At 28.3% G+C, this 491,382-nt stretch overlaps 38 protein-coding genes and 5 long non-coding RNA genes across 61 annotated transcripts; 19 read left to right on the forward strand and 24 right to left on the reverse strand.

Annotated features, from left to right (window-relative positions):
- The first annotated feature begins 23,893 nt into the window (after positions 1-23,893).
- Positions 23,894-28,554, forward strand: LOC123265554. The gene is made up of 4 exons (XR_006509592.1): positions 23,894-24,187; positions 24,755-24,953; positions 25,029-25,082; positions 26,079-28,554. It is a non-coding gene; the product is annotated as an uncharacterized LOC123265554 (long non-coding RNA).
- A 2,081-nt stretch (positions 28,555-30,635) lies between these two features.
- LOC123265547 lies at positions 30,636-40,590 on the forward strand. Its single transcript, XR_006509586.1, has 5 exons — positions 30,636-31,030; positions 34,567-34,706; positions 34,795-34,885; positions 34,991-35,236; positions 39,564-40,590. It is a non-coding gene; the product is annotated as an uncharacterized LOC123265547 (long non-coding RNA).
- Positions 40,591-44,161: 3,571 nt separating this feature from the next.
- LOC123261455 lies at positions 44,162-44,980 on the reverse strand. Its single transcript, XM_044723051.1, has 2 exons — positions 44,770-44,980; positions 44,162-44,682 (listed from the first exon to the last, which is right to left on the reverse strand). The coding sequence occupies exons 1-2, from the start codon at positions 44,966-44,968 to the stop codon at positions 44,228-44,230; spliced, it is 654 nt and encodes a 217-aa protein (XP_044578986.1). The 5' UTR covers positions 44,969-44,980; the 3' UTR covers positions 44,162-44,227.
- Positions 44,981-47,537: 2,557 nt separating this feature from the next.
- On the reverse strand, positions 47,538-51,605 carry LOC123275051. The gene is made up of 3 exons (XM_044742955.1): positions 51,524-51,605; positions 48,144-48,471; positions 47,538-48,009 (listed from the first exon to the last, which is right to left on the reverse strand). The coding sequence occupies exons 1-3, from the start codon at positions 51,603-51,605 to the stop codon at positions 47,538-47,540; spliced, it is 882 nt and encodes a 293-aa protein (XP_044598890.1).
- Positions 51,606-65,157: 13,552 nt separating this feature from the next.
- LOC123270630 lies at positions 65,158-67,929 on the forward strand. The gene is made up of 2 exons (XR_006510656.1): positions 65,158-65,980; positions 67,383-67,929. It is a non-coding gene; the product is annotated as an uncharacterized LOC123270630 (long non-coding RNA).
- A 9,666-nt stretch (positions 67,930-77,595) lies between these two features.
- Positions 77,596-79,246, reverse strand: LOC123269773. The gene is made up of 3 exons (XM_044735611.1): positions 78,796-79,246; positions 78,537-78,710; positions 77,596-78,459 (listed from the first exon to the last, which is right to left on the reverse strand). Exons 1-3 carry the CDS (start codon positions 78,957-78,959, stop codon positions 77,667-77,669), a joined length of 1,131 nt encoding a protein of 376 aa, XP_044591546.1. The 5' UTR covers positions 78,960-79,246; the 3' UTR covers positions 77,596-77,666.
- A 608-nt stretch (positions 79,247-79,854) lies between these two features.
- Positions 79,855-81,783, forward strand: LOC123263178 (3'-5' ssDNA/RNA exonuclease TatD). The gene is made up of 2 exons (XM_044725734.1): positions 79,855-79,996; positions 80,187-81,783. Exon 2 carries the CDS (start codon positions 80,210-80,212, stop codon positions 81,146-81,148), a length of 939 nt encoding a protein of 312 aa, XP_044581669.1. The 5' UTR covers positions 79,855-79,996; positions 80,187-80,209; the 3' UTR covers positions 81,149-81,783.
- A 77-nt stretch (positions 81,784-81,860) lies between these two features.
- Positions 81,861-84,736, reverse strand: LOC123263171. Its single transcript, XM_044725719.1, has 5 exons — positions 84,352-84,736; positions 83,462-84,272; positions 82,732-83,375; positions 82,540-82,648; positions 81,861-82,159 (listed from the first exon to the last, which is right to left on the reverse strand). Exons 1-5 carry the CDS (start codon positions 84,476-84,478, stop codon positions 81,934-81,936), a joined length of 1,917 nt encoding a protein of 638 aa, XP_044581654.1. The 5' UTR covers positions 84,479-84,736; the 3' UTR covers positions 81,861-81,933.
- Positions 84,737-85,259: 523 nt separating this feature from the next.
- LOC123268997 (ataxin-7-like protein 3) lies at positions 85,260-86,796 on the forward strand. Its single transcript, XM_044734480.1, has 2 exons — positions 85,260-85,668; positions 85,757-86,796. The coding sequence occupies exons 1-2, from the start codon at positions 85,452-85,454 to the stop codon at positions 86,527-86,529; spliced, it is 990 nt and encodes a 329-aa protein (XP_044590415.1). The 5' UTR covers positions 85,260-85,451; the 3' UTR covers positions 86,530-86,796.
- A 456-nt stretch (positions 86,797-87,252) lies between these two features.
- Positions 87,253-88,749, forward strand: LOC123265846 (replication stress response regulator SDE2). The gene is made up of 2 exons (XM_044729787.1): positions 87,253-87,445; positions 87,960-88,749. The coding sequence occupies exons 1-2, from the start codon at positions 87,344-87,346 to the stop codon at positions 88,716-88,718; spliced, it is 861 nt and encodes a 286-aa protein (XP_044585722.1). The 5' UTR covers positions 87,253-87,343; the 3' UTR covers positions 88,719-88,749.
- A 194-nt stretch (positions 88,750-88,943) lies between these two features.
- On the forward strand, positions 88,944-91,494 carry LOC123265854 (CLIP domain-containing serine protease 2-like). Its single transcript, XM_044729800.1, has 5 exons — positions 88,944-89,443; positions 89,653-89,890; positions 90,112-90,302; positions 90,504-90,602; positions 90,979-91,494. Exons 1-5 carry the CDS (start codon positions 89,380-89,382, stop codon positions 91,296-91,298), a joined length of 912 nt encoding a protein of 303 aa, XP_044585735.1. The 5' UTR covers positions 88,944-89,379; the 3' UTR covers positions 91,299-91,494.
- Positions 91,495-95,088: 3,594 nt separating this feature from the next.
- Positions 95,089-95,475, forward strand: LOC123275114 (nucleolin-like). Its single transcript, XM_044743037.1, has one exon. The coding sequence runs from the start codon at positions 95,089-95,091 to the stop codon at positions 95,473-95,475; it is 387 nt and encodes a 128-aa protein (XP_044598972.1).
- Positions 95,476-116,753: 21,278 nt separating this feature from the next.
- LOC123261019 (homeobox protein SIX1-like) lies at positions 116,754-140,412 on the forward strand. 2 transcript variants are annotated; one of them, XM_044722486.1, is made up of 5 exons: positions 116,754-118,348; positions 120,850-121,111; positions 121,201-121,435; positions 137,342-137,813; positions 137,972-140,412. In XM_044722486.1, exons 1-5 carry the CDS (start codon positions 118,052-118,054, stop codon positions 138,251-138,253), a joined length of 1,548 nt encoding a protein of 515 aa, XP_044578421.1. In that variant the 5' UTR covers positions 116,754-118,051; the 3' UTR covers positions 138,254-140,412. The 2 variants fall into 2 exon arrangements, with proteins under 2 accessions (XP_044578421.1, XP_044578411.1); XM_044722476.1 differs by having other exon boundaries at positions 116,755-118,348; positions 120,829-121,111.
- A 19,069-nt stretch (positions 140,413-159,481) lies between these two features.
- On the forward strand, positions 159,482-162,310 carry LOC123267773 (protein FAM50 homolog). The gene is made up of 5 exons (XM_044732618.1): positions 159,482-159,632; positions 159,797-160,496; positions 160,723-160,877; positions 160,960-161,072; positions 161,151-162,310. The coding sequence occupies exons 2-5, from the start codon at positions 159,821-159,823 to the stop codon at positions 161,269-161,271; spliced, it is 1,065 nt and encodes a 354-aa protein (XP_044588553.1). The 5' UTR covers positions 159,482-159,632; positions 159,797-159,820; the 3' UTR covers positions 161,272-162,310.
- Positions 162,311-162,617: 307 nt separating this feature from the next.
- LOC123259658 (organic cation transporter protein-like) lies at positions 162,618-170,694 on the reverse strand. 2 transcript variants are annotated; one of them, XM_044720298.1, is made up of 6 exons: positions 170,456-170,694; positions 170,140-170,379; positions 163,935-164,193; positions 163,671-163,839; positions 163,282-163,574; positions 162,618-163,204 (listed from the first exon to the last, which is right to left on the reverse strand). In XM_044720298.1, the coding sequence occupies exons 1-6, from the start codon at positions 170,618-170,620 to the stop codon at positions 162,708-162,710; spliced, it is 1,623 nt and encodes a 540-aa protein (XP_044576233.1). In that variant the 5' UTR covers positions 170,621-170,694; the 3' UTR covers positions 162,618-162,707. The 2 variants fall into 2 exon arrangements, with proteins under 2 accessions (XP_044576233.1, XP_044576238.1); XM_044720303.1 differs by lacking the exons at positions 170,140-170,379; positions 170,456-170,694 and adding exons at positions 164,275-164,514; positions 164,576-165,032 and having other exon boundaries at positions 162,622-163,204.
- LOC123259677 (organic cation transporter protein-like) lies at positions 165,670-168,069 on the reverse strand. Its single transcript, XM_044720313.1, has 6 exons — positions 167,725-168,069; positions 167,420-167,656; positions 167,095-167,353; positions 166,837-167,005; positions 166,423-166,700; positions 165,670-166,343 (listed from the first exon to the last, which is right to left on the reverse strand). The coding sequence occupies exons 1-6, from the start codon at positions 167,884-167,886 to the stop codon at positions 165,832-165,834; spliced, it is 1,617 nt and encodes a 538-aa protein (XP_044576248.1). The 5' UTR covers positions 167,887-168,069; the 3' UTR covers positions 165,670-165,831.
- A 156-nt stretch (positions 170,695-170,850) lies between the features above and the next one.
- On the reverse strand, positions 170,851-184,731 carry LOC123275123. Its single transcript, XM_044743044.1, has 19 exons — positions 184,191-184,731; positions 183,826-184,065; positions 183,383-183,641; positions 183,152-183,320; positions 182,580-182,875; positions 181,967-182,510; positions 181,560-181,620; positions 180,937-181,176; positions 180,593-180,851; positions 180,191-180,359; positions 178,372-178,551; positions 177,686-178,011; positions 176,798-176,961; positions 176,497-176,736; positions 176,163-176,421; positions 175,912-176,080; positions 175,523-175,793; positions 171,918-171,945; positions 170,851-171,841 (listed from the first exon to the last, which is right to left on the reverse strand). The coding sequence occupies exons 1-19, from the start codon at positions 184,350-184,352 to the stop codon at positions 171,330-171,332; spliced, it is 4,548 nt and encodes a 1,515-aa protein (XP_044598979.1). The 5' UTR covers positions 184,353-184,731; the 3' UTR covers positions 170,851-171,329.
- Positions 177,599-181,447, reverse strand: LOC123259650 (organic cation transporter protein-like). Its single transcript, XM_044720286.1, has 6 exons — positions 181,256-181,447; positions 180,937-181,176; positions 180,593-180,851; positions 180,191-180,359; positions 178,253-178,551; positions 177,599-178,162 (listed from the first exon to the last, which is right to left on the reverse strand). Exons 1-6 carry the CDS (start codon positions 181,418-181,420, stop codon positions 177,633-177,635), a joined length of 1,662 nt encoding a protein of 553 aa, XP_044576221.1. The 5' UTR covers positions 181,421-181,447; the 3' UTR covers positions 177,599-177,632.
- A 137-nt stretch (positions 184,732-184,868) lies between the features above and the next one.
- LOC123259686 (CDAN1-interacting nuclease 1) lies at positions 184,869-186,843 on the reverse strand. Its single transcript, XM_044720324.1, has 6 exons — positions 186,641-186,843; positions 186,465-186,569; positions 185,912-186,042; positions 185,746-185,825; positions 185,610-185,659; positions 184,869-185,526 (listed from the first exon to the last, which is right to left on the reverse strand). The coding sequence occupies exons 1-6, from the start codon at positions 186,736-186,738 to the stop codon at positions 185,151-185,153; spliced, it is 840 nt and encodes a 279-aa protein (XP_044576259.1). The 5' UTR covers positions 186,739-186,843; the 3' UTR covers positions 184,869-185,150.
- Positions 186,844-187,113: 270 nt separating this feature from the next.
- Positions 187,114-190,186, forward strand: LOC123259692 (probable serine/threonine-protein kinase DDB_G0282963). Of its 2 annotated transcripts, XM_044720345.1 has the most exons (3): positions 187,114-187,278; positions 187,770-189,394; positions 189,505-189,692. In XM_044720345.1, the coding sequence occupies exons 1-3, from the start codon at positions 187,215-187,217 to the stop codon at positions 189,532-189,534; spliced, it is 1,719 nt and encodes a 572-aa protein (XP_044576280.1). In that variant the 5' UTR covers positions 187,114-187,214; the 3' UTR covers positions 189,535-189,692. The 2 variants fall into 2 exon arrangements, with proteins under 2 accessions (XP_044576280.1, XP_044576272.1); XM_044720337.1 differs by having other exon boundaries at positions 187,770-190,186.
- Positions 190,187-190,762: 576 nt separating this feature from the next.
- LOC123263611 (organic cation transporter protein-like) lies at positions 190,763-193,425 on the reverse strand. The gene is made up of 6 exons (XM_044726517.1): positions 192,744-193,425; positions 192,277-192,516; positions 191,949-192,207; positions 191,701-191,869; positions 191,350-191,630; positions 190,763-191,264 (listed from the first exon to the last, which is right to left on the reverse strand). The coding sequence occupies exons 1-6, from the start codon at positions 192,900-192,902 to the stop codon at positions 190,810-190,812; spliced, it is 1,563 nt and encodes a 520-aa protein (XP_044582452.1). The 5' UTR covers positions 192,903-193,425; the 3' UTR covers positions 190,763-190,809.
- A 980-nt stretch (positions 193,426-194,405) lies between these two features.
- Positions 194,406-196,612, reverse strand: LOC123269621 (organic cation transporter protein-like). The gene is made up of 6 exons (XM_044735457.1): positions 196,345-196,612; positions 196,027-196,266; positions 195,683-195,941; positions 195,417-195,585; positions 195,040-195,332; positions 194,406-194,968 (listed from the first exon to the last, which is right to left on the reverse strand). The coding sequence occupies exons 1-6, from the start codon at positions 196,504-196,506 to the stop codon at positions 194,514-194,516; spliced, it is 1,578 nt and encodes a 525-aa protein (XP_044591392.1). The 5' UTR covers positions 196,507-196,612; the 3' UTR covers positions 194,406-194,513.
- Positions 196,613-197,121: 509 nt separating this feature from the next.
- LOC123269629 (organic cation transporter protein-like) lies at positions 197,122-199,577 on the reverse strand. The gene is made up of 6 exons (XM_044735464.1): positions 199,201-199,577; positions 198,892-199,131; positions 198,558-198,816; positions 198,031-198,199; positions 197,662-197,954; positions 197,122-197,589 (listed from the first exon to the last, which is right to left on the reverse strand). Exons 1-6 carry the CDS (start codon positions 199,360-199,362, stop codon positions 197,135-197,137), a joined length of 1,578 nt encoding a protein of 525 aa, XP_044591399.1. The 5' UTR covers positions 199,363-199,577; the 3' UTR covers positions 197,122-197,134.
- A 637-nt stretch (positions 199,578-200,214) lies between these two features.
- Positions 200,215-202,579, reverse strand: LOC123269635 (organic cation transporter protein-like). The gene is made up of 6 exons (XM_044735471.1): positions 202,383-202,579; positions 202,074-202,313; positions 201,740-201,998; positions 201,497-201,665; positions 200,810-201,105; positions 200,215-200,733 (listed from the first exon to the last, which is right to left on the reverse strand). Exons 1-6 carry the CDS (start codon positions 202,539-202,541, stop codon positions 200,279-200,281), a joined length of 1,578 nt encoding a protein of 525 aa, XP_044591406.1. The 5' UTR covers positions 202,542-202,579; the 3' UTR covers positions 200,215-200,278.
- Positions 202,580-203,354: 775 nt separating this feature from the next.
- On the reverse strand, positions 203,355-206,558 carry LOC123269614 (organic cation transporter protein-like). The gene is made up of 6 exons (XM_044735450.1): positions 206,348-206,558; positions 206,037-206,276; positions 205,706-205,964; positions 205,469-205,637; positions 203,938-204,233; positions 203,355-203,862 (listed from the first exon to the last, which is right to left on the reverse strand). Exons 1-6 carry the CDS (start codon positions 206,507-206,509, stop codon positions 203,408-203,410), a joined length of 1,581 nt encoding a protein of 526 aa, XP_044591385.1. The 5' UTR covers positions 206,510-206,558; the 3' UTR covers positions 203,355-203,407.
- Positions 206,559-207,090: 532 nt separating this feature from the next.
- LOC123264212 (beta-alanine transporter-like) lies at positions 207,091-209,710 on the reverse strand. The gene is made up of 6 exons (XM_044727392.1): positions 209,204-209,710; positions 208,899-209,138; positions 208,566-208,824; positions 208,041-208,209; positions 207,676-207,968; positions 207,091-207,595 (listed from the first exon to the last, which is right to left on the reverse strand). Coding segments are annotated over exons 1-5 (702 nt in total). The 5' UTR covers positions 209,237-209,710; the 3' UTR covers positions 207,091-207,595; positions 207,676-207,967.
- Positions 209,711-209,932: 222 nt separating this feature from the next.
- Positions 209,933-216,601, reverse strand: LOC123264179 (organic cation transporter protein-like). 4 transcript variants are annotated; one of them, XM_044727359.1, is made up of 8 exons: positions 215,070-215,182; positions 214,789-214,987; positions 214,632-214,710; positions 214,329-214,489; positions 214,004-214,262; positions 213,755-213,923; positions 213,389-213,684; positions 209,956-210,464 (listed from the first exon to the last, which is right to left on the reverse strand). In XM_044727359.1, the coding sequence occupies exons 2-8, from the start codon at positions 214,948-214,950 to the stop codon at positions 210,010-210,012; spliced, it is 1,581 nt and encodes a 526-aa protein (XP_044583294.1). In that variant the 5' UTR covers positions 214,951-214,987; positions 215,070-215,182; the 3' UTR covers positions 209,956-210,009. The 4 variants fall into 4 exon arrangements, with proteins under 4 accessions (XP_044583302.1, XP_044583294.1, XP_044583286.1 ...); XM_044727351.1 differs by lacking the exons at positions 209,956-210,464; positions 215,070-215,182 and adding exons at positions 212,759-213,306; positions 216,526-216,601; XM_044727342.1 differs by lacking the exon at positions 209,956-210,464 and adding an exon at positions 212,759-213,306 and having other exon boundaries at positions 215,070-215,178.
- Positions 216,160-218,497, reverse strand: LOC123264171 (organic cation transporter protein-like). The gene is made up of 6 exons (XM_044727328.1): positions 218,156-218,497; positions 217,748-217,987; positions 217,412-217,670; positions 217,181-217,349; positions 216,824-217,116; positions 216,160-216,744 (listed from the first exon to the last, which is right to left on the reverse strand). Exons 1-6 carry the CDS (start codon positions 218,315-218,317, stop codon positions 216,284-216,286), a joined length of 1,584 nt encoding a protein of 527 aa, XP_044583263.1. The 5' UTR covers positions 218,318-218,497; the 3' UTR covers positions 216,160-216,283.
- A 146-nt stretch (positions 218,498-218,643) lies between these two features.
- Positions 218,644-219,378, forward strand: LOC123264219. The gene is made up of 3 exons (XR_006509287.1): positions 218,644-218,753; positions 218,852-219,053; positions 219,122-219,378. It is a non-coding gene; the product is annotated as an uncharacterized LOC123264219 (long non-coding RNA).
- LOC123264204 (solute carrier family 22 member 4-like) lies at positions 218,701-220,847 on the reverse strand. The gene is made up of 5 exons (XM_044727379.1): positions 220,313-220,847; positions 219,984-220,242; positions 219,747-219,915; positions 219,372-219,661; positions 218,701-219,298 (listed from the first exon to the last, which is right to left on the reverse strand). Exons 1-5 carry the CDS (start codon positions 220,712-220,714, stop codon positions 218,838-218,840), a joined length of 1,581 nt encoding a protein of 526 aa, XP_044583314.1. The 5' UTR covers positions 220,715-220,847; the 3' UTR covers positions 218,701-218,837.
- Positions 220,848-221,981: 1,134 nt separating this feature from the next.
- On the forward strand, positions 221,982-254,217 carry LOC123261031 (unc-112-related protein-like). Its single transcript, XM_044722507.1, has 8 exons — positions 221,982-222,491; positions 248,829-249,062; positions 249,537-249,805; positions 249,953-250,372; positions 252,385-252,813; positions 253,088-253,300; positions 253,651-253,887; positions 253,995-254,217. The coding sequence occupies exons 1-8, from the start codon at positions 222,353-222,355 to the stop codon at positions 254,193-254,195; spliced, it is 2,142 nt and encodes a 713-aa protein (XP_044578442.1). The 5' UTR covers positions 221,982-222,352; the 3' UTR covers positions 254,196-254,217.
- Positions 254,218-255,260: 1,043 nt separating this feature from the next.
- Positions 255,261-257,837, reverse strand: LOC123262663 (testis-specific serine/threonine-protein kinase 3). Of its 2 annotated transcripts, XM_044724993.1 has the most exons (4): positions 257,387-257,837; positions 257,142-257,315; positions 256,387-257,046; positions 255,261-255,526 (listed from the first exon to the last, which is right to left on the reverse strand). In XM_044724993.1, exons 1-4 carry the CDS (start codon positions 257,468-257,470, stop codon positions 255,368-255,370), a joined length of 1,077 nt encoding a protein of 358 aa, XP_044580928.1. In that variant the 5' UTR covers positions 257,471-257,837; the 3' UTR covers positions 255,261-255,367. The 2 variants fall into 2 exon arrangements, with proteins under 2 accessions (XP_044580928.1, XP_044580937.1); XM_044725002.1 differs by lacking the exon at positions 257,142-257,315 and having other exon boundaries at positions 255,262-255,526; positions 257,387-257,836.
- A 93-nt stretch (positions 257,838-257,930) lies between these two features.
- LOC123262676 (40S ribosomal protein S25) lies at positions 257,931-259,309 on the reverse strand. The gene is made up of 3 exons (XM_044725014.1): positions 259,170-259,309; positions 258,589-258,684; positions 257,931-258,256 (listed from the first exon to the last, which is right to left on the reverse strand). Exons 1-3 carry the CDS (start codon positions 259,170-259,172, stop codon positions 257,993-257,995), a joined length of 363 nt encoding a protein of 120 aa, XP_044580949.1. The 5' UTR covers positions 259,173-259,309; the 3' UTR covers positions 257,931-257,992.
- A 635-nt stretch (positions 259,310-259,944) lies between these two features.
- Positions 259,945-262,821, forward strand: LOC123262684 (zinc transporter 7). 2 transcript variants are annotated; one of them, XM_044725024.1, is made up of 2 exons: positions 259,945-260,131; positions 260,705-262,821. In XM_044725024.1, the coding sequence occupies exon 2, from the start codon at positions 260,729-260,731 to the stop codon at positions 261,872-261,874; it is 1,146 nt and encodes a 381-aa protein (XP_044580959.1). In that variant the 5' UTR covers positions 259,945-260,131; positions 260,705-260,728; the 3' UTR covers positions 261,875-262,821. The 2 variants fall into 2 exon arrangements, with proteins under 2 accessions (XP_044580959.1, XP_044580967.1); XM_044725032.1 differs by lacking the exon at positions 259,945-260,131 and adding an exon at positions 260,210-260,351.
- A 5,067-nt stretch (positions 262,822-267,888) lies between these two features.
- Positions 267,889-440,110, reverse strand: LOC123265979. 3 transcript variants are annotated; one of them, XM_044730011.1, is made up of 11 exons: positions 439,688-440,110; positions 398,940-399,019; positions 304,538-307,401; positions 285,101-285,282; positions 283,375-283,564; positions 280,885-282,407; positions 278,868-279,157; positions 277,409-277,760; positions 275,118-275,430; positions 269,896-270,105; positions 267,889-268,657 (listed from the first exon to the last, which is right to left on the reverse strand). In XM_044730011.1, exons 3-11 carry the CDS (start codon positions 307,274-307,276, stop codon positions 268,013-268,015), a joined length of 6,444 nt encoding a protein of 2,147 aa, XP_044585946.1. In that variant the 5' UTR covers positions 307,277-307,401; positions 398,940-399,019; positions 439,688-440,110; the 3' UTR covers positions 267,889-268,012. The 3 variants fall into 3 exon arrangements, with proteins under 3 accessions (XP_044585946.1, XP_044585938.1, XP_044585930.1); XM_044730003.1 differs by lacking the exons at positions 398,940-399,019; positions 439,688-440,110 and adding an exon at positions 351,055-351,181; XM_044729995.1 differs by lacking the exons at positions 398,940-399,019; positions 439,688-440,110 and adding an exon at positions 313,315-313,516.
- Positions 331,139-358,581, forward strand: LOC123266032 (neuroendocrine convertase 2). The gene is made up of 12 exons (XM_044730062.1): positions 331,139-331,878; positions 338,256-338,360; positions 340,208-340,475; positions 341,600-341,637; positions 349,129-349,205; positions 349,460-349,724; positions 350,071-350,283; positions 352,506-352,606; positions 352,840-353,073; positions 355,750-355,914; positions 357,272-357,389; positions 357,886-358,581. Exons 1-12 carry the CDS (start codon positions 331,459-331,461, stop codon positions 358,048-358,050), a joined length of 2,169 nt encoding a protein of 722 aa, XP_044585997.1. The 5' UTR covers positions 331,139-331,458; the 3' UTR covers positions 358,051-358,581.
- LOC123266008 (endothelin-converting enzyme 1-like) lies at positions 364,270-411,204 on the forward strand. Of its 3 annotated transcripts, none has more exons than XM_044730045.1 (17): positions 364,270-364,425; positions 364,637-365,496; positions 369,718-369,937; positions 377,423-377,530; positions 389,903-390,117; positions 393,909-394,007; positions 400,475-400,606; positions 400,968-401,066; positions 401,163-401,320; positions 403,983-404,169; positions 404,257-404,433; positions 404,525-404,622; positions 406,967-407,022; positions 407,119-407,402; positions 407,481-407,639; positions 407,873-407,949; positions 408,920-411,204. In XM_044730045.1, the coding sequence occupies exons 2-17, from the start codon at positions 365,293-365,295 to the stop codon at positions 409,017-409,019; spliced, it is 2,373 nt and encodes a 790-aa protein (XP_044585980.1). In that variant the 5' UTR covers positions 364,270-364,425; positions 364,637-365,292; the 3' UTR covers positions 409,020-411,204. The 3 variants fall into 3 exon arrangements, with proteins under 3 accessions (XP_044585980.1, XP_044585974.1, XP_044585987.1); XM_044730039.1 differs by having other exon boundaries at positions 364,270-364,392; XM_044730052.1 differs by lacking the exons at positions 364,270-364,425; positions 364,637-365,496 and adding an exon at positions 368,827-368,865.
- Positions 414,647-416,576, forward strand: LOC123266079 (odorant receptor 13a-like). The gene is made up of 6 exons (XM_044730116.1): positions 414,647-415,232; positions 415,405-415,688; positions 415,759-415,858; positions 415,919-416,023; positions 416,122-416,271; positions 416,360-416,576. Exons 1-6 carry the CDS (start codon positions 414,780-414,782, stop codon positions 416,414-416,416), a joined length of 1,149 nt encoding a protein of 382 aa, XP_044586051.1. The 5' UTR covers positions 414,647-414,779; the 3' UTR covers positions 416,417-416,576.
- LOC123265994 lies at positions 417,212-433,004 on the forward strand. 2 transcript variants are annotated; one of them, XM_044730030.1, is made up of 8 exons: positions 417,212-417,564; positions 418,860-419,160; positions 419,918-420,012; positions 425,814-425,920; positions 426,602-426,891; positions 427,054-427,231; positions 428,236-428,405; positions 428,526-433,004. In XM_044730030.1, the coding sequence occupies exons 1-8, from the start codon at positions 417,518-417,520 to the stop codon at positions 432,771-432,773; spliced, it is 5,436 nt and encodes a 1,811-aa protein (XP_044585965.1). In that variant the 5' UTR covers positions 417,212-417,517; the 3' UTR covers positions 432,774-433,004. The 2 variants fall into 2 exon arrangements, with proteins under 2 accessions (XP_044585965.1, XP_044585959.1); XM_044730024.1 differs by having other exon boundaries at positions 417,214-417,564; positions 427,048-427,231; positions 428,526-433,002.
- On the reverse strand, positions 435,969-436,671 carry LOC123266089. Its single transcript, XM_044730124.1, has 2 exons — positions 436,514-436,671; positions 435,969-436,352 (listed from the first exon to the last, which is right to left on the reverse strand). The coding sequence occupies exons 1-2, from the start codon at positions 436,562-436,564 to the stop codon at positions 436,080-436,082; spliced, it is 324 nt and encodes a 107-aa protein (XP_044586059.1). The 5' UTR covers positions 436,565-436,671; the 3' UTR covers positions 435,969-436,079.
- Positions 440,111-443,703: 3,593 nt separating the features above from the next.
- On the reverse strand, positions 443,704-445,730 carry LOC123266070. The gene is made up of 4 exons (XM_044730106.1): positions 444,664-445,730; positions 444,524-444,595; positions 443,988-444,077; positions 443,704-443,912 (listed from the first exon to the last, which is right to left on the reverse strand). Exons 1-4 carry the CDS (start codon positions 445,666-445,668, stop codon positions 443,844-443,846), a joined length of 1,236 nt encoding a protein of 411 aa, XP_044586041.1. The 5' UTR covers positions 445,669-445,730; the 3' UTR covers positions 443,704-443,843.
- A 415-nt stretch (positions 445,731-446,145) lies between these two features.
- LOC123266097 lies at positions 446,146-446,653 on the reverse strand. Its single transcript, XR_006509710.1, has 3 exons — positions 446,620-446,653; positions 446,459-446,548; positions 446,146-446,379 (listed from the first exon to the last, which is right to left on the reverse strand). It is a non-coding gene; the product is annotated as an uncharacterized LOC123266097 (long non-coding RNA).
- A 21,124-nt stretch (positions 446,654-467,777) lies between these two features.
- On the forward strand, positions 467,778-491,382 carry LOC123266039. 6 transcript variants are annotated; one of them, XM_044730082.1, is made up of 8 exons: positions 467,778-468,447; positions 480,521-480,620; positions 483,823-484,000; positions 485,142-485,254; positions 485,409-485,670; positions 488,647-488,764; positions 488,889-489,230; positions 489,336-491,382. In XM_044730082.1, the coding sequence occupies exons 3-8, from the start codon at positions 483,839-483,841 to the stop codon at positions 489,968-489,970; spliced, it is 1,632 nt and encodes a 543-aa protein (XP_044586017.1). In that variant the 5' UTR covers positions 467,778-468,447; positions 480,521-480,620; positions 483,823-483,838; the 3' UTR covers positions 489,971-491,382. The 6 variants fall into 6 exon arrangements, with proteins under 6 accessions (XP_044586017.1, XP_044586027.1, XP_044586020.1 ...); XM_044730092.1 differs by having other exon boundaries at positions 467,778-468,430; XM_044730085.1 differs by lacking the exon at positions 480,521-480,620.

A 491,382-nucleotide genomic window follows, 5' to 3' on the forward strand; every position in this document is an offset into this window, starting at 1 on the left:
AGAGGATCATCTTAATGTGGAGTTTATAGAATATGCGAGAAAAATTGATTAGATAGCTCGGACTGGGATTCGAACCCAGAACCTTCCAAAGACATGTCGGCTACTCTACCATTTGAGCTATGTCCCAGAACAGGATATATCAATAGTAAATATTATAAGTGAATAGTAAAATCACGATTTTACTGTTTGAAATGATAATTTTTAGCAGTTGATCATTACTTATTATAAATCGACTGTTATTTATTACAGTTTACTTTTTTCCGTGTATACACTTATGTTAGCAAAAAAAAGAGGAGCAAAAATAAATTAGAAATAGAGATTCAGCAATGAAAATAATTTTTAAGCTTCCCGCTTATTATGATCTCAAATCTTGTATGTTTGTTAGCTATTAGAACTCAAAAATATGATGCTTATATGTTTTAAAACCATATGAATACACAAACACAAATATACTCATATATATACACTCGTACATAATGATACTATTTCCAAAATACTCAGGATAGGTTATTAGGTTTTAAAAACGTTATTTTTAAATTATTAATTTATAAATATAATTTTTAAATTATTAATTCTATTGGTAGGAAATTTAAAATGGTACTATCTAATGAAGTATTTTATTCTTGCTATACTTTTAACTTTGTGGTACTACTTTCAGATTAGTCTAGTAACTCCCAATTCTTTTAGTGGGAAGTTGAGAATATATTTTAATATTTATTACGTTGTAGAAAATATAACGTAGTTTGTTTCACCCAAAACGTATATGAAATTCAATTACGATGGTACCTCCTGATCGCCACATGAACATCCTTTAGATCCAATCTTCGCTGATGCGTACTACAATAGGTGGTTCATTTCCGCAAAATTTTTTATTTTTCTTCACTTGGTGCTCATGCAAAATATTAATCTACGTATAGAAAAAAAATTCTTACCAAGTTTGAGCTTCCTTAATAATGATTTTTAAAGTACTTCACAATAAAATTTAAAGTTTTACTCATTTAAAATACATGTATTAAAAAATTTTTTTTTTTTTTTCAAATTTTTAATGCTTACCCGGCATTTACAATATTGCAAATCGTGGTATTAAATTTGGACCTTGTGGGGAATTTTCACGCTCTTTTAAAATAGCTTTCGAGTTTTTTTGTGTAACTCACACTGTTTCACCAGTAGGAGTCGTCAAAGTACAGTTTTTGAAAAAAATATATTTTTTTTTTAATTTTTCGAGCAAACCGCCAAAAGTAGGAAGAAAAAAGGACTCGACTCATAAAAAAAAGTTATTCAACCAATATTTAATGAATTTACAGCTATTTTTATACCGAAAACGTAAGAAATTTGTAACAGGGAAAAATCGAACTTCCCGGGTCATTATCGGTCTCGATAATTGACGCACGGTAGGTAAGTGGTTTTCCTTACTTTTCGATTTTTTGACAAGAGTTTCGACTTGTCACCGGGCGTGCTAATCAAGATTCCCCAACTACTGTTCCCGGAAAATGAAGCGGGGCGTAACAATAGGAAAGTTCGAGAGCCTGAGCTGGAGGGTTATAAAAAGAGCGAGCACTGAAAACATCGAGGCTTTTTTTCCCTTCTGGAAGCCAGTGGCCTTTGCCTTTTGTGAATCAGTGACCTTGTTGAGATTAGATAAGTCAAGAGAAGTGCAGTTTTGAACTGCCGTGACGATAGAAAAGCAACTACTGAGGAGTTGGTTATTACGGTATTTGGAATTGGACAAGATCCCTGACCGGAAGCTAACATAGTGGTTTGAGACGACAAGACGCTCAAGCTTTGGCGTGAGCCAAGCCAAGTTGGACCGGGGTATCAGTCTGTCGTTGATAAAACAATACTGAGTCTCTAGGTATTTTCGGATTAATTTAGCCAAAATTGATTATTAATTTAATTAAGAGGCTGAAATAATTTAAATTAATTTCTCGAGCGGTCATTTTTATATTAGCAAGTTTTGTAATTTAGAGATTCATGCGCCAAGTGTCATTTAGCTAGTTTTGTTATTGGATATTTATTTTAAAAAGATCGTGAGATTAATAGTTTATTTGTGAATTTACTGTAGATAATTTAATCAGTAATTGGTATTATAGGCCTGCTGGCTATAATGAAATTAATTTAGTTAATAATTTTCGGGATATAAAGAAAAAGTAAATTTGAATAAGAAAATGATAATGCGTAATTAAAGTCAGTGAAGAAGGTCATTCTAGAATGTAATGTAGTTAAGAGTTGTATTAGAGATCAGCTTAGGATTCGGAATAGTTGATGCTTTAGAATTTTGTCAGTAGGAAGATTAAATTTAGTAAAATCCTGTAATGAAAGTTCAGTAAGAATTTATTAATTGAAAATATTAGTAGAAAATTTAGTAAAGTGAACTAGTACAGAAATTTGAGTGATTATGTGTAATAATGTAGTAAGATTTATTTGCAGTAGAACAAGTGTTGACGTAAAATTTAGTAGATTACGATAGTATTGTAGAAGTTTTGGAAAATTAAATTTCAGGCCGGTGGATAAATGTAATTGAATTGTTTAAAGATTAGAAAGTTAACTTTAAATCAATTATTAAATAATTGAGTTGAATTAAGGATAATTTATTCAGATAGAATTCGATAAAGAAAAATTTGGTGAATTTGGTAAAATTTAGTTAATCTGGAGATTTAAAATTTATTTTAAAGGAAAATTGGATTTAAAATTCTTTATTTAAGAAAATTTGAAATGAAGTTAACGCGTTCAGGTGGATGATTTTATATGGAATTGAATAAGATTATATAGTGGTATTCCAGGCTCAGGTGGGCGAGGTTGTTTATGGCCAGAAAAATTAGTTCAGATAATTGAATAATTAAGAAGTTTTTATTGGGTAAAACATGTTGTTTGTTATTCCGTGGGTGGACGAGGGTTTAAGAAATTAAGAATCTAGTGCGTAATGGTCTCTGGTTAGAGATTTACAAGTTGGGAATCTGGGTAGCAAATAATGCTCTATAGATTGAATTAGGAAATTGGGATAGATGCGTAATGGATGCTATGTGTGAGAGTTAAGAAATTAAGAAGAATAGATAAGCCAATGATGATCTATAGTTGAAAGAATTTAAGGATGATATTTAGTTATAAAGTTTTGGCAGAAAGAGTGCCTGCGTGTGAGAGGTCCTCACAATTAAGTAATTGATAAGGTTAATTTTTAAAGGAGTAATATTATTAAGGAATTTTGTTAAAATAAAATTGTTTATATTGAATAAATAATTAAATTGTTAATAATTGTTGTTTTCCTCAGTATTAATTTTTCAGCCTTTCTCAGCTTCTATAGATGACCCGATCTTTTCACTTCTCATGCTCCCCGGTTTCTGGGACACCGAGTATAAAACATCCCAGTGGCGCCCTTTTCAAAGAGGAAAGGGGTGACCAATTGGACAGAGACTATGCCCGTTACAAATTGAGTGACCACTAACTCTTAATGTTATTTAGATTCATTTTTTATTTTCATTACCATTATATTTCCCTACACTAAGAATTTTTTAAAATCATTATGATTTCTCACTCATAATAACTATTAAAACACACATATAAATTAATAAAAACTACAAGAATAAAATTGTAACATAGATCTTGCAATTTTTCATCATTTCTGTCGTTTACCAAAAAAATAAAAATGAAGATTATTTAATTTTTTGTAACAAAATTGTCAACTTTTGTCAACTTTATTCACGCCAACTTTGTATAAATAGAAATCATTCTTTGAAAAATTGCACCAAGCAGTCCCGAGATGGCATATTCTAACATTGCTCTAGTTAATTAGCATGATATTACCGTCTCTATTGTCTTTGTTGACAAATTTCATCCTTTATGACATACCTAACCTCAAAATAATTTTCTCATTGTTTGTTGTATTAAGTGATTAATCTGAGAATCAATTGACGCTGATACTAAGACAGAATAAGCCAATTTTTTAATAAACTATACTCAAATTACTATTTTAATATCAATTTTTTGCTGTCACTTGTGTTTAATGGTATATATCGTATTCAAATTAGTTCTTGATAGTCTTCAGTATTTATTTGATTACATTTCATTAACTTTTTAACCTAACTATTGTTCATTATGACTGAAGTAATTGGTAATAGGACATATAACTATTTAGTTGGCTTTCAAATTAAAGAATTTAATTGTTATAAATTACCTACTTATCGTGACGTTATTAATTTATTTATGTATAAACATTTGACGTCAAAATTGACTATACGTATCAGTACTACCGAAGCTATCGATGAATTAGAGGCTATGTGGGATAAAATTGGAATTCCCACGACACTGAAATGAAATAGTATTCGGAAATTTGAAAAGTTTCATGACGATTACAAAGACATTAAGAATCTCTCAGACAATCAAAGCACAAAGTGGAAAATTTCTGTAAATCAATTGAACAAATTGTCTGATAATGCTGACATTATTTCGATAGAATATCTGGGTGATTTTTTACAATTATTTTTAGAAGAATGTCGACAAAATGATGGCAATAAATGTTTACCATTAATATCTAAGTTAAACGAAAATGCAATAGTATTTTCTGATCAATCAGTTTTGCAAGATATACAGGATGAAATACAAGATGAAAATAACAACATTGAATTTAGTAAGTATAGAATTCTATTCACACTGATGATTGAATTGTCATTTCTGCATTCATAATAATGAATTTATCCTATTGTCATATTAAATTTCACACTTTTTGGCATTCATTTTTGCGATTTTTAGTACATTCTGTCGTCATATCCTTAGAATATTGAAAAAGTGTAGAATTTTATTTTTGTTAAATAGACAAGTTAAAATATGACATCGGTACTGAAGATGTTATAATTAAAGATATCTTAGACGAAAAAAAAAATACTCTACTACCCTTCATCGAAGATCATCTACAGGTAAAAATATTGTACAGTTTTTTACTAATGGAAAAAATTATTGCTATTTTGTGCTTTGTTTCTCTCACTGAGTAAACAATTTTTATATTTTAATATTAACGACATTTCATTTTTTACAGAATCGAACTTCAAGAGATGACTATCATGAACTTTTGACGTTGAGCTACATTTTTTTAGGAGGTGTACCAAACAAAGGTATAAAATTTAGAGCTCCTGGTGCTATGCATCATGCTCGTTGGCTATCGAAAGCTATCTATAGTTTAAAAATATATATGTTCAGAGAACAATTTCACGTCAACCATTCAGAATGGTTAGCTTTACGAGAAGTTTGCTTATTTATTGTTTTTTTTTTTTTATGTTGAAGCATGGTTTGTAGCAACAAGTGCTATTGAAGCTCCGTATCATGACTTAAAACTATTTCAAAATTTATTAGAGTATAAAAAAGATCACCAAAAAGTTGCATAAGCTGCTTTAGAGAAACTTTCCAAGCATTTGTGGTACTTAAACGAGAATCTTACAGGCTTGGCGCTTTTTGATCAAAAACTATCCCGAGAAGAAAAATTAAAAATACTTGATTCTATTAAAAACAAAAAATCGAGCAATAGTAAATATCCTTGATTTACTTTAGACAGGAAAAAGCTTGAAATAATGTCGTCTAAAAGTATAAGTGATTTTGTGACTCAAGAATCTCTCACTATTTTTGATAAGTTTAATTTGACGTGTGAATTTTTAGACATCGACCCTGATTTGTGGGAAACAGATCAAGAATACATTACTTGCTGCGAAACTTTCAAAAAACTACGTGTTGTTAATGATACTGCCGAACGATTTGTTAGACTCATTGAAAAATTTAACGGGTTTGGTACATATGATGAAGATCAGAAACAATATTTATTATTAATGGTTCAACAATGTAGAAAAGACTTTCCAACATGCGCCAAAAAACTATATTCAGCTTTAAATTCTTGATGTGTTTTCAATAACATTAGTAATTATTTGAAATTTATTAACTTGTTTTTTATAACTATTTAGATGTTTATCACATTTCAAGCATTTTACTAAATAACGTAACCTTCTGTATATTTTGATTAAATTTTTGTTGCTTTTTTATGAATTCATGTGTTGTTTTTGTATTCATTATGAGTAAAAAATCATACTAATTTTAAAAACGTTCTTAGTGTAGGGAAATCTAATGGTAACGGTGAACCAGTGCGAGTTACACAAAAAAACTCTAAGGCTATTTTGAAGAGCGTGAAATTCCCCACAAGGTCCATCAAAGCGATTTGCAATATTGTAAAAGCCGGGTAAGCATTAGAAATTTGAGAAAAAAAAATTTTTTTTACAGGCATTTTAAATGGTAAAACTTTAAATTTTTATTGTAAGTACTTAAAATTATTATTAAGAGCTCAAACTTAGTAAGAATTTTTTTTTCTATATGTAGATTAATATTTTGCATGAGCACCAAAAAAAAAAAAATTTGCGGAAATGAACCACCCTAATACACACTCACACACACACACACCCACACCCATACATACATACAGACATACAGACACCACCGCGGGAATAGTCAGGGAAGCTTCCTAGGACCTCAAAACGTTGAGATCTGATGAAAACTCGATTTTCGAGAAACGGGGTAAAAACAATAACTTCCCGATTTTTGAAAATTTTCAATTTTCTTAGCGGGAAGTTAAAAAACTTATAAAAATGAATTGTTTTTATGTTGTGATTCACGTGATCATCAAGTCAAATGTAAGGAGCAATTTTTAATTTTTGCTACTCCCAAGAATTTAAATAAATTGAGCTCATGTGATCGTTGGTATACTGATGGGACTTTCTGAGCTGTACCTACAATATTTTATCAAATTTACTCAATACACGGACTGATAAGGAGTAAAATAGTTCCTTTGGTATATGTGCTCATCACCGGTAAATCAAAGTTAGCATATATCAGCATTCTTCGTAAGTTATGTGAACTTGAGCCCCGTTTAAAACCCCAAATCATTATGGCGGACTTTGAATTAGCTTTTATGGCAGCTGTTAAGAAAGTTTTCCCAGATTATGATGTTAACCTTGTGGAAATATTTCTCTGAAAAAACTCTGAAAAGTCTCTAGAAGTCTGAATTAGACTTTTTGAAAGTCTTTCTTTCTCTGAAAAGACAGAAAAGTCTTACTATATCTGAATAACTCTGGCTAAGTCTGACAAGCTCTGAAGAAGTCAAATATTCTCTGAAATTTCGGACTTTCAAGAAGAGTTATAAAGACTTAGAAAGACTTTTTCAGATTTATTTTATCAATAATTAACACATAACAGAAAGACTTTTTCAGAGTTTTGAAGTGTGAAAAAGACTTCTTACCTAAAACTTGTTTAGTTAACTAAAATTATTCTAGTAAAAAATAGCTTTGCTATAATGTAGTAAATTAAAAACAATTATATTTTTTTAATCGCAAGTTTTATTGAATTAAAAAATATTATTTAATAATAATTTTTTTTTAGTGACATAATATTATAATACTTTTTACTATAAAGATGTTCTTTAAATACTAAACTTAGTAACACATATATTTGAATTCTCAAAACTACATAATAATAAATTATTATTTATAAACTATTCTAAAAATTTAAGCTTAAAAATATTTCTATATGATCCTACAGAAAATTACAAAAATAATATTACGATGAAAAATAAAAATTTTCACGGAAACTTTCGCTATACCGATTCTCAAAGCAGTTGACACTCGACCAAAATCAATACACTTCACTCAGCACTGATAGACGGATTTCTTAACATTTAAGAAGATTTCTTTGTCTTTAAGAAATCATTTCTTAAACATCATTTCTTAGTATTTAAAAAATATTTCTTTGTATTTAAGAAATATTTTTTAGTATTTAAGAAATATACATATTTCTTTGTATTTAAGAAATATTTCTTAAATACAAATAAATATTTTTTAAATACTAACAAATGATGTTTAAGAAATGATTTCTTAAATACAAAGAAATCTTAAATGTTAAGAAATCCTTCTATCAGTGTGGTGAAATAAAAGTAATTTTATTAATTCATCTTTATCTAACTTAAAAATAAAATAAAAGAGCAGAGTAAGCATCTTTTAGCAAGTTTTCTTCCTAATTAAAAGCAGACGCAGAAAAAAAAAGTAAGTCGTTCTAAAAGGGAAATGGTATTATAATTATTGATAGATTACACAGTTAGAAAATGTATGGTTGAAATTCTACATTTCGGCAATAGTTAAATATCTAGACAAACTTTTAATATATTCTTAAAGAAAATTAAATACTTAAAAACATAAATTTTCAAAAATTCATTCCTGCACGGAAAAAATGAAACACGACTGGTTCTCGGCACGAGACTCAGTCGTGCAGAAAATGGAAGAAAATGAGTTTACACCAGACTGAGTCGTGTGCCCACCCGAATGAGTCTAGGCAGCACATAACTGAGTCCTGTGTTGCACTAGACTCATTCGGTGCGCACACGACTCAGTCTGGTGTAAACTCATTTTTCTTCCATTTTTTCTGCACATGATTGAGTCTCGTGCCGAAAACGAACCAGTCGTGTTTCATTTTTCCGTGTGTTTGAAAGTTATTTAAGATTAAAATTGAAATCGTGATGCGGTATATTAATTTAAAAAAAAATATCTCAATCAGTTCAATCTTGAAAAATAACAGCTTTTTGAAAACGAATAGAAAAATCTTTTCATAAGTTAAAAATTTGGTTTGTGGGGTATAAAAATTTCTGGAAATTTTAGAAAATACTATCGATAGGGTACATAACAGATGAATAAGTTACAGCTAAATTCAGTACGGTTGGGTTAAGGTTGTAAACGTCGAACTGTTTTTTAGAACTTTGAATGGCTCTGTCTAGATATGTGTTCATCGCCTTTATATGGAAATTGATAACTTCTTTGGAAAAATTACGCTCTTTTAAAAAATGCCGATAATGTATAGATAGTAGTTCTACTTTTCTAGCATCTAATTTTTCACGGTCACTTGTATTCTTTTGTTTCCGAACGACTAGTTTTGAAATTGCATTTAGTCCCCATATTGCATGCGACATAATCTTTATAAACTTAGAAGGCTCAGTTCCATCAAATGCATTCCGGGATTCTGAGCTCGGTATATAAATATCGTCTCCAACATGAAACATATTATTTTCAAGATAATTGTAGGGATTATAACGGTCATGTTGTTGTTGTTGTTGTTGTTGTTGTTGTTGTTGTTGTTGTTGTTGTTGTTGTTGTTGTTGTTGTGGTTGTTGTTGTTGTTGTTGTTGTTGTTGTTGTTGTTGTTGTTGTTGTTGTCGTTGTTGTTGTTGTTGTTGTTGTTGTTGTTGTTGTTTTTGTTGTTGTTGTTGTTGTTGCTTTCGATAATGAGCTATTTTCAATCTTAATTCTTGATTTTGGCGTTTTAAATTTGCAATTTCCTCGTCCTTCTTTCGATTGTCCTCTAATAGTCCCGGCACCAATGGATTTGAGTCAACATTCTGAAAATGACATACATTGATTGAGTGATGTTACGAAATTTATCGCTTAATAATCGAAGTAATAAGTATAAACAAAATATTATATGAGAATCGATATTAAACTTACCGCAATATTTGCTAAAATGGGTCGGCTGTGATTTTTATCTTTATCTTTTGATATTGTTGGTGGATTCTGCGAAAATAACATTGTCATTAAAAAAAAAAAATATAGTAGATTTCACCCCTAGGGAGGGAAAGTAAAAATGTCTCAGATCGCATGTTATAGTCAACCGAGGCGAAGCCGAGACGTTTCTGATCTGAGACGTTTCTAACTTTCCCATCTTAGGGCTGAATATTATTTTGTTGTCCTTTGGGCGAAAAGCGACAACTTAGTTTAGCGCAGCGGGAGAAAAGTTGTCACTTTTCGCCCGGAGTGCAACAAAACAATATTAACGTTTTTTCTCACTCATTATAATTTCCCATTATATGAATAAGAGTTTAGTGTTTATGTTATTTTTTATTTTTACGAATGTACATTTTAAAGATAAATTGATCATTATTTTTGTCCGTTTTAGAAGCAAAGTTTACAATTGAACAAATTTACTGAAAATGTGTTTACTCAAAAGCATACAAAAGCTATTTATTTCAGCTTGAGAGCTCAAAATAATACACAAATTGTATTTATGAGCTCGAAAACGTCATAAGTGCAATTTCAAGCGTTGAGGTATAGAATTGGCAGGAAGTTGCAGAGATGACCTTCAGGGTCAACCATTTTCCTAATTTTTATTTTTGTTTTCAATTTATTTAATTCAAAGATAATGAGAACTTTATCACATTTTTAATAATAATATTGAACTATATTTCTCAATATTTATTTTATTCTATAAATCATCACCCAGACGTATGCCATCTAAGACAAATTGTTGATATATATAAACAGGTAAAAAGTTAACTTGACTCAAGAAAAAATTTTGAACTAAAAATATCACTTTTAATAGTTTGATCAACAAAGCAAGTAAAATTGATTTGAATTAGCAAAAATTTCTCGGATCAAGAATTTTTAACTTGACTCAAGATGATTGAACTCTTCAAAATGATATTCTTGCTTCATTAATTTTTTTTGAATCAAGTTATTTTTTATCAGTGCATGATTATAAAGAAAATTGCAATTTAGATATGCGGAGAAAATAATCATTAGAATAATTATGTAGATTTACATTAACTTTAATCTACATTGCTCTCTGGTCATCTTATAATCGGAGAAAATTTTGAATTTGTTCGTAAACTATAATATATCTTTTCATGGTTGCGAAAATTGCAGACTAATTTAATATGCAATTTGATATTTTATATTTTAACTAGCAGTTCACCCCGGCTTTGCACGGGTATTTAAAAAAAATTTCAACATTAATTATGATGTCATATAGCCTATGTTACTGGGGATAGTGTAGCTTCTCAACAGTGAAAGAAATTCGTTTCGGAGCCTATTCGATGCAAACAAACAAACAAACAAACAAACAAACAAACAAACAAACAAACAAACAAGCAATCAAATCTTTCCTCTTTATAATATTATTGTATTATATATATATTATATTATATTATATTATATATATTATATTATATATATTTTTTATTATATTATATTATATATTAAGGTGTGCCAAAATGTAACTTCCTCGATGGACCTCTTAAAATTGGAATTTTGAGTTCCGCTTTTAACATGAGTTGTGTTTGGGCATTTCCTGACATATTTTTGGCGTAGAAGGATTTGTTTGATTTTTATAGAATTTTTATTAGGAGTTTCGTTAAGCCATTTATTCTAGAATTTAAAAATTTCAAAATTTAGCCGAACTAAACTCCTGTTTAAAAATTCTACAAAAATCAAATAAATCCTTTACGCTCAAAATATGTCAGGAAATGCCCAAACACAACTCCTGTTAAAAGCGGAACTCAAAATTTAAATTTTAAGAGGTCCATCAAGGAAGTTACATTTTGGCACACCCTATTATATATATTATATTATATATATTATTTTATATTATAAGTATAGAAGTATAGATATATTTATAAATATTACATAGATGCATGTATGAAAAATATATCAAAAAGCATGTGGGTACTCAAATGAAAGCTCTTGATAAGTGTTAAATCGGAATAAGCTTATATCTTAAAAAATGTCACTCATTCAAATATTACATTGTATTTTGTGAATTATTGATATTCTTAAAGATATTAGCTTATTCTGATGGTACACCCATCGAAACTATTGACATTTTTGAAGATATAAGCCTACCTCGACATTGCATTGAGACCTTACATTTGAGTACCCACATTAATTCTTCATATATTTTATAAACTTATATATATTTATATATGAAAATGCATGTGGGTAGTAAAATGAAAGCTCTTGATGAGTGTAAAATTGGGATGAACTTATATCTTTAGAAATGTCAATAATTAAGAAATTATAGTGTATTTTGTGAACTATTGACATTTTTAAAGATATAAGCTCATCCCGATGTTACGGTCATCGAGACCTTTTATTTGAGTACTCACATCAATTTTTCATATATTTTACTTGCAGTCCATCCTGGCTTTGCACGGCTATTTAACAAAAATTTCAACATTAATTATGATGTTATATAGCCTATGTCACCCGGAGATAGTGTAGCTTCCCAACAGTGAAAGAATTTTTCAAATCGGTTCAGTAGTTTCGAAGCCTATTCGATGCAAACAAACAAACAAACAAACAAACAAACAAACAATCAAATCTTTCCTCTTTATAATATTAGTATAAAAGTATAGATTTAATATCAAATGTGTAGAAAAAGTGCGTTTTTTTTTTTTCAATTAATATAATTCATACATGGTGATTCAGAATTACTTTTACAACTAAAAAATTTAGAAAATGGGGACGATTCTAAGCATAAAGTTCCTCAGTTAATTTTAAAAATTTTAAGTTGTTTTTGAGTTATTCACCAATTGTATGTTAGAACTGGAATTTAAGAAAATATAAAAAAATGAATATTACAATTTGGCAACTTCGCAATAGTGAACTTCAAGTCATACATAAATTTTTGATTTATTTAAAAGTCTGAATTCTATAAAAATTCATAAGGATAAAACAAAACACGTTATCAATCTCGAAAATAATTTTTAGCATATTGTCTTTGCTACCTTTTTACTATTTCATTAATTAACTATAATTACAGGCATTTTTATATTCATGATAATAAATATAATATATATGGATTGCGGCAGGTTTGACGACCATTTTCGTTCGTGTACGGTATGTTTGACGACATTTGTCATGTTTGACGACTGTCGTCAAAACAAAAGCATACGATGGTAGTTTTCGCGACACCTCAAAACTGCCGTTTACTTCTAACGGCAGTTTTGACGACTGTGTATATGGATATACATATAAAGTATATACGTATATTTCTTTTATACGGTCGTTTCCGCGACATTACTTATAACTTTTGGCAGTTTCAATGACATTTCATAGTTAAATATCGAATATTAATCATGGTGTGGCATATTCAAATACAATATTTGGATATAAATGGTAGATTCAACGACGTTTTGAATTTTAAATGGCATATTTGACGACATAAGAGTGATGAATATATTAGCTATGAAGATTCTTATATGAACTGTAGATTTACCGGAATTTCAGAGTATTAAATATCAGTTTTCAGAATATATAATTTACTATGAAATGGAAAATTATATTTAATAACTAATTTAGCATTATTACTCAAAATTATTTAGGTTCCTTCCTGATTGTGTTATTAACCGACGGAACACGAGAAATAATTAATTGTAAAACATATTTGATGAGTTTGTAAAACTTAAAAAATTCTATCTATAAATCCGTCTATGAATGATTCTTAGAATTAAATATGAGTTATAGAATTTAACCTAATATTAACATATTTCTATTATTGTCAGTTATCAGACCATTATTACATGTCTATAAGCAGTCCATAATTTTGCTTTCCAGACTTCTTAGGAGTCCTGAAAGGAAAATGCAGATAGTGGCAAATTTCGTGACATGGCCAGAACAAACATTTCAGTTATCCTCTGCTTAGTTAACGGTGGTTATAAATGCTCACAATAATCAAAATAATGGCTAAATATCTCCAAGAATCAAATTAATTTTCTATCATTATTTCAATCAGAATGATGAATAGAATTTTAATTAAATTCTGCATTCAGTTAGTAAAATTGAATTATTCACAATCAAATTACAGTTTATACAAATGCATAGCAACAACATCGAAAAAGTTAAAAGATTCAACTACAATGAACGTTTATGCCATCAGTAATTTCATTGATTGCTTTAAGAATCTATACAATACTTTTTATCGTTGACGAGTGTCACTACAGGAGAATTTTCATGTCAAGAATGTAAATTAGTAAAGAAAAATCTGTCTATGGAATTTTAGGAAAAAGATAATATTTCATCGAGTTTCATGGAGTTATAAATAAGCTGTTGAAAAATTTGATCAAATCAATGAATACACTTTAAAAACTGTCTTTGAAGTATCGTTTAATTAAATAATGATAATTCAAGGACTGTCCTCAAAGTATCATTCACATACATAACGGTACTGTGAATACTGTCGTCAAAGTATTGTCCCATAAGATAATGATTACAGTTAAGATTTTTGCATATAATTTTAAATATTTATAGTTCAACGAGGAAAGTTTTGACTACATGAAAAATGTTTCGAAATTATCAATAGAATTATTCAATTTTCAATAACCATTATTTTCTGTGATTTTTCCAAAAATTTATGATTGCTAATATTGAAAATCGTAATTTTAAAATAGCGGCTTTCAAAATGATTTAAAGAAAAATTCATGAGAAACATTTTTTCAAAAGGTTCAATTTTTAACCGGTTTCTTTTCAAAAATATCTTGATACAATGAATACTTTTTCCGTAATATTAAAAACAAAACCATCCATCTTGAATAAGATTTTGAAAAATCTTATTAAATCAACAATAATACTTTGAAAACTGTCTTTGAAGTATCTTTTACTCAAATAATAATACTCTGAAGACTGCCATACAAGTATCATTGACTCAAATAATGATACTTTGAAAACTGTTTTTGAAGGATCGGTTACTCAAATCATGATACATCGAGAACTCTCCTCGAAGTATCATTCACATGAATAACAATACTTTGCATACTGTCGTCAAAGTATCGGCGGATAAAATAATGATTAAAGTAGAGATTTTTCAATGTAATTTTTAAAATTTGTGGTTCAACGAGAAAAATATTGATTACATGATAAATGTCTTGAAATTATCGATAGATTATTCAATTATCAGTTAAAATTATCTTCTCTCATTGGTCTAGAAATTCAAATCATTGCTAATTTTGAAAATCGTTATTTTGACATTACGGCTTTGCGAATGATTCTGAAAAAATCATAAAATAAATTTTTTTAAAAGATTCAATTTTAAACCACTTTTTCAGAAAAATTTCTTCAAATAATTAATTCTTTTTCCCTAATATTGAAGACAACACCATCGATATTGAATGAGATTTCGAAAAATTTTATCAAATCGATAATAATACTTTGAAAACTGTCTTGAAGTACCGTTTATTCAAATAATGATACTTTAAAAACTGTCTTAAAGTATTGTTTACTCGAATAATGATACTTCGAAGACTGTCTTTGAAATACTGTTTATTTAAATAATGATACTCCGAGGACCGTAGCATTACATTTATTAGTATATTGACAGTTGTGTTAAATAATTAACTTATTTCAAGAAGCCTGAGGAAGTTACGATACGTAACGAAACGTTGCTGAATTGGATAAAATAAATTAACACAAGAATAAATAATAGATCTGTATTAACCTGAACCTTTACTAATATAATTTTCTGCGATCTGATTATTTGGATAATACTTTTTGACTGAATTTTGTCAAGTGTCACCAAAGCTGCAACTATCGATAATAGTCTTACTGCTACAAAAACTGCCATTGCCATCATAATTGCCGTCGGTGGTGAAAAAAGCTGTCCAATCTGCCAAATTGAGCAAATTATGACATGTAAACTATCGTATACTTACATTGTGTCGTCAAAGCAACAACATCGGAAATGTCGTCGAAACGACCACATGTCGTGAAATATGCCAAATTGAGAAAATTACCACACGTAAACTATCGTATACTAACATAGTGTCGTCAAAGGAACAACATCGGAAATGTCGTCGAAACGACCAAATGTCGCGAAATATGCCGTTTTGGTTTTGTCGTTATATATGCCGTATATTACAAAACCTTTGATATCTTGTAAAAAATTATTAAAAAAACCGATGTATATGGAACAATAGAGGTATGAGAGAGCGATATAAAGTAAGAAAAAAATGTCGTCAAACCTGCCGCAATCCATATATATATCAGCATACAGAAATTACTCGATTTTACTTCTGCTTAATCAAATAAATACAGCACGTAAAAATTTCAGTTTTGGGAATTCTTATACCTAACCGGTTGAAATTGAAAGGAGAGAAAAACTTAATGACTAAAGGTTAAATAAATTTTAAACAAAATTAAAGTCAAATTAAAACAAAATTCAAGACAAAAATAAGACTAAAAGACAGAAAGTCTTGATTTTAGTCTTATTTTTGTCTTGAATTTTGTTTTAATTTTTACTTTAATTTTGTCTTACTTTTTATCTTTAATTTTGTCCTAAATTTTTTTAACTTTTTGTCTTTAAGTTTGTTTCTCCTTTTAATTTAAACCGGTTAGGTGTTAAAATTTCCAAAAATGAAATTTTCACATGTTATATTTATTTGATTTAACAGAAGTAAAATCAAGTAATTGCTGTATAATGATATTATATTTATTATCATGAATATAAAAATGCCTGTAATTATTGTTAATTATCGAAGTAATAAAAAGGGAAGCAAAGACAATTTGCTTAAAATTATGTTGGAGATTGATAACTTGTTTTGTTTTATACTTATGAATTTTTATAGAATTCGGACTTTTTAAATAAATAAAAATCAATGTATTATTTGAAGTTAACTATTGCGACGTTGCTAAATTGTAATATTCATCCTTTTTAATTTTTTAAATTCCAGTTTCCAATTCTCACATATAATTTCAATTTTTTAATAAAACTCTTGATTATTGAAATTTGTATATCATGAGAATTTTATTAAAAAATAAAATTTTTATCAACAGTAAAAGAACCAAATATTGACCAGGCAGCGTGAAAACTTAATTTAAAAAATCTAGTATTTTAATTTAATATTCAGGGCATAATTATTAATTTTTCATTATACTTGAAATAAATATTTGTGCAGGCACAAAAAAAATATACCAAATTTTTAGAATAAAAATAAAAGATATTTGTGTACAAACATTAGGAAGTTGTGAAAACTGGTAATTATTACTTAACCTTGCTATGATTGGTCATGAATGATCTATTTATTTATTTATTGGATTTATATGCTAGGGCTTAGCCAAATAGCAAATTGTACAATGTCTATAATATTTAATGAGTCATAACTAAGATTTACGTTTCAATTTATTTAAAATAAATTAGTTCAAAATCATTAACTAAAGATTTGTCCAAACAATTCAATATCAAATATTCATAACAACAATTGGCGTTATAAATTATCCATAGTACTTAATCTTGGTTTAATTTCGGCCATTTACTTTCTTTTTATTTTTTTTCTTTTATTTCGAATAACTATTTGGTTAATCAGTTCGAGATACTATTTCATAAAAGATTCATTTAATGGCTACAAAACTTATGTAAATTTAATAATTATATGGAAAAAGACTATTTTTGATTAGATAATTATTAATTTAAAAATTATAACTATAAAAAATCATAATACTTGCTTCAGCTCATAAGTTCTTCTTATAAATTTACAATTAATTTATTTAAATTGGTCAATATTTGGAAACTTTTCCCTATACTTATTTAAAAATTTTTTTCTCGAATTTCGCGTTCGTGGGATGAACGATTACAAGACTAAAAGATGGCATTTTTATTAGTAACACTTTATTTACATTCAGCAAATTGTCTTTAGAATTATTTGATTAATTCCATGGTTGACTTTTCCTTTATACACTTACAGCTACATTTCCAACACACAATCATTTTTGTTTTAAAAGTTTCAGATCAATTTGATAAATATTTTGCTATTCTATTATCTTTAAAATTTGTATGTCTGAGTAATCAATAAAATTGGAAAATCATCAGTTTCTTCTTCGAATAAAATCAATAATTAAAATTAAGTCAATCTTGATAGATATTCAAAATAATCATTTAAAAAATTGCTCATTTCTTAACTCATAATTAATTTATAAGAAATACTTAGTTATACCTTATTATTATCCTCATTTGTATCTTGGTCAGCAAAATTATTTTTATTGATAATAACAATTGGTTCAATGTATTGCTCTGATGGATCACCGAACATGTCATTTTCAGAGTCGGTCTCGCTAATGATACGACGATCCCTTCTCATTACTCTTCCATTTTCTTTATTATTTTCAGGATCAGACAAGTTTTCTTCAATTTCATCTTTTTCTGACAATGAGTCGTCACCTGAATGGGTGTCAGTAGTGATCTTAAACGAGATAAGTAATATTAATATACAATAAATTATTAAAACAACTAGTAACCTTAAGTATAGAAATCTTAACACTAGCTTATTTTTCTGATTATTTTACATACTTTTTCAGATTTTTCTTTTTGGATTTTTGATGAGCCTGAATTATTTCTTTTGTTCTTTGCATTTTAGTCTTCGATTCATTTTGTTTCTTGATCTGTAAGTACAAATTAACAAAAATTATTATTATATTAATAATTCTGCTGTGGAATATACAGCTATTAAGTTAATAAATTTTGTTTATACCTTTCTCGCTTGTTTAGCCTTAGTGACCGCCGATTTCTTGTCTTCATCATCATCTTCGGTAGACGTGTCCAGAGCTGAGGGGTTATTTATCTTCTGATCTCGGATACGCAGATTTTCATCCGACAGATCCTTTCTTGAATCTGAAATTTATCATAATGGTGTAAAAATAATTGTTTAAGGCAATATCCTTGATCATAGAATTGACGGTCAGAATTTTATAAAACTTGGCATACTAGTACATTATAATAAGATAATGAACCAGTTACATTTTTAGAGTGCTGCGGGGATCCATGAGAAAAATGTTGAGCTTTTAAAGTAATAGCGTTAAACATTAACTTTTGTGAGAAACTATATTCTTTTATTTTATTTTACAAAAAGTTACGTTCAGATTTCTATGAAAAATTTATTTAATGCAAAGAAATATCATATTAAACACTTGGCGTAATTAGAAGTTAATAGTCAGAGCATGTGACAGTAATAATTTATAAAAAACTTTCAAAAATTATCTCTTTCTTTCTTTCTTTAATGTGACTTTTTGTAGGAAAATCAACTGCGTAAATCGAATAAGGCTTTTTATAGAACATTTGACATTTTTAGTATCATGGGTGGTAACTTAAATAGCTAGTAAGTCTATAAAAATTTTTATCACTGATTAAGCAACGATCAGACGATTACATTCATTTTTACAAAAATAAAGGTATCGGATTATATTTTACTGACGGTATAAAATAATAAAGAAAAACAATAGTATATTACACTACAAGGGCAGAAAGTTTGAGATTCCTGCACTGCGCGCCATGATGCCCGAGGCGAAGCCGAGGGCATCATGGCGCGCAGTGCAGGAATCTCAAACTTTCTGCGCATGTAGTGTATACTATTTTTCTTACTATGCTGGTCGAAAGTACGAGGTTCCAGCTACGATTTCGCGGCAGAAAGCCTCACATTCACGCCGTGGTCGAGTCGCGCATGCGCTCTACGGCGGGGAGCCGAAAAGATGTATTCATGCACTGACAACGAGATACGAGGCGGCAGAAAGTCCGAAAGTCGGTAGTCGCGTTAGTCGCGCTCACTCTATTACTTGTGTATACAAGCCTAACCTTACTTGTGATTGTTATAAATGTACATTTATCTGTCTTGTTATGTGTCAATGATTTTAGGTTGAAACTAAGTTAATTACAGAAAATGAATATTTATTTTAATGAAATGAGACTTGTTAAATATTTAAATTACAAAAAAACGAGAAATATTTTTATTCTGATAGATATTCTCAAATAAATAAATTCATTATTGAACAAGTAATTATTTGAAAAAATACACAAACAGATTTTTCGGAATTTTTTATGTATTTTACGATTATGATTTCATTTTCTGTTTTTTTTTGTTTTTTTTATTCTTAAAATCAGAGTTAATTACTAATATATTTAAAACTTTAAATTTATTTAATTAATTTTAAATTTTTTCTCAAAATAAAGTAGTAATATGATAGATTATATATTAATATCTTTATTGACAGGTGTATTTGATGCCTGCCCCCGACCAGCAGCACTCGCTTCGCTCGTGCCGCAAATGTCGGGGGCAGGCATCAATTTTTTCGGCTTCGCCTCAGGCACATGGCGCGCAGTGCAGGAATCTCAACTTTCTGCCCTTGTAGTGTAATATACTATTTCTTGCTATGCGGTCGAAAGTACGTTAAAAATTGCGTTGAAAATTGATGCCTGCCCCCGACATTTGCGGCACGAGCGAAGCGAGTGCTGCTGGTCGGGGGCAGGCATCAAATACACCTGTCAATAAAGATATTAATATATAATCTATCATATTACTACTTTCTTTTGAGAAAAATTTAAATTTAATTAAATAAATTTAAAGTTTTAAATATATTAGTAATTAACTCTGATTTTAAGAATAAAAAAAAAAACAAAAACAGAAAATGAAATCATAATCGTAAAATACATAGAAAAAAAATTCCGAAAAATCTGTTTGTGTATTTTTTCAAATAATTACTTGTTCAATAATGAATTTATTTATTTGAGAATATCTATCAGAATAAAAAATATTTCTCGTTTTTTTTTTTTGTAATTTAAATATTTAACAAGTCTCATTTTATTAAAATAAATATTCATTTTCTGTAATTAACTTAGTTTCAACCTAAAATCATTGACACATAACAAGACAGATATGTACATTCATAACAATAACAAGTAAGGTTAGGCTTGTATACATAAGTAATAGAGTGAGCGCGACAAACGCGACTACCGACTTTCGGACTTTCTGCCGCCTCGTATCTCGTTGTCAGTGCATGAATACATTTTTCCGGCTCCTCGTCGTAGAGCACATGCGCGACTCGACCACGGCATAAATGTGAGGCTTTCTGCAGTGAAATCGCAGCGGGAACCTCGTACTTTCGACCAGCGTAGTAAGAAAAAACTTTAAATGCTTAAGTGATTTTTAAGATACTCTATTGATGTAAATAACAATTGTTTCTAGCCTATGAGAAGCATTTTTAATCTTTCAGGTTATTGTTTCTGGTTCTTGCAGTCAAAAACTTTAATAAGCTACGGTTATTGTGCGATTTGAAATAATAATGTAGAAATTTAATTTTGACAATTTTGTTAAATTTTTTTTCTTCGCAAGCTTGAAAGCATTTTCTTTCATTTAAAGCAATGCATGTATTAAATAACCTATTGTTTTAGCTTCAATTAGCTTTTTCGTTGGCCTTTTATATTAATTTCATGCTAAAATATCGGACAGAGAGTTAAAAGGCAATAATAGAGACTAAAAATATCTACGATCAGACTCTTTCATAAATGTAAAACAAAAGAATTTTATTTACTCTTTGTATAAATTTGGAAAAAAAAAAAAATTGTTTGTCTGTAAAGTCGGTTTACGGATGATAGTTTTACGTGATAACGTCTTAAAGAAACATTGATGAAAAATTGAGTACTTTTATAAATTAAATTGAATTATTATCACTGAATTATCATGTTTTGTATTTGAAAATTTAAAAATTTTAAATATTTAAAATTATTTTAATAAAGAATAAGTATTTTAATACTATTAATACATTGATAATTAAAAATTGATATAATTATTATTGATATAATAAATTAAATTAAATTGATATAATAATAATAATAATAATAATAATAATAATAATAATAATAATAATAATAATAATTTGATAATTGATATAATTATTATTATTTATAATTAATATTAATTATTTTATTAATTTATCGTCTATAGTTATTATTAATTTATTTATCCATAATTAATATTAATTATTAATTTATCAATAATAATAATAATAATTTGATATAATTTGACATAAATATTTTTAAAACTGGTTAAAAACATAAATTGTTAATTTTCAAATATTATTTACAGTTTTTGCAAATTTAATTTAAGTAATTTGTTTAAATATTAACGAAAAATTAGTTATAGAACAATATTTGAACTATTAGCTCTGACGTCACGCGAGACGAGAGATATATGTGTTACAAGCCAACGCTTAGGCCTCTCTATCGTTTGTTTTATCGTGTCTCTCTATTGTTTGTTGCGCGCTCTCGCTTGCACGCACAGGCTCAAAGCTTCTAGTAAAAGCTTCTAAAAATTCCCACAATTACAATTTTTTTTAATTATTCACATAAAATTTTTTACTAAATGTCTTTTACAACAATTTAATTGCTATAAAATTCTAAAAAATTTTTAATGGTTATCAACTTCAGCGTCTTAAAATTTTTTATTTTTAGTTAAGCATGAAACATTTATTTATGCCTCAAACAATTAAAAATTCTATTTAACTTATATGACATTAAAGATTGCAGTTACTTGACCATTTTTTAATTTAATTTAACAATTTGATTTGTTCTGAAAAATTATTTTGAAAAAATTGTATTTTTAATTATTTCAAATTTCTGCATGTCAGTTTTTGCGGTAATTTATTTCTTAAAAAATTTAAAAACTATCAAATATCTGCTATTTTAATTTTCATTTTAATGATGGCTTACCTGATAAACGTAAAATGACACATTTGAATCCTTCGTTGTCTTTGTTGTATCTATACACATTGTTTTTAGTTAAAACATTGTATTCACTGAAATTAAGAATGTAGCAGGTTTCGACAATAACTTTTTATTGTTGTCACGAGGAACTTTACCAATGCAAACTTCATTTTATATGAAAATAAGTATTTATTTAATGAAACCGAAATATACTGCACGGCACACGGCACAGCAATACACGTTAAAGAATACACCCGATAAAGCGATCCCAAGAAAGTACAAATGAATCGTAAAAGCGCGTCTGTCCGTCACCGAGCACTGCAGTTTAATGTGCGTCTGCTGTGTGTCACTCAGAAGTAGTCAACCAAACTAACGATATCCCTCCCACCCCTTCTCCCCCTTCGTTAGCCGCGTCTCCGATGAGTTATTGTAAAAGTCTTTGTAACTGCGGAAGTAAAGAAAATGCTACCACCGGATTATTGTTACACTTTCTGTTGTTACACTTGTTTGTAACATATACATACGTATTTTTATATTTATAGTTTTTAGTGATTTAGCTAACATGAGATATTAAACAAGCTTAACATAGAAAAAAATTTTGTAGTGTCTTTATGATAATTACTGATATTTATTTATTTAGTTAACTACTACCAATCTTTTAAATTAATGAATGGATTCTTGATTTTATATTTAAAAAATTAAAACTTTTGAATCTTTAAATTTATATTAAATATAATATATATTACACTACGTAATTATATGTATTATTATATGGTATTTTTACAACTGTGCTATATTCTAAATAATATAGATTATCATGAAAATTTTTTAAAATTAAAGAGAAATTTAACGCAACAACAAATCGTACGATTTCCCCGTGCATGTATAAGGGAAAAACTGATTTTTAATTAATATAAGTTTTTAAAAATTATTTTTCGTTTGTAAGTAAATAATGGATTTAACTAAAGATAACATTATTAAGTTGTAGAAAAATTTTTTAATTTTAATTCTTAAAAAGTAAAAATCACGTTTTGTAGATTTAAAAATAAAAATAATAAATTGGACAATTTGTTTCAATCATCTTCCTGGTTCATCATAAATCAATGGAAAAAATTTTTTTTTTTTTTTTAAACAAAGTATTTTCGGTTGGTTAATACCAATTTTCATCGATTTTTAACGTGATAGTGCCTTATAAATCGATGAACACCGACTGCACGCATGAAAAAGTATCACGTTCCGCCTGAGCCTGAGCCTGCAAGCGAGCGCGTGACACACTCATCTCTCTTCTCCCGCGACGCCAGAGCATAAAATGGGCAAAAATTGTAAATAATGTTTGAAAATTAAAATTTGATGTTTTTAACCAGTTTTAAAAACATTTATGTCAAATTATTTTTATTAATAATATTAATTATAAATAAATAAATTAATTACAATTATAAACGAAAAATTAAAAATAATTAATAATAATATTAAAAATTGGTTGTCTGTAAAGTCGGTTTACTAATTTTGTGAAATGCGAAACCCCTCAAATTGTAAATAATTAAAAACAAGATTCTAAAATTGTTTATTATGAACAATAAATTAATGTGAACTTTTAGAATTACTAGACATAACACGCTCGCTTCGCTCGCCTTCATTCTTTCAAAATTCCCGCCATTATCTCAGTCGACCAATCAACAACCGAATAAAATAGTCACAGAAGTGACGTAAAACGACACAACATCCGGCCATCAACTTTTTAGAAGAGGATTAATGTTAGTTTTGTGTGGTGAGTGACAAGTGCAATTTAAAAATGAAGCGAGGTCCATATAAATTATACTTGAGTTCGGACGGTAACGGCATTATGCCTCGGTCAACATTTTATGATAAATTGAAAAAATATCGTCTTGATGTAAGTAAAAGTAATTTTTATAGCAAAAATTTCTATGAATATTTATGTTTACAAACATTTGACAATTTAAAGAACTTTTCTTTACCAACAGACATTTGGAAATGTATGAATACAATTTTTGTAAATAATTTTTTAATAGTGTTTTCTTTGTTTAAATACCGAAAAAGTTGCCAAATGTGTACTAATTTCAGTATTATAAAAATTTTTCATTATCAAAATAAGTATCAGATGAATAATGAACGAAAAAATGTTTTTAAGCATCAGATATATTTAAGTTTTTAGGATTTAAACTATTCACTTTTTCATCATTAACCAAATTGATTTATACATATGAATATATGTTTCTTTAGTTTCTTACAGTGGAAGGTTTTTGATTATTTCCAATTTATGTATAACAAAGGACCTCCCCAATAAGTTAATATATAAGAACATAAATTGATCTTCTATATTTTTTTTCTGTTTTAATGTAATATTATGTTCGTTTTAGAATTTATATAACATGAATATCGTCATCAAACTTATTATTTTATCTTGATGAAAACTTAAATTTTTTAATTAATGATGTAGGCTGTAAATGAAAACGAACATAATCTGGAATCTCAAAAGTTTCGGATGATGACAGTCAATTACTTATGGAAGCTGAGAATGACAATTTAATATCTCCAGCCTATCAGAGAAGTCAAAACCTGATGAATATGGAACAAAATATATTTTTTCTGACAGTGAAGACGACGAAGATATTGAAGAACGAGAGCAATGGTTTGACGTAAGAGAAACAAATTTCTTAAATATAATAAATTAAATATAAATGGCAGTTACTAACCAAAAAAATTTTTATTAGGCTGAAGATTTACCTCAAGTAGGAAATGGATGTTCAGATGAGAAAGACAGTGATGTAAGTTTAAATTTATAATGAACTACCTCTCTCAACTATAATATACTTTTTCTGCTTTTGTATTCTGAAACGTTATAGAGATGATTAAAATGATTAATTTCTATTATTGATTTATTTTTCTGTTATGCTTATAAACAAAATTTCATATTCCATAAATTTATAAACTTGTAATTAAACTCTATACAAATATTTATTTGATTGAACTACAGGAAAGCAATTAAAATTTATATAAAAATTTTTCAGTCAATTTAGTGCTAAAAATTTTTTCTTTTGACTAACAAAATAAATTTTTTTTTTCTTCAATCGAAATAAATTCTCAAAAGGGTAGAAATTACCCGAGTTTTATTTTACAAGATTTATAAAATTTGAAAATTTATTAAAACTTGAAAAAATCATATTACTTGTCCTGGTTTTCATTGAAATTTTTAAGACATAAATGTGTGGAGTATCATACAATGTTTCTTTCTGTAAAAGCATGGAAAACTGACCAAACTTAAGAAATATCGTTAAAACATTTTTCATGAATATCGGAAAATTTTGCTACTTTCGTGGTTACTTTAAATTAACAACTTAAGAGTGATATGACAATTGTTTTACATTTTAATTTTTTAACAAATTTCATATTAAAAATATAATAATAGAAAAAAATTTCGATACGTGAATTTTTAGAATTTTTTAATTTTCATAGAGGTATAGTATTTAATAGATTAGCGGTTAAAAATATTGTTAAAAATCTGCACGCTAACAAAAATTTTTTAATTTGATACCGCGAAAAACATTGATATAGAAATTTGTCAGTTCTTTATAAATGGTTTATAAATCCGATACAAAACTGAATAAATAAAAAATTTTTTTTCCGTTACTTGATTGTTTGATTATTTATAGCCGAAAAGCAATAGATCCCAAATCATAATAATTTTGTTTTTCAAAAACTCTATTGATAAGATAGTAATGACAGATTATAGTGTGTAATAATAATAATATTGTTTTTTCTAGACTTTTTCCAACCGTCATGAAACTGATGATTGTTATAATCAACCACTCTGTCAATGTACATCAGTTACTCGTGGAGAAGCATTGATGATGACACTCTCGCTTGGTGCTCAGGAGTCCTTAACGTGGAAAACTATAACTAGTATTTTATCAATGATTAATACATTATTTGGAGGTAATGTGGTTCCAGCATCCAAATATAAATTATTTAAAACCTTAGAATTGAAGAACAGTAGCTTCTCACGACACATGTATTGTAATGAGTGTTTCTTCTACTTTGGAGTTCAGTCTACTTCTAGCGCTGACGATTTTGTTTGTCCGAATTGCGATAAAAATTTCAATCCATCAAATGTACCTTTTTTCTAACGCTGGATTTTGCTAATCAATTAAAACATATTTTTGAAAATTCAGAAATTCAAGAAGCGTTATTAAAACGCATCGAATGTGAAGATAATGAAGAAGGAAATGAGTTGAAAGATATAAACGATGGAAAAGTTTATAAGAAATTATTGAGTTCTGAATCGGAAAATCTTCTGTGTAATAAATTTAATTTTTCTTACACTTTCAACACGGACGGCTGCCAATTAGCAAAGTCGAGTAAGCTTTCAATTTGGCCAATTTATATAACTATCAATGAATTGCCGCCAAAATTAAGATCAAAAATCTCATTATGACTGGTATTTGGGTAGATAAAGTAGAGCCAGACATGAATCTATTTTTGAAACCGTTTGTTGACGAAGCAAATGATCTATCTAAGACTGGTTTGCAGTGGAAATTGGGAGAGCAAACTATTACAAGTAAATTTATCCCATTGTGTGCATGTTTTGATTCAGTTGCGCGGTGTAAAGTATTGAATATGAAACAATACAATGGCAAATATGGATGCACGTTTTGTGAGCATCCTACAGAAAGCGTCAATGGCTATCGGAAATTCCCAATATCAGTGGATGTACCAGTAGATAGAACTGATGAGTCTATAAAAATCAAATGGTATTAGCAAGTACAAATAAATATGAAGAAGATGTTAAAGGTGTGTGGGGTCCATCGCAATTAATGAACCTGAATTACTTCGACTTAGTTGACGGAATGTCTCCTGATTATTTACATTCAATTTTACTTGGAACGATTAAGCAACATACAGAATTATTGTTTTCTTCGTTCGGGAAAGAATATTACATAGGAAATCCTAATCATGTGGAAATAATTAATGAAATACTATTGAAATTTAAACATCCGTCATCAATAACACGTTCGCCTCGAGACATCAATGAGAGAAATATGTGGAAAGCTACTGAGTGGCGTTCGTGGTTGCTTTTCTATTCATTACCATGTTTAAATCAAATACTTCCACAGAAGTACTTAGATCACTTAGCGTTACTAGTAGAGGCTGTGACAATCCTGTTAGAGGAAAAATAACAAGTGAAATGCTGGAAATTGCAAATGAACTTCTCATCCGATATGTTTGTTACTATCAAGAGTATTTTGGAAAAGAACATATGACATACAACATACATTTACTTTTACACATGGTAAAAAGTGTTATGAACTTAGGTCCTTTATCGGCACACAATACTTTTTGTTTTGAAAATGAAAATCACTTCGTTCTGAAAATGAAAAAGTCCGACTCATGTAGGTCTGCAAATTACGAGAAAGTATTTCTTCCACAAGTCACTTCCTCTTCTGAAGCAACGTTTTAAACTTAGTGAGGCATTTGAAAAATTTTGCGAGAGAAATCTATCAGGTCGACTAAAAAATACATTGACAGTTGGTGATTGCGTTTTAGTTGGAAAGGGTAGTAAATACAATTTAAGTGTGGTAGAAAAGCAAGCAATTGATTTTACTTCAGATGAATGTATTTCTTACAACAGATTAATTTATAATAGAAACCGTTATACCTCAGAGAGCTATCGAATATGTCAAAAAATTAACGATACAATAATTATGTTGAAAAATGGTAATAACGGAGTGATTACAAATATTTGTTGCTTTAATAACGTGAACGGAAAAGAAGAAATAATTATATTTTATCGAGAAATCAAACACACCGGAAAGTTTTTTTCACTCTACTCAAAACGTAACTGTCCATAACATTTATGAGTGCCATATAACTGATATTATACGTGTATGCAAACCAAATTCAATAATACGACCAGCAATATTACAGAAGATTGGGGAATCAAATTATTTAATAAATATACCGAAAGGGTGTGATGGTGATTAAATAATGTATCTAATATCTAAAACTTTTTCAGTAGTAAAAAGAATTGCTGCAATGAAAAAATACTGTAAAAAGAAAAGTACTAATGAGAATACTCAAATATTATGAGTATCCATGAAAAAACGGACTAATTAATTAATAAAAGTGTGAAATTACAGATAAGAATATACGTTTCAATTACAAAAATATCAAGAAATTATATTCTCTGATAAAAATTATACTTCAACTCAATTCGAAAACTTTCTGTTGTAAAAGGTTTAATATTACTTATCATTATAATTTTTATAAAATATGTTTAAGTTACTAAAAAGTCATAAAGTTTTACAAATTAAACGTTGGAAATATCATTTTTCAATCAGACAAATAAATTTTTGTTTATTGTCATTAGTCAGAATAAGGTTGTATAGTAATTCTTACTTAATTAATATTAATGAACGATTTTTATATTCATATAAATAACGCTCTGAAGTATTGGATATAGATAACACTGTATTTTATGAATAGAATATCGCATTAGTAATACTAAAGGGCGTACATCAAAACAAAATATATTTATTTTCAATTAAAAATGAATTAATAATCAAGAGAAATAACGAAATTTAAAATTTTCTTCAATGCTTCTAAATACTTTGAATATGTTTTAAATTTCTTCTCTTACGAAGAATGAAAAACTCAAAAATAAACTTTTGGGATCTGAAAACGTTGAGATAACATTAAAGTTGTGGTTTTAAAATGTAATTAGCATCGATCATTTCTGGATTGATCGATTTTTATAGAAAAAACTTCAAAAGTTCATTTTATGAAGCAAAAGTTAAAAGATGAAAAATAAATTTTTTCTTTAAATAATATATTTTTTCTTTAAATAATATATTTTTTCTTAAAGCTAATAAATGGTCGTATCGAAAAAAAATTGACTTCTCATGATTTTTGCAAACTTTTACTAACTTTTAAGTTACGAAAAAAATTTCTTCGAAAGTATAAGAATTCTTAAGAATTAAAAATGTTAGAAAAAATTAAAATATTGTTATTCCTAATACGTTTTGATTTGTTGTTTCAATTTAGCTTTGGAATAAGCAAGGCCATGTTAGTTACTTACATTAACATCATTAATAATAGTAGAAAATAAAATAACGGTAACAAAAATATTGAGTACACTGATACTATATTTTTTACTATAATATAATTATAGTATAAAATATATTTTAATTTTCATAAACAACAACTATATTCTAATTAATTTTAATTTGGCTGGTGAGTTGTATAAAAAGAAATAAATAAAAATAATTAAAGTTAAGAATCATTATGTATATTCATACACTGATAAAAAAAAAATTAACTTGATTCAAGAGCCAAATCTTAAACTAAAAATACCATTTTGAAGAAAATTATTTTCTTGAGTCAAAAGATTAAATTTCCGAGTTGAGAAATTATTCTTGGTCTAAGAAAATTTTTTGTTTAAAAATTTATTCTCTTGACTCAAGAAAATCATTTTTATCAAATGGTATTCTTGGTTCAAGTTTTTAACTCTTAAGTCAACTTAATTTTTTATAAGTGTAGTGACTTTAGCAACAAAATTATAACGTTGCCTGAAATTCATTATATGTTTATCAAATTTAAAAATATTAGAACCTATCGATATGATGGTGACAGTGATTGAAATATAGCACGAATTGTTGTATTTTTTATACTTAAATTAATATCAAGCATAAGTTATGACATCTACAAATTCTATACTTAAAGTCGCGAGATTAAAAAATAGAGACGAAAAATTCCCACCTTATATTTATTTATTTATTTATTTATTTCTTTACATAAAGACCCAACAGCATATGCCAATAACAGGGTCACTAGAGTATAACTTTATAGAATATAACGTCCTTTTACAATATTTTATTTTTTTTTTTCATTACAATATTTTTTTTTTTTTTTTTTTTATATATTAGTAAAATACAAAGCGGAAATAGAATATAAAGAAAATAAAGAAAAAAGAAAAGAAATATGAATATATAAATATGATTTTTCCGAAAAATGTCTTTTCTACTGCTGATTTATTCAATAAGTCTTTTTAATTCTTAGAAACTCTTCTTTTTGCTTGGTTTTTAAATAAATATCAGTAATTATCATAAAGACACTACAAAATTTTTTTCTATGTTAAGGTTGTTAAATATCTCATGTTAGCTATATCACTAAAAACTATACATATAAAAATACATATGTATATGTTACAAACAAGTGTAACAACAGAAAGTGTAAAAATAATCCGTTGGTAGCATTTTCTTTATTTCCGCAGTTACAAAGACTTTTACAATAACACATCCGAGACGCGACTAACGAAGGGGAGGGAGGGAGAGATATCGTTAGTTTGGTTGACTACTTCTGAGTGACACACAGCAGACGCACATTAAACTGTAGTGCTCGGAGACGGACAGACAGGCTTGGACAGGCTTTTACTATTCATTTGTATTTTCTTGGGATTAGATCTTTATCGGGTGTGATCGGTAACGTGTATTGCTGTGCCGTGTGCCGTGCAGTAAATGTCGGTTTCATTAAATAAAAACTTATTTTCATATAAAATGAAGTTTGCATTGGTAAAGTTCCTCGTGACAACAATAAAAAATTATTGTCGAAACCTTTTACATTCTTAATTTCAGTAAATACAATGTCTTAACTAAAAACAATGTGTATAAATACAACAATGGCAAGGAACAATTCAAATGTGTCATTTTACGTTTATCAGGTAAGCCATAAGTAAAATGAAAATTAAAATAGCAGATATTTGATAGTTTTTAAATTTTTTAAGAAATAAATTGCCGCAAAAATGACATGCAGAAATTTTAAATAATTAAAAATACAATTTTTTCAAAATAATTTTTCAGAACAAATCAAATTGTTAAATTAAATAAAAAATGGTCAAGTAACTGCTACCTTTAATGTCATATAAGTTATATAGAATTTTTAATTGTTTGAGGCGTAAATAAATGTTTCATGCTTAACTAAAAATAAAAAATTTTAAGACACTGAAGTTGATAAACATTAAAAATATTTTTAGAATTTTATAGCAATATAATTGTTGTAAAAGACATTTAATAAAAAAATTTTTTGTGAATAATTAATAAAAAATTTTAATTGTGGGAATTTTTAGAAGCATTTTTTTTTATTGTAATAAATTTATAATAAAATTAAAAGTGTGAGAATTCGTCCGATGAGGCACGGGCACGGGCCCATACATATACACTATACCCGTGCGGATATTTCAGGCACAGTTGTTAGTTGACTGTTAACAAATGACAGTCATCAGCTAACTGCAATATCAAAAATTTTTACAATTGAGCTCAATTAATTTTTTTTTCTCAAGTAACTTTTATAGGTATCACCTTGTAAGTTAGCCTGAATCTTACTATTCTAATAATAATATTAATATGAAATAGATGAACACAAAAACATAGGTAAATGATATGAATGGGAACGATTGAATTTATCAAGATTTATAAAGATAAATTTTGAAAATTTTTAGATTCTTCTTATGAGCCACGGATTTAAAAACTATTTTTATCAGTTTTGTTAATGTACAGACATTTTATGTTTATCCAATATAAATTTTGTTTTAGATTTTTTTTTCTACGTCAATTTCTTTCTAAAATATCCGAACTTTAATTAAGACGGATACCACTTGTCTGTAGCTATTAGTAAAACAACTATTACTGACCGTATAAAAAGTTAAAGGGCAGTGTGAAAAATTGGAATTTATTTAGTGTGATTCTGACGTTTATTATGCGAAAAAAATTTTTAGAATTTTTAAATTGACTAATAGAGAAATTTACAACAAATAAACATTAGAAATGAAAATGTTTTTTTTTTTTTTTAATATTTATAAAAAAAGTGTGTGCGTGTAACCTTTACGCGCGATTGAAGTAAAACTTCTTTGGCGTTGACGGCATATATCACTGAAATATTATTTCCGCCAATTATATTCGGCTCCCCGCCTTTATTAATTCTGCCAAAATTTCTCAGCAAAAATTTCTCACAATTTTTTACAATTAAGTACAATTATTTTTTAAAAAAAAAAAACATTAACATGGACCTTTTATCATGGTTCTTGTGTGAAAAAATATTGTACAAGAAATTATTGCTGACAATTTTTGTCGCGAGAAATTTTTGCAAGAGAAAAAGAGACAATCACCGATATTTAGCATAATATTGTCAAGATAATTTAATGGAGATTAATTTGACACTTTTCAAAAATTGATTTAGTTTACTAGAAAAGGAAAAAACCTTAAAATAGTTAAAAAATTTTCCTGTCCGTCATGTATGAAACTCTGAAAACACTAGATCTTGCGAAAAAATGCATCAATTGAGTTAAAATTTTTTTTTTAATTCTTTAGGATAATTGTAGGCCACCGAATGCGAATGGCTAGGTAATTCAGTGTCATTCATGTACAATTAATAAAATAAAAAGCCAGAAGACTGTATATGTACAGTAAAATTAACATGGATGGAGATATATCTATACAAATTATGTTCATTTATTTCACCAGGGGCGCCTGTGTGTTACCTTGCTAGTACAGCTGTATCTTAGGCAACTAATTTTGAACGACTTATGTTTGTTTTTTTTTTTTTTTTTTAATATTTCATAATTAAATGAGCATTATGAGTCGTACACATTTAGATTTTCCAAATTGAATTTTATAGAATGTCGCAATCGTCAGAAAATGTATTAATAATTTATTTATTTCCAAAAGTAATAAATAAACAAGTATATTTAGAAATTTTCAAAAAACTTTGCAATTAAAAATAATTTTTTAAAACTGTTGAATTTTTATTCACTTTGCTATTCACAATTGATCTGTTTTAAAATATTGGAAATAAAGAATCCTAATTAATTATGATATTTGCCACTAGCTGGCGCATAAGTCAAGAAGCGTGGAGTATATGACATTTACTTACGACCAATCCAAATTATTATTTTTAAATGGCGGAAACTACACAGACTATAGTAAGCGTTACTTCCATCAGAAAAAAATCTAAGTTACTCCATAGTTGCGCCTAAAGAAGTTTTACTTCAAAAATTTTTTTTCAATTCATTCAAGATACTAAAAACATTTTTTCATAATTTTGAAATTCGAAAAATAATATTTAATCTAAGGAAGAAAATGTATTATTGACTTATGGCAAATACTAAGATTTTTAAATTCAAAATTTATTTCAGTCAGTATTTGTAAATATGCGGTATATTTATTGAAAAGACAAAAAAATCAATATTTCTTTTTTCTTTTCTTTTTTCTAATTTATACAAAGAGTAAATAGAAGTCTTTTGTTTTACATTAATAAAAGAGTCTGATCGTAGATAATTTTTAGTCTCTATTATTGCCCTTTAACTCTCTGTGATTGATTGACAGAATAAAAATGGTCAAAGACTAATAATTATTATTTAAGTGAGAAGTCAGATATTTTAGAAAGAAATTAATATAAAAAGGCCAACGAAAAAGCAAATTGAAGCTAAAACAATGGGTTATCTAATACATGCATTGCTCTGAATAGAAGAAAATGGTTTCAAGCTTGCGAACCAAAAAATTTAACAAAATTGTCAAAATTAATGTTTTACATTATTATTTCAAATTGCACAAGAACCGTAGTTTATTTAAGTTTTGGACTGCAAGATCAAGAAACAAGAACCTGAAAGATTAATAAAAATGCTTCTCTTAGGCTAGAAACAATTTTTATTTACATCAATTGAGTATCTTAAAAATCACTTAAGCATTTAAAGTTTTTGTTTCCCTTTATTATTTTATACCGTCAGTAAAATATAATATGATACCTTTATTTTTGTAAAATGAATGTAATCGTCTGATCGTTGCTTAATCAGTGATAAAAATTTTTATAGACTTACTAGCTATTTAAGTTACCACCCATGATACTAAAATGTCAAATGTTCTATAAAACTCTCACATGCTCTGACTATTTACTTCTAATTACGCCAATTGTTTAATATGTTATTTCTTTGCATTAACTAAATTTTTATAGAAATCTGAACGTCACTTTTTGTAAAATAAAATAAAAAATATAGTTTCTCATAAAAGTTTATGTTTAACGCTATTACTTTAAAAGCTCAACATTTTTCTCATGGATCTCCGCAGTACTCTAAAAATGTAACTGGTTTATTATCTTATTATAATGTACTAGTATGCCAAGTTTTATAAAATTCAGACCGTCAAATTCTATGATCAAGGATATTGCCTTAAACAATAATTTTTACACCATTATGATAAATTTCAGATTCAAGAAAGGAACTGTCGGATGAAAATGTTCACGTCCGAAATCCGAAGATAAATAACTCTTCAGCTCTAGATACGTCTACAGATGATGATGATGGAGACAAGAAATCGGGGGCCACTAAGGCCAAACTAGTGAGAAAGGTATAAAAAAAATTAATTAACTGAATAATTGTATATTCCATAGCAGAATTATTAATGTAATAATAATTTTGTTAATTTGTGCTTACAGATCAAGAATCAAAATGAATTGAAGGTTAAAAAGCAAAGAACAGAAGAAATAATTCAGGCTTTTCAAAAATCCAAAAGGAAATTCTGAAGAAGTATGTAAAAATCAGAAAAATAAGCTAGTGTTAAGATTTTTATACTTAAGCTTACTAGTTGTTTTAATAATTTATTGTATATTAATATTACTTATCTCGTTTAAGATCACTACTGACACCCATTCAGGTGACGACTCATTGTCACAAAAAGATGAAATTGAACAAAATTCGTCTAATCCTGAAAATAATAAAGAAAATGGAAGAGTGATCAGAAAGAAACGAATCATTAGCGAGACCGACTCTGAAAGTCATATGCTCGATGATCCACCAGAGCAATACATTGAACCAATTGTTATTATCAATGAAAATAATTTTGCTAACCAAGAAGAGAAGGATGGGAATAATAGTAAGGTATGACTAAGTATTTCTTATAAATTAATTATGAGTTAAGAAATGAGCAATTTTTAAATGATTATTTTGAATATCTATCAAGATTGATTTAATTTTAATGTTATCACTAACAATAGCGTCATGCATTGATTTTTATTTCCCAAAATTTCTGGCTATTTTTATAAATATTGGTATAGTACTTTTGTTGAAATTAAAAGTTAAAGTGAGCAGAAACTTTTAGATAATTCATTTTACTTATAAAAGTGTCAACAAATTTTAATATACTTTTATATGCATTTTACAATAATTATTGATTTTATTCAAAGAAAGAAACTCATGATTTTCCAATGTTATTGATTACTCAGACATACAAATTTTAAAGATAATAGAATAGCAAAATATTTATCAAATTGATCTGAAACTTTTAAAACAAAAAATGATTGTGTGTTGGAAATGTAGCTATAAGTGTATAAAAGAAAAGATTCAAAAGATTAATTCTTAGATCAAAAATATTATTTTGAAAAGTTTAATCATCTTAAATTGAGTAAAAACTGACGATAATTATTCAAAATATTGAAAATTTATTAACATTTTCAAATTTTACAAATAATCAGAAAATATTTCAATTTTGAAGTTAGTATATTTATTCATTAATTAATCAAATAATTCTAAAGACAATTTGCTGAATGTAAATAAAGTGTTACTAATAAAAATGCCATCTTTTAGTTTTGTAGTCGTTCATCCCAGGAACGCGAAATTCGAAAAAAATTTTTAAATAAGTATAGGGAATAGCTACCAAATAATAACCAATTTAAATAAATTTATTGTAAATTTATGGGAAGAACTTATGAGCTGAAGCAAGTATCATGATTTTTATAATTAAAACTCTTAAATAAATAATTGTCTAATCAAAAATAGTCTTTTTCCATATAATTATTAAATTTACATAAGTTTTGTAGCCATTAAATGAATCTTTTATGAAATAGTATCTCGAACTGATTAACCAAATAGTTATTCGAAATAAAAGAAAAAAAATAAAAGAAAGTAAATGGCCGAAATTAAACCAAGATTAAGTACTATGGATAATTTATAACGCCAATTGTTGCTATGAATATTTGATATTGAATTGTTTGGACAAATCCTTAGTTAATGATTTTGAACTAATTTATTTTATATAAATTGAAACATAAATCTTAGTTATGAATCATTAAATATAATAGACATTGTATAATTTGCCATTCGGCTAAGCCCTGGCATATAAATCAAAAAATAAATAAATAGATCATTCATGACCAATCATAGCAAGGTTAAGTAATAATTACCAGTTTTCACAACTTTCAAATGTTGGTACACAAATATCTTTTATTTTTATTATAAAAATTTGGTATATTTTTTTTTGTGCCTGCACAAATATTTATTTTAAGTATAATGAAAAATTAATGATTATGCCCTGAATATTAAATGAAAATATAAGATTTTTTAAATTAAGTTTTCATGCTGCTTGGTCAATATTTGGTTCTTTAACTCTTGATAAAAATTTTATTTTTTAATAAAATTCTCATGATACACTACTTTCAATAATTAAAGAGTTTTATTAAATAATTGAAATTATATTTATACTTCTGTTTCAAAATAACATATTTCGATCAATTTTTAACCTATTTTTTCATGAAAGTAAGAAACTAAAGAAATATTTTTTTTTTCTAATTTTTTTACTCAAAGAAATTTCGTGTTCATAAATATTTGTGTATTAAAATTTTGATAAACAAATAAAAACAAGAAATTTGCTTCATTTTATGAAAACCAATGAATATCGTAAATATATGCTTATATACAAGGTGATTCAGAATTACTTTTACAGCGAGAAAATTTAGGTCGAGGGGATTATTTAAAGCATAAAATTCCTCAGTCATTATTAAAAATTGTTCGTAGTTAAGAGTTATTCATGGTTTTAATTCACCAATCATATGTGAGAATTGGAAACCGGAATTTGAAAAAAAATAAAAGGATGAATATTACAATTTAGCAACGTCGCAATAGTTTACTTCAAGGCATACATTAATTTTTATTTATTTAAAAGTCCGAATTCTATAAAAATTCATAAGGATAAAACAAAATACGTTATCAATCTCGAAAATAATTTTAAGCAAATGTCTTTGCTTCCCTTTTTATTACTTCAATAATTAACAATAATTACAGGCATTTTTATATTCATGATAATGAATATAATATCATTATACAGAAATTACTTGATTTTACTTCTATTAAATCAAATAAATACAGCATGTAAAAATTTCATTTTGGAAATTTTAACACCTAACCGGTGAAAATTAAAAGGAGAAACAAACTTAAAGACAAAAAGTTAAAAAATTTAGGACAAAATTCAAGATAAAAATAAGACTAAAATCGAGACAAAAATGAGACAGAAAGTAACACAAAAATTAAGACTTTCTGTCTTGGTTTTAGTCTTATTTTTTGTCTTGAATTTTGTTTTAATTTTTGACTTGAATTTTGTTTTAAATTGTTTTAACCTTTAGTCATTAAGTTTTCTCTTTGAATTTCAACATGTTAGGTATAAGAATTCCCAAAACTGAAATTTTTACATGCTGTATTTATTTGATTAGGCAGAAGTAAAATCGAGTAATTTCTGTATGCTGATATTATATTTGTTATCATGAGTATAAAAATGCCTGTAATTATAATTAATTAATGAAATAGTAAAAACGGAAAGCAAAGACAATTTGCTTAAAATTATTTTCGAGATTAATAACGTGTTTTGTTTTATCCTTATGAATTTTTATAGAATTCGTACTTTTAAATAAATAAAAATTAATGTATGACTTGAAGTTAACAATTGCGATGTTGCCAAATTGAATTATTCCTTCTTTTTATATTTTTTAAATTCCAGTTCTCACATACAATTGGTGAATAAATCAAAAACTACTTAAAATTTTTAAAAATAACTGAGGAACTTTATGCTTAGAATCGTCCCCATTTTCTAAATTTTTAGCCGTAAAAGTTATTCTGAATTACCCTGTATAAATTTTAATAATAAAAAAATCGCACACATTTTCACACATTTTATATTTAATTTAAATATAAAATATTTAATTGCTTATTAAATTGGTCTGCAATTTTCGCAACCATGAAAAGATATATTATGGTTTACGAACAAATTCAAAATTTTCTCTGATTATAAGATGACCAGAGAGCAATGTAGATTAAAGTAAATGTAAATCTACATAACTATTCTTATGATTATTTTCTCCTTATATCTAAATCGCAAGTTTTTTATAATCATGCACTGATAAAAAAAAACTTGATTCAAAAGAAAACTTATTGAAGCAAGAATATCATATTCTTTATTAACTTCATATTCAGAATATCATATCATTTTGGAGACTTCAATCATCTTCAGTCAAGTTAAAAATTCTTGATCCGAGAAATTTTTGCTAATTCAAATCAATTTTACTTGCTTTGTTGATCAAACTATTAAAAGTGATATTTTTGGTTCAAGAATTTTTTCTAGAGTCAAGTTAACTTTTTTACCAGTTTATATGTTTCAACAATTTGTCTCAGATAGCATACGTCTGAGTGATGATTTATAGAATAAAATAAATATTGAGAAATATAGTTCAATATTATTATCCAAAATGTGATAAAGTTCTCAATATCTTTGAATTAAATAAATTGAAAAAAAAAAAAAAAAAGTTACTTTAATTTAAATTTCAAAACATTTATTTTCTTGTAAGAGAAATAATTTTTATGAACTTTAATTGTATAAAAATTAAATCAATAAACTTTGTGACCAAAGTTTGCAGAGAGTAAAATATTGAATAAATTATACATACAAATTCGAATATCAATTGAATTGTCTTTTATTTTCAATTCTTTTAATTCAACTGTTTACGTTAGAGGTTTTGGAAAATAATTAAAGTATTAATAGTACACATTTTCAGTAAATTTTTTCAATTGTAAACTTCGCTTCTAAAACAGACAGTAATAATAAACAATTAATCTAAAAATGTACATTCGTAAAAATAAAAAAAAATAAATACCATAAACACAAAACTCTTATACATATAATGGGAAATTATAATTGTATTGGGAAAAATATATTGAGTCTCACTTATAAGTAATAACGGTATAAAATAATATAATTACCTTTCCACAAAATCCACCTTCAATATCAACAAAAAAGATAAAAATCTCACCCGACCTATTTTAGCAAGTATTTCGGTAAGTTTAATTTTATCGATTCTCATATAATATTTTGTTTATACTTATTACTTCGATTATTAAGCGATAAATTTCGTAACATCACTCAATCAATGTATTTCATTTTCAGAAAGTTGACTCAAATCCGTTGGTGCCGCGACTATTAGAAGACAATCAAATGAAGGAAGAGGAAATAGTAAAATTAAAACGGCAAAATCAAGAATTTAGATTACAAATAGCTTTTTATCAATAGCAACAACAACAACAACAACGATGTTTCATGTTGGAGACGATATTTATATGGCTGTGTTACAGGTCTACTCATAAAATGTACTCACAGCCATCAACGACATTTGCACTCAGTAACATTTTTATTCAAAATCATCTTCATTCAGTCACAACTTTATTCATTTAAATTTTACTCTGATTCAACTTTATTCAATATTATTTGCCTTCAGTTACAACTTTACTCAAATTCAACAGTAGTCAATTACAACTTTGCTCAGTTTCAATTGTATTCATTTTCAAGTATATTCACTGAATTTTTAACTCAGTTACATCTCTATTCACAACGAATCTATTCACTTACATTTGTAATCATTTACAACTGTACTCACGAATTTTTGCATTATCAATTAACCTTAAACTTGTGAGTAGAGATGAACGTGAGTACAGTTGTAAATGATTACAAATGGAAGTGAATAGATTCTTTGTGAGTAGAGATGTAACTGAGTTAAAAATTCAGCGAATAGACTTGAAAATGAATACAATTGAAACTGAGTAAAAGTTGTTATTGACTACTGTTGAATTAAAGTAAGGTTGTAACTGATTAAAGTTTTACCTGAAGGCAAATAATATTGAATAAAAGTTGAATGAGAGTAAAAATTTTAATGAATAAAGTTGTGACTGAATGAAGATGATTTTGAATAAAAATGTAATTGAGTGCAGATGTCGTTGATGGCTGTGAGTAGAGATTTTATGAGTAGACCTGTAACACAGCCACTGGATTTAGCTGTAACTTACTCATCTGTTATGTACCCTATCGAAAGTATTTTCTAAAATTTCCAGAAATTTATATACCTCACAAACCAAATTTTTAATTTAGAAAAGATTTTTTATTAGTTTTCAAAAGCTGTTATTTTTTCAAGGTTGAACTGATTGAGATTTATTTTTTTTTTTAATTAATATACCTCATCACGATTTCAATTTTAATCTTAAATAACTTTCCAAGCAGGAGTGAATTTTTGAAAATTTATGTTTTTTTTTTCAAGTATTTAATTTTCATTAAAAATATGATAAAAGTTTGTCTAGATAGTAAACTATTGCCAAAATGTAGAATTTCAACCATGCATTTTCTTACTGTGTAATTTATCAATAATTATAATACCATTTCCTTTTGGAACGACTTACTTTTTTTTCTGCAAGTCTGCTTTTAATTAGGAAGAAAACAAGCTAAAAGATGCTTACTCTGATCTTTTATTTTATTATTAAGTTAGATAAAGATAAATTAATAAAATTACTTTTATTTCACCCGAGTGAAGTGTAATTGATTTTGGTCGAGGGTCAACTACTTTGAGAATCAGTATAGCGAAAGTTTCCGTGAAAATTTTTATTTTTCATCGTAATATTATTTTTGTAATTTTCTGTAGGATCATATAGAAATATTTTTTAAGCTTAAATTTTTAGAATAGTTTATAAATAATAATTTATTATTATGTAGTTTTGAGAATTCAAATATATGTGTTACTAAGTTTAGTATTTAAAGAACATCTTTATAGTAAAAAGTATTATAATATTATGTCACTAAAAAATTATTATTAAATAATATTTTTTAATTCAATAAAACTTGCGATTAAAAAAAAAAAATATAATTGTTTTTAATTTACTACATTATAGCAAAGCTATTTTTTACTAGAATAATTTTAGTTAACTAAACAAGTTTTAGGTAAGAAGTCTTTTTCACACTTCAAAACTCTGAAAAAGTCTTTCTGTTATGTGTTAATTATTGATAAAATAAATCTGAAAAAGTCTTTCTAAGTCTTTATAACTCTTCTTGAAAGTCCGAAATTTCAGAGAATATTTGACTTCTTCAGAGCTTGTCAGACTTAGCCAGAGTTATTCAGATATAGTAAGACTTTTTCTGTCTTTTTCAGAGAAAGAAAGACTTTCAAAAGTCTAATTCAGACTTCTAGAGACTTTTTCAGAGTTTTTCAGAGAAATATTTCCACAAGGGTTGTAATTTTATTCTAATTAAAAAAAATAAAATGTTCTCAAAAAACCAATTATCTTAAAATTTATAATTCGAAAATTATATTTATTAATTTATTAGAATCGATTTGTTTTATTTAATTAAAATCAAACTGCAAGTGTCAATAATTAGTTCAGTGTCAATAACCGGGTCATTTATCTTACAATAAAAATGTATACAAGAAATTAACAAATCACATTACATATACGGGGTAACAATATTTTTATACTACTGTAAAACCAGTTTACTTGCTTTTAATTAATTCATTTATATTTTTTTTCTGTCCAGCCAGAAAGCGCCAATTTCCGGGCTGCTGTGCTAAACAAAGTTGGCTCTTTCTGCCTCTCTCGAGCAGAATAATGTACATCTTAGGTATTAAATAAAAAAGCCTCAGATCACATGAATATATAATATACTATCAGTAGATTTCTTAAAAATCTAAATATTGCATTGGCCCCCATGACGCAACTATTAAAAAATTCTATTATATTCCGACTTAACTCGCCGAGCTATGTTAGAAAATACATATGGTTCAAAAGTTTATGTATTTTTATATTGATATATATATAATTATATATTTATATAAGTACATAAATATTTGTATATACAGCTTCGCTTCGACTGACAATTACAAGTGCTTTGAGACATTTTTCACTTTACTGGCCTAGGTACATCATATATTATTACTGTGTCTCAATTTTTAAACTACTTAAACTTACAGTCGACGCTCTCTGTATTGGACCTCTCTGTATTTGACCGCTCTCTGTATTTGACCACATTCTTCCTCTGTATTTGACGATTTTACACAGATCTTATGGACAAGGACGAGTCAAGTACAGAGAATGGTCCTGTACGGGCGAGTCAAATACAGAGAGCGTTGACTGTATTCGAGATTAATTTACTTATTCCCAGGGCTAAATGCTGCCGAGTATCGTAAAGATCGGGCTCATTCTCACTTGATGAGAGTTGAGAGGACTACGAGGAAGATTATTAGGAGTGGGGATATTCCGACACCGACCTTTATACTTACTGTTGAATCTTAAGTTGGCGATTTTGTTAAGCTAAAACTTACCTTGTACTTCCCTTCCCTGCTTCTTGGTGTATCTCTGTCTTCCATCCTCTCAGTGCTTAGATCTAGTAATAGATCGGGATATAAAAGTATCCTAAGTAAATTCTCCGAATCTTTCTTTTTTCTTTTAACTCGTCAAGTATGATCAATTTTTTCTTATCGAGGTTTATAGTATAAAATAAGTTGGATAAATTGAAAGAAATAAGCATACAATTTTTTTTTAATATATGGTCAGATGTTTATTTGAATTTCATAATTTTTTACTCTATACAATTTTACTTATAAATATGTAGGAGAGAAGGGGGACAAATGAAACACGGGGGAATTGAACCACTCTCCTTAAACAATCGAAAAAATTGAAAAAACGCTTCATGCTCTTAGAATTAGATTCTAATATGTTAAACTTGGATATGATCAAAATTTGAAATCATTGCGATCGATAAATTTTGAAAAATTGAGATTTTCTTATTTTTAGGCATGCAAACTTTCTTTTCGGCTGGTGACAAATTGTTTAATAATATTTAAATTTTTGAATTAATTGATAAAATTTGAATTATAGTAGTTGTATATACTTATATTTTATAATCCTCAACTTTGTTTATAGTGATAGAATGGTTTATTTATTTATTATTTACTATTAATTGTTTTAAAATTATACGGGGTCAATTGAACCAGCAGTCCCAGGGACGGTTGAACCATACGGAGAAGCATGGGACATGCGCGCGCATCTTGACTCGACGTGAAAAATACTCAGGGAAATAACCTAACAATTTGATAAACTCAATTTGTAATTAAAATTATTTTTAAATCGATTTTTAATTTATTAAATATAATATATGTGTATTAAAAATGTGCAACAGTAATATTAGAAAGTAACAATTAATATGTTATTTATTAAAAGTTCGGGTTTGAGTTATAAATGTCATTGGTTCAATTGACCCCGAGCAGTGGTTCAATTGCCCCCGAGCAGGGGTCAATTGAACCATTCGACGCGTTTGGATAAATTAATAATTTTTAAAAATTCACGTTGTTTATTAACTAATTTATGTATTGATAATGATAGTAGACTTAATAAACTATCATTCCAAGAAAAAAAAAGTTATTATTTAGTTTTAATTCGAATGGAAAAAAATTACTAAACTTTTTTTTGGTTCAATTGACCCCTTCTCCCCTATACAATTTCGGTAAAAATATTGGAAAAAATAATTTGATAAAAATATTAAAATAAATGTAACATGATTATATAAACAATAACATTAAAAGTTTAAGATCGGTATATTGAATCAAGTAAATATATAAATTACAATGAAACTTTTTAATTTGCTTGATTATTATTTTTATGAGAAATCTTTTTGAAATGAATTTTATAAAAATACAAAAATGATTAATAAACATAGTATAAAAACTGTAGAGGAATATTAATTTTAAAAAAGTAAAAAAACTGATAAATTCTCCCAAATTTTTTTAATTTAGTAGCTTAACCCATGAAAATAATTCTACCGTTTGTAAAATCTACTATTAGTCCGTAATGAGCAAAAAAGTCAGCACCTAGAATTGGTTGATCAACGTCAGCGATTGTGAGGTTCCATTCAAAATTTCGCCCTAATCCAAAGTCTAATTTCATGGAAGTGGTCCCATAAGTTGAAATATGAGTGTTATTTGCAGCTCGAAAATTTCGACTTGGATCTGCAACGGGTTTGACACGTTGAGGGATAAAAGATCGAGGAAATACATTGCGATCAGCTCCTATGTCAATTAAAAACCTTATTTGTGAACGTCTTTGTATAAAGAATAAACGATTTCCTACGCGAACTGGATAATATATTCCGTTCAATTCTTGATTATATTCTCCAACACTTTCATTCCGTACGACCTCGTAGCTTTGTGAACTTGAATAAGATGATAAACCACTGTTGCGGCTTTGGATGACAACTGTAAATGTTTATCACACATAAATATACATTTAATAGCATATATAATGTTTCAGGTTTGAATTAGTTATACATGTTAATCTCATACCTTCTCCAACCGGTTGATGACCTGATGATGATGATGAAGATGATGACTGTAATGGAGATCTCATTCTGGATATACATTGCACAACAATAATGAAAAAATATCTCAAGACATTTATTGATAACTGAAGTAGCCATTCAATTGATTCTGCACAAATTAATTTAATTAATTGTTGAAGGAGTATTAAATCAAAATTAAACATTTTTAATTAATCAATAAATATCTATTTAATTATTTAATTATTAATGACACTTCAATTGAATTTTGTTAATGATATCTACACTTTAACTGTCAAGAGTATTATATTATGCTGACGCAATTATGTGGGTTACCGAACGACGACTGAGCTAATCTGATGGCACGCGTCTGATCCCTTTTATATTACACTGATAGAAGGATTTGTTTATAGTTAAAAATATTTGTTAATATTTAACAAATCATTTATTAGAGACCACTTTTTAGTCTTTAACAAATATTTCTTAGTATTTAAAAAGATTTATTAATATTTAATAAATGAATATCTGATTTATTAAATACAAACAAATCATTTTAAATACTAAGAAATATTTGTTTGATACTAAAAAATGGTCTCTAATAAATGATTTGTTAACTATTAACAAATATTTTTTTAATACAAATAAATCCTTCTATCAGTGTATTACCGTGGTCAACCGCTCCCCACTCCCATGGTAAATGCCTAACTGATTCTTTGTTGAGAATATTTTTTCTTATTGTGATAAGTGAGATGAAAATTTAATAAAAATAAAATAGTTTAATGGAGGAAATTCTTTATGGTCCAGCCGATGATTTTTATAAATTTGTAACTAAATTAAAAATTAATTATTAAATAATGTGTTAAAAATTGTGAAAAATAAAAATCATGTTATTAGATTAACTTTTGTCTGATCTAATTTTTACTAAACCACCACCCTTTTAATCAAGTTGACTAGTATACGTTGTGCGCGCAAGCACATGTGTAAACTTGTTATGATATATTTTCGTGTCATTTGCATTTATTACACGTAATTTCAACCAATCATGTTACGAGTAGTTTGCTTATATGATATATTTTCATATTTTTCATCTAAATTATAAGAGTGGATTCCTCATTGTATATTTTAGGATTTTTTTAATTATATAGAAAAAAAATTGGTTGTCTGTAAAGTCGGTTTACGGACGATACACGGAGAAAATAAAACAGGAATGATTACTGTTTCGTACAAATATTAGAAAAATGTTCATATTCAGTAGTGAGTGCTGTACGAAACACGACTGGTTAGTGCCAGAACACGACTCAGTAATGTGCAGACAATAGTCAGTAATTTTTATGTAGCGTTCTCTACTGTCCCAAACATTCTAACCTCATTTTCTACCAAAGCAGTACTGAGTACTGCACAAAATAGTAATCAATGTTGTTTTTTTTTCTCCGTGTAGTTTTACGTGATAACGTCATAAAGAGACATTGATGAAAAATTGCATACTTTTATAAATTGAATTGAATTGAATTATTATCAATGAATCATCATTTTTTTGTATTTGAAAATTTAAAAATTTTAAATATTTAAAAATTATTTTAACAAAGAATAAGTACTTTAATACTATTAGTACATTGATAATTAAAGATTGATATAATAATTTGATAATTGATATAATCAATATTAATTATTTTTTATTATTAGTTTATTAATTTATCGTTTATAGTTATTATTAATTTATTTATTCATAATTAATATTAATTATTAATAATTATTAATATCATCAATAATAATAATTTGATATTATTTGCCATAAATATTTTTAAAACTGGTTAAAAATATTAATTTTTAATTTTCAAATATTATTTACAGTTTTTGCAAATTTAATTTAATTAATTTGTTTAAATATTCACGAACAATTATAGAATAATATTCGAACTGCTAGAGCTCTGACGTCACGCGAGAAGAGAGATATATGTCACAAAACAGAGTAAAGATATGGTTTTTTTTTTCTATTTTTCTATAAAATCAAAAAATTCTTATCTCACGAACGAGTGGAACTATAGCCTCGGCTGCACCAAAAACAATTATGTCAGAACCAGATTAATATAAAAAAAAAAAAACAGTGACTCAAAACTTGTGCGTACCGTAAACTGCGGTCTTTTCTTGTTTAAATGATTTTTTTTATTTTCATTACTCAAAAATTGTATGGCTTTTTTAAATTCTGTTTGTTTAGCCAATCACTCATGTATTAATAATGTAAGAAGTATTATTTTTTTGAATAAACAAACATTTAAACAAAAAAAAAAAAATATATGTCCCAAGCCAACGCTTCGGCTCTGGCCTCACTGCTTCGGCCGATGGTGCGTCTCTATTGCTTGTTGCGCGCTCTCGCTTGCACGCACAGGCTCAGGCAGAACGCGACATTTTTTCATGCACTGATAGAAGGATTTATTTGTATTAAAAATATTTGTTAATAGTGAACAAATCATTTATTAGAAACCACTTTTTAGTGATTCACTTTTAAAGTGATTTGTTTGTATTTATTTTTTATTATATAGTGTTTTATTTACATAACTTTACAGTTTTATACAATTTTCTTTTTTTATGTTATATATATAAAAAGGTAATAATTATTACTATAAATAAATATGAAATATTTCAAGGCTTTTTTAACTACTTTAAACATTTAAAAATTTAAAAATATTATTAGTTAATAACACTTAATTTATCCTTTGGTATCCCCTTTTCTCATTTTATTGCCAAACTTTTCTTCTCTTGCCCCTTCTGCATTCTTCACTCTGTTCTCTGTTCCTCCTCCGCACTCTCATCTCCACCTTTATCGGCTTCTGTCTTTCTTTTTATTAATTTTTCTATTTTCCTAAATATTTCACATAGGTTCGTATCTATTTCACCTTTTAGAATTGAACATATTTTCCTTTCAATCTCTTCTTCATCTACCAATTTATCCCACTTTTCCAAATACTTTCTTTCTTCCTCATTCACTCCTTTCTTTACCTCTTTGCACTTTGTTAGGTGTGCTAGTGTTTCCAGACTTTCTTTACATAATCTACACTCGAACTCTGTATATCCTTTCTTATAAGCTCTTCCAATGTTTCCGCATCTTATTCTTGCCCATTGTTCTTTGTCTTCACCTCTTTTCTTGTCTTCCTTCCAATAATTGTATTCATCCTCTTCGATCATTATTCTTTTATATATTTTATTATAAGTTGACCTCTCAATAGCTTTTTTATCCTCTTCCTTTTTTCTTTATATCTTTCTATCCCTGCATCAATTTTTTCTTCAATTTTTTCATTTTCTTCTTTATTGTATATCATTCCTGCTATTTCCTCACATCCCATTTCTTTTAACGCTGAAAGCATGTTTTTGCCCCATTTTTACGGATTTCTGTTTATTATTCCTCTCATTTCTTCCCGTAGTGCTATTTTTGGCCACCTGTCGTCCTCCATCGCCAGCACATCCTTCACATATCTAGCAGCTCTCTTCCTCATCGTTACCTTTATGTTCTGCACTCCTGTTTCCGCTCTCCAAATATATCCTGGGGTATTCCTATTGACCCCTAGTGCCATTTTACAAAATATTCCCTGTATCTTCTCGATCTCTTTTGCTTCCCCCCAACCCCAAACTTCCACTCCATATAGTGCTGCTGCTCCTGCAACTGTGTTCATTAGATAAATTCTATCCCTCGATTTGTTTGTATTTAATGAATCTGATATTCATTTATTAAATATTAATAAATCTTTTTAAATACTAAAAATATTTGTTAAGGACTAATAAGTGGTCTCTAATAAATGATTTGTTAAATATTAATAAATATTTTAGCTATAAACAAATCCTTCTATCAGTGTGTGTGTGTTGCTGGTGTTCATCAATTTATAAGACGTTATCACGTCAAAAGTATTTATAACTAATGTTCCAAATCATAAATTAATTATTATTTTACAAAGATCCACAGATTCGGTAGAATCTGGCGCCAAGTTCCGTTCAAATCCGTTGTAAACGGAGCGCCAGACTACCGACTGTATTTACTGTAAGCAGAACGGTATTTTGAGGTTAAAAATTTTATTTAATTCTACGGTACTTCTTGTTCCTAAATTTTATATTATAACAGTAATTCATGCTTTATTTTATTAATATTAGTTAATTTTATTCAATTATAATAATTAATCTACTTGAAATTATTAAATTTTATCAACACAAACTATAGCAAGCTCAAAAATTTCGATCCTGACTTTTTTTCTATGTAAAAAGTGACATGCCATAGACTAAATAATTCGAGAATGCATGGTAATCTTCCAATAGATAGAAACTACAGTTAAAAAATACATTTCACAGCTTGCATCGACATTCGCCAGGGCGCGCTGGAATTGTTTTTACATAAACTGTAGCTTCAAAAGGATAGTTTGCTATAAAAAATGCAGCCAACGCGAGATTTAAGTTGGTAACGATTGTAAATTTTTATTATAATTACAAAAATACTAAAATCGAACAAAAACAGTTTCACTGTAAAAAATCGCGCCAAGTCCACGTTCATAAGACTATTAAGAAAAAAAAATTTCTTATTTCTTTACAAAAAGATATAAAATAAAAAAATTAAAAAATCCAAATAACCGATATGATTGTATTTGATTTTCGGAAATTAAAAAAAATTTTATTGTAAATTTAAAAATTAAAAAAAAAATTTTGGAACGTACTTGGTGTGCGTCATTGTGTATTTCAATTTTTTTAAAGTCCTAGTAAATAGATTTTACGAATTTCATTAAAAGTAAAATATTTTGCAACCACGCACACTAAATATGTTCCAAAATTTTTTTTTAATTTTCAAATTTACAATAAAATTTTTTTTAATTTCCGAAAATCAAATACAATCATATCGGTTATTTGGATTTTTTAATTTTTTTATTTTATATCTTTTTGTAAAGAAATAAGAAATTTTTTTCTTAATAGTCTTATGAACGTGGACTTGGCGCGATTTTTTACAGTGAAACTGTTTTTGTTCAGATCAAAATAACATAAAAAGAATGAGAGTATATCAGTAGTAACTCGAAAATTTTAATTTTTAGTTATGTACAGGAGTTCGACATTGTGTATGATATAAAAAAAATTTACATCAGATTGTGCTCCAACATGAATAAAAAATATGAACCATCTTAAGCTGTGATCACAGCTACGATTACCTCTCTGTCAAACTATCACTTATTCGCTCTCTCATGATAAGAGTGTATAGGCTACGAAAGAGAAGACAGTAGCAAGTGAGAAGAAAATAATAGCTGAGTAAAGTGACCCACCACGAAGTATTCCAAGGCTCATCATTGGCTAAATTTTATATCGCGCTGTGTATGCTTTAAAATATTGTATCGTGATGATCACAATTCACATGGATTCGGACATTGCATGTCTGTATCGCGATGTTATTTCTATATTACATGTCCCATTTGTCCAAATCTTACGACAAATTGAAGATAGTATTAAATAAAATAAGATATTCGAAGCATCAACGAGAATTACGTTTTATGCTTAAAGTGAGAGAGTTATAGTCTGTTTTCTAGAGAGAGGATCGGAAAAATAGTAGAACGGGGTGCTTGCCTACACTACCACAACTAAACTTTCGTTCATACAGCCTTACAACACTTTGATTGGTTCCTTCCCTTACGACTCTTACACGGTGAGAAATTTCCATTATTTTTATTCTGCATGGATTTTAGATATTACAATGGTGCATATTACTAGTGAACCTTATTGACTCAGAATAAAATTTTACAATGGCCCATAGTAATTTCCGAAACAAATGAAATCAGACATAGTAAATGGTAGAAATTGAAATGTACCATAGTAAAATGAAATATGCAATAATTTAAATTTCCGAATGTACTATAGCAAAAAATAAGAAAACGTTTGTAAAAAATAAAAAATTTTAGAGTAAAAATGTTTTAGCAATCAAAAAATATCAAACCAAACAAGATTTTTTTTGTTTGCAATACTTTTAAAAATATTTTTTAAAATATAGTTTTATTTTTTTTCATTTTTAACAATGAACGTAGGATTTATTTTGGCAGTTAATTTTATTATGAATAATTATAAACACAATATATAACTTTTAAATTATTTTTATTATTATTAGAAGTGTCGGTTGCAGATTAACCATCAAATGTTTGTTTTCATTTTAATTTTTCACGGTAAATTATTAAATATTTTATTATTTATGAATCTTACAAATTTTCATTAACTATTCATGTGTTGATGGATTTATAAACTAATATTTATTTAAAACTTAATGATTATTGCAATTTTCATAACACCGTTAACCACTACTGATAGCGTCTGTAGACTTATGTTGACAAAACAAAGCAGCACGAAAAAAATGAAAGAGCGCGCGTCGCGACTGACGCGCACGTTTACTATGGGACATTTGAAAATTTCATAGTCACAATTTTAAATTTAAACCGAGTACACGTGACTAAATGTGAAACTTTTATAAATTTTTTATTGTCGACTGAGCAACAGAAATTTTACTATGGAACTATAATGAAAGTTTTAAGCACACCAACAGTTTTTGTTCTGTCAGTTTACGAAAATTTTTATATATGTTTATGTAACAGTTTGCATGGTCAAATTTACTATGGTCCCTAGTAAATATTGATTGGTACAATATGATATTCTTAAATTTTTATGGTAATATTTTTAATTGAGTCATTAAGGTTCAGTCTTATTATGTATGCATAAATTTCTACAGAAATTTCTCACCGTGTACCTGGACTCACCTATACTCCGAGCCGGGAAGAGTTTAATACTTACAGCTTTTATATTATCTGCATTTATATGAGTTATACAGTCGAATCGCATTATGAGCTCTTAGTGTTTCTCTCATCTTAACGTGAGTTTGGTTAAAAAAAGAGAACAAGCTGGGCTCATAACGCTAATCGACTGTAAACAGATCATGTAAAAGATAAAAATGTGAAAAAAACTCTTTGCCCGTAAATTTTTTACAGTCGTACTTTACAATCTTTTTATTATATTTAATGGAAGAATTCAAAACATATTTAACAATCTCGCATACATATACATATGGAATTATTGGTCCTCTCAAATTCTTCTAATATTATAAAGAAGAAAAAACGATTGAGAAAGATATTTCTTAGTTAGTATAGAGTAATAGGACGTAGTTGACTAAACAAAGTACTGGGTGGGTTAATCTAGACGCTCAAGTCATAAAATTGTGTCACAATAATAAGTATTTTCGTAAAATTTTGCATTTTAGGCGAAAATTGAAAATGTCTGTCGAGTAGATAATGAAGTCAGAAATTAATGTCACAGATAGAAAATGTTGTCTGGAAAATGGCTGACAAACAAAATAGATAGTCATTTTTCAGATTTTCTGCTGTTGTATAAAACAGGTAGTGTTATGGTGCAGTTTTTCTTAGAGCAGAATAGCACAATCATAGTATTTTTTGGGCGATAAATTAAACGTGCTAATTAAAAAGCATCTCTTTAGAAGGCTGGTAAGTTCGTACAGTAGACTTATGCCGAGTAACGCAGATATGACGAAACCGATAAAGTGAGTGGTATACGTTTTACTTCTTGTGTATTATACTCTGCTGATACTTTGCATAGACAATTTAGCGCTTAGCAGGGTGTAAAACAATTATAAAATATTTTTTTTTTACATAGAAATCTATCTAAATGGAAGTATTCGTAATATAAATAAAAAAAAATAGAAAATTAAACATGTACAACGTCGCAACACAACAATTTTTTGGTCAGATTGTTAAAGTTGAATATTATGTTTATTTAACATTAAATGTATAGTAACCACAAGTATTTAATTTATAAATAAAGTTATATTTGTGTGATGAAATTATAACATTGATAAAATTGCACAGTGTTACAATTGTATAATAATACAGTTGCACATTGATACAAATGATACAATTCACAAAACAGTGATATCGGTCCTTTTATAAACATATTAGATATACGGATTTTGTGTGATTAAGTGGTGCAAATTTTAAATCAATTCGGTTGACACTAGCCGAGCCGTTTAAAGCTAAAATTATTTCGAAATACTTATGAATTATCAAAAAACGCGGACTTTTGGAAGAAAAAATAATAAAAAAATGTGGCTTAAAAAATCAAAGATATTCGAATTTCACCTCCAATAATAGCTTAAAAAATGTATTTTGTAGTCGAGTATAACATATACTAAAAAAAAAAAAAGAGAAAAATAAGAAATTTCGCTCTCTAAAAAAACTCGAAATTTGATTTAAAATGGAAGAAATATAGAAAATTTAATCTTCCAATTAAATGAAAAAGTATTAATTGTAGTATACTTTATACTACAATTAATATTTATTGTACAAGTAGTATTTATTGTAGTATACTACTAGCTATTGTGGGTATGTAACTAAAATGTGAGTTATTACTGTTGCTATGCGACTAAATCCAGAGTAGCAAAGATCACGATGAGGATCCAAGTCGTAGCGATCGGTCTTCGCGGTGACCAGCTTTTGTGGATCCAATATATAAGCGCGGACTGCAATTTCTACTTCATTCTAGTAACCCTCGAGGAACCAATAACATAAAATAATATATTTTTACGGTTTTGCTCAAGTGACGATTTTTTTCCACATAACTCCAAGAGTGTTGCGTTAAGATATAATACAAACTACAAAATATAACTTAATTTATAAATTGAATATTTGTGTTTACTACATTTAACATATCATAAAAATGTTTCGTTTTTCATCATTATTGCGGGAAGCATTAATTAAATTTATTCAAAATGACTTGATTACATTAATACTCCAATTATTAGTGCAATATATATTTTCTTTTGGTCTGAACTTTATAAAAAAAAAAATATTCACTAAGGAAGGAAGCCCTCCTGAATTAAGAATATTACCGTTCGTATATGATGTAAATATTGGAAGAATTCTAGTTGATAGAGATGCTAACTACAGTCTTTACCCTTTATCTTGGGTACCAGATCAGATTAGTAAAATGCAAGATCATGGTCGTAATATTCGAGCTGCAGACAACAGCCCTATTGTCACATATGGAACCACTGCTATTACTTTAAATTTTGGAACCGGACAAAATTATTATTGGGACATCATAATAGCTGATGTAAGTGAACCAGTCCTTGGCAGAGATTTTTTCGATCATTATGCTCTGGGAGCTGTTGATTCGAGATATAATAGAATATAATTGTCAAAGAAATTGTTTTAAAAGTTTGTGATTTTAAATTTATTGCATTTTAACTTATTATACTTAATCAATATATTTTGTTGTAGAATAAACTAACGTTTGAGTCAATAAATAAATATGTAAATAAAAACTTATTTCTTGTTTTATATATTTTTAAGTCTCCTAAAAAAGTTTATTTTATAAGGAATGAAAACTTTAATTAAATCCGAAAATTTAATTTTAATAATGTGACGAAAATGTTATTACAGTGCAACGTTATACATGTTTAATTAAAAAATTTTTTAATTCATTATGAATACTTTAAGTTAAATAGATTTCTAATTAAGAAAAATATACATATTACAAGGGTTTAACACCCTGCCAAGCGCTAAATTGTCCATATTAAGTATCAGAAGAGTATAATACATAATATAAGAGGTAAAACGTATATCACTATCTTTATCGCTTCGTCATTTTATGCCGTGCCCCTTCATAAGTATCAGCGACTAAGTTGTACGGTTTGAGAGCTACATAATACCTAACTTTTATCTTTGTTTGTACTCATTTTCTGTGTCTTGTTTGGCGTTAGACTGCACTGGAAAAAATTAACTTGAATCAAGCCGAAAAATTCTTGAATCATGTAAAATTTACTTAAACCATGAAAAATTTCTCAATTTAAGAATTTTTCTACTCAAATCCAGAAAATGAAATTCATCAAAATTATTCACTTGATTCAAGTTAATTTTTTTTATGTGTGAATAAAATCATACGCCACTTATCATGAATAACATAACATAACATAACATAACATAACATTTAATTCGTTTTTTAGGTAAAAATTGAAACATAATATGTTTTATTTCGGTTCTTAACTGGTTAAAATTCTACACTAAAACAATATTGTGCAAGAAAAAAGATCTCAGTTTATAGTTGTCATCGGAATATTATATTATATTCGATATATAACAAATTAATATTCTTTCAGCAGCTAAGAAAGATTGAAATTAAGAAAAGTATATTCTCTTAAAGTTTTTATTTCGAATTATGCCGACTAGTAGCCCTGTGATTCACCTACTAAACATTGTTTCCAGCTATGACAACTGGTGAATGTGTGAACGAGACTCGACGCCAGATTCTACCGAGTCTGTGGATAAGTTGTTGTTTGAGACTGAGTGTGCTGTACATCTTTACTTGGTTCTTGCTGTATATCGTGGAAGTAGGTTTGAGTTTATCCAATACAAACGTATCCCCTGATTTTAGAATTTAAGGATAGACATCGAGAGTAAATGATAGCGGTATTCCGCTTATCCACTGGGATGGTGAGATCGTATAGTAGACTTATGCCGAGTAACGAAGATATGACAAAACCGTACTCTTCATGTCTTTGTGACTGTGCACGGTTAGAAAGACATGAACCGGCGATGAAGTGAGTGGTATACGTTTGATTTTTTATGTATATTATACTCTGCTGATACTTTGCATAAACGATGTAGCGCTTAGCAGGGTGTAAAACCCTTATAAAATATTTGTTTTTTTAAATAGAAATCTTACATAGAAAATTTAATTTATTTAACACCCAATGTATAGTAACCACAAGTATTTCATTTATAAATTAAGTTACATTTGTGTGATAAAATTGCACAGTATTACATTTGTATAATACAATTTGACATTGAAACAATTCACAAAACAGTGATACCGTTCATTTTATAAAAGATTTTGCGTGATTAAGTGATGCAAATTTTAAATCAATTCGGTTGACACTAGCCGAGCTGTTTTAAGCTAAAATTTTTTCGATATATTTATAAATTATCAAATAACGCGGACTTTTGGACGAAAGAAAAATAAGAAAATATGGCTAAAAAAATCAAAGATATTTGAATTCAATCTTCAATAATAATAGCTCAAAAAATTTGTTTTACAGTCTAATGATACATATATTTAAAAAAAAAAAAACTTTCGCTCTTAAAAAAAACTCAAAATTTATTTCGAAGTGGAAGAAAGATTGAAAATTTAATCTTTCAATTCAATGAAAAAGTATTAATTGTATTATACTTTATATCACTACTAACTATTGTGGGTATGTAACTAAAATACGAGCTACTACTGTTGCTATGCTACTCCAGAGTTAGTAATGATCATGATGAGGATCCGAATTTTCGTAGCGATCAGTCTTCGCGGTGATCAGCTTTTGTGGATCCAATATATAAGCGCGAACTGAAATTTTTACTTCATTCTAGTAACTCGCGAGGAACCAATAACATAAAATAATATATTTTTACGGTTTTGCTCAAGTGACGATTTTTTTCCACATAACTCCAAGAGTGTTGCGTTAAGATATAATACAAACTACAAAATATAACTTAATTTATAAATTGAATATTTGTGTTTACTACATTTAACATATCATAAAAATGTTTCGTTTTTCATCATTATTGCGGGAAGCATTAGTTAAATTTATTCAAAATGACTTGATTACATTAATACTCAAATTATTAGTGCAATATATATTTTCTTTTGGTCTGAACTTTATAAAAAAAAAAATATTCACTAAGGAAGGAAGCCCTCCTGAATTAAGAATATTACCGTTCGTATATGATGTAAATATTGGAAGAATTCTAGTTGATAGAGATGCTAACTACAGTCTTTACCCTTTATCTTGGGTACCAGATCAGATTAGTAAAATGCAAGATCATGGTCGTAATATTCGAGCTGCAGACAACAGCCCTATTGTCACATATGGAATCACTGCTATTACTTTAAATTTTGGAACTGGACAAAATTATTATTGGAACATCATAATAGCTGATGTAAGTGAACCAGTCCTTGGCAGAGATTTTTTCGATCATTATGCTCTGGGACCTGTTGATTCGAGATATAATAGAATATAATTGACAAAGAAATTGTTTTAAAAGTTTGTGATTTTAAATTTATTGCATTTTAACTTATTATACTTGATCAATATATTTTGTTGTAGAATAAACTAACGTTTGAGTCAATAAATAAATATGTAAATAAAAACTTTTTTCTTGTTTTATATATTTTTAAGTCTCCTAAAAAAGTTTATTTTATAAGGAATGAAAACTTTAATTAAATCCGAAAATTTAATTTTAATAATGTGACGAAAATGTTATTACAGTGCAACGTTACACATGTTTAATTCAAAAATTTTTTAATTTATTACGAATATTATAATTTAAATAGATTTCTATTTAAGAAAAATACATATTACAAGGGTTTTACACCCTGCCAAGCGCTAACTCGTTCATATAAAGTATCAGCAGAGTATAATACATAATATAAGAGGTAAAACGTATGTCACTCACTTGCTCGCTTCGTCATTTTATGCCGTGCCCCTCCATAAGTATCAGCGACTAAGTTGTACGGTTTGAGAGCTACATAATACCTAACTTTTATCTCTGTTTGTACTCATTTTCTGTATCTTGTTTGGCGTTAGACTGCACTGAAAAAAATTAACTTGAATCAAGCCGAAAAATTCTTGAATCATGTAAAATTTACTTAAACCAAGAAAAATTTCTCAATTCAAGAAATTTTCTACTCAAATCCAGAAAATAAAATTCATCAAAATTATTCATTTAATTCAAGTTAATTTTTTTTCTGTATAAATAAAATCATACGGCACTCATCATGGATAACATAATATTCAATTCGTCTTTTAGGTAAAAATTAAAACATAATTTGTTTTATTTCGGTTCTTAACTGGTTAAAATTCTACACTGAAACCATATTGTGCGGGAAAAAAACCTCAATTCATAGTTGTCATCGGAATATTATATTATGTTCGATATTTAACAAATTAATATGTTTTCAGCAGCTAAGAAAGATTGAAATTAAAAAAAAATATCTCCTCTTAAAGTTTTTATTTCGAATTATGCCAACTAGTAGCCTTGTGATTTACCTACTAAACATTGTTTCCAGCTATGACAACTGGTGAATGTGTGAACGAGACTCGACGCCAGATTCTACCGAGTCTGTGGATAAGTTGTTGTTTGAGACTGAGTGTGCTGTACATCTTTACTTGGTTCTTGCTGTATATCGTGGAAGTATGTTTGTGTTTATGCAATACAAACGTATCCCCTGACTAGAATTTAAGGATAGACATCGAGAGTAAATGATAGTGGTATCCCGCTTATCCACGCTATGCTCTTCATCGTGGCAACTGAAAGTTGGGATTAATATTTTTTATTCATGTTGAAGCACAACCTGATGTAGATTTTTTTTCGTATCATACACCATGTCGAACTCCTGTAGATAGCTACAAATAAAAATTTTCGAGTCACTACAGATATATTCTTATACTTTTATACAGTCGAGTTGCGTTATGAGCCTGGATTTTTTTCTTTTCTTTTAAGCAGACTCGTGTTAATATGAGAGATACACTAAGAGGGCTCATAACGTGATATTTTATACTACAAATGGTACTTCGACATTCGTCTTTGGTTTGTCGGCTGAACTGCTCATTATTTCCTCTTGCTTTAAGTACAATCGACTTGCGTTAACTTTAAAAGGATGGTGATTTAGCAAAAATTAGATAAGAGAAAAGTTAGTTTAATTTAATAACATGTTTTTTATTTTTTACAATTTTTAACACATTATTTAATAATTTATTTTTAATTCAGTTACAAAGTTATCATATTGCGTTTATTTTTATTGATAAATTTTGATAAAACAACTAAGAAATGACTAAAATATAGTTCTCAGTTTGTCGTCAATACAATTTAATTAAAAGTTTTTACTCAATCTATCATTTTGTGGTTATTAAAAGTGTAATTTTTATTCATACAATTATTTTAACTAATATGTTTTGCAATAAATAAAATAGTGTTTCTGAAATCGACAACGATGAAATTCATTGAGGTACACATTCATTACAATGTATTTATTATATACTTTCAAGAATTATATTTTTTAAATAAGCTGAATTTTAAAAGCGATCAGTAATTTTAAAAAATATTTGTTACTTAAATTTTTTTTTTTTATCACATAGTCTTTAAAAATGTATAAAAAAGTATATCTAATATAAAATATATCGATGTTCCTTAGGTCTCCTCAGGATAGTTCGGAATAAAACCATGTCTCGTTTTGCAACAATTTTTTTCTCTCGCACTGGGCTTATGTTCCAAAACTTGGATATTATTGTTGTATGGCAACTACCTTAAATAAAAAAAAAATTTGTATAACTTAAATTAATAATAATAATTCAACATTCAAACAAGTAAATAAAGAATCATCGTTAATTTGTAGGTATACCTTAGCTTACTCCGACTTTTGCTGTCAAAACAGGCGTCTTCTGAGGCAGCGAATCGAACTATAAAGGATTACAGCTAAAACGGGTCTGATATTTCGACTCGGGTAGTAAAATATCTTGATTTAACAATTTTTTATTTTTACAATCCACAACAAATTCGTAATAATTTAAAAAGTCAATGCCAAGAATTGATAATTCGTCCATATCATCGATTATCTTGAAAGTCCATGAAAAATTTTGCTGCATTTTGAAATCAAATTCTACGGTAATAGTTCCATAAGATTTAATTTCAGTATTATTTATATTTGTTACACTTTCGCTCCACATTATATCTCCACTCAATTGGTTGAATTTTGGTACATCAGAATAATTGACAACACTACAAGTAGCCGCCGTGTCTACTAAAAACCGTATTTGTGCACACTTATCAGTGACGTATACTCTAGAATCGGATTGAGAAGACGTATTGTCTTGTTCACGAGTGTATACTTTTCTAAGATTATGTGAAACAGAAGAATAAACTTTGAGGGATTTACAGTCTACTAGAAGTCCATGTTGAGCTAAAAAATCTGATCCGAGAATTGATTTTCCGACAGCCGAATTTATGTCAGCTATTATGAATTCTCCTCGAAAAATTTTTTTTGTTCCAAAGTTGAGATCTGTAGTTAAGGTTCCACATGTCTGAATCTTGGGATGGTTTAAAGGAAATTGTAGAAATTTATTGTAGAATTTCCGATTTCGAAAAATTGCGTTGAATTTCGATTCGCTACATTTACAAATCACACTGTCAGTGGATCCTGTGTCTACTAAAAATAATTCTTTTGATATTGTATCAGATATATATACGCGGCGTTTAGATTTATATGGTTGATATTTTTCTAATGACATATTTGACATATTTATAAATATTAGTTTCAATATATTTTATAAAATACCCCACAATTTGAGAACAATAATTTATACTTTATTTTTATCAATCAAATTTATTAATTAGTATTTCAGCACCAGTTTACGTGTACAACTATAAATAATAACTGAGATGCTCCGCTGGAACCACGTTTATATATATGAAAAAACTCGCCTCAGTACTTTATTGAAATGCTGTGTTGCTCTTATAGAATAGTGGAAATTGGTAGTGCTAGGATTTTTTATTTCGTGCTGGTAGTACGGACATACAGTACCGGTAGTAAAGCCGGCAACTGGTGGCTAAGCCTGGTAGGTAAGCCTGGCAGGCGGGCGATCCGTTTGCAAGTCGGGCAAGTCCGTCATGCTTTAGCATCGGCGCGACCGTCCGACAAAAGTCGTGCGGAACCCTATTTTCAACATTAAATAAAAATTATTTTTTTTGAAGTTAGAGTTTCGGGAGTCGAAACGTTTTTTTAGAAATTTCCTCCTCTTTAAAGATCTTTTTTCTGATTTTCGATGTCACCTATAGTTATTAAGTTATTCACGAAAAACTGAGATTTTTTATTTCGTTGATGTTTTTTGCTAACAACAAATTGAAATTTTTATTAAAAAAATGAAAAAACATTATTTTCAGAATTTAATTCCGTAATGAATGAGTGGTTTATATTTTTATCACAATTTATAAGATTTTTATCAGCAAATTTACGCAAGATTCTCACAAAAATTTCCGTTACTATGTAACATAATAATGGTTACCACTCTAACATAGGAATAAGATCTATTTTTTTCTCTCTGTGTAATTAATAAGTTATTAACGATTTTTTTCAGGTTGATGAAGATTTTTTTTAAAAAACAGTATATATATGATGGACGAAAGAGTGAGAGAAACATACACTATAGTATATGTCATTAACACGCTCTGCATTAAGCTTTTATACCACTTATTCGCATTCATGCACGATATGCGGTTCATTATAAGCTTTCTTTGATTATTTCATAGAGTATCTTCCAGTTCTCCCAGATCGTGGGATTTTTAACGTGCGTTTGGTGCTTGGGCAGTAGTAAAAAATCCCACAATCTGGGAACACTGGTACCTTCTAGTATGAAGTAAGAAACTGATAAATAATTTAAGGAAGTGAGAATTCGTCCGATGGGGCATGGGGCACGGGTCTATGCATACACTACACCCGTGCAGATATTTCATACGCATGGAAAACAGGTACGAGCACGGATACAGTGTATGATAGACACGCTCATAATTTGATAAATTTCAAATGAGAATTAAAGCTTATGTTTCGACGGTACTTTGATAAAACCTCTTATCTCTCATTTACAATACATAAAAGATATGTGGTTTTACCAAAGTACTGTCGGTTTTGAATAGTGATGAACAAAGCAAGACCAAGACCAAGACCTAGAAGCTTCTGTCTTTAATATCATTCTTTCTTTATCGACCAAAACCAAGACAGCAAGAACTAGACAAATTTTCCTCATCACTAATTCTGAAGATCTAAACAGCTATTTTATTCAATAAATAAATTTATTTATAACAAAAATTATCTTTTTCATTGACAACAAATGATATCATTTCTTTGAAATAATGAATACTCTATCATATATACATATCTTGAATTAAAAAATAGAGTATAAAACAGCATTAGTTTTTAGACAAAAATAGTGTATCATGCAGCGCTTCGCACCAAGTCTTACGACACGTAATAACATGCTGAAACGACAAAAAAAAAATTAACGGTGGCACGCTTCGCATTCCTTTCACCGCAAAAAGACGCTTCCTATCTACGAAACGATAAGTGGCAGCATTTAATACATCACACACATAGTTTTTCAATCATGTATGTGATATACTTGAGAAGAAGATCAAATACTGAGGGATGCGAGTGTATTCGTAGGAAACTCTAATACTCCTTTAAGGAATCGGTGTCACTTACATATAGGTTTTTAATATCTAGCTGAACGGATTTGACGATCTGAAGGTCAGGGTTTGATCAGAACGATAGTATACTTTTACTTATTAGTCAGGAGGTGGTGTGATGCTACTGATATTACTACCTGAGGTAAAAAAATAAGCCTACTCCCATTATGTTAATAATAAAACAATAAATTTAATCTCGTGCAGGGTGATTTTTTTACTTAGATATTAATACTGTTTTTTATTTTTTATAGCAATTTTATATAAGTTCAACTTATTTTCAAAATTTAATAAGTTTTAATAAATATTTGTCAACTATATAATAGCTTTTATTTACAATAAAAACGTATACAAGAAATTAACAAATCACATTACATATACGGAATATCAATATTTTTATACTTCTATAAAACCTGTTTACTTGCTCTTAATTGATTCATTTATATTTTTTTTAATTAAAAAAAAAAAAAAAAAAAATTTAGAGGTTTTCCGGATTTTTGGTGTTGGATCTGGATGTAATATATTATGAGAAAAACATAATAACTAAAATAAAAAGTTATTAGATAAAAGTACTTCTTAAATTTTATGAGCCTTTGTTGAGGTGTTATACACAATAATGACTTCACATGAAGTCATATTTGTCTTGGCATTGAAATGAATTTTTTTTTAAATATCTGTCAATATTTTAAATCTAGGCATAATAAAAATGTTATTAACATTCTGTGATTCATAGAACAATTAATAATTTCTTTTCTAAAGATCACGTAATTCTGAAACAATCACCATTAAGTCTTTGTAATCTAATCTACTCGTTGAGTATTATGTCAAACACCTGTTGCTATTTTCCGCACGCTTGGCTTTACGCCAACTACTACATTATGTATTCAATAGCATGCGCCGGCTTCATATATTTTTCTGCCCTTCGGCTGGAAAGTGGCAACTTTCTGGCCGCTGCGCTAAACAAAGCTGCCACATTCCGGCTACGTCGAGCAGAAAAATAGTATACACACCTTGGCCAGTAAATAAGAAAGCCTCAGATCACATGTTTGTCAACCTCGGCTTCGCCTCGGCTAACAATTACATGTGATCTAAGACTTTTCTTATTTTACTGGCCTAGGTATGTAATATACTATGTATACATGAATAGATATATTATATATCTCTACAGTACAAGTGTGCTTTGAGAAAGTACTGTTAATGGTATTATACCTGATATTAGTCTACAGGAGTTAATATGACAACACAAAATCATGATATACACAATAAATTAATTCCGTGGACCATCAGGTTTTAATATTCTTTGATTTGAGATTAAATAAAGAAGATATTGCTTGACAATACATTATAAAAACGTGGATAAATTAAAAAAAATAAACTTCATAAGTTAATATTTAGAATTTTTTTAATCATGAGTGTGTGAATTATGGATATTGTTGAAATTATAATAAGTTAATGTAATTAAAGTAACTTTACATTAATACAATCAAAATATGTATCTCATATTTAAAATAACATTCAGTCTTGAAACATTGTGTTCTATCATTGACGAATGTGAAATTCTGTTCGAAAAGTAAAATTTTTTATGTATACGATTCTACGTTATGACAAATTATATTACTTAATGTGTAATTCCATTTTGTTTCTAATAACGATCAGCTCTCTTTTACTCAGTTAAAAAAATACATAAGTACTTGCAGTCATATATCTGTTCTTCCTTACCAGTTCTATAAATACATTCTCCAAGAATCAAGGTCAAATTTATATTTGTATAAAAGTACGTACATATTAAGAGATTTTACTGACCGTTCTAAAAAATTCAGCTATTATAATACTTTATAAAATTAAAGATGCAATTTTATAAAAATAGGCAAGAAAAAAAATTAATCTAATATTAGATTTTTTTTACAATTTTTATTTCAATATTTAATTCAGTGTTGAATAAATATCTTTGAAATTATTGTTTATCAGCTGACATAGGTGCTCTAGAAGACGGATGTCATCGTGTTCACTAGACACACATAAATACATGAACTACATACAATATATACATGTATGAAGTAAAAGTGTTATGTTGAGAGTTTAAACCAATACAAGAGCAAGGAGCTCTGACTTATCTGACAAATGTGCTATGTATTTGTATTGGCTCGTTGGTTTTCTCATTTTTTAGATTATCAAAAATGAATGAAAAAAAAGCCTTCTATCTTTCTCTTGTTTTTAATTTTGAATTTATAGGAGTTCTACTGTATGTCTAGTATTAAATTTTTGGGTTATAGCTAAAAACTTTTAAACTCAATCTCATATCTATTTAGATACATGCAAGTTTATTTCATATGGAAAAAAAAAATTGATGTTCATAAAATATTTCATGTACAAGATTTATAATATATAACCATATAACTTAATAATATTTCTTATGTGATAATTATGTCAATTGAGTGGTACTGTAACAAATAAAATAAAAATGTATATTTAAACGAGTTTAAAATAATAATATACTTGACTCAGGCATGATAAAATTCTGATTCAGAACTTACTTGATGAGATTAAGTCCCCACCGAGTTTATTTTACTTGCCAAGTAGGTAGAGACTGGAGAACTTAGTTCATATACTGAGGTTTATTCTGTTTCGTGGACGAACTTGGAGCCAGGAATGGCTTATTTAAATAATACTGTTACTAAGTGAAATAAATCAGTTAATAATACGCATGTAATAATTTTTGGTTTATATTAATAGTGAAAAACAAGAGTATTGTTAAATTTTACTTAATTCTAAATTAACGTTAAAAGTAATAAAAAAATCAAGTTTGTCGCAAACGGCCACGCCTAATTCGTATCTGTCTGCCGTTTAGTCCGTTTTATAACGCTAAGTTCAACTACTACAAAATATACTTACGTTGACAGAATGTGACTTTATTCATCAATAAGATTAATATTATATGAACATCACAACATGGTTTGATATTTTTACAGAAGTGTAGTATAGTGTATAATGTGTTTTTCCTTTTTCTTGCATCAGCGAATAGAAGCCTTTTATTTAATAAAAATATCAAAGTGCACACTTATTTTAAAATTAAAATAAAATATTTTTTAGTGGGATATAATGTTTTCTTATAAACTAAAATATCATCAAATGTAATTAATTAACTTTAAACATTTTGTATGAAATTTTTTTTTTATCGGCATGGAATTGAGAATTATACAAAAAGTACAATTTTAGCTGGAGTTCTACGTGATGATTAGAAAAAAATCTTTAAATTGTAGCACAAAAGTGATCAGCTGTGTGATAATTACAGTATCACATATTATTATTATTCAATGTGACTTGTCCTTGAAATATTCTTTATTAATATTTTAATTTTTCGTCGAGTATGTATTACATAGTTTTTGTTTTTTGTATCAATTGTAACAATTCTTATTAAATTACACTTATATGTTTTTAATATTTTATTTTTGTTTGAAATTTGAAAAAGCCTTATTAGATTTATATTAAATGAGATGTCTGTATTATTATAATTTTATTAAGGATTACTCGAACTTTTTAAGCCAAATATATTTACTCATTCTCTTCAGAAAAGAATTCTTCTGTTACGAATGTCAACTAGAATGTCGTAGTACTCCAAAAAATCTGCACCGATGATTAGTTCGTCAGTGTCAGCAATCGTAAAGTTCCAATAAAAAACTCTACCTAATCCAAAATCCAATTTCATTTTAGTGGTTCCGTATGTTCCAATTACACTTCTATTTGCTGCTTGTAAATTATTGTTACGATTACGCTTTGGTATTATACGTCGAGGAATGAGATAACGAGGATAAATACTACGACAAGCACCAGTATCAATTAAAAATTCCATGCCCGAAGCTCTTACAAACAGACAAGCGTTTCGATTAACATTAAGTATAGGATTTAATTGTAACATATCTACTGAAAACGGTAATTAAAATGGATTCACTGGATTCATTTCAAAGCATTCGTTAATATATTCTAAATATTCCGTTAACAAATTATTCATTCTGTAAAACTCCAATAATTCTTTACTTAGTAGAAATTCATAGACCATTCTCCAATCGTCAGACATTTTTCAATCTACATAACAAAATTATAAAAGTGATTTTATTAATTAATACATGTTACGTATAAGCGTTTAATAATAGTTACGTAAATAATTTAACTCTTTATAAATATAAATACCTGAGTTTGTTAACACTATCTGATTATGACACTGTAAGTGATATGTTTACCGAGCGGAAGAAGAAGCAATTATGACAGTTTCATTGAGTACTCAGGGGCTCGTGCCAGTACCGCCTTCCTGTCGCCTTACTAACAACCCCCACTCTTTCACCTTCTCTCGTGCTCTACAGTTGTGACATTGAATGTTTTCTATATGAGCCTCTAAAGACTCTGATTATTTAACTCACATGGATATGATTGAATGAAAGTGTTCTAACAAATAAGAAATTAAGGTAGTTGTTCTGCTGGGGGAATAGTGTCAGATAATTATAAATTTTTGTCTTACTCTTGAAGGGTATTAAGATACAATAATCACTCAAATTTGAAGCCGATTGACCGTCTCAAATTCGAACTATTTATGATAAAGCTCGGATTTTAACCCTTCAGCACTCTCGCAAAACGATTTACTATCATTACTCGCGCGATGAGAAAAACTCTCACGCCTTTTGTGGAAGCACACGCATGCTTATAGCCCCTTTAATTTAAAAAATCTCAAACAAGATAAATTTTTTAAAACAAAAAAAAATTGAATTATTTAAAAATAATATTTAATAATAATACATCCAAACACAAATGCACTCTTACGGGAACTTCCGAACTGTACCGATCAGACCCGATTTTTTAAATTCTGACCCCTCTACTTTACTATTGCGATGAGAAAATATCTCACAGAGTTAATAAAATTTATTTTATTTTTTTATAGTATAGAACAATTTAAATAATAATATTGCAATCTGAAATAATATTAATTTTTTGGCAGATAGAAAAAAAATCACATAGTCATTCCATTTGAAATTTGAAAGAAAATTTGAGTTATTGATGAGCGTGAGAGAAAATGTCATAGCGAGAGTGCTGAAGGGTTAATCTTTTCTCGTGTACAGTATTAGTTAAAAATAATGCCTAATTTTTACTACAAATTAAACCACTCTTACCGCGTATGTCATCCATAACTTTTTAACAATATTGTAGTAGAACAACTACTTTAAAATCAAAGCTTTCTTTTTAAATTTAGAAAAATTTTTACTACGAAAAATAATAATTTATATTTTTTAGCTATATTTTGCATCAGTTCGAATGTTAATAATTAATTTTTTATATTTTACAGCGATTTCAAAAAGAGCAATTCGGAATTTTCATTTTGAACTTTTTTACTACAATACAATGCGCAAGCATTGTATTTTCTCATAACATAATTTTTCATTTATGTGGAAAAAATGCTATATAGTACCTGTTACTATGTGGGGTACCTATATTAGTTAAGCGTGATGGAAGTAACCGTGGCGAACTCTATTGGATATTAAAGTAATTATGGTTGGGTAAGACAGAAATCAACCATTCTCACTAGATAACACGCAAGTATGCAATCTACATTAATTAATACGTTTGAATATATTGTAGAATTCATACTAAACAATTGAGATTGCTTGTTACAATTAATTATTATTAATGAATAATTTATATTTTTATGTTTTAGGACATCGTAATGAATGATTTCATAATGAATCCTAATCAATAACGTAAGATAAGTTCACCACTTACTCTTGCTAATATTGAAGATATTCCTGTAAGTATTAAAAAAAAGTCATCAGGCAGCGGAAATGGAAGTAGATTTCTTCCCCGTATACAAAACAGTAATGAAAATTCTAAAAATCAATTAACTTACACTTGATTTCTTTCTATTTAATCTTAAAATATGTTGTTATAAAGAATATAACATAAATGATTTAAATTCAATTATTCCTCCATGCGCCAGCTCAATTTTTAAGATATCAAGCTAAAATTTTAGAAGATTTTTTTTTCTGTCAAAGAAAGTTTTTAGATGCATTTACTCAGAAAAAAGAATAAATTTTTTTTTCTGACACAGTTTACTATATATCTATAGATATATAAACTTTTGAACCATAAGTTTTTTCTAAACCAGCTCGACGAACTGAGTCAGGAAATAGCAAAATTTTTCAAAAGTTCCACCATGAGGACAAATGCAATGGTTAAATTTCTATAAAATCTAGTAAAAATTTTAGATATAAAAAATCTATATCTATATCTATATCTATATCTATATCTATATCTATATCTATATCTATATAGATAGATATATATATATATATATATATATATATATATATATATATATATATATATATATATATAGATATACAATCGCGTTCATTAATTCGAGTCAGTTTCTATGTTTAGGGATTTATGGAAATCCCTAAATTTGGAGGTTTCTAAAATCTTAAATTGGAAAATTTTAAAATTAGCTTTTAGTAAAATAAGTTAAACGTAAAAAATGATAATATTAAAAAAATAAAAATTTAAATTATGTCAAAAGTAAATTAAGCTTGTAGAAAAACATGCAAGTACATTTATAATTTTTACGAGATAATCAAAAAGTATTGTCAGACTTTGGAGCTCGAACAGCTCAAAAATAGACCACAGGACAATTTTCTAGCTTTTCAAGCTCGAAAAAATTATAAATGTCGAGAGTTGGCCGTTAGGTCACCTCTAAAAAATTAAATTTTTATATTCTTAAAATAAAAAAAATATCAACATGAAAAATATATTATTTTTATTAAAAGATTTACGAATCACCACGAATAACAGATTTATTTTTTAATTATTTCGTCAATAACTAAATTTTTTAATTTTAATAGCCTCAAATACGTAAAATCTAGGCTTAAAATTAACTATTATTATGAATCGCCGAGTTTAGAATCGGCTGATTTTACGATTTACCGATTTTAGAAACGGCCAATTTTAATAATTACCGAGTTTAGAATCGGCCGATTTCACGAACTAGCGATTTTAGAAACGGCCAATTTTAACGATTACAGAATTTAGTATTGGCTAAGTTCAAGAGGTAAAGTTTTAAAGTTTCCATATTTAGTAATTTCCAATTTTTAAAGATCGTATTTTTAAATAACCTCTTTTTTAAGATTTCCTTATTTTAGATGTTCAAATTTTTCGTTTATTTATTTTTTAATTCATTCAATTTATAATTATTCTTTTTTTTTTTATTCGGTAATCTAAAGACTTTTAAATTTTTATGAATTCTTTTTTTTTTAATTTCTGATTTTAAGAATATATTTATTTAGAGATTTCCATTTTTTAAGTTGGCTGTTTTTTCTCCTTGCATGTTTTTCTACAAGCTTAATTTACTTTTGACATAATTTAAATTTTTATTTTTTTAATATTATCATTTTTTACGTTTAACTTATTTTACTAAAAGCTAATTTTAAAATTTTCCAATTTAAGATTTTAGAAACCTCCAAATTTAGGGATTTCCATAAATCCCTAAACATAGAAACTGACTCGAATTAATGAACGCGATTGTATATATATATAGGAGACTTTCTATAGATATAGATAGTCACTCATCACGATATCTCTGGAACTATAAGACCTAGAGACTTGAAATTTGGCAGGAATATTCCTTTTGCCAAGTAGAGGTCAGCTAAGAACGGATTTCACGAAATTCCACCCACAAGGGGGGTTGCGAAAAAAAATTCATATTTTTCAATTATGGCTTTTAATAGTTCAAAACTTGGTCAGAATGTTTCAAATTACATTTAGAAATTTTTTAAAAACGAATTCTGTGACATTCCACCCCCCTGGCGTGCCCGTGTGTGGGCGTCAAATTAAGAAAAAATTCGTAAATTTCAATCTATAGCTATTAATACTTTGAAACATGGCCAGAATGCTTTTTTGGCGTTTTGAGCTGTTAAGAATAAATTTCATTAAATTCTACCCCACATGTCCGTGCGTGGGCGTAAAATTAAAAGAAATTGTACCTTTTAATCTATAGCAGCTAAAGGATTGAAACTTGGCCAGATTGATTTTTTTGGAGTTTTTGAGCTGTAAAGAATGAATTTTATGAAATGCCACGCTCACAAATCCTTGCGTGGGCGTTAATTAAAAAATTATAAAATTCAATTCCTAGAGGATAATAAGAAGGCATTAAATATAAAAAAATTAAAAATTTTTATATAAGGTAAAAGCCTAATAGATGATCATGTACCATTATATGATCACTCTATGTATTTGTATATATATTGTGAAGACTTATAGATATACAAATACACGGTGATCATATACTGGTACGTGATCATCTATCGGAGCTTTTACCTTAATAGCTTAGAACATATTTTGTTGTTACATTTATAAAAAATACAGATCCCAATATTCTTTGTTTTTTGATCAAGATTATTATTTTTAAAAAAAAAATTCAAATCTTTATAGAATTACACAATTAAATTGAATTGATATCTATCTATATAGAGGAGATCCCATTTATGAACTCACTCATCACGAAATCTCAGAAACTATTAGGTCGATTGACTTGAAATTTGGTAAGAATATTCCTTTTGCCGAGTAGAGGTCAGCTAAAAACGGATTTTACGAAATTCCACCCACAAGGGGTCTTGCGGGGGAGTTAACAATAGAAAATTCCCATTTTTTTTATTAATTTATGTGTGTAGTCATTTGTTTTTTGTTTCCGTCAATAAAACAAAAGACGATCGTTTTTTTCGTCATTCTTTTTTTTTTCTAGCTTATAAAGAAGTCGGAAAAATGTATAACATCAACTCTACGCTTTCAATGCTTCTCCATCCACACCATCCCACGCATCCACCCCCCCACATCCACCCACGCATCCATCCATGCACTCCTACGCATCCACCCACGCACTCTCACGCATCCATCTATGCACTCCTACGCATCCACCCACGGACTCTCACGCATCCATCCATGCACTCACCCACATCTATCTATATATATAAGATTTCCACGTATATAGTCACTCATCACGATATCTCTGGAACCATAAGACCTAGAGACTTGAAATTTGGTAGGAATATTCTTTTTACCGAGTAGAAGGCAGCTAAGAACGGATTTAACGAAATTCCATCCACAAAGGGAGTTGCGGGGGCGTTAACAATCAAAAATTCCCATTTTTAAATTATAGCTCCTATCGACTCCAAATTTAGTAAGAATCTTCTGTAAGAGATCTAGAAATAATCTATGAACGAACTTTATGATATTACACCCCACAGAGGGTTGCGGGGGTGGGTATTAACAATGAAAATTTTTAATTTTCAAGCTATAGCTCCTACAGGCTCCGAATTTGGTAGGAATTTTTTATAAGTAATGTAAAAATAATTTATGAACGAATTTTATGATATCCCATCCCACAGAGGGTTGCGGGGGTGGGTGTTAACAATGAAAATTTGTAATTTTCAAGCTATAGCTCCTACAGATTCCAAATTTTATAGGAAATTTCTGTACGTGATGTAAAAATAATTTATGAACGAATTTTACGATATCCTACCCCAAAGAGGATTGCAGGGGCGTTAACAATAAAAAATTCCTGTTTTCAAACTATAGCTCCAATAGACTCCAAACTGGGTAGGAATTTTCTGTAAGAGATGTAGAAATAATATAGGAACGAATTTTACGATAGCTCACCCCACAGGGGTTTGCGGGGGTGGGTATTTACAATTAAAATTTTTAATTTCAAAGCTATAGCTCCTATAGACTTCAAATTTGATAGGAGTCTTCTATATGTGATATAGAAATGATCTAAGAACGGATTTTACAACGAATCACCTCCAATAAGGATCGCGGGAGTGGGTGTTGACAATAAAAAATGTTCATTTCCAAAATATAGCTTCTGAAAACTCTAAATTTGCAGAAATCTTTTATTTCTCCTGTAGAGATCATCTCAAAATGGATTTCAATAAAGTTTACTTCCGATAGGAATTGCGGGGGTGGGTGTTAAGATCTAAAATTTCAATTTCCAAACTATAACTTCGATAGACTTCAAATTTGGTGGGAGTCTTCATGTATCATGTCAAGTTCAGCTAAGAATAAATTTTATCAAATTCCAACCCCAAAGGGACTGCGGAGGCGTTAACAATGAAAATCTTTCTTTTCAAAACAATAATTTCTATGGACTCGAAGTTTTGTTGGAATATTTTATTTTTAATGTAAAAATCATCTCGAATAGGATCTTACGAAATTTCTCTCTCACATAAGAGTGCGGGAGTGATAGTTGTCAAAAAATTCATATTCTTCAAATATATTTCTTAGAGATATTAAATTTGATAGAATCTTAAGACAAACAGGTAATTATAGGGATGGCCTCCAAGGTCAACGGATTACAACATTTTCCTTTTTTAATAATTATATTTTCTTACCACAATCGTCTCTTTGGCAGCGGCGAAAAAGTCATTGTAAGGTTTCTAAAATTTAACTTTACATGTAGCTATATAGTCAACGGACTAAGTGTTTTGCATACATTTTATTTTTGCTGATCACATAAGCAATGAATTGTTCTTATTACGGGATCGCGGGAATGTAACAGATTAAAATGAAAACATTTTCTAAACACTTGAGATGTGGAAAAGAAATTTGGCTATTCATTTTAAGAGATTTCGTAAAATCGAAAATGAAAATCGTAAATCCAAAAATGATTATTCATTTTTGGAGAAAGCCACGGGAATGTTATAGTGATTGCACATTGAAAGTTACAATGGATATTCGCTAGAATTATGACATGGATAAAAGGTACAGGCCAATCCGATAGAATTTTGAATCTGTGCAAGTCAGAACAATACTCCAATTGAATTTCAAGTCTCGATCTCAAAATACAATTCTATAAACTGCCCAGCGGAGCGGGCGGGTAACAACTAGTAATGAATATTATTAATACACATATTAAGATAAAAAAATTTTATTTTTTGACTATTCGATTACATGATTATTAATTAAAATTAAATAGAAAAAAACATTCAAATATAAAAATTTATAAATGCATAATTTGTCCGTAGCTCGTAAATAGCAATATATTTTTTTATAAGTAATTATTAAATATTATACTGATTTTTCTTTTGTTTCAGTTCAAAAACTTGAGTACAGTTTATCAGAGAGAAAATTACGGACAACAATTATTCTTTGATGATTATAATCAAATTGTTAATTTGATTTTACTTTCAATAAAATAATGAATATTTTTATCCTAATGAACCTAACATATTATATAAAATGTATAAAAAAATAACTGAGATTATATTATAATTCAAGTTAAGAACTTCGTTTCTTTAAAATTTTAAAACTCGTATATGTGTAAGTATATTCTTAACATTTTAACAGAGCAAATTTCCCGACATGAATTACTAATTTACTTTTATGAATTACATGATAAAATTACATATCATTAAGTAGTATTTAACACACTTAGTGACCTTAATAAAAAATTAATTCTCCTAACATGATTCCAATAATAGACATATAATATAATTCATAATTTTTATCACGTGTACCAATAAACTAACTCTTTACTGGTATACACAAATGATAAATTTATCATATTCTTTTGTATTTCGTTACAAACATTTATAAAAGTTACTATACCTATATGCTTCACATTTAATTAGTTCCTGTGGAAATAATCATTCAAAATAATAAATTAGTTTTATCACGTTTATTATTTAATGAGCAACGTTTCAATATGCTAATTTTTACGTACAATTAATAAATTTATCATTTTTGTTCGAAAATTTTGTGTTGAATTATAACTAACTTTAGTTTTTGAACTGCTCTTTCTCAGCATAAATTAATATTATAATCATTTAGCAGCCAGTCCCGTTTTTTTCTTGCGTCGCACTCATTGCGGGAAATGGTACTATCTTTCTTGCACTCATGATTATAAAGCTGTTGCAGTTTTATGTTTTTCTTTTAAACTAATGAGAATTTCCTCATGAGAAATAGACAATTAAAAAATCTTCATTATATAGGAGAGAAATAGTAAGCTGCTATCGTAGGGGCCGGGTTTTTTTTTCATAATTCATTCACGATATTGTTCTATTTCAATATTAAAATTGGCTGCTAATTAAATGCTCTTCATTAACTAGTAAGCTAGAATTTTGTTGGAAACCATGTTATCTGGATACCCGTAAAATCAGATTGAGCAATAATTGCATATTAATTGCGAAGTTCACCAACAATTGAATAAATGTCGCTAACTAAAATTATTACCCTGAGAAAAAAAAATTTTTTTGTCCAGAAAAAAATTTCTTGGCTCAAGAATCGTTTAAAATAAATTTTGGTTTTTTGACAAAAGAGTATCAATATCTATCATGATAATAAAATATTGGCATTAATTTTGATAGAATAACAAACGAATAGGTTCACTTGAATTAAACAAAAAATAATTCGATTAATTCGATAAATTCTTGAGACAAGAAAATATCTTCTTGAAAATAGTGTCTACACAGAAAAAAAAATTAACTTGGTTCAAGAGAAAAATTCTTGAACCAAGAATATAATTTTGAAGAGGGTAATTGTCTTGAATTAAGACGAAAAATTCTTGAATTAAGTAAAATTTCCTTAAATCAAGAAAAATGTTCTTAAATCAAGAATTTTTCTACTCAAACCAAGAATATTAAGCTCTTCAAAAATATATACTTGATTCAAGAACTTTTTTTTTTTTGTGTAAAAATTACAAAAATTACTAAAAGATAAATAATTAAACAAACTACAATAACAGTAAATTCAAATAAACAATCCGATTGTTTGTAATATTTTTTCAAGTAATAAATCCAGTTAGATGAAGTATGAGTTGATTCTAGTAGTCTGCCAGTATTGAAGTCCACAACTAATCTATAGTGTGTTAGAAAATCGGCGCCAATTATTGGTCGTTTAACATCGGCGATTATGAAGTCCCAGTGGTAATTATGACTTGATCCAAAGTTTAAGGTCATAGAAGTGGTTCCATAAGTTGCGACTTCAGTGTTGTTTGCAGCTTGAAAATTGTAGTTTGTATTACGTTGAGGTGTGAATCGTTTTGGTAAATGAGATCGAGGAAATAAACTGCCTTCAGCACCAGAATCGATTAGAAATTGAGTTCCTGACTTCCGATCGATTACGAAGAAAAGATTTTGTTCAGTTAAGCAATGATTTTTTATAGTGCATAATTCTTCATTGTTGTTTTCATAATTTTGTTGATTTTGATCAATAGATTTATCACGGCTATCTTGAATTGATTCTAAATTTTCTGGATTACTTGTATTGATCAATGTACTATGAGTTGATTCTAGTAGTCTGCCAGTATTGAAGTCCACAACGAATCTATAGTGTGTTAGAAAATCGGCGCCAATTATTGGTTGTTCAACATCGGTGATTGTGAAGGTCCAGTCGTAATTATGACTTGATCCAAAGTTTAAGGTCATAGAAGTGGTTCCATAAGTTGCGAATTTAGTGTTGTTTACAGCTTGAAAATTGTCGTTTGTATTACGTTGAGGTATGAATCGTTTTGGTAAATGAGATCGAGGAAATAAACTGCGTCTAGCACCAGAATCGATTAGAAATTGAGTTCCTGACTTCCAATCGATTACGAAGAAACGATTTCGTTCAGTTAAGCAAGGAATTTTTATAGTGCATAATTCTTCATTGTTGTTTTCATAATTTTGTTGATTTTGATCAATAGATTTATCACGGCTATCTTGAATTGATTCTAAATTTTCTAGATTACTTGTATTGATCAATGTCAACTCGGATGTAATATTTTCTGATAAGTTATTTTTAACACCAATAAGCGAATATTTTAAATTGGCAATCAATGAATCGAACATATTAGCGTCGTAAAAATACAGTATAGTTATACAGATACAATGTTTTCAGATCCAAACTGTAGATCACTGATACCCTGGTATGATAGCCACCTTACCTATAACTTACTGTCAATCTACGTCCGTAATTTGAAGCAAACTTGACGGAAAGAGTTGGCAAAGCGAGCGATTACCTATTAGTTACCTATAACTTACTCTGCAAATAGACGTCAAAACTTGCTGTACAAGTATTTCCGTCAAATTGTAGTAAAGTTGAAAGGAAATTTAACTACAAGTTTGATTGTTAACTTGTATTCAAGTTGCGGCCGTAGATTTCCGTCAATTTGCTTACAACTGTTGTTGAGTGAAGAATTACCGCCAACTTGATGTATAAATTAACCGTAACTGCTGTAAGTCAACACTTACTGAGAAAGCACTGGCTATCAGGGTACTTAATATAGCACTTTATGGAATAGTTTGAGTAAAATTTTGTCGGTATGGTTGCGATCTCGATCAATAGTCACGTGACAATTATCCACCAATGGAGAAAGTACCAATGGACCAGTACCTTATTGTATCTGTATTTGTAATGAAATTATTTGCTATGATAAATTTTTGATTTACGCAGATTAACTTTGTAATTTTTCAAAATTTAATAATCAGAAGTCAAATCATACTTCTTGATATGAAAGAAAAAGACGATGATAATATAGAGTGCAGGCACTTATAGGGGACAGAAATATTTCGTTATAGAGACACAACCTACACACTACCGACTCGCTTGACGATCCGTGAGATAATGTCATAATGATGGCGTTTACCGTAGGAATGGTAAAATCGATTCCGATTCTAGCCGAGAATCGATTCTGTGGTCAAAAAACTCGATTATTTAGACTCGATTCCCAGTTATCAGAATCGATCTAGAATCGATTCTTAGTGATCGAGTCTATAATTTATTTTAATGCCGGAGTAATAACACTATAGCATCAATATATTAAATAAGAAATGGCCCAAAGTAATTTTATATTTCATTATGAAAATATTTTAAATTTAGCGCTCTCTGTGCGTTCGCATTCAATCGGTTTTCGTTCAATTCAAATATTTGAGAAAATTTTTATTTTCATTTGTATATGATTTTAATATGGTATTGAAATCTTTTCTGTTTAGGTGAAATTTTGAAAAAAGAAATTAAGTCATCGAAAACTCTTGTGATTACCTGCGAAAATAATCTTACAGATCATCAACCATCTTCAGGTAGTAATGATCTGTGGGATTTTTTAGACGACGCTGTGCAACACAACATTCAAGTCGCTGACAGTGATGAAGCAGGCGGTAGCCACTCAGTTGGTAGCCATATTAAAGCAAATTTTTTAAGGGAGTTGGGAAAGAACGGATAGGGGAAAGGGGGGGACCTACTCAGTGGGAATTTTTCCGTAATTGAAAAAATAATCAGACAGCCCAGACTGGGAATCGAACCCAGATCTCTCGGTTACGCGCCAAGGGCTCTACCAGTTAAGCTATCCGAGACAAGTACTGACTACTTTATTCAGTCACGTATATAAGACCCACCGAGCAAACAACGCCACCGTCCATCTTACGGTAAAGAGCCATATTAAAGCAAATTTTTTAAGGGAGTTGGGAAAGAACGGATAGGGGAAAGGGTTATTACTGTGAAAAAAATATGACAAAATAAAAATTTAAAAAATTCCCCAATAGGAGTTTATATCATAAAATACTGATCATTTATTACTATTAATTATAACAAAGACTTAATACATCATAACTTAAATATGAGAATGGCCAGGCTTATGCTTGGCGTACACAGCTTTCAATAATTCAGGAAATACTGCTCTAAAATCAGTTATCAACATTGCATTTTCTTCTTTACGCCATGTCACATAATCTTTAAAATTTTTCATCAAAGCTTGCGAAATAGATTGATAAGTTCTCGAAATACTGGTTCGATGAACTTTAAAAAGGACACTTAGTGCAGAGAAAGATAGTCCGGTTTTAATTCTCATAAAGAAGATTAGTAATCTGTTGTCTAGTGATATTTTCTGGCCATAACCTTTTTCAGCTTCTTTGAGAACATTAAGGATAATGTTAAATGCGTCTAACCTCAAACCAGCAAGGTCTAATAGTTCTTGATCGCATACTACAGAAGACATTCCGAGAAAACCGTCAGGAGGCTTGGAAATAACCGGACTATTTAACTTTTCAAAGTCAGGCCCTAGTTCTCTAGTACCACATCCTTTTTCAACTAATTTTAATTTTGGTTGTTTAGCTATATAAAACTTTTTTATTAAAGGAATATAAGCTTGTGTTGAAGCATCAGATCTAGAATCATTAAAATAATTATTACAAATGAATGTAAGTGGAGCAGGGTCTGGAGGTTCTAAAAAATCAACTTGTGTTTCTTTGTCTGAATAAACATCTACGGGCTCATCTTTAATGTCTAATTCACTTTTGATAATTATCAAATTGTAATTTTCTTGAGGTTCAATGTTCTTTTTTTTATTATTGTTATCTAAAGTTTCCATCTTTCTTTCCATTTGTCGCTTCATAGTCCGCTGAAATCTGTAACAAAATTTAAATGTATTACCAAATTATGCTTAAAATCAAGTTTTTATGAAAAAATGTAATTGCTTCATTACCGATTAAGAAGAAGTTTTTGAGTCGCTTCATTCATCTGTTTTCCATAATATACTTCTGGAAAAATTGAAGGTACAAAACTGGGACTAAGCGGATGTTCTGATTTCTTGTTGCCAATAAAATGTTGGCTACAAATCCTAGACCCTTTGTTCGGCCGCCAAGGTGTTCCATCCTCACTAAAAAAAAAAAAAATAATCAATTTAAATAAACAAAAATATTAAAGATAATTTTAAATTATAGATAATAATAATAATTACATACTCTACTCTTCTTATTGCTTTAATCCATTTTTCGGTTTGAGGTTTTTTGTGACTAACGTTAGAAAATGAATAAAAATGCACACCTCTTTTTTTCCCATAATTTCTGCAACCAGGTACGCAACAGCCTGATTCACTTAATTTTTTTGATGATATATATTCCTCCATTGTTTATTGTAAATAAAATTGTTTGATATTGCTGTTAAAATTTTACAACGTGGTTGGTTGGTATGTATCAGATGATTTTCCAATAGGTAATACACAAAGTCGCCACAGCTAGCGCTGACTACCAGATAGGTTATTATTTGCCGTTCGCAAGTGGAGCTGCTTTCTGTATAAAATGACAGTAGTTGTATCTTTATTCTTCTCATTGATTGTCGACGAGCGTGACAGAGATACGAGTATTCAACTTTTGACAGAGTGTGCAAGAAAACATAATACAGATAATAAATAATTAAGAAGTTTTTATTTATTCATACTGATGATTGTTAATTATTGAGTAAAAAAATAAATAAATACAATAAGTTCCGATTTAAAATTATTTGTAGCATAAAATAAAAATTAAATTTAGTAATTTTCTCCTTTTTTTTGTTTTTATTATTTTTTTACGTATTTAGTTTTTTATTTCAGAAAAGTAAAAGCATTGAATATAATTTTTTTTAAAGGAAATACTTGAGTAATATTTTATTTAATCAAATAAATAAAATTTCATAAAATAAAAAGTAATTATTTAATTTATTACTATCGTGAAACTTAACGTATATACTTTTAAAAACAGAAAAAATATACTTATAACGTTTATGTAAATAAATAATAATTTATTATTTTAGAATAATACGTATCTATATTTTGAACTCTTTAAATTGAATTTTTCGAAGATCCAGCAACAAAAAAATTATATTTAGTATCGAATAAAATAGTTGAGTTTTAGAAACAACTTAAAGAGGTCGATAGGTGCTTGAAAATCTTATAAGGTTAGTAAGAATACATAAATAAGTGATTTATATATATTTTTAAATTTAATTATTGACGTGTCAATTTAAATATTTCGCGCCGTTTAAATATGCAGTAGTATGAGAAAAAGGAAACTCCCCTTAAATGCGTGCGCATAAGTACAGTAGCCATAATATCCGACGTTTTATCATCAGCTCCTAGATTTTGTAAACCTTTTTTATTTCACATTATTAATTAATTTTAAATGATAGGTAAGTCTTTCATCAAATTATTTAAATAAAAAAAATTTTGCTTATTAATTAAAAGTTAAATCAAGTTATGAAAAAAATGACGTTATTAATTAGCGATAAGTATTTGTAGGTTATAAATTTATGATATTTGACATAATCATATGTGAATAAATATCAGTATGTATATAATAAATGTTGATAAAATTTTCAGATAATTTATGAAAGTAAATAAAAATGGCAGAAAATAAAAGCAGCTCAAGCGGGGAGGAGAAACCAGTAGACAAGTCACCTATGAGTCAATGTTACGAAAATTATATCCTCGTTGACGTGGGCGCAAATATGACCAACAAAAAGTACAGTCGTGATCTAGACAGTGTCATCCAACGAGCTAAGGACGCTGGAGTACAGAAAATAATGGTAATCGGAGCAAGTGTACGTTCTAGTAAGGAAGCGCTGCGCTTGACAAGAATATACCCAGGTGTACTCTATTCAACAGCTGGAGTTCATCCTCACGATGCGAAGTCTTGGGAAGATTCAGACACACTGAATGAACTCGAGAGCATCGCCAGTAATCCGGAGTGTGTCGCTATCGGGGAATGCGGTCTTGATTACAATCGAGACTTCTCAGATCCAGAAACACAGCGCGCTGTTTTTCACAAACAAATAGAATTAGCTTGCAGACTAAACAAACCGCTGATTGTTCATGAGCGTGGAGCACAAGCAGACGTGTTAGAGGTACTGAGTCACTACAAAAATCGTTTGCCGCCGGTAATGATTCATTCGTTCGTCGGGATGGCTGATGAAGCACAATTATATATCGATCAAGGTTTTTACATTGGTATCACTGGTTATTTGTGTAAAGATAAATCGGACAGCGGTGTTCGACAAATTCTTGAGACTGGCAATGTCCCATTGGATAAAATATTAGTTGAGACTGATGCACCATTTATGTATCCTAATACTAGAGCTAGTAAACTTCCAAGTCATGTAAAAGAAGCATTAACCGAAAGGTCAATGACTTTTCTTCATCGTTATTGCACTTTTCAACGTAATGAACCTTGTGCCTTGCCGGCAATTGTCGAAATGATAGCTGCTTTTATGAATAAATCACCAGAAGAAGTAGCTTTAGCCACTGCTTTTAACGCTCTTAAGCTATTCGGCTTAACTCAATAATTTCATTAACAATTGAAATTATATTAAATCTTATATCTTTTTATTTTAATAATTGAGATATGATTGTAAAAGTCTTATTAGGGGTGCTCGTCGGTGCTAATATAAATAAATTTTTTAGGCAGCTTATCAATTTAATGCTGGTGATATAAAAGAAAAAAAATTGATCGAACAACATTAAATTAAATATTTGTCATTGGTATTATTTCAATAAATTTGTTGATTTTTATGTTAATTGAATACGTTTGGAACTAACCAATGTATTGTATTGTATTTTTAAATTTTAAAACGCAACATGTTTTATATTTTTTAATATTTGGAGTATATAATAATTCGCCAATAACTATGTGAATTTTAAGTTTTTTTTTTTTTAAATCAAATTATACAAACATTTGAAAGCGTGGTAATTGTGTATAACTAACTTGTTTTTTAATATAATATGTATTTTGTATGTGAAATTTATTATTTTTTTGTTAATTAAATACTCAGTAGTTAGTTCCGTCATCAATATCAATCGATTGTTAATTATAAAAATTTACTGTCAACTTAGTTTGAATGAATTTTACAAATAGTCAATATATTTTATTGTTAAAAAATATTAACAACTATTTTCATATAATAAAATCATCTAAATATAATCTCGCAATTAATTTAAAATATTTATTTTAATTCCAAATTGATTGTTGTCATATGAAAGATTAAAAACATAAGAAGATAAATAGGAAACAATTTATATTTTCATATACAACAGATTGCAAAAAATTAATAAGTATAAAACCATGATTCATTTAAGAGTTGATACTCGCTGATAATTTATCACTTTTAAGCTTGATTGCTTGCGAAATGTATCGTGATTTTTCCAAGTTAGTAAAATTATCCCACATAGATGATATAACTGGAATAACTGTATAATTTAGCTTGGATTTTAACAGCTTAATCCTAAGCAGTCCAATTCCTGTCAAACGTAAAGTGTTGCGAGCGTAAAGACTTGGTGAAACATACATGAAAAGAAGTCTGCAACATAAAATTAGTTTCCTTTTATATTAAGTTTTTTTTTTTTTTTTAATACAATTTTACACTCATTAATGGGATAAATTTTTTTCTATTTTTCAATTCAAAAGAACGTTCAATTGTCAGTACCGTCTATGAATGTAGAACATAAGTTTTCTACATTTTAAAATATAAAAATAAATTTAGTAGACATCTGACAATTTTTATGATTTTTCTTACTAAAAATTCTAAAAATTTCACTTGTAGAAAATTTAAAAAACTTAAAGTGCAACTTTTTTAGTTTTATCTAATTAAAAAAAACTAAAAAATTGTTAATTGTCTGCTGATTAGAAGATTCTTTTTATGATATAATTATCCATTTAAATTTAAAAATCAATACTTACACTTGACTATCTGGAATCAATTGGAGGTCGGAAAGATTTAGAGGAGATTTTTCATCGTCGGGATTGATAGCAATTGGAAAACCACCCTTCCTCATAATAACAACGTGATCTATTAATTTAACAAAATTATTTATTTTTTTTCAATAAAATTTAATAAGAGCTTAGAACAATGAAAAATCTATTTCAACTTACCGATACAAAGTTTGAATTCAGTCTCAACATGAGTTTTAATATACTGCGGACCACCAAGAGATAATTCGAGCGCTGATTTCAATTGATAATTATTGCGTGGAGGTGTTGGAGTATTTCTAAATATTTCGAGAATATCATCAGATAATAATTTTCCCGTATAATCGGGACTAAAATTTGATACTGCGTAATGTAAGAGCAAAAGGTTTCCTCCAGTTTCAAAGAAAGCCTCCGTTGCTATGTTTTTACTACGACAATTTTCATCTTCAAATATTCGATTTATTAATTCTGGCCAATAACAATCCAATGAGGCTAAAAATAACGCTGTTTTAACCATCACAGAATATTTAAACTGAAGAAGTTTTTCGTTTAACAACAAATCTTTCAGTGAGTCCCAAAATATGGGTTTATAGTCAGCTAATGACATCGCACATAACATATCTAGTATTTGAAATTGATTTAATTCATTAATTATAGAATTATCTTCATAACATTTAGCGGCAACGTAATCTAATAATGATGTTGACGCAAATCTTATTTTATTCAAATTCCCCAAAATGTTTAACGCTAAATCAACTTTCACATTTTTTGATATTACCGTTTGGATAATTGATTCTATTAATCCTTCATTATAAACATCGTGATCTCTAAAAATAAATAAGCATATATTTTAGTAATTTTATAACAAATAAAATTTATATTGATAATTGATAATAAAAAAAAAAATACTCACGAATATTTAATTTTTAGTGCCATTTTACGTATAATAAATTCTAATCTTGAAAGATCAATATCGTCTACGTTTTGAATAATTATTTGTTGGAGTTTTTCACTAAACTCAGAATATTTTTTGCTATCCTTTATATTATATAGAGTTATTAAGATATCTACAGCATGGTCAGGATGCTTAAGTTTGAAATCACTACGCTCTTTGAGAATATTCATAACAAAATTTATTGCTTCGTTATTATTATTACCACTCAATAAATATAGAAACTTTAGAGCATTTACCATTGAGTCAATATTTTCAGTGTCAAGTTTTGTTTTTATTTGAGCCTCAAATACAATTGGTAGTGCCAGTTTTAAAGTTTCAACTAGTGGGGTTTTAACTTTTACTCTTGTCAATAAATAGTGTAAAAAACTCATCTGCTCTAACGTCAGGCTATTCAATGACTGACGTATCATTTGAAGCAATGATTCTACGATAATAGATGTTACTGGTACATCAAAATGTAATAGTACCTTAAGAGCATCAATGACATTTCCTTTTGATAATCCCCGCAAATCTTTCTTAATTACTTCGCACAATGCTATGAATTCTTTTTTCTTTTTAATTGATTCGATACATCCTTTGTTTTCTTTATCAATCTTACATAACGCTTTTAGAGCATTAACGGCTTCGAGTCCAGAGATACTCTTGCTATTATTTATCATTTCAAAAACTTGTGAACTAGACACGCACCATTTAAATTGGTTTCTTTGCTTCATTATGTCTGACGTTTCTTTGAACTCCAATGGCTGTGGTTGCAATATATTACTAGTGCCTGTATTTAATAAAAATTATTACAAAATTTACATTTTAAATAAATATAACATAGTTATATTATTAATTGATCGTCTTACCTTTTTCTGATATAAAATTGTTGTGAGAATTTTGTAATAATCTCACAGAAGTGGTAAAACGTGATGACCCCAGAAGATTTCTAATTGTCATTGTCATATTAAATATCCTATTTATACTCAGTGCCATTTTTTTTATTTATATTTACAATTTTGTTTTATATTTTATATTTATAATTGTAATCAAGCCGGATAGCCAGTAATAACCTCAAAAGTGCTTGTGATTTTATGATAAGAAGATTTTGTGGATGATTGTTGATATTAAAAAACTTAACAAAATTTTAAATCTATTTTGTTTATTGTCGTAAATTTCATATTCTTGTTATGTTTTATTAAACTTTATTAATACATATATTTAAATAATAAACGAGTATTCACATGTGTATAAATAAAAAATTTTACCGAAACTTGTAGCCTGTATAACCGATCAAACTGAAAAAAATTCCGATCAGATTTAAGAAAAAAATAATAAAATATCAAAATATTTTTTTACATCGACATTAAACGTACCTTTAAATTTATAAAAATTATATTAAAATATATTTTTTTATAGAATTTTTAAACACAACTTTTTTGTTCTTCACTAAAATATCACTAAAGTATTTTCTTCAATTATGTAAATAAAATTGCACGACTCATGATTTTTTAATTTTAAATTTAATTTATATAATGAATAATAAATAAGCAAATTAATTATTTAAAAAATTTATTTTTAACTCCTTCCTGAAACAATATAAATATTGTAAATTGTAACATGAGTTGTTTATTTGCCGCACAATTATTAAAATTAAATTTTTATAATAAATTTTCACCGAAAAAACAAGTTGCTAGTGACATCTATGGAAAACTGATGGAACTCGAAGACGATTATTTCGAGGTAACGGTCACCTGGCGACTAGGCCAGATTACACCTAGACACACACCCATTTAGTTGTTTATAAACTGTCATATTAGAGAGGTTAAAAAATTATTGGAAACAACGAGTCACGTGAATCAGCTGATAAATTTTCCTATCATTAGTTAATTATTTAAAAATAATAAATATAAACAACCAAGATTCTAGATAATAACAGTGTTAAGTATTTAAAAATAATAAATTGAAAATGTCTGTGACGGAAGAAAAAGTTCAAGAGCTTGATAGGAGTTTTTTAGAATTTATGAGTAAGACTGATAATGTTGATCTTGCAACTAAAGAAATATATGACGATCTTTTGGACGAAGTATTAATGGGTTTTGTCTTTGATGTGCATCGTACCATAAAAACAGGTAGTTCGGATGTTGAAGAAGGTATCCCAGATGATGAGTCGTATGCTATAGTTGGTATGTTTTGATATTTGTTATATTTACTCATTATCTAAGTAAAATTTAATTTTATGAGTAATAAATTATTTATAATTTAATTATTTAGATTCACCGGGGTTGGATGTGTTTGGTCAGCATCCAATTAAAAAAACCCAAGAGTGCAACTGTCCGAATTGTGACCGAGGAGTCGCGGCATGCAGATTTGCAACTCACCTAGAAAAATGCATGGGAATGGGCCGGAACAGTTCGAGAATAGCGTCAAGAAGGATAGCCAATAGTTCGAAAGATATGAGTAATTTTAGCGGCATTGTCAGTGACGACGACGATGATGCTGATTGGAGTGTCGCCAATGACAAAAGAAAGCGCAGAAAAGATCGCAATGGGATTAAAAAATCAAAGCAGCCAAGAAACTCCCAAAAAAATGGTGACGCACAGTCTGGCGAGCTTCAGATGAGTAACGAAAATTCTCCGTCCAATTACGACAATATGTCATTAGAGGATAAACGAGCATTGCTGGGTCAAATATGCGGAGTTATTTCGGAGCATACAAAAAAACTCTGTACACGTTCTGTTCGCTGTCCTCAGCATTCTGACGATCAACGGAAAGAAATGAGAGCGAATTTGGAGCTCAGTGAAAGCACACGAATTAATCAAGATAATTTTCAGATAGACGTCGACATGTTTGATGAAAATGATGGACAGCAATTGCGAGAAACTCTTTCGAGATGGGAGTGCGAGGGCTCTAATCAGTCTAGTCCAGCTGATTCTGCGTCGACTACTTCTAATTCCTCGTTCACGAGAAAACGCGAGGGGAAATCTAAGGGCAAAGGCAAAGGCGGAAAACGAGACCGAGTGTCCCCTATTTCTCAAGGCGACTAATTCATTGATTATTTATATTCATATCATAGTTGTTAAGTTATTGTTTTATTGGTATGACTCTAAATAGCCTAGTTTGATAATTTATAAATAAAATTGATTGTAAATAATTATTTATTGGTCGGCGATAAAATAGTGTCAGGTTTTCATTTCATATGAAAATAATAATTATTGATTTTTATCAATACTAAGTATTGGAAGTAATTATGTGTTATATTAATAAACATTTGTAGATTAATCACTACCGCTAGTGTTATAGTTATATTAAACGTCATTTATAATGAATATTAATTTATGTATTTTGGTGAAAAGGGTTTCAATCATGAAAATTTTAGTTACATTCATTAAAATTAATTTTTTTTTTCTTCTATTTATACTGTAATTTATTTATACTTATTCTGCTGGATAAAATTAATTGATTACTTAACATTTTTTTTTTATTATCAAGATATTTAAGACGATCATAAAGTTGTATTCAAAGTTTATTTTTATATCTTACTGCTAATAAAAAGTTAAATCATTTGAAAAATTGAAAATTTTTTATTTTTAAAATAATTTTTCTTATTTTAAAATGTTTTTGTTTAAAAGTAAAATTTTAAATGGCAAAAAATTAATAAAAATTTTTAAACATTTTTTAATTTAGCGGGCTTTTTATTTATTGGTACAAGATGTTGAATATGGTATATTCCGCATTTGCTATAAGCTCTGTAAAATATGTAAGTATAGATATTTATTTACATTCACAAGCAATAAAATCATAATAAACAGTAAAAAGAGAATTTATTTGAAAGTTTCTATAAATAAAAATTAACTAAAAATGTTGGAAGTACAATTAGAAAGTGGAAATTGTTTATTAACAATTATAAACTATGATCAAGATATTTCTATAAGCAAAATATGGAGTGATATTGAAGATAAAGTAAGTATTTTGAAAATAACCTCAATTTCAAATCGTTTACAGAACGTATGTGACAATTAAATTAATTTTATTTATATATAATTAAATTTAGCTGTCACTTAACGATTTTTTAATTTTCTTTAACAAACAAATTTGTTCCAAAAATTTATTTCTAAAAAATTACATTTTTAATTTATTAAAATTTCTACATGTCAATTTTTTTTATAATTGTTTTTTTTTTTGCCGTAATTTATTTGTTAAAAAAATTCTTAAAATTATCAAATAATTGCTAAATAATACTAAAGTTAGCCGACGTTTTTAATTTTTTGATTTTTCTTCATTAATTAAATTAGAACAAAAAAATATTTTTTTAAAATTGCACTTATAGTTTTTCAAGTTTTTTACAAGTGACATTTTTTAAAAATTTTTTTTGAGCCAATTTTTTTAATAAAAAAAAATTTTTTAATTTTCAGATGTCGGTTAACTTAATTTTCATAATTGCTAAATTAATTTTCATTTTATTTATTTATTTTAGGGTATATCACAGAAAGATTTTTATATTTTGAGCAATGGACGTATTATCTATGACGACAACGTAATTATATCTGGAAACGTAAAAATAATTCCACGACTTCTTGGTGGTAAGGGAGGATTTGGTTCTATGCTGAGAGCAATTGGTGCTCAAATTGAGAAAACAACAAATCGCGAAGCATGCAGAGACTTGAGTGGTCGTAGACTGCGAGATATAAATGAAGAAAAGCGTCTAAAAACATGGATTGAAAAACAGGCATTGAGGGAAGAAGAAGCTGCTGAACGCAAGAAAAAGAAACTGCAACGACTCTGTGCTGAGCCTAAGCACGAGTTCAAGGACAAACATTATGAACACGAAAGGTCAGTGCTCGGCGAAAAAATTGATGACGCTGTCGAACAAGGTTTCAAAATCGCTGTTGTAAACAATTTGGAGTTAGAAGTGAAAAAAGTCAAGGTTGCTAAAGGGGTCAAGAGGAAAACTATTCTTGATGACGATGATAGTGATGATTCCGACGGGTCGGACAGTTTTGATAACGATGCTGATGTCAATCCGAAGAAAAAGTTGGCGTGTGAAAGTAATGATTCTTCTGCGGATAATAAACAGTCTAGTTCTTCAGATGAATCTAATGATAACAGTGATGAAAAATCAACAGAAGAAAGCAACGATTCATCCACAGTCGATAAATCTTCAGACGCTGATCAAGAAATTATAAATTCTGCCGTAGATTCATCGAAGGAATTAAAAGAAATATCTACGCAATAAATTGAATATTTTATTAAGCTAGAATTCTTATTTATTGTTTTTTTTTCTATTTCTACAATAACAATTGATTATAATTGAAAATGTATAATAGTTAAAAAAATTTCAAAGAACTAAAATGAAAATAAAGTAATTGTAAAACTGAAATATCTAAATGTAAATTAAAAAACAATCTAGTTGAAAATGACAATGTGCTAATATTTAAATTAAAAAAATTTTTTTTGATAAATTTTAATTTATAAGTATCAAAATAGCTTATTTAATTTTTGTATTTTTCTGTCACTGTCATATTAAGTCAAAGTTAAATAATTTTTGAATGCATTTTTAGAGAATTTTTGTTGAAAACGTTTTTTTATAGCATTATTTGTTGAATAAGAAAATGAATATAATATTTTTTAATAACAGACTAGCTCAGTTTTAAATTAACGAGGTTGTTATCTTGACATTTTAGTAGCAACAGAGCCAATTATTGATAGAATGCACTTTTATATTACTCTTTCGTAGTTGTATTGTTCTTAAGAAATGAGATAAGCTGACCTTGGTGCTAATGCGTTGAGATTTGAGCTACAGATTGAATGTAGTGTTCACTCAGTTATAAGCGTATTTGTACCATCAATTTTAAAAAATAATAATAAAATTATTTATTGTTTTACTTAGAAATAAAATGTACTGTCAAATTTATTTTTTTATCCATTGTATTATTCAGTTTGTGCTGTCTTGTAATACTGGTAAGCTGATTTATTGATTTACTTCCATAATTAAATTTAAAAAGTGAGTCATTTTATTTTTGGCTGAATCATTTGAATAAGTTTTTTATTTTTCAAGTAAAAATTAAAAACAATTTTCAATATAGTTTCGATAACAATATTTCATAATTAAAAGATATGTAATAGTGTTTTATTTTATTCTATTGGAACACAATTTGATCGAAACCAAGCTGATATCACGAAACACCCCAGTTGGATGCTTTTGGACCATGAAAAATGTGGAATATCGAATACCGATCGGATAATTGGTGGAAAAAATGCTTCATTGGGAATGTACCCATGGATTGCAAGAATTGGATACAGTAGTGATTTAACTGGGTCTGAAATTTCATATCGATGCGGTGGTACTTTAATTAATAAACTCTATGTTGTAACTGCGGCACATTGTGTCTCTAATTTACCTGGCAGGTATTGTTTATTTAATGTATCACAGTTTTTATTTTTAATTTATAATTTTTTAAAGACACTAAATTAATTGAAGACATGAATTATTGAAAGTGTTACTGTGAATTTCATTGTATTTAAATATTTTATTTTGTTAAATTGCATTTTTTCAAATATCAAATGTCTTCAATTATGAATACCATGCCTAAATTTTATCTATTGATTAAAAATTATTACTGAATTAGCTTCAGAGTAACGGGAATAAGATTAGGTGAACATAATTCGGAGACTAATCCAGATTGTGAAAATGGTTACTGTTCGGAACCTGTTCAAGACTTTAAACCTATTCAAATGCTAGTTCATAAGCGATACAACATACCGCATTTTAAAAATGATATTGCTTTAATCAGATTAGACCGACCTGTAGATTATAATGGTTTGTATTATTATTATTTTTTTTATTGATTGCGTAATTATCAGACTTTTAATCCGTACAAATTTTTAATTTTTTTTTTTTTTTTAAACAAAAAATCAACTTTGTCTCTTTTATTTTCATTTGCACAAAATATTTATTTCATAAAAAAAAAAAATATTTGTTTTACTCATATTACTTTTATTAAATTACTTGTCGATGCAGGATTTGTGATGCCTATATGTATGCCCGTTGGAGAATTATTAGATAAAAATCTGACAGGAGGAATAGCTGAAACTGCGGGATGGGGAATTTTCGACATCGGTAATTACTCAAAATATTTTTACTTTGATTTACAACTTTTGTGTAATAAAATTTTTTTATAACAAATAATAGAGTAGATATACATTTTCTGTATGCTTCAATTAAATTATTGAGTTTGTTAAAATAATTACTCGATACATAAAACTCTATCCACGAAACAAATTTTTGATGCAGAATGAATGAATATCTGTTTCAATCAAAAATTAAACCAATTTTATTAAACAACAGTTCCTTAAAAAAAATATCCTATTCATTTATTAATGTGAAAAAATAAATATTTTTGTTTTAGTATATATTTGCAAATATTCAATTTGTTTTAATTATAAAAACTGAAAAAATAGATATCGATAACTAAAAAATATTTTATAATTGACAGACCATCCAAAATCGAGTGTGATTCTACAGACAATAAAATTACCGATTTTGGAGACGTACATGTGTGTAAATGCTTTCAAAAATCAAGCTCAAGTTGACGAATTGCAATTGTGTGTTGGTGGTAAAGTTGGCCAGGACTCCTGTACTGGTGATAGCGGCGGTCCACTAATGAAAGTCGAAGCTCTAAATGATATTCCTAAATATTATTTAATTGGTATTGTGTCCTTTGGAGCTAAACATTGTGGACAATCTCCGATGCCTGCTGTGTACACTAGACTTACACGCTACCTGATTTGGATTTTAGAAAATATCTCACCTTAATAAAAGTTATTAAATTTATACTTAGATAAAAATTTATTCGATTTATAATTTTTTTAGTTTATAAATAAATTTAAAATAATTTGCAGTCTACTCAGAAATACAATTTGATAAAGTTATAGGGTGTTATTTTCAAGGTATTACAAAAAATACAAAAAAAAAATTTAGTATTTTAGTTTACAGAGTAAAGTAAATCCTACTAGATATATATATTTAAATAAAAATTGTTATTTAGTGTTGTGATGAGATTGATTTTATTTGCAACTAAGATACACTTAATACATATAAAAAAAAAAAACATTTTTTAAAGTTATTGAAAATAAATTTGCTATTGGAAATTTAATAAAACGAGATAGAAAAAATTATGATGGCAACGCTACTAATTTTGTAGAAAAGGAAAACACTACTAATTTTCTTGAAAAAGAAAATCTCTAAGGATTTTAAAAATGAATCAAGACATGGATTTTAACGAGAAAATTTTTTTAAAAATAAATTTAGATTTTTTTTTCGTAGAATAAGGATAATAATTATAAGTGATGTCATAATTTTAAAATAAAAATAAATATAGATAAGATGATTAAAAAATGGTAGAGTAGCCGACATGTCTTCGGAAGGTTCTGGGTTCGAATCCCAGTCTGAGCTATCTAATAATTTTTTCTCGCATATTCTATAAACTCACATTAAGATGATCCTCTCCACATACCTTTCTCAATCCTTTCCTACCAATATCCTGTTACGTGAATGTGGAACGCTTCACGTAATAATTACCGTAACTCCTATTCTTTCCCGCTTCACAGCATTATTTATATTTGTAAAAATGTACTACTCGGCTTCGCCTCGGCCAACAATTATATGTGATCTGAGACATTTCTTACTTTACTTCCCTAGGTGTGTAATATACTATTCAGTAACGTTACCCGAGATGACGGATCCAAAAAATTTTACTTTATTTTAAAATTAGTATATTACATACTCGGCTTTGCCTCGGCCAACAATTACATGTGATCACTTATTAATGTAAAATTTTAAATCAAAATCAATAACATGAAAAACGATAAATTAATATTAAAATCGAGAAAAATTGTAAGAATAAATTTAAAAAAATAATTGTTTTTCATAATAAAGTATATATTGAAGAATATTATCTGTCGGCAATAGTTAAAAATAAAAGGGAGTAATCAAATTCCGGCTGCTTGAGGCATATCGCCCACGATCGATACATCAATTAATTTGCAAAAGGGGCACCTGGCCTGATACGTTGGTAGCCCTCATCTGATTCACCCTAGTTTGGCCTTAGCTACTTTAATATATCAACGATCCGGCCTGTAACTTTTAATTATCGGAACTATGCATAAAAAACTCCTATATCCCCCACTCGCCAACAATTAAGTGTTGTTAGGCGAAGCCTCTGTTTTTATTGCTTCGTTGAGCGAGCGTTAGTTATTTTGTGGCTTCTACTCACTCTATACAATTATATCGCTTGTCATGTTTTATTAATTTCATTGACAGGTATGCTCAAATTTCCAGCCGAATTTTTCATTGCTGCAATATGCAATCGGCTTTTTAAAAAATTCATTTATAGTAATAGTCTAGTCAACAAGTTCAAAAACGTGAAAAATAGAGATAAAGGTCCTAAAAATATGAGCGATGGCTCATTCGATTCGGAATCACCTCTAGAAAAATGTTTTTGAAGGATTTTGGTGCAGGTAAAAAATTGCAATTGTTATTAACAAAATAAGATGGAAAAAAAACGATATTTCGTTTTTTGTTAATAACTCGAAAAATATTAATATTTAAGCAATTTTGAAAAAGCCCGTTAAAGAGGAGAAAATTTCAAGAAAAAGTCCGTACTCCCGGAACTCTATCTCCATTATTTATAATTTTAATTTGACGTTGAAAATAGGGCTCCGCGCGGCTGTTACGGCATGCGCGCGCCGCCGCTAAAGAGAGCTCAGCAATAAAAATAATTTTTTTATAACATAAAATGTGATTTTAAAAATTTGAAAAAATTCTAGTATCTTCTTAACACTTGAAAGAATCGAGCCGCGAAGAAAAAAAAGTTTAATCACTATTTTTGAAAAAGTTATCTAATTGTTAACTAACAAATTTTTTCCCAATCTCCGTTGGCATAAACAATGGGATAAAAGGTATAAATAATTGGCCTATAAATTTTAAACTTCGTGGAGCCCTTTTGATATATATACTTTATAAGATCCTGCGATAAATTTTCATTAAAGTTTATTAATTTGTTAATTATGATTTTTATAACTATTGAAAAATTAAAATCTAAAAAAGTTGATAAAAATTTTTTTCAACTAATATTTAGCTATGCCTGTTTTCACATTAAGCAATGGCAGTAATTAATATAGGTTATGAATTTTTACGTAATTTGTTTATAAAATTGTTTTAAACAAATAGAAATTCAATATTTTTGAAAAATTTTTTTTGCTATTTGGTTGTCCACAAAAATTATGATTTTTAAAAAAAAAATTTTTTCTTAATTTTAATTTTTAATTATTTAAAAACGATTTTTTCGTATTTCGATTGTTTAAACAATTAGTTAAGAAAAAATTTTGCTTTTAAAAATCATAATTTACACTTTTAAATAGTTTGGCAAAAAAAAAATTTTTTTTATTAATTATTTAATTGTTTATTAGTTTAACAATTTGTTATAAACAAATATTGACCAACGTTATATTTTTTTCTGAAGCAGAAAAAATTATAAAAACAACCATATATAAAAAGTTCCAAAAATTTTCTTTTATTTATTATAATTAATTTTAATATCATACGGTACGGTAATTATCGCCACTACTTGATTTGTCAATTAAAAAATTGATATATCTTTTAAACTATCAGAGATACGATAAAGGACATTCAGGTCTTTTTTATAGAGAATGAATTTTTCTTTACGAAATAAAATTTCTCCAGAGGTAAAGTTTACTGAAGATATGCCAATTCCGCGAAATAAAGACTTCTTCCTTTCAAATCTAAAAAATAAGTCGAGATTTGTTGAGTATCTAATTAATTATTTACAACAAAAAGATAGCTTCACTGTTTCCCAAGCAATTGAAGATGCGGATGTATTGATAGTACATACAGCAATAGAACTAACACAGAAGTTCGATAAAAAAGTTATCGTGGTAGGCACAGATGTGGATTTGGCTGCAATGATTATCGATTTAGCACCTAGTGACAAATATATAGCTATGTGGAAGCCAAAGATTTTAAAAACACCAGATGTAATTTACGAAGCTGATAAAAACGCTAAATTTAAGAATTTGTTACTATTTAGCCATGCTTTCACCGGGTGTGATACAGTAAGTTCCATCTTTAGAAAAGGTAAACACAGCTTACTGGAATGCATCCAGAAAGACCCAATTTTGAAACAGGAAGTAGAAAAGTTTTATAACTCTCAATCGTCAGTCAGCGAGATAAAAGAAGCTGGAGAGCGAGTTATGCTGAAAGTATTTGCAGCTAAAGAAGATACGATTAACCAGTGCAGAATCGAACGCTTCTCAACTGGTGTCACAAACTCTACCGCAGTAAATTTGGCAACTTTACCACCAACAGCTTCTGCTACACATCAACATTCTTTAAGAGCTTATTATCAAGTGCAGACATGGCTTGGTAATTTAAAAAATCCTGAAGATTGGGGATGGCAGAAAACAGAAACTCTCTTTCTACCGATTAGAACCACAGAACCTTTGGCACCAATAGATTTACTGAAACTGGTACACTGCAGCTGCTCGACTTCAAATTGCAGCAAAAATTGTAGTTGCAAAAAGCTGGGATGAAGTGTACTAGAGCATGTAAAGAATGTAAAGGGGAGAGCTGTTCAAATGCTACTGACCTGGTTCAACTTACTGAAAACGCCAACGAAGATGAAGAAGATGATGATGATGATTTTGATTATATTTCGGAAAAAGAGTTAAAAAAGCGAAATACAAAACGATTAGCTTACGAGAAATTCAAACGATCGATCTATGGATTAGATGATACTGATTCAGAAGAAGAAGAAGAAGAAGAAGAAGAAGAAGAAGGAGAAAAGGAAGAAGAAGATCAAATAGAAGAGGATAATGCAGTTGAAGAAACGGTGGAAGTCTCTCGGACTTCTAACGTTGATGAGCCAAGTACTTCACGAATTTCTCCTTTGAAAAAAAGAAAACGTCAAATATAAAATAAAAACCGTAAAAACTATTTGCAATACTGTAAAGGATAAAAATAAAGATAATAAATGTAATCGAACAAATTTTATTATTATTCAACCACCTTAATTCATTATTATAAAAAATCTTATATACTTTAACCGAAAAAAAGTTATTTTTTAAATAGATTAATAAAATAGTATAAAATAAAAACAAGAAATTTGGGATGAAAATTACAATAAATAAGTAGAATCTCGATGAAAAGTCTATTAAACTGTTTAGGAAATCACGGGAACAATTTTAAATAATATACACAAAAAGAATTTTGATTTTTGAAATAATAAAATAGAATACATTTATGTTCAACGGAGCTCCAGTCAAATGAACACCAAACACAGTAAGTATATTGTTTAAACAATTAGCAATAAAAGTATGATTAACAATTAATATGTTAGAAAATTAATCCCTTAACAAAATTGTTTGAAGGTTTTTGCTGTATCTGCATAATTTAACAAGTTAAAGATCACAAAAGATACGAAAAAGTCAAAAAAAATACAGAATTTTTATAAACAAATGCATGTAATAGCTAATAAACAATAGATACGAACTTGATCTTAGATCCATCTGAAAGAAAAATTCATTCTCTATAAAAGACCTGAATGTCCTTTATCGTATCTCTGATAGTTTAAAAGATATATCAATTTTTAATTGACAAATCAAGTAGTGGCGATAATTACCGTACCGTATGATATTAAAATTAATTATAATAAATAAAAAGAAAATTTTTTGGAACTTTTTATATATGGCTGTTTTATAATTTTTCTGCTTCAGAAAAAAAATATAACGTTGGTCAATATTTGTTTATAACAAATTGTTAAACTAATAAACAATTAAATAACTAATAAAAAAAATTTTTTTTTTGCCAAACTATTTAAAAGTGTAAATTATGATTTTTAAAAGCAAAATTTTTCTTAACTAATTGTTTAAACAATCGAAATATGAAACAACCGCTTTTAAACCATCAAAAATTAAAATTAAGAAAAATTTTTTTTTTAAAAATCATAATTTTTGTGGACAACCAAATAGCAAAAAAAATTTTTCAAAAATATTGAATTTCTCTATTTGTTTAAAACAATTTTATAAACAAATTACGTAAAAATTCATAACCTATATTAATTACTGCCATTGCTTAATGTGAAAACAGGCATAGCTAAATATTAGTTGAAAAAAATTTTTATCAACTTTTTTAGATTTTTAATTTTTCAATAGTTATAAAAATCATAATTAACAAATTAATAAACTTTAATGAAAATTTATCGCAGGATCTTATAAAGTATATATATCAAAAGGGCTCCACGAAGTTTAAAATTTATAGGCCAATTATTTATACCTTTTATCCCATTGTTTATGCCAACGGAGATTGGGAAAAAATTTGTTAGTTAACAATTAGATAACTTTTCAAAAATGGTGATTAAACTTTTTTCTTCGCGGCTCGATTCTTTCAAGTGTTAAGAAGATACTAGAATTTTTCAAATTTTTAAAATCACATTTTATGTTATAAAAATTATTTTTATTGCTGAGCTCTCTTTAGCGGCGGCGCGCGCATGCCATGGCACAACCGCGCGGAGCCTATTTTCAACGTCAAATTAAAATTATAAATAATGGAGATAGAGTTCCGGGAGTACGGACTTTTTTCTTGGAAATTTTCTCCTCTTTAACGGGCTTTTTTCAAAATTGCTTAAATATTAATATTTTTCGAGTTATTAACAAAAAACGAAATATCGTTTTTTTTCCATCTTATTTTGTTAATAACAATTGCAATTTTTTACCTGCACCAAAATCCTTCAAAAACATTTTTCTAGAGGTGATTCCGAATCGAATGAGCCATCGCTCATATTTTTAGGACCTTTATCTCTATTTTTCACGTTTTTGAACTTGTTGACTAGACTATAAGATAAGTTATCTGTAAAAGATTGAACCGTAGGTATGTGAAAAAATCAAACAGCGGTTATATACATATAAATAACTTGTAGCTTTAACAGCAATCTTATCTTTGGAGTTTCATGAATCAGGAGTTAACTGCGTGCGTTAACTGGAGAATTTCCAGTGCAAATTACAACATTACATTAGTGAACAATGTATGATGAGGGATCTCTTACAAGAGGTAAAGTTAGGGTCATAAGGGCTCCTTGATATAAGCTCGAGTCGGCTGGATGAGATCGTTATTATGACGCTCGTTCGTAATAACCGTCTTTAGGTGTTGGCTTGCCTGTTTTAAGAATATACCACGGAGAATGAATCGTGGTGCTGGCACATTACTGAACTATTATTGTAACGAGGTCCTTTTTAGTCACGTTCCATGTTTTACCGACTCATAACACTTTGAAAGAACAGTTTTGGTCATCAGACACGTGCTTCTTCTTCAGTCTTTATATACAAAGATCATCATTTTATACATTATTTTCTTATTTATTTATAAATAAAAATCCTCTTCAATATTACCAGTAAATTATTATTAACCTTTTTGAAATATTTTATATAAAATTAATCTAACGCAAAAGGAGAAAATAAAACTTTTACTTGAAGATTTGAATCAAAAAGTTGTTGAAGAAAGCTGAAATTATTTTCAATAAAAAAATGCATTTTTTTTTACTAAGAAAATATTTTACAAATATGTCAAGATTTGAAACTTTTATCAATTGGTATTCGACGGATTTAGTTAAAGACTTGCTTTCCTGTTTTTGACTAAGTGTGTGTTGATCATTATTAGGTATAATTATTTTGTTCAATCTTTCAAAATGCTCATTAATATTAAAGAGAACGCTTGTGTTTTTTCAAATATTTATATACCGATAACTAAATTGAAATATTACCATTAAAGCAACGTAACTATCGTTAATTCACCAATTAGTGTAATCGTAAAACACGCAATTTATCAACTGAAATAACCAGACTCTTAAATAAACGACCGGATTATTTGATTTTTAATACCGCAATAATAATTTTAAGTATATAATGTATATACAATACCCGAACCGAAGATAATGGCATCAGGGTGCAATACATATAAATTTGAAGTAACAGCAAAGCAGTTAGTGTTGGCGTATATTAACTCGCGCAAGCGCGTTAAGTTATTAGAGAATCAATTACTTGTTCCTATTGTTTATGATGACCCCGAGGCTCTTCTTGGCACTTTTGCTCTCTCCTCACATCGATATCTACTGTCGTTTAAAGACTAACGTTTTAACGATCTCTACTTTTTCTGCTTTGCTTTTTTTCCCATTAACATTTTGTTAAATAATATTTTCATGATGATGTATTGTAGTTTGTTTTATTTCTTCCTTGCTCTGCTCTTCACCTTTCATTCGAAGTCTCCTCGAGTTTATTTTATTATAGTTTTTTTTTTACATTAAAAATGTGTAGTACTTTCGCGGTGTAAGTTATTTTGATTTTACGATCTTTTCAAAATTTTTACCATTAAATTATAAATAGGTTTAAAATTTTCGATATAATCTATAACACAGAGATAGTATTCTACTTGGGACCTTAAAAAAAAATTATATATTTTTTTCACTGCTTGCCAACTCTCTAAAATAAAATTAGTGAAATTTCACAAAATCACAGTGAAACTTCACTAATTCTTGCAGTTGAATTCGAGCAACTTATAATTAGTGAAAATTCACTAAATGATTCAGTGAAAAAAGAAAACACTAATTGATCAGCGAAAATAAAATACACTAATCAACAAATGAAAATATATTTCACTAATTTATAAATGAAAACAAAAGTCACTAATTCATTTGTAAAAGTAATGTTCACTAATTTAATAGTGACATTACTGGTCACTAATTCATTAGTTGTTTCAAACTATTGACAGAAATAGTGAAAATCATTATTTACATTAATAGAATTTACTATTTTATTCATTATTACGGTTTAGCAGAATTTACCAATTTACCAGTCAAAAGTTATATTCAAATAAAAATATTTTTTTTGTTTTAAAAAAAAAAAAGAAAAAAAAAATTAATTTCATCAAATTTTATTAACTTGTCTCATCATCTATTACATAATTACAAGTTGCAGCATTATTTTCAGTTACTACGGAATTACATATCGATACTGCCATTCTAATACGTCGTATCCCACATTTATAAAATTTTACAGCAGACGGTAAAAACAGTTAATTTTTAACATTGATTAAATGGGATTCAACGGATGAAAATATTTATTTAAAAATAGTTATTAAACTATTAGACCTTTAAATTTTTAATATGATTTGCATAATATTGTTGTGATTCTATTTTTTAAAAAAATTGAATATGTCAAATTTTGTGGGATACGACGTATTAGAATGGCAGTATCGATATGTCATTGTTAAGATTATTGTGGAAACTATTCTCACTTTCATTTGATTTTAATGAATTACATATAGTTGCGTGAATAGCTGATATAACATTTTTAGGTTCTACTCCCATTTTAAAAATATAAGAATCGATTAAATTACAAAAATTAATCAATTCTTTAGGATACTCCAAATTGAACACATAATAACATTTATAGAGTAAATTAAATGCAAATATTGGTTCCATTTTTCTATCCACTTCGATGAACCATTCATTGCCTTGTATAAATGAACTAGTTCCAAATTGTCCCGATTCCATTATTATATACGGTTGAATACTATCTTTAGTGCTCGCCCTTATACTTCTTCGGAAAAATTTTTTAAATTTGTCCCTTCCTAGAAATATTAGAAATAATTATAGGGTTAAATAATATACGATTATAAAATTGAAAAAAATTTTTATGCATCTTACCGGCATAATTCTAATTAGAGATTGATTGGGAAACTTGCTCAAGAATACTTTCAAAATTCTATTATCAATAGGGCCAGGAAGTTGGCGTTTTTTATTTATTCAAATTTCAGGTTAAACATATGAATACTCATTTAAACAACTGCGAAAGTCCTGGCCCTAATTATCAATATTGTTTATAGGTCGTATCATAAATTACAGATGAAATTGCTAATAAAAATTATATAATTTTAACTCACTTCTAAAAACTGCGATAGTCTCTTCGGTCACAACTGATTCTAATTTTGAACACAATTCTTCAACAGTTAATTTAGCGTACTCTTGCATATCAATTATTTGAATCAATATTTTTTCCTTAAATATTTAAACTTGAACTTGAACTTTAAATTTCTAAACTCAAATTTTAACCGTCTTACTTGTAAGAAAGATCAGTTAAAACTGTTGAAGTAACGAAAGAATCGTATAAGGAAAGAAAATTGAAGGAGTTTTTACTATTTTACTATTGTAATTTTTACTAAATAAAATAGTAACGGTGGACTATACTTCTCATTTAGTAATTTTTACGATCTACTATTGTAAATTTTATCCAACAAATAAGACTAGTAATATCGTATTTTTTCATGAATAAATAGTATTTTTTCTTCTAAAATATTTCACAATTAATAGTAATAAAAGTATAGTCCAGCTTTACGATAGTTGTATCGTAAATTTTCCCAGAAATTTTTTCCCGTGTAGATCATACGACTACAATATTCTGATACTACACTGTTTATGTCTCTGTTTATACAAAAGCATACTCAAACTAAAAAGGAAAACTTATTCGGCACGAGACTGTTTAACAGAATATTTTATCCAAAAGTGTTTATTTAAGTGTCGAATTTCTTGAACTGAAGAACGCCAAACAGCATGCCTGCTACATAATCTTATGATTTATAATATAGCAACCTTGAAGTAAATGGTGCTATATGTAGTTAAGAGTGGTTACGATTTTTTTTACTTATTTTTTGAGTTAAAAATTGACAAATGAGTCGACTATATAATTAACAGATACCAATGTTTTATAATATATAAGTGATATGTGATATCACTAAAATCAGTGAAAACTTGACTAAATTTGAATTTGAAATGTAAAATATAAAAATATATTAGCATACAATGAAATTTACGACTAAATTGGGAAAAATAAAATTACAGGTAATTTTAGTGAGAAATTCATTGACTGCATCGTAGTTTTCAACTTTTAATTAGCGATATAAAATAATACTCGAAAATTAGTGGATTCCACTAATAATTTAAGTGGAAGCGCTATTAAATCAGTGAAAAAAGGAATCACAAATAATATCAGTGTATTATTTCTTAACAATTTCTGAAGTCACTATTAAATTAGTGAACATTGAAGTCATTAATACAATCAGTGACAAAATCACTGACAACCGAGTAGAAACAACTGCGTAATTAGTGAATTCTAAAACCACTAGTAGAATTAGTGACAAAGTAACTGCTAATTGATCAAAAATACTTTTGAATTAGTGAAATTTAAAATCACTAATTGAGGTAGTGAAAAGTCCACTGATTAATCTAGTAAAATCACTAATTTTACAGTGAAAAAATTTTCACTACCTGAATTAGTGAAAATTTCACTAATTTTATTTTAGAGAGAACGAAAAAATAGTAAAATTCAAATTTTTTTTTTAAACCTCAGTTCAGTTGAGCGCTATAGGTGTACAGAAGATGTGATAGTAGTGGTAGAACATTATGAGCATAAAAAAGTAATTTTGACATAAACGAATTGATATAAAATTAAAAAAAAAAATTTTTTTTCACTATATTTACTTTCGAATAATAAAAGTGAAGAATTTTAAAAAATATCGATTTATAAGTAGCTTTAAAGTGTAGCACTACTCTATATTATAAATTGAATTAAAGAAAAGGAAAAATTAGAAAACGGAGAAGAAAAAATAAGCTTTAGAACCATGTGTATTTTCTGACTCAACTTGACAAGTTAGAAAATAGAAAAACTTTTCAAAAGTTGTGTCCTGAAGATAAATGAAATAGTAATATTTCTATGAAATTTACTGATAATAACAATTTATTGCAAATTAACTTAGCTATTTAAAATCTCATTATAAAATTGTTTTACAATATTTTTAATGGGTAGATAATCAATTAATGATAATAATTTGAATATAATAATAATAATAATAATAATAATATTACGAATAGTATATAAATTGTATGAGAATAAACAAATAAAAATAAACATTGGTAAGAACATATACCTCAGGCATATAAAAAAATCGATAGAAGAGAGATAGGTGTTAAAACACGGCAATTAACAACAAGAATGACTGCAGAGAAGGACGAGAACGACGGGGACCACCTTCTCAGGCACTCGCTCGCGGTTAGGTGGTAAGATTTACTGCTGAACCTACGCGTATTTATGAACTACGCCTTTTACCTCCCTTGCCAAGCACGCACTTACTGTCTTTTCTTATACATATTGCCTTTACTCAACTCCGAATAACCAAGAAAGATTATTATTTTATACTTATGTTTATGTATGACGCTGAAAGTGTAAAAGAAGAAGCATCGGTGATCACAATTTGGTATCAAGAACAACTTTCATTACAATTGTTTTATGTTAAAAACAAGATATGTTAAACACATTATAAAATATATGCATAATATATAAATATATATTTATGGAGTTTATTCTCGCCACTAATTTATTTGATTAAATATTTTTTGAGCTAAGTAATAAAACTGTCTACTTTATTAAGTCGGGATAGAATAAAATCTTTTGATTAAAAATTTTTTAGTTTTGTGCAACGTTTTTTGATAATGCGCTTATGTTAGTGGTTGTGTATACGAATTAGGAAGTGTATAAAGAATCTGTACTGCAAGCGATAATTTGATTGGACAGGATAATGAGATAGTCGTTACAGTAATACGTATGAGGGGAGTGCACGTGTCGTAGTATACGGTAATGCTCTCACGCGTCATCATCCCCCCGGTGCCTTGTATACTGGCTCCATTACACATTGTTAATGTAACCACGCGAGAAAACAAAATATCTAAATGTCTAATGCGAAACAACGGCACGTGCGATCTCACGTTTCTACAAAAAGTGTCATAGAGCTGGATTTTAAATTTCCTATTATGTGAGCTGATGTTGATGATACTTTATAATTAGGTTTGGGTATCCGATAAATGGGAAATTATTCCTACATTTTTGTTATTTATTAAATTATTTATCCAAGAAAATTTTAGAATTAAACATTTATGAACAGACTAAGGAATTTGTCAATAAAATTGTAATTTTTCCTTAAATTACTCAAGTATGATTTAAGAAATTTTTCCTTAAATTAATTATAAAAAATATTGAGAATAATTATTTTCTACATAAAATAAAATATGTAAGCAATATAGAGCAGATTTGTCGTACATGTTTCTTCTTTGAAAATTTTTTTATCCTTAAGAAATTACTTCTATGTTTGATACTTTCTTTGTCAAAAAACTGACAGTTATCTTTTTAGAATATTTATAATTAAAAAAAAAAGATCTTTTTTCTTCAATACATTAAATTATATTTAAATTAAGATTTCGATAAAGTATATTTTTATCTTTCAATTCATTCCTTCCACACATTTGTCTCATCACCTGGACATTTTCATTTCAGTAGTAGGCTTGTCTCCTTTTTATTTATCACTCAGCTTGTTTTATTTTTCGTTCGTCCATCGTCTGCATTCATGAAGGAGCCTTTAGAGATTTCACAGCCTCATCTGTAGCCCAAGATATTTGGATGGGCTACATCACAGACAGGAGTATGGTACATATATCTATATATCCACCTATATAATATATACATATATATTTATACATACAACGAGAATGAGGGAGCTCGATCATAAGTATATACAGAGAAGGAAAACAAAAAGTGAGAGAAAGAAAAAGTGCATGGTGGTGGCCTGGCGAGTGGTAAGGGCTCACGTTACCTTTGGTGTGGCCAGGTGTCCGGTTACCCCGACCTCATCTTCCTCTCGGTGCCTCCGCGAGTTTGCCACCACCGCGCAATGTCCACGCGATATATATACGTAGTACTCTTATTCCTTCTTTCCTTCGTAACAGCTTGGGCATCTTTTTCCTGAAGAGCCTTTAGTCCTTCGACGAATCGTCTAGAATTGGCTGCTAATTTTTTTTCGACATTTTTTCTATTCCTTAAAGTATCCATTAACTCGCTTTATTCACTTTTGCGCTTTTTTGCCACCCACGAATTTTAAAAACAAATTTATCTTTCTTCTGCTTCAATTTTCTTACACTCAAGTTGGTCAATATTTTTTGCTAAATCCATACTAAGATTTATTTTGCACGCCTCAAAAAATATGGAACAATAGTCGAAATTAAAATATATTAAATCTTATAGTTTTTGAACTACAACCTTTTAAAGAGATGCTCTTATCTTTAAATATATTTTTTACAAAATTATACTGTTATAAAATTTGCTGCAGTTCTCATTCGATTACAAATCATCCTATCGATTTGATTTTCTTTAATTTTTTTCAGTACTCAATTCTCCGGACAATAACCTTTAACATGTTTAGAATGTACACGGAGAGAAATTTTCTATAAACATTACCGTTAAATTCACTGTAATCGTTTGACATAATGCGGCCCTTTTATTTATTACTTTTTTAAAAATAAAAATTACGAAAAAATTCATTTATTTTGTGGTAGACTTCGTAAAATTTACAGTTGACTATTCAAATTTGTTGAAAAAAAAGTTAAAAATTATCTTACTTACCGAAAAATGATTAAGTTGTGCCATTCTTCCCACGTTTCCTGTAAATTTAACGGTCATTTTTACAGAAAATTTCTTTCAGTGAACGTTTAGATTTTCCAATTCTTAAAAAAAGAGCATTCAAGGCGTGCTTTTTTAGATTTTCCATAGTTTTAAAGATTTATTAAGCAATATAGTGAGTGTATCGTATGTATGCATGTGTTGATTATAATCACGAGAGAAAGAGAGTTGGCATATTATATATTCGCAATGGTATACAGGTAATTCAATCCTTATGTCGAGTGGGTATGCGTCCAATCGTCACATCCACGCGCCACATCGACGCATATACAATGTACAATACAATTATACAACACATCTACATAAGTATGTAGTATTCTGCAGGTAAATGGAATAAGTACATGGATAAAATGCAGAGTAAAAAGCACCGAGTCGTAGACGTTGTAGAATAGAAGTTTGACTTGTATACCCATCTCTCTTATTCTCTCTCGTCCGCCCTCTAGTCTTCCGTGTGTTCTGTAACTTCAGGGTGGCGTCATGCTCGAGACGCTTCCGGTGTTGTATTACGTCGAGTATTTTCTCCCTCCGAAATTTGCTCTTTACTTGTCCTGTCTTCTAGCGGTGGACGTAGCGGTGGTTATAACGTCGACGACGACGTGATATGGAAAGGACTCGGTGCATGGATGAAAAAAGAATAAAAATTTGGACATCGTACGTATATGCATGACGGTAATCCAAGGAAGATGATCAGAGAAAAGAGTTTGTGTTTTATATTATTTTTAAAATGTTCAAGTGACATTATAAAAAATCATACTTCGGATTAGAAAAATTTGATTAAAAAAATTACAAATTTCCTGGAGCGGGACTTTTTCAAAATTTTTAAACTTCAAAGTCTTTTTCTGCGTGTCGAATCAATGTCAAGTTTATTGGTAGCGCGCGACTAAAAAATTAGTTAGCGTGTAAACAAAAGACCGTTTGATAGTTTTGTTTGGTAATGGAAGAAAAATGAGTCGAAGGGACTAACGAGCCAGCTCTCACTCTGTAAGTTATGAACGATAAATTTGCAGCAGCACGCGGGGTCTTTATCGTGTCTGGAGAATCGGGAGGTTCGTCGATGTGGGCGGGCGATGAACACCAAGGCCACATAAACTCAACGTGGTGCCCGATGTCCAACGCATGTACTACCTAAACTAAACCTGCTGCTATATGCCCCGTCATTTGTTCCTCTTGTTTATATTTATTTTTATTTGGTGTTATGTTTACCATTTTAAATTATTTCTTCCCATTTCCGTCCTCTTATCGTTCTAATGATAACTCTTTCTTTCTTTTTCTTCTTTTTTAAACTAAAAATTACACCTGTGTGAAAATATAAATTCTTAAGAAGTATGGAATTAAGGATAAAACTCTTAAGAATTAAGTAATAAAATTATTAGCTCAGTTTAATAGTTTGAAACTAAGGAATCGTTCAAAGATAAAGAATTGTGGACTTCAAAATTTTTCGAAAAGAAATTATTAAAAAAATAATTTTTCAATTGTTTTTCTTGCAATACAGTATAAAAAGTTGATTTTTGTTCTAAAACTTAAGATCTCAGTCAGACTTAACTCTCTTGTAATGAGAAAATGCAGCGATCATGCGCTTTCTGTCGGAGACTTTTGGTACTACTTTCGGTCGAAAAATTATATAAGAGCTTATATAAGCCTTGGTCGTATATTTCCTTATTAAAAATTTTTTTTGCCGGTCTTATGTAATGACAATATCATCCAATTATTGTTTGATCCCTGTTAAATTATATTTATTTTTTTTGTTAAGCTAGTAATTACAATACAAAAAGTAATGGCTAAAATTGGGGGGTTTAAATTCACGTAAATAATAGACATGTTTACAAATTAGATACTAATGTCAATGTAATTTTATGTCCAAATGTAAATGCGTGGGTAGGAGTAATAAAATTAAAGGATGCATATCCTGATCGTTTATGAACTAAATTTGATTTTTGAAACATGGTTAACGCTGCGGTTAAACACGCGTGTCTCACGCACCCATTATAAGTCAGGAATAAAAATAATAAGTTAAAAAAAGAAGAAAAGCAAGTAATAATAAAAATTAAAAATAAAAAGAGAAGATCGAGCGTGTTTTTCCCGGTTTGAGAGTGTGGGAGTCACGAGATGGCCACCTGTCCAAGTGTGGTATGCACCGATAGCATCGAAGCAGAGCCAACAGAACGAACGCCCAACACTAAGCAACGACAAGGGCGGTAACTCACCCCGACAAATTATAGACCGGTCTGACACGACGACTCGAGTCTCTCGACCCCTCACACTAGATACTTTGTATCTCTTTCTCTCTTCTTCTTTCTTTAGTTAAAGTCCACGAGGTCGTAACTTTCAGGCTCCCTTCTCACTCACACTCGCGATTTTATCTTTCTGTTTTGCTTTGACTTTTACACTTGGGAATGTACGTAATATCCATCGAAATGAATTTTATAGCAAGCCTTTCGTTTTCTTACCTTTTTTACCAATATTTATTTATGAAGAAGTAATTTCAATTATTTTTTTTTTTATAGTATAAAAGGAATGTATTTCATTATCAGATTATAGAGTGAGAGCTGGACAAATGTTTGCTGATATCAGTGATAAACATCTTAAATATATTTGATTATTAAATAAGTTTTGCTGATTCTGATAATTTTATTATTTTTATTTTTTTATATGAATAAATATTGTCGAGTTAATTTAAATAAAAATGGGTATCATTGATATTTTTTGTCTTACAAATTGTATTCAATTAGGATATATAACTATTTAAAGGAATTAATGACGGATGTTTTTATTTTATGACTGTACCATCAACTAATGCAAAAATGACATCATTTTAATGAATATAATTCGAAACAATTTAGGAGTAAATGCTGTTTTTAAATGATTTTAACTAAGTAACAACATAATTAATTTAAAGAAAACAAATTATGGCTATTAAAAATGGATTAAGCTGGTAGCAGCTTAAATAAGTTATTTAACTTTAACTGATTTTTGGAAAATTTCGAAGTTTTTTTCACATACGAGCAGATTTATCCAACATCGTTGCAAATTTCATCAGCTATCATAAACGTTTTTTGGCGAAAATAGATGTATGTTTGTCTGTATGCTTTCATACATATATGTTTCCTTAAAAAATTCCATTGTTCATAATTTTCAAGAATAAAAAACAAAACATATCGGTTATCAATAGGAAATAATTGATTGGAATGATTAATTTAATTTTCTATAAAAATTTTGAATTAATTTTTTTATTTGGAGATGGAACATATTTCTTATCAATTTTAATCTGATTTTTCAATATCAACATTTCTTTTAGGTTTTTATTACTCTTGAAAATAATTTATAAAAATTAAGTCATCATCAGCAACATAAAGTTTGTATTCAGTGTTTAGATTTGATAACTATTTATTCAGTTCTCAAAATTCTATCACGTATAATTCTATAACATAGATAAAAATAATGAATTACTTGCATGCATTTATTGCACAAGTATACTAAGAACTCTTGAGAGTAGTTCTTCAAACAACTCCTATCCTTCATCATACCAGTTTATCTTCAAAAGTTAACGTCATCTTTTAATAACGCGCGAAATTCGATCTCTGATTAGAATTGCAATAGAATAAACAAGCTGACGTATGTTATATTTTTTAATCATTATCTTTGTTCCACGGTCAATAATTCTGCAAAATCGCATGCTACTGTGAATTGGAATACTGTTTAAGAGACACAGATATTCAGAAAACAAAGGTTAGTTTTTTATATTCATATTTTCCAGGTACAAAAATAAAACAATATAAATACGGGAAACTACATGTTGAAAAAATTCATAAACGTGACTGTCGAGTGGTCGAATATCGAAAAAAATGTCTCAAATACGATCATACTATCTTCGTGTGCGACAGAATCGATGATGTCGGTAATTTGATACATCAAGAGCGTTAGTATTCATGTCCCGCAGACGGCTTCCATACAGACATCCCAAAGGGAAAATAGAGAACGCAACTTCGATCATACACAATACTCATATACAGCTATTTTATCATATTATAATCATAATATATACACACGTATAAGCATGGTAATGCAAAATGCATTAAAAAACATATTATTACTGTATTATTATTGATCATTAATTCAGTATTTATATTTATTAAATATGATTTATTGACTTTGAAAGTTTGCATCACTTTAGTCGAAACTTTAGCAAAAAACAGCTGTTAAATTGAAATAAACTTGATAACAAAGTTTTTTTTGTTGTCTAAAAAGTTCGAGTTTTAAAAATCTTAGGTAAACTACTTTCTAATTTTCCAATCTAAATTATTGTAAAAAAAATTTTTATTATTAGAATAATTAAATCTTATGAATTTTAATAAGATAATCATCATCAATACTAATATAATGAATTCACTTTGGAATTAATTACGTGAATTCATATCGAATGAAAAAATGTTTCACTGAAAAGTTTGAAAAAGAAAGTTGAAGATTTTTTTTAAGTTTTAAGAAATTCTACATATATGTTAGAATTGCCAATAGAGCTCCAAATTTGGTTACATAAAAAATAGTTGCCGTGAAATTAATTATTCTGAAATAAAAATCATCATTTTAAATTTAAGTAGTGCAGATTTTTATCATGGCTGTACGAGAGTAATAAAAAAAAAATAAATTGACAGCTTGTTTAATCTAATTTAATGTCGAGGTGACAAAGAATTACTTATCCTAAATAGAGTAACAAGACACAAAGAACAAAACAATCGCGATAGAAATTCCCCTGTGGCTAGGTGGTGCAGAAAACTCGGAAGTGACTTACTTCTTGAGGTTTCGGTTTTCAACGAATGGTGTATCTGCACTCATGGGGATCGAGATGATCTCATTACAAAAGGGTGTGCGACAATAAATGGATATAACTTTCCCATCATATACATACAAAGTTATACAGCAGGATAATAACTGAATTCTCCAGTACCATTCAATGTGGGTGAAAAATCGTTAAACTTGCAAAATAAAGACAAAAAAATAATGGCAAGTTCGTTTCGCATTGGTCCCTGGTTTCCATGGATGCCTCTACCACGGAGTGAAAATCGATCTGCTCGTCGCACGGCTTCTGTCAGCGTTACGGAGCATGCGAAATGCGGGCACTGTTTTGCTCTGACTTCCATTTTGTTTTTAGATATATATTTATAATTGTAGAAACGTATCATAGTTCTAACGGTGGAAAACATAATTAATCACTAAAAAAAAAAAATCACCCCATTTTTGATTTTTTGACATTGACGTATTAAATTTTTTCGTTTACTCTCTATTAAATGATGTTTATTTTTATTATCAAATCGCAGAAAAAAAAACAATCAAAAAGAATGTTAATCACTATTCAAAACTAATTTTTTTGAGCCAAAGTAAAGTTACACATATTTGTGTTATATGGTATAATTTTTTTTTAAAACTAAATGTTATTTTTCTCATCACTAAATGTGAATCAAAAAGAACTTTTAATTTGTTTAAGAAATCTTATTTAAGTTTTGATCCATTATAAAATTATTTTCCTTTACTCAAAATTTATTTCAATTAAAATTTACAAAAATAACTTTTTATGTGAATAATTTTTAGCTCACGTTTCAATTGCAGAAGCTATTACTTATTGAATAATACTACCATGTAGCATGTCAAGATCGAATAGTATAACCGTAATGTTTATTTATTTTTCTTTCTTCCTAACTATCTACAATATTTTTCAACTATAACGCTATATTTAGAAACAAACTGCATATAGTTAAAATTTATTTCTATCAAAAACAATTTTTAGTAATTTCTTTTATAAAAGGTAACGCTATATCATCACTTTATCACTAATCGGCAAATAGCAGAACCCGAGTAAAAATGAAATTATTATTTTTTACGGAAAAATAATAAATTTCATTCGACCGCCGCACCACCGCTGCACGACCGCCGTTTGGCGGACTATTACGCCGCACGCTAGAAATTTACTCCCCCTAGCATCGCCGCACCACCGCTGCACCACCGCAGCACCAATGCTAAGTCATACCTACAATTTCACAAAAAATGGTATCATAATTAATTTATCACGCAATAATATTAATAAATAATGCGACTAGAAATATTAATGTAAGACCTATTGATCAACCTCCTTTTAATCAAATGCCTAATATTTAAAAAAAAAATGTTTTTAAATCAGGCCAAAGCACCGCGAAATTATTGATTTTTTTAGTCGTATTGTTGATGTAGATTTTTAATTTCGTCCTCGGGTTGCACAGAAGCGGTACGCCTATCGAAATACTCTGAAAGAATTTTAAAAATTGAACTGCGATGGGATTCGAACCTAGATCGTCTGCATGGAAGTCTCGAACATTGCCAACTGCGCTGCAAGCCATAGTTAACTAAAAAATTTTAGTTAAGCTATTTGAATGATCAACAAATATTTTATTTCAATGTATATACCATCAAACAGCGGTATGGTGCGGCGGTGGTGCAGCGGTGGTGCGGCGGTCGAACGAAATTTATTATTTTTTCGTAAAAATTAATAATTTTATTTTTACCCGAGCGCGTCACAGCTGTGGTGCGGCGGAGGTGCAGCGGTGGTGCGGCGAATAGAAATTTATTTACTTGTCACGGCGCTGGTGCGGCGAATAGATAAATTCTTTACTTGTCACGGCGGTGATGCGGCACTTGTAAAATAATCAAAATTGTCACGGCTGTAGTGCAGCGGTGGTGCGGCGCTTAAAAAGCCGTGCAGCGGTGTTGCGGCGGAATTCTGTTTTTACTCGGGAAAGCACATGTAAATCTCCTTCAGAGAAAATTGTCACATAAGAATTATGAAGTAGGTATACTGTTATATTTTTAACATGTGAAATAGCAAACTGACTTGAAGATGCAGCCTGCATTAGTGCAGCCAGATTGCGGGATTTTTTACTACTACCCAAGCACTAAACGCACGCTAAAAATCCCGCGATCTGGCACCAGTGGCCTGCATGTCAGAAGACAGAAGTCATATGGTGAAATTTTGACAACAACAAGCTGTGCTTTAAAAAAATAATTGAATTCTTTAAAAAATGTTGATAGTTATAATTCCAAAATCGAATTATCCAAACCAATTTGTCATGACGTCATTAGAAAACGATGTAGTGAATAATTATGAGAGAATGTGTCAGAATGTAGGCTCTTCGATCATAATTTCGCGATGATATGGGTTTTTTGTAATTATTTTGAGATTGAATCTTTGACAGGCACCAACAATGTAGTTAACCTCAACACTTTTGAGATAAACACAATAAGAATCGTTGGTTGTTCATCGGTTATTTCATAGCGGGATATACACCGCATACGTAAATGCTAGGATTGCTTTATATTATATATTTAAGCTAGTCGAAAATGCAATGACGTGAATAGGTCCCAGGACGTGGCGCAATTACGTGGGTATTCAGACTCGCCATGAGGCCCCTTCAAAACCGGACCGTATACCTGGCGCCTCTGTAAAGCTTTTGTAGACAAACGATAGCAGTTGACAAGCGAAATAACATGTACTGCTTCTGTAGTGATGAGTTTCTCCCCAAAGTATTTCCTCGTAGCAGATCTACGCTCTTATTTCTTACATGGGAAACCAATATATGTGTATATACGTATGTAAACATATTGTACTTTTTACTTTTACTTTATTAGATGCTCTCTTTTACGGTTTTTCTATCTGCTGTTCACTCATTTTTGCTTCATTCTTTTATATCCTCTGTCTTTTTTTTAAAAAGGGATACTGTTCCCTAGTTGGCATTGTTGTGCAATAATATCGAATGGATTTTTCTTCCGTTGGTCATCAGAACAACATGGGAATTAATGTACATATGTTCATCATTTATTGCTTCTATTATACTTAATGTATTATGTATTCGTGAATTTATTATCTTTCGTTATTATTTATTGTTTTTTCACCAAGTAAACTCGAGTCAAAATTTTGAACATATTTTGATCCTCATGATTTTTTTCTAAATCAAAAAGCGCAATTTTGGATACAATTTTTACATTCAAAATATAAATTCATAATCACCAATACATTCACACGTTTGATGGTACAAATATTTAAATTGACACCATCTAAATTTAATACAGTGTTTTATGTAATTTTCACATCATGCGAATCAAAAATTTTCACAAGTAATTTATACCAAACAGTCTAAAAAATTTTTTACAATGTATAAGTTTTGAAAATTAAATTTGAATTTGTCAGGCACATAGCATTAAAATAAAAATTAATTGTTGAAATTCATTACATCAGTTCTAAAACTTGAAAGCATTTAATAAATTTACACGTAAAAATTACTAGTCCGATTAAGAAAACGTGAAATCGAATTTCCCAAGAAAAGTAAATAAGTTTCAACCGGAATTTTAAACCGTTTTCAATTCGGTGTTTCAACAAATTAACACTCGAAAATTTTTGTATTGTAGAGAATTAGTATAATGAACTAATTTTATGATAATTTAATTTTTAAATCCAATCTTATTTTATCATCAGCTGACATATGCTCCTCTGCCCAACACTCAAGGGTCAGAGTAGTTTGGATTTAAATTTTGAAAGATTATGATATATGTGAGTTATATAGTTATTATGTATACATATATAAAGAATATAAAAGAAAGCGAAAGAGATTTCAGAAGCACTCTGTCTGACGGCTCTGTTGAAAGAGGTCACAGCAGGATATCCTAATGCAGTGGTCTTGGTTTTTCGAACACAAATTGGATATAAAATATGTCAGTTATTCAGGTGTGATTTGTGGAAAAAAATAAATAAACATATGCTACTGCTTTTACCTCATACTTTTTCGAACCGCCTATAAGTTTTTCGAATAAGCTTTTTATATATTCACTGTAATTAAATGTTATATTTATATATGGGGCATTCCACTCCAAATTGGCCTTTTTTGAATCCAAGCTCTTTTCATTTCACTGAAAATTTTTCTTTTTTTTTATCTCATTAAAGGCGTTTCTCAGAATTTTTACAAATTTTTTACCCAACTAAAAAAAAGTTACGAATTTTTCAGAAGCCTTTTCTATTTTTATACATCTATAGATTTGTTAAAAATTGACTTATCTGGACTTTTTTTTCAAAATGTTGGCTGGGGTTCAAAAGTGTTCGATTCAGCCTGGAATGCCCCATTAATTGATATAATAGTCATGCATTCAAAATTAAGCTGTAAATAAAAACTTCTAAAGATGAATTCTTGAAATGAAATAAAGAAAAAAACCGATGAAGAGGCTGAATCTTTAACACGTGGAAGAAGTTCCATCAGTGACACCAGACATCCACGTCGTCCCGTGTCAATCAAACTGGCTCAATGCGAGGAAGAAGGTTTAGTTGTATGCGTAAAACAAACGGCTCGACTGTTCTTCTGTCAGGGCCTGATGTTTTCCCTTCTTTCTCCTTTTCTCTTGTGCCGGCGGAAAGGATTCCAGTCCCTGAAATCTGGTTTTTAACCCATCAACTGGGTACCCAAAAACTTAGATAAGCTTTTATTTTGAAAACTTCCGACATGACACATATTTTCTTTTTTAATTTTTCTTTTTAATCTGAAAAAACATTCTGTGTTTGTGGAGCAGAAAAGTTGCGAGCTGAGTACACATATCATTCGGGAACTTGCTTTTCCTTTACTAGATTCTATATTTTTTTTGGAACAGTTGCCCGTAGTGTTAAAAGTATGACGTTAAATATTTAATTATCTTGGTTTGGTTAGTTATTTTTTAGTTTTCATTCAACGTACATAAAGCCTTTTATTCATTTGAAGCGCATTTTATTTTACATTAATGAGCTCATTGTGATGTTTTCAAATAATTTGACTGTCTATAGTGATAGATATAACTAGATATAACTATCTATCACTGTTAGTAATAATTTCTTGATTCTGACTGAAAACATTAATATCGTTATATTTATGTAAATTTGACTGGTTTCCAATTAATTTCATCAAATATTCAAGTATTTTTTGTGCCAAGTAGATTTCATTTTCTAGAGAAAGATTTTTGCAGAGAATTCAATTTTTGAGTAGAGAAAAAAATTTTCTTAAATCAAAAATAATATTTATGAAAGCAAAAAATTATTTTTAGGCAATAACATTTTTTTGAGCAAAGAAAATTTTCTCGCTACAAGTACATTTTTAACTTCCCGCTAAGAAAATCGAAGATTTTAAAAATTCGGGAAGTTATTGGTTTCACCCCGTTTTGCGAAAATTGAGTTTTCATCAGATCTCGACGTTTTAAGATCACAGGAAGCTTTCTTGACTATTCCCGCGATGGTGTCCGTGCGGCTGTATGTGTGTGTGTGTGTGTGTGTGTGTGTGTGTGTGTGTGTGTGTGTGTGTGTGTGTGTGTGTGTATGTATGTATGTATGTAAACTTCTTATAACTTTTGAACGGCTTGACCGATCGGATCGAAATAGGTGGCGATCCAAAGAGTATCATTGCCATTAAATTTCGTGAAAATTTGAATCAATTCGGTTCGCTAGATTTTGAGAAATCTCAAAAATAAAATTTTCAAAAAATCGTTTTTTTGGAATAACTTCTAAACGGTTGCACCGATAAATTCCAAAAACTATTCCGCTCTTGAGTTTGAAAAACCACGTCGATTGCCACTAGTCCCGTCAAAATCGGTTGATTCGTTCGAGAGTTATCAAAAACAAAAAATTTCAAAAAAAGTGTTTTTTTGGAATTACTTCGAAATTTCTCGTTCGATCGATTTAAACTTAAAAATCCGTTATGAGGTTTTAAAAACTGCGTCGAATGCTCTCAACCGTGTAGAAATCGGTTCATTCATTCAAAAGTTATTGAGGTTTGAAAATTCAAAAAATAGTGTTTTATCAAACTTTTATCAGACTTTTAAACTCGAAGAGCTCAAATGCATAAAGAAGCTATCTCTTTGAGCCCGGAGAACTCAAAATAATACAGAAATTGTACTTTTGAGCTCGAAGAGCTCAAAAACAAAATAAGTGAAATGTTAAGCGTTTAGGTATGGAGTTAGCGAGAAGTTGCAGGGATAGCCTTTAGGGTCAACCATTTTCCTAATTTTTTTTCTGTGTGAAGCTTCATGAATTTCATTTTAAATTTTTACAATTGATAAAGTTACTGACAATTATCAATAGTATTTCTCAAACCTTTAAAATATCAAGCATTATTTTGACAAATAAATTTTATATTAGACTTTTTACCTTTCTTATACTGGAATTACTATCAAAAACTCCAATAATACATTGAAAAATTGAAATTTCACCTTTTTTTATAAATATAAGTATTGTCTTGACAAACACAAAAATGTTAGTTAACAAAATTGGTCCATAAATATATTGTACAAAAATATCTACAATAACAACAAAACATCCTGGTGCAAATGAATAAAAGGCAGAGGCTGGAGTCACATAGAAAAGTTCTGAGTCACATGCTCATACCCTTAACTTTTTATCAGGATTCGCTTTTGCGAAAGGGTAAAATAGTGGGTTTAACAACAAGTTTGTTACTTGGTAACCTTTGTCAGCAGCCAATAGTACAGAGGCGTTCCAAAGCGAACCACGCCTGCTAACCAATGGAAATTTTTATTCCTGGGCCCTGAACATGCTGAAATGCGCCGCCTCCACCAATGTGTGATCTGGTGGAGGCACGCGGATGCTGAAGCGGAGCAGTTAAGATGTTGTGCGCGAACCAGTCGTCTCACATGCGTGCGTTAGCGAACGTCATCACAGTGGTGACTCTGTGTGTTGTAACGCTCAGTAAAGTGCTGTTTTTATCATCGCCTAAAGTGGACTAGCCAGGGATGATTATTGTAATAATTAATAATTACAATCGTGATGACGACACCTAATATTTATCATCAATAATCACCAAAAGTCACTATTTTGAACATATAATGTTAATAGATTAGTGCTCTATTTTGTGATTTTATTTGGTGTGTTTAAAATATTGTGTCGCATATGAAATCATCTTTAAAATAAATATCGAAGAACGTTATGAAAAGTGTTACATGTGGATCTAAAAGAGCTTTTCGTAAAGAAAACAAAATGTTTAATTCGATATTCGAGTTGGGATATCACATTCTCGCTAGTGGCTGAACTAATAATAGAGTGCTGGTTCGCTTGAGAAAAATATATTTAGGAAGTAGAGAGACGAGAATATGAGTCTATAAATACGGTATATTCACATCTCAAGCTACTGCGGTCATATACATATGTATATATCTTCTTATTACAACCTGTAAAATAACCTATTACTCCTGTTAGGAAAAAAAAGGTATAAATCCTAGATTGTCGCTAGACACTAAATCCGGTGGGATTAATCAGCTAGAAATACACTAGTAATACAAGACAATTAAATCGTACATGAGTGAAGTAATATTTTTAATAAGAAGCAAAGGAGGCCAACGGATTAGACAATAATTGTAGTTGACCTCGCTGTAGTTTGGTAATTCGAGAAATATCCCTGGTATTAGAATACGCGATAGTAGGCAGATACAGAGTAAGAGCCAGCAGCACCAACAGCAGCACCAGTGCCTCGACTAAAAATATCCACCTTTTAAAAGTTCGTGTATACTTATATTAACTCTATATAAAGTTAAACTGTATTTTTTATTTCATTTCTCGAATGTCGCTAAATTTTTTCAAGAATATATTGTAAAAATTTGAAAAATCATTTGTTTATATGTGAGGATGCAGATATATGTCGTGAACAATGCTGAAATTTTGGGTGTACACTGATGGAAAATAAGGACTTTGGGTAGTGAATTTTTAAAGGGTTGAGAGAATACAAGGCAGAAGGAAAATAGTTTGAGATTTTCGGGAATTTCGTAAAAAGAGAGCACAAAAGATTGATAAAGTAAAGAAACAACAAAGTGTTGGTGAGAGTGTGTGGAGAAGGTGTCAAGTTCACAGTGGAGGGTGGAGGTAACGGTGTACCTGGGGGCGTCGTTGGCCCCAATGAGGTGATGATGGGCTACGGTGGTGCCGTGGGGACCAGTGGCGCTATGGGACCCTCTTCGGGAGCTGATGTGCTCGGTTCAACTGGTGATTACAGTCCCCAGGGTACCCCCAACTCCCTGGGTGGTCACCCTACGGGGTCCGTCGATCCTGCTGGCACCTACAATATACCCGGGAGTGCCGGGGCCCTTACCACTTACAGCCCCCAAGACAGTCCTGCCAGCTCTGCTGGAGCCAGTGCCAATAATAATGAAAAGCTGCCCACCTTCGGGTTTACTCAGGAGCAAGTTGCCTGCGTTTGTGAGGTTAGTCCTTGTTCTTTTGGCTTGTTTGTTTTGTTCTTCATATATGCTCAGGAAAATTCGGTCGCCGTCTGACTCATGTAGGCTCCGTAAATATATACATATGTATGTAAATAGTTTTGGGACTTGACTGGGAAAACTATTTCGAGGGTTACACTCATATTTAATAAATTCTTTTCGGGTCTATAGATAGATTTTTGTTAGTAATTTTATTGCACACCTCAAACACTTTCTGTTTTGTGATCCGTTATAATTTTGTTGATGATTTTTTTTAGTTTAATCTTGGCAAAATTTTTATTTGTATGACGATGTTTTCTAAAAAATGTATCAATTTAAACTTTGAAGAAAAATATATTTATTTGGTGTAAAAATAAAAAAAAAAAATAAAAAAAAAAGACAATTAGGAGAAAAAATAATAGTTCTGATCTGACGATTATTTTGTCACATGAGCGCGCCGACGCTAGATAACGATAGCAGCCGCTCGGTACCGGAGACTCTTAATTTTGTTTATGTTTTTTTGTGTGAGGATTCTCATACAAATCTTCATTACCATGTAACATAGTAATATAGTAATAGTTATTATTCTACATAGGGATCAAAATTATTTTTTTCTTTTCATGATATAAATCTGACAGCTCTTTGATTCTTTTATTTGAGAAAATTATTTTTTTTTTAATAATTTTAATTAGACAGTCGAGTCTCGTTATGAGTCCTATTAGTGTCTCTCTTATATTAACGAGAGTTTAATAAAAAAAAAAAAAAAAGAAAGCAAATAGGACTCATAACGAAACTCGACTGTACAAAATTCTATTAATTTTCTACTTTTTGTTGAAATTTATTCTATGTTATTATCCAAAACTTTTTAATTAATAATGACTAATAGAAAAAAATTTTAGAACTGGCGATTTTTTTATAAACATAAAACATTAAGCGTTTGGAGTAAGCAATTAAAATTTTTTTAATCTCTAGTTTGTTTTTATGATTTCAAAAATAGAACACAGTACCATTCCAATTTTTCTATGCAAATAACTATTAAATAAAAAGAATTATTTAAATATGTGCACAAACTTATTTTAATATTTTTCATCACTTCATGCATTTAAAATTAAATAAATGGTCGGATGCATTTTTTTGCTCAAAATTATCTTATGAATATTGAATTACCAAATGATATAAGAATCCATTGTTGTTTATTTCTTTTGTTAGATTATCAACGTTGATTTTATGAAAATAAACACTGAAAATATTTATGTAATACGAAATAAGGATTGTTTTATTTTAAAATTTTAAATGTAAGTTTATGGGTTCGTCAATACTTCTCGGTCCAATAACAAACGAAAAATAAAATAAATGTTTTTATTATATCATTTAGATCTCCATAAGACTATTTTTGAGCCGCTAAGTTTGTCAGCGAGTGATCCGACGTTAGCGGATGAATACGTGCATTCAAAAGATGTTTATTTCTTCATTGGAAAAATATAATATTTACAACGTATCAGTCAATAACTTCATATAAACATTTCTTTATTATTAAATAAAATCATTATTTTAAATTTGAATTCCTTTCATAGATATTTTTATTTTTTAAGTGAATGAAAGTATCTCATAATTTTATAAAAGAAAATTAATTTACTTTTTGAAATAAATAAAATCTAGCCCCATTTGAATAAAGTCATTTCGAAAAAGTTCATAATGATTCGTCATTATCAAGTTGAAAATTTTACAAGGTTTAGAACTTTAATTAAACTTTTCACTTTAACATTTTTTAAATCTTTATTAAAAGAACTTTTAAAAGATAATTGAAAAAAGCAAGCATTTACAAAATAATCAAGAACAAATTATTTCCAATTTTAACGAAACTTATTAATAGTTTCTAGTTCAAATTTTTTAACAAAAAGTTCCCTGAATTTTCCCCTAATTTTGAGCTCACCATCACAAACATTTTCCTGACGAAATATTAAAATGAGGAAATAAACTAATATTAAAAATAATTTCTTAGGCCCGTTAGATTAAATAAGAGTCAAAAATAAATAAATAATTAGCGCTTATAACGGCTACGTGTTAGCTCCTTGCTCTCGTCACACGGAGCACTTAATTATTCAAATTAGCAACAATGCTATATGATAAACCATGGACTCAATGTAAATATTAAAAGCAATGAAACAATTGTTTTGTTAATGATCCGTGTGACGTGGGCGCTAGTTGTCTTGTATTGCGATAAAATAATGAAAGGTTAATCCTTTTTAGATGGTAAAGAATAGAGGTTGTTAATAAATTCAAAGTGAGTAAGATGTAGTATAGTAGTATAATAATGATAAAATAACAGGAGGTTAATTAAGAGGTTGTAGAGGATCTATAAACTATCAGTAATCGATAGAGATAGTGGCAGTTATGATAATATATACAAGATATACTAGAGTTAGAGGAGATCGGGATAAGTTCTGCCGACTAACAGTGTGCCCCTCCTGTCTATCGTCTTCAAGGCGATGGTGTCATCTGTCCAGGTACTCCAGCAAGCCGGTTCCATAGAGCGTCTTGGCAGGTTTCTCTGGTCATTACCGCAGTGTGCACGACTTCAGCGGCATGAAAGTGTGCTAAAAGCCAAGGCGATTGTCGCCTTTCATCGGTGTAATTTCAAGCAGCTTTACCAAATTCTCGAAAGCAACTCCTTCAGCCCCCACAATCATCCAAAGCTCCAGGCCCTGTGGCTAAAAGCTCATTACATCGAAGCTGAAAGACTTCGTGGCAGAGCACTTGGAGCTGTTGGTAAGTTTTATTTTATTTTTCATATTTGTGTGCTTATGTAAATATAAATTTTGAATTTGATATTTAATGATCAAATTGGCTTTTTATAGGAAAATATCGAGTGAGACGGAAGTTCCCGTTACCAAGGACGATTTGGGACGGAGAAGAAACGTCTTATTGTTTCAAAGAAAAGTCAAGAAGTGTTTTGAGAGAGTGGTACGCATCAAATCCGTATCCGTCACCAAGAGAGAAACGCGAACTGGCTGAAAGCACTGGGTTGACTACTACACAAGTCAGCAACTGGTTCAAAAATAGAAGACAACGTGATAGAGCTGCTGAGCAAAGGTTTGTCATAGTTTTTGTTTTTAAATTTAATATACTATTTTTTCTACGCTTTAATAATATTTCAAGTCATTTTTATTGTTATTTATTTTTGTATAAAAATGAATTGGTGGGTGTATCCAGATTTTTAGTCTTCTTAATACAACCTATGGTTTAATATTGACGTCAATGATAAAAAGTGATACGATAAAAACTAATACAACTTATTATATTACTTACATTAGTATACTACTTAAAAAATTTATTTGATTAGAGTGAAAAGAGTTTGAATCAAGAATATCATTTTAGAGATATTGATTACTTTTAATCAAGCAGTTAATTCTTGAACTAAGTATTTGTTCTTGGCTTAAGTTAACTTTACTTGATTTAAGAATTTTTCTGCTTAAATCAAGATGATCAAACTTTTGAAAATTTTTTGCCTTAAATCAAGCCAATTCTTTATCAGTGTGTGTAATATAATAAAAAATAGATAATAAATTAATAGTCGACGGAAAAACATCGAAATTATAAGTATCGAAAGACTAAATGAATTATTTTTGTTGAAATAACGAATACTAGGTTCGGTAATCAGTTTGATTTTGTTCATTTTGAAAATAATAACGTGATTGAATCAAAGAATATGTAGAATTTGTCAAAGCTTTTGAACTTTCATTTAGATTTGGATTTTCCATACTTTTTGGAAGCTTAAAGCAATAAATATAAAACATAAACCGTTGAAGTGTGGTTATAGTTTTTTATATTTTTAATCTTCGAATACAGTGTATACCTAGCGCTGTTGAAATAACACGTTTTCTTTCGAGCCAATGAATACGGCGATCACGGACCGCAGGCTTTGAATTAGCATACGTTTTTTAAAAATAATAAAACAAAATAAAAATACATATATTTTAATAAATAGTCTCAGTATGGAAGTTCAATCAGATGGATAACTTTTTATAAAATATCCAACACATATAGATTAACCTCGGTTTTTTCAGCGAAATATTGTTTATTCTTTAGCTTTTTTTAAAAACGTTTTTCTGATAGATATCTTTATTGTTTTATCAATCAATCAACGTTCAAAAATTATTGACTATTCGGGCGAATTTTACGACAATACATCAAACAGTTTATTGTTGCATTAAAATTTTTATTTGGTAGTAGAATCATTGATAAAAAAATTTTACAAGTATTTACGATAAATTATTACATTTTTAATTTTTAATACTAATTTGACGAGTGCCTGTGTCGAAGGATCATAATAACATCGGGTAAAGATGTTATCTTGTACTCGTTTCAGTAAATTAACAGATCAAATTAAAAAAAGCGCTAAAATGACAGTAAAATTTATTTTATTTTATTTTCGTTAAATTGAGGAATATATTAAATATTTAATGGAATAATTTTGAAATATTTTTTCACTATCTTGATCTGTAAATGTCGGTTATTTTATTACAACAAATAAATTTAGTGAATGTAATTATTTTAGATAGTTAGTATATAAAATTTAAACGCTTTTGTAATATAAGTTGATTAAGTAAAGAAATTTTTGTTTTTATTTATTTTTGGTGTAAAATTTATGAGTTTTGAATGTTGCTGGTCAGAAACATGATGTTACTTCAAAGAGCTGATGACTATTATATATTTTTAAACATTATTATTATACATTCGCAATAATATATCATTCAGCACTTGACCGTTGATGAAATTAGTGACTCGGAAGTACTATCACATATCCCGGGTGCTCAAGTGTCGGAATTGAAAACACACGACTTAACTCGTGGTCCGTGTTGTCCCGAAGGTCGTTGCTCCACATCCGATTTTAGACCTGAGTCGAGCCCAACGTAATGCATTACCATCTCCCCCACAGCGTTTGCTTGTGAGACACAGGAAAAGCACTAAGAATATATATAGGCGTATACTGGGTGAGATTCTTGAGTAATATACTGCTGTTCCATTTTTATAGGAAAGTTATGCAGGAATTTCAGATGTTTTAGTCTTTCGAAATGGTAAACTGAGGTTAAATATAATGACTCAATTTTGAAATTTAATACCAACTTACCTTTAGTTTTACTTAAAATTTCATTATTGTTCAATCATAGTTGATAGAGAATTTATGAACAATTTAATCATTAACTAATCTAGTAAATGCAAATGCAGAACCAACACTTACTATGGGTGGCGTAAAATATAAATGTAACACGAAATTTTTGTACACTGCGAAGAAAAAATACTTCTATTAATAAAATTTTTTGAACACAAGAACATATAATTGATAATTATCGAAAAATTGATAGAATTAATCAAAATTATTTTACTTAATTCACGTTAAGCTATTTATATGTTTATCTGTTATAAATTATAACAAAGGCAATAAATTTAAATAGTTCATTTAAACAAATGTTTTTAGTCAGTAAATCCTAGCTAGAAAAATTATTTTTCACTTTCTCAGTGAAAAAGTAAAATTTATATTGATATTATATTTCAATGAATAAAAACTTGTCATATTAAGTTGTAATACTAAAAGAATTCAATGATTGATTCTTATCAGTGTCTTCAATGTGAATATACGCCTAAAACTTTTATTCTATTTATCATTGTTATGACTAAAGGAATTTTTAAACAAGTAACAATCCGTTTCTCAGAAGTTAAGCTTAATCAGCAATCAATGTTATGAAACAAATTTCAAAGGGGTAAATGAACGCAACTTTTATCAAATTTAATTCGCGGAACAATATTATTTAAACATCAAAGAGTGTTAGCTTCAAACTATAAACAAGACCTAACTATTTACTTTTTTAATAACTCTACTTCGTTTTTAATTGAAGAAGGATCAGTTGAAAGTTTTAATTCAAAAGTTTAAAGGAGTCTAGAAACTTCTCAAAATTTCATTTTTTTTGTTTAAATTCTCAAGTCAAGTTTCTTTTAATTTAAAGAGGAAATTGCAAGATTGAACTTTTCATTCACACAGTATAATTGCATTAAAATAAACTTAGAATTATTCCATTTTTCTTGAATCAGAGGTTATTGATCAATTTCTTGTTCTTTATTCCATAAAAAATGGAAGTAATTTCACTAATAATTAGTTGAGAATTCCCAAAGTTGATTAATTTTATTACAAATTAATTGTTGAGCCATAAAACTTGGCATCTATATTTGTCTGTAGACAAAATGCAATCATCGATGTCAAAAATTTTAGGTTAGCTTGATTGAAGGATATATTTAAAGATGATTATTAGGAAAGGTTTCGGGTTTCCTGCCAAAAGTTATTCGCAGCCAACTACAATGTAATAAAATCTGATGCTCGTGTTTTAACAAATGGTAATTTTGGTACATTTCCAAAAAAATAGATAAGTATTTTGACCTCGGGTTACAGCTTATAGACTACTTTAAAATAAGATTTATCTGTAAGTTTCCATAGTTTATTGCGCTGATGGACAGTAAAATAAATTTCATTAGGATAAAAAAGAAAAAGTGGTATTTTGACAGTAGAGGGTGGTATGGGAAAATAAATTTAACCACACAGCCAGAGAGCGTATGACACTCGATCGTAACTTCCGAGACGCGATCATGCCTAGTGCGAATCTGCCACAGTACAGCAGTTTAAAGATATAAAAGTTGTCATGAGACTTCGCATCCTTACACTTAGACATGGTATGTATGTTTACTAGATTGGTTTGTATTCATACTATAATGAAGAGAGAGGAAGTGGGAAGCACCACCACTGCGGAACGGCCGCGAAGTCGACGGGAATGGTATCGAATTTCTTATGGCTTCTGTGTATTCCCATGGCAGCGTGTGGCCGGCGTCCTCACTCCTCTTTACATTTCCATATATATATTAAACCACAAATTTCATGTGCTATACTAATATATGTATTTCCAGAGATAGGTATATTAATTACAGGAAATCCTACAGAATATTTCTGTTTGAAATCGATTTTTGGACTTTACATCTTTATTATATTAAGCCATTTATTTTGACAGAATTGAATTTCAAAGAACGAACTAAATATCAACTTTAATGAGGATATTGCTCATTTGAAAAAAAATATTTACGTTCAATGGATAAATATGTAACATTTTTACAAAAGTTACATAGAAAAAATTCCTTTTACATTTTCATCTATATAATTAAGAGTAAGGATAATTTTCTCTCTAGTGTATTTTTATAATAAAATAGGGTTTTTAAAATTAAATTTGGTACTATTAGAAAGCTCTTGACGTAATACGTGCTTTTTTACCTAATATATATTTTTTGGTGATGGACAATCGTATATGTTGTTTTTGAAGGAGTTTTGAATAGATTTTATACTATTTTATCCGATTTTAAACATTTTATATTATTTTAACGTGTAATTATACATATTGAATGAAAAAAAAATGATTCAATATTATTTGATCTTTCCATTCGACATGTTAATCAATGGAAATATTAATGAAAATTTACTTCTATCGAGATATTTAATTTTTTGGAGCAAGAGAGAAATGTTCTCAAGACAAGAAAATTTACTTCTATTAAAAACTAAATTTTTTGGAGCAAGAAGCTGAATTTTCTCAAAACAAGAAGATTTTTTTGACTTAAATAAATTTTCTTGAATCAAGATACGTATTTCTTAAAACAAGAGAATTAATTTTGTTGGAATAAGTAAAATTTCTTGTGAAAAAAATTTTTTTTTTCGCTCAAGAAAATAATTAGGAAGAAAAATATTTTCTTGGCTCAAGTGAACCTTTTTTTACTGTGTAAGTACTCAAACTATGTACATTGTTGTTTTAAATATCGAAAAATCATTTAGCCAAAGTTCTTTTGTCACATGAGTTTGTAAAAAATCCGTGTTTACATAAAAGACATTAGGATGGGACGTGATTTGTGACTTGATTACATAACATATGCTTAGATTTGACTGTGTGTATTTTATTTACTGGATGGTAAAAGGTAAAAGTAGATTTCAATGACTGAAAACACTTACCAGACATGCGATACATAATATAATTTCGAGATAAACGGTTGTAGGATGTTACAGGGGGCGGCTGCCAAATGCTCTCTTGGGATAAAGAGGACGGGGGAATGAATGTCTCGTGGGCGTTTGTCCCCATGAGAAATAAAACAAGCATAGATATGTACCCTTTTATATAACACCTTGTTAGCCCCATGAGACGATTTGTATACAACGCGAGTTAACTTTTTACAAATATAATACAAAGTTCGCGCAGTATGTCTGTCACGGTTTCACGAGAAACTCTATTGAATATACCTCAGCACTTTTTTATCAAGTTAACAAGACCTTCAGTAGCTGAGTATTACATCAGTATCAGTTATATGATATCTTTACTGAGAAATTCCACATTTATTACATGTAAACTACTATTAATTGTGTTATGCTTATCGTTTTTCCAATATAGATAAGAAAGTAACTGCTGACAAATCTATGTGTCGCTGTATGTAGTGATAAATTTTATTGTCAATCAAATCATTATGTTTATCGATTATATTGGACAAAAAAATTGAATTGATTCAGGAAAAAAAATCTAGGATCAAGAAAATAATTTTGAAAGTTTTGATGGATCTTAAACCAACCAAAAAAGTTGTTGAACCAAGAAATTTCTCTTGATTCAATATAATTTTCGCTGGTTCAAAAACATTCCTTCTAGATTCAAGACAATCACATTTTTAAAAATTATTTCTTATTCAAAAACAATTTGAACCTTCTGAAAAATGTTAATGGTTCAAATAATTTTTTTTTTGCGTGGTTCAAAATTTGATTTTTTTCATGATTAAATTAAGATTATTATTAGTTCGGGACTTTCTTGAAAGATTCCTTTATTGTTTGTTTTCAATTTGTATCATAATAATTTTTGACACTATGATTATTATTTTTGTTTGCACCTTAAGCAGAAATATTTGCGAACTTTCAAAAACATTTTATAGAATATTAAAGTATATTAAAGTATAGGGGAACCTGGGGCACGACGGCCCCCCTCAAAAATTAGGTAAAAATTTTTTTTTTAATTTCCCTCAAGTTACGACCTCTGTAATAATAATGTTTTTATGATATTTTGGGCCAATATGTGATATGTGAGGCATAATGGACCACTCGAAAAAAAAATTGTAACGAAAAAAAATTTTTGTTATTTTTAAATTGTGATAAATTTGTGGTAAAATGATTCAGAAAAAATTTAATTGAACTGAAAAATTTTACAAAAAATTGAGTCATACAGGAGAGAATGGTACAGGACAGTCCTTGGCATAACGGCCCCTCTCATAAATTAGGTAAAAATTTTTTTTTCCATTTTCCGTCAAGTTATGACCTTTATGATGATTTTATGATATTTTGGGCCAGTCTGTGATACGTGGGGCAAAATGGATCACTCGAAAAAAATGACAAATTTAAAGAATTCATTATTTTAGGCTTTTTCAGGTCAATGAATCAGAATGAATTTAATTAAACTGAAAAATTTAATGAAAAATTGAATTATATAGCTTATAAAAAATTGAAAACACAAATTTTTGAAATTAAAATAGTAATAATTATATTATTAATTATTGATCACGGTATCCTCTGCACCAGACAGAAAGCTAATCTCAAAAATTTATTTGAATTCCTCCAAGGATGTCTTTTACTTTACGCAATTCATATTTCTAATTTTGACTTGATAAAAATATAAAAAAAACGGTCTGGTTCAAGATATTACGTATTTTAAAAGCTCAACCTAAAAACTCAACCTGTGATTTCAATCAATGTAAACTAATGTAACCAATTCATTGTTAAATAACATATATATTTTTTCTTGTACGTGGATTTAAAACCTCTGAGTGCAATAAAAGAAATTAATTATATTTTTAACTATTATCTATTTAAAACAAATTAACAGCTTAAATGAAATTTATAATAATTTTTTAAGACATTAATTAATTAACAAAAATTAAACTTTGAATAAAACATGAAATATAAATGTTCGATGATTAGGAAATCACATAGAGATATTTTAATGAATATACGATTATTCGTAATGATCACAGACATATTCGTCAGAATAATTTTCGCCAATACCTGCGCGAACAAAAATCATAAGACCATTTATTACAATTTTTACATTGAATCCAAGACTCTGAGGACTCTGAGGAAAGTCCATAGCAATAAAGACTATGGCAATCATTATTTTTATATTTTAAATGTGTTTTTTTTCAAATTTTTTTATTTTGATTTTGTTTTATTTTTTTTTTTTTTTTGTTTAATTGTTGATTTTTTTTTCTGCGAGTTCTCGGCGATACTCAAGACTCGTAAGAATCGTGGTTTTCCCTCGACGCCGTTTTCTGGGAGGAGAATCTCTAGATTTTGATGGTAATACTTTTAGTAAAAAAAAATTTTTTTTATATGATTTTTTGGGGAGGGGACCGTCGTGCCCCAGAAAAAAAAATTTTTTTTTCGATTTTTTGCGAAATTTCGACTGATTCGTTCATAATAGATGGAAAATAAATAAATTTGATGGTTAAAAGCCACAAAAAAAAAAATCGGATTAAGGGGGCCGTCGTGTCCCAGGCTCCCCTACTCTAAAATTGCAGTAATATCTCCATTAACTCAATAATTATACATCTTTACCAAAACTTCACAATAGTTTTAGTAAATAACTCCAATTAAGTAGTTCAAATCTATAAATAATTAGACAAACAAGTAGTAATCATCATTATTCAAAATATACATCTACTGATTCCATTCCGCAGCTATTGGATTAGTAGAGCCGTACAAATAGTTTTAAAAAGTTATATACTGACTTCGAACAAGATCACACTCTCTACAATTGATTAAATCATTTGCGTAAGACTATAAAAAACGATGATTTGAATTAATAATTTTGTTATTATAATCATTTATAGTTTGCTGTTAATATTTTTTGAACGAAAAAACTAAAACAACTTTTAACTTCTGAGTAGTATTGATGTGAGTTGATAAAGATAAAACCTCAATATTACTTCACTTCCTCTGAATATGATAACAAAAGAGGGTGAATGCGGTGGCAGTAATGGCCTCTTCGTAGCGTAGTATGTCAACAAAACATTACTGATGGCGTACATACCAACCCCAAAGACCACCATATTCTCTGCGCGTGGGCGTGCACTAATTTTACGGACACGTGTGAGTATACGAAAACGTATTTGTTTTCCCGTCATCCTGTCACTGTGTATGTGCACATTATACGTACAGGCCCCTCTTTATCTGGGCACTACTGACTCCCCTTTTCAATGTAAAGAGCACTGTAAAGCATCGTCAAATACGGATAAAACGAATGTCGAGGCTAAAGATGAGGGCTCAAAGAGGAGGATATGACCCTTTTATATATGACCGGCTCTAAAGATTTGATCTCTCTTTTTTTACACCGAACAATACATACTTTTTTCTTATAAACATTCCTTCGGATATAATTGCTCTTACTCTGGATGTTTCGTATGAATTATTCTTGCAACATAAAACATACCTGGCTCTCATTCGAATTTAATTCAATAATATAACCATAACAAAATTACAAATTTATACTGACCAAAAAATGACGGTTACTTATTTCATTAAAAAAAATGTTTAATTTTGATGAAAAGTAAGGGGAAGCTTGTTGTATCTGCAGTATATAAATACACATATAATGTACCTCAAAAAAAAAAAAAAAAAAAAAAAAAAAAGGACCACTTTCGACATTTTCTTGAAGCTCTTACGACCTTCCTGGAGAGTAAATATTGGCGCAGCCACCCCTTGTAGAAATCTCCCTTGGCTTTTAGCGACTAACTACCATCCGGCTCCATCCCTCGTTACGACGCCCTCGCTTACGGTTGCTTATCTCCAGTATGCTCGGTATCAACACTAGAGACCACCATTTTGAAATAATACCGATGGTGAATTTAATCCAAATATTCCATTTAATAAATTTTTTTTTTATCTCAGGAATGTGGACAAGATAGGATCATAATAACAAATTACATTATTATTCCATTTAATTATTACGATGAAGAGTTATTTATTTCGCAAAGATAAAAACATACATTTTGACTTAGGACTTTGCTAAGTATTAACTTAATAATTATACTAAAATATTCCGCATAAATAGAATTTTTTATCTCATGTTATTTTAATCACATTTTATTGATTCTAGTGAAATGGGTTTTAATCTAATTACTTTGTTAAAAAATTACAGACTGAGAAATAATTGAAGAAATTATTCTCAAAAATATTAAATTTTTATTTACTTAAAACGTGTTAACTTAAAGAATTTCTTAGTTCAAGAATTTGTCTGCTTTTTTTAAAATTCAATCAAATTTCATTAGTAATGAAACATGAACAGTAAATACTTTTGCCATCTTGCAGTATATTAGTATCTGCATACAAAAATGCCGTAACTGTTTATTTAAAAAAAAAACAAAAGAGATTAATGTAACTGAAACCAGAGAGCTATTACACCAGTTGTTGGATATTACATAAAAACTCGTAAAATGTGAATGGACCTTTAGGACGAGGAAAGTTATATTTAGAGAAAAAAGCAGTTTTGCTGTTATGTTCCCTTAGTTTCAGAGTAATTCGCGTTGTAACAACTTTACGCGGGCGTACAAGTTGAGTTGGATGTACTGCAATCTTTCGGCAATCCGAGAAGTTTCAGTACTGTTTTAACATTTTATTTAAATAAAATGTTAAAACATTTATTTAAGTTGATCTTGACCTTTAATACCGTAAAAAAATTTTAAACCTCGTCTTTTATATTTATTTTTACAAAGTCTAACCGGGAAAATTATAAAAACGATTCAACTAAATTTAAATATTTCATTTTTCTACAATTTTATATTTAAAAAGGTTTATCTTGAATCTTAATAAAAAAAAACAGCAAACATCTGAGCAATGAGACTGCTTACTAATAAATCAATTAAAGTTCATAAATATACATAATTGATATTAATAAATTTAAAAATTAAATCTCTTTCTGTATTCGTAAATTTTTTACAAAAATGAAAAAACGATGTTTTTTATTCACTTATGGCAGCTACATGTAAACGGGGACAGAGGGGGCATTCATTCATGCACGCGTTCTCAGTAACATCTCTCTTTTTTTACGATGTGTCATGTCAGTCAGAATGTATAATATGAGCATGTGTGATGTACATGTGTGTTAAAACATCGTAAAATAAAAAAGCGTTTCAATATAAAGAAACCGGGTGAACGAGAGAGCTACACCCTCCACGTGCAGACGCATCCAATTTGCGATTACGGCCATTGGCAAGGATAATGATCCTATTATTTCGTTTAACGAAGTCTGAGTTTTATGTTACGTTTCACGGATCCAAGTTACATGCATATACTGTAAGCTATATATGCCGATGATGCATGTGTTATATGTTGAGTGTGGTTATAAACACACATATATACATATAGTGTCGTTTATGGGATTGCTAAATATTTTTGAGATGCATACATAAAGAATACAACAATATTATGTATATTTTATTACAATTTACCGATTATTGCACTTAAATTAAAAGTTCATTTGGTTATTAATCATCGTCCGCTTAAATGATTATTATGTTACAGATTAATTATTTGATAAAAATCATAAGTATATTGCTGGAACATAATGACAGTTGAGTGAATTTGAAGTGCAGGAGTAGTAGCAAGTGTAAAGAAAGATGTTTTGCAAGTTACATGTTGATTTAGTGATATATTAATTTATGCTTATACACGTTATAATGTTATATGTACATTAAAGATATAATTGTTAATATACAGTGTCTAGTCTCTAGGCGTTATGTAATGAGGTAGATTGCATGGCTCATAGCCGACGATTAAGACTCTTACGAGGTTGTCTCGTCTGGCTCATCTAATAACTTGACTAACAATTTGTCTCACGGTCACGTTTTATATTTGTGTTACTTTTGTACCCATGCTATTTTATGTCTTAGTGTTAATCTTTATACAAAGCTAAATAAGCTGCTCTATTGATAATCGAGAGAATATAATTTTGATCCTTGAGACGTGTGACTAATTATACGCGGATTTAAATTTTTGAACTTGAATTATTTGCAATTTGTTGTTGTTCCGTCTTCTCACGCTTTCTGTGAATATAATTTATTGCAAGCAGTTGTGAATATTTTTAAATACATTTTTGAAGCTATTTTTGAACATTTATAATGCTCAAAGATTCGGTCAACACTATAAATACAATTGATTTGGAAACATTAACGGAAATAAAAATTCTTAGAATTTTTGAGCATTTAAATTCATTGATTTTATGATAAAAGATTTAGTTTGTGACTCGATTGGTACTAAAATAACGATTTAGAAAACTAAATTATTTGATTTTATCAAATTGTTTTCAGAAGAAAATTACTAAAATTATTGTTCTATTATAACTGATTTCAAACATTTTAACATGAAGAAAATATTTTGAGATTAGGTAAGAAAATTACTATCATAAAAATGCTTGTAGGAAAACTAAATTTTTGAGGATAATTTATTTACTGATTTACTGATAGAAAAATTTAATTTGAAAAAAAAAAAGATGAATTCTTGAAACAAGAGGAAATTTATTGACTGTTATTCAGATAAATATAACTAAAACAAAATATATAAATTTTAGTGAAGCTAAAAAATTATTAATTACTCCTATCAGTGATTTCAATAATACATCTGACTGTAAATATATGTATAATATAGAGTTCGTCAAGTCACAGTGGGTGTTCCCTAATCTTGGATCAGCAACAAGTACGATAATCAGTGGTTCTACACCTACACATAAACACATAACGTTTATATACACTCGTAAAAATTTTTTTTTATCGCTCTATCATTGTCAGACGACTTTTATTTAACATTTTATTTTTATAGTTTTGTAATGTATATCTTTTTGGGTGAGCTAAAAAGATAGAAGGATATGGACTATTGAGTACATTGGCAGGTTCACCGTAATCCGGATTAAATAAAATTTTGTAACACCAAAAGTGTTTTAGTATGATCCGGCGCATCTTTACGCTTAAGTTCATTTTTTTACTTTTTAATAGTAGCTCAAAAATAATCTATCTAACAGTAAAATGATTTTTACGTAAATAAAAAAATTTTATTTCCTAGAACAGCATATTTTCTTTGGACCTATTTCAACCTATTGAGATCGATAAACAAACACAATTTTTTTTTATTTACCTGACCAAACAAATCTGGATATTGTTTAAAGTCAAATAATAATGTTTCCATTACCGAACCATCTACTTATAGAACCAGCTGCTGAGCCCGATGAGATTGCCTTTTGGTATCTTTGCTCACCGTTTAGCTTAAAAGCCGACGCGATACAAGTAGAAGTGTTGAAGGCTCACCTGCTGTTTTACCCACAGTAACTTCAAGAGTTTTTTAATATATTAATAAAGTAACAGAAGAAAGTTATGTAAAATTATAAGTACACTTTAAAAAATTTTTTTTAGGGTCACTGTAAGAATTATTTGAAATTTTTCTAACAAAAAATAAAGAATTTAGGCATCTATTTGTAATTTTGACCTAAAATTTCAAATTTTGTTAGTAAATAATTTCAGCCTCTCTTCGTTAAAAATGAATGAAATGTTTTGATATGATCAAATCAAATAAAAAACTTTTTCTATAATGTTCGTGTTCATAGATGTGATATCGTATTTCGGTTTCTTCATCGTCATGCACTGCTATTAGTTTCACACCACTCTATGACCAACTTTTGAAGTGCAATCAAATATCGTACTGGATTTCTCATATTAATTCAGTAGCATACAAAAGTATTATGCGTATAGAAGTCCGATTAGAAATTTTTATTTAGCTTTCGCTTATATTTTTTTATAGAATTAAATTATTATATCGAATTTTTGGTCTAAGTATACGATCAGGGATGTAGTTAATTATTTATACAAATTGTACGGTTAATAAAAAATTATGATAAAACTATAGCTTAAATATTCAATTTGGGTTCATTAATTATTCATGCTGGTTATGCAGTTATGTTTACTTGTAGTTTAAAATAATTTTGCCAATAATCGGCATTTTAATATACCGATCATATATAAGTTTAGAAAAAGTACTAAGTAGTTTAAATTTACATACGATTATATTAATCGCATTTTTATACAGAATAATTTTTATAAAATTTTTGAATTGTTATTAATTAAAGGGATTGTTACAATCTACATCAAGTCATCATGAAGTATTTGTAAAATGATTTAATTTTCAGTAATGATTGAATGAGTTGATAATTTTTTTAAAATTTTATCACAATTTTATTTCTATATTCATCAACTCACAGTTTATAAATGATTTAATTTTGAATAAGTTTTACACGTTAAAAAAATAATAAAAATTTATACTAAAACAAATAACACTAATAAAAAATTATTTAAAATATATAGTTTGAAAATGTGCTACAATAAACTTAATATTTTACTATAAGCATTGTAAATATTTGATTGCCGTTAGTTGCTTTAAATATTATGGTACAAGCGTTGTAAATTTTAATGCAAAACTATTTCCGAATATGCCATTCATGGTAAACAAATTTATTAACGCAGTTAAAACTCTAATATGAGTTCTATAAAATCGTTATAACTTCAACAATATATCTGTTAATTTTAATACGCGAATTCAATAATTTTACAGCGATTATCTTGGATTAACTAAAAAATTTTTATCGGTATTAGATGAATATATTTTTTATAATCCGATAGACATCTACTTTCACATTATAATGCCCAAAACAGTCGTATTAGCAATGGGAAAAAAATGGTGAAACAATGTATAGTAATGAAATTTTTCACATCTATTATTTGTCTTATACATCTCACGCGTGTCCATGTATAAGCAGGCGAAGAAGAGTCACAGGAACTTATCGTTCAGTGAATCGAAGTGTCCAACGACCGACTGCTGGCCCAAGAATTTCGTATAGGTCCGGGTGGTTAATTTATGTGCCAAGCGATTAATAAAATCCACAACACTGACCCGATCGAAATCTCAGCTTCAATGGTCGCACGCGCATATGCATATAAAGATGGTGGTCCATCTACCCTGAGCCATCAAGAATCAAGAGCCTTGTCCAAAAAGAGATAAAATAATAAATAAATAAAATAAAATTAATTAATTACAATAAATACAAACAGTTTAGATATAATAAAAAATAATAGTAAATGGTTGAGTTGACGAAAAAAAAGTGGCACGGTACATGAATAGCGATAAACATATCTCGATGGTACGTGTCAAGAATTCTAATCAAAACGGTAGAAACACGGGATACAGGAGACGAAGACCAAGACCAAAACGCAGAAGAAGAATAAGAATAAAAATATAAATATAAATAAAAATAAGACTAAGACTGAGGAGAAGAGAGGGAAAAGTCTCGTGTCGCGGTTCTTGGGATGTCCCGTCGCGGAGGAGCCTGGACAAATTTACTACTAAGATGTTTGGATAAGACATACCTGGTGGACACCTCATTCGGGTTATATAGGCCCCCCGGATGCAACGGGTGGCACCAAAATACCTCTTTCATGTACTGTTTTTCTGCTTTTAAGTCATTCTCTTTTCTCAATAAGGCACCAGGAATATAACAGACCAGGACCGGAATAAAGAAAAAAAAAATAAGAAGACTCTGTATCTTGATCGCGTCTCACGAAAATAATTCTTATATTCCATCGTGTCTATAACGGGAGTCATTTCTTTAGATATCTGTCTAGTGACATTATCGATCTCACTTCTGATTCCCACGTGATTTTCGACACGGCCTTTTATGTTCATATCATCACCATACATATATTTATAAAAATCAGATAAGTATAATTTAACAGGAATTTGGTCAAAAAAAAAAAAAAAATTTATAAAACTAGTAATTCGTCAAAGGTATTTGCGATAGTGTGTATTTTGTAAATAGTTTATCGGTTATAGTTATATTAAATTAAAGCTCAGTAAAGTACGTGTTGGTTCGTGCAAATTCATCGTAAAAAACATACCCTGTACACGTATTAAATTCGCGGGGTGTCAGAGCCCCGTGGGTCAGAACGACTTGTAAAACAAGCGGTTAACGATAGCCCGTTGTCAGGCTGGAAATAGCTGCGCGTGCAGCACCGCAGGTCCTCTCCGGAGGTCTGCTCTGCTAAATTGAGTTTACGAGACGTCACCACGAGAGGGAGTTGTGGCATGCTCTTGCTTTAGCTCACTTTTATTCAACTTTGTTTGTCTTTTATTATTATTTTTATTCCATTCTATTTATTTCAGTATTCCGCAACCAGCACGTAATTCTCACGCCCATACTGTATATCCTTGTTATAAATCACCGTATATACATTAAAGTTATTCAAGACTGGGGCTTCTTCGTCCGTCCCTCCACAACGAAATATATGGATGATATAACTTTATCAATAAACTTTGATTAATCCAACACTACGTTATAAATTTAATTATACAACTTTCCACTGATTTTTTTTTAACCATTACACTGAAAAAAACTATTTAGTAATTTATTTGATTCAAAAATTTTTGTCTTGAGAATCATTTTCTTGGTTTAAAAAATTCAAAAACTTTGATCAAGAGTAAATTATCTTCGTGAGATAAAATCAAATGTTTTATTGAAAAATATAATTCTCTTAAGTTAACTATAATTTCGTTCTTCTTTAAGAATTTTATCTTCTTGGTTTAAGAAAAAGTTTCATCTAAGAGTTTTATATTTTTGATTCAAGAATCAATTTTTTGAATTAATTTGAACTGAATATCTTGAAACAAGGATCAAATTTTGAAGAGAATATTTTTCTTGAATCAAGTAGTTTTTTTCAGTGCATGATACAATATTCAAGTCGAAAATTTGTTAAAAATAATACCAATTAATCAATGGTACGATTTTGTTACCAGAATTTTTTAACTATTTTCAAATAAACAGAAATTTGATGACTTATTTTGATCTGTTTCAGTGGTCAACGAGAGGACAAAGGTCACGGTGGAGGCCTAGTAGACTCTAGTAGCGAAAGTGGAGATGATACTAAACGGCAATCTGTAAATTCGTCGCAACAGCCTCAACAGCCCTCCCCATGTGTAGTACAACAGCAACAACAACAACCGCGGATGGTTGATCATCAACAATCGTCGAGCATGTACCAACTTCCTGCGCCTGTTTCTGTCCCTAGCCCCTTGTCATATCATCAAAACCATGGGAGCTCGAGTTTGAGTCACTCTCATACGCCCACTCATCATATGCACCATGATACCAGCAGTGATAGCGGTGATGATAAGAGGAATATTCATCATCAACTGCAACATCATTTACAACCTGGTCACAATTCCAGTCACAGTTTAGTTCACCCTACAGCAACTTTACCACCACCTCCGCCCAGTTGTGCACAGCAGAAAAGCCAACTGGATTATATGCAATACTACAGTCCTCAGGTAATTAATTGATGCTTTGTTTAGGTAAAAATTGAACATCAATTTTCATTTTATCTAGGTGTCCCTTTCTCCTTTTTTTATTTATAATCTAGAATTGTCGACGGTTATATAATTATTGTAGATTGTAAGTAAATTAATTGAAAACATTTTGTCCATAGGATTACCTAATTGGCACACCCACATCAGCAGACATCCAAAAATCATTGCCTCACACAGCAACGTCGATGCAGATGGGAGCAATAGCGCCGTCAATGGGCAGCTTGAGTCCCATGGGCCCGTCATCAATGATACCAAATTCAATGCAGAGCGTTAATGGAATGAACGCAATGTCGATGAACATGGGGATGGGAGCTTATCAAGGGATGAGCTCAATGGGCATGGCCTCGTCGCATGCTGGGTATCACAGTGGACTTGTACTGGGTGATTACCACTCGTTGTGACCCTGGGTTCCAGGTAATCAAGGCAAGCACAATCAAGAAAAGACTTAGGTCATTTATAAATAATTGGCTTTTTTTTTAATGTGTACTACTATAAGCATTTGCGTTTTAAATTATCGCGGCATTTAGTTTAGTAGAACAAACATACCAAAAAATAAAAAAAAAATAAATAAAATAAAAAATCTTACAAACAGAATAAAAATATAATATTTAATTTGTTATATTATATCGAACAAGCGATCGATCGTTCAGTTTTTAGAACATTATTATCATTTTTTTAAACTGATAAATTGAAAACAACAAATAGACAACAGTTATAGCAAAAGACAAAATAGCATTTTCGTTTTGGATTATTATATTAATATACAGGTCAAATAAAAGCTTATTACAAGTACATTCATATTCAGTTGTGTATATACATGATTGTTACATAATTGTTTACACAGCTAACGCACTCTATTCCTCAAAGTAATCAGTACATATACTAACGTCCATTTTTTTGATAATACAACCATGTTCAAATCGTTCCTTTATATTGCGCGAATGTAATATAAATTTATTGAAGTTATAATACCATAAAAATTATGATTTATAACAAATGATAATTTATAATTAAATATTCTTCGTTAAGACATTGTCTAAATTTTTGAGCTTTCGAGTCATTCTGTATATATGTAGATATTAGGTTTTATAGTCTCTGGATTAGACGCGTCAATTTATTATTACATGGTCATTATTATATTTTTTTTCGTTCTACTTAGATCTCCCCGTAATTAGTGCATAAGTAACTAACAAATATAAATTTATGTAGTAAGTAATACTCTATAAAAAGTTATCTGAAGTGTAAATAATCAAACATTCAAATAAATTCGTTAAATAGAGAAGTTCGGAGCTAGATAAAACAATTATAGGTATTAATAAATATTTATTAGGCTCAAAAAAATTTTCTTTTTATTATTAAAGTTAATCAATTTTTTAATGTAAGAGAGAATGTGATACTTTTAGAAAAATTTATTTATTTAATGTTTTCAAGTGTACGTAATTTAAATATTTTTTAAAAATATTTATGTTAGTTTTCAAAAAAAAAAAAAAAAAAAAATGTATAATGTTTATTTATAGGATTACTTGGTTTTTTAGCTAAAAAATAGTTCCTTTTTGACCGTATTTTTTCACTTCATTAGAAATTAAATTTATAGAAAAGCAATAGTTAACTATTAATTTTTGAATTTTTATTACATGTGTTTTTATTCAGAATTAACATAAATTCTCCAATTTTTTTTTGTGGAAAACCAATTCCTTGTAAAAAAAATATCTAAAATATGATTTTTTTTGTAGTTAGTAATTAAAAATCCTAATAAATGATTTATGATTTCGATTAATATAAAATGAAAGATTGATCATGTCTCGGACTTTTCTATACGAATTAACGAATTAGAAGATCGGAACAAGGATAGTAGTCCATGGGACAAAACAGGGTAGAAAGCCAGAGTTTTATGATTATAAATATATATAGATATATATATAAATAAATATATTATCTTATAGGGGGACACGCATATTGCGATTAAAAAAATAAAAAAAGTAATAACATTTTAAAAATGTTGTAATAATATGATAAAACGTAAACCTTTAAGTTTGTTTCAATCATTTATTTATTGAAAATTAATTTTTAATTTTATGAAATTAACGCGCAACAATTTTTTACACGGCCCTGTTTGGCACAATTTATGAAAACTACACGCAACATTCCGAAGAATGAATATTTTTTAGCGAAATTAATAAATCTACGGCATGAAACGCATGTCTATCATTTTTTGTACAACAATATATATTTATTCACTACAATGAATAGTAAATATATGTATTAACGATCCCTTGTAATGTGGTTAAATACTTTTTTCGCACAAAGGGATAAATAGTTGCCAAATAATAAATAAATGTTTAACAAATAATTTATAAAGACAGCATTAAAATTATCATTATATATATACGCTAATGTATATGTATAATTTTGATATTTTCTGTTCTTACGTTTTTGTCAATTATAAATATAACTGTTGTATACTATAACAGAAACAAAAAATAAATAAATAAATAAGAAGCGTGTTCTTTATAGACTACAGACATCCCATAAAGCACACATTAATAAAAATATATTAAAATAAAATAAATAAATGAAAACAATACTTGTGTATTGTCGAGAATAAAAGTATTAAAATGTAATGATTAATCTATCAAATAAAGTTGATGTTATTTAAAATCATATAAATTTGTTTCTTTATTTTACATTTTTACAAATCTTTATCATTTTTAGTCTTTAATTAACACAATTTTGCTGTTAATTAAACTTCAATCCAAAAAACAGTTATACTAATTTTCAAGTTAATTATTAATCTAATTGAGTTTTTTTTTTTAATTATTAACTTATATTCGACCAAAATTTGATTATTGTAAATATTCATTTTCCGATGAATTCCAACAGATCAAAAAATATTAAGCTAGATAAAATTTTTCTATTGTACCAATGATGCCTAATAATTGAATCGAAATCTGGATTTTATTCACCGAAATAGAGCAATAACTAGATAAAATCAAAAGATTCTTTGAAAATTACCAGGTGAAGAGTACCTACCTGTCATCTATTACTGATCTTTAATGATAACAGTATGTATACATCTATATATCTTTATCTCAGAAAGATTGCTCTTTACTAGATTTTAAACAGAATTCTCTTCGATTGAATGGGCGCCGAAAAGCGCATCTGGCTCGTTTTCACTCTACAGGGCAGACGGTTCTTTTGTATCTATTCCAATTCGTATCTTATCCACGCGGAGATCGTCCGGGTTTCAGCACACCAAATACATATAATATCTTTTATAGATCCAGCCGTGCCAGTAAAAGAACATCAACATTAAAAAATGGAGACTTTATCTCATCGGCTGTTAATTTACAATTAAAATATAATTTACAAAGTATCTATAGAGTATACCTTTAGTCAAAATAATCTTTACGATCAACAAGTTGTTATTAAATTATTTACTTTTCTTCGAAACTAAGACGTATCAATACACAGTCTTGAACAAAATTTTAACGCACCTCTGAGTCCAAAATTCTTTTTCCTGTCAACGAAGCGGAATAAGAGCAGTCGACGCATGCTCATCGGCGTGTTATAATTTCGTTTCCATTTGGTCGGGTGGGCCTTTTTTTACATAATATAATACATACCCTGTATATATGTATGTATGTATGTATAATCGGCCGGGATTTCGAGAGATCGTAAAGTTAAGCCGCCCCGGACCCCACAGACTCCTTTCATTTCACGAGATCCTGCGTTGTGTGACAGAGTCGAATGGAAAAAGATATAGGATAATGTGAGGAAGAGAATAAAGAGACGAGTGAAGTAAAATCAGAGATGAAGAAGACCTTTCCTAGTCCTTTTTTTACAACTTTTTTTTTTCTCTTAAGGAGAATAGACCACGTCAAGTATACCGTTCTTGACACGAAGCACTCACAAAGGCTACTTGTTGGCGCACTGCGCCAAAACTCGGTGAACACTTATTCAGCCCAAGCCCTTATTTCGATGGAAAATAAGGCTGTGTAATAGAAGAATGAGTATAATAAAAGTGCATATAAGAGGATATAAAAAAGGTAATAATAAATGAGCAAATACTCTTTACATGGACGCGAAAGGCCAGAAAAATTTCTTAAGGATTATCATCAGCTGGATTACTTTTAAAGAAGCTTCCAAGAGCTCTAATAACACTCAACCGATTATATTCTTCAGCATTGTATAATACGTCAAGGGATTACAATTATTATTTTATAATCGTTTCAATTTTATTTTAATACTAATCGAGTAGTCATTTATTTTTAATATTTATCAGGTTTCTTACATTGCTTGAAGTCGAAAGCGAATTTTCTGATCAATGAAATCATTTGAATCCGAATTTACACTAATTTAGGATGAGAAATATTCAAACATATTTAACCGATGCAATTTATCATTATCATAAGTTAGAAAAACTATTTTTTTCACGATTAAAAATGCGAATCTAACATCGAATAAATCTAGATAATTTATCGTTTATTGTGATTGACTACTGAAACCTATACTTCGTTCTGACTCTGGTTTATAACTCAACTAAATGCTAAGTGAATAAAAATTCGTCTCCTTCACATTTAATTAATCTTATAATTTAAAATATAGTAAATATCGGTACTTAAATATAATTTATCACCACACTATTTTAATAGTTTTATTTCTATAGATTAGAAATGAAAAATGCATGTATGAAATATTGCTAACAGTTATCTAGCTTATCTGAGATATAGTATGTATTATTCGAGATTGTTATCGATGTATTTTACTACTGAATGTAAGAATGATAAAAATAAAATAATATGTATAAGCACAGTGTGGCCATCACGTATATTATACAGTAGAGTAATGAGTGTGCACTGAGGCATGATGTCCAAGTAATAGCCTCGTGCCGTTCCGCATATAAGTGGGTATACCTATGGATTGCATCTGTCCCTTGCTCTTCATCATCATCATCTTCTTCTTCTCCTCGGCTTAGCTGTACTACACTCTGTACCATAACACATAACAGCGTAGATCGAATATCAACAACAATAGTATCCCGTACAGAGTGGAATAGAAGTTACTATACGAGAGACTAACGCCCTTCTCAGCCTGTCCAAAATAATTACGGTATCTACAAACCTCCCTTCAACACGATCATAATAATAAGCTTACTTTCATTGCATTAGATCACACCAATAAAAAAATATCCCTAACTTACAGTTTTTTTTTTTAATTATTACATAAGGGGCAAGGGATCAAAATAGACCCCTTGAATTCAAAGAAAAAATTTATAGAGGAAATTTTTAAGTCTTGAATTGAAATTTATAACAAAAAATTAGGAAAACGGTTGACCCTGAAGGCCATCCCTGCAACTTCCCGCCAATTCTATACCTAAACGCTTGAAATTGCACTTATGACGTTTTTGAGCTCTTCGAGCTCATAAATACAATTTGTGTATTATTTTGAGCTCTCAGAGCTCAAAAAAATAGCTTTTGAGCTCTTCGAGCTCAAAAGTTTGATAGAAGTTTGATAAAACACTATTTTTTGAATTTTCAAATCGCAATGACTTTTGAATAAATGATCCAATTTTCACGCGGTTGGTGGCATTCGACGCAGTTTTTTAAGCTTCATGAAAAATCTTCAAGTTTAAATTGATAGAACGAAAAATTTCGGAGTAATTCCGAAAAAACACTTTTTTCGGTTTTCTTTCATCAACGATAACTCACGAACGAATCAACCGATTTTGACCGGACTGGCGGCGATCGACGTAGTTTTTTTATGTTAAGAGCTGATTAGTTTTTGAAATTGATTGGTAAAACCGTTTAAAAGTTATTCCAAAAAAAACCCCATTGGAAAAAATTTTTTTTTGTAGTTTTTTTACGATTTCTCAAAATTTACCGCATCGAATTGTTCCAAAGTATATTGAAAATCTAAGTTCAGTCGAGCCCTTTCGAATGGCACCAACCGAGATCAAATCGTTCAAGCCGTTCAAAAGTTATAAGAGGTTTACATACATCCACACACACACACACACACACGCACACACATACAGACACCATCGCGATGAAAACTCGATTTTCGTAAAACGGGGTGAAAACAATAACTTCCCGATTTTTGAAAATCTTCGATTTTCTTAGCGGGAATTTAAAAATGAATATTTATTTTGTAAAGCAAAAGAAAGCGTTAAATATATAGAAGTAAAACTTTATAAAAAATTCTCCTTCAAAAGAAACTATTATCGAGAATTTTATGAATTTAAATGTGACAAATAGCAGCCGGTTTGATTCCCATCAGCGGTATCTCGATCAAATAGCTTGTTATCGATGTATCGCGGCTGGGGATCTCGATGAGCAAGCGTTAATCTTGACGTCTCGTATTGTTTACTGGGTTGTCGACGTAAGTTACGAGGATAGAGTTTGGATTCAAAAAGAATTATTGAGAGGGAGCTGCATACAAGGTAGGAAGAAATAAAAAGGTGATAGTGTAGGGGGAAAAAAAGAAAGTCTTAAGTGTGATCACATCATGTAGTTAGTATATGTAGTACTGGTAGTAGTAGTGTTGGTCATATATACGACCTCCCCGAGTGATTTCGAGAAGGAATATTTATGGACCTAACCATCTGAAATTCATTTATACCGGTGCATAGGCTGCCAAGTAATTTATTTATGATACGAATAATCACTCATTTTATTCTTGTGATTTTATATTTCATTTTTTTGTCACAAATTTTTATTTTTTTAGTGAAATTCAGTGTTGGTAATCCTGATGTGTGAATAATTGTGAGGTAGTAATGTAAGGTTACAATGTTAGTCTACGGAGTATATATTTTTAATAATATAATTACTTAATAAAGTCTGAGATAAATTAGAGAGTTTTTCACAAAAAGTACAAAATTTCAATCTTGTAATTGATTACTAATAAATTTTGATTAAGATATATTTAAATTATTGAGAAATCTCATATTGATCAAATTCATACTTTGCAAATTCACCAAATTAGTTTCAATGTAAAAATAATTTATTATAAAAAAAAAAATTTTACTTGAACAAAGAAAATTGTTAAGGAAGATCAAAATTTTTTGGAGGAAGTAAAAATTTTTTTGAGTAAAAATTATTCAGCAGTCAAAAATAATTTTTTTTCTTAAATTATCATAACAAGAACTGTTTTTTGAAAAACTTTATTCCCAACTTGAGGACAGTTGTAGAAAAATAATATAACTTCTGGAAAATAAAAATTAGGAAAACGGTTGACCCTAAAGGCCATCCCTGCAACTTCCCGCTAATTCCGTTAATATCTGGCCGCTTTTTTAGAGCTCTCCGAGCTCAAAAAGATACTTTTTCTATGCTTTTGAGCTCTTTGAGCTTAAAAGTCTGATAGAAGTTTCATAGAACACTGTTTTTTGAATTTTTAAACCGCAATAACTTTTGAATGAATGAACCGATTTTTACGCGGTTGGCGGCATTCTACGCAGTTTTTTAAGCCTTATAAAGAATTTCTAAGTTTCAATTGGTCAAACGAGAAATTTCCGAGTAACTCCGAAAAAACACTTTTTTCGGTTTTCTTTCGTTCACGATAACTCTTGAACGAATCAACTGATTTTGACCGGACTGGCGGCGATCGACGTAGTTTTTTATTGTCTAGAGCTGAATAGTTTTTGGAATCGATCGGTAGAGCCGTTTAAAAGTTATCCAAAAAAAACCACAAATGAAAAAATTTTTTTTCTTAGTTTTTTCAAGATTTCTCAAAATCTACTGATCCGAATCGGTCCAAATTATACTCAAAATCTAAGTTTGGCGAAGCCCTTTCGAATGGCATCAACCGCGATGAAATTGGTTCAACCGTTCAAAAGTTATGAGAGATTTACATATACACACATACACACACACACACACACACACACACACACACACACACACACACACACACATACATACATACATACATACATACATACATACATACATACCTACAGACAGACATAGTGACACCCTCGCGGGAATAGTCAGGAAAGCTTCCTAGGACCTCAAAACGTCGAGATCTAATGAGAACTCGATTTCCGAAAAACGGGGTAAAACCAATAACTTCCCGATTTTTGAAAATTTTCAATTTTCTTAGCGGGAAGTTAAAAATTATGAAATGAATAATGGGATGAGTATTACATAAATGTTAAAGAAAATGTAACGAAGACATGATTTACGAGGACATTTATATTTTATGAAAGAGAAAAAAATGTAATGTATACTTTTGTTGGTTTACAAAGTAAAAGATGAGTTAAAAAATAAAAATGAAAAAAAAAAACAAAAAAAAAGTAAACAGCTTCTATGGTATTGTAGTTGTGGGCACAAATAAAGACGCGTTTTTCCACGTAATCAGTACGTCTAGAGCTCACGCGGACGTTATAATAACGTGGAGACAATTTGTCGGGCTGGATGATAGTGAAGGAGAGAGAATGGAAGAGGATCTCAAGATGATCTTTGTCTCGCATCTGAGATCCTGACGTAGCTTGCGGGAGCGTTATGATTTGTGAGGGTTTAGATCCTGGATCCTGTCTGCGTGGAGCGGGCACCTACGCTTTCCAGGAACTTCCCGATGGTCGTTCGTTCGTTCATTCGTTTTCTTGCTGCTCATGCCCTCGTATGGATGATAACTGGAATAGGCTGAGGATGAGAGGTAAAAGTGAGTGCCGGCCGCCGGGCAGATCAGACAACGCGATTGTACACTCAAAAGGAGAAGGGGTGTAATGGAAGGACTAATTTGTGAAATTTAAATTCCGACCTCGACGTTTTAACCACGTATTATTCTACCTTATTTTTTCTCTCTCCCTCACTTTTTAACGTCTCCTTATTCTATTTAATTTGCTTTTATTAATTAGTTTTTTTTATTAATTTCTATTGTTTGCATTTCGTCGAAAAATATCCAGCCATTCAGTGGCAATTTTTTTTCGTACCAACCATTTATTTATGACCATGTTTGTTCATGTTTACTAATTCATTTTTTATCAATGTATGTATATACTAGATATTATTTTTAGATAAAATATAATTATGTTTATTTAAATACTTGTACATGTGAATATTTCGTGTACCTTACCAATTAATTTTAAATTATGATAAATTATTTATTTTCTTATTTATTTAAATTATTTACCAACCATTTATATTAATATGTTTATTTAAAAACGGATAATTGATTTCATATGAAAATAATTCATAAAATAACCGAAAAATGGGTTATCATTAACAAGTTTCAATGCTATGTTTTTAAAAATTAATTACTCTGATAAAATTGGAAATATTATCGAAAAAAATTTGTCGATTTTTACGAATTTATTTATTTATTAATGTATTGATATTTAAATACGTCTCTAAAATTAAAAAAAAATATTTTAATATAAATTTGACGTATCTTTAGAAAAGTATTGAAATTCTTGATAATTAGATCCTCAAAAAATTTGTTTTTATTGCATAAAGGTATTTTTATTCCTTATGTATTTAGCAATATACGCTGATCGAAAGATTTTTTGATATTAAATGTGCTTTATTAAATATTAATAAATTATTTTTTAACGTTAAAGTATTTAATAAAATTTTTATTAATGTTTTATCGTAAAAGGTGATGATATTATTTTTTATTAACAAAACACATTCACTCCAAAAAAATTTATTTACTTTTAATAATTTTTTGTTAGCTGTTTATAAATATTTATAAGCTGTTAATAAACATACTCAAAAATTTAAAAACAATTATTTACATTTTATAAATGAAAAATGAATAAATTGTTTCTAAATAAATTAATTTATGAACATTTAATAAACTTTCCAATCAGTGTATGGAACTCGACTTTTTCAATAAATCCATGAGTATATTGAGTCTCTAAAGAGATTACGCGGATTAAGTATAATCGTAGAATAAAATGGTGATTATGACAATACTTGATCATAGACTCGGTTGAACTTGGGAATAAAGTTTAGCTGGAGAATATATATGTGGTATAGCGAGCAAGATGTTTATAAACTGGCGGACTAGAGCCGGCTTTTCACTGGTAAGCCTATTGTTACCAGCATAATACGGTTATGATTTAGTTTAGGTCGCGAGGATACGAGTAGTGAGTAGTGAGTAGACCGAATACGACGGGAGAAATGTGAATAGGGGGCATCCTGACATATAGTCGTGGTAGATGGAAGACGGGAGGTACTACCCGACAAGGACTCTGGTGTCGAGTTACATACTAAGGCCCCTCAGGCCCATCCACACGCTCTGTACGCCCTCGTCCCTCCCCTAGTTTTATTCGTTTGTCTCGTTGTGAGTGAATCGCTTCGCGTTTACATCAAAATCATTCAAGAGCATATCAACTCGTTATAAAAAAATCCAAAACTTTATTTCTATGTATTTGTTAAAAACATTTCGCCGAATGCCCGACCGAAATTTATTTATTGTACTTTTTTTTTACCCATTTATTATTTACACATATTTGAAAAGCATAATTGACGATAATTGCAGTTTAATGTTTGCTACAGTGATAATAAATTATACTTATCTTCAGAATGAATATTCATGATAAAATTTCACAGAGAATATTCGTAAGTATATATAGCACGATGTATTATTACTTTTTGAAATAAAAACTTGGTCCTCATTTTTCAATTTCAATTTTAAATCACGGTCGATAATTTAGTTGATCTTGATCTTGATCAAAATTTAATTCCGATTCGAAATTATGAACTTACATTAAATTTTCTAACTTATTTTGCAGGGTTTAAATTTGAGTTACTGTAATTAAATAAAATATATACAAGATAAATTTTAATAAATTTATGTTTTCGATTAGTTTCTTTATGCAATTTTTAATTTTTTTTAGTCATTTTCTGTATCATTAATTAATAAAGAATAAAACTTGTATATTTGCTATAAAATTACTTAAAAAAATGATTGTATAATATAGAATATAAACTATTTTTTTAATATCAAAGTAAGACATCGTATCTCTGATCATAAATATACAGAAAAAAGGGTATAAAATGAATAAAGAAAATTAATAATAATTTCTTTATAAATCTAAATAATCCGACACTATCAAAACGATGATTCTTATTATTTTGGAGCGTAAATCCGTCATCATAAAGTACCATTTGCGCTTGCTTCAGTTTACAATCTAGATGTTTTATCATTCAACCATAGAAACAGGAAGGGGAAACAATAAATTGATGGGGTAATGAGGTGGTCTCTCCCCATACGTCGCTCCGAGCCAGAGTAGGGGATTTTGAAGAGCCGGCTCACCGGTTCGGTTGTGCCCGATAGCAATCGAACGGGCACGCGGTAGAGGCGCTAAGTAACTACCGATTGCATCCAAGATATCAAGAATGCTAAACAATATACAGTACACATATATGCACTTGGTATAATATATACTAACACTTTTATTTTATTTTTCATTTCATTCTATATACACATATATATTTTATAAGATATATCTTTTTTCAAGCCCCAAAAAGAAATCTTTAAATCTCAGAAAATCGCTTCTGGCTTTTCTTATAACTGGTAAAATTTGTTAAATATGTCATCAAAAAGTTAAAAATTAGTAAATGAGGAATGTTTTTTATTAATTATTATTATTATTATGTTTCTCTCCGTTTGATTTGCAATATAAATACAATTACAGGCATGTGTAATTTAATGACCGTGTCTACTGTAAATTTTATCAATCAATAAAATGAAATGATAACAATTTAAAAAATTGTTTGTAATTTGTAATCAACAGAAAGAATCATTTAACTCATGTATTTTTCTAAGTCTGTTTGAGTTTATTCATGGGTATAAGTATTGAACAAAAATATAATATGTGTAAATGTTTGTATATGTGTACGCACTGGATAAAAATGAAACAAAGATAGTAAAGAGGGAACAGCGAGTGAGCAAATAAAAGGGAAGCGAGTGCACAGAGAAGAAGTATATACAAAATGTGAAGCAGGAAAGAGAGAGAATATTATAAAAAACCCACCTCTTTTTCCTTTTTCACCTGGCTTACTCGCGTGGAGACAGACTCCACGACACACGATTGGCTGGAATACAACCCAATCCGAGTTAAAGTTACCTCCTCGTTATAACAACATACTGCAATTGGAATCCTCGTGTACAGAGGGATTTATATTATTTTATTTTATTTTATTTATTTAGATTTTTTGAATTACTGAAAAATTTACGGACTAGACTCCAGACAAATGATTGCTATTTCTGAGGAGAGGTAGAAAAGACTGAATAAAAGCTATCATATATATACGATACTATTACCTATTATCTATTACCATTACAGACGTTTCACATCAAGAATAGACTATCAATAATGGATTTTGTAATACGATTTATAATCCAATTTGAAAGACAATCTTTGTTTTAAATATTACATGTTTCAAATTTAATAATGGCTTTCTAAAACAATTTACAATTTTCTCAGGCTTTTTTTAACTTCTATAATTTACTATATTTTTCTATATCGTATTGAATTATTTTAATTTCAATATTTAGTATGTGTCTTAGTCATATTTTATATCAACAGTGATACATTTTATTTTTAAAAACTCAAATTTTATAAAAATTAATTTTTTATATAAAATTTAGATCTTACACTTTTGTAAAATGGATTGTTTTTATAAGAAAATTTACTTTGTAATTCGACTTGAAAAAAAAAATTTTTTTTTCAATGAAATGTTACTTTGAAACTTTTTGTTATGGAGCTGCTATGCAGTATTTAAAAAACCTAACATTTATCCACAGTATATTTGACACTTGAAATATAAATAGGATGTATGTTTGTCTTCTTTAACTCAGTTGGGCAGAAAAATAAGAGTCAAAGGTATAAGGCACGACCTATCTCACTGAGAATCGTGTTTCAATGCAGAAACCGAAAACCATATCATTATGACGAAACAAACTCCGGTTTGACACTTCTCCATCTGATCGCTTTAATTCTTTTTATTTCAGCCCCAGTACAAGTACCCAGTTGCTCATTTCAAATTGATTATTGTTATTATTTTCTTAATCACCATGTATGTTACATACTACAATGCGCGTTTGAATATCTCAACGAACAATAACATTTACTCAAAATAAAAAATGCGTAATACTATGTCAAGACTGAAGTGCACTAATGTTTTTTTATTTAGATTTAGTTTTAAGTAAAATACTAAAAGTCTTTAATTAAATTATTGCGCAACTGATGAATCGAAAAGACTGCAGTCCCTATAGCTCCAATTTGCATGATTAAAACGACGGACGTCGATGATGGAGGTTTACATTGATGCAAAGCGATAAACATTGTATGAATGATGATGACGACTATTACGATTATGATTATGATTATGATGTTCACACACGTCGAATATTATTGCGAGAATGACTGATATGGAATTCTCACGGTACCACGCCAATTGGAGTCAACTCATCTAAATACTTTATCCTGACGAGCTTCACTACCCAGTCGTCATATTTGTCCGACGGCCCGCTGATGCTCCACTCTTTACTCGGTTATGTCGCGATTATGCAGCTGCAATTAAACTCATCTTGATACTTAATTTATCTTTATAATTTACTATTATATTACTCAATACTTTATTTTTATATTTCAAAAATTAATAATTAATAATTATTAATTACTTGTTGTATTACGTAATACCATTAATTAACATAATTAATTATTATTCAAATTAGTAATTTGAATAATTTATCATTTAATCCCTGAGAATTTTATAAATAATTTAAATCTTTGAGTCATAAGTCTTTTACTCCATAATTATTTCAAGAAAATTGTTCTTAATTAATCAATTAAAAGATGAAACAATTTTTTATGTTCTAAATTACTTAAAAATCTTTTTTAACCAACATCCGAACTTTTTTATAAAAGCAAAAGATTGATTTAATAATTCAGGTTAAATATTTTTGAAGATAATTGCTTGTAAATAAATCATAAAATTTTAGTATATATGTAAATATTAGAGTAATTTAGATTGATATAATTAAAATCTGATAGTAAATATTAACATGAGTGTCCTAAAGCAAGAACATATTTGAGGTAAAAGAAAGACGTCGACCGACTGCTTATGTGACAAATGCGCGTCAAGCTTCGCGCGGACGTCAATTATGATTAATTAGAGCATAGACTGACAGCGGACGGAACGGCTACTTAATACTTAAACTTGCTTCAATCCCTCCCTTGGGCGACATTCACTTCCTCCGTCGAGTGTATACAAGTTGAGATTAAATTCTGTTTTATACACATATACATATCTTCATTATTCTGGGTCTCTGAGCATCAAAGTCATTGGTCAGTATAATTATACGGTAAAAGTTGCAATTATTGACACTATTTCTAGGTAAAATGAGGTAGACTATAAATTTATTTGATGTAACTTGCATTTTTTGTGGTGATTCTGCCGATTGCTAGACTGTACAGAACATGAATTCTATAAAAACAATGTACGTAATGTAAATAATATAAATAACTTTCGAAAAGAGTTCTCGTTAATTAAAAAAAGTAAAGTTTCGACAATTTATGCTCTGTGAGTAGTTGTAGCTTTTAACTTTTAAACTGAAAAATTGTTTATTACTTAATATTTTTGATTTTATTAGTTTTTACGAAATTTAATTCCATTATTCATTTATTTTTTTGAAACCATAAGAATTATTATATTTTTTTTTCAAGAAATATCACCTTGTATGCAAACTGAGAAATTAATTAAAAATATTAATTTTTAAGTGGAAAAAATATTTTATAATAGAATTTTTTTTCAGTATACCTAATATAAGAATTTTGAGAAAATAGTTTTCCTTAAATTTAAGAAAATTCTGACTTTTTATTGAATCAAGTCGAAAAATGATTGAACTCAGAGATTGATCTTGGTTAAAAAATTTTTTCTCTTGAATCAAGTAAATATTTTTCATTAGTCTATGTTAAACAGATGACGTTAAATTATTGTACGTTAATTTTATTGAAACCTAAATTTACAAATCTAATATTTGTAAAATTTTAAAAACATCAAATTAAATCTCAAATCAAAATGACCTTCTATTAAGTACAAAATCTCATTAGCATTAGACATGGACTATTTGTTTAAACTGGAACATTTTTATAAAAATACATCTATGAATCGGTTAATATTTCACATACTAGATTATTTGATGCCAATATTGCCGTTGAACTAACCTTTTTCATCAGTTAACTGTAAATTTCGAGTTCAAAGTGAATGAGGTTAAAAATAAAAAAATAAAAATAAAAGAAGTGAAGGACGGTCTAGTGACTTTATAATTTCATTACGGGTGCTTGAAAAACCGTAATGGCTTGGGTTCCCTGTTCTCGCGTATATTCCGTAGACCATCTGGCACCATCTCCGGCGATCTGAGCAATCGATCGGAACCGATCGAGATCGATCCCTCAACATAATAAAAGTATAACGAATACCAAGTGCTCTTCACTCTTCAAACATGTAATTTGCTTAATTTTCATTATAATTTTATACATTATAAATTCTCTCTTATAGAGACCTCCCCAACGTTTCTATTCTTAGTAACTTTGCTTATTATTATCTAGCCGAAATCGTAAATTAACTCCAAATTAAAGGATACGCCGCATTATATAAATATGCCACATAAATATATATATATATTATATATCAAACAACCTCTGGATGTCACCCATATTCATCAATTTTAATAGTTCCTATTTTTTAAAATCTATAATTTTTAAGTAATAGTAATTTTTAAGCTCAATTTTATACATTATACATATTAAAATTTCTTCTCAAATTAAAAAACAAGGCACTTTTATGTCAGCATTTTAGTGAGGACCAATTAAAAGAGCAAATATTATATGTAATTTTAAAATCAAAAACCGTATAAAACATTTTTCTAATAGAATGAAATCCATATTTGATCAATATAGGTTTCTTGATAGATCATGCAAACTAAAAGGGAAGCTTATGACTTCTCAAGTAGTCTTTTCCCCTAATAAAAGATAAAACCCGAAAAGAAAGAAAGAATCTCTACCCGGTGAATATTTTTGATAATGAAGCCTTAATATCACTTACAATTCAAACATTCGATTTACTTAAAACAAATATGTCTTCGCTTATTTATTTATATATTTACTCGCAAGTCGATGAATGTATAAATAAAAGGCGAAGATAATCAATATCGCTTTTGTTTAATTCACATGGTATATCCGGTGTTAAATCTGAAGTGAACTCTTGCTGAGAAACGTTGCGTCATAGTTTATTTAACGGCGGATTTTTGTTGTGGCTTGTGGGACGCTGGTCACAAAGCGAAGACGCAAAAAAAAACTAATCAAAAAGTATAATAACAAAGCTAGACCGTATAAAGTGATAATAATAATAATAATAATAATAATAATAATAATAATAATAATAATAATAATAATAATAATAATAATAATAATAATAATAATGAGGTATGAAAACCTCATCATTGACGTAGATGTTTTATTTATTATTTGTGTATTTTATGTAGTAATAACAAGGACTTCATATATAATTCCCTTTTATTTAATTTGTTGAAAGTCAAATGAAATTTCTCAATGCCTGAGTTATGTTATACTTAAAGTGAGTGTTAAATAAAAAAAGGCCATTCGGCAGACGAAATGGAAGTAGATTTCATGATGAATAATAAAAATACTACTAGGGTTGCATACGAAAAAAAAAAATAAATTTCTGTTTGATTAAACAACAATGACGTCAAAACGAATGCAAAAGTAAAATTTCATTAAATCTGTCTGAGAAAGCAGGTGATTTTTGGCCTAGACATAGTGAGATACACAAATTAAAGCTGTAAATTGTAATTGCACGTAAATACGGTAAAAGAGAAAATTTTTGCGATTTTTGAAAATTTTTGAATTGCTATTATTCCTAAACTATTTAATTTGGAGAAATAAATAAGTACACAAATTGAAGCTTATTAAATAAGCTTTCAAATGCAATTTACAGAAATCTGATAGGATGTCGCGTTCCATTGTTATTGCACGGAAATAAGGTAAAAGTGAAAATTTTTTGCGATTTTTGAAAATTTTTGAATTGCTCTCATTTTTAAACTAATCGAAAGATTTGGCTCATCTTAGAACTTAACCTCGGAAATTGTCCTAAGAATAAGTATGTTACGTTTTATTGAGATCCGTATAGAATTACAGAAGTTAGAGAAGAGACAATGCCGATTATATCGTATATATATAAATACATACATATATAAACTTTTGAACCATATGCATTTTCTGGATCCGCTTGACGAGCTGAGTCGAAATATGGCAAAATTTTTCAAAAGTTCCGTCATAAGGCCCAATGCAATAGTTAGATTTCTATGAAATCTACTAAAAAGTATAAGCAGTAAATTAAGGGTTAAGTACTGAGTTAATTTACGACTGGCCAGAAAATTAAATCAATAATATACTAAATAAAGTTGGAAATTTAAAATCAGGAGTCAGAAGGTGGGAATGGGAATTTAGTGCGGCGGTTATTGAAGTTTAAGTTGGCGAATCTCATCATTGGAAAATGATTGGATCTAACAACACTTTAGCATAAAGATAATGGAGATAGTGATGGCCAGAAAGATAGAAAAAAGGACATAAAACTGCGATGGTGCACAGTACAGCGGTTTCGGGAGCGTATTCAATGACTCTGCCAAATTAACCAAGATTTATGGGCACGCCCGAGGGACCTATACTCCATTCTATTAACGTCGTATTATACGCGCCCGTCAAATTACCTGCCACAGCAACTAAACGATCCGATCCGGCTTTTACTGAGTGTAGAGTACAAGAGAAATAGAGTGAGAGAGATAAAGATAGGTGTAGAGAAAGCCATATTATATAGATATATGTGCATGTACTAATATAATCCTCTCGCGTGATGCTTTCTAACTCAACTTGGGTATGATCGCATCCTATCCGTCTAAGGAATCATTTCAATCAACTATCTCTATTTCACTTTAACATTACTATTTAATGGTTTTAATTTTAAACGTTTAACTTAACTACGCATAGCATGTATATAACCAGATCGATTATCCTTCGTAGTAATTTATTTAAGTAGGAAGCAGTAAAACGTCTAAGGATTGATGTTATAGATAAAATTATAAATAAGTGTCCTAAGATTTTCATACGAAAAAAAACTAGAATTGAATATGAGGATATTTCATAAAATATCCTAATAGTTTTTACTTTTTTCAGAGATTTTTTAATTAAATTATGTATTTGTAAATCTCAGTAATATTAAAAATAATTAAATAAAAATATAAAAACTCACCAGTTACCGCGAAAGTGGAGAATTTTTCTCGGCTTCAACAAACCTGGTGTCTAAGAGATTCTGTTTTTTTTTCTTCTATTATTCAATGAAACTAAAAAAGAAAATATAAGTTTACAAATTAATCGATAAAATTACTGCACGGCTTACACTCTTAAAATTTTTAGCGAAATTTTAATTTCTATCTTTTTACCAAACTAAGGACAGTAATATTTTATTAAGCATGAATTATTTTCACTAATTACTATGATTATTAGGTACTTTTGACCACTATTTTTATCTGTAAATATGAATCGTTACTTATCGCACAAAATATACAAAAAATAAAATTATAATACAAGCGATATGTCTATAAAATAAGTGCCCGATCATCTGTTAATAAGGAAGCTGAACTCCGATGGCCAAGATAAGCGATCGTATTCGTCTCCCTGATGGTAAATCTACATACTTTATACCTGGTGGTCCTCGGGGTATACCGAAACATCAGGTCCACTGTCCACTTCTCCCTTTTTGTCTTACATATACACGTATCTTCTTCACTCGCGAAGGCCCTACGTATAATAATCTATACGGGGACGTCGAATCTGTCCTCACGAATTTGTTCATTTGCCCAATGAGCTAAAAACTTTACCCCACATTACTTTCTCTTCTCCAGATTCTCCGAAGAAGCAGCCCAATTTTTTAATACTTTTATTTTATTTTGTTAATAATACTTGACCGATTTCTTTAAAATTGTAAATATTCCGTTGGGCTTCAACCATCACTCTTGACTGTTTCAACAGTTTAAGTTTAAATTAGATAGCTTTGTCCCAACAATCTCTGATTAATTTCTAATTTTTGATATTCATTAAGCTTATTTATTGCACTTTTAAAGACTGCATTGTTTACTAAACGAAAAATAATTTTAATTAGAAGACCAGCCATTTAATTTAAGAATAAAATAAAAAGGGCATGTGTGTTTAAGTGATGGAGGGGTAGAGAGTACGCAGATCATGTTTCCACCCGAACAGACAACAATATCTGCAGACAAATGAGCATCCCACCTCTATTGTTGGTTCCATCGCCACGGCAAGAGCTTACTCCAGATCAGATGCTTGCTTTCCTTCCATCCCTTTGAACAATCTATCTACTTCTACTGTTTGGTATATTATACATACATATAGCAGCAGCCCTGTTGTATTACACTCTGGATCCTGGCCCTTGTGGTTCTTCAGCATATTGTAAACGTTCTGTTTGGTCTTCCTATTCTGATATACTGACAGTAGGTCCTATCATCGATGTGGGGGTTCTCCAATCAACCTGATGCGGGCCATTCGATTTCAATGCTTCATTGTAGTTATTATTTTAAACTTAGACATAAGTACTTCTATTGTCCTTCAGTAAATTTTTTCACTGAATTTTTCTTCTTTGTTTGTAAAGCAAAGTTGCTATTTATTTTTTTCCTATTTATTTTATTATATATGTAATTCAAAAATACGAGTTTTTAGTTACGTGTGCAAATAAAAAGCGGTATTACGAGTTTGAGTAATAAAAATATTTTTGTTTATCACGGATGTCATAGACACATGATATACTTAGGTAATACACGTGTTAACCCTAACCTCGTTATAAATGATAGACCGCAATCACGGAATTATTTTTTTTTTATAAATTAAGTACGTACGCCCTCATGATATCACGATTCACGAGTGAAACCACTTGGCGAACCACCGATCTATTGCATAATCAATGAAGTGGTCGATTTGTGGCATAACTTATATAGACCTACGTCTAAATGTCTTTAATTTTTTCTTTTCTATTCAACTGAGGGTCGTATATAATTTTCAAAAATCTTCCAGAAAAGCTCAATTAGTGATTGATTTCTTCTGATAATTTTTATCTTCTGAGAGGATTGAAATTTATCGGGCGGATCTAAAACTGCATTGTTTTCATAAGTAGTAGAAGCTATTAATTTAACATGATTTTAATTGTGAAATTTAATATCGGATAGATTACCTAGTTAAGTTTTAATGAAGAGAATTTGAACTATCAGTCAAGATTTCATCCGTTTTTTTTTCTTTTCACTGTTAATTGTTCCTAAATAATCTACGATCTTAAGATGTTCTTCATTAGATACTTAATCTATTTTAAGAATAAATTTTAATAAAAGTCTTTTCAATAAAAATGATCAAATAAGTTAACTTTTTGTTGAATGAGAATAAAGTTCAGATTGAGAGTTTATAAATTCTATAATTTCTTTGATTTTAGCAACTTTACTAGCTCTAGATCTTGAAAATAGTATTAAGATGTGATGATGAATATTTCCTTGTTTTATTTCCGTCAACATGAATTTATAAATAAATAAATTATTAAGCGTTGTAAATCAATAATATTGGATTATTTTTGTTGGATAATGATTAGTATAAATTAATATTTCTACACTAATAAATGTTTTGCGACAAATTTCATAGATGAAAGCACCATCTGTGGTAGGGTTATACTACCAATGAATTCTAAAAGAAGAAGCTGTCGATAAGAACGTCCATAATCTTGCTATTTTCTAAAATAAAAGTTGTTTTGACATTTTTCGACATTGAGAAAAAATAATTTCCTTTATTTCAATACAATCGTGTTGTGGAAATTAAATAATAAAATAATATATTCGTCTCTTGCTATCAATGCCATAAAATAAAAGACCAATGTATACAGCCACTAAGACTAGATAAAAAGTTTACATCATTTATAAACATTTCAACTTACAATGTGATGAGAGAATTTCACAATATCAATCTGTCAATTCATTTGATGAACATTCCGGTAATTGAAAACAGCATCATACTGCTGATGATGAAGATGACGATGTAATCAGTCGAAGTAAATATTCCTTTATGTTGTAATGACAATGTTCTTGAATCATTAGCAGTTGAGCCAACACTCAAGTGATCATTTGAAAAATACGAATCTTTACTGATTATTATTAAACACTAATTCTGTTTCAATTTATTAATATTTATTTCAGTTTGGTGGTAGGGCACAACGCTTTTATTATGGAGTCCGACGTATTCCCGCTTTCTCAGAAAATCTCCACTCAGAAATGAATGCAAGTGACGCCATCTTAGCTGTTATAATACCGACGCGGCAAATTAAAATTTTTTTTAAATTACATTAATGTATAAGTCGTAACAATTAAAATTATTAATAGATTAATATTTATAATAATAAAAATCCATTAGGAAAATAATTATAAATAAATTTATAATTCGTATGTACAATCGGTAATATAAATTAATTTACCATGTGATGAAAAATACTCTCACAATATTATCAATGCATTTGCTTTCGTTCCGTGTGACAACTTTAACAACTTTATCTCCAGTGTCAACAACGTAAAGAAAGGTTAGAAAAATTGTTGACATTTTAACAATTCTATTTATTTATTAATAATTAAAAAAAAATAGACAAATTGTTAAAACTACAATTGTATTACAGTAATCGACTTTGAAAAGTTTTTTATTCGTAACATGTAAGTAATTTATTATTTTTTTGTTTTATAATTTATATTGATATTTTGGATAAACAGTAAAATATTGTAGGCAATTAAATAAAGCAATTTTCCTTGTTATTTCAATAGTTAATTGAATATGTTTTCTTGATATAATTCTAATGAAGATCATATTTTTATTAAAGTGTTGGAATATAATTAAAAAAACAATGGCGCATTACAAAGGAGCAGCCAGTGAAGCTGGTAGAGCAATGCAGTTGATGAAAAAACGTGAAATAGCTCAACAAGAAATTGAATTGCGTAAAAAAAAAATAGAGGATGATCTCAAAATTCACAATATTGAAAATAAATTCGCTACGCACTACAATGCAGTCGAACAACAACTTAAAACATCGACCATCGGTCTGGTTACTCTCAATGAGATGAAAGCGAAGCAGGAGAATATTGTGCGAGAACGGGAAAGGAAACTGGCTCAGAAAGAACGTGAGAAAGAGCAGGAAAAAGAAAGAGCATTGGCTGCCAAGCAGGCTGAAAAGAATAAACAGAAACGACAGATACAGGCACTGTCCTTTAATTTGGATGAGGATGAAGACGAAGCTGAGTCTGATGGTGATGAAGGTGATAAAGCTGAAGTTGAAGCGGTTCAAAAATCAGATGATGATTCACAAGATTCTTGCCAGCCAATTAAAAAGATCAAAAAGAATCCAGATGTTGATACGAGTTTTTTGCCCGACAGAGAAAGAGAAGAAGAGGAAAACCGTCTGCGAGAGGAGTTAAGGCAAGAATGGGCTATGAAGCAAAATGCTTTGAAAGAGGAAGAAATTGAGATTACTTTCAGTTATTGGGATGGATCTGGACACAGGAGAAGTGTTTTTATGAAAAAAGGTAATTAATTACTCCAATTTAATTCATTTGTTCATTTTTTTTTTATTTAATATGTAGTATGCTCTTAAATTTTGTTGTTAATTATTAAATTATTTTTTGTTAGTATTTATTTTTTTAATGAACTTAATTAAAACATTTCGAAAAATATAAATGAAAAAAATTAATAGTTGAAAAAATAAAAGTTAATCTCATGTTTTAACTGGTATTAGTTTTGCATTTTATACAGGGAATTCAATTTATCAACTATTACAACGTTGTTTGGAAGTACTGAGACGTGAATTCAGTGAATTGAAGACTGTAATGGCTGATCAACTAATGTATGTTAAAGAAGATTTGATTCTTCCTCACCATTATACATTTTATGACTTTATCGTGACAAAGGTAAAGTACACACAACTTACTAACTTACTACTTATGTATTTAAAGAAAGCAAGTTATTAAATATATCATTTTCTATGTTGAGGCGAGAGGAAAAAGTGGACCATTATTCACATTTGATGTACACGATGACATTCGTATGTTGCACGACGCGTCTGTAGAGACAGAAGAATCGCATGCTGGAAAAGTTTTGCTAAGGTATGTTAGTAGTGTCTTTTTTTCAATTTTAATTTATATAAATTTATAAAAAAATACTAAATATTTTTTTTTTTACAGATCTTGGTACGAAAGAAATAAACACATCTTCCCAGCAAGCAGATGGGAGCCATTCGACCCGACAAAGAGTTATGATAAGTACACAATTTCTGACAAGAATAAGAAAAAAGATAAATCATAGTTTTTTTTTAATATATATTAATAATTTGAGATACAAGATTCAATTTTGTACATAAAAAATTAAAGTAATTAATCATTTTTTCTAATTCAAGCAATAAATTTACATCTTCATTACTCTTTATTCTTATTCTGATTTTCTGAGAGCTAAAACAGGATAGGCAAAAACAAAATTACAAAGATTTGAGTTGAAATAAAAGTAAGTTAATTATTTAAATCGTTAGGATTATTTATCGGAAGATCATCATTTAGATGATCAAGCTTATATATCTCTAGTTTTCTATTTATATCTTCAAGTGACTTTATTGATTTTTCATCCAACTTATACGGGTTTGGTTGATTATCATAATTGTGTTCCAATATTGCTTCAATAGACTTATTAGTTGCTGAATTATCATGTAGCAATGATTCCAATTGTAATTTTTCTTCGTCAGTTATTGAAAGTACTTGTGTATCAAAAATAGAACTCTGGTAGTAAAAATACCATAAAATATTAATTTTAAATTATCAACAGTAATGATTTTAGGATTATTTACGTTTTTTATGATGCATGATATATCTTGAGAAGGTTTTTCTGATGAAATATTTGCACTTTCAGATGTATTTTCTTGTGACAGATCAATTGAATATGAATTTAAATATTTATTAGTATTTTCAGCCAAGGGTCCAATTTTGAAATTCGACGCCATTGATTCTTTTAAAATCTGGTGATTCTTAAATTGTAAATTAGACAATTCATTTGTTACTTCCTGAAATTAAATTTGTATGAAATAACTGTTAGACATATAAATTAAGTTTTATTATTAAATATTTTTTGCCTTTAATTTTAAATCCAAATCGTTTATTTGGATTATAGACTCATCAAGTTTTTCAATACATTGGATTTGTTTTTCAATATCATCTTCACAGTCTTTGTCAGTTTTACATAGACTTGACATTTTTTTTTATTAAGTTACGTAAAATTTAGCTTTGGTCAATCTTATAAATTAACAATGGACAACTACACTACTTACATGTATTCTATTTATTATATGTTATAACGTTACTATGGCAATCAAGTCAATAAAGACTTAAAAATATTTAAATAAGAAAAAGTATAAGTATTATTTAAAAATAATTTACGACAATAAAAATAACAAACTATTTATTCGGTATAGTCAAATTTACCAACTTTATTTACAATAAAAAAATAAAAAATAATACTTACAACTAAATAAAAATTATAAAAATTCATGACAATGATAACTTATATTTTTTTAAACTAAATTCGCTTTTTTGAGTTTTACATTTGAAATAAAAAATTAAATCTTCGAATTGTTAAATTGATTTAAAAATTAACTAACCGAATTCATTTACGTATCAAGTTTATTATAAAAAATATAATTAAAAAAAATTTTGATATTACATTCAATTTTATTTAAAATTTTAATCAGGTGCTTGTTATACTTCTTTGTCTACGTTCAATTCACTTTCATCATCGAGTACTGTTTGAGGTATGAAACATAATAATCCAGCTATCAAAGCCAAAATACTTCCAATCGTAGTAGGCACCCACAATGCAATCTTTCCTAGTAAATCAACAATAAAAGGTGCTGTCATTGACCCAACTTGACCCATAACTATGCACAGTCCCAAAGCTGTACTTTTTATATTTGAGGGGAATGACTCTGAATTCCATACCAAGTTGGCAGTGAAACTTGCTGAATTACAAAACTTGGCTGCTAACGCTAATCCAATAATAATGTTTTTATTTTCGGTAGGAATCGCCGTGATTGTAATCATGAAGAAAAATGCGAGTATATAAACTATGATAAGCGATTCTTTAGTGTTTAAAACAATCATGACCACTAAAATGGTCATGTTTGCTAAAATTTCATTGATTGCTGCTATGGATATATAAATGTACTGGTCTGAGTTGAAATTGTCAGCACTAAAAACTGGAATGTCAAAAAAGTTGTGGATTAGATAATTTGCATCCACATGAAAAAAATTAAAAAATAAATTAAATTCTTACTGAGTATATAATCAACAATCATTGTAACGTAGAATGTAAAGAACATAACTAAAATTTTTCTTCTCAAATCTGAAGTAGTAAACAAAATTATCAGACTTTCAAAATTTCTATAGAAAAAACCTTTATTTTTCTTTATTGTTTCAAGAGATTTTGGTGCTGAAAAGTTGAATGTCGGATTCTCTATACTGTAAGTCGGTGGTTCGACAAACGATTTATCATATCGTTCAATTATTTTTTGAGCTTCGTCGTACCGATTCTGCGATATTAACCATCTTGGTGACTCTGGTATAAGCCTAGTAAAAAAAAATTTATATTACTCTTATAAGTATACTTTGTTGTGATAAATTGACATTTCAGTGTAATTCACTGGTCTTATGTTGTGTTCTTACCAAACAAGACTTAAAACAGGGATCAAGAAGCATGATATTCCCAACTGCAATTCGCGCCAATTTGGTAAAATATAGGCCATACATATTACAAAAAAAGTTCCAATTGATAACATCGAATCAAGACCAGCTACCAATACTTTTCTTTTATCTTTTTTTACAATTTCTGACACTGAAATTTTTAGTATTCTTATTAAAGAGACAAAAATTAATTTTTTGTTGCTTTTGCTACAAAGGTTTAAGAGAAATTTGTCAAATTTTTCTTACAAATTGTGTATGCTGTTGTAAACATCGCACCCGTACTCACTCCTGCCAGGTATCTAGACAGCAAAAAAGTCCAAAACCAAGGTACTAATGCACTTGCAGGTCCAGAAGCGATTTGCAATATTATACCGATCATCAATAATGTTTTACGGCCATATTTATCTGCACATATACCTACAATAGCTGCGCCAAAAACGATGCCCAATGAGTACACCAAGAACGTGTATGTTCGATGTACTTTTTGATCACAAACTAATTCCCACTAATGAAAAAATAAATGTAGTTAATCAACTACTTATAAATCATAAATTATAATTTATAATATTAAAATTTAAGTGCGTACCTCATCAATAATTGTTGAGCGTTCACAGTTATTGAAAGTGAATGACGTACAAGAAACTGTATTCGGTAAAAATTCTGATTCTTTTACGAATTTCAATGCTTTATTATAACCCAATTTTACTAAATGTGTATAATTATGATCGTATTTTCTGCACGGATCATCAGGTGAAATTTTATTAATTTGATCTATTGTCCAATTTGCTGTTACTAGTTCATGGATCGAGCATTGGAAGTCAGTTTCCTGTTTTAAATGAATAAACAGATTTATTATCATAAATTTATAAAATAAGATTTTTACAAACCTCGGCAATGAAGATATATGATATGGAATTAAGTCCAAACAATAATAATGTAAAAAGATTAATAGCGACGATTATCCGCATGAGTTTGGATCCTTGGCCTAATTTATCCACTGCTTGCAAAAGACATTTTTTTCTTGCTAAATTCTTTTCGTTATTTTCCATTGATTATGCAATTTTTTCAGTTTATCGCAAATTCATTAAAACTCTTGCATCACAATTTTATAAACTATTAGGTATTTTAAAAAAATTTTACGAAAACTCACAAAACATTTAGATGAAAAGTTAATACTGATTCAACAGCTTAAATGACCACCATTATTATAATGTCTTTATGTTCCTGATATTGTTTATCAGAAAATACGACTTCAGTTTCATGACCAACAGGTGCAAATCCCTACCTTTTGTATTGTTCTGATGTATATTTATTGATACGAGTATACATAAATACATTTTAAAAATAACATTTTTAGTATAAATAATGTATATTGAAGATAATAAAAAATGACATCAATCATTATGCGTAATATTATTTAGCTCAATGAATTTTAGAAAAACTTTATATGATTAAATGTATTTTATTGGCTGCGTTCAGGTTTACTAAGTTCTGAGCAGGGCTGACTTTATCTAACAAAAAAATTAATTTTAGACACACTTAAATAAATATACCTTGCATTGTTTTATTATAGATTACAAAAAAAAATAATATAGTTATTTTAAGTTGTTGCTACAAGATATGCTCAGATCTGCTAAGAACTTAGTAAACTTGAACGCAGCCATTGTCTTTTAATTAAAATACATGAGTAGCTTATAATTTCTCATTTTTATCAGCTGTATAATATTTTCTGTCATTAAAATTTTTTATATTCACGTATGTTTATATAATTATAACCATATGTTTAGGTATTTCATTATTCGATGTTTTTATTTTAAAAATATGGTATTCTTTTTATAATTAAATAAAACAATAAATAATATTCGAAGCGTTTGCGCAAAAATATTTGTGGTTTACATATTGTTTAAGATATCTACTACATATATTTATTGATTAATTTATTTTATACATAATTTATTAAAAATCTATTATTATTTTTGTTGTCACAATATTTAAGATGAAACTATGCAACCATTCTTTTAATAAGATCCATCATCCATTATGCTAGTAATCATAGTTTTTCTTCTTATTTCATCTTTATTATCTATATTAATATGATAATTTTTTGTCATTTTGTTCAATACTAGTTATGTTTTTCCGAATTTCAATCCGCTGCCGAATCTTTTTTGTTACTTTTAGATTTATTTTCATCACTCAGGTTTGTTGGGGGTATAATGCAGCAAAATAATCCAGCTAAAAGAGATAAAATACAGCAAAGAAGTGTCGGAGCCCACCAAACAATGTCTCCAAGTAAGTCAACAATATACGGAGCAGTTAAAGAGCCCATTTGTTCCATTACCACGCAAGTTCCGAGAGCAGTGTTTCGGATGTTGCTAGGAAACAATTCTGAATTTAATGCTATAGAAGACGTAAAAGTCGTTTCTACAAAGAATTTAGTAGCTAATACTAAACCCATGGTTACTTTTTTATTTTCTACAGGAACAACCAGAATTAACATTAGCAAAACAGACCCACTGAGATAAGCTAAAGCCAGTGATTTCCGGCTACTTAAAAATATAAAAACTACTAAAATTGTCAAATGCGCTATTATTTCTTCAACTGCTACTACTATCATAAAGAGATGGCGGTCTGTACTGAAATTGTCAACGTTGAAAACTGAAAATTATAAAATGAATATTTGAAAAGGCAATTTTACATGGTTTAAATTTTATAGAAAATTTTTCGAAATTCTTACTGAGTGAATAACAGACTGCTGCTGTCACGTAGCAAATAAAATACATAATTAAAATTTTTTTTCTAAAATCTGTAAACAGAATTCTGAGACTTTCAAAATTACGGTTAAAAAAATCTTTTTTTTTCTTATTTAATGAAGATGATTTGAAATTAACTGTTGAATTTTCCACAGTTGACATTGGTGGTATCTCAAGTGATCCGCAATACTTTTCAATTATCTTCTGAGCTTCGTCATGATGGTTTTGTGATACCAACCATCGAGGTGATTCAGGTATCCACCTAAAAAAAGTATATTTTATTAATTAATAACTATCCTCAGAAAAAAATTTTTTTAAAAATTGAAAAAACGAAAAAGACAAAATTTTTTAGTGATTTTTAATAAAAGACAAAATGAAAGTATAATTATGATATTTACCAAATTAGAATAGTCATCGGTATAATAAAACATGATATCCCCAATTGCAATTGTCTCCATGTCGGTAATACATAAGCCATACCTATCAGAAAAAAAGTTCCGATTGAGAAGGCAGCATCGAGAAGACTGATATATACTTCTCTTCTTCTACCTTTTGCAATTTCTGACACTACAATTTTATATGAATATTCTTATCAAACAATCGCAATCTTTTTATTAAATTAGTGAGCCAAAAGCAGAATATAAATTTTTCCATACAAATGGTATATGCTGACGAAAACATTCCACCGAGACTCATTCCAGTAAAGAATCTGCAAGTCATATAGACCCAAAACCACGGTACTAATGCACTGACAGGTCCAGAAATAATTTGTAGTATTATACTGATGATCAAAGAATTTTTTCGCCCATATGTATCTGCAAATGTTCCAAAAAATGCTGAACCAACAATGATACCCGCTGCGTACACGGAAAATGTATTTGCCCGGTGTAATTTTTTGTCGCACACTAATTGCCACTATAAGATTAAAAAATTGTAATTAAATTACGATATAAATATCTATAAATAAATGAAAAAGCTTACCTCATCAACAACCGTTGAGCGAACACTGTCATCAAATATAAACGATTCACAAGACGTTGTACTCGGAATTTTTAATTCTTTTATATACTTTGCAGTTTTATTGTAGCCCAAATTTGCTAAATGTGTGTAATTGTAATCATATTTTTGGCATGAATCAACTGTTGAGATTTCATTAATTTGCTCTTTCGTCCAATTTGCATTTGTCAATTCGGGGATAGAACATTGAAACTCTGGTATCTTTTAAACATGCAGACTATTAGAGATTTATTAAAAATAAAGTAGCTTCTTTAAATTTGTTAACATACCTCAGCAATGTAGACATATGACATGGAATTCAAGCCATACAAAATCAACGTAAAAATATTTGTGAAAAAAATAATCCAAACTATTTTCGATCCTTCTCCTAATTTATCCACCGCTTGCAACAGGCACTTTTCTTGCACCAATGCCCATTCGTTTTTCTCCATTATTTATTCAATTTTATTTTTTCACCACTAATTTCATCGATATCAAGCGTTTTATAAGCAGCAAAAATTTTGCCCAATTTTTTTTTAACAGAATAATAATCGGCTTAATTCCTTCAATAATCTCAGTTAAATTAAGCGTCATAAGACGATAAAAAATCAGCGTCAAGCGCGACAAGTGTTTATCCCCACTTTAAATTGCTTGAAATAATTTCTTCCATCATGAATGTATAATTCATTAAGTCAATATTATTAATTTAAGTAATATACATACCAATGAAAGTAAAAAATATCATTAATCATCACTAAAAAAATGAAGGAAATAAATATATGTACCTTGAAATTTACATTTTTTTTTTATTTAATATATACAGAAATATCTGTGAGTATATACATCTTGAACTTCATTATAACAAAAAAATGATTGAATTAAATTGTTTTTATTAAATACTAAGTTGTAAAATGTAAATTTGACGATTTTTCAACTATTATCTACTCTCATCATTGATTCTTGTTCTTGGTATAGTAAGACAAAGAAGGCCCGCCATTAGCGACAAAGTACTACAAAGGGTTGTTGGAGCCCACCATGCAATACTTCCAAGTACGTCAACAATATATGGCGACGTCATTGACCCAACTTGCCCCATTACAACACACGTTCCTAATGCAGTGTTTTTAACATTGGTTGGAAACAATTCTGAGAGAAGAACCAAGTTAGCAGTAAAACTTGTAGCAGCACAAAATTTAGCCGCTAATGCGAGTCCCATGATGATATTTTTATTATCTTCGGGAATTGCAAGAATCGTAATCATTAAAAGGGATGCAGTTGAATGTGTCATAATGAGTGCTTTTTGACCACTTAGATAAATTAAGATTGCTAAAATCGACAAGTGTGCTATTATATCATTGAAAGCTAATATTGCTACGTACACATAGCGGTCTGATTTGAAGTTATCAATACTGAAAACTAAAAAAAAAAAAAATAATAAAAGGTTAAATTAGTTTTAGTAGTTACAAATTAAAATAAAAAATTATTAATTTAATTTCTTACTAAGTGCATAACTTGTTGCCGCAGTTACGTAGTATGAAAAGTACATAATCAAAATTTTCTTCCTCAAATCTGACTGCATTAATAAAGTTCGCAAACTTTCAACGTTACGATGAAAGAATCCGTCATTTTCTTGTTTTATATTCGGCAATTTTGATAGGGAAAATTTATCGTCAGTTTTTGAATCTTCTAAACTATTATTTGGCGTCATTACAAATGATTTGTGGTATTTTTCAATTATTTTTTGAGCTTCATCGAAACGATTCTGTGAAATCAACCACCTTGGAGATTCAGGTAAAAACCTAGCAAAAGTCATTATGCATAATTATTATTAATTATATAATATAGAATTGAATGATTTTAATTAATTGCCTTACCAAATAAGTAAAATTATTGGGATCATTGAACAAGATATTGCTAGCTGCAATTGTCGCCAAGTTTGTAAATAATATGCCATTCCAATAACGAAAAACGTTCCAATCGAAAAGGACGCGTCTAGAACACCTGCACACGCTTTTCTTATGTTGCCCGTCGCAACTTCTGATACTATAAAGCAAAACATCGTAATTTAATTATAGTTTAATTGCGCTTATAATCATGACTATTTTTCAATTTGATTTTAAATTATTTATCTTACAAATAGTAAAAGATGATGAATACATGGCGCCAGTACTCATTCCAATAAAAAATTTACAAATAATAAACATCCAAAACCATGGTACTAATGCACTTGCAGGACTAGCAATTACTTGCAATACTATACTGATAATTAATGAATTTTTTCGGCCGTATTTATCTGCAATTGTGCCCAATATTCCTGAGCCTACCATTACGCCTAATGAGTAGGCTAAAAATGTGTTTGCTCGATACAATTTTTTTTCGCAAACCAATTCCCACTATTAAACAAAAAAACATTATTATAAATAAATCAAACTACAAGGGTAAAAGACCCCATTAGTGGCGGGGACCCCATTACTGACACTTTCTTTGATTTTGGTACTTATTCAATTAATGAAATCATTAATTTCAATAATGAATATATTATTTCTAATCTTTAAGACCTTTAGATCAAAAAAATTTTTAATTTTTATTCCAAGTAGAACATTTTTTCATTGAAAGAAAAAGTGCCACTAATAGGGGTTAAAGGTGCCTTTAATGGGGTCTTTTACCTTAGTTGTAAACTATAATTTGATATCTTAAATAAATACCTCATCGACAATTGTTGAATGTACACTTTCATTGAATGTAAAAGAAGTGCAAGACACTACACTCGGTAAAAATTCAGATTCTTTTATAAATTCTAATGCGTTGTCATATCCCAAATTCGCGAGATGTGTATAGTTTAATTTATACTGCGTACATGGATCAACAATTGCGATTTCATTGATTTGATTAGTCGTCCAATTTGCATTTTTCAATTCAGGTATAGAGCAATGAAATTCAGGTACCTTTTTGGACATACATCATATAAGAAATATCATTTTAGTTTCAAATTTAGAAATTTTTCCGAAAATTGAGACTTACCTCAGAGATGAAAACATAAGACATGGAATTGTTACCATACAGTTGTAACGTGAAGAAATTAACGATAAAAATAACCCAAAGAAGTTTAGAAGATCTTCCGCCCATATCATCAATTGCTTGCAAAAGGCATTCTTTTTGTATTTTATTTCTTTCTTTATTCTCCATTATTCTGTATACTTTCTTAAATTATCGTATCACAAATGATTTTTTTAATTAAATTATAAATTAACACTTACAAATTATCTAGAATAAGTTTTTAAATTTTAGTTTAATACATCCAATTATTCTTATTTTAATACATTTTTTATTTAATTAAAACACTTTAATAATAAATGAGTTCAAGATGATAAAAAATTATACTGCTAATTGTGCTTTCTGTTGTATTTAAAAAATATTAGAGAGTATGATCATGGATGTTTTTCAGTCAAATACAAGAGTCATTTTTTCAATGATAATTAGTGGCCCAAACCACTTTTGTTTATTTTGTTGTTAAAGATATCAAAGTATTTTTTTTAATCTTACATTACATAAACCGTCAAGTGTTATCGCAATTTAGAATCATTTTTGTGGAATATTTTTGAATTTTAAAAGATTTTTTATCTCTTATGTACAGAAAAAAATTAATGATGTAATAAATAATTTAGTCCACTTAATCACCAAAAATAGGTTTTATTATCCAAACAATTGAGCCGCTTATTTTTTAAATCATTTATATAATTGAGAAGTTATTTTGTAAAAATACTTTAAATTTATTAATTTAACTTTCTAAATATTGTACGGAAAAATTTTATAAATTTTTTTTTTTTTTTCAAAAATTTTTATTGAGTTTTATAATTCATTATTTTTAATGTAAATAAATTGCACTAAAATTTCGCTAAGATTTAGTTACATCTTCTTTCACACCCAGTGGATTTTCTTCTTCTTCAAGTTCCGGCCGAGGTAAAATAAGGCCGAAAAGACTAGCCAAGAGGAATAAAATACTGCAAAGAGTTGTTGGCACCCAAAATGCAATGCTTCCTAGTATGTCAACAATATATGGAGCCGTCAACGATCCAAGTTGACCCGTTACAACACAGGTTCCTAAGGCAGTATTTCTGACGTTACTGGAAAATAATTCTGTAGTAAGTACTAAATTAATCGTAAAACTAGCTGATGTGCAAAATCTAGCAGCCAATGCTAGTCCCATAATCATAGTTTTATTTTCCTCTGAAGCCGCCAAAATGGAAATTGTCAAAACGGCCCCAATCATGTATACGATAACCAGTAGTTTTCGAGGACTCACAAACATGAGGACTACTAAAATCCCCACATGTGCAATTATTTCATTAAGCGCTACTACTGACATGTAAATATAGCGATCTGCTTTGAAGTTATCGATACTGAAAACTGAAAATAATAAATAATATTTATTTAATTATTACATTTAAATTTTTTGAGAAATTCGTAAAGTGTGAATTCTCACCTAGTGATAAGCTTACTACCGTGGTAACATAATATGAAAAGTACATGAACAAAATTTTTCTTCTTAGATCGGAAGTTGTTAACAAAATTCCTAAGCTTCCAAAATTACGCCTGAAAAAACTCCCTTCTTTTTTCGGGGGGGCAGAAATATTTTTAATCACAGGAATATTTGCAATCGATGATAATTGGGATTCTTTTTTTTTATTCTCTTCAGAGGAGCTCAGTGTCATTGCAAATGATTTATGATATTTTTCAATTATTTTTTGAGCTTCATCATAACGATTCTGTGCGATTAACCATCTTGGCGACTCTGGAATGAACCTGAAAATAATAATCAGTTATGGTTATTAAGTAACCAATTTATCGAAAACAATGTTAACACTAATGCTTGAAAAATAAATAAATACATTTTACTAAGTATTTAAGCACTTAAAACTCACCAAATAAGAACAATTATCGGAATTAAGAAACATGATATTCCCAATTGTATCTGCCGCCAGTTAGTTAAAAAATGAGCTATACCGATGAGGAAAAAAATTCCAATTGAAAATGTTGAATCGATAGAAGCTGCGAAAACTTTTCTTCTTTTATCTTTTGCAATTTCTGACACTGAAACATTTGAGTAAATTTTTATTTCACTGTTTCCATTATTTCATCAAAGCGTATTACAGTCAAGCTATAATTTTCTTACGGATAGTGAATGCAGAAGAATACATCCCTCCAGTACTCATTCCAGTAATAAACCTACAAAGAGAATATGCCCAGAACCAAGGGGCTAGTGCACTTGCTGGTCCAGCTATAACTTGTAATACTATACTGATGACCAATGATTTCTTTCGTCCATATGCGTCTGAATAAATGCCCAAAATTCCAGAACCACAAGTGATTCCTAATGCGTAAAGTAAAAATGTGGTTGCTCGATACAATTTTTTTTCGCATACCAGTTCCCACTATCAAACAAAAAGAACAAAAAATTTATAATCACACTGAAAAAAAAAATTAACTCGATTCAAGAGAAAAATTCTTGAACCAAGAATATAATTTTGAAGAGAGTAATTGTCTTGAATCAAGACGAAAAATTCTTGAATCAAGTAAAATTTTCTCAAATCAAGAAAAATTTCCTTAAATCAAGAATGTTTCTGCTCAAATCAAGAACATTAAGTTCTTCAAAATTATTTACTTGATTCAAGAACATTTTTTTTTCTGTGCAGTCAAAATATGCTAAACAAGTTACATGTAATATTTTGTATTGACTACCTACTTCATCAACAATTGTTGATCTTTCATTATCAAAAGTAAATGAAGAACAGGAAATTATGTTTGGCAAAAATTCTAATTCTTCGACAAATTGTACAGCTCTGTCATAGCCCAAATTTGCTAGATGAGTATGGTTATGATCATAGTGCTGGCAAGTATCAAAAATAGAAATCTCATTGATTTGATCCGTCGTCCAATTTGCATCCGATAGTTCAGGAATAAAGCAGCGAAACTCGGGTATCTATTCAGATAAACAACATGAAGTATTTAGTAATAATTTAAAATCCTTTCAAATATAGATTAAAAAAAATTGTACAAACCTCTGCAATAAAAACATAGGCCATAGAGTTTAATCCAAACAATTGTAATGTAAAAAGATTAATGATAAAAACAATCCAAACTAATGACGAGCCTTGGCCTAGTTCATCTACAGCTTGGAGAAGACACTTTTCTCGTGCTAAATTTTTTTCATTATTCTTCATTGTTTATTTAACTGTTATGTAACTTTTATTACTTTATATAATATATTAACTTGATTTATTTAACTATAATAACTTTATATTTGTTTAAGCGTAATTGAGGTTTACGTACTTAATTATTAGATAAAAAAAATCACTTTTGAAATTAATTTTATTATATGAACAAATCGTCAACTTTATATATAATAAGATGTTATTTATCTACAACCATAATATTTTTTTACATCGAAGCTCTACAAGTCGCTCGTTTTCACTTTAGCACGATCACAAATAATTACTGTAAGATTTTTTCTCCCACTAAATGTTCTAAGATCAATTAACCTCCGGGTTAACTACTATGAATTTTAACCGACACAAAAAAAAATCCGACGAACCTTTTCTAATAAAATTATTAGCAAAATACTTTTATATAACTTTTTTAATTTCACTAAGACAATAATTCAATTAAAGATGGTACACATATTAGAGCATTTATTTTTTTATAGTTTTGATCAGTTGATGAAAATTTCCATTAAATAAAACAGTTTAGTAATAATATAAACATAAAAAAATATTATGAAAAACACGTATTGAATGTAACATTAAAATGATTATTATTGATGCTTGTTCTATTTTCAATACGTTCCTAATTTCTTTTCAGAAGAGAATATAAGAATACTCCATTCATGAATTTAGTTGATTTCATCTAATATAAAGTGTAAATTTTGTTTACTTTATTTATCCAAGAATAGCATGATACTTTTTTTATTATATAAGACGATATGAAATGTTGTTGCTTATCACAATGTCATATGATTCTCTTGGGATTTGATTGCAATGAAATCCATTTTATGGCATTTTAAGTCCAAAAATAATAAGTTAATGATTTGTAATTTATAATTTAGACAGCTTCGTCATAAGTAATGAATTCAATTTTTATCAATTTTATAAATAGCACTGTCTAGTCGTTATAACGTATTTATTATAAGACTCAAACAAATATTTAGTTATGTTTTTGTAAATCATATACTAAATTACTACTTTTAAACCTTAATGATTTATAAAGTAAAATTTCCATTATATTTTATCCTACTACCGTCATTACGTACTATATTACTTCAGCATCTACTGACGTTTTGTCGTAGACATAAAATGATTTTTCTATTTATAAAAAAAAATTTGTCAAATTAATAATATTTATTTTTATAAAAAATCAGCGACATTACATTATCAAATTTTAAATTTACTACAGTAAGCTTTGATTTTTTATATTTTTTTTTTTAATTTTAATTATTTTTTTATTTTATTACACTCGTTTTCTTCATCTATTTTTGTTAGAGGGGTAATAATACACAAAAATGCTGCAAAAAGTGCTAGTACACTACAAAATGTGGTAGGGAGCCACCAGGTAACACTACCAAGTATATCGACAACGAAAGGTGCGCTCATGGAACCTAGTTGTGACAGAACTAAACATGTTCCAAAGGCTGTATTTCTGACAATAGTCGGAAACAATTCTGAATTTAGCACTAAATTAGCAGTAAAACTCACTGAAAAACAAAACTTAGATACTAAAGCCAACGCTACTATTATAATTTTCCTTTCCACTGGAACAGCTAGGATAGTTATCATAACAATGAATCCAATTACATACATCATAATAAGCGATTTTCGACAACTCAAAAATATCAAAATTATCGAAGTTGTCAGGTGGGCTATTATATCAATTATTGATATTATTGATAGATAGATATAACGATCTGATTTAAAATTGTCTACATTAAAAGCTGAAATGAAAAAACAATATTAAATATAATGGTATTGTATTGTTAAAAACTCAAGAAGATAAGTCAAATTTCTTACCAAGCGAATAACTAATAACTGAAGTTACGTAATATGAAAAGTACATGAACAAAATTTTTTTCCTTAAATCTGATTGCGTGAACAGGATTCGCAAGCTTTCGGAATTTCGCATAAAGAACCCTTTTTTTTCTTCCAACGTTGGAGAACATTCTGAAGATGATAGAGTAGAATCATTCGTTTGGTTTTCTGCAGCAGGAGTTTGGGTCATGACGAACGATTTACAATACTTTTCAATTATCTTCTGAGCTTCGTCGTAACGGTTCTGAGAGATTAACCATTTAGGCGACTCGGGGATCCACCTGAAGAAAAATATTTTTATGTAAAAGATTACTTCAAATTAATACAGATTTTTTTTACGCATATACTCATGAGTATAATTGCAATTATAATTTATAAAATTCTAAATAAATTACTTACCAAATTAGAATTATCATTGGAAGAATGAAACATGATATTGCTAATTGTAAATGTCTCCAATTTGGTAAGACATAAGCCATACCTATAACGAAATAAGTACCAATCGAATATGTAGCATCCAAAATAGCTGCAAACACCTTTATTCTTTTACTTCTAGCAACTTCTGTTACTGCAAGAAAAAATATTATAGTTTTTATTACAATATTGAATAATAAGTTTAAAATTAAAAATTTTTTTAAGAAACAATTTACATATAGTGTATGCAGAAGAATACATCGCGCCTATGCTTACTCCAGTGAGAAATTTAAAAATGATAAATGCCCAAAACCAGGGAACCAATGCACTTGCAGGACCAACAATTGTTTGCAATATTATACTAATAATTAATGAAGTTTTCCGTCCATGTTTGTCTGCATATATACCTAATATACCTGAACCAAACGTCATCCCGAATGCGAACATTGAATATGTAAGTGGTCGACATAAACTTCTATCACAGACTAGATCCCACTATCAAAAATACTATGAACTTTAGTCAATTTTTAACATACGTGAATCATAATAATATTTAAATTTAATATGTACCTCATTTATAATTGTTGATCTTCCACTTTCTTCGAATGTAAGCGATGGGCAGAAAATTATATGAGGATTTGATTCACTGTTCGCAATGTATTTTAGGGCTTCATCGTATCCTAACTCCGCAAATTGTGTATAATTATAATCATATTTTTGACATTTATTAGTAATAGAAACGTTTTTGATTTGTTCTATGGTCCACTTTTTTCTTGTAAGCTCTGGGATAGAACAAAAAAATTCGGGTATCTGAAAGAACATGCAATGAAGATTAATTTAGTATTACGCAAAAATAGTCACTAATACAAACCTCAGTGATAAAAATATAAGACGTAGCATTCAATCCAAATAATATCATTGTCAGAAAATTGGTGACAAAAATAATCCAAAGAAATGCAGACCTTTCTCCTAAGTCGTCTATAGCTTTTAAAAGGGCTTTTTTTTTCGCTAATTTTTCTTCCTTATTTTCCATTATTGATTAAATTTTGTTTGGCTTGTAGCTTCAATAATTTTTTATTTGTAAAAACATCGATGAACTATGACTTTATAAACTTTTGCAATTGTTCCACATTCCTAAGAATTATTTATATTCAAACTAACTTTATTTATCTTCTAATCACTATTATGACACAATAAATTAGGCTCATTAAGATTTTAAACGTTTTGAAATTTAGTTATCCAAAATGATTCTCAATGATGACCTATAGCTGCTCAGTTCACTTATGAAGCTCTCTAAAGAAAATTTTTTTTAATCTTGTGTCAATACATGATACTGTCTAAAGAATCTTTAATCAAAAAAACTTGCAAAAATACAAATGAAATAACATAACATGTCATTTATCAGTGTGTCAATATAAATCGTGCTAAATCACAAGTACCGATAAACTTTAATAATTCTTAATTACCTAAAAATGATCAATATGCTTAATTTATGGTTGAATTAACTTTTTTCAAAAATAATTTGCGATTTTATTTTATTTTTTTCAACAACAAAAAAGTGAAGAAAAACATATAAGAAAAATCAATATTTTTTTTATCAATTGAAGCGATGAAAATCTTAAAATTTATTTAAAAAAAAATAATTTAAAAGAAAAATTTACACAATATTTTGTAAAAACTTTATGATATTAATACTGTTGCATATATTATCCTCCTCTGTGAATTTCTATCGTATTAAATCGATTTTTAACGACAGTACAATCATTTTCATCATCTATTTTTGTCAGTGGCGTCAAAAGTCCCAGCAGTCCAACTTTGAGAGACAATAGTCCGCAAAATGTGGTCGGAGCATACCAAATCAGACTACCAAGTAAGTCAATAACATACGGCGCGGTTAAAGAACCTAATTGTCCCATTACTATGCAGGTACCAAATGCCGTATTCCGGACGTTCGTGGGGAATAACTCTGAATTGAGAACCAAGTTAGTAGTAAAACCTGCTGATGTACAAAATTTTGCTGTTAATGCTAATCCAACGATTATATTTCTATTGTCTTCGGGAACTGCAATAATTGCCATCATTAAACTGCTTCCGATAAAGTAATTTATAATAAGTGTCTTTCGACAGCTTATGAACATCAAGACTACTGAAGTTGCTAAATTGGCTATCACTTCATTAATTGAAAGTATTGATAAATAAATATAACGATTTGATTTAAAATTATCAACATTAAAAGCTGAAAAGAAAAAAAAACAACAATATTTTATCATCTTTTGATAAACAAAAAAAATTAAAATTTGAAAATATTAATAGCTTTAATACCCACCGAGTGTCAAGCTTACGACTGCTGTTACGTAATATGAAAAATGCATGAACAAAATTTTTTTTCTTAAATCTGATTGCGTGAACAGGATTCGCAAGCTTTCGGAATTTCGCTTAAAGAACCCTTTTTTTTCTTCCAACGTTGGAGAACATTCTGAAGATGATAAAGTAGAATCATTCGTTTGGTTTTCTGCAGCAGAAGTTTGGGTCATGACAAACGATTTACAATACTTTTCAATTATCTTCTGAGCTTCGTCGTAACGGTTCTGAGAGATTAACCACCTAGGCGACTCGGGAATCCACCTGAAAAAAAATATTTTTATGCAAAAGATTAATTTAAACTAGCAACCTTGCAGTCACTATGTGACTGCCGTGACTTGTGAACTATAAATAAATAAAATTTTGCTTTATTAAATAATTACTTTTGTTAAATTGGACTGTACTTTCTTAAATATTGACGTTTTTAAAAATATAAGCTCATCCCGATGTTACACTCATCAAGATCTTTCATTTGAGTACCCACATGCATTTTGATATATTTTTCATATATACATGTATATTAGGGTGCTTTTTTTTTCAACTATTTTTTTTTTTCAGTCCCATCGCGAAATTTTGTTGCAAGTACCAAAAAAAAAAATACCCTGAAAGTTTGGGCCCTTAATATTAATATTAAGACCTCGAACCAGACGTTTAAAGATTTTCCCTTAAAAAAATATAGAAATTTTGATTTTTTTATGTTTAAATTTCTATAGTTCAGTGGTATATATTTCACAGCATTGCTTCGACCGTGAACGGGTTATTTTCGGAATTGAATGCTCTACAAAAGTGTCCATTGCGGCCAAGCCGTAACTCGAACCGGCGAGGTCGTACAGGCCTCTAAACTTGATTTTTCCATGAAATTGGCGTTTTTTCGCATTTATCTCGTGAATGACAAGAGCTACAGAAAAAATGTGAATGACAAACTTGTAGAGCATTTAATTTCCTACAAAAAAGGTCTTAATTAGCACCAAGTCGCTAAAATCAGTATTTTCGGAGATATTTAATGATATTTTTAAAAGATATTTTTTATAATTTGACGCCATTTTCGATAAACATTTGAAATTACTAAAAATTCATCATTAAATATCTCTGAAAATTTTTATTTTAACGACTTGGTGCTCAAGGTCTTTTGTAGGAAATTGAATGCTCTACAAGTTTGTCATTCCCATTTTCTGTAGCTCTTGTCATTCACGAGATAAATGCGAAAAAACGCGAATTTCATGGAAAAATCAAGTTTAGAGGCCTGTACTACCTCGCCGGTTCAAGTTACGGCTTGGCCGCAATGAAAACTTTTGTAGAGCATTCAATTCTGAAAAAAAAACCCGTCCACGGTCGAAGCAATGCTCGAAGCAATGGGAAATCTTTAAACTTCTGGGTCAATGTCTTAATATTAATATTAAGGGCCTAAACTTTCAGGGTATTTTTTTTTTGGGTACTCGCAACAAAATTTCACGATGGGACTGAAAAAAAAAAAATAGTTGAAAAAAAAAGCACCCTAATGTATATAATATAAATAAATATATGAAAAATTGATGTGGGTACTCAAATGAAAGGTCTCAATGAGTATAATGTCGGGGTGAGCTTATATCTTTAAAAATGACAATAGTTCTCAAGATACAAGGTCATTTCTTAATTATGTATCTAGAGAAAGAGCATTTTCAAATGCAGCCTAAATACTTATCATCATAAATTGACGATTGGTGAGAATGATATGAAACCTTGAAAAGGCACAAATTCAAGTCAAGACCTTTGCAATGACACTAAATTTCACTAAAAATACCGATTTTATCGTATGACTATCCTGGACACAAAATTTTTCTTATTCTCTTAATAATATAGATTGATACAGTTTTTTAACACATAATTCAATTATAATTTATAAAATTGTAAATAAATTACTTACCAAATTAGAATTATCATTGGAAGAATGAAGCATGACATAGCTAATTGTAGTTGGCGCCAATTCGGCAAAAAATACGCCATGCCGATCAAAAAGAATGTTCCAAATGAAAAAGAAGCATCAAGACCTGCTGCAAAAAATTTTCTTCTGTTGCCTTTTGCGATTTCGGATACTAGAATACAAATTTCGTAATTGAAACATTTCCAAGGGTTCTAATTTCTTAAAGTACAGATTAACAATCTCTCAAAAAATTAAATTATCGTATTATAGTAGTATAATCATCAATTAGTCTTAAATATAGTCATAAATATATTCAAAAAACAAAATTAATAATTTAGTCAATAAAATTATTTGGATCCTATTCTTAAATAATTTATAAATATATTTTTAATAAATAATTCTTACAGATCGTAAATGCTGAAGAATACATCGCCCCCACGCTAAATCCGGTAAAAAATCGGAATACCATATAAGCCCAAAACCACGGTACTAGTGCACTCGCTGGCCCAGCAATAACTTGAAAGATTATACTGATAATCAAAGAATTTTTTCTTCCATATTTATCTGCATAAGTACCCAATAGTCCAGAACCAGTGACTATTCCAAGTGAATATACGAGAAATGTATTTGCTCGATATAATTTTCTGTCACACACTAAGCTCCACTGTAGATAAGAATACATATTAAATTTTATTACTATGTATTATTTATAAGTTATAACTTATAACAATTAATAATTGAAAGCAAACCTCATTGACAATTGTTGATCGTTTACTCTCATCGAAAGTAAATGACGAACAAGAATCTATACTTGGTAAAAACTTGACATCTTTTACATATCGTGAAACTTTATCGTATCCTTTACTTGCTAAGTAAGTATAATTGTATTTGTAAGAATGGCAATCATCGACAGCAGTTATATTTTTTATTTGATCTATCGTCCAGTTAGCTTTCACAAGCTCTGGAGGAGAACACCAATATTTGGGTACCTGAAAAACGATTCACTTGGTTATATATTTGAAGAATATGAAAAAAAAATGTTTTTTCATTAAAAAAATCACGACTTACTTCAGTGATGAAAACGTAAGACATTGAATTTATCCCGAATAAAAATGTTGTTGAAAGATTCATGATAAGTAAAATCCAAAGAACTGTGGACCCTTGTCCTAATTGATCAACAGCTTGCAGAAAACATCTTTTTTTTATATCCATTTCATCTCTACCCTTCATCATTTTTTAAACTTTTTTTTTGGACCATCAATAAATTTACTTTTTATTTTGTTTTATAAAACTTAAAACTTTTTATAAAAAGCACATCAACAATAAAATTACAGTTTAAGACTGATTTCAATTTATATTTTTTATGAATTACTGTTAAGATATCCTCTACTGAATAATAAGAAGCACGGAAAATTAATTTCAAGTGCAACGGACTGTAATAACGATTTTGATACATGCTATGGCAATTGTTTAAATAAAAATTTTTTTTTTTCTTCTTTTGTATAAATATACACATATACTGTACAAACAATCTTTAATGAAATAAATTTGAATAATAATAATAATAAAATAAAAAAATACAAAAAGAAAGATATTTTATGAGTGATTTCATTTAATTTTTTTTTTTTTTAATATTCAGACCTGATTTTGATCATTTATAAAATAAATATCAGTACATTTATAAAATAGTAGTAATTTGCAACTATAAAAATAAAAAATATTAATTCAGCTTGAGTTCTTCTTATATAAATTATTATATTATATTTTAGTTAAATCAGCTACATATTAGTACTGTATACTTGATTAAAAATTTTATCAGATCCAGTTATTTGTCTATTCACATCGAAATCACACTGGTCCTTTGGTTTAATTCGAGGTATCAGAAGACAAAGAATTCCAGCGAAAAGAGATAAAACCCCGCAAAGAGTTGTTGGTGCCCAATATGCAACACTTCCAAGTATATCAACAATGTACGGTGTAGTGAGACCCCCTATTTCAGAAAATAATATACATGTGCCCATGGCAGTATTCTTAACAGAGGTAGGGAATAATTTGGCTATAAGAACAAGTTTGGAGGTATAAATAATAGACAAACAAAATTTAGCAATCAGTGCAAATCCCATCATTATGCTTTTACTTTCTTCTGGAATAGCCGGAATAGCCATCATGAAAATAAATCCAATTGTGTAAGTTAAAACAAGTGTTTTCCGACAACTTAAATATATCAGAAGCACTAATGCCACAAAGTGAGCTGTCAATTCAGTTGCTGCTATCACTGACATATAAATGAAACGGTCTAATTTCAAGTTATCACTGTTAAAAACTGAAATTCAAAAAAAAAATTATCTTTAGTATATAATTAAAAATTCATTGAGTTACTGGAAATTCTTACTGAGTGAATAAGAGATAGTTGTAGACACGTAAAATAAAATATACGCAATCAAAATTTTTTTTCTCAAATCTGAGTTTGTAAATAAAATTCTCAAGCTTTCGGTATTGCAATAAAAGAAATTTTTTTGTTTTTCCAATTTTACAAATGACGATGATACTGAGTTTCTTTTTATTGTTGAAGTTTCCATGATAGAAATCGGTGGCATAACAAAAGATTTATCATATTTTTCAATAATTTTTTGAGCTTCTTCATGTCGATTTTGGGATATGAGCCAACGAGGTGATTCAGGCATAAAACTAATAAAAATATAAGTTATTATGTATATTATATTTAGTATTAAAATTTATAATACTAAAGTTATCCGACGTTTCTAATTTTTTTATTTTTTTCCATTTATTAAATTGGAACAAAAAAATATTTTTTTTAAATTGCACTTAAAGTTTTTCAAGTTTTTTACAAATGAAATTTTTTTTCTTATTTTTTTTTTCATAATTTTCTTAATAAAAAAATTTATAAAAATTTTTAAAAGTCGGCTAACTTAATTTTCGATTAAAATTTCAATACTTACGTACCATATAAGAATAACAATCGGAAGAACAAAACATGATAATGCTAGTTGTAGATATCGCCACTCTGATAAAAAAAAGGCCATACCTGTCAGCAAAAAAGTCCCAACAGAAAATGTTGAATCGATAGAAGCTGATAAACTTTTCCTCATATTATTTTGGGTTACTTCTGACACTGAAATTATATAATATTTTAAATATGAAACTAAAAGTTTCATAATAACAATTATTACATACAAAGTGTATACGCTGAAGAAGCCATAGCGCTTATACTCAGTCCTGTGAAAAATCTGCAAATCATATATGCCCAAAACCATGGGACAAATGCAGTTAAAGGTCCAAAAATAACTTGTAATATTATACTGACTATCAAAGAATTTTTACGTCCATATCGGTCGGAATAAGTACCTAATATGCCTGAACCAAAACTCATTCCCAGTGCATAGACTAAAAATGTGTTCGCTCGATATAAATTTTTTTCGCAAACCAATTCCCACTAGCGAAAATATAAAACTGTTTTTAGTTTGCTTTATTAAATAATGACTTAAATATTAAATATTAATAAAGCAAAATAAATTAAAAATTTATTATAGATAAAATTTACGGAGAAAAAAAATTATTTTAATAATTTAGTATTAGTTTTTTTGCTCGGAATATAATATTTCACGTTAGAAGCATACCTCGTTCACAATTGTATGCCGTTCACTGTCATTAAACGAAAACGATGTACATTGAATAGTCGTTGGTTTAAGCTCAAGATTCTCGATAGATTTTATAGCTTTATCATACCCCAACTCCGCTAGATTTTTGTAATCGTAATCATATTTTTGACATTTATCAACAGGAAATACACTTTTGAGCTGGCCAGTAGTCCAATTTGCATTTACAAGCTCTGGAATAAAACACCAATAGTCAGGTGTCTTTTAAGTACACCCTCGATTAGATATTTGTAATGAATAAATGTTAAATATACAAGAAGTAAGAAGTAATTACTTTGCTCCGTTTTTTTTCTTCACAATAATAAAGAAAGAAGAAATAAACCAACCTCAGTTATAAAAACATATGACATACAATTCATTCCATCGAGTACGGCTATGAACATATTAATGGCGAAAATAATCCAAAGAAATCGAGAACCTTGTCCTAGTTTATCTAATGCTTGCAAAAGGTATGTTTCTTGTACTATTTTTCTTTCTTCATCCTCCATTATGTTTTCAGCTGAATTTACTGTTACTCAAACCGATACAACTCGGGAACTACATAACTGTCTTATTTAAAAGTAATTATTTTTATTTTCAGGCTTACATATTTGTTATATTTATAATAAACCGTGTTTTTTATCATACAGATTATGTTCAACTTCATTCGAAAAAATGATTTATTATCAGCTGGAAAATATTATTAAAATAATATACTTTCATTAAATAAATCATACTTAATTAAATATAAACACATTTTCGAGTTTATTTATTTTCCTGACGCGCAGTTATTAGCAGAGTTTTCATGGACTCGATTAAAAACAAAATGAAAACTCAATATTTAAGACAGTTCTTGACAAAAAATAATTTTTTGAAGTGAAATATTTAAATTAGTGTTTTATCAATAAAATAATGTTTAAAATAAAATTCTTATTTAAACGACACATTAAAAATTATCATCAACTGTGTTATAATAATTTACATCACAAGCTTTTATTGTTCAATAAAATTCACGTTCTTCATTAATTATAAGCATAACTTTATAGAAATTTACAATTAAGTCTTTGTATATTAATAATTTATTTTTATAAAATAGAATTCGAGTAAAATTTACAATTCCATCCCCCCTGTAATGATATGTTTGTCATTTTACAATCAAAATTAACGTCAGTTATTAAAAATTTCACAGTTATTGTGAATATTGGAAATTTCAGTAAAAAAAAAAATTAATAATTATTTACAGTTAAAATACGTTGAAGTTATGTCATAAATTAAAATTAATTATTCGAAATAAATATAATTACAAATTATAACTCCGGTATGGTTGGGTTCATATGAACGATATTTTCAGGGAAATGATCCATGATAATGAATTTTTTTTCATTCGCTTCAGCAATATCGTCAACAAATCCAAACCAATAGATAACAAGACCTGGACCAAAACGATTCCAATAACTTAAAAATTGTTCTTTAACATGGGTTTTATGAATATCCGGTGATCCGAAACGTCCTTTTGATTCAATCCAATTAATTATAAAACCATCAACAGCCACGGGAATTTCAAGTTTAACGTCTGGGGTTTTGTCATATCCGCGTGCTCTTAAATCATCTTCAGTTGAATATGATGCATTGCACTGATCCAGGTAATACTGCAATTTTGCTTCATATTCATTACCAATCGCTCTGTAAGACATTAAAATAAATAAATAATTATTTCATCATAAATTATTTGTCGAGTAAATAAATTACTGTAAACTGAAACTTACAAACACACTGAGTCCGATATAAGTCCATTCCTGTCGTCGTATAACACACACTAAAAATATTAAATATATTTACTGTAATTTCAAATCTTTAATATTATTAATTAAATAATAATTTGTGATTAATATTTTAAATTACCAAATATATTTCATAAGCCAAATCAACATCTTGGATACGTGTAGTGTCTTTCATAAGTTGTGATATATCACCTCGAGAAACTATTTAGAAAAAAAAATTATAAGTAGCTTATTATTTAAAATTTTTAAATGAATAAATGATGAAATTAATAAAAAAGAAGTATTACATTTTTTATTGGTACTTTGAAAATGGCGCTCTAAAATAACACGAGCTAAAAGAGCTGGTGGTAAATTTGCCTTTGCAGCCATTCTCACTATTATTCCTGGACGTTCTCCATCCTTTCTTGCTTTCTCGTAACTGAAAAAAACATAAATATGTAATTAACTACTTATAGGATGTTATATTATCAACAAAATTTTCAAATATCTAAATAAAATAGATTAATGATATAAAAAAAGTTTTGAATTGAATTAGTACTTTTCTAAAATTTTATATGCTTCAAGTGATTATTCATTCGAAATATTAAACTTTTAAAATAATTTAATAATTAAAAGTATATATTATTATTATTATTATATTTTTACCAGATGTACAGCCTGTTCTACAAACTTTGTTACATTTTTGTTTGTATAGAAAATTTTATATAATTATCAAGAACTCTCAATAAGGAATAATAATTTGTTTATAATCTAACATTTTTAATTAAAATTATATATTATAATATTATGCGCAACATAAAACATTGATAAAACAATTCTATAATAAAAGCGTAAACTTACTTTCCATAATGGTTATATCGAATCCCATGTAATTTATTCCTACATGTTTTCATTTTCTGCATAATCTCTGCAGATAAAATACTGTGAATAGCATTTGGCGAAACACTATAAAATATAAATTAATTTTATTATTAGTTTAATTGAAAGTCAATTTCTAAAAAATATGTAGTACTTACTCTACGTATTTTCTTATTAATAAGTCAGCACAATCACGAGTCAATCCTTGAAATTTTGCAATATCTTTTACAATTTCATAAAACAATTCTCTTTTCATTTTGAAAATTTTATTTAATTTTATGCACAATTTACAATTAATTTTCTATCTAAAAATTATACATAAACACGCGAAAACCCTGTTTACTTTTTTTTTTAGGTTATACTGTTTATGTTTGAAAACTTGTCCGCTGCTGCGATCTTGAGTCACGTGTCGAAAGCATTTCAAGAAACATTCAAGATGAAAATGATTGGAGGCTATCGTCTGGTATAATACCAGTATAAATTTTCCAGCTGATATATTTTGTGTCCGTGCTTTTGTTGTCATTTTTATTTCTATATAATTATTTTTTAAACTATTATTTTTTACTGATTCAAGTTAATTATTGATAATAAATATTGATAGTATTATTTATATCAATTACTACACACAACTGAATGTTAATTAATAAAAACAGTCTATTAACGAAACAAAATAATTATTGGAAAATTTTCTTTGATCAAAGAAAAATAGATGTTGAAATAAATATTTAGATAATGAAAAAGTACAAAGTAGGTAAAGACTCGAATAATAAGCAAAAAACAAGAACAAATACTGAAGGTAATTTTTTCTTTATGTTATTGTTTTTTTATGATAGTTTTTTAGATCTAAATCAATTATTGACATGCATATGAAAAATTTTTTTATTTACTCAATAAAAATGTCATACATACACTAAAATTTAGAAGTTGCATGTGAAGATATAAAATATGTAAATTTTGTTTTGAAAAATCAAATAATTAGATGCCAGTCATATATTTGTATATAAATATATCTGGCTTTTAATAAAAGTAAAATAAAAAATCATGATACTAAAATGAAGAAATATCTAATAATTTAAAAAAAAAATTTTACTTGAATAAATTTAAAAAAAATTGTTGATGCAATTTTTCAAAAACATTCAGAGAATGTAAAAATATTTAATTACCGATATTTTTAAAAAATTAATTGATTTATGGGATTAAAAAATTTCATGTTTGCTATGTTGACACCAATCATATTTTAGTAATATAGTTAACAATTTATTAAAAATAATTTTTTTTTTTTTCTAGAAACGACGAGTAAAAAGAAAAATAAAGAAGATGAAGAGACGGAGGAAGTGGTTTGTTTAGGGCCAAGTTCGCCGAAAAAATCTAAAGTTACTTCAGAAAGCAATAACGATCTATCAGAAAGTAATTACAATGACTACAATGATGTATTTACATTAACTCAAGATAAAAATCAGGATGTCTCGTGGGATTGGAACGGTACGCCGAAATCGAAAAAAAACGATCGCACGCCCAAACGAACAAAATTGGTACACAAAAAACGCATCTCAAACTCACCGCTGCTGTATAATTCTACAAAAAGAAAGATAATCAGAAAAGATAATACTAACAATCTTGATAAATTGAAAGCTGATATGATTGCGCTGCAAGCGACTATTACGCAGGAGAAAAACGCATCTAATTCTCGGGCTGAGCAGTCGAATAACGGTAACCATATTGATAATGACAGTGATAACGATGATAATGATGATGATCTTAACATTCCCGAGGAACTTGAATTTGATGATGACTTTAACGATGAATCTGTTTTCGTTGTCTCGTTACCTGTCGACTCGTTACCTGCACCAGCAAATATCCATGGTGCTGGTGATAATAAAAATAATGAGAATATTGATGATATGTTCGATGATTCAATGAATGACACAATGATAAGGTGTAGTCAAGAAATAGAGAAATCACTAAAAATAACTCCGCCTAAAAGTAAGTCTAATAAAACAAATAATCCTTTAAATTCAGTGAATAGCTCTAGTAGATCAAAGTCATTAAATGAATTTGTAAACTCAGCTGGTACCTCAAAATGCCAGCCTCAAAGTAGTTACAAAAATATACCTGCCTCTAAGCCTCAAAATTATTTGCACGCACAAACACTCGCATTTAAATTAGTGTCCGAGCAGAGTAATGCTAAGTTAATTAAACACAAGTCTGAGCCTATCAACAATTCTTCCAATGGGGGTGTGAATCCACAGAAAAATACTTCAAATGTACCTGTAAAAAATAATTGTAATGAAAATACTGAAAGCATAGATGATGGATTTCTGGATGATTCGTTCGACGATTTTTTTGCGTCGTGTGAAAATGACTTGACAAAAACAGAATCCATTCTTTTGACGGGGCAATCAACGGACACTCACTTTGGTAAAGTTTACAGTCCGAAAGAAGAATCCACGTCAAAAACAACAACTAAACCAAATTCATTTTTACCGAGGGTGCCTCAAAAATCCTCAACTTCATTTCCATCGATAAAACCTAGTTGTAATGTTAACAATATTAATCGTAATTCTAGTGTTCCAGCAATGAGACCAACTGGTGCCATACCCAAAACTACATCAATGTATAATAATTCCAATAATGGTAATTACAATAATAATAGTAATGGCCGTGGATTTCAACGTTCGGGTAGTTCAGTAAATTTAAGACCAAATGCGCCGATTGTCACTACACCAAAGAAATCCCAGGATTGGAAATTTTTCAAATCTAAAAGTGCTTCAGATTCGAGCTTTGAACAACAAACTAATATCAAACCGGGGCTTCAAGATACAAAATCACATTCAAATTTACGTAGTAGTTTTAAAGTTAATAATACAAACTTGAATTCAAGGGGTGGTTGCAGAATGTTTGCTGGTGGATCTGTAAGTAATGAACATCTGGCTGTTCGTCGGGCTACAACTTGTTTGGATCCGAATTCTGGAAGGAGCAATATTGTTAAGGATAATACTCAGTTATACAATAATGTTGACAGATTTGGAGGCAGAAGAAACGAAGGTCTTAATGTGTCTAGGAGTAATGGCACGACTAGACAGACATCGACATTATCTGCGAGAGGAATATCATCATCATCATCATCATCGTCGTCATCGTCATCGTCATCGAGAGACGTGTCTGCTGGCATGCAATCCTTGCATTTATGTTCAGACCAGGAGATCGAGAGAAAAAGGAAGGAAGCTAAACTGAAATTGGAAGCGAGAAAAAAAAGGTTGCAGGCAAGTAACAGTGATTTGCCTGGTAATTCTCTTAGATCTAACGAACGATAGTAACAAGATAAATTTATTATTCAAACAAAAGTTCTTTTATATTCCTCTTTATGACATTAATTGTGAACACAGGTATTGTGTCGATGTGAAGTGATTGAATGTTTCATTATTTGATTATTAGCTACTAACGGTACATTTTTTATTTATGATTTAATTTTTCATCACATTCCATGTCTATTAAATATCTAACTGTGGTGTAAAGTGTTCAGTGTACAGTAAGCTCAAGACTTATACGACATAAATATTTGTCACTGCCTGTTAAATATTGTAAAAATAAAAAAAATTAGCATTAATAATACAGAGCGGTTAAGAAACCTTGGTTTCTATATGTAAATATTTATTTATAAGCTAATGGAATTTTATATTTGAATAAATTTTCATTTTTTTAAATTTATTGTTAAATTTACTTTTTTATTGCACTATAAATTTAGAATTATTTTATTTTATTTTGTTAATATTTAAATTATTAGAGTCTGAGTAATTAATTAAAAGTTTATTAAAATATTTATTTATTTTTCAGGCCATACTTCTACTTGAAATTAAAAAAAAATTTTTCCGCAATCATAGTGTATGTAAATGTCATTAAACTTTTATAATCCCAATTTTTATTTATTTAAAAAATTTTTTTATTATTGAGAAGATAATAGACTGCAAAAAAATTTGATTTAATCTTTTGTACGTAATTATTTTTTATTAGTGTTGTATAAAAATTTTATTATATTGTTGAAATGATTTAATCTCTACAAAAAAAGAAATAAAACTTATCATTCTTCCTTAGTTTAATAAATATTTTAAAAAATAGACACTTAATTGTGTACTTTTATATAAATCAACGCTAAATTATTGGCTACCCGATATAGAATCATATCTTTATAATTATAAATATCATTATTATACATTGTAAAGTAATATCGTGACTTTAAATTTTATTAAACAAGTATAAATAAATTTTTGTAATCTCTACTAAAAAAAAACTTACAGTCTGGTATTAATTGAAATAAAAACGGCATTGTTCAAGAAGGTATAAGTAGACAAAGAAATGCTGCAATAAGTGTTAGAATACCGCATAATGTTGTAGGAGCAAACCAGGCAACATTACCAAGAAAATCAACAATATATGGGCTTGACATTGACCCCAATTGAGCCATAAGTAAACTTGAACCAAGTGCAGAATTTCGTACACTCGTTGGAAACAATTCTGAAGCAAGCAACATGCTGACAGTAAAATTGGCCATTAAGCAAAATTTAGATATAAACGTTAATGCCATAACTATATACACATGCTCTCTAGGAACAGCTACTATCGATAGCATACATATGGCTACAATCGTATTAATTATGGCACACGCTTTTTGACAACTTAAATATAACAGGGTTATTAGCACCAGTATAATTGCTATCAGGTCAACGGTGGCTGTAATTGCTGTGTAAATATAACGATTCGTATCAAAAGTATCAATGTTGAAGACTGAAATTAATAAAAAGAAGTAGTTAAATTTTCAAGTACATATATATATTGGAATAATGTTAAGAAAAATTTTTTTTTTACTTACTAAGGCAATAGCCGACTGATAAAGTTATGAAGAAGAGATAATACATTATAAGAATTTTTTTTCTCAAAATCGAATCCGCAAAGAGAATTTTTGTTTTTCCAAAACATTTTTTTAAACCTTTTTTTTTAGTATCTTCATTTTCTGATAGTGACGATGAAAGGTTTGAACTTGCTGGAATGAGGGCTGTTGTTTTAGAAGTTTTAGAATATTTTTCGACTATTTTTTGGGCTTCTTCATGACGAGATTGAGATAATAACCATCGAGGTGATTCAGGAAGAAACCTAACAAATTTAACAATTCAATTATAAAATAAAAAATATGATATAATACTGGATTATAAAAAAAACTTACCACACAAGAATAATTGTAATAAGAGTAAAAAATGATAATGCCAATTGTAAATATCGCCAGTTTGTTAAAAAATACGCAATTCCTATGAGCAGTAAAGTTCCAATTGAAAACATGGAATCAATGATAGCGCCAAAGAGATTTTTTTTTTTATTTTTAGTAACTTCTGACACTAAATTAATGAATATTTTTTTTATTTTATTAGTCGAATAAATTAATATAGTATGTAATATAAAAATTTTCTTCCTTACAGATAGTATATGCACATGAATACATTGAACTGATGCTCATTCCAGTCATGAATTTAAACCCAAAATATGCCCAGTACCATGGGATAAACGCACTTGCAGGTACAGAAATCGCTTGTAATATCAAACTCACAATCATTGCTTGTTTTCTTCCGTACTTATCAGAATATATTCCCAAAATTCCGTCACCCATAAGTTTTCCAAATGCATACGCAAGAAATGTATTGGCACGGTATATTTTTTTATCGCAAACTAGTTGCCACTGCAAGTAAAAAAAAATATTTAAGTTGCATACCCTACTGTTAACTATTATTTGTTTCTTTGTACGTACCTCATTAACAATTGTTGATCTCCCATTTTTATCAAAAACAAACGAAGAACAAGGAATTACGCTTGTATTGAATTTCATATCTTCTACATATTTTACCGCATCTTCATATTTAAAACCCGCAAGATCTTTATAATTAAAATTATATATATGACATTCATCTACTTCCGAAATATTTTTTATCTGTTCGGCTGTCCAATTAAACTTTTCAAGTTCTGGAATTGAGCACCAGTGTTCGGGTACCTTCAACAATATTTTATTTATCATTTTAAAATACTAATTTGATTAAAAAATACAGTAATATATGAGCGCTCTTATTTATTAATTGCAATGAAATTATGTAATTAGCTTTTCTTTATTTTCCTTTTTGCTGTGACTGTATCATGAATTAAAAAAGAATTAAAAAAACACTTTTGTTCTAGGGCCGCTTAATTTAATAAATGAATAAAAATAAAAAACACAATACTGACCTCAGCAACAAATATGTAAGACATAGTATGAAATCCATTAAGCAATGACACTGATATACTAACAAACAGAACAATCCAAATAAGTTTAGAGCCTTGTTCAAGATCATCTAAATCTTGCAGAATATTTCTTTCAGTTGTCACACTTAATTTGGATTCCATTTTTTATATTTTCTATTTTTTGCACTTGTTCAAATTGAATACAGATCAATAATTAAATTTTTAACTGAAACTCTCAAATCTATATTGATAAAAATTTTCCGTGTTAATTTGCTGGTGTACTTACTTCGCGTAACAGTGATTTTTTAATAATCCGAATTATTAATCCATGATCAATAAATCTGGCGGTGATATTCCACGTGTGAGCCTTGGGTATTATTTCTGCTGATACGCACTCTAAATATGAATCCAGTCCCAATACAAACATCAGGTATCGTCGTTTTATATAGTCAAACTGATTTGACGAAAAAACATCAGCCATATGGTTCAGCCATTCATTATCGCAAAGATAATAATCACAATTATCTCTTTTAGGCATCTATTGTCCCAAACGTCGAGGGTTCAACGAACAAAATCAACTGGCTATGATATATACACGTGTCAACTCTCTTGATGCCTTTGTAGAAAATCTACTGCTCATGTCACACTATTAATGATCATTAAAGTTTAGTTATTGAAAAATATATCAAGGTCAAGATCAAATGATGATATTTACGTTATCGCTCAATTAATTGAATGATTAAAATGCTGTACCAATTGGATATTATAAGTATTGAGAGTTAAATAAATTTCAAGGTCAATTAGGTGAAGATGAATAATTTTACCCGGAAAAAAAAGAGAAAAATTACATTATATAATGTAACGTAGCGCTTCTTTTAAAAAAACTGGAAAAATTAGTCTCAGATTGTAATTATGACAAATTTTATAAGAATTACATTGTAAAATGTAAAAATTACATTGAAGGCTCCGAAAATTAACATTCAAAGTTTGAATTTATAAAAATGTTATTTCAAACTGCAATTTTTCTAGTTTTTTATATAAATCGACGCTTATTACTATTTATAATAACATTCCAGGTGTACAAATAGTAATTATAAATTATCAATTATTAAAAAATTTTTTTTTGTTTTTCTCTTCTCTCAAATCTCTTAAATCTATATTCTTTTTACAGATGATATTTATTGTATATAAATATTAACTTAACATTCTGCACATGAAAATGTAATATATTGTTGTAAACTGTAGAGAGCGTTTATTTTCAAATAAATAAATAAATAATGTAATTTTTCTCTTTTTTTTTTTTCCGTGCACTGAAAAAAAAATTAACTCGATTCAAGAGAAAAATTCTTGAACCAAGAAAATAATTTTGAAGAGTTTAATTGTCTTGAATTAAGTAAAATTTACTTAAACCAAGAAAAATTTCTTAGTTTAAAAATTTTTCTACTCAGATCAAGAAGATAAAATTCTTCAAAATTATTTACTTGATTAAAGTAAATTTTTTTCTGTATGTACGTAAATAAATATTAAACGTATTTTTTTTTTTAATTTTAAAAATTTACTTAACTTTAAGAATGGTTTATTAAGCTTTGATTTATGAAGTATATTGTTTGCAAAAGAAAAAAAAATTCAATTCTGATGAATAAATAGTAAATTTTTATTTCTTTACAATAACTATAATTTATTCGACATTAACAAAAACTTACATTAATTTTTTTATCTTAATGCTATCATTATTTTTAACTCATGTAAATTATTTATGATACAATTCATTAATTAAACAGGAACAATACAACAAAGAAGTCCTGCAATAAATAGTGCGCCACCGCAAAGCACAGATGGAGACCACGGTGCAACTTTGCCCAGAAAATCAACCAAGTATGGAGATGACATTGATCCAACTTGGGCCATTAATATACAGCTTCCTAAAGCTGAATTCCTTACACTTGATGGGAACAGTTTCAAAGAAAATAACATATTTGTTGTAAATGTAGAACTTAAACAAAATTTCGATATCACTGTCAGTTCTATCGTCAGATATATATTGTCTTTGGGTATAGCAACCATTGATAGCATACAAATTGATGCGATCCAGTAAAGAATAATAGTTATTTTCTGACTACTTATATATCTGAGAACTATTGAAACTGTAAGAAGAGATACGAGCTCAGTGGTTGCTGTTGCTGCCATGAAAATATAACGATTTATTTTGAAATTATCAACATTAAAAACTAAAACAAAAAACTATCATTAGTACGATAAATAGAATTATTATAAAATGAATAATGAGAATATTAATTACTTAAATAATAGCCGACCATCACACAAACAAAAAATGAAAAGTACATGATAAGAATCTTTTTTCTATAAATTGGATCTGTAAAAAGAATTCTTGAATTTCCTAGAAAACGCTCAGCAAAACTCTTTTGATGCTTTTTTTCAGTAATAGAATGGTCTATTGGTATAGAAGTTAGTGGTATACTTGTGGTAATGAAATCCGGAGTAAAAGTAATTTTTCGATATTTTTCAATTATTTTTTGTGCTTTATTATGACGATTTAGGGCTATTAACCAACGTGGTGATTCCTCTACAAACCTAAATACAATTGAGAGTTATATCAAAATAATATTCGGATATTAGAATATTCGGATGAATATTCGAACTATCAAATAAATTTACCAAACCAAGATAATTGCTGGAATAGTGAATAATGATAGTGCCATTTGTAAGTTTCTCCAATTTTTAATATAATAAGAAATAATTATGAGCAAATATACGCCAGCTGGGTTTAAAGTATCTGATACAATTCCTAAAATCTTCATTTTGTTTTTATTTGCAATTTCTGACACTATAGTCATAAATAAAATTATTTTAGATAATTTAAACAAAATTTTAAATCTAAAAAAATTTATAAATGTAAAATATATTCGGGAAATTGCACTTGCCAATCGTGTAAGCCGATGAATACATTGCTGCAACGCTGAGTCCAATTAGTAATTCGCATAAAATGTACCCCCAAAACCATGGAATAATTGAAGTTAGAGGTACAGCAATAGTTTGCAGAGTTAAACTTATAATCAATGCTTTTCTTCTTCCATTTTTGTCGGCGTATACTCCCAAGATTCCAGTACCTAAAAGTTTTCCGAGGGAATATGTAAAATATGTGTTTGCTCGATATAATTGTCGATCACAAACTAAACTCCACTAATAAACCCAATTGAAAAAAATTTTTGTATTAGTGATAATAATAATAATAATGATAACAATATAAAAACTATGTATTACTTACTTCATTAACTATTGTTGACTTTTTACTTTTATCAAAAACGAAAGAAGAACAAGGAACAAGACTAGTGTTAAATTTTAAATCTTCAACATACTTTCCAGCGTCTTTATAGTCTAAACGCGCAAGATATGCATAATTGTAATCATACTTCAAGCAATTGTCTACTGTTGAAATATTTTGTGCTTGCGTGGCTGTCCAGTTAGCATCTAACAGTTCTGGAATATGGCACCAATGCTCAGGTATCTAAAAAATAGATCGTTCTATTTTGTAATTTTGTGAAAATTATTAATATTTTTTTGTAATCCAGTTCAGCTAGCTAACCTCAGCTATGAACACATACGACATCGTATGCAACGATTTCAATAGTGAAGATATGGCACTAACAAAAAAAGCAATCCACAAAAGCTTTGAGCCTCGTCCTAGTTCATCGATCGTTTGCAGGAGGCACTTTTCTTGTACTTTTTTATTTTCTTCATTTTTCATAATTGAGAAACACTATAAATATAACTATAATATTTAGCAAGTTTAAATAGAAATTGCGAGTTATTACAACGAAAATATAAGACTTTATGATATCATTGCGAGTATGTTTTTCTAGTTAATCAAAAAACAAAGTGATGTCCTAGAGATATCATATTCTAATTGAAAAATAAAAAAAAAAAATTACGGAAGTAGAGATTAGTACGGTAGCATATAAGTTTGAACTATATATGGCAAGGTAGTGAACGTTTTTGTGCATGTGTGGATTTTTTTTATCAATGAACAACAAATACAATCACTTTTAACATTGTAGGATATTTTTATCTGCTCACGTTATCTATTGTAGATACAGCGCGTTTTTATACAACAATGTCATTACAAAGTGTGTCGTGAATTTCAAATGCTAGTAGATCATTCAATATCTTAAAAATTCCAACTCACTTTGATGAATTAAATATCAAAATTAGTAAAATTTTCATTTTTAAATTCTGAGTATGTCGGGAAAGGAGCAGGATAAGCATAATTCAGGTAAAACTCCAAATTTTATTAAATTATATGTCTTGATCAGTAATTTTAAATAAAAATGTGATTACTGAAGTTTATGAAAATTAATTATAGTACAATTTATTGTTTAAACTGGAACAATGCAGCATAGAAGTCCTGCAATAAAAAGTGTACCACCACAGAGCACAGTTGGAGACCACGGTGCAACTTGGCCCAAAAAATCAACCAAATATGGCGATGACATTGATCCTATTTGAGACATCAATAAACAGGTCCCTAAAGCTGAGTTTCTTACACTTGATGGAAATAATTTCAAAGAAAATAACATATTTGTTGTAAATGTAGAACTTAAACAAAATTTAGATATCACTGTCAGTCCAATAATCAAATATACATTGTCTTTGGGAATAATAATCATTGATAGCATGCAAATCGATGCGATCCAATAAAGAATAATAGTTGTTTTCTGACTACTTAAAAATTTTAAAATTACTAAAACTAAAAGAAGAGAAAGCGTTTCTGTAATTGCTGATGCTGTCACGAAAACGTAACGATTTATTTTGAAATTATCAATATTGAAAACTGAAACAAAAAAAATTTATTAGACAGGTATTTATAGATAGAAATATAATAAGTTATGAAATTCATAATTACCTAGATAAAAGCTGACCATCACACATACAAAAAACGAAAAGTACATTATAAGTATCTTTTTCCTGTAAATCGGATCTGCAAAAAGAATTCCTATATTTCCTAGATAACGTTCCATACAACTTGGTTGATACTTTTCTTTAGTTATAGAGGGTTCCATTGGTATAGAAGTGAGTGGTATACTTGCTGTTATCAAAGCCGGTGTAATGGCGACTTCACAATACTTTTCTAATATTTTTTGGGCTTCATCATGACGAGATTGTGATATGAGCCAGCGAGGTGACTCGTCTACGAACCTGAAAAATATGATAATCAAGTTGTATCTAAATAACTTCAATGAATATTCAATGATTATTTAATAGATGAATTTACCAAATAAGAACAATTGTTGGAATAGTAAACAACGATAATATAATCTGCAAGTTTCGCCAGTCTGTTACGTAGAAAGAGATAACTATGAGCAAACAAGTTCCTACCGACCAGTTAATATCTACTATAGTTCCCAACACCTTCATTTTTTTCTCATTAGCAATTTCCGACACTGAAATAATTACCATGAATAAAATCATTAGGCAAAACTTCTTTTTTATTAATAATTCACTAAGAAGAAATAAAAATTTTGTCCAAAGATTTCTTGACTTAAGAATTTGTTACAATAAACAATTTAATATATTAATTTTTTGATAAAAGAAAACCAAAATCTGTTTCCGCTATCATAAGTAAGCGAACGAATAGCTTCTTTTAAATTGAAGAAAAATTATTTTAATCAATTCGACCAATTCTTCAAACAAAAATGTACATTATTGAAAATTTTGAAGAATATACATTCTTGTGTCAAGAAAATAAAATTTTAAAAGAAGTATTTTTCTTCTCAGTGTATAAAGAAATAAAGTACGTACTTATTGTGTATCCCGATGAATAAATTGTTGAAACACTAAGTCCAATTAATAATTCACATAAAATATACCCCGATAACCATGGCACAACTGAAGTTAAAGGTACGGCAATCATTTGTAGAACCAATCCTATTATTATTGCTTTCAATCGTCCATATTTATCTGCGAATACTCCAAAGACTCCGGTACCCAAGAGCTTTCCAAATGAATATACAAAATAGGTATTTGCGCGGTATAATTTTCGATCACAAATCAAGCTCCACTAATAAATACAATTAGAAAATTTTTTTGCATTAATGGTAAAAGATAATCATAAATCATACCTACAATTACTTACTTCATTTACAATCGTTGATTTTCCACTTTCATCAAAAACGAAAGAAGAACAAGGAACAAGACTAGTGTTAAATTTCGAGTCTTCAACATGCTTTACGGCATTTTCATAGCCTAAATGGGCAAGATATGCATAATTGTAATCATATTTCAAGCATTTGTCTACTGTTGAAATATTTTGTATTTGCTCGCTTGTCCAGTTAGCATCTAACAGTTCTGGAATATAACACCAATGTTCAGGTATCTGAAAAATAAATAATTTTTTTGCAAAAAATTATTCACATTATTTAACAATATAATTTGGTGTACTTGCCTCAGCTATGAAGAGATATGACATCGTATGTAGTGCGTTCACTATTGAACTTATGACATTGAGAAGAAAAACAATCCAAAGTAATTTTGAACCTCTTCCTAATTCATCGATTGCTTGTAGAAGGCACTTTTCGTGTATTTTTTCATCTTTTTCATTTTTCATACTTTGAACACTTTGTAGGCGTTACACTTTTACAGTATAAATAAAAATTGAGAAGTGATGTAACGATAATGTGAAGTTAAAAAATTTCGCTGATGAATAAATTATGCTCTGATATAAATTTTAACAATCTTAAATGAAAATAGTAATAAATGTATTTTATAAGAAGAAGTGGAACTTTATCATATCATTTCAAGTATATTTTGCGTGTAAATCAAATAACAAGTCATGATAAGCTGCTGTCTAAGAGATGTCACGTGTTAATTAAACAGAATTTCTAAACTTGAGATTATAAATTTTAATTGTGATAACTTGATAATTTGAATTGTTTATTGCGAAGCCGTGAACTTTTGAACTTTATGCATGTGAATTATTTTTAAACTTTCTTTTTTGATATCTACAAAAAATATGATCGTAATTGACGAATATAAGAATTTAATTTAGACAAGGAGAGTAGTCAGTAATTTATTAGTACAAGTTATTAAATAATTGTTTAATTATTCTTAATTAATTTATAATTCTAAAGATAATAATTATGATAACCTTGTTTTATCAGATTCTATTTTCGCGGATGGTGGGGCAATGAAACATGTACTCCTAAATGAAATATCAAAATTTACGCTTGTGTTTACTTCCTTGATAAAGAAGAGGGGTTTAAAATGATTCAAAATGAGTTGAAAGTAGCTTATTTAAATACTATATAAATATGCATATTGCGTTGGGGTAATATTTTCAATATAATGGTCGATTATAAATAATTTTTTCTTAAAAACAAATGTACAGATACGTCAAATTTATAATTTACTCAGTATTTATTAAGTAAATTTACATTAATTTTTATCGTACAGTTTTTTCATCATTTTAAATAATAATTTAAAAAATAGAAATTATAAAAATTATTTATAATACAATTCATTAATTAAACAGGGACAATACAACAAAGAAGCCCTGCGATAAATAGTGCGCCACCGCAAAGCAAAGAAGGTGACCACGATGCAATTTTACCAAAAAAGTCCACTAGGTATGGCGCTGACATTGATCCAACTTGGGCCATCAACATACAACTTCCTAAAGCTGAGTTTCTTACACTTGATGGGAATAATTTCAAAGAAAATAATACATTTGTTGTAAATGTAGAACTTAAACAAAATTTAGATATTACTGTCAATCCTAAAATCATATATACATTGTCGTTGGGAACGGCAATCATTGACAGCAAGCAAATCGATGCGATCCAGTAAAGAATAATAGTTGTTTTCTGACTACTCATAAATCTGAGAATTACCGAAATTAAGAGAAGAGATGTTGTTTGAATAATTACTATTGCTATCATGAACACATAGCGATTTACTTTAAAATTATCAACACTGAAAACTGAAATAAAGAAGAAACATTAAGCTCAATTTTATTAATAAAAATCATAATAGGAAAGAGTGAATGTTATAAATACCTAAATAAAAGCTTGTCATCAAGCAAACAAAGAACGAAAAATACATAATAAGTATTTTTTTTCTAAATATTGGATCAGCGAGGAAAATTCCTATATTTCCAAGATAACGCTCCATACAACTTTCTTGATGCTTTTCTTCAGCCACTATAGATTCTTTCATCGGTAGAGATTTAAGAGGTAAACTTTCGGTAAGGAGACCCGGCGAAATAGATACTTTTCGATACTTTTCTATTATTTTTTTCGCCTCTTCAAGACGATTTTGGGATATTAACCAACGTGGAGACTCGTCTACAAACCTAAAAAATTTATCAGTTAATAGTTTTTATATAAGCGTCAATTGCATGAAGATTCAATTTCGTTGGTGACACGACAAAATCTCCCCTCTAAAATCTAATTTCAAATTATAATATTATTATCCCTGACAGTTGTAATGGTCTTTTTCGTATAAATACCCTGTTTAAAATTTCCAATAGGATCCCATCAAAAGCGACAAAAGCCACTTAGAAACCCATAAATTGTATTGGTTTCTAAGTGGCTTTTGTCGCTTTTGATGGGATCTTATTGGAGCTTTTCAACAGGGTATACATAAAAACCATGATAAAAGGGCACAACGAGATTTTGAAGCGTATTTTTTGTCGGGGAGATTTTGTCATGGAAACAATTTCGTTATCAAAAACATAAACTTACCACACAAGAATCATTGCTGGAATAGTGAACAATGACATTGAAAATTGTAAATTTCGCCAACCTGTTAGATAGTAAGATATAATTATAAGAATACCAGTTCCTACACAATAAAATGTATCTACTATAGTTCCCAATAGCTTCATTTTTTTTTCATTGGCAATTTCTGACACTACAATCATCAATAAAATCATTAATTATATCTTCTTTTTTTTTTATTAGAATAAAAAAAGATGTAATACCTACTAATTGTGTAACCCGATGAAAACATTGTTGCAACGCTAATTCCAGTCATTAGCTTACAGAGAAGATATGCCCAAAACCAGGGAACAACAGAAATTACAGGTGTGGCAATCATTTGTAGAAACAAACCTATTATCAATGCTTTTTTTCTGCCATACTTGTCAGCGAATACTCCCAATCCTCCAAGACCCAAAAGCTTTCCAAATGTATAGATCAAATAAGTACTTGCTCGGTAAAATTGTCGATCACAAATCAAGCTCCACTAATACACAAAATTAGAAAATTTATTTTTATTAATTATAAGAGATAATAATAAATCATACCTCCAATTACTTACTTCATTTACGATTGTTGATTTTTCACTTTTGTCAAAAACGAAGGAAGAACAAGGAACAAGACTAGTGTTAACTAAAAAATCTTCAACATGTTTTCCAGCGTTTTCATAGCCTAAGTGCACAAGATGTGTATAATTGTAGTCATACATCAGACATCTATCCACTGCTGAAATATTTTGTATTTGCTCATTTGTCCAGTTAGCATCTAACAGTTCTGGAATATGGCACCAATGTTCAGGAATCTGAAAAATAAATAAGTTATTTACAAAAAATCAGTCATTTTATTGAATAATGCTATGTAGTGTACTTACTTCAACTAAGAAGATATATGACATTGTGTGTAATGCGATCACTATTGAATTTATAACACTGAGAAAAAAAGCAATCCAAAGCAATTTTGAACCTTTTCCTAATTCATCGATTGCTTGTAGAAGATATCTTTCTTGTATTTTATTCTTTTCATTCTCCATAGTCCAACATTAGTGTATGAAAATGGTTATAAATTTATTAATAGATAAAATAATAAAATTTTATCAAATATTTTTTATTACGATTCTAGTGTAACTCACACGTAGAGTCATAACAAGGTACTATCAGAGAGCTATCACATTAATTAGAGGATATGATTGTGATCGAAAATCAATATTTTATTTAATAAAATTAAAATTACAACGGATTTATATACTTCACGGTAATATTTAAACCCACGAGTGGTAAATACGGAACTAAATATACTACTTAGACCACAAAAAATTGAGATTTCGTAACGTTAAAGATAAATTAATTATTCTTTATTTGTTTACTATCATAAAGATAATGGTTTTGATAATTTTTCGTAAAGTCTGTTGTTTCTAAAATTGTGTCATAAATATAGTCTAGACTGATGCTCGTGAAAAAATTAACGTCAAAACTAATGCTTGTATTTATATAAACTCTGACACATTATTTTATGAAATTGGTAGATTATTTAAACTGCTAAATTTATCAAAAAAGAAATGTTCAATTACACTTAAGCGATTGAAAAATTGAAATATTAAATTGGCATTTTCTTAAAATTTAAATAAAATATTTTCATACCTTCGTACTGATGACAATACTTCGACCGCCAAAAAAAATAATCAATTTTATGTAAAGAATAAAGAAAAAACTTTTGTTGAAATTTTACGGAACCTTTATAATAATAATAATTATAATTTATTTGTTTATTATATATGAAAGAGATGACTTGTTCACTCACATTAACAATGACTTACATTAATTTTTACAATTTGTTTCTCATCATTTTAACCTGATAATTTGAGTATATTGAAAATTGTTAATATTAATTATATTAATATTAGACAGGAACGATGCAACACAGAAGCCCGGCAATTAAAAGTGTAACACCACAAAGCACAGATGGAGACCACGGAGCAACTTTGCCCAAAAAATCAACCAAGTATGGCGCTGACATTGATCCAGCTTGGGACATTAACAAACAAGTTCCCAAAGCTGAGTTTCTTACACTCGATGGGAACAATTTTAAAGAAAATAACATATTTGTTGTAAAAGTAGGACTCAAAGTTAATTTAGATATCACTGTCAATCCTACAGTCATATATACATTTTCCTTAGGAATAGCAATCATTGATAGCAAACAAATTGATGCAATCCAGTAAAGAATAATAGTTGTTTTCTTACTACTCAGAAATTTAAGAATTATTGAAACTGAAAAGAGAGATATAAGCTCAATAATCACCATTGTTATCATAAATACGTAACGATTTACTTTAAAATTGTCGACATTAAAAACTGAAAAAAAAAGAGAAATTATTAAATACATATTTATCGATAGAAATAATTATAATTAGTAATATCAACACTTACCCAGATAAAAACATGTCATAAGACAAATGAAGAATGAATAGTACATAATGAGTATCTTTTTTCTGTATATTGGATCTGTGAAAAGAATTCCTATATTCCCCAAGTAACGTTCCATACAATTTTTTCGATGCTTTTCTTCAGTAACTAAAGAATGTTCCATCGGTAACGATGTGAGCGGTAAACTTTCAGTAAGAAGACTTGGTGAAATAGTTACTTTTCGATATTTTTCTATTATTTTTTGCGCCTCGTCAAGACGATTTTGGGATATTAACCAACGGGGTGACTCGTCTACAAACCTAGAAAATTTATCAGTTAATGGTTTTTATACACTGAGAAAAAAAAGTTTTTGTCCAGAAAAAAATTTCTTGGCTCAAGAATCGTTTAAAATAAATTTTGGTTTTTTGACAAAATAATATCAATATCTATCATGCTAATAAAATATTGGCATTAATTTTGATAGATTAACAAACGAATAGGTTCACGTGAATTAAACAAAAAATAATTCGATTAATTCGATCAATTTTTGAGACAAGAAAATATATTTTTGAAAATTATCAAGAATATATATTCTTGTGACAAGAAAATTTTCTCAAGAGTAGAACTTTTTAACTTCCCGCTAAGAAAATCGAAGATTTTCAAAAATCGGGAAGTTATTGGTTTTACGCCGTTATTCGAAAATCGAGTTTTCATCAGATCTCGACGTTTTGAGGTCCTAGGAAGCTTCCCTGACTACTCCTGCGAGGTCGTCACTATGTCTGTGTGTGTGTGTGTGAAAGTATGTGAACCGCTTATAACTTTTGAACGGCTGATTCGATTTTATCGCAGTTGGTGCTATTTGAAAGGGCTTGGCCAAACTTAGATTTTGAGTATAATTTGGACCGATTCGGATCAGTAGATTTTGAGAAATCTTAAAAAAACTAAGAAAAAAATTTTTTCAATTGTGGTTTTTTTTTGGATAACTTTTAAACGGCTCCACCGATCGATTCCAAAAACTAATCAGCTCTAGACAATAAAAAACCACGTCGATCGCCACCAAGCTGGTCGAAATCGGTTGATTCGTTCGAGAGATATCGTGAACGAAAGAAAACCAAAAAAAGTGTTTTTTCGGGATTACTCCGAAATTTTTGGTTCGATCACTTAAAACCTGAAAATAACTTATGAGGATGATAAAATTGCGTCGAATGCCGCCAACCGCGTGAAAATCAATTGATCCATTCAAAAGTTATTGCGGTTTGAAAATTCCAAAAATAGTGTTCTATGAAACTTCTATCAGACTTTTGAGCTGAGAGAGCTCAAATGCATAGAAATATTATCTCTTTGAACTCAGTGAGCTCAAAATATCACATAAATTATATTTTGAGCTCAAAAATCTCAAAAATGTACTAAGTACAATTTTAAGCGCCCAGGTATGGAATTAGCGGGAAGTTGCAGGAATGGCCTTTAGGGTGAACCGTTTTTCTAATTTTTTTTCTCAGTGTATAAGCATCAATTGGATGAATATTCAATTTCTTTATCAAAAACATTAACTTACCACACAAGAATAATTGCTGGAATAGTAAACAATGACATCGCAATTTGTAAATTCCGCCAATTCGTTATAAAGTAAGAGAGAGTTATGAGCAAACAAGTTCCCATACAATAAAATGCATCTACTACAGTTCCCAATATCTTCATTTTTTTTTCATTAGCAATCTCTGATACTGTAGTCATAAAAAATCATTGATTAAAATTTCTTTTTTTTTTAGAGTAAAAAAAATGTAGTACGTACCGATTGTGTACCCCGATGAATACATTGCAGCAATACTGAGTCCAATCAATAGTTCACAAACAAGGTAAGCCCAAAACCAGGGAACAATTGAACTTAAAGGTACAGCAATAGTTTGCAGGATTAAAGCAATTATTAATGTTTTCTTTCTTCCATACTTGTCAGCGAACACTCCCAATCCTCCAAGACCCAAGAGTTTTCCAAATGAATATACAAAATAGGTATTTGCACGATATAATTGTCGATCACAAATCAAGCTCCACTAATAAACACAATTAGAAATTTTTTTTGTATTAATTATAAGATAATATAAATCATACCTACAATTACTTACTTCATTTACGATTGTTGATTTTCCACTTTTGTCAAAAACGAAAGAAGAACAAGAAACAAGACTAGTATTAAATTTCGAGCCTTCAATATGTTTTCCAGCGCTTTCGTAACTTACTAACGCAAGATGTGTATAATTGTAATCATACTTCAGGCATCTATCCACTGCTGAAATACTTTGTACTTGCTCGGCTGTCCAGTTAGCATCTAATAGTTCTGGAATATGGCACCAATATTCAGGTATCTAGAAAATAAATTATTCATTAGTGAAAAATATTTTTTTTTTTATTGTACAATCTCATTTGACATACAAACCTCAGCTATGAAAATATAGGACATCGTATGCATTGATTTTAATATAGAGCTCATAACACTGAGAGAAAACACAATCCAAAGTAATTTTGAACCTTTTCCTAATTCGTTGATTGCTTGCTGAAGGTACTTTTCTTGTATTTTTTTATCTTCTTTATTTTCCATTATTTATCAGGTTTTAATTCTATCATTTACAAAGTATGATTCTAGTAGAAATTACACGAAATTTTATAAAAACCTACAATTTGAGAAATATTACGCGATTATCAAAACACACAATGAAAATCTATTATTGATACTAATCACTTTGTGTAATTTAATAAAAAAATTTTAATTTCAACTGAGTAGTATTTTTAAATAATATTCGTGCCCATGCGTACCGAATACAGAACTAAATATTAATCTACCGTTTAGAACCTGGAAAAAGTTGACTTTCGTCACTTTCGAGATAATTAAACTATTATTATTTATTTGTTCATTATCATAAAGATAATAGTTTGATAATCTTTTGTAAGGTCTGTTGTTTTCAAAGCAGATTTGTTTAAAACGTTGCTCATAAAAGAAATACATATCAAAAGTAATGCTTTTCTTTTTCTAAACTCTGACTTAATAATATGTTCATCCTAAATTTTTCAGAAAATAGAGATATAAATATGTTTGAAACATTAAGAAATTGGGTTATACAAGTAACATAAAAATAAAAAAAAAAAAATTTCCAAGGAGATATAATTCTTATCATTTTTCCGTATCTTTAAATTTTATTAAAAATTTGAGGTTTAAATCATTACAAATCATTCCTTAACAGAAATCGTGCAGCATAAAAGTCCAGCTAAAAGTGTCAAAATACCACAAACACTCGTTGGAGCCCACCAAGCTACTTTGCTTAATAATTCCACAAAAAAGGTGCTCCCATGGTGCCAATCTGCCCCATAACAAAACTAGTTCCGAATGCTGTGTTTCTCACTCCTGGAGGAAATAACTCTGAAGCAAATAACATGTTGGTCGTATAGTTTGCTGTCAAACAAAACTTGAAAATTACTGTCATTACTATAATTATGGTCATATTCGCTTTGGGAATGAACGTAATTGTTAGCATACAAAACGACACGAAGAAATAAATAGCAATAGTTGCTTTTTTAGCGCTGAAAAACATGAGGATAACTGAAGTTGTCATGAGTGCTAATACTTCACCACTTGCTGTAGACGCCATGTATATGTAACGATTAGCTTGAAACGTATCAATACTGAAGACTAGAATTAAAAAAAAAATTACTATAGTTATTAGAGAAAAAATTAACAAATATTATAAAAATTTATTTTTTTTAACTGACCCAAGCAATAGCTGACAGAAATAGACACGAAGAACGAATAATACATAGTAAACAATTTTTTTCGCAAATTTGAATTAGTAAGAAGAATTTTCATACTTTTGAAGTAACGTTGAATTAAATATTTATGTTGTTTTTTTTTCTTTGTTTCAACTTGTGAAATCGGTAATGGAAGATTAGAACTTCCGGTTATAAGTGCTGGCGTAACGATTATTTTGCGATATTTTTCTATTATTTTTTGTGCTTCATCATAACGTTTTTGAGAAATAAGCCACCTAGGTGACTCTGGAATGAATCTGAAATTTAAAAATAGTAGATATTAAATAACCAAAAAGACTTATCAATTCAAAGAATATTTATCGACCAACCAAACGAGAATGATCATTGGAATGGTAAATATTGTTAATTCCAATTGAAATTGTCGCCAATCCAACATAAAATAAGCTATACTTAAAACAACCCAAGTTCCGACAGGATATTGAATATCAAAAATAGTCCCAAGAATTTTTCTTTTTTTGTCCACTGCAACTTCCGATACTGCAATAAAATTATCAATTATATTTAAATGATTAGATCTTGGGAATTTGGACAATAAATGAAGATGTTAAATTATAGGAGTTGCAACGTTTCGCTGATTTATTTCAGCTTCATCAGGCAAATCTTATGGTTAACATGAGACAAGGATGTTAACCATAAGATTTGCCTGATGAAGGTGAAATAAATCAGCGAAACGTTGCAATTCCTATAATTTAACATCTTCATTTATTGTCCAAATTCCCAAGATCTAATCATTTAAATATTTTAAAATATGGACGAGAACTTAAATATTAATTATCAATTATAAATATTTATTCTTTTATCTAATTTGTACTGTTGTATAAATAACTTCTTACGAATTGTATATGATGATGAATATAAAGATCCTGTACTCATTCCAGTAATAAGTTTGAAAAAAATAAAAGCCCAATACCATGGTACCAATCCACTAGACGGAAGGGCGATTACTTGCAGTAATAAAGCAATTATTATTGCTTTTTTTCTTCCGTATTTGTCAGCATATATTCCCAGCAATCCATTTCCCAAAAGTCTTCCTAGTGCATAAGCAGAAAAGGTATTTCCTCGATATAAATATTTATCGCAGACTAATTCCCACTAGGTAATGATATAAATTAAAAATTGTTATAAATCATAAATCATAGTAATTAATAGCGCTATCAAATACTTACTTCACTAACAATCGTCGACCTTTCATTGTTGTCAAAAACAAACGATAAACAAGGAACAATACTTGTATTGTGTTTCAGTTCTTTCACATATTCTTCAGCGTCTTCATATTTTAAATTTGCTAGATTTGTATAATTATAATCATATATATGACACTCATTAACTGTAGAAATATTTTTTATCTCCTCGGTTGTCCAGTTGGACTTTTGAAATTCTTTGATGGAACACCAGTGTTCAGGTATCTAAAAAATATAATCTCATTTTTTTCCAATTCTAATTTAGTAATTTATTGAAATATTGTACGAACCTCAGAAATAAATACGTAAGATATTGAATGCATGCCATTTAAAAATGGTGCGATGATACTGGTGATAAAAGCTATCCAAAGAAGTTTTGAACCTTCTCCAAGTTCGTCCAAGACTCTCAGAAGACATTTTTCTTTTATTTTTCATTTTCTTCCGATTCCATTAATCTACCACATATCTTTGATGAATCTCTGATAAATTTCTCTTAAAAATATTAAAGTAATTCGTAAATGTCAAAAGATTATAGATTGTATCTCACTTATCGCGATAAAAAAAGTACTGAAAATATGATTAAGATATCAAATTTATGTTAAACTATAACTAAACACCTTGATAATGCTAATTGTTGATTATGTAAATAACTTTTTATTCTTAATGTTTTTTTTATCCGTTGAGATAAGACACATGTTCGGCTGGTGATTTCACATGCGAATATCGGTTTAATCTTAACACTTTTATAATTTCTCTACTGATTATTGTAATTATTATTACCTGTCTTATATTTTTCATTCTTACAAATTTTATATTTATAATGAAATTTAGCATTTGAAAGCGCGATAATTGTTTTTTTTTTGTAGAAATTAAAAAAATACAATTCAGAGCCTGAATTATACAAAGAAACACTAAGTTCGGCTTTATGAAGGGATAACTTGTCAGTATAACTCAATTTTGAATTATAAATTTATATAAAAATATACATATTTGATAAATTATGAAAAATATTATAATAATTTAATGTAGGCACAATAAAAATTTAATACATTCTTTCTATTAAAATTTTGCGACTTAAGTCTTTACAAATGATTCTTTAAACAGAAATAATGGAACAAAAGAATCCAGCTAAAAGTATCAAAATACCGCAAAGACTCATTGGAGCCCACCAAGCTACTTCGCTTAGTAAATCTACGAAATAAGGTGCTCCCATGGTGCCTATTTGCCCCACAACTAAGCTAGTTCCAAATGCTGTGTTCCTAACGCCTGGAGGAAATAATTCTGAAGCAAATAACATAGTGGTCGTAAAACTTGCTGTTAAACAGAACTTAGAAATCACTGTGAGTCCCATAATTATGTTGATGTTTACTTTCGGAATGGCTACAATTGTTAATAGACAAGTCGTCGCGAAGAGATAAATAGAAATAGTTGCTCTTTTAGAGCTTAAAAATAGAAGGATAACTGAAGTTGTCAAGAGAGCCACTACCTGAGTAGCTGCTACAGATGCCATATAAATGTAACGATTGGCTTTAAAAGTATCAATACTGAAGACTAAAATGAAAAAAAATAGAAATTCACAGAATTAATTAATATTATAAGAGTTGAATTTTTTTTTTTTACTTACCCAAACAATAGCTAACAGAAATAGTCACGAAGAACAAGTAATACATTGTTAACAATTTATTTCGTAAATTTGGATCTGAGAAAAGAATTTTCACACTTTTAAAATATTGTTGAGTTGAATTTTCATCTTTTTTATTTTCTTTTATTTCAATTTCGAGCGATGGTGTCGCAATCAGCGCTGGTGTAACGAAAACTTTCCGATATTTTTCTATTATTTTTTGTGCTTCATCGTGGCGATTCTGAGAAATAAGCCACCTTGGCGACTCTGGAATGAACCTGAAAATAACAAATTTTAGTTATCAAATAATTAAAATACTAATAAATTTAGTAAATATAAATTTACCAAACAAAAATAATCATTGGAATGGTAAATAATGTTAATGCCAGTTGTAAGTTTCTCCAATCGTATAGAAAGTATGAAATACTTAAAACAATCCAAGTGGCAATAGGGTATTGAATATCGAAAAAAGTCCCAAGAAGTTTTCTTCTTTTGTCGACTGCAACTTCCGATACTGCGGTATATAAAAGTACAAATTATTAATGTTTTATTTTTTATTAATTTAACTGGTCAATAATTGGTAATTTACTTCATACCGTAGTATTAATAATTTCTTACAAAGTGTATATGCCGATGAATAAGAAGCGCCCACACTTATGCCAATTATAAGTTTACAAAAAACAAAAGCCCAATACCATGGTAATACCGCACTTGCCGGTACTGCAATTATTTGTAAGATCAATCCAATTATTAATGCTTTTTTTCTTCCGTATTTGTCAGAATATATCCCCAAAAATCCGTTTCCCAATAGTCTTCCTAGTACATAAGCGGAAAAGATATTTCCTCGATATAAATATTTATCGCAGACTAATTCCCACTAGGTAATGATATAAATTAAAATTTTTATAAATCATAAATCATTGTAATTAATAGAGCTATCAAATACTTACTTCACTAACAATCGTCGACCTTTTACTCATGTCAAAAACGAACGATAAACAAGGAACAATACTTGCATTGTGTTTCAGATCTTTCACATATTTTTCGGCGTCTTCATAATTTAAATTTGCCAGATTTGTATAATTATAATCATATATATGACACTCATTAACTCTAGAAATATTTTTTATCTCCTCGGCTGTCCAGTTGGACTTTTGAAATTCTTTGATGGAACACCAGTGTTCGGGTATCTAAAAAATATAATCTCATATTTTTCCAATTCAAATTTAGTTATTTATTGAAATATTGTACGAACCTCAGAGACGAATACATAAGACATTGAATGCATTCCACTTATAAGTGGTGCTAATATACTAGCGGTAAAAACCATCCAGAGAAGTTTTGAACCTTCTCCAAGTTCATCTAGAACTCTCAGAAGACACTTTTCTTTTATTTTTTTATTTTCTTCACTGTCCATTTTTTTATAGCATATTTTTAATAAATTCCGAATATATTCCACTCAAAAATTACGATCAAAATAATTCACAACTGTCAAAAGATTCAAGATGTCAAATTATAAAGCAATAAAAAATACGATTAAGATATTAAGTTTTTGCTAAACTGTTATTAAATGTCTTGATAACGCTAATTGTTGAGTATATGAATAAATTTAATTTTTTATTTTTTATTGGTAGAGATAAGACACATGTGCGACAGGTAAATTTATCTGCGAATTTAAATTTTATCTTTTATTTTATAATTGTATGTATTTATAATATGTAATAATTTGATACAGTGACGATGACTAAAAAAAGTTTCCATTGAAAAAAGTTTCTTGGATAATAAATGCTGTATAAGCGAATGAAAGATGCGGAATCAGCATGCCAATAAATTCCATCACTCTTTTTTAAAAGAAGAAGAATATACTTTTACAGAAGTTTGGATAACAATTGTTGAGATAAATGAATTTATTTATATAATTTAAAAAAAAATGTGTTAAATTAGGTAGAAATATTTTAAACGAAAAAAACAATATACGTAATTTAAATCAAATATGTTTATCAAATATACATTAATCGTACCCGTTAAAATGACGTATTTATTGAATATGAAACTGATATTTAATTTAGTATTACAATCGAATCAACATGTTTATGAAAAATTTTATCTATCTGATGATAAGAACAATTAATATGTAATTACATAATATTTCTAATCAATCTATATGTTAGAAGTAACGATATAAATTCGGGAAAATTTTTTATTAATCAAAACATTACGGCAATTAATAAAATAATAACTTTTAATAATCACAAAAAATCATAATTATAAATCTTATAAATTAAAAAAAATCTGTTAGTATATCAAATTATACTAATTAAAGTGGAATAAAGCAACAAATAAATCCTGCAATTAGTGTCAAAGTACCATAGAGGCAAGTTGGAACCCACGGAGCAACACCACCTAGTAAGCCAACAACATAAGGAGCACTCATGGTTCCAATTTGAGCAATTACCAAGCTTGTTCCAAAAGCTGAATTTCTTACATGCGGAGGAAAGAGTTCTGAAGAAAGTAACATGTTTGTGGTACAGCACGCCGATAAGAAAAATTTCGACAATAATGTCATTCCTATAATTACATTGATATTGGCTCTGGGAATCTCTATAATCAGTAACATACATATCGATGCGATCCAATAAATGGTGATGGCTGCTCTTTTACAGGATAGAAAAAGTAAGATCACTGGAACTGTTAAAAGTGCCAGGATTTCAGTACTCGCTGTTATTGCCATGTAAATATAGCGATTCGTGTCGAAGGTGTCGATACTGAAGACTGAAATAAAAGTTAAAAATTAATTATATGCGAACAATTGAACGGAAAATAATGAAAAAAAAAAATTTTTTTTTTTACTTACTGAGACAATATCCAACCAAAATAGAAACAAAAAATGAAAAATACATAATAAGTATTTTTCTTCTCAAAATCGAATCGGAGAAGAGGATATTCATACTTCCAAAATATTGTTTTATGCTTTTCTTCTCTTTGTTATTTGATGTAGTACTTTCTTCTAATTGTGGTTGCAATAAAAATGTCGAATTTGCTGTAGTATGAGACGATTTAATCGAAACTTCGTTGTATTTATCCAATATTTTTTGCGCCTTTACGTGATAATTTTGAGAAATTAACCATCTGGGAGATTCAGGAATGAACCTGTGGAATTTTTTAATTTTAATTGAACAATATAAAAGCTAAGTAAATCCATATATAAATTTAAATTTACCATATGAGAATGCTTATTGGAATAGTAAACAATGATAATGTTATTTGTAAATATCTCCACTCTGTTATGAAATAAGCGATACTTAAAACGGTGACTGTACCAACAGGATACAGAATATCAACAGTAGTCCCTAAAACCTTTCTTCTCGTATCAACAGTGACTTCCGACACTGTAATTTTAACAATAGTTAGATTTAATTGAGATAATAATAACATAAAAGCTTTCATTAATTAACAAATTACTTCTTACAAAGTGTGTATGCAGATGAATACATAGCACCCACACATATCCCAGTGATAAGTTTAAAAAACATATAAGCCCAATACCACGGGACTAAAGCACTTGAAGGCACGGCGATTATTTGTAAGATTAATCCAATTACCAATGCTTTTTTTCTTCCATACTTGTCAGCATAAATTCCCAAAAATCCATTACCCAAAAGCCTGCCAAACGCATATACAAAAAATATACTTTCGCGATATAATTTCTTATCGCAAACTAAATCCCACTAATTAAGAAAATAAGTAAAAATATTTATTATCTACAACAATTATAGTATAAGTTAGATAATTACCTCGTTCACAATTGTTGACCTTCCGTTTTTATCAAAAACAAATGAAGTACAAGGAATGACACTTGCATTGAATTTCATATCTTTCACATATTTTTCCGCATCTTCATACTTTAAATCCGCAAGATCTTGATAGTTAAAATTATAAATATGACATTCATCTAAGGTAAAAGCCCCAATAGATGATCATGTACCAGTATATGATCACTCCATGTATTTGTATACCTATATTTGTGAATATAGATATACAGATATATGGAGTGATCATATACTGGTACGTGATCATCTATTGGGGCTTTTACCTTACTTGAAAAATATTTTTTATCTGTTTAGCTGACCAATTTGATTTTTGAAGTTCCGGTATCGAGCACCAATGTTCGGGAATCTTAAAAAAAAATATAAATATCGGTTATGAGAAAATATATTATGTGTTATTGAATTTTCCAGAAAAAAATTTACTTACTTCAGCGATAAAAATATACGACATCGAGTGCAAACCGTTTACGAGCGAGGTTATTATGCTTACAACAAACACAATCCAAAGAAGTTTAGAACCTTGGCCAAGTTTATCCAAAATTTGTAAAAGACACATCTCTTCCACTTTCTTAGTTTCATTCTCCGCCATGGTGTGTTTTAATACTGACGATTGTTACGCCAATACGCTTTTTAATAAAAAAATAAACTAATTTTTATAATTCGTTTAATTATATTTAATTATATTACGTCAATATGACAATATCATACTTGATTGCATTCGGTTAACGAGTGAAAAGACAGAATTCAAGATAAGACAAGTAATTTATACACTTTTAGAAATAAATTTCATTCTAATAATTCGATTATTATCCTGATTACAAAAAATAATTTGATAAGTTTATTTTTGTTTATTTTCAAAACCTCATGTGACTAAAAATTATTTAAAAGTATTAAAAATGTTCAATATTATCGAATATTTTTCAATAATATTTTCAGAATGAAAATGTATTTAGAATTATCAAAAGTTTTTAAACCTATCAAATCATTTTGTTTAATTAGAGTAAGATCACATATGCTTAGTTTCTATATTTTGAATTTATTATCACATTATTTTATTGCAATACTTATAAAATAAGCGAGCTTATTTTTTCTTGCTAATACAATATTTTTACTGTCTTTTTTTATAAATATAAGACTAGATACTCCTTACGCTTGCATGTACGTAAGTTAACTAGCTTGTGAACGTCTGAAAGCGACTGGTATGTTGAGCCTTGAATAAGTTATCTACTGGATTAAAATAAATGTCTTTCGCTCCCTTCTCTTACGTAGAGATATGCTGCGAGAAATAAATGCAGATCTAACTCAAATAAATGTTTTCTTATATTAATCGCGAATATTATCAAAATCTTTACTTTGTAGTTTTAAAAATTTTTATGTACACAAATTTTCTCTACAACATGTGCATATTTATGTAATAAAATTTGTTAATATAGTTTTGTTTATCACTAAAAATATCTTGACAAATGAAATTTCATGTCAAAGTTTCAGGTAACTTGAAGCGATAAATTATTCGTAAAATTTTCTGAATTATTTCACTTAAATTATGATGAAAAATTTAGTGATAAAGTTTTTGAATTTTCATTAGAGTAGAGTAAAGCGAGTTGATCCTAGGGGCAAGTTGTGCAAATGTAAATTGCCGTCTAATGCTCCAATAAAATTAGAGAACATTTATTTTTTTTCCGGCGTCAGAAAAAAAAATCGGCCTTTAAAGTTTTTCTTTTGTACTTGTATAAAAAAACTTATGTGTGATCACATAAAGATTCAAAAATTACTTAATTATTGCTCTTTTTATTGTAATCTATTATTTTTTTTACAACCGATTATTTTATTTTATTAATTGTCCAATGAAATTCAATAAAAATGATCAATTTCTCAAAAACAATTTATTAATTTTGATATTCCTGAACATACAGCCTGAGTAATTAATTTTTTTGAGGTAATAAAATGCAAAACAATGCTGCAATGAGAGCTAAAATACCGCACAAAGTTGTTGGTGCCCACCATGCAACGTTACCAAGCAAATCAACGATAAATGGCGCCGATGTTGAACCCAACTGGACCATTATTAGACTAGTACCTAACGCTGAATTTTTAACAGTACTGGGAAATAACTCCGCGACTAATAATAAATTAATGGTGTAAGTTGCTGCTGTTAAAAATTTACCAAATAAAGCTAATCCTATTATTGTATTCTTGTCTTCTTCAGGGACCGCCAGTAGCCCCATCATCACAATGAATACATTTATAAGGATGATGATATTTGCTTTCCGACAATTTAGAAATATCAGAACCACTGAAACTGCCATATGTGACAGTAATTCATTGACAACAACGATTGACATGTAAATGTAGCGATCTGTTTTGAAGTTATCAATACTGAAGACTGAAATGGTGAGAAAAAGTTATTAGATTGATACATTTTTACAAATTAAAGATACCAAAAAAAGTATTAAGCTTGTTACCAAGTGAATATGAAACTGCTGCCGTTGCGTACGCTATGAAATACACAATTAAAATATTATTTCTTAATATAGAATCCGAAAACAAAATTTTTAAGCTTTCAAAGTCGCGATTAAAGAAAGACGTTTTTTCTTTTAATTTTGTTGGGGTTTCTGGTGGTGGCTTGGTTGATAAATTTTCAATTGTCATACAAGTCGGTGTTGTAACTGTTGAACCACAATACTTCTGGATTATTTTTTGGGCTTCATCATGTCGACCTTGTGAAATAAGCCACCGAGGAGACTCTGGTACAAACCTACAATAATAAACATTCAAATATGTATAATGATTCGCACAAGCAATGTATGTTATTTGGTTACCAAACTAGAATAATTGCTGGAAGAACGAAACATGACAATGCCAATTGTAAATTCCTCCAATGTGGGATCAAGTAAGCCGTAAGTACGAGACAAAAAATTCCCAGTGCATAAATGCACTCAATTGCAGCGACCAGGAGCTTTCTTTTACGATTGTTTGTTGCTTCTGACACTGTAGATTGAATTAATTGTTGATAAACCACCAATTATTTATCAGGATCAATTATTTCTTACTTAAAGTGTATGCCGATGAATACATGGCGCCCAAACCAACTCCAGTTATAAATCTGAGAATAAGATATTCCCAAAACCCTGGTACTAATGCACTAGCGGGTTCAGCAATAATTTGCAAAAATATACTAATAATCAGTGAGTATTTTCTTCCGTAAAGATCTGCATAAACTCCGAATATTCCTAATCCACACATTTTTCCTAGGACGTACACTACATATGTATTGGCTCGATAGAGTTTTTTTTCACACACCAATTGCCACTAAAAATAAAATATTAATTTAATGTTCTTTATTATCAGTACAAGTTACTGTATAATATTTGGATTTTCATACATACTTCATTGACAATTGATGATCTTCCAGTTTCATTGAACATAAACGTTTTACAGGAAATAATACTTGGCATAAATTCATAACCATTTACATATTCTATAGCTTCATTGTATTTTAAATTGGTTAAATATGTGTAATTATGATCATATTGATGGCATTCGTCAGCTTCAGAGATTATCTTAATTTGATCAAATGTCCAATTTGTGTTGATAAGATCCGAAACTGAACATCGAAATTCGGGTATCTTAAAAAAAAAATTTTCGATGAAAATAAAAACAAACAACGAAGGATACTTTAATTTTTTTTTTTTCAGTCAAAGACTTATCATTGATAGATAAAATAATATATATGAAATGAAAAACTCTTTAAAGTCACCATTTTGCATATTTCTTCATTTAGATTGTATACAAACCTCAGCTAAAAAAACATAAGATAATGAATTAATTCCATTTAACAGTGATGCCATAGCAGCAACCGAAAAAATAATCCAAATAAATGTGTTCTTCTTCTCAAGTTCATCCAATGCGCGCAGAAGATCTATCTCTTTTGATACTTTTTGCTCTTTGTCATTCATTTTAATAAAAAATTATAATAATAATAATTTATATAAAGATTTATGTTTATTACAAACGTAAATAAATTTGTGCCTTAAATATATAGTATTATAGACTTAAATATCACTTCAAACACTACAAATTTGGTATCATTAAGCAACAATGTCTATTCAAGTTCATGCTACTAGTGTAACTACTGTTTAAATGTTTAGAGAAGAAAATGAAACATTTAAGTGCAGGAAACTTGTCAAACTAGTTTTATTACTATACCAAGCATAAAATTATTCTGACCTAATTGTAAAAAAATGTATCATGTTAATGATAAAAGAAATAAAACAACTATTTATCATAAATGTCCACTTAAAATTGTAAAAAGATATTTATTAATCAAGCCGATAGAGGCTTGTACTCTGTTACACATGTACAAATTGGAATCCGTGGTTGAGTGAAGTAGAGGTAATATTTTGCGCGAGTTATTTAATTTATTAAAAAAAAAAAGATCGGTTGTTAATAACAATAACGCACTTTATCACAATAACATTAATTTTTTTCAGGTAACAGAAAACAAAGGAAATTAGCAATTAACGCCAAGATACCACTAAGTGTTGTAGGTGCCCACCAGGCATTATTTCCAAGGTAATCAACTATGTACGTAGCACTCATAGAACCTAACTGCGATGCTATTAAACAAGTACCAAATCCTGAATTCTTTACATTACTAGGAAATAATTCGGCAACCAGTAACATAAGATTCATGTAACTTGCTAGTGAAAAAAATTTACCGAATAATGCTAGTCCTACAATTATTTTCTTATCATCTTCAGGAACCACTAAAATTGCCATCATTAGAAGGAATACATTTGTGTAAACTATAACATTTATTTTCCGACAACTTAAGAACATCTGGATGACAGTAACCGCTGCATATGACATTAATTCGATGACGCTTATGAGTATCATGTAAATGTACCGGTCTGTTTTGAAATTATCAATATTGAAGACTGGAATAAAAAGTATCAAATTTATTTAGCTTGAATTGTTAAAGATCTTCAGAAAAACAATTAAAATTATTACCAAGGGTATAAATTATTGTTGATGTTGCATAACAGAGGAAATACATGATCAAAATATTTTTTTTTATAGTTGAATCTAAAAACAGAATTTTCAAACTTTCAATATTGCGGCTGAAGAAACTTGCATTGTCTTTCACGGTTACGAAAACTTCTGGTGGCGATCCAACTGTTGCATTTTCTGTCATACAAATTGGTGTCGTGAGAGTTGAACCACAGTACTTTTGAATTATTTTTTGGGCTTCATCATACCGTCTTTGTGAGATAAGCCACCGAGGAGAGTCGGGTACAAGCCTGATAATATAGAAAGAATTTTTAAAATCAAAAACTTCGTTAATAAATATTAATTAATATGTATTAATATATATTATATACATACCAAATAAGAATGATTATCGGAAGAACAAAACTTGATAGTGTTAATTGTAAGATCCGCCAATCGGGTATAAAATAAGCTAAACTAACCAGAAAAAAAGTTCCAATTGCATGCATGCATTCAATCAGAGCTACAAATACCTTTCTTTTACGTTTTGTAACAGCTTCTGTCACTATAGATTAAAAAAAAAAAAACAATTAATATTGAATTCTTCTTATAAGAGTATAAGTTATTCCTCACTTAAAGTGTATGCTGATGAGTACGTCGCACTCACACTGACTCCAGTAAGGAATTTGAGAAGAATATACCCCCAAAACCATGGCACTGCTCCGCTTGCCGGTGTAGCAATACTTAGTAGTATTATACTAATAATTAATGCGCTTCTCCGTCCATATTTATCTGAATATATTCCTAGAATTCCATAGCCAGTAATTCTTCCTAGCACAAACACTAAAAATGTGTTTGATCGAAGTACTTTATTACTACAGACTAACTCCCACTCGAAAATAAATAAAAAATATTAAAATATTATGTATGAGTTACTAGAAGATTTTATGTGAGAAACATACCTCATTAACAATTGTTGAATGTCCATTCTCGTTGAATATAAATGATGAACATGAGACTTTCTTCGGCATAAATTCATACTCCTCCACATATTCTTGGGCTCTACTGTATCCTAGGCTTGCAAGATAGGTGTAATTGAAATCAAAAATATGGCAATCGTCGGCCGAAGAAATATTTCTTATTTGATCGGTTGTCCAGTTATCATTTACAAATTCAGGTATAGCACACCAAAATTTAGGAATCTCAGCCATAAAAACATAAGACACTGAATTCATTCCATTTATTAGAGAAGCTATAGCACAGAGCAAAAAAATAGTCCAAGTGAATAATTTTTTTTTTTCAAGCTCATCCAACATTTCCAGAAGATAAAATTCTTTTGATTGTTTTTTAGACTTATCCTCCATTATTAGACTAAATTATTTGAACAGTATTATCCACGTGAATAAATAATTTTTATTATAATTGCTTATAGTATTTAAAAAAAAAATAATCACTCAAGACTAAGTTTTTAATACAAAGATATAAAAACTCTGAGCAACTGAACCACTCAGATTTCTTCTATATGTTGAACTAACGTTTTAATATAATAAAAAGAAGTTGAGATGTAACTCAATGTATAAAAAAATCAAATATTTTATTGGTCAATTGAAAAATAAATTATATGCATGTGATAACACTTCATTTGAATAAATTCTACTGCATTATAAAACATTTTTAATTAACGTTAAAACATAATTTAAACAATCTGCTAATTTTTTAAATTTTTACGACAAATCCATGATAAAAAAAAATATTATTAAAAAATTTGTACTTGTAAATTTTTTTTAATTTTTTATAAAAATTTTATAAAATTATATTTTATAATTTTATAAAAATAAAAAAAATTGACAGATGTATGTTAATTTCAGCATCAATATAATATATGAAAGTATGATACAAAAAATATTTAGCGCCGAGGTATTTCAATTTCGTCTATAAAATATATGAAATATGTAAGTAGAAAATACAGTGACATTATTTTTAATAAAAAATCCAATCAACTCTTCAAACAAGGAATTATTTGTAAGTTATAACACTTAATTTAAATAAATTTCACAACTACTATAAGTTGTGTAATTGACACATACGTGTAATTCAATATATTAAAATTATACAAATATTTTTAATTGATTTATGTTTTACTTAAAAATCAATTATTACTTGTAATTTTTTCATTAAAATTATAAGTAAAATTATTTAGAAAGCAAAAGTATGTTAATATTTACAGAAATAATCGTAACAATTACTTTTTTAAAATTGATAAATTTGAACAGCGCCATCTATTAAAAAAACTCCCGCCGCCAGAACTAATCCAACTATTTCTCCGAGATCTTCCATGACAGCAAATAATGTCAGAGATCTGACGGGATAAACCAATCACATTTTGCCCGCAGTGTAAAGTTGTAAAGTCCGACTTTTATTGTGAATGAGACTTGATGAAAAAAATAATTATCTTCGTTGTGTCAGCACCATTATTGTGAACAAACATATGTGTACACACATACATTGACAGACACATTTATGTGTGTGTATATTCAACATCTTTGGCACACATGCTTGTAGAATGAATACCAGCGCCTCTAGTGGTACTAGCGGACTCAATAAACTCACGTACTGAAGATTTGGGTTTTCCTGCCGCCTGCCGCGATTAGTTGCCACATAGCGCCCGAATAGCGCCGAGCTAAGTCTCATAGTTTTGTTGTTATTACTATTTACGGTGCATGTACTGTTCTAATACAAATGTTTTGGATGATACACAATTTTTCCAGACAGTGAATTCAATGCGATAAACAGACACTATTTTTAATTATTAAAAATAAGTAATCAGTTTTTTAAATGCATATTTTTAAAATATCGTGACCGTCAATCAAATGTAAAGGTTTAAAGTGCGGTTTTTTATCAGTGATTTTAAAACTGAGTTTTACTATTTTTACTTTTGTTATTAGCAACAAGTTGACAGTTGAATAATAAAATAATAAGCCGTTTGTTAACTTGTTTTTAAAATGTATTCAGACGGGCACGAAGTAGACGGCAGTTGGGTACTGCGCGTCTACGTTACGGATTTACAGGTCGAGAGAAATCTTCGCGTCAAAGGAGAGCTTCATATTGGTGGTGTCATGCTTCGTCTTGTTGAAGATCTTGGTAAGTTATCTTCTCAAGTACTTCTTTTTTATTTTTTTTTATTTTCAGTTTACAATAATATATTTTCATTTTAAATCGGAGCTTCATATTTATTTATTTACTTCGAACAGATAAATATAAATACCGAGTACAAACTTGGTGCAAATCTAGGAACTCTTTTCAAGTTTTTTCAAGTAAAACTTCGTATTACGGAAATGATAGTACTTGAACAATTTCTGTTTTTTTTATGCAAATTATATCTTTTTAAATATTTACATGAATTTTTTAAATTCTTTGCTTTTATTGTCTTTTTTAATTTTCAATAAAATTGGAGTTTTAAAAAATTATACTAAATTCATGTTTTGAAAAACAACTAAAGTTTTAATTCATCAAATAATTAAATATCAGACTAAAATGAATTAAAAAAATTTTTTCACAATTTGAGAATTCATATTTAAAAATATATAATTTATTTATAAAATTACAAAAATTGTCAGATGTTTTCTTAATTAAGTTTTGAAAAAACAGTAAAATATTTATCAAAAAAGATTTAATTAAAAGACACTGCTCCAATCAATTTAGATTTACCACAATTTCTATGCGCAAGTAAAAAATTTATGTACATAAATTTAAAGTTTTTGCACAATCACCAATATCGTTAAATTTTTATTACTCAAATGACAACTTACGAAGCTTACATATATATTTATTTATACAACTCGATATCTTTAGTAAAAAGAATTCAATTTTTCGAAAACAAAAGTTTTAAACTTTTCAAATGCTATTATTATATATTTTTTAAATTTACCCATAAGATATTAAACAAATAGTTAATTGCAGTTATTTTTAAATTTTAATTCAAAATTTTTTATTGAATTTGTCCTACGGTCATAAAAAAAGTCACATTTCAATAGTCTTGTATCCCTACAGTAATATACTGCCTCTTAGATAAAAGATTTGTTTTATTTTTATTTATCTTACATCTAAATTATCAATAAAAGAAATTTAGCTCAATAAAAATCGCTCGGCCTTCCCCTATATTTATATATAGTTTACGGTTTCATTTTTGACTCGCTGTATCAGACGACACAAAATCACTTGGAGAGCAACAAGTTGCAAGATATCCTTTTATAACGTAACAGATACAAACCCTCGCTTTCGGTAAAGGTTAAATTATTTAAATTTTAATCAATCTAGTGCAATTAATAATTAAATCATACACTTTTATATTATTCATGCCTTTAAGATAAAAAGCAATAATGATAGCTTAATATAATTATATTTTAAAATACATTTTTTTCTGCAATTTCATAATAACAGAGTGCATTTTATTGCATTTTAATAGCAAAAACAAATTACCGGGAGAGCTTGGATAAATGAGCGTTAACTTTATCAAAGGAAACGGCGTTTATTATATTTTATTTTAGGCAATTGCGATATTATATTCTAAAATTAACTGTAGTATTCCTGGTAAAAATGATATCGTCATAAGAGCTAGTGTGTATATGTAATACTTCCAGTTATTTCATTTGATTCAGTACACACATATGTATATGTATGTGAATATATGTATTCTCATATGTCTTTTCACTTCTTACAGGCATATTAAGTGCATAAAATTGCATGTCACACGCTTGTTTTTCGCTTAATATTTAAAAATTATTTTTCTTCCTCTGTTGTCAATTTTTAAAAAATTTTGCTCTCAATTTTAAGACTTATTTATTGTCGTGACGCGAGTAGAGACACCATTACGTTTATTTTAAAACCGTAGAGTAATGCAGACGTAAATCACGTGAGATTTATTTTAACGTTCTTGCTATCAAAATTATAAATCCAGAAGAATAATAAAATTTTTCTCTTTGCCATCAAAAACATTCATGCCATTTTATACTTAGACATTCAAAGTGAAGTACAATATGAAATAATTTACTGTATAAAATCGCAATAATATTTACTCAAATGCCAAACAAAATAAAACAATAAAGTCTGAATGCAACTTTAAAAATAAAAAATACATACTTGGTTGTTGCACAATTATTTTATACATCAATGAGATTCTTCATCATTGCGTATACATATATTTATTACAAGAAAATAAATACCATATGTTAAAAACTGCTCAAATGGTTGTACATTTAGGCAGGATATGACCTTGAAGAGTCGTCAAGTAGGGGAAGGATTTTGTGGTTCTTTTGTGACTACCAACATATTTAACTCGACATATATGTACATCTCATATATACGTGCATTATAAACCCACACACGTGATAGTAAGTGTAGTGCGGCACTTAACATAGCTCAAAATCACAGGCATCACAGGTGTCCTTTTTGTGATGATATTTATTCATGCATTAAAAAAGTTGACTCTACTCCACTCGTAAGATGAAAAATATCATTCTATAATATTTAAACTGACATCCAAAATAAATTATGTGTATGCGTATACGTATAGGATTTTATTTTTAAAAATAGATGACTCAATACTTTTGACAGTATTTTTTCGAGTGCGTTGAAAATGGGTCAAACGTCAAATTTAAAATAAACTTTTAAAAGAGCAACGAACAAATATTAAAGGTGTCTAGTTTGTTTATTGACAGTTTTGTATACAATACTCTTCGTTTACCCGTACATTTATTGCAGTCGTTAATGTTAATTAATTATTTTAGGTCAGTCAATACGACATTCATAAATAAATATGAAATTATTTTTAAAAATAAATAATTTGTTTACATTTTCTAATAATAGAAAAGTGCAAAAATTAACGAAAAATTTTTTACCATAGAAACTATTTATAAAACTTTTAAAAAAATTTAACACAAAAAAATATCCAAGTTACAAAAAATTTTAAAGTTAAAATAAAAATTACAGAATTTTTATCAAAATCTCTTAAACAAGAACAAGAGATTTAAACAATTATCTTAGTTTATGACGTAACTCAATATAATATAATAATCTAAAAAACAGATAAATATGAGCATATTAAATTGAGGCGAGAATTTAATTGTTAAGTTAAGTGTAGCATCAGTTAAAGTGTACGCATTTTAGTTCAAGATACCGTATGTCACCAAGCTTATGTGATGACAAGACAGCACTCTTATTATGGTCCTTCGGCAAAACAAGTAACTTGCCACCATGCCAAGACGTATGTAGTCGTCTGATATGAGAGAAGGCTTGGTCAACTTATAACTATAAGTATTTGCAATTCTCATGTGTGGATTTTTAGAAATAAAATAAATAAAATTAGAAGTGAAGAACAGCATAGGAGACAACAATAAAATAAATGGAGGAAAAATATTGATATTTATTTATGAAAAAGAAGTCTAGAGAATTATCGTTTCATTTGATTGACTAGAGGTGTGATATATAGATTTTTTATTAGGAATTTGAAAAAATTATGCTTTACACGTTTACGTTATGCTAGTGGAGACAAGGTCGTCCTTACGGTACACGTATTCCCAGATCGAGGCCATTGCACTTCACCTGGAAATACCATGACAGGTCGTGATTATGGGAACTACACAACACCTTTTCTATAAAACAAACATATCACTTTCTAGCAATTATACATATTTCAACAAGTTGTCTATATGATAACTGTACTCTGCCAATTTAATGCATTTATTCTGCTACTGATATCACTGAAATTCAATAAAAACATAATAAATAAAATCAAGTTATGCTTTACGAATTTATTTTATTCAATTTACTACACTAGATCTTAAATACATAAATATGTATGCCGATAATTATAATTGATAATAAAACAGTTACTGGGTTTATGTTATATATATAAAGTACATACATTAATGAGAAGAAAGATATTAAGAAATGATTAATCACACATTTATATTTATATTAATAACTTTTGTACTCGGATGATTCACTTTTTAAGTTGGGTAATTTATTCATCATTATTCTTAATCTTCAATTTACATTTATGGAAATAAGTTTCGTTTTAAAGAAAGCTTATTAATTATTACCTTTATTAATAAAGGTAATGATCATATTTAAGCAATTATAATTTAAATTTCAAAAACTTGAAGACATGAATTTTTTATTTAAATTAATATACATTTTTATCAGGATTTTTTAAACTTTGTATTGGATTCAATTATTTTTTTTTTTTTTTTTAATTTGCGAGTGTTAATCATTTTAGTTATTTCGTAAGACTATTTAAAAATAAAGTTTATAAATATTTATTTTTTTTATGAAATTTATATTTTAAAAATTTTATAAATATTTATTTAAAGAGAATTTAAATTTCCTCTTAAGGAATTTTACGCGTTGAATTAGTGAATACTTTATTTCTACGAGTTTATTGGAATTTTAATGAATTTACGAATTTATATTTACGTAAAACTATATTTATTGAATAAATTTATGATTTTTTTTTTTTTTTGAGGATGATAATAATTTTTGAGTACAAGATGAACAAAATAGAATCAGTGCTGGATTGAAATTTTTATTAAATGAAAAAACATTCTTAAAAAATTTAGAAATCAGTTTTTTCAGGAAAAAAAATTGCACAATGTAAGGAAACTTTTTTTTCCAAAATATGTCAAATTAGAGTAAAATTTTCTTTATAAAAATGATAGCTTAAAAAATTATTCTTTAGTAACAAGAACAAAAAGTGTTCATCAGCAAGTTTAAGTTTTACGGTTGGGTTGGCTGGCCAACTTTCAGCTTCGCGCCTTGGGATGTTCAAGGAAAAAAATGTTTAGTCCTGTTGTTCTCGCTGAGTCATCATACAGCTGTTGATTCATATATTGTTAACGATTATATTTTTCAAAATATTATTAATATATAATTCCATAAACCATAACATTTCATAAAAAGAAAATCCTTAATCTTAAATTCGCTACTTAGTTGCACATAAACCGTGATATGAATAAGTAACAATAATACGAATGTAAAACAATTTATGCATACTCAGAGTAACTTTTATCTTTATATGCACAATTATTTATAATTTATATTTAATATTTAATGTTTATACTATAAAAATTGACATTTAGTAGAATAATAAGTCATAGTTGTACTCAGCACTGAAATAGAATATGATATAATTGAAATTACCAATAATGTGTAATTATTACAATATATTCAAACCACAAATATTTATGTTTTATTTTATTTGCATTTTTATTGAGATTTATAGTACTTACCTGAACATTTATTTCTATTCATACTTCAGTACACTTTATTGTTACTCATAATTTTTTACTCTGACTCGATAACTATCTTCGTTTATCAAGTATTTATTATTTCTATTACGAAGAAACAGTAGCAGTGACCTAATAGTTATCTTATACAGAAATACGATAGTTGATAATGCTGAATTTTTTTCTTTGAAAAACATAATTCTTAGTAATTTTAAAAGTATTGTTATAATAATAATAGTTGTAGTCAATCGTAACTGATTTAACAGAAAATTAAATAATAAGGTGAAAGCATTGTTTACAAAGTCTGGCAAATATATTGCCTGAAACCTTGACAAAAGTGACTCAATTACGTGCGTGGTTGGTTAAATTGCGTCAAGGACAAAATGAGTAAGGTTCCATATTATAAAAATAATATAAACTATATAAATAAATATATCGTACATAATACACTTGTATACAGAATATTTAAGAGCATAATAAAAATAAAACTAAAAAGAGTATTTTCAATGTTAAGTAGCTCATAAAACAATATTGATATTGAGTTAAAAAAAAATTTAATTAGCTAAAATAAATTTAGGTGATTTAAGTTGCCCTTATACGTTAATACGACCGTGAAAAAGTAAAAGAGAATGTGTAGAGTGTACATAGGATATATGCTCGAAAGATGATACATAAAAATCAACTTACTCGTTACACACAGAATATCTCATTTCCTTGTATTATGCCTATTATATGCTTACTACGCATTATTACCAGTTAGTTTATAAAACAAGCTATTGTTATACAGGATATCGCAGTTAGCTGCTATGTATTCTTTGAATTTTTTGCTACTTTATTTTAAATGTTTTTTTTAAGAATTATTTTTTTTTTCACAGAGAAAAATTTTTTAAATAAATCAACTTAGAATTTTCAATAAACTTGAATGATTATAACTGCAAATCTTTAAAGTTCAACTTTAAAATCAAATTCTGGCTAATATAAAGGACGAAGAAATTTATGATGCACTTTTTTTTGTATCTTCAATATTTTTCCCAGTAGTTCCATAGTTTCATTGAAAATGTCATCAATTTCAACAAAATATTAAACTCTAACTTTAATTGCAATTCTTTTTTATAAAAAAATTCTTGACTAATTAGTGGTAAAATTATCTATTGAGAATTACGGCCTCATTGACTCATACTTTCAGATACTTTGTCATTGACTACAGTTATCTAAAAAAAAATCTCATAACTATGACATAATTGTTTATCTCTCAGTTTCGAATAGTCTGCATATTTTCTGTGGATTACCATTTTCTAATTTCAAAAAGTCAGCTTCACAAAAAAAGTCAATTAAGACAACTCAAATCTTTTCAGTAACTTTTGACCCCCCTTATTACATTAAGTTTTTTTTTTTTTCTATGAAATTAGGTATCTGAATTATGAACTGTCTGCCGATTATTCGTCTAGGCAAAATGCTGCAAGTCATGTCTCAATATTAGTTTGGGGGAGGACTATATCATGACACTCCAAAATTACCCTGATTAAATGAATTATTTATAATGATAAAACGAGTCAATTCTTTTCACAATTACACTCATCAAAATTCTTACGCAAATAAAAGCATTAAAAAAATCGTATAGTCATTTAAATGATTAAATAATTTTTTCAGTTTATAATAGAAGCCAAATTTTTTATATCAATCAGGAAAAATTATCTCATATTAATTGATTACTAAATCAAAATAATTTCTAATAATTTGCATAATTAATTACGGCTCAGTATACCGTAACAGGTGCATAAATTTATTTCATTCAAACTGACTAGAGTCGTTAATATCATTGCAGCATTTCTCATTTGAGTCACCAATAATTACCAACTATACGCAATAAATGTATCATTGAAGTGAATGAGCATTAGATAATACTCATTACTATCTCCAGTATAAACTCCAACAATCACAATTGGACGTTTAATTAAAAATATATTATTGAAACAAAATTAAAAGTGACAATTGGCAATATGAAAGTGCAGCTCAGACAGTTGATATAAAAATGCAGTACCAATAGTTAAAAACAAATTGACATAATTATATTGGTGCCACTTACCTAACTGTCAGTTGAGTACACTGAGTATGATATAAAATAAAATAATAATAATAATTACAATAGTAAAAAAGTATATTATATGTTGAGCGTGGGTAGAAAAGTCGAGTTCCCAAGAGAGGTATGTCACGTCGTTCAGTCTTTGAGTTCCTTCTCTTTTCAAGTACGTATTGAGCGACTTTCAAGTACTTATAAGGCGAGCTTTCACCTCCAGATCTCGCAAATTATCCAATATTAAATTATTATTTTAGTTAATAACGTTCATCTTCACTCTACTCTGCTTACGCACAAGGATAAAAAGTATACAGCGAGTTTTGATAAGGAAATGTCGATCAAAATTCCACAGAAAGAAAAAATTTTTTACTTCAGGATAAATTTTCTTGTTTCAAAAAGATTTATCTTTGCTTCAAAAAAACTTCAATCTTATTGTTACAATTTTCTTGGTTCAAGTAAACTTTATAGTAATTGTATAGATATGAAGCTCCGCTTATTTGTGGGCATAAAAATTGGAAAATTAACTTGTCTGGCTTTTTCCAAAATAATAGAAAAAATTTTTTTCACTAAAATCAATTTGTAGAGTACCATAAAAATATTTTAGAATGATTTTTTTGCAATGAAAAATTTTTTACTTAAAAAAATAATGAAAATAAATAAACTTTTGACAAATGAAGCTCTGAAATATATTTTTAAAAGAATATAAAAATGAATCAAGGCTTATTTATTTAACAAAAAGCTTTTTAGCAAATTGATTAGGTAAAAAATATATCGATAAATATGTAATATATTCCCATACATAATATATCAAGAGCAAAAATAAAAAAAAGTTAATGGAGGTCTTATAAGATGGGAATTGATGAGTCCACTGAACCGACTAGCAGAAAAAATTATCAGTTTGTTTTTTCTATTACTAAGCGTTAACATTTGGTACCCATATCCATTATGTATGCGATGAATTACTATCTTTTGTTAATATCGATACTGGGCTTCATATCATAGAAATTTTATACATTATATCGGAACTAAGCAAGGTAACGTTTTATCAAATTCTCTTATTTTTTATCTCTGGTGATAAGTATTAGCAAACACTGTACGTAATGAATAAAATATCTAACAATATAATATTTATATAGAGAAAGCTTTACGATACATATGTGATATATCGCAGTGGGTGTACTGTGTAGTAGTAAGTAGTAGTAGTAGTAGAGCTCTATACTGATTTTCTATCGTATAGCAGAGCAACGAATTGAATGGCCAGACCTATTTAATTTTAACGAACGAAACAAGTACATCAGGGAGAGAATGATGAATGGGATGTAACTAGTTATTTAATCAAATAATGTTGAATTTTTTTTTATTTATTCAATTGATCTTTTTTTTCACAGTATGTATGCGTATGTCCTCAAATTATTATGGATACATATTTATGTATTCAAGGAAAATAAAAAATACCGTATAGAGAAAATTAATCTCGAAAATTTGAGAGTTTCTATACAGAGGATCGAAATTTCATACGTGAGAAAAAAATGATAAGTGCATCTGGATGACTCGTTGAATTTGAAGTAGAAAAAAAAATTGTTTATTACCGCAAAAAATTGTCGATTGATCTGGTTCTAGAAGATGAAGTCATTTAAGAGTATTTTTTTAGATTTTAGGCAAGATTAAATATTTTTTGAAAAATCGTATGATTTCACTGTACAATAAAATATTTTTATTTTTAGGTAATAAAAAGTTCTAAAATAGTGTGTGAAAATGTTTTCGCATTCTATTTCGTTCATAATGTTTCTAACCATAAAATTTAAATATAAATTCGAGGTATGCAAATAGTATTCTTAAATCAAAACAGCGTTAAATTATAGCGAGCAAACTACGTTCTTCCGGAAGTAAATCATTTTCTTTAATCGAATTAGTATTGTCTTAATAGAATAATAAGTTTCTTTATTTAAAATTTATATTTATAACTTCGTCAATGATAATTCTTTCTCTCAGTGTGTTTGCTGAATTAGAATAAAATTTTTCCTCAATGTATTATCAAAAGTAGATTATTGTAATTATTATAGTTGTTTAATTAGCGAAGTCAATTATTTACATAAAATGTGAGAGTAATGATAACGATTGGAATAATATAAATGATTAAGGTATTATCATAACACAATAATAGAACAAGGAATCAAGTTGGGAAGTGAATCAGTCGGATGTGATTCAGAAAAATGCATACAGTAGAGCCAAAGCGGCAGGATGTTCATCCATACAGGAGCTTCGCGATTTTTTTTCTGTTGATGCACACACCCGGCAGTGGGATATAACAGCACACCAGAGTTGTGTATAGCTGATATATGTTAAAGTTAAACGAGAATATGAGGACAATGGTACATTGTGTGAACTTCCTACAGTCTGCATATACACGCTATGCGTATATTTAATACGACAAAGTAGTAACGTGGATCGTGGATGAGAGTTTAGTTTGAGAAGAGTAGAATAAGTGCAAAGTAAAGCTGATATGTGGTCACATAGAGGCATCCGTTTTTGATGGCGTGCCTTCCTTTACTTTACTTTATGCTTCTCTTATATCTGCAAACTCTCCTACTCCCGTCCAACCAAACTAAACTTTAAGTCTTTTCTGCAGCTGCGGTCTATAGTTTTATTATATATATATATATATATATATATATATATATATATATATATATATATACGTACGATTTTGTAGCACGCGCAATGTGTTCTGTACCAAGCTCTCAGTTTAAATATAAACCGTGACGTCAGTTACTTCTTCTCTTTTCCTCCACACGTCTGGCGCTTCGTGTGTAATCTTGAGAAAACATTCTTGTTTTAATACCAAAAAAATAAACTATTATTTTAAAAGTTATCTTTGTGAATTTTACCTCCGCCATCACATTACATTACATTTTTACTATATAAATATCCATTATAATTCTTTGAATCATTCTTCGTTCATTACACATCTATGTAATCGGTATTTTTAAAAACACACACGGAGAAAAAAATTTTGCTATAGGAACTCTATAGTAGTTAGTTAGTTGTAAAAAGTTCCAGTAGGTTAACGTATTCTTATGGTAACAATACCGTTTGGCTCCTGCAACTCTACATCGTTGAGCTCTGAGAGCTAAACGTTATTTACCTCTCACAACTCTACAGGATCGTTCTGAGACTATAACAAATTTTTGGCAGTCTGTTTAATATTTTTTTTTACGATTTAGCATTGATAATTTAATAAATAAATGCGGCAGAACGAATTTATATTGCCAACAATAATTGTATATGACAAATAAGAATAGTATTATAATAGAAATAAAATAATAATAGAATTAACTTATATTACAAATAAAAATTATTTGTAAAATAAAAATATGGTTGTCACAAAATTATCTTATTTTCTTAATTATACCAATAAATATTGGACATAAAATCACGGCCGTATATGCACAAGAAAAGATAAATAAACGAAAACAAATTTTATTTTGTGTTAAATGGGATCTTTTTAATGTATTCCGATAACTTATTACTCATCACAATATATTCAACTAATAAATTAAATTAACAGTCACTGCAAATGAACCTTGAAAAACCATAAATACAAAACTGTTCTAACGAAATTCAATTTGACAACAAAAAAAAAAAAAAAAAACAAAAAAAAACCTATTTTCTTAAATAAATAAACTGGAAACTTAATTGTCCTCATATATTTTTAATAATATGGATGAGTAACAAAATGATTCTGTTTGTCATTTTAGAAGGTTATGAAATATGTCAGCGCACGCCACTACTGCGCAACGTAGAGCGCTCCCAACTATACCGTTTGGCTCTGAGAACAATCCCGTAGAGCTCTGAGAGCTCAACAACATTGAGTTATCAGAACTAAATAACATTTTGTTACTGTAACTCTACAACGAACAGTCAACTGTGTATAGTTGTGGTAACTCTACAGTTAGGTTACCAGAACGAAATTTTTTTTTCCGTGCAAGTTTTATTTATTATTTATTTTAAATGAATTATGTCATAATTGAGTTTTGACCTTTTACTTTTATATCAAAATTTATCTGCGTTTAAAATAACTGTCACTTATATTGACGTTAAATATGATACCTATCTTTATTCGTTTTTTAAACAATCTTATTTCTAAATTACCATCAACATTTAGATTTTGAAGAATGTTTGTTCGTTTCTGGATAAAATATGGGATTGCAATATTTTCTTCAACTTTTAGAGAAAAAAAAAAAATAGACTTTTGAATTTTTAATTTTCTCAGTAGAAATCGTTTTTCTTAGAGAAATGTTAAATACAATTATACTTAAAAAATAATTTTCCATGACAGTAATAAAAATTTAGTATTATTTATGACATCAACGTATCAGTCGATTAGATTTAAATACTCTGGGTTGTGATTATGAAACTAAATATGCGATAGCAGATAGGATACACAAGTATATATATACGTGATGCGTATTACATTTGAATCATGAATCGTTAGATGTTTTCTTGTATTCGCAGTTTATATAACTTATCTCTTGGTGACATAGTTAACTAGTTATAGAGTAAAAGCGGCAGGTTCACTTGATTTTACATGCTATTATCTGTATACTATCACATATAATAATAGACTCCTCTATACCATGTCTAGCTAAAATAATTATAAGTACTGTAATTACAGGCAAGGAGACACACGACAAATTGATATAATAAATTTTATAAGCTATATATGGTGTATAATAATTAATAGTGGAAGATGAAACCTAACAATAATAATGATCATAATAATAATAAAATGATGATAATTATAATTATAATTACAATGTATTTGAATGCATTTGAATAACGCAAATGTCTACTCGTGAATGTTATTTCGTCATAAATAATAATAATAATGTTGATAATAGTAGCAAGACATTGTTAGATATGAAATTAAGCGCAATAATATACAATGCAATAGACTGACTAAGAATAAAAGAAGCTCCTACTTTGTTCAAACATTAAACTTAAACTGTAATAGAACAAAATAAAGAAGCAGCTGTATGCACTGAAGCTGGTATAGTGTAACTGAAGGTGGCAAAGCATTCCAGCTGATAGGGTCAAAGAGTATTCATTAGTGCAATGTATAAAATGCGTGAGACCTTTGTCGCGTTTGTTGTGTGTTGGTTGCTTGTTAAAAATCTTGAGAAGTAGTTTGCTGTAATAGGAACCGATGAACGTTGTGTCTATTTACGCTATTTGTTCGTAAGCTATGTTATATGCTATATTACCTCATTCTACTTTATATATGTACATACGATACATACACCATGATATGCTGCACCAGTATGGATAGTCCTTGGTCAAATACCACGCAGTTTATTTTAATTTATTTTATTTCATTTCATTTTGTTTTTTATTCAATCAATTTGAATTATTGTTTGCTACTCGACGACCACCTTAATATATCTAATCGCTGTAGGCATCTGACCTTTACTTCTTTACTATGCAGTCGTTAACATTTCGCTGTTAATGATTAATAAATACAGGGATTATGGATAGCGAATCGGTAAATACAATAAATACGGATTTGTGTTTGTGAATTGAAATTAATGAACATATGTATTTATTGAAATGCCGGTATGTAACTTTTATTTTTTATTAGACCGTTCATTCCTTGGTTTTCAATAAAAGTCAAGAATATTTGATAAATTTTACTTATTATTATGTGCTTGAAAATTTTTTATTCTTCCATAGAAAACATAGCACTAAAAACTATTTTTATAAAAAAATAAAGAATTATTTATTGCGGATCATAAAGCATAAGCTTCTTATGACCCAACAAGTCATCCATAAAATAAATATAAGCATAGCTAACAATTAGTGCCACAATATTCACATTAAAAAGCATCTTAAATAATCTGGAATTGCATATAGTTATTGTAAATCTCAGTATAATACAGGACGTAAATGCAAATACAATCATTAATGTAAAAAAAAAATGCAATTCTTAAAAATTTGTTTTTACTGTCTTTGCTTCGAGCAATCATATAGAGACATTAAAATTGCAAGCATAAACTCACATTTAAAAAATATTTTATCTTCATTCATGGAAAAAAGTTTTAAGAGAGAGTCGAATGAAAGGCTTCGCGCCTGGAGGTGTGCAAAATTAATATTAATATGCTTGGTAATAAAAATAAAAATAAAATTTTATTGTCAAGAATTGTATATTGTATGAGTTATATAATTATTATTTATATATGTTTATGTTTGTATTTTATCACAATCGTAAATGAAATACTTATATGTAGATATAATACCTGTTTTGATGTATGAATTCTTGTACATAAATATAATTGTAAAAAATTAATAATTCCGGATATGTTGGGCACTTAGATATTTAACTCATTGATTATTCAACAACTATTCATATGTATAACAGTTAAATGACACCCTTGTCATGTTTGCCACTTGATACGTGAACAGACTTTATTCGCTCTTCAATATGATGTCGTTTGTAAGTGTGGTGTTGTGGTGTACAACCGCATATGCATTTAGTAATAGTGCACATGCTTTTATGATATACTATCTCGTATACCGGGTGTCTATTTTTGTTTATGTTATTATGTTATCGATAATATATATCTTTTTAAATAATAGCTGTGAGTTATTATTTTTTTATTTATTCTAGTTTTCTTTATCACTTTTTTTTTTTTAGTTTGTAAAAAAAATTGTTTTATAACACCGTTCTCGGAAAAAAATAATTCTTTGTTTTGTTATCAAAGAATCCGAGATGTAAATAAAACCTAATGATAAAAAACTGCAGCTTGCTGCTATATACACGTTAGAATCATCTTATTTTTATTAAGGTATGTTTTTTATTTGATCAGATATAATAGAACAAAACTTGACTTAGACTTAAAATAAATTTGACTTCACTTTGAAGGAATTCTTTAGTTTTTAAAATATTGTTTTTTATAATTTACATTAAAAATAATTTTTTCAACTAAAATTTTTGGGTTTAAGGTAACAATTCAATCAAAAATTTTAAAGAGATCTTATTGAAATTTAGCATGCTTGTTTTTGAGCGAATTTCAATATTGACATTAAAGATAAATTAAATTGGACAAAGTGAAAATTTTCATGATGTAACTCAAGAAAAAATTGGGTATAATTTCACTCTTTTGCTGTTAGAATGTTTTTTTCAGAATATATATATATATATATATATATATATATAAAAAGAGGAATATTTTGAAAATTTCAAATTACCTAAACATGTTTGTATTTTAAACCATGCTCAACGTATAAATTGATGATTAATACAAGGTTTAATAAGGTAATTGAATTTATCAAAAACAAGAGGACACTGCCCTAAGCTCTGCTATAGTATTATATATTCACTATAATAATAATATTTAATTAACAAATGATAATAAATGCAGTGACTGTGTAAATGTAGTAGCACAATGTATGACAAAGGTCTTCATTCATTTAAAACCCCCGTCTTAATAACTATAATTATAAATAAGCGGATTTGTATGTAGAATTTCCAATGTGATTATTTAATTGAGTGTAAGTAGGAAATGTAAGTGTCATTAATAACAGAAGTACCAGTTATAAAATAGATATCACGTATAAATGCGGACTTCATTAATGTGATTTTTCCTCTCGTGAGTAACTTTTTCAGTGTCACGTGATGGTGATTCATAATTTCCGTTTCGTCACCAAATTATCAGCTCAACTTAGTACAAATCTACCAACTCGACTTATATTAAGTAACTGCCAGACTTTAGCTTTTTTTATAATTTTCTATTTATAAATTTTATATTTATGTAACAACAAGGTATATTTATATTTATACATACCCTCAACAAGGTTATAAATATTTTAAGTTCGATTTATTGTCCGGGTATTTTTAAACTTTAAACTCAAACTAAATACGTTTATTTTTTATGGTGATTACCTTTGTTATGAGTTATGACATGATCTATTGTAATGCTGGCCATCCTAATCTCCGGTCTTAAATCATGTCTTCCGGTTTCGATCTAAGTTCTATTTTCTATTCTTTTCTGTACTTAACTTTTATTTAACTCAAAGATTAATCGATACATTGTCAACATTTACGCGATCAATTTGTCAATTTCAAAAACTTTTTTCTCTGGAAAAAAGATTCAGGATGTAAAAAAAAGTTCACGCTGGTTATTGATCTTCCGGGCTTTTAGTCATGGGTTACTAAACAAAGGAGTCAAATATTAGACGAAAACCGATCAATTAATTGTACGTGTAGTGATGAGTGATAGAGTGTCATAAGAGACATTATTAGTCCATTTATATGTGAGCCGTTACACGCCAAATCAGACGATTTGAAAAATTTTTATTTTGATTTTTTCAATTTTTTAACATTTTTGATATCTATTATTATTATTATGCTTTACTTGTACACCTCTCGGTTTTTACAAGGCTGATTCCTCTTTTTCTCCTAGTTCTACGCTTTTTCTATTTCTCATATTGGACCTCAGCAAATCCCACCCGACACTTCATTTCTACTTTTAATTTTTGCGGCTGTGGACCGACTTGTGCTTTCTGTACCGTATTCACCCTGAACCTCACCTTCTCAGGCTGATGTTGGAACAGAATCATGGGGAAACCACAGAGAAAACCCATGATAGTACAGTCGGAGCTGGGCTAAGTCTACAGTGATTGATAAGAAACTCTTCTTTATCGACCACTGGAGCATTAGGCCCCTCTCCTAGTGTGCAGAGATCCCTCGCGCTAGCCAACGCTGACTAAAGTGGTCACCCATTCAAGTTGTTGCTTAAATGTGTGATCGCTCAAGTCAGACGTGTGCCGCCCAGCTATCTCTGCCACTTCCAGAGGCTGGCAACGTAACGTAACGCACATATTTTTAATTATAATCACTGAAAAATATTGGTGCGTGCTGGGATCGAAAACCCGGGTCCCACTCTTTCGAAAAGCGAGCACCGAGCCGACCAGGCCATTGCTAGCCTCACATTTTTAATACCTATTAAAAGTCCTTTCTACTAAATTTTGAGATTTCTTTAAGGGGGTATTCTAGTCTAGAAGCATGAATTTCAGGTAATTTTTTGAAGTGCCGTAAAAAAAAGCAATCAATATTTTTACTATACATTTTTTTTATGTTATTTATTAACATTACAAGGATATAGAAAAAAATCAAAAAAGTTGAAAATTCAAAAAATTAGCAGCTGATGAAGTGGGGAGGTCTCAAAAAATTGGCACGTGACCATGCCCACGATTCTAACCCTCCAAGTAATCGGAAATGAAAAAATAAAAAAGATTATTAATCTAGAGTAATGTCGCTATAGCATGAACTGGGGAAAAGTTGAAAAAACATTTTTTCACAAAATGGCGACTGCCTGAAAAAAAAATATTTTTGTACAACTTTTTTTGACTTTTTCGAATTTTTTAAAAATAGTAAGAATTGAAATTTAGGGATGACTGTAGTTCATGCCAAAAAGATGCTAATTTTTTGAATTTTCAACTTTTTTAATTTTTTTGTTTTTTTCTGTATTCTTGTAATGTTAATAAATAACTTATAAAAAAATGTATAGTAAAAATATTGATTGCCTTTTTTTTACGGCACTTCAAAAAATTACCTGAAATTCATGCTTCTAGACTAGAATAACCCCTTAATTATCCGTTTAAAAGGTATCGAGTTTTTTGAAAAATTGCACTATTAAGATTTTACGCCCGAAACTTTTTTAATAATATTCCAATTGGAATTTTTTTTATTTTCTTTTTTTTCGTGCACTTTTGAGCTATTTTTTTTTTTATTTTTGTAGTATAATAAATTTAATATTTAATTAACTTTTAAAAACATGAATTAATTCAGTAGCGATAGTCTTTACCAAAGTAAATGTTTACTCTTGATTAATTTATCTCAAAAGAATAACACAATACAAAATAGAATGAAAGTGAAAAAAAGATTTGAAATGAGTAATTGTGTTTATCGTGAAACTTGCAACTATATTGACTCATAAATGATTACACTCTGATAGTTCTAATAATAGACTAAAATATCTAACTAATTAAGCCATTAACTGCTAAATATATATATCCCCTTTCTCGATTCTGAACTTAGAACTGTAGCGATGACCTCACATATAGTCTACGTCTATCTACTTTATTTTTTGGATCTTAGACTCAACTTTGCCCGTCTCTCGTCTTCATTCTTAATAATTCGCCACTGAAAGCAAACTCACCAAGGCGTGTAAAGAAAAGAGGGCGAGACCCGGTCTATGCAATCAAGGGTGAAATCGATTGTCACTAGAAATCATTCTATCAATCTTTTTTGCTATTCAATTTTTATTACGTAACCTACAATACTTTTTTTATTTTTATTGTTCCCGAAATTTACAGTCTTAACAAAAATAATTTTTTTTAAAATTTTATATCTTTGGGTAAAAAGAAAGTAAAAATATTTTTATTTCAAATAAATATGCGTTCTCTTTAAAATTTTTTAGCCTTAAATTAAGTTTGACTCAATTTAAAAAAATTAACTAGATGAAAGAGTCTTTTAAAAATTTTTTTCTCGAATAATTTCACTTAAAATATAATTAGTTACATTAGCTTTTTGTCAACGACCTTGCATTACATTATTAGAACCCATAAAATTGTATAAATTTTTTAATTAATAAAAATGAGTTAAATTTATTATTTTTAAAATGATTAACTCAATTTAAAAAAAAACTACTTTCGAAATGAAAATAAATTTTGCACTCCTAAACCTCAAAAAACAAGTAATTCAAAAGGAAAAACAAAGAAACTAAACTTTCGTGATAGAAAAGAAAACAGTACGTGTATTTATACATTAATTATATACTAATGCATTTAAATAAAATGTAGGCAGTACTGTTAAGTGTTAACGATGTTCCAATAATATCTATGATCACGTTTAGTATTCAAGCTTCGTATCCACCTTGTTTTTGATCTACTTCTTTGGCAGCCGCCCTTTTTTGCGGTTACTATAAATAATATGACCTAGTTAACTTTACGGGGGAGTCGCAGATCAAATATACGATCTAACCTTCGTAAAAAACCAATAGCTTCAATTTTCAATGATTAAAAGTGTGTTTTTAAGGTTGAAACTTGAACTGACGGTTCATTAATTTAACATTACGCTTTTAAAGATAATCTTAGAGTGACGTCTTAATTTACCCGCCCGCATTTGAAATTGTATGTGATAGAACAAATGATTCCGCTGTAAGGTTTATAACATACATACATCTATTTAATACTAATTGATAGTTGCAGTAATAGGGTCACGTGGCATTGGCTTGTACATGCATAAGATTGAACCGATAGAATAGAGGGTAAAATGGTTTCTCTTTATTCAGTCAGGCTCTGTAGCATGCCATCTCTAGCCATTAAAAAATTGACCACACCCGTATGTAGATACATCATTTAATGTTGGGAAAAAGCAAATTGATCCTAACGGAAATAATATATATAGTTATATAAGTACACCGAAAACGAAGGTATTGGATTATATATAAGTCACATGAAAGTTTAGATACAACTGATGATAAATAATCATTAATTTATTTAAACGTAAGTATCTAGATTAGGGTGGGTCTAAAAAATGACTCGTTTTTTTTTTTTTTTAAATGACCATGAAGATGACGAGAATAAAATTGTGTTAAAATTTGAGCTCTTAATATTAATATAAACAACTAAACTAATCTACTCTTATCTCAATTTTCTACTTTTAATAATAAAAAAAATTCATAACAATTTTTTTATTTTTAAGTTTTATGACTCATTAACGGACTATTAAATAATACTTGAGAAAAAATCAACAATTTTTTCGTAATAATTGAAGAAAAAAAGATAGTGATTTTTTAGACCCGCCCTCATCTAAATCTATATATACTTTTTTTTCTAAACTTGAATTTTAGTGTGTGTAATGATTTATTAGACAGTCTTATATTATGATAAATCCGGTGTAACACCTTGAAAACGAAAATAATTGAGATTAAGTATGCATGAAAAGAAATGACCACGAAAATTCTAAGAATTTTCCCATAAATTAAAAGCTCAGATCTGACGGATAAAAAACAAAGTTTTTATAGTACGTATAAATAAACGAGGTCTGGATTGATTATTTCTGGTGTATTCATCTTTAACTTTATTTAAATGTAAAAATTGAAAAATAAATATTTCTTCCCACATGCGCTATCACAAATCTCGATAATCCATTCATCCCTTTAGAGAAACGTGTACTTTGCGGCCATCAATATTACTAAATATTCAAACTTCCCAGCAGTAATGCGTGTGCTGGGTAAAACTTTCAAGGGATTATGTTAAATAACTTCCGGCAACCTTTTGTGGCAAGTCAGTCGTTGCACGTAGGCGACACTAAATGCCTGTCTTCAGCTCGGAGAGACCATATCAGGTATTCCATCGAAAAACTCAAGATACACACTATCAAAAACTTTCGATTAGTCCTATACCTATACCTAAATATTATATGCTTTATATGTGAATAAATATGTACATATTTATAGATATAAGATGTAATATATAATTTAATATATTCTATAAAATCTAAACTATCATGTTACATCCGTTTAGTATGCGGAAAAAATATTCATTGATGACTTTATCGTTTTTAATAAGTTTCTACTCGAGTTAACAACTTTATTTTTAGTATTTATAATTATTAATTAAAACCCTTCAACATCATCGTTGAGGTTCTTTAAAAATAACATATTTTTATATGCAAATTATGAATATTCTATTGAACCATAAAAATGATTTTTTCTTCGAAGTAAAATAGAATAATTATTAAAAAGTCCTAATTTTAAAATGATACCCGAAAATTTCTGAATATTTTGACACTAGGTACATCTGATTTATGAAGTTCGATGTGTTTCAAAAAGTTTTTAGGCTTTATATCATTATTTTATATCTAGTTGAAAAAAAAAGGATAATTTCTTTCATTTGTAATACCAAATTTTCCTATTATTGATCTTTATTTTTTTAAATCTAGTCTACATTTTATTACGCTAAAATTAAAAAAAAAATTTTTTTCGAGACTCATTTTAAAGCAAAACTATAAATAAAATGTTTTTTTTTTTTAAGAAATATAATGAGTTATAAGTCAGTAATGAGTTTTCCAAGCATTTCAAAACTTTTTTAACACAACATATACTCGCAAAATACCGTTGGTAAACAAAACGGAAGCTAATTAAGAACAAAACAGAATGTAATAAATTTCGAGCTGAAACCTAAAGGCTGAACTTGATTAAAAAGTCCAATGTTTATCTTTATTTAATCACTAGATGTTATGTAATAAATATTTAATGAAACATTAATTATTTTCAATTATATCATAATCGTTTTATAAATGCGCATTTAAGTAGATAAAAATGTATAGCAGAGTCTAATAAAGAAGAAAAAAAGTAAATAGCTCATCTATTTATCCTGGGGGCAGAACTTAGAGCACGTGTGTGTATATAATAGCTACGATATTATGATTCTTATCGTGGCACACTCGTATATTTTATCACTGACCTCGTTGAAGTCTGCATGTCAGTACATTGTTACTGATATTGTAAGCAGTTCATACTTAATCGCGTTTCAAAACAAATTATTACTACTCGTGGATATCGTGTTGTGCCGCTTAATTAAACATTTTTAAATATACTTAGTTTATTTACTTTTTTTTATGAACCATTTAATATACTTGAATGTAAGTCACCGTTATTGTTATTGTTGTTAGTTATTGTTATTAGGAAGGAAGGAATTTTAATATAATTATATAATTAAATATTATTAACACGTCAACGTGTAGGATGACGAACTTTTGACTAATACTCGTGTATGAACTTAATATTATGAACACACCTATGTTAGTCGTAATGTTTTTTTAATTCTTAAAGCTAGTGACGACACTATAAAATAAACGTTTCCTATAATGAACTTCCTCTATATCTATTCTAGTGAATGAATATGTATGTTGAGTGTTGAATTTAATAATTTTATCAAGGACACTATCATTTTTTATTTTGCATTTTTAAATGTATGATAAATATATTTTAGTCTATGAAAGTTTTATACTACTTTATACTGTGCGATTTTAATGTCACATTTAAAAAGTTAATAAATGTATGGAAAATTTAATGTTTTTATTTTTATTATTTTTCCAGTTTTATAAAACAAATTTTATGTCGAATAATAAAATTTTTATTACAATTTATATCAAGTGTATTGAAGCGAGACTGACCTTTAAGATAATTTTTCTATTACCCTCAAGATTTGTAACTTAGTTTTTTTTTAATAATGCATGATTTATAAACTCAAAAATTTTTATTATTTATTAAATATTTAAATACATATTTCGTAATTTTTTTAACCCATAAATTTTGATTTCCATGAACAAATTCATCAATCATCAAATAATTTTTAAAACTTAAAACATTTTTTCTAACACTTAATAAGTAAATAAAAAAAATAGTAAATACCAAGACTTTGTACCGGATTTACTTCAGTTGTATAAACACTGATGCTATAATTAATGCCCTTGTCATGCGATATATAATATATATAATTAATGAAAGAAAATGAATTATGGTTATGAAACATGAATCATATGTACTAAATTTCATCATAATAAAAAATCACATACAAGTCTTATTAAAAAAATAAAATGAAATGACTTAATTAACTCGTATGTTTACAAACATCTTACTGTTTCGTTAAATAAATTTGCTATATCTTATTTCAGTTTTACAACTAATAATAACATATATTATAATATATGTAAAGTATGCAACTCTGCATTAATCTGAGAGAAAAAAAAAACTAAAAGATGAAGTGTGCAAAAAAATGAATAGTTTGTCTAGTCAGTGTACATAACTTGTACAAACATATAAATTAATATTTAATATTTGGTTTTATGGTATAATAGCAATTATTAGCGTGTCACCTATTAAATATATCAGGAAATGTTTAAAATAGACATGCGGTCATAATGCATATTCACACTGTACTCATATACATAAACTCAGGTTTAACCAGGAAATATGTGAAGTAGCTTTCGGTCACTATATTCTTGAATCGTTTTGTTTTGCCATCAGCATCACAAACTACTATACGGAAACTTGTAATTTTATTGCTGCTATATAGCAAGAAAATTCTTTCAACATCCACTCATCCTTTTTAGATTAGAATTATGTATTGAATCAACTCATTCGAATATAATTATTTAATACATGATCATTTCCTAGAACTAAATGAGTAAATACGGCATGATTAATGGTTTATCAAAATTCTCTCTGGAAAATACTATTAATCATAATAGTTTGTTTTACTTTTGTGGGTGGATATTAGACCGAAATTTATCAGCGACAATTTTTTTTAAACAGAAATTATAAAATATTTATTGTTGTGTATTAAAAAATTAATAAAAATATCGAGTAATAAAATTTAGTATTAAGAAGAAAATTTGATCATAATTTTTTATTATTTTAAAATTCAATTTTATCCGTACTAAAGTCGTAACTAATATATTTAATGTAGAAGATAGAAATGTTATTAATTTACATAGTAGTTTACCATTTACGTGATTAACACAGCAATGTTAAAAATTCTAAAAACTGGTATATTTTCAAGAAATTCAAATTAACGTTTAGCGCTATAACGATCCGTTATAAAAATATTAGTTCTACAAGCATTCATAAAATGTTCACCATATGGAACTTAAAAATTTTAGACAAATCAGGGGCCATAAAAAAATGTTCTAAAACTTTTAAATCCAGTATAAAATCAAAATAGTTTATTTGAAGAAGTTTGAAATCGAAAGGCAAATTTAAATTCTTCTTTTAAATTGAATAAAAGCAAATTTAGATAATCTAATTTATAAAAATGTTCCCTTTTTGATTCAAAACTACTGAATTTAAAGCTTGACAAATAGTTCTGAGAATACCATTCATCCAATCATTGTCCTTGGTATTATTCCATCAATGGACATTCACTAATTAGCATTTTTTCCACTGATTCATTTTATATTAAATTAACGAGATTTGATCGTTGAACCACTGAAATTAAAATTAAAAAAAAAAAAATATGAAACTTGTTAATACTTTTATAATAAAATTTTATTATACTAACATCAACTAGCAGGTTTTGAGTTTATTATCTCAACTCGGCATATTTAAAAAATAAAATAAAAATAAACACAATTTAATAATATTTATAATTTTCTTAAAAGATTCTGTTAATAAAAATTCGAAATTATTCTTGTGAAAACAGAGTATAAGGTAGCTTAAATAAATAAACAAGCGTATATATATATATATATCAACTTGGAGGTCTATATAAAGAAGAAAGCTTAAATTAAGTAATGTGTAAGTGAAGGAATCTAATCCTCAAAGACATAACAGCAGACACTCCTGTTAGAGATGAGAAACACATGTAAATTTATTTCCGTTTCCCCTTAAAATCTAGAGCACGTGCTTTCAAACTTTTAATCAGCACTCGAAGCCATGAGGTATAGAAACTCAATGATAATGATAAAGCAATCTTGTCTTCACTATTTCAAATTGAAAGGATGATTCGTCGTTTCAATCTATCGATCCCGACCTATATAATAAAATAAACTATCGCCATTGGGAGAGAAAATTTATTATCCTTGAAAATCTCGAGGTCACTCCATTATTAAGGTTGACCATGTGGTCGTACCAAATGGCCTCTACTCACCCACACATAAGTATAAACTTACTTGATCCTGTTCCATTCCATTCTGAGTATTATTATATACCGGTCCGTCTGAAATTACTCAATTGACCGTGCATAATACAATACAGTATCATCAGTACAGGAACTAAAAAAGAAAATATACTTGGCTCTAAATTTTCTACCGGCAGCTGGAAAAATATTTCTCGGAATAACAACCTACTCATACTCAGTGTAGGTTTACGATCAGATTCAGTATTTGTGTTTCTGCTTTCTGCTACTGCGTCTTTTATTTTTATTTACATACAGTCTTACTCTGTTGAATAATAATAAAATAATACTTGAGTGGTGATTTTCCCCTTGTAAAATGAGCGAGCAACGTAGTTTGCTGTTGTATTAGTATGCCAGAAAGGCTAAAATTCGAGCCACGAAACCCCTCAAACACTTCTATGCCATACTGCATGAGTACTTAAAAAACTCTTTCTCGTTTTTCTGGTCTTTGCAGATCTGAGCACGAAGGGTAGGTCTTTAGAATGAGGTCTTGGGAGTGGCTCTTGTACATAAACCCAAGAACAAAAAATAGGGTGACAAGGGTTGTACCTTGTGCTGTACTAGAACTTTCTTTATATTTATTTCTTGTAAAATACAACTGCCCTATTTATTTACGTAATATTTTGTACAAATATACAGTATGCATCTATGAGGATTATTTGTTTATAAAATCTTTGAATAAACAGCATGAAGAGGCTTTTGCAGTTCGCTCAGAAATTTGTATTGAGTAATATATAATAATCAAATTTTATTTAAATAAAACACACAAATTTTACAGTTATTTTTAGTAAAAGTCTAAAAAATTAAACTTCATCTAAATTTTACGTAAAAAAATTTTTTAAATTATCCGTTTCTTAGTAAAACTTTTAATTTGTAATTAATGACACAAGAATAACTTACTTGTTTAATGCTAATTGTAATTGATAAATTTAGTTTAAAAACTTAAAAATTTGAAAAAATGATTGAAATCAAATTAAACAAAAGATCTGAACAATACTGGTAGTTAGCTTTGAAAATTTTTCGATGCGGAAATCTAACATGGTACTGAAACAGATGTTACCAAAGAATACATGCAATCCCACAAACGCATGTGTCTTGAATACGCTTCTGTATTTTATTTGAGCCACTGCATTGCCTGAAATATCTAGATTCTGAAAAGATAAAGTTTACAAAAAAATACTTAAAACACCCGAAAAAAATGTATGTTTATAGCGCTGTATACAATCAACACGAGTTACTTGCGTAAGCATTTAACGACTATCGTTAAATCGAATGCTTTTCAAAGCTAACATCCGCTTTACTTGGGTATATATACGTTCAACCGTAACGGACATCCGGAAGTATTACTTTCCGGATTTTTAAACATAAATAACTTTTTCTTTCTTTGTTGATCGAACGCACTGGTTTTTGATTACTCGATCGAGCAATCATTCAAGTATTTATTTGTTTGTTTATTTTATAAACGCTAATCTTCTTTTCATAATATGTCAATGAATAAAAGTATTTTATGGTATTTTGAATGAAGAAACTTTTTTTTGAACCAAGAACATAAAAATCTTGAAAAAAATATAAATTGTTCTTAATTGGAGAGAATTATATTTTTGAATGAAGAGTTTGATTGTGTTGATCGAAGATATATAATCTTCTTGATAGAAATTGTAGAATTTCTCAAGCTAAAAAAACGAGTTTCAAGACAAGAAATTCTTGAATCAAGACTTAAGGTTCTCTTTAAAATAATTTTCTTGGATCAAAAATATTTCTCTAAGACCACGTATTTTTTTTATGTCATTATACCAAAAGTATAATAAGCATCATTTTCAGAAAGTTAGTAAGATTTGCTCAACGTAATTGCCAATTATCTATAATGAACTGTATTTATGGTTCATTTTTAAACTACATATATTTATGCTGTTTAAGGTTAAATAACACTTAAATTTTCTGAATAAAAGGAAAAAAAATAAGAATTATATTATGAATTGTATGTTAGGTAAAATATAGTATCAGATTAAATTAGTAACGGTCTGTCAATTTTCGGAGAGAAAGATTTAATAGATCCACGAAACAAATTTAATAATAATTACGACCACAATTTAAAATGTATACTATGTATTTTAAATAATAATAAACAATCCGTTAGAAAAATTACTATAATTAATATAAATTAAATTTTTTTTCTCAATTATTACTGCTTAGATTGTAGTTTCTTCGGATCGTAATATGTACTGAAAAATTGTAAAATAACTTGCAATTTTAGTAATTTATAATTTTTCAATAAGATTAAAGTTTCTGACTATAAACTTTGAAAATACCTGTTGATTTAAAATATTTTTGATTACTTTGATGTAACTAATGATTATTTATTTTAATTATTTCCAGATATTGCCATGGACTGGTCGGACCACGCACTTTGGTGGCCTAAAAGAAATCACTGGCTCACCAGAACAAGGAGCACTTTAGATCAGTACGGAGTTGCGGCAGATGCTCTTTTACATTTTACACCGATGCACAAAACACTTCGTGTACAATTGCCAGACATGCGTTATCTTGATTGTCGAGTTGATTTCTCTGTCAAGACTTTTAATACTGTTATAAATCTATGTAAAGAATTAGGTAACTACAAATTGTATTTTTCATAAAAAATTATTCTACAGTTTCGTTTAAAAATTATTTTTTTGCATTAAAAATCATTTAAAATTAGTTTAAATTTAAAGTCAGTACTATAATTATTTTTAATAGATGCAAAGTAACAACAAATGTCCTTTTACCACGCGAAGGTCATGTTTGAAAGAACAAGTGATAGCAGTTTTTAATTAAGCTAATGGGTGATAAATTATCATGCAATTAGAGGGAACATAAAATCAGAATCTCGTTATAAGAAAATTAATTATTTTATACATCAAATTTTTTTTTTTAATTTTTGTTTCAATAATTGCATCATTTTTAGTTGTAAATAAAATTGTTTCGTTTTTTGTAAAAAAGAATTTTAGGTGTTTTTTTTTAGTTTTTAAAAAAGTTTAATAATTAAAAACTTGTAGAATTTTAAAAATTTATTTAAAAAAAATTATAAAAATTTAAAATTGACAGGAATAAGACATCCAGAAGAACTATCATTTTGCAAACCCCTTGAGCCTAATCACTTGAAGTACAACTTAAAAGATCTGCCAGCGAAAAAGAAGATAGAAAATCAAAAGAACGGACATTGGAACGTGCCAGCGGATACAAACACTTTTATCCCAGTCAGTCAAAGTCCACAAGGATCGAATGGAAGTTTAGATCAGAGCAGTCCTTTTATGTGCGCTCCAGTCACCCCGAACAATAGGAATCACAGCACGCCCATCAGTTCTCCAGTTTCAGTAAGATCCACCTCTTATCTAGATTTTATAATTTAAAATAATATTTTCTTTTATTATACTGAATATATTAATAACTTAATAGTTTTCATTTATTATTTATGATTTTATGATTTATGATTTATTTATTATTGTAATTTAATATTACAGCATACGGGCACTTGGAAGAGGAATAATAATTCATCAGGATTCGGGAGTACCGGTTCATTCAATGCAAACAATAGTACAATGAGTTTAGAGGCATTAAACGGTGGGATGACCGAGTCATTGGCTCAGAGCCCATCCGCGGCATCACCAGACGTCCATGCCAAACTAATAAAACCTAAAAATCTGGTGGAACGCGCACGGATGAACGTCGCATGGCTTGACTCCTCTCTCTCAATAATGGAACAAGGCATTAGAGAATTTGACATTCTCAGACTTAGATTTAAATTTTATTCGTTTTATGATTTAAATCCGAAAACTGATGCTGTTAGAATCAATATGATTTACGAGCAAGCTAAATGGCAGCTTCTCGCCGAAGAAATTGATTGTACTGAAGAAGAGATGCTGATGTTCGCAGCTCTGCAGGTATTATCAATTATTTTATATTGTCAAACGATAACCGTCCCTATTTTTAATCTTTTTAATGGCCTTTAATGGAAGACTTATGAGATCACTCCACTGTCCATTTATATCTTGCTTTTTTATAAAAAAATATCATATGTTTTTTTATTTTTTATTCGTACAACCATTATAGAATTTGGTATAGGGATTAAATTTCTCCAAACTCAGTAGGGATTCTTATTCTCGTTTCTTTTATATAAAATATCACACGCTAGGCATTAAATAAAAGCTTGTGATTGATAAATCCTGTTCATATTTTTTAATTAATTTTATGAGTAACAATCTTTGTAAAACGAAAATCAACTTTAACATACTGAAGTTAGAGGGAATCTAAATTTTTTTTTAATAAATAAAATAAGACATTGTTTTGTTTATTACTATCTACTCAGTTTTGTGTCTGGTATTCTGTAATTAATACTATAAAACTTAAATTTTATGGCATGATTAGTGAGTTTATTTCTTGAAATACTAACCCGGCTGTTGATTATTTATCGGCAATTGCAATTTATTACATTGGATCAGTCATATTTCATAACTTCAGACCTTATCATTCTTATAATCGTACTTTATATTAATAACAATTTAAAATAAAATCTAGAAAATACTTCTGTTACAATGAATGTTAATTGCTGCAATTATAGGGCCTGTAGAAAACGGGAAGTATTACGAAACTATCTAATGTGATAAATTATTACAGTATGTAGTGATCTGTAATATAATTCTGATAATTCAAAAACTAATATTATTATTGTTAATAATTTAAAATAAATTTAATTTTTGTTTGTTAGAATTTTTATTTTAATTAAAAAAAATTATTTAATTATAAAATTTGACCTTCAGTTGAATGTTAAAAACAAACTTGATTAATTATTAGATAATTCAATAATTAAAAAACATGATTGTCCCACATTTCGAAAATTTATCTTAGTAGAATAAAGTAATTATAATTAACAAAAGGTCGAGGTTAATTATTTTAATAAACAGTCTTAAATAATTAAATTTAGCAATTAATACCAACACCTTGATTGTATCAGCTCCATTTAATGACTGTTTTTTTACAGCGCAATAAAAAAAATTTATTCTTCAGCTATTAACGGCGTTTTAAAAAATAAAAAAAAAAGGGAGAAAACTTTTTATAAAAATATAAGGTCAGGGCTCTTAAAATAAGTTATCAAACTATTTTAATTTAGTGGAGTCCTCTTACTACTCGCTGATAGTAAAGACCATAAATTTTATTACAGTAAAGATATCTAATATTTTTATAAAAAACATTCCCACGTATCTTGCGACTAATGTTAATTGATAAAAAAGATTATTAATTTAAGAAAAACCAGACAATACTGACAATTTAATTGAATGAGACAATACTTAAAAATCAATAAATATAGTGTGTAATTTAAATCGATAATCAATCTTAATCTCGAGACATTAATGCGCGTGGGTACAGTCATCGATATCGCTAATAATAAAATAATATAAATAAAAAACATACAAGCACACATAAAAGTATTACATATTTTTAATGAACCTACGTATTTGTTGGTTGTTATTTGTTACCTTCACTAGTTTGGCGTAGATCGTGTAAAAATAAATTAACACAACTTTCTACTTTGAAAATTTTTTATTATTTTCTTTGTTCATTCATTGTATATCTTAAATCTCACTTATATTTAATACATATACATATTCCCTTCCACAATATAAGTTATATATGTATATATATTATACGGATATCGTATGTTTAACGAACAACTGCAACCCACGTCGATGACCTCGTGTTTTTGTACGTACACCTACTCATCACTACCAAGATCGATAAACTCGTCTCAAACTTATTCTCTGTATTTTCCACCAATCTTCTGTTTGTAGTAACGTTACTTTTATACTTTACTATGCAAAAACAGTAAAAAAAGAAGAAATGTAAGATGATAATAAAGAAAAAAAATAACTAAAAAAATGTTTGATTTATTTAACAGGTACAAGTGAATCTCCAGGCAAGTATGCCACAGCCGAGTTACGAGAGCAATGGATCATCATCGCTGATTGAAGATGATATTGATGCAGCACTTACGGATTTACAAGTCAGTCTCGAAGGTAGCAGTATCAGTAATGGAACCAGCGATGTTACTCAAGTACCAGAGCTCTGTGATTATCTTCGGTTCTTCAAACCAAAACGTTTTACGCTCAAGGCATTTAAGCGTTACTGGTTCACATGCCGAGATCTACAGCTCAGATTGTATAAAACACGCGAGGAGAGCCACAGTTCTGAGGCACCAGCTTATATTATTAATTTACGGGGATGCGAAGTCACACCTGACGTTCATCTCTCTCAAGGACGTTATGGGATTAGATTAGAGGTCCCTAGTGCTGATGGAATGACGGAAATGTGGATTAGATGTGATACGGTAATATTTTATCTTCTTACTTATAAGAACTTAAAAATTTTTATTATTGTGAGATGATACTAGAAACAGAGAAAATTATAAGTCGTATGAATGCCGAGATTATTGTACATAAATTTAACAGGTGATGTTTGTAATTGAGTACCTGAGGAAGCTACGAAAGTGGCGAAACGTTGTATGAAAATTAAATAAATATCAAATATTAAATATCCTTAAAACAAGAACCGATTAAATGTTTTTATAGTAATTTTAAACTATATATAAATAATTATTTTAGGAACAACAATATGCCAAGTGGATGGCTGCTTGCCGGTTGGCTGCTAAAGGCAGATCATTAGCAGACTCTTCCTACGAAAGCGAAGTTAATAGTATCAGCGCCTTCCTACAATTACAAAGACCAGCTCCAGCACCTGCGATTAATCCTAGTTCACTTAATATTACACCTGAAGACTATGTTGCGCCCAGATATGCCAAGAAACTTAGAGGAAAAGTAAGTGTATTTATTTTTTAAATAGGCTCAAGGGAAAGTATTTTAAATACTATATTTAAATAGTTGGGAATTGGCCTCTTTACTATTCATTATACGTGAGGAAGTATTTATAAAATATTTACATTGAAATTCTTTTAAAAAGTATCGTGTTATCTCTGTACAATAGATACAAGTTTTATTATTATTCTATAAAATTTTATTTATTATCAGTCAATATAAACACTAAATAAATACTTTCTATTAAACTAAAATTTTTTTTATAGTTGAACTAACATTTGAGATATTTTAAATATTTTTTATTAAGTCATTAATCTATCAATTAATAATATAAATAATTATAAATATTTCAGCTGGTACAAAGAATCTTGGAAGCACATGCAAACGTCAAAGATCTTCCATTAGTCGAGGCTAAATTAAACTACATAAAAGCATGGCAATCACTGCCTGAATATGGCATTTCATTGTTCATCGTACGATTCACTGGAAAAAATAAAGACGAATTACTCGGTATCGCAAATAATCGACTTATGCGTATGGATTTGCACAGTGGAGATCACTTGAAAACATGGAGATACAATACAATGAAGGTTTGTGTGATTTATTGTTATTTTTTTTTTTTTTTTTTTTTTTTTTTTTTATTGAACACAAAAAAAATTTTAGAATACTCGATAATAAAATAAATTTATGTATTTAGGCCTGGAATGTTAATTGGGAAGTCAAACATATGATGGTACAATTCGAAGAAGAGAATATAATTTTCGAGTGCCAATCGGCAGATTGTAAAGTCGTACATGAATTTATTGGAGGCTATATATTTTTGTCAATGCGTTCCAAAGAAGCTAATCAAACGTTAAACGAAGAAATGTTCCACAAATTAACCGGTGGATGGGTTTAAATGTTATTAAAAATTATTATAACAATAAGTATAATAAATTTTGCAAAAAGATAATAACAAAAGTAAATATAGAATAAAGATAATATTTAATGAAATAATTGTTGGATAGTAAAATTAACTATGAAATGATAATTGAAAAGATAACGTGTTTGTTATGTAACATAAAAGAAACTTATGACTTACGAAATATTTTAAAACATATACATGAGTGCCTAGTGACTTGTTATTGTAAAAATAATATACAATATATAATTTTATATACTTATTATTATAAATAAATTGATAATTATTAATAGTTAATATTGAATTATTAATTATTAATAAAAGATAATGTGCAACAAGAAGTAATCAAACCAAAATTGATTTATATAAGGCCCCCAACGAGTCTAAATTTTAATTAATTATTTTCAATTTTTTTTTAATTATTTTAATTAGTATATATGCACAAGATTTTAATCTAGACATTAAAATTTTTACAAATATCACTAAATCTACTAATTTTATTGTATTAATATCTAACTATTATTATTATTATTATTTTTATAACTATTAATTTTCACTGTCATTTTTATTTCACTACTTTTTATTTAAATTATATAATGCTTTTTATTTTACATCCGGATGCATCTGCATTCAATATTTAAAACTCAAATTTTTGAATAATTATTTTAATATTAAATTTAATTTTAAATATTATTCTGTATTGACTTAAAAATTTGAATGATCAAAATTTTATAATTAAATAATTTTTTTAATTATGAACAAAATGAAATTTTTATGAAATATTTAAAGGCTAATTAATCGATTATTTAATGAATTTTTGTAAATTATTTGTCCAATTAACATTTAAAAACTAAAAAAGAATAATTAATTATTATATATAAATATACATGTCGTTTTCACTGTCATATTAATCTAGATGTACATTAAATTAAAAAAAAAATTAGTTTTGTAAATTAATAGACTATAGTTTGTATATTAAAAGATATATAAATATATATTTAAATTAATATCTACGTTATCTAACGTCAAAAAATATAATTATTGATTAAAATAATATATTTTATATGTAAGAAGCTTTATTGAATACTGTAATAAATAATATTCAATTAAACACAAGTATCGAAAATATAGTTTTGTAAATATATCAATTTCTTTAAAGAATATTAAAATTATAATTTATTAGTTGTATTCTTGAGTGGATTGAAGAAATTTTTTTTTGGATCAACCGACATGTTTGTATTATTTTTAGGTAACGTTTCTGGTTCTTTGAATAATTTCATTGCTGTTTTCATGATTGAGTCATTTGGAACTTGGGCTAATTCATTTCCCTAATAATAAATATTTATTTTTTAATATAATTATCATTAAATAAATTTACAAATAAATCGCGTGCCAAATGCCAAAAGGGCGTATAAAAGTTATACGCCCTTTTGACTTTGCAAAACCAAAAAGGTGTATAATTTTTTTTTTATGAAAATTAATTTAGCAGATATTTTATAATTTTTTTTTTTAATTAATTATTATTTAGAGTCGGTTTTAACTGCTGTGGTCATATCGCCGACTTTAACTGTTGGGAGTGGTACGTTGGGGTCTTTTTGGGTTGTGTAAATCTTAACCTACGCGGCAAGGGCCGAATATCAACCAAGTTGGTTTCTAAAACCAGCTTGGGATTCGAACCCAGGCCTGGCTGGTAAGTTAGTCCGAGTTCTTTATAGGCCATGCGCCTTAGACGACTCGGCTAACGTCACCGGTTTTTTATAATTTTAGGAATTTTTTTAATAAATAAATTAAGTTAAAGAAAATTAGAAAAAAAATTTACATTTAGAAAATTAAAAAAATTAAAATCAAATTTTTTAGAAACAATTTTTTGGGGCAAATTTATTTATTAAAAAAAAAATTAAAAAATGGTCAAATGACTGCTAACTTTAATGTTATTTTTTTTTTGGTGCCAGTCGTTTTGTAAACATATTCTAAGCCTAAAAATGAAGAAAAAAAATTCCTAAAGCCAAAAGGGCGTATATCTTAAGATACGCCCTTTTGGCATTAGTACGTCAAAAATTTTTTTTCTGCAGATCTTTACGTTTCGAGCGATTTTAAAAAGAATGGTAAAAAAAATTTTTTTTTATACGCCCTTTTGGCATTTGGCACGCGAAATGAACCTTCAGCTTAAAAAAAAAATCAACAATACCTGATGCTGTATCGATGAAGAATGACCAAATCGGCTACTAAAAGACAATTTATCTTTCTTATTTTTTAGCCACTCATGTGCTAAAACACGGTCAAGCGTAAGTCTCACAGTAACATCAGGCTCCAAAATACGCTTGACAATATTAACAGCCAGCGGTGACAGCGTTTTGAGTACCCGAGATCTAAAGACCCAATTTTTCCCCATCTGATCTTTCAGCAGCTTTTTAATATTGTCATCCTTAAAGGGCATCGTCCCGTTGAGCATTATGTACAAAATGATACCGAGCGACCAAACATCAGCCAATTTTGGATTGTATGGCGTGCCAGAAACAACTTCTGGAGCAGCGTAAGCCGCAGACCCGCAGTACGTGTAGCTCAAAACCCGTTTGTTTTCCTCGTCGACGCAATAGCGCGCAAATCCAAAATCGGCTAGCTTAACGTTGAATTTACGAGACAGTAAAATGTTCTCGCACTTTAAATCGCGGTGCGCAATATGTTTGCCGTGCAAATACTGCAGCCCTGAGGCCATTTGACGGAACCAGAGCTTTGACTGTTGCTCTGACACAACACCGCTGCGGATTATATGATCCAATAAGTCACCGTTGTCTGCATAGCGCATGAAAATAAACACACGTGGTCCTCGTTGTAGTATGCTGTGTACCTGAGTGACAGAAATAAAATGAGTAGATAATAATAATTGATTTTCATAAAAATAAAAAAATTGGTAAATTAATAAATAATGTTTAAACAAAATACTTGAATGATATGTGGGTTTTCAACTTTTGTTAAAATTTCAAGTTCACGGGGAAAAAATTTTTCAAGGAAATCTGGAGGTGCTTTTTCTTTATCAAATATCTTACAAGCAAGCCGCATTTTTTTTGAACTATTATTATCTAGGTAATCTGCTAGGTGAACGGTCGCATAAGAACCCTAGTTTATAATTATAATAAATAATAATAATTATTATTATTAAGTTAATAGTAAAATAATAATAAACTTACCTGGCCAATTTTTTTGCCAATAAGATAACCACGCTCCTCGAGAGCGCTGACTTCGGAATTTCGCGGGCTTAGTCTCGTGGCCATTCCAAATCTTCTTCATTTGCGAGACACTTATTAATTTTTTAATGAATAAAATGCCAATTAATATTGGTTATGTGTCGAATAAATATACCAATAACATTTCGATTTGCGATAATTAATTTTGATAGTTATTTAAGTTATTATTGTCGGTAATTTTTATCAGCGAATAATAATTAAGGCACGAATGTCTCAAAGGATGATGCGAGTTACTGGAATTTAGTTAATCAAATCCAGTTTGTACCTTGTCGTACACTGGAATTATTTAATAGGACAATATACTGTCAGCCATACTTGAAATTAAAATTAAAACAATTGCGCATCAAATTCTTTAAATTATTTTCTTATAGTTAATTAAAAACTAGTAATTTAATGGCATTAATTAATCAAAATGATTTATGAGTAAGATTTTATATTAAAACTTTTAATTATTGTAGTTATAAATAATAAGATTTGCAAAACTTAGTAAGTTATGAACTTTTTTTGTTTTTATTTAGTATTAAATCAAATTATACAGATGAAAATTCATTACGCAGCGGGATCGTCGCCCTTGGTGGTGCGGGTGTAAATAAGTTGAGCGTGGTGCTGTACAACTTGTTTAATCAGACCTTTTTGGTGAAGTTCGAGGAGTGCTCGCCTGGCAAGTGATCCGCGGATCTTCAATCTTTCACTCACAATTGATGGAGTGATCAATTTGTATTGAGGTACTTCCTTGATAAGTTTGTCATATGTACCCTTGTCGAACAACACTGCGTTGTTTAACTTGTCACGGACTTTTCCTTTGGACCACTTCTGCAAATTTAATATAATTATATTAGTAATTTATTTAAATGCATTGCAGTGATTACTAACAAAATTGAAGTTAATTATAGTCTTTATTTTCAAGTGATATTAGAATTAAATTTGATTTTTTTTTAATAAAAGTTTTTAGTGTTCTAAAAGCTTAATAAAAATTAAATAATTGAAACTATGATTGTAATTATCAATCGAGTATTACGACTAGTTCATTTAATCATTGAAATAAAAAATTATCTTTAAAAAAATATATCTTAACAAGAATTTAAATACTTAAAGATTTAAATAAATTATAATAAAAATTAATTGTTGATTAAAATAAAACGCACCTTCTTCTTGGCTTTTCCACCAGATCCTCCTTCCTTCTTTTTTTGGGTCTTTTGAGGTTGTTTGGAGGAACCTCCCTTCGTGTCCTTCTTGGGCGGCTAAAAAATAAATTTCACTTTTAGTTTTTGCTCAACATACAATAAAAATAAATAATGAATTTATAAAAGATATCAGTCTCATTAAATCAGATTTTGCTACCACGGTGATAGTCTAGATTTAAAATTATCGTCATGTTGACAAAAGTTAGGTTATGACTGCACTTTTATTAATTTATTAATTAAGATTTACTTGATTAGTAAAAAAATAAGAAAAAATCGAAATAATTTTATAAAATTGAAACATAATGAATTGTGATAATTATTTAATTATAAATAACAATAATAATAAAAGATTAAAAAATGAATTGCCATGTGACTAGACAAGAGGTCAACAATGGTTATAATATAATCACACTTTTTTAGAAACTTTTAATTGTAGAATAAAAATTTACTTTTTTTTAGTTTCATTTTGCAATAAATATTTTTATTATCAGGTGCAGTATAATTTCAATTAATTAAAATAACTGATAGCTGGAAACACTCACCATAATGACCGATGCACTGTAAAAGAAAGAAAGAGCGATCTGCGGTGTTGATCTCCGCAGTCGGAGCGCTGCGATCGCCGTTTATTGTCAAAAGAGAAACTACATACAACTCAATAATTTAAATAATTTCATGGAAATCTTTTTTAGTTAAATTTTTGTTGCTTATAAATAATTATTTATTTATTATTTAATTACTATTTAAACGTTAGTTTTTATTTATAAAATTAATTTCTCGTTTCAGAAAAGTAAAAGAAACGCGGAATCGAAACAGACCAGGGTCGTAGTAAATAATTTTGTACGAGAAAATTTAACCTGTTTGACAGAAATAAGTATGTCAATAACAATGAGGTAAAAAGAGAAAAAATTTTATTTTTTTATCTTGGAATTATTTGTCATACGTTCCTGAAAAAAATTACTCACAATAGAGGGCGCTTACAAATTTTGATAGTTTTATAAATTTTTAAATTCAACATTAGAATTTTTTTTTTTGTATAAACAAATTTATATTTACTCTACAAAATATTTTTTAATCTATTAAAAAAAAATTTAAGCTATCAATGCATTTTATTAAAAAATTTAATAGTGTATAATTTTAAATTATAAGTTATAAAAATAAAAAGACAACTTAATTGCATGATTAAAATTTTTAATTAACTATTAAAAAAAATTAAATTTTTGTTTCTTTTTCAGAAAACCTAGTCCTCATTTCTTATTCCTTATTCAAATAAAAATGTTAGTTAGATGACATAGACAATAATATTTGATTGGTTGGTAGGATCTTGATCTATTCCCTTTACCCTTCGCCACCGATTCAAGCGATGGCGTTCACCCGTGCGTTCTACAGCCGGGAGTCGTTAAATTTATTAAAATAATAACACAACAAAAATGCTCTTTGTATAAATAAACAAAATTATAAATTAACTTTATGTATTTATTTGGAACTAAATTTTCATCAACTCGAGGTAAGTTTTTTAATTTGACGTATCATAACCTTACGGTGACGTAAGGTTGTTGACACGTCAGACAACTTTAATATTTCTTTCAATTAATATTTTATTTCTGCTATTATTTTTATTTATCAATAAATATAATTCAATTAATCGATATATATTTTTTAAAAAGTTAATTATCAAGTGTACTTGAAATTTGTAATCATTTATTTAATGCATTGTGTTCCTTATGGTAGACTTTTTTCAACTAGATATTTTAAATGAAATTTATGTTATTAACTTTATTTTACACTAAAGAGTAGTTTTTTTTTTTATTGATAAGTTGAAAAATAATTTATTAAATAACCAAGCAACAGATGTCTGAAACATTTTATTTCAAATAAAATAACTTTGATAGTTTTTGAATTTTTCAATTCTTTAATATTCTATTGTTAACTAATAAACCTTTCGCATTTTTTGAATAAAAAAATTTTATCTCCAAAATATTAATTTATTAAAAAAAAAAAAAAAAAAAATTACCAACCATCTGCTGCTTTGTTACTTGCAATTAAAAAAAACTTGAATAATAAACTAAATTAATTACAGGTTAAAAGCTGATGAACTAGCAAGATGCTTCCATTATCGCACAGAGACGGCCGAGGGATCGGCAGTAAAATAAAAGAAAAAATATACAGCTGGAAAAGACTAATTTTCTCGGACCCAAACACAAGGAACTTATTTTTATTTTTATTCCTAAACTTATCATTCGCATTTGTCGAATTGCTCTTCGGGATATGGACCAACAGTTTGGGGTTGATATCCGACAGTTTCCACATGTTCTTCGATTGCACTGGTCTGGTAGCCGGACTGGCAGCATCAGTGATAACCAAATGGCGAGCTAACGAGCGGTACTCCTTTGGGTACGTCCGCGCTGAAGTGTTGGCCGGTTTCGTGAACGGATTAGCGCTCCTCTTCGTAGCAATAGGCATAATGTCTAACGCGGTGGAGCGACTGATCGAGCCGCCGGAAGTAAAACACGAGAGATTGTTCGCGGTCTCGGTGATGGGACTGTTCGTCAACCTGGTAGGTATTTATGCATTCCAACACGGACATGGCCACAGTCACGGAGGTGGCGGACATGGTCACAGCCACGGTGGAGGACATGGACACAGTCATGCTAATCACGGAGCATTGAATAATCCTGGAGTTACTAATCTAGGAGTTGGAGTCGGCATCAATATGGAGCAAGGACACGGACACTCTCATAATCACAACCACAGTCACAATCATGATCACCATGAAATAGAAACAGACACGATGTTGCCAGCAGGGAACTCTCAGATTATGAAGGGAGTGTTTTTGCACATTCTCGCTGACACTCTTGGATCTGTGGGTGTAATTATATCAGCGATACTGATGCAAATGTTCGGATGGATGATTGCTGATCCAATTTGCTCAATGTTCATAGCGTTGATGATTATAATTAGTGTAGTGTCTCTGTTGAAAGAATCAGCAGTGATACTAATGCAGAGACAGCCTGTCGCGCTAGACCACGTTCTTCCTGGGTGTTATAACAAAGTAACACAGTTATCTGGAGTTTACAGTGTGCAAGAGCCTCGCTTTTGGACTCTTTGCTCGGATGTTTATGTCGGGACTTTGAAATTAGAGGTCGCTAGGACGGTGGATCCTAAGTACGTGGTAGCTCATACGGAAATGATATTCCACGCAGCTGGTGTCAGATATCTCACTGTCCAGCTAGACTACACGTCCATGTGATGACCGTATGTTAGTAATTATTGTAATGGTATTGATAATTTTGAGTATAAGTGTCAGTATGAGAATAAACCGAGTAAACAATCGCCAAATTGTTGTAAAGTACTGTCGGTAAACAGTGTGACTATTTGTGGTGCTTGTCAGAAAGAATTGCAATATCTTTCATTGATTAAAAATGTTGTTGGTCTTGTTAAATTTTTTGGCAATTATATTGTCACTAGAAAAAATTACTATAAATTTCATCTAGAAATTGTTTAGTTTTAATGTTTTATATTTAGTATAAAAATACTGCGTGAGTGAGGAGTAATTAATTATTAATTTGATAAAATTTTCTATTACAATATTGTTATATTTATAACCGCGAAAGATTCACTATAATTTTGATATTTTTTATTTCAATTTGAATTTTTAAAATAAATTCTTTATATGTATTTTTTAACTTTCGTCAGGTCAAATAGAAAATTTTGTATAAAAATTGAATTGTTGAATCTAATAAATTTATGTGCAGTAATGTTTTAATAGATTAAAATATTATTTGTAAAATAATTTTAGTGACAAGTCTTGACAATTTTTATTGTACATTTGTCCTTAATTTTGAGTATACATATAAAAATAATTATGGAAATAGATTATAAAAGTGGTTAGTTAATTAAAAACTAATAATAATTAGTCAAATATTGAAGAAAAGAGTGGAATGGTTGATGTATAATTTGTAAATATAATTAATCAGTCATCATGTATTGAACGGCTATAAGACAGAACATTTATATCTAATCTTTAAACTTTTTATAAATAATATAGTAGTTTAAGTAAGACGTGTTGAAGTAAGTGGCAATGATACATTTATATATTAACTATAAATGAGTTAAAAAAAATTAGTATTTAATGAGAAATGTACATTGAGGAGTTCCACCGTTTATTGGATCTTAATAAATGTTACTGCCAAATTATATCAGTTATTCAATCAATGACAAATATATAAAATTTTTAATTTACTTAAATGTACTATACTATAGTATTAGATATGATAAATTAGAAAAAATTTGCTTTGATGTACATTCAAAGATGACAGCTATAATTTTTATTTACAAACATTGATAATATTTTTTATTAAATCCAAGTTTTCGCAAGTAATTGTGTTAAACATTTTTAAAAAATTTTTTATTCTTTCTTTTTTAAGTTCAATTGAATTGACTATGGATAATACAGTACTAAGATTTTGAAATGCTTTTTATACAATTAAAACTAATGTTATTCATTAAAATTTTAATTGTTTTAAAAAAATAAAAAAATAGTATCTTGAAACTCTACGTGAAAAGTTAGCACTTGTTTAATAATTAAAAAAAAAAAGTAATATTTGAAATATAATTTCATTGAATTAATCATGAACATTCCATACTTTCAACTAAAATATTAAATATCGCTGAAATATTTAAATTTCAATAAAGTAATATAAATTTTAAAAGAACAACTTATTAATAATAAAATTTGTATATTTCTTGTGTAAATTTTAATAAATATATGTTGTTCACTATATTATGTATATAAATAATTGGATAGATAGAGTTTTAATAATTATATTTATTGAATTATTTCAATTTATGAATTAAAATCTATATTTTACAATTATTTAAAATAACAATAATAAATAATTAAATACATTCAACCTGTTTTATTTTCACGATATGTGTACACATAAATTACATAAATATTTTTTTTATATTGCGTTAAGAGATTAAAAAGTTTACACATTGATTTTTATAATTTCAAGAGAATTTATTGACAAACTTAATTTCATTTATTTATTTAGATAAAAAAATACAAAATAAAAAACTCTATAATCTACTGTCGATGGTTAACAATTAATTGTTATTTATATTAAATTAACATTTATATTTTTTTTTAATTGTAATTATAATTCTAATAATAATAATTGTAAAATTCATTAATAAACATCATTTATTTACTATGGATAAAATATTACAAGTAAGCAAATAAACCTGCTGGCGTAATACAAAACATATATTATTACAATCTTTTAAAATCTAATTTATATCGATCCACATATACAATATACGTATTTAAATTATTTATAACTAATTAACTAATGTTGAATTGTCTAACAGAAAAATTTTTTATAAAAATTTATGAGTTTATGTATTACCATTGAAATATATGTATCAACATTAATATAATTATAATAATATATATAGAATATAATTAAGTATTAATGACATGCTAAGATCTAAAATAAAAAATCTTTTTTTAATAATCATTGATCATACTTTATTATAATATATAAGTTTATTATTTATTATAATTATAATCTTTCATTTTGGCAGTTTTGTTTAAATTATACAACACAAATTTATTATTTATACAGTAACTGTACGGTTATGTCTATATATTTTATAAATAAAATTTACCAATTAACGCTAACAGTTATTGTAAATAAAGCTATTATTATTAATATTTATTATTACTTTTTTTAAGTCAATATTAATATAAATATAACGAGAATCGAGTATTGGGATTTATATATTTATTTATCATATATATTAATTTATATAATTTACAATTCTATCTATAGCAACAATATATATGAATTTATTTACAGTTAAACTTCTTATATAATTTTTCTTATCAGCGTTTTCACATATATAAATAGTTTATAATAGATGGATGTAATTATATAGTTTTTGCAAAGCTTTCGTTTGATAAATGTTGATAACAATTTTTTATCTTATTTGCGTCGACATCGGTAAAGTTATAGTTTTTGCTCTCTAAGCTAGATTAATATTCACAAATTAATTTATCTATATCTACATAGTCATCGCTTTGTAGTAAGATTAATTTCTTTTGCTTGCGTTTCAAATTTTTTCAGTTGCTTAACTTTAGAGAAAAATTTTGTTAAATTATTCTGTTATTAATAAAAAATTGAAGTATAAAAAAAATTTTTTTTAATTTATAAATTTTCCGGTCTCATAAAAGTTCATTACAACGATATTAATTAAAAAAAAATATTAATTACAATGCATTACAAATTTATCACATTTTTTAATTTTCTCCAATAAAACATTTTAATCATACTCGATTGATCATTAAATAATACAAAATTTATCTGTGAATTTTTATTTTATATTTATTAATTAATAAAATTTATGCATTTGTAAATCGTGAAATTTTTTTTGTGATAATTTATGATTGAGAATAATTTGTTAACGGAAAAGATATAATTGAAAGATAAAAAAAGTGATAATACCATGAAAATTGTACATATATTTTCCAACAAAAAAACACGATTAAAACGATGGGGAATTAATACTGTTTAATGAGATTAAATTCTCCGAATGCTTCTGTTTATGAGTATAACAAAATAATTCATTGAAAATTGTTTTCTATAACATCGATCTCATAAACATTTTATAGAGACGTCGATTCAGTTTAATACATCACAACCCGCGCGAACGAAGAGCCGTTTATATTGTCATTGGACTGAAAAATAAATCGCTTGATTGAATATTTAAACCAAATGTTTGAGTTAAAATATCGGTAAAATTTAATGTAAAAAAGTCGATGGTTTCCACAAATGCGCCACTACAAAACTAAAAAGTAGTAACATAATTGTAATGGATAAATTTATCCCGTATTTTAAATGAAGGTCATAAAAGACTGAGCAAGCATTTAAAATTCCAGTTGCGGGTACACTCTACCGGATTTATTTTTTTAAGTATATATTAAAAGATTCCTAACAGCGAACATAAAAGGAAATTGTTATCGTAAAATGACTTGTATATACTTATACTCTACTAATATAAGAAGCTTAACTGTAACTTTAACAGCCTTTTAAATATCAATATTTTATTAAATAATTTAATTTATCATTATCATTTGTCATACAAATTCTGTGTATGATAATAAATATTTTTATTTTTTACTTAATAACGTCAATTTAAATTTTAATAACTAGAAAAAAATAACATTTAGATATTGCAATTAAGCCGAAAAATGATAAAATATATTTTTTAAAAAATTATTCGTTAAAATATTAATACAAAAGTGAAATTAATATACTTTTTAGCGCTATCTCTTGCATGGTCATGACACAAAAGAAAAATGAAAAATGAGTAAAATGCGAATTCAGATATTAAAGGGATCATATTCTATTTCCTTTTAAAATATCGGCGCTGACATTTTTTTTATCTTTTAAATTATTAAAAATGAAATCTCTGTCAGAGAGAATTTTCCTTGAAAATCTTTAAAAGAGTGCTAATATTAATTTCATTAATAAAACAATTATCATAGAACGAGATTTTTTTATTTAATTACTTGATAATTAAGCCAAAAGGTAAATTTTTATTTGTTTTTCTCTGTTACGTATATGGATATTCTTATGTTTAGGACTATAACTACAAAATTCAACTATTATATTATCAAATATTAATTATTATTTAATATAAAATTTGTAAATACATTCATTATATCTAACTTTAATTATCATTTTTATTTTTACGTTATTGTTTAAACTGCATAATAGTTTTAATACTAATTATTATTTGGTTATAATAATATAATTATTTTTTACTTATTAACTCATTCTATTACATTAGTATAACTTTTAATTAATAAAAATTATCTCATTATTAAAATTTCAGTAATTAGATACTTTTATTAACAACGGTGGAATAATTTAAATAGTGTAATTTGAAAAAATAAAAATTAAATATTTTTTATATAACTAATTCAGATACTTTTTTTAATTGCAACACTTTTTCTATTAAAAGTCGATGATATATATTAAAAAAATTGATTTTTAAATTTAATTAGAGAGTTTCAATAAATTAAAAACTTTTAGATAGTACAGCACAAATTTGGCTTTATTGAACTTAAATAGTAATTCGTTACTAAATCAATGATATTCTTTTATTTTTAATCTTATTTTCAGTTTACGGTCTATATAAATTTAAAGATGATAAAATATAAAAATCAATAAAGTAATAAATTTAATAAAAAATTAAAGAAGAAATTTTAATATCATCAGATTTATAAAAATTTCAAATTTATTTTTCTTTAAACCTGACAACAAAAATATTTCCAATCAAACCAATAAAAAATTTAGCCATAAAAGAAATTTATTTTTTTTTTCCGCAAAAATATACGAACATAAACGTCGGCGTATATGTCATAAATATGTTGTCACATTTATAGTGTCAATATTTATGTCAATGTACCAACAAAAGTTATTGAAGATATTCCTTTGCGAACATACATTAAATATTTTTTCCAAATATATCTATATTTATATCCAAAGATATATATTTGCGTGCGTCATCAGTCGCTAAAAGAAACAAAGAACTCGATACTTTCATTATCGGAAATACATTTGATTCTTTCATGATTTTGACACTCGGAGCTTCAAAAATCAAAGGTGACCTACTTTGCAAAATATTGAAAAAGTATCATTGATTTAGCATAAATAGTCTGCATATTTTATAAATTCTCAAAACTAAATCCGTCGGCGCCAGTTTCAACATCACTTCATATTAAACAATTACACTTGTAGAAGCGTACGTGAGAACCTTTATAACGATGTGTGCTGAAAGTGATGCTTAAATCTTTGAATTGCCACCGATAAATCCTATTTATTGAAGCACATCAACTTTTTGCCGCAAAGTTATCTACGGTTTGATACATCGAAATGTTCTTGATGGTTTTCTCTACGACTTTCTTTTGCGGGTTGTCAAGTAGCAGTAAATCACCCGGCGTATTAAATTTTTTCTTATCTTCATTACAAATTTATAACATTAAATCATTTTCAGTTTTCCTTTCTTATGCTCATTACAAAAATTTTAAAAAGAAAAATTGCACACCGGTTAAGTTTTTAAAAAATTTATAATTTACGATGTTCACAAAAAATTATTTTTATAGTTGTTTTTTTATTTGAAACTGGGTTAAAATTGAATATTAAAACTTTTAGGTAATAATTATTGTAAAATTTAACTATTCAAAAGTTTATAGTATCAATTGTAATTATTATTAAAGTTAAAAATTGAAATATTAATAATTGTGCATGCAGCTAACTATATAAAGTAGCACAGTCTTTATAAATTTATCACAAATATAATTTATAGTTAATAGTTATTACTTAAACTTACTCTTATTCTTAGAATTTTTCTGGAGTTTGCTTATTTTCAGCCGGCAAATAAATCCACCGGTGTAATTAATATCAATACGCTCCCCGTCTTCTACAGCAGCAACGAAAGCCTTAACAGCCTTAACATTAATATCCTTAGCACTTATTTCAAGTAAATTGCCCGGATATTTATCCTTGATCCATTTACCTAACGTAGTGCACTGATTTTCAGTGAGTTTAATACCGTCAAGACAAAGCCAAGTTAGTGCTTGCAAGTTAGCAAGTACTGTTTGTATAAAGACATGTTCTATTTGTATACGTTTAACACTGTCAGTAACAACCAATCCGTTAGCTTTAAGAAAACTTAAATTACAAAGCCGTAGGTTTTTCGATATGTGTTTCATTGTTTTTTCACTATTTTCAAGTGTTATTTGCCAGTAATTTATTCTTAATGTTTGTAAATTTTTTAAATTCATCCCCAAGCACGAAAAAAATTGTTGTAATATTTTATCGTCTATATATAATTGCGAACCATTGTTATTACCTATTTCCGACTTATCTAATGACAAATCTAAATCACTTAAGGCTGTGAAACCGGCGATGAACGGTAGCAATAATGGCCCGCGTAATACTAATCTATCGTTGACTGATACCTGAAAAAAAATTTTTTATTATTTTATTTTGTTATTAAAATTTTTCTATTATTTATTTTTAAAAGTTATTGAAAAATATATTTTTGTAAGCAAATTTTATTCAAAATATATCTTTGAGAATAAAATAAATCATATGTAGTTGAAGAAATAATTTATTAAAAAAAAAGTCTGAGGAATAAATCATAGAAATTTTCATGTTTTTTCTTAATATAAGCGATAAATTTTCTCTCGATGTGCCAAAATAATTTTTTTCTTCAATATACACATAAATTGTCTGAGAAAAAAAAAAAAGAAAAAATTAACAAGTCACTTATTCATGGAAAAAAGAAAATTCGAAAAATTACAGTATATAATGCAACGTAGCGCTTCGTGATGAAAACTGGAAAAATTACAGTTTTAGATTGTAGTTATTACAGATTTTATAAGAATTACATTGTAGAATGTAATATTTAAATTAAAAGCTCTGAATATTAAATTAAAAAATTGAATTTAGAAAAATGTTATTTCAAACTGTAATTTTTCTAGTTTTGATTACGACAAGACTGATTTTACATTTTATACTGTAATTTTTCGAGTTTTCTTTTTTCCGTTTTCAAACAGTAAAAACCAATTGATGAAAGTTCATCATCCATCACGAGTGATTATCATTCGAATAAACTCAATCATTTTTTTTTCCTCTATAATAAAATAAAAAATACGGTTTTTATTAACCGAGTTGACGTAAATACTATTAAACACTTTGACATGACACATCATTAGATACAACGTACAACATCACTCAAGGTAGGTTTCAGGCAACGTTTTATCGGATTTTTTCTCTCCATAAAAAGTAGTATTAAATTAATAGCCATTTTATGAGTAAAAACTATGCATGATATGTTCGCTAATTGTAACTTTAAAATAAAAGTTAAAAAATTTTCTATACACCCAGAAAGTAATTTTTTATAATTAGATAAAGAATTTTCGATTTTAATTTAAAATAGAAAAATTTTGAGCGATATGTAATATGAGAAATCGATAAAGTGCGAATAGAGGCTTTGACCGATGCTCCTCAGGGTAGAATAAGCTTAAAGCTCGTTCCCTTTGTATGAGATAGCTATTTGTCAGAGTCTGATGGTCCTCACTCGATACCATGCGATATATCCATCTATCCATCCATATATAGATATACACGGACGGATAACGATATAGGTATAGGTTGAGTGTAGATGTAAAGATACAGACACATGTATACTCACTTGAAAGCCGGCCAGACGGAGGAAAACTATCGAAGGGCATGTAGGGGGTGGTGCAGCCCTCAACAGTTCCGCTCCTACATCGTCTCTACGACCTAATCTTGAAAGTGGACCTTCGTGAACGGCTAGATGCAGACGGGCATTGCACAAATTTAATTCACGTACACTTGTGCACATCAATAGCTCCGCAAATACTGCCAGACTGTCGGATTCCTGTAATTTATTCATTCATTTTATCTATGGGTGTACATGCTTCTCTGATTGTAATTACGTTAATAATCTGTTTGTTTTAGACAACTACAATGTCACTTTATTCATAGTCCATTTTCGACACTACTATATGTATAATTAAGAGAATAAGGAAAATTTTGTGTCGGACATTGTCAAATAGATTTCTATGATGATATTTGGTATCATCAGGAAGATATTAATCTTAATTTGTAACTTATTACGATTTTATTTATTTTTTTTTGGTAAATTTTTGGAGAAATTTTCAAGTTTGAAAAAAAATTTTATTTAATTATTGATGATGAATCCTGTCACAGTAATATTATTTTTTTAAATTTATTTTATAGTACACTGAAAAAAAAATTAACTTGATTCAAAAGAAAAATTCTTGAACCAAGAAAATAATTTTGAAGAAGGTAATTGTCTTGAATCAAGTAAAATTTCCTTAAATCAAGAAATATTTATTAGTTTAAGAATTTTTCTACTCAAATCAAGAAGATTAAATTTTTCAAAATTATATAAGGTAAAAGCCCCAATAGATGATCACGTACCAGTATATGATCACTCCATGTATTTGTATATCTATATTCATAAATATAGGTATACAAATACATGGAGTGATCATATACTGGTACATGATCATCTATTGGGGCTTTTACCTTACTTGATTTAAGAACATTTTTTTTCTGTGTACCTGAACTACAAATTGTGATTAAAAATATCAAAAAATCCAGAGCCAAAGTCCTTTTATCCATAATTTTATGCATATTGCTATAGTATCATTTACGAAAATAATTATCATTTAGATAATTTTTTTTTATAAAAATAAATTCCCGATGACGTCACAGAAAAACTAAAAGAAAAATTTGCATTAAAAAAATTACGATAAAACTCTCAATGCTAAATTGACTTTCTTATTGAATCTTCAGTCGATTCTTTAGTTCAAATATCAAACAAAACAAAGTAGTCTTCAATAAATAAGCATTGGAGATCAAATAAAATGTATGAATATAAATATACTTAGTGAATGAAATAAAATACGAGGAAGAAAAAAGTATAAAAAAATATATATCTATACTGAAAGCCGATTTAATAGTAAGTCAAGGAAGTAAAGAGATTAACTTTAATAGAAGACGGATTTGAAATCATTTCCGTTTGACTTATCAGTGCAATCGGTGGTGATTTGGCTTTCTTAAAAATCAATATTTTATCGCTTTTTTCATTTACTTTTTTTTATAAAATTGAATACATCTTACGCTCAGTAATTTTTGTAAATATTTAATACCCATCCATCCCTAATGACCCATTAGTAATGGCTAATGAGCAAGTCATTTGAAGAGAAGGTAAAAACGCTTGATAGGAAAAAACATCTTGTAAAAAACTAAAAAGTTTTTAATTTTACTTTTTATTTAACTATTAACATTCGGATAGTTAGGTAATTAATTTAATTAACTTTTTTGATTAAAATCTTTAGAGAAACAATTTTTCTTTTTTTTTTTTTTTACATTTATTAATCCGCGTAAACGAACTTATTTTAACAATGATAATGATAATGACATCAATTTGTAACTGAAATTGGGTTTTAATTCATCAAGGCGGATCGTGGATAATCTAAATTCTGTGGAGACCGTAGACTGTATATTAAACAGTGATTTATGAAGTAATTATAACGTACACGTAAGCTAGGCAATAAAGTGTTTGTATGTATTTAAATAAACCAGAGTTTATGGGTCCTCATGTAATAACCGTTGGATTATCTCTAGTAGACTCTAATATATGACAAAACCAAGTGATAACATATATTACAGTCTCAATGTATTCATTAGTCATTCACCAACATGAACTAAATGCTTTTTTCTCATACTATACCATAAATATAAATACTTTAATGTATTATACGCAGCCCTTTATTCTTTAGACCAATGTTAATCTAAATTTCACCTTTGTCTTTCACCTACCAATTTATTTTCACGTCAATTTACTGTATAGTACCTACGCTGGCCTTTAATTATAATTTATAATTTCATTGAAAGTAAATTATATTAAAATCGCTTGAATACTTTTATAAAAAGATACTTTTTTTTTTTAAATAAATAAAACAATAAAGGAGAACGGTGATTATGGTAATAAGAATAATAGTAAATACTTATGAACTTTTTGTTTTATTTTTCTCAGTTTTTAATTCTTTCTCTCTATTCGGGCTTTCTTTACACATGTAACACTTACACGAGACACACGTATGATAATTCTATAGATAAATCCAATTAACCTAGATATTCTTTGACAAAAAATTTAAGAAAGGAATAAAAAAAAAAAATTCTATTTAAATAAATATAAATTATATTTAAAAAATTTCAAGGCAAATTAAAATTTGTGCTTTGTTTTCAATTAAAATAAATACAAAGGAATTTTTAAGAAAATTGAATTAACGATTTTTAAATTTATTCATTTGAGTAACTATTCAATCATTAAAAATACGAATAAACCGATATAAATAACATTCCGTGGCAATCAATATGTACTGATTGATAAGTTAATTAATCAGTCAAACTAAATTGAAATTTTTTAAACAAAATTCAATCTAATTACTACTGCGAAGGATGAAATTAAATTGGAACGTACTAATTATTTCATACAACAAATGAATTAATTTCGATGGTTTCCTTTGAACATTTTCAATACAAAATGTAATTCATTTAAATTTAAATTAGGTATATTACATCTAATTTAATTAATTTTAATAGAAGATACTTGAAATTGAAGTAGTCAATTGACATTAATACTATAGTATGTATACATTAAATATTAAATGATTGGAATTCTTTGCCAAAATAAATTTAATTAATTTCAATAGACGTGATGTAACTAAAGTTGCAATTTTCTACACTTATAAGAAAGTTAATTTGATTCAGGAAAAAAAATCCTGAACCAATAAAATCATTTTGAAGAATTTTGTTTTTAAAAATTTCTTTGTCTTGAGTTATGCAGAAAATTTCTTGAATCAAGTGAAATTTACTTAACTTAAATCAAGAAAAAATTTAAAGAATAACTATTAGATTATTATCAAGTTTCTTGTTTAAATAAATTTTACGTAAATTTGACCGTGTACTTGGCGTGGAATTCTATTGAGTTGTTGAATTTCAGAACACATTTATTTTTGATTGTGCATTATTATGATTAAATGTAATTGTTTACTACCATAAATTTAATTTGCAAAAATAAGTAATTGAAATTTTCATGCACTGATTCACTGATAAAAGTTAAATTCAATAGGTTTTGTGCAATAAATTGTAAATGTTTAGCTGAAAGGAGTGAACATTGTGTACAATAGTGACTTGTAATTACAGAGTTGAGTCTTGGCGTATAAATAAGTATGTATAGACGTTAGATGAATGTATGTACAATATATTATATGTATAGGCAATTGGTTGTACATAAGAAGAGACTCAAGAGATATTCAAAGACTAACAATACAAACACAATGCACTGGTTCGTTTTCAGAAAGATTCACAAGGGACCGAACCTGAAACTAGTGTAAGCTCCAGAGATGGTACTTGGTAATTGGAGACTTTGCTTCCGTAGCACGTTTCGATATTCACGTTCGGTGAAGGTGTACGTAAAGGGTTGTACCAAGACCAGGGTATGAGAAAGTTTAGCAGTTTTCGAATAATAGGATGCTATGAAATGTCACTGAGAAATATATATATACATATATATCTATATATTATACACTTGCCTGGTGCAAATGCGCTCTAACTTTGCTCGTTCATTGTTATAGAGATGGGTTGTTGGGGATTCGTGGCCTGAATCAAATGGTCACTGAGTTACAGAGTATTTTATTAAACTGTTCAAGTTTTGCTTTCAATCGACTAAAAAGATTATCTGTTTCTTATAATTTTCTAGATTCTTTTTTTTTTTTATTTTTGTTCTTTAGTGAAAAATTTAGCTGAGTCTGAAAAATAAAATGGAACATGAAATTGGAATCTAGATTGACTGGTAATCAAAGAATTTCCAGAGATGTCACGACAATATACCAGTGTTCGATTTCCGTGCAGATTGTAAACCGCAGTCGAATCAGGATTTGGTAACTTTTTCTGACTAGAAATGATGGAAAATTTATTTCTACAGCGAATTTGACTTAGATTTGTTGGTAAGTTATAAAAATAAATGGAATCCGATGAAAAATTGAGGGATTTTGAAATAGATACAGAATAGCAAAAAATATTGTTCGTCTTTGTAGATTTTATATTCTTCAGGTAGTTTTTGCGCATAAAATCGATTGTAAGAATTTTTTGCACCATCAGATAAAGAATAAGAAAATAAAGTGACACTTAGCAATAAGGTTTGGCTTTTTATGCCTTGAATTTTTTATCATACTTTTAAACTAAATGTATTCCGTTGAATTTTGAAATATAACTAATGATTAAATTTTATATTGTTTGATTTTTTTATAATCTCATATGTGCGCTATAACTCTAATACTGGCGACATTTTTTTCTTGATCGAAGGTTTTACAATAAAAAAAATTTTTCCGGCTTTTATCAATCATCCAGCTTTTAGGGTATTAAATTTTCAACAAATAAATCCTATTAAATTAAATCTGCATGTCAGAGGGGTTGGAGATTATTTTTTATTAAAAGTCTTACGGAAATAAATATTCAATATGTTCAAGTTTTGACGTTGTCTGACATGACAAGGTTGAAAAAACTTAAAAAAAGCCATAAGGGATTCTAACTCTACAAAATTGAAAAAAATTTCCAAATATTTTGCATTGACATCATGTGTTATCATTATCAATAATTTTATGATTCTTTAATTAATTCATTTCCCGAAACCGTAAGTTAAAAACTAATTATAGAGGAAGTTTTTATTTGATAAAAAATAATCTTCCTCTCCTTTGTTAATTTAACAGTGAAATATGTCTCGTAAAAAATGTAAATATATTTTGGCAAAGAGTAAAGTAGAATTTAGAGAAAAGTTTTATAAAGATACGTTACCTCTATTCTAAAAGTCCATCCTTCAAGACTGAGTAGACGAAGAGTTTCATTCCTCGCTAGTGCATGGCATAAAAGTCTCGAGGGATGATCATCAATTGCGAGACGAGGACTCGCTAGATCAAGAAGTTGGAGACAGGGAGCCTCAGTAAGTGCAAGAACAAGGGGCATAATGTCTATTGGCCTTGAGGCACCGGCTGCTCTTACAGCATCCAAATTTCTGGCTCGTCTGATTGTTTCCCCTAGACAACTCGCATCGAGACTTCCTTGTAGACACTTTGAGACATTCAGAGATCGTAATTTGCAGTTTTGTTCCCTGAAACAATTGTTATTATATTGTTATTGCTATCGAACGTTGTTGAATTACTCCGTAAACTGCGGGTGCTGTAATTGAATATAAAACAAATTTTTTTCGCACATATCAGATTTCCATGATGTAGAAGATCGTTTTACTCGCCAAAAAACTTATTTGCTATCGTGTTTCACGAGCAAATTTCATCTACTCGCAACGTGCAACTTTAAATTTTTCTCTTTGTTTTACAGCAAAATCGACTTGCAAAAGTCTTTTTATTTTTTTACACTGGGTATCGCCGAAGTTCTCTCCGTCAGTAAACTGTTAACTATCAACGGCTTTTAATTGATCCTCTGTTAAATGATTTACTCAATACCTCCATGCATTTCACTTTGGATATACCTGAATGTGAAAAAACAACCACCAAAACCGGGAAATCGAACTTTAACTTTATTTCACGGTTTTTTATTTACTTATATCGGCTTTTTTTTTTTTCTTTTTTTTTTTTTTTTTTTAAATCAATTTCACCTGAGTAATATTTGGCGATCTCATTACACACGCTGACCCGGTTCGCTATGCAAACAAAAACGTAAATTCAAATTTTCTCTCTTTAGATATGTGCATTTATTATGAGGGTAAGTTTCATCGAACCGTGTTTGTAATTTTTTTTATCCGTTTCTTTGTTGAAAAGGCTCTTTGCGCTTATTTATTTTTTCATATAAATTCCTACTCATTTCATTTGTAATTAGTAATTAGCTTTTAGTAGTTTGCTTTTTTGTTAATTAAATATGTGAAAGTAAATAAAAAAGAGATTTTTTATTATGTTCAAAGCATTGGATTTTTTATTAGAATATATTAAAACTCATCAAGTATTTTTTTTTATATTTTGTTTTCATATTTTATGTGTGTATTAATCATAATAGGTAAAATGATCAAATAATCCAGAAATATTAATTTCAACAAAAATAAATCATGCAAAAATTACTCGTTGAAAATTAACTCACGAATAATAATAAAAATAATAACTTGTAACGAAAGTTAAAATTTTTCATTAAAATATTATTTAATTTAATGAAAAATACTAATTTATATCAGATTATTTGCGCGTAAATATTAAAAAATTCATAAAATTCAAAAATATGTTCAAAGTGATAAAATTTTTTAAAACTGTGAAACATTTTATTAAATTAAAAAAAAAATTATAAAGTTATTTATTGACGTCAAGCTTCATTTAAATAATTATCATTATTAATTATATATAAAGAGAGACTAGGACCTATCAGTATTAATTAACATACAGTTTAAATTTACACAGATAATTAAAACTGCAGTGGTATCATAATTAATTAACCTATCAGTAAATATATTCTACAATGTTCATGATATTATCCATACTCATAACAAGTTACAATCAATATGGACATGTGTGAGGACTAAAATTGTATTAATAGATGATTGTTAAATAAATACTAAAGAGTAAAATAATTTGATCAAAGTAATCTATATAATTAGGGAACATGGAAATTTTTGTGTCGGACATATCTTTATTATAAAATAGATTTCTAGAGTGAAATTTGATACCATCAAGAAGATATCAATCTGAATTTGTAACTTATCATGATTTTATTTATTTTTTTAACGATATTAAATTTTTATGGTAAAATTATTTTAACCGTTTTTAAGACGATTGTTCTACAGAATTTTTTATTAAATTATTGATGATTGATCCTGTCACCGTAATATTATTTTTTTGAATTTATTTAAAAGTATCTAAACTATGGAAATTGTAATTAAGAATATAAAAAAATCTGAAGTTAAATTTCTTCTATTCATAATTCATAATTCTCGACAGCCACATAGTGACTGCAGGTCGCTAATTTTAATTAATTATTAAAACTTATGCGGTAATAAAATTTGGTGAAATAAAAAATAAGAGAAGTGTGTACAGCAGCGTTGATGTACTGCAGCAGGATAGTATAGCTTAATTAAAGAGAATAATTACCGTATAGTACTGAAAATTTCATGAAAACCCGTTCCTTGATGACAGGCGACGTCACAAGTGGGAAGCGGATGCATCACCGGGAGACGATGACAAAGTACGCTGTCGCTGTTTCTTTTGCTGTTACCAGAGCTGCTGTCTTTGTCATTATCATTTTGTGGAAGTGTGCCATTAGCAGTAGCCGGGCTAGGATTGAGGCCAATACCTAATGGCAGACGAGGTAGTGTTGCTGGTCTAGTCAAACTGCCATAAGCTGCGAGGGTACCACGTGGAAGAGAAGAGTAGCAGCGATTAACGGATAATGCTCCAAGTGTGTTTGATGCGCAACCGCTGCTTCCAGAGCCCGACCCAGACCCTGTATTTTATTTATACTAATTATCTATACAATTAATGCTTTGTGTTACATGCATTTGCTTAACATTTATCTCTGTACATCCAAAGTAATGCCACAAAGAATTTAAGTGAAAATTTACTATCTTCTTTTTTTAGTAATTATTTTTCTAACTAAACTATTTCGCAAGAATTCTAACTTTAGGTTTTATCTTACGAAAATAGATTTAAGAAATTTACATTTTTTAAGTTTAATGAATGTAAAAAAATATATTACAACTTTACAACTTTAATTAGAAGTTGAGAAAATAAATGTAATGAATTTTTTTACTTTTGTTACCGAGTAATTTTTAATAAAAAAATTTTAGCCAATATTTTGATACCTGAATAATCATTTTACATTGCGGATTTTGAGGTTTAATTCGATTATTGGACGATTATAGCATTTTAATATTGAAAAAGAGGTCATCCATATATTACATCACACGATTTTCTATATATTTAAACCTTTTATTCCTCTCGAGTCACATTTCTATCGAACCTTTCCCTTATGAGACGTCTCATTCTGACACTCCTACCTTATAATTCAATAATCGTAGTAATTTTTTTTTTACAGCAATTAAATTGAATCGTAATTAAATTTTTCAGACCTTAAATTTCAGTTGATCTATTTTTACTATTGAATTTCTTAACAGTTGGAATTTAAAAAAAGACTAAAAACAATTATTATTTTTACAAATCTAGAGCGAACTTCCTTCTCTCCTTTAGATTCTTTACAAGTGACGTAATGCATAAACGACCCCAAAATATCTTAATGAGCAATAAAAATTTTTTATAATCAGTAACAAGTAATTGTAAAAGAATGAAAATAAAGAAAACTTGGACGTTGGACTGATACCAAGTATTATATAAATAAAAAAAGTAATTACCATTATCAGTGAAACCCATAATACGAATAAAAGTATTAAAGCTCAAGGGATTTAGACTTTGAAGAGAGTGTTTAAGTTAAATCGAAGGAGTATTTTTTCTTGTCAGCTAGTGGGATGGATGGCGGATAGAAATAATTTAAGATTTTGATAGCAAGGTAGAAATTTAGTTGGCAAGCGAATACCATAGAGGAAATTGAATTCACCCATACTAATCCCAGAGCTTGATGGATCTTCGGTTTTAGTTCCCCAGCTTCCGGCGAGATTGAGTGCAAACAAAGGTCTTTCTTTGAGAAGGTTCGCAACAGATGCCAAGCCATCGCTGCCGCAGCTCAAATGGGGCAAGTGTAGTGCCTGTACTTGAGAACAATCCCGGAGTGTCTTGCAAACCCTACTGACTTGCTCGCTGGACAGATTCATATCGAGTACCACTCGTGATAGGTGAGGAGAAGCGTTTCTTAAACCTTGACAGAGGGCACACACCACACACTCCAGCCTGCAACAAATAATTCAATATTTCAACCTTCTTCTTTTTTTTTTTTTTTTTTTTTTTTTTTTGTAAAGTGACAACTGACAAGTAATTCATTTCAACATGTACTATTTCATTTCCTGGTCTGGTGATAAAATTATTTGTTGATATATTATAACTTTTTTTTTCTTTTGTATTTTTAATAAATTTTCTTTTTCTTGAGGAATTTTTATCTTTCGGTTTTTATTTTATCTCGACTGTGCGGCAGCGATGCCGGAAAAGCTGGACAAATAAAGATTTTATATTTTCTATTACTTTAGTAAATGTGTGTATTCCTCTTAACTTTTATTGTATTGTGTTTTATTTTATTTATTTTATACTTCCCTCAAGTTTACGCAAGCTAATATAGATATAGATATATATTATTTTTTTACTTTTGTATCCTCACATAATCATTATGAGCCCTTTCTTTAATTTAACAAATAGCTACGGATATTTTCATCCTTGATCCTTCGTAATTTTACTTTTTTAATCTATTTTATGGAGTATTGTTCTTTATTTGAAGAGCGTGGATAGAATATTTCCTCAGAAATTTTTGTGGCTGCCTTTTGCTTTTTATTTATTACTTATTAAATTTTTCTTCACAAAAATTATTGTCCGATTATTTTTATTTTCCTAAATTTATAAAATATTAGAGGTTTTTTTGTGCTCTATAAATATCCGGCACATGTTGGCTACGTACATTTTTTGGTAATAAATTTCACCCCAAATTTTTTTGAGATAAATTGTTTTAATAAATAATTTTTTAGTTTTGTAAAAGTGACTACTATCATCGGTTCTAGATAAATAGCTTTTGATGGAAATAAATCTTTTATTTTATCAGTTTAAATTTTTTGTTATTTAAAAACAAAAAAAAATATTGAAAAGTTAAATTAAAATTATTAAAATTAAATTGATTAACTATCTCTTCCGTTCTGTGCAAAAATTATTCGGAATTGAAATATCGCGTTACAGTTGCCTCGAGGGCATATCCTAACAAAAAGTACCGTTGAAAAGGTATAACATTTCTGAACAAGTTTTTTTTGATAATCAATAATACATTTTTTTTTTCTTTTTAAGGATATCGAACAATGAGTCTAAAATTATTTTTATTAATATTTTTTTTGAAATTTTGAAGTGAATTCGACAAGCATAAGCTTTGTCCAAATAAAAAGATATCATCTGTCAGTTAATTAAAAAAATAATGATTCCAATTTTTTTTACAATATCAAATATTGCGATGAAAAATATTCATGGCAATGTAGTTATAGACTTTAATAATCAATATTTTGTCTTCAAATTAACTTTAACAAATATTTTACCTAAAAAGGGTTAATTTTATTACTTGATCATTTAGTAGAGATAAAAAATGTACCAAGTAGTAAAAAAATTTATAAAAAAAATTAATGATTTTTATCAAATTACATATTTAAGAGCTAACATGCATATTTGTATCTTAAAGAATATATTACTCTAGACCTTTATAATTTTATTTTTACTCCTCATTTGTTATTTATAGAAATAAATATTATTTATTTATATTTTTACCGTAGTCCCAATAAAAATCCAGACTTTATTTCCTTTCAGAATTTTGTTTTATCTGTTAAAAAAAAAACTACTCTCAATAAAATTACTGCAGTATATTTTTTTTATATAGTAATGACTATGAACCTTGTCGAGTAATGGATCAAAAAACGAAAAAACAGTAACATTACCTGTCGTTGGAGGATTCCTCTAAGCACGTAATAACAAGTTCAAAATCATTAAGTTTCTTTTTGCTGAGCACACTCTTGAGATATTCAGCGAGTCTTTGTGTTTCGTCTGTTGAAAATTCTTGTCCTAGCAGAGAAGTTATTCTAACAAGTTTAACACTCTCATTGTTGGAAAGCGCATTGAAGAAATTATTTAGATAAGTTGGATCAGATCCACGTTCAACTTGAAAGACAACTTCAAGGGCTTCGAGTGTACAAGCCGAGCTGGAAAGTATTTTAGTCCATCCTTCCAACTCAAGCGGTGATATTTGAACTAATGGAACAGGAGGTTTCTCATTAGGGGTTGGTCCGAACCCGGACGCTGCTCCAAATAGTCGACAAACAGACAGGATATTATTGTCTGACGTTCCTGCGGCTTTAAGTAACGAGAATATCATTCGCGGAGGAATTTCCAAGGGGCAAAGTTGATTAAGTATCAAATGCGTTCTGGGTCCGAGTAACGCTGCCAAGTGACTTATTATTTCAGTGGGCAATCCATCCAGTTCATTTCTCAGGATGTTCGTGAATTGCGATACCGAGGCGAGATAACACGCCGCGAAGTACTGTATCACCGCAAGATGGATCGGCGTGTAAATTTCTGTTTTTCTCCGATGTCCGAATGTAAAACCGCGTGTCAGGAACCCGAGTCTGGTGATATCGATCCCACCCCCACGAGTTCTCAATTCTGTTTCAGTGTAACAGCATTTTCCTTTTCTCAAGCTCGACAGAGAAAGTTTACCAAAGTCTTCGAGTTTTTTCTTGTAATAAATCGGTATCTCTTCATCGGGAGTCAGCGGGTCTTCCAAACTTTTCTTAACTACCCCTTTGATGGCCTCTTGTATCAAAGTGTTACATTCACTCGGCAATTTTCCAGCGTCACGATAAAGTGAGCACAACATAATCCAGCCTAATGGATACTGGATAAATTCCTTCGCGGACTGAGACTGGACATTCAAATTCTCTAAAAAATCACAGGCGTGCTCGGATAAATTATTGTGGATAAAGTAAGCCACGCAGAGCTTCTCAACATGGGACCACTCCAGCCCAGTTAAAAGGATTCTCCGCTGCACCATCGTTGATAAGCTTGAAGAATTATTTGGCGTGCAGGTTACGAGAATTCTTGCGTCGGGAAAAAGTCGGGCTTCTAACAGATCTGCGGCGTCCGCTAATGACGCCTTGGCACCTGAACACTCGTCATACCCGTCGAGAATAAAAAGCACCCGGTCTTCCAACAGATGAAGTGTTCGCCAGACTTGCGCTATCGCATCACCCAGAGCCGCGCTCTTCGGCAAAAATTCACGCGTCAAGTAATTTATAATTGAGTTGCCGCGTAATTCCCGGAGCGGGATCATGAATGCGAGGGCCGGGCCGTCGCCTTGGTTCGCCCATTGATGAAGTAGTTTCAAGCACAAACTTGTCCGGCCACTTCCCGGGCCCCCTTCTATTGCGACACGTCTCGGTCCTTCTAGTAGAATTCCGTCGCTTAGCTGGAAAAATAAATGTTTATATTAAATATGCTATCTGGGATCTGGGTTAGGATTAGAACGGGTTGGTAATTAATCATCTGGATAATTAATCATTATTTTTGCGGGTCTATGACTTTTTTTATTCGTTTAATTGCCCGCCTTAAGGGACGAAAAGTTGAGGGTCCTCTGCTCTCATTTAGGTTAAATTATATTTATGATTTACATAGTAGTATAAATTTGTGTCAAATTACTTTTTTGTCGACTAGAAATTATATTCAGACGATGAATACATACGTTTGATATTTTTATATGTTATGTTATGTATTATTTTTTATAAATAATGTTCAGAAAAATACGATTGTGATTCATATTTTAATTTTATCAATTCGATTGAAAATCTTTTTCTTATAAAGGTGCTTTAGAGTATGCCGTATAAATTTATTCTAAGTTTATAGAAGAATTTTTAAAATACACACGGACAAAAAAATTAACTTAAGTCTAGAAAGGAAATCTTGAACTAATAAAATATTTTTAAAGCTAGAAATCAAAGCGTGTTTTTTAAACTATAATTTATTTTAAAATTATTTGATTGAATTGTTTATGTTTTTCATTTTTTAATTGAATATTATGTTTCGTGAAAATTTTAAACAAAAAAAAATATTCTATTTAATAAATTACATTTATGAATTATATTTATTTATATAATAATGAAATCGAAGTATATAATTAATTAAATCATCGAAGATCCACCGCTTTTATAATCGCGATTAATTAAAAACAAATATCGAATTATTAACTGATTTGAAGGCTCAGCGACTCAGCATGTATTGATATAATTAATGTATTATATTGTGTAGAATAATTAATGAAACGGGTTTATATCCGATTTATGTTCTACACTAAATCATCCATTCAAAGATGCTAATTTGTGATATAAATAACAGGTATAATTATGATGTCTGTAATTAATAGATATTAGTTTACATACTCGAACTGATGAAAATATTTGGTCAATTTTAATTCTCTCCAAACGGTACTCTTGGTCGTTGTTGTATATTAGCTGCAAATGGGGTTGAAAATGCGCTGGGCAAAATGTACCGGCTGGAAGAAATGAAGTCCATGGTGGCAAGTGATGGGGATCTCTGGTAGCTATTTCTTTGTAAAAGCTCTTCAAGTATCTGGTAAGCACATAACATAAATAAATTTAATTTAACTCAAGGTTATTGCCTGAAACCTGGGAGCAAGTAAGCTTAATTGAATGTATACTGAGTTCCGATAAATTGAGTGTTAATATATATTAACACTCAATTTATTGGAAATATTTTCGATTAAGCGCGTTTCGAGTAACTTTAACCTGTTTGAGTTACTTTGGCAGCTTTATGTTCGCTTTATTATGCACCGAACCGTGCGCTGAACTTGAAAGACTCTTTGGTGTTACTTCAAAATAAAATATTGTTCCCCGGTTGATATTTCACACCGTAAGGTAGTTTAATATAGACCTTGCGTAATTAAATTTATTTTCTAAGTAGATAATAAAATATTTTCTTGTCGAACAAAGAGATATAAAAAAAAATTCTTTGAAAATAAAAAGAGGAAATTTAATTTAGAGTTAAAAAATTTATAGTGATAGTATATATAATGGAAAAATTTTTATTTTTTATGCCTAAAGTATTTCATTTATTATCACGGTGTAATTTTATTTATCGATTTTTTTTGAGAATAAATCTCCAAATAAAAAGTTGGTTTAGTAAGATGTGAAGCCTTGTTGCTAGGCATTGGTTGCTATGGAGGGCATGAGAGGACGGAGAGTGGTGCTATGGGGGTCGCTTTGGGGGTTTCTAGAGGGAATAAGCAACGTATAATGTAATAGATATTCAACTACGTATTTTATAGTCCACAAAAATTTTTGTTTTCATTACTACTTCTTATGAGAAACCAAAAAGTTCATTTTGTTTTATAAAGTTGGACGTTGAGATTTGAATAAGATTAACACGATAAGAGATAATAACATCAAGAATTTTTTCAGTTACTGAAAAAAGTTACACTGAGTAAAAAATTATATCTTTCTCTAATAATAATTGTCAAAACAAATTTTAATTGTTATTTTCACCTAAATTTTCTCTGATGATATGAGACCTCATACCGATAAAATATTATGGTGAAGAAATAATAATGAAAAATTAGTCATTATCCAACAATTTGAATCGGGTAGTCTGGCTTATAATATTAACTATCTTTGATTTAACATCAAGATTATTATTAATTATTAAAAATATAGTTTCAAGAATTTCAAAATATTGATCATTATGAAAATTCAAAATTGTTTACATCTCTCTTTTTAGATTGCAATGAAAAGGAGACGAATCTACTACATTGCTCAAATAAAGTCAAAAGAATGTTGTATTTATTGTGGTTTCTTTTTTTTATTTTTATAATAAATATGTAGACCATGTTAAATTCTAGTATTCTAAAAAGATGAAGTGAAAGAAGATAAGTCTTTTTTTTAAATATTTAAATGCACTAAGATGCAGTAAAAATGAATGGAAATATTTAAGGGTCATATTATGCATCAAAATAAAAATAAAAGGAATAAGAAGGAACTGAAGTACTAAACCGAGTGATTTAAATTTAAAAGACTCAATCTGTTTACCTAACCGAAGTGATTTAAATAAAAATAAAATGAAGATGTTTTTTTTTTTTGATTTTTATTTTACCGTAGTAGTCGACCAACAGAATCGCGATCGGGTGAAGGATGTCCACTTGCACCGTCTAATTTCCTGGACGACGCTCGGACACTTGATAGATAAGCTGCAGGGGCTGGAGGCGGGCTGCAAGGTGGATAGCAAACCGGACTACTATCTCCTGGTGTTGATACAGCAAAACTCTTTTCCAGTTCCTTTAAATAAAAATTTTTTTTGTCAGTAAATTGAATGGAAAATCGTTGGAGATAAGCTTATTTAATTTTTTATAAATTGTATACATTGAAGAAAATTACTTTTTTAAGTTATCATCAATTGCTTTTTGTTTTAAATTTATTTTTTATCATTGGAATAAGTTTCTACTTGGAAAAATCAATTCCTGAGTAGAGAAAAAATTTTTTAGACTCAAGAATAGTATATTACACACCTAGGGAAGTAAAGTAAGAAATGTCTCAGATCACATGTAATTGTTGGCCGAGGCGAAGCCGAGGTCAACAAACATGTGATCTGAGGCTTTCTTATTTACTTCCCGTGGAGTGTATACTATTTTTTTGCTCGACGAAGGCAGAAAGCGGCACTTTCGTTTAGCGCAGCGGGCCGAAAGTTGACGCTTTCTGCCCGTCGAGCAAAAAAATATTTATGAGGACCATAATTATTCTAAGCGAAATCAAATTTTCTTGAACGCAAAAAATTTACTTGCATAAAGAAAAATTATACGTGGATCAAAACTGTTGTGATTTTCGTGGCTCAATTAAATTTTTTTTTTCTGTGTACTCATGTAGTTTCTTAGGCCAAAAGATAATCAATAATATCTAACGACATTTCAATAATAAAAATGTAATAAAAAACAATCGTCGTATACAAGAAATAAAAAACCATACTTAAAAAGAATTACTCATAAAACGATTGTTAAAGTAGAAAAAATAATACTACCTCTTTCAGGTTTTACAAAGATAAAACATCAGCGTAAAACTTTCAATACATATTTTTGATATAAATGGAAGTTCAAATTATCCATAAAACGAAGCCATGACTCTTTTTACGACTATTTATTTTTAAAGATGTATGGGCATGGTCGTAAGTATTAGCGTAGATTGAGGTTCAATTTTTTTACAAAATTTTACATTAGTACTTAAATAAAACATTTACTTTCGGACATTGAGATTAAATATACCTCAGAGAGCAGCTCTTAAATATTAAAATTTTTTGCATCTATTAGTCTCACTAATATTATCATTTAAGCTTATAAAAAAATAATCCATTCTTTACGGTATTCCGAATACTTAATAAAGTCACAAAATAGTTTGGAGCTTTATTTTTATCCTGATTATTCATTTATAACTTTTATATAAAGTTCTGTTAATTCGTGAGAATTTATTGAATACTTGTGGAAAAATAAAATTCAATATTATTAGCGATATCTAAAACTTGAGTTATTTCAATATTAAAATATATAACTGGATAAAAAAGATAAATAAAAAGCATAAACTTAGGATGTAAGATAAGCGGATTATCGAAAAATAATATTAAACTTTTGTGGAAGTTCAATACAAAACTTTTTTAAATTTTCGTATCTAAAATTCGTTTGTTGTACTAAAAAGTTTTAGCAGTGAGCTTTTGTGTAACTCCGAAACGTTAGCGAATCGTTATTTATGGTATTATCTTTGTTTTTTCTTCGGTTTCGACTTAAAAAGGTCAATCGTTTTCGAAATAAAAATAACAATGGTACGTTTCGACACGATTGATTTATTGGATTTTTAAAAAAGTTTTGGTGCGATTGTTATAAATTATAAATAAATGAACAAAATAATAAATTGAAAATTTATTTATTTTCTATCAATTTCTTCAACAAAGTTTACAAATAATAAAAATAAATCATAATAATAATAAAATTCTTACAAACTATGGAAGTCATCAATTATTATAACAAAAAATATTTCAATAATATTAATAAGTTTATCCTGCATGAATATAAAAGTCGTTAAATGTTTCAAAGGTAATCGCTGACACAGAAATAATGAGTATGATAATTAGTGTTTATTGTTAAGTAGATTGGAGATAAACTCACCAGAATGGAAGTACTTCCAAGACTTTGTTGTGAATCACTTAGCATAGCAGCAAGATCAGTCATCATCGAGGTTGAAAAACTTTTACGTGCCTGATGATAACAACGATGTTGACGATTTTGTTGCGTCATATATCCCGACATGTTATTCGTATTATCGATTTTCGATGACCAGATTTCGGTGTCGTCATTTCTAGGCCGGTCGCAAAATTTACGATGGCTTATGAACTTATTGTCATTTTTGAACCAATCTGGATTCGGCCTTGGCTGTCGTGTTATTGCGTGGGATGATTTAACAGTATTATAATTCGAAAAATCGTCAGCGCGGCTGTACCAGAGATGACTAGGTGGATCGTGAGATCTAGGCGTTTCAATGGATTGAGTTTTCTCAATAGAGGATCCCAGTCCCGATGTCGTCGGTGTGGATGGATAATAAGAACGTATGTGAGGGTCTTTATTGTTTTCTACGTCATTAAGATATGAATCCTTGTCTCTCAATTCAAGTGAACGATTGTTTTCATGAATATTCAAGTTCGAATCCATTTCTGAAGACATTGTTGACGCATGAAAATATTTTCTATCGTTCGATGAAGTCCATATCTCATCTATTATCGACGAGTCTGCTCCGGTTGATATCGTCGGGGTTCTATGGAGGTTTTTAAAGTATGTACTAATTAGTACATCGATTTAGAGTCTCATTATTATCTTTTTTATTACGCTTACTTTAATAACATTTGAATAAAGTTTCGAGTAAAAAAAAAATATTTTTAGAGCTCTCCGTCTGAATATTGTAAGAAAATATTTTTCAATGTAACGGGATAGAAATTTTTAATAATTTTTATAGTTATTGTATAAATGCAGTTAATTATCGAAATTCATTAGAATAAATATTTTTTCCTGAACAAAAAATTATGATTTATAGTCGAGATTTTTCCTTGTGATTGCATATATTTTATTATTGTTTCGGATATTCAAGTTTTAATGAATGTCAGTCAAACAAGACAACCTTAGAGCAATATATCCGAATGTTCGCGGTCAAAAACTATTTAGTTTCCACTCCAGGGAAATACTAGATAGCTTCAGTCTGCTGCATTATTTATTATGAATAATGAATTTTAAGTTATAAGCATTAAAATATCTAATCGAAAATACTATAAAACCCGAAAGTGATCCGACTTTTATGATACATCATATCTGTAACTCTAGAATTATTTATTTTACTATTTTTTTAAGTTATCTTAAAAATTAGAATTTTAATTAAAAATCATAAAGAACTTTCAAAAATTTCACGAAGAAATATATCAGTATTATTAATAATGTAGAAGATTTTTCATATAAAACGTGATTTAAAAAAATAACTAATGTGTTTGAAAATTTAAATATTATTCTAGCATGTACAAGATCAATAATAAAATTTTATCACTTTGTCTTCAAAGATTTACTTTTTTCTATCTCTTCGTTGAATACTTCAGCAAAAAAGTATCATAAAAAAACTAGTCTTGCGCTGTTCTGTTTACTACAGACTAGAAAAAAAAATGTTCAGCATAAAGCATTAACTTTATTTTAAAAAATGATCCTTATTCTCTGAGCCAGATTCCGTTTAATTAATAACATCAATTAAATAACAAAATTATAATTATCATATTGTTTTTTCTTTTTTTTTTTTTAGCAATAAATTAACATTTTTGACTTTCGCTTCATTTTTATTTTTACTCTCTACCCTGAACTACCCGAGTCTCTCTTATTAATAATGTATGAGTATATTTTATACAGCACAATTTTGATGGCAGTTTTTTTGCTCACTTTCTCTGCCAAAAAATTTAATATTTATAGATAATAATATACGTGAGTAAGAGCTTTTGAAATCGCTTATACTTGTAACAATCTCATCGTTAATTAAAAATCTTATCTAAAATCTAATCTCGGATAATGCCTATCGATTCGGTTTTTATCTACCTCGTGGTGAATTTTCTCTGAAAACATGTAAGTGGCTAAGCAAAACTGGAATCTTTAACTTAAATACAAATGAAATGGGTCATTCAAGACTAACAAGCACTTGTATGAAGTTGAACAGTTAAACGCAGTACAGCTAGAGAATTCAGTGCTCATTCAAACTTCGATATAGTACAAAATTTTCAAGCTTCTAAAGAATTCCAAATTTACCGGAATAAAAAATGTAAAACATTATGATACTAAAAACCACAGATTTAACAAATAAATGTATCATTTCAATTAAATGAATAATGTACACTGTAAAAAATTTGCGGAGTGAACGCGGAGTGAATGAAGAGTGAATTATTTTTAATTGATTCACTCCCAGCGGGAGTGATATTTACTCCGAGAAGGAGTTAATTTTTGTTAATAATAAAATTCACTCCGCATTCACCCCCAAAATGAATGAATTTAGAAATAAATAAATTTTTGTAAAGAAAATATTTTTATAAACCCTTTTTATATTTAATTATTAAAAATTTAATTTATTATTTTTAATAATATTTCATTTTAATTATTATTATAATGTTTTTATTTATTTTTTTTTTATAAATTAATTATAATTAAAAATTGTCAAAAAAAATTATGTAGATATAAATATATATATACTAGCGGACCCGACAGACGTTGTCATGTACACACGTCTTAAATTTAGAAATTTTAGGAATGAGCTTGTATAGTTAAAAACATCATTAGTTAACAACATGCAATGGGCATTCTTCAATAATTAACATTTTCGTAAATATAAGCCCATTCTGATTTTATACTCATCAAGAGCTTTCATTTGAGTACCCACATGCATTTTTGATATATTTTATATATTTATATATTTGACAAATACCATATATGTGAAATATATATAAAATGTTATGTGGGTACTCAAATGAAAGAACTCGATGAGTGTAACATCGGGATGAGCTTATATCTTTCAAAACTTCAATAATTAAGAAATGACACTGTATCTTGTCAACTAATGATATTTTTAAAGATGTAAGCTCATCCCGATGTTACACTCATCAAGACCTTTCATTTGAGTACCCACATCAATTTTTCATATATTTTATATATTTATATACATTATATATATGTATATATGAAAAATATATCAAAAATGCATGTGGGTACTCAAATGAAAGCTCTTGATGAGTGTAAAATCAGAATGGGCTTATATTTACGAAAATGTTAATTATTGAAGAATGCCCATTGCATATTGTTAACTAATGATGTTTTTAACTATACAAGCTCGTTCCTAAAATTTCTAAATTTAAGACGTGTGGATTTTTTTCGGAGTGAAATTCTAAATCACTCCGAAATCACTCTGAAATCACTCCGCAAATAAAAACTCCGGATTCACTCCCTACGCGGAGTGATTAATTACTTCACTCCGGAACTCCGAGTGATGGGAGTGAAATTCACTTCCGATTCACTCCGGATTTTTTACAGTGTAATTTTATAGTTAATGAAAAAATCTTTCATTCATTAATATAAGTAATGGAATTATTAAGACAGAGGCTCACTTTAAATGGCTAATGCTAATTGAAATAAATGAATCATGAGAGTTTAACAGGAAAAAAATAAATTAAATTAACTATTTAATGTTTGATCAAAGAGCAATGTTCAATGTATTAGTTTATTCATTCCTATTTACGTATAATCCGTTTCTCTACAATCCAATTAGACTTTAAAGGCTCACTTACTCTTAATATTTAATTTAAATTTGAACTTAAAAATTTTGAAATTTTTATTAGCTCTGTAATAAATTAATCGGAAAATATATGTATACATATCTATCAAAATTATTAATTTTTAATGCATAGTATATAGATAAATCAATTAAAGCTCTGTCAATTCCTGAATAAATGAATGACGACATTGATCCATTATATCGTGAATTGATAACTAGTAATGATAGTAAAGTAATGAATAATTAATGCAAGGTTTAAAATATACTATCCATGCAATTATCAAACCAGGAGTATCTTTGAAATTAAACATCGAAAACCTCTCAGTCATGTGATCCTTTTTACATCGATTTGCCTTTCAATAATCACGAATTCCTATTATCTTATAATCACGTGGATTAGTTCAATATTGAAAGGTAAATCAATATGAAGAGTTAAATAATGGAGAGATTACGGTAATCCGACTCATTTAAAAGTTGTTTGACAAGTTTATTAGATAATTATAATCATCCGACCACTGGCTACGTAATATCGATAATTAATAATTAGGAAAGCTCAAGGGGTAAAATTAAGTTCGAGAGAACAGTTCTGGCATTTAGATTTTTTATGTTTACTCCTTATTAGTTGTCGGATGAGTATTTAATATCAATGTGCAGCTGTTTTAATAAAGAAACATGACTGTTATAAAAGTGGTTTCATTAATTTCTCTTGCCAATATTTTCTAATAAATTCTTAATTATTTTTTTGATGTTTTCCTATCAGTACATTCAGTTTTTTTTTTTTTTTTTTTTTTCATTTCTCAGAATTATGAAAATAAATAAGTACTAAGAAAACATTTTTAAAAAGTTGCATTCATGGTTTTATAAAAATTTTCTCTATCACAATTCATTTGCTAAAATAAATATGAAAGGGTATCGATCATCACCTTTAAATCCCAAATTTTATACATGAAAATTTGAATCAATATATGAAATATAAGACGGATATAATAAGGACAAAAATGAAATCGTTCTCTATAAGTATTATTTTGGCGCCAAAATAACATAATTTTAATTAAAAAAAAATTTTTTTTTTTTCATCTATCAATTTAATTTGAGGATATTTAAATTCATAACAAACCTATTTCAATTTCCAATTTAAACTTTAAATCAATTCATAAGACAAGCAGTAATATAATATCTGATCATTTATTCGCTCAGACTGTCAATAAAATTTCAATGAAACCGCTTTTGGACCTGATTTCGAATTCAGTAATTTTTGAAATTTTTCGCTGACCCAATTCGTCCTATACATGTACAACACATAAACATGTACATGCATATCATCGGTCCTCTTCCTTTTGCAAATATGAATATAAATAAAAATGAAAATGTAAAAACCATGCATATTAATAAACAAACATGGAATACTAGAGAATACCTGTAGGGTGTATTGCGCTCATGCCAAATTTGTTCGGTGTTTTTGTTGGGGGTGGTCGGTGTTATCGGAATAGTCCGATGATTGGCATAGTAGCATCTCTGCGGAAAACCCATTCCTTCGTCGAGACCAGCGGCCCAGAGTGATTCTAGTGGTAAATCATTGGTAGCAAGTGATGTATTGCAGCCCCCTCGGTCACTGGGTGTGCTACCATCGTGATGTTTGTCCCTCATGCTTGAGGGACATACTCTACCAGCACCCTGTAGTACACAGCACATAATGCTGTTACCACTGGCGACGTTCTCGGAGTCGCCAATTTCCGGCAACTCCCTGCTACCACCGCTCTGCAGGCAACCTATCGTGGATAGGTTTTTCGATCGTTTCTTAGCACGTACTTAATCTTAACTCCCTCTGTACTTTTTTCTTTTCTTTTTCCTGCTGCTGTTGCTGCAATTTTGATGATTTTTCTTCATTCACATCATTATTTTTATTTTTATTCAAAAACATTTTGTCTCTCTCTCGGTTCCTTTATTTTTAAATCTTCTTGCTTTATTTATCTGCGTAGACTTTATTTTTGTACACATTCTGAAAAAGTTTTCATAAACATACATTTTTTTATCGTTCTATTTTGTAATGTCATGCACGACGTGGTCGCTGTCATTTTTTATCATTTTAAAGTAGAGCACTCGAAAGTGTATATGAGAAAATTTTGTATGCTATATATGTATAATAGAGTAACGAAAGATTTAAATTAAAAGTTGCGCTTATGAATCTCATATAACAAAATACCAATCCAATGAAAAGATAAATTTATTTATTTATATTTTTTTTTATATTAATTAATAAGACCCTTGACTATAAAAGTATTCATATATCATATTATTTTTGTAAGCAAACGTTCTAGATGGAGATTTTTGTTTAAATTACGTTTTACTTTTTATTCAATGGAAAAAAGCTAATAAATGCATTTTTTATTTTTTTCCATTGGTTTCAAGCCTTTGCTCAGAATTTTTATTAAAGTTATTTTTAATAGTACTAACTCTTTCGAGAGAATAAATTTATTTTGCATGAATTTTTGAGGTAAATAATATAAAAGTCGCTTTTATGAATATTTAAAATTAATTATGAAATTGAAAGTAGATATTTAGTTTTTTAAAAGCTTTCGTAAGGCAGACTACCCATTTACGGCAGATTAAAAAATTTACCTTGTAAATTTTTTTTGGTCTGCGTTTATACGCAACTGAAATGTTGGATTTTAAATATGATTGATTAGCTTGACTTGTAAGCATCAATAAATCTATGTAACGGAATCTTTCAACGTAATTTTTATCGAGTTTAAGGAGTTTGGTTAATTCGAAAATTTGGACACGTAGTAAGAGCTGATGACAATGCAATAATTTCATAACTTAAATACTGAAATACTACAATCTAAATTTTTTACACTGTACTACACTGTAAAAAATTTCGGTGTAAAAATGAACCTGAAGCACTTTACACGGCCGAGTAGTGTGAAATTCTCTCGGTGTAAATTTTTCATCCGTTTAATTTTAACAATTAAAAACAATTTTTTAACTTGTTAATATCATTCAATTGCTCATACCCAAAATCAAAATTCACAGCTTTCATTTTTTTTTTCCATTAGCTTCAATTAAATAAGAAATTTGAAAAAATGCCAGAAAAAACTACTTCTAAAAGCTTTTAAATAAAATGAAACTCTCTTTCACATATTTACAATTTAAAAAAAATTTTTTTTGTTTCAATTTAATAACGGAGATGCATTGCTTTTAAAATAGAAGTAAAACATAAAAAATAACCTGTCACTGCTTTTATTCTTCCTAAATAATATTAACATTTTATAAAATTAAATGTCTTTATGAGAGAATTTATGCCAGTCAATAAATATTTTACGATCAGTATCGCGCTGTATTTTATTTAAATACATTAAATTGGTGGCTGCGACACTAGATCGTGTGCGATAATTTTTTATCGATTTAATTATTGGTTTTCGATACAATACGCCCGTAAAAATCACTGCATATCTGATTATATTGTAATGTACGTGAATATAAAGCAATGATTAAATCAGGGTAAAATATCTGAGCTTTTCTGGGCCGAAAAATCCGAAAATCCCTGATGAAGATATAATGAGAATAAATAAAAGTTTAGCGAACAATATGTACAAAGATTACTGTAGTTATTGCCGGTAGTTTGAATCCATTACGACTGACCTCTCGGCTATTAACAAACGAATTACATTTGGTGTCATGTGCACGCCACGTCTCAGTGAATGTCCGGTCGCCCAATGTACTGTTAAACTCTATAAACTAGATACTGCTATTACAAAAATTTACTTTTACTCATGATTCTCTATTTTATTATATTATTCAGTGCGATATCCAACATAACAGATATCTCCGACGATTTATCGAGCCATTGAATAAAGTATCGATTTAACAAATCTTTTATAAATATATAAGTATAAATATTCAAGTTACTATGTATACCTGTGTATCTATTTTTTTCTGAATTCCAACATTTGAAAATAATTGATTATTTACGTAAAAAAACTAATTCAAAATTAATTAAACTTTTTTCGCTACACCCAACAAAGAATATATCACAATTATTCTGCCTGCATGATATTTATTTTTGTTCTGTACAATCTTTTTTTTACTTTATACTCCAGTACTTCTATTTAATTAAAAAATAAATTATTTTCTACAAGTCGCTTTACAACTTTAAATTATTTTATTATTTCCTTAGTTTTTATGCTCAAGGCCATAATTATGATTAGCAAAAAAAGGATCAAATTAAATGTTTTTTTAGTGTAATGATAATGATCATTGATCTAGCGATAGTCAAACAAGTTTTGCTGAATAATTCAGTAGCGTGGAGAAAATGTTTAATAAAGGCCAATGTTAAATAACAATGAACTTTAATTTGTAATTTCGTCTAAAATAGTGTTAGGAATGAGAAAGAAAAATAAAAATTACAAGTTTCCGTGAAAAAATTTTTTAATACGTCCCGGTCAAAAAATTTGAAAAGTCCATACCATATATGGCAATATATGGCCTGATCTTGAATACGCATTCCTTGAAAAACAAAAAAAAATTATCATAATTTTTTCTATTATTATCTTACCACAAAATTTTTTCACAGTTTCTCATACAATACTTTAATTATTGATAAATTTTAAAAAATAATTTTTTTTTACACTGGTGCTAATTTAAAATAATGAAGTTTACTTCATCAGTTATATAATTTTTATAAACGAGCGATCCAATAAATGACATATGTATGTACTGAAGATTCATTTAGTAAATGCAACGTCTGTATAGCATTGACGTCTGGTTCATGCCGTCATATTAGTATGTAAATGTGTCTGAACAATATAAACAGACGCGAAGATAACGGAAGTTAATGCTTTGTTGTTCATGCATTATTAAACTTATTTACCATTGCATTTATAGAGAACCATTTACGGTTTGTAGTGATGTACTGCTCGCATCAGATGCAAACTTTTAATTTTATGTCAAACCCAAAACCCTGTATGTACATAATACAATCTTGAACCCTTCGTTTGTGTTTGTTTCATCTCGCTCACTCTTTTCATGGTAGATGACAAGTTTAATACTACTCGTCTATCTAAACTCTTCCTACTGTGTTTCGAAGGCGCATGTGTGTGTTGATGGTTTCGATAGGGCTGATAAGTATTCATACTGGTAACAGAATGCTCTAGTATTGGTATGTATCACTTTACTTTAGTTATATCTATCATATTCATTACTCTATAAAGTGGCGATAAAATAAATTTGATTTGCAAATTTAATTTAGTACGTCACTATAGCTATTCCCTTCATTGGGTCGTTGAGTATCAATTTATATAGTTAAAAAATTTATTAGTTTTTAATTTTAATTTATAGTTTTTAAGTTAGTTATGAAATTTTTATCTAAGTTAAATAATTAACTCTAAACAACCCTATAATAAATGATAGTTTAAAAAACTAAAAAGTAGAAAATAATTTTTAATGATTGAGAAAAATATTTATTTCATTTTGAATAAACATGGAGTGCTTGACATAAATTGTTGTAAATATTTGATTGATAATATTGTAGAAATAAATATATAACAAATATTTTATAAAGCGTCTCAAACTTTTTTTTTTACAATAAAATCAATTTATTGTTGAAACATATTATTGAAAATTATTATCTATTTTTTTCCCTGTGAAGGTAATCATTTTTTAAATCCTTGATACGAGTCCAAATTTTCAAATTAATCAGACGTCTTGAAGTTAAGGTTAAGCTAATAAAAAGAAAGAAAATTTGAAAAATGTTCATTGTACCGAATAAAAAATTTTTTTTTTTCAAAATGCATTTGTATATAAGTACACCATCCGAGGAAAAATGGCCACTCTAAAATAAAAATAAAAAAACATTTTTACGATGGCTCAGTCACTCCGCAATTTTGCTTTGTTTAGACTCTTTCTAATCCAAGAAAATAAATCAAACAACAAGCGCTCGGAAATCTTCACCGAGATGTAGAAAAAAAAAACGTTTTTATCAGTGGTGTCTCATTTTACCTCTTATTTTTCTGCTATGCAAAAATTTCCATTAAAGTTAAAATTGAAAAAAAATTTTGAATATATACATTTTGTTACGCTTTGTGAGTTTGATTGTAAAAAAATACGACATAAAATAAATATTTGTTACACAATTTATCCCTTTTATTCGTGTCAATATCTAAAAAAATTTAACGCTTTTTCATCACTGAAGAGTAAATTGAGCTTTACAATTTTTAGTGCATTAAAAATAACAAACTCTTTTGATATCTAACCGTTTTAATATTGATGAAAAAAAAAACTTGTCTAGATGGATCAGATAGCTAATAATTATTCATAAATTCTCAGATAGACTCTAAAATCATGTATAATTAATTGACAGTTTATTTATTTTTGTGTTCACAAATCACCGCTAAATATTCAAATCAAGTATTATTAATATTTACTTTTTTCTTTTTATTTATTGTATGGCTTAATATTTTTAATGGTATGAGTGATATTGCGATGAATAATTTAATTAATAACTTCATTTAAATATCTTAAAGAATATTGAAGCAAATTTATTACTTGATTTTTTTAATTTAAAATATGGGAGCAGTTGACGCCGGTCTTAAGACATTATATCTAGAGGTAGAAGATGAGGGGTAAGGGTAAAGCGAGGTCTTTTAGATAAAAAGGTGGTAATTTTCTTTATTTTTACATTTTTGCAGTTACTTAGTAAAATCATAAAACTTAACTAGGGAAAAAATTTAATGTAGAGTAAAATAAGTTTCTTAAAAAAATTATCTTAGGAAATTTTTATATTTTTTCTCCCATGAAAATCGAATAAATTATTCACTCATTCCTTTTAAGACTTATTAGATATTTTAAAATTGAAGTAAGATGAAAAAAAATTTAATACCTTAAGCTCAATTATTTCTTTTTGTAGTTAAAAAAAAATTCATTATTTAGTCAGATAAATTTATTCAAGTATTAATTTTTTAACAAATATATCATATAGGATCTATTGATTTTTGAAGGAATCAATTACGAGTATTCATGATTAGAAAAATCGAGAAAAAATTCATGAAAAAATTAACATTTCAATTCAAAATGAAATTTATTGAAATGCTAATAAAAAATAACATGGGACCAATGTCATAAAGGAATCCGTAAAAATCTAAAATTCAGTTGAAAACATCAATGAAATAAGAATAAATTTTTGAGGCAGCGTGGTATAAAAACTAAATGAACCCAAATCACAATTATTTTTTAATGAATAATGAAAATTAAGCATCATTAAATGATCATTGAAATTCTTTAAAAACATAAAGTGTACGATTGATATAAAAATATCACAAAACTTCAAAAGTTATTGAAACAAAAATTTTTTTGATGCAGCAAAGAGTATTGCTAATTGATAAAATAAATTACTCGAGAACATTAAAGATCTCTTACAAACTTTAGATTTGAAAATATATTATATAACTTGGGAATAAATTTTGGATCCGTAAGTTTATTTCATAAAAAATTATTAATTATTAATAAATTTGAATTATAAAGTTTCAAAGTTTGAAAGTTATTTTCTTACTTAAGCATCGAAAGTATGTATAAATTTATATTAGATTGGTATTGGAATATTTCACTCTCGAACTTTTTGATCTACTTTAATATACTTGGGAAATCGTTTGAGTTTTATACGTAATGAATTTGCTACTAGTCTTTTGAATTCATTAGAGTTATTTAAGTATTTTTATCTTTTCTTTGATATTTGTTATTGAGTATACATAAGTCGAAACCTTTATAGTAATTATTGAGAAAATTTTTGCAGGCATAAAAAGTTTATTCGTTATCTTCGATATGATTATTATAGAAAATTATATTAATAATTCAATTTTTTGAGGTTTTGATAATTATAATGATAAATTATGACTTTAATTAAATACACGGTATGAGATGAGCAAACGTGTTTTTAATTACTGAGAAAATGGAAAAATAAATTGAAATAGTCGAAAAAAAATAAAGTGATATATGAACCTATTATTTAGTCAGTCTTCGTGTTTATAGGAACGTGTGAATTATAGATACCAATTTGTACTGTATTTGTGGTCAAATAAAAATTTTTAATATAATGCAACGGTTCATTTCTTGTAATAAAAAATTTTATTCAATTGTTTTAATTACTATTCATTTAAATAAAATAATAATTGTTATACAGACTCACAAAGTAAATAAATTTTAATTTTTTTAATTAGTAAAAATGTGTTTTAAGTACTAAAAATTAAAAAAAAAAGTAAATAATTAAGAATAAATCAAAGCACTAGAAATAAAAGTACAGCAAAGTTAATGAATACAAAAAACTCCTTGATAAATATAAAGCCGGTCGAGCAATCACAATAGAATTGCTTAAATAAAAATAATAGAATGAAAATAAAAAGATAACAAAGGAATGTGAGGTATTAAAAACATTTAAAAAGCTTGATCTTTTGAAATATTAAAACACCTTTAATAAATTCAACAATTGTTTGCCGTAGCTTACTTCCAGCAGCTCACTTACGTCTTTGCTTTTCTGCTTCTTTATTTTCAAGAGCTGTTTTATCAACTTCACTTGAAAAATATAAAAAATTGTCATAGATGTTTCATCTCAAATTCGTTATTATACTCCTTATCAGACTCGACGCTCACTTGTTAGGTTGAGGTTCATTGATAAAAGATACGGCGAGTCAAACAGGTGATCGAATTTAAATATTCGTCAGTCGTTTGTATTTGCTTTGAAATAAAACAAAATTATTATTTACTTTATTCAGTACAGAATTATTCGAAAAATAAATTCTTCTAAAAATCCTTTCACTTTGTACACTTTCACTGCAATAATTTTTTAATCCGCCGTAATAAAAACTTGTTTTTACTTTTAAGGAACTCTCTTAAAATGACAATATTTTAAAATTCCAAATTTATATGGGTAAAAATTTTTTTTTACTTGAGAATAAATTTAAGAAATAGCGTGTAATAAAAAATAACAGTCAATGTATAATATAAATATTATAAATACGAGTAATGTTGTTTTAAAATAACAAAATTCGGTGAGCCAAAATTGCACATGGTCAGTACAATGACAGAAAGCGCACTAAGTGTAACAGCCCCACCCGCGTACGGAAACCCGACGCCGGGCGTAGAGAGATTCATCCCTATCGGTTGCCCCGAGCAACCAGGGTTGAAACGACGCAAGCGTCCCTCTACTTTTAAGACTGGGGCGCCGCCCGGTACTTTTTACGTCTCGCTTTTATCTCTATTCAACATTATAACAAAATATTACGTATTGATATCTGATGGCACTAAAAATCTATTGTAATCATTAGCGTCCGCTATAGCCTTATAGCTATAAAATAAAAAAATTAAATAAAGAAAAGTAAACATGTATCTCCATATCTATGCACACAAAAAAGCACCGTTCAATTTTGTTTTAGCTTTTGCAGAATTCTCTCTGAACCTTGTTCCGGCACAATATAATTGTAAATAAAATTTTTCTTTGTTTGCCATGACATTCGACGTTGAGTTAATAGAACCTTTTTTAATTTATTTAAATTTTTTTGATGGAAGATAAATTAAATTGCAGGGATCAGCGAGATATTTATTGAGAGGTTATCGTTATCGGTATCGTTATCGTTGTCGATGTCGGGTTTTCATTGATGCCAGTATTTTTACTATTGTAAAATAAGAGGATAATGCAAAGGGTCATCCAAAGTGTAAAATTATAAGAGATTACTTGTAACTAGTAGTAGTTGTACTGCACTGGGGCGGGGGGGCAGTGACATACATGGATAATGTGTAACATAAAGCGCAGTGATGTGCACTAGGCAGCTTTGATTTATATATGTCTGTTATACATGCTAAAGGGTTTGCTATTTCATACGTCATGTGATTTTAGCATGTCACTAGACAAACATGATATAATGGGCAATGTAATCGTTATTGCGGAAGCAATGTCGTAACTATTACTTACTGACTTTTAACTTTCTGGTTTCTATTTTTTTTTTATTTATTATAGTTCTACATGAGAGGAATTTATTTCTTTTCAATTAATTTCGATTTTTAGTTTTTTGTAAGGGTTATATATAGAAAAATTTTCTTTTTGTATTTTTTTTAAGGATAATAATTGAACAGTGAACAATAAAAAATTTTTAGCTATTGCATTAAAAATAATTCTTTGAATCAACACAAAAGTATTGAATATTTGACATGGAAATTATTTTTCGTCACAAAGACTAAAAAATTTTTACTGCGAATATGGTTTAAGTTTCATGTTTGTTAATTGATATTAATATTTAATATTGTATTTCATATTTTAATTGACACTAGAAATTGAAATTTCTAAATAAAAAATTCGATACTCAAATTAGCTTAATATTAAAGTATGACAAAGTTAATGAAAGCTACTGGACAAAAACAAAAATAAAATGATTTATTAATATAGTAAAATTTCACTGATCCATTTAGAGAAGCCTACGAGTGTATAGTTGTAATAAATTACAGCTCATTGAATCAGTGAAAGTTTCATTAATTACTTTTTAGAGAGTAAAAATTTAATTTTAATCGTAGACTTGAATTTTACATTCTACTTACACCCTTGCTTTTCATTGTGAGAACTGACAGAAAGTAAAGTTATAAAGAAGGCGAGATGTCGAGCTGAAAAGATTTAAAATTTTTAATACTGAGAAAATATTTATAAAAGAATTTAAGTTGAAAAAATGTATGAGATTTTAAAAGATTATTGTGAAATGAGTTAAATAAAGAAATTGTTGAGATTTGAAAAAAATTTAACATTGCATTTGTAAATTATTTAGAAAAAAATTCTCATTTAAATTCCTTATCCCACATAATAAAAAATCAATATAAATTAAGTTCAATGAATTTTGATTATTTCTGAGTAAAATTTACGATGCCTGTGCGTGTAAAAATTGGGCACGGCATCTCTAGAAAAGCCAATTGATTTAAATAAACGTTAGGACAACCGAAATAGCTTCTATAGAGTCAAATTGACGTTTTAAATTAATTGGTCAATTTATTTATGAGTGCGGCTGTTCCTTTTTAAATCTCAGTACGTGATAAATTTGTGACAATTAGATGTCATATTTAGATAGCCAGATACTAAAATTAGCAAAGAAACATTATAATTAATTTTTGCATTTTATAAAATTTTCACTTTAAGAGATTAATTAAAATAAAAATATTGAGAGTAAAAGTCTTAATTTTGTAAGATTATTTAGATTAAAAATAAAATTAAATTTTGTATTCTCCAGGGTGTGCAGTTTTGCGAAATTATCTACATTTTTTTTCTTAATAACAATATTAACATTGTTATGAAATTTTAATCTAATAGTTTCAGCAAAGTGCTGTAATTGTACTCTGTGATAATAATTAATAATTTAGGTACACTGTAGTAGTATAAAAAAATAGCCAGTGATGAAGAGTCACGACGATAGAGCGAGTTACAAGTTCTTAGCATTTAGATAAAAGCGTCTGCGACAATATTCCGTAGTTGTTCTCGCACTGGGTAAAACTTTTCTAATTGTCACAGTATCCTTAAGTTTCTCAACTTATTCTTTTTTATTTTTTCTTTTATTTTTAACTTTTTTTCTCTTACTTTATATTACTTTACTTTATTCTCAACATCTATTCCATTCATTCAAAGAGTTTTTTCTTTTGTTGTTTTTATAACACTTTTAATCTCATGAATATCTAAAAAAATATTTAGCCTGATAAATGAAAATTGAAAAGTTTAAATTCTATTAATTTTTAGCACTGAAAAGAGCAGAGAGGACTGAAAATATCGATAAATTCAAAGTCGTTTAAGTAGCGCTTGAGGGTGATAAAAATAATTAAAAGATAAAAAAGTAAAAGAATAGCCGAAGTGGCAGTCGAAAAATAAAAGGGAAAAGGGATTGAATGAAAAAGGTTGAGGTAAAGGTAAAAATAAAAAGTCTGTATGCATTATCATTCAACTTTTTGAGAGGGAGGCATTCAAGCGCATACTACGATTTATTGTGGCTTTTCTTGGGCGTTAAAGCGTACCATGTACTGCATACGTAATGCCGTCTACCCAGTTCAACTGAATCATAAATAGCTTCTACCACCTGTCTCTTTTCCTCGTCCTTCCTTATTTCAGTAATTCTTCTCTACTGCTTACATCCAAGTCCTAGAAGCCTTACTTTTCTCTGACAAGTTTTACTTTTTCATCAACTGAATTTTTAAGTTAAGACACGACGACATGTGAACCAATAAATATACATATTATATTATTACGAACAACCTGTAGTTACTATGTGGCTACCGAGAATTACGATTTATGAATAAAAAAATTCTTTTAATGATTTTCCGAGATTTTTAATCACAATTTTTATTATTTAAATACTTTTAAAATAAATCAAAAAAATAATATTGCTAAATAGGATCAATTGCCAACAATTTAATGGAACAAAATTTATAAAATCAACAATTTATTCAAAATTGCTCTAAAAACTTAACATAAAAAATTGACCATTACCAAAAAACATAAAAAATCATTTTGAAATGAACATGTGCTCGTCAAAAAATTTTTTTATTTTTTTAATTATATAAATTATTATCATTATTCATGTAATCAAACAACATGATTTCATCTGAGAATTAATAAAAGAAACATTTTTATTCATCGTTGAATAAATATATGACTAATTTTTTAATGTATAAAAACGTATCAAGTATTAAGTTACTTGTATTTTTATAAGACTTGTGATTAAATTATTATAAATTTAAATATTAAAAGTATTTACAAATGATTCAACAGAAGAATGAATTCATAAAATGTTAGAGACATTATTTATTTGTGTCTTTTTTAAATCAAGAAATAACAAGTATATAACGTGGTTAAGTTTGATTTAGAGCTTATACTTTTGTGTAGTTTCACAACAGAAAATGGAAAAAATAAGTTTTTAATATTTTTTTTTGTAGGGGAGGTGTCACGCTTAGTCACGCGAAGACAAAAAGATAAACTAACCGGGTGACAAAATAACTGCGATAAAATTACTGCAACAGAATAATCAGGAAATAATGTATTTTTAAAGTGCAAAATAAAATAAAGCGATAGTGATGTCGTTTGAAAAAATAGTAGAAATAAATATAAGTAATAATTTAAAACTTTAAAGAATTTGTTAGTTTTATAAACTGACAGATTTTTTTTTATTATTAAAATATTTGATTTAAAAAAATAAATACTAAATCTATAAAGTTTCGTAAAAATTAATCCCAGCAAAAGATGCTTTAGATCTAAGACCAAAATCTCCTATTCTGAGACCTTCGTCGCTCTAAATTATTCAAATGTATGTAAACCTGTGTAAATCTACATAGATCAAAGCCAAAAAAGGAATCATTGTAACACAAAATATTCCAAGTCAGATTTTGAAATCCACGAAAAAAACATCTGGATAAAAGATAAATCTGAAACAAATCCACAACCAATTTTTTCTAACTCTTAATTTTGAATTCAAACTTGTTCTTATGATTAATTTATCGAATTCTTATCACGCTCACTTTTTTTCACTTCATCTTCATCTTAAATCGATAAAGAAGCTGAAGGAACAGTAATTACATTAAAAATAAATTTCTAATTAAAAGTTATAAAATGAATCAGTCAAGTTTAGTAGTATCTTCAATCAGTGTCTAATTTTGTCCTACTTCTACAGAATTATTATAGGTTTAATTAAATTTAGTAACTCACCAATTTAACTGCATGATAATCCCTTTTTCTGAGCATATCCATTAGTCTTTGTCTCTCCTTCATTTCTTTGGTATTATAAACTTTGCATTCATTAAGCCGATTAGCCTCGCGAATATGTAAGTTTTTGTAATCATCACTGAGAACACTGTTAAAATTGAACCGCTTAACTTGGTTAGTTTCCTCGTTAAACAAGCGCTCAAACGAATCATTATTTCCCTTTGAATTATCAACAGAACTTTTTAATAAACTTAAATTATTGTAAACATCACTATTAATTGTCGGAGTACATGAACTATCGTTATTAATCATAGTTTTGTGTTTAACTTTAAACAATTCACCGTGGATAGAGTCACTATTAGCTTTTGAATAAATTGGCTCAACTTTCAAAGACTTTTTAGCATTAAGTAAATGGCTTTGAAAACAATCGTCATTCTTATGCTGAAATATTGAGTTTTCAGCAAAGTCTGCCACCAAAGTTCCCCGACTTTCCAGATCTTTGGTATGGATTGCTCCCCGATCTCTATCTAACTTGAGCGTACTTCTGTCCTCATAAGACTCTTGTAGAATTTTATCCGTTACTTTATTTGTACTACTGCTTCGAGATCTCGAGGTTAAGTTTTTTTCAACTATTTCTATTTTATCCGCCGATGATTTTTCTTCATCAATCACCTCCTTTAATCTGTCTTTATTATACTTATTAAAGGTGCTTAAAACTTTATCATTTTCGGTATCAACAGAATGTTCCCTGCAAGTGTTGTCTTTGCAGTAATAATTGTCACGTCTCTTAAAACTTTTAGCTCCCACATTTGTAAACTCCGAGGAATTTGAATTCTGATGAACTTCTTTAGTAAAATTCGCAAAACCTCGATCAGGCTCTTCTTGATAGTCTTCTTTGTATACAGACTTTTTCGCCGCAGGTGTGAGAATACTCAAAAGATCGTCAGAGTTAACTGTTTTACAATGTAACGAGGAGTTATTATTTATTATTTGATCATTATCGTGATCAGTATTCCTTGTGACGAGCCTAATATCATGTACTCTACCAATAGTGATATCAAAATCATCATTAGCATTGCAATCGCCGAGCTGCTTGGTTAATAATTTCCCAAGCGGCTTAAAACTCGAGCAACCAGATTGATTATTGAATAAAGTATGCTTGAAAGTTTCCTCTCGATTATTCCGATCGTTAAAATCTCGCCGTGGGGGTGGTGGAGGTTTTTTAACCTTATTTAACTCTTTGTTAACAGTTTGATGATTAATAGGCTCCTTCTCAACTGTTGTTTCATTGACGGATTCACTATTAGATACGTGTTGATTCACTGGCGCTGTAATTAACTGTCGTCGGCTTTCTCTGGCCTTATTTTTTGATGGTGGATCGTCTGCACACCTGATTGGTCTCCGGCTAGCTGAAGGTACTCGTCGAATACCGTTGCTCACTAATTTTGATTTTGAATAAATCTCTTTGTCTTCCTCAAAATAACCTTTTTTTTCACAAGTAACCTTTATGTCCTGATGATACGTAGACATTCGTTGTTGCTTCAGCTGTGGATGTGGATAAAAATAATCCCCAGAGGATTCCGAAACACCGTCAGTTTGGTTTATTTTGTAGACTTTTAGATTATCAGTATCTTGATGATGAAGTCGGTGGTTTCTCAAGCCATTTCTTACTGCAGAATAATCTCTGTATGTCTCCTTTTGTGAATTTATCCGGTCATTACTTAGTATGGCCTTGTATTCACGTCTTGGCAATTGCTGTTCAGAATTTAAATTTTCAAAGCTCACTGTGTCATTGAGACGAGATTCCATTTTGTCATTAAGTAACCGAGATTCATTATTGCAGTAACGTCGTTTTTGTTCAATATTGCTGTTGGATCTCGTTAAATATATTTCACGTTTATTGCTACTATTAATTAATTTATTACTACTACCACCGCTGCAACTGGCGTTAGATTTATTTAACTGCAAATTTTGACTATGATTTAACCATTCATCAACACGTTTTTGTACTTCACCTTTTTGCAAATACATTACTTGACGCCCGGGTATTTTTTTATTCTCATATATATTTGTGTTTGATCGTGCGATTAACGAATTAAGATCACCATCACCAGCAAACGGTGACACTTTGTGAGCATCTAAAGAGATATGATGTTGATGTTGTTGTTGGTGTTCCTTTACTGGATCGCGCGGTCTCTGTCTTACCTGTGTTTGCTGGTTGACCCTGAGCACTTGTTTCTTGTCAAGCCTTTCACTTGAGCAGCAAGTGGGACGATGTCGCATTTTACCGGCTGTTATAAAGATTTTATCCAGCTGCTGATGCTTCTGCTGCAGTAGATGCTCCTGATGTGGATCGAGATGCTGATTGATGCCAGTACCAATATCAATATCTGTTTCCAGTTTAAAGTTACGGGCATTCAAGCTGCTCGAATCAGATGATTTTTCACAATCAAGATCTTCGTATCCATCCAGAATATTATTTATTGATTGCGTGTCTATTGTACTTATATTGGAATTACAGGTTTTTTGTATGTTTTCGTCGCTGCTCGAGTACAGTTTATATTGATCTTTATCAGCATCCGCATTGTCATTCTGTGTTACTCGTGGATTACTTGTAACAAACGACTTTGATTTCTGATGCTGATGCTTATAATTATAGTTATGATTATTGCTGTAGGTATACAAACAAGTATCATTATGATCGAGGGGACTGTCGTCCTTCGGATTTTCTTTTCCGTCCATTGACGTACGACTTAATAATAACCCAACCGTTCACTATTTCATATTTTTTATGTTTACATTTTTATAAATATTTAAATATCACTCCAGCTGTACCTTGGCCCACTTTATCTACATTTGGAATCAATCTGAAACAGAAATAAAAACAATTTTTATATCTGGAGAATTTAATTGTTTAAATTGTACACCTCAATCATCGAGTGGGTTGTCGTGAGAAATTTTTCTTAATCGCATATTTATGTCAAGTCTCGATCAATCATGTTATACTTTTCTTTCAAGCTGAAATAATAGGCTTAGATTATCTTCGAAATTTTGTTATGTAAAATTTTCTGAGAATATACACAGTAAAAAATTTTGCGTTATTGCGTCAAAAAATTTTGTGATAAAAATTTTTGTTAAATATTTAACACTTTTTTGTGTTAATTTAACATTTTTCTGTGTTAATTTAACACAATAAATGTTAAATTTACACAAAAAAGTGTTAAATATTTAACATAAAAATTTTTAACACAAAATTTTTTGACGCAATGACGCAAAATTTTTTACTGTGTAGTAAATTATTTTGTGGACCATCGATTATTTTAGTATGGATAGTATAATATCTGGAAATATTGATATTACTTCAAGAACAACGATATATGTTTGAAATATACCTTGTACAGAGTTTCAAAAATATTTGCCGGCATGATAGATCTAAAATATTAAAATTTGATATCACCAATAATGTTTCCTTTTTCCGGTTTACGTGACTTCCGAATAATGTACACTATGGGTGAATAGAGACAGATAGAGATACTTGATGAGAATTTACGAATGTTTATAATCAGAGGATCGATCAACTCGTGAGACGAATTTAAACAAGTTAAACGAACCGATTCAAATACACTACCAATTTAGGAGTCTTGAGATGTTTTTAATATATGTTGATTTAAAGGAGAAAATAATCTTGTATTATAGATTTGTATAATGAACCGCTAAGTATACTTTTATTTTAATGACTTCAAATTTTAATGTTAATCCGATTTATCTTAACTCTCTGTTATTTATTATACAGATTATGATTTATTTCTTAATTCATCTTTGAAATTTTTATCTAGTCTATAGTTTGTTTTATTCTCAGTAACCCAGTTCACATTCAACATTGAAATACTTTTTTATTTTTTATAATTTTTTTTATAGACTCAGCTGATGTAACTTTTAATTTTTAACTTACTGCTTTAAAAATTAATAATTTTATCAACTCAAGACCTTATCTACACTTTTAGTGCTTAAAAAATTACATTGGATGCCATCGAGAAAATTAAAATCAAAAGACGTGTTCGAAAAATATTGAAGTTTACTAATTCCAAAAAAGATGGTTTTGAAATAATTTCAAATTTTTCAGTTGAGATAACTAAAAAATGAATCACTTGGTAAATTTTCAGGTTTTTTGAGCTCGAAAATAGCAAGAAATTTAATGAATCGTTTGAAGGGTCATCCACTTTCTGATTTTTTTCTATTTAATTTCCGCATGATACGTCAATACTCATCAATTTTATTTAATTTGGTTATTAATTAAAAATATCAATCATAATGTAATTATAAACTTTTTAATTGAATGAATTTTGTCTGCCGAAATAAAAATATGTACAAGAATAATTTGTAACGTATGTTGCAGTATTGATTCAGTGAATGTTTGACGTATGGAGAGAAAATATAAATTGAAACTGATGAAATTATTCCACATGTCGGTGGTATTTTAATATATTCATTAGAGACTTTATATTACCAACTACAAGTTGCAGAATCATAATTAGTACTAAATGAGATGTGTAGTTTATGAGCCAATTATTGGAATTAATGCAAATGTTTACTTGATTTTAATACACTATGGTTATATCCGAAAACAATTAATAAAGATCTATTGATATTATCTAGATAAATTTAATTCTTTTAATATTATAATAACAATAATAATGATAATGAAAGAGCAAAGTACCATCTGTTTTAAATTTACTAAAGTTTGCGGCATTGCATGAAAAGATAAATGTAAATATATAAATAATATTTTCACGTTTAAATTCAATACAATGTTATAAAATGGCTTAAAAATTCAATTAGTATCAAAATTTTATCGTTCGATTGCAAACAATTAACTATGGATTTATGTCACTTCCAATTTTACACAAACATTTGCATAAAAATAACACAAAAATTTATACTCTCTTACTGCATATTGTATTGAATTTTTATTGCTCATTACAAATCAATAAATTGTCATTTGTTTGAATAATCAGTACTTGAAGTTATAATTAAGACGAATAAATAATTAATTATTTGTGCTAGTAAATAATAACTTTAATGGTAGCAATTTATTAAAGAAACTAGACACGTTAACGATTGCTAATAATTTATGTACAGTAAGAGAGATCATAGAATAATTTGCATGGAATTAAATTAAAGTTTAACGGACATCCTTAGTAGCTACCAGTTACACTTGAATTAAATAAGGTGTTGAAATTCTTGGCGAGAAGTAAAAAAATTTTAATTAATCGTAATGTTTTAAGATATCATGTAAGTAATTTCACTCTTAGTTATTTAATTATCCTCATCATCTTCACTTATCACAATTCATCAGTTTAATTAAACGAATTTTTTAGTCTCTTATATAACAGTGTCTTTAAAAGCTGTGGTGTCATCTCTTGAGTGACGCCTACGCCGAGTAGAAGTTATTATTAGTATATGTATACGTTTTATAGAAACTGTCTTTCGTCAATGATCAATGAATCTTCAATATCATCATCGCATCTCATTGAACTACCAGTTATCCTTTTATATACACGCCTACTGCTACTCAATTTTTATTAAAACTTAATTACTGATGTTTCATATGACAAAAAAAAACACAATATTTTGTTAGTTACAAAAATTAACTGTTTGAAAAATTTTTAATAATGAATTCATTGTTTTATTCAATTATCGTTAGTTAATAATTTTAACATAGTTTAATTGTTAATATTTTAATTAATTAACAGTTGCTTGTTGACAGGCCTTTTATTTACTTATTTTCCATGTCAGTAGTCAATTAATCTCGCTAATTAACTTTAGTTATTTACAGAATTCAGTGAGAAGTAAAAAAAAATAAAAAAATAATCCCCTTGCTATGGGGTTTTGTCACGATGCAATAAATCAGTACACAAATGAGTAACAGGGAAAAATGAGTCATTTAAAGTTTTTATTGACCGAAATTTCAAGCGACGACATTGGTCTCTTCTATTACTGTAAGAAGAAACTGAATTAATATTTTTAACGTAATTATTCTTTTTTATCAATTTCAGAAATTGTATAAAGTTATAAATAATGCTGTAATTATGTTGAAATTTAAATTTTCATTGGTTTCTTAAAAAAAAAATCCATTTGTAAATGTTACTTTTAATTTTTTATAATGAAAGAAAAAAAAACAGATTGACAGCGCGATTAAATTACTCAATTGAAATAAAACGAATTCTCCAAATAAATTGACATTGGTTTTTTTTCCATTTAAAAAATTATTTATATTTTTATCTTGTTTAAAAAATAATTAAATTTAAAATGTGTGTAATTTAATAACAAATATGCATACATGTTTATTTAATAGAATTTTGTGTATAGAGAAAAATATTATTTTTTTTATAATTCTCTGTACTTTTATTTATATTAACATATTAATAATTGTATGTATAAAATAGTCAGCTAAAATACAGTTTCCACAAAATTTATAATTGATATTACTATTTCGAATATTAAATAGAACCGACTAATTAAATAAATTAAATGCATCACATTGAACGTTTATTTTAATTACCAATCAATATTAGTAAACAGAACAATCGGTAGTCTACCCCGATAATTATTAAACCAAAATTTAATTATCATACTTTCCGCATCATTATTCCATGTTTATAGCAAATAGAATTATAAATGAGACTACCGTGTGTATATTCCCGTGCGTATTGAATATCTGCACAGTAAAACGACGCAAAAATAGGATTAAAAAATTTCAAAGTGTTGTAATTCGAGTTGATAGATGAGATGCGTGGATGATTGGAAATATATTCTGTGGGCGCTGTTAATGTAATAGTGTGATTCTATACATACAGCATGTTTCATGTTTCATTACATTGCCAGAGAATTAATAAGCGAAAAAATTTTACTATTTCAATTTAAATTTATTTTCATTTTTTTTAACTGTCTCTGACTTATTTATATTCCATTCATCCACCCCAATGATAAATGCATTATTATTATCATTATTTATGATTTAAAATTTATATTATAATGTAAATCAACAAATTATTTCGCAACCGCTCCAATATTTTTTTTTTCATTTCATCAAATTGAATGACAATCACAATCACTGGATGAAATGTTATTTATTTATTGACAAAACAAAGTCTACGATAGTCAAAAAAATATTGCAAGTTAGAAAAAAGGGACGCTGGGTATATTCGCTCTCACTTCCGAGAACGGATCTTTAAGGAATGCGAGAGTACCAGGGCCGTGACAAGACATCTAAAAGGGCCGGTTGTTTATTGAATCACTCGGAATAGAAATTTAGTTATACGGTTAGCTATATAATACCATTTCTCTCTCTTACTCTACTTTCATCTCGATTCTAGAGCATTTCAAACCCAACCAAAAACCGAATAAAACCGCTCTATTGTATTTTAATTTAAAATAAATTCCATTGTATCCTTTTACAAATGTTACCTGGGATTAAAACAAAACGTTAATTGTTTATTTATTTTCCCGCAGCGTACATTATTATACAGTGTACCTGTACACCGATCTCGAAAATAATTTAGACAGCGCAGATACAATACAAGTGAAAGGCGCAATTAGACTAATAATAAATGTGGAGAACGAATTGTTCGAACGAATCTCCTTTCATTTATCCTGAATATGCAATAATCTGCATAGAAATAATCAGCTCCAGCTTTTATTCCATCCAGCACTTTACTTTACTTCTCAGATAGTATAGAGCTCCACTCTCCTCGCTGCATGGGGTTTTACTTGATGGGTCTTTAGTCTCTGGACCCACCGCACGTCACATATGTTTCTCACCCCTCATCCTTACTATACCCATTCTAATGCTTCTTTTCAGTTGTCATCATCCGGGAAAATTGTACGGAAATTTAAACAGCCATCCACTCCATATTATCCATTGACCATTATCTTATATCATCTGTTTATTTATACTCAAATAATTTTATTCAATTATTATTTTTACAGCTTTATTATCGTAATTCACTCTTAAAAAAATCTCTGCGGTTAAAACAAGTTTATTAGGTTTTATTTATTATATTATAACAGATATTAAATGTACACACATGGAAATAAAATGCTATCGAAATGAGCTTGTGGTGTAGTGGATGTGTAATGTATACACAGAATATATCAGACACATGCAATGTAATGGTTGTAGCTATTTGTGTAAAAGGTTATTTATTACTCTATCGTCAGTATAATCGGGCTGTACTGGCTCGGTTTGTGTGGGTGTTTGAATTGTCAAGAGTTAATGTTTGTGAAGATGTTTCGGACGTTGTGAAAATACGCACAACACGTCTGCTACTAAATTAATATCTCATTCTGATGTTTATTTAAATAATATATATTTTTAAATATTTGAAAAAATAAAATCATTCCACGAAAAAAAACTTTACAGCTTCCAAAATGTTTTTTTTTACAATAAATTAAGTTTATTTATTAGAGTAAATCCACAACACGCAACTCGATATTCTTTATAAAATAATAATAATATCTTAATGAAAAAACTCTTGATAATAAAAAATAAACGATATTTTTTAATATGTAGTTATTGTGAAATAACTAGTAGTATGTAACTGTTATTAATGAAACTATCAGTCAGGGTCGGCTATCGTTTCACCAGCAAGAGATCATTGGCATTAAATAAAATGTAATTATTTATTAAATTTATGTGTATGAAAATATAATCACTTCTTTATATAAAAAAATAAAACTAACACTAACTTTAAGTTATCTTAAAAATTAAACTTACTCACATTTTTAAATTTATAAAAATAAAAAGTTTATGTTCACAGTAAAAAAAACACTAAAAGTTTAATATTAAAATTTTGTGAATCCACAAATGATACGATTTTTATAATATATTATTCAGTATTATTATTATAAAGTTATATGAATACGAGTCGTTAAAAAACATTCACTGATGCGGATCATACGGAGCGCACGGAGAAACTGAACATAAAGGCATGGCTTTAGTATACTCAGGCCCCGATTGTATATAACTCCCACGTGGTTAGGCCCGCGTGTATACTTAATGTTTAAATGTGGGTCCCTGACCTACCGATCTCTATAGATGGGCTTGCTCATATTCGTATTTGTATTTGCTTACCCACCAATTTTTTTCACTACTTTTATTTATATTGCAGCTTAGAACATCACCATTGTTATTGTCTGCACGTTTATATTCTATTCAATGCTGCTTGTAATAACATTGATTGAAAATGTACTCGAGATAATGTAACTATGTATACGTTTATGTATTCTAACGAGTATGAAAATCTTTTATTCTATTATAATTGATTCGTTTTCAACTGGTTATTTATCTGATGCATTTTTAGATTATTAAAATAAAAAAAGCATGACGTTTTTAGAAAATGATTTTTATTTAAAAAAAAAAAAAATTGGATTTCAAAATTTTTTTCTATTTTGAACAAGTTTTAGAAAATGTTTCATCTAAAATTTTAAAATAATATTTATAAGTTGCATTAAAAAATAAATTGCTGTATTCCATTGCGTAAGCAATGAAAAATAAAATAATACATATTTACGGACTTGTTAAAGTATTGAATCGCGTTCAAGCATTGTTGTTATTTACCTTATAAGGTGAATTGCACAATTTACTGTTAAATTGAAAAATAACAAAGCAGTACAATTTTTGTTATTGTGTAAAATTTTGATTTAATTTGTGTTGCAAATTATCCTATAATGCGTTGATATTACGAACTGATAACAAAACATACAGCATAAATTTCTGTGCGTAAAATGTTAATTTTATTTCTATTATTTTTAATTTATGTAGAAGATAATATTCTCAAATTTAATTATAGTTATCTAATTTTATTTAAAAATTCGTAACTTAAACTTTTAAGAAGAAATATTGTCCAATAAAAAACATGTTATCGAAAGTAATTTCATTAAAAATAATAATAAACTTTTAATAATTTGGCTCTAACTGGGTTTCGAAATTGGGTAGCCACTCTCTTTTGCGCATTTGCCAATTCATAATTGATATTTACCAGGAGCGATAAATTTCTACCAATATGATAATGATAATGATAATTGTTAATAACTTAATTGGCAAATTTCAGTACTAGATCCCGAGATATATTATAGATTATAAAAACTAAGGATATCTGTTAGAAAATTTTCTAACAGTTAATGAATTATAATAATATGGTGTTATCATCTTGAAAGCAGCAGGTTACGCATCACTGGAAGAGATATTGAGTTTTTATACTTAACTTAGTTAGTATAATATAACGGTAACCGCAGTATCACATTACAAACCGGAAAAGATCTAGGATCGTATCAAAATTAAGGTTATCGTTAGCCAACTATGAGATAAAATATATAACCCCGATAATTTGAGGGAAACAGACTAGATAGCACTACACGTTTTTCTGTTTTTATCCGGACACATTATTAATGCGTTTCAATTTCTCATTGTAAACACCCTGAATTACAATAATACTTTTATTTTTTTTCTTAATACATTACTCCCATTCAGTGTTGTTCGTTTTTTATCCGTTCAGTAATTCATTTAATATCGGATAATTATAAAACTTTCTTATATTTTAAATTACTCATTCTTATTACTTGTATATTGCAACAAAGTGGAAATCGAGAAAATTAAACTTTTAGTTTTTAAAAGTGATAGTTTTTTTTTTTATTGTTTTCATTCTGCTGCTAATAAATAAATGCATCGCTAACTGCTGTTTTTTGAAACTAACACAAGGCCTAACATATTTTTCTAGATCTAAAATTAAATTTATGTTTATTTTTATTTTTTGTTACATCTGGTATTATGAGTAATTTTTTTTTTTTTTTAATTATTACACTCATTATTTATTTACGTTTACGCCTTACGTAACAAAATCTGAGTCACTGTCATTTGCGCGGGTTTTTATATTATCTTGAAATGACAGTTTTTACATCTTAAGTTTTTAAAAATAATTACCCGTGTATTTCAGCTAATCTATTTCTATATGAACATATTATGTACTCATGTTTATAACCTCATATATTAAATTGTATGTAATCAATCTGTATTTGAAATTGCTATTTGGTCTGTGCCTTGGCATAAACTAAACAAAATCTAAATCTAAATCTAAATAAAAAAATTAATTAGAACAGTTATTTGTATTTTTAAAAAAACTGTTTTTTTAAATCGTAGCTTACTATATTAAAAAATAAATAATAATAATAATAACAGTAATAAATTAAAAAAATTGATCAGAAGAGTAGCAGTAATTCATTTCAATAAAAAATATTTCTGTAAATAAAAATAAAACTCAATTTTTTACTGCTAAAAATAATAAAAAACCGATTGTAAATAAACGGGTTGAAGGCCATAAATTAGCCAAGTTCTATTCAGCGAATTTATGTAAAAAATTTAACTATCATCGGATTTTTTGTCCACACCCGAAAATTTTAATAGATTATTTATTTTTTGAATTTACGAGTCGGTTTATTTTTGGGCGGTGTATTGAATGAAAGTAGTTGTCATGTGCTCGAGATTATTGCATGCTATAACGAATCCTACAGCTAATATAACGAAGCGTATGCAAATGTGGATGTAAAAACGCAGTTTTTAGTCGCATAGTCCTATTATATATATCCGCGATACGACTCTACTGCTGCGGCACCAGTATTAGTGGACTGTTTAGTATTTAGAGCTGTTATATGTTGTGTATATGCTACACACATTCTTAATATACACTGTGGTGTGTATGGTGTCCATATTCACACGTGCATGCTGAACAAGAGTATACACAATACATGGATGTTGTTTATTGTAAGTCTCATACGTGCATTTATTGTGTGCATTCTCTTTTGTTCCGCATTAAGCTATTGTGGATTGTAGATGCTAAAGAATGCTCAGAGTCATACGATACCAGATGTTTATTCAATTGTCCAGCTCTTCACTTTTAATTCCTGCTTTTTTTTAATCGTCAAAATAATAATAACATTTATAATGCACGTAATTAAGCTTAATTGAAATTTAATGTATCTTTTAATTAAAAAGCGTGTTAAAATGACGTTAATATCTGATATTGTTCCTTGAAACTTTAATTATATTAACACAGAAAATCCAAATATATTTCATTAATATCATTGATAATTATCAATTATAATTTTTAATCAATTAATTCAATTTATTATTTTGAAAGCTTTCGAATTAATAATAGTTAATTATATCCACTGCGACTAACAAGCATCAATTAATTAATATATTTTCAATCAATATTAATCAATTATATAATCACTCTTTTTCAAAAGATTAGAATTAATATTGTAAAAATTCAATGAAAAACCGGACTCAAAATTGAGTACTTAAGTAGAATTTTAATCAGTGTATACTGAATGTTTCAATTCATAAAATAAAGAATGAGCTTTGGGTACTTACTCTTACAATTTCCAAAAATCGTTTATCTAATAAAACGAAATAGCATAGAAACTAATATAATATATGTACGAATAATTTTAATACACAAGTGTGAAGTTTACGAAGCGTCAACCGAGTGTACCAATTCACACTGGTGTATTATAATTATTCGTACATACTAACTCAAATAGTTTTAGTAACACATGTTCAAAGAATCACCCCGTAATGTTTCTGCAGAAAGCAGCTTCAATTCCGCGGGCGTTCTATTCAGAAATTGAATTTTGCGTATTCACTCAGTGGTATGCATTTTATCAATAGTAATGATCATGATTATTATTATTATATTAATTATTATAAGTATGAAAATGTTATATGGTTTTGTTGTATCTAGGATTAAATTTAAATCCAAAAATCTTTTACCAAACTCTGCGTCGACACAAACTGCATATTTTCATGATGCATATGAATGCACAGGAAATAATTGTGACTTATATATCTCATACGTATGAACGTTCCCATTAGTAAACGTCGTAATTTTCAGGTAGTGTTATAGAATTGTCAAAAAAACAGTTCAAATATTTTTATTACTTTTTTATTTAAAACTAATTAAATAATTTTACTATGTGTAAAATTTTATTTTATAATTTAGGAAGAAAATTTTGAAATGTTTCAGTTTTTGGATTTCTCATAGATCGATTTTCTTAATTTTTTTTTTTTCAAAGCAATTTTTGCACAATGAAATTTATTAAATAAATACACAGAATGTCTCTGTACAAAGTAAATATGAAGTATGTGTTGTTTTACTATTATTAAGACTATTGCTTGAGCGGATCACATGAAGCTAAGGTTTACTAATGAGAACTACAATTAAACAAAACCAACATATAAAGTAATTGAACTAATTAAAAAATTTGAAATTATTTACGAATAATGGTAACCAGAATAAATAATGGTAACCAGAATAAAATTTTTATGAAATTTCGGTACTGCAAATTATGTAAATTTTCTTTATTACGGAATAATTATTTCACTTTATTTAATCAAGATAATTGAGTCATACGTTTGATGGCGATGAGTAAACTTTGAAAATTCAGAGTAATTCATGATTTTACTGCTTACGAAAATTACGTCAAGAACGACGAGTGATAATGATTGTCGTAATAAACGTATAATGATATATTTGCATCCCTACTATGCCGTAAGTATAAGTATATAAAATGAGTTTCACCCAAATTATGCAGCATCATTATTTATCCACCGCAAAAAGCACTCTTATTATCAGAGTCTAATATCACGAGTGTTTTTTCTACAGCGAAGATGTAATAAGGTGGTGAAATTATTTGGTGGTGTTGTTACTTGATTGTGTTTAATTAGGGTAGACTTGTAATTGGGTAGGGCTATTTATTGGTAGGAATGTTATGGTAGAGTTCGCTAGGGTAGAGTTGTTATTTGGTGGATATCGGGCCGTTTACGCCAGGGATATTAATGACCCTTTGACCATTATTTTACAGTACGGTAAATTTTAGATTATACACTATGACCATGATGATTGACAATAATTATCGACGATAACTATCACCCACAGGATGATAATAATTATCAGAATTAATAATTTAAACAGTCGCAATTATTAAAATTGTCATTTAAAGTGTTATGAACTGAAATCGAAAGTTTAAATTTGAAAAATGAAACCACCAGTTTGATAAATGAAACCCTTTAAAATTATACCTTATCACTAGTCTAAAAAGCCAGAGCCCGGAAATCATAGGTCTGGAGGCCAAAAGACCCTCTTGCAGCCATTCATTCATTTTAATGCATCGGAGTTGGAAAATTAAATTCTTTAGTCATTCCTAACTAGAATATTAATAAGTTTAAAGTCACTTTCTTTTATTTTTTCTATTATAATGCTTCAAAAGACTTTAATTTCCATTTTTTTTATACTAATGTTCATCTCACTCGACACGATTAATTATCATTAAAAAAAATTTGAATAAAATAGTTTTTAATGAAATTAAATCCTCTGAATGTTACTTTTTATGAGAGTTCATAAATCGTCTTAAATCGCTCATTTCCGAAAATGCCATGGTCTATATAATAACAAGTTCCCTGATTAAAAAAAAGTATTGAGACAAAGAAAAAAGTATTGGTTTTCCAGTCAATCCAATACTTTTCAATAATTTTGTCTTTGTCTTAATACTTTTTTTTATTCAGGGTTTGTTCTTTTAGTTTTGGTTTTCACTCTACTTTGGTCTACTAATTATTATCTACTTTAGCAAATTGATACAATTTTTAAAATAAAAAACTAACTGTCCTAAAATTATATCCAGTATAATAGTAAATTCATTAACAACTTTTATTAAATTTATATATCCAACTATAATTAATATAGACGATTTTTTTATCTAATGATGATTAAACCATTACTTTCAACTGATGGCACTATTGACTGATATTTAAATTATTCCTTTTAATATGATTTCTATAAAATATTTATGATTGATATATTAAAATATTTGCGAAATAAATTTTTGGAAATTTATACTAATTTTTGCAACTAAAATTTTTAAATGTTTTCTATTGGCTCTTTGATAAATAGAGTAGTAACTCACCTTATCATTACTCGGTAACGTAGATCAGCTGCTTTTAGAAATCTGCCCGACTAATTGTAATCAAAATAATTATTCGCATATTAAAAATATAAAATCATATGATAAATTTGTTTATTATAAAAATTTTCTCTTTGATCGCTTATTAGTAAAGTCTAAATCTTTAATAAAAATAAGACATAGTTATCTAGCTTTTGATAGTTTCCTCTCGGCATTTGAAGCTTCTCGAGACTCAATTAATTGATTCTTGATATTTTGTGCTTCTTCTAATTCATGAGTCGAAGAGATATGATTAAGTTCTCCGTAATTATTTTTGGGTGTTGTTTTCGTAGAAGTATTTCCGTCAATCAGTCGTGTCTGAATAAATCAAAGAGGATTTTAATTGATGCATTAGCTAAATTGATATCGACGGTACTCTAACGCAAGCTCATATGTATTTCGAAAGTCCATATATTTTTAGAGATCAATAATATTTTATTTGGATAGTTTAGTTTTTTGAAAAGAAAAAAAAAATTTGGTTTGAAATTATTTAAATAATTTTGGAATATGAAAACAATTATTGAAAATTTCTTAAAAATTTCTTAATTATTAAAAATTACGATAATGCGTTAAAGTACTGTTGATACAAAGAAATCAGTATCAAATTTATAGAAACAAATGTTATAACTTAGACAATTAAAAAAAATTAATAGAGCAAAACGCATAAAAATTACGTGAGATTCATCAGAACAGTCCTGCATCTTCACCATCGAACCATTACACAAATTGCAACATACGACAATGGGAAAGGTTAAAAAAAATGTCAAGTTGAGGAAAAATTCCAGCTTTCTACCAAAAAAAATTTTACCCCAATGTAATAAATAACAATATGAATGACTCATAGTCGACAGTTATAGTTAATAGTTATCATAGTTAATTTATAAGAAAAAATTTATTACCTACTACAGATGCGAATAGTTTGCGGTCGATCCGATTTGCGAAATATATCTATACTTCTACCGGAATCCCGAGATGAAATATCCTCTTCTGCACAACTGCCGTTCACCAGAACATTCAAACCCCATTGACTAACTCCGGGTATGCAGAATCCAATAATCCACTTTAAGATACCTGTAAATTATTGTCTATTGTCGAATATTATCTTTTGATATATTATTGTAAGCTATGGTTATAACTTATGGGATATGAGATATAAAGTTACCCAACAAGAGTAAAAGCGCAATAGTCAGGGAAGTGTAGACCAAAATAGCTTCCGAAAGATTCATCAGTTATTGAAGATAAAATTTTTATTGTAGCTTTCAAATGCCGATTTCAGTCGATAGACAGAGTGTTACCATTTGATGTAATCTTATGATTATAAAATATTAAAAAATTCAGGATTCACTATTAAATATTGCGGTGGAAGATATTAATATAAATATGATGAATGCTTCCTTGCTAAAAAACTGTTAGACATGTTTGAGGTTACTCTACTTTATTCAAAACAATTGATTGTATAAATAGTTATTTTCACATGATGTAAATCAACTGAAAGAGCAAAAGTTTATTCAAATATAATATTTTAATATTCTATATAATATCATTAAAGTTTGTTTTTCTGGGAGTGAAATATTTGTTGAAAAGCTGGTTAGGCAAAAGTTTTTAAAAGGTTTTTAATTTATTAAAGCGAATAGAAGTCATTTTTGATGCTGCATAAATTTTTCGAGGATGTTTTATTTTTTTTTTTCAGTATTTTTTTTATGAAAAAATGTCTGTTACAATCGTAGGGTGGTGAGTACCGTAGATACTGACAAGCACCGACAATAAATCTTTTGCCATTTAAATCCTGGGTTTGAAATGCCGCTAGTTGTAAGAACATTCGAGATAATAGAAAGGTTGAAGGATTTTTTGAGATAATGCTGATGATAAAAAAATATAGAATATTGTTGTACATAATTTGACTTTTTTATCAATTTTTTTTATCCTAGAAAGTTAAAATAAAATTTGATAAACAGTATAAAGATAAAATTGGAAAATAAGAAACATTAAATTAAACACAATATAACCATTCGAATTTAATTAGAGATTGAGATTACCAATTATTAATTGAACTCTTCAAGATTTTTTTTAGTTCATACATTGATAGAAAAATTATTTTGGTTCAAGAAAAAAAATTTTAGCCCAAGAAAATTATTTTAAAAAGTGAAGTAAGTACATATTATAAAATAATTATTTAGTCACGAATTTCCTAACACTTGATTCAGTTCACAAAATCTAAGCTCTAACATTGACCAATGCCGAGAAATTTGGCACGAGGATTCGACCATTTTGTTTATATAGAATAATTAAAGACGACTTAAACTGTAAACCTCTTAAGGATTTTTTTTTTTTACTTTATTTAGTCTTTTTTGTAAATAATACTAGACGAGATATATTTGTGTATATATATTAGGGTGTCCGTTATTTATCAAGTTGATTTTTTTTTCGTTGACGCCCCCTGGATTTTTAGTTCTTGACCTAAAAAAAAATATCCTATGTAAATAAGCTCTTTATTACCAAATTAAACCTTGCCCCAATCGAGTTACATTTCCCATTTAAATAACATGGGAATTTGCAACTTTTTGTTATTAATTTTTTTCCACTAAAACAAATGCCACTACGACTATTATCGATGCATATTCTGATAGAAAATTAAATGCTTTACAAAAAAATTCTCTTATAATTTTTCGACAAAATCATTCCTTCAAGAGTTATTCGTAGTTTAAGTTATGTTTATAGTGATTATCATCGTTTTTCAGTCTTGCTATAAAATTTCATGTGTTATAATCATTTATTTCATCTATAAATGTTCCAAAAATTTGATAAAAAAGATTTATAGTTACCGTAACATTAACAATATTGTTAATGTTACGATGTATTGAATACATTCTTGATAATATAGCCGCATATTTGTATTTTTTCTGTCTCTAATCACATTTATTTGTTAAGCAATTTTTAGTCGCATTATGATAAGTATTTTTGTTTTCATGAATAATTTGCACTAAATATTGTTTTTGTTCTATTTCATGACTTAAAATGTTGATATATTCTTGAATTAATTGAAGCGCTCTTTCAACTACATCGTTAACAACCCATGTAGGAAAGTATGGCGGGCCCAGGCTTGGCCCAACTATGGACAACTCTGGGCAAGGCTTGTAAACCAGAGTTGGCCCAGTCTTGGTTTAAGTCTGGAATGTTAACGCTGGCCCAAGCCTGGTTACCAGGACTGGCCCATGCCTGGCTACCAGGACTGGCCCATGCTATTTGATAAATAATGAATTATTTAAGGTTTCATTTTTTTATTTTAATTTTTAAGTAGAGCTAACGCAAATTTAGAGAATTTGACTGTTTATTTAGACCTAAATTCTACTAATTATAGAAATAACGTGAAAATAACATTTGCCTTAACCGAGATTTGAACCCAAGCCGCACGCTTGCCAGACCGATAACTAACCTCTGCGGCGTACGACCGATAAGTTGATTCACATCTCATCATTCACATAAAATAAATTTATATGATGACGAAGTGTGACGGTTTATATTATTTATATAATTTATGTTATTTAATATTATATTTTGATGAAAATCAACTGTTTTTTACAAATGTTTATTACTCAAAAAAATGCAAGAGTTAAGTTCTTATATAACTTTAGACTTTGTACATTGTTCTGTATATTTTCTTAACACTTTATTGGAAATTTTAATGTTAAAAATTATCAATATTAAAAATTCAACTGTAAATTATTATATTTTAATTTTTTTAAGACCATATCAATTTTGACGATACGTAATTATATTGGTTCAATAATAAATTTTCAATTTTAGCATTTGCTAACAAATATTCGTTAAACAATAAATATTTACTGTTTAAAATTCTATTACTTGATGATTAATTAACTTTGGATTTTCCATTGAATGGCCAAGGCTAGGTAACCCAATTCTGGCTTAAGTATGGGTTGCCATTCAACGGCCATGGCTAGGCTTCCCAGCCTTGGCCCAGGCTCGGGTAATCATTGGACTAGCCAAGGCTTGGTTGCCCAGTCTTGGCCCAAGGCTGGGGTTCTCTTACCTCGGCCATTCTATGGCGAACCAGTCTTGGCCCAACGCTGGGTCCTCTTGCTTTGGCCATTCTATGGCAAACCAGTGTTGGCTCAGGCTCAAATAATCATAGGGCCGGCCGAGGCTTAGTTGCCCAGTCTTGGCCCAGGCTCGGGTAATCATTGGGTTGGCCAAGGCTGATTACCCAGTCTTGGCCCAAGCATGGGTCAATATCGGTGCACCAAGCTTGGTTGCCCAGTACTGGGCCAGGCACGGCCCCGTCAATCAACTCTGGCAGTTCCTACATGGGAACTTGTAGATTATTAACGATGTGTAATCCTTCCAAACAATCATTATTGGTGGTCCATGTCTCAAAGTTAACCTCTTGGAAATTTTTATTTATGTTGAATCGAACAAAAAATTTAATTGAATTTGAATTGATAAAAATCAATTTATTTAACAAAAAAATCAATGTTTTTTGTAACTTCCCGCTAAGAAAATAGAAAATTTTCAAAAATCGGGAAGTTATTTTTTTGTAAATTGATAATTTCATTATCTGAATTAACTTTATAGCGTTTAAGGGGAATGAAAATCGAAATTTTCATCACATTTTAATGGCTTTAATCATTTGTCGTTTTACGTGAAGTGATATATTTGGATCAATAAAAGCCAAAGCAAATTTTTCACCAGTTAAATACCACAGATGGTTTTTGAATTTGTGCAATACTGCCTCAGAAATTTTCTTATTAGTTGTCCTGTATTGATACACATTCTTCATATAATTTAAATCTTGATATGAAGTTGATGCTGCAAGAGGTGTCACAAACCAAAATTACACATAAACAAATACCATGAATGAACAAATATCCAAAAGATTTTGTTGCGCTTCAAGATCTAACTTGAAAATGAATCGCTTTTGACATCCAACGTGCATGGTGAAATGCACCTGGCTTGTAAAATTTGATCTGATCAGCACTCTAATAATGCGACTAAAAATTGCTTAACGAATAAACGTGAATAAAGACAGAAAAAATACAAATAATTATTTGTAAAATGGCTTAAGCGGCAATATTATTAAAATTGTATTCAATACATCGTATTGTTAACGTTACAGTAACTATTAATCTTTTTAATAAAATTTTTGGAACATTTATAGGTGAAATAAATGATTATAACACATAAAACTTGATAGCAAGACTGAAAAACTATGATAATAACTATAAACACAACAAGTCAAGAACTGAAAATCTAGGGGGCATCAGCGAAAAAAAAAATCAACTTGGTAAATAACGGACACCCTAATATATATAGACAAGTATGTCTGTGTACTATATGATGAAAACTCTTGACAAGTTGGTTTTATTATAGAGTAATACAATGGGAATACCAATACAATAACCCGACTTGGATCTATAGTGTACAGTGTGGCTTCATTGAACTCTTTGCCATTTATATCTACGTTCTATAAAATCTTTCTTACATTAATATTATTTGAGTCAGATATGAAATAATATCACTGAGATTGTTGTTTCACTGCAATGGTCTTCGGTATGATATTGAATTTTATATATATTAGAGCTAGTCAAATATTTACGTTTTAAAGATGTAATCATCTTGTTGGATTGAGCAACTCGCAAAATAATAAACCGTTCTTACGTTATAAAATGAATAGACTCTTGTGATAAATACGGAGACAAGAGATTAATTTCTTATGTAGAGAGTAATAGAAGTTACTTCATATTTGATCATCCTTAAGTTTCTTACGTTTGCTTATGTCATCCAAAAAAACTTTCTAAAAAAAAATTATAAATAAGTAATTCGATCATTTTATGTCTTGAATTAGCTGTTATTTATTTTGTATTACTCATGCGAGAAAAGTAGTATCTTGGCGCTCGCTGTTGCGGTTGAAAAAGAGCTGTTTGCCCATTTTAAAATTACGCATGAGTTTTTTCATAAATGAAACCGTTATTTAAGTACGACAAGTTTACTTGTCGCACGCAAATTATTCTTGGCGCACTCAAACTATCCTTGTCGCATGCAATTGACTGTGAAAATTGCTAAAATTAAAATAAATAAAAAAAAAACACAATCTAACTGTCAATATTAAAGAAGTGAGGTTGACATTACAAAGTTCATACTTTTAACAAAAGTAAAAATAATTAATTAATATTGAGCTAATTGTGATAAAAATTAATTGAGCAGAAATTTGATCATTTTAATAATTTTTGTAAAAAATAAATTATGACAAAAAAAAATTTTTTTTAAAATTGACATGTAGGAATTTTATAAAATAAAAAATGCAATTTTTTATGAATAATTTTTTGGAACAAATTTGTTTTTTTAAGAAGATTAAAAAATTGTAGTGACAGCTAAATTTAATGTGTTGATTGTTTCAATGTGTAAATTTATTTTTTGTTAATTAATATTAGTGACTTTGCATTTATTATGTGATATATATTTGTTTCTTTATTAACTTTTTATTTGTTTTTATGGACTGGGGGGGGGGCTCCACCCCCCGACCCCCCGCCGGGGCTTCGCCCCTGGACCTCAATTTTGTACCCACATCTATCGCCGCATTTGTAATACAAAATAGTATGTGCAACTCGTGCGACGTTGTCGCACTTGTTGCACAATATACTATTTTATTACTCATGCGGGATAAGTAGTATCTGAGCGCTCGCTGTTGCGGTTGAAAAAGAGCTGTTTGCCCATTTTAAAATTATGCGTGAGTTTTTTCGCAAATTAAACTGTTATTTGAGTGCGACAAGTTTACTGATCCGGTTAATGAAGCAGCAGTGGAAACACCGATAGATATTGGAATAACAGACAAAGAAAATGTTGATTTTGAAATTTTAGATGCGATCCCATCAAAAAACTTAAAAAATTTAAATATCACATTTTCAAATTGTTCAAATTTGACAATTTATTTTAACGAAAGTAAAAAAAACTAATATTGAGCAGTTTAATTTTGTGTTGATTGTTTCAAATAAATTTAAACTATGTTAATTATTATTAATTCATTTGTATTTATTATTCAAAATATATTTACTTCTTTTTTTTTTAATTTTTTATTTGTTTTTAGGGACCCTTCACCGGGGCTTTGCCTCTGGACCCCGTTATTTGTGCCCATATATCACCGCATTTGTAATAAAAAATAGTATGTGCAACCCGTGCTATGTTGTCGATTGCTCACACCTTATCGCCACACTCGACAACTTATCGCACTAGTTGCACAATATACTATTTCACTAAAAAAAATTGGTTTCTAATTTAAAATAATACTAGCAACCCGCAGTCACTATCATTGTACATTCGGATAATAAAACTTGTCCCGAAAAAGAACAAACAAAAGCAGCTGATTAGAACCAAAAATCAAAGTGGAAAAAAGCAAATATAATTGCTAAAGTGAGATCATTAATAAAGTAAATTTTTGTTTGTAATCCTTTCTGGATTAAACTATAAATTGATAACTCTATAAACATATTATATCGATACATTGCTTATAACTTTAAAATAAATTGAGAAATTTATGAAAGTTACAAATTAGAGTTAAAACCTTAATTATTTATAATTATATCTGTTAAAAATTAAAATGAGATATTTAATAGTTTTAAAATATAATTACTTAAAATGTTAACTCAGTATTTGAGTAGCTTCAATTTCGCCGAAGGGGTCGTAACACGCGACCGAGTTGTTTATACCTACGATGAAAATAAATAACAGCATTCTGTTCGGCAATGAAAAATTTATGAGGCAAATACGGAATCCAATTAAACTTTTGATTTTTCCGAAAGAATTTATGTTCAGCTGTGAGAGGATTTTATTTTATTGTTTGTCTGGTAATTTAAAAAATAATAAAATATTTAAATCCAATTTTTTATTGCAATGACATCCCACACTGAAATAATATATATATATACGCTAGGGTGTCCGTTATTCCCAAGTTGACTTTTTTTTCGTGATCGCCCCCTGGATTTTTAGTTTTTGACCTAAAAAAAAATATCTTACCCAAATAAGCTCTTAATTACCAAATTGAATCGTGCCGAAGTCGACTTACATTTCCCATTTAAATAACATGGGAATTTGGAACTTTTTGCAATTATTTTTTTTTCTTCAAAAAAAATGTCACCACGATTATGATCAGTGCATATTCTGATGAGAAATTGAATGCTCTACAAAAAAGTTCTCTTATAATTTTTCGATAAAATCATTCCTTTAGAAGTTATTTGTGGTTAAAGTTGTGTTTATAGTTATTATCATAGTTTTGCAGTCTTGCTGTAAAGTTTTTTGTGTTATAATCATTTATTTTATCTATAAATGTTCCAAAAATTTTATCAAAATGATTAATAGTTACAGTAACGTTAACAATACGATGTATTGAATACATTTTTAATAATATTGCCGCTTATTTGTATTTTTTCTGTCTCTATTTACATTTATTTGTTAAGCAATATTTATGTCGCATTATGATAAGTATTCATGAATTTGTTTATTCTTGTTTTCATGAATAATTTGCACTAAATATTGTTTTTGTTCTTTTTTATGCGTTAAATTGTTGATGTATTTTTGAGTTCATCGAAGCGCTCTTTCGGCTACATCGTTTACAATTGTAGATTATTAACAATGCCTAATCCTTCCGAACAATCATTATTGGTGGCTCATGTCTCAAAATTTTGAATTAATAAAAATTAATTTATTTAAGAAATAAATCAATATCTTTTTTTTTTTGAATTGATAATTTCATTATCTGCATTAACTATATAGCGTTCAGGGGGAATCAAAATCGAAATTTTCATCACATTTTAATAATTTAACGTAGTTGGATCCTGCAAGACATATTTCAAGAAAATTATGAAATTTTTTTTATTGAAAGATAATTATATTAATGATTCACCACCAAAATTTCAGATCAATTCACCACATTGTTTTTAAGCAATGAATTTTCGAAATTGCAACATTTACACGCAAAGGTATAGAAAGATGGTGAAGTTATATAACTTTTATATGTGAAGTTATATACTATAGTATGAAGTTATATACTATAGTATGAAATTATTTGCATTACTCGAGTGGTATGGAAGATTTCATACTAACTTTACCATCTCTCTATACCTCTGCGTATAAATGATGCAATTTCGAAAATTAATTTCTCAAAAACGGTGAGGTGAATCGATCTGAAATTTTGGTAGTGAATTGTTAATATATTTATCTTTCGATAAAAAAAATTTCATAATTTTCTTGGAATATGTCTTGCAGAACCCAACTGTCTTAATCATTTTTCGTTTTACGTGAAGTTATATATTTGAATCGAAAAAAGTCAAATCAGCTTTTTCACCAGTTAAACACCACAGATGGTTTTTGAATTTGTGCAATACTGCCTTAGAAATTTTCTTAACGGTCGTCCTGTAATGATACAGTCTTTATATAATTTATATCTTGGTATAGAGCTGATGCTGCAAAAGGTGCCAAAAACCAAAATGATACATAAATAAATACTGTGAATGAACAAATATCCAAAAGATTTTTTTGCGTTTCAAGATCTAACTCGAAAATGTCCCGAAAAATATATATTTTCAGCGAATAAATCGCTTTTGACATCTAGCGTGCATGGTGAAATGCAACTGGTTTATAAAATTTGATTTCATTGGCACTCTAATAATGCAACTAAAAATTGCTTAACAAATAAATGTGAATAGAGACAGAAAAATACAAATAAGCGGCAATATTATTAAAAATGTATTCAATACATCGTATTGTTAACGTTACTATAACTATTAATCATTTTGATAAAATTTTTGGAACATTTATAGATAAAATAAATTATTATAACACAAAAAACTTTATAGCAAGACTGCAAAACTATGATAATAACTATAAACACAACTTTAACCACAAATAACTTCTAAAGGAATGATTTTATCGAAAAATTATAAGAGAACTTTTTTGTAGAGCATTCAATTTCTCATCAGAATATGCACCGATCATAATCGTGGTGACATTTTTTTTGAAGAAAAAAAATAATTGCAAAAAGTTCCAAATTCCCATGTTATTTAAATGGGAAATGTAACTCGACTTCGGCACGGTTCAATTTAGTAATTAAGAGCTTATTTGTGTAAGATATTTTTTTTTAGGCCAAGAACTAAAAATCAAGGGGGTGATCGCGAAAAAAAAATCAACTTGGGGAATAACGGACACCCTAATATACGCATATATGCTGACAAAAATACATATACGTCGCACATATAAAATATATACGCCACATACTTTTTTTTGCCCCCGTATATGCGGCGTATATTTTTTTTCAGTACGGGATTATTCTCAAAACATTAAAAAAAAATTTTTTTTCAACTTTGCTTCCGTGCAAAAGAACTTAGTTAAAAACCCACGGAAGAAATTAGTTTAAGTATTAAATTAATTCTATAATGCCAGTAGAAACTTCGATAAAAATGAAGTTTTATTTAATTTTTTTTTACTATAAAAATTTAATATGCATTGAAAATTATTACTAAAGAAGTACAAAGATTAAAACTTGTTTATTATATATTTATTAACATTTCTTTTTTAACAGGAATAAGTTAGCGTTTATTATACCGTCAAAGTTCTAAAATATGAAGATTATATTTTTAATTAAAAAGTAAAAATTAGATATTTATAGTTAGTTTCTAGCTTGAGGGTTTGTTACACAAGAAACTCCTTTAACTCTGTTAATTTAATACATTATTTTAAGCTGATAAGTGTAAGAGGAATAGGAAAAGCTTTTATAATGGTAATAATACTCTTTATAATTAAAAAAAAAAAGCTATCACAGTAACGGGAATTAGACTAATTAATTTATATTTTCCGGCCATTAGGAATGATCATTAGTCCTTTGAATTATTTAATACCAAAATAATGAACAATTTATTTATAATCCGATTTTAATATAAAGGTTTGATGGATTATTTTTCTAAAAGTATAGTAAGTTTTTTATTTTTAGCCACGTAAAAAGTTGTTTGTGAATATTTGATAATTTAGTATTTTTATTTTCTGATCTTTGAAATTTTTTTTTTTCTATTCAAAGTGGAAGAAAATTTTGCCTTAAAAATTTGATTTTAAATGAATTCATCTGAAAAATTTCATTGATAAAAAATAAAAATTTATCAAAGAATTTTTATTTAATAATAAAAAAATTAATTTATTTGAATTATAATAAAGTTACAAAAGTTTAAATAATTTATTGCATTACTTTTACAACTTATAATTACAATAAAACAATAATTTTTTAATGAATAAATTTTTAAAGATTTATATTAATAGACAACTCAAAAAAAAAGGAAACAGAAATAAAAGTGTGAATTCATAAATATTAAATTTAAAAATGAATATTAATAATCACAATTATTGCGCTGGCGCGTTAAAACTAAAAGGAACTATCACTCTCTCTCACCACTACAATACAAAACGTTCTCTCCACGCCGAATCAATATGGCGTATGACGTCACGGAATCGGTTTTCCTGTAGATGTTGCGCGCGAACAAGTAGAAGGACTCGATTCTAGTCGGACTAGACCCCTAGGTACAGTAGAACTTAGCCGTAGGGGGTGGTCGTTGTCAAAACTGTAGTCGTAGTACAAAATACATAGTGCGAAATAGTTACAATGGTGGTAGTGTTCAGAGGTGTGTGATGCCGGATTTGTCGTACCTGCATTGCCAATACCATACACCGCGCAAGTTTAACCACCAGCACGGGTACATATCACTCACACATCCCTATACATATACATACACTCGTACAAAACGTGAGCAGAGGGTTGGCAAGCTTGTTACCGACTGTCAGAGGAGCCAAGGCACACTAGCAGTCAGATTCGAACGAGCATGAAGAAAACACGCGTCTATTTTGACGCGATCCACGATGACACTTGTGTTACCACTGACCTTGCTCCGTATCATTCATCAACAACAATTAATAACAACTTTATTGATTCTCAGAGAAGAGAAACAAAGCTAGATAATTCGAGACCGTTTTTTAATCAACATTCTAACTCGTCTTGTTTTTATTTAAATGAGTATCATCCTAATTGTAAAATGCGCGTTTACAGTAATAAAAAATACAATCAGTTATTTAATTACTTCAATTTAATAACGATTTTTGGTTTGGTGGTTTTTGGTTTCCAAACAGTAAATGCTAAGCCAGAGGTATTCACAAATGCATTTTTGGTAAAGATGAAACAACCTCTTGTTAGACATCTAGCTGATCAAGTTGCTCAGCGAAATGGATTTGTTAATTTTGGTCCGGTAAGTTTTTTTACTTCTCATTTATTTATAAACTATTATTAATCTTTCATATTTGTCTTTTTATTAGTGTAATTAATGTATCTACGGTGCATATGTTGTGTATGAAGTGAAAGAGTTTCCGTAGTTACGGTTTGGACAAACACAGCTGTTATAAACATAGTCACTTTCTATTGTATACAGAATAAGAAAAGTTTTTAATTAAATTCGTTTCTTTTTAAATAAAAGTTTTGTATATTAGTTTAAGCAAATGAAAATATTCAATAAATTTAACTGGATGTTTAGAATTCTAAACAATTCATGGAATAAAATGTTTCCTTTATTTTTTATTGGAAAAAAGTATAATCATTGGAAATAAGTATTGGTTTCTTTTATTTTTCTCTAAAAGCTGTCAATTGGAGGTGTTTCTCATTTACATTCTTTTTGTATTGAAGATATTATGCAATTTCATTTATATTCCAAGAATCACATAACTTTATTGTTTTAGACATGATTAAATTTTCAAAGCCTCGATTTTTATAGTATAAAATTCAAATAAATTTTTTTGAAGTCGTTTATAATTATGAGTGACAATGTTTTTATTTTTTTTTAATTTAAAAATTTTGTAATAAATTTCAATTATTAGTAAGTTAAAAAATATTTAAAGAATTCGTTTTTTTTTAAATTGTAAAAATTTCAGAAAGTAACAAAATTTATAAATAATTATTAAAGTCACTTAGAAATATGAATCGATATTATTCAGCTTAGATTGTTGTTTAAAAGCAATCCAAGTAATGTTTAGCTTGAACATATTCGAACTATGAGCATTATCTTAAAGAGCATTTTACTTCTTTTCATTCTAAGAATGTTTGGCATTGACCATAGACAACTATTCTAAGCTAAGCGTAATAGCAGGTAATTTATCCAGATAATCTCGAGTAGTTTATTTTATGATATCAAAACCAGAAATACTTAGAGAAAATTACTTGATAAAATGTCATGAGCTCGATACCAATTTTAGCTTATATCTTTGCTCACCACTCCACTTAAAATACTTTTTCTCTTTAGCATCTCTGGCAATTTACTGGACTATCACGCAATGAATATAAACAATTTTATTATAGTATTAACATAAACAGTGTTTAGATTTTTTCATTTACATTCACAATTTGTAAAGTTTTACTTCATTTTTAATTAAAACTTTACCAGCTTCTGAGACGTAAAACATTTTTATCATCATAACAAAACAAGTTTATGTTAATATACATTACAATGTTTGATGTCATGTAATTTTTGTAAAATAATAATTATAGTTTATTATTGTCCGAGTTTAATAAATCGATTCTATTAATAATGAATAATGATAATAATATCATTACATATTGTGGTGGAAATGTAATTTATTAGCTTAATTAAACTCTAAATACATATCAATTTGAATGATAGTTTCATTATGTATTTATTAAGTTATCAAAGTTTGGATGAATAATTGTCTACACATAAGTCATAATAATAACATTAATGTTCACAGCTTGGGAATATTTTTTTTTTTCAAAGCGTGGGATAAAATATTCGCTTTGTTGAAGTTACTAGATTTCTTTTTTATTCTTTTTGGAATTTAATCAATAATAAATTATAGAAGTAAAACCAATCGATAATAAATATCGAATAAATAACTCTTTTAAAACGATCATCTTGTATTCTGGGTTTACTTTTTTTTCTATTTGATCAGAATAAATTTTTCCACAAATATAAACTAAAGAAATAAATAATGATATAACCAAAGAATTGTTTTCATGATAATAAAAAATGATCCGTTATATGGAAAAATTCCATTTAGACATTATGAGGGTGAATCCCAAAACCCCAAGAGCCAATTTTGATAACAGAAATATGATTTTCTATAACTTGTTCTTAATAACTTGAAAAATCTTTTCGCTGTACGAAAAAAAAATATCAAAATATAATATTTATTGTGTTTTTAACGTGCAATATTTACCACTAGTATTTAAAAACAAATCAATAGCTGAAACATTGTTTATTTAAGATTAAGTGGTTGTTGAAGTAAATAAAAGTAGGTCAATAGACCAGCATCCATGCACATTTCGGAAGTACATTTAAGAAAATAATCATAGTAATAAATTCCAAAAATTATAAATTTTTAGTAGAAGTCAAGAATCAGGAGTATTCATTTATTAATTGATTTTTGAGAGTGGTATATTGTTACACTGATGAAAAAATAAACATTATTTAAAAAGAGAAATCTTGAACTAAAAAAACTTTTTTTTGAGACTTGACATACCTACATATAATTTTATGGTCCTAGGTAGTGTTGAAAATACCCGACGGTGGTTGCTAAATCATCTCCTTACAAGAGAATTAAGTTTGAGATGTTGAGTTTTAAAATAAGAATCATTTTTTTACTTTTTTTGAGAGCTTATCTGTCATTGATTTTTAGTTTGATCGACTTAACCAATCTTTTTTTTTTTTTTTTTTAACACATTTCAAGAATAAAACAATCGACGCATTGGGATGAATAACTTTTTCGTTATCATGAAAAGCCTAATACGAATATGAAAATTTTTTCACAGACAGTGAGTAGGAGTTAGAAGTAGAAAATTAAACGGTTATGAGTAATAGTAAAGGAACAAAAATACACTCTCGTAATCGAAAGTTATGAAAGCGTAGGATTTGATGCAAACAACAAGGTAAAAATAACACCACCCTTTCGGGTTAAACCTATCATATAGTTTTCTAGGGTATGATTTTCTTCAGATGAAGCTAAATAGTATATTGTGTGACTAGGGATGAAATAAAACGATTTCAGACCAGTGAAGTTGCCTGCCCGAGCGAAGCGAGGGCTGGCATCACTTGGTCTGAAATCGTGTTTCATCCCGCGTCACACATTATATTTTTCATATAAGTTGCATTAAAAATGCTAGTTTCAATGTCTGAAGCCAACCAGAACTAGATAGTTTCAGATGAACAGCGAAAATACCATTTTATTATGAAATTTATAATAAAATAGAAACTAATAGTTTATTTTTTACCAAACATTATTCGTAAATTGACAAGTTTTCTTTTATCATTCTTATTTATGCTTAGTAACAGAATTATAATATGTCAGTACAGTTAACGGTTAGAATGACAATTATAAAGGTATAAAATAAACAAACAATTGATAGGATTGAAAATAAAGCTGCAACTTCACCTCGCGGACAGAAAATCGTCATTTTCTGTCCGCCGGGAAGAAATAATTAATACCTGCCCGGCACAGTCGCATTGGTCTGAAATTGTCTAGTTTCGGTTGGCTCAACAGGCATTGAAACTCACATTTTCAATGCAGGTTATATGAAAAATAATTTGAAACCATCAATATAATCTGAAGAAATTATTTGAATGAAATGAGTTAGTTCATATGAATGTATCTTGATAAAATTGATAAATAAAAATAAAAATTGATTTTGAATAAAATGATATTGTTATTTAATAAGCGAAAAAATGAATAATTGTCATTAATTAAAGCTAATATGTTATTCGTTGGAATGTATAAATGACGAGGATAAGTTAACATGATCAAGTTTATTATAAATCATTGATAACACGTATTAATAGCTTATTTCTGCAAAGATTTAGTTTAAAGCAAACTTAGGCGGTAAATCACTGTAAAATTTTCAGTGTATAGATAAATTTGGGTAGTAAATTTGTCGAGCTGCAGAAATTAATGGTTATATCAGCTTTTAGTCCATCCTAAACTGTATTTATTGATGGCAATCTGCATTCGCTGGAAAATTTCCTCTCGATTGCTATAATTAATTGGTTATTATGAAGGAAAAATTATCTATGTAATTTTCGCAAACTTCAATTATCGGTTATTACTTGGATATAACTTTATTATGATCATTATTATTTTTATTTTTTTTTTTTTATGAAATCGTTTTATAAATGGAATAAATAATTCGTTTTAATACTGAAATAAACGGCAGCGGTTATTGTGGCTTCATTTGCAGGGAGCAATTAAAATTCTTAAATTAATTCGATGACAAGGGATTAAAACATTAAATGGAAGAAAACAATTGGAAAAATAAAATAGTAATTTTTTCATGAGAAACATCAAATTTTTATCGAATCAATGTGTTATTTCCCAAAGGAAATATTTAGCAAGCGCAAATAATTATTCGCGGAATTGGAGATAATTCAGTATACTGATTTGCGGTTGAGTGAAATCGAGTAATCAGTTCAAGAAGATAAATATTTAAGCTGACAAATTGATAAGATTGGTTAGGTGACTAGTAAACATAAATTCATTGATTCAAAAATAATCTAAATAATTTTCAATTGATTTTACGACATTTAAATCAGTTTTTTATAATAAAATTATATGGATTTTATTTTATTTTATGGTTTAGTAATATATCAAAGGATCTCAGCATTTCAAAAGAATTTTTTTACGCTTAGAAGTACATTCAAATAAAGTTAAATGTTTCACCTTTCAAAGATTGAAATAAAAAACCTGACTTCTTTTCAGCCTTTGAGTGCACAAAACAATGTTAAAATTATTTCAAAAGGTATTAAATTTTTTCAAATAAAAAAGATTTGAAAATTTTTTCCTGTTTTTCTGGTTAAGGTTATATTTTGGACTTAAAAAAATTATTTGTCACACAAAAGAGATAAATTTGAGTAGATAAACTTCTTGAATATTTAAACTATTTTTAGTATGTGAATGAAAATGTTGTTCTATCAGAGTTTTATTATTATTGTATATATGAAGAAAATTCATGCTGAATTCCTGAGGGGTTTTTGCATAAAAAGCTTGAGCTTATGAAACGATCATAAAGTTCGATGTGAATATTTGATGAACGCTCAATAAAGGCGTATTTTTACGTCCAAGTAGTGACTACTATTTTTAAAATCTTTATACAATATTCATACCGATATTCTTACTTCTCATGAAGCATAAAGTGTTATCACTGTTTTTTTATTTCCTGAAAAATTGAAGGATGCAATAAACAAAATGTTCTATATTTTTTTATTTTAAAAATCAAAATATATAAATGTTGAGTAGTTTGGAGGAGTAATAAATTAACTGTGAAACTAACAATTTGTTTAATGAATAATTGGAAATTAGTATCATAAGATTGTATTGATTAATAGGAAAGTTGAGCTTTACTGAAAAGTTTAGAGTTAAGTTGCGTCGCGTCATATAACTTAATACTCAATCGTCCAAAGTATCAGGTTGATATCTGCATACATGCGGGTCAGTCTCTTAATACCTAGTATCTCAAAATACGTGTCTGGTAAGGTCAGTAACCTGAGTTTGCTAATTTTTAATTTTGCATAGTTAATTGTCCTCAAGTAAACTTTCATGAATATATTTATCGATTTATAATTTGTTGAGAAATTTGTTTGAAGAAGCTTTGTAGCTCTGACTCGTGTTCTTCCGTCACAAAGTTTAATAAATAAAAAAAAAAAGAAATTGAAGCTTCAGATTTATGAATGAATAATCTTTCTGCATTATATATTTCATGTACTAAATAGCAAAAAATTAAATCCGGCTTAAAGAAATGCAAAAAGTATTATAGATGACCTTTTATTATCATGGCAAAATACACAGTAGATTTTTTTCTGAATGCTTACATGTTCTATGTCTACATATTTATATTATTACATTTGTTTCATTCCGTCTAGATTTTTTTCTATTGATTAAAAAAAAAACAGTATATCAGTTAATATTATACCTCACATTTATTTAAAATTTATGCCGACACATAAATTTACTCAGCTAGTTTGAAGAAATATGCTTTTTTTTTTTTTTTTAATCAGAAATTGAATTATTATTTTAATTAATAGAACAGATTCGTATAAGTCAGTGCGCTAATTACTTCGACTTATGTAATGGAATTGTACGATGACATTTACTTGGTAATGTAATTAATTTTAATTATAGGAGATAAATTTATTTGATTTTAATTAATTGAAAAAAAAATTGAGATGTATCTGATATTTATTAATTTTTTTTTATTAAAACGGAAATGAATTTTATTATTTATTTATTGTGTGGAAGTAATTTTCAAGTACATTTTCTTAGTGATTAGATTGTGCTGCGTAGGAGAGAAAAAAAAAGCTCGTGAGTAAAATCAATAGCGATACATGCGAGCTATGATAAATGTAGTGGAATTGGAAGTTTTATATAAAATACCTTGTAGAGAAAACATTTATTGATACTTTTTCATCCGTCTAGAGTCTAGAAAAACATTCTATACTTTTTTTGGATGCTCTATTGTTGTGTGATTTAAATCTAAAAAATTTATTTGGTTATTATTATCGTTTATTTTCGGATAAAATTATTCAATGATTGTATTCAAATTGAAATTTAAGTTATTAATTTTTTTTTGCTAAAGGTCTTGGGAAGCCAGACGGAATATCATTTTGTTCATACTGCTCTGCCACATGCAAGAACTAAGAGGTCTGTGCCTCACACAAGACGACTTAAGATAGATCCCTTGGTAAGTAGTTTTTTTTTCTTCACAACTTTATAATCTAGTTTCGAAAACTTTTTTGTGGACGGTTCTATTGAAATACCACTAATTTTATTTGTGTCTGTTGATATTACGATAGAATTTAGTTATTGCGAGAAAGAAAAATTGATAAGAAAGTTTGTTACTAACTCTTTAGTACCTGTTATTAATAGAACATAATAATAATCGATTTACAACAAAATTTATCAGATTAATGCATGCATTTTATTTTTAAACGAGTTACACTGGTAGAAGAATTTATTAACTGTCAGTAAATTTATTTATTTGGAAACAATTTAATGTTTTATTAAATATTGTCAACTATTTTTTAACTTTCAATAAACATTTTTTTGAAAAAGAAGTACATTTATTAACATTCAACAAATATTTCACAATTATAAAAATTTGAAACTATGAGTTGATGTGAGATTTTCGCAGACAATGTCTCAACTTATTTCTCTGGGTATGGCAACATATGACGTCAACAGTTGTCAGATGTTCCAAGACATTAGGGCATCGTATGACGTCACAAGATATTGAACTCATACGAAAAATGTGCTTGTAATACAAAGAATTTAATCGAAACTTTTTTGGATTATTTATCACTCATATATTTTTCCCAAGGTACTACAACACATGACGTCATATGAGACAATGAAAGACGTCACAAGATACCTTAAGACGTCATACAAAATGAACCGTCTCAAACATTATTTGATTGAATCAAATGACAAACGTCGATATTACAAAGTTTTCAAGTAAAGAGTAAATTACATTAAACTTGTAAGCTTTTCATAAATATCACTGCTGTCTTGCGCATTGAATAAATACAGTCAATTTACTTTCCACATTAACCGTTATTCATTAAGTTATAAGTTATAACTTTATTACTACAGAAATCAAAACAAAAATATAGATAAGTGAAGCTTGATTGTATAAGTACTTGGAATAATATTTCTCTGTTGATTTAAAAAAGCTGTCTTTTTTCTTTTTTCAATCAAGCATTTAAGTAAAGTTAATGGAAAATAAAGAAAAAGTAATGTAAAGTATATATGCTTTAGCAAGTTATGTAAATTTTGTCGTTGAAAAACGCTACCGTAAGGTTTCAAAGTTAAAATAAATTTCAGAATATCAGAGAGAATATTACAATAATTATTAAAAATTACTGAAATAAAAGATAAGACTGGAAATAGTGACATGAGGTGATACTTTTTTCATAAAAGTCGAATAAACCAGGATTATTCTAAATTGCCAGGTAGTTTCAGTAACAAGTTTTCTGTATAATTTTACCATTTTTTCTTCGTAACTTTTCAAATCCTTATCAACTGAACATAAACTAAAGGATTTTCATATTTGTTAAGGTATCATCAGATTGACATCTATACGATTCTCGTGAAGAAATTTTCAAAGTCCATATACGGCCAATTTTCAAATCTTGCCATAGATAGGTTGATTTGGTTATATATAACTATATATGGAAATGAAAAAAAAAAATTTATTATAATTTTTCAATTTTTTATTTTATAAATCTGAGGTGGAAAAAATTTTCTAAAATAAAATATAAAAATCTTTTCTTCAGATCTCATAAAAGAACAATTTTTTTTTTTTTTTTTTAGAAAAAATTAGACAGAAATCAATAATTTTTCAATTTTTGGAAATTTTCAATATATTAAATCTGAAAAACTCGATGTCTGACCTAGTAAATCAAAGCGCCATTGATATTAATTTAAGTTATTAATTTTTTCTTTTGTGTAATAGGTAGATTATAAAAATTTTTTATCTTCAATGTGATAAATAATGATAATGATAATAAAATATAATCGATTAATCTCTAGGTACACACGGCAGTACAGCAGATGGGTTTCAAGCGTGTAAAGCGGGGATATCGTCCCTTAAGTGTCGATAATCTCGTGCCATCATACGATAGAAAATTAATTAAAGAGCAGGCAAGTCAGGATCCAACGGATCCATACTTTCAATACCAGTGGTATCTTAAAAATACTGGACAAAATGGGGGAAAACCGAGACTCGACCTTAACGTAGAAGCAGCCTGGGCTCAGGGTGTTACGGGAAAAAATGTTACGACTGCCATTATGGACGATGGTGAGTCATCAATTACAGATTATTTATTATTATTACCGTTGTTATAAACTAACAATACCCTGCGACTACCAAGAACTAATACTATAAGAAACCGAAAGGGCTCATTAGTAAACTTGCCCTCCATTTTTAGAAGCAACTTTCTTTATGGCTTTACGTGATCAGAAAACTTGAGATTAGGTTTCTTTTCACGTTCATGACAAATGGGGCTATGTGGAAAAACTTATCAAAAAAGATAACCTTGACCTATACTAGTGAATGTTGAAATTTAGATACGCTGAAACTTCGGTTGTTATTTCCATTTTTTTTTTTTTTGTAATCAAATCAGGTTCCCATTCAAAGAGAAAGAAATTCACAACTTTGAAGGATTTTTGAACTTTTTAGTGAATTTAATTTAGTTATCTCAGAAATTTATTCTGAAATTAATGTTTTAAAGTTTAGAAACGTCGTTTGTTTTATTAATTGAGGAGATTGAAATTTTAATGATATTAGAGTGTGGGGAAATGAATCAATGTTAATTTTTTGAAAATGAGGTAAATTGCTATTTTAATCAAAATGTTGATTATGATTTTACAGTAAATAATATTTTTTAATTAATTTAAGTTATAATTTTAAGAAAAATTGGTATAATTGAAAGTTCTTATAAAAATAAATCCATAAACATAAAAAATTTCAAAACCAATTTTTCTATTTTTTACCGTAATTATATAGAATTTTGAAAAAGTTTGAACGAGAAACACAAGTTTCAAATGTGTTATGTTACTGCTAATTTTTTATTAACTTTGCAAACTTTTTTAAAACTCAACAAGTGATACTACATTAATTAAATTATGTATTAATATGAATTACCGAACACAGTGCTACATACATAGCTAAATTGCACAATTATTATTAATAGCCAAACAGTTAATATTACACATCCGTCACACGTCAAATACGTCATCTTTTTTCTTATAATTTCTTTTTAATATCCAACACATATAAGCCAGTATTATTATGATTAATTTTCGTTGAAAATGATCTCAAATTTTGAAGCTCAAAATTTTTTAATTCACTAATGTGACTTGTAATTCTTTTAAAAATTATTTTCCTTAAAAATTATAAATAAAAAATAAAAATTGTTTCAGGTGTCGATTATATGCACCCGGATATAAAGTATAATTACGTAAGTACTCGAATACCTTTATTTTAGTCATTTAATCAATAATTGCTCAACTGTGTATAATGATTCAAATAATATATATTTAAATTAATACCGCGTATACATTGACGTCACTGAATATTATAGCATCCTTTTTAGATAAAGATTATAACAATAGTGGGCGTTAAATTTTGGTATTAAAAATTACATTTATCTGATATAATAATTTTCATAATATTAATATTTATATTACATTCAAGCTAAAACTAAAACCCTACGTCTTTGTATTTTTTCAATACAATTCTCGCTTAATACCAATACAAGTAAAAGTCCAGGCATATCCGCGCATATAAGTATAAATGCGGGGATAACGAAAATTACCATTTACTTCCAGGATGATTACAGCCAATGTTGTTATGTGTAGGCATTGCAATATCAAAGTTAATACCTTCTCTATTTAATTCTATTAGCTATGAGTCATGGTACTCTTGACCTTATAACAATGAAAATTTTATCTCGTAATTTTTATTCTCCTAGCATAGTATATTCACACTGCACAACCCTGAATGATCTATTCATATTCATGTTCACGCGTTGTTCTTCTGCATTGAGGAAAATGTATTCCGTTCTCTCCAAGTTTTCAATGAGGTTCTTTTTTTATTTTATTATAAATAAATAAAAGAGACTTCGTTAAAAAACTTTTTGTTATTTAAACATCGTGTCTTTTAGAAAAGAGTAAACCAGTTAATAGAATTTTTTAAAATTCAACACTGCGGTATGATTCGAATCTTTGTTCACTTTATTCTGATTCGAAGCTAGAAACTACCACAAACGCAAATAAAGGTTTGAATCATATTCATTCAAATATAGACTCGTAATCTAGCCTAAAAACCGCATAAAACTGAATGACACACCTCTACATGTACGTCTCAATTAATCGAAGACAAAGAAGTATTCTATATGTCATAAGTTATAAAATAGCCAAAGAATATAATTGGACATTTATGGATTTTTATTTTGAAAAAATGCTTTATCATGGCAATAGCCTGCACGATTCCTAATAAATCAGTCAATCAGTCAGTATCAGAAAATTTTCGAATAATTCCCGAATACCCGAGTCGAAATTTAGAGCCCATTTAGAACCTTCTAAAATCGGATCTATTTCGGACTTAGGGGCTCAAACTAGAGCCTGTTTCCATGTTTAAGTAGGTCCATCAAGAAGAAAAATTTTTTTAGTTAATAAATTTAATTTTTTAATTATTGATGGAAATTTTAATTAAATAATTGATAGAAAAATCAATTTTTAATAAATATAATTTTCGTGTCATTTTGAGTTCTCCCAGCTCAAAAATCTGATAGAAGTTTAATAAAACACTATTTTTTGAATTTTTAAATTGCAATAACTTTTGAATGAATGAACCGATTTCTACACGGTTGGCGGCATTCGACGTAGTTTTTGAAGCCCCACAAAGAATCTTTCAGTTTAAATTGATCGAACTAGGAATTTCGAAGTAATTCCGAAAAAATACTTTTTTTGGTTTTCTTTCGACAACGATAACTAACTAACGAATCAACTGATTTTGACCGGGTTGGTTGCGATCAACGTAGTTTTTTGATTAAGAGCTGATTAGTTTTTAGAATCGATCGGTAAATCCGTTTAAAAGTTATTCCAAAAGAACCACATTTGAAAAAAATTTTTTTTTTATTTTTTTGAGATTTCTCACTTTTCTCAATTTTTTAATTTCGATAGACACAAAAAAAATTAATACCATAAACTCAGTAAAAGGCCAAAAAAGTAAGACAAGTTGAAAAACTCATATGATAATATTTTCTGAAGGTGGCCCATTTTGCCCCACATTTTCAATTTTTTATTTTCAATAAACAGAACAAATTAATGTCAAATACTTGGCAAAGGACTAAAAAAAACGTAAAATCAGAGAAAAACATTAAGGATTTCAACATTTTTGTCTTAATAGGTCCGTTTTGCCCCTTCCCCCTTCTCTTACTTAATGATTAATTAACTTTAGATTTTCCATTGAATGGCCAAGACTAAGTTATCCAGTCTTGACCCAAGCCTAGCACACCATTAAATAACCAGAGCTAGATGAGCCAGTCTTGGTTCAAGTCTGGTTCACCAAAGGAACGGCCGAGACTGAGTTGTTCAGTCTTGGCGCAAGCTTGGCCCCGTCGTTCAACTCTAGGGACTCCTACACAGAAAAAAAGGTTCACTTGAGCCAAGAAAATATTTTTCTTCCTAATTATTTTCTTAAGCGAAAAAAAAAATTTTTTTTAACACAAGAAATTTCACTTATTCCAACAAAATTCATTGTCTTGCTTTAAGAAATACGTATCTTGATCCAAGAAAATTTATTTAAGTCAAGAAAATCTTCTTGTTTTAAGAAAATTCGGCCTCTTACTTCAAAAAATTTAGTTCTTGATAGAAGTAAATTTTCTAGTCTTGAGAAAATTTCTCTCTTACTCCAAAAAATGAAAATATAAAGATAGAAGTAAACTTTCATTTACATTTTTATTGATTAACATGTCAAATGGGAAGATCAAATAATATTTCATCATTTGTTTTCATTTAATATGTATAATTGCACGCTAAAATAATATAAAATGGGTATCAAATATTCAAGAGAAAAATTTTCTCAAGGTGAGAAAATTTTTTTCTCAGCTGAAGTAAGTGGCGCTGCTTCCCTAAAGTATCTAAAAATCTTGATCAAATACAAAAACTTATTGTAACAAGTATTTATGATAATTTGAATTAAGAACAAATGACTTCCACCAAGAATAGAATTTCAAGAAAAATTTTTACTTCGGCCTTCCTTCAGGCACCCGAAAATTTTCTTGAGCCAAGAATTTTGTTCTCCAGTCAAGAAATTTTTCTTTCTGTGTACATGGGTTAGTTCATATTATTTTACTTTTTAATTTTTAATTTTTAATTTTTTATGTCATGAATAATTTAATTGTAGTTAATGAAAATTTATGAAGAGGCTAATGTTGACGGACTTGAGGGTTCATAATCGGACCTTTCGGTAAATGTTCGGATCTGTAGGTTCAAAATCGGAGCTATGGGACTACAGGGCTCTCAGTCGGATCTATTTCGGACTAAAGGGTTCTATATAGGCTCTAAATTTCGACTCGGGATGGTTCGAAAAATTCGCGAATCATCGAAATATTACTGGATCTTCTATTGTTTCCAATTTGAATTTCATTACATCGTGTATAAAAATATTATATTTATAAATTTATTTATTCACTAGCTGTTAACTGCCCGCTCCACTGAGCACTTTATAGAATTGTATTTTTAGATTTAGACATGAAATTTAATTGAAGTATTGTTTTGACGCACAGATTTCAAATTCCATCAGATTGGCCTGTACCTTTTAACCATGTAATTATTCTAGCTAATATTCATTGTAACGTTTAATATGCAATCACTGTAACATTCCCGTAGCTTTCTTTAAAAAATGAATAGTAATTGACACGATGAAAAAAATTTAAAATGAGCATTGAAAGTTTCAGTTAAAGTAATTGCAGGTCTCATAAGTGAAGTTGAAATCTGCCTAGCTTAAAGTGCGACGAATTTTCTGTTAATACAAATTTTTTCATAGATTTTATACATATGATATTTCTCATAATTGTGAAATATATAAAATAAATAAAAAATTCACATCCTTTGAATACCCACACAAATTTTTCCATAGATTTTATACATATGATATTTCTCATAATTGTGAAATATATAAAATAAATAAAAAATTCATGTGGGTATCCAAATAAAAGCTCTCGATGATTTTATATCTTGATAAATGTCAATAATTAAGAAATGACGTTGTATTTTGTCCATTGATGATATTTTTAACGATATAAGCTCATCCTAGAGTTACACTTATCAAGACCTTTCAGTTGAACACCCACATGAATTTTATATATTTCACAAATATGAGAAATATCATATATATAAAATGTATGGAAAAATTCATGTGCGTACTCAAATGAACGGTTCCGATGAGCTTAACTTCAAAATGAGCTTATATCATAAAAAATGTCAATAATTAAGAAATACAATTTGTAAAAAATATTGATAAATTCAATTGTCGATAATAAACATGTTGGCAAAAGCGCGCTCGATTTTCTAGTTTTTTATATAAAATAGATGTCACGGAAAAAATTTGTATTAACAGAAAATTCGTCGCACTTTAAGCTAGGCAAATTTCAACTTCACTTATGAGACCTGCAATTACTTCAACTGAAACTTTCAATGCTCATTTTAAATTTTTTTCTTCATGTCAATTACTATTCATTTTTGAAAGAAAGCCACGGGAATGTTACAGTAATTGCATATTAAACGTTACAATGAATATTAGTTAGAATAATTACATGGTTAAAAGGTACAGGCCAATCCGATGGAAATTGAAATCTGTGCAAGTCAAAACAATACTCCAATTGAATTTCGTGTCTAGATCTAAAAATACAATTCTATAAAGTGCTCAGTGGAGCGGGCAGTTAACAGCTAGTGAATAAATAAATTTATAAATATAATATTTTTATACACGATCTAATGGAATTCAAATTGGAAACAATAGAAGATCCAGTAATATTTCGATGATTCGCGAATTTTTCGAACTATTCGGGAATTATTCGAAAATTTTCGAATTGTTCGAAACTTTTCGAATTATTCGTCGAATTTCGAATAATTCGAAAATTCGAATTATTCGATTCGAATTTCGAATCAAATATTAATATTCGATTCGGAACGAATAATTCGTAAGTTCGAATTACTCGCACACCCCTACAGTCAATTCGTTAAAAAAAGTACACTATAATGGCTGTTATCTTGTTTGGTAAATTCATTGTATGGCCAAAGCAATAACATCCTTTTGGGGCTATTAAAAGTGATGTGATTCAGCAATTATTTATTTTTTCATACATCCTACTTCGCTGGACTGATGTTATAAAAAAATATATAGGGTATATGATAAAAGTTTAGTTAGTAAAATTTATCTGTTGGCTTTTATGAAATATACACTGATAAAAAAAAATTGATTTGATTCATTATAATTTGATTTTGTTACATTAGGGAGTAAAATTATTTTGAAGGTTTTTATTATTTTAAAAAATTCTTAATCCAAAAAAGTAATCTTTTACTGCGTTTAAGAATTTTTCAGCTTGATTCAAGACAAAGAAACACTTTAAACTAATTTTTTTTTTTTTCATTTTATTGTTTGTTGCGACAGATTCATGAATATAATTTAGAAAGTTATAGAAAATGTATTTTTTAATTTCGAAGTCAATAAAATTTTTATTCAAAATTTTTAGTTATCAATTTGTAGAGTAGCATATTATTTTTTTCGTTGGAGAACATGTATTGCACGACTCATGATGCGAAGCATCAGAGAGTGCTTTACGATCGAAAAATTTTTTTCACCTCATTTTAGCAACTATTTTTAGTATTATAGCCTTGTTAGTTCACGGAATCAAGATATTTTGCATACTATTGTCGAGATAATTTAATGGAGATTAATTCCATACTTTCTAAAAATTGATTTACTGCAATAGAAACGGAAAAAAACATCAAAATAGGTCAAAAAATTTTCCTGTCCGTCATGTATGAAACCCCGGAAACACTGTAACTTGTGAAAAAATCAATTATTTGAGTTAAATTTTTTTTTTTAAGTTCTAATCGACGATTGTAGGTCACTGAATGCGAATGGTTAATTAATTCAGTGTCGTTTAATTACAGTTAATAAAAAACGAAAACTACAAGACTGTATATCTATATATATCCATGTAAAATTAACATGGATGGTGATATATCTATATCTATAGATATTATGTACATTTTATTCCACCAGGGGCGCTTGTGCAGTACCTTCCTACTACAGCTGTTTTTTTGGCAATTAATTTTGAACGACTTAAGTTTTTTTTTTTTTTTTTTTTTATATTTCATAATTAAATGAGCATTATGAGTCGTGCACTTTTGGATTTTCCAAACTTTTTCGTTTTTTAATGGCTGAAAAATTAAATCTCCAAATCTAAACAACTACTTTTGCTTTAATTTTTTCTGTAGAACATCATTTTTGATAGACAGATTTAAACAAAACTTGTTTCGTTGAACTGATTAAAATTATAATACTTACCAATTCAATTTTTATTGCATTTGCACCTACAAGGTTTTGAGGCCAAAGAGTTGATTCGATTTTTAATTTTTTTAGAAATTTTTGATTTTTAAAGTTACATCCCCGCGTGTTTATAGTAAGTCAGAGTAACTCAGATAACGCTTTGAAACTCTCTTTTATTAGTTCTTCCTATCTTTAATTCAATATAATTTATATTTCCCTTGTGAGTAAAATTTTGAATAATAAGTAAAGTTTTGTTTAATTCAAAAAATGTGATTGTGAAATCGAATGGTATAACATCGTATTAAAAATTGGATTAAAATAAAGATACCTTATCTCACGGATCACAGGAGTATCATAAAGGGATTTGGAATAAAAGACTTTGTTTTCAAGACTTCAGAGTGTTTCATAACGTAGGACATCCCGTAGGGATTCACACGAAATTCGATCCAAGTTATTTCGAAGAGATAATATAAAAATAATTTCGAAATTAAATATTGTTTTATTTTGGTTATAAAACAATCGATATTTTAAGAGTGCGTAATATGGCTAATAGTGTACTAAATTAATAGCAACAAAAAAAAATAATTTTACTATTAATATGTTGATGTCTATTAATAGATAATTAATAGATATGTATTTATGTATAATTTCATGCTATTATATCACAATACAATAATCTGTATATACTATATATATGTAATAATTAAGAGATTAATGTGTCTTCTGGTAACGTTATTAGTACCTGTATAATCCTAATTAGATCATAATTAAATTTGAGCCATTTTTCATTTCGAGAATTACCTCAATTACGTTTAAAGATGAGTAAAGTACGGTAATTAATCAAGAATGAGGTACCAGCTTAAGTTTACAATTTTTTAAGTTAAACATTTAAAAAAATCTATGAAAGTTCGTTTCTTTTTTAATTTTTCTTAATAAAGAAGCTGAGTCTTATTTTGTAAGAGCACATTTTATTCATGAAAATTATAAAATTTCGGCATATAAATATTTTTTAAATTATTTTTATTTTTTTGTAGATGAATGATAATTCATTTAAATATTTTGATAGAAAGTAAATAAAAATTAATTTGATTGTCAATAATCCAAATAAAAACAAATCATTTAAATGTTATGAAATACTTTTGATAAAAATAAATCTAATCAGCGTCAGTTAAAATTTATTCTATGTTAACAATGCAACTCATTTTTTCTATGTAAACTGTTTTTAACAAAAAAATTATCTCGATTTTAAACAAAATTAAATAATAACTATTTAATCACTCTATTATTATTTGATAGTTATTTTTGACTTTTACTTACTTGACAAAATATTTTAAAATCATTCTAAATTATAAAAAAAAAAATTAATAACTGTTTATTTTTGTTTCAGAATGCGGAAGCATCGTATGACTTTAGTAGCAATGATCCTTATCCATATCCTAGATACACAGATGATTGGTTCAATAGGTAAATAAATTTGTTTTATAAGAATATATAATAATTTAAAAGAAACTCGATAAAACTCAAGTTATGATTTTAATAAATCTCAAACAATAAAAATAATAATAATGGTATGACCGTAAAAGTAACTGTTTCTTCTTTTAGAGTGAACTTTTATTTATTGTTAACCACTCTAATGAATCCATTATCGACACCAAAGTTTGCGAAAAGCTGGAAGAAGTATAAAATTATATTAACAAAAGAAACTTAATATATTTCAGCCACGGAACGAGATGTGCTGGAGAAGTGGCTGCAGCACGTGACAATGGAGTTTGCGGAGTCGGGGTAGCGTACGATTCAAAAGTTGCTGGAATTCGTATGCTCGACCAGCCGTACATGACCGATTTGATCGAAGCAAATAGCATGGGTCATGAACCGGATCTTATTGATATTTACAGCGCCTCTTGGGGACCCACTGACGACGGAAAAACAGTCGATGGCCCGAGAAATGCAACTATGCGAGCCATCGTCCGTGGAGTTAATGAAGTATGATATCAAGTAAACAGTTTAGTTCTATAAAAAAGCTCAACTCTATAAAAAAAGTTTAATTACACGGCAGTGAATTTTGAGTTGAGAATTTCTAGCTTTTGAGCAAATATTTAACTCGATTAAACACAATGAATTTTAGCTTTTTTGCTTTTACTGCTAACGCGAAAATGTCTGTTGTTTTAGTACTTCAGCAAATAAAATTTTTGATTAAAATGCATCCTCAAAAAATGGTCAATAAAAAAAGATGACAAGTGGAATTTTATAGAACATAAATGAATAAATAAATAAATAAATGTCAAGGGAAAAAATAAATATTTATTTAACTATTGTAATATTTTTTTAGGGTCGGCGAGGATTAGGAAATATTTATGTGTGGGCTTCAGGTGACGGAGGTGAAGAAGATGATTGCAATTGCGATGGTTATGCGGCGAGCATGTGGACAGTTAGTATTAATAGTGCAATAAACGTTGGCCAAAATGCTCATTATGATGAGAGCTGCTCGAGTACACTCGCATCGACATTCAGCAATGGCGCTAAGGATCCGAATACTGGAGTGGTAAATATGTTTGTTCTATTTTAATTATCCTAACAGCTGAGATTATATTTGCTGAGTGCTTTTTCGTGTGGTTTATATTGAATTAGCCCTTTCGAAGCTTTTGATGGCTCGTTGAGTGATGTTATTTCAATATTAAATTTATGACATTTACAAGAGAACATTCGATAAACTGTTTGATGGATATTTTGCATAATTTAAATTGATTTCTATAATTGTATAATTTTGTACATACAATTCGTGATGTTTGAAAATAATTCTCTTGTAATGAAAAAGTAATTTAATTAATTTATGAATTTAAATAATTGAATCAATCAATTATTCCGATACAAATGTGAAAAATAAATTATGACAAATTTATTAAAATTATTTTTCATTTTTTTTTTCTAAAAAGTTTATACGTCAATTCACATGTTTTATTGAAAATGAATTTGATTTATGAAAATCGAAAGCATGATTTTAATTTTAGATCTTAACTCTCTTGCAAGAAAATAATTAAGCAATCATGCACTTTCAGAAATTTTTAATACTACTTTTGATCAAAAAATAATATACGGGTATATTAAGCCATATAAGAAAATTTTTTCACAGGCTGTTTTTTGAGTAATTCAAATTTTAGAGTGCTTTGAAATAAACTTATCAATTGATCGAACCATGTCAAATAGATGTTTTAATGTATTAGCGTATCAGATTTATGGATCAAATTTAATTTCGTGTTGTTATTGTCCTCAAAGTTATAGTTATAGTGATAATCATAATTATAGTGAGACTCACCAACAGATATGTTGACATTGAAAGGACCGATGTATCCTGCTCTCTCACATTCAGAGTATTGAACGGCTTCGTGCGAAACATAAATTGGAACGACGGTTAACAAGAAGACAGTAATACCATGACGTGACTGAAAATGTAATTTTCGTATGAATAATAATGAATGTAGGGAGGAAAATTCGCGACTACACGTTTTACGTTTTTGAGATTATTTATAAATTTATAATACATTATTTTTGCAAGATATTATATTCAACGGAGCATATATACTTTAAATTTATAGCATAGAGCAAAATAAACAGTTTATTAATTTTATGTACACCGAAATATTATATTTGAAAACGTATTCAGTTTTCAGAACATTGTAGATGAAAAACTTTAAAATATTAGTTTTTAAGTATCTATTAAGAAATATATAAGAAAAATATTTTGTATTATTTTTTTTATCAAGTAGATATTTTATTTACTTTGATAAGGTTTATATATGGATTTTATAAAATGTTCATTTTATTATTCTTTAGTCGAAATCTTTTTTATTACAAACAAAGGATGAAAACTCAAGCCTTCTTATAAATTTATTATTACTTTTAGTTTAGGGACAGAGGGGACGAAATGAGCTTAGATAAATGCTGATTTTTATATATTTTCACAAATTTCAGTATAATTACTTTAACAAGTTAAATTGAGTGGTTCTGTATACCTTTCTGAGTGCGTAAGTGTGCGTTTAGTTCAATATAACTAACGAATCATAAATTATAAATTTTATTTAAGCAAATAATTAATAACTTGCGATATTTAAATTCAAGTTTCAAAGTAACTGTTAAAATGAAAAAAATATTTACATTCAGTTTCTACTGAATTTTAACTTAATTAAATTTGTTTATTCTTTCTATTTTAAAAAACTGCAGTAGTTTAGTAGGAACAAGAAATATATTAAATATCATTTTATATAAAATCCAGTTACTTAACAAATAATCCAGACTACTTTCTAATTAAAGAAACGTGAATTTTTTAATTAAATAGTCAAATAATTTTACTAATTATTTTTTTATAAAATGACAGAAAGAATCATTTTTATAACTAAGTTAGTTTTTCACGTCTTTATCGGTCTGCCTAATGATATTTTGTTTCACTAAATGTAAATGGAAAATTTAATTTTACTAAAAATCGTGACAATTAACAGACGAATGAAGATGTGAAAAACTAATTAAATTATTTAAAATACTTCAGTCGTGAAAAAATATTTAAAAACAATAATTTATTCTTCGGAAAGTCTATTTCAATTTTTATTGATCTATTAAATCATTGGAAAATAAAATCACAAATAAAAACATAAATAGCTGTTTAAAAAATTACTAAAAAATATTACTACATTTATGAATGCAAATATTGAAAATACAAAATAAAAAACCAGTGAATGATAGTAATAATGGAGATATTTAAAAACATTACAGGCGACGACAGATCTTTATGGAAAATGCACAACAACTCATAGCGGGACGTCAGCAGCTGCGCCAGAAGCTGCTGGGGTATTCGCGTTGGCACTTGAAGCAAAGTGAGTATACAGCATTTGCATAGTAATAGTATAATTAGTTCTTTTACCGGCAACGAATACGCTTTTACAGTATCGTTCAATGCGTTTATCAATAAAATGTATGCATATAAAAAGTTTCATTTCCTTTCAACGAGATCGTTAAGTTTTTAAATAAAAGCTCTCTGTTGAAGGAATTTCGGGCTAGTAATAGAAGGAGTATCTATATAATTATGCAAATTATTATTTAATTTCAGTCCTACGCTCACATGGAGAGATATTCAGCACCTGACGGTGTTAACATCTAAAAGGAACTCTCTTTTCGATGCAAAAGGCCGATTTCACTGGACTATGAACGGTGTGGGGCTCGAATTTAATCATTTATTCGGTTACGGCGTCCTCGATGCCGGCGCTATGGTTGCTTTGGCTAAAAAATGGCAGACAGTTCCTCCACGATATCATTGTCAAGCTGGATCTGTTTTGACTAATTTGTGAGTATTTTTTTTTAATTTATTATGACATTCTTGTTACTTATTTTATTGTTGAGGAATTAAATATTTTATTAACCCTTAACTGTATCGTCGTAAAATATTTTGTACAGCAGTAACATATTCGAGACGGGAATGATGAGTACTCAAGTTTTAATTTAAAACTTTTATTTGTAATTAAAGTTTAGGAATACTTAAAAATGAACATATATACAAATTTAACAACGCTGCAATAAACTTGGCGATAGGTATAGTAATATAAGATAATAGAATAACATTTTTCATAAACATCCTTTGTCAACGTTTCCTTGTACTATGGACAAATAGATCAATAAAATATTATGATATGAGTTGGTTGTCAGTACGGTGGAGAACTTGACAAATTAATTAACCTGTACATTATTAATTCTATAGTTAAAAGCGTTTTATAATACAGGAGAGACGGTTATAAAGGATTTTTAATTAAAAGTTCGCGATATGAGAGGATATAAAAGTCCAATTTATAGTTATCGGGACAGGTAGATTCTAGTGGAATATTCTCGTGAGAGTTTTATTTTTGTCAAGAAATAATTGAAAAAATCAATGAATCCATTGCGATTTTATTATTATTGTATTGAGTGTTGAAATTATTTTCTTGTACCGAGAGAGAAAGAAAATTTAATTTTTTTTAATTTAATAAGCTTGGATTAATTTTTTAAAAATTTATTTTGACAATTTTCAATTTTTACATCGAACATTTTTAAAATTTGCTTACTAAAAATAGATGAAAAATCCATAAAACTTTATTTATTTAAAATTTCACGACCCATGATTTCTCCCTGAACCATTTTTCTTCACTCTATACTCTTACGGTAAATAAAAACAAAAACTAAACGTATCTTCATGTTAGTTTCTCTTGTTTATTCCTGGTTCTATGTTAGCCATTAGCACCCTTATATTTACACTGACTAAAAACACCAATCTGTCACTTTTTTAAGAGTTTTTTACTTTATCTGATTTCCAAGTAAAGCAGACAAACAAAAATATGAAAAAACTTTCCACCTCTGGCATAAATTTTTCAACTAAAAATTTTTCAGCTTTCATGATATAAATCTAAAAAAATAACTTTGGCAAATCAATTAAAACCCGCCATTTAAACAAAATTATGAAAATAAATATCTACATATTTTGTACTTCTACGTGAGAATTTAAACTTTGCATTCCATTCGTCATACCTCATTTATGATTTATATTACAAATTCAAAGAATTAAAAATCAGATAAATAAAACGTTTTCATACAATGAAGAGTGACGTCAATCATCATGTTTGCAATCTAAAATGATTGTCAATTTAATTTAATTCAATTAATATAATGCACGAGTTTGATTGATGATAGTAGAAAATGATGAAATGGATTAACAATATATACGTATAAAGCTTAAATTAATGTCGCGTACACATAACATGGATGTATTATACTGACGCCGCAATAAACAATATGATTGACGGAGATATTTTAGTCTGCCGTATCAGTTATAAATAATTTTTGTAACACCTAATATTTCATCTCCCAAGAGCGTATTTAGGAGGGTCAGTATCATCAAGGGATTATCGTTGTTTTTTGAGTCTTTCAGATGTGTATTAATAGTTTATCAAAGTAAATATAAAGGTAGTCCAGCAGTCTCGTTAAATTATAGGACACTTTTAACCTCTGATGAATTCACAAGAGACGTGTTATATGCATGTATCATTGAACGAGGATCATTTATCACCAGTAAAGTTTTTCTACTAATTTACACCCTTTTACTCCCTGCTCGTCTCCTCATCCCATCAGACGTTTTTATAGCGACATTACTACACCAACCTTGGCTAGATGGGTTCTCTTGACGTCAACGCTATACGTCACTCACTTTTCCAATGTTATTGACACTCGTTAAATATTCTATTTCTATTTCGGGAATAATATTCGCGATTTAATTGGTAGAAGAACATTGAGTTTCGCTCATTTTATTTTTCCGCGCTTTTGTAAAAATCTGTTACACTAAAATCGATGTGTAGTTTAATTAATTAAAAAGATTTTTCTCATGTTATTTCATACCATGGAATATTTTTACTTTTGTGAAAAAATTAATTAGTGTTACATGAACAGTTTGAATTCAGTGAATGGAAAATTATATACAAACACCGAGAGAATAAATAGTTGAATAATTAATAATTTCAAACAAGTTACACTATATTATATTATATTAGATTAGAAAAGTTTAACAATTAGACCAAGGACGATAATTTAAATATTAACGATGGCGTGATCTTGTAAAATTAACCCAAAAATGTGGTTAATTCAGTATGTAAGGGTTTTACTGCGATCAATATGTCGCCACAATTCCACTACTGAGAATGACACAGTCTGTTTATAAATCTGAACATTACATCACTTAATTAATAATTAATATTAGTGAATTTTCAGTATTTCAAGTCACGACAGCTTTTATTTCTTACGTATAAAACGGGCGACTGAATTTAGAAATTTAAAATATTATCAATTTTTTGTCATAAAAAATTGAATACTTGGGTGGAAATAATTTTTTAAGATTGAATTTTATAATAATTTTTAATCCTTGAAATTTTTCAAGATAACAATCAGAAATTTTTTACTGAATAAATTTTTGCTAACTCTGAAAAATTATTTGTTGATACAGGAAAGTGACGCAAGATAATTCAATTCTGCTGAAAATAAAAACAGACGCGTGTGCTGGCACTGAATCGGCTGTCAACTATCTTGAACATGTACAGGCAGTAATTACAGTAAATGCTACTCGACGGGGTGATTTAGAGCTCTTTCTAACTTCACCCATGGCAACCAGGTAATATTTCTCATCTACTTTATTTTATTATTTATTGCCAAAAGCCATCCATACATTACATCCCACGGTTTCTGATTCTTAGACCTCTCTTCTTTTCTGTCACATTTTTTTTTTTTAGTTCCATTAATCCCTTTGATACATTCACTCTGTACCTAATTCAATAATCTCGATAAAAATTTTTTAACGATTAAATTAAATTTAGAGAAACCGTTTTTAAAGATTTTATGTGTAATTTTTTACTTTGTCTAGTTTTTTTTTTTATTTATTTATTTCGATTTTTACTTGTATACCGCTCTTGGTTTTTACAAGGCTGGGTAGATGGTAGCTGTCGCATTCCGCGAGTTTGGACCCCAGCACCTCTTTATTATTATCACGCGGCTGTGGACAGACTTGTGCTTTCTGTACTGTATTTACCCTATTCCTCACCCCTTTCTATCGGTTGTTGGAATAATGGCGATGGGGAAACCACAGAGAAAACCCATGCCAGTACAGTTCGGCTACCGGAGCGACCCTCGACGGTTGGTGTTGGAACTATTCGAACAACCGTCGGGGCTCGAACCCTCGCCTCACGGCATGATGTGCGAGCGAACTAACGGGATAATGACTTAACCCGCTCGGCCATCATGCCACTATACTTTGTCTAGTTTAAAATAATAAAATTAAAAATGACAATGTGTTTTTTTTTGTTTTTAAATAGCGAAACTGAATAAATTTTTGAAACTATGAATAATGTTTCCTGAATTTTTTTTTAAAGTTATTTTTTACGTGCACGTGTTTAAGTCTTTTGAATTTCATTTTATTTTTCTCTGTTGTTTAAAGTTCAAAAGTTTATTTGTTTCATATAACACACTATATTTCGAAAGGTCATTCTACACAGAGAATTTTTTATTATGTAAATGAAATTCATTTGAGCTTTGTCCACTAGAGTATTAAATATTACGGGTCAGATTGTTTGATAAATGTTATGGTACTCTTTTATTTGCTATTTTAATATCCATAAACACCATCGACTCTTTAAATTTTTCTGTTTGGTTTAACGCCAATTTTATCAGTCGAATCATACATGTTAGTCAAGTAATCTAAATGAAAAATTTCATTACTTTATAGTTAAGACAGTTTTGTCGAATCGTATAAGTACATGCAATCTCCATTCATACTTCAAACTAGTAAGCTCGAAAATTGTTAGTATTTGTTCGAGTTTTAAATAAATCATCGCTACTTTGAAAATCATTGAAAGATAAGAGTTAATTCGAAAAAATATAGGGTTCCGACTCGAGCCTAGATCTTTTTAATTACGCGTCAGGAGCTGTTAAATGTTTTTAAGGATGAAGTTATTAATGATGTTATTTTATTGCAGATCAATGATTTTAAGTAAAAGAATAAATGACGATGACCATCGAGATGGATTCACTAGGTGGCCATTTATGACCACACACACTTGGGGAGAATATCCGCAAGGAACATGGATTCTTGAGGTAATGAAACATTTTTATATAAAATTTATTAACAATTAATATACTTGATGTACAATTAAATATCAATCAGAGGATTTAGTATCAATGAAACTGTTAATTAAATTGAATTTTTTTTTATTTCGCAACTTTTGATATTTCATGCCAATAAATTATAGTAATAAAGTCTCACATTAAGCAGCTTATAAATAATTACCAAAATAACAATAATAATACAAACTTCAATTGAGTACAAATAGTACAGCTGCAATAAAAACATCGCGAAGTAAAAAAAAATCGGACCGAAATCAATAACTTTCCTTTAGAGGAAAATTTTCAATTTTCTTAGTGGGAAGTTAAAAATTACATCTTAATGAAGAGTTTGATTGATTCTAAATCCTCTGACTGTTATTTAATTATTCTATAAAATATTTATTGGTTTTAAAAAAATGAAAAAAAATTTTTTCAATAATTGAGTTTGTAAAAAACAGAATGTTGATTTTAATCAAATATGATACAGGTGAGGTTCAATTCAGACACACCGCAGCACGGATGGATAAAGGAATGGACGTTAATGCTTCATGGTACAAGTGAGCCACCCTATACTGGACTACCCGTCGCCGATCCACATTCAAAACTAGCCGTCGTAAAGAAGGCTCATGAAGAGCGTTCAAGTGCGATGTAACGATCCTTTCCATTGCTATAATTACATTCAAAATTTAAATGGTAGGATTTTAATTTCCGTACCGACACTGGCCCGAACCAATACTCCAGAAATGATTAAACTCTATCTATAACTTGACGTTTTATTATTTTCATTTACTTATTTATAAATATTAATGTCTTCCTTGAAATATTTTATCAACAATATGAAAGACGTGTGATTATATTTGTACACTGTAAAAAATTTCGGTGTAAAGTTGGACCCAGGGACTTTTACACCGCCGTGTAAGTGTGAAATGTCGGTGTAAAATTTCCTCCGTGTGAAATTTTCACTCGTGTAAATTTAACACGGTGTAATTTACTGTTTTACACTATTCCGTGTTATTATTTATAACTTTGAAAATTTAATAACTATTACTAGCAGCCTTGCAGTCTCTATGTGACTGCCGTGACTTGTGAACTATAAATAAATAAAATTTTGGTTTCTTGAATGATGACTTTTGTTGAATTGCACTGTACTTTTTTAACTATTGACGTTTCTAAAGATATAAGCTCATCCCGATGTTACACTCATCAAGAATCTTCATTTAAGTATCCACATCATTTTTTCATATATTTATATATATTATATATAGGTATATATGAAAGATATAGTAAAATACATGTGGGTACTCAAATGAAAAGTCTTGATGAGTAACATCAGGATGAGCTTATATCTTTAAAAATATCAATAATTACGAAATGACCTTGTATCTTGTAAACGATTTACATTTTTAAAGATATAAGCTCATCCCGATATTATACTCATCAAGACCTTTCATTTGAGTACTCACATTAATTTTTCATATATTTATATATATTATATATATATGTATATATGAAAAATATATCAAAATACATGTGAGTACTCAAATAAAAGGTCTTGATGGGTGTAACATCGGGATGAGCTTATATCTTTAAAAATATATAAAAATATATTTAGCACTATAAACATTCGCATTTTTATCAATAGCCTCTAATATAGAATCCACTGTATAATCAGATAAATTTTTAACAACTTGAATATTAACATTCTTGTTGCAGACTTTCCAATGATATTAAGATTTACGTTGGAATGATTTTACTCCGTAAAATAGCATAATATAAAAAAAAAAAAATACTTTTAAATATTTATTTCTACATGTTTATATTTATAATTTAATATCGTACAAGTCTGAAACTAAACAATCAAATTAATTAATGAGAAATTTTCAGGAAATACATTCACACGCTTGGTGGTGTAAAATTTAGGATTCACACCGTTCAAATTTAACATTACACTTAGTGTGATTTTCACACCGTTCGTGTTAAAAATTTTAACACCGAATCATTTACACCACACCGAGTCCAAAAAATTTTTTACAGTGTATACAAACTGGAATTTTTTAAGTTTTAACATTTTAATTATTAATTTTATTCAATAATTATTTATATTCAGATTTTTAAGCATACATTTTGTAGTTTTTGTTATGGTTATATATTGTATGTAATATTTTTTTTATACTCAGAAACAATTGCACAAATGATAATTATCATAAGCTAAAACTATTTATTTATACGTAAGTAAAAGATGAAAACATTATTGAAAAAAAAAAATAATAAAAATTAAATTTAAACAAAAATATCAAATAGAAACAATGGTACTTGATATTAATATCAAATTATTATGCAAGTAGATATCGAGTTAGGTATATAAACTATTATTGGGAACAATGAATTTGAAGAGAATAATTAATAATTTAAACAATGCTGTTTTAAAGCTAATTTTGAATATTCAATTTTTAAATAATTGGTAAATTTAACCATAGCCAAAATTTATACCAGCGTAATTTTTATTATTATTTATAAAATTGTAAGTTATTATTTTATATTTATTCAGTTTATTTATTTATATGTTGTAAATTATATCAAGAATAATCGATGTAATATTTGTTATATTTATTAGAAATATATTGTATGATAGTTATTATTACAGATTATTATTAAAGAGAAATAATAACCTATGATGTTATATTTAAAAGTTTTATCAATTATAGAAAGTATAAACAATAAATATTAATAGTGAATCTAAAATTTTCATTAATTCAGAATAATATGGAGTCAGACTTATTTTATAATTTATTATTGCTTAATTATTTTTTATAACAATTATTTTATTTTCACTTGGATAATTAAAAAATTGATCGATAAATTAAATAACTTTATAGAATTTTTGTATAGTAAAAAAAAGTTGAGTTTGTTAAAAAAAAAACATTGATAGCAATTTAGAAAAAACATGCAGTACAGATAAAGAGAGAAACTTTATAGAGAACATATACATATATAAATATATAGAAAATATTGTATACAGATGACTTATAAGATTGATAATTTAAAATCCTAGTTAAAACATATATATAAATGGAATTCATGCATATATTTATATTTAATTATAGTTGCAGACAGTTTAATAATGTAAACTTGACGTTAGATCTTTTCTTCACTAAACTATTTTTCTGGTAAGATAATGTAGACAACTTAAAGTTGCAGATTAATATATCGTCCTAGGCGTAGATAGACGCGGTTACCGATTAAATTATATTTATTTTTAGGGGTGTGCGAATATTCGAGTTTACGAATAATTCGCCTCGAATTCGAATCGAATTATTCGATTCGAATTTCGAATCGAATATTCGAATAATTCGAATCGTTCGAATAATTCGAATAGTTCGAATAATTCGAATCGTTCGAATAGCTCAAATAATTCAAACAGTCGTTTTCTGTTAATAAACTGATTAATTTTTGTGTAAAAATTAATTTGTTTTATTTTATTTGACTAAATAAAGTCTTCATAATTATTCGATAGTAAAGTCTGCTTATTATTTGTAATAAATATCTCTTGGTGTATTCGGACTCCCCGCCTCGGGGCACCTCGCTATTTTGACATTTTTCCGGAAAAATTCGATTTCTTTAATAAATGAGATCTACAGGCACGATAGATCAGACATTGAAAAAGTGTAAATATAGACTATGGAAATTCTATAGCTTTATCTCTAGCTAAGATTATTTAAATTAATTTATTTTTCTCTTAACTGAAATAAATTACGTCTATAGCTATATTACATTATAGTAATATTTACATAGCCCACATGAATTTTTTATGAATTTTATATATTCCACAAATATGGGAAATATCATATAGGTTTATAAAATATATGAAAAAAATCGTGTGCGTACTCAAATGAAAGGTCTCGATGAGCGTAACATCAGGATGAGCTTATGTCTTAAAAAATGTCAAGAATTGAAGAATGACTTTGTATTTTGTCTACTGATGATATGTTTAACGAACGATACAAGCTCATCCTCGAGTTACACTTATCGAGATCTATCATTTAAATACCCACACGAATTTTTTATATATTTTATATATTTCACAAATATGATACACAGTAAAAAATTTTGCGTCATTGCGTCAAAAAATTATGTGTTAAAAATTTTTGTGTTAAATATTTAACACTTTTATGTGTAAATTTAACATTAATTGTGTTAAATTAACACAGAAAAATGTTAAATTAACACAAAAAAGTGTAAAATATTTAACATAAAAATTTTTAACACAAAATTTTTTGACGCAATGACGCAAAATTTTTTACTGTGTAAATATCATATCTATAAAATCTTTTATTAAAAAGCTTATGCGACGTATTCATTGTTGTCGCTTTTCATTGCTACTTTACACTCTTTCAATGTCTGAACCATCGTGTCGTAGATCTTATTTAAAATAAAATCGAATTTTCCCGGAGAAATGTCAAAATGACGAGGTGCCCCGAAACAGGGGGTCCGAATTCACCAAGAAATATTTATTACAAATATAATAAGCAGCCTTTACTATCAAATAATTATGAAGACTCCTTTAGTCAAATAAAATCAAACGAATTAATTTTTACATAAAAATTAGTTGGTTTATCGACAGAAAACGACTGTTTCAATTATTTAAAATATTCGAATTATTCGAATTATTCGAACTATTCGAATTATTCGAACTATTCGAATCATTCAAACTATTCGAATTATTCGAACTATTCGAATTATTCAAACTATTCGAATATTCGATTCGAATTTCGAATCGAATAGTACTATTCGATTCGATTCGATTCGAACACTATTCGCACACCCCTATTTATTTTGTTAATCAAATTTTTATTTACAGTAGAGATTTAATCTAACGAGTTATTAAAATCAATACTAAATAAAATTTTCTACTCTCTTAGAGTCTACTAAGATCTTCTTTCTTTATTTTTTTGTTAGAGAAAAATATTATAACTTTATTCAAGTACCTGCGGAATTTATTTTAAATGAACTTTTTTTAATTTTTTTAAATTGCAGAGTGCAGAGAATAAAAGAAAATTGGAGGAAATAATAATAATAATAATATTAATAATGATAAATAATAATAATAATTATTATATGTATACATATGTGAGAATTAAATCAGTCAACAGAATAAATGAAATATAAAGTTTTTATTTAGAATAATTTCTTAGTGATATATTTTTAATTTCCTATACGATCCTTATCTTTTTTTAAAATTTTGATAATATTGGGAGGATAAAAAATAGAACAATATTTTTTAAAGAATCTAATGTAGTTAAACGCAAAACACTATTTTATCTTTAGATACATTTTTTTGAAGATTTTAACAACTTAACGATATGTAATAATTGACTGAGGCATAAGTTTATTTAATTAATTCTTATTTTCTATTTATAGATTTGAAAATAAACAAAATTTTTTTTTAATTTCATATTGGATATACTTTTTTAATAAAACTAAAAAAAGCTCATAAAAATTTTTTAAATTAAACGTATCGCAAAAAAATATAATTTTTAATAATAACTTTTTCAAGAATAATTCACAATAATATTTTTCCTCTTAAAATTATTTAGACAAAAATAAACGTTTATAGCTATGGAATATATGATGAAAATAAACGACGAGCTATATTTAATTTAAATTTTTCAAGTAAAATATTCTTAAAATTTTCGAGCTACTTTAAAATCAATAAAATTTTATTAATAGCCTCAGTTATTTATATCTAAATTAATTTTTATTTGAGAAAGAATTTTTAGTGGTCTTTCGTACTAGGCACGTAAGCTTCTTCATCCTTTTTTCGATAGCAAAAAAAAAAAAATTCAATTTACTTTCTATTCCACGAGACGGAAAACCAATCAATTAATTCCACTCTGATAACCGATTTATCAAAATATCTTGACGTTAATTTCAGTAAAAAAAAACTTCTTGACATAAGGAATGATCTATCTGAATTTGAATCGGACATCCGAGAACAGATTTGTTAGTCAGTGTACGTTGATTGATCACCCGATTGATGAATCCATCCATTTGGTGGTGCAAGTTTCGAATATCATTTAGCTAACTACACAACAATATCGGGAAATAATAAATAAATAAATAAGAAATTAGTCAGTCTATCAGAACTGTATCGTTGGCCAGTAACTTACAGTAATTGATTCCCGGGGTTTTATGTTACTATAGCCTAGTTCTTAAAAATAATTTATAGGAATGAAATCGAATGCTCGTTATCACATAAATAATGTGTCTTGGCAAGACTTAATAATTTCATTAAGTTGACCTACATTCGACTACCAGATTTTGTGAATATGTTTGTACGTGGGAGCATCAAATGTTAAAATCGATAAGACAACCACGAGGATCCATCCGAGCTTTACTGCTACGGAAATGTATATTGGTGACTGATTAATATCACTTGGCTTTATACCTTGGCGACTACTGTGATGTATGTTAGCTAAAATTCATATCCTGTATCCTTGAATTTTTTAACTGTTATTCTCCCCTCTGGAAGCGCCAATTCGGCTGCCCGTCAAATGATCCTCCCACGGGTTAAGATTTCAAACTGTATTTTATTTTAATCTGCATCAATAATTTCGCTCCCCAAAAAATTACTCAAACTCAAAATTCAACCCTCAAATTTCCGCAAAATCGCTGAGTAACAAAAATTATAACAATTATGACACGTAAAATAATGCAAATTTAACAGGTAAAGTGAATTAATAGTTAGCAGGTAAAACATTTAAGGGTTTTGTGGCGTTTAAAATGTCGAGAGTTTGCGCATTACATGCATTAACTCAATCGACAGAGAGGGAGTCGGTTGATGTGAGAATGCAAGCGTTGGTGGGTGATCAACCAGGAAGGGGTTTAAAGAGGGTGGAAAAGGCGCCACGATGGTTTATACCACGTACGTCTAGTAGTCCGCGTGTTACCTCTTAAGGACGCAGAGTACTGCATCGCTATATTTTTCAATCTAACGGTATTTTTTTAGCATACACTCTCTGATTTATTTGTAAGCTTATTTTCTTTTTAGTTATTATTTTTTCGTTAGATAGAACAATGAATTTTTTCATGTTTATTTATTTAAATTGTTTTTAAATAAAATGCATTTTCACATCGATTTTCTATTCAATGCACATGGCCTATCATTTCATATACATGCATGTAGATTTTTATATAAATTTTCTTTTTTATTTTACTCAATAAAATTATTTTTATTTTAGAGTAAAATAGTTTCATCCAATTGTTATGAAGGAATTAAAAATTAAAAAAAAAAATGAATAATAAAATTGTGTAAAACAATGTATTTGTTTTGTGTTGAAAAAAAGTTATTGTAATTTTCTGAAGACAAAAAAAATATTTATGCATTGAAATGATGATAAAGAGTATAAAAATTAAACAATAGTGGAATTGAAGTATGAAGAACAAAAACAACCGAGAAATGCAGTTCATATAAAAAAATAAAAAAACAACAAAGTATTAAACTGTTGACGAACAAAAAGCTGCGTCTGTCAGTTGATTGACGTCAGGAAGCTCAGATAAAAACACTGCAAATGTGGCTCTGTGTACGGTGAGCCGGAACAACCGCGGCCGTAAGGCCCGGGGTGGAACAACTCGATCCGGCGGAATTAAAATAGGCTTAAGTACACGCGCGTTGTGTGTTCCGGGCCCAGTGGCGGGGCCGCACGGTCATAGTGGTGGTGGAGGAGGTGGAGGCAGTGCAGGTGGTGGAGGTTGTGCTGGAGGTGGAAGCCATGCCAGTGGAGGATCCGGACATGTATCAGCCCAACAGCAGTACCATCAACATCAGCGAGATCATCTCTCGACGCCGACTCATGGACAGAACACTGATGAAGCGAGCAACGCGGTTGATGAGCCCATGGTCCCCGTCGAGAGGACTCAGGCCACCGGAACCTGGATATGCTGCGTTCCCTGTTACTGGGTTAAAAGAAGCAAGTCTGTTCATAAAGCTCTCCTAACTTTTGCTATGCTTCTTGTGACGAGTTTACTAGTTACCAGTCCGGTTCTGTTCCTGATCACCACCCTTCCAGATGCTGACCAGCCTCGAAATTGCGCTCCTCTGGTAAATATTTTTTGTTTGTCTAAAATTTTTAGCCGAAACTTGAATTTTTTTTCATGAATTTTGAAAGAAATTTAAAAATGGTCTTTTAAAAATTTTTATTTATTTTCAAGTTTGACGGAATTTTTTCGACGCTAATTTGTTGAATCTTATACGGGTATTTGTCGCAAAGATTTGGGTCTTAAAAAAAAACTAAAACAATTTCAGAAGTTTTTTAATTTCTAACTTTTTTAAGTAGTGAAGTTTTTTTCAGTTTTTTTTTTTTATGTTTGTTGGGGAAAAATATTGGAACACTTGAAAAAAGTTATGTAAGCCTAATGACAATATATGTATCAAAAATTGACATGATTCATGTTCAACAATAAAAATTTTACATTAATCAAAATAAATTAGGAAATGATTTAGATAATTCAAGTTTTGCATATGCAACAGATACTTCGATAGATATAATTCGATGAGTCGTGAAATTTTAATAAATAACATGTTTTGTAGCTTTGAATCTACAGAAAAAAAAAAAATAATTGGAAAAAGTATCAAATTAACTGTTATTGACAAAATCTGATCACCTCAGGCGGGATGTCAATATAATTTCACAAAAAAAATATTGTTTCAATAGATTCTTTTTTTTTTTTTTTGGTTAGTCTAAGCTTGACTTAGTTAGTCCTCACTCATGAGAATAACTCGACTAACAAACATCAAACACAAAATTTTTCATTGACTAAAATTTCGACCGCATTGCTCGAGGCTATAAACTTATTCGATCCTTTCTAGACAGCATCAATAAACATTTGGGATCGAAAAAAGCACTCTTTGTCTTTAAAACGCCGTTTTATTTTCTCCGACTTGACCTAAACCCAGTCAGACAAATATAGAGCTTAGATTTGAAATTCTCTTGAGCTCTTTCGTTATTACATTTTTAGATGAAAATTTTACAGTTTAATCGTTGTGAACATTCAGATAATATATCGTGTGTTAATAATTTGATTTATTAAAAACTAGTAATGAAAATTATCGTCATCAATAGCAGTATTAAGTATTTAGTATAAAAACAAAATTTACCTCGATCAATGAAAAACACGTGATGAATATTAATTAGTATACCTAATTAATGGTAAATGCGATAAATTAGTAACGCAAGGCAGGGCAAAGTTAATTAGCAAATAGTTTAAAAAGAAATAAATTAATCAATTCAACACAGAATTACTTGGGTTCTCGGTATTTACTTGGATTTAACTACTTTACTATTTTTATGAATAATGAGATTAATTGAAAAATGGATTCCGATTGTAAGCTTTTACTAAACTCAGTTATATACAAATTAAGTAAACTCTCTTGTATTTTAAAAACTAAATGAAATTTGTATAAAAGCATTACATTTTACCAGTAACTGACTTATACAGACTGGTTTCTCGGTGACTTAATTTAGAATACAATAAATTATTTATTAACCAAAAGGCGGTAGCTTTAATTATTAAGCATGCAAGTTTGAGTGTTTTATTAATTAATCGTCAGCGTTTCGAATCCAGTGGCTTTGAAATCACACGAAACAAGAATTATAGTTTCAATAGGAATAGGTTAAAATAAACCCGAGAAAAAATTTTCTAAAACGGTCTGAAATGATCATATATTTCCATTTATAACTTTTTTTCCAAATGAAAATTTTTTTCAAAGTGATTAAAAAACATCAAGTCATTTGAACTAAATTAAAGTTGATATCAATTTTGTTTTATTCAATTATTATCTAAAATCATCATTAGTCAAAAAACTCTTCAGTTGTATAATATTTATGAAATTACGTTTTCACTCTGTAACAGTTTATCTCTGCAGAATATATTAGTTATCACCCCTACTTATCTCCTCGTTGAGTCATGCAATAATGACAACCAGTATGTGTATCAGTTTGCTGTTTCCGTACGTGTATTAAGTAAACAATAAATTCGCTATTACCAAAATCATTACAGTTTATAAGCGTTAAACTAGTAGATTATTTATGATGATTATAAATCAAGCGGTAACAATTTTCGATATTTTAAGCTTACAAACTACACCACCATTAATTACTACTATTTTGCAGCTCCATAGAAAAGTGGAATGCGTTTAATTATTCGCAAGCGTTTACATTTGCATTGTTTACTCTCGAATCGACTCTATTGTCATTCTATAGGTGTATACATTTTTAAATGGGAAATCGATTTAAATCTTATAGTCAAACACTAAAATTATACTATTTACTCTTGTATGCATTGTGTATGCACTTTATTATTCATGCAAATCTAAATTTAATTCATCGAGCAAGTTTTAAACGCACAATTATTCATAAAGTATTTGTTAATTCCAAAACCACTTTGGTAATTTAATGACTAGGGAATCAATATTGGCTCTAAAAATTCCGGTCAGTCAGATTTTTTAACACCAATTATTTAATTAACTAAAATTTAAATGCCAATTAGTACAGAACTTCAAATATCTCGTTATTGAAATTTTAACGATACATTTTTTGTATTAAAAAAATAACTATCAGTAATTAGTTTATCGGGTTTTATTTAATTTTGAAACAATTTCCAGTACAGTGGAAAAAATTGACGTTTATTTTTTTTTGTCATCCAATCGTTTATTAAAAAAAAAAAAAAAAAACTATCTTAATAATAATCTATAGGTTTTTTTTCCGATTTTTTTTAATTGTCGTAATTTATATTACGAGAAATCTATCACTGATAATTGGCCATATAATAATAATAATAATAATAATAATAATAATAATAATAATAATAATAATAATAATAAAAATGCCCTTCAATAAAATCCACTCACTGATATTGATAATAGTAATAATATTATTTAACGAAAATTTAATAAATGACAGTTGAATAGTAAGACAAAAAAAGGATGCATCTCACAAAGGCGATGCTGCGCGTGAGTCAAAGAAAGACGTCGATATTTTGAAAGTGATGAAGGCTAGCTAGCGCGTAAATAATTAACAACTAGATGTCAACAATGAAGATTTTCCCTTTATCGTTTACAAATTCTACTACCTTTCGTTTAAAGTGCAAAGAAATTATTTTTTATCACAATGTTTATTGTGTGTTTCGATTTGATATAAACTGGCGGGAAGTTTTCTCATCCAACAATATTTAATATTTAACTACTACTTTCATACTGCTGTATAATGTAAGAATTTTCTTAGTATATTAACACTTCACAGAAGCCCATAAACTTTTCAAGGAGTATCAAAGGGGATAGTTCAGAGGAATTAGATCAGTTAAATTTAAAAAGATATACGTTTCACCGGTTCTGTTTACAGAAGGTCTGAATTTAGTGTGTATTGGATGTAAATAAAAATATTGACCAAGCTATAAATATACTGTTAAAAAGGTAGAAGAAACAAAATAATTAAAAAAAAAAAGAGTAGTAGTAGTTAAATATAGCAAATGGTATTTAGTGAGATAGAGTGTAACCATCAGTGTACAAAGGATTATAAATAAAAATAAGTATAAAAATAGCTTTTATAGGAGTATAAATATTGTTAGAATAGATATTTTTTTCACTTGTTGCATATGTGAGATATTTCAAGTAAACCAACTAACCGTTAATAATCAAACGTGATCTACAACGGTACACAGAAGAGCACACTACACCGTATGTAACAGATACAATATGACTTTGAACGGCCGTGATAAACCGATGGTCAAGCTCACAGCACCGCACGTGGACTTGTGTGTATTGAAGCCATAAAAAACCGTTTAGATTTGAAGGCAAATGTCAGGATCGATGCTCAGATCCCACGATTTATATTCCGTGAATACATTACGAGTAGAAATACTTTTTACTACTTTCAGTCAAAGAAAAATTGTTTTTTTAATTTTTAACTTTTCACTTGAACAAAATTTTTTGGTCCGATTTTCAAACATTTTAGAATTGAAGATTGTAAATATAAAACTTATTTGTCAAACAATTAAAAATTTTTTTTTTAATCTGTAAGCCAACGAAATTAACGAATTGTTGAAGAATTAAAAAAAATTTATGAATCGACTTATCTACTTTTTTATATACTCTTTATATATTCTACAACTGTCGAGGATTAAATGAAGTAAATAAATAATCGAGCTTTTATACTTGGACGGCAAAGAAAATTTGTACTTTAAAAAATAGAAATAATAATAAATTTGACATTCAGTTGATATGTTATTTGTATGACGTCTAGATATATAATTTCATATTTGATAGGACGAAGCTTGCATCAGAGAACGAGATGGACAGGATGAAATATGTGTTACAAAAGCATGCAATGAGGGCTCAAGAAAAATGTTGGCATCGATGAACAGGGACGTGGATCCATGCAACGATTTTTATCAATTTGCTTGTGGAAGTTTTCGTGACCGAGAATCCTCGCCATCCAGCTCTAGCTTTACCATACTCCAGAAGCAAATCGATCGTAAAATTCAAAGTAAGTACTGCCGGTAGCGACTGAATTTCATTATTAATTAAAATTTTTATTATTATTTTTATATTTTAACAGTCGCTTGAATGTAAATAGGCATTTTATTACTTATAATTTTACTAGCGGTTGTAAATTGATATGGGTTATTAATATTAATGCTTCAAAATCGATTATGACTCCATTAAAAATGATTGAATGTAAACAAAATTTTCTACTGCTATTCAATAATATTTTTAAATTGATATTGAACAATAAATCTTTCACAATATTTCATTGAAATACATAAATTATGAATTTAAATGGTATCATTAAAAGTATTCAGGTTAGTAAATTTTCATTCATTCAAATAATAATTACATGGGATAATCAAATTTTTGTACCAATATTATTAAGCTTAAATTAGAAACTTATGGATAATTTTGTTCTCATTTAAAATTAAAACCAATTTGTTATAAAGTTCGAAATAATATTGCGAAGCTTACGAAAATTAAAATGCGAGTGCTCTTGAAGCCTCATAAAATGAAAATACAGTTTAAAGTTGAACTAAAATTTTAATTGCGAAAATTAAAGCTTACTTTACGACCCATACCGTATACTGTCAAGTAATGTGTCGTTCAGAAGTTATTCGTAGATAAAACTGCAAAGGTCATTTTCGATGATTTCTCATTTCTCATGCTCACAGTGGTTAAAGGGGAGAAAAAGATAATTATAAACGCAAGTTAAAAAACGAATCAATATTAATTACGCAGGCATCTAGAATATCAACTGAATCGAGGGACGAGTTTTTCTTCATTTAATGTTTTAGATGAGATTTATTTTTTTTTTTTTTTAATTACTAAAGTTTCAATGTCCAAGTTTGTGTCAAGAATTTTCACAAAAGTTTCCTTCACCAAAATATATTTATAAAGGCCTGAATATATCGTTAAGAATAATACATTGTTAATTATTGTTTTTACTTTTTAGTTCAATAACACTTTATTCAACAGCAAGTTTCAGTAGTTCTGTTTTTAATTCGACTCTTTTATAAGAGAAATATAATGGACATGACACATCTGATACTTAACGTTTAATTTATATTTATGATTAATATGTCACTCAGTTGTTTTTGCTTCGGTTAGTTATCACCTCATTATTCTTACTTTAGTTATTTTTACCACTATTGTTATATTGTCAAGTAACTTACTAGTTTTAACACATTTTGAATAATTAGCGCGCAATAATGAGAATTTGCAGTAATATTAATAAATAAACCTCTGCTACACTGAATTGTGCGGTTTTGTCTATATTTGTAACATCATCAAACTTTTAATTGAACGCAAACTGTAGTTACATCCAAAAGGTTTCACTAGAATCCCAAAATATTATAATTTAGTACTTGCAGTTAATTAAAACAAAATAAATAATAATTGACGACACATATATCATTACAATTAATAAAAATAACTTTATATGTGACATTAATCCACTTTTCACCATAAATAAATATAATATCTTCCGACTGTTCTTCACAAATGTTATTTTTCTGCGAAATCTCAGCGTGAAGTAACTCAAAGTATTTTTTAAAAAAAATTAAGTGTTATTAGCGACGAGTACAGAAGATTTTATGAAGATATTATGCTGATGGAAAAAGTGTATTAAGGCAAATGTTCTTCAAAAATGTTCTTCAAAAATACTTCAGTTTTCTGAAGGTTGCACAACTCTAAAATGAAATAATCATATTTATATATATTATAAAGTTTATACAAATGCTAATTATTTGACAAAGATATTAGATTATATTTTTTATAATTAACGATTCAATTAGTTTCCTAATTTATTGTTTAGTAATTTTCATAGGCAATAAATTAACAATATTTATAATTTTAATTTAATTAAATTCGGAATATTAACCTTGTTTAGGATTATTCGCAGTTAATTAATTATGTGTATAAATAATATTTACTCATTACATCAATAAATTATAATTAATCTTAACATAATTAATGATAAATCGATAAATTCCTATTAATAAATAATATTTACGCAAATAGAGATGCCAGGAAACAACTATAAATTTGCACCGTTTAATATTTATTTAACGTTAGCCAAAATCATGGATTTTTGTTATTATTGTGTAAATATTTAAAGCTGAGTAACAACAGATAACATATATCAAGCTTACTTATCATATCACGTATTGCTAATATAATATAACTTTTAAAACTGGGTCTAAAAGTTCTATAAATACGTGTTTCACGGTCAGATTGTCTCATATTTCTTTTTCAACGAATCAATAGCATACAAATAAATCAACAATAATACGTCTCGCATATATTTTATGGTGTGTACTGTATATACTTATGTACACATCTGAGTATGAAATATGTTTTATTAGTAACATAGCCGGTGCATTAAAAAATTTATTTCTATTAAGTTAATTGAAAAAAATGTATCTATTTGGATAGAAAAACATGAAAGAGCATTTTGAAATAATTTATAAGACGATAATGAGTGATTTAATGCAAATGTTAAAGCACAATGAGTGTGTGAATTATGAATTCTTATATGCACCAGTAGTTTTGTACTTGCGAACAAGTTAGAAACCCGTTCAGTACAACAAGTAATCGCTGGCACATCACTAAGATCGTAAATCATCAGAGAAACCTTAGGCTGACATGAATTTTACGTAAAAAGGATATAACTTAGATACTATTGCTCAAGGAAACTTTATTAATCCACTGAGTATTTAGCTTGTGCTAACGATTCTCATTTATTTTTACGAGAGTCACGGTTACTCTTTCATGCATGAATATAGATGGAGATATTTATTTAAATTAATTCGAATCAGTCGAAATTTTTCCGCTACATTTTTCCGATACACTTGTACTCAGTATGTTATAGAATAATTATTATTCTTATTCTGTGAAATATTAATCTATTACAATCCTTGATGAAAATCGGCTAGAGTAAAAAATTACTCCCAAACTGATAACAATAAAAAAAAAAAAAAAAAAAAGCGAAAGTTTCGATTTCGAAATTGAAAGGGATTTGTCTTATAAATATCATGATTTTGTTGTGATTCCTGATTATAAAATTTAAGAATTGTACCAATAGCAATCGAAATTTAAAAAAGTATTTGTTTCTAAAGTTAAAACACTAGAAACGAAGTTCTATAATACTACTACACTCAACCTGGATAACTTGTCAAGTCAACGATGTACGCCCCCACAAAAAACATTTAGACATGACTTGAATAATTTTTTTCTCGTGCACAGTGTACACGTAATCAGCGAACAGTTTGGAATCCAAAGGCAGCCAATTTAATCGTAAAAAAATCCCTAAATAAACTAACCTTAAGCTAAGGGCTCTGAATTACCCTGACGCAGCTAAAGTTACCGAGGTTGTCGACAGATATTTACACAGTATAGGCACACGAATTTAGAGTACCGAGCTTATTACTTAGTATTACAGTAGTAATACAGTAGTAAAAGTTACTACTGTACCTGCAAAGTTATGAATAATCTTAACCTTATTAAATTATTAGAATTATTACGTATCAGTTGTAAACAGGTTAAGTATCTACGAACAATCTCTAAATACATAGAGAATCAATAGTTAATACCCGTGTTTTGATAATTGGCTATTAAGCTTTCAATATTGATTTAATAAACCAAGACATGTATATTTATGTAAGTTTTCAAAAATGCAGTTATTTTTTTATCATAAAAATTGTGAGTTTAATTTTCACTTTTACTTTGAACTTAATTAGCAATCAATTAGTTGCAATAGTTAGTATTTTCACTCGAATTATGAAGTATTTTTCATTTATCCCCTGAAGTTTTATTAAAAATTAAAATTCGTTAGTTAAAGTCAGTATGCCGGTTTAATTTTTCACTGAATTAAAATTTATATACTTTACTGTTCTGTAACAAAAACTTTCAGTTTTTTTTTTTATTTTTTTATTATTTAATTATTCAATATCACATCTACCATAGTCACTGCATTTTCTAAATCAACTTACGTATTTTTTATAACATAAATTTACTGTGGAGTTTAAGGTCAGCAATTAATAGAATTAGCGGTAGCTCGCGCGTATCTATACCAGCAATTATAAATTAGTTAAATTAATGGAGCCAACAAGATGTGAAACAACTTGTACAGAGTATACATTTCTTGTGCATTTATTTAAGTTGAATTAAAACTTTTGAATATAACATTACCATCGATACAGAAAACTCTATGTTTGAGTCTCTAAGTTTGTTCAAGGCTCGGTTCACCTCACGTATACATTATCAAAACTACTATTCAAGTTAAGATAACTATACTCATGTATATAAGTATGTATGTATAAGTCGCTAAATTGCTGTTGAAATTATTAAATTTATATCGACGTCGAACCATCGGCGTAATAAAAATTCACGTAATAGTTAAAATTTTTATAATATTTCTAAAGTTTTATCAATAAACAGTAAGTACCAACAATGAATAGCTTCTAATGGAATTTATATGATGAAATAACTTTCATATTTTGTTACATAATATAGATCTATTTGATATTAACTGCAATAACAGTAAGTTACTTCAAAGGGTATTCTGCTTTATAAAATAAAAAATGGAATTTTTTTTGCGTATTTTCAGACTTTAAACATGCGAAAATATGTACTTTTTTCAACTGTTTTAATTTTATGTATATTTTTGAAGAATGAATAAATAAATAGTAAAAATTTGTAAATAAATGGTAAAATTCTAAATAAATTGACAATTGGTCGACAGTTGACATGATACATGGTGGGTGTGTGTAATAAGTATTAAAGCAAACTCACGGTGATATTTGCGTTACAGCTTGAAATAGAAAATTCGATCGTGTAATTTAATATGCAATGGATTCAGGATACGTATACACGGTAATATAAATATGGATTAAGAAATATGGCAGAAAAAGAATGTTTTAGTAGTGTCAATGAGAGAAGTAATATATTATGAATTATGATATTCATGTATTCTTTTTGATGTATGTATAAGTATTCATGTACCAAATATTAAGAATTTTATATTTTGTCCTATAGATTGAACTTGGTGTCAAGTTTCAAACTGTTAAATTTGTATTTGGAGTAATAGTAGTAATGATAATTAAAATTTTTGCTGACTAATCTCCGAAGCGACAGTCGTCGAGTGCTGAAATTTTAGTTTAGTCACGTAAGACCTCAACTCTATATTTTTTAAGATTCTTGATTAAGTAAATAAAACTTATTAGTTTTAATGTTGTATTGATATTTTCATTCAACAAAAGATAAGATGCTGGATTTGTTATGGGTTGTCGAAGGATTTCATTGGAATAACTTTAAAATTTTTCTACCGTATTTAATAAATAATTCATTGAATATACTGTTTGAATAACACAAGCAAAAGCAATAACTGAGTTATCAATTAAATTTGAAGCTGTTTTTAGTTACTAAGAATAATAGAAGCGTGAAAATTCTTAAATTTGAAATGAAGAATGGTTTTTGCCCACTGAAGTATAACAGCGAGTTGTAATGTTTGATTAGCCATTCGAAACGAGACTATTTTAGACCACTGCGAATGACCGCAAATCTAATTAATTTTATCTCTAGGGAATAAGCTTACTACTTCCTGTATACTGCACTAATTTTGAACTTTATTTGGCTCTGTTAGAATGACAGTAGTTTATTGTTAACCTCAAATTAACTAAACACAGACATTAGTTATTTGATATTGCAGCATGCAGTATCGGCTTGAAATTGGCTCGTTACATTAGAAATAAAAAAAAGCCATTTGGCAGTCGGAATAGAAGTGGATTTATCCAAGTAAGCAAAAACTTTTGGAATTATTAGAACTAATGCAATAATAAAATTTCATCGAAACTGAAACTCAAAATTTTTTTTTTTATCGGTGTATAACCTAATTCAGCAAAACTAATGAAGGGAGAGGGAATCGAATAAAAGAGCAGGAAAACTCAACTATGAATTTTTTAATTTTTGAAAATTTCAAACTGCTTGTTTTTTGACTAACTCTAACCGATTCAAATTATTTTTCACTTCGATAAAAATCCCAAGAGTATATATATGTTAAGCTTCATTAAGATTCGTTCAGAATTATAGACACGTACCGCGAAAAAACTTTTCAAAAGTTGTATCAAGAAGATGAATAAAATACTGAAATTATAATAAAGTCTACTGAAGAGATTGAAAAACCTACACCCGCAATTTCAATCGAATTAAACTCTGCGTACATTAAATGAATTTACTTCCAAGCATTTGGTATAAAGTATTTTATGTACTCCCACATCAAGTTCTATATTGAATTGAACTTAATCTTTTTTTTTTTTTCGTTGCTCTATTTCTAAAATAATCGATTCTATGATTCGAAAATACGTGTAGGCGTGTAAATGCTCGTTGGAGTCTGATAATATCTTACAATCAACTAAATAGATAATAGATTTAAGTGTCCTCTTTTAAACTCCGCAATTCGTTTTCAAGTTTCTTAATTTAGTTAACAAGAAAACGGAAGGTAACGTTATAGATATTAAACTTCACTTTACGTCAGTTACAATTTAAAAAAAAAATGAAAAGATTTGTTGAAGTCAGTTGATAATTATTGATCATTAGTTTACTTGAAGATTATGTAAAAAAAAGTACAAATTTCTTCAAAGAAATTTTTGTAACTTGATTGAAAACGGTCGCACCAAGATGGAAGTATTATAAAACTTTTTATTACAAATCGACCCAACGCATCTAAGAGTGGGCTTGAGCTCGATATTGCTTTTGTCATTTCCATACTACCCCAACGAAGCCCGCGTTACAGCCTTTGAAAAACTTTACAGAAAAAAATGATCCGTCAAATTTTTTAATGAATGTGGGGTATTTATTATTTATTGCAAGTTTTAGCACACTGAATTTTTTTAGCTTATCCCCGCTGAAAAAAGTTTTCTGTGTTAAAAAGTTCTAAAACCTGTCTAAATTCACGTTGTACTTTTTTTTGTCATCTTTTGTGCGATAAAAAAGCCTACGTTTTGTCTCCACGAGAAAAAAAGTTAAAGCTCGCGGTAAATATGACAATTTGAATAGACTAAATTTTTGCGAAATAATAGCATAGAAAGTATGGAAGATTACTCTTTAAATTGATCTTGAGACAACTACCCATCAACTTCTCGAATGTGTTATCAAAAAATTTTTATCGATTTCCGATACAATATTGAGTTAAAAAAACTTTCTTAATTTTTATGCAACGATAATTTCAGTAGTAAAGGAATTCAATTTTGTAAAATATGAATTACAAGAAAATCGGTCATAAAAAAAGTTTTCGTAGAGCGTCTCATAATGAGTGAATTTTTTTTTAGCTATTTTTATTCATACGTAATAAATATTTCAATTAATTTTTCGGCGGCATAAGAAGTTATTATTTTACTATTCTTCTCAATGAATGAATTTACAATTGTGTGTAAAATTTGATCGTAACAAGTCATAATAATAATAATTTTTCTTTATGTTGCAGCGCTGTTAGCCAATGAAACAGGACAAATGGTCGGAGTATTCGAGAAAATAGGACTTTTTTATTCAAGCTGCGTGGCACAAGCTGACAAAGAAGTTAACTTCACTCCAGGTAATTTTCCAGAAATTATTTCATACATCATAATAATACTATTCGATTACATGGATCTAAATTTATCTGTACTTTGACGTAGCCAGAAATATCTAACATTACATAAACAGCAATTTGTAATGTTGTGATTTATTATCTAATAATACGACTGGAAGACACGTGGAACAATAATATTCATACATATGTAGTTAAGTTCACTATTATTCACTGCGATTGAGGATATCTCAACCACAGCAACCACTAATTTATGGTACAAGTTGTATACAAAGTGAAGTAAAATTTGTCCATCTAAATGGTTCAAACCATTGCAAGTAGTAATCGTTAGATAGTGTGGTTGCTGGAACTAAAAGTGTGGTTGTAGATACAACAGATATTTCACTCTAGTGAGCCAGCAAATGCGACTACTTCTGTTATATAGTAGCTAGTACTTTTGACTGTCATTGAGGTAGCTGTAAATGAAAGTTATATCAGTGTAGAATACACCGGGAAAAAATTGTCAACCTTCTACACGCTAGTTTCTCGAGCTACGTAGACAAACGGAGGTATTAAGAGATCAAAATTGTAATGTACCTTTGTAGTTAATCAACCTACATTTTAGCATCAAGAAAAATTGTGAAATTTCTGAATTTTAGCACCCAGAAAAAAATAAATTTTTGAGTAAAAAAAATTTTTTTTTATGCAAGAATATATCCATGAAAAAATATTTTCTTGACTCGTGTAAAAAAAAAATTGTTCCAAAAGTGTCCAAAACATTTTCTAAGCCCAGATATCGAAACATGACACAATAAGGAACATTTTTGGGACATAAATAATCTGAAATTTTCAAATAGTGTATTTTAGGCACTTTTTTATGATTTTTAAATAATTTTTTTGGACATTTTAAGAACACTTTTTAGACAATTTTATTCTATTTCAAACAATTTACATCAGTCAAGATTCTTTTGGTCTTTGCCAATAATTTTTTTGACTCAAGTAAATTTCTATTCGGTTTATTTAGAAAGATATTAATGATGATATAAGCATGAATATAATATTTTCTTGAGTTAATTTTATTGAATTTAATCCTTAATCCAGTGTAAGCAAACATGAAACCTATTCCAATTATTGCAAGTTTAGCAGACTATAATAATTATAATTACTGTATACTCATACAGTATACATGAATATATATAATATTCCGAGTACACTCAGAAAAGTTAATAGTTTTAGCTGCCACGCAATGTTGAGGACTTATCTAAACATCTCCTCAACTTCTCCTTACTTTCCGCTTTGCACAATGTTGTTATTTTGTAGATCAAGTGCAGCACCTCCTTTCTCAGTGTGCTCATATATTATAGCTTTATTAATTATAAATTTGTAATACGAGTAAGAATAAGTAATAAATTAAATGGAAGTGATCATCGAAAATAAATCTCTAATTAATAGATTATACCCTGTTTTGAATGTGTTTACAAATCAAGACATCTCGATATTCAAATAAAACTGGGGATTATAAATCATGATCGCGTCAAATTCGTTAGATTTATTTAGTTTTTGTATTAAACATAAAAAATAAATTTGGTGAAAAAATTGAATCAATATTTTTTTTCATCATTTTTAGTATATATAAATTTATCTATGAATAAAACAAAACTCATAAATATTTATGTATCTTCTAGAATGAAAAAAACACTGTGGATATTACCCTCCATGGAAAAATAATAGACTAAATATTCGATACAAATTTAGTAGGTACGTTTTAAATTTAAATAAATACTACAATCTTCTGATCGGTGAAAAAAAAATTATTATTTTGGAATGACGGTAATAATTTAAAAGTTATTGTAATTTATAAAACTTGATGTAAAGTATAAGAACTTAATGTTTTTTTGTTACTTTTGGTTTACTAATAATATTTTAATTTGGTATTCTATCGCGTAGTAGGCTAGTAGTTCGTGCTGCTTATGCATTATATTCCAAACAATGCGAATATAATCCGTCTTCTGGACGCAGATGATAAAATAAATATTATTTCAGTTTCCGTTGTTTACTCTCAAATTTAATGCATGGAATATATCCAACTATATTTTGATCCATAGTTTTTCATTTTAAATAATAATTATTCAAATTTTCCTTTAATAAATTCGGAAAAATTAAATCAGTTCACAAGTTTTTTTAATAATATTTAAACAAAAATGAAAAAGCTCAAATTTACAATTTAAATCGATAAGATTAACTCTGCTGACGTGGATTCTTTTTACTATTGCAGTACGATATTTTTTCCGTATTAACTCGACACACGTGCGCCATCGTCGAAGCGAGCTAAAAAGAATACCTCAATGTCAATGGCTATGAATGATCAAAAGAATTGCTTCGAGTTGCGTTAACAAAAGTAATAGAGAACAACGAAAAATAACAGACGAGTAGGAGATCGATAAAAAAAAGTGGTGTCGATATCATAAAAAAATAAACAAAAAATGATAAGGCGAACACAATATTTTTCAAAGCAATCTCAATATTTAATGTGTTTGATTGATTTTATGGCGTTCACGTATTTTTTTTATTTTTGCTGTTTCCTTTACAATTTTTTATTGATGAATTTAAATATGTCAGTAGCGAATACTGCTGACTCACGCACAGCCGTCAAACATCTACACGAATTGCCATCCAGAGAGGTTTTGTGTTTGTAAAGCATGTCCTGCAGATATATCCACATTGAATAAATTCGAGGGAATTGCATCAAACGAAAGAATGGAAAGAACCAACCGATGGTTTAATTTGAGCTTTTGGTCGTTGTATAAACTATTTTTTGATACCGGCAACTCTATTCTCGATATTACATATGCATATTGTTATTCTCTTGTCAGATGTCGTTTCAACTTATAATTGAGCTGCAATGTCAAGTATTCAATAAAGTCGATCGGAATTTTCTGTGACAGCTTTTTTTCTATAATCGGACTTTATGATTTTTATTAGATTTCGTTAAAAATTTAGTTATTTGGTTCCCTGATAAAAAGATCGAGAAATCAGGTCATGTTATATTCTCAGTAGTCTCAGTGGTCATTTGAAATTTTCAAAATACAAGAAAAAAAATATTTCGACCATATTTCAGTACATGAAGTTAAATTCACAATAAAATAAAAATTTTGCATTGAGATATCTTTTCCCATTTTTAATGTCGAATGAATCTCTTTGACGGCCTGAGTTAAAATGTCATGGGTAAATTAAACTTTTTAACTTTGCAAACGTAAAATGAACGCTTTCAACGTATCAAACGTATGGAACGTTAAAACCAAAGATCCTAAAATTTTTTTCCTCCTCTTCAAGACATAAATTTCTTAATAAAACATAATATTTCGACTCGGGATACAAACAATTTACGAATTAGATGCCAAAGTTTTAAATCGATATTTTTAGGCATTAAATTCTGTCATAACTTTGAAAAAGTCTAACCATAAAAAGCTCAGTATTCGAGATTGTAGATCTGAATATTTTCTCTAACAGACTTTCATGTCGTTTAAATATTTCTGATATGTTTATCGAACGTGTTCATGGTAAAGAATTATATCCCAGAGGTGCCGCATCGATGTCAGTAAATAGAAAATTCTGTCACCACTTTGAAGAAAAATTGACATTCCAGATTGAAGATAAATGCTTCAGAATTGTATCATAGAAATTTTGGATCGATATTTAATTACAGTTTGAAGTTGTATGCACAGTGAATTAAAAAACTCTAAGAATTATGAAATCTACTTGCATTTTGGATACCGAATGAAATTTTTTTCTCCATACCGTTGATAATTTAATTAATTATACATATATATTCAATTGGAAAAATTATTGAGTGACGGATTCGTAAATTAAATTTTCTGTTAATTATAATCCGGGCTTATAACATTTGAGCAGGAATCCGTTATCGTTTTGAAAAATATAAAAACATTATTATTTTTTTACTCTGATTAGCCGAAAGTTTAAATTTCTGCGCTACTACGCGGGAAGAAAGCTGAGCTATAATGAAAAATAAATAAAATCATTTTGCGCTTGCATCAGCCTTGTACTGCAATGATAGTAAATCGGAATTACTATTACATGTTATATGGGGCGAAAAGCAATATGCACTCCACAGAGAATGCTACTCTAAACTTCGGTGGGTAGACAATCACATACGTCGGTTAGAATGTCCTACTTCCCTTCCTAGGTTTGCGACATACTGTTATAACCACCGTCATATTGCACGCCCCAAACAAGCTCTGTTCCACCGCTGCGAAATGAAAAACATGTCGTACGCTTGTCTTAAATCATTTTTATTGTTTCTCTAAGCCACACTAATATTCGATGAAAATATACTGTTGTTAAGGAAGTACTTGCTAAATCGTGTAACACTGAAAGCATTTCACAGGAAATTGTTATAAAAAAACTCAATTGAAAAGATTTAGACGTTAAGTTCAGTATTGATTACTATTGTTATTATTAATAGTAAATAAACTAAGCTCATTATGTGTCCTAAACACTCCAGTAATTCATGTTAATTACAGTAGTTGCGTTTCATTGAACTTGTGGGGTCGTCAATAACGGAAACGCAAGTAAATTTGCCATAAACTGGTTCTGTAGCATTATGACAAGAACACAAATTGTGGTTTGTTAATTATCATACAGCCATACATTCAATGCTTATAGAAGATATGCAGATCCTACTATTTGACTAAAATACAAATTTTCACGCAAAAACTATCTTTTAATAAAATTATGCTTATTTTGTTCACTTAATGATTAAATAGACAAAATACAATGCGAGAACTAGACTTTATGCTCGATTTGAATTTCCAAAATTCGTTTTTTCAAAAGCGAAATACAAATACAGCAGGTATATTAATAGAATTTAAAGTGTTAATGGATAAATCGTCTTGTTGAATAATTTATTTTATTGTCAAACAATTTTATCCGGCAGTATCTAAATATACTGGTATATAATCTACAAACAGTAGTTTGCATTTATGTCGCTCTAATAAACTAGCAATCTACGCCAAATATATTTGCATACTAATATTGACAAATGGACATACATTGCGGCAAAATTGTCATACTTTATGTGAATTGATAACCAGTCGTTAAGGTATTATCGGAACAGTAGACATAATTTTGGATCTAAAAATTTAATTTTTTATATTATCAATAATAATAATAATAATAATAATAATGATAGTAAAATTTTTTGTTGATAATGCAAAAACTATTTTTTATCAAAAAAAATCGTTTTCAAAAACTGTAGTGATATTTTTTTGATAGTTTGATTCACCGGATTGAATAAAAAATGATAATAATTCTTAATGAAAAAACATCGTGAAACGTCAAATAAAATTCATACCTAATCTGTAACTGAGAAGCCAACCGATCACAATATCGATAACTTGACTTTCATCGGCTAGAATGGGTCAAAACTCGTCATGTTGAAAGGAAGTTATAAACTCTAAAATCCATTGAAATTTAGTGGTTTCCTATTTTCAAGCTCAATGTCGGTGTATATAGTATAAGAATAAGTCAATATTTGCCAATAGTCAATTTTAATTTTCACTGATTGGAACAAAAATTAATAAAAATAAAATAAAATTTACATCGATCGTCTCTTAAAACGGTGAATAATTATTGCAAAAAACAGTAACAGCAAAAAAATGACTATAAGTCAAAAGTCGAAGCTTTTTACCCTTTCATATATACAATTCAATCGTATTCCTCTTCGCGAGTCGTTCTTAGCGCGGAAAAAGCTCGAGGGATGATAAGGAACAGGTCAAGCGAATAAAATCTACGGAATAATCGATTATCTGATTATCTAGAGAATTTTATTGGTCGAAATCGCAGTGTGGCGTGATAATGACTTTCAATCTATTGTAACACTCAATATCAAATGTACTTGCTTTCTCTTACAGTCTGTTATTTTCGTTAATTAACGTAGTTTGTCATTAATCATAATAACCGCTTAGATAGTGGCTGTATAAGCTCAAAAGGAAGCTTGAATATTCACGGTGATAAATTTGTTAAATTTAAATTTTATAAACTCAAGGATCAAGTTTACCAGATACTGCCATTACATTAATCGTTTTAATGTAACCAGACTGAAATCATTTTTTAATTTAATTATTCTGCGATAACATGATCATTTAGGACAGAAAAATTGTTTTTTTTTCTTATTATAAACAATTACTTGGAAGGGAATTTTTATTTCTTTTTTTGATCAATTTGTGGAAAAACATCTGAAATTAGAAGTAGCAGATATTTGATGTTCTTACAAAATTTTTCTTAACAAATATATTAATATAAAAAAAAAAAAAAAAAAAAAAGAAAAAATTTCACGTTCAGAAATTTTAAAAAACTATCAACACATTCTTTGAAAAAAAAATTTTTAGTGCAAAGTTATTTTTCAAATATCACCAAAAAATGGTCCGATGTCTACTGATTTCAATTTTGTGAAAATTTATCGTATTCCCTTACGACATTTGTGATACGATGTTCAGTTACAACTATGTTCGATAAATCTTATAGCTCTCCACCATACAAGTAGATGTTCAAAGTTTCATACTATTAAATTCGTTACTGGCAAGTACCAGGGTTGTGAAGAGGAATCGTTACATTATTTTACAATGTTCGTCTAATAGAAATGCCAGTAGTCTGAGTCCGCCTCATTGATGTTATAAGTAGCTGAATTAAAAATGAACTACCTACATTCATTACATGTGATCGATAGACACCGAAAATTATTGATTTGCATATAAACTACAAAGATGAAATTTATTCCCTCACTATGTCAATAACAAATGCCTAAAAAAAAATTTTTTTTTTTCAACAAAGTGAACTGACTTGGTTAAAAATGTAAAACAACAACGTATAATTTTTGTCAATGGAAAAATAGCCTATATTCACTCCAAATTACAGAGTGAGTATAAAAAAATCTCAGTGTTATTATTTAATTACAAGCTTCTATGTATGAAATTTAAAATTTGTGAAATTTAAATGATTCAATAACAAAACTTTATCTCAACAATTATTTTTTAATTGAAATTTAAAACTTGATTTAAAACCGAATGATAAAAGAAACGAAATAAATAAAAAAATGAATCAATGTTTCGAAATAGTTAACTCGATAAGAGGATCTGGAAATTAAATGAAATAATTATTACCTAAATATTGGTAATTTCCAAAACTTTGAATTCATATTATAAACTTTATACATTTGATTATACAATATTACTGTCGAGATAATAGCTTCTTTAATTAATTATGTTAAATGGTACGGCGGAAAATAGAGGATAAGATAATTAATATGAGAAGATATTTTGCTGTATTTAACGCTCGAACAAGCAAACATTATTGTCGTAGTGTAAGTTGTTATTTAAATGTTATGTAATACAAAAGTAGCAGTTTAGTTTATTAGTACGTGTGGAATTAATGTAAAGGGTATCAGTAACCTTGACCAACTTTTTTTAGCACGGAAATACCATTGAAACTATCGATTTTACAAATATATAAATTATTACAAAAGACAAGTCGTAGTAAATTAAAGAACAACAGTATCTTCGACTTAATCTTCAATGATTAAATAAGTTTTTTTTTCTATGTTCACTTTAATGACTTTTTATTTACTTTTCAAAATACTATTTCAATTTGAGCGATTTGCGTATATTATTTCATAGCTGATTATTATTGATTATTGAATTAAATAGTTTGAAAATATGACTGTAAAGTGTATCAATTTTGAAAGAATTTAGATTCCCAAACAATTTTTTCAACTTCCCGATAAAAAGTATTTATCATTTATTGATGAAATGTCTTAATCATAAAAAGAAAAAAAGTTATCAGCATGAAAAAATTTAAATAATAACTTTTATTTCTATTGGTTATTTATTTTTCGGTTTATGACCATCATCACAGAAGTAATAATATCATTGTCGATAAAACTTTATTTGACAAAAAATTACTTTTATCTTGTCTTCGCATTTTCTTACTATGAATACATTTTAATAAAAATTTTATCAAAACAAATTTTTTCAACCTTAAGAAAATCGATTTTTGTTTGAAATTCACGGCACGGAGAAAATTTCAGGGTAAATATTATTCTCTTCTAATTCCTAGTTAAACTAATCCGACCTACAAAGATTAAGAGATTAAACTCTCTTAAACACTTGATTATAAAATGAAAGTAATTTTTCGAATAGTGAGTAACACAGTTAAAAATAAATATCAAATCAGAATTGTTTATTAATATGTAACTTTGAATATAAAAAAATTGAAAAATAAATTATTACCCACTTTACTCTCTATAACATAAATTAGCATTCCGAAGTTATGTTTTAAAAAAAATTGTTTTATCAGCTCTTATAATTGGTTCATACCTTATCTGCTTGCATGAATTATACGAAACGATTCAGCGATTAAAACGGAATCGATTAGTCCATAAAAAATATAATTGCACCTTGAGGTTATGATGTGTGTAACTATTAAAAAAAAAGAACCCTGTGAACTCGATAAAATAAATTAATTTCAGGAATTAGCAATTAAACCCAACACTCAAATTAATTTAATCAATGCATTGAATCAAATTAAATCGGTATGATCTATAATTAGCATTGCGTACATACTCAAATTTATAAATAAAGTATGAGTAATGAATTAATAAATTCTTTATTAATATCGATTCCTTAGTAAGCTCGATAAAAGACTGACCTAGATTATAAATCTTTAGTCACAGAAATACCGGCTTACGGTCACCAAATCACGAGCTTTAATTATGTGATAAGAAAACCGCCAATAGTAATTATAATTAAGTTAATAAAAACTTTAAATTAATAAAACAAATGCCCTTTCATCACGATTATATCGACCCCGGTTAACTGTACAACGAGCCATAGGTCACATGACCATTTTTTATGAATATTCTTATTTTTTTACGGTGGGTGAAATATTTTTATTTTTTCTTTTAACTATTGCAGATGATCCATTAAGTATGATCTATGTACTTGCTATGCAATTTATGTGGTCTATATATATATCATATATAACTGTCCAGCAATAAAAATTTTTCCTGAGAGACCACTGGGTAATCCAGTGAGCCACACAATCGGATTGTCCTGTTCGAATGATTTACAGTGAATTTGTTTTCACGTCTGAGTATGTTTTATCTAACTGTATAGATCATACACGAGGACTCAAGTCTATTTTTACTTAGAAAATCTATATACATATATATTTATAGTTTTTTGCTAGAATCCAAGGATACCGAATGCAGCAAATTGGAAAAAATTCAAGGTCAAGAAATCGCTGTCGGAAAAGGAAAATATTATTTATTACTTCATGATAAAAATAATAAATTGGCTTTATGCAATTTCCGTAATGTATTTGAGAAAGATAAATTTAAAAATTTTCCAAATTGTTGATTATTTTTTTTTATTTATTTCAACTCGGTGAAAAATTGAAGTTTGAAAATCTTAAGGAAAGATTTTGTTGAAATATTAAAAATTGTGGCTTCCAAAGTTAAAAAAAAATTAATAAAATTGTATTATTGAGTTCGAAAAACTGAAACATGCTAAAAAAGTTTTAAAAACTTAATTTGAATAGTGAGTACATAATAAAACCTGCAGTGGCATGACTAAGTAAAATACTGAATAAAATTCTTGTCGCTAAAGAGTGTACACGAAATAAAGATGTTATATAATTCAACAGTTCCTCCAAACTAATTACGTGTAAATAAAAGAATAAATGAAGCTCGTACTCTCAAGAAATTCAAAGAGATTCAAAGATAGCATTTGTGTATCTCAGAAATATCAAATAAAGAAGACCTATTTATTATTAATCTCAAGTAAAAAAAAGCAACACTGAATTTTGAGTTCACTTTTTCAAAGCACATTCAAAAAAATAATTCATTTTCACTCATTTATATCTGAATACTCATGAACATATATGTTCAATTTATAATCATGAACTATGTCTGTAAAAAAAAGTGATAAAAAAAGTTGAGCCAATTAAACAACCGCTTAAATCTGATCATTAAAAGTAAAAGGTTAAAGGTTAGAGATGAATTTTATAAAAGTAAATTAAATCTGGATTATTTTTTGTGAAAGATAAATGTCCGTCCTCCCATTAAATTTAATGATGATAGACCAAATAATGAAACAAACCTATTAACTAGTTTATTGCACGAATCACAATTGACGTAACCAGTTTTTTTTTATAGACATTGTGTACGCGATACCGCAGAGGATATCCGAAAAATAAAAGATCAAACAAAAGATAAGAACACAGTTTTATTTTTTGCTCGTCACGTTTTGAACTGTCGTATTATATACATGTACATGGCGACTCTTTTATACATTATGGACGGTATACGTTACAGTCTATATCCTTTTTCGTGCTTAGTTCATGACCATTTTTTAAATTTGAGAAACTCAAGCTCAAGGAACTACTTTCCTTTCATGAACTATTAATTAGCGTCACGGCACCTTTATGTTTAGCTACAATCGGTCAATTACCTTTTTCCTCTTCCAAATGGACTTTTTTCGCCGTCTGGATGGTTTGTATTGATCTAAGCTTATCTCGGTTTATATTTCACCTTTTACTATCTATACAAGAGGAAGCATTGCTTTTATGCACACATATGGGGAGATTAAATTCTTCCAACAATCTATGTATACATCGCAAGGCCTTTGAAGAAGCTCTTCAAAAGCATCTAACTATTTCTAAATACCGTCAACTTTTTAGATATACCTTTATACCATCGTTCTATACATAAAGACGTATATGCATTTTTTAGCTTTATCAGTATGGAAATAATACATACACTGTAAAAAATCGGGAGTGAATTTTACTCCGCATTCACTCCCATCACTCAGGGTACCGGAGTGAAGTAATTAAACACTCCGCGTTCGGAGTGAATCCGAAGTTTTTTTCAGAGGAGTAATTTCGAAGTGATTCCGAAGTGAATCTGGATTTTCATAAATAAATACTTTTTAAATAAAGCTTTTTTGATGACGAAAAAAATTCATTAGATTAATTTATTGATAGTATCAAAAAATTTTATTCAACATTCATCTGAAGGCAGTATTTTGAAAACGATTAGGTAATAAAACTTGTAAAAAAATCTTATTTTTTTTTAATACGCCATTTAAATTAAAAGAAATAGTAATACTTAAAAGTGTATACGTTATTTACCGAGTTATGAGATTTAAAAAAGTTAAGATGTTATTAATAAATGTTTGCTGACATAATATAAGTACGTCCATAAAAATACTGAACTATAACGTGGCATATACTGCCATTTTCTTTATATTCGTTGTACGAAATTACTTACTATGTTAAAAAAAAAATGTTCACGAATCCAGTCTAGTCTTTAATTATAAATTTCAAAGCTTACTCGGAAAAGTATAACATTAACATTCAGTTTTATTCTAGCTGTTGAAATGTTCCCATTACACGACCAAGTTAGAGGTCAATCTTGCAGAGAATTACATGGCTCACAAAAAATAAAACAGAAAAAAGAAACTATAACATTTCTATTTTATTTAAAAATTTAACTACATCTAGTGCAAGAGTGATTAAAAAAAGGATTGGAAAAATAATTCTAGTCGTTAAAATCAGACAATACATATGGAAAAATTCTTTGTTCGTTTAGTAGAAATATACGTAGTCTATCGGTGAGTTTTGTAAATTTTAGTTGAGGGTTGTTACGAGAAAAACGTTTTTAGTATTCATTAAAAAAATTTCGTGTAACTGGGTTGGAATTTATCGATCAAATATTCAGAATTTTTGCGGTTATATTATTGGACAGTAAACATAAATACCTTTCATGTTATTTGATAATTCACTGATGGAATTTTTGGCATGTCAATTTTCATAACTATCCACGTAAATGTGAACATAAAAATTTTTATACCAGATATTTTCTTCAAAGAAATACAATTTTTTATCCCCGTAAAAGAATCTTGAGTAGTTTGTTGTCTAGGTGTATAGCGCATTTTAAAACGATTGAGCACGACCCGGAAATGAAGTTGTTTCCGTTCACACTATTTTACTTTTTTATTGTTCCATTCATTTATAGTTCGAAACAAGGTCAAGTCTTTAGCATTTTGTTTTTGAAATAATTATTCATCACAGCTATTTTCACAATATTTTTTTCAGTAATTTAGTAACATTTTATCTTTAGTTATTTTCATTACTATAGTCTATTGAGTATAATAAAAGTTTACAACTAGGAAATTCATGAAGATAGTGCGACCCAGAAGCATGGGTGTTAAAAATATATATTTACCGAGAATGATGAAATATATACACTATAATATAATATTATAAAATAAATAACCGGGTCGAAAAGATTACTCAGTTTATTGAATTGATTTTTTTTATTGATAGTATATACGCTGCTGGAAGAATCAGGCGGCTACATACCTCCGAAATCATCAGCGTCAACGGATATAACTTTTCTGGTAGCGACACTTCTTAAAATAAATGGCGCACCTCTTTTTGATTTCTACGTCGATGTCGACTTGTATGATCACACGAGAGTATCTGTTTTTCTGGACCTGCCCTCAAGACATTTGGCAGACACATTTTTTTCCAATAAATATGTAAGTCTTGTTTTTATCAAATTTTTGTATTTTACTTTTGTTTAGTTACATAAAAATAAATGTTGTGAGAAATGAATATTATTATTATGAGAAATAAAATAAAAATTTCAAATAGAATTGTACACGACAGAGGAATTGAAGCACATACCTAGAGAAATTTATTCAATGCGTTGTTTGGATTTTATCAGTTTACCCACATACCACTATGCGAATATACAAATAGATTGACGATATTGATATAAAAAATACTGCTTTATTGTTTTACATTAGTATCACGGAAATTCATATCTATAACTGTATTCAATTAATCGTTTAAGTTATTTTTAAACACTTTTCAAAATTTTTTAGTTAAAAATAAGTGTAATGGTAAATTCAAAGATAAATCTTTTTATACCAATAATTACTTTATTGTTTTTTTTATTGATTAATTTCAGAATGAAAATTTTAATAACGCTAGAATTTTCATAGAAAAAATTTATATAAATTTATAAATTAAAAAAATTGCTTTTCCAAATAAAAAGCTTAGAATCTATAAAAAAAGACTTTTCAATAAATATGTTGAAATATATTCACTCGTTACATATGTTTGAATAGTTAAAAGTCTAAAAATGATGCTTCGCATGTTTTTGAAAACTACTTATAAAATTCCCTCGGTAGAAATATTCGCGAACATTAAATCCTAAGGTTTGTAAACTTTTGATGCTAAGCTCCTTAAGTGCAATTTAGATTTGAGTATTCATACTTACATCTATGACAGATATCGTAAGAGAGCTTTATATTTTATCAATTATATTATCATTTTATCTCAATGGAAAATATAAAAGGAATTTTTTAATAAATATTAAATAAAAAATAAATAAAATATATTTGTTTCAAAATTTTTTGAAGTACACTACTAAACTAAAATTAAAATAAAAACTAGCAATTTTATAAATTTATTAATAAAAATAAAGAGGAAATTTATCTTGTTGAGAAATGGGATTTTTTTTTTTCATTTTTCTGTTAGTGTTTTATATTGCCTCGGAGTTTTGTTCTATTCCAGTTTCCCCTAATTCAAGAAAATAACAAACACCCGAAAAAAATTTTTTTGTAAAAAAATTTTAGCGTACTGTCTGAAGTAGTCAATTCACTCGATCCGCCCTCTGACTAAAAAAATTTTTTTGTTTACTCTGTAAAATATCACCTTATCCCGCCCGGATTTGGCTGAATAATGAAACTAAATAAATTTACGTAAATATATATTGTGTATTGATTGAAAGCGAGAGAGATGAAGTTGCCAAAGAATAAATAAATGTAATTCATAACGACATGAAGACAGTTGAGGATTCGAAATAAAAAGATACTGTCTGAAGAAATCGGTAGCAACATCAGTTAGATATCTATCAGTGGGGCACGACAGTCTGGAGCCGCGAGAAGTCGATCTCCGTACAAAGAGGATATAGATACGTAACATAGCAGGGTACTGAGTGTGGCATGGGTTGCACTGGCCCATTGCCAAAATGTGCATTGACGACATGGTAAAACTTATAATATCCTGCTATGACATTACAGCTATTTTTTACTTTACGAACCGTAATTTATTTTTTCATTTAATGACTTCATAAGCTCAGCTAATAATCGATTTATTTTTATGCCTATCGCTCTAATTGTTCATCAACTTTCGCTAAAGTTTCCCGGCGTGTCGATCTGTCGGGCTCAACAACTAGAGATTGACATGATGCATTTAATAAAGTTTCAAAATTTCCGACACAATTTTCAAGCTCTAAGATGATACTGATGACACGAGAAATATTGCAATAAAAATAAACGCGTAAAAGGATATACTTTGCTTTACAGACGTTATTATTTTTATTTTTTATTTTAGCGTTTGATATCAAGAAATAGAAATAGTTTTAAAGTTATCGATGAATTCTATCACGTACACTCAATTACTTGAATTAAAATTTATCTGACGGTGAATTTTGTTGATAGAAAACTCTCCGAGAATAAAATAATTATTTTATTGACTTTCTGCAGTATAAATAGACAATGTTTAGTTTCTTAAATAAACTTTTCCTTCTTCTCAATTTACTTGTTCAGCAAAGTCTACAAACTTCATTAATATTTAATTAAATAAATATTTTTTTAAGTAATCATGATAAATGCTCTTTTATTTATAGCAAGTACTTAGAAAACTTGTGGTAGCAAAACATCTGAATTTATAATTTATTTAAAAACACTTTGGGGAAAAATCCATTTAAAAATGCATGCCTCTTCTTATAGATAATAAAAATCGATAAAACCACTAAAGAATTATTTAAGGCGACATGCATTCTATGTGAAGCTTTCTTACTTGGCATGCACTTACATTATTTGTTTTAGGAGTAAAATATCAGTTTCTTAAAACTTTTTAGCTTAACGGTGTTTTTAACTTCACTTTTTATTATGAAATAAATAATAAATATTAATCAATAAATTCTAACAATAATTTCACTTTTCAGAACAAAATTAATTTTTAATAGTTTAAATAATAAATAAAGATCGAAATAACTATAATTATTATACTGAATATGATAGCTACTTTGAAATGCGTAGCCTTTAAAGCTCGGAGGAATTTTGAATTCTTTGGAAACGACCGAGTAATGGTAGTTATGTAAATTTTTGAGATTCAAGAGTCTATTTGGGAAAATAAACAACTTAAGCTCTATTGTACGGTATTTTTCAAAGCTCCTGATCTTGCGATAAAGAAATACGTGGTTTGGTGACTTAAGCAAAGTAGACTGCGTTTTTTAAAAATGAAACTCAATTTTGAGTTTTGAGTCGATAAATAATAATTTCTGAATTGTATTTTAAAAACTAAAAACTAAAGAAGACTATTAAAAGTTAAAACATTGAATGTAATAGCTCATTTTTTTATCTACTGTTCATAGAAATGAAAATATCTGAATCATTGTTAAACCGATTTGGAAAGTTCGTGACTCTATTAAGCAAGATAAATAACTTCGACTATATCATGCGGTATTTCACAGAGCTTTTGACTAAACTAGATATAAAATACCCGATTTAAAAGCTTAAGTTTCTTAGACTATTACTTACACCGAATAGTATAAAAAAGTTGACTAATGTTTTAATTTTTTCGTCGTGAATGAAGATTAATAATATCGTTACTGAAAAAGACTGGTCTACTGATTTAAAATTAAATAAAATTTTTTCTTCAATTAATTTACTCAAAATAAAAATTTTAACATTTGAAATTAGATTTTTTATTTGGCAAAAAAATTATTTTTAATTTTAAACATATGTACAAAAAAAAATAAACAATAATCCCTTAGTCAACTCTAAAATTCTCTTAAAATATTATCCAATAGTTCAAGTTATGAATAATGAATTTATTTTCCAAAAAGTTATAAAATTTTAATTGAAAATGAGCTACAGATCTGAGAGATCTAAAAGATGATTTACTACGAATCCGACGGCATAACTTTATTTTAATTTAAAAGAAAGACATCTTAATGTCAACGGAATGATTTGTTAATATATTTTACACTGATAAAAATTTTAACTTGACTCAAGAGCAAAAATCTTGAACCAAGAACACCAATTGGAAGAAAATGAATTTCTTGAGCCAAGAGGAAAAATTCTTGAGTCAAGATAGATTCTCTTGAATTAATAAAATATATCTTGACTCAAGAATTTTTCCTCTTGGCTCAAGAAATTCATTTTCTTCCAATTGGTGTTTTTGGTTCAAGACTTCTGCTCTTGAGTCAAGTTAAAATTTCTATCAGTGTAGTAGATGGATTTTTAATTCACAGAAAGACGGACCAAGATGGCACGCAGAGGCAAGCATGAAAAGAGTAATCCGCAAAAAAAGATCTAATCCTGCAGAGAGTCAAGCGTATACCGTCATCAAGGTAAATATTGATAATTGTTACTTTGGTCAATGTAAATAATTTACACTGATAAAACGAACATTTTAAATAAAAAATTGAAATTATTTTTTATTCAACTATGCTTAACAAGTGTTAGTTTTTAATTATAATTTTAAATCCTACGATTATATGCACAAAAAGACATTTTATGCTAAAGTAATTCGTGTATTACGTAGACAGAATAAAAACCAAGGATGATATATTTATCGTCTTATGTTGAAATTTTTAATTATATTTAAAATATTCATCTTTTAAATAAAGATCTCATAAATAAATGCTGGTAATGTGTTTTAATTTACAAAAGTAATTAAAATTTATGAATAAGACTTTCCTTTAACAATATATAAATTTATTTTGTTTGTGTATGTTTTGAAAATCTAAGTTTCATGTTACTGTTCTCCAATGGCTGAGTTGAACCCAACACGATCACTCTCGAATTTTTATTCTTTACTCTATTTTTTACGATTATTTTTATTAAAATTAAAGTTGAAAATCATGTTAAATAATAAGCCTAGTGCAAAATTTATAGAGACTAAAAGAAGCAGTAGATTGATTTTTAAAAGTTTTTTTTTTATGATGGACAAAAAAAAGTAAAAAATTACCGCAGCCTGGATTCGAACCAGGGATCTTCAAGGAATCATTTTCAGCTTGTAAACATAGGTGGACCTTCATACTCCGCCGTCCATCTTACGGTTTTAAATAAATTATAATATTTTTAGAATTGAAACTTTATTGTTACTATTGTGAAGTTAGCAACCTGCTTATATAAGAATCACAGTGCTACTCCCGTGTATGCCACGCACGGTTCTTTTTAGATAAGAATATCCTAGAGTAACGGACAATAAGGGATATTAAGGGAGAATACAAACTTCACATGATAAAGTTTACAAGCATGAACAATGTCTTGACGCCTTACCAACTTGGCTACTGTGGCACTTGTAGCTTCGACTTTCTAAAAGCTATTTAAGCTACAAATCTCCTTTCGTGCTTCTATAGCTTATTATTGTTAATATTTTTTCAAAATTTTATTTTACTCATAACTTATAATCGAATCAATTTATTAAAAAATTTAGAAAAAAAAATTTTACATTGAAAAAAAAAAAATAAAGAATGAAAAGTGCAGTTGCATGGGATCGAACCAGAGCCGTTAATCAGACAAATTTAAAGGTCCCTGCTCCAAGTTAGTTTAGTATAGAAACTAACTTATTTCAAATCATTTACATGTTTTTAAACTAACATGACAAGTTTTTGTGGTTGATTATTTTTTGATTGTTAATAATAAAAAAAAAACCAACTTTTCGATTAATTCAAATGTTCGATTGTTTGAATCGATTCAGTAATAAACCTATTATAAATGTTTGAAAGAAAAGCTTATTGCTTCAATATCAATAAATATATTGCGATTTTGCTAGTCATTATTCATAGTATCAGTAATCATTTTTGTAAAGTTATGTAAATCCTCGAATAAATCCGGCTGAGGATACAGCATCAGAGACTTTGATGTACGGATTTAGCCATGAAAAATGAGGTAACTGCAGCTAAACTTTTGCTGAGAATTATGTTTTAAAGTCAACAGTTCTTTTAATCTCATCGGATAATTTTTCGAGTCATTTACTGAATTCTATAGCGTTTTTGTTTTTGTAACTAAATCGAAACGATATTTCAAACTTTCAATTAACTGTTTTACTTCAAATTGATGGTGGATTCGTACTTTATGACTTTATAAAAACGTTGAATTCCAATAAATAAGTCCCTCAAACAGATTCTAGCTACATTTGAACCCTTCGCATGATATTGAATTTTTGAAATCGATTTTTGCGGGCTTATAGAATTTAATTACTGCACACATCAAACGTGAATGCGATTTAGGTACTAAACTTTATTTGATATATTTTCGTTTTATTAAAAAAATATTCAAATATTTTTGAAAGCTGTAAAAAATTTTACATTTTAACAATTAATAAATTTCTTCCAGATTGAAAATATAAATATATACCTCATTTATGATTAAGAAAAAAAAATAACTGTCTACTACATCCTAATTTTATTTTGTAAAAGTTTGTTCACTGTTTACAAACATAAAATTTAAAAGTATACATTTTTTCGTAAACATAAATAAGCTATACTTTTTTTAATTCTAAAACAGTAATCTGCTAAAAAAGTAATATTCTAAAAGTTTACAACTTTAACAAAGTTTGTAGTCGCTGTGTAAAGTAAAAGCCCCAATAGATGATCACGTACCAGTATATGATCACTCCATGTATTTGTATATCTATATTCACAAATATAGGTATACAAATACATGGAGTGATCATATACTGGTACATGATCATCTATTGGGGCTTTTACCTTACTTTAGTTTCGAATTTACCAGTTCCAGGAATATTTTAAATAGTTTCCATCCGTCACAAAGTTAGATTTTCCTGCGCCGTGGATGACAGTGACCGAGCTAACCGACTGACAGAATCAATAATTCCCGATAAAATCGATAGGAACCGACACTTACGTATTTAGTGTTTCATTTATATTTGTATTGTATTATAAAATAATAATATTTAAAAATATGCGCAGCGAAACCTCGGCAGCATCCCTAACTTCGAGAGCTCAATTGTTTCCATTTCATCATAAAAATAAATAATAGTTTAAAAAAACTAAAAACACGCTTTTTATAGAAAACCAAACTAAAAAATAGAAAATAAATTTAAATTAAGAATAGTGTTAAAAATTTCAATAAATATAAATTAATAATAGTGTAAATAAAAAAAATGTATTTTATTTTAAAAAAAGCGTGAGGTGCATGGTGTCAATAGTTATAAATATTTTATTGACAGATATGAGTAGAGTGATTATCATTTTGATAATATCTTAAAAGCACCCCACGCTTTTTAAAATAAAATACATTTTTTTTATTTACACTATTATTAATTTATATTTATTGAAATTTTTAACACTATTCTTAATTTAAATTTATTTTCTATTTTTTAGTTTGGTTTTCTATAAAAAGCGTGTTTTTAGTTTTTTTAAACTATTATTTATTTTTTACTTTTTAGTTTGGTTTATTTATAAAAGCGTGATTTTTTAGTTTTTTTAAACTATTATTTGTTGATTATCAAAAATATTCAGGCGCGCAAATTACCCACGGAGAGTTACATACTGACATACTGACATACTGACATACAAGTGAAGCTAATAAAAAAATAATTATTTATAAATATTATAAATACGGGGAATCAGAGTTCGATTTCGGAGAGCGAGCCTGAGAAACGGCTACCAGAACCAAGGAAGGCCGCAGGCGCGCAGATTACCCACGGAGAGTTACATACTGACATACTGACATACTGACAAACAAACTGACATACATGTGAAACTAATATAAAGCGTGTAATAATACGTAACTCAACGAATATCAACAGATTTGGTATTTTCTCAGCGGCTCTACTCAAGAATTTATTTATAAAATGCTTAAAATTCACAATATTCTGGGGATATAGATAATATCTCCAGAAATTTTTCATTTTATTCATACTATTTTTCAGCTGTGTCTCTTACGTTAATGTATCATAGACTAAATTTATGTTTTGTAATAAATACATGTATACTGAGAATACCATCACCTTTTTCGTAAAATATCAATTTAATGTTTTGATAAATTTACTTTGTTTTTATTAAAAATTTTGGGATTTATTTAAAAAATTAACTGAATTACAATGAAAACTTTAAAGAAACTTAACTTTAATGTTTCCTTTTTAAAATCTAGAATTTTATTTTTAAATATATAAAAATACTAGCAGTCCGCCCCAGCTTCACACGGGTATTGAACAAAAATTTCAACATTAATTATGATGTAATATAGCCTATGTCACCCGGGGATAGTGTAGCTTCCCAACACACTGAGAGAAAAGTGCATAGTTAACTGAATCATAACATCACAATTATGAAAATATAGTTTTCTGAACTTTTTTTTTGTAGTTACTCAAACTATGTATTAGTTTAAGTAACTATTGATAAATAGTTATATCGACTATATTTTAATAAATACGTTTTTGTTATCGTGTTAAACAAAAAGTTATTAGGTGACTGAAAGATTTTTACGGACAACATCTCAGATAGCTAAACTGGAAGAGCCCTTCGTGCGTAACCAAAAGATCCGAGTTCGATTCCCGGTCCGAGCTATCCGAATTATTTTTTCTATTTTCTGAGTTAAAGTTAATCAAGATGGCTATTAAGCTGATATTTAACTGAAAATAGTTTAAGTAACTATCCATTGGGGTTCAATATAATAAATAATGTTAGGTACAAGAACTGCAATTAAATAGTGGTGATGCTATTTAACTAGATTTTCCTAGTTCAGTTGACCATATTTTTCTCTCACTGCAGTAAAAAAATTTTTCAAATCGGTTCAGTAGTTTCGGAGCCTATTCGATGCAAACAAACAATAAAATTTTTCTTCTTTACAATATTAGTATAGATGTGCAGGAATAATGAAAAGTTTTGAATGCATTTCTAAATAAATTTTTGGATTTCTAATTATAGAAAAACCAGATGATGGTAAAGGACAGTTACCATTCAATTAATTATAAATATCAATATATTTATGTGAAGCATACATATACCGGTAGTGATATATAGGAAGATCTAATACAAATTAATGATTGATATCAATCCACTATTATCGTAAAAGCAATAAGTTATATTGAAATGCTGACAAGATGAAATCACGATTTTAGATTACCCAAACATATATCAACATCATGAATAGTCAGCAAATCTAATCCATTCTTCTGTCTATTTAAAATATACATTTAAAAGCTCATACCAATTTTTTATTATCTTACATAGATCGATTTTCGTAAGTTATGAGAAGTAAAAAAACACTATATTATATTGTTAAATAATACACATTTACTAACTTACCGATTGCTCCGAAAATAGGCACAGAAAAAAAAATCATAAAAAGCATTTGCATTTGCTCCATATTGTAACCCGACATAATCCTGAAAAGAATAAAAAATTATTATCACCAGAAATTAAATTGACCTAAAAATGACATGGTTTTTGAGGATTAAAAAAAGGTAATTTTTAAATTAAATTATTCCATTAATTTACAACCAGTTAGAGTCTAGTCTACTCGGCATACATTTTTAAAACAAAGTATATTTTTTATGATGTTTGAAATGAGACAGATTTTTATTATTCATAAAGTATGACTGAAAGAATATTATAATAAATATGAGTATGATATATCTGCATTAGTAAAAACAAACATTTCCTCCTCACTCACAGTAACAGGATTTATATTGAATTCATTTTCACGATTTACATGAAATCATTAATCAGCTCTATGCTCTATATGACATTGATGTCTAATGTATCTAAGTACGCTCATGTTTCAATAAATATTTATTTTCTTCTCAACTTGAAACATCAGATGGATGAATTTCATTTTTAAATTATCGTAGAACGTTAGTAAATTAATATTCTTAAATTACAAATTTACTTTTACACCAAATTAATGAGTTATAATATTACTTCTCTCCACACGTTATAATATTGATTTTTCTCCCGTTTATAAACTTTTAATCATTAATTGTTTTCTTGTATTCCCGATTTCGATTCGAGTGCTTAAATTTTTCAAAAATTATGATAAATGAATTAGATTATTCCATTGACACAAATTAGCGCTTGCACTTTAAAGGTCCTCTTGATCCTACAACATTAATTTGGTTTTCAGAGCAAGTACAGAACATTTATAAAAATTAAATGTTCTCGTGACAAATGTCAGATGCTCCCGGGTTTCTAAGTAATAAAATATGTAATACGTAATTTATTATGGAGCAGTGCATACTAAAAACTAACTTTTCAACAAAACTTTTCCTTATGTGCATAAAATAGTATATGCCTAACAATTTTGCTCAAATAAAAATGACTAAGTAATTAAACAAGCTTAATTAAAAATGCGTCCTAGTTGAAACATATTTATTATAGATGTATACATATATATATTAGATATCGATAATTAAATACGTGGGCATATAATCAATATGTTTTTATTTATAAATTCATCGACATCACCAGTATTATACAGAATTTACTAATTAACGTCCAAGTGTAGCATTCAATGTCAACAATCAGTAGTCTGTACATTTCAGTTTTACGTGTTCTATATTATTATATACTACAAACTATAATAATACTTTAGACATAACATTCTATCTACATAACATTATTCCAATAAATGTTTTACTCACGTCCTCTGAATAAAACCTTCCGTATCACGTTCAATAGCAAATACGTACGTGAATGAGAAAGTATTGTAAATGACGGTATATTTGAATAAAAAACTCATTTTATTTTTATTCTTATTTATAAAAAAATCTAGTATTATATTTCTGTATATTGTGATACTCCTTCCTTAATAAATAATAATTATTATTTATTTCTATTTACAGAACGCAAGGGATGAATACAGATGCCACACAATTGAAAAAATATTGCACCAATATTTACCAATGAATATGGAGAAGCGTGAGCGATCATATGAAACTTATTTGTTGTTACAATTCTGTTTATCACTTAGCAAGGTATTAAACAATAATTACTTAAATTAAAATATAATTCATGAAGATAATCTAGAAACAAAATCTGGAACTCTCTAACTTGACCTAATTTTTTCTTTTCATTTGAAAGATCATTATTTTACGCATCTCTAAAATATTCATCATGTATTTCAGTAAAATAATTATGATAACTTTTTCAAAAGTTATAAATAGCGAGAGTAATTAAAAGATGAAAAATAAAATTTATAATTTTTATTTTGACTAATGATTTTATTATTTATAATATATTATTAGAAAGAAGTTTAAAAAAAAATTCTAGACTATCTTTATTTATCATTATTACTGTAAGGATTTAGTGCTAAAAAGTGTATGACTTTATTTATAGATTTATCCTCGGCAAAAAGACTTGTATAATTGGGTTGACGTTGATCAAAGAGTGTACGTGCCGTACAATCTGACGTACCTTCAGGATAACTTCAATTATGTATGTTAATTAAAGAAATAGAATAAAATAATAATTATATATAATATAGGGTTGTAATATTATACTCTGTTATTTATGTGGTTGTTCCTCGGTTAGATAAGGTGGAAGACGCTGTTGAACATTACGATGGATAATGACACTTTGAACAATTTGTACAAACATGGAACTACTGACGATCAGTTTGTGTATGTTTACATCACTGCACCTCGGTATTTCAGAAGTTTAGGGAAATTGCTCAATCAATTTTCAAAGAGGTTTGTATTATCGTTATTAATAACTCGTAACTACCCACAGTCTTTAAGTAACTTCCTCAAAATAGTTTCTGAATACATTTAATGCTAAAGTTTTTGAGTTTAATTATCTATTGAATAAACTTATATGTTATTTGAGCATATAAATGTTTTTTCATAAAATAATACTTTTATAATATTCATTATTATTATTTTATATTTTTAACTTTACTAGATAATTTATTTAAATCGATACTTTAAAATTTATCAAAAACAACTCGTAAAAATTTTATTAAGTTTTTACATTATTTATATTTTATTTCTCAATAATTTTCAGCGATTTCTATAAATTTTTTTAAAGCAGAAATTTTTTTTTTTAATTTAAGTTAATTAACCAAGAAAATCAATTTTATATCTCATCAAATAATATAAGAAATACAAATTTCAATAAAAACATAAAAATTTTTTCCGAAAACCTGAATAAAATCTTTTAAAAATCAACTCATTTCGATTAAACATTAAAGCTAAAATTTTATTACTATACAATTTTCTGTGTCATATAATTTTTTATGAATAAAAGCCAAAAAAAAAATTCTTTCAAAAATACATTATTTATTCTACATATTTAAATTAAACGAGACAGTAAAAAGCTTTCCATTACAACAATGAAATTCACTTTAAAAGCTTTCGATTGAAAATGACAGTTAATTTGCGTTTTGTCGTAAAATGTTTGATTTATCTGCTCCACTTGGCATCACATTAAATGACATTCTATTAATTTAAATAACGCACTTTCATTACTTTCAATAAATTCGAAATAATAAGAAACAAACTGGCATAAATAGAATTCGTGAGCTTGATGAATAATGGCGGCTAAATATATATTTAGATGTAAAAAGTTTGGATGTACAAGCATCCGCAGATGATACCAGGCTCCCCAAAACCTAGAATATTCACGACAGGAATAGGCAATCATTAGGTATGTAAAATATCTAGAGAATTCATAGGTATGCTCCGGGGAATGATCTGTAACATCTGCGAGCTTAAACACTCTTGATCAACTATATCTACATAACAGTCGGAATAGTTTGGATAACCAGAGGAAAACGGTCACAGGTGTTCAAATTTAGTATGTACACTGACAGCGTTGGGGATAGCTAACCGTTAGTTTGTTTGTTTCAAATGCAATGTGAAATTATTCATGCTCGCCGCTACGCAAAAACGTTTATGTATCATCTCATCATAAATAACACCGAGACAGATAGGATAAGTCTAATATGTAATTCGGTTTTATATATATATATATATATATATATATATATATATATATATATATATATATATATATATATATATATATATAAATATATATCGTCAGAAATAAATGGAATTAACACTTTTGTTAATTTTAATTCCGATTATGTTCTCAAAATACTGCGTCTACCCCGGCGGAAAAAAATATATATGAAAACATATGCGCAATTTTTAGTAGATTTATTTTAAAACTACTAATTTTGATGTCGTTTTTATACTTACTATTTTAATAAATGAAAATTTCACCCATTTCCCCTTAGAGACTAATTTTTCATATGTTTTTATATAGATTAGATAATATCCGTCTGCATACGACAAAAAAATATAAAAACATAAAGAAAATTGTTTTTATACGTTTTCTGCGCAAATAGATGTATTTTCACTTAAATGTCTGCATATATATTTTCATATTTATTTTTCTCGTGGGGGTAGTTGGTAACAAAACCAGTAATAGACCAGAATTTTCTTTTAGAATTATTCAAAAAATTATGATACGACAATTTTAAACAATGATAATTACCGCGCTCTAATAGTTACTTAAGCTTTAATTCAAATTTTAAATAGTGTATAAATATGATTAATTTTAGTTTGCGCATAGTATATCATGTAGAAATTCATTATTTGAACTAAAAATAACATTAATTACCGGCAACCGGTTGCTACTGAAATAGTCGAGCAAATATTAAATATGAACCTGCTTTCAGGAAAAATTTTAATTAACTTGTTATTAATAAAGTAATGTGCTTATCAAATACTTAAACGAAAAACGTACAAATAAAAATAACCTTGGGGGTACAAGCTTTATTATGTTAACGTATTTTTTTGATAATGAATAATGTTTCTGTTCATTCTTCCGTGACATAATTTACGTTTTTAGTCAGATATAATTGTTTTAACGGTTGATTTTTAAGCATGTTGAATTTTTACATAAATAACATTATCATTTTATTATTGCAAGTATGTAGATTATCGTATTTTATTATTATTATTACAACCGCATCAATGTAGATACCTTGAAAAATCAGTACCGTATGATTGCAAGTACTTCAGAACGTAAATTATACTGTTACACAGCTATAAACCGCTTTTAAGTATATAATATTTTATTTTTCAAACAGTCTTCCGGTTCTTTAGCTATCACTATTTTATTACAAAATCGAAATCCTCAAGAAAGACTAAGCTAAAAATTTTTTTGCCAGAAAATTTATTTTTATAGAAGAGTTTACTTTTTTTTAAATACTAAAAGAAATGAATTTTAAAGTGTTCTCAACAATATGAATCTTTAAATCATCAGTTAATAATATATATTCATACTTAGGTAAATGTAAAAATGAATGATGATAATAATAATGATTGAATTTTTTGTTTTTAGAGTTGTTCACAATGGTTTGCTACTTTTATATGCAGTGGATACTCTTCACGACATCGTAAACGTAACTGCCAGTAACAATTGGAATGTATCTTGCAGCAAATTGACAAGAAATTTATTTTCCGAAATGGTTGGAGCCTTATATGTACAACAATATAAACCTCAATATTTACAACTACTAGCCGGTCGAGTGAGTAAACTGAATACTTGGAAATAGACTAACAAATAGTGGTTCTTAAACAAGCTGAAGGACTACATGAATTGATTTGTTATTTAGGTCAATAATTTATTCGAGCGAGTTAAGGAAACATTAGCAGAAAGGATATTAGTAAAATCTTGGCTTGATGACGATACCAGGGCACAATCTTTACTGAAGCTAACTGAGCTACGAGGCAAGTTTCACGTTTGGCCTGGTTTTCATAATAAGTCTTTACTGGCGCATGAAATGGCTAAGGTAATATTATGCGCTTTTGTCTAATCAACCATATAAATATTTCAATACTCTTTAGTAATTAATATTTTATCGATTCTACCTTTTTATTTAGGTTGTTATCGAGCCGGATTTTTTTACTACCGTAATTAAACGATTCCGACAATTACGTAACCTGAAGGACCAAGTTCTGAGAGGAACACTAAATGATAGGTAATTTACTTACCACCCATCGATTATCGGCTTGTATTTTGTTGAGAAAAGTGGTTGAAATTATCCAAGTCAAAGTGATAAGCTCTCGTTAACCCTTCGTTGGTCGCGTCTTTTTTAGTTTCTCGCTCGCACTACAGCGAGTCTCTATAGGTTGAGTAGTTGTTAGGCGGCGATTCGCTCATAGCGTGACCAACGAAGGGTTAATTTGAAGAGCTTACGTTAATTAAAACTTATAATGAATCTGGAATCTGATAAGAACGCGGAAAAGTTTTTATAAAAGTTTTAGAAGAAATGAAGCATGAGTTGTTTTTTAAATTGCATTTTGGTTTTTTAAATACTCGTGGATATTAAAATATTTTTTATGTTGGTAAAAGAAATTTCGTTGTTATCAACACATTACTAAATTTAAATCTAACTATTTAAATAATTTAAATCTAAATTATTTTCTAATGAAATAGAAAATAATTTATTGTTGAAATTTAGTATGCAAAAAGTATAACAGAAGAATAATAAATGTTAATTTAAACTCAATAAGCTCGATATACGTTGAGAGAAATGAAAATTATTGTTTAGAAATTAATTCATTGAAATTAACCATTTATATTTAATAATTTAAAAAAATGTCAATATTTGTCTTCAATATAATAGATAACAACAAACTAATAGTTTCACTTGAATTAAGTAAGAATTACTTTGATTAATTTAAACAATTTTTCAGTAAAAAAAATATATTCTCAATAATTATCAAGAATGATTGTTCTTGTGTCGAGAACATGTTTTTAAATAGTATTATTTTTTTAAGTATTAATTAAGGTAAAAGCCCCAATTATTGACGCTATAAGAGACAAAGTTATGATTTCATTTTTTTTAAGCAATCAAATATAAATATCGATGAATTTTGTTTGTGGTAATGTCTTCAGTAATGTTTTAACTAATCAATTTCTTTTTTTAAAATGATAATCAGTGATATTTACTAACTAATTTTAAATAATTAAATATATGATCTGGATACACTAATTATTGACGGGTTAAAAAACTGATTGATCTAATTATTGACGTACCGTAATCCCAATTATTGACGCCCCTACTGCACATGCGTCGAATCATTTGGTTATATTGTTATTTACCAAAAACTTGATATAAAGTAATCAATATTATTAAAGTTAATTAATAATAATTTCTATGAATGAATAATTATTATGAAAAATATAACAATTTATTTAAAAACTTATTTAACACTAAAACACGCCGAGTTATTTGACAGTTAAAAGCCTTGAATATAATCGCGTATATAAAGTATTTTATACTTAAAAAAAAAAGGCGTCAGCGCTGTCGACTGGCTGTCAATAGGGGATTCACCATAAAAATTATGAACTAGTTATTGACTCCCATTATTTAAATATCATAACGCATACAATTAATTTCGATTATTTAATTTTATAAATATTTCATATATTGTTAACTAAAAAAAAATAGATCATATAATTACATGAAAAAATTAATTTAAACTCGGCAGTTAAAAAAAATGCTTTTCTAACCAAAGTTGTTAAGAAAATAGACGCTCGTAAGCTGATTTGATGAACTGGTGCTAACTTTATTTTTTTTTAATAATTAATATTTAATATTTTGAACTGAATGTAATTTTTTTCAATTTTTTAATTAATTAGAATTTAATAAAAATTTATTTCATCGTTATTCTTATTACAGATAATTTAATATATTTAAAAATAATTTAGGGTGTCAATATTTAGACCCCCGTCAATAATTGGGGCTTTTACCTTAAGTATTAATTTAGTGCAAATTAAAAATTTCGATTCAAAAACATTAATTAGAATTTTTATACAAAAGCTAATGTCAAAAAACTGAAACAAATAATATGCAATACTTAAAATTTTTATATATCAGTACAATAGTTAATACTTTTACCTCAGTTGTTAACAATGACTTAGATTAATTCTTAGACTTTTTACAATGGCTTATTAGCATTTTTTAAAAAATTTTTCCTCTCTTGAGATTATGTTAAATATTCCTGATACATCTTAAATTTGTAAGTAATTTTAAAGTCATTTCTCTAGAAAGTAATATCCTGCGTACGGCACTCTCTTGTGACACATTACACAGACCCTTTGAGGATGAACTACAAAAAATAATCATAATAATAACAGGCGATTATGTTTTAAAAAAGCTCATCTCGCCCTTTTTACTCAATCTAAAAGAAACTAGGGTCTGACGCAGTACCCATTATAAAAAGTCTATTTATGTTGATTTAAATCACCGTATACAAAATTAACTTTCGCTGCCTTTGAACTCTTCAATAGCAAGCTGAATATTAAAAATTTTCTAGATGGCGAAATCCTTATGCTGTTAATGCATACTATGAATCTTCAACAAATTCAATAGGTAGGTATTCAAAGTGTTTTTCTATTTTTAATCAGCACGATCCAAGATAAAATTTTAATGATTGTAAATCTTGATTCTGTTTTATGTAAATAAAAGTGATACCACTTGCCATGATGACTGCCTGGTCGTGGTCATGGGAAGGAGGACCAGCTTATTCTGCTCACGCAACTCTAGGTTCCGTAATCGCTCATGAAATTCTTCATGTATTCGATCTTCACCATCGCTTGCCTTTAGATCCCGAGATAAACTTAAAAAATTGGGTTTGGATTACTCCCAAATCTTGGAGTCAACTTGAAAGTAAAATAGAATGTGTAGCGAGGCTTTACGCTAAAAGGTTTTGGAGAAAAGTTCAATTTTACGGCAATGAAGTAGATGTACAGGTAAGTCAAAAGTTTTTTTTTCTTGATTTGATTGATTTATAGTTTATAACAAAAAAATTAACTATCGATGAATTTTAGTTTGACTGGAATGTTACGAGAAACGAAAATGTTGCTGACATTGGTGCTCTCCAAATTTCTTATCAAACCTGGTATACATTAACAAACGGACGAGATCGAGCTTTGCCAATTTTAGACGCTCTCCGCCCAAGTCAAATGTTTTTTATTAGCGCAGCCCAGGTATGAATTCATTAACATCCTACGAAATTTTTCTCTTGAATATAACTACAAAAAATCCTACCCGGAGTGAATTTCGGTCCGAAGCGGCTAAATCAGTTAATAATCATCCATTTTGAAAATCGCTCCGCAAATTTTCTAACAGTGTAGTTACTGATCTACCTAATTATTATTATTATCATCATTATTGTTATTTTTTATCTATAAACTATAACTAACACGAGTTTTATTTTTAGACTTACTGTACTAACATGACTGCCGAGGCCTATATCCTTTCCGTCGAGCTTGATTATCACACTCCGTCTCCAGAGAGGTATTCTATACCCACTACGCTAATAATGTAACATGTTATACTGTAATTACACAGTTAATATTTTGTAAAATTATCTTCGCCCAAAAATTGGAATAAAATTAGATTTAATATTCTGAAAAATATCTAAGACAAATTCAGCAAAAAAATTTTTTTATAAACTGAAAAATGTATAAAAATAGATGAACTGTTTTCTATAATATATATTTGAATGCGAAGCTCTGTTAAGAGTGATCATTCTGATTTGTCAATTCAAATTTATCTATAAAAAAAATTTGATTTAAATCCCCTGATACTGATAAATTAGCTAGTGTAGCAAATAACTCTACATTTATCTATTTTAGTGTAAAAAAAAATAAAGATGCTCTGTTTAACCCTGAGGTTTTCTTCTTTGTAATTCACTGCAAGAAAATGCTATCTTGAGTTTTGAAGATGGTTTTTCAAGATGTTATCTCAGTTCTATGCATATAAATTTGTATATACAATCATGATGATATTTACGAATTCACATTTATCATAAACAAGAATCTATTTTTCTACAAATTTTGCAATTTATTCTTACCTCAATAAATTTATTTATAAATTTTTCTATTAAATGTTTTATATAAATATTTAACAAAAAATTAAAATAAATTCCTAATTATAGAAATTAAATATTTAATATAAATAACTGAAAAAATTTCACTTTTTAAAATTTCACGGTTCAATCTAGAGAAAATAATATTCAGAATCAATAATTATTAATTTTATATACATGATCAATTTATCGTACCATATATATATTAATAATAATACAAATATATAAATAATACAATGTGAACAAGTAATTAATATTTTATTTTTCTACCATATATATTTTTAATAATTTGATCATCTCAGTGTATATATATTGTGTAAATAAACTAGTAAAATTTATTGGGATATTTAAAAATTTTTCCGATATTTTATTTTAATTGTTATTTTTTATTTACAGAGTAAACGTTGTTATGATGAATTCGCCAGGCTTTGCCGAAGCTTTTCGTTGTCCACTTGGTTCACGAATGAATCCGCCTAACAAATGCAGCACATGGTGATATACTAAATAAATAAACTATGAATCATCATTTTAAATATTGATGAATCAATTACAAAAAAATTTGGCTCAACTGCGACACTTCCGACGATTTATGTGGTTTTTTATTTATTTGAGATAAAAAATAAACAAATGCATTAGTTATTAAATTGCCAATATCCATAAAACACCAGTCAAAATAAAAAAAAAATAAATCAATTATTGCAATTTATGTTTACATAATCGTCGGAAAAATTACGTATGTCGTACATTGTGAACGGTAGTTAATAATTAACTGTAAATATTAATACTAATCAATAATATATTATATTACTATAATTATAGTTATTATAAATAATAATTCTGAAAAAGAACAAACAAAAGTTTTGAAAAAATTCTAGGCCTTATTGGATGAAGAATTTATTAAAACTACGGATTGTTTAGATTGTTTGGCTTATGCAACTATAATTGTTAGTCGCGTGCAAATAAATAATCTAGCTAAAAATTATTCACAGTCTGAACATTTTTATGCAATATAAATACGACAAATGTTTATTTTACTATTGTTTAAATTTAAATAAGTATAATTATCACTGTTAAAATAATTAATTATATATAAACATTAAGAAAACTGACGCCTATAATATTAACTTCATGCTAATAATTTTAATGTTTATTTTTAAAACTTTATTCTTCATAAAATAGACAGAAATAATTTAACTGAAAATATTTTCCAGTAAAATTACGACTATTTGTCTGGAAATTTTCTAGTTAGATAATAGTCAATTAATATGGTAGAAGATGTAATTTCATTAAGAAAATAAATATTTTAATGAATCTTGAAATATTTTAAAAAATATTTCACCTTTTTTTCGTGTCGAAAAAAGTCGACATGTGTACAGTAAATTGTTGTAAGTTATTTTTCTTTTCCATGAGAATTTTTTTGAAAAAAAATAAAAAGAAATGATAAATAAGTAATTTTAAAAAAGTGAACCAATAATGAAATTATAAGAATTGGAAGTTCACATTTTTCTAATATGAAAGTATAAATTGTGAAGGAACAAAAAATAACGAATACCACTGTCAATAAAAATTTATTTTTTTATGAAACTTCAATGTCTTGATTGGTTAACTATAAATAAATATTTATTGGAACGATATTTTGAAATTAATATGCCAAAACAACTGTTACGATTTTTTGAATATTGTCATTCGCTTGCACTAGAGAAAGTAAAAAAAAATGTTTAGTGCTCTTCTTATACAAAGTTTGGTGTCATTGCATTTTTACTCAATACTTTATTATCGAAAATATAAAAGAAAAACATTCCCAATATTTATTTTTTTTTGTTTTTTGATAAAAATCGATTATATAATATGGTTTTATTAAATTTTTTATTGAAAAATGTTTAATAATTTTAGGCTAGCATTAAATTTTTTTTTTTTTTGACTTAATAGATATTATGTCTGTCGAACGAATATTCAAATTAGTCATATCTTTTTGGCAGTAAATTTTTGAGTATAAAGTAATTATACCAAGCAAAGAATGTTTCAATCTCTACTGAAAACTAATTTATTGTATAAATAATTAAGATAGTTGATAATTCGTCATTAGAAAAGATTATTTTCAATGTGTATATTCATTTTTTAAAAATAACTGGACGTTTGGTAAGAAAATTCAATTATATGAATTATTGATACCAAGAGCAATGATAACTTTAAATTTAATTTTGTGTGATTATTTATAATTTGGTTTGAAAAAATGTCAATAATCCGAGTCAAATTATATAATATGTAATTATAAAAGAGGGCTTTAATATATAACAGACGATAAATCGAAATAGAATGACGAGAGTAAATTATAAAAATAAATACAAATGTTCCAAGTCGTAAAATTAAGGCTGTGAACTTACTCGACTAGGTTGTCAAAAAAAAAAAAAAATATTGTGATTGCGGATTTAAATATTGTCTGGAGTAATACAGTAATAAAAAAAAATATTAACTGGGCTCCTTAATTTTGTAACGTTGATACCTTAGATTCGAATTAGAATCTGGTGTGGTATGAAGACAAAATATTTGTTTTAAACGGTAAAAAATTTGTTGTGATGTAGCCGAATGTAAAGGAGACAAAAGATAGATGATAATTTGTTTACGAGCAATAAATACTAGTAATTATTACTAAGATAAATGCTAAAGTTTGAAAAATGAAATTGTTTCAATTATTTATTGCAATTATTCCTAAAGAGCATGGTAAGTAGTAATGTTGATGATAAACATTATATTGTTGAGGGCAAAAATTGTTAACTGTGATAGTCTCTGGCACTGCGCAATTTTAGGAATCCGTCTTAAAACTATCAAACTTTGTTGAAATTTTTAATTAATTATAAGATGTGTAATTAATTATAGTTAATTAATAACAGATGACAAATAAATTAATTTAAACATTTAAAACGTTGAATTTGATTCTTGATTTTATCAATATTATAATATGTTATGTATAAACAGCTTTATATTGTACAGAAATCAATAAATACTTTTTTATAGAAATAGAAATAAATTTGTTACTATAAATTTTTCAGTAATTCGAAACGGAGATCAGTATTTAATTTTTTGTTTTTTTATTTATATCAATTTCCGTTAGTTCAAATCTTGCTGATTTGTCATGAACCAGGTGTAGCAGCAGCGTCAAAATCAGGTCTAGAAACTGATAAAATCTTAGCTCCAAGCTGTTCTAAGTCATAATTTTTCCATTTATCCTGGCTGTACAACTTACCAAATCGAAATTACAGGGAATATCTAGAGAAATAGTAGCATTCCAGTCTCTGATCGTACAAAGTTTCTTATCCCCTAGTTAGAAACTTTTCAACATCACGTATTATCCCCTTTCGGAGAACGGAAATTCCTACAAATCATATGGATCATTCCCACCACGTATTACTTGGAGATAATTCTTGAAAGTGAAGCACTAGTTGCAACTTGTAACCAATGAAACCAAATACCTAACAAGAAATTGAGTTAGAATCTGCACAACAATACAAACTATTTTGAACGTCAAGATAATGGTAAATGATGAGAATTTAAAATTATAAAACAACTTACAATGATGAACTAACGGATAAGAGCAACCTGTAATCATTACGTGACGACCAAAAATTACAAATTATGAATAAAATAACTTTGGCTTAGTAATTTTTCGATATTTTTAATAACAATGTAAATAGTTTAGGTGCTTTTGAAATAAATTGAAAAAAAATTTTTCTTAATCTCTTAATTACATTGATTAATATTTGACATATACTCACATTCACACACTGAAAAATAGTACATTACACTACATGGGAGAAAAACTCTTTTTTAGTTTATGGACAAATCAAAATAGATAAATAAATAAAGAAATTTTTTCTATCACTAAATTTAAATCTATTCAGAACTACTCCAAAAATTTATTGTAATCGCTACTGATAATTTTTTACTAAACCTTGTTTCGAATAACACTAATTTACAGGGATCTACAAAACCATCAATAGTTTCTAAATTATGTAACCTTATATCGATACTGTGGCACGTTAATCGATGAAGACTGTTATTTGCATACAATTAATAATTATATTTCTATCACTAAATCCTGCTTCGTAATTCTGATGTTTAAGTTTTCAGTTCTATAATTCCGTGAAATCGGTTTACTAACGATAGTGGATTAACAAATGTTCAAAACTTATGACGCTTATACTCAACAACGTTTATTTATATGCAATTGGTATGCTTATTAACTCTTGCGCGTACCGATTATTACATTAATATATAATAGGTATTATCATTACGTATACCGTGGATAATTTGTATATTATAGAAAGACATATATAGAATGATTAACAAAGCTTCGAACCCTTATGCGCTGTTAAATGGAATTATGCACATGAATAGCATCAATAAACAGTAGTAATCAGTAATACTGATTCGAAAATACACTTACACAATCTAGCTACGATTACAATTAAATTTCAAAAATATGTGATTCATTCTTGTGGAAAATTTTTTTATGGCCTCATATGTTCATATATGGACACTGTTATATATTATTATGTTAATTGCTATGAAAATCTTACTTAACACAACATTGCATGGATGATACATATAGCCGTATACGTCCATATATAATTATTCGACTAGTGGTAGTACTGCAAACATCCGACAGAGGGCACATTATGGCTGAATCCTCTCTATACAAGAGAGTTGAATTTAAAGTGTTGTAAATTCTAATATAAAAATCATTTTTTTGACTTTCTGAGATTTTCTTTTGTTTTTTCCCACTCATTATAATATCCTACTGGGAATTCAAATTGCGCGCATACGCGCGCGCTCTAATTCTGAATCGATATGGAATCAGGGTCCATGTTTTCGAGTTATTTCGATACCAAGCTAATTTCAATCAACCATCAATTTATAACTGTGAAGGCCCAAGATCAGGGAACAAGACTATAACTTTATTGTATAGATATATTGTAAATAAATGTTGTCTATATGTATAAAATCAATAAAAATCTCTGAAATTTTAAAACTTTTTCTTTTGACTGCCCTAATAAGCGTATTGGTTTTTAGTTTAATTAACTACTAAAGTAACTTTTTTAGAAAAAATAAAAAATTATGATAAATTTATTTTTTTATTTTTATATCAACGTTCTAATTAGCAAATTGTCTAACTCTAATCCGAAAATCTTTTATATAAAAAAAAAAAGTAAATGAAAAAATTTTTTTATATCTAGAAATCGATTAAATATCTAATATATGTACAATATTTTTGTCTGGATAACTCAAATATTATTTTTTCGGACCATTAACATCTAAAAATTTAAAAGATTCACGTCCTAAAAAATATGGAGTTACATAATTTGCTAATTAAAAAGTCGATATATAACCTGATATGACTTTATTTAACCCATTCAGCCCATATCGAACCATACATGAAAATTGATGATATACGGTCATATCAGAAATTTTTTTTACGATTTATCAAAAATTTTATGAAAAATAAAGTTACTTTATAGTTAACTTTTGAAACTTTCGGTAATAAAAAAATTTTAATTTGTAATCAATAACATTTCTTACTGCTTATCAACTTGTACGTCATTAGTCATTACTCACATATACTAAGACAGTATAACATATGGTCAAACTAGATATCAAATTACATATGTCTCGTTGTCCATAATAACTTCTTGACATACGTTATTGAAATCCATGAAAGTAGTTTTTGAAATGAGTTACGTCATATATAATATAAACTTCTCTACTTCTTTTGATATTCGAAGTAAAATGAATTAGGTACTTAATTAAGTTAATACCATGAAAAAAAAAAACTTTCTATGCTCAACTTATATTAGAACTTTCAGGCCTCTAATTGATACGCTTTGAAAAGTTTTGTCAAACAAGAGGGAAAAAATATTTTTCTGAGCTACTTAGTCAGTTATTCTGATTGAAGAGTGTACCGAATAAAAATTACAGGGAAAATCTGTTAAAAAAACTATCACCATAGTCTCTAATCGCACAAAGTTTCAATTCCGTAGTTACAAAGTTTTAAACATCGGGTATTATCTCTTGGGAAGGAAGAAGGAAGGGGGTCCCTTGGTATCACATGGATCATTCCCACTACTCAGTACTTGGAAGTAATTCAGAAGTGAAGTACAAGTTATTACGTACAGTACGGTAAATGAAGCCAAAAATTTAGCAAGATACTTGTATTAAAAGACTTAAGAGCAAGATAAGAACAATATCCGTCGCTAAAATAATGGTTAACGTTGATGAATATGAAGAATTGATGAAGCCTATTATGATAGTAAATCGGATTATATCAGTATGGCCAGTGGAAGAAAATGATAACTCAATTCTGTCGCGAATGAGAATTTTTCATCGGATTTTATTGTTTGTTTTACTAGTAGTCCAAGCGACTGCCGTAACTGCTGACATTGTTCACCACTGGGGTGATATGAAGGAAGTTACTGAGTGTGCTTTGATAACAACCGCTTTCTATCTTTCTATTCTGCGACTCATAGTTTACACTATCCACGACCGAGATTTACAAATATCTGTTAAAACGATGAAAGAAGACTGGATTAAATACTCTGGAGACGATGAATTAGCACTAAAAGAAAAATGTTTACCGATATTAAAATTAGCTAAGATGTTCATCATGACTGTGGGATCGACAATTCTCTTATTTATGGTGGCACCAATTTTAGAAGTAAGTTAAATAGTAACAAATTTTAATCAACTGTTCCAAGGAATTGAAATTGATTCATGAGTTTTAGTCTTCATCAATCATCTAATACAAGAAGTATTTTCTGATGTATAAAATTCATGGATCAATCAGATAAAAATAATATTTGTATTTTATATGAAAAGATGTGTATTAGATTAAAGTTCTTGGGATGGAAGAAAAAAAACTTCCCTTTCGCGGTTTTTTTTTCTCAAATCAAACAAATTCGCCAGCATACCAGGGTTTTTACGTGCTAGGAGTCATAGGAGGAGCTTTCGGAGGAAGTACCATTGCTGGAGCAACAACTCTCAATCTTATACTTGTGATGCATGGATCGGCTAAATTCTTGGTTGTGCGGAGGAACATTGAAAATTTGAAAAATGACAAACACAGTTCTATCACCTTCGCTGATTGTGTAAAACGACATCAGGAAGCGATTTTGTATTTTAATTCAAATTGAAACTCATCGCATTTGTTTTGTAATAAACCAAATAATTTCTTTTTTTTACAGGTTTGCAGAACGAGTTGAGAATACGATTAACGTTCTGGTATTGGGACAGTTTGTGATAAGTACTGGTCTCGTTTGTTTCGCTGGGTTTCAAATTACGGAAGTAAGCATCGAGATTACAATTGAGAGTTATAAAGGTGCGATAAATGTACAATGATTGTAGATGGCCAAAGACAGAGGTCAGTTGATGAAATACACGTCATTCTTGAATTCGGCGATTTTTGAACTATTTTTATTTAGCTACAGTGGCCAAGAATTATTAACCGAGGTAAGCTAATTGCTCAATAAATCGTTCAATTCTGGCTGTAATAGAGAAAATAGCTTTCACATATGATTTATGTAAAATAATATGGGAATTTTAATCAGAGCGACGCTGTGGGTGAATCCTGTTATGCATCGAACTGGGTTGGAGCTGGCTTTACAAAAAGTATGCAAATAGTAATGATTCGCTCGCTATCTCCGTGTAAAATCACAGCCGCTAAATTTTATGACATGTCTTTGGCTAATTTTTCATCGGTATACATATTTCAATCTATCCGTTATTGTCTTCACTGCTGTTACTGAGATAATGTATTCATACGGCATCTTTTAATTTGGTTTTTAGATTCTCAGTTCTTCATTCTCATATTTAACAGTTTTACGGACTATGGAGGTTGAATAAATTTACAAACATAGAAATTTAATACAACTGCTCACTTTCAATACTGCAAAAGTGACAAAGAATTTATTCTAAACTTCATAATTGAGTTTTATGAAATTTTTATGGATATTTTTTAACCAATTAAATAGTTCAATAATTTTTGTGAATTATAAAAACTTACTCTGGAAAAAAAAAAAAAAATAGAAAAGAAAAATTTATGATACATGACAAATATTTTTGATCCAAGAAAATTATTTTGAAGAGAGCTTTAGATTTTGATTCAAGAATTGCTTCTATTGTAACTTCTTTTTTAAGCTTAAGAAATTCTGTAACTTCGATCAAGAAAAAATCTTATTTCTAACATATAATCAAATGCTTCAATGAAAATCGCAATTGGTAATACATGGTAGTGAAATGTTCAATACGACTAATATTATGAACATGATTAGTATAATATTATACTAAAAAATTTCATTTGTAGTATGAAATTGTTGGTATTTATTTAATATTAAATTTAATTGACGTTCTAGTTATTGAAGAAAATAAATAAAGAATGTTTGATTACTTTCAGAGCTGTTGTTATATACTCAATAAAGTAAGTTTAGAATGTGAGAAACACTGGCCATCTAGTGGAAATTGAAACAACTATAAATAGATGTATGTTTTCTGCAATGTTTTGATGAAATAAAGCTTTTTGAAAAATAAAAATGTCGATAATATATTCATATGAAAGAATAATATTGTTAGAACTAAGAAATTATATTTAGTATATAATTACCGGAAATTAGTTTTAAAAAAAGAAATTTTCGGTTGTTCAGAGTGGGGCGATCCATGAGACGACTTTGGTCTCAGGACCGACTTGAGAGTATTTTCATCATCTAGTACAACACGTGCAGCTATTCGGTGAACTCATATTCGAGTTACCACTCAGCTTGCTTGTATTTACAATTTTAACTTTCAGAGTTATTGTTTAAACTTTAAAAGTGTGAACAAATAAGTTGTTCTGTTGATTCAGTCGTAACTTCTGACAGGTGTTTAGAAATTAAAAAGTTTATTTTCAAAATTATCGAGTGATAAAGTAAAGCGATGTAGAAGTTTTTATTAGCTACTACAGGAGTAACGATGGCTAATATAAAAGTGGCTGTGAGAGTGAGACCAATTTCAAGCAGGTAAGTGATGATATTAAATTTCAGTGGTGCATCAAAAATTCCCTAAGTGGTCAAAGACAAGTAAGTCGGTACATTAATTCGTAATTGCTGAATATTTATTATTCAAATAATTATATCGAGTAAATTAATAGAGTACATTTGTATACCTTAATGGGCTAGAAAATAAGAGAAACGCTGAATGCACTGACTCACATGGCTAAGATAAAGATAAAACAACAAACACAGGGGATTCTTACGCTCTAAAATACGAGTCGAGCTATAATTAGAGCACCATTGAAAGTAGACTGGAAGTAAAGCCAGTAACAAATGTGGTGACATTAAAATAAGGACTACGATCACTTGACAATTTCTTTGGTCTTAAAAAAAAAAAAAGAGAAAATAAGCTTCAGTAATTTTTAGAACGGTAACTTTTGACAGCTGGTTACCATTTTTTATTTTTCATTTTCGGTTTTCATAACAACATTCCGTTCTTTGTATTTGTATGTTTTAAAATAGTAAGTTATGATTATGAGTTATGCTTTATAAGTCGAGAGAAGCTCTGATTGATTTACAAGCTAAAACTTATTTTCTGTTTTTCAGCAAAAATTATTACTTATGATTTTATGAGAGAGTTAAAGTATTTTTATTTAAAGATTGTCTCTAGCGAAAGCAGAACTAAATTATTGCGATGGCCCACTACCGAGTAGTTTAATGACTCCAACATGAATAAGAAGAAACGAATGCTGAGTTTAGAATAACACCCTAGTTTGTGAGCTCGGAAAGATTTGGTTCGTTTATTATGCTAGAGCCGCTTTATACTTACGCCAGCGATGAAAATGTGAAAAGAGAAATCGGTGAAAATGATGAAATAGTAAAATGGAACGAAAGTGAAATAAATTAATTGCTAAGCTCGCTAAATGGCTAATTTTGTACTTGATATAAGATTTATTTTACATATAATTTAACTAATGATGCGTATGATTTATAGTTTGTCATTCCCATAAAATAATACCGTAGAAGTTTCAACCATCTTTTAAGTTTAAGCTTTCTTATTAATTATTACTATCACTTTATAAAGTTATTTTGGAAAGAAGTTTACTTTAAAATAAAATCATGATGCAGTGCAAGTTAAATTATGTGAATTAAAAAAAAAAAAAAATTTGATATAAGTTTATGAAAACGACATGTTAATTGACGTTCATATTTCTAGGAAACATAACAATGACCCGATCAGGTCATATCAAAAAATTTGTACACGGGAAAAGTATCGCGTTAATGATTAAGTATTAATGCAATTTTTATTTTTTCTATTACAGAGAAATAAATATAACAGGAGCAGAAATAGTAGTCCACACGGAGCCACAGAAAATTTCTTTGACGAATCTAAAAGTTTCATCGAGCAAGACTGCAGACAGTCGAACTCGGACTAAAAGATATAGTTTTGACTACTGTTTTGACTCTTCGGATCCAACGGCTGAAAATTATGCCAGTCAAGAAAAAATTTATTACACACTTGGGAATCCAGTTATCGACGCTATATTTGTGGGATACAATTCTTGTGTCGTTGCGTATGGTCAAAGTGCGTCTGGAAAAACTTTTACGATGATGGGTGTCAAAGTATGTTCGTACTAAAAATTATTATTGCACGCCTCATAGCGCGAAGCGCGTGAGGTTGTGCTTTATACTCGACTCGTCAAGGTCAAGCAATTTTGTGATCTTTAAATGTCTCTATCACAACCATATTATACTTATACAATGATATAAGTAAATGTACACCGAAAAAACACTTAAATTAAACCATCTTTTACTGTAACCCCATTTTGGATGTACCAACGATTACTCCCGAACAAATTGATATTTCAAAACCGGACCTTTTTTATTAGTTTAAGAATTCGATGAGCTGGGTCCGTATTTCATATCAGTGGCCTAGTTTATGCATTTTTTTTTTAATTGAAGTTTTATTAAAATTCACTGCGATACAACCGTACAAAGCCAAACGAACTTTTCTGATTTTTCACGTGAAAACTATGGCGCCACTTGATCAAGCTAGATTTTTTTAGACTGCGTGCGCATATGACAAGAAAAAAGGGCGCCGATATTTAAAAAAAAAATAAAAAATACTCTGTAAGAAATTACTTAATTATAATTTTTTTTCTTTTTATTCAATTACACAATTAATTTTTTCCTTAAAAATGAATGAGCGTTATGAGGCGTGCACTTTTGGATTTTCCAAACTTTTTTTCAAATAGATTTGTCCAAAAGTTTTTGATGATTTCTCAATTATTGTAGATTTTGAAGTTAAAGCTAATGAAAAAATAATTTGCTTCGTCTTGATTTTAAATTAAATTAATAAAAGAAGTGATTATTTTTGCAGGATGATCCAGGCTTAATACCAAGAATCTGCAATGGTTTATTCGCCCGAGCAGCTGATGAAATAGAAAATGGAAAAAAGTTTAACATATTTGTGAGGTAATGATAATTTTACTTAAAAATAAATACACCGGCGTCATAGACATCCAAGACCACATAATAACGATAACTGTGAGAAACTCAATGCTGTTCTCGTGTCGATTTCTGGGTGTTCATGGACACGCACGAATCTTGTAGAACATACTCCGGTGAAAATGTAAAATTATACCTCCCACAATTGAGGGACGAATTGCACTAGAGCTTCAGTAGCTCTTGGCACCTGTTCTCGGTCAAGGTTTCACTATTTCCTCCGTACCATTCATGGTATACTTATCTATACATCTGTTATTATTATTACTATTATTACTCTAACAATTCAAATAAAAATGGCTTTGTTTTTTTTTTTGTCGTGTTTTGTTTTCGATCAAAATTACTTTATATTGAGTTTTTATCATTACAAACTTCATATTGATTGTATCATTAGTTATAAGTTATAAGAAATGGAAGAATATTTACCGATCTTCATTTACTGTCAGATTATTGGTATTATATCGTGAATAATAAGTTATTTCCATGAATTTATATATATTCTAAGAAATGATTAGGTCAAAATATTAATGATATTACTCTTAATAGATACAAATATTTTTACTAGTACATCTATAAAAAAACTCACAGTATAGATATAAAGGTTCAGCGGCACTATTTTGCTAATTGAAGTTAAGAGAAAAAAAATTATTTTAATTTGATAAGAATATTCACCGTAACGGAATGTAAATGTAGAAAAATATGATAAGAAATTAATTATCATTGAAGATACTAAAAAATTTTAACTTTACACTAAAATAAAAATTCTCATGAATCAAGTTAATTTTTCTTTTCAGTGTACTATATAAATTTTATATTTAGTATTTTGTACCATAAATTTTATATTTAACCTTTAAATTTTCCACGAAAATTCATATTTTATCTAACATTTCTGAGGTACAGGATCAATAATTTCATTTTGGTTTCAAGTGACAATTGACTAAATAAAATATATCGCGGTTTCAAATAGTAAAGATTCTATAAATTCAAGTAATTTCTGATTCTCTTGATAAACTTTATGGAATTTTGATAGTTTTAGCGGTATAGTGGATTTAAAAGTAATTTTTATCCTAGTGAAATATCGCTTCTTCATTGGTGGTGTAAAAAACGAGTAAATAGTAAAACTCTAAAAATATTATGAGTATAAAAGTATTGTAAATCAAGTATCAGAGCAAAGAGCATGTAGGAGAGAATATATAATAGAGGATGGTGGTGGAATAGTGAGACGCGCGCGAGACCTTTGCGAGGCGTTCCGGTGGCCTCGATGTGTCTAAGCTCACAGTACCTCGTGACTCGCAATCCTAGACGGACGCAAGCTCATTGAACCGTGGTAAGGATTCCCGCTCTTTGCAGTGTATCACGCTCTCATTTTCATCGCAATATATATTCATACTTATTTGTAATGTCCATTTTGATTATTACGCGAACATATGCATGTTTACTAATTTTAACTTTACCTTCATTGTACAGTAGTTATGAATTCATTTAACAAAACAATTTTATTACTTTAAATATTCATTTGATGCATTGTATTTAGTTATGTAGGATTGTCATAACATGGGGTTGTTTTATAAATAATTAATTTAATACTAATAACATTACTTTGTAACCATTATATTATTAGCAAATTTGATTAATTTATAATATGAAAAGTGTAAATGTAATTTAATTATAATAAAAATTATTGTGCCAAGGAATTTTTGTCACAAAATAATATATTCCTTAAAAATATATATTTTTGAATAAAAAATGTTATGGATAGAATAATTTGATTAAATAACATTTTTGAATCCGAATATACTATTGAAAATTTTGGTTAAAACATTGAAACCTTTCACTATTTTAATGTGAATAATTTTTAAGATCTATATTTTTAAAGTCTGTAAGTTCTAGTATTAAAAGATTTTTTAAACATTAAAGCTACAGATGTACAATGTTTTCGTCTTAGTGATTGCATGTCAAGCATCAGCAGATTGTAAAAATAGTATCTAATGAATTTATGTCTCTGTTCATAGAATAAAAGTTTTGACACAAAATTAACACATTGTGCTATTTTATTCCGAAATAATAAACAAAAAAAAGTTTTAGAACTGATGATAATTTTTTCATACGATAAATACACCAATTTTGCCAAATTTCAATAGTGTACTTACAATAAACTGGGATTAAAATAAAAATCTAATAGATTCTAAAAATTCAACTAATCACAAAAATAAAAAAAACTCGATAGTAACGTAACAGAGCCGATTTATTTGATCGCAGTAATATTTTTTTTATAGTTTCAAAAATGTATAGAGCTTTATAAAAAACGTTTTTTAGATAAGCTTAATAGACGCTCAAAAAATCATGCGAGAGTATTTTAAGTATATCACTATATCATTTGAATCTATGTATAAAATATTCTGATAAGTTTTCATTTTTAGTAAATAAAAATGATGATTAATTCTGACGCTTATTTGCTCAAGCTAAAAAAAAAAAGAAGGAGAGAAGAATATGTTTATAGAAAAATATTATTTGAGGTCTAATATGATCTAAATAAATAAATTTTGAGTGCTATGTGTGATATGTACGAATGGTTTGCAGGTGATATAGTAGTGTTACTTCCGCGTAACATTACGTACTTATAACTTTAAACTGTTGTTTAACACTCCGAGAGAGCAGTAACAATGAAATAAACTTCTTACGTAACTTAAACTTTTCCAATTGAGTCTAACAAAATGTATACATTTCACTTCATCAACCACTTAATTCATCAACAATTTAGCAACAAAAAGTTAGTTAGGTTTAATTATGTATAATTAAACACAAGGATTTACTAATTCTTAATTAAAATTGTAATTTATAATTATTTATTCCAGAACAATATTCTTAAAAATAAAAATGAAATTGGGTTCTAAAAAAGTAACAAACTTTGAAGTACGTGACAATGAATATTTGAAGGTAATTAATTACTTAGGAACATTCAAAGACTAATTACTTGGTAATGGTTATCAAAAAACAGATTCTCAAGTTTTAAGTATAAAAAAGTTTCAAAGCTTTTAAGTATACAGAATAATTTATTTTTTAAGTTTAAACGACATTAAATCGTAAAGCGTTGAATACTTTAAAACACTTAGTTCTAGGCAAATTAGCCAGATAAAATTTATTTATATTTCTTCAATGGAAAAATTTAAAAAATCGTGATAGTAAGCTATAAAATTAAAAAAAAAATATTTTTCAAGTTAGATAAGTAATTTCTTTAACTGAAAATTTATTTTTTATAATATGGAAATTTAGTAGATGAAATACTGCAAACAGAATTAGATCTCGATCGAAAGTAAATTTTTACTGGCGAAAAGATAAAGATGTTTACAGCTCGAATAAATTTATCCGAAAAAAGTGCAGAATAAAATCGAAAGCTTACAGTTTAGAATTTATGGACCATTAACTAGTTGTAGAAGAGATTTTGAAAAAGTTTTACCAAAGAAAAAAGTTTCATCTCGACATAGCATTATCACGTGTTTGTTTTCTCGCTTATCCGATAGAATATTGTTATGCGTGAAGTTATCTGCGACGTAGAGCGCGCGGATTTGAATTTTATACGCCTGATCTTTGAGGTTAAAGGTAGTTTATCGAGAGATAAAAACGTTAGCAATGAATAGAAAAAAAAATTTTTTTATCTAATTTAAATAAAACTATTCGTATAAGTATGATTATGTATTATAATGAAGACAGATATTAAAATTCTTTTTTAAAAAATTGATAAATTTAGATGGTTCATTTCAAAAAATTCTTAAACCGAGAAACCTTAGTCTGCCCAATAATTTTTTTTTCCTTCATTGTAAAGGTAACGATACGGCATAGAGGGGGACAAAAAATTGAAGATTTTTCACTTATGTATAGTAGAAAAATCAAGCATAATATAAGCAGAGGAATAGATAATCGATTAAGCAACGACCAAACATGTCGGTCTAGTAGCTCATATATCTACTGAATGAGGACGTTCGATCAGTTGCACGACTGGAGTGTGCTTGAAAATAAATCACGCTGTGATAAATTTTTATGAATCAACAGATATTTATGACAACCTTCGTGTGGGAATATGATTGTACAGGTTGTTAAATTTGATAACACATTGAGATTAAATGAAAAAACAAAAATATCTTTTCTACTATTCCAGAGTCATAAACAAAACTATCATTTCCAAAATTCATCTGTGACCATAATAACATGATTATTAAATTATAAATAAATTATCGGTCTATTGGAAAAAAATTTCGAACTTATCGACCAAGCTTGAAATCGGAATAGCTTTAATTTTAATAACGAAAAATCGATAAGATTTATAATTCCAGACATTAAATTTTGATTAAAATTGCCGTGAGAGCTGAAATTGGTAACTTAAATTTTAATTTCAATAAATATTGTACTCAGCTTTGAAAGTTTAAAAAGGAATAAGAACCATATAAAATGAAAAGTACCTTCATAGCAGTGTGCTGTAATATCAATAATAATAATTTTCACAATCGTGTTTTGAATGAATGTAATATTCGAACAATCAATAATGCATTTGACTAGTATTTTACTCCTTTTTCTCCTGTCAAATCACTGTTCCTTCGCGCCGAATCGATTCTTATTTTGTAGGTCTGCACCTAATATCTGTCAGACACGAACCTGGTGTGTTGTACAACCAGTATGCCGTCACATTTATTTTTCTCTCCTCGAATTTACAAAGATTTAAATTACCTCGTCTTAGTAGCATTATTCAGATTATTATTATATTGGACGTTAATAAAAGTAACAGAGTCATCTGTTCCGTAAGCTTGTTAACTCAATTCGACAAATTCTTTTTAATGTCAATATCAATGATAATTAAAATTAGTAATTAGTTATTTTTATGTTTATCGTCTAATTAATCTCAATTGATATTATTAAAATGACTTAATTACTCTACCCCTTCAGCGATTTATTCAATGACATAATTGATTGAGTCGATTCTTTGTACTTCTAAACCAGATTGAACAAATAAAAATAATTATTTTGAAAAATAGTTATTACAAATGTAGAACAAACATGAAAGAAAGCAATATTGAAAGTCGATACACTTAAATTTCATTGACATTAAGATTGAATGCATAATTTGTGGGATTTACTTTCCTAGATTTGGCGACCGATAATTTTTAGATATGCATGCTTACAATAATTCGTAATATAATCTCATATTTTAGTTGAAAGACAATGTAATCGATTGACCTATAGATACATCAATCGAAAAGTTTATTTTCTTCTGCTTATCAATTTAGGAAGAGTAATAAAAATTTTAATCATGTAAGATGAATTTTTGATATACATGACATTGGCATTTGTATATTGAAAAAAAAAATTAACTCGAAAATCTCTTGATCTAAGAAAATCATTTTGAAGAATTTCATCGTCCTTAAACAAGATAAGAAATTTTTGAATTAATTGAAATTTTTTTAAAACAAGGAAAATTAAACTCAATGTGATTTTTTTGATCAATTTTGGGGTAATTTTTCTCTCACTGTACTGTGCATTGTTGTGTGTTAAAACAATTATTATATTTTCAAAAAACTTCGTTTGGATTTTTGATTTTCTATTCTTATGATGAATTTTTTATTGGATAGTTATCATAAAAAATATTATTTTTAAAAATTTTATAATTGTTATTAATATAACAGATAATAAAATAAACCAAATACAAACATAAAATGAGATGTCAGTAATTGGTGCTTTATACAATAGAGTCGATAACTTTCCAATCTTTATTATTTCAGTTACCTAGAAGTCTACAATGAACGAGTTAGAGATCTTCTCGAACCGTCAACAAGCCCGAATAACTTAAGAGTTCGTGAGCATCCACGATCAGGTCCTTACGTTCAAGGTATAATTAACTTTTTCTTTTCTTAAATATGATTCTCTGATTAAAACACTCGAAAAGTTGAAGAGTTTTTTAAAAGAATTGGATTTGAAACTAATACAGCTTATGATAGAAAAATCCATTTATGCTTTTTACTATTTAATAAGGTCTCATATTTTTTTTTAATCTCCTTATAAATGACTATAACTATTTATTATTCTAAAAATTCTTTGATCTGTCAGAAAATGAAAAAAAAAAAAAAACTATTATGCAAATAAAAAATTCATCTCATTCTTTTTCAATATGAGGGAAAAAGTAAGAGAGTTAGTGGATGTACATTTCGGAGAATAAAAAAAAAACTTGTTCATTAGTGACTCTCTGTTTTATCCTCGCCTTTGTGTAAATTGTATTATATTAATTAAATGAAAAAGACTTGATGGGAAATAAAATGTCTGAAAATTCCAACTACAAATTGACTAAATTTTTCCACTCGTGTCAAACACAATTTTCAAACAAAAAATAATTGATTCAAACTAAAATCACTCATATGTTTATCAATCAAAAGCTCCAGGAATTCCAAACTGAAATCTCCATGTAACACAAAATTCTTGGAATATTTCACTGTAAAAGCAGAACAAAAAGTAAAATTGTATTTAAATGAACAATTGAATAATACAAATTGATAAAGTAAAATTTTTTTTAAAGGATTAAGCCAACACTCAGTTGAAACTTTGAGTTCATTAATGTCTCGTGTCGAAGAGGGTACAAAAGCCCGTAAAACAGCTTCAACTTTGCAGAATCACACAAGCAGCCGCAGTCACGCATTACTTACACTCTCGTTGGAATCCAGCGATAGTGCGGTTTCCGGACAAGTTATTTTAAAAGCCTCGGGGGCATCACGGAAAACGGATTTTTCTCGTGGCTGTAAATTACACTTGGTCGACCTGGCGGGCAGTGAAAATTCAGCTGCCTGTGCTGGAATAAATCGTCTAAAAGTGAGCAATGCATTTAATATATATGTATTTATATCTATACCTCAAACTCCTATTTATTTAATTATTTTCTATTAATTAAATAAAGAATAATAAAAATAAATTTCTCTTCAACTATGTAATATTATCAATATATTAGTATTTTTATATTGGTTTAAGTCACAGGAAGGAGCTAATATTAACAAAAGCTTAGTTGCATTGGGTAATGTAATATCTGCATTAGCGGAAAGAAGTTCTACAGCTATTAATTCAGGAAGGAAGTTCATCCCCTATAGGGATTCAACTCTCACGTGGTTACTCAAAGATTCTTTAGGTGGAAATGCCACGACAATTATGCTGGCGAGTAAGTTTTTCAACTTTTATTAACCATATTAATTCAATATAATAATAAATTTTACCGTTTCATTTTAATTTATAGGGACGTTTTCTCTGTTATTCATTTGATTGAATAGTAACTTCTGGAAAGTTGTAAATTATATTAATATAATCCTAATAGAAGTAATTAATTTTCCTTTTTAATTCGATAAAAACTATTTAAACACTTTTCCAGACTTGCTATGATGGGCTGGTTAAAAATCAATAATCATCATAGAGCATATTTCCGGGATCGGTAAATAGTAGAAACAAAAATGGTAGTTGTTGGCTTATCGTAAATAAAATGCAAATAATAAGAGAAATAATGATGATAAAAGAATAAAAAGAGGATAAAGAGTAAAGATTAGTAATTTACTCTTTGAATTCATGAACTTTTTTTTTATCATACAAGAAAAAAAGTAGATTACATTGTTTACAAACAAAGTGGAAGGCTTAATATCAAACTATTGGTAGTATACCGAGACCGAGCAAACACGCGAAGTATTCGATATCAAGTTTTCCATTCTATATTTAACATTTATAACAATATATTATGCAATTTTAGAATTTTAAATCAGTATCATAATAAAAAATAACTAATCAATAATAAACTATTGGCTTAAATTATAAATTTGCATTAACATCGTGTTATTACTATAGCAGTTGTAATTTTTACAAATTATACCAATTATTTTAAATTTCTAAAGTATAAGTATAGTTGTAATTCAATATATCAACAAATCAATATGATATATATACTATTGTAGAAAAATTTTTATATGGCACGAAAAAAAAAAATTAGCAGTAGTTACGAGCTAAGTAGTAAATACACTTCATAATTGCGTAGCAATTGTAGTTTAAAGTAATAAAAATATCTGTGTAAAATAATGATAAAATAAATTATTTAAGATGTGTAATAAGAATATTGATTTAAAGATAAATTTTTAACGAAAAAATAATCGATAATTTTCATTATGTAATTTAATTTTACAGCGATATCGCCCGCTAGTGGAAGCTATAACGAAACATCACACACTTTACGGTTTGCACAAAGGGCACAAAGCGTTATTAACAAACCAGTTATTAACGAGGATCCGGTAGCTAAGATCATACGTGAGCTTCAGTCAGAAGTATCACGACTCAAAGCTCTCCTTGCTGAGAAGGTATCGGATTTTTTACACAAATTATACTATACTGTTATATAAAATAATATCTCATTGCTTAAGCACATAATTAATTTTGAATTAAATTGAATTAAACTAATTGAATAAATTGTTTTACAGAATGATCCGCAAACTGATTGCAAGTCATTGTGCATCTGTCAAAGGAATCTTGATCAGATAGCAGAGCAAACAAATTTAAATACCAGATGTGTAGCAACGTCAACACCACTATCAACAGGGAAATTAAATTCACTCTCAAGATTATCTTATCCTTTGAGAAGATACAGTTTTGATGATGGTTTGAGATTAAGATGTGATTCATTAAACGCGTTAAGACAATTCGGATCGTTAGAGTTTGTTCCTGCCGCAAATAATTCGAAAACTCTGCGAGTTTCGGCAAGTTATAATAGAGCTAGAGTATCCGAATTAACTGATGAAGATGACGATGATAAAGTCGATGAGCCGGTATTTGTGGATATACCGACTTTGGTTGCTGTACTCATTAAACCTGATACTAGTGTTCAAGTAGACACTCATCAAATAGAGGAAATTTCAAGCGATAGTGCACTCGAAGACACTGTCGATACTGAGTTTAATCGGGACATTGAACATCACTTTGCGAATTTAGTCGACGTTTCTGTGGAAAATGATTCAAATGATTCTATTAAATCTCTGCCAGTATTAAAAGAAAATGAACAGCCTCTACTTGATATACGATATCCGAATCTACAAATTCTTACTGATAAATCGTTAAATGACGATGATAAATTTCAGAAACAGTATCCAGTGAGTTCAAATTTTGAAGCGCAAGTATCCTTAGAAAAGCCAATTTTTAATACTGCTGAAAATGTGCTACAGGATTCTTGTGTGCTTCGAATCTCAACAAACAATTCTGAAGCACAGGCTGATTCTGAAGTAGAAGAGTCTAAAAAAATAATTAGAATTGAAGATGACAATCTCAATGATAGTCTTAAAGAAGACAACGAAAGTGTTAACAAAATTTTGGAAAACCAAAAAGAACTTCAAAACCAAAAACTTTGTTTGCAAAGACACCAAAATACTGATGGACTGAAGCGTAAATCAAGCAAGGACAGCGGCTCTAATAGCTCCAAAGACGAACAGATATTTATATCTGGAATTTCAAGAGATTCTTTTGGTCGAAAAGATTCAATTGACCCAGAGCAACCACAACCGAAGCCACATACGATAATACAACGCGCACGTAGGGCTGAAATAGTAGCCGCGGTTACAGAGAGACTCTACTCGAGCAAGAAAACTACTGAAGACAGTAATACGGCATCGACGCCCGCCTCGGATATTCGCTCACCGGAAAGTACAGAAGTAAAATTAGCCTCGGTGACGAGGATGCGACTTCAAGAAATCTCAAGAAAAATGTTGGCCAAACGCAGACGTATTTGTGTTGACACTCAAACAGATATTTCTTCTACTGTCCGTGTACGAGAAATAGGAATTTCAGTAAAAGAACCTAAAATCGTTCGTAAAGACGTTGCTATTCTCACTGATCGTCACGAAGACTTTGATAAATTGCTGCCATGCAGTACGCCTGTGGTACGAATAAAAGAAATGTCAACTTCTACCACAGAATCGCCAGTTCCTAAACCGATTATTCTGCTCAAAGATGCTTGTAGTTTAACAGATGATTACAGTTATGACTACGATACTATTTATTCACTTCAACCAGATTCGGGTATTGTGTCGGATGATACTCATACATACGCCGAAAGCAACTTGTCCAGTACAGGCATATCAGACTTTTGTTCTGACCTTGAAAAACGACCGGTTGATGTTAAATTAAGTGATAGTTCAGCAAACACAAACATTGTTGAAGAAATAATTGACAGTTGTGCTCAAACCACTTATGAACACTCGCACCACTATGAAGTACCAAACGATAAGTGCTGTACTTCAAAGCAATGCGGGGATAATTCAATTAAGCAAGTGAGTGGTAAAAAAACCGCAGATTGCTGCCGTCCCATTTCAGTAACTCCCCGTCCTTGCAAGCCACTAGTTGTTACAGCCGGACATTGTCATTCTACAGAAACTGTTGCAGATACACACAAATGTGCTCAAGAATCTTCTTGCAAATCTTCGTGTTGCAAAGAAGATCATGATAAAAATATAATTTCTATTTCGGTACCTGATACTATTAATATTACTATTGAGTCTTCAAATATTTCAGAATCAAAGCTTAGGCTGTTTGATCACAATAAAGTGTTGAAATTAAATAATGTAGAGGTTCAAACTGATAAGAGAGATTCTAATGAAATAGGCACGCTGACAGATATTAATATTAGTGGAATAAGTGTTAAAGATTCGTGGACAAATGCGCGAAACAGTCACGATACTAAAACATTTAGGATTGAAAATATATTCAAAGATCCACATGACATTGCCAAATCTTCGAATAGTTATGATTGTTCTGACGGAACTAATTATTCTATTATTTATCCTAGAACTACTCAATTCGCAGAAACTAAAACGGAAAATGATGTTTACGATAGCTACAAGACAACGTTGAGCTCATTAGAATCGCGCAGAAAGTCATTGACAAGTGAATGGCTCAGAAATCGCAATACTTGGTCGTCTCAGAAATATCACAGGAGCTCTGATAATGAAAATAATAAAGAAACAATCTCTTTGCCTCCAGATAATTTTTATGACTTGATAGGAATAAAGGAGTCGAAGAAAAATCCGGAAATACTTTCATGGAAAGATGTGTCTGAAGACAAAAAAAGTTTGAATGGTTTAACAGTATCAAAATGCTTGAAAATTGAGGACAATATGTGTCATCTCAAAAAAATTGGGCGTAGTTATAGAGATATTTATAAGCAAGAGGTGAATTTTTCAGATGATAGCCTTGATTCAAAAGAGCGACAAAAAAATTTAATTGATGATGAAATTACAGGATCGGAAATAAATAGCAGAATCAAAGATAACTTTAATGATAATGGGTGTCCACCGGATATTGTTGTACATGCGAAAAAAGACATTATTGATCCACTGGCATTTTCTGACAATAATACTCTTGATGATTTTGATGACAAATATATTGAGTTACCTAAAAAAATAGGGATACGATTGAATGAAATACCTGGACAGAAAATAAAATCAATTTTTTACAGCGTTCCTTTGATACCGCTTGTTTTAGCTGAAAATGGTATTGAACAATCTGAAGGTAGTACTAAAAATTTAAAAGCTACTGCTTCGCCGAAATCAATTATCAAGAATAATATTAGTATACCAAAGCCGCCGCGGTCTGTAAATATTAGTACAAATGAATCTCGACCGGAATCTGATTATAAAAAGGTGAGCTTTGTTGAGTCCGAAAATTTTTCAATAAGTAGCGAAGATGTTAAACACAAAACTACACGTATTAGAAATACTTGTGAAGAAGAAAAACGAAATCTTCTTGAAGAATATCTCGAAGAAGCGATAGTTTTTATGCGGAACATTAATTCAATAAATTCGGATGAAAAATCTGGTACGCAAACATTTAGACGTGAAAATAATGTAGAGACCAAAATTTATGAACCAAAGAATAAAAGAGTAGTTGATCATCGTTATACAGCAGATGATTTAGATTTGAAAGGTAGTCGTTACGAAGAAAAATGTTGTGGTAATTCGGAAAAGTTAGACCGACTTTTGAAGTTCGATAAATCTGCTGAGACTAAATCGCATTTAGCCAAATTCAGTTCAGATAATCTAAATAGTAATAATAGTTGGTTATCGTGTTCAAGATTACGAAGTTTTTCAAGTGTTGATGATCTTAATTGGGACCACAAGCTTAAAAACAACGTTTATTCTAGAAGTGATTGTAACAGTAAATTTAGTCAAGTAATTGAAGATGACAAATACTTTTATCAGTTACCTAGTGCAGATGCCAATAAAGTTTATACAAATATTGACAGTGCGAGAGCAGTAAATACCGATTTTGAGAGCTATTCTCAAGGGAGAGTACGGAGTAGTGCACCTAAAATAAAAAAACGCAGTCGTTCGGAACTTTCGATGAGACCTAAGACGGGAGATTGTAGTTTTAGTAAAAAAGTTGTAACTTTTGATGAAAATAATTTACATACGCACAAAAAGTTGATGAATAATGAAAGTGTCCTTATCGCTAAAGGAAGAAAATCACTAGCGAATCCACGTTGTAGCCTATCTAAATATGACTCTTCAAATGAAAATTCAAGTTCTAATGAAGCGCTCGCCAATTTCATGGAATCCATCGACGAAGCATCGAGATTTAGAGATAAAATTAAATTTCCTTGCAGTCCGCGGTTGAAATTTTTACAATTACTCAGCGAGAGGCGGAAAATCGTAAAAGATAGTCGTAATACCAGTATTTCGTAAGCTCGTTTATTAAAAGTGTACTTTGCATGCGAATGATCTAATTTTCTTACAGCGAACTAGATCTTCTCATAATCATGAACATTTTAAATAATTGGTTTAAGATGTTAAAAAATAATGCATCTGAAATCAACTTAACTAGCAATTGTGTAATATATTTATTATGTACTACATCGAACTAATAAATATCAAAAATAATTGTATCATGTATACATAAATTTTTAAAGTACATAAAATATTTAAATCTTCGTATTAACTCAGTATATACTTATATTTTTATATACTATTAAATTGGTAGCAATTATAAAACTAAGTACCAAAGATTTTTATATTTAAAAATATATCTAAAATTAAGAGCTTATTGAAAAAATATATATTTTAAAAAATAATTAAAAAAATATCATAATAATAAATAAGTAGAGTTACTTAGAAAATTCTTTAGGTTAAAAAAAATAATTAAGCCATTGTTGATTTGCGACGTTTCATCTCTGTTTATTGAGACTTCATCAAGCACTGAAAATGAAAATAATACCAAGATAAAATAAACATATATACATGTTATTATTGTTACAATATAAAATAAACATCAGTAACTGACCTTAACGCGTTGAATTGCGATAAAGGTTCAATAGACAGAGATGAAATGTCGCAAATCAACAATGGTCTGATTTTCTTTTGCCCTGAAGAATTTTCAAGTACCCGTGATTCTACTTTATTATTTAATAAATCTGGATCTAATTTTAAAGAAAATATATTAATAATATTTATTGTTTTATTACGTACATGTTATTGTAAGACAGAAATTACGATAAAATAATAGTTTAATTTAAAAACTATACGTTGTATCAATTTTTCTACAAGCATTATCTTCTTTGCTAGTAGTAACGTAACAATACTGTAAGTAAAAAACACAGTAAAAAAAATTATCTTGCACGAGGCAACAAATATAAAAAAATATGTATCTTATTTATTAATAAAGACCTAATTTTTATAAGAAGAAAAGTATTTTTTTCAATCGATAGGCTTTTAAGCTTGAATGGTTCATTTTGAAATGCACCCGTAAAAGTGATGATAATTTAAAGACACACGAGAATTTTCGAGTAACAAGATGTCAGTCGTATAAATTCAACAGAAAATGAGTTAATCTGGGTTTCTGATGAGCGGCTCTAATGTGAACCCGCTTCGAACTCGAAAACCTGTTCACTTTTGAAGGAACAGGTGTTTCCTTCCAATTACTCCAAGGGCTACTATAATTTAGTTTTTTAGATCTATTTGTTTTATACCTGGACTAAATAAGACACCACTGTCTAATTCATCATCGGGTGGAGAGTAGCGTGCAGAAAAGGAATCATCTGTAATATATACCCTAAACTGGAAGAGAGTAATTACTTTAATTACATCGTAGCAACCAGCTCCTCGTAATGAAGCCATTAGTAGGAATGCATTTAGCTGGCTCTCTGGCACGTACACAGCATTTGCGCTTTGTTTACTGCATTAAATTTTGTTGAATCAAGGTGGATCCTCTATTTCATTAGAATCATTAATGCAAAGTAAAAAAAAAAATAATGACCTACTGTCGAATTAAAGTCCAAATGTAATAACACCGGTCTTAAATGCCAAGACTTAATTCGTGAATACTAATTTTTTAGTTCAGTCGGCACATATTTTAGAGCTTGTTAATTTTTGTGGTTGTTGATTCCTTTTAGTAGCCGAGGAAACATAATTTACATTTAATTGCTAAGAGCTCGAAATTATTTTATTAATGATATCTATAGTATGATATTTAAACTTTTGAGTTTACGAGGAATTTTTTTTTCCTATAAATAACTTTAATAATTATTTTGTAATTTATTATATTATTTTAGGGAAGTAGAAAGTTTTTTTGTAACCGGTTTTGGCATTAGATGGCTAGTATAAAAACTAATTATAGTTAAAAAATTTTTTTGTGGTCTTTTAAAGATGAACTTTTTTTTAGAAATGTAATACTTAAGTTCGTAAGGTACAAATGATTATTATTGACAAAAAAAATTCGTTTATTTTTTAAAACTCTAGAAATTTTTAGAAAACTCAGAAAATTCGTTATTTTCGACAGGCATATTTTCGAACAATATAAAAAAAAAATAATAACAATGATAATGATTTATTACAAGAACTGGTAGAGACTGATAACTCTAGACAAATAGAATCAAGATTATGGTCGACGTAGATTACCGAGGGTTTGTTGTCTTTAATAAAGGGGAAATTGAAAAATATTATTTATATTATTGGCATTTGATGAATGATAAACTACTGTATTAAAATTCACCTCACGTTCTGTATACAAGTGGCGTATAGAGTATGATTAATTCACGCTGATTGAGTTTGCATAGATATATTGATTGTTCGGAAAGTCGGTCACTGCAATGCACCAAACAATTCAATTCATGGCTATTTGCATACTGCGAATCATTTTTAATTATACTTAAAAAGATATTATATTTTATGTTCAATATAATCCCGATGAATTGAGCTCCCGGAATTATCTCATCAAATCCCCATTTTCACAACCCTGGTTCGATCATCGATTGTTACCATTTATTCCAATTCTAATGAAAACTGTTTAATTTCAATGAGAACTCTTTAATTTCATTTTAAATAAATAAATTTATCGATTTATGCATATCAATATTTATTTTCATTTTCATCCGTCGCTGATCATTCATTGTTTCACTCAACGGATTGAGTCTTTGTTTATAAAACGTGATTCAATCCTCAATTACAATAATGAAGGACATTTAGTAACAGTTCTCGGCATTTAAAGTGTCATATCAAAACATCTTAATAATTTTTTTACGTAACATTCACAATGACAAAAAATTTTTTTTTATTATTTATATCATCCAACAATACTCTTTTTTAAATTTATTAATTTATCTGTGAGATTATTTAAAAATTTTCTTTTCTCTGGATTTTAATTCTACAAAAGCGATTTTTCAAATAACTGCAGAATAAAAATATTTTAATAAAAAAAACATCAAAGGAAACTGGAAGCATTTATTAAAAATTCCAGGGCTTTGTTAACGTTTCACCATAAAATTTATTTAATATTTTTATTGAAAAGAATTTTTTTACTCAATAGAAATTATTAATAAGAAATAAAAATATGAGTTTATTGACAATATTGAAAGATTATTTATTTTTTACAGAAAAATCGTTGGAAAAGCGTTAAATTTAAAATTTATTTTTCATCGGATAATAAATTCACAATAAAATACGAGGTAAAATCATATTGATATTTAATATTACTTTTTACAGCATTGAGTATAAAATTTAAGAGGTCTGTTTTTCCAATTGCTCGGTAGCATTTTTTAACCCAGCAATGTAATTTTTTCCAGATTCATACAGTTCTTGACCATTTTCCACTCCCTGTTTGGCTGTTTCCTGAGCAGAGTCCATAATTTCTTGCAATTTATTTCGAGCTGATTCAATAGCTTTGCTTGCAGTCTCTTGAGCGTACTCTAAGGCCTCTTGCGCTCGCTCCTTGAACGTATCAAATGCCTCTTGTGCTTTTTCCGCTATAGTTTGTTCTGGTAATGGTGCACTCTATAAAGTAATTATTCTGTACAGGATAAAACGCACCTTTCTCACTTTAACGAGTAAATAAATTAATTCAAATAGACACCTCATTTTACAGTTTAAAAACAAACAGCTTAAACTATTTTGCTATTTTCGATTGAAAAACTTTTTAATAAATTAATACTTACCTGGACGAGAAGAAAACTCATCAGAGATAAAATAACTATTGTTGTTTTCATCTTGTGCCGGTTGGTCTGGGTAGCTCGCTATACCAAGATATACTGACGCACAATAAATCGAGTTTTATACCAAAAGGATGTATTACACAACTCCTACGCGGTTTTGTTATATATTTACAAATTTTTTTGTTATGTAAGAGGCGTTAATAAGCAATTATATAAATTATCCTCGACATATCTCGTGCATCATAAAATGCTCTAGACATGAATGCTTGGTTACTCATAACATAGTTTAGCTATCACTAACTATCAAAACCTTGGATTTTTTTTTTTTATTTTAATAATCGAATTTTATTTAAAAAAAAAAAAACTTTTTTTATAAAATTGTATGTTTAATGTTTTTTTTTTTTTTTTTTTAATTATATTGACCCATTAATAAAAAATCTTTAATTGTCAATTGATACCAACACGATATTTTTTGTATGAAGAATTCAAAATTATAGAATTTTATTTTTAAAAAATCAATACTCATAGATATCCTACATTTGTCAAAGTATCATTTTATTTAGTAGAACAAAGTTTCGAACATCCAAGGGCTTAACTTTCAAATATTTTGTTTCAAAAGCATCAAAAAGGTTCTAGGAAAAAAATTGACGTAACAAGGGCACGAGATTTTAACGGGAATTCGGGTCTGATGGACACCAACATCCTACTTTCCTTTAAAGGAAAACGGAAAAAATTTTGCTCTGAATTATTCCATTTAAACAATTTCCAATACCGACAAAATTAATTAAACTTTTAAATATCAAATCGCAGAGATTTAATTTAAATTAATTATTTTAATTAAAAACTAAAAAACCTTGTAGTTAAATTAATTAAAATGTATCGATCGTTTACAGGTGAGTAAAAGAATTTAATTGATACCGCAATTAAAAATTAATTTGATATTAAATAAATAACTGAGTAATTAAAGTAGAATTTCATTTATATCTTCTTTATTAAAATTCGATTATTATCATAATAATTTCAGTTAGTTGTAATAATGAAATAAATTTTGCAAAGAGAAAGCAAAAATATGATCTAAAAATTTGACTTGAAATTATTTTTAGTATTACACAGTACCGAATATAAATGAAGATGTATGGTGAATTATTTAACCCTTAATTTAAGTGATAAGGACAGATAAGAGTATATGCAAAGTTTGAAGTCTACAAATTACGTTATAGTGTCAAAATTAATCATCGGAACAAAATTATTGCTCTATCTTATGCATAAGTCATGTTTCAAATTCCGCAATTAAATTACTAAAGTATAAACATAGTTAAACGCTAACTCATTTATATACTTAGGTTTACGCATTGTACTTGAATGCGTGGGAACACATAGGGTGGTATATATATGTGTAGAATAGTATTATATATAGAGCAAGAATATACCTATAGGATGTTACAGCTAACATTAAAGCTATTGTCACTGGATAAATTGAATATAAAAAAAGACGAGAAAAAGTATGTAAAGAGAAGGATTTCTGAAATCTCTCTAGTCTGTGCGGTTCGCTGTGTTTTGTCTGCGACCCTACACTACATCAGTATGGTATAGAGACTACCTGGGTATTCCCTTCACTGTTAAACAAGTATAGCGACAAACCCAGAGAGATCTCGTCACGCGCAAGCAACCATAAAGCGGTACTAATTTCATCGGATGAATTCCTTGAATATACACCGCACGTACATGTACTATATATATTATGAGGAAAAGCTACCATGAATTTTTGACGTACTATAAAGTTACGCAGGATTTTATAACAATAACAGAATCCACCAGTGTCAATGTCGACGTCGATGAGAAAAATGATGGATTAAAAAGTACAATAAGATAAAATAAAAAAAGCGCACAAGACTGATTTAGCTTCATTCAAAGGTAAAAGGTGTGTTACCTTTTTAAATATATATGTATATTTTATTCATCAAATAAATCTGATTCAGAGTTTTATTACCGTAAATGTTGAGACTAATTTCAAACAAGCTTGCTAATTATATTTTTTTTGGAATTCTGTCAATAAAAGCCGCAGATTAAATATCGTTCACATTCATGTTAAATTATATGACTCGCGTAATCACATGTTTGCCATTTTATTAAATTCGTGTCAGTGTTTTTACAATGTAAAAAAATTAAACGATCAACAATGAAAAAAATAAAGCTTACTCTGTAAGCCTTAATAAACATTTCAGGGAATTAATCCAGGGCTCTCATTGAAAAATCCTTTGAGAGAAAATCGATGAAAGTAGCTCGTTATTTTATTCATTATCTGTAATTTGCACAAGGCTTTATTGAAATAACTGAAATAATAACCTATATTCTGCATAATGATAATGGATAATGCAGCTTTGATGTTTGTATGTTATATTTTGATACAAATATTTGAGTTTAATTTTTAAAATTAATTTTACACGGCGATTATTCGCGAAACTAATTCCCCGAGGTTGTTTATCTGTAGACTTGATCAAGTCATTTCACTAGAAAACGGGTGTAGAAAATTTAATTGCCTTCCATTAAGCATTACGTGTGCTACCAAGTTGTAAAAGATATTTACATAAATATATAAACTTTTTGACTAATGGTTTTTTTATAACCTGCTCGACTAATTGAAACAACGACAAAAATTACTTAGATTTGAACATTAAGTTTTTTCTACAAAACAAATTTTACTTGAAAAATAAATTACAGCATAGATATTATATTTTTGCTTTGAAATTTCATCGAATTTGATTCAATATTGATTTCTTTTATTTATTGATATAAATTTAAATACCACGAGTGTTTTTTAAATAAAAAAATGATTTAAATTCTTATATTTTCATTGTTGTCCGAATTAAAAAAAAATGTTTTAAACAAATTACTTTTAAAAAAATGTAATATATTTTGAAATTTATACCTGCATATAGGACCTACGTAATATTTTTGCTATAATAAATTTTAATAAAATAAACAGGATTATTTACCTGGTGGTTTGATAAAATCTCAGTCACAATAAAATACTATTACACAAATAATAACACAAAGACTTATCTACACCCAGCAGTTATAAGTAATTTGATATGATTGCACAAACCGTTTGATGCTATTATTCCGGTCTGCAGTCATTGAGTGAAACCGAGCAGCAGTAATTGATCAAAAACTTACCATTTATTGCTGTTATATCCTTTTCCACGAATAACTTTGATCTCTAATGTGTTCAGTGAGCTTATTTACTTATTTTGAGTCAGCTATTACTCTTTCCGCTGAAAATAAAAAATATTATTTTACTTTAACGTTTTCAATACTTGTCGTAATTATAAATAGATTACTTACTATATATATATATAAATAGACATATACCGTACACAAAAGTTTTTATTCAACTCGAGTTATTTTGACTGTCGACTGGTGAAAGCTTTGATTAAAAATACGGAATTTGTTATACACACAAATGACATGTAGCGGTTTTGAATTTTTGTTGGGTTATCGAAACCTTCTCAATCTCGAGTGACATAATAACATAAGATAGCCAGGTAAGTTGTTTGAAGAGATCAAAATAAGATCCTCAGCAAAAAAATTTCGATCTAGATTGTGTAGTCTTTACGAACAGTTGTGACAGATGCGGGATTATATAAATCGTACCCAGACTAGTTATTCTTTTATATTGTACACAACTTTTATAAGAAGTACAAATACAATGTCATTTCATACAAGAATAAAAGTCTCTTGTATAAATAATAAAAATATTCTGTCACTGATGCGTACACAGACAAAGCATTTCGAATATTCAATAGCTGCATATAAAAATAGTCTTTAGTTTTTATTTTTATACCCACCATTCAACAATACAACGTTTGATAACGGTTCTTTTAAAAAAGTAATTAAATTTTATATTAAATTTCGAATCTATTCAAAAGTTTTCATTTTTTATTATTTAGCGATATTGAAAAATTTTTTTCATTTCTCTTTTATTAATATCTCGCCATGAAATCGTCGTATTTTTATTCCTCTTTGTTGTTATACCAGTAAAATAATATCTCATTAATTACCTGGAATACTGGGAAACAATGTGTTCATTTCAATAGAATAGTTTGCTAGTTTTTAATACTTTTTTGTTTTATTCTTCTGTCGGTGAAACCGAGACAGAACTCTTTGATATTTTGGTATATCGGATAAAAAGAATCCTTTCCTTTGTTAGAAAACAAACAGTCGAGCATTATTTCTCGTTAATATGTCACACTTTGAGAGCATGTAGTTCAATAACAGTATTACCGAGATCAAATATTTGTTCGATTGTTAATCCTGCAGATTTATAAATATATACATCGAGAAGCCAAATGTAACAGTGGATTTATAAATATCGGTATCTACAGACGAGAATGAATTAAATGTGGATATATAATATCTTATCCACGGTTAAGATTTACTAAAAAGGTAAATCTTTCTTCTTTACACTCTCGTTTTATTTAGAACCCGCATCTCGATTCGTTTCTTTTTCCATTGTCCACCGCAGAAGGTAGTCGAGAAGGTTGTATAATCGCATTGAGATTTTTCGCCCGTGTCCGACTTGTGAATTACATCCGAAACCGACGAAACGACGCCTCTGGTTTTCTCCCTTTAGTTTCCACCTTTCTTATTCTTATTTCCATTTTTATAACCACAAACTATTCCACCGTGGTTAAATCGTGCGAGAATAGAACTCCAAATTTGTTAGTTTTTTTTTCTCTCTTCCTATATTCACCACTCTCAAGTGATATTCTTTCCGGTCCCGGAGATACGCCCGAATAATTTTTTTTTTATTTTTTATTGAAAAACGCCACCAGATGTTATGCAGTCTACTCTCGCTATGAGTCCTATTGGTGTCTCTCTCATATTAACACGAGTCTGGTCTAAAAAAAAAAAAGACAACAAATAAGACTCATAACGAGACTCGACTGTTGAAAATAATAATCGAATGAAAAGTAAATCAATCAGGGAATTTTTTGTTGAAAAAAATTAATCAATGGTCGAAATGAATTCACTTGGCAGTTAGTTTAATATTTGGTCAATAGAGAATGTGTCTAGGTGGACAGTGAACATTCAAATATTAATAACAAATACAATAAATAATAAAAATAAATATAGAGTTTTAATCTATTAGTCCTGTTGAACGTTTGAATAATTTAATTAAAACGACAAATAAAAATAATAATATAATGAAATTTATTTAGAACATCGACGAATAGCCGACTTGGAATTTAATTAATAGTAGATAGTGGCCTGTACAATTCCCTCGGACAACTATCTTCTATCTCATTCTGCACTCGCTGTTGTTTGAAAGGAATATTCGAGGATAATAAAAATATAAAAATTTAATTGACCGTCGGTACTATGAAATATTTAATTTTTTACTAACGAAAATTTCTACTCCAGCTTAAACTTTTGTGCTTTTTAAATTCAAATATATTTATTACCAGGATGAAAATATTTAAATATTTATTGTTGAAAATAAAAAAGAGATTAATAACATAATAATATAACAGATATAAATAATGAGTGAATTTATAGACTGAGTTTTCCATGAATATTTTAAATATTTATAAGTATTACAGACAAGAAAATTTTTTAGGGATTCTTAACCCCGCTATATGTATACCAGACTAATAATAATAACTCGAAAAAGAGTAAGGTGTAATTTGGTGTCTTGATTGCATTCTATATTTAAATCATAAAAAGTTTGACCGCAGGCATTTAATGTTAGGAAAATTGCTGTTCAAACTTTAGCAACTTTCGAGAATGCTGGACCACTTACCAGAGTATGGATATTTTCTCACCACCCCGCGGCGTTTCATCATAAAAAAAGTTTTCGTATATACACCACACCTGACTCTAAAGTTTTGTGTACTCATAGATATATATTATCGTATATACACAGTATATATAAAATATATAGAGAACTATAGATGTATATAAATGCGGCGACATCAATGACAAATATCTAACCCTAATTCAGTACTAGGACACAATAATATTACTTTTGTACGGTCGGTTTCTTTTGAGCATTTCCGTATTGAAAAAAATAGAAAAAAACCTGTGGATTCAGATAATGGTTCAAGGGATTTATTTCTTTTTTACACCAAAAACGCTGATAGTTCAAAGAGCGCCGTACGTGTTCTTGGTGTCACTAGGCACTACAATTGAACATGTTTTACTGAATAAATGTAAACTTTTGACAAATAACTTAAAAATATGCTACTAGATACCTAGAAAACTGTAGCACCACTTTAAACAGTATATATGAGATTTATTTATGTAGTTAAATTCCAACTTTCTATACAGTAAATATTTATTCAATCACTTTTTAAGAGCCAATTTAATCCAAAAATCATTTCATTTGTTTTCAATAAAATTACAAAGTTTTTCGCAGGCACTTAGGGTGTAAATAGATTATCTGGTCTGGTAAAAAGCCCAAATGAATAAAAATGATTTAAATTTGAAATATTTTAATGAAAAATTCTAAAGGTAAAAAAACTTGCTATCATATTATTGATTGACAACGTTTGAAGCTTTAATATTTAATTTTTATTAAATATAAACTTTCCAAGCATGAAAGACAGAGTAGATGTAGACCAACGAATTTTTTAGAATTTTCGATGTACAGAAATATTGAGTTGCTTTATTTATTCAAATTTACAATGTTATTCCATTATTTATTTTTTTAGGTTTATTAAATGTAATATTAATATTTAAATAAATTTAGAGTGAAATACGGGATTAAAATTTTTATAGATCTAAATTATTCCTTATCAAATTACATTGAAACTTAAAATAAAGACGTTCGTTTGCTCAGTTGTTCTATTATAAAATATTTCAAATATGAATGACACACGGTTGTTCATAATTTCATAATTCTACCGAATACCAAAAATTTTAGTTAAAATATGTCACTTCAACTTCAGATACTACTTAATTCATGAAATATTTCCTTTGCAAGAAAAAGTTATACAAAAAAAGAACACGCTGTGACAGAAATCTCTATATCTTTCAACCATTTATAGACAATAAATTCGTATCTTATAATCTTATAGAGTGCTTAACCCAGGAGTACACAAATAAATGATATTGAAATTTGGATCAATTAATTCCTGGAATTATTGATTTATTGACACCAAATGTCAAGTAAGTTTGAAATAACAGATATATAACTTATTAATACCAATATATTTTAGAGTTTATCGACTGACGAGACAGAGAATAGTATTAAGCAATACCGATATTGAATATATGATGAAGTTAATTTTCACTGTAAGTATTCACAGGAAGTTTGTTAATTAATTATTAATTAATTAGACGGTGAATTGATACGAAATTGAACGACAATAACAAGATAGCTTGCAATGGTGCCAACAATCTAAAAAAAAAAGTTCATTGTAAAAATAAGTTTGTCTTTTGTAATCAACGATAAAGAATTTAATTATTCTCTTACCATTAACAGGAGCCTACGATCTAATGGTATAACATCGCAAGCGGTGAATTCAACTTGGAAATGTGAGATGTCACTTGAAAATTTAGTCAACTATAAATTGAAAATAAAGTGATCGTAAAGTACATCTCAAGTTTTCACGCTTTAGGTGTGCAGTTTCAGTCAAAATATACTTCATGATTAATTAACCTTAGACTGGTTTTCTGAATTAGCGTCGTGTAACATTACATAATGTGATTTTCGTTTCTCAAGTAATACCTTGTAAAGTAATACTTATTGAAAAACCTGATTCTAATTAAAAAATTATCTTTAACAATAAAAAAAAAAAAAAAAAAAAAAAAGGTTTTTACAAAAAGTTTCTTACAGCTCTAACTATCGTAATTAACTAAAGCTGTAAGCTATAAGTGCATAGCAACATTGTAACCCAAAAAGCACTGCGGCATATCCCTCACAGTGTAACCAAAGTCATTAAATTGCGTTTGTTGACCAGTCTTTGGTTAAACCGAACTATAAAATATAGAAAACATAAATTCATTTACTTGTTTTTCAATTTTTGAATCAACTGGACATCTGTTAACCAGTAGACTGATGACTTTTAATGTTTTCTTACTCTGAAATCATAGCGATTTATGAATAAATTTATAAAATTTGAACATTTCATATTTTTATTTACGAATACCTCTTTCATTGTATCTGTAACACTCGAAGTTAATGTCAAAAATATGAAACTCGCCAACGAAAAATTTATCCCATTACATATATAAATTACTCTGTCATAAAATGCTATTGAGAGTACTGACAAAATTATGAAGTAAAGTCGAATAATATTTATTGTGAGGTAGTGAATGATTGAAATCAAAAGAGGTAATCCATAAAAGTTAACGACATTGTCGCATACTTCACACAGTTCTACGTAAGCATGTTTAAGGATTTCTGTTTCATGCCTGAAGGATACTTCCCTTCCAGACAATACCTTTATTTGATTCGTATCATTTACAATATTGTCCAATTTTGTGATAGTTGCATTGATACTCTTGAATCGTTTATTAATTACCTTTAGTAATGTAGAAAATTGTATCATGACCCAACCTCCGATAAGATCAGGGTAAATTCTCAGTAGCAACGTTACGAATGAAAAATTTGAGTGGTGTAACAAAATTGATGTCGAAGTGGCAGAGCATAGAAATTTCACCATAAATATAAAATAAATGTATTTATTATTCTTATTTGATAGATAGTTCTCGCATTTTTTCAATTTTTGATCTGTGGTCTTCAAACGATTGATGACGGCAATTAATATTTTCTGACGACAAACGTAAATAAGTGGTATAAAGTTTATACACAATATTGCAATAAATTTGAGCCTTGCTCTGAATGCCGGTGTCAGTATTGAGTCAGATTGAGCGTGAGGTAATGATGAATTTAGTTCAAAATAAATATTTGATAAACCAATAAACGAAAAAATACAGAGATTATAATATGATCCAACGTATGAAATTTCACATAGATTTATTTCTTCAAAATCATTTAGATTTTTTGAAAGTATCGCAGAAGTATCCACTACCCATGGTGACAATCCGATTAGTTTATAGAAAATATACTGAATTATTATGTAATATCGACGGCACACTAAATTGTACCGGTAAAGATTGAATTTTTCTTTCAAATTTAATAACTCCATCATAGAAATCTGAGGAACTAAATTGTCAACTTGACAATGTCGGAATGAAGACTAATGAAAAAACTCGAGAATGCAGCAACTTTATCGCGTTGACAATCGACTAAAAAAAAACAATAGTTAAGTAATAACGAACTAATTAACTGAATGATAATTATATAGCTCATCTTCAAGTTCTTCTTCAAAGAATGTGAGAGTTGTTTGAAAATTCTCACGATGGAATTAAAATATACCTTTACTCTTAAACTAGATTTGCTAATTTTAAAATCAGATAGATATTTCTTTAATTAGCAATTATTTAGGATCATGCTTTGTCTTATGTAAAAATAGTTATCACGCAAATATAACAAGCGCCGGACAATAAAAATTATACATTAATTAATCCTATGTTAAAATATGCAGACTATTTTCAGAGATATTAATCTAATTGATATTCAATTAGTATTGAGTATTAAATAATAACTAGAATATCAAATAGACTTCCAATAATTATGTTTATTTGTTTTGAGTGATACACAGTATCTCGTGATTATGTAAATAAATGCGATCATTATTTGTCAGAAGAACAATATTGGATCAGTTATTTTGAATAACTAGAGAATATAATTATAGTCTATGTGAGCACAAAAAATAAAAGTTTGAATATTGTCAATTAGAAGCTGTGCCGAAACTGAACTGAATAACGATAACGAGATAAGTTGCGACGGTACCAACAATCTAAACAAAGAATAAAAAATGTATATATTTATACTTCATTAAAGTGTAAAATTATAAAAGTTAAATTTTATTTTCGCACCATAGCTAACAGTCTGCGATCTAATGGTATAACTTCGTAGGCCGTGAATTCAATTTTCAAATGCAGAATATCGCTAGAAAACTTAGCCAACTAAAATCAAGAAATTTTAGATAGTGATTATGAAATTAAATGTAATAAATAAACAAATAAATTTCAGTTACTTGTTTTTCAATTTTTTGATCCATTGAACACTGATCCATAAGTAAATTTATAACTTTTCCTGTGTTGTTGCTCTGGAAAAAATTAATAAATTTATTGAATTTAATTAGTGGTCGATTTGTTAATCACTTTACCTCATTAGTTGTTTTGGTGACAGTAGAAGTTAACACTACAAGTAAGAAAATAATCGATCTGTTGACTACTCCAGCACAAACGTAGAGCATATTGTCAGATTCTTTTATTTGAAGTAATGCCAAAATTACAAAGTACAATCGAATTATGCTTATCAACACGTAATGAATAATCGAAATGAGAATAGGTAATCCGTAAAAATCAGTAGAGTCTTGACATATTTCGCACAGTTCAATGAAAGCAAATTTAATAGTTCTTATTTCGAATATCGCTAATTCAGTTAATAGTGATACATTTTTTTCACTCGCGTTTAATTTACTTCGAATGTCTAATTTTGATATGGCAGAATTAATACTTTTAAATCGTTTACAAATTTTTCTTAATAATATGGTGAATTGTATTATCATCCAACTACTGATAAAATCAGGAAATAAAATAATAAACTGAACTATGACCGAAGATTTTGAAAAATAATAAAATACCATGACTATGTTACTAATAAAAATTAAAAAATTCATGATAAAAATAAAATAAGTATAACAATTTCTTCTTCTTGCTTTGTAGCTTTGACAATTTTGCAATTTTATATCGACATTTTTCAAGCGATTGATTACACCGATCATTAATTTTTGCCGACAAATATAAATCAGTGGTATAAAAGTAATACACAGCACTGCTATAAATTTAAGTTTGGCTCTTACGGTTGGCGTTAAAATTGAGTCATACAGAAAATTAGGGAATTTTAAGTTAAATAAAACATAAAAATTTGTTGAACTAATAAATAAAAATAATAAAAGATTATAACATGATCCCAAGTACGAAAGTTTGCACACAATAATTTGATCGTTATCGTTTGGTGGCTTTTTTAAAATAATATTAGACATATCCAAGCTCCACGGCGACAATCCAATTATTTTGTAAAAAATATGTTGAACAAATATAAAATATCGATTGTAACCTGAGCTACATCGATCGCAGAAAAATTTGTTCTTCAGCTTTAAATTTATTAGTTCCATTACTTGGCTTTTATTGTTGAAAAACTATCGGAAACTAAAGTGCTAACAACAATGTCAGAATAAGACTAATGAATATAACGATCTCGGTAACATTTTTCGATGCAATGTCTATTTTCATTTATCGCATAATTGTTGTGGTGATCTAGATAAGTTACATGTTAAGTAATAAAGTAATGATCGACTAATTAACTAGTTGATAATTATAATTATATATTTCGTCCTTTGATTGTTTTTAGAAATTATTGATAAGAACAAAAATTTAAGTGTTGTAAAATTATTTTGTTTTTGAGCTGAACCAACGACTACTCGTTAAAAGTTTAAATTTAAGTTGTTTACCAACAAAATAACCAAGTAGGTAACATAAAACTGTCTTATTAAGAAAACAGATTTCACGAAAATCTATACTAATGCCTTGAAACCGTACCCAACTCACTATTAATCGTTACAACAGTATAAATATAGTTATTTTCAATGAGATCTTTAATGTTCAACTTTAATTGCAATTTTATTAATAACTTTGACATTGTTGAATAAGAGTCATAAAAATAATTGAAAAATCTCTCAATGAAAATTTCAAATACTTTGGCTAGTTTCATAATTGCAAAAATATCTTCTGTGTTTAACTGCAAATTGAACAAATTAATATTTTTCAATTATTTATCAATTTCAAAAGAAATCTTCAAAAGAAAAGTTTTTCTTCATCAGTATTAAATTTTTTAGCTGATGTTCTCAACACCCTTAAAACAAGTGTATCAAGAGAGTAATTTTTCTAACGACCACATGTGCTTTAATGGTAGTGCACCAAAAAATGTGTTAAAAACTGCTATCATTTAAGCTCATGTATTTTGAGGAAATAATGCTCTCGGGTTTTAAAACAGCCCATTACTTTTTACCGAAAATAGTAATTTGTCAATGGTCACATTTTACGGATATAAAATTATTAGGAGTTATAAAGTCTTGCAAACATTTGAATGAAGTTCGAAAAGAGTTACTGTTTGACTAGATTTGTCAAAACTCAATTAAATAACACTAATGAGATTAGTAAAAATTGTACCAATTCTTGAAAAAAAAAAAAAAAAAAAAATGCTTAGCGAATATGCTCTTGCGTGTAAGATTTACAAATATTTTGTCATACAATAAACCAATTATCTGTTCCTTTTAACAATCTGATAAGACATCATATAACTGTTAAGGTCCATCACTGTAATCACTATTAACTTGGATAAAAACCACTATAAATAATCTGGGAGAATGTTTTAAAGTATTCTCTAAGCACTCTTGACAAAAACTATTGTGTACATCTAGTACAAAAGAGTATAAGACGCTCGGGTCTTGACCTACTCTTCAACTCGTAAATTAATCTTCAAACCTTGCAACTTATTTATTTGTACTATATGTACAGAAATACAAGAAATAGAACGTATTTTAAAAAAATATATATGATTTATAAATATAAAAAATAAATATTATTATTATTTATAATTTATAATAATAAATATATATAAATGATTACTTACTCTACAACTGAATTATTAACTGATGATCATTCATAAGTTAAAATAGAAATATAATATTCGCTACCGAAAACCGATACGTTTCAGGATAATTAAATATGAATTGAAAATGCTTTACTTTAGTCGACTATAATACGTATTTAATGCTATTTTATTCGAAATAAGAAATTGAGAGGTTTTAATAATGTAACTTTTATTCATATGTATGGTAATGTCGCAGTCACATTTGAATTTCGCCAGTGATTTTAACTGTCATTGTTATCAGAATATTTATAGAAAATGAGCTTTAATTAAATTACCTCACATAGCTTCGATAAATCTCCAGTTCAAATAAATAGAACAAGATTTGCATGAGTGTACAAAATGGTACTTGAAATTTTTTTTCAAACTCTCTTCGGTTTTTACGATTGTAAATTTTTGAATATTCTGTGCTATCATAGATCAATTTACTAAAGCTGACATGGTCATAGCAAAGGCTCTGTAAATGTCGATTCAAGAAACCTGGTTTGTAGCAGAAAAAATTTGTGTCGCGTGATGACTATTCGTGTTTTGTTTACCTCAAACATATACAAATATACTTGCATGGTAATTCTGTTACTAAATTTTTTCACATGAATTTTTTTTAATGACTTCTATGAATTATATATCAATAAAAAGCATTATTTATGCACACATTAACGTTTTAATATATATATAAAACTTGCGAAAAATAATATGGATACATTTTTTAGTTTATAAATGCTATGATACTGTTTTTTTCACCTAACTATGCATATTTATACTCACAAACATAGAATAAATTAATTTTGAAACGATAAACTGAAGCTAATGGACTGAAATAATTAATTTATACCGAATACTTAAAATAGAATAATCTGAATTGAACAACCGATATTCAGTACCCTTTAATTCTAAATGAAAAAGTTAAATGTTAATTTATGTATCTCGAACTATAACACGCGATAATGCCACATTTGAGTTTGGCAGTAATTCCTGTCATTGATCCAAATACCCTGCAGAATTAAGCTTTAGTAAAATATTCATTAATCGATAATTATAAATTTCATGCATTTACGGTGAAGATCGATGAAATATTTAATGCCACTTTACATTTAAAATTTGAACTATTTCAAATCATCTCTTCAGTTTCTTAAATTGTAACAGATTGAAAACTGTTGTGAGTAACTAGCACAAAGTTGCCACGATGAATACTGTGTAAACATCGATTGAAAAAACGTAATAGAAATAAATGTAAAAATATTGCGTGATAGCTGTTCGTGTTTTGGTCACTTCAAACGTAAGCGCTTGTATATTCGCACTCACGTTCATGAAAAATGTTTACAAATAAGTTACTTCTAATAGCTTCTACGAAATATTTACCGATAAAAAATATTATTTATTTATACATACTCAAAGGAATTACAAATTTTTTATAATTGAAGTGGTTACAGTTAATTATTGATTGGAAATTATTTCCAAAGACACGCACATTAATTAAATAACTAATATTACTCGTTTTCAATTTAGTATATATTTTGTAAAATCAATTCATTAAACATAACTGACCCGACAACCATTGAATACTTTAATTTGTGGAAATTATCTTTTGGAAATTATAAGCATTTGGAAAATATATTTATCGCAAAAACTTTTCTCATTCAAACTCGAAAATTAAATATTGAATTCATATAAGTTTAGTGTCCAAATTTATCCAACTCTAAATTTTCAAAGTTCAATTCTCTGAGTGCATTTCAATAACTTCAATTTTCAAAAGCTTTTTTCGCTTAGTAACTGTCAAAAGTGCTTATTCATACAGAAATATGTACAAATACACAAAAATATATCAAGTGTAAATTCAATCACAAATAAAATACATTTGAAAAAAAAACACAAAAGCAAATCAATTTGTTTGAACAAGTTCGGTAAATGATATTCTACACATACAATTTTTATGTTATGTATACGCAAATAAACATATTTTCAAGTACGCTAAAGTCAATTTTGATGTACATATCATAAACATACTTTCATACGAGCTCAAAACACAATAATAATAATAATAATAATAATAATAATAATAATAATAATAATAATAATAATAATAATAATAATATCATTATTACCATCAGAAAGTATAGTAACGAAAATTTATATAATATAAATGGAATTCAATGTATATAAATGAATCTGTAACATCTCTGAGCTAATAAATTATTGAAAAGCTCTGCTTCACGAACTATTTACGCACATATGAGAAAAAAATTTTAATCAATTTGATTAGTGCGTGGCGTTGCCTACATTCGACGGAGAGTAAACAAAACAGTGAGTAATGAAATAAAACTGTCGATCCTTTTATTAATTATAATTAAACAACGTCAATTCGAGTAACGATTTTCCAGAGAGTGGAGTATAGTCTCGAGTTTTCACTAAAACTCGCGCTCAATGAATTATCTCCATTAAATACGTACTCCCGAAAATTATTCTTTACTATGCTTTTTTGCAATAATACACTATTTATATAAATGCTCATGTACGGCACGAACAGGATCTGGCACAATTTAAAGTGAATAAATTGAAGAAAAATTTTTAATCGAATACAGAACACTTGACTTTTGACGAGTATAACATATACAAAACTATTTAATAAATAAAACATCCTCAAATATTATGAGAGGGATGTATAAAAAATCGATAAATTTTATTTAAAATCGATTTTTATTTTTACATTACATCCTCATAAATGTTTATGTTTAAAATAACTGAAATTTATGTTTTATTTTATTGATTTATTAAGTGCAAAAGCTTTTTACTTTACAAAACCGATTTTAAAATTCAAATAATTACGTTCTCCAAACATGAATGCATATATTTTGTTTTACATCATATGTATATATAAACACGTAGATTTTGAGTATTACTGAAAAATTGATCGAACAAATATATAGTCAGTAAATTGCAAGGGCTTTAAAAATAACTTTCGAGAGGCAACGTATTGAATAAAATATGAGTATATATACACTTCAATAAAATTCGTAATAGACATACGAGCGATCAGGTAGGAATATCTAGAGCTTTGGTAAATGTTTGACCATACCGCTATGAATACTGACCGTTGCCTCAAACTTGTCGCCCAATAGGATCAATTCTTTTAATCTGCGGCGTACATCTTTTATTCCCGAGTCACTAGATAAATATTATTGCTAAATATCGTAAATAAAATATTTCATGATGAATTTGAGATTGAAGATTTAAGATAAAATGTATACAAATATAAACCACATAGGTTTTATGCATATGAATATCAATAATAATCGTTCTGACCATAATGATATTGTATCCGAGGAATGAACATATGAGTTAAAATATTGTTCGGTTGTGCTTACATTGAAATTCAAGAACACAAAAGTCACTTGACAGATCGAGGAAGCCACCAAGTGAAGCGCCGATATTCTTTTTTATTTGTAGTTTCTTTTTTCTCCACATATATGTATATATGACACCCACGAGCAAACACAAATAAAAAAGCGGTCTGTCGGTTCTTTTTGATATAAGTGTCGACAGGACACCTGGCCACAACAATAACGACATCCTGTTGAGAATATCCAGTCGGACTTTGAATCTACTTCTGACACAAATATAATTTAACATTCTCATAGTGAGTAATGTTATTTTTTATTTCTTCGGATCGAAACTTTTTATATCGCTCAAGTGCATTAGATATAATTATTTACTCAAATAAACAGACTATGTACAAAAAACTCAATATTTATCTTTGCTGTTTTTGTGGTTTCTATTTTCACATTTTAAGTGAAAAAATTTATAGATCGGGTAGTTTATATTTCAAGTTTTTTGTTTAGCGCTACTCTGGAAACTACGACTTGAATTTTTTTCTTAAGATACCTGTAGGCGAGTTGTAAAATTTGAAAATATTTAAAAAGTTTCATTCTCATTATTTAAGGTAGTACTCTCGTCAAGTTAGTTTTCTTAGAATTGTTTTTAAATTTATACATATTAAACTTCAAATAAATCTGCATTCATTGGTGCAGGATAAAATTTTTAAATGCTACACGGAAAAAATTACATTATATGATGCAACGTGACGCTTCATATAAAAAACGGAAGAAATTACAGTTTCAGATTACAACATAAAATGTAAATATTACATTTAAAGCTGTGAAAATTAACATTAAAATTTTAATTTATAAAAATATTATTTTGAACTGTCATTTTTGTAGTTTTAAAGTTGAAGCGACACTTATCACTAATTTATAATGTAATTTTTCCCTTTTTCTTTTTTCCATGAACAGTTTCGGAGATATTGACTTTCAGAGTTAGATTTTTGAAGTCTCTTGCACATTGCACCATACGGGATAACGACAAATTTACTTGTACATATAATTATAACTAAGAAAACTTTCTTAAGATTATTTAAAAAAATTATACTAATATAATTTTTAATTATTATTGATCAATATAACTTTTAAAGATCAATTTTAATCAAAAATATTTTGGCTTCCGAAGAGAAATAATAATGGAATCTGAGATAACTGAAAATAAAAATATGATATCATATTTTACGATTGAAGCCAGAAAATTAATCTACGTTTTATTTTACTCGATATATTTTAATTTATTTATATTTTTATGCAGAATAAATTCAAATTAGTGAAAGTTTATAATTGTAAAATGAATAAATGACATATTTTCTGAATACAAGTTCTTAGGAACGACTTTAGCTCATTACTACGGAAGACATGAATACCCACCGGATTAATAATAATAGTTTATATACAAGCATGAGCTATTCATCATACATCTTTGCGATAGGAATGGCGGTAGCTACTGTATAGGTTTAGCCACGTGAAAATAACGCGAATCTCACGGAGCCCCGAATCCATCTGCCCGAACACGCCAAGAGCGTCTTCGTTCTTCACGCATCACATAGATAAACGGAATCGAATAACGCTACGCTTCAAATAGTCGGTAGTGAGATTTTTTTTATTTCCTAAAATATATAAAGAGCCACCGTCTCGTCGTCCAATTTTACGCTGTTAACCAATAAATAATAATGAATAAGAACACCCCCTTTGTTATCTCAACCGTGAGAGTTAATATTCGACCACACTTTAACCCTCTTTAGTGCACGCGAGCATGTTAAAGTATAATCTTACTTTAAATTTTAATAAGGATCCAATCAGTTATTTTCTTTTCAAAGCCCGATATATAATAACACTGGCACACAAAAAAAAAGCTGTTAGTGCATTTGATCGGATCCACCTACGGAAACGTATTTTGACCCACTATATCCGAATTTGAAGTCCGTTTGGCTCGGTCACCCTCCACATTTGAGTAAAATGCAAAAAACTCAAAAAAAAAAATTGCAAATAACCGACAAAATTATAAGAAATCATGAAAAACTAAAATACCGGTGTAGTCATATAATTCAAAGAAAACTAGTCTAAAATAAATAATAAGAAAAATATAAAAACATAAATTATAACAAGTCAAAGTTAAACATTCAAATACTTATAAAAAAAATTGTATCTAATTAAAACATAAAACATTTTATAATATATATCACTTTAAATGGAAAAGTAAAACAAGAGAAAATAAAAAGCAAGTATAACCACAGTATTTATATGTTTAATATTTATTTTCGAGATGAAATATTTACGGAAAGAAGTAATTAATATATAGAGATAACATAATGAATAAAATAAATAAAAGCTAACAAATAGCTGATCCAGAAAATTTAAACGCGTGCAGGAAGTAAAAGTTCAAAGAATGAAAAATGATAGCGTCTTTTACAGAAAAAAGTTTACTAGTGAGATAGTAGTATATCTATAAGGGTGAAGCGATAAATTATAAAATTCATCTCATAGTGCTTTGTAGGAGATAGTGTATACGGTATAAGCTTGTATCATAATTGTAGTGGAGTTCAAAAAGTTTTTCTACCGCAGCAAACCGCTGGTATGAAATAAAACTGTGCACAAAAATACCAAGAATATATTTGTAAAAGAAATGAGAAAAATATATATGTACATTGTATACTCTATGGTATACATTCAGTACTTTCTTATAAAAATATTGCTTATGCGAAAGAAAGAGAATACTGAATTTTTATTTCGTACTATTATTTAATAATTTTTATTTGTTTTTTCTCATTTTCGTTTACTTGTCGCACTAGTTTATATTTATTATATGCTATTTCATCATTTAACTTTTCTCGTTCGCTTGATTAGTTAACTTTTCCTCGTCCCCTTAAATATATATTCATTATAATTTTGTTCCAAGTTTTATTCATTTAAGATTTTAGATTTCATTTAAAATCAAAAACAGGCGAATACTTTTCAAATTAATATTTCAATAATTATAAGAACATTTATCATATTCAATACAAAAAGAAGAATATACATTTAAGCTCTTAGTTTTTCAATATTTGTAGCATCAAATTCATTAATCTTAAATAAAATACAAGCGACCCTTTTGATGATTATTCAAACACTTCTCACATTGTCAAAAATCATGTTCGACATAAAAAAAATCAATAACAAATTCTTACTACCCCGTATAACATTGCATCTTACCCCAAATGAGGGAAGGGCCGAAATTAGGCATTCCTGGCTCTTCGAAAGTCCCTGAAATGTACCCAGTAAATTAATAAAGATTAAAACCATCCGCACATAGTTCAGAATAATATAGAATGAGAAAAATTATAGAGGTTCCCTATTCTACCCCTATAACATTTTATTGTACCTGAAATAAATAAAAAACCGTAATTTCGGATTCTCAATGTAGGTTTATTCACCACTCAACAGTCATTTTCGGTAAATTAATTCTCCCTATACTCAAAAAATTTTTTTGTTATTAAAAATTAGTAAAAAAAATTTTTAATCACATTAATCTATTAACAATTATTTAATTAACTTTGGAATGTAAATATAAGCTTATAAAATTTCATAACCATCACATTGCTGAAATCGTCGTAATTAATAAATATATAAATAGGGTTTTTAATTATGTTGTGAAGTATTCACATTGTTGAATCATCCTTTATAAACTCATTATACATTATAATGGAAATATGAATAATCAAATGTATCATTATAATCCGTCCAGGCTCGTATTCGAATGAACATTTAATATTTAAACATTAAAATGAAAATCACTTCAATTAAATATAAACATCTGGATGGGTTCCAAAAAATAATTCAACCCTCTTTAAGTTCTTAATACTTTTTAAACACTTTTACACCCATCCTCGCATCTACATTATTTATCTACGAGATTTTTCCCACCATTTACTGAGACACGTGGTAAGAACTTTATTTACTTTTAAGAGCAATTATTAGTTCTTAATAGTCTGATATCGGAAGTAGTGTTAAAAAAAAAAGGTTTTAACACGTTACGATAATTTGTTATTACAGTGTCGTATACGTTTCACATCCGTCCCACTCGACTTAACACCTAATTTATTTAAGAGGAAGTTTCAAGTTTACACCATGTGGACATATCGGTCATCGCCTGATGGTAGCAGCTCGTGATAAAAAAAAATAATAAATGAAATACTGATCGTAAATCACGACATCCGAGATACGACTTCCGAGTAGTTAGTTGGATCCTTACATATAAAAATCCTTGATAAGCGGATGAAAAAATTTTTTTATCGCACTTTCTATCCAAACGAAGGTAAAAAAATTCTTTCATCTTTTATAGTACAAGGTGAAATATTTGATTAAATAATCTAGCGTTAATGAAGTTATAAGAAAAGCGAATAATTAATAAGAAATTTATTAAATTTAATATTTAAAATAAATATGAATTATTTAAAGAACGGGCTGAAGTATCTTTCGAGAGTTTTCAGTAAGAGGAATCTCATCATTATTATGTAATATAAAAGTTTGCTGAAGAATATGTACTGTTTAACATTCATTAATAATGATAACAACGACTCTAAATGCTCGCAGTTTCTTGCAATACTGTAAATTCTTATCATTTGCTATTCATTGAAATTTTTTTATTAAACAACTTTATATTTTAAATGCATTCTTACGTTATTTCTATAATAAAGTGAGTAATGGGAGCCTCAGAATTAAAAATAAATAAGATGAGTTAATGTAAAAAGAGTGTAATATTTTTATTATTTTTTATTCGTGGAGGTATTTATATTAAGAGGAATTTTTTTTTATTCTTTAAATGAGAAACTTGTGATGATACTCGTAGGGAGTTACCACTTCGGGTGTAATTTATGATTTTTTATAGAATAAAAATTTTATTTGTCAATAATTAAATTTATAAGTGAGAATGAGCGAAACAAATCGTACAAACAAAATGGAATGTGTTTCTTATATATATAAAAGTGACCCGATAAAGTGAAGCTGCAAGACTTTAATTTTTAAACGGAAGGGGAGGAGTCCTCGGAGAATCAAGTGAATAGGGTAACAAATAAGAGGAAAAGAAAAAAAAGAGAAAAAGAGAACGAACGAGAGGGAATGGGCTGTTGAATCGTACCATTAGTCCACAGGGGTCCAACTGGAAACTTTTTGTTGTACTAAATTTTCTTTACTCCCGTGTCTCTTATTTGATGCCCCACAATACACATATTTTCAATTATCCGATCTAATCAATAAAAATTTGTAAACTTTAAATTTATAAAAGTACTAATAGTAATCATTTATGTCGCATTAATGTCTATACATTTGAAATAATTTTATGTAAGAAAGGAAATTATAAAGATAAGATTATAATAACGGAATAAATGTATATAGTAAGCTAAATTTATACTTTACAAAGAAAATATTATTTTCAGCGTTTTGTATAAAGAACTATGTTTATTGAATTGTAAAAATTTAATAATAGCGGAATTATTAAATCCCAAAGCGAAATGATAACAGACAATAGAGCTCATAAAAAATACAATGTAAAAAAAAGTTTTATTATAATAATAATAATGTCTTTTTTTTATTATGCATTTTAGTACACCGTTCATGTTATTTTGTAGTTGGGTATATAATATGTAGACATACATTCACGAAACAACAAAATATAAAGTGAGAAAAAGAGTATGAAGATAAAACATTGTGAATAATTGTAGCCGTCAAAGGTTTATGAGCTGTTTTTCAGTACGTGATGTGTAGAAAAAGTTTGCATAGACAATGCCAAATATATACGAATCTTTGTATTTCTGTATAGTACTTATATATGTATGTCTATGTGCACAAAACTGTTTGAATAGCGCTTAGAAATACATAACGAGAGTTTGTATGAACGATAAAACTATAATATAAGATCAAAACACCGTAAATTATTAATTCATATTTCTTAGATAAAAGTTACACAATGATATTTTATCTGGAGTATGTATTTACAAACAAAGTAAATTGTTATAGTTGAAGAAAATTATACTTCAAAAAGTTTTTATTCTCATCATTATGGTTCTTTGAAGAATAGTATAAAAAAGTTTGCGATAAAATGAAGACATCTTTATAGTTATAAATATAAAAAAAATTTATTTGATCTCTCAACGAGAATTTTTTCATCATTAGATAAATTTATTTGCTCTATTTACGAACAAAAAAAATTACTCTTTAAATAATAATTGGATTATTCGTGATTCAAATAACAAAGTTACTAAAACTTTGATAAAAAAATTTCTTATTACATTGTAAAATAAAGAAATTATTATCTCATCCTTAAACAATACAAGAGAAAATTTAATATCATAGATGGTCAGTATAATAATCAGATCAATTTTTAAAATAGCGTCTCATTTTATCTTAAAGTTTTTATAAAATATTCAAAGAGACCTTTATATTTTTGTTTCTATTCTTACTGCAGTGTTTTACAGGTATAAAATTGGTGTGAAAATAGTTCCCATCAGAAAATTTTACACAACCATCTCAGAGTAAAATTCTGTAATTTGATTGTTTCAATTTTCCACATTTAAAACCATTTTCAAAATAACTTTCCCTTGTAATATCAATATCATATTCAAAATTCCAATTTTCAAATTTTATAAAAAAGTTTCTATCATTTAAGACAATTTTTCGCAACTAAAAAATTAAACACTCTATTTAGTGTTAAGCTTACACCTTTGATGTTGAAAATTTTCTCACCAACTATTTATACCACATTGGCGTTGGTGCCAGTAATTTTTTAGAGTACATATGTGTTTGTTTTACTCAAGTTCTTTTGGATGTAAAAAAAATATCCGAGGTGGTTGAACTGGCGCTAAACTCCCCTCGACAACATATTCCATCGTAATTCATCATCAATAAATATTTTTGAACAAAAAAAGAAATTCTTTCTTCCACGCGGTGTCTCATTTTACCCCAAATCCCCTATAGTACAGACATAAGGTAGTTCTAGTCGAAGGCAGAGAAATCCGCCCCGTAATATATAATTCTGTAGTCGATCAGAATAAAAAAGAAAACGATATTTTAATAGTTATATACAGTTGGTTAGATATAAAATCTAAAATACATGAGCAGAGCAATATTGGATACCCCACAAGACATAAAAGTTAAACATTAACAATAGATCACCGTGATGTTTGGTGGTTACTGATCATGTAGGGTGATCTATAGATCATATAGACACACCTACTCGACTTAACTTTTTGTTTATTTCTTGCAAAGCGTACCTAGGAAAAATACTTACGATAAATCATGTTTCAGTTGCAGTACCATTATATGTCAACATCTGAAAAGTCAGAACAGAGCCAGCATCTGTCAGACATAGCCATAGACGTGGATGGAGTAGAGGCACACCGCACGGTACATACACGTGATGTTCCGTCCCATCAACGATACTGGAGGTGGAGCACTCGCTTTTTAAAATCCTAGGCTCGTTCGTACCTTCTTCCTGTGACGTTCAAATTACGTACTGTAACTGGCCACAGCCCTTGTGTCGGCTCACTTCCTTTTATTAACCTTCACCCTCTTTTGTTGAATAAAAACATCTATGTTATCCCGCGCATGCGAAGACCTTGTTAAAGAAAAAAACCGATATTGTACACTGATTATATGGGGTGTGGCTATTTATTTTTTATCTGGCTCATTTGTTATTTTATTTCTTTATTTTTTTTCTTTTTTTGTAATTGTCTGCAATAACTTTTACGTCAAGTCATTGTACGAATATTTATGCTACTGAATTTCCCGACTAGAATTTTAGTGAGGCATGCCGAAAAATCAGTTCGGGGCGAAGTTGGCTTTCCGAACTTAGGCTAGCCCAATTCGGATCTTATTTGTTTTAAATTAGGCAAGCCGAACATTGGTATGCCAAAAGAATTCCACATTCGATGTAATCTCGTAATAGTTTGGCACTGCCTAAGTTCGGCATATCATGGATTGTCTAATTGGTACGAAATAACGGTAACCAAAGGTTTACTGAAGTTTGGTTCACCAAGCTCGGGCTCACTTAGGCAAACCTGTAGTAATACCTAAGTTCGGCATGTCATGGATTGCCTAATTAGTATGAAATAACGGTAACCAAAGGCTTACCGAAGTTTGGTTCACCAAACTCGGGCTTACTTAGGCAAACCTGTGGAAATGCCCAAGTTCGGTATATCATGGATTGCCAAACTGTTATGAAATAACAGTAACCAAAGGCTTACCGAAGTTTGGTTCACCAAGTTCGGGCTCACTTCGAAAAATCTGTGGCAATGCCTAAGTTCGGCATTTCATGGGTTGCCAAACTGTTATGAAATAACGGTAACCAAAGGTTTACCGAAACTTGGCATACCACGATCGAGCTTCCTTAGGCAAAACTGTGGAAATGCCTAAGTTCGGTATGTCATGGATTGCCAAACTGTTATGAAATAACGGCAACCAAAGAGGCTTACCAAAGTTCGATTCACCAAGCTCGGGCTCATTTAGGCAAAACTGTGGCAATGCCTAAGTTCGGTACGCCATGAGTTGCCAAACTGATAAGAGATAACGGTAACCAAAAGCTTACCGAACAGTAATTAAAGGTATTCTGAAGCTTGTAACTTGAAACTTCGGTAACCGAATGTTTGCCGAAGTGTCGGGCTTATAAGTATCTTGAGGCAAGAGGTCGCTCATCATCGGCGTAGCGTCGCGGTATGGTATAGGGCTCTCGTGCGTCGGGTACAGTGTTCGAGTCTCGCGTTCGACATGTAAAATTTTTAATAATTAATAATTATTAATTATAATTATTCTTAAGGCGAGTGTGAGGTAAATTTAAGTGTTGTGTGTGACTAATGTATCTAACTCCATCATCTCCTCCCCCCTTGACCCATAAAATCGACCAATCAAAAAAAACTTCTTCATAGTAAGAAAAACCCTAAAAAGCGAAAAAAATGACCGAAAATATAAAAAAAATAATACTAAATAAAAAAAAAAAAAATTTTTTTTGTTTACTTAATATTTAAAAAATTTTGTCCTAAAGTCGATATTTATATTTAAAATTTAAAAAGTAAATTAAAAAAAATAAGCATTCATTATTATTAATTTTTGCTTTATAATAAAAATAGCTAAAAACAAAAAAAGGATTCAATTTGGATTCTTCCGTGCGAATTTAGTTTCTGAATTGCTGCCTAGTTAGGTAGCCAAATTCGGACCGAACGAGGCTTAGATAGTCACCAGCAAGTGTGGTTTCCAAACCACCGCCTAAGTCGGAAGCCAAGTTAGGCCCAAACTCGCGACTGCGCTACTTCCGGGACGTGGGCCAACTTTGGCTTCCTGGTTCGGGGCGAGCTTGGAATTCGGCATCCTAATTCGAAACGAACCACCGCCGAACTTAAATTTCTGGTCGGGTTGCTGAAATAACTTTGCGTATATAATATTATAACACCCGAGCACAATGTTCTCCTAAATTTTATATTGGTTGATTAATTTTTAACGAATTAATTTAAGTCGGTTACCGTGCTGACTTCCTTTACATATAAATTCACGGAAAATATCGATTATTAGTATAATATCCGGTTCAATTTGAAATAATTACTATTCGAGTCATTTGCTAAGTGCATTGTTATTACTAATTCATGAAAAAATTTTATGTTAGTAATAAAAAAAAAAAAAAAAAAAAAAAATTATATTATTATTTTATTTAAAACTATGTATTCAAAAATTACTAATTCGATTAGCTTATAAATTAAGAAGACTTGAGATTTGATGAAGCCTTTTGATTGCTGCGTCATTAATTCAAATCTATTCATCTACTCGGATGAAATCGCAAGACAAAAGGAAGTTACTTTTGTCGTAGGGTATCACTGGAACAAATTAATCGATTTAAATGAGTCTGTCGCAATCAAACAGGTTCATCAAGATTGTGATATATATGGTTTTGTTTTTACTCGAATCAGACGCTAATAAAAAGAAATAACTTGAAAATTTATAAAAATATTTTTAATTATCCGAATTTTCTACAAAAACACGCAGAATGTTTTTCATAACCGGTTTTTTAATGAAAGTATTTCCAAAAAACGTTCAAGTATTCACAAAAAATGAACATGTGTTTAATATTTTTTTAACGATGAATCTTTTGTTTTTAATATTTCAATCTTTTTCCCAGAAGCTAAGAAAAATATTTGAAATAAAAATAAATATATAAAATTGTTTAAAAAGTTTTAAATCAAATTTCACGTAATACTAAATAAATAAATACATAGATAACATGATGTTTATTTTTTCACGTGTCATGTATACGTTATATATTAATGTAAATGTAGAATGTCTGGTTTGTTTCTAAAATTTAAAAATGTCAACGAAGTTCTCTGAATTTGAAATTTTTTCCATCTCTATCCCGAGTGACAGAGTCCTGAGTAGTCTAAAGAGAGATCTCATAGAACACTCAGCATGCATCACAGACAGGTGGTTTTCAGCGCTGTGATTTCGACAGCCTAAGAGGGCTCTCCCTTTAAATTTGAAAGTCTACTTGGTCGTCCCTAACACGTGTCCGACATAAAACAACTGACACCCGGCAACAGAGTCATTTCACAACTGTTTTCTATTGACAACATAATGACTGGTTTTCCACAGTTAATTATTATTATAAATGACTTTAAAAATTAAACAAGATTATAACTGCAAATTTTAGTCAAACATCTGAAACCTTGTATTTAGAGAGAAAAATTACGGTCTAAAAACTATAAGTTAAGAGATTATCCTCATGCATATTCGGCCCATTGTTTACACTTGCAGATATTTTTAAAACAGAATGAAAGCTTACTTTACTAGCAACTTTCATCTATGGGTAATAATTTCATTAATAATGTCGCTAGAATTAAAAAAAAAAAAATTTTTTTCTTAAATAAATATTGTATCCACGTGAATGCACCAATCATTGACCATATCTCAATTATCGGTTATCTGATTTATTTCTCATAAATAAAGGAGCTTAACTATTAAACTATATCTATAAATAACACTGATAAATTTTCCAATTATTCTGCACTACATCTAGCTGACCTGGATCGAGGTTCTAAAAAAATTTTTTAATCTCATAAAAAATTTCCAATAATAAATATTAATATTTTCCAATAATAAAATATAATAAAGTTTTATACTCTGTATATAAACCCCTTTATTCGAAATGTTATTTTGCACGGTAATAAATATTTCATGGGTGGTTATTTACTAATTTAAGTATTTATAAAATTCATTGAAACGAACTAAATCAACTGATTATTCAGGAACGCAAATATATAGCAACAACAACAGGGGACGTATTAAAAATAATGCAGTTAAAAATTATTGAACATGTATATATAGTTGTTCATATTTGGATAAGTGTATAGATGCATTATTGTATATCAAATATGATATTGATTATAATGTAGAGTTCGGTTTTTATATAGAGGAGATACAAAGCTTTTATCAGCGAAAATGAATTGAAAAAAAAAAAAAAAAAAATGAAAAAGTTTATATAAAGAAGGAATAAAAAGTGAAGCTACGTTCTGCACATTTTTGTTCACTAAAACATTATTTTCACATTCTAAAAACGTAGCTTTATTGTACGATAGCAGCAGTTGGTTGAAACTAGTGTGTGTCGATGTAGAATGACCGAATGGACCTTTAAAAATGGTCTGAAAAGAGGCGAATTTAATCCGAGTACTGATCGACGGGTTATTGTTAGTAACGGAATACCAAGTGAAAATGCTGAATAACCACACTAAACTGTCGGGGATTTAAATGAATTTAGTATGAAAAACATGAAGAACTCTCTTGGATTTCATTCAGTCGTCAAACAATTAAATTAATCTCGTTTTATTTATTGTCATTTGACACTAATATTGTAAATGTGACAAAGATACATTTAACTGCGAGATCCTATTAAAGTTTACGCACAATTGAATCCCACAAAAAAAAGTACAATATAATAAAATAAGTATGTGCACTTTCAACAACTTGACGAGGAATTATAATTTTTTTAATACTCTTTTTATTATTGACAATATTGACGTTTATAAAAAGAATTAAATAACTCCCTTCGATGTCGTTTTAATAAAATCTACTTTATCATTTGTACAAAGACTTTACTCTCAATAATTTAATAAAACATCTGCATTCAATTTTTTAATTAATCCGACTATTATACACAGTATAAGTTATACCTTTTCTTCAATGTAATCTTTCTTATAGAGAAAATTTCAATAGAAAATATGATCAACTTCATTTGATTATAATTATGATTTTTTTTCCAAGATGTTAACTGGCAATCCGATCCTATCAAATTTAATTAGGAACTTTGCTGATTTCCAATCAGTACAATTATGCATTAACTTAAGTAACACTAGTGTATTCAATTTAAATGATAGCAAAATGGCACGGAAAAAAGAAAACTCGAAAAATTACAGTATAAAATGTAAAATCGATCCCGTCGTAATCAAAACTAGAAAAATTACAGTTTGAAATAACATTTTTCTAAATTCAATTTTTTAATTTAATATTCAGAGCTTGTAATGTAAATATTACATTCTACAATGTAATTCTTATAAAATCTGTAATAGTTATAATCTGAAATTGTAATTTTTCCAGTTTTCATCACGAAGCGCCACGTTGCATTATATACTGTAATTTTTCGAGTTTTCTTTTTTCCGTGTGTAAAAGTATTATTATTATTATGTTTATGGCTTGTGCTTATAATAAGCAACCATTAAGAGTAATTCATTCGATTAAAAAAGTTTAAGTAAAAGTGAGCAAGGGATATAGTTATAGTTTGAAGTTGAAGCGGGTAAAATAGGAAGGGCTGGTTGAAGAACGAAGGGCAGCAAATGTATAAAGCTACCCGCAGGGATAATCGATGGAGCTGGGAGTTGGGCTATATTCAAGCCCAGGCTACATATATATATATATATATATATATAGCAGCATATATATATATATATATATATATATATATATATATATATATATATATATATATATATATATATATATATATCAACCCTTTACTAATAATTTCAAGTGAAATTTTGTCATGTGTGATTAAACTTACTTGATAGTTATTTTTTATCACTTTACGTGACTCTAATATAAATATTTAAATTTTCGTGGAATTCTGCCGCGCAATTCAGTCAAAGAAATATCAAATACACGTAAATTATTAGAACCATAAAGTTTTCAATCCGTAGGTTCGAAAAAAAAAAATTAGGAAAACGGTTGACCCTGAAGGCCATCCCTGCAACTTCCCGCTAATTCCATACTTAGGCGCTTAAAATTGCACCGATGATGTTTTTGAGCTCTTAGAGCTCAAAAATACAATTTATGGGTTATTTTGAGCTCTCCAAGCTCAAAGAGATTGTTTTCCTATGCTTTTGAGCTCTTCGAGCTCAAAAGTCTGATAGGGATTTGATGACACTATTTTTTGAATTTTTAAACCGCAATAACTTTTGAATGAATAAACCGATTTTCACGAGGATGGCAGCATTCGACGCAGTTTTTCAAGCCTCACAAAGAATTTTAAACTTTGAATTGATCGCGCTAGAAATTTCGGAGTTATTTCGAAAAAACACTCTTTTCGGATTTCTTTCGTTCACGATATCTCTCGAACGAATCAACCGATTTTGACCGGACTGGTGGCGATCGACGTGGTTTTTTGAGGTTAAGAGCTGATTAGTTTTTGGAATTGAACCATCAAGCCGTTTAAAAGTTATTCCAAAAAAACCACATTTGAAAAAATTTTTTTTTTCAGTTTTTTGAAGATTTCTCAAAATCTATTGATCTGAATCGGTCCAAATAGTTTTCAAAATTTAAGTTTGGCCAAGCCCTTTCGAATGGCACCAACTGCGATGAAATCGGTCAAGCCGTTCAAAAGTTATAAGCGGTTCACATACTTTCACACACACACACACACACACACACACACACACACACACACACACACACACACACACACACACACCGTGACAACCTCGCGGGGATAGTCAGGAAAGCTTCCTGTGACCTTCAAACGTCGAGATCTGATGAAAACTCGGTTTTTGCAAAACGGGGTGAAAACAATAACTTCCCGATTTTTGAAAATCTTCGATTTTCGTGGCGGGAAGTTAAAAATTTTTTTTCTAATGAAAAATTTTTCATCTTACTGTATTATCATATCGATAGATATTCCAATGTAACGTAAATCGTGAATTGAATTGAATTGTATTGTTGAGTTGGTATCGCGCCAAAATTAATTTCGTCCAAAGTTTCTGAATTATTCAAGATTAAACTCAACTCAGGCTTCAGATATATCAAATCCACGCTATCTCTTGGAATTTATTGAATTATTTTTTCACGTTTAATTGATAATAAATTTCTTGATTTTTTTTAACAGTTTTATTTATTTCGTTAATTAAATTACATTATCATCGAGAAGGATCTTTTTTAAAAACAGCATTTACGTGAGATACTACGTACTCACCTATAAATCAAAAAAACCGATTAGCGTATACTCTGGCCTAATGGCGATTAAAAAATTCATTCATAAGAAAAACTATTTTATCGTTCAATTTTGTAAATGGACTTTTTCTTGAGTTATAACTTCACTTCAAAAAAAGTATTAACATAAAAAATATTTATCATTTATTAACCCAGTAACTACTATTATAGTCTATACTGCCATTACTAAATTATTAATGATCCAAAAAATGATAATGATAACGATAACACACTAACCGAAAGTTTGTTGTTGTGGGATACATAAAAAAGGTTATTCTGCTAATTAATTTAAACTCTGTTTTGTGTATAACTTTTGAAAATGTACTTGTCCTATTTGTTTTACCTACTGCGGCAGTATCTGGGTTGTTTTCAAGAGATGTTCTTGTATTTATTAGAGCATAAATTCATAAATGAAAAGATGTAAAAGGTAATGTAATTATAAAGGGTAGCATTTATTTTTCTATCTATTTAATTGAATATGAAATGGTAAAAGAAGAAAATGAAAATATAAAACCTGCACAAATAATTAATGTAATAAATGACTGAGTACATATATGTATGTGAACATTAGCGACTGCGCAATCCACACTTTCAAAGCTCGACATCGAGAAATAGGAGCTTCAGTTGTGTCGAGAACCCGCCAGCTCTTAAGGTGGTCCCTTCTGCCCAACTTTTTACCTTTATTTAACTACAATAATATTGTCATTTTCCTAGATTTTTTATTTAAAATTTAAAATTTGCTTTTGATTTTATTTTTAAAACATTTAATGTCAAAAATCAGCGCTGACATTTTAGCTTAGTTTTGCTGTCACTCTTCGTAACGTTGCGGTTAAGTAAAACAAAACAGTGAACCAGTGGTACTTGTTTATTTATATTACGAAATTCAAAGTGATATTATTTCAAATAGCTTTGTTTTAAATAATTTGATTGATTAGAGCGTAATTGTCGATTAAAAATTCATTAGTGGTTGCTAGATAAATATAAAATATTTATTTTTTAGTAAGTAAATACATTTATTTAAATAGTCTGGCTCATTACCGAGAATGTCGGGTAAAAATAACTAAATGTAAAAACTAGAAAAATTTTTTTAAAGCTGTTTTTAAAACATAATGATTCAACTCGCTGAATGAGTAGTTCTTAATGACACTTGTCAAAAAAACAAGTAAAAGAAAAATGAAGCGAACGACAAAGTGATCCATTTTTACGTCAAACCGATTGAAAAAAAATGCAGTTTCGACGCACGTGACCAGCAGCTACATCCGTATTCAGGAGGTAAACTTTACACATGTGTACGTATATTATGTATGTGTATATGTATATATATAGATTATAAGTTTGTAAACTTACCATTTATTTTCTCGATTACACTAATTGTAAACACCTGCTCTCCATCTGAAAAGGGGAAATTTCAAATCTTTAATCGTTGAACGTATTATTCATTTTTATTAACATAAAAAGTACTTGGATTTTAATATCAGAAATATGCAAATATATTTAACATTTTCAAAAAGTAAAAAAAATCTATATTTTGCATAGTACACATAATGTGTAAATATCATCTTTTAGATTACTTGACGGAGTCAAAAAGCCGGAAAAATAATTTTAAAAATATTTTTTTAAAATGGTAATTTTTTAAGATAAATTACATCTATGTCTCGAGCGAGCTTTAATAAATATTTAAATTAATTATTACGAAATAAAAAAAATGGTACTTAAATATAAATTTTCTATGAATATATTACATATGTATGTCATGTATATTTATATTTAATATTAAAAAATGCACGAGACCATGTAGCAAATACAAAAAATATAAAGCCTGTGTATGTTGATGTATGTAAACTCTACACATATCAAATATATATTTTTTTTGTAACGTACATGCTTTACGTACATGTACGACTTTTCCTACAGGAAGGTTTACTGAATTCTATTTAGGTAATAAATCATAACGTCACACTTAGTTTTACGAAAAAATATAGGCAATGCAAAACATTTTTCAGCTCTGTGTTAAGGTACACATTTTCTAGCTAGGACATTTTTACATACAACAAAAAGTAAATCATAATTTATGATAATTTAATTCATAAAACATTAAGCTTTAATCTTTATGTTACTAATTTTTCTCTGTAGTCCTATGAAGTTCCTAATAAATATGCAAAAGTAGAGCTCTAATAAAATTTTTTTCTTATTTTGTAATTAATTAATAAAAAAAAAAAAGTATAACAAAAAGGCTTGAGGTAAAAATAAAACACCCATAATTTGGTACGCTAATGAAGCATTTTTCAATTTTAAAGCTCGTAACAATGAAAAAAGTTGAAAATTGTTCACTATTGTTTTATTCGTTTAACTGCCGGCTCAAACAAGCGCTTGTAAAAAAAAAAAAAAAAAAAAAAAAATATAAAATAAATAAAAAAAAAACACGAACCCTCAAAGTCACAAGAAAATTTTGTGTATGAAAATCGGAAAGACCCTTGGTTAGTACATATTTATTTATAAAATTAATATTCCAGGTCCACCTAGAGCGTAATTAATTTAACATGTATAAATTAAAAATTAAATGGGATTTTAATTTTATATCAAGTTGTGGTAATTTCTGGCATGGATAGGTATGAACTACAAGTGACGTATGTACAACACACGTGTCGACGAGTGACGTGTGATTACAAAATAATGAATTAACATGAGAAATATAAAATATGTTTTATCATCTTTCGCCTATCACTTAGCTAACTATACTCTATAATTAGAAAAGTCAGATAAAAAACTTCAACACATAATATTTTATTTTTTCATTTGAAGCAGTAGTCTAGTTTTTGCTTATTCGACAATGCTAGTCTTATCTTTACTATTTATCTAAAGTACACTATGGTGTAAAATTTTTCTCCATATTACCATAAAAAAAGTATATAAATATGCTAATATTATATACATTACGCTCACTTATATTCTATACATACTTGGAACTAAAACGTAAAGATTTAAAAAAAAAAGGTTTTCAATTTTCGAGTATTTTTATTTCATTTCCAACAATAAAAATAATTTTTTATGGATGGAAATTATTTATGAATACTCTACAAGTAATAGAGAAAAAAAAAGGAATGGAAATCCTCATTCATCTCCATAAGGTATTTGCATTTTTAGATGTAGGAAAAAATATGAGAGCTTTTCTCAATAGGTGCGTTCGTGCGTGGGTTAAATCAGAATTAAGATATAAGGTATTATATAACGGCCCCTTTGGAGCTTTAAAGGACAAAAAGTTATAAAATGATTAAATATTAATATCATTTGAATAACTTAAAAGTAACTTTAAATACTTAACCTTATTTTCATAATATAAAGACTGCAATAGTATGTAGATTTAATTTATATTTCCACATTTTCTATGTAGATGTACGATCTGAAACATATACTATATTTCTTTAGCGTACGTTTACGACTGCCAACACCCGGGATATTGGAGACGTTCCAACTCCAATGCTACAAAACGTGATCGTTCGTGCGCATCCTGGGTCTCTTCTTCGTTCAAGATACTCGTTATAATATACATATATTCGCTGATGTCTATATTTTAGGAACGTCCTTATTTTGACTATTTTAGGATTTTTATTATTTCCACTTCTAAATTGGTCCCAGAAAGCAAAAAAATATTTCCTGAAAAATTTCAGTCTTTAATTTCGACGGAAGTTACATCACTAAATTTAATTTACTTCCTTTTTATTTAAATTTATCCAGTTCCCCGCTACAGTATATAATAATTTTTATTACATATACTAGAATAAAAACTCAACTTGGTACGCGGTGCACGACAGTGGAAAGTACGATCCATAAAAAGGGTAAGGCGAAATTAGATACCCAAAAACTTTTTGAAATACTATAATAATGGTATTAAATAACTTGCAATTATTTACTGTGCTCTTTCATTAAAAAAGCGTGGGTAACTGTAATGTCTCTTTTGGGTTCACGTATAATTATTTGGTTTATTTTTTTAAAACAAATTTGCGTAGATTAATTGTTACTCGGAAGTTACAAATCAGGTATGGGCAAACTATTACATTGACTTCTGCGTTAACTTTCTGACAACTTTTCGTATGATATTGACTTGAAGATTAATACGTAATGTCTGCTATATATTATTGGTTACTTTGGCAACACATAAATCGGTCCATGGATGAACTTGTTAACTCACAAATTTCCAGTAACTGTCTTCATTTTGATATAACGTTTTCGATTTTTCATTTTGATTTATTATTATTGTTTTTTAATTTTTTTCTGATAATGTTTTAATTAAATGTTTCCAAACTAAAATAAGTTTAAAAAATTTAATACTTAATAGTATCAAAAAAAATTTTTTTTTAAATAAAACATTTTCATATAAAAATTTATTAACTTCCCGCTAAGAAAATTGAAAATTTTCAAAAATCGGGAAGTTATTGGTTTTACCCCGTTTTTCGAAAATCGAGTTATCATATCTCGACGTTTTGAGGTCCTAGGAAGCTTCCCCGAATGTTTCCGCGATGATGTCCGTATGTCTGTCTGTGTGTGTGTGTGTTTGTGTTTGTGTGTGTGTGTGTGTGTGTGTGTGTGTGTGTGTGTGTGTGTGTGTGTGTGTGTGTGTGTGTGTGTGTGTGTGTGTGTGTGTGTGACACTCTTATAACTTTTGAACGGCTTGACCGATTTCTTCGCGGTTGGCGCCATTCGAAAGGGCTTGACCAAAATTAGATTTTGAATATACTTTGGACCGATTCGAACCGGTAAATTTTGAAAAATCTCAAAAAAACTACAAAAAAAATTTTTTGAAATGTGGTTTTTTTTCAATAAATTTTAAACGGCTCTACCGAAAGATTCCAAAAACTAATCAGCTCTTATTAACATAAAAAAAACCACGTCGATCGCCGCCAGCCCGGTCGAAATCGGTTGATTCGTTCGTGAGTTATCGTTGTCGAAAGAAAATCGAAAAAAGTGTTTTTTCGGAATCACTCCGAAATTCCGAGTTCGATTAATTCACACTCAAAGATTCTTCATGAGGCTTTAAAAACTGCGTTGAATGCTGCCAACCGCGTGAAAATCGGTTCATTCATTCAAAAGTTATTGCGGTTTGAAAATTCAAAAAGTTGTGTTTTATTAAACTGCTATTAGAGTTTTGAGCTCGAAAAGCTCAAAATGACACAAAAATCATATTTTGAGCTTGAAGAGCTCAAAAACGTAATGTGTAATTTTAAGCGCTTAAGTCCAATGAGCGGAAAGTTGCACGGATGGCCTTTAGGGTCAACCGTCGTCCTAATTTTCCAAACTTTGAATAATTTAATAAAATTCTTGATTAAAATTTTTAAATTAATTAATATTAATTTTAAAGAATTAATATCTTACTAAAGTATTAAAGCAGATTTTATTCGGACTTTGTGACTGATGTGAAGCCACGATAAGCTAAATTATAAATTAAACCCATGAGTTAATACTTTAATGTCTCAGTTTAAACCTTTTCTCAAATATAAACTCAAATTACGAAATATTAAATAACAACTTTTGAAATCATATTTACGGAGTAAAATGTCCAATGAAATAGTATTTAATATTCAAGACATGGATGTGTAATATAATTAAGTACGCATAGCACATGACAAGATGTCCACAGATGTGAATAATCTACCATTCACCAGATGCGTATAATTTGGGTAATTATGAAAGTAATCGGGATTGTAAATGAAGGTAATTTCAAAGTTTACTTTGGTAAAGGAAAACTTTCAATGAGAATCTATTCATTTTAACTCCTGATTATACATTAAAAGAAAAACATTCTGTCATGTAGAATAATCATTTCCTCTAATCAAAGAATTCAGCTAACAATGACCGACAAAAATAAGATGTTTGGATTGCGAGAAAAAAAAAATTTAAGACTCGTAAAAGAAAAACAACTGGAAAAGGCTGAGGGTAAAAACAATAATGATGTAGACTGTACTGTTTTTATTTACATCAAGTTGAGATCTTACGAAGTATCCTTAATTCAATGTACAAAAGACGAGAGAATTCGAGTGGTTTTTAGGAGGATATAGTGGGTAAAAGATAATCCCACCAGACGGCGTATTTTCAGACAGACACTCATTCGACATATATCGATATTTAAATGATGTTACTGGTAAAAACTTATCTAATATCATAAAAATAGACACAACTTTATTATTTATTTTATTTTTATTGAAATATTGATACGATTGTTTTTCTATTCTACCTGTATCGATCCTCAGAAAAGCGCGTGCTCAGCTGTCGCGTTTAAATTGCACTTTCAAGAGTCTTTTTTTATACTTATATTTTGTACTTTAATTTGTCATTTTCTTCCAGTACGAATCCATTAAACAATGTTATTTGGCACCGATATTTCCCTATTTCGATGATCACGATTATTTGAAGATTCTAAGTGCACTTTGGGAAGACTTCCGACACTCCCAGTTACCATTAATTCAAATTTTATAAGATCACGATAAATTTTGTAACAGTTGCTTTTTAGGATGCAAATAAAAATACTAATAATGTCCTTACATTGATTGTTACTGTTTACTGTCTAAAATTATTTTTCTGGCCTTATCGACAACGCATAATTTGGAAAAGTAAAAAATATAACTTTTTTATGCAACATACATTAAAACTTTAATAATAGCCATCGTGTTTGTCAAAATTTTCAAAACCAGATATTATGTATAAACCTTTTAGTATTATACTATTATACCTAACGTACAGATCCGCCTCAATGGGCTCTGTGACGAAAATTTTATGTCCTATAAACTCGCCGATTGATGATGCTAGATTAAATTTTTTTGATCGTAAAAACAACGATACATAGAAAAAAAATTTTTCTGCACTGCTGAGCAAGAAATATTTAATCCACATAACTTTTTAAAATTCGAATAAAATTTAACGCTGTTAGAAGATTTTTTTCATTTTTTATTTCATTTCATTAAAAAAATTTCACATGAGCTAACATATAAAAAAGTTACAGAAAAATAACAGTTTGGTTTGAAGTTTTTACTTGAAAAATAAAATAGTTTTTAAGTGAAATCTAATAAAAATAATGCCTATAAATAATGACACAGTTGTTGAGATATAAAAATGTAGAGCATCAAAAACTAATATTTAACATAGTGAGTAATATCATTAAACATATAATCGGCTTATCAAAGAAAAAAAATGGTAGATAAAATAATTTTTAGGTGAACGTTTTCAGTTATACGTACGCCAGCATTTATAAAGGATGTACGTTATGTGTATATATCTCTGAGATATATACAAAATCTTCGAGTTTCTTGCACGGAATAAAGTTTGCTGTTTGCAATTAATCTCATCCTCATTACAGTAAGAGAAGAGTAATTTGGATTTTAGCAACTAATTAGTGTTGTTAATAAGTAAACTTTACGTCAAGTTTTTTCATTAAGAAGTAAATTATAATTATTAAATAAACAGTATTTTATCAGCAAAATAACTTAAAAACATTTTAACGAATCTCTGTTAAGAAGATTTGTTCACAAAGTTACTTCACTATTCTTGTTGAAAAAAAAAATAAATTGAAACTTTCTGATGAAAATTAAATAACAGAGTGTTTATCTTTTATTTTACATCATTCAAGTGTCGTGATTATATTGCAGCTACTAGTTTGAACGGTGTAACGAAAAATATACATTTAAGGGAATTTAGTTATAAAGATAAATTGAATCCTTCGAAACAGATAATTATTTGAATATTGAACTTGCCACACGATAGACGGATTATATATAAACCCAATTTATAGTATCGAGGTAAGATTAAATTGAATTTATAATACTATATTGATCTTCAAATTTAATAATTTGAATAACAGATTATTAGATTCATATTAAAAAATTTTCATAAAATTTGTTCAAATATTTAATCTTTCAATTTCAACATTCAATTTAGTTTTTTCTAAAGATCTATATGCTGTAATAGAGTATCAATCTATTGATATAAAAAGAGTGTGAGTTTAAATCCCACCTAGTCTCTACAGCAAAAATCTCATGATATGGAACAAAATATTAATAGTAACGACGTTACGTCGTATGTACAGAAAATCTAATTAAACGTATAAGTCTATTTATTAAAAAATTCTTCAACGATGCATTTTTTGCTCTCTTACATTTTTTGCTCTCTTACTTCAGTTGAAAAAAAAAAAAAAAAAAAAAAATTCGAGGAACTCACTTAACTATAGAAAACTCATCTTCTCTATTTTAAAATTCTAGTGTAATTAGAACGATTTTATTTTTAAAAATAAATTATAAGCACTTCTATTAAACCCAAGAGCGATGTGGTGAATACCAAATGAGACAATTATAAAAATCTCCTAGGATAAAATCTGTTTTCGGCGGATTTTTAACAATCCATTATCAATTATTTCTAGTCTGTTGAACAGTAATGAGGATAAAAGCTACAGAATTATCTTATAAATGAATAATAAAAGCGAGTAGCAGATGGAATATAAAAACTTTAAATCGAACAATGAACTTCAGTTATGACTTATTAACTCTCATCACTAATGTACATTCACTCGAGTATTAAAAAGCTTTTGCGCTAAACTTTATTGTACTTTTTATAACTTATTAACGCTAATAAGTCGTTAAAATAGATAACTTGTGGGTAGATATATAGCGTAGTCTTATACTATTAAAAATTTTTACTACGAGAAGTTTGTTTGAGCTACAATAAATTTCTGATGTTGAAATGTTTGTATAAAATATTGACAATAAACACAAAATATATGGTTGAAGTAAAATGATAAAGATTTTCAGACAGCTCGAAAACAGAAATTCCGAGGCACTCAAAAAGTATGTGACTTAAGAGTAAATACTCATACATATAGCGTATAAATATAACTATACTAAGGAAAAGAAAAGAAAATAAAAAAGTATGAAGCAACTATTATTTACATTCGCTGTCATCGCTGTCTCGACATTGCACGCTCAACATTGCACAAGGCGTTTCTGAAAGATATCAATCTCTTACTCAAAAACTCTTTGATCTTTCCAGAATAAACGGTTGAACGAGTTAAGAAGTCTTAAGGATCCAAGTGATTTGAATCAGAAACGTAATTCCCTCGCCAAAGTGATAAGATGAAGTGCTAAATGTAAATAAATTATATTAAAGCTTACTTATGGTGGGACTTGATTTATTAAACATGGAATTTTTTATATTCAAATTAATCGCCGAGTTATTGTTATACTGTTATTATTTACAGTCAAAAGACATCTGATTTATAGTCGTGCTCACCAACCCTTAACTATTTTAAGATTTAAGTTTTTTAGGTCACTGACATATTTTTTTTTCTAATGGATTAAATAATAAATCATTTATTACCTTTTGATTCAATTGACAATTATTTCTGTGAAAAGTTTAAAAATTTAAAACATAAAGTTATTTTAAAACTCTAAATATAGAAATTTTAATTCTTAAAATCTGCCGAAGGATTGACGAGATAATTCCCGCGGTAATCGAAAGAAAAGAGCTCAACGAAACTTGAGGATAAGCCGATTTTAAAATCAATCGAACAAGTTAACTTTTGGTATTTAAAAATTAAATTTCAAAAGTTTAGTCTTTTGAATTGTATTATTTTAAAACCTCAAAAGTTAGTTGATTTATCGCTAAATTTAATCAACGCTGCTAAGTTTTTAACAGCCACAAAACTGCCAACAGTTTATTTTATCAAAGTATCGTCAATGGAAATTTTTATGAGTATTATTTACCACGAGAAAAAAAAATGAAAAAAAAAGTATGGCTAGTTTAATTAATTTCATGTTTATAATAATTAATATTTTAAGATAAATATCTTGCCGTCAACCCGTGTTACTTTGGCCTCATCAGGGTGATTTAGATCCCTTTTAAAAGAATATGAATATACTTTCTCCCGTCTATCGTCAAACTGAACATCTTTAACTTCTAATCCGCGCTAATTAAGTCTGAAAAAAAAATCCAATTTTATTTTCTGATGTCCCTTGATTGTATTAATGTTGAATAATAATAATTCCTCTTATAATTCTATAAAATGATAGAGAAGTTATTAAGTTATTACGAGAATTATAAATTACCTTGAAGCAAAAAAAATTAATGGATTTTTTTATCTGTAGAGAATTGTTTTTTTTTTTTCATATTTTTTCCTATTGTACGATAATAACAATAGAATAAAGCGATGAAAATGATTATAAAATTTTTTTTAACGCTCTGTTTAATGCGTTTTTATAAATAGCTTTTTCCTGAATATTTTTCCACCCCTAAATAACTTAGACTAAAATACATGAAATGAAAATAATATTTCATATTCTCTCTCCTAGGGGAAATCACGTGTTTTTCGGTTTTATGAACGTTTTTCCTTCACTCTCTTTTCTGAATTTCAACGGCGCGCATGTGGCAGTAGTCTCACAAGGGAGTACGTCAGCTCTCGCACCCCTAAATCACACCCCTTGTTGCTATCGCACCCTCCTCACGCTTTCCATTCTCTTCCACTGGCAACCTATTGATTCTTTTGTCTTTTGCTAGATTTAACTGCGGGTTATTCTTACGTTTCGATTTATATATACAACTAGAAACAAGACAAGCGGACATTTAACGTCAGACTACAACACTATTGACTTATTCCTTAGATTCAACAGCCAGATTCTATACCTATACTTACTTCAAACAAACAACACCTTAATAATGTATACACTGCGGAAACAGGCGTCGTTAACTTATACTATCCCAAGAAAAAATAAACAATTATATTTTAAAAATAAATGATAAAAAAACAACGTTTATATCTCACTACTTCAACTTTTTAAAGCCCACTGAAAAATTAATTAGGGTCACTGGTTTCTTCCGACTTTTTGCTATTTTCTTTTTCTTTTTCCAGCTACCATTCGAGGGCTCTTATTATTATGTTCCTTGAGAACTTGAAGCGATTTGTCACGTGTATCTAAGAATTATTACCCTCCAAAGCTAAGTGTCTTAATCAAAGTAACTGAAATTTTTTATAACCCAAAATAAAAGTATTTATTGTCAACAAAAAAAATGCTTGTCTTCAAGTGAAGGACTTTTCAGCGAGAGAAAAAAAAAAGAAAGAAAAGGAAACAAGAGATTATTCTACAAGGTAAAATTTTTTACAAATAATACATGTTACAACTTTAGCAAAGGCTCCCGGCAAAGAGAATAAACGTATAACAAGTGTAAAATTTTAAGTAAAAAAATCTAACGTATATAAAAAATTTAGTCTTGTGGAAAAATAATCATCCAAGAAAACTTTAAAAAGTAAATTTTTTCTTTATATTTATACCTCTTTCACAGTGACCTATTTAGCCTTGTAAAAGGGTATATAAGGTAGCCCTTAAATATATATTATGTTCCTTTCTAAAAAGTAGACCAGTTGGTGGAAGTAAATGTAAAAAATATCTATACTTAAAAAAATTACAAGTATAAGTTTTTCCCCGAAAATATATACAGTATAGATAAAAGCGGTTTTAAAAAAAATTTAAAAACCTATAATAACACGGCTGCCGCGAGAGTGATACAGCACAATTAAGTGTACAGATAGCTCAATTTATAAAATGAAGAAATAACTAAGATATTGGATTTTTTCGAATATTTCTCAGGGCGGAGTTTAGAAAAGTATAGTGTGCATGGAAGAGTAACTTTGAAGTAGAAGGATCCAATCGCTCGGACGTGTATAGAGGTATATATGTATATATAGGATACACCTTGGTATTTTTTTATTCTCTACCTAACAATTATCTTCGCATCTCACCCAACTGCTCTCTACTGTTTTGCCAGTAATTTTAGTTTTCCTTCTCTTATTTTAAAATTTATCTCTCTCACGCTCACTTGACAGCACTAATGTATCCCACGTCTACTTTATCCTTTTTTGTGCCATCACGGTCAGAGAGTCTCGATCCCTATAAGACCTAAGAGTATTAGAGAGGATAATTTAGATATCATCCTTCGTCTTTTATAATGAATCCGGTCGTAAGAGGGGTCTACACCGCGACAAAAGGCCGACACATGTATACACACATGTACTCCGGTGAATATATAGATATAAAGCTATCATGGAGTGCTCGCGTGCCAACTGACGCGACTAAAACTAAATAGCAATGTCCGCAGGCCATACATAAACTTTCGAATACATAATATATGGACATACAAATATTCGATATTATATATTTGTGCACCTGCATATGAATATCCCATTAACAACTCATAAAATCAAATGATATTTGCTTTTGTATTATCATATATGTATCTATATTATATGTTTTTTATTTTATTATTTGTTATTTATGTTACAAGTATGTATATAATAAAAATAAGTTATCGTGGTAAATAAATTCGTAGGGATATTTAATTATAAAAAATTTATAGCTCTAATCAAGACTTTAATTTATTTTTTAATTAGCTTGATATTTATTAAAGTGGAGAAACGGAAGGTAAATTAAAATGCTTATAGTTTTTAATAAATAAAAATTTATGTCAAAAATAAAGTGTTGGAAATTGTTTTTGAAGGAGCTTATTTTCTTTTCTTTATATAATTTACTCTTACTTAACAATGCAAAAAAAAATGGAACAGTAACTTCTTACAATCGAATTTTTTTGACGTAAGTATCGTAAAACCATTTTTCACGCTTACTGTGAAACACTTTCTATGGATATACAAAAAAATCTTGAAGAATAAAATGTAGCCTTTGTTTCAAATTTCAAGAATCGACTCTGAATTCAATATTTGGCATACAAAAGAAAGAAAAAAGAAATCATTGTTAAATCTTATATTTTATTTAAAACAATTTCTAACTTATCAATCATCTGGCGTTGAAAGACATTAAATTTTGAACACAAAAGCCCAAGGTAAAACTTTACCCGTCAGATAGTTTTTTAGTTAAATGCTGAAACTTAATTTTTTTTTATTAAAAATCTGATAAAACGATCCACCGCGCCTAAAGTTTTCACAATACATAAAAGAAAAAAATTAAAAGAATACTTTCTAGGAAATCTTATAGCCTCTAAAAATAGACTTACTGAACAGATTGATAAATTCCAAATTTGAAAAGTTTTAGACATTTTAAAGTTATCTAACATAATAAAAATATAATTTAAATATTCTTGAACTTTTAAATTCTATTTCTCACCAAACTACACGCGCTTAGATTAATCAATAAGACTAGACATATATTTTTAGACCATGAAGACCATAAATGTCAAGAAAGTCAAAATGTCAGTGTCATAAAATTCGATCTCTCAGAATTTAAATTATTGATTTACGGAAAATATTTTCAAAGTAACTATCTAGAAATTTATATGTTTAAATATAAACTTTTCAATAAACAGTAATTTTCTGTTTAGGTACTATGAAAACTATTATGATAAAATGGCCAGTCATTTCATCGTGACAAATTCATCCAGCATAACTTCATTGACTGTATTATTCATTCGTCAGTTTGCGGTAAGTCAACTTGACATTTAATTCAACGCTAAACCCATATCATTCAATAACTCCTCAATTAACAATTTATTTACAATATATTATAGATTTAATCAAATAATAATTATCGTTTCATTTATTTCAATCAATGATTGATCAACTTTCGCAGTATTTAATCAATTTTAATTACAGTTTAAAACTTAAGATAAAATTCACACATTTTATTCTACAACAACAAAAATAAAAACATAATAAAACAACCTGAGTCCTTGAGAGCCAACAAATTTATTCAAATAACTAAATGCCCTGGGATAACATTATTACTATTTATAAAAAAATACAAATCGATATTTCGAAGAAGCGTTAAAATAAACTGCACGGTAATTAATTTTATCTCAGTCACAACTTATCCAAACTCAAGACCGTCTTTATTTATTTAACTACTACAGACTCTCTTCTGATTCATTTCGTAATGGACTTTTTTCACCAATTTATCCCGACCCCCGCAATGTGACAATTTCCTGCTCTTTTCTACTTACACTCTAAAGACTTTAAAGGAGGGATTTTTTAGTCTATTTGCGAATTTATCCACCAGGGGACCTTCTCTCTACTAACTCTCACTAGTATAGTTTAGTAATGTATGGTACTTGTATAAAGGTATATACATATATATGTATGTATTACTATGTAGTATGTAGCTTGGCTATCTCCGACGAGGTCGATACTCCCCTCTTTAGCATCACTATGTGCTTCCCAATAACAGATTCACTCTATATATCTCAACACTTGTATATATGTATATATCGAAGCTTTTACCTATTGGTAGAATGTAGAATGAACATTTGCGAAGGACTATGCACATATCTGTATAGTAAAAGTAGTATTGTAGAGGGAGAAATTCATTTAAGGGTAGGAGAGTTTCACGGATAAAATGGTGGGGAGATACTAAACTACTGAGTTGCTGGGATGTTTACGCCGGCAGATCCGTAGCAACAGTGTATCTCACGTCATCGTTATGTGAACGTCTGTTGAAAGTGAAATGTGTGTGGATATTATTTAAAATAAACTTTTTTTAAATAAATTGTTTATCAATGAAAAATAAATAAAATATAAATATCCTGCAGATTGTTTTTTTAAATCTGAATCTGCTTTGCAACTAAATATAGTTTTGTTATTTTTGCACAGTATTATTGATTTAAGCATTACTATGATACTTGGTATCTATGTATCACGACTGGTCAATACTCACTATTGGAGTACACAGTGTTTTTTGGAGTTGTTTATTTGAATTACCAAAAAAAAAGTGATTTAATTGTAAATTTTTGATAGTGAAAATATTTTTTTGGCTGTGAATAAATAATGCCAATAAACATTAAAAATTTTATCACTTTGGAGTCACTAATATCAATATTATTTAAAGCAAATAAATAATGTTGATCTATTTATATGTATAATGAAAACAAATAAATAAATAATTGGGCTGAATTTAAACTACGAGATTTATAAAATTATCGAGATGTTTTCATTTCAAACTGATATGATGATGATTGAATTTTTGAGGTAAGATATTTTGTCAGTGACTTTCAAATTACAAATTACAAAAAAAAAAAAAAAAAAAAAAAAAAACAATTATTTTGTGTTATCAAATATTATGAGTAGTTTTTTCCATCCAAAAAAAATTCGCGCTTTTTTTCATTTAAAATAACAAGGTGTTTATTTTTTTTCGGCTAATTGGAGACTTATAAAAAACGTGCTTATTGATTTTGCATTTCATAACGCCGTGAGTCATATAAGTCCTCATGTCACTATCACACACCACTCAATCGCTAAATGTCCTATTGTGGGTATTTAATATGCGTATCATAAACATTTGTATAATGCCGGCTTTGAATGATGAATCCGTACAAATGTTTTGATTGTTAAAAACACTAATCATTTACCTATAATAATAACATTCAACAAGTTAAATCAAATATTAAATTTAAAAAAACAGAATTAAAACTTTTGAAAACATCAATAATAAAAAATCTATTCCTTGTATTTTTCAATCAAAAAACTATGATCGTATTTCTGTACAAATAATCTGTCATGAATATTCATTGATAAATTATAAGGAAAAAGTTGTCAAAGTCAGATTTCGAATAGAGAATTTTCAAGGGCGCGCAGCATATGATTTTTGAACTTTATTCATTTAAATTTAAAATTTATTCACCAAATACTTGAATAATGTTAAACAGTATCAATTAATAGCTATAAAATTCAACAATTAGCTAATAAATTTGTAAGCCAAGATTTGTAAAAACATTAGAGATTTAATAATTAAACGTGAGCCTGCGCGCAAGTATTGATCTTACATATATTTCACCCCTTGCTTCACTAACGTTATTACTGATTATTTTATGACATTTCTAATGGGATGCTATTGTCATTTAAAATTTCATAAACTTGTCTAAATTAATCAGTGCTCTCCACCCTATGAATAGGCGAATAACAAATTAAATTAATAAAGAGCAACATGTTTCGTTTTATTACTATGATTCATCCGATAATTTATTTTTTCACAACAACGAACCCGGCAATAATCACATGGGTCCTTTTATTATTACTAACATTACAATACTTTCTTTGAATGCACCCTTATAAAAGCACTATCCAGTGATGAGATTACGTGAAAATGATATTCATTGGATTGGAAACAGGAAATCGACTGGACCATTCAATGCAAATGTTTATTTTTTACGACATTCTTTTAGTACTATCACTGTCCTCATTTCTTTTTATTATTTACCTTTCGAAATTGATTTTGAAAAACCATTTATTAAAAGAACCGTAAAACTATTTTCAATTTGAAATAGTTTTCTCAAGTTTTTTTTTTTTTTTTTTATATACAAGAATGAAATAAAACGGTAAATAAAAGATATGAACAAGTAATTTCACGTATAATATGACTTAGATAATGTATACTACGTAAAACGTCTGGCTGTTTTATAGTTTCCGGTAAAATTTAGTGAGACAAGACACATAAATATAAATGATATATAAATCCTATTTTTGATTTAAACAAATTCATGAAAAACTCCATTATTGTGTGTAAATAATTTAGTTTTTTATTGTCTATTTCAAAATAACAATTTACACTTGAACAAAATAAATTCAAGTGTCCGAAAAAAATAAAACTAAAAAAAAATCAATAATTTTCAATTTATATCTTTTCAATTTCTAGTACGTTCAAGAGGAGAATGGCTAAACTCGACAAATTGGATAACATGGATTGCCCAGAGTGTTCAGGACCACCACCGATATTTCGGTTACCTCCACCACCTAGGCCACCTTTCCTTACGGAAACGGCATTCTGCTCGGAAGCACCTTTAGCCGAACTTGAGGATTGTGTTGCTTTTCCGGTAAATATTTAATGCAAATTATAAATATATTCAAAGATTAAACTTGTTTCCAAACTTAATTTTATTAAAATATCTTCCCATCAATTTTTAACATCAATTAAAAACAATCAAAAGTTTTGCTTATTAGAACATACAGGTTAAATCTATTAGTTTAATAAACATTACGCCATAAACCCGAGCTGTATGACAAACTTTTGGTATGAGACTCGGGAGTTTCTATTCTCCGAGGATTAAATTTATTGATTATTAAGACGTCTCTATACGATGGAAGTGAGATGGGGCGAAAGCAGTCACCTAGTATAAGCTTCGTTAAATTTGATGCATCGCGTAATTAAATAACTTTCTAAACAAACATAATTAAATTATTAATTCAAAAGTTTATTTTAGTATGTACAAGGCAGCACCTACTAAAAAAAAAACTAAAAATAAAAATAAACTAAAAACTCTGTAAATATTATCATACTCTGACAATTTAACTTTCAACGCTTGAGATAAATCCCGTGCAAACAATTGAATTAATGCTAATACTCATCCTCGCTGGATCTTTTTGTGGTTTAAGAACATAATACACACCTTATTTAACCGCATTCCTACATGTCTTTAACCGAGTATGCATACATGATGAATTTGTTAAATGAGCCCATTATGTGTAAACAATGACAAGTATGTACATACTTAAGGGCAAGAGAAAAGATAAATCGTTTTAACATTCAAGAAATTATAATAACTCTTTTGCATAAAAAACTACTTTATGGAACATTTTACATCAACTTCTTCATTATCTTTTATTTCTTTATTTTATAATATAATACTGTACATACTGCTGCTATTATTATGTACATAATAAACTGAATCTATGACGTAATGCTTCTAATAAATATAGACAGTGACGTTTCATTTACAGCTATGTGGGTTAACATTACGATGTTTACTACAAATATAGACTAAATACGTGACATTTAGACTCAGCCTATCATTTCCAATTGATCGTCTTTACTCGTTGTAGGTTACTGCTCCCCATTAATGCAATATTAATAAACTACCCTTATACCTACAATTGTTCAGCCTATTACAGTTCACACATAAAAATAATAATCTAATAAAATGTCACTAAATAATAAATATAAACTATATGTTTCAGATGATCGATGCGTCCTATCATGCCAATCCGTCATTACAGAACACAGCTCTAATAATCGCCTGTACTGTTATTTTATTGTTAATGGCTGCGATCGTTTCCGTCGTATTCTGGAAGTAAGTTTAGTCTATTACTCTTTAAACGAATACTCATCTATCTACTAAAATTTATTTTATTCAACAATGACAGTCATCTTATGAACTTTTTGATAACCCGCCGGATAAAAGTGGCTCAACTAATAAAAAAAAAAATTTCTAAAAATTGTTACAGACACAAGAGAAAAGTGCAGAACCTCCTTCCTTGCAAAAGCGCAGTATCAGTAACAGCGACAACCGGGCGTACCCGGGTCTTGCCGAATGGGCAAGCTTTAACGTCCGCCAGCGGTAATATGATGGGTGGGAATAACGCAGCCCGTCTCTATGAGGATATGATGGAGCACGTACCGCATTCTCAAATCCACAATCACTTGCCAGCTCAACTTAGGATGCAACCAACAATCGAGGTACGAGGTATAGATCCCTCGAGGCAGCAGGTGAGCGATGAGTGCACTCCTGCATCGCACTACCTCGACTATCTCGATTATCGTGATCCACGTACGATTATTAGCACTAATAAAATGCCATCTAAAGCAATACTTGGTGGTTATCGGACACCAATGGCTCTTTTAGCTAAAAAATCACAAGGTGTAATGACAATGTCACCACCAATTACTACCCTACATCGAAATTTTATCAATGACTATAATCATCAGCAGCAGCGAGCTACTGATTCTATAAATCTACAAAATACTGGTATTAATACTAATACTGCGACAACTAATAGTTTACTGATAAATAACTTAACGCTGAACAATCAAAATCCATTCATTATGACAAATCCAACAATTATACCGGGCTTGTCATTCGTTTCAATGCAAACAAACGTCAACAGATACTGTTGCGCAGATTCTAACCAATTACCTCCATCACATTACTCGATACCAAATGATTTAATAACTTCGACACATAATTCGCGCTTTGCCCCTTCTAATGATCAGCTATTTGAGTCTCAAGCAACATGTAGTAACATTAGCAATAACAGTAACATCGTGTCGCCAGTAACAATAAATGATAAATCAAAAAATATTAACTGCGAAATTAATAGGAAACGACGGCTATCTGTGGATTCTGAGGGCTACGCTTACATTGATATCGAAGATTACTATTTGAATAAATTGGAAAAAACGCGCGGTAATTATCATATTGATGACAACGCTGACCGAGATGGGGGTGATAATATCGACGAATCGTGTCAAAGACTCCTTAATGATAATACAGCGGCTGTTTATGAGAGCTCTAGTGTTGAAGTTAAAAATAAACGTAATTCTGAACGATCTTGTAGCAATAATCGTGGAACGACTAACAGTAGAACAGAGTGTAACTCTGTAGACGGCACTAATGAGGAAATTTGTCCTCTTTGTACTATACAACAAATTCATCACCTTGTCACGTTACCTGATCAGACCAATAATTTATCTTGCAATCAGCAAAACTGAATGATTATTTTTGCTACCTATTTGATTTATTTATTTATTTATTCATTCGTATAACGCGAGCTTTAAAAACATTTTATTTTAGTTTTTATTTATTAAAGGGGTTAATTTTATAAATGTTTACGTTTACTGATTTAATGAAATAATCCCCGACGTCAAAATTTTTAAATCAGATTAATCGCAGGTCGATCGTCTTCTATCAAAGCAATCAGAATCCTATATCATTCGAATTCACGATAATTAGTGGCTGGAATAATTAATACTATTTATATAAAGTAGCTGCACTCGCATTAATAAAATAACGTAATTTTCTAATGCATAAAATAATATTTTTATTCATTTAAAAAAATTCTTAGCATTAAAATTATTTAAAAAATACCTTAGCGAGAATTTGACTAGAATGTTTTTATTTTTATAGCCTTTTATTTTTTTTCTAGTCTATATTTGATTGAATCAAAAATAATTTTAAATATTGTTTTGTCTTTTTTTGTAGTACAAAATTTATATAATGATAATCGTACTCGGAATAGATTTTTCGAAAAGTAAAATCTATGTAAACAATTAATCAACGTATATATTATATAAATATATATCTTATATACATATATTAACTTCACGTATAGCGAAGTAGAAAAACCGACCAATTTCCAATTTTACTATTATTATTTTGTTTTGTAATTATTATTTATATTTTATTATTAATTTATTATTATTATTATTATTATTATTATTATTATTATTATTATTATTATTATTATTATTATTATTATAATTTAAATGCTGTGAATATTAATAAATATCTGAGTAAATACTCAGGTCAAACATATCTGTTACTGGCTATGAATTGGTGACTTAGTCACTCGACAATAGGTCAAAAAATAATTTAAAATTAGTATTATTATTATTTTTTTTAATTATTATTATTAACGATATGTATTATTTATTTCTTATAGAATAAAAGTTAAGTAAACTTTTTAAAGGAATATAATATTTAAAATGAGACTGAGATTGTATGCGTGTTTGTGTAAATGTGTATGAAATAAAACGAAAAAATATTAAGAGAAAGTATAATCATTGTACATCAAGTATTTATTATTATTTATTTAAAAATGATAAGATAATTTTTAAAAAAAACTTATCGAAAAATAAAAACGACTTTACTGAGAAAATTTGACAAGGAGTGGTTATTCACCCGGTTCATCATCCCATCCCAAAACATATAAAAAACTAAAATCTATCTTTAATGCTAATTAATTGTTCAAATCAGTTAGTTGATTAAAATTTTTTTTAATGAAAAAAAAAAATTTAATTATTAAAAGTTTTCATTTTGTTTGTTCTTTAAGATTTAAAATAGTGTTTGCGGATAACCACTTCTGTGATCAAACTTTATTCAGTCTTCAGTAAATGCATATTCATGAGAAAAAAAATTTTATTACAATATGCATGAGTTTATATCAAGTGATATGAATATTTGATCTATTTGACAATCATTTTAAAAAAATATATTCAAATGAAATTAAAATAGAAATTTCATTTAATTTTCAAGTCTATAAAAATCGACTAAAAATATTTTTTAAGCTATTTAATTGTAAAACTATTTATTCGATTAATTCGAAAAATAAAAAATTTTTAAATAGATCTAGTGATACAGAAAAAGAAATCTTTCTTAAATAAAAAAAAAAAAAAATTGTGCAATAAAATTAAATTAAACATAAAATTATTTGCTGTTTTATTTTATTTTATTTTTTTTTATTTCAAGTAAAAAAAAAAAAACTATGAACGAATCGAGAACACTTCCGCCTCTTGCTACGACGTGCAAAAATAATGTGCTAAATATCACGATAAATCGACATCAACAAAACCGCTTTAACCAATCGCTTTATTTTGAATTAACCGCTGATGCTATTGACAATGGAAATAATAGTACACACCGTAATAAAAAATAAAAAAAATACATAATATATACCTTGACTACAGATGATTGATGTCAATAAGGAGAAGAATGGGAATCGAGGCTTTGTGTGTAGCAGCCCTGGACCAGATCCGTACGGATCACAAGATCTTTATAATCCAGTTTATGAAGAGCTTTGTAATGGTAATTATCAATAGCATAATTACAATCAATCAAAAAAAAAAAAAAAATAAATAAATAAAACGTTAAAACTAAGTCACTGAATGATTGCGCATTTGTAAATTGATTCGAAAAAAAATTATTGCAGGTGATAACCAACCTGACACAGACGAAGAAGGTGAAATAAATGGGCGAAATCGTTTGCACCACCGTGCATCAGCAAATTCAAAATCAGCAAGCGAGGATGAATTCGCAGAGGATGAATTATCTGTCGGCGAGCCTTCTGAGTCACGGGTGTTAACCTCAGCATCCCCAGGGCCGGTGTCATGGAGTACATGTCCCGCCGGGTCTTCGCGAACTTCACGTGAAAGACGAGGCAAGAGCCCCAGAAGCTTAGATCGACGCAGAAAAAATAAAACTCATGACGTTGGCGAATTTCACGAAGGAATGCTTCTTGATGCATTGCTACAATTTTATCCTAATGTTCCGGGTAATTATTATTATGATTATTATTATATTTATCATAATTTTATAATTGTAAAATAATAATCATAATGATAATAATAATAATTACTATTGTTTTATATTTGCTTAGGTATAGCAGGAACTAAAACTAATTCTAGTCAACGAATAAAACCTGCTGTCACGGTAGCACATAAATTTCCGTACTATGTGCCGCAAATGCCTCCACAATTTCACTCATTAAATAGAGAAATAAACAACAAAGAAGAAGAAAATCCGTACGAGAGTGTACCAGTTCTAGGTCCGCTGCATAATTATTCAAGTCAAAGTAAAACAAATCCGAAAGACAAATCTTCTAGCAAAGTGTCAACAGTCAATGATTACGATAAATATCCCCAGTATGGCTCGGAATACTTTGGACTACACAATCAGGTGGTGACGCCAATTTATACACAAGTTGGTAATGATTATTCAGATACATACGCCCAACCAACTGATAAACTTTACTACAGTGACGATAGATACGCTCAACCTGTTTATTTTACTTCGCGCGATCCAGAACAAACTTCTGCTGGTAAACTCTACCAAGGACAGCCTGACAGTAGTTTTGGTAGTGATAGTGGTTACAGTCATCATACGTCCGGTGGTACAACGATTTATAATAATGGTGGTACTAGAAGCAGTATTACACGGACTAATCATCGTAAAGATAAACATCGAAATTCAAATCATTCACATCATTCCGTCGATTTTATATTTTCACAATAAATTAACATTCTCATTTTTTTTTCCATCATCAGTAAGATTAAGTGCAATGCCACGATGAATAATTTTTGTTACGTTTTTTTTTTTTAAATCTTTTAATGAAAAAAAATTTTTTTTACTTGAAATTTAAAATTAATATAAATGTTTATATTTTTATTCTGAGTCAATAGTTGTAAATCAATTTCTTATACCAAAGCTAAAAAAAAATATAACAGACAAATCAATTTATTGAATAGTATATCATCAATAATTAATAATCTGCCATATAAATTGAAATTTTTACGAGAAGAAAAAAAAGTCATAGGTTCATCTCTTTAGGTAGACTATGAAAAAAAGTATACATTGATGTAATATCAAGTGAGATAATTTTGGGTTAGTGGTAAATGATAAGTATTATTTTTTAAGCTAATTATTATTATTATTATTAATTAATACTGAGAAAAAAATAATTAAGAAACATGTCCTTAAAATTTTTTATAAATTTAATAATACAATTTTAATGATATTTGTTTTTTTTTTGTTTTGCGATAAAGTTAGATTAAGATAGATCCGATATTTGAATTTAAATTGGTAAAAAATATGTTGTTTTTATAGACCAATATTTAAAAGAATTAAGGACATTGTGATAATTAATATTTGAGATGAACTTTATTATATTTTTTTGTGCGTCCATATTTATCTTTAGTATATAATAATATTATAATTAATATACTACGTAAGTAATTTTTGATCTTAAACACTAGGGTAATAAATTCAACCAAAGAATGAGATAGTTTTGTACACGCTTATTCGTGTATCCCGACAAAATTATATAATCCGCAAATAGAATTGTATATTATCATAATTTATAAAAAAAAAATAATAACAATAGTATGCAATACTATTATTATTTATTTATATACGTGATTATTTTTTTTAATAAGTAAATAATAATGATAAAAATTATTATTGCACGCTTATTAATATTATGTATCGTCCAATAGTTCAGCTTTCATTGTTCTGTGATCGTAAATTATACATAACAATAAAAATAAAAATGAAACCGAATTGTCATCAATATAAGCCGTTGAAAAAACATAAATTTAATGATGAAAATTAAAAGAAATAATATTAAATAAAGAATATAAATTCTGAATGCTATCATAGAACAAAAGTCGTAGAATTTTCATAAAAAACATGTACGTCAACTTCTATATCATGAAAACAATTTTAGCTGGTAGACAATATCACTATGTAAACCTGATTTTTCTAAATTATTGACAGAAATAAATTTTTTAACGAAATTTCGGTAAGATCCGTATGTGTAAAAGTTGGTTATCTCTAATCAGTATTAATCCAGAAATAGTTGAGAAAAGTTAATAAAATGAAACATATAAAAAAAAACAAATGGAAAGAGAAAGCTAAAACAATAAACA

The sequence above is a fragment of the Cotesia glomerata genome, linkage group LG1 (assembly GCF_020080835.1).
Source record: "Cotesia glomerata isolate CgM1 linkage group LG1, MPM_Cglom_v2.3, whole genome shotgun sequence".
Lineage (NCBI taxonomy): Eukaryota > Metazoa > Arthropoda > Insecta > Hymenoptera > Braconidae > Cotesia > Cotesia glomerata.

Excerpts from the sequence above, each read along its gene's own strand:
- LOC123275114 (XM_044743037.1), top strand. The coding sequence starts at position 95,089 with ATGAAGTGTACTAGAGCATGTAAAGAATGTAAAGGGGAGAGCTGTTCA.
- LOC123259692 (XM_044720337.1), top strand. The coding sequence starts at position 187,215 with ATGAAAAAGTACAAAGTAGGTAAAGACTCGAATAATAAGCAAAAAACA. Across the intron at positions 187,279-187,769 it reads AACAAGAACAAATACTGAAG|AAACGACGAGTAAAAAGAAA; the intron begins GTAATTTTTTCT and ends TTTTTTTTCTAG.
- LOC123259677 (XM_044720313.1), bottom strand. The coding sequence starts at position 167,886 with ATGGAGAAAAACGAATGGGCATTGGTGCAAGAAAAGTGCCTGTTGCAA. Across the intron at positions 167,006-167,094 it reads TTCGTCAGCATATACCATTT|TGTCAGAAATTGCAAAAGGT; the intron begins GTATGGAAAAAT and ends ATAAAATTGTAG. Across the intron at positions 166,344-166,422 it reads AGCAGTCTGTTATTCACTCA|TTTTCAACGTTGACAATTTC; the intron begins GTAAGAATTTCG and ends TATAATTTTCAG.
- LOC123266089 (XM_044730124.1), bottom strand. The coding sequence starts at position 436,564 with ATGAAAACAACAATAGTTATTTTATCTCTGATGAGTTTTCTTCTCGTC. Across the intron at positions 436,353-436,513 it reads TGAGTTTTCTTCTCGTCCAG|AGTGCACCATTACCAGAACA; the intron begins GTAAGTATTAAT and ends ATTACTTTATAG.
- LOC123269621 (XM_044735457.1), bottom strand. The coding sequence starts at position 196,506 with ATGAAAAATGAAGAAAATAAAAAAGTACAAGAAAAGTGCCTCCTGCAA. Across the intron at positions 195,586-195,682 it reads TTCATCGGCTTACACGATTG|TGTCAGAAATTGCAAATAAA; the intron begins GCAAGTGCAATT and ends TTATGACTATAG. Across the intron at positions 195,333-195,416 it reads CCAGCAATTATCTTGGTTTG|GTTTGTAGAGGAATCACCAC; the intron begins GTAAATTTATTT and ends AATTGTATTTAG.
- LOC123265846 (XM_044729787.1), top strand. The coding sequence starts at position 87,344 with ATGTTGGAAGTACAATTAGAAAGTGGAAATTGTTTATTAACAATTATA. Across the intron at positions 87,446-87,959 it reads GGAGTGATATTGAAGATAAA|GGTATATCACAGAAAGATTT; the intron begins GTAAGTATTTTG and ends TATTTATTTTAG.
- LOC123265854 (XM_044729800.1), top strand. The coding sequence starts at position 89,380 with ATGTACTGTCAAATTTATTTTTTTATCCATTGTATTATTCAGTTTGTG. Across the intron at positions 89,891-90,111 it reads GTCTCTAATTTACCTGGCAG|CTTCAGAGTAACGGGAATAA; the intron begins GTATTGTTTATT and ends TTACTGAATTAG. Across the intron at positions 90,603-90,978 it reads ATGGGGAATTTTCGACATCG|ACCATCCAAAATCGAGTGTG; the intron begins GTAATTACTCAA and ends TATAATTGACAG.
- LOC123269773 (XM_044735611.1), bottom strand. The coding sequence starts at position 78,959 with ATGGAGGAATATATATCATCAAAAAAATTAAGTGAATCAGGCTGTTGC. Across the intron at positions 78,711-78,795 it reads AAAGCAATAAGAAGAGTAGA|TGAGGATGGAACACCTTGGC; the intron begins GTATGTAATTAT and ends TTTTTTTTTTAG. Across the intron at positions 78,460-78,536 it reads CAAAAACTTCTTCTTAATCG|ATTTCAGCGGACTATGAAGC; the intron begins GTAATGAAGCAA and ends ATTTTGTTACAG.
- LOC123259658 (XM_044720298.1), bottom strand. The coding sequence starts at position 170,620 with ATGGAGAATAAAGAAAGAAATAAAATACAAAAAGAATGCCTTTTGCAA. Across the intron at positions 163,840-163,934 it reads TACAACAGCATACACAATTT|TGTCAGAAATTGTAAAAAAA; the intron begins GTAAGAAAAATT and ends TAAAAATTTCAG. Across the intron at positions 163,205-163,281 it reads GATTGTTGATTATATACTCA|TTTTTAGTGCTGACAATTTC; the intron begins GTAAGAATTTAA and ends TTGACATTCCAG.
- LOC123264212 (XM_044727392.1), bottom strand. The coding sequence starts at position 209,236 with ATGCATTCAATATCTTACGTATTTATTTCTGAG. Across the intron at positions 209,139-209,203 it reads CTTACGTATTTATTTCTGAG|ATACCTGAACACTGGTGTTC; the intron begins GTTCGTACAATA and ends TATATTTTTTAG. Across the intron at positions 208,210-208,565 it reads TTCATCATCATATACAATTC|TATCGGAAGTTGCAGTGGAC; the intron begins GTAAGAAGTTAT and ends ATTTTATTGCAG.
- LOC123265994 (XM_044730024.1), top strand. The coding sequence starts at position 417,518 with ATGGCTAATATAAAAGTGGCTGTGAGAGTGAGACCAATTTCAAGCAG. Across the intron at positions 420,013-425,813 it reads AAGTTTAACATATTTGTGAG|TTACCTAGAAGTCTACAATG; the intron begins GTAATGATAATT and ends TTATTATTTCAG. Across the intron at positions 427,232-428,235 it reads CACGACAATTATGCTGGCGA|CGATATCGCCCGCTAGTGGA; the intron begins GTAAGTTTTTCA and ends TTAATTTTACAG.
- LOC123266008 (XM_044730045.1), top strand. The coding sequence starts at position 365,293 with ATGGTCCCCGTCGAGAGGACTCAGGCCACCGGAACCTGGATATGCTGC. Across the intron at positions 390,118-393,908 it reads CATTTTTTTCCAATAAATAT|AAAGACGGACCAAGATGGCA; the intron begins GTAAGTCTTGTT and ends TTTAATTCACAG. Across the intron at positions 407,403-407,480 it reads GCAATGAAGTAGATGTACAG|TTTGACTGGAATGTTACGAG; the intron begins GTAAGTCAAAAG and ends GATGAATTTTAG.
- LOC123269635 (XM_044735471.1), bottom strand. The coding sequence starts at position 202,541 with ATGGAGAATGAAAAGAATAAAATACAAGAAAGATATCTTCTACAAGCA. Across the intron at positions 201,666-201,739 it reads TTCATCGGGTTACACAATTA|TGTCAGAAATTGCCAATGAA; the intron begins GTAGGTATTACA and ends TGATGATTGTAG. Across the intron at positions 201,106-201,496 it reads CCAGCAATGATTCTTGTGTG|GTTTGTAGACGAGTCTCCAC; the intron begins GTAAGTTTATGT and ends TAAATTTTTTAG.
- LOC123264179 (XM_044727359.1), bottom strand. The coding sequence starts at position 214,950 with ATGGCGGAGAATGAAACTAAGAAAGTGGAAGAGATGTGTCTTTTACAA. Across the intron at positions 214,711-214,788 it reads CGTATATTTTTATCGCTGAA|ATTCCCGAACATTGGTGCTC; the intron begins GTAAGTAAATTT and ends TTTTTTTTTAAG. Across the intron at positions 213,685-213,754 it reads CCAATAAGCATTCTCATATG|GTTCATTCCTGAATCTCCCA; the intron begins GTAAATTTAAAT and ends AAAATTCCACAG.
- LOC123266079 (XM_044730116.1), top strand. The coding sequence starts at position 414,780 with ATGGTTAACGTTGATGAATATGAAGAATTGATGAAGCCTATTATGATA. Across the intron at positions 415,233-415,404 it reads TGGTGGCACCAATTTTAGAA|ATTAAAGTTCTTGGGATGGA; the intron begins GTAAGTTAAATA and ends GATGTGTATTAG. Across the intron at positions 416,272-416,359 it reads CTTTGGCTAATTTTTCATCG|ATTCTCAGTTCTTCATTCTC; the intron begins GTATACATATTT and ends TTTGGTTTTTAG.
- LOC123259686 (XM_044720324.1), bottom strand. The coding sequence starts at position 186,738 with ATGAAAAGAGAATTGTTTTATGAAATTGTAAAAGATATTGCAAAATTT. Across the intron at positions 186,043-186,464 it reads CGATATAACCATTATGGAAA|TTACGAGAAAGCAAGAAAGG; the intron begins GTAAGTTTACGC and ends TGTTTTTTTCAG. Across the intron at positions 185,660-185,745 it reads TGGCTTATGAAATATATTTG|TGTGTGTTATACGACGACAG; the intron begins GTAATTTAAAAT and ends TAATATTTTTAG.
- LOC123261455 (XM_044723051.1), bottom strand. The coding sequence starts at position 44,968 with ATGTTTAATTTTGATTTAATACTCCTTCAACAATTAATTAAATTAATT. Across the intron at positions 44,683-44,769 it reads TCATCAACCGGTTGGAGAAG|TTGTCATCCAAAGCCGCAAC; the intron begins GTATGAGATTAA and ends AAACATTTACAG.
- LOC123266032 (XM_044730062.1), top strand. The coding sequence starts at position 331,459 with ATGAAGAAAACACGCGTCTATTTTGACGCGATCCACGATGACACTTGT. Across the intron at positions 355,915-357,271 it reads ACTTCACCCATGGCAACCAG|ATCAATGATTTTAAGTAAAA; the intron begins GTAATATTTCTC and ends ATTTTATTGCAG. Across the intron at positions 357,390-357,885 it reads AAGGAACATGGATTCTTGAG|GTGAGGTTCAATTCAGACAC; the intron begins GTAATGAAACAT and ends AATATGATACAG.
- LOC123269614 (XM_044735450.1), bottom strand. The coding sequence starts at position 206,509 with ATGGAAAATAAAGAAGATAAAAAAATACAAGAAAAGTACCTTCAGCAA. Across the intron at positions 204,234-205,468 it reads CCAGCAATTATTCTTGTGTG|GTTTGTAGACGAGTCACCCC; the intron begins GTAAGTTAATGT and ends TAAATTTTCTAG. Across the intron at positions 203,863-203,937 it reads TATGACATGTTTTTATCTGG|TTTTTAATGTCGACAATTTT; the intron begins GTAAGTGTTGAT and ends TTTTTTTTTCAG.
- LOC123267773 (XM_044732618.1), top strand. The coding sequence starts at position 159,821 with ATGGCGCATTACAAAGGAGCAGCCAGTGAAGCTGGTAGAGCAATGCAG. Across the intron at positions 160,497-160,722 it reads AAGTGTTTTTATGAAAAAAG|GGAATTCAATTTATCAACTA; the intron begins GTAATTAATTAC and ends CATTTTATACAG. Across the intron at positions 160,878-160,959 it reads ATGACTTTATCGTGACAAAG|GCGAGAGGAAAAAGTGGACC; the intron begins GTAAAGTACACA and ends TTCTATGTTGAG.
- LOC123262676 (XM_044725014.1), bottom strand. Across the intron at positions 258,257-258,588 it reads GTGGAAAAGCCAAGAAGAAG|AAGTGGTCCAAAGGAAAAGT; the intron begins GTGCGTTTTATT and ends TTAAATTTGCAG.
- LOC123263611 (XM_044726517.1), bottom strand. The coding sequence starts at position 192,902 with ATGGAATCCAAATTAAGTGTGACAACTGAAAGAAATATTCTGCAAGAT. Across the intron at positions 192,208-192,276 it reads GATCAACAATTGTTAATGAG|TGGCAACTAGTTTGCGATAA; the intron begins GTACGTACAAAG and ends TTTTACTTGCAG. Across the intron at positions 191,870-191,948 it reads TTCATGTGCATATACTATCT|TGTCAGAAGTTACTAAAAAT; the intron begins GTAAGGAAGAAA and ends TCATTAATTTAG.
- LOC123262663 (XM_044724993.1), bottom strand. The coding sequence starts at position 257,470 with ATGGCCACGAGACTAAGCCCGCGAAATTCCGAAGTCAGCGCTCTCGAG. Across the intron at positions 257,316-257,386 it reads TTGGCAAAAAAATTGGCCAG|GGTTCTTATGCGACCGTTCA; the intron begins GTAAGTTTATTA and ends ATTATAAACTAG. Across the intron at positions 255,527-256,386 it reads CTTCATCGATACAGCATCAG|GGAAATGAATTAGCCCAAGT; the intron begins GTATTGTTGATT and ends ATTTATTATTAG.
- LOC123262684 (XM_044725024.1), top strand. The coding sequence starts at position 260,729 with ATGCTTCCATTATCGCACAGAGACGGCCGAGGGATCGGCAGTAAAATA.
- LOC123261019 (XM_044722476.1), top strand. The coding sequence starts at position 118,052 with ATGATGGGCTACGGTGGTGCCGTGGGGACCAGTGGCGCTATGGGACCC. Across the intron at positions 121,112-121,200 it reads CAGAGCACTTGGAGCTGTTG|GAAAATATCGAGTGAGACGG; the intron begins GTAAGTTTTATT and ends GGCTTTTTATAG. Across the intron at positions 121,436-137,341 it reads GATAGAGCTGCTGAGCAAAG|TGGTCAACGAGAGGACAAAG; the intron begins GTTTGTCATAGT and ends GATCTGTTTCAG.
- LOC123266039 (XM_044730069.1), top strand. The coding sequence starts at position 482,116 with ATGTTTTCATTTCAAACTGATATGATGATGATTGAATTTTTGAG. Across the intron at positions 484,001-485,141 it reads AGGATTGTGTTGCTTTTCCG|ATGATCGATGCGTCCTATCA; the intron begins GTAAATATTTAA and ends TATATGTTTCAG. Across the intron at positions 485,255-485,408 it reads GTTTCCGTCGTATTCTGGAA|ACACAAGAGAAAAGTGCAGA; the intron begins GTAAGTTTAGTC and ends AAATTGTTACAG.
- LOC123266070 (XM_044730106.1), bottom strand. The coding sequence starts at position 445,668 with ATGATGGAGTTATTAAATTTGAAAGAAAAATTCAATCTTTACCGGTAC. Across the intron at positions 444,078-444,523 it reads ATTCAAAAATTGAAAAACAA|TTGACTAAATTTTCAAGTGA; the intron begins GTAAATGAATTT and ends TTCAATTTATAG. Across the intron at positions 443,913-443,987 it reads ATCGTAGGCTCCTGTTAATG|ATTGTTGGCACCATTGCAAG; the intron begins GTAAGAGAATAA and ends TTTTTTTTTTAG.
- LOC123275123 (XM_044743044.1), bottom strand. The coding sequence starts at position 184,352 with ATGGAGGATGAAGAAAGAAAAATAGTACAAGAAACATACCTTTTGCAA. Across the intron at positions 178,012-178,371 it reads ACGTTGGAAGAAAAAAAAGG|TTTAATGATGGCAATTATTG; the intron begins GTTCTTTAAGCG and ends TATCGGAAGCAG. Across the intron at positions 176,422-176,496 it reads GATCAACAATTATAAATGAG|TGGGATCTAGTCTGTGATAG; the intron begins GTACATATTAAA and ends TATTTTTGATAG.
- LOC123268997 (XM_044734480.1), top strand. The coding sequence starts at position 85,452 with ATGTCTGTGACGGAAGAAAAAGTTCAAGAGCTTGATAGGAGTTTTTTA. Across the intron at positions 85,669-85,756 it reads TGAGTCGTATGCTATAGTTG|ATTCACCGGGGTTGGATGTG; the intron begins GTATGTTTTGAT and ends TTAATTATTTAG.
- LOC123259650 (XM_044720286.1), bottom strand. The coding sequence starts at position 181,420 with ATGATGAAGGGTAGAGATGAAATGGATATAAAAAAAAGATGTTTTCTG. Across the intron at positions 181,177-181,255 it reads CTTACGTTTTCATCACTGAA|GTACCCAAATATTGGTGTTC; the intron begins GTAAGTCGTGAT and ends ATCGTTTTTCAG. Across the intron at positions 178,163-178,252 it reads AGTCGTAAGCTTGACACTCG|CTTTTAATGTTGATAATTTT; the intron begins GTGGGTATTAAA and ends TTTTCTTTTCAG.
- LOC123263178 (XM_044725734.1), top strand. The coding sequence starts at position 80,210 with ATGGCAGAAAATAAAAGCAGCTCAAGCGGGGAGGAGAAACCAGTAGAC.
- LOC123261031 (XM_044722507.1), top strand. The coding sequence starts at position 222,353 with ATGTATTCAGACGGGCACGAAGTAGACGGCAGTTGGGTACTGCGCGTC. Across the intron at positions 250,373-252,384 it reads TGATGTTCGCAGCTCTGCAG|GTACAAGTGAATCTCCAGGC; the intron begins GTATTATCAATT and ends TTTATTTAACAG. Across the intron at positions 253,301-253,650 it reads CCAAGAAACTTAGAGGAAAA|CTGGTACAAAGAATCTTGGA; the intron begins GTAAGTGTATTT and ends TAAATATTTCAG.
- LOC123264171 (XM_044727328.1), bottom strand. The coding sequence starts at position 218,317 with ATGAATGACAAAGAGCAAAAAGTATCAAAAGAGATAGATCTTCTGCGC. Across the intron at positions 217,671-217,747 it reads GATCATCAATTGTCAATGAA|TGGCAATTGGTGTGTGAAAA; the intron begins GTATGTATGAAA and ends TTTTATTTTTAG. Across the intron at positions 217,350-217,411 it reads TTCATCGGCATACACTTTAA|TGTCAGAAGCAACAAACAAT; the intron begins GTAAGAAATAAT and ends TTCAATCTACAG.
- LOC123263171 (XM_044725719.1), bottom strand. The coding sequence starts at position 84,478 with ATGGCACTGAGTATAAATAGGATATTTAATATGACAATGACAATTAGA. Across the intron at positions 84,273-84,351 it reads CAATTTTATATCAGAAAAAG|GCACTAGTAATATATTGCAA; the intron begins GTAAGACGATCA and ends TATTAAATACAG. Across the intron at positions 82,160-82,539 it reads TTGATTCCAGATAGTCAAGT|ACTTCTTTTCATGTATGTTT; the intron begins GTAAGTATTGAT and ends TTTATGTTGCAG.
- LOC123269629 (XM_044735464.1), bottom strand. The coding sequence starts at position 199,362 with ATGAAAAATGAAAAAGATGAAAAAATACACGAAAAGTGCCTTCTACAA. Across the intron at positions 199,132-199,200 it reads CATATCTCTTCATAGCTGAG|ATACCTGAACATTGGTGTTA; the intron begins GCAAGTACACCA and ends TTTATTTTTCAG. Across the intron at positions 197,955-198,030 it reads CCAACAATTGTTCTTATTTG|GTTCGTAGACGAGTCACCTC; the intron begins GTAAATTCATCT and ends CATATTTTTCAG.
- LOC123264204 (XM_044727379.1), bottom strand. The coding sequence starts at position 220,714 with ATGGAGGATAAGTCTAAAAAACAATCAAAAGAATTTTATCTTCTGGAA. Across the intron at positions 220,243-220,312 it reads ATTCAACAATTGTTAATGAG|TGGGAGTTAGTCTGTAGTAA; the intron begins GTATGTTTCTCA and ends TTTATTTTCGAG. Across the intron at positions 219,662-219,746 it reads CCGATAATCATTCTTATTTG|GCTTGTACCCGACTCTCCTC; the intron begins GTATGTATATAA and ends CTATATTATCAG.
- LOC123265979 (XM_044730011.1), bottom strand. The coding sequence starts at position 307,276 with ATGGACGGAAAAGAAAATCCGAAGGACGACAGTCCCCTCGATCATAAT. Across the intron at positions 285,283-304,537 it reads ATTATCATGCAGTTAAATTG|GAACTGGAAAAGAGTTTTGC; the intron begins GTGAGTTACTAA and ends TTTTATTTAAAG. Across the intron at positions 283,565-285,100 it reads TCTGTTGGTCGACTACTACG|ATACTTGAAGAGCTTTTACA; the intron begins GTAAAATAAAAA and ends TGTGCTTACCAG.
- LOC123275051 (XM_044742955.1), bottom strand. The coding sequence starts at position 51,605 with ATGCGATTCGACTGTATAACTCATATAAATGCAGATAATATAAAAGCT. Across the intron at positions 48,472-51,523 it reads CTTCCCGGCTCGGAGTATAG|ATTCATTAAATACAAACAAA; the intron begins GTGAGTCCAGGT and ends AATGAATATCAG. Across the intron at positions 48,010-48,143 it reads GGAATAATAAACAGAAATCC|AAAAAAGGAAGAGGATAAAA; the intron begins GTAAAAATGGGG and ends AAAGATATAAAG.